This window comes from Mercenaria mercenaria, chromosome 11 (genome assembly GCF_021730395.1).
Source record: "Mercenaria mercenaria strain notata chromosome 11, MADL_Memer_1, whole genome shotgun sequence".
Lineage (NCBI taxonomy): Eukaryota > Metazoa > Mollusca > Bivalvia > Venerida > Veneridae > Mercenaria > Mercenaria mercenaria.
Genome location: NC_069371.1, coordinates 10,398,556 through 10,975,271, shown reverse-complemented (window position 1 = coordinate 10,975,271; position 576,716 = coordinate 10,398,556). Strand labels below are relative to the sequence as shown.

At 35.0% G+C, this 576,716-nt stretch overlaps 7 protein-coding genes and 1 long non-coding RNA gene across 36 annotated transcripts; 5 read left to right on the top strand and 3 right to left on the bottom strand.

Annotated features, from left to right (window-relative positions):
* Window positions 1-48,527: 48,527 nt before the first annotated feature.
* Window positions 48,528-56,378, top strand: LOC128546851 (uncharacterized). Its single transcript, XR_008366179.1, has 5 exons — window positions 48,528-48,748; window positions 49,133-49,898; window positions 54,094-54,270; window positions 54,439-54,552; window positions 56,268-56,378. It is a non-coding gene; the product is annotated as an uncharacterized LOC128546851 (long non-coding RNA).
* A 6,090-nt stretch (window positions 56,379-62,468) lies between these two features.
* On the top strand, window positions 62,469-79,999 carry LOC123530741 (uncharacterized). The gene is made up of 13 exons (XM_045311514.2): window positions 62,469-62,649; window positions 63,093-63,189; window positions 63,625-63,736; window positions 64,507-64,634; window positions 66,394-66,563; window positions 68,591-68,728; window positions 69,940-70,056; window positions 71,093-71,605; window positions 72,881-73,928; window positions 74,323-74,852; window positions 76,394-76,521; window positions 79,337-79,385; window positions 79,752-79,999. Exons 1-13 carry the CDS (start codon window positions 62,586-62,588, stop codon window positions 79,997-79,999), a joined length of 3,342 nt encoding a protein of 1,113 aa, XP_045167449.2. The 5' UTR covers window positions 62,469-62,585.
* A 16,690-nt stretch (window positions 80,000-96,689) lies between these two features.
* On the top strand, window positions 96,690-115,210 carry LOC123532052 (ceramide synthase 2-like). Its single transcript, XM_053517938.1, has 10 exons — window positions 96,690-96,898; window positions 99,219-99,436; window positions 107,592-107,718; window positions 109,045-109,151; window positions 109,525-109,582; window positions 110,983-111,075; window positions 112,648-112,776; window positions 113,177-113,283; window positions 114,408-114,570; window positions 114,911-115,210. Exons 2-10 carry the CDS (start codon window positions 99,255-99,257, stop codon window positions 115,061-115,063), a joined length of 1,119 nt encoding a protein of 372 aa, XP_053373913.1. The 5' UTR covers window positions 96,690-96,898; window positions 99,219-99,254; the 3' UTR covers window positions 115,064-115,210.
* A 42,872-nt stretch (window positions 115,211-158,082) lies between these two features.
* LOC128546689 (myb-like protein X) lies at window positions 158,083-158,610 on the bottom strand. Its single transcript, XM_053517937.1, has one exon. The coding sequence runs from the start codon at window positions 158,608-158,610 to the stop codon at window positions 158,083-158,085; it is 528 nt and encodes a 175-aa protein (XP_053373912.1).
* A 49,253-nt stretch (window positions 158,611-207,863) lies between these two features.
* On the top strand, window positions 207,864-420,767 carry LOC123531196 (uncharacterized). Of its 17 annotated transcripts, XM_053518559.1 has the most exons (72): window positions 207,864-207,998; window positions 214,833-214,964; window positions 217,162-217,215; window positions 224,936-225,103; window positions 230,771-230,977; window positions 236,991-239,009; window positions 239,184-243,863; window positions 253,341-258,626; window positions 293,720-293,866; window positions 296,150-296,269; window positions 299,350-299,599; window positions 306,780-306,812; window positions 310,712-310,785; window positions 310,941-311,097; window positions 311,747-311,959; window positions 319,166-321,439; window positions 322,027-322,148; window positions 322,523-322,999; window positions 323,349-323,555; window positions 324,662-324,842; window positions 325,961-326,118; window positions 326,742-326,837; window positions 331,042-331,170; window positions 334,014-334,239; window positions 335,083-335,249; window positions 338,591-338,742; window positions 339,098-339,333; window positions 339,798-339,929; window positions 348,701-348,931; window positions 349,151-349,363; window positions 353,941-353,979; window positions 356,137-356,184; window positions 359,129-359,361; window positions 359,839-359,958; window positions 361,392-361,577; window positions 362,044-362,241; window positions 362,895-363,071; window positions 363,411-363,608; window positions 365,532-365,696; window positions 367,040-367,192; window positions 368,545-368,751; window positions 369,383-369,517; window positions 370,258-370,383; window positions 370,652-370,771; window positions 371,396-371,431; window positions 373,525-375,999; window positions 378,364-378,616; window positions 379,135-379,265; window positions 379,681-381,336; window positions 381,651-381,936; window positions 384,834-384,943; window positions 385,420-385,635; window positions 386,424-386,447; window positions 388,939-389,103; window positions 390,554-390,749; window positions 391,325-391,354; window positions 392,250-392,294; window positions 397,910-398,132; window positions 400,129-400,149; window positions 403,614-403,755; window positions 404,155-404,366; window positions 404,868-405,150; window positions 405,917-406,126; window positions 406,795-406,947; window positions 408,123-408,295; window positions 411,096-411,363; window positions 412,339-412,775; window positions 412,991-413,073; window positions 413,342-413,645; window positions 416,505-416,656; window positions 418,754-418,811; window positions 419,615-420,767. In XM_053518559.1, the coding sequence occupies exons 1-71, from the start codon at window positions 207,951-207,953 to the stop codon at window positions 418,807-418,809; spliced, it is 29,034 nt and encodes a 9,677-aa protein (XP_053374534.1). In that variant the 5' UTR covers window positions 207,864-207,950; the 3' UTR covers window positions 418,810-418,811; window positions 419,615-420,767. The 17 variants fall into 17 exon arrangements, with proteins under 17 accessions (XP_053374534.1, XP_053374519.1, XP_053374518.1 ...); XM_053518544.1 differs by lacking the exon at window positions 418,754-418,811 and adding an exon at window positions 419,064-419,106 and having other exon boundaries at window positions 236,991-243,863; XM_053518543.1 differs by having other exon boundaries at window positions 236,991-243,863.
* A 4,491-nt stretch (window positions 420,768-425,258) lies between these two features.
* Window positions 425,259-501,445, bottom strand: LOC123531494 (putative sodium-coupled neutral amino acid transporter 11). 11 transcript variants are annotated; one of them, XM_053518541.1, is made up of 16 exons: window positions 501,271-501,445; window positions 496,900-497,016; window positions 494,272-494,440; window positions 488,779-488,869; window positions 454,624-454,768; window positions 451,390-451,464; window positions 448,639-448,697; window positions 447,338-447,413; window positions 446,100-446,168; window positions 441,097-441,203; window positions 440,314-440,393; window positions 436,630-436,700; window positions 433,070-433,231; window positions 431,107-431,219; window positions 427,963-428,100; window positions 425,259-427,185 (listed from the first exon to the last, which is right to left on the bottom strand). In XM_053518541.1, exons 4-16 carry the CDS (start codon window positions 488,833-488,835, stop codon window positions 426,907-426,909), a joined length of 1,431 nt encoding a protein of 476 aa, XP_053374516.1. In that variant the 5' UTR covers window positions 488,836-488,869; window positions 494,272-494,440; window positions 496,900-497,016; window positions 501,271-501,445; the 3' UTR covers window positions 425,259-426,906. The 11 variants fall into 11 exon arrangements, with proteins under 11 accessions (XP_053374516.1, XP_053374517.1, XP_053374514.1 ...); XM_053518542.1 differs by having other exon boundaries at window positions 496,900-497,008; XM_053518539.1 differs by having other exon boundaries at window positions 496,900-497,005.
* A 5,809-nt stretch (window positions 501,446-507,254) lies between these two features.
* On the bottom strand, window positions 507,255-532,866 carry LOC123532941 (cytoplasmic 60S subunit biogenesis factor ZNF622-like). Of its 3 annotated transcripts, none has more exons than XM_053518534.1 (9): window positions 532,709-532,866; window positions 521,839-522,012; window positions 520,643-520,852; window positions 519,331-519,466; window positions 518,138-518,434; window positions 516,351-516,513; window positions 515,940-516,058; window positions 512,166-512,300; window positions 507,255-508,893 (listed from the first exon to the last, which is right to left on the bottom strand). In XM_053518534.1, the coding sequence occupies exons 2-9, from the start codon at window positions 522,010-522,012 to the stop codon at window positions 508,766-508,768; spliced, it is 1,362 nt and encodes a 453-aa protein (XP_053374509.1). In that variant the 5' UTR covers window positions 532,709-532,866; the 3' UTR covers window positions 507,255-508,765. The 3 variants fall into 3 exon arrangements, with proteins under 3 accessions (XP_053374509.1, XP_053374511.1, XP_053374510.1); XM_053518536.1 differs by having other exon boundaries at window positions 518,138-518,329; window positions 532,709-532,865; XM_053518535.1 differs by having other exon boundaries at window positions 520,643-520,825; window positions 532,709-532,865.
* Window positions 532,867-532,875: 9 nt separating this feature from the next.
* On the top strand, window positions 532,876-553,963 carry LOC123532943 (60S ribosomal protein L37a). The gene is made up of 4 exons (XM_045314565.2): window positions 532,876-532,980; window positions 538,798-538,926; window positions 546,025-546,107; window positions 553,849-553,963. The coding sequence occupies exons 1-4, from the start codon at window positions 532,978-532,980 to the stop codon at window positions 553,910-553,912; spliced, it is 279 nt and encodes a 92-aa protein (XP_045170500.1). The 5' UTR covers window positions 532,876-532,977; the 3' UTR covers window positions 553,913-553,963.
* The last annotated feature ends 22,753 nt before the right edge of the window (window positions 553,964-576,716 follow it).

Sequence of the window (576,716 nt, the reverse complement as noted above, 5' to 3'; positions counted from 1 at the left end):
AATAGTCCACATTAAAGGTAGGCAATGGAACTTACAATGCAAATTTCAAGTAGACACTATTTATTTTATATATATTTGTAGTTACACCAAAGTTCACAATGAGAAGAAAGAGTGGAAGTGTATTACTTTTTGAAAAAACAAACCCAGTTGTTTTGAGCTGAAAAAGGTTTTTGTGACATTTTCTGCAGTTAAATTTGTGAACAAACTGACGATTTTTTTTTAAAGTTTAAACCACAAAATTTCACATGGTGCAATATATTCATAAACTTACTGCTGGGAAGAGAAAAGTATATATAAGCATCAAAGTAATGGAATATGTTTTGAACTACGAACACATCAAAGGAAAGGATGTGATGACGTCCAGTACATAGATTTGTTATCCTGAATTGCAGATAACATGGAAAAAGTTTCTATTTGAAATACCTTGGATAGGAATAAAATTGTAAAAACGAGTTCACTCAACACTTTACGTTCTATAGACAGGTTGTTTCCCTTGTGTAAAATGTATATGGGAAGCCCCTGTAACGTTAAAAGAAACGAAACTTTAATTGCAAATAAATTTTATCAGAAGTTTACCGCCGCGGGGATAACTTTTATTTACACTGTCCTTTGACTTTGGAACATGGTGGGGATAGGAGTGATGTTAGGTGCACCTTAAACCGGTTTAAGCTCCCCAGTGGTGGTTTTGCCACTGACCGTTTCAATGCGGTGCTCCACTGTGTTCCTTTATTTGTTTGTTTTGTCCTTGTGTGTTTGCTTTGTGTGTGTGTGTGTGTGTGTGTGTGTGTGTGTGTGTTGGTCGTGTGCGCGTCCGCGTGCTGGGTTTACGTTTGGGGTGAATGCGTTTTTAGAACGTGGCTTTCCCTGTTAGATATTCATCATTGTTTTTACCATACTGATAGACACTTTAAAATTAGATCAATTTTCAAATATTTATCAGAGTTTTAAGTGTCAGAGTGTCACTGAACAGAACATTGGAGAGCCATTTTGTTTCAATATTAGTGTTTTTTTCAGTAGGTGGCGTGATCAGCTTTGTGCAGGACGACAAGTTTGAATTCGTCAAGTGCATCTTGGACGGATCTGAATGTAGATGGTTTGAACATGTATCGAAAAATCCAGGTATGTTTATGTTTTCTTTTAACTCCAATATACAAAGTTAATATGGCTATGTTTGGTGTCAAGCGAATCCGTTGTTGTACTTCGTTCGTTTTATCTGTCAATTCATTATATCTTTCCGAAGTCGTATTTTCAAATCACTAAATGTGAATCTGTAATGTGTTTAGATGAGATTCACTCAAAACCCTCACTAGGTCCAAGATGAAGGTCACACGTGGAAGTCAATGGATAAAATAGTTAACTTCCTTATTGATCTGTATCTTCCAAAGCTCTAGAAGGCTTTTCATAAAACTAGTACCACTTGTTGAAAGTAAGTTAAACACTTCTATTTACGTTGATAATAATAAACATAAAAGTAGGAAAACCACAGGTCGCCAAAACACGACATAAATAAAAATGTTGTAGGCTCGGTTTGATTGAGCCTCTCCTTGGAAGGCACTGGAAATACAAGCTACCGTCCACGTCCTGTAGCAGAACGCAACATTTACACATGCAACAAGTTAGAGACAGCCGCACGGGTATTCATGCGGCGGTGTATGTGATACAAAGAGTGCAATTTCATGAAATGCGGGCCCCAGTTGAAATAATGGGTTTGTCCTTAACGAGAAAACAATGGGTAGAACTTAACATATTGGAATTTAGAGACTAAGGTGATCTTAGGTTATGAAGCCTGCATATCAGCCTGAAAACTAAACAGTGCACTTACACAACATAAATGTCATGGTGAAAAGATTGAAATTGACAGCTCTGATTGAAGTACGGGGAGACATTTTACTGCCGTCACAAAGTACAGACAACGCTGCTATATAATTAAACAGAAAAAGTTGAAAGCAACAGGTCACCCAACAAAACATAAATGAAAATGTTGCAGGCTCGGTTTGTTTTAGATGAAGTAAGACTTGTTAATTTATAGCATGGGATTTGTTGATATTTCCAGTGAAGTAATATTTAATGTGGAGTGCTGTATAACCAGCTGCTTGCTCTTCCTGTCTAGACATTTTTGCCATAAAATATTTTATTTATATAAAGACATAAAATGTTACTAGTCGTTTCTAACACAAGTCCTTTATAAAATCCATATGTTAGCGTAGACTTAAAACAGCTGGACTTTAATTAGCTAATGCGTCCCTAAACAAAACGAGCAAGATATATTCCAACAAAAGCATCTTTTTAACATTTTTCAGTTAATGTAGCAAGAAAGAAATATTGCGATATTGCTGTGATTTTAATATATTCAACATTATGTTTGGAACTAATTCTTCTTGCTTGTTTGCTCTCGCCAATGGAAAGTAAACAATCACTAACTATAAAACCCCAGATACAAACAAACAAAACCATATTAGTATCCGGAGATAAATATCTTCCATTGTGTTCAAACAATACTTTGTTTATGCAGTAAAATCAGATAACAAAGAAGAATTTATGGTATCCATTAAAGGGCATCATTTCTATTATTCTGTTATTTTTCAGAAAGAAGAAGTATTGAAGTGTATCACAAATAGTTAGTATCTTGTATGAACCCTTTTGATAACATGTTGCAGCAATATTCAAATGAGTACCGTTCAAGTGCTTATATTAGAGAGTTTGAGATTTCAACCTTCGCCTTCCCCTTCAACGTCTCTTGCGAAGTTAACGTATGAAGTTGAAGTTCGATTAAAATTCCTTAAAATTTCAAACATTAGAATGAACCTTACTTCTTTTAATCCGCCCATTCAATTTATCCGTAATTATGGTCGTGTTTTTCGTGCATTTTGATACCAGTTGTCCGAAAGGGCAGGAATTTTACAAGAGGTTTTAAAAATGAAAAAAATGAAAATTGAATAAAAAAAAACATTTCAATTAATATAATCACAGCATGGATTTTAGAGCGATTACCAAATAAAAAAAAAAATAAAACGATAAAACAATGTGAACAATGTAAAAACTCGTTAGTCTTGCAGCTGAGCTCCAAACATTTAGATTTTATATAAAATTATGTCAGTATAGTCAGTATACAATGCACGATTGTAAATCATATATGAGAGGAAATAAAAATGATTATTACATATTACCTAAAATCATTTTCCATCGGGTTTCAATGGACCGCGATCGTGCAATATTTTTCCATATCATGACGTTGAACGCTTTCATATCGGACTAGTCCCAATCCGTGACTCTAGTTACCTCCCCTGACGGTCCGTCCATTGCGGATCTCGTTTCTGTAGATTTTTGTTGCTATTGTGTGTTTGTTTAATTTGTAATTTATGCAACATTTTGTTTACTTTTACAGTTTGATTAATCTGACCTATTAGATACTGGCACGTAGTAATTTATCAGACTGAAATGAAATGAAAGTTATAATTACGTCATGAGTTGGACTTATATAGGATGTGGAATGTTTTCTTTACGTTGTGATGGAAAGAATCGCGTGAAGTCAATGGCGTCCCGCGCACGTTGCGACAACAAGTTGACGTCATTTTCGCGGAAAATATTAATGCGCATCAATTTGATTTGTTTATTGCGTTTTCGGAGAATTTTTTTTCCGTATTTTTTCCTGTCTTTCGTGACAGAACTATAATTTAGATATAAATTAATCATTTGATAGGGGATATGTAATAAAAAGGTTATCAACTTTGTATGTGGATATGTCCACATACAAAGTTAATAACCTATAATGATCATATCAACGTGATAATGACACTCTGTATGACTCTGTATAATGCCAAACTCTCAGACAGCACAATATGATTTTAATATACTATTTTATAAGTAAAGCATCTGCGGATCCAGGAATTTTGGTTAGAGGGACACCAACATTAAAGAGGGGGTCACCCATTTCATGGTGGGGAGGGGGCAGGAGTAGGGTAGGGTCACACCGTGTTTCAAGACCGACTTTCTTTGTAAAATGTAAGAATCAAAGGGGGAATTAACCCATAATGTCCCTCTGCCAGGTTCTGGTTCCGTGCATTTAAAGAATGGAGTTATCCCATACGGCTAACAGGAAACGTCTCTTATCATGATATCATAGATCTGAAATTGTCTGATACTTCAGAAGAATTTTCCGTCTTCCTAGTACCATTTTATGTTTATAATTAAAACGCAATTGTCGTATTAAGTGTTCGACTGAAACAGATTGATTTTATTTGGATGTGAAAATAAAATGTTCCACCAAATGATAATTGCGCGTAATTATTTATTTTTTCAAGTAAAATGACTGTCATGCCATGTGCCTCCATCCAGATTTCAGTCCTTGATGCCGAGTATGTGGACAGAGTAGATGTAAAAAGAATGAAGTTTCGACTTTCGTGATATCACATCTTCGGACGTTCAAAACTTCACTTCATACGACAAAAAGGCCCATCTGGTAAAATCGATACCGCCTGGAGACACAAATATGCCGTAGAAGTTAAAGTTTGAACAAAATCTCAAAGTTTCTCAAAATCAGTTGATAACTTCATACTTCCAGGTTCAATCCAATGTATTTAGTTAAAATCATTAGCCATACAAAACTTCATTATTTTTATACCTATTGATAGTGTTTCGCATCAAATTTAGTCTAATTATATATATGGATAATCAAATAACTTAATAAGTAGAATTCTGAAACTAAGCTTTTTATTTCGCATAGTAATAAAGAGAAGTCTTAGGCTTACGTGATATTACATGGAAAACTTTAGTAGCAACGTGTGATATAAATAAAATACACGCATATCGGTGACATTTTACCCAAAATGTATATGAGAGACGTTGAAGGGGAAGGCGAAGTTTGAAATCTCAAACTCTCTAATTACATAAACCGTACGTGATAATAACTTTAAACAATCTTTTGTAGGCATTCGGCATTTACTGGAATCTTTCATTATTGAATGTTTCAATTCCATTAATATTGTTTTTGATGTAGTATTAGCTCTTTCATCTTCTATCTATATGCATATGTTCCCGATGCAATAAATAATAATTTGCATAATTGTTACTTTGTTCGACTGCTGATTTTAAAAGTTTAGAGTCTGGCTCAGTTATATTTGATTATATTTCCTTTGTTATAAATTATTGCGCTGGTTTGCTTTATAGATAAACAAGGCAGGCTGAAAGACAGCTAAATCCCCCGCCACTGCTATGGATAGTGAAATGGTAACCCTTTGATTTTAGCTGTGACCTTGGCCTTGAACTGACATGGCTTACTCATGAATTCTGCACAACGTCTTGATGAGCTGATCATTTGACCAAAGTTTCATGAAAATCCTTCAAGGGGTTTAGGAGATAAAGAGCTGAAACATTAGACCTTCAGTTGTGACCTTGACCTTGAGTTGACATGGCTGACTCATGAGTTCTTGATGAGGTGATCATTTGACCCAAGTTTGATGAAAATCCTTCAAGGGGTTAAGGAGATACAGAGTGGACACAAAATGGAAGGCTCAAACCTTCGACCCTTAGTTGTGACCTTGACCTTGAGCCGGCATGGTTGACTCATAATTTCTGCACATCGTTCTGATGAGGTAATCATTTGACCCAAGTTTTATAAAATTCCTTCAAGGGGTTTAGAAGATATAGAGCGGACATGAAATGGAAGGCTCAAACCTTTGACCTTCAGTTGTGACCTTGACCTTGAGCCGACATGGCTGACTTATAAGTTCTGCACATCGCCTTGATAAGGTGATCGTTTGACCCAAGTTTGATGAAAATCCTTCAAGGGGTTTAGGAGATATAGAGCGGACACAAAATGTAAGGCTCAAACCTTTGACCCTGAGTTGTGACCTTGACCTTGAGCCGGCATGACTGACTCATATGTATGCACATCGTCTTGATGAGGTGATCATTTGACCCAAGTTTTTAAAATTCCTTCAAGAGGTTTAAGAGATATAGAGCGGACACAAAATGGAAGGCTCAAACCTTTGACCTTGTGTTGTGACCTTGACCTTGAGCCGGAATGGCTGACTCATGGGTTCTGCACATTGCCTTGATGAGGTGATCATTTGACCCAAGTTTTATAAAATTCCTTCAAGGGGTTTAGGAGATATAGAGCGGACACAAAATGGCAGGCTCAAACCTTTGACCTTGAGTTGTGACCTTGACCTTGAACCGACAAGGCTGACTTATGGGTTCTGCACATTGTCTTGATGAGGTGATCATTTGACCCAAGTTTCATGAAAATCCTACAAGGGGTTTAGGAGATATGGACCGGACACGATTTTGTTACGGACGGAAGGACGGACGGAAGGAAGGACGGACGGACGGAAGGACGGACGCAGACCATTCCTATAATCCCTCCGTCACGGCGGGGGATTAAAAACAAGAGAAATAAGTTAAGTATCCTTTCATCAGTTTCGTAGATATGATTCATAAAGCGTAGATTTTACTGTAGCTGTTTTCGGATATCTTTTGTAACTTTATTTTAAAAAAGTTGATTGAATTGCTTGTTTTGTGGCTTTTATATCTAATGCCTAATTACTTTGCAGAAAGCCGGTGCTCGTCCTTGTCTGAAATATTGTTCGTAGGGCAATCTTGGTTCTTCCTGCACGATAGACAATCAATGACCTTATTTTCGTAGCTGTAACTTAAATCCCATGAAACTGGATACCACTTTGAGTATAAACAATAACGATATTTCGAGCGAGAATGATGATGGTATTTCAAGTAAGAGCAAAACTGATATTTCGAGTAAGAACAATTACGATATTTCGAGTCAGAATACAAACGTTATTTCGAGTGAGAGCAAAAACGATATTTGGACTTAAAACAATAACGATATTAAGAGTAACAGCAATAACGATATTTCTAATATGAGCTATAACAATATTTCTAGTAAGAACAATAACGATATTTCGAGTAAGAGCAATAACGATATTTCGAGTAAAAGCACTAACTATATTTCGAGTAAGAACAATAACGAAATTTCGAGTAGGAACAAAAAATATTTCAAGTAAGAACAAAAACGATGTTTAGCTGTGACACTTGAATATGGGGTTTCATTGATTTCTCATTTGGTGAAATATTGCTATGGATAGTGCTTTAATTGGCTGAAAAAGTGTAGGGAAACCCGTAATAGTCAATGAGATACTGGCTAATTGGTTAAGAAAAGTATTGCCTTGCAAGATAAAAACAAAAAATAAATCAAACCGTTTGGATTTCGTATAAGATCTTCTATGAATGAAACTGAATTTGAATTTGATGATTTCGATCATATAAAAGAAAATTCAATTTCAGATACATCATCATGGACCCTTACTTCCCGTACAGTTCTTTTATATTCAAAACCAACTATAATGAAATCAAGTCAACTTTCAAAGTTTATTCCCAATTTACACAGACGGTTCGAAAGATTATGTAAAGGCTGGCAGCGCTGCTGTCAGCCACCTTCATCGATCAAAATTACAAATAACGAAACAATATTTTTAGCCGAGGCAAAATCTACTGATTTTGTATCAAAGTACAGTGAAGAACAGTTTATTATCTTTTCCAACTCATTTTCTGCTTTACAGTCAATTCATAACCGAAATATAGAAAATCCTTTCATTCAAAGTATTCCCCTCAATGTTTATGCACTATCTTCCAAAAATTCTATCATATTTTATTAGATTCCAAGTCATTTTGGTATTAATGGGAACGAGGATGCTGATACTGTAGCAAAGAAATCTCTTTCGTTGCCAAAGTCTAAATTGATATTACTATACACTGACTTTAAACAAGAAATAAATACAAATGTAAGTACATTTTATCTAAATGGCAATCGTCAGGGAACAATGGTCATACCCGTTTGACTCATTCTTATCTTCTGAACAAAGATTAGCCTGAATGTGTTCTTACAGACATTTGTCCGCAACGGAGTGCAGTTTTGTTTCATTTTCTTCCGTTATTAGCAACAGACGACCGCCAAACAGAAGATATTTGCAACTTTGTTCTAAATAATCCTTTAAAGGGAGGCAATTCATCTTAAGTACAGAAGACGGTCGTTACGCACCCCCACTTGGAGGAAGCCATCATATACTGTTTGATGAATTAAAGTTCATGCTGAACTGATAATTTCCACATTCATATGTGGAACTTCAAATCCCACACTCGTTTGTGGTACAATCCCGCACGAGCCCTCATCTCACCGTAACAGTGTACCATGTCAAACATAGCATACTATTAAATATGTTTCATCAACTGACTTAAACGTGCAAACGTTTAACCATTGTCTGAAAAAAATGGCAAAATTTGATCCCTTTTCAAGCAGATAGACATTTATCACAAAATCTGTACATCATATATTCTATTCACATAGTTTGCAATATCATGCTTTGCCACTGATATTTTAACCCTTTATATGTATATACATTTTAACATATTAAATGCTTTTAGAGATGCTTTACAGTTCACGTTTTCAATACAACATCCTTTCGGCGATATATGACATTTTTGTGTCGATTAGCCGTAATATCCAACCTACTCACCGTTCATTAAATGTAATGGAAAGTGCACAATCCTAACTCCCATCAGCACTGGACTAGGCGGAGTTCTATTGCTCAGGTACGATCCCAAAGGATCAAGCAGATTGGTTTACTAGCTATATGTGTAATAGCCCTTATCCGTAACATAAAATCTGATACTGTTCATTCTTTAGTTAAAGCCGCAAATCTTTCTATTTTGAACAAGTTGGAAAGTACTAGGATAATAGAAGCCAATGGACTAGCTTTTACATGAAGCTAACCTTGTTTTAGTTACATTGTACTTTGCTTTTATCTTTAATGGTTTACACCGTACTGTCCATACATCAATATTATTATATTTTCAGCCTTCATTGATTGTTATGTCATACTTTAATTCTTTTGTATTGTATTAATCCTCTCTGTATACAGTGCCTTTTAGGCAAGAATAGTAGTTTAAAGTTTTAATCAGTATTAATGCGACTTAAGTAATCCCGTGTGAAAATTGACCAGACGATCAATCAAATCGGTCTGACAAAAATCACTCACACGACCAAATTTTAACTGGTTGAATTGCTCAAAATGTGCTTTAAGGCAATTCTACATACAATGATTTCTATGTCAAGCATGCATATCTACCTTGAAAATACGGATATTTTGAATTAGCTAAATTGATACAGATCGCGTTTGATTCCTTTAAATTTTCGAGCGTTTGTAAGTTATAATTGTTTCTCTTCTAGGTATAGAAGAAATGGTCAGTAACTGGCCTCCTGGTCCTTACGCCTTGCCGAAGTCCGTAGACGGCTGTCCAGAGTCTAAACTAAAAGGATGGGAAGAGGGATATATTGACATAACCTGGCACTATCCTCATGCAGTTTTCTCAAAATCGGAACCTACTACAGATTCGGAATACAACGTCGATAACTCTACACAATTAATAGACGTAACACGTATTAAACTACCAAATATCCAGAGTCGTCTTATAGGACCATTCAGCAATTACCGAATCAAATTGAATTTCTGTTTCAAAATAAGAAGAAATGAAACAGGAGACATTGGTACCTGGCCGCAAGGAAACTACAGCATATACGGTGATCACAGCGGGTGCCCAAAAGGTAAAATGCCATATGTTCCTTTTTTATATGGTACCTTGTTTGGTGATATGTTTCCTTTTTATATGTTTAAGCTGTAATTTCTAATTCGTAATATTAATGTCGTTCCAAAGAAACTTTCATCAACAGTTAAGTATGTATCAATAACACGAACCATAACGTAATTGAAAGTTAACTTTTAGCCTAGGTACCAGTCATGTCAAGCTCTTCACGTCTTGCTTTTTTACTGTAAAATTCTGAAATAATTTAATACCTCTGAAAATTTGTTATTGTTAATATGTAATGTATTCACATAAACGGCAAACGCTGAAAGTTATTGCATTCCATCTCATATATAGGGTTTTCAAGTGAAATGAAAAGCATTGAGGTCGGAGAAGTATCGTTTGTCATGCATGATGGGTACCTTCCACAGTTTAGATTAATTAAAAGTGATCCAAGTGCAGGTAATTATAATCAATTTTCAGCAGTAAGTGTATAACTTTTCAATATACTGCAAACTAACTTTACAGATTGTTGAAAGCAGCACTAAATGTTAAAAGCATTGTATGAAATGAACGTTTAGTTGAATTTAGCAATCCTAGATTTTTTATATATTTTTCCCTATTGTGCATTTTCTTGTAAAACAACCAACTGTTATTTGCTTTTCGTTTGGTTTACATTACACTATGTTTAATTAAAACACACATTGGTAAAATTTACCTTGTATAATTTAATAAACGAGCATTAAGACTAGATGATGCTGAGCTTGATACTTGTCTAAGTGTGTTTAATAAGTATGGGTTAATAACCAATAATAACCAATATTAAGCAATATCATTATCTGTGATAGGAAAATTTATCAGATGTTAGACAATAATTTCTCTTTCTGAAAGAAAAGTACAACTTTATATATTGTTTTATAGACTGCCTAGAAATACGTATATGTTCACATACCTCGGATGATGGTCAAGACGATGTGTATAATGGGATAGAGTATGATGATCCCTTTATACTTTTGAATTTTAAGAGTTTACAAGTAAGAATTTCGTTTCTTTTTTTCAACGTATAATATATATCCGTATTTTTGTACTTGAAATGATGTATTAAAACAGATAAAAGAACAGTGATGCTTATTACTTTTATGCCCCACTAACTTACTTAATTGTAAATTTTGATATAGGATCAGGTATCAAGTGTATAGCTTTCTTGTTTTACTTGATACTTAAGCTTTTTCCTACTTGCGTGGGTTTGTTTATATGCTTGTGAGTCTTTAACGGTGCCCTACTGTTTTCTTATGTGTTGTTTGTTCGTTTTTCTATGCTATTCAGTTGATCGTAATTGTGTGTTTATCTTTGGTACATGAGTGTCTGCGCTGTTGTGGTTTACGTTGTAGTGCGACTGTTTTTAAAGAACATGGCATTCCCTTGTATATTTGTCCTTGTTCAACTTTTCACTTCGGGTTATTTCCCCCACCCGCCCCCGACCCCATTTCGCCCCTTACCATTTTCTTCCCCTCCATCAATATTTAGCATAAATTAATATGTACTTGCTGGATATTTGAAGCAACCCGTCTGAAATATTTTCCCATTACAGCTTCGTTTTGTTGTGGGCCTACTATGCAAATGCATGGCTCTGGTGTTGTGTTTTTGGTGCTCTGTACTTCCGAGAAAACTACCCTTACCTATTATCTTTGATAATTCATTTGTTTTTTGATATGATTATTTTTTTCAAAACAGGACTTGAAAGACAAAAAGTAAGGGTAGATTTACCGGAAGCATAGGGCACCCCAAAACAGCCACAGAGCCATGCATTGCAAAGTAGGCCCACAGCAAAAAGAAGCTGTTACAGCAAATTAAAAATAGACGTGTTGCTTCAAAAATCCATCAACAAGTACATTTTAATTATATGCAAAATACAGGACAAAATAGAGGGGATGTAAAGGGAATTGAAAAGGTGGCAGGAGGGGAGGGGACAGTGAAGCAAGGATAAATATTTAACTTGGAAAGCCACGTTCCTAAAACGCAGTCTCCCTACTCCGTAAACCACAGCAGCGCAGACACACACATTCACAGATAAATAAACTGACAAGTAAGAAAAAACAAAACAGTGGGGAATCACTGAAGTCACGCACGCACGCACGCACGCACGCACATAAGCATTTCAAATACAGTCGAGCACCACACAAGGACGGCTCGCGGCCAAAATTATACACGATAACTCACTCATAGTAAAAACAGAGGGGATGCAAATTCAAGGAGGGCTAGTTAGGAGGAGGCGATGGGTTAGCGAGGAAAACATGTCTGAAGTCATCATACAGAACCAGCAATCACCATTTGATAACCTCTGCATAAATGAAAATATCTTTGGGTTCTTACAGAATAATGGCTGCTATATTTCTTGAATAGTTTCGACAGGATCTACAACTTGATCAGAATAAATACATTATCTAATATAGCAAAGATATGGCGTTATGAACAAATAAATAATAAACATCACGTTATATGTTTCTAATGTTATTCTAAGCTGGGAAAAGAGCACCTTGACATTTTAGTACAAAATTAATTGTGCTGGATAAACATCAATAACATTACAGCTCGGTGGTGCCAGAGTAAACAATCGGACATCGCCATGCCTAGTCATCCCATCCTGTCATAAATAGACGTATATTATCAAACACAGTCAAACGATACCTACATTCAAATATATTTGACACAAAATTCAGAACGAATTGCCACATAAATAGTTTATACAGTTTCTCATAAAAGTGCTCCCCCTATCATATGCAGGTTCATAACAAATGTTGAAAGCATGTGTAAAATTCTCAAAATGTTTTGCTATCCTCTATGTCGCCGCCAACAGAATGTTCATGAAAAGTATAGGTGGAAGAAATATTTATTTTCTACAAAGACTCCTTCAGGTGACGACGACAAATTTAATAAAAGGGGCGCTCAGGGTATTTACAAATACTTACAAACTGACGAACAGAAAGTTGCTTCTTGTCATTGCTTTGCAAAGGTGTATAAGAATTAGTGTGCACAAACAATCTCAATGAAATGTCTGCGTTGTCATAAATATTAGAATGTTGAGTCATATTTATTTGGGAGTTTTTCTAGTTCTGAGAAGCAATTCTTCTATACTGAAATGACAGCTATATTTTGTGTTAAAACACAAAACGAAGTACGTTTAAAGGAAACATTTTCAATACATATTTTGTCAAAATCAAGAAGCAAGTACGTTTGGAGCAGTATGACAGTATGCAAAACATAATTGTCAGAGACATGATTTCAATTTAACAGAGTCGTTATAAATTATTTAAATGATATAACGAGAGATACGTGATTTTCCTCACTTACACTATTCATGTAAAGTGACATGGCTCATGACTATGAAAAGATTCTATTGAAACTGAGGACACAATCAAGCAAACTGCTTGATTTGATTAAGTATCTTCATGACAGGTAATAAAAAGTGCAATGCTTGTTCTGGGTGGTGACTTTGCAACATGATTTACAATTGTATTAACTTTACAGACAGACCTGGTTCTATGCAAATTCTACCCTAAATGTTTAACTCCTAGCATCCTTATCTGTTATTAACATAAATCCTGAAATGGGCGATTTGAAAGTCCGTGTGTTTTGGGATAAGTCTGTGTCTAAAGTTTCTTGACTTTGATTTGCATACCATTCCATCAAGTACTTTTAGCATGCCGATTGTTATTTACACTAATGTCAAAGTAATTAGCTTTATAATTGCAATTTATTTCTTTGTATACGAACTTTAATATTGTAGGAAGTATCTTTGATATAAAAAGAACAACAAAAAAGCAATTTTTGTAATTGTAGCAAGAAGACCAAAATGCATATTGTCCTAGTTTGGCAGGCATGCACGTTGCCATGGAAACAATCTATTTGCAACAGAATGAGGGGTCGTCGAATTTAATGCAATTATTCCGATTCTGCTATTTCCAACCGGAAACTTGGAATCACGGTAACTGATCATTCTGTCAGTATATTGATTTGTTCAATATTTTTACTTGTTCGTGTTATAATTATTCATTTTAAGCACTGCATCGTAGTGGTTTGAAAATTCCCAGTTTCAAATCGCAATGCTACATATGCTACTGTTTAAATTACCATAGTCTACGGGCTGCAATCTTACCAACTCTCGTATTAATGTTTGCTTTGTAATCCGGTTGCATGTTAATCTATTAAGCCTTGTAAACAGATTTATAGTTGAGATATATGATTAGAGCACCACAAACGAACAATATTTTAACTGCATACACTTTATAACTGTGCAGTCATAAGTTACTCATTCTGATTTTTTTTCAGATCATATTGCAACGAAATTAACTGATACAACAATACCAGATGGTAAGACCTAACCACAATCCACTTATAAAAAACTGTCTAGAATAACACTTCCAGTAGACATAGTTTTATTATTTGTTTGTACAGAGACACGCGTAACCAAATACAAGTGTTTACATAGGTTAATGCCTCATAATTATTCGTGTTCCCCTATATTGCCTCAATTATGAAAACATTCAATGGTATTGATATTCTAGCGAACATATATAGGATTTTGCTTTCGAGATTTCAGTAGATGAGTTAAAATTGGTGCAACAGTTTGAAATAGCGGAGATTTAAAATGATTTTTGAACCCTTAGTTCTTACATCAGAAACATGAAATATAGGGCTCTTTTGCAAAAAGACATAAGGCCTTGAATGTAATCATACTCTAGGAGACATAGGCGTATGCTAATAATGGAGACATTTATCTATAAAGTTAACATTTGCAACAGGCCTGCAGATACAAATTCAGTTTCTATTACAACAACATTTGCTCTTGAAAATGAATTTTAATTCTGGCACGAGTAAAACATATTCAAAACAACAAAATAATGTTTAATGATAACAGACTGTGTGAAAGGCATGGACATTGACCAATTAAAGTTAAGGAACTGTTTTGTATGACTTTTTCAGGAACGTTTATAGTTCGAACAGCTGCTACTACAGGACAGGTCTCTTTGAAGTTTTCGGGAGTTTCCGACCAAAATACAGGTTAAAATTACAATACAATAATGCTTTTTTAGAAATGTTTTCGATAAAATTTCTATTATATAAAGTAAAAAAAGAAACACAGCAGTGGGCATAGTAAAGGCAACCAGAACGAAACACCGCAAAACATCCCTACGCAAACTTAATTGAGACGATAATCGCAGAAAGAATGTTTAATATATATATCAATAAGATCGCTTGACATTAGGTTACACTGTTAACAAATGCATCAGAGGCTCGTCAAAATCCCGAAACGAGTTCGGCAAGGGAACCGCTGTAGACATCTATTATGCGAGAATGAAACAAGAAAGAAATATGTAATAAATAAAAATGAGAAATAGCTTGTTCAAAAGTATATATTATCAAAATACTATGTAGGTGTACAGTTTGTTTGTTTGGTTGTTTTGATTTAACGCAACGATATTTCAGTTATGTTACGGCGGGCAATTGACCTAAACACTGCTCCTGGATTCTGGACTGGTACAAACCTGTTCTCCGCGATTGTTTTGAGACAAACTGTCAAGCAAGTTTTCCCCTTTACCTTGAGGTCGTATGAACAACCCTCAATGTCTGCGTTGAAGAATAACCATTCCAATTTGTATAATACAAGTGCCTCCCATTTAAATCAAATTTCTATAAATTGGTTTACATTTACAATTAACAAATTGTGTAAAACTGATTAAGGTTTGTTCTTTTTAAATCTAAGTTATTGCAGTTCTAGCAATATAACATTTGAAGAATACAATATTCTAAACAACACAGAATTGATAGCGTAAACCATTTATCCGTAAAACATAGAATACAACCAGAAACTGGCAAACGGACAAATGACCATTATGTAAACTGACAATGCAATTTCTTTCTAAAAAGGAATGGCTTGGATAGATAAGAAAATATACATAGTAGTAGATATATACATATGTAGTAGAAGGTAATTGATTTAGGCTAGTCAGTATTTGATGTTGAAAATGTAGTGTATCACATGTGCACGATATCCAAACAATATTTCTTTTACCTATTTAGTAAAGCCATATTTAGGTCATTTTTTCGCTGTTAAACGGCATTAACCCTTTTACATTATTGGGATCAGCCACAGCATAAGCACATAACTTTTAAAATTTTCGCGACAATAATTCTTTGGCACATTTCATACCTTCAAGGGTGTGTTTAGTAAAAGCAGATCAAATTTTCATTAATTCTTTTAATATTGACACAAATGATTAATGTATGTATAAAAGTATCGTTACTGTCAATAAAGTTTTTGTACATGTAAATTACTTACCTACTCTTGCAATATTTTTGTTCATAAATAAAAACACCATTGAACTAATTATAGGCTCTCATAAAGTTTTATTTACGAGTTATTGTGTAACGGTCCACACAGTAGACTGGGATTGATATATAACTAAATTATATCAAAGTAATAACTCATCACCGTGAAAAGAAACCACGAACATGTACCATTAAAGACAAGCGAAATTTATTTAAGAGAAACATAAATACAATTTTTTCATTCAATCCCTTTGGATACAAAAATAATAAATAAGCCTAAACATATTTAGTATTGTTGTTTATTAAAATTTCATCTCTATACATCACATAATATGAATTATTACATACGCATATAACCATATAACAGAATTCTAATGGACAAGTATCAACACTGTATATATCAAAACAACATTATATCACAGGATAAGTTGCCAATCGTTACACATAACGCGAGGGTGGAATTCCAATTTTGTAGACATGCAAAATAGAGTTATCAATCTATTATTATAAGCGAGTATTGAGATAACAGTCTACACACACAAATTTAACCAAAAAATGCTAAGTCGGAAAACGGGCATAACTATAAAAATATGCAAAATAGAGTTATGGAACCTACACCATCAAAGTTTCAATTTATTCCCTTCATTGTTAGCAACCAGCCAATGAAGTGGCAACTACAGCTAGTTAAGGTAGGTTGCTGCTTAGGACAAGGATATCAGTAGAAAAAAGTCAATTTAGAAATTAGTTGACTGACTTCTTAAAGCAATTAGCTGCTTAATAAAAGTGGCCGCTAAGATATGTTGCAATATAATTTCTAATGAATCGTGCAACACGATACATGCAGTTTAAAAATTGACTACAATTTATTGAAAGTAAAACACAAGAAAAGCATTGGTACAAACCGAAGTAAATAGAAATGAGAAAGATACCTGTTTATAAATGGTATTGATTCAGAAAAGAAAATATACCGTTTCAATTAAAGTATTCTGCAAGTTAGAATCTAATGGTGTTACATATTGTGGAATTTAACACCAACCAAGGCTTATAATAATTTATTAACAATTTGCAGCTCAGTTCCTATGGATATTAAAACTCAGTTGTCTCTTTTTGACTCTCTTGTTACACCTATATTGCTTTACGGATCAGAAGTTTTGGGAGTGTATAATCTAAAAGAAATTGATAAATTACATTTTCGATTTTGTAAACGTATTCTTGGGGTGCTGTCCCAGACCTCAAATGCTGCTATATTAGGAGAACTTGGTCGTTTCCCATTGTATATGATCTGCAAGGAACGTGCATTGAAACAATGGCTGAAAATAATGAAAAATCCTGATTCTATTATTCACGATGTATTTATTGATGCCTTGAATACTACTGGTAACAATACAAACATAAAAAAACTCTTGGGCTCTGTCGGTGAAAGATCTACTTAATAACCTTGGGTATAGTTATTTGTAGTATACAACTAATTGTGCTGTTAACTACGAACCTTTGCTTAAGCAAAGGCTGCGCGACCAGTATGTCCAAGAATGGAACGATACAATATCAAATCAGCCTAAACTAAATTATTATAGAAAATTCAAGACTGAGTTTAGTTATGAAAAATATCTAGATGTTATTGATTGTGTTTCTCTAAGAATTGAATTATCTAGGTTTAGACTGTCTGCGCATTGCTTAGAAATTGAGAGTGGTCGATTTATAAATGTAGATAGAAATAATCGTACTTGTAAGATCTGTATGAAAAATGTCGAATCGGAGTATCATTTTAAGTTATGTTGTCCTTTTTATCGTGATATACGCCAAAAGTATTGTATTGATTCTTCGTTTCCTTCAGTTAATAAGTTTGTGAAACTATTATCATCAAGAAATGTTAGAACTATTAGAAATGTAGCGAAGTATGTATTTAATGCTATGAAAATACGTAAAGAAAAACTTGATACTGCTGCTTCTTAATTCAATTTAATGTGAACTACTTTAGTTTTGTATGCGCATTTATGTGACGTAATCACTCAGTATATTATACAATATACTGTATTTGCATTATATATAGTTAACATCATGCATGAATTTGTATTTTATGTATGCTTGTATTTTATGTTATGTCCTGGCCATCTGGGATATTGTTTTGTAAATGGCCAAAGGCATGTTTATGCCGATATGCCAAATAAAACTCGATAAATACAGACTTGACTTATTCCACTTCGTTTTTGATATCCACAATGATTACACTTGTAAAGAATCAATCTGATGATTCGTCCGAGTGTATGTACCTTCTGGGGAGTGTTTAATGGATATATCAAACTAAGCATATGTTTCCATTGACTATATTCAATAAAATCAGTTACATATTCTATAACAACATTTTGGAAAGAAAAACAGTCCGTTTACACAAACTTCTATTCCAAATTAGACGTGTTAACTAGTTGTATTGTGTGATTAGTTTTAACAGCTTATCTTTAACATTTCAGATATAGCCAATATATTGTCAAACGATTTCACTCCTTCAACACAAATACATTGGAAGCTTTTGGATATGGGTAGAACATTGTCTGTTTTTGGCATATTTCTTCCAAGTAAATATCTTTTAAATTCTTTTTTAGCTCATCTGATTTTTTGAAAAAAAATGATGAGTTATTGTCATCACTTGAGCGGTTGTCGGCGTCGGCGTCGGCGTCGGCGTCTGCGTCGGCGTTGCCTGGTTAAGTTTTATGTTTAGGTCAGCTTTTCTCCTAAACTATCAAAGCTATTGCTTTGAAACTTGGAATACTTGTTCACCATCATAAGCTGACCCTGTATAGCAAGAAACATAACTCCATCTTGCTTTTTGCAAGATTTATGGCCCCTTTTGTACTTAGAAAATATCAGATTTCTTGGTTAAGTTTTATGTTTAGGTCAACTTTTCTCCTAAACTATCAAAGCTATTGCTTTGAAACTTGGAATACTTGTTCACCATCATAAGCAGACCCTGTACATCAAGAAACATAACTCCATCTTGCTTTTTGCAAGATTTATGGCCCCTTTTGGACTTAGAAAATCAGTTTTCTTGGTTAAGTTTTATGTTTAGGTCAGCTTTTATCCTAAACTATCAAAGCTATTGCTTTAAAACTTGCAACACTTGTTCACCATCATAAGTTGACCCTGTATAGCAAGAAACATAACTCCGTCCTGCTTTTTGCAAGATTTATGGCCCCTTTTTGACTTAGAAAATATCAGATTTCTTGGTTAAGTTTTATGTTTAGGTCAACTTTTTCTCTTAAACTATCAAAGCTATTGCTTTGAAACTTGCAACACTTGTTCACCATCATAAGCTGACCCTGTACAGCAAGCAAAATAACTCCATCCTGCTTTTTGCAATAATTATTGCCCCTTTTGGACTTAGAAAATCATTTTCTTGGTTGAGTATTATGTTTAAGTCAACTTTTCTCATAAACTATCAAAGCTATTGCTTTAAAACTTGCAACAGTTTTTCACCATCATAAGTGGACACTGTACATCAAGAAACATAACTCTATCCTGCTTTTTGCAAGAATGATGGCCCTTTTTAGACTTAGAAAATCATGGGTAGGACAATATTTCTATTACACAAAAAAAATCAGATGAGCGTCAGCACCCGCAAGGCGGTGCTCTTGTTTAAACATTCGCGAGATATTACGGTTGGAGTTAATTACTTCGTACTTATGTCCAAGGGAAAGTATGAAAGTATGATCTATAAAGTTAACCTAAAGTAAACAACATGTAAAGAAAGTATTTGATATTTACCTGGATGTACAAACTACAAAGAGACTCATTTGAACCTAATTTATAATCTTTTTATTTTGATACACTCAACTCAATAAATGTTCGGGATTTTTCTATATTGCATGTTTATGTGTAATTCTGAAATATAACAAGTGAATGTAAAAACATCTTGGAATCAGTAATGTTTTTATTCACGTATCAATTTTGAAGTTAATCACATATTGTTTTATATTTTAAAGAAATAAATACCAATATGTTAATTTCCCCTTAATTTATGAATGTGCAGTGTACTTCGAATTTAAATGTATCAATGTTCTATTATCACGATATGAATATCAACTTTGTTGATGACTATAAATAAAACAAACATTTACGATATTCCAAAATGACTGTGTTTATTTGAATATTATTCGGATTATGTTCTTTGGTTATAACCAACACGAATCAGACATAAAAATTTGAACGTTTGAATATTTTATAAACTGTCATTCGAATAAAAACGCGTGTTTTTATAACTACATTGCAATTAAATTCAAGATACTTACAGTTTCAAACAAGTACACATTTTCAGTTACAGTATGGCCACTGACAGAAGAAAAGACAGATGAATATCTCAGATGTTACTACAGTGAAAGACAATGGGACTTTCTACACTTTGCCGCTCATACCTGTTCTTTTAGCGTATCATATATAACGTCATTTGACTCTTTAAACGAAATTGGTCATTTGTTAGTGATGGAAAGGTAATAACAGCCGATAGTGCGAAATGATAATGCGCATTCAGCATGTTCAGATGATTAAACAGAACACATGCATTGATTAATGCAATACATTTCTCTGTAAAGTTCACATGGCTGTCCAATTTCTTATCATTGTTTTTATTTTTTATACGCCCGTTTGAAAAAAAATCGGACGTATTATGTTATGGCGCGTACGTCTGTCCGTCTTTAAATTTGACATCAAAGGTAAATGGCGATAAGACGATGTGCGGAACAGTTGAACCAGCTCTGTAGGTGAAAGGTCAAGGTCACAAATTGAGATAAAAGGTCAAAATTGCTCATTATATCTTTACTAAATAACCTTGCAAGGTATTGACTTCAAACTTAGCATGTAGGTAGGTTGCGATGAGACGATGTGCAGAGCACATAAAGCTGATCTGTCGGTCAAATGTCAAGGTCAGAAATTGAGCTCAAAGCTCAAATCTGTCTGTTATATTTCGTGTCTGGAGCATAACTTATTAACCATTGAAGGTATAACCTTCAAATTTAAGATGTAGGTAGTGGTGATAAGATGATATGCAGAGTGCATAAACCAGGGTAGTAGGTCAAAGGTCAAGGTCAAATCAAGGTTAAATCAGCTCAATATATTTCATACCCAGAGCATAACTTGAAATATATTTTTTATTTGGCAGATTCTCTTTGTGGACGTAACTTTTTATACGCCCGTTTGAAAAAACGGGACGTATTATGGGAACGCCCCTGGCGGTCGGGCGGGCGGACGGCGTCCACAGACTTTGTCCGGAGCATATCTTCTTCATGCATAGAGGGATTTTGATGAAACTTGGCACAGTTGTTCACCATCATGAAACGGAGTGTCATGCGCAAGAACCAGGTCCCTAGGTCTAAGGTCAAGGTCACACTTAGAGATCAAAGGTCAAATTCAAGAATGACTTTGTCCGGAGCATATCTTCTTCATTCATGGAGGGATTTTGATGTAACTTGGTACAATTGTTCACCATCATGAGACGGAGTGGCGTTCGCAAGAACCAGGTCCCTAGGTCTAAGGTCAAGGTCACACTTAGAGGTCAATGGATACAAGAATAATAACTTTGTCCGGAGCATTTCTTCTTCATGCATGGAGGGATTTTGATATAACTTGGCACAAATGTTCACCACCACGAGATGGTGTGTCATGCGCAAAAACCAGGTCCCTAGAACTAAGGTCAAAGTCACACTTAGAGGCCAAAGGTCAGATACAAGAATGACTTTGTCCGAAGCATTTCTTCTTCATGCATGGAGGGATTTTGATGTAACTTGGTACAATTGTACACCATCATGAGACGAATTGTCATGCGCAGGTCCCTTCTTTAGAATTACTTCCCTTTGTTGTTACTATAAATAGCTTATATTGTAACTTTTTCATTACTAGTCATAGGGAAAAATCGATACCACTTTTCTGTAGTACAACATGCATGTTACATCCAATTTTGAAGTGTATTTTGACCTATCTCTACCTGGTAAGGATTTTTGTGTGGACTTACAATTTTTCCTTTGGATTTTTTTTTAAAGATTAACTTCGCTTAGTTGTTACTATAAATAACTTATATTGTAACGTTTTTATAATTGACCGTACGGAAAAACCAAGACCACTTTTCTGTGGTACAACATTGATGTTACTTTCAAATTTTAGGTGTATTTTAAGGTATCTCTACCTGGTAAAGGAGTTTTTATGTGGATTTAGAAAAAGAAAAGAATTACAATAATTAATAAACAACCACAAAATTAAAATTCCATTTGCAAATACAGGTGCTAGTGTAAAGAAATTCGCTGTGACGGGCGTATATTGTGACATTCTGGCACTCTTGTTAGAGAATCATTGGTAGTTGGAGCTACTTCTCTGAGATTTGTAACGGTTTAACAATTGAAACAAAAAGTTGAAAGATAAATCTCCGGATAAATATTTTAAGAATTTAATATCTGTTGAGTCATATTCTCGATACATAATACACCATTATTTACTGGGATAGCATCAGTTACGGTAATGGACCCGTAAGACAGCCAGCATTTAAAACTGATTTATAGCAAAAGAGTGTTTTAACACTTATATATGCACGATGGGCAGTTATACGTCGGGCGTAATAATTTCACGAGGGCGCAACCCGAGTGAAATTATTTGTACGGAGTATTACCGCCCGAGTGTATAAATAGTGTTAAAATACGGTTTTGGTATAAATTATTTCAATTCTAATATGCCCTTAATCTAAAACAGTAGATAAAATATAGTAGCGCTCTTTCTTGGTCGCAACAAAATTATTGACGTCATCGCACGTTAACGTGACGTCATTCTAGCCTAAGAGTGTTTTAACAGAGAAAAGCGTATGAATTTCTGTTTGAACACATAATCTCTGTATGAAATTTCTGCATTCTGTGGCTGTTAAATAATAATTTAAAATAATTTTCTCCTATGGCCGAAGGATTCCGAAATCCCATAGGGAGAGTGGGTAATCGCACGGAAATTGCTGTTTGTCATTTCGGGTCCACTACCTTAACCGCCACATGGTGTTTATGTCAACTACTATTTTGGCCATTTTAGTTCTCAGGTACAAGATTTAAAACTGATGACGATAGGTTTCTACTTCGGAGTATCACTTTAAAAATTCATGCCGTATAGATATGTGATGATTCCTCTTCATCTATATCTACAACCTTAACATTTTAAGCTAACTTTCTTTCAGGATAATTGAGGGCAGATACTTGATTTTCATGAGCGGTTCTGAAGATATGGTCAATATTGTTCTAAATAAAGATACTGAAATGATAGTGCTGACCACATATCATTCACATCGTAAGTATATAAAGGATATTTAAGTTTTTTTTAATGAACATGATTTTTCTTTTCATCAAATGGTTTGAAAATATATATTGCACGAGTTGCGGAGCGATGAATGAAATGTATTTTTTTTTCATGCCATGAGATGAAAATATAAACACTATTCAGTAATATAACTTGAATGTTCTGTTTATGATATATACTGAGGATTAAAAACGTAATTTGTTTACATTTAACACTAGCGACAGCAAACAACAGTACACTTCCCTACAACTGAAATGTAGTCTTATTTTCCAAAAAAAAAAAAGAAGGAAAAACGTTATTTTCACAACACCAGTGAAGATAGTAAACGTAAAATTCAGCTGTATATAGCGTGTATCTAAGTCGCAAATCCCGAAATTTTGACATATTGACTGATGTCTCAGATCGAACGGTGTCCAGAATAATGTCCCTTTTACGGAAGGTTAAATGCCTTGACCTAGTTTAGAAGTTTATGAAATGTCATGATAGTTTAGATACGTACACTAACTATGTAAGCAAACACTTTTATGTCACCTTTAAATGTATATTTTAAAATTAGTAAAATTAATATTGTATATCACACAAATGGAACTTCCACTAAAGTCAAATCCGGACAGCAAATTTTCCATTTTGGCTCCTAGTAGTGTCGGTTTCGGTAACAGTGCTATGTGAATTTGGACGATAAGATGTTGAAGGGTCACACGATAGGTTGCCGGAAATGTGTAGATCCCGACTCACTTCCCTGATAATGTCTTTGGCCAAAATATTACATCCTCGTAGGTATATGACTTCTAGAGGTAAAAGTAGATTCTTTTCAGGCATATGACTTTTTGTTGAAAGGTACATTGCTACAAGTGATATGACTTCTTGGATAAACGAAAATTCTTGCCCATTATAGGACTTCATGATAGAGAAACACAGAGTAAATACCATGGCACATAAAAAGTAGGATATACTAGATACAACGAACCAAAGCCTGGTTATGGTAGTTGTAAAGTTTATATTTTGGTTTGAAAAAGTTAAATTCACTGTCCGTTTTCTCCTCAAATAATACCGAAAGCATTCGCCAAGAGTAATAAAAAAGTTCCAGAAGACCAATGAAAATATGCTTCACAGCAGTGAACATATCATTTAAATACGTCTCATTGCTGTGAAAAAAATACAGTAAGATGTGCGTTATACATCAACAATATTTCTCAATATTTCGTTAGAAAGTATATAAAAAGTAAAAGGTTAGGGTAGATATCCCTGAAACATAGATCACCCTTAAACAGGACTCTTTGCTAAAAATAATTATTTCTTCTAAGTGCATTATTACGTGTCCCTAACTTTATATTATCACAGTATATCAAATTGTGTGTAGGCAAAGATAATTTGTTTATTGTGTGGGTGAAGTGCAGTACAATTTGTGACCGATTCGGTATTGAGTTCCTGAATAAGTAATCAAACCCTAATTTCCCCTTTAATGAAGGCAAATGGCTTGAGAACTGATCTACTACGAACTCTGCATGGAGGACATTCTCCTTGCCAGGAATAGAGATGTAAACTTTGCTCTATACTCCGCATATTCTGTAACAAGCCAATCAATACTTGAATTAATAGAAAATGAAATTTAAACTGTTTAAGCAATATGTTCCTCTAAGGGTTTTCTATGTCTTTTGAAAGTGACGATTGAGAACGCACGTTGTAACATCGACATGGGAATGACAGACTATGGAATTGACGACTTCCAGATATCTGCATCAAGTTCAATTCCAGAATTTCCAGCAGTAAACGCTAGACCTTTTCTCTCGAGTTGGTGTGCTGACAAGGACGACCCTATTCCTTTCATATTGGTAATATCTTGTTTTTATATCCCTAATAAAAGCGATAGACAGTGCATCATTGAAAGCAGCAATTATAGCGTTTCTTAAGATATGGAATAAAAATAATGTCAAGAAAATGCAGGCAAGTGTGATATACAGCTGAATACTTTCATTTCACATAAATTTTACACTTAAACTTTGCAGCATGTCCAACTTTTGTTTTGCTACAATTAACAAAAATATCAGAATGATTTATTGTTTGTTTGCTTCTTGTTGATTTATTTTAACATTTGACATAAACAACACTGTTTGTGAATAGTAATTCACACGTTTTTTTAGGTTGACCTTTATCGTATAATGAAAATCGAAGGCATTACAATATGGAACTGGGAACACATCTTTGAAACAATCAAGAACGGCAGTTTGTTCAGAAACATCCTTCCGATTGGCACCAGGTCTTTTACCATATACTATGGTGAAACGGCGGACAATATAACATCTTACATCATACAAGTATGTTTTTTTATAGAAACAGTATATTTATTATATAAAGTGAAAAAAAGTATGGCTTTTGCCGACCGCATACATTCCTGCCCTTAAAAGCAAGGGATATATGGGCAAACCTAGATAAGAATGATACCTTATGTATTATCTATTTAAGTATTTAAGAAACTAACAATATGTTTTTGAAATGCTGTTTATATATAACATTTAGTCCCTTAAACGAACAACTACAATAATTAAGTAGAGAAAATCTTCATGCACTACAATAACATTCTTCCTTTGTTAATCGTTATTTTTCTCGAAAAAGACTTTCGCAAGCTTCATTGTATTCACAAACAAACGTATGTTGCGATTTTAAGAAACAAAGTGTTGAAGATTATCAGCATAACCTTTATTGCAGAACTACCTGTAAAATATAATGTAAAGCTGCGTTAACTATGCAATGGCCCTCTAATATTTCAAAATAGATTACACACCACTGCTATGTTCTATAAGCAAAAACTTCACTACAAAAAAGTTAATATTAAAATTACAATTTTCAACAAAACTGATTAAATATTTATCACATTTTTTGTAATAATATACTGACTTTTCATGTGGCTATTTTCTAAGAGCTCAGGTGTTTGATTGTATGCAAGAATGGTAGATTTTACAATCTCTTTATCTTCATGATTTTATTAGAAATTTTAATGTTTCATACATTTAGAGCTTTGTGGATAAAAGTGATACTAAAAAGTATCACCGTATTTTCAACCAGAGCTATAATATTTCGATCTATTCAGATCATTCAGCACGACATTTATGTTGTATTAATATTCTGTTTAAAATTTCAGCTTGGGTGGTTCCAAAACTCCCGCTTTAATAGCATTAGGTATTGTTTAATCATCCCTTAGATATGGTGCCTGCTTTGTAATTTTGCCTTTTGACAGATTCTATGATATGCAGGCTCAAAAAAGCATGAAATGGTAAAATCTTCATGAATAGTCACATATTTTCCAACTTGGAAGAATCGGCTAAAGTATTTATATAATGAATAATCAGTAGTCATTAAGTTATCAAATTTGAATAATTTGTGCAAAATCTTCCTAAAGTTCAAGGTAAATCTATTCCAACTTTTTACAAAGAAACCCTGGAATTGGTGATTAAATTTATTGCATATAGTGACAAATTTCCGCTTAGACCACATGTGCGTCAGCAGAGGAACTGAAGAAATGTTATTTTACGTGTTAGTTTTCGAGTTGATAGACATGTGGCGTATTTGCGCCGTTAAGAATTAATGCTTCAAAACTATTAATACATTGTATTTATCTACTTTTTTAAATTACGTTGCTTTTACTTACTGACAGCTTTGTATCCGCTTGTTTCCAAGAATGCAAATATATGAAAATTCGAATTATTCGCCATCCAGTTTGCAGTATACGCGAGAATGCTATTCTTTGTACTATCCTCTTATAATGATGATAACAGCATCTTGTGGTGTAGAACACTAACATGTATATTCTCTTCTAATTTAAATATTTCTGGGCATTCTGGACCAAACTTGGTACTGGCCATTTAACTGCGAAGATGAATCGGCCTATTTATTAAATCTTACCATGAAACTTTTAAGTAGGAGTCATATCGAGCGATTGTTGTATTTTATTTCAATTCAATATTGGTCTTTTGTCTTCCAGGTGTTTAAAATAGATTCTTTGTATCCTATAGACGAGGCACAAAGTTTTACGTTTGGTTTCCCGTTTAAAGCTCGTTTTGTAAAGATTCACGTGTTAGAACCTCTGGCTTATAATCTTTCCTGTCTGAGGTTCGAATTACATGGATGCCGAAAAATTGGTAAGGAATAAGTTAATATCAGAAACTATCGATTTTTGCACGTTTTTAGACTCTATGTACATTTAATAAAGTACATACAACTGAACAAATAAAACTTCATTAAGGTTGATGATAAATATTTTGAAAACCTTATAATTGTTTTTTAACCGTTCAGATCTTGATTTATATTTTCGATTAATATACATGATATTGTTTCTATCGTTAGGTACCAAGCCATTAGAGTGTACATCATCTAGGACTATGAAACGTGTACCAGCTCTTGTTAATCTTTCGAAACAACCTGAACGCGTGTTTAAAAACACGGCGTTGGGCGACTGCAATAATTTATGTATCCACAATACGAAGTGCAGTATAGTGAAAAGCTTATCTAATGGAGACTGTTTACAATTTAAATCCAATCATGACAAAAGCTGGAAACTTAAATCAACGGAAGCAAGCAATGCAGTTTGGACAGCAAAGCTCTGCATTTCAGGTATAAAATATACATTTAATTACTCATCAAGTCAGACAGATTATACTAAGCAAAATACACCTAATATTTAATAGTTTGCATGATCGCGAAGGAAGATCATTGCACTTTGTAATATACTTATGAAGTGATAACACTTACTAGCTGCATTGTACGTGATATTTACATAACAATAGGCTCAGGATGCGGAACAATCCAAACAACAAAACAGCAACAGCCAAAGGCACAACGCAAAAAAAAAAAAAAAAAAAAAAAACGCAACATATTTTTATAGTTTTTTATAATGGGGGAATTTGAGCCTATTTTTTTTTTGGTATTCAAATACAAGATGTGAAAGTAAGGGTATCCCAGCAAAGTGAATGAAAGCAGACATTCCAGTATCGAACTGTTTTACTTTGTTGATGTACGAGGGGTGTACGTAGATTGGCTCTACAGTTTTGTTCCCGTTATATGCCATTTAGGGTAACTAGTACCGTTATAACTTATAAGAATAGTATGATGTAACACGGTACAAAATCACAGATTATTTAATAACTATAGTAACGCAATAGCGGTCCCGTCAACGTGTTGACCTCTTAATTGCAATATCGTCAATAACTGGAAATAAAAACATTTCTGCAGTAGAAAATCACCTCAACTCCGTAAATATATTTAATAAAATTTCTGTGACGTCTTCTTAAAATTTTAGGTCAATCAGTCATTCAGGTCTGAAATAAACAACATTAAGTCAAACATGGTCTGACATAAAATGATATCCCAAGAACATGTAGAACATTAAACATTAAAGATTTCCAGATCTCTGGAAAACACCGACAGCAACTTCTGAAATACTGTGCAAAACAAGAGTTTTGGTGATCTATCCTAAAAGATAGTTCAATAATCAATTACCTGTAATTTCAATAACTTGATATAGCGTTATTCAAATTATACATATAAATAGAATGTTTTATGATTTAGTCTACTTTTATACATATAAAAAGCATAAAATTGATCACAAAATATATCGTGAATAAAATTGGTGTTATGGAGGGGCGGGAACCGTCTGGTCTAGTCTCGTAATTGTAGCAGGTTATTGAACATTAATTTGGTGACTACAGAAATCAGAATTAAAACTAGTGTTTGTTTAAGTTTCATGGTAAATGTAGTTTTTTTGTATAGAGAAAATCGGAGAAAAGTTTGATTTCGTGAAGTGAAACACAGTTTTAGTACAAGTAGTAATACCAGTTCACAGTAGCGTGATTTAATGTGGTATTGCAGTAAGAAAATGTAACAGGAAAAATTCTCTCTTAAGTTAGAAAAGACATGATGTTTGCTTTTCTCTTCATTTTGTTTCCAGTTTAAGAAAAAAAATCAGGACCGTAAACAAATGACCACAAAACAAATAAACATTAAACAAATGGCCAGAAAACAAATATAATGCGAGGGAACAACTTTCGATTTGGCCAATTTGTAGAAAAAAACATTATTTTAAATGTTAGTTTAAAGTTACGACATTAGTCTACGTATTTTGTGAATTGCCCTATTTGCTCATCATGTTCATATCCTTACATACACTGCTATAGGGAGCGCCGTACTACTGGATAGTTATCATACTTATTTGCATGTTTCATTACCTCTCAAGAACAGTTTCTATATAACAGAGTCTGATATTACTTTTTTCCTAGTTGCATTGCGGTCTATGATTCCAAAGGATATCCTTATAGATAATACTTTTTTTAGATAAACCATATGAAACATTTGTTATTTTACTGGTGATAACTGTACCAATATTTGACAACTATACAAATATTGAATCGTTCTGTGCAGAGTAAAACACGTTTGATTTGGATGAATCGATGAGTATCACTGTTTTTCAGATTACATAGAGTTCCAATATATCGCTTACAAAATTGTATATCGAGGAACTGGCAGGAATGTATCTATCCTTACATACTTGTCTGTAATCACAAAGACAACCATTCTATCCAGTATTGGCTTTCCTTTGAGATATGGAGCAGCAGAAAGTTACAAGTGGGCTATACGTTTAGATGAAACAAACTTCATAAAACTAATATTCACGGACCTAAATCTTAACGTGTATACGGTGAGTATAGACATATCTACATGTGCTATTTTAATTTATAAGTACACACAGGTAGGGGCATAATTTTAATTTTCTTTGATGATTACAAATACATGTATTTGAAAACAAGGCTAGTATCTATTATACTAACATGCATTATATTAAATATGTAAAATTTGAGACGGTAAACATTTCCACAGAAGTCTGATCATATCTGTTTGATTTTGCTCTATCTATATCCAAAAAAATGTTGCTCATCAGTTTTTATCCAAATATTTGTAGCGGCGAGCAAAACATGCATTTAAACATTTGCTTTTGTTTGGGAGAAAACGAGGAGAGAGCGAAGAGCAAAGAAATATTGTTTTCTTGTTTAATATGTGTAACTAAAGAAAACTTTAAAATAGAAAGTACTCTTGCAGTAATAATGATAATTCACCATGGATACAAATTGCATGAAAATGACAATAGAATGAGAAAAGATGTAATCAGACAGAACATATATAATCAAATAATATCTGTGATTGAAAATGTCTATTGTGAAACATATAATTACATAAGCTTAAATCATAATACTGGCACATATATTATGTTACTTGAACAGTTTATGTAAAACATGAAATGAAACATTAAATCGTTAAGAAAATCTTTTCAAATATTGCACTTTCAATGATTAAATTTTATGAAACAAAGTCCCAGTTAAAGTCCGAAATATAGATTAACGTGTATAAATATTTTATCCAGGAATTGTGAAAATTGAAAATCCCAACTGGTCAGTAAACAATTTGCACATTATAAATTCCGTAATCTATCCGCCTCCCCGCCCCTATCCTTTTATCCTTTTCGGTATAGTAAACGCGAGTGATTTGAACAGGAAAAAATCCTAAAAGAAAAGTGAAAACGTATTTCTCCTGATAAATGTAGTGTGGATTTACATTCTCAAATCAATTTGTAAGACTAATCATCAATATTTCAATATCAAACTGACTTTAGCAATGATTCATTTGGCAAAAGAGTTTTGTAAAATGATGCAAGGGGAAGTAAATATATGCAGCCTACAAAAACGTATCATGACGAGTGACAATGGAAAAAGAAATCATGTCTTTATTGAGTAACGAATGTCTTTCAAAAGGATTGTGCTAAAATGGTACTTTCTTCAAAGAAAAAGTTGTCTGGGTTGACCTGTTGGACAGTTTAATAATTCCGTCTAACCTCATGTGTCGTACTTACTGAACATCCCTTTTAGTCGGGTGCTATTTATCACGGTGTGAAGATTGTATGGAACCGCTGCGTGATCAGTGCATAGAAATTGTTGATCGATGCTCGACAAAGAAATGGGAGTAGTTGTGACATGTTGTACAGTTGTAAAGAAGAAATTGAATTTCCTTTAGTATTGATAGATAATTTTACACGGAAAACTCCGTCTACAACAACATCTTAGTCAAGAGAAACCGATGGCAGCTGTCGGCTGTTTTCATATTGAAAGCGGTGCCGTTATTTTTCTATGATTTCAGCACGACAGGAAAGCGAACAACTGCCAAGATCGATTGATTCTAAATGAAGAGGACAATCGGTTTTTAAACAAAGATGTACTTGTTGATGGATACGCAATAGATGGAATCACATTTTTAAATAAAAAGGAATCATTTATAATTGAAAACACATTCAATGGAAAGACTTTTGCAATTGAAACAAATTTGTCACATTTGAGTTTAACATTTGTGAGTTGTCAGCACACTGATAAAGTTATCTATAGAGGCAACGGATTCAGGGCAATCGTTGACAAACAAGGTAAGTTAGCTGAATTACAAGTTTTACATTAAAGCTTTAATAACTTGCGATGGCATTCATTTATGTTATAACTATTTTACCTAGAGAAATCGTCCTTTTTAAGTAAAGAATTCTATATATTCTTTATCAAATTATAACTTATATTATGTCTTAATAATGTCCATAAATACAAAGAAAACAAAACAAAAATCAACCGCTGTTAGGAGTCTGCCTGTAAAAGTACCCAGTCGGTCAGCAAATTAAACAAATATCCTGTAAGCCGTTAGTATTATTTTCAAGTTAATTCTGGACACATTTTGATGATAATCATCAAGACAGTACAAATATGTAAACATACTCAAAGTGATGAAATGATTGTTGTAAGTACTAAATGTACATTTGTTCGTTAGAGTCCGTATAGGGAAATAAGAAAATTGCCAAAAGTTACGTTCCCAGGTACATATACATAGGTTTGATGCATTGACAAAATTATCATTTTCCTATCAATTATGAGTGTATATGAAAAAAATATACGTCTTTAAAACTGTACGTGTGTTTTTAATTGGTCCACGCTTCACTGTGTAGCCATTGCATATGAATTGAATGTCCTGCAAAATGTTAAAAGTCAATATCTGGTTGTTTGTTTCGGAACATTTATTGGTTCTGGTAGAGGTATGTTGTTGTTTTATGCCTTTTTATATTAACAAAGATGTTATGTTGGATATAATTTGGGTATTTTTTTTATTCAAGTATGCCAAGTTCATGCACGAGGTAAAAGCGTTCTCCCGTCTTTTACACACAAATTTGACGATTCTTTTTTACTTGCAATTGCTTATTAAGATCTCAACAATTAAAAGTAGCTTACAATTAGTTTAAAAGGAAACGTTATGTTACTTTTAGAGGCTAATACACGACAAAGCCGGGCCGGAAGGTGATCATCGGTCCGAAAAATGAATAATGGCCCGAGGGCTTTTATGAATTTCAGGCCGATTATCAACTCCCGGCCCGGCTCTGGCGTGTATTAATGTTTTAATTAACAACAATCTATTAGAGAACAAACTGCTATAACCTGTGTAAATAACAGCATATATCAATTATGTTTTTTTCCAGTGATACAGAAAATAATGCCTAAGTAATGCTAAGCATTAGCATTAGCATTACTAAATTTGGCATTAAATTAGCATTATTTTCAATGCTAAAACTGTGGCATTAATCATTACTTGGCATTATTTGAAAAAACTAATGCATTAATAATGCATTAGCATTAGCATTTCTACAACACTGACGGTGGGAACAGACTATACAGTCCGGGAGTCCCCATTTCACCTGCGATTAATTTACACCTGTGGAATGCTAAAATTGGTTATGTCATATGTACGTATTTAAGGAAACACATCTGTAAATATCAAGAATATGGGTGTTATCAAACATATGTTATCGAATAGCGCCGACTGTGGTTTTTAAAGTAATTTTTGTTGCAGATGTTCCAGCGTGTTCTTCGATTGATAACTTAGCACGTCCATATGACGATCACTTTGAATACTGCACCAAGCCGTCTATGTATTTGTCGTCAATGTCATATAATAATATTCCATTCTATGGGAAAACTGAAAAATGGACTATATTTCGGAATAGAGGCTTCTTACGCATCAGTATAATCCATTTTGATATAAAATGCAATCCAGGTATGTGCGATATTATTCTTGCTTACTTTTTAATCTGAAAATATTGCTACCTTCGTTAGCCTTAGGTTTATATGGAGTTTTGTAACTCAGATTTGCACACACGTCTGCATTTCGTAATTTAACTTCTGATCGGGAGGATAGCCTAAATGCTAGAATTAAAAGGTTAAAAGCAAAGAAAATCTCCTATATAAGTGACCCCCCCCCCCAAATACCAGACTTTTTAATCCCCAATATACAAGATCCTGTCTGGTCCAGTCTGATAAGGGTCCATAAAACCCCTGTAGACTTGACATGTAGCGTAATTATTGTCAGAGAATCATAAATTTTATTGCCTACAGGTAAATTGGTTATTTCCTGCGTTTTGCATTTTATTAATTGAAATGCTGTTGTTTTTTAGTCTTTTTTCAGCATGTACACAAAATTATTTTAATTGATAAGATACTAATTTTGACTGCTCAGTCATGTTAAGTAATGTCCTGGCCAATTAAATTATAACTCTTATAGCAAAGCATTTCTCACTATAAAATATTATTCAAAACTTAATAAGAGAAATTACAAGTTTGTTTATTCAGTGATTATGATCTTTTTATCAAAAGTAACAAAATAAAAACGAAATAACAGAAGATAATTGCTGGATTTTATTAGAAATTAAAGAAGCGTTCAGTTGCATTTTTAATAGATAAAGAAGGTATATAGACAGAAGGATGTTATATATTAAAAATGCTTAATTCCTCTTGTGTTGTCTAAATAATGTTAACTTTCTTTTATGTATAATAAAATCCAGCAATAAAGATATATCATTGTTCAAAATACACAATAATTTATTACTTCTAAAAGCTATGTGCCTGAATGCATTTTTTATATTTTTGATAATAAAAACAGCAATAATGAGATGTAATTGTTAAAAAACTGACTTTATTAAAAATATGATAAAACACTGTTGTATCTTATCACTTTGTTTATTTAGCCCTAATTCAATCAAGCTTTCTAAACTCGTTATAAAGGTGAGAACTGATTTGCTATAAAGGTGAGAAATATCACCTGCAATTTATTTACTGCACAGTAGCTATACAGTAGCTTATTATGATAAACAGAAGCAAGTCTACCAATGGTCCTGACTTGTGTATTGGCCCTTATCGCCAATACGCAGACCTTATCATCTCCATAGGTCACATACCAGGCATACCAGAATCAGTGTCTTTAAAAAGAAATGCAACTTTGATTCGATGTTGAATCCATCCGAAAGATCTTAAAAGTCATTTAAGGCAGTGAATTAACAAAATCGGTTCCGAAGTAAAGAACGTATGAACATTTCAATATTTGATCAAATGGCTGGCCTTTCGTTCCAATTGTAACGTAAAAATGCTGGACTCGTGTTAGATATTTGTTTGAACTGTGTTTACTTATTTTTTATAAGTTAAGTTTTCTAGTGTTTCAAGACGAAAAAATTATCAAGAAATTATACAAATTAAAGCAAATAGTTCGGCACTGTGTTAGTGACGCCATAAACACACTAGAATGCCTGTCTCCCCAGTTAGCAGTTTTCAAAATGTCTCATTTTTGCAGAAGCGGTCCTACTTAGATAAATTCCTACAATGTTTTGAATGGCTGGACCGTGACTTTCATATAAAATCAACTTACCGTTAGGCATTCCTGTCCCATATAAGGAAAGGCATTGAAATTATTCGACATCGACCATCAAAGAGATTATTAGTTTCATATAATTTATTAAAGTAATCTTTCTTACAATTGCGATTTCATTTGTTTTTTAATCAGTGTAACTGTTTTGTTCTAATTTCAGACACAGAATTTGCTATAAGCGAAAACAAGTACTGTAACCTAAATAGGCCTCCCAGCAGTTTTTCTACAGCTGCAAGTTCTATCACTGTGCGTTTTAAAAGCGGAAGTTTCAACAATTCCTTCCGAATTTTATACAGAAATATATATGAAGTAATGCCAGATTCACTTACAGCTAAGGCAGCAGATATTCCAGGTACATTTTCATCAGTATAATAATGGTAATGTATGGAAGTTTAAAGATACAATGTAGTGCCTGAACTGCAAGTTCAAGCTTTTTGTTTAGTATATATGATTATGTATTTTCAACAGTATTTCTGTTATGAAACATGTTCCAGAGTTTCTAGATCTATTTACAGTATTAATTTGCAACTAGCAACTTTCTCACATGAACGATGTATAGAATCTATCTATATATTGATCGATCGACCCATCCATCCAACCACCCCCTTTTAACAAGTGTTAAAATATCTTTAAAAAGATCATTTTAAAGAAAAGAATGCAACCAAGAAAAATAATAGCGGGCTCGGTTTGATTGAGTCTGTTCATTAGATGTAATGAAATGTGCAACATTAAAGGCATACTCTACAGTATTATCATTGTGTTGTTTCTACCTGACCGCTCAGGTGACCTGGATCAAATGTAGTGGGTTCATTAAGATAAAATTCAGTTGATAGAAAGTTCTTTCCTCAAGTGATACTTCTTAAATTAATTAATTTATTTAGTGTTATGAAAGTATATATAGTTAGTATAAATAATTAAACATTTTTACAAAACCTAACAAAGATACATGATAAGAGGTGTGCGTGATAATGGTTCGTTATTGCTAAAGCATTAAAGGTTACTTTGTAGTTTTGATGATTTGTTAATTCATTTCTTTTTCTACCGCAGCTTTATACCAGAGCATTTACTATGAAGCACACAAGACTGGTGATGTGGAACTCAGTAAGACATATGTTTTTGCCTTATCAATATTATGATAAAACTTTTAAAAAATCAAATTTTGATAGCTTCGGCAGGCATAACATACTTGAGATAAAATTAAGCTATGGTAGACAAAAGAAGCTTATAGAAATGATAAAAATGTATAATATGTGTAAAACTAATTTTTTGGCACCGTAGGTAGAAGTTAATAACACAGTTGATCGAGATTACAAAAAAATGTCTGAAGAGTTTTTCAAACATTTTCAAAATATGAGTAAAATGAATGATCGCCTGTCACTCCTTAGCACTCCTTTGAGTGACCTCCAGGCAAACTTTATATAAAATGACATTTAGTTTAAACGATGTAGTTTACTGTGTTGGTCGTTCAGATCATACTGATCATACTCAGACGATCAATACCAGTCTCAGAACAGTCAAACTTCCTAGAATGATTGCCTGTGGTCAGTAGATGATCCATAATGTTTTAAAGACTAGTAAGTCAAAAGTCAAGGTCACAATTACCTTGAGATTGAAAACGTATTCTACTTAATAAATGATGACCGCTTTAGTCTACAGTCGTTACACTTGACACGATGATTGCCTGATGGTCAGGTGGACTTGATGTCTGAAAAAGGTGTAAGTCCATGTGACCTAGGTCTTCACTACAAACAAATGATGTTTGACACATGTAGGCCTTAATGTTCATTATTTAATGCCGAACACGGCACAAGAAACAGTTCTATCATATTTGATCAAACTTTTACAATATAAGACATACTACAATCGAAATAGCTTATAGCAAAGCCGTGTTTGAAGATTATTTATACACTCATGCTGTTATACGTCGTACGAAATAATTGCACGCGGACTGCACCCTCTTGAAATTATCCCGCCTGACGTATAACCGCCCATCGTGTTTAAATAGTTTTAAAACACGATATAACCGCCAATCGGGTATAAATAGTGTTGAAACATGTTTTTTTTTCTATAAACTATTTCTTAAATATTAATCTTTTCTTCACAGAAAGTATGTTTTTGGAAAATAATTTCAAAGGTAAGTATAAATTTGTTCAAACACGCACGTACATAAATAAAAAATGGTTAAAATATGAATTTCAGCATGACTTTAAATGAAAAACAAAATTGGTCTCCGAAATGGCCGAATTGAAATTACACCTACGTTTTGTAATAATAAGTTCAAAATTGAAGAGAAATCAAATAAAGCCCTCGATACAGAAATGGTTGACCATTCAGTATTTCACAATTATTTAACTTTAGTTACTGAATCTAGTCACACAGATTGAATGGCTATAAGTAAAACTGTCCTTTGGCTTCATTGTTTTTTATTTACTCTCTTCCTTTAAAATCGGCCATGCCATTTATAAACTTTTCCAACGAGTAATATAGGGCATTGGAGCTTGTCACACTTGTTGGACGGCAGTTAGTGAAGCTGTTTGTGCTGTAGAAAGGCAGTAAATGAAGCTGTTTATGCTGATTTAACGGTAGTTAGTAAAATTGGTCACACTGATCGAACGGTTGTGAGTGAAGCTGGTCTTGCCGATTGAACGGTAGTAAGTGAAACTAGTCACACTGATTGAACGGTAGTAAGTGACACTGGTCTCGCTGATTGAACGGTAGTATGTGAAACTAGTCACACTGATTAAACAGTAGTAAGTGAAGCTGGTCTCGCTGATTGAACGGTAGTAAGTGAAACTAGTCACACTGATTGAACGGTATAAAGTGAAGCTGGTCTCGCTGATTGAACAGTAGCAAGTGAAGCTGCTCTAGCTGATTAAACGGTAGTAAGTGAAACTGGTCAAACTAATTGAACGGTAGTAAGTGAAGCTGGTCTCGATGATTGAAGGTAGTAAGGGAGGGTGGTCAAGTGAATTGAACGGTAGTACGTGAAGCTGTCTTCGTCGATTTGTCAGTAAAGCTGGTAACGCTGACAGAACGGTAGTAAGTGAGGTTGGTCACACTGATTGAACGGTAGTAAGTGTAGCTGGTCGCGGTGATTGAAGGGTATTAAGTGAAGCTGGTCACACTGGTTGTATTGTAGTAAGTGGAGCTGGTCACACTGTTACAATGTTTGAATGCAAGTAAGTGAAGGTTTCCTACTGAGAAGTAAGAATCGTATTGTTGTTGAACGTCCATACCCCCGTTCCAAATTTTTTCAAATCTGCAAGAAGAGTAACATACAAATTAGTAATTTCGCTTTTGTCTTCATTCTATTGAAAGCATACTTGATATTCAAACATTAAATTTTCGAAAGTAGTATTTCGTCTACGCAGCTATTTTTTAACATTGTATTGTTTATTACGCAGAAAAAATGTTGGTGGGGAATTCTATAGGAGGTAAGTATTTATTATAGTATGAATGTTTAAAACGTAAATGTAACAGAGAACTTTTTACACAGAGGCAACTTTCATTTAGAATTTTCTGTTGAAAATATCTATAAAAACAAATTTACAACTTTGTGTCTCTAGTATGATTAAGCTAATAATAAGAGTCAAGTCAGCGGTCAGGGAAGCCATGCCGTCACATGCTTTCGTCTATGACTGTCATGCTTTATATCATGCTTGCCTATGATCTGTGGATTGCCTTATTGTTTTAGAGGCTATTATGCAGGGGTATTTTGGACAGAAAACTTAAGTGGTGTAGAATATATAGAACTTAGATATATGACCAGTAAACTTTATACCGTTGTTATCTATGGTCAATAGACGAAACCTATATGGGTCATTAGGGCAAAGATCAAGATAACAGCCTATTTGAGACTGGAAATTATAAACCGCTCTTGTTAACATGTTACATACCCCACTTCAAGGATAAAACCTAACTCGTACATGGTTTTACGAAAAAAATCGAGGTAGTTTCTATTGAATTAAGATCCTGTTTGAAATCAACTAAACAGTTTTGGCCTTGTGATCTTATTCAAATATTTAAAGACCAATAAGATTCGATTATAATTGCCATTTGGTGTGTCTATTAAATTCAGGGATGATTTTCAAGGTAAAAGCAAAATGAGGACTGTATTTGACCGTAGGATTTAAACCTAAAACACCTTCAATATAAAATTCTTTATCATTTCGCCTCTACAAGCCATTATAGTGTTGTTAATAAAAGATATATAGACATATCAATATATGCCTTCATCAATGAGTTTCACTTCCTCCAAATATTCGGTCATCAAATTTTGAAGTATACGCTATTCACGGGAATGTGTTTTTGGGGAAGAAGCAAGCTCTAGTTAGATTGTATGTTATGTTCGCATAAATATTTCTGAGAAAATCGTGAAGTAGAAACAAACACAAAAATATGCATTGCAGTTTTCATACGGATACATTTCCACACAACAGAAGACATACGTACTCCGTTAATAATGCAATTATTATCTTTTTCTTTTCCAGAAGTACCAGTCAACATACCACGGTTATTGTACAAAGGTATATTTATTATTTATTAAAATTACGTGTTTATAACAGGAAAATATAGTATGGAAACACAAATGCATGTTACATTTAAAACATGATCAATTAATTGTACAATAGTGCATTTGACAATCATCTGTTAAATACAAGTTAAGACATATGAAATAAGAAATATTCTAAAGAAGTCAAAGATAAATGATGGGAACGAAAATATATCAGGCAGGTTTGTAAATAGTATTTAGAAAGCCATAGTTTGTGTAAAGTTTAAACAAAATATATCTATTTACAAAGGGTGTTTGAAGTGAAATACATACTTTCGATCCTGAATTGAACTGAAATAGATATAATACTACCATTTTTCTAATAATGGAAATTTCGCTTTTATGAAGATAATTATGAGCAACTGAATTAAATGAGTCACATTATAATTGAATTGTGAAGAATATTTTAATTGGTATTCCTGTGGAAACTTATTGCCTTGTTTATCTTCTTATTAATGCTATTGTTTCGTAAGCTTATTTCCAGATACACTGACAAATGTTCTCACGTATGTAACAGCACTTTTCTCTCTGGATATATATCAAACGTGTAAAATCCGTTTTCTCCTCCAATGGTTGCTAATAAGTATCATAAACGGCTTCAGTTAAATAAAATCACCCCATTGATAATGGAACTACTCGTATAAAATATATGACAAGAGGGTTGATTTTAGTTTTTGTGTTTTGGGCTCCATTTCCAGTACCCAGTTCGTCGTCCTTTTGGAAATGTGTATTTTGCTTTAATAAGTTTACGGTTTCATTGTTTTGATTGATCTATCTTATTTGTTTTAGATTATTTTCCCCCGACGAAAGTCGGAGGGATATAGTTTTAGCGTTGTCCGTCCGTCCTTTCGTCCGTCTTTCCGTCCGTCCGTCCGTCTGGAGCCATATTTAGGAAGTTGTTAGGAATATTTATATAAAACTTCATATACATGTTCACCACAATGAGTTTTTGCGGCCCGTCAAGTTTCAGTCAGATTGCCCTAGTAACACCAGAGTTATGGCCCTTAGAAGTTTCTAATGTTGACTATATATGGTACTATAAACAGGCAATTTCTGCATTATAACTTTTGATATATTTGACCTAGAACTATGAAACTTATATAGAATTTAGATCACCATAATGTGGTTGTGTAGACACAATTTCGTTTGGATTTATTATGTTACTTCAGAGTGATTGCCCTTTAATTGTATAAAAATCCACATATTTGTACATAACAAACTAACCATTTGGTAGAATTTCATTAAATTTCTTTCATTCTTTTCCATGACCATTTATTGTAAACATGTGAAGTTGTGTACTCAGACCTGGTCAACCCCTTACCTTGGTCACACCCCTCCCGTCCCCCCCCACCACCACCCGCAAAAATATTCATTCCTTATTTTAGTTTTTTTTTTCAAACAAACTTCATATACATGTCCATATACATGTCCACCACTATGAGGTTATGGGGGCCCTCAAGTTTCAGTCAGATTGCCCAAGTAACACCAGAGTTATGGCCTTAAAAAGTTTTTAGTGTAACTATATAGGGTATTTTAAATATGGCAATTTCTGCATCATAACTTTTGATATATTTGACCTTGAACTATGAAACTTACACAGAATTTAGAGCACCATGATGTGATTATGCACACACAATTTCGTTTGGATTTCTTTTATAACTTCAGAGTTATTGCCCTTTAATTGTATAAAAATCCACATATTTGTACATAACAAACTTACCATCTGGTAGAATTTCATTAAATTTCTTTCATTCTTTTCCATGAACATTTATTATGAACATGTGAGGTTTTGCATCCACACCTGGTCACCCACTTGCCATGGTCATACCCCCTCCCCCTCCCAACCCCTCCCCCTATCATTTTTTTTCATTCCTTATTTTAGTTTTTTTTTCAAACATTCCATGAATATTTATCAACGTGCAAGTTGTACCATTCTCCCACCTCGCTCCTCCACCCAGTCATGCCCACCACCGATCATGCATCCTCTGCCCCTCCCCCCTCCCCACCCCCAAATTCCATTCACACAATTTTTTTTTCATTGATAATTTTCCATCAATATTTGTAATCAACATGTGAATTTTTGTTTCCTCATCCGTTCAAACCCCTACCCCCACCCCCGCAAAAAAGAATATTAACATATATTTATATATATTTCCATTCTTCTTTTTTTCAAATGTTCAAACCTTCAACATGTTAAGTTGTAATTGCACCAACCTTACCCCCAGCCATGTTCAAGATATCTTACTTGATTGTGTTCTCTTAAGAACATCTGTTCTTTTAAGTTCAAAAGTACATGTTAAACAGCAACACTTAGTGCCAAACCACTCAAAGACAATATTTCGTTCTACCTAAACTTCAAGCTCACATTTTAATTAACTGCATTTAATTTTAAAAGCTAAGCTTATTACAGTAAACATATACCATTCAAAATAAATTCTTTAGTCAGGATCAAAGTATCATACATTTATTATGTACTCTTTAATTAAACATTTGTTTTCTGTTAAATTGATTTTGACTAATGAAATTATTTGCTTCTTAGTTCCATCTTTAACTTTTTGCTGGATATATTGTTTTGCAATTTCTCACCACAAACCCTTTCGGCGGGGGATACCAATTCATCAAATTTGCTTGTTTTTACCAATTTTGTTGACCTTTGGATTGTTTACAAAACAAATTGTTGAAATTATAAAAAAGAACATTAGTTATAGTGACAAAAAACGCCATAAATATTGCATATGTTTAATAGTTGTATAATTGCTTTGATATGCAAGAAAACACCCGAAAAGCTGCGTGCCTTTTACTAGAATTTCGCCTAAAAGCTGTGACTGTGCCAGTATATAATAATTTGATGCACAATATTGTCATTTGAATTGCAATTTTCTTGATGACGATCTTAATAGGCTTGCAGATAAGATAAACAGTTTGTTTTTTAAAAGCTGTGAGTAATAACTCGGTGTTATATTTTATTAACTATCACAACAGCAATATTTAGGTGCCGTTTGGCGTACTTACTTACTTACTTGCATACTTACTTATATTCTGTTAAGCGTTCTTCTTAAATAGTCACGTACTTATTTTGACTTTATGTTATTGTATTTTCTATTCCTTTGGTATCATTAAGTTCATACAATATCTGTGTGCTAGAGTTCCGCTTAAGTCAGTGCTAGATGAGGTGTCGGGAGAAGTGTTGCACTTTTTAATATTTCTGACGAACAGACTAATCAAACCGAGTCTGATATTGTTTTGCTTGGTGCATTTTATGGTTCCAAACATAATCTACTTATAGATTTTATTACCTACGAAGTAAATGTTATTTGTCTCTGAATTGTACATTCACTGGTTGCGAAACTGAGAGGAGACATTATGGGTAACAATGTCAAAAGTGTTGGTAATGTTTACAACTTGTTACAAAAAGTTCATTATTTGAAATAATTATTTTAAATTTCAGCTTGTTCTAAGAAGTTCGGAAAATGTTACAGCATATTTTCATATATTGGAACATGGGATTTTGCTGGTGGCGAATGTTGGATAAGACGACAGAGACTTGTCTCGGTATTAGATAAGGAGGAACTGAAATTTATCAAGTACCTTATCAGAAATTTTAAACTTTTGCCCAATATTGACTCTAAAATTTTCGCATCAGCGTTCCGAGACAATAAGACGGACTTCGTTTACACATATATAGGTAAAACGCCTTCGTTTAAAAAGTTTAATTGAACATATTTATCAATCTAAGGTATAAAGTTTATATTATATCTTCGTCGGTAAATAAAGCAAAGTGGTTATATGCCATTGATATTTCTAGTCATAACTAGCCAGACTGAATAGGTTGACTAGATGCGAATAATGACATATTTCACAGAATTTATATCAACGAACTTAAATCAAATCCGCTGTAGAGAGAAAACCAGTTTATCTCCTCTTTACTTGTGATTAGAAGATTGAGATTAAAGACCAAAATCCATAATCTCTGCAATTGTTTGTATCAATACTTGCTGCTTACAAATCGTATGTTCGTCCCGTAGAAAGAAGATGAAAATTAATTAAATTTGATATAACTGGAAATAATTTTAATGTTTTTAATCTAAAAAGGAAGTCTTGGTAATCCATAAGGAAAGAAGAATTTTGTTTCTCGACCACTTTAAGGAATTGGATAAGAAATCCTCCATTTTACGAGCGAACTTATACATATCAGAGTAAAACATGCTAATATTAAGACAATTCTAAAATTTGTAATTAAAATGTGGCGCCTACTTATATAACAGATTTGTTCTAATTTTTAAGTACCAAATAACAGGTTTTGGCGGTAATAATTATAATTTCTTATTGCAAAGGCAAAACTTTAATTTATTGTCATCTGATAAATTACTAAATGAGTTTTCAATGGTCAATGTCTTAGACTCTAATGCATCCCCGATACTATGAAATGAAAACAGTATAACAATACATGCATTTCATCTTCAACTGAATTATGACATCAGGAATATTTCCATATAATTTCCTGTTTCTAATCAAATTGGGGCTACATCACATCTTAGCTTAGACAATGCTGCTCTAAGTTTTATTGGTAAAAAGACATTGACATACATTTCAGTCTTTTTAAACAATTTGTAAGTTCTCAATTTATTCCTGCCTCTTCCACTTGAGCCATCATCACTATGAATGACTGTATTCCATTTAGCTACAAACTTATTAATTGAATTCGTAACAACCGTTTCACAATATTACTAAGACGTTATACTAGGACTTATATCACTTGTGAAAGATCATCTCTGATATATACCTGTTATATTGAAATTGTCAATTTTTACAATTATTATTACTTTTATGCAAACAGAAATTGAAAACTCTAAAGTTAATTCTAGTATTAGCCATTGACATGAAACTATACTATTGTTGTAAACAGATCTTCATTGTTTAACATGTGGTGGTTGTCAGGCAAAAATTCATCATACAACTCTTTATTGAGAGTGTATTTACCAGTACCTAAACGGAGTATTCTTAATCCTGTAAATATTTTATTTATAACAGGACTACGTAGAGGGCCAAGACGAAATGACAGAAATGCATTCTTCTGGGAAAATAAAACTCCTGCAACTTTCTTTTCATGGTAAACTACATTTGATACAAACATGTTGTTCGACACTTTATTTATTTTATATTGTTATACAATGTAGATGGTGTTATGTCGGTTAAACCTTTACCTGCTAAATTTCTAAAATGGACTGGTCAATCATTCAATTTTTGCAGTACCACGTATTATTCAAAGGGGTTTTTACTGAACATGCACTGATTGAATAGCGGACAGTGCAGACCATGGTCAGCCTGAAGCAGGCGAAAGGTTAACGTATGTTATTTTTACGAATAGAGCTTTTTACTCTTCATTTTTAAAGGGTTGTGTACATTTAAAACATATTTCCTCGTAAATATGTAGAGAGAGTAAATAATTATTGCACTGTTATTCATAGTTTTTTAATTGTGTCTTCATATATCCGGCAATATTTATTGTTTAATTACCTGATATTCAGCTTAACATCAGTTCCTTTTTTATTATAATCTTGCTGAAGGAGAAAAGGAGAACCCTCAAGTGGCGATTGCGTGCGGATGGGATTCTATGAGGCAAATGAAGATAACACCTGGGAATCACACAGCTGTTCAACAGAATCTGCTTTTTATTTTGTTTGCGAAAATACCATGGCTAATACAACGGAAGGTACATCTTTCATTTTCCTTTAATAAAAATACTAAAGCATAGGACTCTCTTTTAAAGAGAATTATCTTAAGCCATCTTAGTAGATGGGATTTTGGGAATATGTTAAGGTCTGTTTATTTCATATATATCTAACAGTCAGATACATTACAGGTAAATTCACATACAGTCAGAATGACTGGATTATTTATTTGACGAATAAGGTGCATTGATGATGCGTCAGTCGGCCGCAGTCACACAACATGAATGGTTAATAAAATAGAACACAATAGTGTACAGTAATCTCGAACAATTACATGAAAATGTGTATATAAAAAATACACAACCTTTTTATAGCATATTCATGTACGCTGTCGTAAAGACAAGCAAAAGTGTTTAAAATCTATAAAATTAAACCGATTAAAGAGAACTAAATATTTCCTTGACTTAAGAATATGTAAACAAAAATATCAATATATAGTGTAGTTCCATAAAACTTCCAATTGTTCTGTTTTGTGTACAAAATATGTTATTAATTGATACTCAACATTTTTGTCTAAACATAAAACAATATTATGCATAATACTTGCAAGATAAGCGTTGTGATATTTTCTGGTCTTTTTGGATCATTGAGTCAATTCAATATCTGTGTAATAGAGTTCCGATTAAGCTGGTGCTAGGGGGCGTGAGAGGTGTTTTACATTTCATTACCTGTCATGAACAGACTCAATCAAACAGAGTCAGCTGTTATTCTTCTTGGTTGCATGCTTTACTTCTAAAGGACTTTTTACAGATTTTATCTACTCTAACGATTCATCCTAGGATTAACAAAATATGATTATTGATTTGAAAATGATAAAACGTAAAATTGAACCTGGCTCTTTTAATGTCATTTCAGCTTCTAGCGAATTATTATTATTACATGGCACGGGTCCATTGTTTGTGCTATAGGACTTGTCTATATTCATCATGTGATGACTTGGGATAATATGTCAAAGGAAATGAAAAAGACTGAAAATTAATTTCTGAGGTCATGTTATTAAACATTTATGGATTGAGTTGCCAAAACTATTGGCAGTTTGTCCTTCGGACCTCCGGCAATAGCTTTGACTATTGGCGAGCCATTTAGAAAGTGAATAGTGTATAGAGAAATACAACCGATCATCAAAGTCCTTTTAATTAAAAAAACATTTGCACTCAACAGGTCTAGATTTTACTATTGCTTTAATAAAATAAAAAGAGGAACAGTGATATGTATAACAAAATTTGCGTAAAAAAAAACTGTTCTATTTTCTTTTCTTCCTTTATTTTGAGATTTACATATAATAAGAAGCGATAATGTCTAGTGTAGAAGTGGGAAGCATTACCCTATCACAAGACGAATATCCATTTTTTAGTCCTAGTTGTTTTATTTAATGAACGTCGCCCATATCTACGAAAATCTGAAACGTGTAATGTTTATACCAGTCATTTTTCTTTTATGTAACAAGCCCTGACACCTCTGTAAAGGAAACTACGGAACTGTTAAATTTTATATTTTATATCTAATTTTTTACTTGTTTAATATACCTTGGGTATTAACTCTATTGTTTTGTGAAAGGTAAACTATGGTATTTTTTGCACATTTTAAAACATCTTATTTTAGTTATGGAAGATCGGCAATTCTCTTTTCATTACTTGGGAAATGTCAGTACAACTGCAAGAGGATATACGTGCCAAAGATGGGACAGTCAGAACCCCCACAAACATTATCATAATAAAGACTTCATGTTTCTTGATAAATCCGTTGATGCTGCTGCAAACTTTTGTAGAGACCCTAAATGGCTTCGTAACGTATGGTGTTATACGACAGACCCTTCAGTGCGATACGATTACTGTTACTTAAACGGTGAGTAAATTATCAATATGCATTCTTAATATCAAAGTCAGTAAAACGTACGAAGCAGTCATGAGTTGGCACCGTTCAGACTACTAAAATATAGTTTTTTAGTTTTGTTTAAGTTTAATTCGTATTACTACCGATCCGGGTACAGCTATTTAGATATAAGAATACATCATATTCTGATGTAGGAAAACACCACATTCAAAATAAGGACGTGTTTTCATAACGAAATACGATAGAAGATTCAGATGTATCAAGTTCATCGTTTAAACATGTTTAACAATAACAATATCGGTGGAAACATTGTCACTTTTATGCCGTGATGTATTTAAAATGCTAAAATCTAGAAGCCAGTACTATAGTTTTTCAGTTTATTTTCGATACGTTATCTTATTTTACAATTTTGAATAATCAATGGGAGTATGCCAAAGTCCTATAAAAACTCCAGAAGATCCCGAATTCCAGACTAGCATCACTATACAATATATATGAAGCAAATCATGTGACCTAAAAGTTGATGCTTATGTTTATATAAATTTTGTTAACAGCTGAGGAAGTTGCGACGATTCCTAAATATAAGAATTGGCTACATTTTAATTAATACGGAACATGCACAAAGAAGATAGTCCCGGATATATCTGCGAACATAATATGTTCTACTCTTCTAAAGTTAAAAGTCATTACCTGTTGATTAGATAATCAGCCGAAACATGACGCACACAAAATTAAGATTGGTGCATTTCAGTGTAACAAACATTATACATCAAAAGAAACTGAGGTCACTCTCAGTCCCCTTAGTACGGGCCAGGGTCATTATAGTACTACATTTAAGATGGATGTAGGTACATGATGAAATAGAATGACTGCGTTATTCTTTAATCAAAAGTATGCTTCCTGTTTTTCTTGGTAACAACTATATGTCTTTCTTGGTAACAACTATATGTCTTAACGATAACGGAAATATCAATCATTTTAACTATGTTGTCTTAATGGTAGCTCAAGTACCATTAGTAATAGCTATGTTGTCTTAAAATTAACTTAAAAATTATTGGTAGTAACTACATTGGCTTTATGATAACTCAAATATCATTTGTAGTAACTATATTGTCTTTATGATAACTCAAATATCATTGGTAGTAACTATATTGTCTTAACCATAAATCACAAATCATTGGTAGTTACAACATATTGTTTGATGGTAACTCAGATATCTTTGGTAGTTACTTACTTGTTTAATGGTAATTCAATTAACATGTTATCCCCATTACTGTAGGTAAATGAAACCATCGGCTTTCTTGTCCTTTTGGTTTTGAAAACTGGCACAAGTTTAAATTTAACAATTTAATCGATCATTGACTAATATGATTTCATTTAAAACTTTATTTATATATCTGCTATTTAGAATTGAAGGAAGAAGTTACACCTACAAGATACAGGGGATATTTGGACAAAACAAATGGCGGAACCAAATGTTTAAAATGGCCCAACAATGACTCCTCTAATTATTGCCGGCACGATTATAGCATAAATAGCTATCAAGAACGCATGTACCGCTCTATATGGTGCTATGTAGACGGCAAATATTCGCGTAACGAGGACACAATAGTTCCTTCTGCGTGTAGTTTCAAAGGTAATATGTAAATAATGCGATGAGTTCATTACCGGTACAGCTTCACATTTTACGTGTCATTATGCATCTGTACAAAGATTTCATTAGCTGCATGCCATTCATCAAAAGTTCTGGTTCTGTTCACTCTTATGATATTTGGCTAAACGTTTAATACACCTTTACAATGTTGCAAGAAGTAAACATTGTGAAAGAATTGTCTTATTCTCTAGCATACATAATTAATTTGAGTAGTTTTGCTGCAGAAAAAAAAGTGTTTTCATTCCCGTGTCGTCTATAAATAACTAGGAAAATAGTGTTCATAGTAACTCTATTTCATGTGCTATTTAATATAAAGTAACTTTATAGATCTAAAATCGTTTCTTTAATATCTTACATCATACCTAGATACTGCAAGCGATAGATGTAGACATGTACGTCACACATACAGTGGAACATGGAATTTAACAGTAACCGGTAAAAGCTGTCAGAGATGGGATATGTTCTTTTCACAAGAACAGTTCCATCACTACTTGTTTCCTGATGCTGACATCAAAGAAGCTCTTAATTACTGCCGCGATCCAACATCTCGGGGTTTTCTGTGGTGTTACACATCATACCAAGGCAGTGTATGGGAACTTTGCATAACTGGACGTAAGAAACTTTCATAATTCACACAGCATGAAATTAATGCCAGTCAAACCCAGTATCATGACTGATGCAGAAAAGCTGCAATACTTTTTGCATTACATTTCTCTTATCCCTTTAAAAGGCTACGTAAATCCTTGGGGGTTGTATAAAGATACGTTACACCTGTACAAATAATAAATATTAATATCAGTTTTAATTATCCTTTGAAGAAAAATAATGTTGATATTGATTTATGAGGTTGGGTGTGAGTGTCATTAAACGATTTATTAACACCTTATATTTGTACAAAGTATGTTTGCTATCAGTATGTATTAAATAATCTTGACTTTTCGTTATAGTGTTGATATATTAGTTGTTACAGTTATAGCTACGAATGATTCATATAGAAACATAGAACATGATATTCTCCCAATCGAGGAATACTTTGAATGTAATGATGGTCAACGTGTATATGCTTACAAACGTTGTAATGGAAAGATCGACTGTGAAAATGTATCCGACGAAATTGACTGTGTCTCTGAAGGTATCTCTAAATTCATTTTTTTTTCTGCAAAAATCTGGAGAATTCTCTCTCATATTCGTTCAATTTGCTTTATCTTCTTATTGTTCTTTAATTCTGTTTCATATGTAATATTTATGGTGATATTCATGGTGACTTATGGTGACTTGTTCAATAAACATTGGAGATATATGACCATTTTGTGTCGATTCGCCGTAAAACCCAACTCACTCACTGTTCAGTTAACAACGTTACTGCATCCTTATCCTAGCAATGTTTTCAAAAATTAATATATATGATTATATACCATAATAGGTCAATGTTGCACTGCGTCATTTAGTCTTGTGTGTTATGTTAAAGCAATGTTTTTGTAATCCCGTACTTAAAGTTCTCTACATTACTGGGTATAGCGGAGAACGGTTGTCCTAACGTAACGGTTTAGCAAAACAAATTTGACGTCTTTATATTTGGTATAAATTGGTGAAGGGTTGTCTGTAATCAGTTCTAACGAGTACTTCGTACGGATTCATTAGAAGCGGAATTCAAGTTCAAGCGTTTATATCATAAAAATACTAAAGTACTTCTGATAAGATTTTTGTATTATTCTGTAAATAACAGCTTATACGTCGGTAAAAATAATTAAGTATCATTTGCACAAGTTTTACATGAATGTGGTGTGTGGAGTGATGAGATAACCCTGAGAGATAGCTTAGTGCAAGTTTATAAGTCCATAATTATACCCCCACCAAAGATGTTTGGTGGGGGCTATATAGGAGTCAGTTTTGTCCCGTCGCGTCCCGTCGCGTCGCGTCCCGAAATCTATTATGTCAGTTACTACTAAATGGATTTGATTCAAACTTAAAATAGATGTATCACCTGATAACCCACATCATGTGACACAAGGTGCATAACTCTGACACCAACTTTTCATGAATTATGCCCCCTTTTACTTAGAATTTCAGGTTAATTTTGATGTATTTTCACTATATCTCAGTTATTACTAAATGGATTTGATTCAAACTTACAATAGATGTTCCACTTTATCCCTCACATCATGTGACACAAGGTGCATAACTCTGACACCAATTTTTTATGAATTATGCCGCCTTTTATTTAGAATTTAAGGTAAATTTTGATGCATTTTCACTCTATTGCAGTTATTTTTAATGCCTTTGATTCAAACTTACAATAGATGTTCCACCTAATCACCCCCCATCTTGTGACACAAGGGCCATAACTCTGACACCAACTTCATGAATTATGCCCCCTTTTACTTACAATTTTAGGTAAATTTTGATGCATTTCCACTATATCTCAGTTATTACTAAATGGAATTGATTCAAACTTAAAATAGATGTTCCACCTCATCACCCACATCATGTGACACAAGATGCATAACTCTGATGCTGATTTTTTTTAATGAATTATACCCCCTTTTACTTAAAATTTAAGGTTAATTTTTGATGCATTTTCACTATATATCATTCTGATTGGCTTAGAACCAAAGGTTTTTTTAACTTTTGTACTGAGTTTCTTCCACTTAAATTCTAAGACTTACTCTATTTTTAGAAATTCTATTTTTAGATTTTCAATATTTCAGGTATTTTTCTAACTTTTTTATTAATAGTCCTATGTAAAAAGTAAAGACATTTTTCTGTGGTTACCTGTGTCGGTAAGACATTTTTTTATATTCATTTTTAGTGTATCTCTTATATTAGAAATTTCTATATTTACCTCATCCCTCATACTGGGCACATACTCTTGTATTACATATATGTGCCGAGGAAACCCAGGATGAAGTACTCCAAAGAAGAGTAAATTATTTTTTAAGTATTAAGGTTTTTTTATTATTTTTTATTATTCTTAGTCTTTTTAAAATTTCTTATGATTGATGGTTGCCATTCTTCTGTGACAAGACGGTATGGTGGGGGTATAAGTCACTCCTGTGACAGCTCTAGTTATGACATGATTTGTTTTCCTGTGTGGTTCTGGTATTTTAGTGATGGATATATTTGGCACTCGGCATACAACATACACATAATGAGTAGTTCTTTTCCAGTGTTTATGGTTCTTGGTCACAATGTTTATGGGCATGATATCTCGAAAAAGTTTAACGACTAGTTGGATACTCCCGGTCACTTGAGTTTTGGCCTTTGAATTACTAAAAATTGCGAAAATTGACAGTGTACAATCAATTAATAAAAAGTTTTAATCAAATGTTCACCAAACTTAAGCAGAAAGTTGAAGGACATTTTATCTTTGTCTACATCTTTAACCAAGTGAATATGCTTCGTTGCTTTAAAGTTATGGTCTTTGAACCAGTAAAATTGATCAAAAAATGCAAATCGCCTGCTCAGTAATCTATTTAAATGTCAAAAAAAAATATCGTGACGGGCGTTTAGTGTGACGGATTGCTCCTCTTGATTTTGTTTTGCATGTTCTTCTTTTAACTTGTATGCATTTTCCGGGGGACATTTGTCATATAATTTAGACATCGCTCTTGTTTCGTAATCAAAACATTGCTCTCATACCATAATTCTTGGTTGAAGATACCCACGCAAATTGCAAAATAGTTTGACAACATATGTTTCACTTAAGTATTTGGTCGTGTGAGGACAAGTAAACAAATGCTGTAATCTGGGACGAAGGGTCCCAAAATAACGAGTCTGGAAACAAAACAGATAGAATGTATGTTTTCTCGCTCGATGTTTTTAAGTCCATAACGGGTGGACGGATAGCTTAGTGGTTTGCACACTGGCCTTCCAATCCTGAGGTCGGGGTTCGATCCCCGGCAGCTACTCGGGAATTTTCAGAAACGCTTTTCAGTGTTTCCCACCCAACTAGAGGTGTACTGGTCAGGAACCCAGGCAATCCTTGCGTGTATCAGTGCTATACACTAGGCACGTTAAAGAACCAGGCTGTCTATTCGAAACGAGCTAGGCTAAGTTAACCGGATAAGCCTGTATCTGATTTCTGATCTCTCTGTCGTGGGGGCTTTGTCTCACTCTGTCCCTCTGGTCAGATCGCTCTGTGTCTGTGCTAGTAGAGGATGAATAGGCTGCATTTGAACTATGTAAATCTGGTATAATTTAATGTACAACGCCGGTGAATATACTATGTGTAAAATTAGGCGTTTAATCAAATAAAAAAGCAGCAGTTTCAGCAGTTTCAGATAACTCATTTTTGTGAGATTTAAATGTAAAATGTATACTTTTAATTAAACCGATTATATATATATAAAATATTCTTTTTCCTGCCATTATAAGCGAAAATTTGAAACATTTGCGATATTTATCGTTGTTCATAAAGTAATAAAAACATAAAATGTAAGGTTAGATTTAAAACATATATAACATACATCATAAATATTTAAATGATTGTATTCTAGACCTTAATTTCATATTTGAAAATATGAACAATTACTACATAAACTTTAAGTAAACATTAGTTTAGCAGGTTTATATGTACTAACAGTACTAAGCATTAGGTTTAAAATAGTATACACTTGAAACCCTTTTAGCTAAACAAAGTATTTGTACAACCGCTGATATCTTTAACTTCGTGTAATTTGTAAAGTCTATTTCATGACACAATATCAAAGGAAACACAATATAAAACGGGTTAATTTAATACCACCCAAAACAAAAATTGTAAATGTTTCGCAAACTAGTCGAATTTACTTTTACCAAACATATTGTCCACTGTGATAAAAAACTAACTTTTGAACGAAACCTATGAAATATATGACTTCTTTATCGAATTAATTTTCCCGGGTAACTAAGGCACAATACCACAGTTTAATATTTCCTTTTTCCCGAGTAACTAAGGCACCATAACAAAGCTTAATATTTCCATTTTCCCGAGTAACTAAGGCACCATAACACAGTTTAATATTTCCATTTTCCCGAGTAACTAAGGCACCATAACACAGCTTAATATTTCCTTTTTCCCGAGTAACTAAGGCACCATAACACAGCTTAATATTTCCTTTTTTCCCGAGTAACTACGGCACATAGCTTCCTTTTTCTATTGAAATATTTGTGTTACAATTGAAATTTCAGTAACTCCATGTTTTCGAAGAAAACAGTATTGTTGCCACGACGCTTTTATTCTGAAAAACAAAAAAAAAGAAAAAAAAAAGAAAAGAAAAACACGATAGATCGCGATGCAAGATCCACGATCGATTTTAAATAAATACAGGATTGTTTATACATTTCAGTACACCCGCTCCTGCAAGACATCCAACCGAACAAAATAGATTACAACAAAGAAGTTGATTCAGCAGCATATTTTCGTTGTGACAGTCAAGAATCTATCTCATTTCTGGCAGTTTGTGACGGTATTTTGGATTGCCTAGACGCCTCTGATGAAACAAATTGTACACACAATCCACATGGTTAGCATTTTCATTAGTTACATATAGCAATTCTAAATTTATTTTACTGTATATTATGTGGTATCTAAATAAACGATATGACATTGATAATAATATTGATATAATAGATCCTTAAACAGCCATTGATTCTGTAATAATTAATATTTCTTTATTTTCTATAAACGATAGGCACCAGTATCTGCGCTGTAGACCAGTTTATGTGTGATGACGGCAGCTGTATCCATGTCAGTCTCGTCTGCAACTTCATCAACGATTGTATCGACGAAACAGATGAACTCTGTGGTAGTATTTTCGCTTATACAATATACGGCATCTTTAAACAAAGATAAAGACCTACCTACTAGGTAACAATAATCCTAGTCCGCCTTCTATGGCCGAAAGATGCCGTATATTGTATAAGCACCGCCACTCATCAAGCGTCCGCCGTCCCCTCGGTATCCGATTGATAACTGAAGAACGCTGTAGCACAGGAACAGACAGATTGATCGTGACCGGCTAATGACTCGTATTGAGTTTGATGTCGGCTGCATAAAGGTCTAGGGCGCGGTGACCTTAATACTGAAATCATTTTCCGATTTTGATAACCGGAAAACATTTTGGCCTACAGTCGTCAAATTTGATAAAACGATTTCCTGCGGTTAGAAAATACTCCGCTTGAAACGTTTAAATCACGGTGACCTCTAATTGAAAATAGGTTTCTAATTATAATTGTGGAATGATTTGGTCTACAGAGGTCAACCTTCATAGGATGATTGCCTAATGTAAGTAGACGAACCTAAGGTTTTGGGTAAGTAAGTCACAAAGGTCAAGGTCACCATGACTATTCAAATTTCAAGTTTTCAGGATATTCTAAGAAAATTCAGCCACTAGAAGATACGGGCGTGTGCAAAATTAATTTTTACTAGACTGATTAAAAATGAACCCCAAGAAAGTTTTTATTATTGAGATTTTGAAGGTAAAGTTTCAGTTTTTGGTGATTTCTCTAATAACATGAAAATTGTAACTGAAAATTACATATTATGACTTAATGTTACTTGCATTAACATATTTTATTTATTTAAATTATTTTATCTCAAATAATGCAAATAGCTATTGTTATATTTCATATTCCATTTTGTTACTTTTTCATGGAAAACGGAAACCTATTTTAGAACGTGAAATTGAAAGTATAGGATTTCCTTACGTCAAAAAATCCCCGGATATAAACAGTCAACAGTGACGACCGCAATCAGTAGTTCCGAGATTTCTGTAAAATAATTTTACCGTAACTTGTATGTTTTGGTTAACGATGTAGTATTTACTTTTCCACAGAATCGTTAGTTTTTCCTTTCTCAGTTACTTAGGACTTATATGTTTGTGCATGCGCCGAGGTTAATTGGGCTATTTTTATAACTGCTAAGTGTCATGGACGACAAATAGTGGTCCGTGGTATTTTCCATCGACATTTATGGAAGGGCGCCGGTTTTTACAATTTTCACTATGATAAAACTATTTGACCATATACAAATATAATTTTATTCTGTTAACGAAATTTAACTGTTCGATACACAGTAGGTTTATTATATTTTCTTTCATATAATCAAATATAATTTATAGATCCGTGTTCATCTTAAGAAAATACTATTTGTCACATGGATCAATTTACACACATGGGTTGTAATTTTTTCGGGGCGTGATAATCGTGTCCGTATGCCGGATCCAGGTTTTATCCTACGAGGAAGAAAAAAGGACAAACATGATTTGCGTTTCAAAAATTTCCATGTGGTTCAAAGATTTCTATTTATCAAAGCTATCACGTGTTGTAAAATTGTGAATCCTCTTATACGCCAATATGTCGTATTTTTCCATAAAGAGCTAATGATAGTACTTTGCAAATCAGACGACTCAATCTAATGGGCAACAGTGTATACATCTCGAAGTTCATTTCAATCAATTTAATTAGTAACTGTTAAAGGAACATGGAACCATTGCGGATATTTGCTGCGTTTCTTTTCCAGATTACCCCGTTTGTTCCTCGTATGAATACACGTGTGCAAGTGGACAGTGCATACCATTTATTAAACGATGCAATGCATATCTTGATTGTTATGATGGAACAGACGAGGAAAACTGTGGTACCATTTTAACGTTATAAAAGATTAAGATTGAAGCAATTGCTTATTAATATCATATATATTTAAATCAGGTTTTCTAATATTCTGAAATAGTTCAGACTAAATCTTTGCAACTTAAATAACGCACTCTTCAAATTTGAAATGATTCGTTTGACGGCAAAGGCTGGTCACATGAGTGGCAAGAAAAATGTTCAAGTCCGAATTGGAAAAAACGAACGCTCCGGCGTACGCCGGTCATATGGGAGACAAGAAAAAACACCAACGTTCTATTTTGTTATGATTTCCTGTGACTTGCTCGGATTAACATAGTGAACACATTGTTATGGTGTATGCCTATCTTTATTGATTATTACCCAAACATTTCAAAAATTTATTTGATGTCAAATCACGAAATTATCTGTTTTGCCGCGTTACTTATCTAGCGAGACCGGCGTTTACTCGGCGTAGTTCCGAAAATTCCCGGTCAATTGTCGGCGACCAAATGGTGTATACCGCAGGGCTGAAACAAACCGGTCATTATAGATTTTTTCTGCACTATTTTTGTTAAATTGACACTATTGTAAAATGAATATTGTGTAAATAAGGTAATTTTGAACTGTTAGTTGTAATTCATGAGTTCCTCATACTTAGACTCAGTGTTGTAACTTTTCTCGTCTTTCGGAATCATGGAGTGCATTCAATTTTTATGTAATAGAATTTAGCTTAAGGTACTCTTGACGTGCGGGATGTTAGCCGCTTTATTACCTACTTTAAACAGACTGAATCAAACCGAATCTCTATTAGTTTGCTTGGTTGCGTTCAATGCTTCTAAAGGATTTTTTTCAATTATAGTCTAAAGCATTTCCCCAAAAATGCCGTTTTCAAGGGCAGATAACTCTTTTTTAATACTGGTGACCTATGACTTTTATTGCATATATTTGATTTTTAGATGATTGTCCTTCAATATCCAAAGTTTGAAGAAATTCTGTCATTCGGAAAAATTTCGTCTATCTCATATACAGAAACTCTAGCGAACGCCTTTAAGACTATATGCAGCAATGACCGAGTGAATTCTAAGCCTGAAACTGAAGCATTTAACCATTAATGACTTTGTATCTGTAACACCGTGCATGACTGAACTTCTTTTATAACACATCTAACTTGCTTTAAATGTATAAAGATCCAGGGGGCTGTTTCACTTAAGTTTTATACTAATTTCACTCCTAAGTATGGACTTTTAAAGCACATTTATTTCAAAAGATAAAACTTTTGTAATTCTAAAAAGGTTTTATTAGTCAATTTAAATGACAAAGCTATTTGATTTGTGTTTGACTCAGATTCTAAAACAGCCGAATAATTAAAATGAATCTACTTGATACGATGTTCATGAAACACCTTACTCCTAATTTCTAACTTTGTCCTCAGTCATCTTCGTGAAACGGGCCACAGAGCAAAATATTAAAGGCCAGTGTGCGGTAGCTCCTACCGACATAAAATGGGCAGGCTTATCAGCTGAATCAATAATGTTTACATCGCTTCCACTAAAGGCTAACAAATATATAACCCTCTGTAAATGCAATACAACTCACCAGCATAGAGAATCAAAATTCTGTCAGTTGTGAAACCTCATACTTTTGATAGTTTCTTTTGTAATGCAAACTTTCGGAAAAAGAATTTCATGTTTTAATATTATGCACCTGCAAGTATTCAATTTCAATTTCACTACCTATGTGGTACTACATACATACTGTCATTTTATGGAAGTGAACACACATGATTAATTTGTAACTTTACTATTGCGGTCAAAAAATTATTTTTGATAACAAATCAAAGAAAAAAAGTAAATATATTAAAATTTTCCATAACTCTTTTTTTTTAATATTATCATATAGTGAAACGATTCCATTTAAAATCAAAAGTTTGAAATTTCTGCATTAAAAATATAGATCTACTGAAAATATTGTCACTTTCTACACATCCATTATGCGACTCCACAAAACTAGTTTAAATTCACAAGTTTTGGGCTTCAGATTATTTGTTCTTGTTTGTCTGCTTGGGTTTCTCACATCTTCCCACATAGATAATGATGTAAAATCTCTGTCCACATTTTCATTCCAGTCGAGAATAGCCATAGCACTGCGTCGCTCATACTCCTTGTTGCCAAATGGTATCCTTTTATCATGGAATATAAGGCAGGCATTGTTGAATGACTCAACGTAATGAGTATCAATACAATGTACACAATCTCATGGTGTTTTGTAGATTTGTAGACTTCGAATTGCATTGGTCAGTATGGTTGCAGCAACAGTGTCCTTTATTGTCAATTTTGCTGGCTGATAATTTGTGTCAGTTTTACACCTACCACTTGCTGAACAATTTTGGTGATCCTATTGATAATGGGACACAATTTTGTCCAGCATTTTTCTAAGATTCTGTTCGGAGCCCTTACAGTTTTTCATGGCATAATAGACATGGGTCTTCACAGAAGCTGCTTTATCTCTCAATTCACTGTGGCATGTTTTTCCATGCATTTTCTTTGGACATTTCCCAATCGGTTTTATCAGTTTAGAAACACCCTTTGCTGCATGCCAAGTGTCATTTGCATTGTCAACAGTTCTTCTTTCTTGCTGTAGAAACTTATTTACAGAGGCATTTCGGTCATGTCCATGGACATGAACGGTTAGGCCACAAGTGTCGAATTCACCGTAGAGCTTTCTTACACCCACTAACTCATGTCTTTGACTGATAGGATCATCCTGTTTGGTAATGTAACTGCTCCAACAACTTTGTGTGTACTAGCACCTATGGCTATGACGTCTGATTGTCTGGCGTTTTTTCTAGTAGAATAATGTGCATCAGTCAAATGCTTATGCCTTTATATTCTTCTCCATTGTCTTCTGCTGCAAATATTGCAGAGATCTCTTCCTCATGTCTCGCGTCGTCCATTGATTTAGCTGCCTATGTTTTCGTCACATCACAGTACATGGTATGAACGTTTTTAAATGATGATTCAGCACAACATCCAAACATGTTACCCTCACAGAATCGTTCATACTGACTGTACCTCAGTCCTTAAGTGTAAAATTCATGAGTAACCTGCATGATAGCTAAGTACCGTCCACTCTCAATGTGAGGCGAAGTGTCCATTTTCAGGATGTGCTTTTCTGACAGAGAAATTCAACTTTTCCAACATGGCCAAATCTGGTTATTTTTTCGACATCTAACAAACATTTGCAGTCAGCATGATGCTTGAGTATTCCTGCACACATGTTCCTTAATGCTGATTTGCTGAGAAGGAAGTGTTCTTCATCAAGTGCATCAGGTTCTACCTTGAGGTAAGAAAAATGTTCTATCTCTTCAACATTACAACTTGTATTTTTTCATTAACTTGGACACCATGTGATTCAAGATAAAAATCCAAGACAGTGGTTAGCAGCTGTGTATTTTTCACTTCACAGATATTGTCACCCATCAACGACTTGCACTTGTCAATTTTATTGAATAAGGCAAGCTTTTCCTGTTCAGATGGTACATATGATTTTACAGATCCACTTATGTCAGGGTTTTCTTTCAGCTTATGCTTAGCATTACGTTTCTTCATTGGAGATCAAGAATCAGACTTCCTTTCCTTCGTTTTAGATCCATGCTTTACAGCCTTCTTAAACTTAACCTCATTTTCAGCTTCCATTTCCATAATATTTATAATAAGCACAGTATTCAAGACGACCACAGAAATATAAAGATATCAAGTTAGTAGACACTCTGTACTTATGTACTATAATGTATAGTTTTACCACAAGTAATGACACTAGTCTTTGATCTTTCATGTATAACCCAGACTGTTGGATTTCACTAACTGATTATATAAGCCTGACCTGATAAAGGATTACTAATTTGTCAATAATTATGTACCATTCAGCTTTATGGACCTTGATTCTTTTATTTCAGTACAAGATAATGCAACTACTGATTACAAACGAATTCTGACCCATCTGGTTACTGATACATTTCAGAAGAACTACCAACAACCATGTAAACAGTGCCCCATGTTTCAGACAGCACATGATATATGATATTTATACCAGAATAGATATGGTCACTAAAATACCATACTTTAAATGAAATTATATTTGAAAGTCGTTTGGAAGTTATGTTTCTTATCTTCATCATATTTAGAAGAGAATATAAATTGGAGTTTAATTTTTAAAACTACATGTACTTATGAAGTTGAACAAATGTTTCTGGTATTTAATATGTTTTTTTAGAAATACTGGCTGTAACTGTTATTAAAATAATTTCCTCTCAAATTCTAGGTATGCTTTGATAAGAATAGTTATGTTAAGGTTAATCAAAAACTTCCATATACTAAGATCTAAGATCCCACACATAATTCTACAGTTATTTACTTATAGAATCAGATTGTGTGTAGCTGACAATAGATAAGGCCAAGTATGTTTTAATTGGCTTATATCTAGATTGCTTGTTTTTTCCCCTTTTTTTAAACAAAATTTATGTTTATTAATTAACTTAATAACAACAGACACTTGATAATCTTGCAATGAATTTTTATCTTACTGGTTATAAAATTTCATGCAAAAATTATAAAATTAGGGACGTTTTATGTTAAAGAAACATAATTAAATATTTAGATTGGGAAGGAAAAAAGAACAACTGTGATGAACATACTGTTAAAACATTTATAATAGTGGAGAAAGGTATCTTTCAATTTTCTACAAAACACTAAAGTAATCCCGTGTAGATCGGTAATTACATTTACTATGGTAGTGACCTGCTACACATAAGTTCCCGCCAAATATATAGACCTGTTGATATTGCCAAGTCCCGAAGTGACATTATATTACAGAAGTGTTTAATTTTTCAATCACTGTGTTTGGGATTATAATGATTGTATTTTTTTCATCTGGATGGTCATATTATTAGAAAATATTCAAACACTTTTAAAACAGGATTACCAATATAATATCAAGATAAAAGACAGAGTTTTAGGTTTGGATGAAGACGAAACTATTGTTTGGGCACTACCTGAGATTCTGCCATACTGTGTTCTTAATTTAATGAGAAATCTGTATCCAAACACACCAGATCAATCTTATATGGGACAAAATTCGTGGTAGTCTTCATAAAAGACTTTAGAAAAGTACATTCAGTTATATGTTTTATATGTATATGACACTGTCATTGCTATAACTGATAAATAATATTATTTATGCTCAAAGGAATTATTACTCAGGTGGAATATAATCATGTCATGCTGAGAAATTCATCATAAACAGATAAGATAAATCGGATTTATAGCAGACATCAGTCAAGGTCAGTGGTCATTACTCATTAGATTTCATTGATAGTAACCACAGGCTGCTAACATCTTACACTCAAGTGGATATATACATTTCTTGGCACATGGGTCTTGTTTACATCATATGACTAGGGTCAAAGTTTACATCAAATTCAAATTTTATCACTTTTTACTGTAAAATTTCTTATTTCAAAGACCTGTAGTTATCAATTCAGATATCAAAAAAAAAGAAATTAAAGTCATATTTGTATAGTCTAGGTAATTATCTACAACTGAGATTTTTTCAGGGAGAAAATAATTTTTGTAACCATTGTAATTTACAAGAAATTTGTCTTAAAAAAACAGATTGTTGCAAAAAAAAAACAGCCATTATATGAGGCTCCTCCCACTTCCTTTTATACAAAATCCTGGGGTTTAAGAAGTAATTAAATATGCAACACGCCTGACGGTCCTCTAACATCGCTTAAGCGTAATTATTCTATTTAACAGATGAATGTACCCCGTGATCCGAAAAGACTAGACAATATAGCGACAACGAACCCTTGTTCATGGAAACATTTCCGGCCACCACAAGATACTTAAATGCTGTTATGATACTTGATTGAACTGCTGACAATATGTATATGGTAATTTTAGATACTATATAGGTGCAAAAATATACAGTTAACTTTCGGCATATATAATAAAGTTTAAGTGTATTTTTCATACTCAAAATAACTAGTATTCGCCATGCACACTCAAATGAAAATTTCTTTTTTTTTCTAAACAAACACGCCCAAACAGACACCTGCAGTTCTGGTGCATTTCACTGTGACTATGTTAGATGTCTACCTGATAAAATAAGATGCGATGAATACCCAGACTGCAAGGACGGATCAGATGAAAGGCCATGTGACATAAAAGATATGGCTTCATGTAAGGAATGGTGGGAGGAAGGATTTAGGGAATCGAGAATGTACAATCTCACAGGTAGTATTGTCCATATCGGTAACCAGGTCAATACGTTTTAGAGATCGATTACTTTAAATATGTTCTTAATAATTTCGATTGTGAAGTATGAGTTTAAAGAAATGAATTATTTCTAAGTACATAGTTACATCCAGTTTTTTGGAATGAGAAATGGTAATGAAAAATATTCAGTAATGGTATGCATATCACCTTGCCCAAATAATTGAGAGCATTTTATAAACCGTCAGCATGTTTACCTATTTTGTCATCCTTCTCGTTTTACGCATCCAATACAATTCAGCTACATATCTATGGATGTTTGAAACTTAAACGGAATGAAACGCTGCTTTAAATGTATCAATTAGATTTGACTGACACATATAAGTGTTAGACAGTTTTTGAAGCCGAGTATACAATCAAATTAATTATAAATATTTGAAGTATGAACAACTGTTTACTTGCAGTTATTGAAACAACAATCAATGTATACTGCGAGTTTGGCTCCGTTCGGCAAGACAATGAACTGATTACAGTATTTCCCAATGTTGACATTGTGGAGTGGTTAGTATTAGCTTCACTTTTCTGTACTTCCGTGTTTTGAAATTTCGAGTAGTGTAGTCAGTTTGTAGACTTAAGCGCTCTTTGTAACATCATACAACATGTATTGATAAAACCTATTATGCCTTTCTTCCACTTATATTCTTAGCTGGTGAATGTGTATAATGAAAAGAAAATAAAGGATTATGCTGTTCTGGTGGGTTAAATAGCTCCATTTGATTGTGTAAAAATTGTAACTCGTATTCCCACGAACTCCATACAGCGACAGCAATACAATAATTAAGAACAGCTAACACATTTAACATACCTCTGCATCATATACAGGCCAATAGTTTATTTTCTTTTCCAGCATAATCTTTAAGCTACTGAAGTATGATATCAGGGAAAAAGATGCTTAGATAAATATAATAACTACAGCGCTAATAAATTATATTTCAGGGAGAGTGAATTCATCTTTATTACATCAGACACAGGCGAAGAAATACAACAAGCAGATCACGCAATTGACTTTTATGCCAGTACAGATTACAATGCAAACTGCACACAAGAGGTAACTTGCTACTTAACATGAGTTTGATTCTGTTGGCCTTAGTTAACACTACTGTTAAACATTAATTTAAACACGTTTACTTTACTTAACATTGCTATTTGACATAAGTTTAAACATGTTGACTTTACTTAACATTGCTATTTGACAAAAGTTTAAACATGTTTTTTTACTTAACATTACTATTAAACATAAGTGTAAACATGTTTACCTTACTTTACTCTGCTATTTGACATAAGTTGAAACATGTTTACTTTACTTAACTCTGCTATTTGACATGAATTTAAACATGTTTACTTTACTTAACACTGCTATTTGACATAAGTTTAAGTATGTATTACTTTATTGCACGCTGATTGCAGTAGACTGATCGGAATTACTGCAAGGTACGTTCACTAAACCTTAGGGAGACCAGTTTCAATGCTCAAATATCAAAATATCCAAATTTACGAAAATTGGGCTTCACCGTTTTACGTTTTACTCTACATATCCAAGTATATCTTAGGCAGGACTGATAAGGATGTCATTTCAACTTGAATTGTTAAATTGCTAATCAAGCCACTGTTGTGAAAAGACACTTTTTGTGGCAAACTCATATGACTGGACATTCCAACACACGAAAACTATTAAACTTCTGAAGGGTGAAAACAATATTGACGACTCTAACGACGGCTATCCAAGAAGAATGTATTTATTTTATTCCGCTGCAATAATGTTTTAAAAGTTATACATATGAAGTCATACAAACTTACCTAAGCTGTTTACCACGATAGATAGTTCAGATGTGCAAGCCACACATTGAAGCTGCAGCTAGCACTGACGATCCAGACCACATGCACATATATTCATACTGCGTTTGTCTCAATGTGACACTGGTTATAGGCCTGCAACCAGAATTATCGTGAGTAATTATCATAAATGTTTCGCTTGCTATTACATTTTATTTAAATTAGAATAGAGTGTTAACCAAACAGTGCCATAAATCTTCTGTTTCCGCGATTACATTTTCAGCCCACTTTAGTACGAAGTGCTCAATGTGACCTATTTTTGTGTACCGTCGTCGGTCCCAACGTCAATAAATTTACTTCTGAAAAAATTTTACTTTGTATTAATGAAATTTATCAGAATGTTTACCTCAATAAAATTTCAAATAAATTTGATACCGAGTCATCTGGGTTCACGAATTAGGTCAATATGTTAAATAATAGAAAATCCTTCTTAACGGGTGCCACAGTCTTTAACTTATCTTCATGAATCTATGTGTCTGTATGTGTCAGAATGATTATCTTTGTTAAATCTGTATCAAGTTTGAAACTGGATTGTCAGGGTTTTAAAACTCGGCTACTAGGACAAATCTTAAGGAAACCTTGTTATCTTTCTAGACACCCTACTTCCCAGTTCTCGTTTATTTATCATGCATCCAGTAAGAATCTGGATTATCTTTCTAACTGGATTATCTAAGGTCGAAAACTCGGCTTCTAAGTCAAATGTTACAAAAACAGTTGTTAACTCTCTAGAGGATACAATTTCTACCTGCTTTATATCGAATCATAAATCATGGAAATACATTAATAACACTATAAAGATTATATACAGATTTAATTTAAACCTGGTGAGAATATAAGGTCACTAGATCAAACTCGTGTAAACCCTGAAGAGGTCTTTCTGTTATGAGTAAAAACCTGACCTGCTTTTCATAAAATCTAGGCCAAGTTTGAAATTGAGGCATCTGTGGTGAAAACAAAGGTACTACGCTAATTCTTAGAAATTCATTTTCACACTCTGCTGGTCATAATCTATTGATCAGTATGAAACCTATTCTGAGTGTGGGTCTTCATTAGATAAATCAAGTCTGAAAATGGTTATCTCAGGTTCAAAACAGGTCATTAAATGAAATTGTATAAAAACATTTTAACACCCTAGTGGTAATATTTTCAACCTGGTCTATAGGAAATCTCCTCAGTATTTGTATCTTTTAAAATACTCAGTTATATTCAGGATTAGATCTTTTTGGGGTCAAAAACTAAGTATCTAGGTAAATCAAACAAAAGCCTTGTTGACGGTCTAGATGACATTCACGAAACTATTTCAATTACATTTGTCTTATGGAATCTTGTTCAAGTTTAAAACTGTGTATACCACGGTAAAATTCATGGTCAAATAAACAATGCTTGCACTCCAAGTCTACATTTTCCATCAGATCTTTATTAAAATTTGTCAAAACGAATGTCTTTCTTAGAGCTAGGTCATGTTTGAGAGAATAAGGAAAAAGTTATTTTGAAGAGATACATGTTATTAATGGCTCTCTTTATTTGTAAAAGATATCGATACGTGTGCAAGCTAGATTTCATTTCAGTCGATATTCTGCCTTGTGCTTCTGAAAATTTAAGTGACATGTGAAGTTGTTTCTCAGTAAAATTATTGTAATGTCATTATGAAACTATTGAATAAAAGAACTAGAATGTCAAGAATAATGCGGAATTCAATAGCAAAGTGGATGATAGTATTTATTATGTATATATATAAAACATGAGAAAAGTGTTTAAGAAGATAATGGCTACAATTGATAAATGTTTTGAGTTTATGCATAGAAACTTTTTGACTTCATATAAAATGCTCGAAATTATCGTTTACTTCTAAGTTTGTATAATCTGTTACAGCTCTGTTAGATATTGCAATACGTCTCAATCACTAGACCAAGATGATATTAACGATAAGTTATTGTTCACCTACAACTACTCGACGCATCACAGAGTCATACGATGGAAAAATAGACATATAGACCTTGATAACATAGTTCTAAAGATAGGCAATGTCATTTGCAAAGAAGGTAAGCTACCTGTTTCACATGATTTTATTTGTTGTCGTCATTATAAGTTGTGTGATATTTAGTGAGCTTTTTTCTCCTACTAACCTTTTGTAACGACCCAAATACAAATATATTTAAAACTTGTTTTGTCAACATTCCAACATATTGAATATCAAGCAACAAGTTTTAGGTCCAGGCCTAGTTTGATGTTCATGGTTAAGCTAATTTCATTTAACTTCAAGAGATACAAAAACCTATGTACTGCAGCAGGAAGATTATATTTTTAAACATGCTTTTGACACTGCGGCCTGAAGATCATACATTTTATTCCTGCTATTGACACTGCGGCCAGAAGACCATACATCTCATACCTTCTATTGACAATGTGTTATGAAGATCATACATCTAATACTTGCTATTGACATTTACGCATGAAATTCATGCATTTCATAACTGCTATTGACACTTAGGCATGATGATCATGCATCTCATACCTGCTATTGACACTTAGACATAAAGATCATGCATTTCATACCTGCCGTTGACACTTAGACATGAAGATAATACACCTCATACTTGCTGTTGATACTGCTGTTGATACTGCGGCATGAAAAATGAGTATTAACATCAATATAAAATTATGTAATATTTGAAATATAACACTTGTATAAGTAAACACATTAGGGGTTTCTAATACCACTATAAAAGCTTTCTTTGAAGAAATTGCTGTTAACACATAAAATTTAACATTGCAACCCTACAGATACAGTAAGTTTATATATTTGGCAAAAAATAAATAAATCTGATGAGGAAATCAATAATTTATGAGGAAATATTTAATGAAAAATACGCATAGAACATCTTTATTATATTTTCGCCATTCGTTTATACTTTAGGATACAAACTTAAAGCTTACATTTAGATCTCCAGAAATGGTTAAACGTCTACCAGTAAAATAACCTTAACCTAGCTCTATTGAATGTTGAAACTAAAAGGAGACATTATAACTTATGAAATATTTGTTGTAATATAGAATTTCATTAAACTTAAAATAATCATGAACAAGCACACCACGATGATGCCCGTCAATTTTTTTTTTTTTTTTTGAGTCAGTTTCCCTTAGAGTTATTGCTCTTTAATTGCTAAAAAATCCACAGATTTATACATAAGAAACCAACTAATTGGTAGAATTTCATTAAACGTCTTTCATTCTTTTCCATGAACATTTATCATAAACATGTCAACTTTTTGCCTTGGTCACACACCCTCCCACCCCCACCCCCACCCCCCACAAACAAAAATCATTCCTTTCGATTTTTTTTCCAAATCTTCCATGAATATCTTATCAACATGCAAAGTTATACCGTTCCCTCACCTCACTCTCCACTTAGTCATGCCCACCACCCTGATCATGCATGCGCCCCGCACCAACCCACCCCCAATTCCATTTTTTTTTTCATTTTTAATTTTCCATCAATATTATTAATCAACATGTGAAGTTTTGTACCCCCCCCCGGTCCCCCCTAATGGCCCCCCCCCCCCCCCCCCCCCCCCCGAAAAAAGCAATTCATTTTCTGTTTAAATGATTTTGATTAATGAAATTATTTACTTCTAAGTAACAACCTTAACTTTTTGCCAGGCATATTTTTTTGCCATTCCTCACCGCAGACCCTTTCGTCGGGGGATACCAATTCATTGAATTTGCTTGTTATATTTGGGATCTCAACTGTACATTGAATCTATAAATACCAAACCTAATTTTTATGTTTTGTTGAATCAAAGACAATAATACTGTCTCGAGTATACTATATACCAAGAACATTTCTCAATAACGTTTGGCGTTTTCACCTGTTACAGCATCCACCTTCATATAAATCCAGACTTTGAGGCGATATCATTTGTCTGAAAACGTGAAAGTACACGGCAAGGATTATTATGTGCTTACTGGGTAAGTTTCATGAAAGTATATTTTAGGAAAATTATATGAAAATAAAGGGAAATAATTAAGAAATTTAACGATACCATGTTTTATATATTATCTGTTGCAGAGTACAGCAGTGACACTGACACAGTTACTTGTGAAGAAGGAAGATATATTGAAGATGCATCATTAAGATGTCTATATGATACTGACAGTTCTGGATTAATTAATGGGTGCAGGTCGGGCTCGCACCTTCATGATTGTGGTATGTAGGAAATGCTTCAGTAGGTTGTCTCTAGATTTTATAGTATTACACATAAGTACTCATATACTGTTGTAGAGGGTGAAGTAGAAATAACTCGACGACCGTTCTGACTTTTTTTTTACTTAAACTAAATTGTCTAAACATTAAAAATAAATACTTGATATTCATCAGAAATGCATTCCCGATGTTTATTTCTCACTTTAATGCACGTAAGCATTATGATGCTATTTGCTTAATGTCTAAAAGCCATCACTCCTTATCTCCTCCAAGGTGGACCATCTTCTCCTAATATCATATTGTATTAAATCGTCGTGAGAAATCTTCAGTTATGTTCATTTATAGAAGAGCGCAACGTCCTAAAAACAATCAGTATATACCATTCGCTTCCGCTTACAAGAAATGCTTATCTGTTCGGTAAAACTCTACTGCGCTTATTACTCAGATTTGCATACAGTTTGTATCTTGTCTTCGCGTTCGCGTAGATATACCTTAAACAGTTGCAAAACTACAAAAACAAGTAACTGTCACTATGCCAACAAGAACGACATGGATAACTATCCTTACGTAGTTTAGTATTCTATTTCTAATAATACTTGACTAGATAGAATAATTTAAACTATAATATATAATATTAAACCAGCTGATGTAAAAATTAAAGATAATAACAAAAGTATCTGATTTCAAGAATTTTACTAGTATGATATTATGCTTTATTATTACAAACAGAATGTGTCAATTATGATATTACATAACATGGTCCCATGCGTACAAATCAAATCGCAGAAATGCATTTTTTCTGTATATCTTTCCGGATAATCATAGATATTTCAGATTATGCGATTTGGTAAAGCTGCACATGGTATCGCCTGCCAAATTTGCAAGGACTCCGGATCAAATATAAATATATAACCTTTAGAAATACATTATCTTCCTTAAATAGTTCAAAAAGACAAAAATGTCGTACGCTAAACAGAGTGGCTTAACATTTAATATCTAAACTTTATATAACAAAACAATATGTTTAAGAGTTATTATACACCATTATGTCATATTTGAAAAACCAAAACACAGGAGAAAAATGTATGTCAATTACATAAAATTTACTGTCGTGATGTCAGTGATCACAAGAGAAACGTAATATCTGAAAGTCTGTATTTTTTGGCATTTAAACAAATCTGTTCTTACAGTTGATGTATATTTCTATGCCTTAGATTCTTTTGTGTGTCCAAAGGGAACTGTTAAATGTCCGGAGAGTTATTGTATACCTTTGAGATTTGTGTGCGATGGCGAAGAGCAATGTCCAAATGCTGAGGATGAGCATGGATGTGGTAGGTGAAGATTTTTTATCCTTGTCTTCTAACATGAAATGACAACTCTTTGTGTAATAAACGATAATTTTATTTTACAATATCTAAATATATTTTTACAACTGTCAATATAAATAAATGACGGCATGCGTTTATCTTTGTAGCTAAAATCACGTACTTATTACTGATATACTTTGGAAACAAAATATCTGCATAATAAATACAATCGCCAGTTTCTAAAATTTCAGTTGATATATCAAATAAAAAGGATTGGCAATAAGTGATTTTCCATGCTTTATGAAAGTCGCTGTTGAAATGTAGGAGCTATGAAATCCCGCAGGAGATGAAATTTCTTCCCCGTAAAATCCATCCAGCTGATATACTAGTACGTTAGGTCTGTGGTTCTAATTTAGCTCTCGCCCGCGCCTGACATAAAGTTCCGAGTACTCTGGGCTTTCCTCTCCCGTGCCTGACGTAAAGCCCCAAGTACTCTGGGTTTTACTCTCCCGTGCCTACGTAAAGCCCCGAGTACTCTGGACTTTTCTCTCCTGTACTTGACATAAAGCCCCGGGTACTCTGTTCTTTCCTCTCTCGTGCCTGACATAAAGCTCAGAGTACACTGGGCTTTCCTCTCCCGCGTCTGACGTAAAGCCCCGAGTACATTGGGCTTTCCTCTCCCGTGCCTGACATAAAACCCCGAGTACTCAGGGCTTTCCTCTCCCGTGCCTGACATAAAGCCCTGTGTACTCTGGGCTTTCCTCTCCCGTGCCTGAAATAAAGCTCAGAGTACACTGGGCTTTCCTCTCCAGCGCCTGACATAAAGCTCAGAGTATTCTGGGCTTACCTCAGACATTAAAGCGTGAACGTCGCCATAATACCTAAATTATATCGGTGTCATTTAAAGCCCGTTACACATGAATACAGTGCTATTACAGAAAAAGAATTGCAGTTGGATACATAGAAATGCTGTGGTTTCTATTATTCAAGCAATGTTTTTGTATTTTGATAAAATTCTGGCCTTTCACTGAATGTAAAGTACGATAGTGCATCTATGTAGGTTGTGAAGATACTGAAACGGAAGTGCTGATTCTGCATGAGGAACATGCCATCAGAGGTCCGGATATTACTAAATTGTCAAAACAGCTGTATACACCTAACAGTATAATACGAATGTTGTCAATCAAATCAGCGCGACTTCCTGAGGAAATTCCACAAATATATAGACTTCTCCAAATAAAGGACAAAGAATTCAAATCACGAGAGCTTATAGACAGAAATTATGAATGTGAGTACCAAATACTAGCAAATGAGTTCCTAAAGTCGATAAAATTTACACACCGGGAAAAGAAAGCCATATTATTTATACAAAGCAGTCCAGAATCAGAAAAGATAGCAACATTAATGTTTGGCAACATAACCAAGATGCCAGAAGTTACTATATATCGTGCACTAGAATCCCCTTCTTCTACTTTCAAACGACAAGCATTACCTTCCGTCATTGATGTAGTGGTAAAGAACTGGAATACATTGTCTTCGTCAGCAGTACGATATTTGCCACAAATATGTCGAGGTAAGATAATACATACTAGAGATGTTGGTCTAAAACAGTTATGTTAAAACGATCTCTTTATGATATTAGATATGTTGGTGATATTTGAAGAAACTAATATTTCCCAGATGTATTTACAAACACGAACAAAGTAAATTATGAACGCTTTAATCACGCATTGCATAAGAATAAGCATATGGAATAAAGAGTTATGATCTTTCGAAAGTTTAGATACATCTGTTTATGTAGATTTATTTTGGTTGAAGTTGTTATATTTTGTTTGACTGATTAAAAGTTAAACTGACTTAATATCAAATGGCGAATTTCTACGTTTCTGGTAGAGGAAGAGCCCAGGTGTCTATTTGGGCATTATTTCAGCCAATAGCGAACACATAAATAGAACCACCGACCGTCCATAAGCCAACTGCACATTTAATAACCGAGCCATAAGTTTGCTTGGGAGCGTTTAAAGCTTCCAAACTAACTTCCTTTAGACGATACTCTTTCCAAGAACGAACTTTTTTTTCCGTAAGTGAGAGTAAGTGATCTTTACTTCCCGGCAATGTAGGTTCCTTTAAGTAGATTAAATGCTCTCTTTGTATCATGTGTAATTATAAAACATTATCATGTGGAGTCCACTTAGAACGTTTTGTTTGTTTCAAAATTTTCATATATAGGTAATTTTCAGTTACTCTCTATTATTATTAAATGGAATGGTATACATGTTTTCGCAAATAAACAAGGGTTTGCCCTTTTTAATATTTAAAACGACTTTAAGTGATAAATATTTTTGAAAATTACCATTATTTGATTTGACCTATGGATAATTGATTTCTTAGAAATGTAATAATTTTAAATGGCACGAAGCCTAATATAACTAGTTTTGTTTGTAAATACAATCCAGATCCAGGCCAAGTGTACTGGTCAATGAATAAGCTCAATAATCAATAATTTGTTTAATCATTGAGAATACGTTACCTCTGTTTTCCATCAATACAAATTGCTTTTAAATGTTTATCTAAAACATAATGATATGTATGCCATTTAATGTGATCATTATATAGCCGAGGTAAGAGTATGTTAAAATTATGAAACCTTTGCTCATTACATGAGGTAAAATTTTGATACACACATGTACGTCATTAGAAATAAAACATAAAAAGTCCAAAGATGCATGTTGATATAATGTCGTAATCAGATTCTTACAGAGATTTACCGTTTTGCACTTTTCATATATATTATACACAGAAAAGAAAATGTTTGTATCCTGATAATCATTTTAATTTTTAATTTTAGAGGCATTTTCAACGTCATGCCCCGGATCTTTCAAATGTTCATCTAGCAAAATGTGTATCACTCTGGATCAGGTATGCGATGGCACGGCAGACTGTATCTACGGCGATGATGAATTACTTTGTAATTTTGTGTGTCCTGAACGATGCATTTGCAAAGGGTTTGCAATGACGTGTAATATTTCTAACTTTAATAAAAGTGAATTTAGTTTGTTTCCGAATCAATCACGCTCGTTAGAAATCAGTATGGATATCAAAAATGAGGTTACGTTGGCAAATGACCTATTTAATTTTCCTTTCATGTACCTTCTAAATTTAAGTAGCTGTAAAATAAAAGAAATTTACCCAGATGCGTTCACAATGCTGTCAAATTTGAAAATTTTAGACCTCAGTAACAATTTGTTAACGAAACTGTCAAAATTTGTGTTTGATGGACTACAACGTTTACAGACCTTAAATATTGACGGCAACGTTAAACTAGCAACGCTTGAACAATACACCTTCCAGTTCTTGCAATCAGTAAAAGTTTTACGAATTATGGGCACCAAAATAAGAAACATTGTATCAAATACTTTTGCTGGGCTAAATCTTACACGTCTGGATTTGCAAAACAACAAATTTCAAAGCATTGAAGACGTTGGGTTTGGTAATCTTGCGGTAGAACATTTATCATTTCAATCAAATTTGATTTCAACTTTCAACAAAGGAATGTTTACAGGAGTATCTTCGTTGAAATCTCTTCGGACACCAGCTTTCAAGTTTTGCTGTGTCAGACCAAATTACTTATCAGAGGAAAGTTGTTTCCCCCATAAAGATGAGTTTTCGTCATGTGAGGACCTGATGCGAATATCCGTTCTACAGACAATGCTCTGGCTAATTGGATTATGTGCTCTCCTAGGCAACATATTATCAGTAATCTATCGTTTAAAATATGACCGGAAACGACTGAAACTTGGATATGGTATATTCGTCACTAACTTGGCTGTAGCTGATTTCTTGATGGGAATCTATATGATTATCATTGCAGTTGCAGACGCTGTTTTCCGAAAGCGGTAACTGTATTATAGTCCGTACTTATTTTTAATCGGCGTGAGAAAGTATATCAAATTCTCTCTGTACAAATCGAGTCTATTTCTATTTTTTTGTAAGGATTACCAGTAAGAGTAAATTAATTCATTTGTTATTATAATGACGTTGATAGTCATGATAATATTTAAACACATTGTTAAATAAATTGTATTTTCTTTATTGATGTTTCTCTGACACGTTTACTGTGTTGATATGTAGTCATTGATTTTAAATTGAAAAGTAGTATTCTGACCATAAATGATATCTTTATTTAATTCAACAAGTTCAATGTGTAAATTTTAAGACCTTTGAAATATTTACTGATACTTGCTTCGTGTACCTGTGTTGCAAATAAAAAAAAATTGTTAATGATTACAGGTATATTTTCGAGGATGATTACTGGAGGAACAGCTACTGGTGTACCTTTGCTGGTATTCTGTCAACATTGTCATCAGAAGCAAGTGTAATGTTTCTTTGCCTGATCACGTTGGACAGAATACTTGTCATTAAATACCCATTCGGGCAAGTAAGATTCGATACCAAGAAAGCTGTGGTATGTTCATTGATTGCCTGGATTTTATGTTTAATGATATCCTTGTTTCCTCTGATGTATACTGCTTATTTCATGGATTCGTTTTACAATAAGTCAGGTGTTTGCATTGCCTTGCCTTTGACCAGGGATCGACCACCAGGCTGGTTGTATTCTGTGTTGGTTTTTGTGGTGTTCAATTTCATAACATTTCTCCTTATTGCTGTTGGTCAGTGGTCTATCTTCATGAATATTCGAAAAAGTGGAAAAGGTTTTGGGAAGGGACAGACAGCAAGGAAAAGGGATTTGACTGTAGCAAGAAATTTACTTCTTGTTGTGGCCACCGACTTCCTTTGTTGGTTCCCTATAGGATGTACTGGTAAGTACTTCTCCCATTTCCAATCAAGATATAATCATAAGGCATTAAAATAACTTTCATGTTTGCCTTCGAACGCTAGTTCTACAATAAAACAAACTATTCTGAAGTAATTCGAAATCACATGGTCAGTGTTTTGTCAAAGCATTAGCCTTAAAAAGTTAAATATTTTACATCACTAAGAATAAGGAATTTGTAAAAATAAAAGCATCGAAAGAAAGAGTACAATAAATAATTTGAAGGGCTTCCCGGTGGATATCTTAATAAAATCTGTAAAAAGATCCTTTAGAAGCAAAGAATGCAACCAAGAAGAATTATAGCAGACTCGGTTTGATTGAGTCTGTTCTTGAGAGGTAATGAAATGTGCTACACCTCTCACGCCCCCTAACACCGGCTTAAGGTATAAGATCACTAATAGAGAACCTCCTTTTGGAAGAGTATTCAATTCCTACCATCAGCCTACTTTTACTGCACTTCTTAGGGGGCGTAGGTTCAAGCCCTACTGGGACCAAATTTTTTCCCCTTATTTTCCTTTTTTTCTAGTAAGTTTTTACTTCTTTCAAGACTTATTATTGATTTATTGTACAAAAATGGAAAAAGATGAATCTTATAAGTAATTTCTTGGTGTTCAAAGTGAATTTACTACTTAAACAGAAGGGGTAGAGTTACACATCTTTAAAAATATTGAGTTACACGCGGTGAAAGTTCTCTATTTTGCTTCCACCTCTAGATTATATATTGTGGAAGAAATTTAGGTAGGTTTTACATCTGCCCTAAAGTTATTTTTAAATGGAGTAAGCAAAATTCAAAACAGAAACACAGCATTCGACCTTATTTTTTCAATGTTGAAGTATGAATTCTGTCTCATTAAATCTGTTTACTTGAGGCACCATAGAAAAAATGATATTGACATTTTTATTTTGTGTTTTATAATTGTTTACCAATAGTTTGATGTTTCTTTTATTAAAATTAATGGTAAAATGAATTCTCTGCAGACGTTTTGGATAGTGGCTATCACTTTGAAATTTTTCTCTACTTGAACTTGTGGACATACCATAAGTTATACAACATAAATAAAAAAGGCACGGTAAAAGTTGTTTAAAAATTGCAAAATAGTGCAAACCATGATTACCTTTCAGAATATACCAAGCAAAGATTACTATTAGTGATCTAATACCTTAAGCGGAACTCTATTACACATATGTTGAATGGACTCCATGATCCCAAAGAACCGGAAAATATAGTCGTGCGTTTTAATGTAGTTTAATGAAAACTTTTTATGAAAAAGTATCCGAAATCGTTTCCAGTTTTGTTGAATAATGATGAAACAACTATATCTTTAAATATCTAGATGGTATACGTTGGATTGAAAATAGACAAAAACATTTCTTTATATTGCCCATTTGTTCTTCAAAAGTGTATCACTACTGTCTGTTCTCATTTGACTACCTTCATTCGAACGTGCTTTTCACAGTTTTACACATGTACATTAAATATATGTGTTATTGCCTGCCTTTTCGCTGGATTTGACTGAACAATTTCAGGATTAATGGCTATGTCTGGACGCGTTATATCTGGTGATGTCTACGCATGGACAGCTGTATTTGTTCTACCCGTCAACTCGGCTTTGAACCCTGTTCTCTATACATTGACGGCTATCCTTGGAAAAAAGGTAACATTTCCCTTTAATGGGCGTATTTTTTATATATATACGATATGAAACAATCTAAAAGCATGGATCGCTTTCTCGTAAAGGCCATTTAAATAAAGAAGTGTGATCCAGTAGCTGTCTGGCACCAAAGTAAGCAAAATGTACATAGCTTGTGTTCATTCTTGCAGACTAGAAGTCTATCATGATTCCCATAAACTCGTTGGTGCATTTTGCCGCTATTGTTAGTTTTGATACATCAGCGACGTTTCGTGATAAATCTTCGCGAACAAACCAAATTCGACCATAAAAGGCGTGACCGTGTCCTTTTCTAGAGTCACGCGGGAAACCAAAATATATTTATTGAGGTAATTTCTAAATATCTGATTAGAGGAACAAATCTTTATTAATAAGAGTCACGCAATACCGTCTTTATTCATTGTAAGCTAGTACTTTGCTTGGATGCTGTTTGATGTTTAAATTCGACATAGATTGACTGAAACCACTAATTACGAGTGTGCATGCTTACCAAATAAACGAAGGATGGATGAAAATATCTTGTCATGGAGTCAAATCAGTCAATTATCGGTTTGAAAGACTTTCATTTAGGTTGATGTTATCGTCGTCTGGGTTGTTGACACTTCGTTGCCTCAGACTCGAGTATCCCATCTGTCAGGATATGAGTTATATGACTCAGTGAAGTGCCTATACCTTCATTATCTTGAGCAATGAAATGGGTCCAGTCGCTATGATGACTCTGTCTCAGACTAGTTGACAAACTATGTAGACTGTCCTTTGTAATAACGTAGAACTGGTGAGACCAGATATCTAATATGAAATGTTTCTCTGGCTGCCTCGCCTAAAAGATTGTGTTCCAATGATTCGTAAATGATTTAAATTATGAGCTAGATAATTTAAGGGATGAGGCAATTTATTCCATTTTTCAAACTAACACCCTTCAACTAATGATAATCAGCTCAAACTCCTATAGACTTTTAGATGCTATACTTAACTGGTCCTTTTGCTGAAGTTCCCATCAGACTGTGTCTTTGAATCGATATTATACGAGTCATATTGCATTGATGTTCAGCCTATGTCCTCTTAATTCAAGCTGCAACTCAGTATGATTGCCCTGACCCCTGGATACCCGGCGCCTTTATGCTATAACATATAGCGTTAAACTACCATATAGGCATGACCCCAATGCCTTGCTGTACTTCGCTAATAACGTTGGATCATTTGTCTCTGTCTTAGCTTTTCGGTGCTCAGCCAGTATTTGCTATCATCTATCCAGAAAACTCGAAACGAAGTTCAATATTGCAACACTTCTCTAGTCTACGAACATCAAACGTCAGTTTTCTCATCGAGATACTGGGAAATTGTTTAGTTGAATTCTTAACATGTCTACATTTAATCCCTGGATACAGAATGACTTCAGTGGCAACCGTCTACCTATCTATGCCCTAGAGAACTGTCCTTTGATTGGTGCTATTTTAGAACTTGTTTCTGACTGGTAAAAATTCGAACATTGTATTTTACAACGAGTACCTGTTCTGAGAAATAGTTGGTTCCCTTTAACTATTGTATAATACATGTGTGATGCTGAGATCATGTCATCTCTAAATATATTACCCCAATTTTATTATTTACAGCCATTGAACTATAATTGTACTAGTGATAGAACGTAAATGCGTCAAGCACTATCTGTGCTTATTTGTTAGGTTAGCAATATCAAACATCCGTCTTATTAAAATCTGTAAAAGAGATCCTTTCGAAGCAAAGAATGCAATAAAGAAGAATAAAAGCAGACTCGGTTTGATTGTGTCTGTTCATGAGAGGTAATGAAATGTGCAACACCTCTCACGCCCCTAGCACCTGCTTAAGCGGAACTCTGTTACACATATGTTCAATGGACTCCATGATCCCAGAAGACAAGAAAATATAACAACACTGAATCTAAGTCCGGGAATACCTTTTACAGCTGCCACAGAGCACTTTAAGATTGATGTTGTGATAGTTTATAAAATCTGTAAAAAGATCCTTTGGAACCAAAGAATGCAACCAAGAAGAATAATAGCAGACTCGGTTTGATTGTGTCTGTTCATGAGAGGTAATGAAATGTACAACACATCTCGCGCCCCCTAGCACTGGCTTAAGCGGAACTCTATTACACATGTTAAGTCGTGTCTGAATAATAAATCCCCTGCTAGATGAATGCTAAGTTTTACTTGTTTGCTCCTTATGCTTTAAAGGCATCGCTTTATAGATTTTAGTGTTCATTCGCAGACTAAACCTGCAACAGATAACTCTGCATGAAATATCTCGGAGGATTGTACAAAGTGTAAGGTAGAGTGATACGCAAGAATCTTGTTTAAATATTTTTAGTTGGGGTTTTTTACTGCATACCCTAACCGTCATACTCGTGTATCTAATAAAATGTCTAGGGGCATTTCAGCCCTTTCAAAAATTGTCCCTAGAAGAGAGGTAATCAATTCTGATTTGTGCTGTAATAAATTTTTAACGAAAAAGTAAAATTGCTAATATATTTTTCTAACTTTTTACCAATGAAACTATGTAGGAATAAGTATCTCAGAATATTGCATGCTAGAAAATAATAGAACTGCATTCATTATTTTCATATGTACCTAAAATATCTAAAGATAGTAAAATGTTAACAATTCAATGTGTTGAATTTCCCGACAACAAATGTATACATGTAAACTGATTTGAAAACTTGTCGGACAAATCTGAAAAACAAATTATACTAGCATAGGTTCTATATCTCTGTATTAAGAACTCAATTTCGGATATTTCAACATAGAATATTTCTGCATTTTAGAGCTTTGCACCAAGAACTAGCGAGCAATCACGAATAACAGTTCGCACGGGTATGTTTGACTCGTTTGATCCATTGTAATATTTACATATAGATGAATAACAAACTACTTGCAAAAATCACAGCAGCTTGCATAAAGAAATTTGGTAGAATAATTCACACATTTATATAATGCCTACTAGGTACTAGGGTTGTAGTGGTGTTTTTGGCACTAGCTGTTCAAAGGCCATGTCCCGTTTTGTTCTTTGTCCTCGTGTGTTTGCTTTGTATACGCGCGCGTATGGATGAGTGCGTGCGTTCGTGCGTGCGTGCATGTGTGTGTGTGTGTGTGTGGAAAATACAAATATTCAGAACAATTTGTAATATGATTTTTCAAAAGGATGTGTAAATATATTGTACATTACTAACAATATTTTAGCACTTGGGAAGCGATTTCTGATCAACAAATATATTATTATGCGACGGTTTTATGTAAATGACGCCTCTTCTGAGACTGAGAGTGTGTACAAATGCCTGGAAGATACTCTACAAGAGCTAGGAGGTATCCAACCCGTCATTGTCTTGAAAATATCTCACCAACTAGCACAAACGCTACTCATATTACACAAGAGCTCTCTGATCATGGGACAACTTGATGAACTTTTATGTCAAGGTTGCCGAACATGAGGTATGTTAGTATGTTATGATATGCATTAAATAGAAGTGGAGAAAAGTTAAACGCTATAAACAACAAATTAACTTCATTTGTTTGTTCTTAAAGTTCACCAATTAACAATTATTTTACAGAGATCCTTATAGTACACTAATCGTTCCAAATTGCCATTAAAATAATATAAGATATATTAATTCTAAACAATGAACTTATATGTATAAAATATAATAATAGCATATACATAAACCATACGATTTACGATGAAAAGTAATGCGATTTTGTCTTAGGCAAAATGTCATTCATTAACAAAGCAATTCTAGTGGCGAAGCATAATTTAAGTGGAACGAATTTAAAATGTATGTGTCTTAAACAACTTGACATATGTTAGCTGTGAAACATAAGTCAGCGAGAAGAAAGAAAAGTACATCGCGCGCTATAAACAACAATAAAAAACTAATATTGTCCGTAAGTATGGACCTGGCACTCATGAATATTCCGTCTATTTCCGTTAATTAATTCTCGGTGTCCGAACATGAATAGCGATATAACTATAGCATAACATATAATTTCTTGATAAGGTAATGTCACATGCGCAGGTAGCTATGCGGACAAAGCGTTTCGCTGCCAACCACATGGTTATGGGTTCAAGTCCTACGTCTGACCGGATCCCTTTTTTATAAGTTTTATATGCAAACTTATCACTTATCGGATCAAACGTATCGTGATGTTTATGGTCCATTGACTAAATGTTATCGTATTCAACCGTTGTAGAAAAAGTGGAATAAAAATGGTTTTAGAAGGATCTTGTACAAAAATACAAAGTACTTGTCCCCAGCGTTTCCAGAAAATAAATACTACAATAGAAACAATTAAAATTCATAAAATTATGATGCTTAAAAAAATGTAACAATAAAACAGGCATCGATAACATTATATTACATAAAAAAATGTTTTAATGTGATTTCGAACCCGTGGTAACATGCTTGGAAGTCAGACACCTTACCACTGCGCCACCGTGGCATCGTTTAACTGTATCTATTACTTTAGTGATGTAGATATTTTCAGAATACAAATATTGCGTAAATTAACGAAAACGTCCGAAAATATTGGCGAAGATTAATGAGTGCCAGGTCAATACTTACGGACAATAATAAGCTAAACAGCAAAACAAACTACGTGCACTATAAACAAGACCAGATTAGTTAACAAGCTACTTTGACCTATGGAGCCTAAGTGGAGAAAAAGTAAAAAACAATCCCGATATTTGTGAACAAAGTTATTCTATCTATGGGCATATTAAAGTGCAATAAAAGCAAAAGTTATGCCTCTTTTACCACACAGTAAAATATACGTTTAAGTGGGAGTGTTTACTATTAAAAATGGTAATCATTTAGTTAATTTGTTGTCGTTCTTTAATTTGTCTTCATTTTTGTACCTTTCGAAATGGCCCCGAGTTTGCACGGTATTAAGTCATTAAACAACTATATTACGTAATCAACTATATTACGTAATCAGGGGGAATAATTGTTTCGACAATCTTGATGTCATTTTTAAATATTGCATGGTACCTTTTAATTATTTTTTCAGTTGCTAGGGGACTTACAGATACGCCAAGAACCAACTCTTTGCCAGCAAGCAACGGATACTTGTAATGACATGTACAAATTTGGATTGCTACTACGTAAATTAATTCGCAAAAATAAAAATAAAAAACTAGAAGAATAATTAAGATATGATATCAGTAATTGGCTACAGTTTGATGGTCATGATTGTTCAACACAGTTTTGCATTACGGTGTCCAAATGAAAATCTAGAATACTGCTTTATGTCTGTTGTGGGAATAGCAGGATGTTTAATTTTCAGACCAGTACTTCTGTTTGTTGAGTTGTCCGATACAGAAAATCATACGAAGTAAATACGCAAGTCATGTACTTGAATACTTTATAAGTTCTTATTATTGATGTTTTCCTGATTTATTACTGATTTATTACTGATGGTGTTGTACTTGAATATTTAAATGTATTAATATTTTTTATTGTTCTTAGATAAAAGAATATTTTCCCAACACGTCGAGTCTAATAATATTTACATATTATTTATAGATGAATATGTATTGTTGCTTTTTTTAACCGCTTAGGTTGCTTAGATACCGTTGATGTTTGTGTTTTAAGCTTGCGCGTGGAGAAATGGCTTCGTAAGAAAAAAACATTAAATCGCGTTTTTAGGTGTAAACTGTAAACATGTAAACTGAAACCAAAACCTTGTTTGAACAGCTAGCTTATAGCATACGAAGCATTTCAGGAAATTTTCTATGTAAGAAATACAACCGTCATATAACAAGAGGATATATATGTAAAACGTATGATGGCGCAGAACAGTTTAGGTTTTATTGGAATATTTATTAACTGTATAATACAATCTTACATCATCTGCATCTGATAATAGCAAATTACAATATTGTTTCCGTTAGATATTTATAGATGCAGTATTCAATCTATGGATATGTTAATTTTCTATATATACGGCTGATTCTGTGATCACTCGCTGCTTTAAAAATCATAAAGATTGTTTGGATTGTTGGTAGCAGCAAAGGTAGAGTGAATATTTCAGTCCTCTAAAAGAACCATCAATCTTATACCAGTCATTTACTTGTATAAGTGCGATGTATATTATGACTTTTAAGTAAGTGTATGTACCGTGTTTTTTTCAAGAGATTTATTGTCTTTATGTTAGTTTTATTTTTTTTATTTTTTAGTTTATAATTCGACATTGTGAACAATTTTCCCAGTGATACCAGATTCGTCTGTTTAAATAAATTCACTTGTCCTGTATCACTTTTCTGGGTGGATTTATTCCATGTGTATGTATTTGACTTATATGAATTAATTTTCAACGTTCATTTAATCTTTGTGATATTTCAATGTTCGCCTATTGACTTATAAAAATCTAAAGAAACTGATTTGATCAATTAAAACCTGATATGATATAACAACTCACTTCATTACGTTCAGCTCTTCATCATAAGTGAACCGTTTTAACCCGTTATGATTTTCTGAAAAGGTGATCTGAACTTTTAATTGAATTTATTTGCGGCGATGTATTATTCAATAGAAATGAAATCAATATGTTATGAATTAATTTGGTGGATGATGATTACTTATCAAATATGATGATGAATTGAATTTAAAATGCTCTGTGCTGTATAAATGAGATATGTTACTGCTAATAATCAGATGGTCTCCAATCCTTTCTTTTAAGCTTCAAATTTGATGATCGTACGGGCAATTACACAGTTTAATTAAATTCGGCACCCCATTTTTATCTTCCTAAAGTTTGCTGGTCATTTTTAAGCTGTAAACTTTTAAGGAAACTCATTTACCATGTAACTTCAGATGAATTCTATCAGTAAACTGAAGTGATTCGATCAAATTTAGTCTTTTCATGCCTTGCTATAAATCCGCTGTCTTGAAATTGGTATACGTACGTTATGGACATTTCGTATCTAGACATATGTTGGTGTTATTGATGGTCACCTATTTTAAAATCGAAATATATCTCAATTGAAAGAATGATATTATACTGTGGAACTACATCTGCATATAAATACATTTAGATGGAAAATGCAGTAATACTATAAAGATTAATCTTTCCAACACCAAACACGGATGATAATTCAAACTCGTTGACTGTCACAAATCCTATTCAACAAATTTAATAGTTCGTGATAGCAATACACTTTAATTTATTTAAGTTTAAATATCAGTCAGGAAAGCATTTGCAATTTAGATACAATTTTAAACGTCTTTGACAAAATAAATTGTAGTTTTGCTAAATTTAAAACATTGTACTTCTGTTTTCTGCTCATAAAATGTAAGCACAGAGAAACCGTCACAAATACAATATAAAATTCTGTTGTACTTTATTCATCAATGCCATGTTTTTTAAATACATACAAGCGCAGTCATTGTTGTTATTTTTCCGCTCAAATCCGTATCCGGAAGCGTAGGCGACAATATGACGTGAAAAGATAGTGGTGCCCCTTCCTTTTCTGTGACCATTTTATGGCAACATCCTTCAATTTCAGTTTGGACATCGGAAATTATTTTCAGGTATCATGTACCTTCACGTTAAGTGCACGTACGTAGAACTGGGGATATTCACAACAGTTTGTGTGTTTAAGTTTATTTAATTTTTTCCTTCGTTTATCAACGGCCACTCCCATTTAAATTGAAGAATACTGCAAAATAGCAAAAAAACGTTAAATCCAGGATCTTACTTATTATTGATATACAAAATGCAAAGCAACCCAATGCGCTGGACTAAAAAAAGAAGTAATTTTGATAGGCCGAGCAGACGATTGAACTTTTCTTTTTGACATTTTCTCCATGTTCTGGTATCTTTCAACTAGATACTTGCATCTGCACAATACTTGGTAAAGTGGTATAAGCTTTCTTAGAAAGATCAACTTTAAGTATCTTAAAATGATAGACCGGACACAATTATCTAGTGGAAAGATACCATAGTCTATCTAAAAAAGATACTTATGCACCTAAACGTTTTATGCCTAAAATATTGAATTTAAAATGCAAATTTTCTTCTTTGCACTGTCATTGTTAAATTAGCAGATTGTGTTGAAAGTTTACGTGAAAGTGTGTATTCTACAGCATCAAATAGTTCAGTTAAATTTCTGTCGTGTAAATTTGTTATTAAGGTAGAACGCGACACTTTACGAACTTTCGAGTAGCGTCTTGAAATTTTGCATGTGTAAAGTTGACCATATTTCAAACAAGACGCAGTTTATTTTATACCAATAGAGCCAACCAGTTTTTGTACACGAGACGTCAAAGTTGACCACCAAACCCCGTTTTTGAAACTGACGTTGCCACGTATCCTTGGCAACTGTTACGGGTACTGCAACGGCACCAGCCAACAAATTTTCTTAAATTATACATTATTCGATGAGAATTAATTTTTCCTTTATGGTGATGTAAAAATCATTGTTTTACACCGACAAATATTTGAGAAATGGAAAGAAAATCGCCATTTTTGACTAAAAATTGACGTTCAGTTTCGTAGCATTTTTCGGCTTTAAATCAGCATATTACAAAATCCCTGAATTAAATTTTTGATTTTTTTCAATAAACGATGTTTAAAATGTATACCGAGTCCAACAGACAAATAAAACTGGGGGGTCACCGACTTAGTTTTTTTGGTACATGTAATTTTATTTCCCCCACCCCCATGCGTAAAATGACGTCGCCGCGTATCCTTGTCACCACTGTTACGGGTACTGTGACGACACCAGCAAACAAAGTTTCTTAAACTATACATTATTCGACGAGAATTAGTATTTCCTTTATGGTGATGTAAAAATCATTGTTTTACACCGACAAATATTTGAAAAATGGAAAGAAAATCGCCGTTTTTGACTAACTGTTGACGTTCAGTTTCGCAGCATTATTCGGCTTTAAATCACCATATTACAAAATCCCTGAATTAAATTTTTGAATTTTTTCAATAAACGGTGTTTAAAATGTATACCGAATCCAAATGACAAATAAAACCGGGGGGTCACCGACTTAGTTTTTTCGGTGCATGTGATTTTATTTCCCCCACCCCCATGCGTAAATTTTGTACCATAATTCGACATCTGCAGATACGTTTGAGACATCATGATCTGGCCATTGTGTTTAGCTTATCAGCTGCACCATTTAGTGTTTAACTTAAAGAACTTTATACAAAACAAAAACAATCATTTTGTTCCATGGCAAGACGTTTATATATAAACAGTGATGAAAACGTATTTAAAAGTGAAATCTTAGTACATTTCAATATATTATATAACGTGTCACTGGTGCAAAAAAAAAATTCCGAAGCGTTTGGTATCTTTGAATGCGTCAAGTGGACACAATTTGCTATAAGTAAGGAGGAATGCGTCTAAATTCAGAAGTTATTGGGTTCCGTTTCGACATTTTGTTTAATTTAAAATCCAGCATATTCCTCATACAATGCGTATTTTACATGTTTTGATATTTCTGTAACTTTTTTCTCCGCAAACCTTAGACGTCCATTTTTGATGAACCGTGATTTCTCGTCCGTCGGACTGTTTTCGTTCTGTTCAGTCAACAAATATTTGCATTTAAAATGGTATATAATTTGTGGTGATCACTTAGCCTTAGACCCGATATTTACGTTAAAGTTACGTCAGAGCGACAAATATGACGTTGAGTTTTGAATAAAAAATATGCTTTAATCTTGTCTAATGTAAAACCCAAACAATATAATTTGACTAAAAAGTAATATGATGATGAAAACTTTATTTAATTACAATGAGTATTTGTTTCTGTAAATCTTCATTTTAAGATAAACTCTACTTTTAGATCAAAATAGCCTTTAAAAACTGCGTACCGTGGCGAAATTATTACGCTGATTTTATTATCATTACCCTACCCGATACAAATACGTTAATTAAACGGTTCTCGTATAGTCTTGAAAACATTTCTATTGTTTTAAGTAGTTTAGACACCCCGATTTCAAATAAAGTGCAGCCACGGAACAAATTTATTTCATTGTACGGAGCTGTTGCTCTGAAAGGTTAATTTATTAACACGCTAGATAGAAACACCATCCTTTACATGAGTTTAGTTCTCCAGAGGATTGTGTTAAAGAAAGGTTATCCTTGTATTCATGACAAAATAGAAACTTCCATTATAATATTTTTCCTAATATTAAGACCTATCAGAATAACAAGTACGAGTACATTACTCTGCTATAAATGTATAATATTCATCAAAATAAATAAGAATGAAAACTGTTTTTTTAGTTTACGCTGTTTTCGTTACGATAGGCGTTTAAAACCTAAACAGTGTTCCTCAACAAGTAACTTTCTTCACCACCATAAATCGGAGGTGGAGGACGAATGATTTCGGACAAATACCTTCTACCAAATTGTCGGCGCCCCCCAGGGATCGGAAAAAGCGATTCATAGAAACTGAGCTAAGCGGATGGGTAAAAGAAAGAAAACACAGAAACATGGTTTTGTGGAAACTCGCTGTAACTCATCAGCGATTAAACATGTATAATTAATCTAAGTTGTAATTATCTGTATGAGCGAACTCAAGAATCGTAACATTGACATAGGACCGACGGCTCAAACTGCTGGTCTTGGTTTCGTATTACGAGATACTACGGATTTGTACAGTATATGATATATGTTAAGATTTTTATTTTATATTATTGTTTTTTAATAGCGTCGAGATTTCAACATTCAGAATGAAAATTTCAACATTTAGCAGTTCACTCATCAGAATTTTATAAAGCTACGCATCTGCGTTAATGTAACTTTAGATAGTATTCAAAGCAATACCTCTTATTGAGCCGTGCCATGGGAAACCAACATAGTGCATTTACGACCAGCATTATGACATTGGGATGTGCGGCGGGCGTGCGTGTATGCTTATGGAGAAAAGGGATAATATCAAGAAAACTTTACTCTCGTGGAGAAACAAAGTTAAAACTATATGAAATGCTGTATAATACTTATCTATGATATTTACATAATTATGCTTTAATCTTTGGTTTCAAATGTGAATCTCCGAATATCTACACAATTGCATATGTATGAATTCTTCATTTAGCAGTGTATACAACAAAAACTTGTTAAATGGTTTCATTGAATAAGAAAAATATTTTAAAAGAATCATTATCATATAGAAAATATATTAAAAGCGGTTTTCAAATGACTGAATTTGTGTCTCGAAAGTATCTGCAGACGTCGAATTATGTACAAAATTTACGCATGGGTGGGGGAAATAAAATCACATGCACCGAAAAATCTAAGTTGGTGACCCCCAATTTATTTGTCATTTGATTGGTATACTTTTTAAACAGTTTATTGAAAAATTCAAAAATTAATTCGGATTTCGTAATATGGTGATTAAAGCGAATTATGCATCGAAACTGAAGTCAAATGTTAGTCAAAAACGAGCGATTTTCTTTCATTTTTCAAATATTTGTCGGTGTAAACAATGATTTTTCATCACCATAAGGAAATACTAATTCTCGTCGAATATTGTATAGTTTTAAGAAACTTTGTTTGTCTGGTGTCGTCACAGTACCTTAACAGTGGTGACAAGGATACGCGGCGACGTCATTTTACGCATGGGGTGGGGGAAATAAATTACATGTACCAAAAAAAACTAAGTCGGTGACCCCCCAGTTTTATTTGTCTGTTGGACTCGGTATACATTTTAAACATCGTTTATGAAAAAAATCAAAAATTTAATTCAGGGATTTTGTAATATGCTGATTTAAAGCCGAAAAATGCTACGAAACTGAACGTCAATTTTTAGTCAAAAATGGCGATTTTCTTTCCATTTCTCAAATATTTGTCGGTGTAAAACAATGATTTTTACATCACCATAAAGGAAAAATTAATTCTCGTCGAATAATGTATAATTTAAGAAAATTTGTTGGCTGGTGCCGTTGCAGTACCCGTAACAGTTGCCAAGGATACGCGGCAACGTCAGTTTCAAAAACGGGGTTTGGTGGTCAACTTTGACGTCTCGTGTACAAAAACTGGTTGGCTCTATTGGTATAAAATAAACTGCGTCTTGTTTGAAATATGGTCAACTTTACACATGCAAAATTTCAAGACGCTACTCGAAAGTTCGTAAAGTGTCGCGTTCTACCTTAACAAAGTTGAAAGTCTATTTTTGTCTTTCTTAAGTCTACGCTTTAGATTTTTCATATGATGAATAGAGAGGTTTATTGAATATGCGCCTAGAGTGGTTTATTGTATATGTGCCTAGAGATGCTTATTGAATAGGAATATTTTCTGTATCTTGGACTGTACTAAAAGAGTAAAAGTCTGCTTGGAGGCCCGTATAGCGACTGTAATCCACGCATGCAAGAGCGCGCACACACATGAAGGTGTATAATTCTTAAATTTAATGCTTAAAACAATATTACGATTCATCACTACGCGCATTACTGCTATGGTCACGGACAACTGGTAACACAGAATTTATAGAATTATAGAGATATCGTGTTTAGATATCGAGCAAAGCAAATATTTGCCAGTGTTTCGATAAAACTGAAACTTAATGTAATGACCGTGTAATGTCAAAAGAAAAACTTTTATCATATATTAAGTAGCCCACTTTTAACATTCACCCACGCTTTGTTAATGGAGTACTCGACGGTCCGAAGTTTAGCTTTAGCTATGGCGTTTAAGGGGGCACATCAATATTTCAGATGTTTAGAAAATACATTTCATTATGATAATAAAAAAAAATATTACTATCATTATTATTATTATTGTATTAATAAAATATTTATTTCATGATTAATATTGGACGTTAGATACAATATGGTTTTCGAAAATGATTGCAAATATAAACTAAATAAATTGTTTACATACATTCTGACAGAGCCGTGAAACAGTTTTAAAGGTGTTATATCAGATTTTCATGAAGTGTTCAAGATTTCATATCCACTGAGTACTTAATTTAGGTGAGATTTTCATTGGGGGTAGTTTTAAAATTTGGTTATCCAGGTAGAATGAATTGGGGGGAATGAATTGCATTTCGTCAAATTTCATTAGAAATACAAGTTTGTAAAATTATTATTAGCTACTACTACTAATCTTATTTAAAGATCATAATCTTTTAACAACAGCCAGTCTAAAATATGGTCTTGTAACTAACTCACGAACTCTAACAAATAAAATTCTATGCTTAGAATGTAACAAGGACCATTAATTATTAAGATAACTTATTTTGAGCAAACCGATCCTTAGTTACATAAACACTATGAACAAAAATGAAAGGAGTTTCAATTTTCAGGCAACATCAGACGCATGTACAAGTGTTGATCACTTTTAAAATGTAAATCCAATAACAAAATACATGACGAATTGATATAAAATCCAAAGAGTTTAATACGGAGTATATAAATATAGTTTTTATCTAAGAATTGTATGTACTATGTCGTTTTAGAAGATGAGCTGAACATTTCATTACTATTGTCAGGAGTATAATATTATGTTGTATCTTTTAATGAATGTTGTCTTTGTATTTTTGACTTTTGTCAATATTGTCAATAAAGATATTTAATCCTTACACTGCATAATTTCTATAATGAACTGGTCCATTTTTCAATATGGACAGTACCAATTACTGTATGACCCATCACATCCTCTGTATGTATTCCTTTCTTTGTTCGTTTTGTCCTAGTGTGTTAGCTTTTTATGTGTGTGTGTGTGTGTGTGTGTGTGTGTGTGTGTGTGTGTGTTGGTCGTACGCGCGTCCGTGTGTTGGGTTGGTGTTTGGAGAAGCTGCGTCCTTCAAACGTGGCTCTTCCTGTTGGATACTTATTCTTGTTTTTCCATAGCAAACAGTAACCAGGATATATACCTACACCTACAGCATGTTTTAGTGGTAGAGATTCGATCTAGGTCGAACACTTTCCAGATATCGCCAAACAAGTGAAATATTCGACATCACTCGGTCAACCTCTTTGACCTCTCTTTAGAGTTTAGAGCAAGCCAAATGTGCACGTTAAAATATCTTTGCCATGTGGATTCAAACTGCCTCGAAAACCTTCAAGCATTATACATAGATGATATACACAAGTAGTGATTTTTATGAGAAAACGCTGCTGGAGGGCTACCAAGGTACCTTATGATACACATACTACCAGTTAGACATAAACACCAAATAAATCGTATTATCATTCAGTACAGGATGAGAAAACTTCAGGGGTTTGCACTTTACTCTACATTTCGTTTTAGGAACCGTGAAAATAAACAAAAGTTAAGAACAATATTTTCAGTGAAAGAAAGACATTGTAAACCGGAAATGTAATTCAACAGTATTACCATATACAAAAGAAAAGGACTTACTAAATAAATGTATCTTTCGGCTTTTGTACGATTTTGCTGTAACTAGCATAACTTACACGAGGTATAACAGAAAAAATAATTAGATGAAGATATAGACTTTGCAACATTATATATATCTCGTCAAATCGCAAAACTGCGTGTAGGAGAGCCATTCTAAAAATAATGATATTTGCGCCTTTCCGTCGCATTTCAACACGCACATACTCGTTTTAAATGGAAGATACATGAATAACTCCTTTATAGTCATGCAAGTCTTCTTAGAAACTATCGCATCGTTTCGGAGATACTTAGTTTTGCATCAAGTGTAGATATACACTAAGCAAAAAACACTGTAGGTATGAACAGCAAAAATCTGAAAAAAAGAGCGTAAATTAAAGTACGTTGATTTTAGAATTTGCTTATATGTAATCTGCAGTATAGAGAGAAAAATTGTTACAGCTGTCCAAAAAATTAAAAAATGGCCAGGCAGATCCATTTAAAAGGACTGTCCCTGGCAAGCCGAAACATCAGTGACTGAAAGATTATATTGCTTCTTTAAGAATTCGATTAATGAAGATGCTAGGTACACGATTTCCGACGTCTTTTCTGGCATGTAAACGGAATGAACACATGAGATTTTTATCGAGTACTTGAGTTTGAGAAAGGTTTGCACCCAATGGGTGCCTCTCATATTAACCGAGGAGCAAAAGGTCCACCATAATGTCACAACTCCTAACAGAAGATGAGTCCTAAATATATATTTTGAGCCACAGTGTCAACAGACAGTGGCTACGAAAAGATGACCGTAGACATGTTATTGCATGAAGAACTAAAAGTGTCAAAAATGATTTGTATTCCATCTTCTTTAATTCAGTAGGTAATGTTGTACAAATTCCTATACCGTCTAGTCAGGAAAGTCAGTCAAAAGAAAGTTTTTTATAGGGAAAAAGTACTAAAATCCTATAAACGAAAATCCCCCCAAAAAACTATTTCTACTCTGTTGGAACATGTGCAACTTTAAAAAAAAAACATCAAATCATTCTAGCTTTTGATGTAGATATATAGTAAAAAGATGGTCTGGTCTAATACATGTATTTTAGACTCTTCATGATTTTTACAGATTTCATTAACTATCAAAACAGCAATCTTTAAAGGCCGTGTGGCGGCCCGTACTTGGATTCGGTGTTGTTATATTTTCTGGTTCTTTTGGATAATGGAGTCCACTCAATGTTCATAGGTTATAGAGTTCAGTTTAAGCCGGTGCTGGGGGCGTGGGGTTGTTGCAATTTCCACTACCTCTCATGAACATACTGCATCAAACCGAGTCTGCTGTTGTTTTGCTTCGTTGCATTCTATGCTTCCAAAGGATCTTTCTACAGATTTTATTAACTATCACAACAGCAATCTTTAATTGCCGTGTGGTGGCCGTAAAAAGTCTCCCCGTACTTGAATTCAGTGTTGTTATATTTTCTGGTCCTTTGTGATCATGAACTCAATGTTCATGGGTAGTAGAGTTCCGCTTAAGCCGCTGCTAGTGGACGTAGGGGTGTTGCACTTTTCACTACCTCTCATGAAGAGACTCGATCAAACCGAGTCTGCTTTTGTCTTTCTTGGTTGCATTCTATGCTTCCAAAGGATCTTCTGACAGATTTTCTTGACGACATTTTGGGACTAATAAAAACGCGCCTTTGAATACATCTGTATGTCCCTTCTTTTCACATAATACGCATAAATACACAAATTGTCGTGAATTAAACGGTAACTCTGCCCTGCTTGGACGTGTTCAGTGTTTTACATATATAATAAATGAAGTGGTAGTATTTAATTTTAGAGCGGAACCATATCTCGGTTGGACATCAAAATAAGTTATGGGTACATTCCTCAGAAGCACAGAGCAAACAAATACTGATTTGTTCGCAGGGTCATTTACAACTGAAGTGTGTACTGTACTGTGTACTAGGTACACTCCCATAATAACGGTTTCAGTAATGCTGGTTGTTGGTCGATCACATCTATTTTGTAAAAGGCAAAAGCTAGTCATTGACGGACGAAGTGAATCGTAAGTAGTCAATGATGATTTATAGTACTCCAATGTTCACTTCCAGTTTCAGCTGGGTTTTAGATTGAAATTTTGATAGAAAATTTTACTAAAACTTCAAGATTAAATTGCAACTGAATAATTACTTGAAAGACTAGTAATCTTTACCTTAGCATTTTATTTTAAAGATGCAATTTAGATATAAATAAAGTTTAACTCATTTGAGACCGAACATGGTTAGAGCAATACAGCATATAGTGTTAAAAGCTGATTATAGAGCGTGTCTCAAAATACATTCGTCTGACTGGTTGATACCAGACATTGACCAATGGCAAAGAAATATTCTGAAGCTGGTCCGAAAAAGTGAGACAGATACAAATGTTGAGGTGAGATGATGATCTGACAGGAATAGTGCCATCAGTGTCGTATGTTTTGTTATATTTGAAGCAGGCATAGGAAGCAGAGATCAAAATAATTGCACCTTTACTAATCCTACCTGTTCTGTATTACAAAAGTGCTTCTGTTGAGACAGTTTGATACAAACAAAACTGTATTATCTGAACCATAAAATACTTTATTTATTTATATTATTTATTATATATCTATCTGAGGTGTTCAAAAATAAGTATCTTTGTTTCTGGTCTAAATTTGCTAAATTTTGAAAATATGCTGGATAAGAACATATCATTTATTTATCATCTTTAAGACAACGTCACTACCTCTAACGTAGCCTAATGTCATTACGACGCTGTCATATCACATATAGTTTATCAATACCACTCGTGATTACCAGTAGTTCGATATTTCTCCCGGTTAAATGCATTTTCTACACTTTTCTGCGAACAAATGAATAGTGTTCATATATTATTCCTGTCGTATATTGGTGAAATGGGACACTGAACTGTAAATCAACGTATCTATGACATCACGTGACTTAATGTTATTGCCTTCTGACGTCTGAACCGCGGGTCGTCAGCAATATTTGTCGTTACTTTGAAACTTCTGTTACACTTATAAACTATTATGTGTTGTTTTTTTTTCAGGGCATTGTCCCTACCTTATGCAACATAGCATTTGTCTCTTGCCTTGATTTTTAATTCAAAACACTAAATGGTATCGCATGTCTCCGTTCAATACTGATTTCAAGCGATGATCTATATAATATGGCTTCCAAACATTTTAGTCAAATTCATAACTTTATGTAATTGGCGTAACGCTTACATATCACGTTAATATTCTGCCGATTTAAGAAAATGTAGCTTGAAAAATAGTTAAATGGCAAGGAATGTTTTAGCGAATGCAAAGTAGATAAAGAGACTAATTTGGACCGGTTGTCTGCAAATCACGTTGCCATGGGGATTAGCATCTTTTAAGGGTCGTTGTCTGTATTAAGATGAACTGTTATCACCAGATAGGTGTTTCATTGTTTGTACTTTCTATACACGGAGAAACTAAACGTCCCACAACATGGCACCAACCTTAAAGAAAGACACTTTCTATACACGGAGAAACGAAACGTCCCACCACATGGCACCGACATTAAAGAAAAACACTTTCTATACACGGAGAAACTAAACGTCCCACCAAATGGCAACCAACATTAAAGAAAGACACTTTCTATACACGGAGAAACGAAACGTCCCACCATATGGCACCAACATTAAAGAAAGACACTTTCTATACACGGAGAACTAAACGTCCCACCACATGGCGCCAACATTAAAGAAAGACACTTTCTATACACGGAGAAACTAAACGTCCCACCACATGGCACCCACATTAAAGAAAGACACTTTCTATACACGGAGAAACTAAACGTCCCACCACATGGCACCAACATTAAAGAAAGACACTTTCTATACACGGAGAAACTAAACGTCCCACCACATGGCACCGACATTAAAGAAAGACACTTTCTATACACGGAGAAACTAAACGTCCGACCACATGACAACCAACATTAAAGAAAGACACTTTCTATACACGGAGAAACGAAACGTCCCACCACATGGCAACCAACATTAAAGAAAGACACTTTCTATACACGAAGTAACTAAATGGTACTCGTAAATGGAGGAGAAAAAAAGGTAAAATGTTCAACGCTTTTTATGTTTCTGTTTATGAATACATGTTTTGCATTTGATATTACAAGGTCAATATAGTCCCTCAGGTTAAAACGTCCAGTCAATTATAATTGAATTATGAACGATGTCTTATATGTAGTTAATACACAACTGTCCTTAGGATTGTGTTATAGCTTACTCGCACAGAGTTGTATATTTCACGTACGATGTATATGCGATTTTAAATGTTCAACATGTAAGATAGAATTTATCTAATACATTTCGTTGCTTTCTGGCGCAATTTTAGGTTTTTACGAACCTCTGATGGATGAGAATGAAAGACAAAAGATTAAGACTTCTCGTTTAACATAAGATTTGCAGTTATATGACAGCTTGAAATACTTAGCAAGAGATGCTAGTTAACTCATACATTGTATATTTAAACTACATAAATCACTGAAATCATTTTACAAACGTCATATTGCTTGGGTCATTATCATTCAACAATGAAATATTGGAAACGATATAAGGTGAATTATTTAAGTCATAATACACAGAGTGAGCATTTACAAAACTCAGCTGAGCCAGTATGAAAAAATCAGGGTCAATACGAATAACAGAGCCAGTACAGGATTCAAGCATTTTGACTGGTTCTAGCGAGAGGGCCAATACGGAGAGATTACTTCCGTAAGATTTTTAAATGACGCCATTTTGTTTTACATAAAATATACATTTGCAACAGTTCAGTCCAAAAAATATCTATAATTACCGGCTGTGACAGCGGACGTACGATTTTAATTTAATTCTTTTTAGATGATGGCGATACTTTAGGCTGCTCCGGTAGTGCAGTTTGTAAAGCAAGTGTCAGCTGTATCTGCAAATAATTTTGGGTAAGAATAAAACGTGGCATGAAAATGTATATTATATGCTTGATCGTTTGTATTATCTTGATCAAAGATAAAAGGGTAAGGGTAGATTTCCCGGAAGCACAGAACACCCCAAACACACAACGATAGAGCAATGCATCGCAAAGTAGGCACACAACAAAAAGAAACTGTAACGAAAAAAATACTGTAGACGGGCTGCTTCAAGATATATGAGCACAATTTTTTCCGATGTCATGTTAACTTATTTGTAGAACTGGTTTGATTTTATTCACAGTTTTGTTTTAAAGTTTGTACGGTTTATTTTATATTTTCTTTATTTTTGTTGTTGTTGTTTTTGCTGGGTGTAACGTCACTACAACACAAATACAGGCCAAATGGCGACTTTCCAGGGTCTCTTCTTGAAGACCCCAGGTTGCCCCGTCGAGTATTGTTTCAGACACTGGCGAGCACTTTTGAAGAACCAGCAACCTGCCACAAACCAGCTAGATAGCTGTCTCTTTTGAAAGAATGTTTTTTATCCCGAAGCAAGGTTTCAAACCCGCAGTGGTGAGAGGCAAGTGATTTGAAGTAAGCGATCTTAACCACTCGGCGAAAGAGCTTTAATCAACTAGTATATAGCTCAGCACAGGTTTACCGGGCGTATGTAAGAACTTGAGAATTGTTATTGATATCAGCTAATAAAACACTTATTGAATGGATCACCAGTATTGCACTTGCTATTTGGAACGATTGGCTAGTATACACATTAAAAAGAAATTAGGACTTACTGTACGCCGTCGTCTTATATAACTCAATGAAAGGCACTAATTTGCCACCATACTTAATATTCACATTACCGAATCATCTATGGATATCGGGTGAATCTCCATCAATGTGACATGAAATGGTATATATACATCATTTATATTTGATAGGTAAAGTTGTGAACATATGAAAATACATGGGATAAATTCGTTTAACTTACCGTGTACAGTGTAACTTAAGTACCGCGTATTTCAAAGGAGATACCTGAAACGTGGGTATTCGGCTGCATATGAAATCAGGTAAATCAATTTTTCACATATATATATTTTTTCTTAATTTTCGCTTGATCATAGGTATATATGCATTAAATTTTATTCTCACTGCTATTTAAAAGTAGTTCAATATTTTCTATATATTATGATACCAGACACAGACTGGTTGCATCACTTTGTTTAGTTTGTTCAACGTATATTAAAAGGAAATCCACGGGTGAAATATATTATGATTACCTGAGGAATGGCTGAACTGATATATTGATCACACCAAAGAACTAATAAACAAGCTCTTCTCACGATTTAACAAGTGACAACACCTGATCGCTTATTAAACCAAGAAAGAAAATGGCGATCGAAAGAGGGTAGGGACATATTTGGAACTAACTTTAATAATAATAATATTAAAACTATCTTCAGTGCACACTTAAAATTCTAAAATTTTATGTTAAAACACATAAAGCAGGTATCTTTTAAGAAGTTAATCATCATAGCCTGGTTAGAAAAGAACTGCTTTCAATATTGTGCATGTACTTATACTGTTAGAGTGATAGGGGTAATCATAAACAATGAATTCAATAATATTTTCACTGTGATAATTTATATTCAGACCTTCGGTAAATATTTGAAAAACAGTCATCAAAAAAGAGATTTGACAAGAAATGGATACATTTTATATCAATAACAATACATTGGAAGGAACATTGTAAAGAAAGGCATTTTGAGCTTTAGATCATTTTTATAATAATAACACTATTTTGTCTATAAAATTTGCAGAAAAATATTGTGTCAAGTTTTTTTGGGAATCGATTTTCCTATACAACTATTTCACTATGTAAAAAATGAAAACACGGTATGATATACTATGAAGAATGTTTTTGAATTTTAATCCGATAGTATCTAGTTTCAACGGCCCAATGTCACGTGAACAAATGACATTTGACTCTATGTTATGTTTCAGACTCTTTTTGTGTATTTATTAGTGGTTTAATTATCAGTTCTTTGATGAAACTGATCGATGTATTGTCGAAACTCAGGTATCGATAAAACTGACATATTGATGAATCTGAGACATTGATGAAACTGACATACTGACTGAGGTAATGATGAAACTAACATATTGATGAATCTGAGACATTGATGAAACTGACATACTGATTGAGGTAATGATGAAACTGACATATTGATGAATCTGAGACATTGATGAAACTGACATGCTGACTGAGGTAATGATGAAACTGACATATTGATTAATCTGACACATTGATGAAACTGACATACTGATAAACATGAGGTAATGATGAAACTGACATATTGATGAATCTGAGACATTGATGAAACTGACATACTGATAAACCTGAGGTAATTATGAAACTGACATATTGATGAATCTGAGACATTGCTGAAACTGACATACTGACTGAGGTAATGATGAAACTGACATATTGATGAATCTGAGACATTGATGAAACTGACATACTGACTGAGGTAATGATGAAACTGACATATTGATGAATCTAAGACATTGATGAAACTGACATACTGATAAACCTGAGGTTATTATGAAACTGACATATTGATGAATCTGAGACATTGCTGAAACTGACATACTGACTGAGGTAATGATGAAACTAACATATTGATGAATCTGAGACATTGATGAAACTGACATACTGATAAACCTGAGGTAATTATGAAACTGACATATTGACGAATCTGAGACATTGCTGAAACTGACATACTGATAAAACTGGGGTAATGATGAAACTGACATATTGAGCAATCTGAGGTTATGATGAAACTGACATATTGGTGAAACTGTGGAAATGATGAAACTGATAGTGATTATTTGTTAATATTGTAAAGCAACTCCTACATGTCTTATAGAAAAAGAAATACAAAGTGTTCATGAAAGTTGTATGAATTTGAAAATATTATTTGTAAATGTAAATTGTAAACTAAGCACTCTGCAGTTTTCTTTGTCGTTATACATGAGAACTGCTTCAAGTTCATTAAAAACAGTGTATATCAGGCAGCACCATATAATCGATAATTATTACAATTCAGTATTTGAGGTCAAATCTTGTTTGTCTACTGTGATAAGTCAGCAAATAAAAGTTAATTATTATGTTACTCCTAGTATAAATCATTGTGATATATAATTAGCATGGTGTGGTATGTTTTATCATATTTCAAAAAAGTTTAATATGGTATTACGCCTACATACAAACATCTCAAATATTGAATTTTTAACATTTTTGAAGCATCATCATTTTGTTTCCAGAGTTGAAGAATTATTAGTTTTTGATTGAATTACATGTATTATGTATGATTTTTATTTTCGAAGCTCGCATACTGAAGACAATAAACTAAGAAAATCGTGATGCTTGAATGGATTTGGGACGAAGATCTTTGGTTCCCCGAAAATTCGACTGGACCAAGGTATGGCTGGAAGGACCTAGAGAACAAACCAGGCTCCGACATTTATCATCCACAGGTTCACGATTTGCACTGGTCGTTCATCCTAGGTGTTGCTCTTGTTGGTATACGATTTCTAATTAAAAAGTAAGTGAATTAGTAAGTTTACATGTATTCGCTGTTTTGTGTTGAAGCTTCTTTTGATTTATCTAAGTGTACATTTTTAATAGATAAAATCCATACTGCACAATGCGGTAGCGCTTTCTAAATTGACATGCTGTAGTAATGAAAATAAGTAGTGATGTGACGCTCTTTGTATGTAATGATTGAAGTCAATTTTTCACTAATATTTACAACTGCCATTGACGAAAGTAGTGACGTCACATTCAATTTATATATAACGGTTAAACTTGTTTTACATAAGTATTACAGCTAAAGTCAGCTGCCATAAACGAACGTAGTGACGTCACGCTGTATGTATATAAGGGTTAAACCCGGGGTTAGAGGGCGTGGACGGTAGCATGCATTTCCACTACCGTCCATGAACAGGCTCAATCAAACCGAGCCTGCAACATTTTCGTTTTTGTTGTATTGAGCGACCTGTGGAGTTTCCACTTTTTCTATTTTGAAACATTTCAGCAAGATTATCGAAGTATTGACGTCACAATGTATATATAAAGTTGTTAAAATTACTTTTAACAAATATTTCAGCTAGGCACAGCTACCATGGACGAAAGTATTGACGTCAGTTTCTTTGTATAGAATGAGTAAAATTGTTTTCCTAAAATATTTCAGCTTGACACAGCTGTCATTGACGAAAGTAGTGACGTAACGCTCTGTATAAAATCTTAATACCTTCTCCAGTATACCAGTCTTAATTGTCTACACAGCAGACCACCTCTTTACTGCCTACCCTGTAGACATTCGCAAATGGAACAATCTAACTATCAACACAGAACACATGTCTCAGCATGACAAACTTTCTTGTCTATACATCGTCCCTGGTCTAAGTTCATGTTGATCTCTATTCGACTTATCACAGCATGTGAAAATCGACTTTGTTAAAGCCCTGTTCGAAAAGCATATGATACGTAAAGAAAGATGTTAAATGAAGCGCTGTGATAACGGATTGAGTTAAATCAATTCATACCCGCTTTATATTTTGAATAATGTTAGCAGGGAGTCTTTTCATCATCGATAATCATGACTTAATAGCATGAAATCAACTAAAAACTTTCTAAACTACTTTTTTGAGTGAGTTTAACGTCGCACCGACACAATTATTGGTCATATGGTGAGTTTCAAGCTTTGATGGTAGAGAATGACCATATGGTGCCCCTCCGTGCATTATTTCAGGCGCGGGGAACTGGGTAGAACCACCGACTTTCTGTAAGCCAGCTGGATGGCTTCCTCACATGAAGAATTCAACGCCCCGAGTGAGGCTCGAAACCCAATTGTTGAGCAGCAAGTAATTTGAAGGCAGTAACCTTAAACACTCGGTCCTGGGACTATTTTTTTAAAAATGGGTTACTTGAGAAGTAGGCAATGCATTTCATTTTATTATATTATACTAAACCCTAGTGGTAATTACTAAAATAATGGCATGTTAATCCGTCTGGAAATAATACTACATTTTCTGAAATAAAAACGCTTACAGGATATTTTCTTAGACCCGGTTTTGCCTATTCTTCTAGTAGGGCTACTTTGGGACCACAGTGACCATTAAATAATTTATTTATCATGTGACTGGAGGTTTTAAGGATGTTGCAGATTTCATTACCCCACGAACACTGAGAAAACTTATCAATTTATCAATATAGCTGTAGTGTAAGCTTACAGAGGCAGACGATTTTTTTTGCTTAACACCTGTTATTTTTTTAACTTTCCCCGAACTACATCATCTGTGTGTCTTGGGTTTTATGTAATGATCTGTAATGATAAACTGAAGGCAATTCGTTCTAGATAAATCTTCTTCCATCGCTGTTATGTTTAGAAGTGGTATTTTATCTAGGAAAACAAGTCATTAATCTGCTGAACTAACAGCTGTGTCTAGAACTGTTCTATATTGTCCGTTATGTGGACTGACATTCAGACAAGTTATTAGAATAACAAGGTTAGCTTTTTTGTGAAAGCTAGACAGCGGCCCGTTTGTGATGCTCAACATAACTGAGACTGAAAGATCTGCGGAGTGCATAATACTGGCATACCATCGAGCAGTTACATAAAGGGAAATTAATTTCATTTACAAAGTCTATTTGTGTTGCAATGTAGGGATAATACACGTTTTTTTGTGTATTAACGTCTGCAGAAGCCCGCGGGATTGTTTGTGACCGAGACCGAAGGTCGAGGTCACAAACATATCCCAAGGGCTTCTGCAGACGTTAATACACAAAGAAACGTGTATTATCGCTATTCTTGCATAAAAAAATATTTCACGACGATTTATGTATTGTTTTCATATGTGATGACTTGACGATTCCGGTACATGTTTTATTTACCATTCCTGTTGTTCTTGGAAACGGTAAACATGTTTTAAATATCCGTATCCAGGGCCCGGAAATAAACAACGCTATCAAAAGCACATCCTGAAGGTTTTTAAGCGATTTTTATCTCTCATTATTACAAACATAAAATTACCAATAATTGTTCATATCATTTCACAATTTGGTGGACTCGATCACACTTTCAAGAATAATAACTTTACATTCGAGTTATATTGAGTACGGACACGCAGTTGGAGTACGGATGAGTACGAACGTAGTGTCAAGCTTCCAAGCTGTTTATATAAATTCTTCGAGAAATTAGATAAAAACATACCGACTGATACTTAACAAAATCATAAATATGATTCCTAAAAACAAAGAATCGCACAGGTAAACACGCGATTCTTTAACATTCACGGTTGTTTACAAAATCTGAATTGACGCAGAGTTCTAAAAGGGGAGTAAACAAGGGAAGAAACGAGTACGAACAATGTTGGGGGCAGCGCATTTGGCGTTAGTTACTGATACAGTAAAACATTCTATGGTTTAGATTGCATTTTTAAGAAGAGGTTTGTATGAAAAAAACAAGACGCAGATACCAGATGTCAATCTGCGCAGAATTACATATACGTCCCTGGGAAAGCATTTCAAAAATAAAACTCGGGTATTAACAGCACGTGAATTGCCTTATGCAAGAATACCTGCTTTCAGTTTGCCAATGCAGTTGCAATTTAGGCGATTTCGTTGTTTTATTAATAGCGGCTCAACTTTTTCTGTCTTAAAAATCAAGTAGATTTCGTTTGTTTCGCCCTCTTTTCTATTTAGTTTAAATGTATTGGTCATAATGTATTGAATTTTGATAGCTTTATTTCTTTAATTCCAGTTTTATTCTAGACAGATTTGTTCACTCTTTATTTTCTTTGGTTAGATCACGTCAAAAAAGTAAGTCTTCTAAAAGACTGTTTCTCCGAAAAGAAAGTGACTTCTCAGTGTTACATGCGAAGTAGTCCGAAACGTTGTTCAATGTTGTTAATGAAATATGGTGCTGTGAGGAATATAAGGCTGTGTCAATTTTATTATTGGCTTAGTTGTATTTTTAAAGGCGTATGCTAGAATTCCCTGTATATGAGATGGGCGAAAATTTTCCCAATAACAGAATTTCTTTAAACTTTGGATATTGAAGGACAATCATCTAAGAAACAAAAAAATGCAATAAAAATCATAGGTCACCGATATCGAAAAAAAGTTATCTGCCCTTGAAAACGTCATTTTTGTGGGAAATGCCGTTTTCAAGGGCAGATAACTCTTTTTCGATACCGGTGACCTATGATTTTTATTGCATTTTTTTGTTTCTTAGATGATTGTCCTTCAGTATCCAAAGTTTGAAGAAATTCTGTTATTGGGAAAATTTTCGCACCAAATTCTAGCATACGTCCTTAATTGTATTGAGAAAAGGTTTAGACCACTTTCATTGTGAATTTGCAGGTTTTCGTTTTATTCATTGAGAAAATATCTATATACGTTGTTTTTCGGAACAGATTATGCACTTTTGTCAAACATCTTTAGTTTAAAATGCGATTCTGTCACTGCCTCGTCCACGTTAGCTGCCAAGTTGGTTCAGTTTGTCGCCAATGGTTCCTGGTACCATGATCCTATGTACCAATGTTTGTTGTTCCTACCGTAGCCTGGTGCTTGAGAATACTTTCAGCCTGTTTTATATCATACTAGATTTATATAGCGAGCTTTTCATGACGCTTTAGGTACAAAGAAAACCACTCTGGGCGCCAAATTCATCCTCTACCACTACAGACACAGAGCGATCTGACGAGATGGACAGAGCGATAAAATCCCTCAGAGTGAGAAAAACCCTATAGATACAGACACGTCCGGTTACCTTAGCCTAGCTCTTTTCAAATAAACGTTTTTGTTCTTTAATGTGCCCGATGTATGGCATTGATTCACGCAAAGTCGTCTTTCCTGAAATAATACTCTAAAATTCTGAGTGCAGGGACCTGTTCCACTGCTTAGCTCGCAGATCATTTCCATCGACTTCTAAATCCTATACCTACAGCACTGAGCTTCGCATAAGCTGGGTCCATGAGTGTCAGCGCGCCTTAGCAACTCTGTACTCATCAACCAGGAAGTTAAATGGCAATTACAGTTTTGCCAACCGGTCGGATAAACATGTTCTTGTGTAGGGATAATACACGTTTTTTTGTGTATTAACGTCTGCAGAAGCCCACGGGATTGTTTGTGACCGAGACCGAAGGTCGATGTCACAAACATATCCCAAGGGCTTCTGCAAACGTTAATACACAAAACAAACGTGTATTGTCGCTATTCGTGCAAAAAAAACATTACACGACGACTTTATGTGTTTTCATATGTGATGACTTGACGATTCCGGTACATTTTTTATTTACCATTCCTGTTGTTCTTGGAAACGGTAAACATGTTTTAAATATCCGTATCAAGGGCCCAGAAATAAACAACACTATCAAAAGCACATCCTGAAGGTTTTTAAGCGGTCTTTTTATCTCTCGTTATTACAAACATAAAATTACCAATAATTGTTCATATCATTTCACAATTTGGTGGACTCGATCACAATTTCAAGAATAATAACTTTACATTCGAGTTTTATTGAGTACGGACACGCAGTTGGAGTACGGATGAGTACGAACGTAGTGTCAAGCTTCCAAGCTGTTTATACACATTCTTCGAGAAATTAGATAAAAACATACCGACTGATACTTACCAAAATTATAAATATGATTCCTAAAAACAAAGAATCGCACAGGTAAACACGCGATTCTTTAACATTCCTGGTTGTCTACAAAATCTGAATTGACGCAGTAATATTAAAATCCCTTTAAGGATTGTTGAGTTACAGACTGGACAGGAAAAAGGCCCTTTTGGGAAGAAACGAGTACGAACATTGTTGTGGGCAGCACATTTGGCGTTAGTTACTGATACAGTCAGACATTCTATGGTTTAGATTGCATCTTTAATGCTTCAAGAAGAGGTTTTTATGAAAGAAACAAGACGCAGATACCAGATGTCAATCTGCGCAGATATACATATACGTCCCTGGGAAAGCATTTCAAAAATAAAAATCGGGTATTAACTGCACGTGAATTGCCTTGTTTGCTCACGACTTTTCTCCCGTTAATACATGGCCGGATCCAGTGAAAAAAGTAGTTTTTATGCAAGAATAAATGATTGCGCCAGGCCTAGCCATTCCTCATACGCTTGTTAACCGACACTTCTTGAACCTGTCATCTGTGTTGATGGGTGTTTCGCTGAACATTTAAGGCCAGGTGAGTCTAGCCAGGTGAAAATGCTGAAAGATCCATGCTTTGAACATCCTTGGGAAAACCAACTTGCCTATTTTCTCAGCTCTCCGTCAGCTTGCTGCTGATTAAGCTTGTCTCGGATGCACAGCTGAAATCACTTTCCTAAACACTTGAAAGAGTTGCGAGGGAATCTCTTCACTTACTATTTACGTAGACATATCAATCAATACTTAAAGGTACGAAAGTATTCAGGAAAACCATATAGTCCATAGAAATGTGTTTCATCGCAGTGTAAACTAAATGAAATTATGTTTAATTAAAAGGTCACCTTACGTTTGTATTTTGTTTAAAACGTGCACAGCGATATTGCTTCATGGCATTATTTGATATACCGCAAAACAGATAATTCTACATATAGAACGAAGTTTGTTTCCTTTGGTTAGGTACTTCTTCTATGGAATATTCAACTACAAAAGGGTATTTTTGCTTTTTTAGGTACTACTTCCGTCAAACACTTCACTTTAGAACAAAGTCTTTTTGCTTTGTTAGGCACCTGTTCTATCGAATATACGACTACAGAACAAAGTTTATTTGTTTTGGTTTTGTTTATTTTGTTTATTTTTTTGGGAGGGGGGGAGGGGGGGGGGGGGGGGGTTCTGTCGAATATTTGACTAGAGAACAAAGTATTTTTGCTTTGGTAAGGTACTACTTTCATCGAATAATTAAGTAAAGAACAAGGTAGTTTTGATTTGTTAAGATACTAGTACTTGAACAATCGATTATATGAACATAGAACAAACTAGTTTTGCTTCTTCTAATTACCTATATCGAATATTCGACCAGGTAATTAAGCATAAGTATTTTGCTTATTTTTGCTTTAGTTTAGTTACTTCTTTTCATCAAATAAACATTAGAACTGAGTATTTTTACTTTAGTATTTATTTCATCTGAAAATAAAACTATAGAAACAAATATTCTTGCCTTTGTAAAGAATATTTTCATCCAATCATGTATAAATAAGCATGACGTAACGGTGATATCATACACATTTCCATATAAGTCCTCTTGATCTTTAATAAGTTTTAAATAGGGACAAATCCACATGCTGTGATGCATACCTTAACATGAATATTAACCATGGAAGCTTTGAAATATAACGATACATGATAGAGGATTATACGGCTTTATATTCATTTGATTTAACGGAAACTTCAGGCCGATATTAAAAAGTAATATTCATACAGCAGTTTATTGTTAACTAGGCCTTAATTTCAATAGAGACGTCAATGAAGTAAATTAAAAGAATTCTATATTATATCAAACAGATTATTTATTGATATTTTCTCTAAATAGCTCCTACACGCAAGTCATGTAAATGTATTCTTGTATTCTTCATTATCTTTAACTAAGGAAAAAATGAAATCTGTATTACTATCAAACGGTCTGCAAAATAATTCTCAAATCTCTTATATTTCTAGATATTTGTAGCATACTCGAAGCAATAGTTACCTAGGGTTTTTGCTATGTTTGGTCAAACGCCATAATTCAAATGACGTCTGTTTTTCAAGTCCTTCATGGTGAAGGTAGACCCCAGGTGCCCCCCCGAGGGTTATTTCAGGCAGCTTTGATTCCTCACTTGAAGGAATTCTATACTCCATGCGAGGTCTCAAACAACAGCGGTGGTGAGGGACAAGAGATTCGAAATTTGCGGCCTGAACCACTCGGCCAATTAGCTCCCCCCCCCCCCCCCCCCCCCCCCCTCACCCCGCTCCGCAGAGACAGATTTATTTTGAAGTCTATAATATTTTCATCATATTTTCTAACTTGTGCACTGCTATAGGCTTTAAAAGCTTTATATGAAAATTAATCTTTTTATTGACAAATTTCAATACATAGAAATGTCACAATTTTGATAATAATTATCTTACTGGCAATACTTATTACTACCTGTATCCTTAACAAACATTATTTGTACAAAAACACGAGTTCAATTATTGCATGAAATTCTCAAAGCCGGGAGCAGGACTCGGGTAAGTTTTTTTACATAAATGACCAGTTACAATTTGCCATAGCTTGTGAAATTTGATTAACTCAGCTGCACACATATCTAAAGGAAGTGGTGGTTAATTAACTTTTTTCTCTTTTTTATCAGAGCGCCTACCGCATGTAAAATACAATTTATATAAGCATGAATTATAAATGTATTGTACATAAATCTGGTCACTGAGTTGTAACTTTCCCTCAAATGCCGCGTGTAAGGTATAACTGTCATGCGAGGAACCTAACCAATTAATATGCGAACTGACTTTCAATATGTAAAAGAAAACAACATTTACAACAATTTACTTTCTGTTATTGGAAAATTAGTACATTGTAACTCCAAATATGTTAAATAGCGAACTGCATTCATCCCTCCTCTCATTTTCATTCTGTTTCAGGCATATCATTCCAAATTTCATTTGACTTTGGACTTTAAGAGATTCATGAACTATTTGAATATGGGATATTTGAATGTTTTTTCAGGGTTTTGGTTGAACCTATAGGTTATAATCTTGGTGTACCAAGACGAAACCCATCTCTGCTTGTAAATAATACCGTGTTAGAAAATGCTTTCAACTTCAATAAAGAAATTGGACCAGATCTGATAAAGGCAAGTCTAGATTAATTATGTTCTTTTAAACTTTCGAAAGTTAGTTGTAAATGAAAAGGTAAAGATAATTAAAAATGACACGAAAGAATTCTAGACTGCAGTGTAGAGCACTTTTGTTATCTGCAAAAATAAATGTTGCTCACGCTGTATATATTTGATGTAAAAAAAGTAGGATATGTAAAAGTAGTAATATGCTATTAATTAAGATAATTAAAACACCTGAAAATTTCGCTATCCGCATAACTCGTGTACGTTTTTCAAGGGACCTGGCCTCCACTAACCAAAATGCATTGAAAAATAGTACATTGGCTCATATTATCAAAGTATACATTTGTTATGCCAAGTTCATGAGATGTTTTTTCGTGTGTTATCATTTCAAATATAGCGCTCTTTGTTCAGGAAATTCAAAGGATATAGCCATTACTTATTTTTGCGCATCTTAGGATATTTATATTCTAAGCCACCAAGAACCTGACTGTCTTTTCATAATAACTAAATGATTATCTCCACTTTTATACTTGCGTTTAAATTTGTCTCAAAAGATGCAACTGCTGAATGTATTTTTGAGGAAATTGAATTACTGATAGTAGGCAGGTCTTGAAAAATAACGCATGCTTAGATAACTATTACTTAATCTTGCCTTTTGTATTTTGTTTTACATTTTTGGTACTTTTGCCTTGTTTTTATATTGAATAGAACTTAACATATTGATTACTTTTTAAGTACTTCATTTAAATCTTTTCCACAATAATAATTGAATTACATTCCTTTGTTAATTCGTTCAAATCTTATATACCAATATCGTCACATTTCCCAGGATATTATCGAGGATCATACTTAGCGCGCTTGTTTATTTTTTGTAGACATTTCTAGCTTTAAGACAAAATGATATTTGGATTCATACCCATTTAACAGAATGAAACAACTTGTCTAGTTTCAAACTTTTGTTTGAACCATGATGCTATGCAAAAACGTTGATTTTTAATGAAGTTGTAGGAAAAGTTAAATTCGAAATTTCTGATATATAGACAGCCGTCTTACAAATAACAACCATTTTTGTAATTGTCAATTTTTGCTTGAAAGAGAGTGTACATGAAACAAAAGTTATTTAGTGTTTCATTGCATCAAATGTTGCCACCCCATCTTTACGATTTTTTTCTGGAATCTATTTTGACAATTTAAATTCTTACAAAGAAACAGTTTTGATGATTTATTAATATCTTGTATCCTTGGAACATCTTAGCATTGAAAAAAGACACATTTTTGTAAAACCTACTAAATCAAAGGTATGATTAAGGCTGTTATAATATATTTTTGAATTTTTAGAAGCTCTCTAAGCAAACAGACATGACAATACGCAGGGTAGAAATATGGTTTCGTATGAGACGTAAGATGGAACTGCCATCACCAATGAAAAAGTTCGAGGACTGCAGGTAATAAATTGTCGGACAGAGCATTTCATTTAGTGAGTTTTCTTGGGCTTAAATCAGTTTTTCGACAGTATATCAGTAAGAGAATTTTACGATAAGTATATTGTATATACAGTTCAGATGAAAAGAATTTGAATTGGCGTTGACTTTGATTGCATTATTAAAATCAATAGCTTAAAAAAACATTTTCCCAAAAGGCATCATAACTGATTGCCACTTCCCCCAAAATCCTCAATCTTCAGGTCTGTGTATTGGCGATATTTTTATGTCACCGTTCCTGTCGAAAATATAACCAGAAGTAAGTTTTCTGATGATGTTAAGTACTTAGACCAATTGCTACACCTGAAAAACTTTAGCTATCTTTCTTTTTTTTCAGCTGGCATTTTATATTTTACAGCACAGCTTTCATTTATGGACTTTGTGTATTATGGGATGTAAGTTGAAAAAATAATACAAACCATATTTATGGTTGAAATATAGGCTTTTTCTAAAACATTTTCTACTTGCTTGGTCATTTTGACGGTCTTGATGATAACTTATGAATTATTGGAATAGACGGAAAATAGCAGGTGTTAGAATCTGGGGTTAAACCAGATGGAAAAGAGCACGTATAAAATTTTAGAGTTAAAATAACCGAGTTGAAATAGATGGGAAATAGCAAGTGTTAGATTCCCCGAGATAAAATAGATGGATTGTAGCAGGTGTTGGGTTCCCGAATAGAAATAGATGACAGTAACGTGTCAGATGTTAGATTCTCAAGTTTTCTGTTTAATGTATTAATGATAATCAAAGTCTTGATTTAATCTGGGTCATGTTTCTAATTTATCCTAGTTTATAATTGATGGTCAACGTGGCCTCATTCGGTAAGTGGTATTATTATACCTCACATAAACGCTTAATGAAAATATCACATACATGTAAAAGAATGGTATGGGCGAAAAGAAAGTTAGACACGTGTTGAACGATGTAATTAATATCAAAGAAAATAAACGTCTCTAGGTAAACTTTTTTATAATGGTTTCTCAGGATTCAGAAGTAATCTTTTTTGTATATCTCTGAGCAGCTGAGTTTTCTTAGAATGATCATTGGGTTAATTTGTGTTTAGAATAGTGGCATTACACGTTACTTGTTTCTTCCATAAATTGCTTTTATCTTATAGTTCTGACCCTTTGAATGATCAGTGGCAAGTTCTGTAATGTCTAAAACAGTGACATAAAAATTATAATGCCTCACTTGTTTGTTCAACAGATTTGTTTTATTTCATATAGCATTTTTATTGTCGAGCCCGCTTGCGGTGAGCTCGATATAGTCGCCACTTTTGGCGGTTCGGTGTATGTGCGTCCGTCCGTCCGCCTGATATTGTCCTGACCATAACTTTGACATGCATAGACTAATCTTGTTTATATTTGGCATGAATGCTTACCTAAACAAGAAGACGTGTCATGCGCAAACCCAATGTTCCTATCTCAAAGGTCAGGGTCACAGTTGAAGGTCCAAGGTCAAGTTGCAGTTTGACCGGAGCATTTCTTCTTCATGCACGGTTGGATTTTGATGTAACTTGGCATGAATGTTCACCATGTTGAGACGGAGTGTCGTGCGCAAAAACCAAGTCCCTTGTCGTGCGCAAGAACCAAGTCCCTAGGTCCATTGTCAAGGTCACACTTGACAGCTGGCGGGCTCGACATTCTGTCCGTGGGCATACTTGTTTAGGTACTTAACACGTGAGAAGTATTTACTAATGCCTCCTCCTCGGTATATTTATAAAATATATTACAATTTAAAACATGTTACTTTGTATATTAGAAAGAAATATGTTCGAGTGTTCTTTTTACAGCATGTTTCTACTGATATCTTCTGGTATTATATCATTGAGATGGCATTTTACTGGTGTCTTATACTTTCACTTGTGAAAGATCACAGAAGAAAGGTAAATCTGCTATTACTTTATCTTCTTCTAAAAGTACGTTATTCTTCAGTAGCATTCATGATTACATAGATTACATATGAAAACTGATTAACCTGAATTTATTCCATAATTTTCAGTATACATGTATTTTACTGAAAAAGAAGGTCGATCATTAGGATCCCGCCTTTTGGCGGAAGCTTTTAGTAACCGTTATGCCCATCAATCTATTGGTGTTTCAGGGTACCTTCTTATACGGGTATAACTTTGAAACATTTCAAGGGCGTAATAATAACAGAAGATACTGAGAGGAAGTGCAGTAAACAAAATCCATAACTCTACATTGCTTATTTTTTCATCATCTTCCTTATTGAGTATTAAGTTTTAGGCAGTGCTGAAGGGAACATATTCAAACTGCATACAAAAACTTAGAACATAAATGGAAAGTGCAGTGTGCAGGAACCATAACTCTGTCGCACTTATATTTCGAATGGCCATCCTTTATAACATTTAATCATGTCAACAACTCCAAAACTATCTGAGGGATTTTGTTGAACTATTACACAATAACAGAAAACATTAAAAGAAAGTGTTATACACATTTTTAATTCTGTCTAAATTGTAAATTACAGTAAGTTGTCTTGGTCATTACGCAAATGGGCTAAAGGAAATTTATGGAAACTACGTACAAAGATAAAGAATATTAAGGAAAAGTACTTAGCAAGAACAATAACTCTTCATTGAATAATATTTGAATAAAACAGCTAGAAATTTCAATAAAACAGCTACCATTGAGAGGGAGTGCAATGCACAAAAAAATCATAGTTCTGATTGGATACTTTTAAAATCATCTACTATTATGCATTTATCGCTTCTTTCGCCGGAGAAAAAGTCCCAAATCATCGAAAAAACGTCAATTAAACTTGAATTATTGACAGATATCAATGATGGAAAGTGCACAGGTACGAAAATCTATGTTGAATAATTGTTAAATTTTCTCTCTTTTAGCATTAGTTTTTCCTTGTCCGATCAAAATTCTAAAAGTACTAATTCTAAAAGATATTTTAGTGGAACTTCCTTGAATTACAGATTTAGATACCAAGTAAGATGGAAAGCAGTGCACATGAACCATAACTCTTTTTGATATTTTTAAATTATCTCCCTTTCTGAACTTACTTTTACCTTGTCCAGAACATAACATAAGTAGTGAAGAAAATTGAGTAGAATTTGAAGTGTAAATAGGCATTTATTAACTAATACGACTGCAACTACAGAAGGGAATTTAAAGATTTTTTTCGTAATGAAAGGTGGTAGCGTTATGAAGTGCATACTGCAAGAATTTACTCTCGAATCTGGAAGAAGCGAACTATTAAAAATAGGAAATACTTATATGTAATGTTTTTCCTAAAATGCATGAGACATATCTTTTTGTAAAAAAAGACAAAGATTTCTTATAATGTTATTAGTTCAAATTAATTTGTCTCACAAAAAATATGTCTTTATACACAACCAGTTTCATTTAAACTGCTGTTAGAAGTTCTATGAAAGATCTTGATAAAGAAATTAATCAAATGAAAAGGTGCTATTTTATTTCAGGATTTTACCGAACTGGTTATACATCACGTTGCAACGATAATATTGCTTTATTTTTCTTGGTTTATGAACTTTGTGAGAATTGGAACATTGGTATTAATCGCCCACGATGCGGCTGATCCATGGTTAGCTGTAAGTATATATTTGTTTACACTTCTGCAGCGTGTTAACCTGCAATTTAGGTACTAAAGATCGGCCCACTGCCCTGTCATATAATCTATGAGCGCAAAAGAACCACAACCTTGCGACAGTAGACTAAATATTTTGCAATATGTATAAATTATTTATAATATGGCTGCCATTAAAAATTTCATCTGAGATTTCTAGATAAGATTCGTGAGGGTGGGGAGGGGGGTGGGGGGGGGGGTTGTTGGCAAATGTTTGTGTAAAGTTCTTTCGGTATTTTACAATGGGGCAATTATCAATTATACGTAAATCGTGTCACGTCAGTGAGTTTTTAGATAAGAATAATGTGATACATTCCTCAAACACGATATAATTTATCAAAATTTCAAGTTATATTTCGTTTCAGTTGGCTAAGATGAACAAATACACGAAACACAAACAGATAACCGAAGTTTGTTTCATCGTCTTCATTTTGGTTTGGATTATCTCCCGTCTTATGTATTATCCTTTTGTGTAAGAAAGTTTCAGTATCTATATATCCTGTGCAATTGAGTGTGTGTTAGTTTACCCTTACGGACGTCTCTTCCATATGGGAGGTAGTAAGTTTAGCTTTTGAGGAAATGCAAAATACGGAAGATGCTCCAGTTTCAGCAGTTTCAGAAACTTCATATTGTATGGTAAACGTTTTTTTTTCAACAATATTCATTAAGAAACGGCACGCAGTTAACCAAAGCATTTTTCCTGGATTCTGTACCAGTACAAACCTGTTCTCCGCAAACTTCCCTAGATGAATCAGGGGTGGAGGATGAATAATATCATACACAATGTCTTATATCAAGTCGACACGGAGAACATAATCGAACTCAAGACCTCGCGATCTATATAATATCTGCGCGCTCTCCCTGTTGAGCTAAGCGGGTGGGCGGTATAGTAAGTGTAATGTGTATTTGCTCGCTACGTGAGGTTTCAATTCTAAGTATCATCTGAAACAACATAGGCTCTTAAAAATGGAGAAGCATAGGATCGAACCTAGAAAGCCTGATTTCGAGCTCTGGACAGCAAGCTGAGCCACTGCCTCTGTATATATATATATATATATATATATATATATATATATATATATGACATTTGTTTTTAATACACTAGCTTCTAAATGATCAACTGGTGAAAAGCAGCCAGAGATTGAACCCACAACCATGCGCACTCGAATCGGACGCTCTACTACTGAGCTATCGAAGCGGAACTATAAGCGTTCCTCCCCCTTTTCAATGGCTAATTAATTTTAGCTCCATCCCTGGCCTCTCATAACAAGAGAGCCACTTTTAAGCTTCATAAAAAGCTATCTTGTGAAATTATCACAGTATAAAACCTTTTTATGAAATGTCATTTCAAGAAGTTTTTTCACTTTCTTTAGACACAACAGCTGTCTTCTTACGTTGAAATATCACTGTAACATCTTATTGTATTTCAATTTTTAATTAGTAATAAATGTTATAAAACTATTTGTAATTTAAAAGTTATCTACATATTAGTAATACTTTACACCTTTCAGCATTAAGAATAATCAGCGTAAATAAAATATGTTGATTCGAAATATAACAACTGCCTGATATAAGGAAATATTCTCTGTTTAATAGCGTCTTATATAGCAGTACAGTAGAACCATATAACCGCTTGCTGGAGAAGACTTTCTTTGCTCACTGGTTTTTCAACTTCTTCCTGTATCTGTTAATGGTGTTACATCTAATGTGGTCATACAGTATAGCAAGAATTGTGGTGAGGAAGCTTAGACAGGGACAGGTATACAAGATATATACAGATAGTCAAGATATTAAGCAAACGAAATTTTTATATAGATTCTATGAAAAAAGAAGCTAGCACACTTGACTAAGATCCATTTTAAATATAGTCAGTCTGATTATTTGATTCCTGTATAAAACAAACTTTGAAAACTCTTGTACGAAATTCATACATATTCGTACATCCCACGTTATTGTGTTATGTACAATGTCACATACGTATAAGCGCTTATAATTAACATTCCGATAAATTTTGAATTTATTTTATTTGTTTCGATTTGCTATTGCTGTTGAGTTAAAGGTGAACTGTTCTTAATAAGTTGACTTTGCATTATCTTCAGTTGGAAGATGTACGAAGTGATTCTGATTCCGATGAAGATGCAGAGTCGGACAATGACTGTGATGTCAATGGTAATGGTGTTAATGGATCTACCGTTCAAAGAAGAAACAATGGTCTTTTGAAACTAAAGAATTCATCCATTCAGAGTCAATAAACCATCGAAGTGATATTATCCGTTGGTTTATGCATATAGATGTTGACATTTTAAATACATTTAATGTATATAACTTTAGAGACTCGTGTCATATGTGTCCTACAATAGTTTTGCTATATTTCCGAAATAAAGCAGCATTTGATGAAATCTGTTTGGTTAAGCACGATCTTAGTATTTTTCCGAAATGGTGTAAATATTAAGAGTAAAAAATGCCAAGTCAGGTATTATTTACCTTAAAGTAGCTGAATGTGTGTGCGTAAGTGCGTGCATGCGTGGACGCGTGTGTGACATCGGAACCGTCTGAAACCGGACACTAGGCCATTCCAAATTAGATCTATGTTTAGTGTTCCCGTTATTTTTAGATACACACCTTCCAGAGACAAAAACAAACGCTTTGTGTTGATTAGACCAAATACATTGTTCAACCACCTTCATGCTCTATGCTCATGAGAACTTTGCCTGAGATAAAAGAGTTTATAGATTTTCAGCAATTGTAACAATTAAAATTGACTTCAATGTTAAAGTATAACGAGATGTGAGATTTTATTCGCCAAATTCTTCAGAAGTGTTTATCTATCCTAAAGTAACTAAATCTATAATATTTATAAGGTGTTTAAAATCTCTAAACAGATTAAACAAAACTGCTTTTAACTACAATAATGCATTGGTCACTAATGGATATGAAATGTTTTACACGTCAAGGCTTACAAACCAGTGGTAACCTCCTATATCCATTATTACTGCATTTAATGCACTCATTGTTTTAGTGAAACGTATCGTAGACGTTTGAAAAACACGCATCATTAAAGGTTATATGTGCACCGTCGTATGGATACATTTGCGGGTGTTTCTAAATTATATTCTTTTACTTATAACTCGACCAGAGGGCGAGGACGGTAGTTTGTATTCTCACTACCGTCAATGAACAGACTCTATCAAACAGAGCCCGCAACATTTTTGTTTATCGTGATGGTCGACATGTGGTTTTTTCTTTTTTTTCTATTTTATGAGGTTATCTAACAAAAAAAAAATATTTCCACCGCAACACTGAAAACAGGGAAGTAATAAAATGAAAAGAGATTGACGGAACTCTATTCGGACGTAAAGTGAAATATAACAATGGGAATCCACACAAAGGACTTCGTTTGTTGTTTTTTCGGGACGGTTAAACGGGCAACAACAAAAATTGATTGTTTATCCAATCACCGACAGCCAAAAAGAAACACTTGTCCAATTAATACAGACACGTTGCGCCAGACAGTCGAATATTAAAATGCCTACTGTCAGTTGGATGATTTTGGCTACGAGCACTCCACCGTACTCCACAACTACGTTTTTCAAAAAAGTGTACAAAAATGTTGCAACAGGTGAAGCTATGAATGTACTAACAAACCAAATAGAGGTTGGTGGAAACACGCAAAATACCAATTCAGTAAAATGGCAGGTATATTAGTTGGAGGGCAACATGGCTGAAGTCATGTGGTGTTCAGAAGTAATTGGAATGTGTACAGTGCCTTTTGTGATTTAGTAGGAACTGTGAAAACGCTAAAGGAACCACTCATGTACATGTACACAGCCCCACTATTTGATTCATAGGTTGGTGTAAACGACAGATCGTTCACTCCGTTCGAAGACAAATATGCCGTCGACAGAGCAAAACGTTATATTGAATGCTAGCCCACGTGGGGTGAGTCAAACACCAAAACAAATAATTTACTTAAAAACTGTTTGAAATGATTCTAATGATCCCATACAATCACATAATCGAGTCCCTCTTGACTTGATGACGACGATCCGCCGTTGTTGCCATCTGTTTATTAAACGATAAATCAAAAATAAGACTTCATCTTGCAACAGGTAACCTTTCTTCACTTGGTTTGACAATTAGTCAGCCGAACATTTTCTTGATTTTGAATGGACAGTACTAGATGAGTTGCATGGCAGTGACTATTTTCAAACGATCATTTCAAATACCACTCATCTGTCTTCAGACCACCCTCATATTTTGAATTTAATAAAGCTGATTTGGTGATTTGGAGCAATTTCAAGCGTTATGTAAAACGATTTGACTTTGGAAAATTCACAGCTTTAATGATCCTGTAGATCTTTGTCTGAAGAAACAATACATACCTGTCATAATAAAACAAGTGCAAACAGCTATTTCCTTAAAAATTCTTTCCGATGTTACTGTTTTTGCATCACAATTAATAAAATCACAATAACTACTAGTATGCATAAAATGTCAACATATAGATATTTTAACACAGAAAAAATACTCTTCAGAGATGTCGAAAGTATCTGAAACTAAGAAAAACACAAAGTATTTCCTAAAGATATGAAAAATCTAGCGGACAGAATTTTGCTTTTTGCCAAATTTTCATTATGTAAGCTAGAACAAGGACAAAAATTACTAAACCAAAACAATAACATCGTCCCGTGCTTGTTTTCAAGAAAAATTAAAAAAAATTCACCCACCAACAAAAGTATTTTTTCATTACCCCACCCGCCTAAAAATTATGAACATTTTTTTGTCTTACACAGCAGATTACACAAACAGTTTCATAATTAATATTCTTACTCACATGCTAAATAATACTCCTTTAAGGTTTCATGCCTCTAGGTCAAATATTTTTGAGATACGTGCTACACATGCTTCCATGCCATTTATGTATATATTTGACTAAGTCAAGGGATATAAATCTGGTTTCACTGAGTGAAACCTCAATTAAAACCACTGGTGCACAATCTCGCGTGCTAAATTGAATAATTGTATGGTTTCATGGCCATGAACTTTTTGAGGTACATAAGACACAAATTCATTAGGCCCTTTATGTACATTTTGACTTTCAAGGGCCATAACTCTGGTGTAGCCACGTGAAATCCAGGATGGGGCACGAAAAGTATAACGACACTTTTAGTAAGTCACATTTGAACTTGAAGGAGATAGATCTACGTTAAGATGGGTTTTTTTAGGAATTTTATGTGACTGCGAGTCGGCTGAATCATTACTCGACGAAATAGTTTTAACGTGGCTGTCCACAATGTTTTCAATTCGAGCATGATGATTTCTTGGACACGTACTTCCTACGACTAGGTCTATCCTTCTCATAAAACACCATAACTTTTAAAAGTAAAATATGCACGACCTATATTATCTGTATATACGGTACTTTTTGCGCTGGTCGAGTGGCCGTTGTAGAGAGGGTTGTCCCCCACCAGGCACGGGTGGCCGCCATTCCAGGAAAACTCTTGTTTCGGAGGAACCTGGGTCGAGGTGTGAGGCGGGGGTCGGTCTGGGGTGGCCAAAAATCGTTCCTGCAGTTAATAGGAGGTTCCTATGGGACCTTTATCTAGGGTTGAGACCGGGTGGCCATTGTAGAGGGTGGCGGTCTATGGGGGGCCAGCATAGTGGCTATTCCGGGAAAACTCTTGTTTACTCGTGAGCGGGTCTCAAAGTTCGTTTCGGGCCATTTTCGGAATTTTTCATTTTTTCCAGTTTGGGCGCCCCAGCTCCGCCCCAGACCTTTAATAGTGGATCGGACCGGATGGCCGTTGTAGAGAGGGTTGTCCCCCACCAGGCACGGGTGGTCGCCATTCCGGGAAAATTCTTGTTTGGGAGGAACCCGGGTCGAGGTGTGAGGCGGGGGTGGATCGGGGGCGGCCTAAAATCGTTCCAGCAGTTAATAGGAGGTTCCTATGGGACCTTTATCTAGGATTGAGACCGGGTGGCCGTTGTAGAGGGTGCGGTCTATGGGGGGCAAGCATGTGGCTATTCCGGGAAAACTCTGTTACTCGTGAGCGGTCTCAAGTTCGTTTCGGGCCATTTTCGGAATTTTTCATTTTTTCAGTTTGGGCGCCCAGCTCCGCCAGACCTTAATAGTGGAAGAGAGGGTGTCCCCCACAGGCACGGTGGTCGCCATTCGGAAATTCTGTTTGGAGGAACCGGGTCGAGGTGTGAGGCGGGGTGGATCGGGGGCGGCCTAAATCGTTCCAGCAGTTAATAGGAGGTCCCTATGGGACCTTTATCTAGGATTGAGACCGGGTGGCCGTTGTAGAGGGTGGCGGTCTATGGGGGTGGGGGTGGGGGTTGGGGGCAGCATAGTGGCTATTCCGGGAAAACTTTTGTTTACTCGTGATTTTCGGAATTTTTCATTTTTTCCAGTTTGTGCGCCCCCAGCTCCGACCCAGACCTTTATTAGTGAATCGGACCGGATGGCCGTTGTAGAGAGGGTTATCCCCCACCAGGCACGGGTGGCCGCCATTCCGGGAAAACTCTTGTTTGGGAGGAACCCGGGTTGAGGTGGGGCGGTGTTTGCCAGGAGAACTCTTGTTTTTAGGAACTCGGGACTGAATGCGGCTTTTAATTAGTGGCTCTTTCAGCAGTAAATACATCAGAAATATATACGAAACTGGTAAATTGCTCTCGGTAAATTGATCCTGAATTATTTGCCCTTGAAAGTCGGTTTCAAGGACAGATAATTCGTGAGCAAGCCTGGGTACCTATGATTTTTAATACATATTTTCGTTCTAAACTTGCTTTTCAGTCAGTATACAAGGTTTAAAGAAACTTAAAACTTAAAAGTAAGGCTCTTGTTGCTCTGACTTCAGACAAGTTGTTGAGTACATTGTACCATAATTTTATGTTTTGCTTTATTTATCTGTTACTTTTGCACTAATGTAAGAGCCTTTCTCAGCGGGGATTTTATTTACATTGTGTTGTTTAACTTGTTGAAAATAGGGTAAGTGCGAGGTTGGCATGCCCTAAACGCGTTTAAACCCCCAGTTTCCTTTATGTAGGTTACTGACCGTTCCAAGGCGGTGCCCCTATTTTCAACAGGTTGTTTCGTCTGTCTTGTATTGTGTGTTGCGTATGTTTCTTGATTGTTGTAAGCGTTTTTCCTCCGCCCCACCCCCCCTTTTGCCCTCTCCTTTCCCTTGCATTTACGCTACTTTTTGCATCCCCTCCCCCTTTACTTTTAATAAGTTTTCGTGGCTTCTCTTTGTTTTGGAAACCGAATCCCAAGACGGTATTTGATTGGTTTTTTCCTACTTGTGTGGGAGCGTTTGTACGCTTGTGAGCCTATAACGGTGCCCTACTGTTTTCTTATGTGTTGCTTGTTCGTTTTTCTATGTTATTCAGTTGATCGTCGTTGTGTGTTTATCTTTGGTACATGATTGTCTGCGCTATTGTGGTTTACGTTGTAGTGCGACTGTTTTTAAAGAACATGGCATTCCCTTGCATATTCGTCCTTGTCGATTCGCCGTAAAACCAAACTCACTCACTCACTTGTTCAAAGTTCCCCTTCGGATTTCTCCCCCACCCCCGACCCCATTTCGCCCCTTACCATTTCCTTCCCCTTTATCAATATTTAGCTTATATTGATATGTACTTGTTGGATGTTTGAAGCAACCCGTCTGAAATATTTTTCCATTACAGCTTCTTTTTGTTGTGGGCCTACTATGTAAATGCGTGGCTCTGGGGCTGTGTTTTTGGTGCTCTGTGCTTCCGAGAAATCTACCCTTACCTATTATCTTTTGGTTTACAAGTTCGAATATTGAAATAGATTAAGAACGCTTCAATGATCTATAAACGATACGGACAAATGTATATGCGAGAAAGGTAGGCTTGACGGCATATTACACATCTGAAGGAAACTGGTAAAACTGATTTTAGTAACACAATTTAACTACTTTATGTCATTCTCGTCATTTATCTGGTAATACAGCTTTATTAACTGTTGTAACTGCTGGCAGTAGTAGCAGTTAACTGGTGTTAGTACATCCGATCAATTGCTGTGACTGCTGGTAGTTATTTGCGACACGCAATAAACTGATGTAACTGCTGGCAGTAGCAGCAGTTAATTGCTGTAACTGGTGGCAGTAGGAGCGGTTAACTGCTGTAACTGCTGGCAGTAGCAGCAGTTAACTGCTCCTACTGCTGCTACTGTTGTACTGCCAACTTCACGCCGATTAAGAGGATGAATTTCGCGCTCTGTGCGGCTGCGTTTGCTATATGCGAAGCGCCTTTGAACATGTTATCATGAAAAGGGCGCTATATAGCTCATGTTTAATAATGATAATAATACTAATAATAATGATAAACAAGAGGGCCATGATGGCCCTATATCGCTCACCTGTTATCATTGCACTTGAGGACAAGAAGGTCCTCAGAAAAAATATCTAAGTCCAAAGGACAGGAACAACAAAGGGTAGAAATTTAACCAAAAAGAAAAAAAATTCTTAAAAGGTACAGATATGTCAAAATACACCTAAAAATTGGAGGTACCATCCATGTTGTACCACAGAAAAGTGGTCTCGGTTTTTCCCTACGGCCAATAATAAAAAAGTTACTAAAAATAAGCTATTTATAGTAACGTAAAAGGGAAGTAATTAGAAAAAAATATTGTAAGTGAACAAAAGAAGGATCTGCCAAATAAATCTGTTGACATAAATGAAATTTCAGATCAGTATCTTCATTAGTTACGGAGATATACCCATTTCAATTTGAAATAAAGGGAGGTAAATTGACATAAAATCAGTCCATAGTTATCTACCCTGATTGGCTCAGTCCAACTAATGACAATAATGAAATTTCAAATAAGTCCTTTAAGTACTTACTGATATAAATCCATTTTGATTAAAATCAGGGGAGGTAATCAGATATAAAATAATTCTGGAACCTACGATTGGATCTGATTTGTCATGGAATCCAAGATTTATTGTTGTTGAAGATATTTTGTAAGTTTGTATCGAATAAAACCATAAATGAAGTATCTATATGGCTGCAAAAGCCAAAATAGCCAATTTTGGACCTTTAAGGGGCCATAACTCTGGAACCCATGATGGAATCTGACCAGGTCAAGAAAGGAACCAAGATCCTGTGGTAATACAAGTTGTGTGCCAGTTTGGTAAAAATCAAGTTATAAATAAAGCTGCTATTGTGCAGATAAGGTCAAAACAACTAATTTTGGCCCTTTCAGGGGCCATAACTCTGGAACCCATTAAGGGATCTGGCCGATTTAAAAAAGGAACCGAGATCTTATGGTGACACAAGTTTTTTGCAAGTTTGATTAAATTCAAATCATAAATGAAGCTGCTATTGTGCAGACAAGGTCAAAATAGCTAATTCTGGCCCTTTCAGGGGCCATAACTCTGGAACCCATAACGGAATTTCGCCAGTTGAAGAAAGGAACCAAGATCTTATGGTGATACAAATTGTGTGCAAGTTTGGTGAAAATAAAGTCATAAATGAAGCTGCTATTGTGCAGACAAGGTCAAAATAGCTAATTCTGGCAATAACTCTGGAACCCATACAGGAATCTGGCCAGTTCAAAAAGAAACCAAGATCTTATGGTGATACAAGTTGTGTGCCAGTTTGGTAAAAATCAAGTTATAAATAAAGCTGCTATTGTGCAGACAAGGTCAAAATAGCTAATTTTGGCCCTTTCAGGGGCCATAACTCTGGAACCCATGATGGGATCTGGCTAGTTTAAGAAAGGAACCGAGATCTTATGGTGATACAAGTTGTGTGCAAGTTTGGTTAAAATAAAATCATAAATGAAACCACTATCGTGCAGACAAGAAATTGTTGACGCACGGACGGACGGACGCACGCACGGACGGACGGACTGACGATGGACGGCGGACAAAGGGTGATCACAAAAGCTCACCTTGTCACTATGTGACAGGTGAGCTAAAAATAATAATAATTACAAAATCTGAACATTAATTATTTGAAACACATATTTTGCAATATTATTGTTTACCGCCGATATTTAAACCTTCATATATATGCATGTATATACGTTTTATATATATATGCAAGTATTTTAGACAGGCTTTACAATTTACGATTTTACTTATAATTTCTTTTCGCCTGACACCAACAAAACCATATTTACTTTGTATATTGGTGTAATAAATTACGTAAACATACCTGTAAACTACTGTCATTCATCTCCATCCAAAATAAAAATGTGCAAAATCAAAGGTCGCCCAACACGACATAATGGACGCACTTGACGAATTCAGGTAGACACCTACATGACTGAAAAATTGTTGAAAAAGACGTTAAACACGAACACACACAAAAAAAAAAACTAATTGAACCGCCCACTGAAAAAAAAGATAGCTATAAAGGATAAATTGCCTATATTTATTAACATATGGCTGATCCCAAGTTCTTTGACTTCTGAAAGTTAAAACTGATATTAACTACAGAAAATGTCACAATGCCAAGGACATTTATTGATTTGAGTTTACATTTATTTCCAAGGTACTCATCATTGCCAAACATTTCTATTTGCAATAATTAAACATGTTTTGTTATGCACAGAGGTTAATAAAATCATTGTTTGAAAGAGATGACAAGTACCAGGTCCCCCACACTTACAATAAAGTTTTATTAGTGTTGTCTCAATTTGCGTTTTTAGTTCCTAGCCCTTTTATGTTATATTGTTGTATAAGTCAAATTATGACACAATTATTTGTGCTAACGTGTCTCAATTTTGATACGCATATATAATTATGTGTGCCTTATGCTTAATAGTCTCCTTGATAGTTATCCCCCCACCACCTCCTCCAACATTCGAAGAAAGAGGGTTATATTGTTTTGAGGACGTCTGTCGGTCTGCCGGTTGGTCTGTCTGTAGGTCTATCTATCTATAAATACTGCATGACACCCTTGTGAGTATTTTATGCAGGTGCGCGTCAGTGCAGAAGAGTTTAAAAGCAGGAATGTACAGGAGAAATAAAGTAATACATAATGTATTTGTGAGAATTTGAGACAAAGCTGATAGTGTTAGTAAAAAGGCGAAATATACAGTAAAAGGATTAAAAACAGCCTGGTCATTCGGAAGTCCTGGCCCAGCTTAGTTACCCCTTGCCTAAACTGGTCCAGGGTAGGTGCCTGAGCAATGTCAGCCGGCAAAGAATTCCAGAGTATGATGGTAGCCGGATAGAAGGAGAACTTGCAATAATTACAGGGTGTTTGAATTTGCCGAAATGATAGGAAATGCATATGTCTAGTGAGCCGGGTAGGAGGTAAAATATAAGATGGCACTGGCACTGCAACCAGTCCATGGACAGTCTTGTAAAACATCAGTAGCCTAGCATCATTCCTTCTGTTTGCAAGAGAACGCCACCCCAATTGTTCTAACATGTGTGTGACACTGCTGTAATTTGAGTAGTCACTGGTGACCCATCGAAGGGGCCTGCGTTGGACCATCTCGATTTTATGTATGTTGTGCTGTGTATGTGGACTCCACACTGAGCTGCAGTACTCTAGTTGTGGTCTAACAAGGGTTTTGTAGGCAAATTCCCTAATATTTTGCTGTTTGGAGGGAATATTGCGCTTAATGAAGTTAAGTGTTTGACTTCCTGTTGAAGTGACCTGGTTTATGTGTTTGTTCCAGTTTAGATCTGAAGTGATGCTAATACCAAGGTATTTTGCATCACTTACGGTTGCTAGTGTCTGCCCGTGTAGTGTGTAAGTGGATTTGTAAGGGTGTTTAGACTTGGAAATATTAATCACTGTGCATTTGGATGGGTTGAATTCCATGTCCCATGTGTGTTCCCATTGTTGTAACCTGATGAAGTCCTCTTGCAGAGTATGTTGTTGTGTAACATTGTTGACTGTGATATAAACAGCAGTATCATCAGCAAATAACCGGACCTGTAAAACTATATTTTCAGGCAGTCGTTTATGTGTAGCAGAAAGAGAAGACGGCCGAGGACAGAGTCCTGTGGGACACCAGATGTGACCGGGACCTCATCCGACTTATCACCATTGACTAAGACGGACTCACGGCGACCAATGAGAAATGATTTTACCCACTGTAGTGTGCAGTCCTGGATGCCATGTTGGTGCAGCTAATATAGTAACTTTAGGTGATTAACCTTATCAAACGCCTTTGAGAAGTCGAGGAGTATTAAGTCTGTTTGGTGAACTTGAATTAAATTCCTGGATATGTCCTCGACAAGTCCTAATAGTTGAGTTTCGCATGACCGTTTTGACCTGAAGCCATGTTGAAGGTGATAAAGTATGTTGTTGACCTGGAAATGTTTAGTGATGTTTGATGCGACAATGTGCTCCATAACTTTGCAAAGAACACATGTCAGAGAAATGGGTCTATAGTTAGCATGGTTGCTTTTATCACCTTTCTTAAAGAGAGGAGTGACATTCGCCTTGGACCAGTCGGAAGAGATAGTGCCTGTTTCTAGAGATTTTCGGTTTTAAGTTATCGGGACCGCAAGCTTTGTCACTCTGTAATGTAGACAAAAGCTTTTGGACACCATTTACACTGATGGGAATTTCAGGCATTTTGGGGTATTGAGGCTGCAGGGCGTTGCTAAACAGGTATTTGGTTTTCATTAAGCATAGCTGACTTAGTTTTAAGGGATTCAATGGAGTGAAGACCGACTGGAATTGGCGGTTGAGAACATTTGCCTGGCCCCTGCTATCTGTGAGAAGGTTATCATTTTCCGATAGTGGGGCAATGCCTCGGGTGTCCTGTTTAGCATTTTTGATGGTTGAGAAGAGCTTTTTACGGGAGAAGTTTTGACCTGATTTGGGGGTTTTTGGATCACCTGACATACTCTAGGTAGTTTGTGTGGGCCTGCTTTATCTCCATTTTGACCTGGTTTCTGAAATTTTTGTACTGTTGTTTGACCTTGGGATTGGAGCTGTTTTTTCTGGGGTTTTTTTGTATAATTTACTTCGTTTTCTGATTTGTCTCTTGATGCCTTGGGTGATCCAGGGAAGAGGTTGTTTAGAACCCAGTCTCTTGGAGGGAATGAAAAGATTTATTCCTTCATGGATAAGATCTTTAAATTCTGTCCACAGCTCTTCAATGGATTTGGAATGTTAGTCACTAAACATAGAAGGTGACTTAGATTTTACAAACTGTTGGAAATTGACCCAGTTGGCTTTTCGAAATAAGTGTACAATGCGAGGCTTTTGTTTATTAAGACGGGGTTTGACCTCTGAAGTAATTTGGACAATATCATGATCCGAAATACCAGCTACTGACTTTAAAGATTTAATAAGGGTAGGGTTGGATGTGAAGAATAAATCTAGAGTGTTATTTAACCTTGTGGGGAAATTTACCATTTGTTGTATTGAGAAATCGTTTACTAAAGATATGAAGTCTTCATAAAGTTTGGGGATGGAGCAACCAGGCTTGACTGTAGGGATGCTCTCGCCCCATGCTAATTTTGGGAGATTAAAGTCACCGATAAGCCAAACTTTACCTTTAAGTTTGCTTACCATTTGTAGTGACTTGTGCAATTCTAAAATGCTATTGGGCTTGGGATCATGAAAGTTTACAGGATGTTGGTCATGACCAGCAAACGACCCAAATTTATATTGAGATAAGTAGGTCAAAGGTCAAGGTCACAATGATCCAGAATAGTTAAACCGATTCCGGACGATAACTTATGAACGCTTAGGCCTAGGATCACAAAACTACAAAATTTTATAGGGAGGTTGATCATGACCAGTAAATGATCCCTATTGAGTTTGAAATCAGAAGGTCGAAGGTCAAGGTCAAATTGACCCGGAACAGTTTAACCGTTTCCGGACGATAACTTTTAAAATAAAATAGATTCCAGATAATTACACAAGAATGCGTAGATCCAGGATCTTCAAACTTGGCATGGAGTTTGGGCATGACAAGTATATGACCTCTATTGGTTTAGTCAGTAGGTCAAATATCAAGGTAAAATTGACCAGAACAATAGAACGTGCTTGCAAAATAACTAGAGAATGCTTTGACCTAAGATCATCTTTGATACGGAGGGCACTTAGGACTGGTAAATGGCCTATAACTATTGATTCGAGGTGAATTACTGAATGCACCGAAGAGGTCATTTCGTGTTCTACGAGCTCTTAAAGGTGATGTTTTTATTGGTTTCTTGCTGTTTAAGTGCATTAATGTAAGTCACTGATAATGACACTTACCAGTTTTTTTTCACATTTGGTGTAAACAGGTTTTATCAAATTAACTGTAACATTTTTTCGCGATTTATGAAATAGAAAAAGTGGAAACTCCACAGGTCGCTCCTATAAACCTTCCTTTCTTGTACTTTGAATCTAGAATACACTGTACTCTGACTGAATGGCGGGTTCATCAAAAGTCAAAACTATTGCGTAAAATCCGACCGAAAACAATACTTTGACTACAGACCGGCAACTCATTCATCATTAAATGTTCATGTCTTTTTTATGTTTTGATTTTAGTATAGCATAATTAAGGGTTGACCTATAGATCAGTCAATTGCACAAATCATGGGCCATTGGTTCATATAATAAGTCTTGTAATAGAATATAACAGTCTTCTGTTTTATCTACGCTGTTTTTATTTTATTTTATTTTTTTCTGTAAGCTCTTCTTGTTATTAAGTTGAAAATATATTCCAAATTGTTTTATAGTTTTCCTTTTCGTAAATTTTACAGTGATGTGACATACAAATCATATTTTTGTGTTTGCTTTATCTAGTCATCGCTTCTGTTCCGTCTAAACACCAGATCGCATGTATTGCTGTGCTGCTGTTTGACTGAAGCCAGAGAGGGGCCATCAGATTCGAAGCTTTATGTCTTTGACTGAAATACCTGGTTCTTTAACTTGCTTTGTGTATAGCACCGATACACGCGAAGTTGTCTTTTTCTGGGAAGAACCAGTACAGGTCTCTAGTTAGGTGGGAGACACTCAAGAGGATCTTAGAAATTTCCAGTGCCTGGACCGGGATTCGAACCCCGGACCTCTGGATTGACAGTCAAGCGTGTTACCACTAAACCATCGGCCCACCTTAGAAGTAGCTGCTGTAAAAAGGACCTAAGCAACGTTATGCAAATCGAAAATGGCACCCAATGATTCTGCAGAAAGTTTAGACTTACGCTTAAGCAGTTCCAGCTTTATTTGTAACGTAAAACTGGAAGAAGTCATGTGAACGAGTTTGTACTTCGAATGACGCCTTGGCTGATGGGCACTGAAGATAAAGAATCTATCTTTCCTGTTCAAAAGCCTAGTGGTAGAGCGTTCGCTTCGAGTGCGGGAGGCCGTGGGTTCGATCCCCGGCCGCGTCATACTAAAGACGTGAAAATGGTACCAGTAGCTCCCTTGCTTGGCGCTCAGCATTAAAAAGGAAACTGGCCTCTTCTCTCATACCCTCGTGGCGATGGATTCCATCAGGAATGAGGTGTCGGGAGTGATTAATATAAGTTGTAGAAGACCTAAAATAAATCATTTATAAACTATAAACTAAAAGCGGGTACATTTGAAACAATTGACATAATACAAAACGGTCAAAGAAAAACTAACGACGTGAGTTTTATTGAACAGATAGCAAACGGCAATTACTTCCCTGCTTATTTACAAAACAAATATTCGTGTGACCACTCATTTTCTCAGGCTAGGTTTTTCCTACATTTTGGCGGTAGTCGAAATTCGAAACTCTTGGTGCCGGGAGCTTTACAGATCAGTTGTATATGGTACAGATGTCCATCAGAATTAAAAACATAAATGACTATGATTAAAGTTCATATACATGTAAATTATCCGGAGATCAAATGAAAAAACAACCATCTTAACAAGTTTACATTTAATAGTACAATCTATATATTATTATAGTAAAGAGATGGCATTGCTTTGGCCATGACTGACTGACACGAAAACCAAGACACCGTGCACCTGCGTAGATCTATTTCACGGAAATGTAAGATTTGAGAAAAAGTTAAATTATGCAAGCAGACGTCCTAAGTATATACAAGGTCCAAATTGCCATTTTGATTGAAATGTTGTAATATTTTGGGCCCAATAACAACCAGCTGGTCCCCCCGTTAAATTTGGAATAGAAACAAAAGAGAGATAATTCTTTCTCCGGAATGTCGGAGGTGGCTCTAAGATTCCGGAAATCGGAAATCTTTTACTCGTGCTCCGGACTGTCGGAGTGACTCCGGAATTCGGACTCCAAATTGCTTTAAAATGTTTTAAGCATTTACTAATCTATCACTGTTATGTGTGGTTTGTAATTTTGGAGAGGATTCCGGAGATCGGGCATCTTCCTTTATAGTTCAAGTCGGAAAATGAAGTAAATTGTAAAAGGATACCTAAAGTATTCTCTCTGATCTAGAAATATGGAACGCTGTCAATTTGGATAGGTATTTCATGTACCAACTTAGTAGTATGGATAGTGATCTACACCATTATTGACGATGGCAATTAACTCTTCTTTGATGTTGTTTGTGAAAATTTCGTAACCGAAATCGGACAAATGCACAAAATCTCTAAACAAAGGCTGGATCTCCGAAATACTGGGGTGTCGTATGTATGCATCGCCGTTTTGCCGGAAATGTCATTGAATGGTTGAATTGAAGCGCCGTTGGCTTTATTAAGTTTTACCTGGTTAATTTGTTTGTTTCTATAATGGAGCCATGGCAAATTTTGGGACCAGACGATCATTGTTGTGGGTAGCAGCATTTAAACATTTTCAAGTGAACTTATAGCTAAGAGTTCTGTATCACTGAGCGGGGACTGACCAATATCGTTTCCGCCGCAGTGAATGACTAATACATTGGGAGGCGTTTGCAGAGTAGAGAATAAAAGCTGAATATTTTTCAACAAATTGTGAAACCTCATACCGGGCTTGAGGTCCCATAGTATTATTTTAAATCCATTCAGTCCTAGGTTATTTCCATATTTTTCACGAGCATAGTGAAAAGCGTCCCGCATGATGGAGGAGCCAACTATCCAAACTTGAATGATTCCTAAATTAATAATAAATGTATTGCAATATTTTTAATCTAATATACATTTTGAAAGCGTCTGATCTCCAGCGTCCTAAACATTTTATGACTTGCTCAGACACACCTTTTGCGTATAAGTGTGTGGCCCCGCCTATTCGGAACGAGTGGCTTTGAAAGTTATGGGCGGAGTGTCCTAACTGGGCAAAACAAGTACGCAACACCTGCTTAAACTGATACTGTGTTAAAGGTATTCCATTTTCGTGGCATAGATATTGCCTTAATGGTCGGCCTACATCGCGTGTATTACTGTAAACTCATTTTGAGCAGTGCAACATCTTGTCCATTGAAATAGATTCTCACTGAGCTTCCTTTGTCTAACTGGTTAGTTTTTGATGTTTTGAAATGCAATTGCACGGAATCATCAAATAACATGATTTCAGGATTATTAAATGATATTTCACTAACCCGTAGCAGGCCATAGAAGGACAATAAATATGCCGTTTTGAAAGGTGCACTTTCGTATTGGGACACGCATAACGTTTTTAAACTGTCAATTATCTGTAGTAATAAATCCAGCGCTATTGGCTTTCGACCATCGAATATTTTATGCACTCGATTCATACCATCTAAGATTTTTTTTACAATAAATGTTTGTGTGTTGTCCGCCAGGTTATTTAGTTTGTTGATGAAACTGATTGCAGAAATGTGGCAATTGACAGTACGGTATGCGTATCCCTGTTGCGACATATAAGCTATATATTCGACAATGTAATCTACACCAGGTGGCCAGTGTTCTACATATTTCATAAAATCACGAAACTTTTCGAATGAGACAATTCCATTACTGTAATTCCTACGTGTATTCTCAGCAAGTGATGCCTTTACCAGTTTGTTTATTTCGTGTTGATAAATTGCTGAAATTCAGATGGAACTGGAACTGCAACCTATGGAGCTGCAATCGACTGATTGTATCACAAATATCGTTTCGTTTAGAACTTATGTGTAATGCTTTAATTTGAATGTTTTCTATAAGAAAGATAAACACCAACTGCCTTAATACCAATACTTTCTTGTTTCTTGACGTTTTCGTATTTAAAATATGAACTAGACTTATATTAAAATCACAGTGAATAACAATCTTTTTCCCTTTTAGTTTTGTAACCCAGGTGTAGAATGCCAAAAGTTTTGGTACAAGTTCTAGAGTTGTGATATCCTTAAACATTTCATTACTCCAATGTTCCGGCCACCTAAAAACAGTCCACTCGCCGTCCAAATACGTGTAGTGTAATGGCAAGATTCTTTGTATTCTGTATTTTAATTTGGATATTTCTTTCAGAGATTTAAGAAGACAAAATTTACATTTCATAAATTGACAAGTCAGACAAGATTTGACAATCTTCAGTAGCTTAAGGCTTGTTGAACTTGTACACATCAGTGAATTCTTTTCTGCGTATCCTTAAGTGATCAGGAAATTAGATAATGTGTCTGCTGTGCTTTCCTGTATAATCCTATATAAAAGCTAGGCTGAAGTACATTTATAATTAAGAACTTGTGTTTATAGAATTGTTAACAGAACTGGCTTAAAAGGCTTATTGAACATTGATTATATCATTGAAATTCGACTGAACATTTATAAGTAACTGTGCATTGCTCTTCGTATGAAATAAAAATGTTAGAACTGTCATAATCGTGTTGTGTTTCAAGAAACCTTCAGGTACACAAGTGTTACATTACATACGCACCGCAACCAAGTGAACGATTTCTAGCCGCGTCCGAATACAGGTCAATTTCATTATCAATGATCCAGTTTTTTCTCCCAAAATAGTAACCCTATTGAAATTCTCGAGAAATTCTTACCATGTATGTATATCCTCTTAAAGTTCATTGTTCAAACGGATAAAATGATATGGCAGTCTTGCTTGTGACTGCACTAGATATAACCGACAGTTAAAAGTTCTTCCAGTTCGTATGGTTCGTAAAAAATAAATTCCAAAAATTGATTGAAGGTGTCTTAGTTTTATTTTCTTTTTTTTTTCCCATGGCTTCTTTTAATAACGTTTTGGCCTTGTCTGTCTTATCTTTTGGTATTTAATTTCCATTTTCAGACAATCAATCTCCAACCCTAAAGAAACTAAAGTAGCGGTGGGTCCTACAGACTTCTCGTGACTTATAGGTGGGTCCTACAGACTTCTTGTGATTTATAAGAATATTCATATCGGAACAGACAAATTTTGCCATCAAATCCGAACAACCATTCGTGTTTGCCTTTCCGGTCAAGGTAATGGTCCATATCTGTAGAATTAGTATATTATGAGACAGCCTAGTGAAGGAAAGTAAAAACTTTTCAAATATAGCCGGGCTTACTGAGCAACCTTGTGGGAGCATCTTTTGTTTTAATATTGTTCCAAACTTTATACCAAGCAAATCAAAATCACCTGGTTGTACCGGTCAAAGGTTAAAAGCGGATTTAACATCTCTTTTGCCCATAAGTGCTCCGGGACTAGACGTTGAATGATACTGATATCGTTATCGAAACTGGAATAATGATCAGATGAAAAACTGTCTTCAAGTTCAATGAAATCGTTTATAATGTTACCATAGGGGTATGATAAATGAAAAATTAAACGCATCCCGTCGGAGCTTTTGGGAACCAATCGAACAGGATATGTTCGTAAATTTGGAAAAGGCGCGTATTTGAACGGACCTAGGATTCGGCCTAATTCGACTTCTTTGTTTAGCTTTTCTTGCAATAATTCTGAATAAACAATAGCGGACTGTAAGTTCTTGGAATAAAATGCATAAAGTGGCCCATCCTAATGCAGTTTAACCCCCTCTCTTAATCCCTCTAACAAATATTGCGCACCAGTGCTTTTGTAATCTTTGAGCCACATTTTTAATCGGTAATGGTCTACTGGTGTGTGGCCCAGATCCCAGAGGTGTTCGAGAAGTTTCAAATCTGAGTTGGCGCTCGGGTCTTGTGAGTCTATATCTGAAAGTATGTGGCACACTAGTTACATTCCCTTGCCAATGTGACACTGTTTTGCAAACATTTGCCGAATGCGGACCAGAACATTTTTTACATTTATGCACGTATTGACAATTAAACTTTGAACAAAAAACTTTCCCATTGAAATCAAAACAATGAGACTGTCTGCTTTGGTTTGAACTGGTACCATAATTCGGCACCAACGTTTGACCATTTTGTACCCGGAATCTTGGCCACTTTATGCCTGAAGTATTTGTCATATTTTAACCAACCAACTGGATTTTACTTATGAGTCGAGCGTATTGTGTTCATATAATGTAGCAAATCTTTAACTAACATATGTTGTTTGGTTATCAAAATATTCATGACAATAATAAAACGTCTATAAGAATGTTTTCATAATTGAATAGTACCTGAAATATCTGGCAGCAAACATACTTTACAATATACGTACACATTCTGGAATGAAATACCTTTTTTCACTTAAAAACATGGCATAAATTTTGAGATGTGTTTTCTTAATTTTAATGCCGGAATAGATTTTCTTTAAATTATCCATCCTGTCAACATTGTATGTACCTTAACATCACACTAATTGGATAAAACTCTTTCAGAGAAATCCTTAAATGAATAAGTGCGTACATAATTATACTAATTTCATTTGTTATCATTTTAAATGTTTCTACATTTATGGAAAAAATATCTTTTTCATGTCTCATAAAAATTACAAAGCCGTCAATTATTTTAAATTTATCGCACAAAACTGATAACTGAAGAAGCTTTCCGGTAATTTACCCAATATACAAGACTATCTAAAAATACAGTACGGCAATAAATTGAGGTTTTAAATGAGGTCTAAGAAATTTAGCGGTGTGCCGTAACCATGGGAACGGCTACTGAATCTGGTCGTCGCGGAAACTCAAAAACTTTCCTTTATCATATTTCAAAAAGTAGGCCTAGTAGTATTAGGAACTTGGATTTTTCCGATTTTCATGAAGTTATGACTACCTTTTGTTTGCAATGATTATATTCTAAATAGTTTTCTAAATTTCTTAAAGGTCCATTACTAAGGGAAAGTGAGTTGGCAATTTTTTTCATAGCCAGTGCATAGACTTCTGCAAGACACTAAATAATGAAGATTGGCAGGTCAAAATTTACAGAAGGTCTTTGGAACTCAAAAATGTATGGTATTAGGTTTGAAAAGTTCAATGAATCGGACAGAAGACCCCAGGTCCTTTCTAACTTTCTTATACTTCAAAAAAATAATTGTACATATACTGCGATTTATTTCGAAATTTCTATATACAACTTTCATTTTCCAATAAATTAAATTGTTCTGTGCTTTTTAAAAAATTTAAAATGTTCACTTCTAATATTGGACCTTAAATGTTGTCAGCAAGTGCATTTTAGTAATTAGCATGTCCTTTCAGTTGTGAACCAGAAATATGCCTCTTTTCAATCACAAAATATTTTTTAAAGACTTTATTACAATTTTGGTTGATTTTTGGCCGGAAACTGTTTTATAATTTGCATGCAATTAAAATTCTAAAATTTTGGATACATCAGTTAATCTTCGTTTGATACATTCATGCAACGCATTATATGCCATACAGGTTCTTTTTTCAATACATTATGGACAATAAAGTTAAAGAATAACTCGTTAACTCTCGCCTAACGTATATTACATGAAAAAAAAAGCAATGTTCATTAGATAAATTATTTAAAAAATGTGGATAGATTATCAGTATTGTATAGATAAGCTCTACATATAACGTATGCATTAGATGAGCCGTGCCATGGGAAAACCAACATAGTGGCTTTGCGACCAGCATGGGTCCAGACCAGCCTGCGCCTCCGCGCAGTCTGGTCAGGATCCATGCTGTTTGCTAACAGTTTCTCCAATTCCAATAGGCTTTAAAAGCGAACAGCATGGAGCCTGACCAGACTGCGCGGATGCGCAGGCTGGTCTGGATCCATGCTGGTCGCAAAGCCACTATGTTGGTTTTCCCATGGCACGGCTCAGATGTTTTTCTCTCTCTTAGACTTTTCTAAGACTTCCAGTGTGTCCAGGATGGTTCTAGCAAAGTGGTACATATGTTCGTGTACATGTATCTATGGAAGCCCGGTGCGCCATGCTTATTGCCAAATGTTAAGAACCAAACGTTAATGTCAAATGTCAAACACCTTATGCAAAATGTTTTGAAAACGAAATGAAATATATTATTATGAAAAACCGGTGAGCCATGCTAATTGTCAAATGATACATGATAATTCAGTCTAGTTAATGCAAAATGCTTTTGCCAAATACTCAATATCAAATATTAACTGTCAAAGGATACAAAGGATAGAAACTATTTGTTTACTGAGAAACGCGAAACAAAAGATGCCAATTGCTTATTGCTAAGTGCTTATATTAAAACGAGCTGAATATATCAGTGTATGAATGCATCCTTTAAATAGCAATTGGTCTTTGTTACATAACTTTGTCTCTATTAAAAACGTTTTTTTTTTCTAAACATTTTAAGAATAAACTGTTCCAGTCAAATGTTCTTATGGCCGGTAGAACATGTTATTGTTTCAAGTCAGTCAGACTGGTAGAATATTATGTCTTCAAATAATTAAAAGTTACAATCATTAGTTTAAGAAATAGAAATCATTAATTCATAAATTTAAAGAAGTTGACGATTGGCATTTATCATTTAGCAATAAGCATAAACGATTTGACATTTAGCATTTAGCATTCAGCATTAAGTATATGTCACAGAGAATTTAGTTGGTATGTAGCATTTAGCATTAAGTAATTGGCAAATTAGCAATAAATATTTAGCATTTGGCATTTGGCATTAAGCATGGCGCACCGGCCTTCCATACATACCAAATGCTATATGCATATGGAAGGCCTATTGCAAAATTGCCAAAAGATAAATGCCAAATCGTTAATGCAAAATGCTATTTATCTAATTCTAAATGTCAGATATTGACTGTCAAATTGTAATTGTCAATGATAAATGCTAATTGTTAAACCAGTAAATGCTAAATGCTTATTGCAGAGTATTTATTGAAAATAAGCTGAATATATCAGTGGACGAATGCATCTTTAATATAATCATCGGCATTTGCTCTGTTAGATATTTTAGTAAACATTTTAAAGCAAAAAGAAGTATCGGTTTCATGTCTCCATAAGAGTTGCAACATGTTACTGCTGGTAGATCTTTTTTAAATGAGTAAAAGTTACATTCATTTGTTGAAGAGATAAAGATCATTAATCAATAAAGTATTAACGTTCATCATTTCGTAATAAGAATTAGTTTTTAAGACACTTAGCATTTGACATTTTCCATTTAGTATATAGATATCGTATTTGGTAAGTAGCATTTAGCATTAAGTATATGACGTTTAGCATTAAACTACCAGCATTTAGCATTAAATATTTGTTATTAAGCATTTGGCAATTCGCATGGCACATCCGCTAACTGCACAAGAACAATGCCTTGATTGCCTTAAGCTACCGTGACATGAAACAGAAGTTGTCAATCATTTAAGATGATGTTAGATGACCGACATTTTGGCCGACATAAGTGTGTGTTAGAAGTGTGCACATCTGCGTGCTGTGAGTTTCATTTTTGGGGAGGCTGCGCTTTTGGAACGTGGCATTCCCTGCTTGATATTTATTTTTTTATTGTTTTTTATTGAAATATTTTTTTTAAATCATACCAGACTTTATTTATCTATGAAGTAATTGAACCGCACGTCATACGGCAATTTGATGTCATAATTGGCGTCATAATACTGTCTTACCGGTCCGCGAGTCGACCCCTGTTTATCGTAGAAAATGCATAGCTTGACATTCTTCTTTGTTTGACTGGCAGTCAAATCGAGCCATGTAAGAACAGTTCATTACAAGAAAACTGCTTTTGCCTGCAAAAATTATTTTATACCTTTTCTTTTGCCTTATCTTGATGGTTCCCTATACATCTCTTACGACTGGAGATAGAGAATTCTTTAAAAATGACAGATTTACATGCATAGGACGATGCTGAGCATAATCATAATCACGGACAATGTGATTGGTTATGTTTTAGCAACAGCTGGTAATTTCTAATTTCAAAGATATTTTCCTGTTGAAAATCACCAAAAAGTAAGCAAACGAATTGTAAAAACAGCATTTACAATTTTTTTTCAATATGAATGACGAATGTCACGTGACTGTTATCATAATCAATAGTGGGTTACACCACCGTGAAATGGATATTGATATGTGATGGTAGTCATATGATATTTTGTGACGAATATTTTATGAAATGAAAATCATAGGCCCCGTTTATTAGGTTTCGTTATGTACATACATTGGAATTGTCATTGTGTAACCACAGTTTTTTATGAAGCATAATAATACCTGTGAATTAGCGAAATAAAATTCAACTCAGGTTCTTGTTATGCATGAAACAATAAGAAAATCACAAATAAGAATATATCAAAAACCTTTCTGGTTTAACAGACAACAGAAAAATTAAACAAGACTTACCTGATTAAGTAGATGTTTGATTGAGATTCTATGAGTTTTCATAGAATAACGGATGGAAAAAATGAGATGTGAACTGCGCATGCGCGGACCAGTGAGCTTTCGTTTCAAAATTAAAATATAAAGTTACTTTTTGTGATGGTATTATATCCGATTTTTCATCATTCATCAAAAACAAACTCAAGTTGTTCAACAAATTATGATGTACAAAAACTGTATTTGAGCGTTCATCATAGGTTCTACCGCCCAAAAGACTATCATCAATGAAAGCTGTACAAATACATGTATGACCATCAGCTCTTAGCTTTGCAAACACTGGCTTCGGAAGTTTTGTAAATAATCGGGGGTCATCACGATATCCATTTGGAATGTTGTATATTCCAGTATTGTGCCTCTCCATGTGAAACGAAAATATTTCCTGTGTTCTTTTGCAACAGTAACAGAATAGTAAGCATGTCCGATGCCAGATGTACACAAAACATACATTTTCTAATCAATGTAAGAGCAGTCTCAAAAATATCCATTTCAAAATGAAGATACTGTATATTTATTTATTTTTTCAAATTTAGAATCATTTGATACTCATTATTTGTCTTTGGACGTAAGAAAATTGTTGAAAGAAACTGCTGGTCATCTTAAACTGCTGGGGTCAGAAATTTTAGTCTCAATAGGAGAGATCGTGTTTGTATACAAATCCGTTGTATTTTCTATTTTTAGAACTGATAAGACAAAGAACGGGTGGGCAGACGCCAACCGTCCATGCTTTTTTTTGTAAACAGTGATGTTTTTCTAACAGCTTAAACTTTCCTAAAACACAAAGATATCAATAATTGTTTGATCAATGGAGAGGATATAAAACAAAAAATTTATTGATTACTTTTAATTATTATTTCGAAATAAAATGGATTAATTATGAACGCTTAACTTACAGTGTTTTTTCTAAAACTCTGGAGCATCGTTACGCCGCTATTAAAATCATATATCATTTAAAATGGTTTTTCCTTTTAAAAAGATATTTAAACAAGAAAATATAAAAATTGTAAGCATTTCAAAACTTTTTGAATTTTTAAAATCTATAAATTAGCGAAAAAGTTATTCAAAATTAAAAATTTCGATCCCATACACAAACGATGTAAAAACATTTGTTTAGCCCACCACCAGATAAACAGGTGTTAATGCGTGACGTCACGGCGATCTCTCTTATACACCGCCTCGATCCCTGGTCGCGTCATACCAAAGACGTTAAAAATGGTACTATAGTCTGTCCCACCTAATTTTGGACCTCCAATAATTTATTTATACTGTATATAAAATTGTCAAAAATGACATCGTTAATATCAGACGGTTAATATCTCTAGGCACCTTTTTCATTTCTTTGAAAAAATGTAAAATGAAGTTAAAAATCAAGATTTTATGTTTTTCCCCATAGACTTGCATTGTAAAATGACGCGACGTCCATTTCAAGATGGCGGCGTCCATACAAACGTCATTTTGGGGTTTGCTCACAGTTAGCGACGTCAGATAGTTTTATTGTTGAATAACAGACATGGAATATTAAAACAAACTTTGTCCAAAACTTGTAGTATTTTCTTATACGGAAGACCCTGAATTTTACTTCAAATTAAACAGTTTATTCCCGTTTCAGGTTTTCAGCTTTTTTTCTGAAAATGTGTTTGTAAATAAATACATGTCTCAAGTCAAGTGCGTATCATTGTTTCAGCCGTAGATATCATACTAGAGGTGGGGACAGCGGAGATGCGCGCAACCCATTTAACTCATATTCATTATGGTTACTGTTGTTTATAATCGTATCAAAGGTCTGGATGATAACCGTCTGTTAAAAGGTTGTTTTTAAATAGCATGAATACATGTTTGTGTACTGACTGGTGCTCACTATTTTTTGTGACCGTTCGATCAAGGTAAAACATTATTCCTCAATGCAATTAATGATTTAAAATATACATATTTCAATTTGAGACAACCGCCTATATAAGGGACTACGTTAAACAAATTAATAATTGCCTTTATTCTTTATAATAACATAATACCAGTTTTTCAATTCCATCCTCGCGTCTTTATTTCTCATGCTCGGTCGTTCAGTGAAATCCAAAGTGGCATTAAAACATTTTTGTGCTATTGATAGGCATGGTAGACCTATAGACAAAATAAAAATATGAGCCGCGCCATGATAAATCCAACTTAGTGCATTTGTGACCAGCATTCGCGCAATCTGGTCAACTGCCTACTGCAATAAAAGAAACCGTTAGCGAACAGCATGGATCCTGACACGATTGCGCGGATGCTGGTCGCAAATGCACCATGTTGGTTTTCTCATGGCGTGGCCTTTTGCAGGGGTATTTTGTTCTTCAGCTAGATAAAAGAAGCATGTTCAAGCGCGTCAATTACTTTCATTTTCGATGATATAAAACACGTGTTTTTGTGTGGTTTTTTTTCACCAAGAAGTACGTATACGAAACATTTACGTCTGTTACAAACGGGGCAGTACATAGCTATATTGAAAATTCAACCAAAAACACGTTGAACGCAAAACAACAACAACAAAAAAATAACACAAAAAAAGAACAGTTATTCCTTAAAAAATGATATGTAGCAATTCAAACTTTATATAGATATTCAGTCCAAAAAAATCGTACTTGCATGAACTTTACCGTACTGTGTATAACTAACTTATTAAATACATCTACCCGTCAAGTTCATTTAAAAAATATACAATGACAAAAATGACGGTATCAATTGCCACAACTTGTAACTAATACAACATAGTCTACACGGAATATTACTGCGGTCATGTATAAACCGTGATATAGGCACATGCCAAATGAATTTTATTTTAGTTAAGTTGTTATCAATATATAAATTTGTGAAGTTGTGTACTATACCATTATTCGACAATTTACATGCTAATAATTCTCTGTTACAATTACTAATAAGCCTATCCAGTAATTCAATGGCCAGATTCATTTTGTTGAATTTTTCATAGGAATCTACATTATCTAGGATGTTTTTTAATTTGAATACATTATGAGCCTGTTCGCACACATACCCCCTTAACATATTTATTTCTGTTTTCTTTTGGGGGTATGAAATGGTGTCCTCTGGTGCATTTATTAGTGGGTGTACTCCCCTCATTTTAGTTTGATATACAGGTATGAAATGGTGACCTCTGATACGTCTCTGGGTCTAAATTTTGAGAAATAATTATTCCTTTGCCAAAATAATAGTAGTTTTGTCGGTGATAGAAAAATCCCTTTTTACACGTTTTCTTTTAAAGTAGCTGTATCGAAACAAATTATATCTAACTATTTTTCTAAGATTTAGGTCTGGGCTCAAACTTAAAGCAAACTGAACCATTCCCACCTTTGATTTAAATTTTACCCACGTAGTCAGACTGGCACAGGCTACAGCTAATTTGCTTTATCCTCTTTAAATTCTGGACTCAGTTAGCTTTAATATTTACTTTATTAATTATTGTTGGGGTAGCTATGCGTAAGAGAGCCGACATGTGCCGCCTATGCACTTGATCGCTCGAGATATTTAGTGACGTCATATATTGTATGACATAATTGGAATTTAGCGTTTGAAAAGTTATTGTGTCATGGCGAGCTTGTTAAATGCACAGGCAATCGGGTTAGGTCACATCGTGTACGAGATGATTTTGTCAAAGAATAGCGTCTCGCTGCATCAACATGATGCAGCCTTGAGACCAAAGTGCATGTTTACCGTTAAGATTTATGCTTTATGCGTTGATTAAGACCAGATTTTCAAAAATCAACCAAAAATTGTGTACGCAGTGAGATCGTTAATACTGAGGCCATTCCATTTTTTCCTTAATGTTTGGCCGTAAAGTACCATACCTTTATTTTTTTTATATATAGCATTTTTTTTTTTTTTTTTTTTTTTTTTGGAAATGTGTTTTTCTGTTATTATGTTGGGGATCTGGGTTGTAGAGAACAGGGTGGGGGGTCCATCATTCATAAGGGGTCAAAGTCACACGCCGATTGCCTGTGGTTAAATGTGTAGAAGGTTATATTCTAAGGAGGCTGAAGCAGTTGACTTCTTTGTATCGTACAGGTTCTTCCTGGATTATGCATTTGGAAAATACTGTGATTAAAGATATTGTTTCAAATGCATAGTTCAGTTATTTGCCTGAAATTCTTCGAAAGACTGCCGCAGATTGACTGGATCAATTTTCGGATGATGGATTTTCAGTGTAAAACTTCTGACTGAAAATTGTGCATTGGACTGGACATCGTTTGGAAGGATTTAAAGATAAATGGAATAATGATTAAAGGAATTTATAACTGAATACATTACTTAATGGCCTGATTCTTCCGTGCAAAGTAAGTTCTTTTTCTATTTTTCATTTTTACATTTTTCAAAATTTCGTTTGTATACTAGATCTAAAACTAAATTGTAAATTCTATGTCAAACCCAATCTGTTTCTTACGGGAGGAAAAATAGCTAAGTGTAAAAAAATAAGTGTGAAACGTCCCCACGGAATAACACGTGAAATTTCCCGAAAATCTCCAAAATAGAGAATATTTGGCAATGGCGACCAGAAATAAACAACAGCGAATTCCCATAGAGAAACTGAAATTTAGTCGCACGGGAAAACCAGACGATTGTTTCAAAAATCCTTGAAATTCTCGAGGGTGACTTTTTTTTTATTCGCAAAAACATGTTTTATGTTCTTTGATCCCGTTTCATTTCTTCATATCAGCCCAAAGTTGAGGTCCAAAATTAGGTGGGACAGACTATAGTAGCTTCATCGCTTGGCGCTCAGCATTATAATATGAACTAAGGCAAAGCCTCTAAGCGAGCTCAAAGAAATCGGATTTATCTAAAAATATTATGCATCATTTATTTGTCACAAAGAAACTATTCACTAGTCACAAGAATTCAGGAGAACCTATTCACTTGAAAAAGTCTACATTTAGTGTCACAATGCCTATAACAGTGAATATCATACGTTGCAAAATTTATGGGAAGCCGGTGTCACGGTGACGTCATTACCGCGTCCCCGTTTCTTTCTGCTTATTAATGACATTTTTTCCGTTTTCTGGCCGATGCTTGATCTTTTAAATGCAAATAATATTTTTTTCAAACAACTGGAAATCATTATTTCATTATTGTTGAGTGATGAATAATTTTTAGCAATTGAATGAAGTTCTGTATTCACTCCGGAAAGAAGTACTTCCTGTGAGCACCAGTCCGCTAGGGTGCGCTTTTTTAAAACTTCCGACGAAACTTTTCAAATCCATCACTAAGTGTGAAAGTATACTTGCGTTATCGTAAAGCTCGATTCTCGAGCAGGCCCTTCGGGCCTGCTCTTCGAGCTCGCTATTAAGAGGATAGTGCTACGACTGATCAGTCAGTATAATGTGACTGGGTGGGGTATACGGCGTGATATTCCAGTTAGGCAGCACTATAAAGTTGGCCATTGTGCTCACTGCTACAAGCAGACACCGTCGTTTATATGACTGAAAAAAATGTTGAAAAAGACGTTTAACCCGTACACACACACACACACACACACACAGAGCGAATAGCACAAATCTGGCATGTTTCGATTTGTTCGGAATAGCTATAATATATAGCGAAATAGGCTTCCATCATTTATATAGCAATATTGATAATTGAAAATGTTATCAAATCAATGCCACATTGATACATACTTGCGGAATAGCAATGAAATGAAAAAAAGAGAAAAGGACAAACTAAGATAAATTTTCATTAATTCATGGGTAAAATAACACCTTAAAAGTCATTACTTCATAATACTGTGTTTGTCCTTGGTAAAAAAAAAAAAAAAAAAAAAAAAAAAAACTTATTGCATTTTATAGCAAAATACGTGTCATCATACCTTGATATTTAATTTGAATGAACCTGTTTGTATTTGCCTCAATGAGAAGAAAGACAATTGATGGTAAGATAATTTCAAATCTAATGTATATAAAATCATACATGAAATCTGTATACATGTCGGTAATAGAGATAATGTAAATGCTGCACTACCGTTAGATTTAATTTATTTTTGTTTTTCGGCTAAAGGCAGTTTTTCAGCAGTAACGGCAGACAATTAACCTAACCAGTCTTTAGATTCTGTATAAGTACTGACCTGTTGTCCGCAAGTAGCTGCCACCTTCTCCACATGAATCAAAAGCGGAGCATGAATGAATTCAGAAACGATGTCTGTTATCAAATCGTCCCTCGGCCGCTGATCGAACTCATGACCTAGCGATTTGTAGTTCTGTGTTCTTTCTAATGAGTGAAGCAGGCGGGAATTTGATTTAAACGTTGAGATAAAATTCACAAAGTCTCGTGTTTTTCCCGGATTTGACAATAAAATTAAATTGTTCATTTTACATGAACTCAGGAAAAAGCATATCTTAAAGGAACAATATATCCAAATTTCATGTTTAAAAATGTAAACAATTACTTCATACAGTTTATGTTAATTCATATATTTAGTAAAGTTAAATACATTCGATGAGGATTTTCTACATTTGAAGTAAATATCTAAAGATAAAATATTTTAGTAAAAGATGACCATTGGATATCGAGCAAAACGCTTTTACCAAAGAAATACACGTTTTACAACTTTAATTAAACTGTCAGAACGTAATATGTTTCCATGTAGGGATAACGTATGTTGTCTTTTTTTTTTTTTTTTTTTTTTTTTTTTTTTTTTTTTGTCGTGTTATAACATCTTCAGAATCCCAAGGGATTGGTTCTTGCCTAAACCCGGTTAGGCGATCGTACCAACATATCCCGAAGGGTTAAACAGAGGTTATGGGCATGATTTATTGCTATTCTTGCATAAAACGAATAAAAAAACCTAACAATAAATATATTGTTCGTAAACGTTATGAGACAATAATACGTTCACGCTGTTCCACAGAACATGCGTGTAAACACATATTACGGCAATTACTTTCAGTGTCCGAATGAAATACTACTTGTAAAATCTCCCATAAACGATTCATTGCCATGCTCTCTGATCAAACGAATTTGCTGGGTACGTAGGCCGGTTATATTACTAGACAAAATGTCCGAACCTCAAACTAATTCCAAAATGAAGTTTTATTGCTGACTTATAATCTTCAGTTAAGTATACAATACAGGGAAAAATGCTCAAAAAAATCCAATCCAAACTCTGAAAATTAGGTGATATTTACGGGCAGCTTCCTTTAGATTTTAATTTCATTAAGTATTGCAAATTTATCTACCTTATTAGTATTATTTCTTTATTCACATGCATTCATTGCATAAGAAAGTAGTTCAAGAAGCATAAATATTTGTCATAACTGTTTATGAATTTCGGCAAAGTTCATATTATCAAGTACCCCTCCCGTCTGCAGTAACATGGTGAATACATTTTTGTTTCATGAATCCCCTATAAATGTTTTTTTTCTGACTTTGAGATACACATGTTTGGTCCTTAAACGTTTTAATTCTCAGGTACCCCTCCCATCTGCAGTAACATGGTGAATACATTTTTGTTTCATGAAACCCCTATAAATGTTTTTTTTTTCTTCTGACTTTGAGATACACATGTTTGGTCTTTAAACGTTTTAATTCTCAAGTACCCCTCCCATCTGCAGTAACATGGTGAATACATTTTTGTTTCATGAATCCCATATAAATGTTGTTTTTTTTCTGACTTTGAGAGACACATGTTTGGTCTTTAAACGTTTTGATTCCAATGCTGACGAGTCTGTTTTAGAAATATGTATGTATAAAATTGGTTAGAAATTCTCTTCTGAATTTTGACACCTATGTTTTGAATTTTGATACCCCAGCGCTTTATGACAAAGATGGTAAAATACTAGAGGTAGGCTACCAGTAAGTGCTAGAAATCTAAAAATATTTTTTTTACTGATATTCAAAGAACAAATTTATGCTGTAGTTTACCAGTAGAAGAACAATACAGCATATGCTCCACAGTAACGGCCACAATAAGTAGTAGATGTAGACGTTACTTCAGAATTCCAGATGCAATATATCAAAAATGTGCTTTGATATTTTTGAGGACTTTTCTTCTGTGTTTCATTTCCTTACATACTACATATTCCACACCAAAATGTTTGTGTTGGAATTAGTTTAACCCTAAAAGTTAAAATGGCCAGTCTAACGTCAGACTGACTGAACTATTGATAATAAGTAGCACTTCTGCATTTTACTGATTTATCCCTTTTTTTTCGATGAATTGCACTCTGTATATTAAAGCAGCCCAGGTCTTTCACAAAAAAAAACAAGGATAAATATCCAAACGGAAATGCCACTTCCTAAAAAACGCAGCCTTCCCCAATCCGCAACTCACAACACGCAGACGTGCACACGACCAACACACACTCGCAAATACAAAGCAGACACAACAGGATAAAACAAAAAAAATAAAGGAACCCAGCGGGGTACCGCCTTGGAACGGTAAGTAGCCAAACCACCACTTGGGAGCTTAAACCGGTTAATGGTGCGTACCTAACCTCACTCTTACCCCCACCAAGTTCCAAAGTCACAGGACATTGTAAAAAAGTAATTCCTGTCAGGTGAATTCCTAACTCACGAAGATGTGTTGAGATCGAATACTTGGGAAAAGACATAGTATTCCTTTTTTCGAATAAGAATTCAAATACAATTTTGCTTCTGTTTCGTTATTTTTAAATACCGTTTACATTTGCTTCAATTACATACACAAAAAGAAAATACGTCCTGACGATAAGAGCTTAAGCTGCATTACAGTGGTTGGTATGTTATTGTTTTCAACAATTATTTTTGAAGATAAATTCTTACACCCTTGTCAGTTTCTAAAAGCGAGTATCTAATAGATGATGATAAGAGCTCTTTAAAAGTGTTGTGTGGCTGCCCGTCTTCGCACTGTGTACACGTGTATACAGTAAAGTAGGCATTGTTTTAAGAGACCGCGCAAGGGATCGCCAAAAATTAGTCTCTTAAAAATAGTCTTTTAACAGAATTAGTAAATTAATTTTGAAAGACAAGACAGACGTTGATATACCACGCGCATCAAGTTTGAAACTGTGATAAATATTGTTAATTATTGTTTTTTAAGATACCAAACACTTCTAACAGTTCATTAACTTTGTTTTATTGTCTGAGTTGGTTGCGAGAAGTTCCGTACCCGTTCGTTTAATAAATACTTGTGCAGGCAATTCTACGTAATGAAAATTCATTTAATGGGATGTATCAATGTAGTAATAACTTTTGAGTGTGATTTCAAGCAGTCCCTTAATATAAAAAAATAGCCACTTTATACAGCTGGTTGTATGTACAATGTCGACATTCATCTTGTGGCTTGTGTACGTACATGATTGCTCCGATGTGATTTGCGTATAAGGCGGCTGCGCTTTTGGAGCTTGGCTTTCCCTGTTATATATTCATCCTTGTTGTTTTTTTTTACTTTCCCTAACACTCCAACCCTTAATTGAATTTAGTTAATTTTTTAACACTTCTAATACAATCGCTAAAGCAAAACCATATTTCATTTTCAAAAGTAATACATGCGTTTCAGCGTGATCTTGATTTACGCGACCTAGAGGGCGTGGACTGTAGCATGCATTTCCACTACCGTCCATGAACAGGCTCAATCAAACCGAGCCTGCAACATTTTTTCGTTTCTGTCGTGTTGAGCGACCTGTGAAGTTTCCACTTTTCTCTATTTTAGGATTATTCGAAAAAAATATGAGACAAACTTCTCATATTTTGAGATCGACCTGTATACATACCAAAATTTATTAGAAGGATGATTGTAATTTCAGTATTGCAAGTTTCAACTTTCATGGGAAAGTACCCAATGCAAGTCTTATTAAGTAAAGCCGTAAAAAGTCTCCCCGTACATTCAATCAGGGTTGTTATATTTCGATCTTCTCAGATCGTTCAGCACGACTTCTATGTTGTGTTATTGGTACTGTTTAGTTTCTCAGCATGACCATTTCGGCCTGGGTGGTTCTAATACTCCCGCTTTCATAGCTTTGGGTATTGTATAATCACCCCTTGGATATATTTTGTCTTTGGGCAGTTCCTGTGATATGCAGGCTCCATAACCTCAGTTCCCCTTTCTAAATTCCAGTTTGTTTAGTTCTGCCCATTGTTTTCTCGCAAACCCATTATTTTGTCTGGGGATGATACGCCGCTTTTCATGGAATTACACGCTATGTAGTATTGAAGGTTCCATGTGCACCGCCGTATGAACACATCTGCGGATGTCTCGAAATTGTTTTTGTACTTTTAATATGTGTAAATGTTGAGTTCTGCTCAACCCGGAGCTAGAGGGCGTGGACGGTAGCATGCATTTCCACTACCGTTTTTGTTGTGTTGAGCGACCTGTGGAGTTTCCACTTTTTCTATTTTATAGGTCATATAATTCTCAATCAATTCGGTTTACTAGGGCGTGTAAGCATGTTGAGGACTTCAATGAACGTAATCATGTAGAGTTTACTCAAACCTCAGAAGACGAAGTGAAATCAATTATCAAAAAGTCAGCGAACAAATCATGTGAACTAGATCCTATCCCAACACGGTTATTAAAAGAATGTCTTGACGAACTAACACCAGTGATAACAAAAATTATGAATGCATCTCTAGATGCTGCGTATGTGCCCAAAGCGTTCAAACATTCACGAATAAGACCTCTTCTAAAAAAGCCAAGCCTAGATTCTAATGTCCTAAAAAACTATAGACCTGTGTCAAACTTGCCGTTTCTGTCTAAAATCTTAGAAAAAGTGGTAGATGTTCGAATTGAAAATCATCTGAGGAACAACGAACTCCATGAAGTTAATCAATCTGCCTTTAAAAAATTCCACTCAACCGAAACCGCCCTAATAAAAGTCCAAAATGACATTCTTCAGTCGTTGGATAAGAACAATGTGACTATTCTTGTGATGCTTGATCTCTCTGCAGCATTTGACACTATTGACCACGGGACGTTGATTCATCGCCTTGGACGTCACTTTGGTGTTACAGTCAAGCCACTCGCATGGATGATGTCATACCTTAGTGACCGCTACCAGACCGTATGCATAGATGGCGAGCTATCACAACCAGTGCTAATGAAGTACAGTGTACCCCAAGGGTCTGTCCTGGGACCAAAGAACTACACAATGTACACAAAACCAGTCGGAGCTATCTGCAGAAAGCACGGACTGAACAATCTCAATTTCTATGCGGACGATTCGCAGTTATATCAATCCTTCAAACCAATAAACAAAATGTCTATTGAAGAGACCATTCATCGCGTTGAAAGTTGTTTAAAGGATATAGTAAGTTGGATGAATACTAACATGTTAAAACTCAATGCTGAAAAAACAGAATTAATCATATTTTCATCTGAACACAAGACACAATCTGTTTCAAACATATCTGTGAAAGTGGACGGCTCTGAAATCAAACAATCAGGCAGTGTCAGGAACCTCTGTGCTTTCCTGGATTCGAACATGAGGATGGAGCAACATGTGAATAGTATGTGTAGGAATTCCTATGCACAGTTGCGGCAAATTAGTCACATCAGACAATATATAAACGCAAACGCAACCAAATCTCTAATCAACTCTCTTGTTACATCACGTTTGGATTATTGCAACTCTCTTCTATATGGAATTCCAAAGCATTCAATGAACAAATTGCAATATGTCCAAAACACGGCAGCTAGAATCGTAACCAGAACATCCAGATACGACCATATAACGCCTGTTCTGCGTGAACTCCATTGGCTTCCTGTGCAATGTAGGGTAGAGTACAAAATTATAACACATACATATAAGGCACTCAAAGATCAATCACTAGCTTATGTAGCGAACATGCTAGAAATATATACACCATCCAGAAATCTGAGATCGCAGAATAATGCATTAAAACTAGTGGTGCCCAAATGTCGAACAATGCGATTTGGTGACAGGAGCTTTCAGACAGCTGCTGCGAGGTTATGGAATGCCCTCCCATCTGGCATAAGAGAGTGCAAGGCCGTGCAAAGTTTCAAAAAAGCGCTAAAGACGCATTATTTCATACAATTCTTTGGGAACTAACATCTCACTGATTACCTGATTTATAATGTACGTACTTTGCCGGTGTAATGAAGTATTTCGACCCCCATAGAATAATGACCCCCCGGTCATTATTCTATAGAAAAAGTGACCCCCCGGTCATAGTATTATGACCTCTAGATCATAGTACTATGACTCTCCCACGTGAAGTAAACTGAACCTCATGAAGAATATTGACTCCCATAAAAAAACGACCCCCGGTCATTTGGTCAAATTTAGTGATAAGTTATTACTGATAACTCATGTATCTAAGGCCTAATTGCTGCATTTATGCCCCAACTCGGGGGAGGGGGCATATAGATTTGCCCTTGTCCGCCCGTCCGTCCTTCCGTTTGACCATTAGCCCCAGATACTATGACTTGACACAGAAATCAGAGCACTCCGCAACGGGAAAAGGGATTCTATTTCTAGACGCTGTATCTTGGTGTATACATTTTTTTTCAAGAAAATAACAATTCACAATACGTTAACAGAACACACCAGTGTCAATAATCCCTGCAAACTTCGGTATGAAGAAATGCTTCAGAAGAAAACTGCACACGAAACTGCTAGCATAGAACTTAGTATTAATAGAAGTTGCAATACTTAGCAGTGGCAGTAAAGTACGGTAGCGGCAACAATAGAAAGTAGCAGTAGTAGTAGTATTAGTGGCAGTGGTAGTGGCAGTTGCACATGCCATGAATATACTACCACTTTAGATTTCATACAGTTTGCCGGGTTGTAGTGATGAATATAGCCAGTCTATCCATCTGATCCGTGACATTCCGTGCAAAGCATGGTTGCAAATTATCTAGATACATGTACACTGCTGACTAGTGTACAAAATAAACACACTACAGCTAATGCGTCTCAATCAAATCGAGTCTGCAATATTCACTATTAGCCTTGTCATCAGTGCTTCCATCTTTTAACTATGTTTCAGCAAATAACTTCTTATTTACACTATAGTATGTTCTTTGATTTTTATGCCTCGAAGGTGGGCATATTAAAATCGCCTTGTCCCTCCGTCCGTCCGACCGTAATTTTGTAAATTCTTGTCCGGGCTGTAACTCTGCCATCCATGAAGGTATTTTGAAATAGTTTGGCATAAACATTAACCTTAATGAGACGACGTTTCGTATGTAATACTCAGACCCCTAGCTACAAGGTCAATTTCACACTTAGAAGTCAAACGTTAATAGGGTCTGTTTCGTGTCAGGTTCGTAACTTGGCAATTCATCAAGAGGTTTTGAAATTACTTAGCATAAATGTTTAACTTAATGAGACGACGTCTCATGGGCAAGACCCAGTCCCCCTAGATCCAAGGACTTAGAGTTCAAATGTTAACAGGATCTGTTTTTGTGTCTGGTCCATATTTCTGCCATCGATGAAGGGATTTTGGAATACCTTAGCATAAATGGTAACCATAATCAGACAATATGTCATGCGCAAGACCCAGATCCCTTGCTCCAAGGTCAAGGTCATTCTTAGAAGTCATAGGTTAATAGAACATTTTTCGTGTCCGGTATATAACTCTGTTATCCATGAAGGGATTTTGGAATACCTTAGCATAAATGGTAACCATAATCAGACAATATGTCATGCGCAAGACTCAGATCCCTTGCTCAAAGGTCAAGATCATACTTAGAAGTCATAGGTTAAAAGAACATTTTTCGTGTCCGGTATATAACTCTGTTATCCATGACAGATTTTGAAACAACTTGGCATAAACGTTTACCATAATGAGGCAATGTGTTACGCTCAAGACCCAGACCACTAGCTCCAAGATCAAGTTTACACTTAGAAGTCAAGTCAATGTTTAATAGGGTTTGTTTCATGTCCGGTTCGTAACTCTGTCACTCATCAAGGAATTTCGAAATTACTTGGCATAAATATTCCCCGTAACGAAGAAACGTGTCATGCATAACAAAAAGACCACTAGCTCTAAGGTCAAGATCACATTTGGAGGTTGACAGTTGATATGGTGTGTTTCTTGTCCGTTCCATAACTCTTCCATCGATTAAGAGGTTTTAAAATTACATGGCATAAACGTTCCCTATATTGAAATGACGTGTCTTTTTTTTATTATTTTACGTCGCACCGACACATGAAAGGTCATATGGCGACTTTCCAGCTTTAATGGTGGAGGATGACCCCAGTTGCCCCTCCGTGCATTATTTCATCACGAGCGGGCACCTGGGTAAAACCACCGACCTTCCGTAAGCCAGCTGGATGGCTTCCTCACATGAAGAATTCAACGCCTCGAGTGAGGCTCGAACCCACATCGATGAGGGGCAAGTGATCTGAAGTCAGCGGTTTTAACCACTCGGCAATGACGTGTCAGACACAAGCCCAAGACCCCTAGCTTCAAGGTAAAAGTCACACTTAGACTTAACATTGTATCTTTCTTGTGCAGTCAATAACTCTGCCATTCATCAGAAATTACTTGTCACAATTCTTCCCTATGATGAGCTGGTGTGTCATGCTCAAAACCCGACCCTAGCTTCAAGGTCAAGGTTACCTTCGGAGAACTTGTTTAATCTGGCCGCAAAATGATTCATACCTAAACTATTCTGGCATATTTTGCGCAGACAACTGTAGCATTTTTGGGCACATTTCGGGGGCGTTTGTCACTAATAGTGCCAGTTCATATTTTGAGCTTCAATTCTAAATGCTTAGTATATATTGAGAGTCATATATACTTGTATTTTTTCCTATAAAATGTCAAGGTCAGTAGTGGCTATTGTTAAGTCACCTTAAAGACACACCACAAAATAACTGTAATCTTTTGTATTTCCATGATTGTAATTATATATTTTTTATATGAAGAAATGAGAAATAACAAGTACCTATTTACAATTTGACAGTAACAGATATAGGGCTAAGACAATGTATTTAATGTCTAAATATATTATTCAATTAATGTAGTAGTATGCACGATTATCTGCACCAAGTTCATGTGAGAGGAAAAAGTAGACCACTAGGTATTGGTGGGTCTTTAACACTTCTAATGTTTTGAATACCGATGGATAAAAATAAATGCTTTAGCCTATAATTAACGGTTAATGCGAACACGATAATGTTACACACCGATAGCCACACGAGAACTACATGCAGATATAGACATGCCACAGTCCGCTACTGCGAAAATATAAAGTGGTAATATTGGACTGGGAATTCATGGCATGAGTTGCAGTTGCAGTTGCAATAGCAACAGCAGCAGCAGCAGAGGAATAAGTGACAGCAACAACAGCAGCAGGAGAAGAAGAGGTAGATGTACAAGACGTATGAGTGGAAGCAGGTATAGTAGTATCAGTAGTAGCAGTAGTAGTAGTAGTAGAAGTAGTAGTAGAAGAAGAAGAAGTACATGTAGTAATAGTAATAGAAGTAGCGGCACCAGTAGTAGTAGTACAATCAAAATGTTAACTATTGGCAATGAAGGGTATTAGAGTTGTAGATCTAGTAAAAGGTTTGGTGGGGACCACTTTTTAATAGATATTATAGTCGAAAGTCTTTTTAGGAGCCGGTGTTTTACACGGAAAGAGTAACTTTTTTAAATAGAATAATGTCCGGGAATCGATATTGTATGAGAGTTCGAATGTAGTAATTTCGGCAGTGGGTATTTTACATGGAAGGAGTCACTTTTTCTATAGAATAATAACCGGGGTCGTTATTCTATGAGATCCGAAGGGAGACATCTTTAGGGAGTCAGTATTTTACTTGGAGGGGTCAGTTTTTCTATAGAATAATGACCGGGGGTCGTTATTCTATAGAGTTTTCAAAGGGAGTCAGTTTTTTATAAGGGGAGTCAATATTTTACAGGAAAGGAGTCACATTTTCTATAGAATAATGACCGGGGGGTCGTTATTCTATGGGGGTCGAAATACTTCATTACACCTGCCAATTAATTACTTTAATTAAGAATTCCAGTGTGACAGAATAATGTTGGCGGTTTTTTTCTGTGGGATGTATCATGGATGTTCTCCGGACCGTTTAGGTGGGGATTGACCCAATCATCCGGGACGGTTTGCATGCTGTGATGCATTTCGCAGACATCATACCGTTTAATTCTGTCTGTTAAAAATGTAAGAAATCTTCTGTTCTATTTTGCTGTGACCTGAGTCTTTGATAGGTCAGTTAATGTTTTATGATATTATATTTTTGTTTCATGTTTTGATCTGCCTACCTTCCAATTTAAAATGCTTTGTATCTTATTACCGTAATGTAATTTTAAGTTCTTCTATAATAGTTCAATTGCCATTTTTTATTGAACATTATATAAATGTTTTTATGTAAAGCACTTTTGAACATATTTTTATATGAAAAGAGTGCTATATAAATGTGGTATATAATAATAATAATAATAATCAAAATATTACAAATCAGCTTCTTCAGTAAGGTTACCCTCGTAATTTAGATTACTAGTAATTTAAAACTTCTTCTGCGAAAACCAGAATTTTATGGGGATGTGATTTACAAACGTCGTAAGATTTTGTTTATAGCAATTTCCCAGTTGTATTTAGTAAAGTCATAAAACGTTTTACTAGTTTTATTATATTTTATTGCAATTAGCACATAAGACAAGATGGTAAATATTCATCAAGACAATAATATACAGATACATATGTATATATATACAACAGCAAACCAACATTACATCAAGACATATAATAGTACAGTACATTACGATACATTCGGTAACTTTGCAAAGGTGTGATAATACGGTCCATCCCTGGGTGTCAAATTAATGTTAGATTAAACTAAATGGCGGATTTTTGTTTGGACTAGAATAGAAAAAAATGCTGAACAAAATATATTTTTACTGAAAGAGGTTATGACCCAACACACTGTTTAGAGGGATACCGCATGTAAAGTGTTCAACCATTCTACCGTTGGACGCTACGCTGTCCTCTTTGATTGTGTCTGACTGAACAGGCGGAGGGCTCTGTGATAGGTAGTTCTTAAATCCCATCGAGACTGAGCTGTTTTGATTTCCGTCTTCTGGCCTCAGTCGTCGGGACCTTTAGGGTGTTTCCCTTATTGCACTGTCTTCTGCAACGGCATTGAGTACATGCGTTTTTGGTTCTTAAAGAATTTTTTATACAATTATAAGAGCACATTTGTTTTACATAACGTGTCTTCTATAACCATTGCGTGTACAAGGGATTCACCTTGCGGAAATAAATTTTATTTACATTGTCCTGTGTATTTGGTACATGATGGGGGTAAGACAGACAGCGGACGGTTCAGAAAAGTACGACCAAAATCCTAATCCCTACGGATAGATTATGAAAATAGAGGTAGCAACTATCAGGTTATGGTTAAAGTATAATTGTGGCATTTTTTTATAACTTTTACTTTACTTATATACCATTTCGAGTATTTGCCTCATGCAACAATAATCAGAAATCGAAATACGCATTATTGTATGTTAGTTTTACTTCGCGAGTTATATTAAGTTAAATTAATGCAGGTGGTATGGCAATTGTTTTCTATATTCCTACTCACTAGCCACAAAATAACACCATTCCATAACACTATGTTTGACCATCTAAAACAATTGCTGAGGTTTCATAATAACACAAACATTATGAATGGTATTTACAAATAATTAAAAGACAGCGTAACGTTATATTGTAAGCTATACATAGGCGTATATTTTACGGTATAAGGTACGGGATGACTTGGACTTAAATCAGGTATTAAATACCGAAATGGCCGAAACGATAAAATACCACAAGTAGAAAATAGCAGTGAAAGCTGTTAACGTTATATAAACTTTTAATTAATACCAAACTGATAGATTTAAGCTTCATGTATGATGATAACACAACTAACTAGATTCTATGATAATTTGTACATGTGTTGCTGTTTAATAGTTTCTTTGGAGGGGTGAAGGTTGATAACGTTCATTGGTGGTACGCTGCTCCAGTGCCGGTTAATAATTACGATTATTAATTATATGAAAAGCTAAAATCTTTTCATCTCTTTTTACAGTTACTTGTATTTAAAAAGAACGTAAAGTATTATGTACTAGTATATATATATGTATTGTTCTTTGTTTACCAAAATAAACGTAAGCTAATGACTGACGGATTTTATTCACTTACGGATTCCATGACTTACGTAAAATGTTAATATTCTATACTATAGTATAATAGTACTGTTATTTGTATATATTTATAAATACTGTCATTGACTGACGGATTTTATTCACTTACGGATTCCATGACTTACGGAAAATGTTAATATTCTATACTAGTATAATAGCACTGTTATTTGTATGCATTTATAAATACTGTCATTGACTGACGGATTTTATCCACTTACGGATTCTACGACTTACGGAAAACGTAAGTATTTATAACTGTTACTTGTATAGAATACTATAATTATACTGTTGTTGACTGACGGATTTTGTCCACTTACGGATTTCGTAACTTACGGAAAATAACTTTGCGGATCAAACATGCGATTAACCCAGTGTCCGTTCTTACGGATGGAAAGCCGCCATCTGAAGGGGAACGCTGTATTTATAACCTTTACAGCATTAATTTCCGTAAATTGTAAACAGTCTAATCGAGTCCGACCAATGAACGCGACTTACGGATTTTCTCGACCAATGAAAATGTTCCGCAAGTCTCAGGACGCTGATATTCCAGTTCCGTACAAAACTTAGATCCGTAAGCCGATTTAACTAGGAAACTGTTGTAATTGTGTGTCCTGTACCATTAGAAAAGATACATTTTGGTATTAAGCATGGATAATGGTATTGCAAAATACTTATGTCAGTTCAGAATGACTTTGGGTAAATCAGTTGTTTGTTGTGACTCACGGAAACAAGGTCTGCATTTCGGCTGCACTTCAAGTTAAATTAAAGCTTCTCAGGTAACTCGAAGACAGTTTTACATAAAGTTTAATAGAAAATCCATTAGTTTGTTCTTAGATTTATGTGTAGTTGGCATGAGAACAGCTCATATGATTTAAGTGAGACAGTACAATCGTTTGTCACCGGTTTCCACGATGGGGTAAACACTTCCCCATAGAATGTAAATATCTTCTCAAGCTTTTTATACAAGTACTTGTAATAGTTTTCAGAGAAATGAATGAAATTGAAATCAGTTTTGGTTTGGTTTTCATTACTGTAAACAGAAATAGTTCATTGATATCACTGAATTTGTGACAGGCTGGTCTCTGTCAGTGTACATTTGATAACACTTCCCCCTCCTTTGCCTCAAATAATCCTCCTGGATTATAGTTCAATATCTTATTAATATATATTTATGAATAAGTTAAAACACTTAATTTAACAACTTTTTTTTGATAATAGCAACAAGAACTTAATCACTAAACTCACATGTAAAACGTTTAAACAATTCAACAAGCAAATTTTAAAATGAATAACACTGGCAGTGTTAAAACTGTCACGTCCATCGTTAAAATTTCTTACAGAGTAACTGACACTGTTTTCTCCGATAACATCACTTCAAAGGTTAATATTTATATTTGAAATATACCCATACGGGAACGTTATTACAATAACACAAACATGCAACAATAATCGGTTTAAATGAAACACCATCTCAGAATAAGTCTTACAAATGTTTGCAATTTCAACTTCTCGAAATATTATAATAACGACCTTAATCACTGTATTTTAAAGGAATATCCAACATATTCCATGGTTTCTAGAAATAATGAGCAACTATTGACGAATATTTACCACTTGCGAACTTCAACTTACTCGCGATATGTATAAGTACATTGCATATTATATTCAACACATGACACATATTCACTGACTTGACTGAATACAGGTTAAATTATGATAGAACATCCTTTCTCATGCTTTGGTTAACTATAACCTTCTGTGTTTTGTCCACCCTAGCTTTTGTTCACTTCAAAAAAAAAACTGCACTGTATGACCTTACTTTGTTCACAGTCAATCATAATGGCTCTATGTAAGAGATAATCGAAGCGGAGTTTGTATGTCACGCAAATTAATTTTTCCTGGTCGGGTTGTTTTCCTAATGTTTTCTAAGCTTTGCACTTGTAACTGCTCTGCTATCGATGGTTCACGTCCACTAGCTATTTCCCGTAACATTTGATACATGTAAAATCTGGATCTTGATGCTGCTAATTCATTCTCTTCCTTTTTACATTTAGCTGAGCCTGGTAGTGCTAGGAGATTGTACTTGTCCAAAAGGTAAATTCTGGACATAATACAATCAATTTCACCCTCTAAATAAGCTTCTAAGCGCATTGAAGCATACTCAAGCTCCAGAAGTTTTCTGTCAGCTGACATTTCTGTCCACTTGTTAGGAGGCCATGTAAAGTTCACCTCTGATATCTTAAAGATACCCGCCTCACTCCAATCTCGTCGTCCGGGTGGACACAAGGGAAGTACACCCGTTATTAACAAGTCTTTGGCTTTTTCTGACCAAGAACTCAATTCAACCACATTATTGTTTGTATCTGTTATGTCATTGTTTGTATTTACTGTTCTTCCATTGTCTTGTTCTGTTTCATTTCCTGGTTCATTGTTGATTTTAGAGTCCATTTTGTTTGCATCTTTATGTACTTTTCGTTTTGGAATAATTATCCTTCTTACGTTTCCTTCAGTTGTTTTTACTACTTTGATTTCTCGATCTTTTTCAGTAGCTGTACCTTCATCTTCATCTTCCCTCTTTCTCTTACTATCAGACCCTAATAGTTAACTTACTATGTCTAATTCTCCCAACATAGTCATTTCACTGGTTCTTTCATCTAGAAGTGGTGTCGCAGTACCACTGTCCTGTGTATTTGTAACATTATTTACTTCTAATACTTCTTCGTTCTTTTTGTTTCTGTTTATGTCATTGTCACATTCATCTTTGTCACTTTCTTTTTCACCTTGATCTAAAACATCTCCTTCTTTGTGACCTTTAACCGATAAATTCAAAGGTTCCTCTTGAATTACCTGACTTCTCTGTTGTTCAAGATCTGACACATTGTCCTGATTATGATCGTTTTGTTTCTCACTTTGTTCTGCATTTTCATTTTTATGTTCTTCTTTGCTGTTAGACTTGTTTGCGTTATCATTTGAGTCATTATCTTTCATTTTATTTTTGACTTGTGAGGTTTTCTCTGATAATCTGTATGTTAGACCATCAGACAATGTGTTTAGGTATTTTAAGCTTACTGTGCAATTCTTACCTACGTCCGTTGTATTTATTACATTTTTCTCTTTGTCCTTATCCATTTTTATTAATTTTGTGGCAGTGTATTCGTCGCTAGTGTTTTGTTCATTTTCTTTATTTTCTTTCTTTTGTTTAGCTAACCTAACGGCCGATCTCCAACCTGCTCTCCAGTTATCCCTCTTTACCTGACCATCTTCCTGCCTTTCCGTCCACCTTATTACCAGACGCCTGGCCTCAATTGCTTCTTGTGCAGACCATTCTTCCGCATGTGATATTTTGACATAGTCTTGTGGATAAATTGACAAATAAAAGCAATTTCCCGTTGAAAAGAAATTCTTCGGCAGGCTATTGGTGGTTGCAAAATGCTTTTGCTTACAGTGTGTCAATAGATCCCCTGGCCTGGTAAAAGTTCTTTCGTGGTCACACCACGGGCAAAGAACAGACAATCTCCTATGAACTTTGGATGTTAAATGTGCATTTAACTCCGTCTTGCTAGGGTAGGTTTTCGGACAAAGCCAACACTTGAACATAGTCTGCAAATAGAATAAAGTAGATTTACTTAAAGCGAGAGAACGAATTATGTTATGAATCAGCACTTAGGATAAGCGTACATGATGCTGGACATCGGGACTGGACTTTGTTGTTGTTATTGTTGTTGTTGTTATATTTTAAAACATGTATGTATACATTCGTATATTTTTATATATTTACTTATTTATTTGTTCCAATATACTTTTGTATTTTTCTAGACTGTGATAAAGTTTTATTTTCAATATTGTGATAATTGTTGTTGTTAATTGTATTTTAAATACTGCCTACATGGACATGTTATTTATTCGGTAGTCGAAACGCGTTTTTAAATATGCCAATTCACGCATTCCGGTAAGTCATTTGAAATTACATTTAGACTTGTGATCTCTCTCTTTTAATCCAAGTAGGTATATTTGTACCCGAGTATGGCCACAGCCTGTCGACATGAAAAGCCTTAGGTCTCTGAGATTTTGAACGCTTCACTAAACAAATTAAATCTTCCATGACCCTAGTAATAAGATATGGACTTTTCCATTTATTAACTAGTTTTGAACAAATGCCCTTGTGCCTAGTTGGGTCATGTAACCAAACACACTGCCCTTCCTTAAAAGTTCTCTGTTTTGCATTTGTATCATAATGCTTTTTCTGATAGTTGACAACTTTGCCTATGTTGTCCCGGGCAAAGTCATGGATATCTTCTATCCTTTCTTGTAAATCATACACATAAGAATCTGTGTCGATAATTGGGTTTTCTTGTACTGGTCTGCCCACCACAGCACTCATTGGAAGAATAATTTCCCGTCCAAAAACCATTTTGTTCGGAGATACTTTTGTGCTTGACTGATTTGAACTACGATAGGCCATCATGACCAAAGGAAGATACACATCCCATTTATTTTGGTGAATCTGACAATATTTGGAAAGCATGGATAACAAACTTCTATTGAACCTTTCTATATTTCCGTTGACTTGTGGCCTCATACCTGAAGAATGAACCTTTTCAATATCAAGATAATTACATAATTCAGCAATCAGCCTGGACTCGAAATTACTACCCTGGTCCGTATATAATTGCAAGGGAACACCAAAGCGACAGATAAAATTGTCAACCAAGGTTTTTGCTACAGTTTTCGCCTCCTGGTCTGGTAATGGAAAGCTCTCAGTCCATTTGGTGAACCAATCGGCAATAACAAGAACATATTTATTTCCAGAACTAGTAGTTGGAAGAGGACCCAAAATGTCCATCATTATTCGTTCCATTGGTTCGCCTACCACATATTTACCTAGAGGTGCTTTGTTCTGTGTTTTAGAGAGATTGCGGGCAGTGCATACATCACACTTTTTGCAGTAGGCTTTTACACTGTCTGTTATGCCAGGCCAATAGAAGGTTTGCCTTACTTTATCAAGAGTCTTATCAAAACCGAGATGACTTGCCGTTGGTACATCATGATAATATCGCATCACTTGATTTTGCTTATTGCTTGGCACTACTAATTGCCATACAACAGTTTTAGACACTGATTGGAATTTCCTGTACAACATGCCACCCTTAACTTGCAGTCTGTCCCACTGCCTCCAAAGAGTCTTAAGAGCTGCTTTACCATGACTAACTTGGGACCAGGTCGGTCTCCCCGAGCCAGCATTGATTGCAGTGAATAGAGGTCCTATATTTGGATCTTTTAATTGCTCATTTGCAATTGTTGTAGGGTCCCATCCATCTAGAAGATACTGATTATCTGTAAGTTCTTCATTAGCCGCTTTCGCCGTTTCGCTCCTGGTCGTTGCTCTCGTCTGTTGCCCTGGTTCACTAATATTACTGTCCTCCTGTGCTTCTTCACACTCGACAGTCTCATTTAACTCTTGTTGCCTAGCACACGCTTTACAAGGCATCCGGGAGAGAGCATCTGCATTACCATGACTCTTCCCAGCCCTGTGAACAACAACAAGGTTGTACGTACCAAGTTCCTGCAACCATCTAGCAACCTGACCAGTAGGCGCTTTAAGGCTCCGCATCCAACTTACAGCAGAATTGTCAGTTCTTAACAATACTTCCTGTCCGTACAAATAATGGTGAAAGTTTTTCAAAGCTACAACAACTGCCAACAATTCTTTACGGGTAATACAGTATGCTTGCTCGTGTTTGTTCATTGTTTTGCTCATATAGGCAATAACGTGTTCTTTGCCATCTTGCTCTTGTGATAAGATTGCCCCAACTGATTTGTCGCTAGCGTCAGTGTCCAAAATGAATTTACAGTCCATACGTGGATATGCAAGAATTGGAGAAGTTGTAAGAGCTCGCTTCAGTGCATCAAAAGCTTCTTTACATTCGCTTGACCAGCAAAACTTTGAGTTCTTTTCGCACAGCTTATGCAAAGGCCTTGCCAGTTCAGCAAATCCCATTACAAATCGTCTGTAATATGACGCCAATCCTAAAAAGCTTCTAATTTGCTTTGCATTGGTAGGGACAGGCCAGTCTTGAACTGCCTTTACTTTACTTTTGTCGGTTTGTATGCCATCTTCAGATACAGTATGACCTAAAAATGAGGCGGACTTCTGGAAAAACTGACATTTGGATGTTTTAAGCTTAAGATTTGCTGACTGGAGTCTCTTAAAAACATTTTTAAGCCTCGTTAAACATTCATCAACTGTCTTGCCAGGTGTAATGATATCGTCCATGTACAAAAGAGATTCTACCCATTGAAGACCCCTGAGAACATTTTCCATCAGTCGTTGGAACGTGGATGGGGCATTAACAAGACCAAAAGGCATTACTTTGAAGTGATAAAGACCACCAGTTGCTGTTGAGAAAGCTGTTTTAAATTTATCATCCTGGTCCATCTCAATTTGCCAGAAACCTGAGCACAAGTCCATAGAGTTGAACCATTTGGCTCCAGAAAGGGAATCCAAACACTCGTCTACCCTAGGAATGGGATAAGCATCTTTCACCGTGGCCTCATTTAATTTTCTATAGTCCACACAAAATCTTGTTGACCCATCTTTCTTTGTAACCAATACTACGGGAGAGGACCAAGCGCTATTCGAGGACTCAATTATGCCTTTTGACAACATCCTGTCAATCTCCTCCTTCTCACTTTGGCGGTTTCCAAAGGGTTGTCGTCTGGGTGCTTGTCGTATAGGATGTGCATCACTGGTGTTTATTTTATGCTTTACAAGATTTGTACACCCTAACTCGTCTGATGACGTGACAAAGATATCTTTATACTTGTAGAGGAGATCACCCAATCTTTGCTTGTCATCATCATCTAGATATGTAGCACTTCTTTCTAAGAGCTCTCTTACATGGTCAGGGAGTACTCCTGCTTGGCCTTCATTTTCATGGACATTCACATTTGCACAATGGTATTGATCAGTTTCAACCTCTTCATATGATGCTTTGCATTTTGCTAAGTCTATCCCTGGACATAGTAGAACTGACTCCTCACTTCTATTGACAATACCTATACCGACGTCGGAACTGTGAGGATTGACAATTCCCTCGATCACGTTAATTGACTTTTCAGAATTCATGTCCCTTGAGCCCTCTATAAAGGCATTTTTTGTCATCTCTTCACCACCAGGAATACTGACTTTTACATATGCATAAGACTGAGGGGGTACTTCTACCATTTCTTTAACTGTAACTCTACATATCCTATCGGGTTCATGACATGCATAACATTGTACGCTATCCCCTGACAAAAATTTCAGTTGCAACTTTCCCATGTCCCAGATACTGACGTATTTTGAAATGAAATCTTGACCGATTATGCCATCTACAGTTATATCACACACGAAAATAGGATGCTCAATGGCTTTGACCTAATCTTAGATTGAAATTATCACGACAATAGATTTTAATATTGGAACCGTTCACACCTTGCATAAATAGATTTCTTTCAGTTATTGAGTCTTGTCCTACCCTATCAAACATTTATTTTGACAGCAAAGTAGCGGTGCTGCCACTGTCTAGCAGAAAGTTTATTTGCTTTCCGTTAATTTCTCCTTTCACATAATGACCATTATCGAAGTTTGCTCCATTACTAGCAACCTGTCCAACCCTGTTATTGCTATCCTTTATCTCATTACTTTCAGCTTTAACATCTTCTCTTGTTTTAGTTTCTTTTATGTCATTTGACTTTTGGTCTTGAAGTTCATTTGATTTTAAACCACCCTGATTGTCAGGTCTTTCATCATGTGACCTAGCCAACTCTCGACCTACAGAGAAGGCATCATCTCGTTTCCCGAAGCGTGATTGACTCCTTCTGATTCTCGTCGGCCATGACTGACAGCATCTGCTGTCTTCTCGGGACAATTTCTGAAGAGGTGTTCTGTAGATTGGCATATGTAGCATCTTCTCTGTGTATCTTTTGGCTTCTGATATCTTCTGTTTTCGATCTTGTCAAGCCTATACTGTATGGACCTTAGGGTTTTCTGTATTTGGTCATTGTTACTATCCGTATAATCCATTCTTGTTCTTTGATAGCCTTCGTTCTGGACATACCTTACGGTACCTCTGTGCCTAGAACTTCCGGGTGTGTCTCCAAGTAATTCCTCATACCTTTCAACAACTTCAACAGCCTCTGAAACAGTTTTACAATCACGATCCATTACTCTGCACTTCATTTCAATAGACAGTGCTTTGTAGAACTGCTGAAGTGCAAGCATTTCTTGGGCATCAGGCTCCAAATTACCATAGGCCTTCCTGGCTAAAAGGCGGAGGTCATCTCCAAAGGCGGCAATAGACTCCCCATACAATTTTACTCGACCTTGAAATTTAGATAACCATCTTGCCTGTTGTCGCGCACTACCGAATCTTTGCTCTAATGAAAGTGCAAGGCGCTCGTAATTACCTTTTGCAGATGCAGGGAGACTTGTACAAAATACTCGTGCTTGACCCTTCAGGCTTGCAGCCAAGGTGAGAAACATTTCTTTTTCAGTCCATTGGCCAAGTTCTGCACAATCCTCAAAGTGGGAAATATATTGTTCCCAGTCCTCATCTCCAGTATATTGATCCGGTTTAATAACTATTGAAGGTCTTGTTGGTCTATAGCAGTAACGAATTTGTCTGTCATCAAAAGAATGTCCGTCATCGTGTCCGTCCTCTGAGACTCTTCTGCGACGTCTTGGAGATCCTTCCTCATCTCCATGGTCACCTTGACCCATGTTAAATTCGATCTCAGGATCCGAATTATCCATGTTTATTTATCTATTTTATAAATGTGTAAAAATACACAAGATGCAAAATCAATAATTTGGCCTGACTATACCTGCCTCGCAGGGGGCTTTCCTTGGCCTTAACCTATTACCGTTTATGGTAGAGAGAGATAACTTAAGTCTTTATAAAACGTCAATTTTTTTTTTTCGCAAGATCCGATTCTTATAGCTTTTTCTGTCCGAAATCGTCAATGTCCTTATCTGCCTGTCGCCAAATCCGTATTCACACAAGTTTCCGAAATTGTAGACAAAGTACAACCAAGTATTACTAAATTAGAATTTCTTTGAAAGATATTAAGGATTCAGTTATTGTTTACACGAGTAATTTAATTAGAAATACTGTCCGGCTGCGTATTCGCGGTTCTAGATATTAGATAGAACTAATATCCCCACTTCTGACACCATTTGTAAGCTATACATAGGCGTATATTTTACGGTATAAGGTACGGGATGACTTGGACTTAAATCAGGTATTAAATACCGAAATGGCCGAAACGATAAAATACCACAAGTAGAAAATAGCAGTGAAAGCTGTTAACGTTATATAAACTTTTAATTAATACCAAACTGATAGATTTAAGCTTCGTGTATGATGATAACACAACCAACTAGATTCTATGATAATTTGTACATGTGTTGCTGTTTAATAGTTTCTTTGGAGGGGTGAAGGTTGATAACGTTCATTGGTGGTACGCTGCTCCAGTGCCGATTAATAATTACGATTATTAATTATATGAAAAGCTAAAAACTTTTCATCTCTTTTTACAGTTACTTGTATTTAAAAAGAACGTAAAGTATTATGTACTAGTATATATATGTACTGTTCTTTGTTTACCAAAATAAACGTAAGCTAATGACTGACGGATTTTATTCACTTACGGATTCCATGACTTACGTAAAATGTTAATATTCTATACTATAGTATAATAGTACTGTTATTTGTATATATTTATAAATACTGTCATTGACTGACGGATTTTATTCACTTACGGATTCCATGACTTACGGAAAATGTTAATATTCTATACTAGTATAATAGCACTGTTATTTGTATGCATTTATAAATACTGTCATTGACTGACGGATTTTATCCACTTACGGATTCTACGACTTACGGAAAACATAAGTATTTATAACTGTTACTTGTATAGAATACTATAATTATACTGTTGTTGACTGACGGATTTTGTCCACTTACGGATTTCGTAACTTACGGAAAATAACTTTGCGGATCAAACATGCGATTAACCCAGTGTCCGTTCTTACGGATGGAAAGCCGCCATCTGAAGGGGAACGCTGTATTTATAACCTTTGCAGCATTAATTTCCGTAAATTGTAAACAGTCTAATCGAGTCCGACCAATGAACGCGACTTACGGATTTTCTCGACCAATGAAAATGTTCCGCAAGTCTCAGGACGCTGATATTCCAGTTCCGTACAAAACTTAGATCCGTAAGCCGATTTAACTAGGAAACTGTTGTAATTGTGTGTCCTGTACCATTAGAAAAGATACATTTTGGTATTAAGCATGGATAATGGTATTGCAAAATACTTATGTTAGTTCAGAATGACTTTGGGTAAATCGGTTGTTTGTTGTGACTCACGGAAACAAGGTCTGCATTTCGGCTGCACTTCAAGTTAAATTAAAGCTTCTCAGGTAACTCGAAGACAGTTTTACATAAAGTTTAATAGAAAATCCATTAGTTTGTTCTTAGATTTATGTGTAGTTGACATGAGAACAGCTCATATGATTTAAGTGAGACAGTAAAATCGTTTGTCACCGGTTTCCACGATGGGGTAAACACTTCCCCATAGAATGTAAATATCTTCTCAAGCTTTTTATACAAGTACTTGTAATAGTTTTCAGAGAAATGAATGAAATTGAAATCATTTTTGGTTTGGTTTTCATTACTGTAAACAGAAATAGCCCGCCCGCTTAGCTCAGTAGGTAGAGCGTCGGTCTACGGATCGCGGGGTCGTGAGTTCGATCCTCGGGCGGGGCGTATGTTCTCCGTGACTATTTGATAAACGACATTGTGTCTGAAATCATTAGTCCTCCACCTCTGATTCATGTGGGGAAGTTGGCAGTTACTTGCGGAGAACAGGTTTGTACTGGTACAGAATCCAGGAACACTGGTTAGGTTAACTGCCCGCCGTTACATAACTGAAATACTGTTGAAAAACGGCGTTAAACCCAAAACAAACAAACAAAAACAGAAATAGTTCATTGATATCACTGAATTTGTGACAGGCTGGTCTCTGTCAGTGTACATTTGATAACAATATTTGATACCTTAGATTCAAAACTCTACTAACTGCTCAAAAAGAGAACATTGAATACTTACATTACTTAGAAAAGTAACTGTAATAAAATTATTCGCATTACCAAAATTAATTTACCCTCTTACAGTTTTACCAAACCTATTAAATAAAGTAATGAAAGAGATTAAAACACAAATATTTAAATTCCTGTGAGATAATAAACAAGACAAAATTAAAGGAATAAATGATAAACTTAGATTACTTCATAGATGCTTTAAAGGCACTGGCCTCCGGATCGTTCGACAACAAAATAAGAAAAGAAATAGGTATCTATATTTTTAGGAAAGTTTTGAAATTTAGTTACTAACAGACTTTATAAGGAAATACTTTAGAACTGAAAATCTAAAAAGTACTCTAGGTAGACTGCCTTAATTATAAATATTTATATTTAACGCGCTAAAAAACACATAGTCCTCCGTGGCGATTTTGGTACAGACAGCGGAATTTTTATTGCCGCGGCAGCCCAATTTCGATTCCCGACGCAGGTATCTTTTTCTCCTTGATTTGGTATTCTGTAGATAGATCATATTCAAATGTTCATAAAACAACCAAACTTCAATTTTAAATACAGATCATTTTTAGCCATAATCTGGAGGTCTTTTAAAGCTTGTCGGATGATAAAAGTAACCAAGGACAATGGAAGATTTTTTATAGTCTGTTATCATCTAAAGCTGGAGGAGAACTAATTTTTGAATGCGATTATTTGCAGAGAGAAATTGATATTATATGTAATTCCAACACATATTTTTTAGAGATTTATTAGTGGTTTGTGTAAATATAATACTCAAGAAAATAACAAGAGTGTAAATAAACAGATAATATGGAATAATACTATGCCCCAACGATAACTTGATATTTACAAACATGACTATAAATAGATTAAAATGGAACATAGGGAATTCAATATTTTCCTAACATGTTACAATCTAAATACTTGCAGGTTTTGTAGCAGTTACGAATTAGCTCAGTGGTAAAGCATAGAGTCCATGTTCAACATATCTTTTCCCGTGTGGGTTCGAAACTCAGCACCGACATTTATTTTTTTTTAAATTTTTATTTCACTTTTGCATAAAAATTAAGATTCCTTCATGAGCTCTGTGACAATACCACAGAGAGGTATCTAAAGGCAGATCAGAATAGTTTATTACATAACAAAGATGATATTGTATAAATGCATGCACTTAGCCATGCAAATAATGAACATACTAGTGTCTTATATAAAGACATATAAATTATACAAATACAAGTATGCCTACGGGCAGAATGTCGAGCCCACCAGCACCTTTGACCTCTAAGTGCGACCTTGACCTTGGACCAAGGGACCTGCTTCTTACGCATGACACTCCGTCTTATAATGATGAACATTTATGCCAAGTTACATCAAAATCCTACCATGCATGAAGGAGAAATGCTCCGGACAAACTTCAATTTGACCTTTGAGACAGAAAAATGGGGTTTGCGCATGACATACCTTCTCATTGTGTTAAACATTAATGCGAAATATAAACAAGATTGGTCCATGCATGTCAAAGTTATGGTCCGGACAAAATTGGACGGACGCACGCACACACATACACTGAAAGTGGCGACTATATCGAGCTCACCGCAAGCGTGCTCGACAACAAACCATCAAAGAAAGAAACAAAAATACGGAAGAAAACGAATAGGAAAAAAAATCTGAAAATAAACAACCCTCGTGAGGATTCGAACCCACAAAACGATCTGCTTACACCCAGTTATTGTCTGCATTTTACCCAACTGAGCTATGTTGCCATATACTTAGTGGATATTTGAAATGAAAGAAATACTAATAATTGCGTGTCAAGTAATGTGCAAGCATTATGAATGGTTATTTCATCAGTTATCATGAATTAGACTCGTCCTCGCGTTTCGGCGGGAATCACGTTATCATTGGGGATAAGTACATACATTAAACTTGAAAACAAAACGTTTTTCCTATAGACTGGTATGAAAGGGGAATAAAGCATTAAGAACACTTATTTGGTAACAGAACAAGAACATTTCATCAGTTTGTCTCATTTTAATATGATATAGCAAACAGAATATGTTTGAAGTTTTGCAACCTTATATCAAGCATTCCAAATGCTATAAACGTATTTTGTTGCCCTGATTTTTTGCCGGATGTTTTTGATTTAATGCGCATGCGCTTTTTACGTGTAGCAAAAAGACCGCTCAACAATAAACAAACCTACATAAAATCATCATTAAATTACGAATTGTTTTGCCACAGTAAAGAAAATTTGATCACACAATTTAGTGTGTAGAATGCCTTGGTTAAGATAGGTATGTTATTAATCATATCTCACCTGAGAAGCCCGCTTTATTCTTATTTTCGTCAGAAAAGAACAAGTATTCCGAAGTCGAGATCCACTTACAAAACAAATATAGAACCTGTTTCTTACATTTGAAAATGTCATATTTTCTTTCATTTTATCTGCCTTCAAATATCTGTTATTTATATTTTCCTCCGACTTGGGTGACATCTATTATAGATTCTTAGGGGATGCAGCTCTTTGTCAAGTAATATACGCGAAATTATTACGTAACTAGTATGCAACTGACATGATAAAACATAGGTCGTCTTGGTGATCAAGACCGTAACTTTGACTTGTATGTAATTTCGAGGATGTCACCTAATTAGACCGGATCATAAAGTTACTAAAGCATTAAAGATGTCTTTGATGTGGCTTACACGCCACAACCCGTGTATCATTGAAGGTTCATGGTCTCTAAATTGCTTTTTGTACTTTTAGCATGTGTAAATTGTGAGTTCTGCTCAACCCGGGGCTAAAGGGCGTGGACGGTAGCAAACGTTTCCACTACCGTCCATGAACAGGCTCAATCAAACCGAGCCTGCAACATTTTCGTTTTTGTCGTGTTGAGCGACCTGTGAAGTTTCTACTTTTTCTATTTTACTGACTAATGCCCTTCGGTCAGCAATGCCATAATAAGTACGCATTCGGATTTATATATCACGTGGCGGATCTGTTTTGTAAATAAAAATATTTAAAATTTTAAATAAAATCTATAAGAATATCCTGTGGACATTTTCTTCTGAAACGAAGTTCATATAGAAATAAAAGTCTAAAATCTGGATCAAATCAAGGACTTAATTACAGTTGGAATTTATTCACTTAAGGAAAATAGGTAATATATTTCTAATGTTTATTTTCTGGATCATTTTCATATTCTTAATATAGCTGAAATGTACCGTGCGCAGAAATCATTTCACCTTCAAATAACAGAAAAATTATATTAAATTTATATTCCGGAAAAACAAACAAAAAATAGATTATGGTCCAAAAACAGATAAAGAATGTAAGTGTATAACACCTCTCCCACAACCCACAACCTACCACTGCAGTAACCACCCCTAACACTACGATTGTTTTTAATAAAAACTTTAAAATTTAAAGAATCTAATAAAATTTAATAGAAATAAAATAACAATTTTAAGGTGATAATTACTATTTGAATACGGAATAAATTTATCCCCATTTATGATTTTGGTATAATTAGATACAAAATTAAATGAGGGATTGGGTCCGTCTTTGTTAAATTTAACATAGGGGACTGTAGGGTACTTTATATGACTGGTGTGCGTGTCGGGGTGGTAGGTTGAGGGGTACATCAGTTGGAATAAATCTGTAACTCCGCCAAAAATATTTAGTTTTATTTTTAAAATTCATACTTCAATTATTCTTAATAAAACTTTTACTTTTTAAGTTCGACTTTTAATGATATTATGATGTAAGCTAATTGCTACAGGTTCTGTCAGATCATGTTTAATAATATCGGAAAATATCGGAAAATATCAATTTTTCATTTTTATTTAACCTAAATTTGGCGAGATGAAATATCAATATTGTTGAAAAATATTTAAATGCCTGTCCATTATGAATTTTGAATTATCAGTTAGAATGCACATTAGTCAAAGTATCTCATTACGAGCAAGGCAGTTGTAGATGTGCAAAGATTTACATAATTATATTTCCTTTGTCCTGCATTGGTGATTTATTATAATACTGACTCATATTGATCGAATAGATTGAAATGTGATATAACTTAATGTAGTTTATATTGTGCGGTCATGTCTTTTTGCCCTACGTAGAGTGCGTATGCGCTAAATTTTACTTTCGTTGCTAAGGATCGCGCCAAGTGTAAATCCATCTGTTAAACATGCGCTAGAACAAGAGGGTATTTCTTATACATTTATAAGAAATGAATTACTTGAGGACAAATTAATAGACTCAACAGAACCAAATTAATTACTTTATGACACGTAAATGAGCAACAAACCAAAATCAATTTTTAAGTCAGAAATGAAGTGGTCATCGATTATATCGAACATCCCCTCCAACTGGTCAAACAAATACGCATAACCACATAAAGTAATAACCGATACAAAAATAAGAAGTTTTCAATGCAACCATCTGATGATAATTCTCCCAACAAACAAATCTATAATCAGATATGAACTATCAGAATCAAATCTATGTTATTTTTGCAATATATATGTTGAAACACAAGAACACATGTTTTAGGAATGTAACTGCGTACAATAATTATGGAATAAGATTCACATTTATCTTGATAAGAACATGCCTGAAATTCAATTGAATTTCGAGATGGTCAATTTTTGTATCGCTGAAATAAACGTAAAACGAAAAAAGTGATTAATTGGTTTATATTCCTAATGATGGCTTTATGTCATATCTTAAAATTGAAACGAAATTTCACTACTAAATGAAAAATTGAGCCAACATTATGTGAAACAAATGGTCTGGTTTTGAGGCGCCTGTTTGCTGTTGCGTTACAGTTGTTTTTTACTATGTATAATGTCTTTTATAAAAGTGTGAATACACATGTCAAAATGTTATTTAATTACATTTTGCAGTAGCAATAATCGTTATAAATGCGGATAATTATATATACTTTGAAATTATCTGAACATTCCATGCATTTAGCTTTCCTTTTCTTTAGTCATTTCTTTGCTTTCTCACATTTTCCAATAAATTTACATAAATAAATTTTTCGTTGACATCTAGGTAATATAATGATTGCTTGATCTGATGACTATTAAATATATGTTTATTTCTAATGTTAAAAAAATGTTTCCCTATGTCATAATGTTTGTAAATGTACAAAGATTGAAAAATATATTATAAAAATGAAAAAATACCATCCAATACTTTACATAAAGAACCATATCCTTTTAAGGACACTAGCAGGGGTAGAGGAGTGACTTGCTTTAATATGATTTTCTCCACATTTCTAAAGAATAAACATGATGTGTAGTACTAGTATACTAAAATGAATATGAAAGATTGAACTATAACATGGTACTATTCTAATAACATTTTATTCATCATTATTCTTTTAAGAGAACAAAATATGTAAAAGTCAATTGTTATCTTCAAACAGATTCAAATCTCTTATCAGTATTTTAAATGAGCCAACATTTTGTGTACTGTATGGGAGGCCCATAAACAAACAAAATGTATCACAATATTTTCCTAATTGCCAGAAAAAGTTCCTGACAGATCTAATTATGTTTGTGTTATCTGTTTTCTTCCCCATTGACAAAAAATAGTATAATTCAAGAATGGGTTCATTAAAAAAAACTGTGATATACTTTTATAGAGCACCCTTAAAGAGAACAGACTGCTAATTTTTATGCAATTTCCTTCATAACTAAAGGAGTTGAATCACATTAAACACTTCACCAAATTGTGAATTTCTGGTCTGAATAAAAAAGAAAATGTATTATATGAACTAAATCTTTAGGCCCACCTTCATCAAAGCATGGACCCTTCTTATTTTCTGCCAGCAAACCAGACTACTTCATAGTACAAATTCATGTATTAATTGGTCGACATTTCTTTCATTATTTACATTTATTAACAAATATTTACGCCTCTAGACCAAGACAACCAGTCGGAATCCGTTATATTTACATGTTGAAAATCTGAAAATCAACCATTTAATTCGGGGTTACATTAAATGCTTACAGGCAAGAAGTCAGAGTTTCATTTTCAACAGTTTATCTAATACTTGTATGTCTGGAATTTAGTTTTACTACTTTTATGTAGACTGTGTGTAATAAAATAGTACAAATATGCCTCAGAGAAGGAAACGAACACATCTTATGTCGGGATACTAAAAACAAAACATTTAAAGATTCCTTGTTTGGTCAATACAGTAAAATATATAGAAATGTTCATAGATAATTTACATCATGTTTAATGGATAACTCGAGTACAAACAACTACCAATAAATTTATCAAACTCTTTATCAGACCACCTCACAGAAGACTATTTACATCTAAGCATAACATTTTTATAGACCTAACTAGAGATACTCGCATACATCAGCTAGTGAAATAGTGTTTAACAAAAAATATAACCAGCATTTATTTTGATATCTTCATTGAAATGTGTATTTGTCCACGTGTAACACTGTGCCAGTCCCTTTTAAAAAAGGACAACTGTAAACTTTATTCAAAGTTCATTATTCTATTGCAGGATGCACATGTAATCACTTTGGCACAGTTCTGTGAGGTGGTCTGAGAAAGAGTTTGATAAATTCATTGGTAATTGTTTTATCAGTATTTCAAATGAGCCAACATTTTGTGTACAGTATGGGAGGCCCATAAATTTATCACAGTTTTTTTCCTAATTGCCAGAAAAAGTTCCTGAAAAATCTAATTATTTTTGGGTATCTGTTTCCTTCCCCAAGGAAAAAAGTGATATAACTCAAGAATGAATTCATAATAAGACTGTGATATACTTTTATAGAACACCCATCAAGAGAACAGACTGCCAATTTTTATGCAATTTCCTTCATAAATAAAGGAGTTGAATAAAATCAAATACTTCACCAAGTTGTGAATTTCTGGTCTGAATGAAAAAAGAAAATGTATTATATGAACTAAATCTTTAGGCCCACCTTCATCAAAGCATGAACTTATCTTATTTTCTGCCAGCAAACCAGACTACTTCATAGTACAAATTCATGTATTAATTGGTCGACAGTTCATTCATTATTTACATTTATTAACAAATATATTTACGCCTCTAGACCAAGACAACCAGTCGGAATCCGTTATATTTACCTGTTGAAAATCTGAAAATCAACCATTTAATTCGGGGTCACATCAAGGCAAAAACAAACTCCTATTAACGCTCCCTACAGAGCCTTGGATGACTCCAGTATCATTATCACATACTGATAATGATGAATGTTGAACAGCAGCTGTTTAACAAGAAATATAACCAGCATTTATTTTGATATCTTCATTGAAATGTGTTTTTGTCCACGTGTAACATTGTGCCAGTCTCTTTTAAAAAAGGACAACTGTAAACTTTATGCAAAGTTCATTATTCTATTACAGGATGCACATGTAATCACGTTGGCACAGTTCTGTGAGGTGGTCTGAGAAAGAGTTTGATAAATTCATTGGTAATTGTTTGTACTCGAGTTATCCGTTAAACATGATGTAAATAATCTATGAACATTTCTATATATTTTACTATATTGACCAAACCAGGAATCTTTAAATGTTTTGTTTTTAGTATCCCGACATAAGATGTTTTCGTTTCCTTCTCTGAGGCATATTTGAACTATTTTATTACACACAGTCTACATAAAAGTAGTAAAACTAAATTTCAGACATACAAGTATTAGATAAACTGTTGAAAATGAAACTCTGACTTCTTGCCTGTAAGCATTTGTTTTACTAAACGATGGAAATGGCCATATATCTGAGCACTAAAGCCACGCATTACAGGTTTCTCCTTTAAAATTCTTTTGATGTTTACACAATCATCTGTCAAATTTCCCGTCACCAATAACTGAATGATAGTATCTTTGCAAAATTGGATCATCTGGAAACCCCTACTGATGACCTGATGGTGTGGATAATTTACTCAGAATAGTTTTTTTTAAAGATTCGCTGACAAATGCTGTTATGTACTATTTCACGTTTCAATAATGTGATACAAACTTTGACTGTGTCACAAATTGACATACGGGCCTTATTTTATCTGTATTGTAAATGCAGGTATTGCATCATCTTTTTGTAAATTTTTGAGTTATTGAGGTAAATGTCAGATTTCACGCATAAAATACCTCTCATATTTTTCTGTATTTCATAACTTAAATTTCCATGTAAATTTCATTAAATTCGGTTCAGTAATAAGAAAGTTGATATTTTATAAACTTCAGTAATTCGTGTTTTTATCCCCAAAACCACTATAATGGGCCTCAAATTGTCAATTTCAATCCGCGCCAAAGTAGTCAGATTTCCCGGCTATATCGTGAATCCCGTGAAAATGACAATAGTCATAGCATACGCATAGACCGTGAATCCCATGAAATTTAGTATTTGGCGGGACATTACCCTTTAAATAGACTGGACTAGATATGCCTTGCGCACACCACCTTCCGACATTGTAGACGAATCTATGTCTGATTAATTTTTCTTGCTAGAAATTTATGCTCGATCGAGGTAAGAAATTTATTTGTTAGATTTTTGTATAATTTTTGCATTACGATTTTTATTTGGTAAATTTTTGTGCATTCTACAGAATTCTGTAACATTTACTTTTCGGCATATGATTTTAGCTAGTTTCGGTATGTCAGGATAATTTATTAAATTTTTTAGACTTTTGTAAATTATTTAGAACGAGGAATCTAAAATGTTTCGTTTATATAAGATGTTAGATTTATACTGAAATTTGAATCATGATAATTATAAAGCACTGTTTCAAAACCTTATGTCAAACATTTTTGTTAATTATGGAACGCCATTACTGCATTGTATTGTTATGTATAAATTTATATGGCAAGTCTAGTACCATGTATGTAATATATTATTGTAATTTGTAATTGTGTGCCGTCTATAGCACATCTAATTAATATCCGTTTTAGTGTATGGCATTAGATATTATATGGATGCCAACTATCATATAACGTTTTATTTATATTGAATTTTGTTAATTTGTAGTTGTAAATAATAGCTGCAGTTTATCATTTCCATTACTATAATGTTTCATCATATACTTTTCATATCATTTCATACTTTAACTTTAGTCTTTTAAGTAAGTAATTTTTGTAATAATGAAAGTAATTAGTGACGTATTTGAATCACGTGACGTATGAACTTAGTAGCACATATGTTTTGTATAAGAAGCACGTATTATTTATGGGAGCCGAAGGAGGTATGGTGTACCCAAAGGAGCAGTTTTATGCCCTTGTTTTTCTTGTTTCGTTATGGTGCTTACCATATGTTATATATTTTAGCTTCTTCCGCCAGACGATTTTCCTGATGATGTCATAACCCGGAAGTACAATGCCCGAGGTTCACTTGTCTTCACTCGCCTGGATGTGATATTCCCAGCGCAGAGCTTACGTCCCATGGTTGTGCCGTAAACCGCAAAGACGATGATTTTTGTTATCCTCTGAAGTCAGCTCAGGGATGCAATCACCTACCACCATAGGGAGCCAATACGGAATCAACGTATTCACGGTTTAAAGGGACTCTTTTTCAAGATACGTTTTGATATTGTTTGTGCTACTTAAAGTTCGCAATTAAATTAAAGAACTGTACCACGTCACATTAGAATGGAACTATACGAACTTTGTATCTGGTGATACTGAACTTTTTTTTTCTTATAATCAGTTTTTTTTTCTTCATATCATCTATTCATTGTAAATAATCATCTTATGTAAATAAATTTGTAAATATTGTAAAGGGTGTTGATTTGTTCTGATGGTAACTGTCGCCGGTACGGTCTTTCCTGTCACAGACTGTAATATATTTGATTTCAAATGCATTCCTGAATTATGTATATCTGTGCAATTCTCATACGGAATATTTAATTATAATATGACTTTCTGTGTCATACCTCCAATATTAGGGACCACAATGGAAATAAGGGGAAACCTTTCCTCCTTTTTGTGTTGTCCCTGGTATTGGTGAACATTACATGGCATTAATTTCATATAATTCATCTATTTCATGCCATATGTCTAAGTCTGATTAATTTCACCATTGTAATATGTATCATTATGCATCAATTTGTCATTTGTTTTAAATTGCCATGTTATGTACACTTGTGCCATATAAAACTTTTACTTACCAGGATAGATTTGTTGCCGTGAATAATGTTTTAGCTCATCTGTTTCTATTAAGAAGGGGCTATTGTAAACACAATCAATGAATTAACGTTTATTCTAAAAAGTCCTCAAATAAAGGTCTTATATTTGAACTTCTAAATCCATTTTTTGCCATATGATAGAATAAGATGAATTCAACTAAAAACAAAAAATTGCAAAAAAAGTCATTATACACCTGCCAGTGTCCTTAAAACAATACTGTTATTGAATTATGTCGTAGTTAAAATCCTTGTTATTTCCATTTAAAGTGTTACATAGCTAGCATGTGGTTTAATGCCTGTAAACATGTCGCTCTAGGAGTATTTTAAAACCAAGAACGCAATTGTTGGAAAGTATGTGATACCTGCATTAGCGGAGACCATGTTTCCTACTGTTTCCACCCTAGCCTGGACGAAACCTGAATCCTCTATGCAGACTTGAGCGACTGTTTGTCCTTCAAGATCAAGCAAAACGAATTCGTTGTTCAGTAAGTAACGTGTTGATATGTTGTTGTATAATGCCGTGTCGTGCGGCATCAGAGACATAAATTCCGATGAAAACAAGCGAACTTGTTTACAGAGGTACAACTTTGTGATGTGTAAGTCTTTGTGACGTCCATAAGATCTTTTTGCTTTATTTGAATAAAGTTTAAGAAAACATTGTGGAGTCATATTTTCTAACTTTGTATACCGTTGATAAGACGGAACCCAGTACGGTTGAAGATTACGTTGAAGTAAAGTTGAAAAGAAAAAATCAGAGTTAAATGCATACGTTTTGTTGTTCAAACTGAGTATCCACTGCCTTCTCATTGAGTTTTTAACAGTCCGTAGTAAATTGTATGGATTTCGCTGCGGTTGAAAATTAGCAATGGTGACTACTATTACCTTGCTTTGTTGGACATCACCTGTTGTCTCAGTGAAGACGGCTTCAATAAACCATTGCTTTGGCCAAGGTGACAGCAGTTGCGATAGAGCACCGCGTATTTGTTCAATAGCAAACGGTTGTTCAGATGTCAGCTTAAGGCTCACTGTGACTTCCGGAATGATCCATTCTTCCATAGGGAATTTGCATTTCCCGGTAGCATCATGAAGTTGACCAGAAGGACAATGGACAGCTCTGCAGCTACCGTATCCCTTCTAAAATAACAATTATAGAAATCAAAATACTATCACATAACAACAATTTTATCACTGATTATTTGAAGCGTTCTTTATATATTTCTTTCATCTTTCAAATAATGAATTTATGCCTCATGCAAAACGACCCAAGGTGTAGTTAGGTTATCTGAAGATATTTTGAAGAACATTTATTTGTGTTGTTTAGTATTCAGGCCATGTATTATTTGAAGTTTAAAGTTGGCAATCACATGATATTCTAGCAGTACATTTAGTAAATATTTCGCACAATAAGAAAAATAAAGTGTAAAGAAATTATTTTATTGTAACGACAGTAATTCATTCATTTAACAACCTCTTCCTTTTAAAAAGTTGATAAATTTATATAGATAAGTTTTGTTTTTATGCAAGAATCTATACTGTTTTCAAAGATACAGAGGTTTAGATAATGAATTTTAATGTCGGTTAAGCTGTATGAACCGTTATCAAAGAATGCGTCCTTCCAGTTCCTACCTTTGTTATAACGTAATTGCACGTTAACATCATTTATTGCTAATGTTGTACCAACAATAAGTCATTGTATTTTTTTTAATCTAAGCCTACAAGATATAATTTATTTTTATCTAAGGCAAGTTGACGGGCAAGATAATGGGTAAGGGTAGACATTAGCACAGATTCAACAGTAAATTCACTTCTTGTATTGTTCTTTTCTTTTCTTTTGGCTATTTGAGTTAATAGAATTATTTTTTGTTCCGTCTATATTATTATCTAAAATAACAATTGTAAATATTTTCAACATTTTCAAGTGTAAGTATATTTTCCCTTAGAGATTATCAATAAAAATAAGACCTTGAGTTTTTAGTTCTTCATTGTTATTACCAGATTTAGCTGCACATAATTTTAGAAATCGTCTACAAATTCGCCATTGCAGTTACAGTAAATGCAGACCTACAAGTTTCATTTAGATTGAGGAAGACAAGATTTATGTCCCTTTGCAATTATATATAAAGTACATACATAGTTTTATTGTTTCATTATATCTATAGTTACTTAGTTTGTAATGTAAAGCATGATGTGTTTTTATAATTTAGTTGCGAAATGTAGAAATATATTAATTGTAATCGGCCGAGGTGAATATCACCTTGGTTAAGTCCATTGACCATTTTAAGTCCATATCGGATGTTCACCAATATTTTCATACAGTAAGTGTTTTACAATACTTTATCACTAAACTTAAAAAGAGCAGTGTTGTTAATATCTCTGTCACATTCATGCGGGAAAAAAATGTTTGCAGACAGTCAATACACAATTTTATCGAAATATAACGAGTCTTCTTATTGGATTACACTTTCATAGAAACCATATGTGACTGGCTGGTATTTGACATGTTTGTATTATGGATAGTGGAAGAATATTTGCTATTTCAAGTTTGTTTACATGAAAAACACTTTTTACGATGAATATCACTTCCTATGCACCTCCATGTGACATGTTATCGGTTTATGATACAAGCATAATTTACAAGTCATAAAATAATATTTTATATTCTAAAGGAAATACAGTTCAAATAAATATTTACTAAATAAATTCGCCATTTTGTTTTATGTTACCGTTGAAACAAAATGGCTGCCACTATTTTCTCATTTTAAGCATATTTTGAAAATTATTTTGCTACCGTTAATGAAACTAAAACAAACAAGCGGACAAAATTAACATTATAAAAACTTTTTGCCATTTTTTTTTTGTGTAAGACAAGATGAAAATATTTTATTTGTTTTATTTTTTATTTATTTGAACGAACTGTAGGGAATTTTCCATGATTAAAATTTATCAAAACAATTTATTTTATTACTTCACCGCGTTTTATTGTAGCTATCATACAAGAATGAATGGCTTTATTCAGAGATATATTGTTGTATATTTGAGGATATGTCAGAAAAAGTAAAATATCAAATACTAACTTTCTTTTGTTCTGTGTTTAAACATACAGTTTCTGAATTCTGCACCTCTGGCATGCGGTCTTCCATTGCATTTTGCAGAAAATTGCCGTCAAGTAGACCAATGTAACCAACAGTTTCAAAGCTTGACCGTTCCCTAAACTGCGATAGTGTCTCACAGATGTCATAGATACCAAATGGGCGACCATTGCATATATAACAGAAAACATTTGCATACATTGCAGACTTCCTATACGGCGACAGTAAACCACTATGACACGCTGCAATTATTTCTTGGTGTGTTTCAGTCATACGATCTGGGATATTGAATGTTATATTTGGACATGTCTTAATTATGTCTCTGTAACAAATGTTAGATTGAGGGACTGAATCGTTTCTTGGGGGAACAAAGCGAACTTTACAATCTCTGTCGAGAGATCCGTTTCCTAGTCCAAGCATGTAACGGGTGACATCTTTTTGGTTGCATATTAAAAAGCCTCGCCATAGTTCAAATGATTCACCATCAGTTACATTGCTATGTTCACTGTTTTCTGCACATTTAATGTTTTTGTAAATTCGTCCTGATGTTTTAGAGGAGACTGGATATAGACTCCCCCATGGAGCAACCTTCCTCTCCCCGCACGTTTTGTCCTTGGAGGTTTTAGTGATCATCTTGTAGGTTTGGAGACGAAGTTTCTCCACAGGAGATGGTTCTTGTACAAGGGGAAACAAACACTCGGACGATAATTCATCCTGATTTCCTCGTACATCAATACTTTCATCCATTTCGTTGAATGTATCTTTATAACAGCAATTAAATTCCAGTGAACATGTAGGTTCACATGAACAATCTGCAAAAAATTGAGTTTATTCATCCAGTAGGCTAAAAATCCATGAGGACATAAACATGTAATCATTGAATATAGAGTGTGATTATGTAAAAAGCCAAATTAGTGTTTATCTCATTTGGAACGAGGAAAATAAAGGACAATGTTCAGTTAAGTCTTAAAAGCCTACAAAAGTTTGATTTTTTTTTCAAATTGATGATCGGAGTGTTTATCATTTATACTGCCTGTTCAAATCATGTCAATAAATATTGCTGAAATCACAGCAAACAGTTTAGTCATAGAAAAGCTTTACAGAATGAGTACATTTGGGGACCGCTAAAAAATTCAGTCATAGCACCAATGTCTTTTATCAATATCGGTTTTAAGATGAATGTTTCCCATAACTGTAATCACGGTTATGTTACGGTTATGTTGAAAACGTTTATATTTACTTCAGATCATTTATTCAATACGATATGAATTGCAAAGTAGGCAATTTAATAAAAATTAATTTAGTGATATAGCGTTTTGGCTGATAGAGCAAAAGGAAACCCCCTTCTTAATTCCTTCTCCGTTATAAAACAGCTGTTTGTAAAGCACGTATTCCCCCATGATTGGTTGTCCCATTTTCAGCGACCTCTGACTTACTAATAAAAAATGGGTCAATAAATTTATAAGCCTAATCATACTATAACTTTTGGAGATACTGGGTCAAGTGGTTATCAAGTTATTAAATGGAAACTGAAAATTGTCAGACATCTGTGACCTTGAGCTTTGACTACTTTCCCCAAACCAATAGGGGTCTTATCTTCGTTAAGCCTAGTCAAGCTTTCAAGTTTGAAGGTTTTTGGTGAAGTGATTTTCAAGTTACCGTGCATAAAATGTTTCCAATATTCCAGTCTCTTTGACCTTGACCTTTGATTTATTGGCTTAAAAAAAAACAATAAAGGTCTTTTGCTTTATAAGCCCAATAAAGGTATCAAGTTAAAAGTTTCTGGGCCTAATGGCTCTAAAGTTACTGATGGGAAACTGTTTTCAATGTTCACGTCTCTTTGACCTTTACCTTAAATTTACTGACCACCCAAAAAATAGAAGCCATTTACTTTATAAGCCCAATTTTTCCTTCAAGTTTGAAGGTCCTGGATCAAGTAGTTCTAAAGTGATCCAGCAGAAACTGTTTTGAAAGTTTAGGCGTCTCTGACCTTGACCTTTGATTTACTGACCCCCAAAAGACAGGGGTCATTTTCTTTATAAGCCCATTCATACCATTAAATTGAAGTTTCTGGGTCTAAAGGTTCTCAAGTAACTGGGTGTTAGTTGTTTTCAGGGTTCCGACACTTGTGATCTTGACCTATGCGTACTGATCCCAGACATAACATTGTTCATTTTCTTTAAAAATCCAATCATGCTACCAGGTTTGAAGGTTCTGTGTCTAGTTGTTCTTAAGTTATTTTTGGCAAAAACCGTTTCAAAATCTCAGATCCCTGTGACCTTTTTCTTTGACCTACTGACCTCCAAAAAGCATAAGAAATCATCTACTTTATAAGCCCAGAAAATGCTATTAAATCTGAGGGTTCTAAATCAAGTCGTTCTCAAGATATTGGGCGGAAACCTTTTCGAAGGTTCCGGCCCCTGTGACCTTGACCTTTGACCTATTGACCCCAAAGACTATAAGGATCATTCTATTTATAAGCCCAAATATGCTTTCAAGTTTGAAGGTTCTGAGTCGATTGGTTCTCAAGTTATTAAGCGGAAACCATTTTCAAGTTCAGTCGATCCCCTGTTACCTTAACCATTAACCTATAGATTCAAAAGAACTATGCAGGTCATCTACTTTACAAGGCCTATCATGGTACTAGGTTTGAAAGTTTTGGGTGAAGTGGTTCTCAAGTTATTGCGTGGAAACCGTTCGCTCTACCTACAGACGGACGATAGGTGCAAAGCAATATACCCTCGCTTCTTTGAAGCTGGGCATATTAATTTTGTATCGGGATATATGCGCCAGTTCTGCAACGGAAATATTGCGCGACTCTAGGCTCGCATATTATTCCGCTAAAGAACGAGGGTATATTTCCCGATGCAAAGATGGTAACCTTGCAACCGGTGTCGCATTTTCCATTACTGCTCATGAACAGACTCAATAAAACCAAATCTGCAATTTTCACTGTTTGCTTTCGAATGATCTATGTTCCAGATTTTTTTAACATACGTTCCTAAATGCAATGTAAATATTATGAATTTGTTTAATTGACAATGCTGAACTAAATAAAAGAAATAATGCATCAACACACATCAAATTACTTCACGCACATGATATGAAATTCAGGCGTCAGTGTTTGGAAGGATTACCATTGTTACTTAACTGGGAATAGAAACGAGTATGTAATAAGCCTATTTATGCTAAAACTTTCCGGTAATCTACACCTAACCTCGTATTGGCTCCTGCAGCATACAGACAAAACAGATTTATAAGATTTACGATATTTAAAAAGTTATTTCCTAGTATTTGGATGAAAGTTACTTACTATAATAGCATGAGAAAAAGTCTGTTATATGTGGAATTGAGATACTCCACTTTAGAATAAGAGAAGTAAATGCACGTGACATTATGTACTTAGTTGAACAGTTACCTGTACAACACACGTTTTCTGTAGATTGGCCATTTTGTGCAGGGGTCCTGCTACTGCAAACATTTCTACCCGGGCAGTAGATTTTCACCAGATCTGGAATCCGGTCCCTGATTGCGGTCGTGTCAATATTCATCTGGACCAGGGACATGATGAGCGCAAATAATAATTTACGAGCTACCATTTTCCGAATATTTGAATGCTCTGTATACATAGAAAAAATAATATAAATTATCAAAGGTAATGTCTTAAACTGTAATCGATAATCAGAACATTTTTCTGATCCGTCAAAAGAAATAATTATGCGTTGCCGCGTCCCTGTGTTACGCATTTATGGCTTGTAAATACTTTATTTCCATTTAAATAAATGAATAGTTGCCAGGATAGTGGGAAAAGGGACACTATATTTATAAATTGCGTAAGTCCGTTTCTAATTGTAAAAATATTCTTTCATTTTTTATTTCAAAAAAGTAATTTAGTTTAACTCAAAAAGACGTCTCTTTCTAACGGATAGTTACTTGTATAAATCATAAATACCTTGAAATTCGAAATATAATAAGCATAATACCAGACCTACCTTAGTGCATATGTATATTCTACGTAAAGGAGAATTTATCCTATGAATATCAAACCAATATCTATTTAATTGGAGGAACATCTGTTTTATACCACCTCTGGGAATAATGATGTATTCTTGTTATTTCTGTAACATTTTTACTGTCTATACATAAATCCTTTTACATCACGAATTGACAATGGGAACGTTCCTTGTAGACGCCGTCAGGTGGCGTCTAGTTGGATTATTGTTAAGATTATTATTTATTTTTGGTGTAACCTTTTTAATATAGTAGAAATTTGTTCCTACAAAAATATCAGAAAGATTTTAAATCTAAGGCTGTTACGTCATAATAATTGCTAGATACTTAATGCACTGTACTTAATGTTAAAATTCCAAATATCTCATGCTAAATATAATTTGCTAAATAATAGTTATTTCATTTATGTCAATTTCCAAATGTTTGTAGCCAAATGCTGATTATTTCCTTCCTTAATTCTTTGGGATAAAAGTTAAAATGAATCATGTCTAACAAGTCTGAAATAATGCAATAGCATATTCTATGTGTCATCTGTACACAGGAAAGAAACTGCTTGCTCAAATTGTTAAGAAAAATATTTTGAACAGGTGCAAGAGGCAATTAAAAGGACGCGTTCTCCTTTTACGTAACTACTATAGCTCTTTAAATAAATAAGAATCAAAGAATCACTGTTCTGTTTTTGCATTAAATTATTATTAGCATTTATAGTGTGGCATTTGAAATTTGGCATTAAGGTGGTCAATCACATTTAAGCAACATTTTATTATTCTTTTTTCAGGCATAGTGTATTCTGTCAGAAAGTTTTTAAGAAACAAAAATAGCCAATACATACAGTTAGATCCCTTTTAGAATATATTGTTTGTGTTTTATGAAATTTTGTTACCAACCACCTTTTATATGAGTGTTTAAAAAGCAGGCCTTTTCTTTTTATTCCAGTACAATTTCTAGTGTCAATTTTGCAATTGATGAATACTGGGATATATTTCAGTAATTTGAACGAAAAACCAAGTAAAGCTTCAGAATTCATCACGCTAAAATATATGTATCAAGGTTGACGATCTGAATCTAGGATCTGAAACACTTTCAGTGGCAATCTAACTTATATTTAGCACTCAGTGAAGACATCTAAATGTATCAGTGATCAGTTCTTAAGGTTTCGAACAAATCCATTACTTGGCCATAATCTGACCTTACTACCTTAAAGCATTTGGCATTATGGCATTTGACATGGCGCATAGCCTTCTATACCAGCCTATTATAAATAGACACTTGTTTACTTTTAATTCCTTATGTAACATATGTTATCAATCAAATGTCTTCATTTGTTTGTTTGTTCATTTTTTTTGTCTGTGATGTTGTTTGAACAGTATTTCAGTTATGTAAAGGCGGGCAGTTAACCCTACAGTATTCCTGGATTCTGTACCAGTACAAACCTGTTCTCCTCAAGCAACTAAATAATTTCGTATTAGCCTGGGTCGAAGGCCAATGCGACTGCCAGAGACAACTATAAGTTGAATATGAAATTATCCATTATTTGTAATTTCACTAGTCAAATCCGCATAGGCCTACTCAGTTCAACCAATCAAAATTTTTAACCACACATCCTGTTTTCATACACTGGCACTGATTTTATCACATTGATACTGCTGCGTCTGGTATTGACTCAATCTGTTTCATGTGATATGGCACAGTTTATCAAATATTTTCTCCGATATTGCTTACTTCAGTTGTGTAATAATAAAAAAGTAAAAGCAAATCATAAAATATGTGAAAAGATCCTTTGGAAGTATAGAACACATACAAGAAACATGATAGCAGACTCGACTGGAGTGTTCGTTTGAACCTCTATACGCAGCCCGTCTGGGCGTACCATGTAAGTTTTTTAAGCAGTATGGGTAAGATATTCTCATGGAGGGAAGGTGCTGTTAGGGCTGTTCTGACCAATAGCATCCACATAATTATTCATCGGTGTATACTAATCCATACATTCTTCCTAGACATTGTAAGTTTAATGTTTCTTATTTATCACTTTTTTTCTTTTTTCTTTCTTATTTATGTTTTTTCTCTGTATATAGTATCACAAATTATAACAGTCTAGAAGTGTTAACATTTTTATTATGTGTTTTTTATGTTTTATTTAGTCTATTATTACATGAGTTTAATTTCATGCATACATAATAACACTTATTGTAAAGTTGGATTTTTACAATATAAAGTTACATCAAGTACAGTTTTAGTATTGTATAATATAATCTAACAGTGTAATATGGTTATTATAATAGTAGCTCAATCTTGGATGCTGTATTCTGCACAAGTGGATTTTGCTAGATCGGATCTCACAAGGCCACGAAGCGCCGAGTGTGATCCGTCCTTGTTAAATCCACGAGAGCCGAATACAAAATCCCAGGTCGAGCTACTGTTGTAATGAGCCTTCTATTACATACATCCGGCTTTTTGTTTGTTGTTTTGTTACCGAACAAAGTTTTTATTGTTTGTCGATTAGCGAAGTTTTGAAGTTTTTGTGTGCACTATTTATAAAACTGTGTCAGGTCATGAATAGTCCGGGAACATACAATACAAAAGGTACAATACGGATTTTTTTCTGCCTGTTCATATTTACTTGTGAAATACAAGCAGTATTTTCGACAGAATTTATATAGGTATATAATAAAATATTTTCTCATTAATGTTTGTATTTTCAAATAGGATGGTATTTAAGTTTAGACAGCATAGACATTTAGCTAGCCAATTTAGGGCATTCAGCTAGTCTTATTAAAGACTGATGATTATCTATGTAGATCATTCTTCACATTAACACAGTTCATTATATTCATTCAGTCATCAGTACCTGCATTTTTCTGTTGTTTTATATTGTTGCATATTTTCCTTTTATTTTCATCAGTTATTCTCATTATGACCTATTGTTAAACTTGAGCTATTTTAGATTAATGAGAAAATATATATAAACTTTGGCAAGGTCAAAGTTGATTTGTAAGATAAATATTGGATGGCTTTTCAAAAAGGGGCTGGCCAATCAGAATGTACTTTACGTCCTATATGGAAGAAACGCATTCTTGAGCTATTTCTTTGCTCTGTAAGGCATTTTTGGACTGACAACATCTAAAAAGCTCTCTTAGGGATTAGTAATTAATAATAATTTTGTATTTAATTTTGGCTATATATACAGGCACATACTCATACAAACACAGAGTCACAAACATACACTAAAATACATTCTTATCATTTTCTTTCTGGTAGAACTTAAAACTTCAATCTTTTTATTCATTAAGCTGATTTGTCATCTTTAACAGTATTTTTGGCATTTTCTAACTTGTATATCTAGATAATTTTGTAAAATATTAAAGAAAAGTAAAAATGTGGTTGGTTTTCAAAATTATTCATTGTTTGAGTTATTATTTTCCCTTTCAAAGTAAAGGGTGGTGTCATCCTGACGTGTCAGTCATTCTGACGTAATAATTTTCTAGTAGTAAACTGCTAGATCTCTGTTTCCAAGTAAATTATTAAACGAATATATATTTGAGAATCAGTATCTCGTTTTTGACGAATCATAACTCCAGCAAACAGTTTCTGGTTCAGAGGCTGTATCTCCATCAGTTTTCAAAATGTCGGCTGCGAACAATATGTTGATCCGAGTGAGCTGGCTCTCTGATTCCATCATTATAACACATTTAATGAAAATTGAATCCAAGTTGGAAAGTATTCAAAGTGTATTAACAGGGAGATTGTCACACTTACGTATTGTTAAAAGATAAATGTATTATGAACGAATATGTCAAAAGGGAGCGTGAAACAAGCTTGCCATTTCCGCACTGACTTTAATTGACAATATATTTATTTTTACACGTTTCAGGCTAGAATAGCGTTAGCATACGTTTGTTTCATTTTAAAACATCAGCAGATTCTATCGTGATACACTACACTGAAACGTTCGCTCTACCGGGTTCTGTCACCAACCGATCCCTCGGGATTCTAAAGATGTTATAACAAGAAGACAAACGTGCGCTATCCCTACATTCAGTCATGAATATAATGCTAATGAAATTCGATATACATATACTATAAAATTCACAGCTATTAAGCATTCATCCATAGAACCAGCATAAGCAATTAATTACACAATCGCAGATGTCAAAACACTTGAAGAGTGGTTCCCATTTCTTATAAAAGCCTAATGTAAATGTGCAAAGAAATAATTTTAGCTGACTCAAAGATATGAAGAGCATCAAGGCTTGCAAAAATTACAACATTTGCAGTTAACTTATATCCATTTTCAAACTTTGATATCGCTCGATTTTTTTTAACATAGACAGTATTTCTTAAGGGCCACATAATCCTGACATTACTTCAGCACATGCGTAAACTACTGGAATAAAAGGAATAGAGTTTTCATTGATAGCATAGGCAGATAACGCATGAGAGGATTTGAACATTTCACACTATCTCACGAACAAACTTAATCAAACCGTGTTTGCTTTTTTACACCATTGCGTTCTATACTTCCGAAGGAAATATCTTTATATCTATCAACAGTTAGAACTAGTTTTGATGAAATACACTAAGTAGATTTCTCCACCCTGTAATGTTCATACAGACGACAAATCAGCATTTAAAAAATTGTTAGCTTAAAAACGGAAGTTTTAGAAGAATAGCCTTTGTATATTAACAAAATGTCAGAGCGTACGAAATGTTTACTCATTCTTTAGAAGTAACTTAAGTCTTTTTGAATTGTGCCTGTCTCATATTTAATAAATCTACAAGACATAATTTATTCTACTTCTCAAATTCATAATATCACCAAAAAATTGCAAACTTATATCAAAAAAGTAGCGAAAATCGCGAAGATCTGACGTTTATTACAAAAATGCACGTATTTGACCTTTGACCTTGTGCTGTGACCTTATTATGACCTCAAGAAGGTGACAGCCCCGCTGAAAGTTTTCCGATTTCGATCAAGTTAACATTGGACATGGTTGTCGGGCATTAACGAAAATGTCATCAAAGGCAACTTCTATGTCACTTTTTCTGATATATCGGCACACTATATTGATTTTAAGGATTATATATTCATTTAACCTCTCTGACATCAATAAATGTACATTAAAACAATGAGAAGGAGTTCAGCCAGTGCATCAAAATTTTGCGTGGTCGGAGAAATAGAGGGTGAGAGGTGGCTGGGAACAGAAGGCGAGTTTTAACCCTTTACTCCATATACATTTAGCCTAATTAGGCTTATCATATCCATACAGCTTTACTGATAATCAGTACACTATCTCCATACAGGATATTGGGGAAAAAATGCAGAATTTATACCTGTGTTATTCAATTCAATATTACTATATTTAATTTTGTTTTAAACACTTAGTAACCAACATAATTTTTTTTCACAATTAAATTTTCTTTCTAATGGTACATTTTACATAAAAGTGTGATAAATATTTCTTGACATACAAAGCTTTAAACCCATTAGTTTACTTTTCTATAATAATTTTAGCTATTTTTCTGTTGATGGTACTTATTTATTTCTGCATTTTTCACCTGGTATATTAGTTACATAATGATTTTATAAGAATAATTGATCAAAAGCAATTTTATCAGCTTATAAAAACACTTATCAGTAAAATTTCTTAATTGGATTAACATCAAAGTTGCCTACAATTATCCATAGCACACGCCAATTATCCAAAGATCAACCCAATCAACCATACCCAACACTGATAGGTAATATACAGACATATGTCATAAAATTCCTTAGTGCAGCAGGTAATTAGCTGTTAATTTGTCTTCAGGGTAAATCAGACCAATATGTATTTGGAACAGTTACTTTTTTAATCCATCATAAAGTGTATATTTTTTATATAAATCCATTGAAAAAAAAAAGTTCCGCTTTCTAAATCACCTGGGAAATGCAGAAACCTAAAAAAAATTACCTAAAACCTAAATGCAATTTTCAGCTTGCACAAATTCACAATTTGTACAAATAAGTACCACACAAATTCATAATTTGTAAAGATAAACTTGGGGGTATAATTAGCCTTGATCAGGCTAATTTTAGCTCAAGATGAAACTTTCCTCACAGTAATTTTCCATAAATACACTACCTCATTTCAGGTTTAAATTACCATTAAAAATCAAATATAAACCATATATTTTTTTGACAGATATCATTTGTACATGGTTTAAACTTTACAAAAATGCTTTTGTGGGATTCCTTGATGTTGTACTTTATTCATAATTTGCTTTTAAACTTGAAGGCGTCAAAAAGAGTATCTATCAGGGAATGGATAGAGGTGGTAAAAAGGGTATCTATCAGGGAATGGATAGAGGTGGTAAAAAGCGTATCTATGGAGTAAAAGGTTAAATTGCTCTATTCGATATATCAAGTCACACACTAATTTAATATATACATAAAAACAAGATATACTGCCAAGCGATTATTTACGCTATTTCTTTATAGTCTACAAAATTGAGGAAAAACAACTCATTATTTGCGACAAAACATTCTCTGCTTTAATAATTTACATAAATTTTGATTTATTTCCATCGTTAAAGAAGAAATGATGTCGTTTTCTTGAAAATTATCTTACTTTCAACATAATTATATTTTAAACGACTACGCAATTGTCGAAAATGTTCAAACATCACGTTAAAACGCTAAAAATTCCAAGGAGAAGTTTGAGATGACTTTCAGTAATATGGCAAAATGTACATAAATTTAATAATCAAAGCTCTTTTCTATTATAGTGTAAACACGTTATTCATGGAAATGATACTAGGTGTTTGTTTCTTTTCAATGTTTTAGATAATTGCGTTTTCTAAAGAGCTACATAATTATCATAAAAATTGTAATAGAATGCTTTAGAAGTATAACCTGTTGATGCAGGTTAATGAACTCGCTTTGACTACAATTGCCTGTAAAAGAGCTTTAGCAACCGGCTTTTTTGAAACTCTATTATGCAGAAACAATGAATGGATTCCGTAATCAAAAAATGGAAAAGAAAAGAAAGCAGCCATATCCACAAACAGTTATTTTCTTTTGTTTATATATCTTGCGCATTGGTCTTTTAACAGACTACATTATTTTCTATTTTCTAATTTGAAACTAGCAATTTTATACAAGAAATATTAGTGTCCCCTAATATCACACTGGCCATAGCTTTCGCAGAAGCGGTGGTTCCAACGCCGCGGCGGTGGAGGATTCGTCGCAGAAGCGGTGGAGAAATATGGCTGACTGGCTACATTTATGCTGTCATCGGTACGTTTTCTAATGACCTTTTCACGTTTGACTGAAAACAACCAGTGAAACAGGAGCCCGCATGTGTATTCTTCCAGCCACAAACACTTGTTCAGTGCAATTCTTTGTCATTAATGTAAACACTTTTGTACAGTTTGACGAGGGACTGCCGTTTTTGTAGAATTCCCATTAAAAATGGTAAAATCTTGCACAAAATGACCCCTGAGCACATTTGCAGCAAATCGTAAGTACGGCCCTGTCAAGCAAAAACTATTTCTTCATAATAGGTGAATTTTCATTACAGGCATATGAAAAAATCGACCAAAAATGATTCCAACGCAGTGTGCGGTGGGTACAATTGCAACGCATTACGGTGGATCTTGTTTTTTTAATGTTTGTTATGGGGGATTTTGATTGGGGTGGGTCCATAAAATCACTTTGGCATCAGGCAGCAACAGAAACTTAATGTTTAGTAATAATATACTATTGATTTGCATTTCCGTTCTGTTGAATGCACACACGAAAAGCTTTATAATTATTTTACGAAATCAACTGCCAAATAATAACGCCATGTTCTCTCGTACTAAACACACCTCAGTTATCATTATTGATATTAAAGCATGAAGGTTTTCTTTTTCCCTTATTATATATAAAATATCAACTGACAATATCGATTGTTTGATTAAATGCTTATCACATGCGACTTTTACATCATAGAACAGACCAACTTATCTAATATACAAACTGATAGGGTTTCTGCTGTCCCTTATTTTTGTTTTGGCTACATAATATCGAAGTCGGGTTCGCATTGGGGTGGGGCCCGGAGTATTCTTCAACACACTGCACATGCTGCAACCATTTGTCATTTTTGTATGTTCCCAGCTGTAATTTCTCTTCAGTTGTTATAATAAGAATAACTGAAATGAGTTGATTCCATATCGTCCTCTTGGCACTAGAACAAGGAGTGAAAGGTCTCTTATGTTTGATTGGCCCTGTGACAGTTTTCAGAGGAGAATGAAGTTTTTGTCTTTCATTTATTGTGACATTTCTTTCTGCTTGTCTGTTGATAGTTGTTTGTACTCTGTTTCTCCGTTTATCTTTCAATGTTAAACTTAGCCTTAGAGTCATCAAGATAAACATTACTGACGATTAGGCCATGAATGTGGCGTATGGCGTTAACAGGCTTTTCCTTTGATTTGACCTGGTGACCTAGTTTTTGACCCCACATGACAAAGTTTCGAACTTGACCTAGAGATTATAAAGATAAAAATTCCATGCACAGTGTGCCTAATCACGTGATCGCGCTACGTCATTTTGAGTTCGAAAGTGAAAGTAGAAAGGTAAACAAAAATTGAAAATCAGAGCGTAAGTTTTTTAATCTAATTGTGTTTATATCATGCATATGATTCGAAACCTATTTGAAAGTGCTATCCCCGGTACTATGATTTCCTCACCAAACGCTTTTCGTTTTAATGCTATTCCTGTTCAATTGCCTTGCACACTGAGCGCATACTGTCGAAAGTGGTTGAACAGGAATAGCGTTAAAACGAAAAGGTTTTGGCGGGACAATTGTAGTACCGGGGGTAGCACTTTCAAATAGGTTTCGAATGATGTACATGATATTAACACACTATGTTGAAAAATAAAATTACGCCCTGATTTATAATTTTTGTTTACGTTTCCACTTTCACTTTCGAGCTCAAAATGACGTAGCACGATCATGTGATTGGGCACACATATGCAAGTTTGTATCAAATCCAAGCATAAACTAGAACTGTCACAGGAGTGACTCATACCCCCACCATAATGGTCTTGTCACAGAAGAATGGCAACCATAACAAATCTTAAAAATACTTAGAATAAATAAATAATGTCAAAAAATCTTAATACTTAAAAAAACTTTTTCTTGTCTTTGGAGTACTTCATCCTGGGCTTCCACATATAAGTGATACTAGTATAATTATTTGTCCTGGATGAGGGATGAGGTAACTATAAAAAAATCTCTAATATTAGAGATACACTAAAAGTGAATACAAAAAAAATGTTACCACAGAAAAATGTATTTACTTTTTATATAGGACTAATAATAAAAGAGTTAGAAAAATACCTAAAATATTGAAAATCTAAAAATAGAATTTCTAAAAATAGACTAATTCCTGGAATTTAATGGGAAGAAACTCAGAACAAATGTTAAAAATGGTTACATCCCTTTGGCTCTAAGCCAGTCAGAATGATATATAGTGAAAATGCATCAAAAAAAACCTTAAATTCTAAGTAAAAGGGGCATAATACATGAAAAATTGGTGTCAGAGTTATGCCCCTTGTGTCACATGATGTGGGTGATGAAGTGAAACATCAATTTTATGTTTGAATCAAATCCATTTAGAAGTAACTGAGATACAGTGAAAATACATCAAAATTAACCATAAATTCTAAGTAAAAGGGGGCATAATTCATGAAAAATTGGTGTCAGAGTTATGCACCTTGTGTCACATGATGTGGGTGATGAGGTGGAACATCTATTTTAAGTTTGAATCAAATCCATTTTGTAATAACTGAGATATAGTGAAAATACATCAAAATCAACATTAAATTTAAAGTAAAAGGGGGACATAATTCATAAAAATTGATGTCAGAGTTAAGCACCTTATGTCACATGATGTGGGTGATGAGGTGGAACATCTATTTTAAGTTTGAATCAAATCCATTTAGTAATAACTGAGATATAGTGAAAATACAACAAAATTAACCTTAAATTCTAAGTAAAAGGGGACATAATTCATGAAAACTTGGTGTCAGAGTTATGCATCTTGTGTCACATGATGTGGGTGATGAGGTGGAACATCTATTTTAAGTTTGAATCAAATCCATTTAGTAATAACTGAGATAATAGATTTCGGGACGCGACGGGACACGACGCGACGGACGGGATGCGACAAAACTGACTCCTATATATACCCCCCCCCCCCCCCCCCCGCAACATGTTTGGTGGGGGTATAATGAAACCTTATATAGCTGAGAGGGCCAGAATAGAAAATTTGCCCATTTCAGGAGTAGTATCTTTTGACATATGTTAGAATCTAACTGATTTTCAATAGGAACCGAGATCTTATTGTGTAAGTGTGGTTAAAATCGAAAGTAAAATGTCACTGCTATCATGTTCATAAGGTGAACATTTTGGCTCCTTCAAAGATTAAAACCTGTTGAAAAATGAGGTCTCTATCGTGTTCAGAAGAAATTGTGGACGGACGACGGACGGACAGACGACTGACGGACGACGGACGAAGGGCAACCAAATAATCTCATCTTGTCACTAAGAAAATAATCTAAACTTGTTCCTTGACACTTTGAGATTCTGTTGTAAACGTCTAAAAATAAAAGGATATTGTTGAAGAAGAGGTAAATTAGCCTACTTGTGAAAAGTAACTCCAGTAACACAGCTGCTCAATGGCATTTTGTTAAGGTATGCTACGTATTAGTAACTGTATTGTACTTTAGTCAAGTTGGTTTATCATACGATGCAGAAGTCGCATGTGGTAAAATCAGAAAATTAATATTGTCACTTGATATTATGTATTTACGGATGTGCAAATCAATGTCATATTTATTCTAAACTTTCGGTTTCTGTTGCTATCTAATGTCAAAGTGATTTCATGGCCCTACCCAATCAAAATTCTGGGAAAATGCTGTTTACTCCAATTTAAAGTCAATAGCGAACATTAAAGAAACAAGCTCCACCGTAATGCGTTGCAACTGTACCCACCGCACACTGCGTTGGAATGGTTTTTGGTCGATCATTTTGTATGCTTGCAATGAAGAATCACCGACTACGGAGAAAAAGTTTTTGCTTGACATTGTCAGACTTACATTTTGATGCAAACGTGCTCAGGGGTCGTTTTGTACAAGATTTTACCGTTTCTGATAGAAATTCTACAAAAACGGCAGTCCCTCATCAAACTGTACAGAAGTGTTTACATTATTGACAAAGAATTGCACTGAATAAGTGTTTGTGGCTGGAAGAATACACCTGCAGGCTCCTGTCTCACTGGTTGTTTTCAGTCAAACGTGAAACACTCGTTAGAAAAAGTACCTATGACAGCGTAAATATAGTCAGTCGGCCATATTTCTTCATCGCTTCTGCGACGAATCCTCCACCGCCGCGGCGTTGGAACCACCGCTTCTGCGAAAGCTATGGCCAGTGTGAATATGTCACAACCGCGAAAATATTCCCGTCACTCAATTAAAGATTAAAATGTTCAAAGATTTATTATATTGATATATTAACTTATAGATCAATTAATACATCTGTACTAGATACGTGAAAACAGTTACCATATTAAATGCACAAGAAATGAAAATTTAATAGAGTACACGTGCACAAAATAAAAATATATAAATACTATTTTAATTTAATGCAACATTGCGACAGTTACCAATATGTTCAAGTTACCTGCATGTTCAAGATACATGTATTATCAAGTTACCTGTATGCTCAAGTTATCTGTAAGTTCAAGTTACCAAAGTTACCTGTTCCTTTAAATTACCTGTACGTTCCAGTTACTTGTTTGTCCAAGTTATCTATATGTTCTTTTCAGTTACCTTTATGTTGAAGTTATCTGTATATTCAAGTTATCTAGCTATACGTTTAAGTTACTTGTATGTTCACGTTAACAGTATATGTGTTCGGGTTTAACGTCTTTTTTCGATATTTTTTCTGTCATGTAAACGATGGCGTCTACTTGTAGCAGTGAGCACAATGCCCAACTTCATAGTACTGCCTCAGTGGAATATCACGCCTTAGTCACGTGACATGATATTCTGACACCAGGCTCTGACCAGTCTTAGCACTATCCTCTTAATGCTAGGCTGAGCGAGGAAGCCACTAGTACCATTTTTTCGTCTTCGGTTTGACGAGGCCAGGCATAAGATCATTTAAGTCTGCCTTACTTGAAACTTTTCAAAATAACGGCAGTAATGCAAAAGCGCGACACGTGTTTGTCGCAGTTGAAATGTTACCAAAAGCAGTTTTGCATGGAAAATCATTTTAAAAAGTCAACGATCTTTAGTTTAGAAAATGCCATTATAAAGAAAAATACATAGAAAACATACAAAGGAAATTGGCTTGTTTTGACGACGTATGGTTATTTTAAAGACCTACAACAGAATAACTGTTTTCGTTATTTTAAAGAGCTACAACAGAATAACTGTTTTCGTTTGTGTTTCCATAATCGTATGATACATAATCTACATAAAAAAGAGAAATAAAAGTGTCAAGTTACAGACCGCTGCATGTATTAGGTAGAGACAATAAGTCTAACGTTTAAACATTTTATTAAATTGGTGTGACAGTATGTACAATACCCGACGTTTTAACATGTAGTAAAATGTGTACTAAACTTTGTGTCTACAGTTTAAAATCGGTTAGTTTTTATCTAGGTTTTGAAAATTGAATGGCAGTATAAATTAGCAGATGAAGTTCTGTTAACAAATTAATTCAGGAAGGGCCTTTATTATCTACATTTTATCTTGTAGTATAGCTGTATTAAACTAGTATTATCAGTATGATTTCTTGAAGCTTATGTGTGTGTCTGGAGGGAGCGGGGAGAAAGTCACTAGGTTATGGTGGGTCTTTAACATTATAGGTGAATATTTACAGTAAGTGTTCATATTGGTATTTATTTAATGAGAAACAGTGCCTTTTTGGGGGGAGTGTGTTGGGGGGGGGGGGGGGGGAGGGGGCGGGGGGCGGTCGAATATTTGCTGATATATTGCTCGTTATTGTCGGAGCTGTCTGCATACGATTTATTAATAAACTTATGTTATCTTAACAGACATTAATATGAAAAATGATGAATAATGTGCTTATTTAATACGAATATAAATTTTCTAAATTGACAATTCATTTGGTTGATCATTTGATTCTGTAATTACTTTGGTTTTAACAATATATTCACTTTAAAATATCTTCACATGCCTATAATAATGATATTTATTTACCTGGGTAATTCATAAAAAGGCTAGGAATACCTCAACTCAACTCGCTCAACTTTATTTGGCAATCTGAATCTACACATGTGTTTTAATTAAAGCTGTAAAAGCTATAGCCACTGCTTTGACTGTGATTCAATTGTTGGATACCGAATGACATCTCTGTTTTGTTGTATCCGCTTTAGGATGCTCCATGTAGCCATAGATGTCTTAAGCAATTGCTTCAGCAAAAATATTTGATTTTGAGGCCTGTTTAAATGTAATACAATCCAATATTGGATACAATCCAATTGCAAATGCTACGTATTCTTTACTTCAATGTCCGGATGTTACATGCGGAATATGTCTACGTACTGTTTTTATGTTTGATAACATTAATTAGAAATTAAGATGTTACGTTGGGTGTAATATTTGGTACAATTTTGAAAGATGTTTTTCTTAAGATATGCCAAAAATTGTCCATTAGGTAAACCTTTTAGAGGACAAAAGCAACCACAATGAACTCTTTGCTATACACTTCTTTTCATAAATTATTCTTGATATAAAGCCACATCCGGTATTTCATATGAGTGACTCCTCAAGAAGATTAATAGTAAATTAAGATAGAATTTAGCCTGTCAGATGTAAAGCACCTACCACTGGACAACTGGGCTTCTTTGTCACTTTACACCAAATAATAACATATGTAAGAAGATCCCCGGAAAGCAAAGAACGCAACTATAATAATTAAAAATAATTAATATGAAATGAGCAACACTCATCACATCTTGCTAGCACATGCTTAAGCGGAACTCTATTATCCGTAATGGAATGGACTCACTGATCCAGGAGGACCAGAAAATGTAACAACACTAACTCCAACTACAGGGATACATTTTTACAGCCGCCAAAGAGCTCTTTAAGATTGTTGTGATTCTTAATAATATCTACAAGACGAGGCTTTGGAAGCATAAAACGCCACTAAGCAATACAATTAGTAGACTAGTTTTCATTGGGTCTATTCATGACAGATAATGGTATGTGCAACACCCATCAATCCCGCCAGCACCGGCTTAAGCGTAACTCTATCATCAGTAAACAAGGAATGGACTCCATGATCGTAAAGACTAGAAAATATAACAACACTGAGTACAAATACGGGAATGCTTTTTACAGACCCCACACAGCACTTAAAGACTGCCATCAAGCCATCTGTAATTTATTTAACCCTTAGCCTGCAGTAGGCGAATTTAACAGCCTTTACAAACAGCTTGGAACCAGATCAGATGCCGATTAAATCGGCGTCTGATCAGGTTCCAAGCTGTTTGCTACTCTGACAATATTTCTTCCAATTTTGGAGCAAACTGAATGAACTTTACAATTTTAGCAGACGACATTTCCAGCAGACGACAATTTATCTAGCATGCTAAAGGTTAAAATGCTTTCTTGGTAGCTGAAATTGTCAAAAGGTATCAAAAGGTATTCTACAACAATCGCCTGCTCATGTTTGTATGTTTGTTGCAGCGTCACTCGTTTCAAATATTCACATTTGTTCTGACATTATACTCGTAGTTATCTATAATTCATAACCCTCTAATTCGGATAATGATTTAAAATAATAACTTAAACTAGAATAATACCACGCAGATCTTTATCTATAATTCGATTTAATAGAACAATATCAATTTAACTAATGGTTTAGCCTGGGGCAAGCTTTAGTAACTGAATGAATAAGGTATTATATAGTGTCTGCTCTTGCTTTGGTATCTAATCATATTCAGATAAAAATAATGTTATTATTTCTGATTTTTATGTAGTAACTAAGGTAACTTTTGAGAAGAATAATTCCATGAAATTTGAAAAGTGTGGGCTGAATTGGTAATTGCCTCAGATTAGTTTTCCAACAGAGACCACGGTATACATGGTTATTTATACAGACGCTAATTAGATTATATGTTTGCTCTACTAAATTATATCAAATCCGTTGTGTCAAGAAATATCATAATATTGCAAAATATGGCAAATGTATTGAAAAACTATATAGTATAGTTCGAGTAGCGTGCTAATTTCAACGTTTCTATCTGGAATTTAAGTCATTTGGGAATATATTGAAAATGACGTCCGTCCGTTGCTATTACCGACTGAAAAATCACGACTAATTTCAATAACTGTCAAGAGCAACAATCAGTAAATTGAATGAGATTCTGTTGACCAGGAGATTCATGGTGAAAAAGGCACATACGCTTAGTTTGAGCTTACAGTCTACACGTATTTATAAATGACTTTAAAATAATTCAGACAGAACGGTGTCACAAAAGAGCCATTGTCAAAATGCAAAAACAGATAATTGGTGTAATGATATGGATAATATTATCGGTAAAGTATTCGTATACAGTGGGGAATTCGGCATGGACACTTTCAACAGAACAATCACCGTCTCATGGCAATCGTCGATTAATAACTTCCGGAAGTACCACAATGTTGTCGGATTTCAAGTACAACAATGAATCAGAAACCAAAGAAGTAACTTTGGAAAATTCCAACATATACGATGCGGTCGGATATTATGACTACAGTTACTATAATGAAGGACTTTATGGAGACAACATGACCTTCGATAAGATAGACAAATATCTAAACAAGACAGTGACAATGACTTTTCTTTCGAGCTTTCCAAATGATCTACAGCGAGAAACTATACGGCAGCAACTAAGATACTGTCCACACATACGTTTATGCAACTTTTATCTGGGCCTTGAAAAAATAGAGGCCAACTATTCTTGCTGCGCTGCTTGTAGCTGTGACTATCCAAGTTGTTTGAGATATCAGTCATGTTGTCCGGATATATTACACTTTTCAATGTTCCATTTGGCTACCGAGGGTGCTGAAAGTAATGATAAACAAAACATTAATAGCGGTGAAAACGATGATATACCGCTTACATGTACATTGTTACATGCAAAAGTGTTGTCTTCGCATGTTCAGTTAAGCGCATACATACATGCCACATGCCCTTCTGAAACTGATAAAACCCTGGCCAATTTGTGTACTCGACAATATACAAAAAATATATCATCGATTCAAGATATGGTACCAGTCACGACTTCCGACGGTATGGTTACCTACCGTAATAAGTATTGTGCTTTATGCAATGGCATTTCAGAAAATAAGATAGACTTTTGGAATGTAAGTCTTTCATGCGACAAGAACAGTGATAAAAATAACACTTTTTCAACGTTTATGCAATCAGAGAAACGGATGATAGATTTTATTTTCTGTAACGATATTTGTGACCTTGCTTTTAGCGGAAAATATTCTAAAAGGGTCCGAAAATGTAAAACTGCCATAAGCAGATGCAATGAAACAGGTCTTTGGAAGAAATATGACCCTAAGCTTGAAGTTAGTTGCTCACTTTATACATCAATTATTCACGCTTATTCAATGATGTTTCAGAACGTATTCTGCCTACAGTGTAATGGTTATGAACCAAAGTTGCCATTAAAAGTTTGTGATGAAAACGAAGGATTAGGTGCAAGCTTTTCGTTTTCTGGTCTTATTAAAATGAAGTCATTTACCGGAGTTGGAGATAAAAAGCAACCGATCTCTACATGTAACGAGTCGGGTATTTATGACAAAACAACAGTAAGTGTCATTTACATAAAATGTATTCAAGTATAGTAAAATTGTCATAAAATATAACTATGAAGTTGAAGGCTGTTATTATGGTTATGGGGCCTATTAGGAAATAAGTAGTTCGGACACATAATGCATTACATGAAGTTGTATCATATTTTGTGATGGTATGTTTGATGCCCACTCCTGTTTGCATCGGAGAGTACGACCTATTGTGAAATATTGAAAAGCATTTAAGACAAACATCTCATTAAGCATAATTGTATTTTGTTTTTTGTGTTTTATGTTAGAAGTCCATTCTCGTTTTGGACTAGAACGTACAAAAAAGGGATATGGAGCCAGCGCCCTATACTTTATCAAATTTTGAAATTACAAATAATTAAATGCTCAGATTTGTTGACGCTATACATGTACAAACATAGATATATATATATATATATATATATATATATATATATATATATATATATATATATATATATATTGTGATATCTCTTTACAGAACTTGTTTTATTCTTGTTTCAGGGTAAATGCCTGCCAATTTTCTGCAATGAATTTTACACACTACAAAACCAGCAATGTGTGAAGATATTTGAGTCTGTCAGAAACGTCATTTATGTACTGTATTTCCGCTTTATACCCGTCCAGAATACAACCATTTTTGAAACGCATTTATTGACAGAAGACATTCTCGACTATATACAGATGCATATATTTGAAAATCCGAAATATTTTTCTGCTGCTAAGTTTCACATATGTGGTGCGCAGTTTATCTATAAGGCAAATTTAACTTTCCTAAGCAACAATTCCAATAACGAAGTCAGCGGAAGCAACTTGCTAAATATAGATGCCCGTTTTGAGTTATTTTTCGGAGATCACGATCCGTACGAAGTTACCCAGACATTAAATAATCTTGACACCCTTGAAATTGTCATCAGTTCACAGACAGGCCAAAGAGAGATGAAGTTCAGAATTATAATAAGAGACGATAGTTTAAACTTTGCTTACGATGTTGTTAATATACTTTCAAATATGGAAAGTGACGATCATTCTGTGGAATTCAGGAGTAGGGACATTACTCTTCTGTCGGAACTCATTCGATACGCCGCAGCTGATGAGAACAATTTTACTGTGATCCCTTATATAAACAGAAATAACAACTTCATGTATTGCAGTGGGGATATTAGAAAAGTTAAAGCATTGGCAATTCGTGAGTGCACTGTGCTTAAATTGTCAATCACTGATTCGCAATTGAAAGAAGTAGATGGTGAAAGCATGTTAGTCTACAAAGACGTTTCTTTCTCCTCGTCGGAATTTGCCTTTGAAAATAAAAGTACCATATTAGTTTGTGTGAAAACTTTTCGCCGCTACCTCAATCAAACACAAACCAAACTCAGCGTCATTTCTAACGTCAACGATATTGAAAAACCTCTATCAATAGTATGTGTTTCTTTGTCAATAGTCGGTCTCTTCATAACACTCACTTCATTTGCTTTGTTTCCATGCCTACGAACATTTCCGGGCATGAATACTGTCTGTCTTTGTTTGTTTTTATTAGTAGCCCAGTCTCTCTATTTGATTGCAAGTTTTGCTAAAATAAAAGAGCAGACAATCTGCTGTCAAGCGGTTGGTATAGCGCTTCATTTCTCGTGGTTAGCAACAATATTTTGGATGAATATTTGCACTTTCCATATGTTTCGTGTACTAACTCATACAAGCGCTAGATTTTCTACAAAATGGAGTCTATTTGCCATCTACCATATCTATACTTTTGTTTTATCCTGTACCTGTATTATTTTAAATATTGGGCTTTCTTTGTATTTTTCCGACAACATTGGCTATGGGCAAGGACTTTGTTACATATCATCAGAAGTAATGCAAATGTATACATTTGGACTCCCTGTCCTGTTAGTAGTTTTAGCAAACATTGCCATGTTTTCTGCTGTTGTCATATCAGTCAAACGCAAGTCCTCAATACATAGAACTTCTTCGGATGAGCGCAATAATTTTTTGATATTAACGAAACTTTCGTCACTTACTGGGTCTACTTGGTTATTTGGATTCATCTATTACTGGACAGATGTATCTGCATTTTCCTTTATTTTTACTATTCTTAACAGTTCTCAAGGAATATTTCTAATGTTATCATTTGTTATCAATAAAAGAATACTCGATTTATACAGAGCCAGCATTCAAAACTGGAGAGAACATCATTGGACTGGAACCGGAACCGGAACGTATAATGTAAAGTCACATGGAACAGATTGCAAAACTACAACAGAGAGCGGCAAGTTAAAAATGAAATATAAACATACCGAAAACAAAACTTTTGTACAAACTACTTCTCTCTAATACACAATTTTAATGACAAGTTGAATCTAGCGGCAAATATTCATAGCAATGTTAGTAACTGTCTAAAAGGAAACACAAAGCAAAACTCATTTCATACTAGCTGGTAATGTCATTCGCACAAAATACAACATGAGAATTGTAGACGAAAGCGTACAATGATATATTCGTTTGTTCATAGTATCGAAAGGAAGTGATTTTCGAAACTATTTGTAGTAGAAAATGTCTGTTGTGATTCCGCTTAATGTATTCTAAAAACTGGTATGCAGCAGTTTTAGTACACATCTGTTTTTCGTGAGATAGAACTTGATGACAGTCATAGAAACACAGTCGTCACATTATGTAACAAACCTTCCCATGCCATTGTGTTCTAACATGAGTTGCCTGTAAAATAATCTTCCGTTGCTTGAGTTCTACGTGAATAGGGGTTGCAAATAGTGTATGAATCTGACAGCTAAATAAAGAAATAATTACATGTATTTACAACATACCTTAATCGTCTGGAAATCTGTCATTGTGTACATATATACACATACAGTCATGTTAGAAGTGTTTTGTGTCACTGTAGCGTCTGAATTTGTGTTAGTTTGATTAGCAACACACACCATTTGTTTCTATTTTCATCTGGGTGCTTAAGTACACAAGTAACTCTCTAGTAACCTCATGTTTTTATATAATTGTTATTTAATTGTTCTTGTTGTCTGATTTTTGTAGAAATAAAAAGTTTCGTTGTTTCATTCCTTCTATTATGATTAAGTTAAGAAATAATTTATAGCAAAACCGTGGTGTTTTAACATTATTTATACACGATGGCCGGTTATACGTCGGGTTTAATAATTTCACGACGCCGAAGCTATATATTGTTTAAAAATGATTTCATATTATGTGTTTAAAAAATAATAAAGCACAAACCAAAGCATTGAGTTTAGTCACTCATTTGACTATTGAAAATTATCTAAATAGGATGTCTCACTCAACCACCACTAAATAATAATCATCCCCTTAATATAAGCCAATCTCATTTCCATACTAGAATTAGTACCGCCTTTAATAAAAACATCACTTCGTCAATCCTGTTTTAATAAACATGCTAAATGTTTTTAGTAAAATCCATTATTAAATAAAGTAGGTCTATAAAAAGAAAATGTGATGTCTAAATCCTGGTTAATAATGTTCTTTTCCCAGTAAGACGGTACCATATTCCGGTCTCAAAAAAAGAAAGAGTGCAAAACAGGACCTTTAATTTAGGAATGTGGTTAATGCCTAATTCAATTTTATCAATAGCCGCCTTCACTTCGAAGACTGAAATGTGACTAACAAATTCGGGGTCTGATATATATGAGTATATTTTTGTCACGGTATTATATAGAACTTGAATATTAAAACGGGGAGAAAGTGTGTAGGCGGTCGGTACGTAGCTCAGTCGATAAGCATCGGAACGGTATTCCGAGGCCCTTTGTTCGAGTCCCCATTTGGCGCCCAACATGGAACCGTGACGGCATTCTCCGACTTGCTTATCTATATAAAGTACCCGCTGAAATTCGAGGACGAATTTCAAAATGGTGGGGAAATATAAAAAAGGTATGGAACCTGTGTAGTGCATGTCATATCATCACAGTGGAAGTGTGTGAAGATTCGATCCATTCCCGTAAGTGCACCATCGGTACTGAGATGCCAGCTTAGGCCTACGTACAAAAAAAAACAACTAAAAATTGCTAGGTCGAAAAAGAGGCATAATTTTGTAAAAAAAAAAAGAGTTATGGAACATACTCTATATGCCGATATTGGTATCACAACGTATCTATCACATCGGGTAAATGACATGTCCGAATCGCAGAAGTGACACTTATCCACCACTGGCACCAGACCAGAAAGAAAATGTCACCGTACATGTTATACCCTACCCTTGGGTATACTATAAGAGCCATGCATGGTGATGAACGGGAAAATATACTTACCCATCTCACCTAAAAAGCGCAGTTCGGCAAATTGAACAAGTGGTAATTTTCCAAAACTTGGGAAATGTACAGGCAATGGAGAAACCTTGTAAACAAGTTAAAGAAAAAATCTATTAACAATTATTTTCAGGATCGCTGTACTGGCGGCTGCAAATCCACTGATTTTTGGAATACAATAAAACCTTTTATGTCCAAAAAATGTGCTACTTTTCACAGCAAGATAATTCTAAAAGAAAACGAAACCATGATATCTGAAAATACTCAGACATCAAATATTTTTAATGACTTTTTTGTAAATGTTGCCAATGAAATCGGCCAGGACTATCATTTTGATAAGGATGAACAGCCTAGTATTAGAAAAAATTTGGGTAAAAATTTTGATAGTAATTCTTTTAACTTCTGTTCGGTTGAACAGAACAAAGTATCAAAAAATCATCGATTCATTTAATAAAAAAAGGCAACTGGCGTCGACAAGGTTTCTGTTAAACTACTCAAACTTGGCAAACAGTCTCTGGTCCCTTTTATAACTGACCTGATAGATTCCACTATCTCTACTGGCATCTTCCCCAATAGGCTTAAAGAAGCACAAGTAACACCAATATACAAAAAAAAAAAAGATCTCTTGTGTAAATCGAATTATAGGCCTGTCAGTATTTTGCCTGTGCCCTCAAAAATATTTGAAAAAGTACTATCTGAACAGATGACTTTATATTTTGACAATATATTTAACAACTTCTTGTGTGCTTTTAGAAAGGGGCAAGGGTGCCAGACTACAATCATCAGACTTTTGGAGGATTGGAAGGAGGTTTTGGACAGCAACCAGTATGTAGCTGCTGTCCTCATGGACATGTCCAAGGCCTTCGACTGTCTCCCACATGATATTCTGCTGTTTAAGCTGGAATCCTATGGCCTCTCAGAACATTCGGTTAACCTTTAGTCTTCATTCTTGACTAACAGGAAGCAACAGGTCAAGGTTGGTGGGGCCGTCAGCACTTAGGCTCAGATAAAAAAGGGTGTGCCCCAGGGCTCTATATTAGGTCCCCTACTATTTAATGTCTTCATCAACGACATTTTTTACTTTATTGATAAATGTACATTGTACAATTATGCTGACGACAACACACTTTCTTTTAGTACCCCAACTTTGAGCAGTTGATTCAGGTCCTGCAAAATGAAAGCAGAATACTTATAAACTGGTTCTCGTCTAACTGTATGAAGGCTAACCCTGACAAGTTTCAGGCTCTGGCTGTTGGTAAAAAGACACACAGTAAAAATCCAGTTTTTTTGTATTGATAATTCACAGATTAGCTGTGATGACGTGGTTAAGCTATTAGGGGTCGATATTGATTTTAACCTGAGTTTTAATACCCATGCATATACAAAATATATACAAAAAGGCAGGCCAGCAACTTAACATTCTGAAAAGAATAGGTAGAAATTTATGTAGACTCGCTCACCATTTTTCATTCTTTTATTTTGTCTAATTTTATTGCCTGCCCGTTAGCATGGCATTTTTGCACCAAAAGAAACTCTACTAAGATAGAAAAGATTCAAGAAAGGGCCTTACGCTTTGTATATGAGGATTACACAAGCACATATCAAGATCTGCTCGATAAAGCCAAGTTACCATCTTTGTACATCCGAAGAATCAAAATCATGGCCACTGAAACCTTCAAAATCTTAAACCAGTTGGCCCCTTCAGTTTTGGATGATCTTTTATGTAAGAGGAATGATTCTTATAATTTTAGATAGACAAATATTTTACAGGTACCACATGTTAAAACAACTAGATTTGGTAAGAACAGTTTTAGATATGCTGCTCCAGTTCTGTGGAACTCACTACCAGAGGAGTTCAGACTAACTAACAATTTTAATCAGTTTAAAAATATGATTTCTTTCTGGAATAGTAAAACTGCAAATGTGTTGCATACAACTCAGGATAGTTAGCTCTGCAGATCTGGAAAGGCATGAATCTTCTTTTTAGCCAATCTTATGCCTAGTTTTTCCGATTATATGCTTTAATTAATTTGCTTCGTGCACATGTTTTTCCTTAGTTTTTTTTTATCCTTATGTGCTGCTTTTATTTGCTTATATACCATGCTTGTGTCTTTAGTTCTTGTCTGTTTGTTTTGCTTTGTGAATGTGCTTTCCTTAGTTTTATCATTATGTGTGCTTTTAATTTTGTTTGTTTACTATGCTTTCATCTTAGTTCTTGTGCTTTAATTCGTTGGTTTTTTAGTTCATGTATTCTTAACAATGCATTTATGCCTTGATTATATGTCTTGCTGTGTAGCTGTTTGTATTCTGATGCTTGTATACAGTGTATTATATGTAGTCGGTTAAAAAGCTCTTATGAGCTAAGATAAGATAAGATAAGATAAGTTTTATTTAAAGTCGGCAAGAAAAGCAACATTTTAACATAAGCTCTGAAGAGCTTTTGAACCGACTATTGTAGCTTATGTTGTATTGTTGTATCCTCTAACCGACTTTGAATAAAGCTTACTTACTTACTTACTATCTTCCATTGTGTAGGGAAAATACGGACATACTGTAGGTATAAATACGGAGACCAACAGGGGAAACTGATACCGGTCGCATTCCTTTAAATTCAAAATTATGTCTAAGGTGTTCATTCATCATTTCGAGTTTTATTGTATATCTGTGATTACTTTGCATTTTGTCTACAACCTTTACATGTTCACACGATTTTTTTCAGCACATGTGCATAATTATATAATGCGTTAAATCTGTAATCGGTTGTGTGAGACCTCCTATTTTACAATTATTAGCTCCCTTAGAAGATCTTCAGAATGAATGCGCCACCTTGCGGAAACGTCATCGTCAATGAAATGAATTCCAAAACAGAAAGTTGACAAAACTTGAAATAAATCAATATGGAAGGTGAAAAGAGAGACCAAAAACTTAAAGCAGGGAAAGAAAAAGTATGCTCAGATATAAATATTTTAGATTTTTTTCAAAGTACTTTCCTGTACGTGAACAGAGCTGGTCCAACTGTCAGTGTCTGTAACTTGTAAACTGTCGTGATTTCAGAGGTGCATGCATGAGAGGTATCTTCCAACTAAGATGTATGGGTAGAGGGATAGGGAGAAAGCAGTCCTGTAGGGACAGGTTGAGGGCATTGTCTGTTTCGTTCTGTAGAACTTCTGATCTGATCAATATGTTCTAGAGAGAGGAATCTATAAAGGAAGTGTCAAGGGGTACGGATCCGTACCTGTAGAATCTGATTCTAGAGGTACGGATCCGTGCCTCTAGACAAGCCTGTTAGGATTTTCTAGGGGTACGGACCTCCTTTTTCTGGAGAATTAGAGTTATTTATATCTTAAATTTTGTTGAAAATGAAATAAAGAATATGATTAAGGACTATGCTATTTCGACAATGCAAACTTTCTATGTAAAACTGAGATTGTTGTAACAACGCGAGAAATGCACGGGGATCGAAAAGAAACTAATAATTATAAGAAAATGTATCTCCGAATAAATTATAAAGTATCAATGACACCCAAAAACATGTCCCAACAGTGCACTAGAAGAAAATGCATAGAAATTTTCGGGGTAATTATTTGGTACCGTAAGTCTCTCATATATATACAATATATATATTCTTCAATCAAGGATATGTCAGTGTAAATGAGCTGAGCGTTAGTTTTCTAAGAAAACGCCGTTAAACTATGTTACACGAATCACACGTGCACCGCTCTTTTACAAAACTATGTCCGCCATGTTTTCTTCAGTGAACGAAATAAAAGGAGTATTTTACCTTAGAGTTCCTTATTGTAGAGTACGATTGACTTTCTAATCTAAATAAAACATCACTTTTTTTATAACATCCCACTGTCCGATCTTTCTGATCACTTAACGATCACTCACAATTACAAAATAAAACCAACGTGACATCAAAATTATCACTTTACACGGCTTCATGGACATCACGGCCTACTAACATTAAATTTGTAATCATGCGCCAACCAAACAAATGATGAAAGATCGGTACTTTTTCAAAGACATGTTTTATTTCCTGTAATTTTCTGATATTCTAACCTTCAAACAACCGAATTGTATGCACAGAAATAACGAAACATTTATGCAATATAGTTTTTAGTTTAAATTTTGGATCTATCTTTTTCCAGCCCAACAACAGACATGTATATGTCACAAACCCGGTCTGTCCTCGAAATCAGTGTCAAAGGTTACTAGAACATAAATACAATAAATAAACAACCGCTTACTATGTTCTTGTAAGTCCTGTAAGATGAAACGGCTCGTGATTATACATTCATATATTTTCCGTATCGGGAACATTGACAATCACAAGTCGATCCTTACCACGAACATGAAAACAGTTACTTTTATGCCTTTGTTTACATTTCGAAGGTAACTATTCACATATACGTTCAAGAACGTAAATTTCGTGCTTTCCGACCCACATTGTGTGTAAACTTTTGTATTTAAAAGTATGGTGTATTCGGCAAACCATTTGTAACTTCCGACGTGGTAAATGTCATTGAGAGTATCAGTTATGTTTACGAAATTTAATTGAATATTTATGTTTTATACTTGCAAAAGAAAAACTTGATGGTCATGGTCGCTCGCCCATCACCGATGTGGGAACAAAAACCCACTTGAGGTGTGAAACTTTTCACGTAAGGAAGCCATCCAATTGAGGTTAGTGTCTCGATCTAGGTACTAGTCTGAGCCTCAAAAATGTCTGGAGGGACCCCTGTAGCCTTTCCCCACCAACAGAACCTGGGGAAAGTTCATTGTGTCGTTTCGGTGTTACTCTCAATCAAGCAAAATAAACATTGTTCCCATTTTTGTTTGTTTGTTTTATATAAATGAATATGCAAAAAGGGTTTGTTTGTTTCAGTGTAACGTCAAAATATAATATTACAATTATAAATCAACAGTGAACGCCACATTCATTATTTTTTCACGAGGGGTTAATGCTTTAATCTTACAGGTAAAACAAACATATTCCTATTGTATAAAGGGTAAAGGTAAATATATATGTATATGTGTGTGTACTCGTGGAATTAAATGTTAAGTGTAAAAAGTATATATTCACAGTTCAAATCATCCATGCTAAATAATACGTCGAAAGATACCTTAACAAATTTATATTTTCACGTATCTGGGCGAAACATACCGTCCTTAACAAATAGATATGTTCTCATATCTGAATGGAATTACAATCCAATACCATAACAAATATATATATTCACATATTAGGGCGGATATAACCACCGAAAGCATATCAAGAAATGTAAATGAATTTGCATATTAAGAGAAATCTTTCAAAATCAGAAAATTGTCACTTGAAAGAGGAGGCGGATTGGGATGTGGTGGTAAGATAAAACAAGAAAATAGCCAAAATAAAATTAAAGAAAGAAGCGTGCTATTCACTCTTGAATGCTGACGAAGAAGGAAGATGCCGTTTCACGATTGGTTCAACAGTATAAAAGGAATTCATTGATTGGCTTTTACCGTAGTATATAAATTAACATATTTCAGAATAGGACCGATTTGCTCCAAATATAAAACAATGACATAAATAATTTTATCTACCTATAAAATTCATATATATATGAGCAGTACAATTCCTGTAAATGAGCACTACGTAAGCGCTCAGGCCCCTCTCGCACACCATACCTATAGTTCGGACTTCTTTTATGTGTAAAGGCATGTGCACAAAAATGACAAATTTTGCCAACACCTGGTAAATTGTAATGTGTTTTTTAGAAAAGTAATAAACGGAAATAGAAAAATAGCTCTCAGCTCATTTACACGGATAGTTTAGCTTTATTATGTATGTTATTTCGCAGTTATGCACGATGACATAGAATACTTACCCCGAAAATTGTAACACGAACATACTGATAACTTTTCCCACTTTACTTTTTAAATTAAAGTAAGAGTTCAGCACTTCATGGTTTTGATGTATTGTCACAGTGGAATAACGTTTGTTTTACAGTTACTTCGAAATTCATCAGAAATAATATCATGTACCCCACCCACCTAATTCATAATTTCAAAATAGCATAGGCCTTAAACCAGTGTTCACTTAAAACTTGGATCTAAATGGTTTACAGATACCAGCGTTCACCCTATTGTTAAACTTCTCTTTCAAAACCTAAATAACCAAGGAACTCTAAATGATTGCACTGTTTCGTGCCGATTACTTTATTGTAAAATAAACTGTTGATAACACTTAATAACAGATAAATGAGTGCATCTTACCCTTAAATGAATTCTATTTGAAATTCAGCTGGAAAAACAATTTAGGCATATTGATATTCACCTATTTATTTCATTATTTAACAAGATATAATGACAGATTGTTTAATAATCAACTAACCGGCATTAAGTAAAAGAGACTGTTTGTGAAAACGTCCCTTGTATAAAACTCCTTGTATCTTGTAACGGCTAACAAATGTGTGGAAAACATAAACACCCTTAGGTTTAATTATCATTAAAATAGTTCTTCCCCTAACATATTTAACATTACTTTGTTTAATCTTTAAATCTTTTTTCTACCAGTTCGAATCCTCGTGATTTATTTGGTGTTCCTCGGTTATTTACGTTTCGAAAGAAAATGTAACAGATCGGGTGAACTTTGTTAAATCTGTTCATTTAGATCCAAGTTTTAGGTGAATTCTGATGAAGACTTACTTGTTATTTCATTTTCAACAAAATTTGAAATGTAAATGACCCTTTATCTCTAGAAAAACGGAGGTCCGTACCCCTAGAAAACCCCTAACAGGCTTGTCTAGAGGTACGGATCCATACCCCTAGACACTTCCATCTATAAATGGGGTAGGACTAGGAGGGTTTGGCTAAAGGAAGTTCTGTATTCCTAGACAACCCTATGAGGATAGGCTAGGATTATGGAAGTTTTTAAGAGGCATGATTTGCATAAATGATGTAAACTTACTTATTTAACTTTAAATAGCAATTTTTCATGCCTGTCATATTATTTCATCTTATAATATCAATCTGCCATTTGGGTAAGTATAAAACGATCTTAAACGATATATTTAAGGCGGCGCGGGGATATATCGTTGTCAATGTACTTGGTATTGTACGTGAGCGTTTAGTTATATAGGTGGATGCATTTTGATGACTTAATATGAAAGAAAAAAGTAAGGATGAAAATGAGAATTATTTTGTTTGCATACCTACGTGTGGTATGTTGGTAGTAAATTTGCCCCCAAACACAGATATAATTTATACTAACCCAAAATGGCAAATCAGTATCATGAAATAATACGACAGGCATGAAAAATCACTATTTTAAGTGAATTTGCAATATGTATGTTTACAACATCATTAATTATGCATGTCCTAACATATATTTGATGCCTCTTAAATATACTTCCGTAATCCTGGCCTATCCTCATAGGGTTGTCTAGAAATACGGAACTTTCATAATCCCAGGGCTCCAGATAAGATGCGTATTAGCATAAGTTACGCTTTGAAATAATGCATATACGCATGTCTGCTAATTTTTTAGTGTATAAAAACGTACATGAAATGCAATGACTTTTTACAAGCATAAACAAAATCTGAATCGTCTGGATGCTTTACATAACAGAGCACGATCGGCATTCATTCTGCCACATTGAACGTACACAGGCATTGAATGGTACTCTATAAACCTAGGTTAAACTATATTATACACTCAGTGTGTGTGTAAATCAAATTGTTGGGAATTAATATTGATGGTAAGGTAGTGTATTTTAAAGCGGTGTCGATTTAAAATATCAACTTCCAGTGTGGAGTAAACAACAACATGTCTCTTTCTAGGAAAGTATGAAGTGAACAAACGTGCTACGCATTCTTTAAACCAACAAAAAAATGATTCCCAAAACATCGTTAAAGGTATATTGAATAATCTGTTGGATTTGGCAGTGAGTGTGAAGCCAAAGCAAGCCAATGGAGAAAAAGAAGCAAAAACTTGAATGCTGAATAGAAACTGAACTGCAAACAAATTCATGGGTGTTACACCCAATAAATATGTTATAAAACTGATTTCTGTTTTTTTCTCATTTACAAATATTCAGGAGTAAAATTACTCCTAGTCAATTTCAGATTTTACCATTTTACTCATTCGCAAGAATTATGATGAGTAAATACTCATAGGCCAAAAAAATTATCTGAAGCCCTGTAATCCTAGAATTGGAGGCTAGGATTACGGTTACGGGTACCGTAATCCTAGCCACTGCTTTGGCTAAAACTGTCAGCTGTCAAAATACAACCCTCCAGTGGTTCCATTGCACTAATGTTTCCACAAAAATATTTCTTCTTTGTTACGATTTGTGTGAGCAGTTGATGGGAGTTATTTGATACATTTTTATCTAAAAAATATGAAAAATTTGACATTGAGGCATTGGTCAAGAGGGCTAAGATGCTTTCCTACGGAGATGAAGGCCCCGGGTTTGATTCCCTGGCTACTCCCTTTGTGGTGTGTCCAAAGGAAAAGCACTTTATCATGATTGCCTCAATCGACCCAGCTGTAAATGGGTACCAGGATATTGTTGGGGTAAGGTATAATTGGTTTTAACTGTTTAACAGAGGAGCTTATGTTCATTGTTTCACAAATAGACAGTAAAAATAATTTACCTTTACCTCTGCATTGAAAAGACTATTATTTCACTTATATAGGTCTACCTTTATATTTGATTGTCATGTAACTGTTATGGTCCACTGCCAGTACCATACCCCAAACTATCTTGTTGAGCATCACCAAATGGTTGTAGGCGCAACTGTCTTTAAAAGTGTTGAGTTTCATGATCGGGTATTTATGTATAACAGCTTGGCACCAAGTCCTTCATTTTGTTCCACTTTATTAAGATCTTTATTAAGCATGTGTCCATATCCAAATCCTATACTCTGTCAGACTCGTACACTCTTTGCTATATGAAATTCGTCCTCAAATTTCTGATGAGACGGGGAACATAGGTAAACATGATCTCGGAGGGTGAATGCTCTACTAACTGAGCTAGCCTTACACATATTCTCCCGTAACGTGACCAAGTCTGTACAGTGACATTATAGACAATGTTTTATATTTGTCACAGGAAACCAAGCATCAAGTTGGCATTTTTGGATGCTTGTTATGTGGTTTGATTTCATTTGAAATATGGGTTAAGATTCAACATGTTTTAAATAGTGTTGTCTGGTTGATAGAAGGAAGTAGATTTGCTTTCATACTTTCAATGTAACCTTTTTTCGCAATAAATTTCATACATTGTAGCCCAGTGAAAGCGACTAAATCTTGTTGGAGTTTAATTTGGTCTGAGATGTTTTGTATCTATATAACAATCATCCACAAAAAGTTTAACCTGTGACTACATTTGTGACATAGAAACATTACAGGACCCGTAATTTGTTACTTCAGAGTCAATATAACAGGGTTGGCCAGTATTGCCTAGAGGTAGGATGAGTTAACATCATCAAATGTCTTCACTTGTGTATGTTAGCTAGTAGTGTGATGGTAATTTGAAATAGTTTAGCATGCTGTAACAGTGTTAGAAATAAAAATTCTTAGACAGTAACCAGATGTGTTTCACATATTTATGAACCACCAAGTTCCTTGTAAGTCAGAGTCTATAAGTATATTTAAATTTGTGAGAATTTCTATTTTCCCAGATGTATGTTAACAAGCTTTTTACCTTCAGGCTAGTACTACTGTCGATCCTTCTGTCAATAATCTGTGACTGTACACTGGTAATTGTATATATACTTGTTTTGTTTTACAGTTGGCACAGTTTCAGCGGAAGAAAAGAAAGAAAAAACCACGTATAGACGAGACAGGAAGTTCCCCACCTATAGCTGAAGCGACAATATCCCCATCTGCTAATGCTGAATCAGATCCAGCATTCTTGCTTGATGTAAGTATTAAAGGACACTGCTTACCTTATATGGGTGTATTTCTTTTAGAAATGAACAGCTTAAAGGCTGTGACCTCCAGATTTTGGCTAAAATTGATCTTTCTTTTAGGTTGAAGTTTGGTCATATTATGAAGATTAGAACATGAATTTTTGTTCCTAAATTATCTTAGAAATGCCAAATCAAGGAGAGAAAAAAACATGCTTGAGTTGGGTATGAAACCCGGGACGAAGTTGCAATAAAATGTCTTGACCAATACACCACGGAAGAAAACATACTTAACAGATAGTAAATTTAAAGCCTTATTATTAACGCAGTTTACCTCTGTTAGCCCGTTACAAACACTTTTCAGTTTTGAATTGAAAAACTAGTAAAAACAACTAATTATCATGTATTCCCATATAACAGATAATTTTTAAGTTTCTAAGTTTCTAAACCTTCTTAAGAAATATAGCAATAATTTTCAGATATGAAAAAAAATCTTTATTTTTGCTTTACAAACTTGAGGTCAGTGCCTTTAATGAAGCCAACTTTTTCTGAAAGTAGCCATTTATTGCACCATTGGATTGACTATATTATTCTCCAAAGTTGACTTTCCCCCCTATTAGAATATTTTTGAAGTAATTAGTAATGACTGAATTATAAATATACAGTACAACCTCTCTAGAATGAACACCTATGGGAAGATTGAACTGTGTTTGTTGTAGAGAGCTTGTTGCTGTGTAGAGGTTTATTTACTAGGAATTCTGTCTAGAAGAAAGGCAAATATCAGTCTTTGTAGAGAGGTGTTTGTACATTGGAGGTGTCATTAAGAGAGGTTATACTGCAATAAACCTTCGAAGATTTTTTTTTGAACAAAAAGTTTTATAAATGAACATGGTTGTGCAGTATTTCTTGCATCTCATTAATTATCATTGTCAGTAATATTTAACTTGTTATGATAGGCAATTCTACTCACTGTAAAATCATTTACCGGTAATTTTGTGAGTATGAATTTCAATCATTTGTTTCCTGCAGACATAAATTCCTGGATTTCAAATTTTTATGATAGAATTAATGGAAACCATGCTTATTCATTGGGGTTTGATTTTGGATTGATGCAACCGTGCAATGCAAGACAATAGTCAACAATGAATACTTATAATTAAATTGTAATTTGAATTGAATTGCTTGATTCTAACATTTGTATATATAACTTTGCCCAAGGATAATTCACATTTAGCAAGAAAATATACATTGCTGACCTTGAACTTTATACTGAAAATTTGTGAAATATTTACGAACGATTAACTTCACACAGTATGATTTTATTTCCATATAAAAACAGATTATCACTTTATGAAAATTGAATGAAGTGAAGGATGGAAAACTTTGGATGACTGCAATTTACATTTGAATAGCTGCACGCCTTGCCTCTGCTAAAATAACTTGGATTTTGATTGATAAATTGAATGAAAATAATTTTCCTCCACAAATAATAAATACATGTAATATTGTTAAAGCTGTTTTAAAAGGCTATCAGTATTGTGAAAAAGCAATGCTCAGTCTATCTTTATATGCCTTGTGATGATTTATTTAATTTTGCAGACTTTTAGAGGGCTGCATTAACCCTAACCTTGCTAAATTTCTGTAATGAACTTATCCATCTTCCTATTTGAACAGCACCATAAACAGTTAAAGCGGGTGCTTACCAAAAAAGATACTGACTGAATGGCAAACAGTGCAGATCATGATCAGACTGCACAGATGTGCAGGCTGATCATGTTCTACACTGGTCATAAAGGCAGAATCAATCATGTCGAGCATTGTAAGAGTTAAAGCTTGTAGTAATCTTTTTTTCACAATTTCTGAGTTTCAGTTGTTTTTACCAAAATTTCTTCAGAATGCGTGTAACTGTATACCTAAAGAATTTTGAAATTATTGGAGAATGATGTCCCTTCACATTAACTGACTGAGAAGAACACTACACAAGGAAGAAAGAAAATAGATGTAAATGTACATAGTACACTTACATTTACATGCAAATGGTCAAATTACCATATAAAAATATAGTACTGAATATCTTAGGACTTCCTTTCACATGGACATAGCTACACAGCATAAACTTGATGTAAATGATTAATTTTAATTGGCTTTAAGCTGAAATATAGTGAATTCTCTTCATACATTTTATAACATTTGTGTTTGATTTTTATACAGAGTGATACATTGACCATCAGTAGCTGCAGTGAGGATGATACAGACTCTGCTCAGGTATGTTAGTGTAATAATTAGGTTAATAAAGACACCATATACATAGTGGAAGACGAGGATGATACAGACTGCTCATGTATGTAAGTGTAGTAGTTAAATAAAAGACAGACACTAGACACATAGTTAAACAGTATTGCTGCAGTGAAGGTTGATACAAGGTCTGCTCAGGTATGTTAGTGAACTGGTTACGCAAGAGACAGACACCATACACATAGTCAAACAGTATAGCTGCAGTGAGGGTTGATACAAGCTCTGCTCAGGTATGTTAGTGAAGTAGTTACGTTGGAGACAGACACCATACACATCGTGAAACTGTATAGCTGCAGTGAGGGTTGATACAAGCTCTGCTCAGGTATGTTAGTGAAGTAGTTACATTGGAGACAGACACCATACACATCGTGAAACTGTATAGCTGCAGTGAGGGTTGATACAAGCTCTGCTCAGGTATGTTAGTGAAGTAGTTACATTGGAGACAGACACCATACACATCGTGAAACTGTATAGCTGCAGTGAGGGTTGATACAAGCTCTGCTCAGGTATGTTAGTGAAGTAGTTACGTAAGAGACAAACATCATAAACATAGTGGAAGACAGTATAGCTGCAGTGAGGGTTGATACAAGCTCTGCTCAGGTATGTTAGTGAACTGGTTACGCAAGAGACAGACACTATACACATATCGAAACAGTATAGCTGCAGTGAGGGTTGATACAAGCTCTGCTCAGGTATGTTAGTGAACTGGTTACGCAAGAGACAGACACTATACACATATCGAAACAGTATAGCTGCAGTGAGGGTTGATACAAACTCTGCTCAGGTATGTTAGTGAAGTAGTTACATTGGAGACAGACACCATACACATCGTGAAACTGTATAGCTGCATTGAGGGTTGATACAAGCTCTGCTCAGGTATGTTAGTGAAGTAGTTACGTTGGAGACAGACACCATACACATAGTGAAACATTATAGCTGCATTGAGGGTTGATACAAGCTCTGCTCAGGTATGTTAGTGAAGTAGTTATTTTAGAGACAGACACCATACACATAGTGAAACTGTATAGCTGCATTGAGGGTTGATACAAGCTCTGCTCAGGTATGTTAGTGAAGTAGTTACGTTGGAGATAGACACCATACACATAGTGAAACAGTATAGCTGCATTGAAGGTTGATACAAGGTCTGCTCAGGTATGTTAGTGAAGTAGTTACGTTGGAGACAAACATCATAAACATAGTGAAACAGTATAGCTGCAGTGAGGGTTGATACAAGCTCTGCTCAGGTATGTTAGTGAAGTAGTTACGTTGGAGACAGACACCATACACATAGTGAAACTGTATAGCTGCATTGAAGGTTGATACAAGCTCTGCTAAGGTATGTTAGTGAAGTAGTTACGTTGGAGATAGACACCATACACATAGTGAAACAGTATAGCTGCATTGAAGGTTGATACAAGGTCTGCTCAGGTATGTTAGTGAAGTAGTTACGTTGGAGATAGACACCATACACATAGTGAAACAGTATAGCTGCATTGAGGGTTGATACAAGCTCTGCTCAGGTATGTTAGTGAAGTAGTATCATTGGAGACAGACGACATACACATAGTGAAACTGTATAGCTGCATTGAGGGTTGATACAAGGTCTGCTCAGGTATGTTAGTGAAGTAGTATCGTTGGAGACAGACAACATACACATAGTGAAACTGTATAGCTGCATTGAGGGTTGATACAAGCTCTGCTAATTTATGTTAGTGAAGTAGTTACGTTGGAGACAGACACCATACACATAGTGAAACAGTATAGCTGCATTGAAGGTTGATACAAGGTCTGCTCAGGTATCAGGGGTCACGCTGTCGATCGCCACTTGAGCCATTTGCGACAAAAAATTAAATGTGGCTCCGAAATTTTCTAAGTGGCGAAAATGGCCCGAAGCTACGTCTGTCTACAAAACTACGATTATTGCCAGTTTTAGGAACCAAAAGGTGTGAAAAATCGATAATCTGTGTAGACAAACAACATCTGTTATTGAAAGGGAGGAAGCCAATTTGCAAAACTTTTATTTGACCAGGCAGTTAATTGGCGATAATTAGATTATTGAATAACAAACTGGATAATTATAATCATCATTTTGTGCACTTGATACCTTTTTATGAGCAATCGGCCGTTAGACAATCTGTAGTAAATTTTCTTTTATCATGTTAGTTGCCGAGGGTTAGTTTGGGCAAAAACAAATAAAAATGCTTTGGATAAGCAGAAATTGTAAGTTTTGAATAGATATGATGATAGAAAGGCAATAAAACATAGGTATTTTATCAAAAATTTAATTCTAATTTACGTTTTCCGTATTTGTCACCTATTTTCGCGACCTTAATTTTCGGAATTTTCTGTCATTTCTGACGAGATTTTTTAGTGCAGTCTTAAATAAAAAGCCAATAAAGAGTCTACATTTAAAAAAAATATAAAAACTGTTGCAAAAGGAGCTCATATTTTAAAGTATTTTTCGAGAATAAAACATGCAAAGGCATCGAACCCCACCCACTTATAGGCAATATGCAAAATAAGACACTGCTTAAACAAAATTTCTTCTTTTTTGACATCTTTATTTTAAATATCATGTTCAGCATTTTTTTTATTAAATGGCAGATATTTATAATAATGATAATTTTAGATGTTAACAAAAATTGATTTCTAAATAGCTTTTTAAAGGGTTACTAAGAAATATGTTATATCTACATTAATTTCTTGAGTGGTATGAGTACTTTGGTACATAAAATGTAGTCCTACAAGAACGTCAATGCTATGCGCTTCGCCGTTGTTGGCCTCATAATTTCATCTTTGGAAAAAGCAGGGGCTCAGAGAAAAAAATTCCCAGTGTGACCCCTGGGTATGTTAGTGAACTGGTTACGCAAGAGACAGACACTATACACATATCGAAACAGTATAGCTGCATTGAGGATTGATACAAGCTCTGTTCAGGTATGTTAGTGAAGTAGTTACGTTGGAGACAGACACCATACACATAGTGAAACAGTATAGCTGCATTGAGGGTTGATACAAGCTCTGCTCAGGTATATGTTAGTGAAGTAGTTACGTTGGAGATAGACACCATACACATAGTGAAACTGTATAGCTGCATTGAGGGTTGATACAAGCTCTGCTCAGGTATGTTAGTGAAGTAGTTACGTTTGAGACAGACACCATACACATAGGGGAACAGTATAGCTGCATTGAGGTTAGTGAAGTAGTTACTTTGGAGACAGACACCATACACATAGTGAAACAGTATAGCTGCAGTGAGGGTTGATACAAGCTCTGTTCAGGTATGTTAGTGAAGTAGTTACTTTGGAGACAGACACCATACACATAGTGAAACTGTATAGCTGCATTGAGGGTTGATACAAGCTCTGTTCAGGTATGTTAGTGAAGTAGTTACGTTGGAGACAGACACTATACACATAGTGAAACAGTATAGCTGCATTGAGGGTTGATACAAGCTCTACTCAGGTATGTTAGTGAAGTAGTTACGTTGGAGACAGACACCATACACATAGGGAAACAGTATAGCTGCATTGAGGGTTGATACAAGCTCTGCTCAGGTATGTTAGTGAAGTAGTTACGTTGGAGACAGACACCATACACATAGTGAAACTGTATAGCTGCATTGAGGTTAGTGAAGTAGTTACTTTGGAGACAGACACCATACACATAGGGAAACAGTATAGCTGCATTGAGGGTTGATACAAGCTCTGCTCAGGTATGTTAGTGAAGTAGTTACGTTTGAGACAGACACCATACACATAGGGAAACAGTATAGCGTCATTGAGGTTAGTGAAGTAGTTACTTTGGAGACAGACACCATACACATAGGGAAACAGTATAGCTGCATTGAGGGTTGATACAAGCTCTGCTCAGGTATGTTAGTGAAGTAGTTACTTTGGAGACAAACACCATACACATAGTGAAACTGTATAGCTGCATTGAGGATGATAGTGAACCTGCTCAGTTATGTAAATGTAGTAGTTACATTACATGAAACAGAGAGTTGCATACATGGCTGATTGGTTAAGATCCCTGACTTTGAATCACTTGCCCCTTACAGATGTTGGTTGGAGACACGCTAAGGGCATTGAATTCTTCAGTTGAGGAAGCCATCTAGCTGCTTAAGGAAGGTCAGTGGTTTTACCCAGGTGCTGGTCTCTGATGAAATAACATGCATGGGGGCATCTGGAGTCTTCCTCTACCATCAAAGCATGAAAGTCACAATAAGACCTATTATTTTGTTGATGCGACTTCAACAAAAGCAAAACAAAAATACATGAGGCAGGCACTATATACATAGTCCCAGACAGTATAACTGCAGTAAGGATGATATTGTATCATAGCTCGGTGTTTTTTCTTAACAAATTTGGTGCAGGTAAATCGTATACACTGAGTGCAGGGTGCGGTAACTAAGTGTGCAGGTATTAAATACCCGCACGCTAGTTACCGCACTGTTGGATAGGAAAGTATGCCAGCGTGTATGGGCGTGTCTCTAACAGCAGAAAGCGAAGTGCATTTTATTGATTTTCTGTGCTCGCATTGGTTTATTTTACCTGAGCTTTACACATTTGTAAAGCAAGGATTTTAAGTACTCACTGAACTGCTGTATATGGCAATGTGGAACGCCTTCTGTACTACCATATATGGATGGCTATGATACAAAACAGAAAGAACATTAGAACTCTCTGGTAAATGATTTATACTTGGGGGCGTAGCCCCCTCGTACAAATCGTTTACCCTTGAGTTTCAATGCTCTTTCTATTACTTGACTCTGCTAAGGTATATCAGTGTAATTATTGTGATCATTTAGGATGTACCACCAGTACAAGGTGCTTAAGTATTGGAACTGGTGTTGTATTTGCTTTACTGTTTTTTGTTTTAGAAAACACAGTTCCTAGTTGGACATGCTTTATGAGTTTTACATATGAAGTTTCTTTGGCACAGTTATACTCTTTTGAAATAACAATTAGCTAATCATGTCCTGATTGCAGCAAACATTCTTACAATTAGGGCACAAAAGCTTTTGCTCTCTGGCCAAAGTTGCAATTTTAACCTTACTAGCTTACCAGTCCTGTCTTTTAATATATGGTAGTTAGAACTTTAAAGTGCTTTATTAGTCCCCTACTGGTTGAAAACCAGTTTTGGGGACTATAGGAATGCACTTTTCCGTCATTCCGTCCGTCCGCAATTTCGTGTCCGGTCCATAACTCTGTCATCCATGAAGGGATTTTAATATTACTTGGCACAAATGTTCCCCATGATGAGACGACGTGTCATGCGCAAAACCCGGACCCCTAGCTCAAAGGTCAAGGTCACAATTGGAGGTCAAAGGTCAACAGGGCTTTTTTCCTGTCCGGTCCACAACTCTCCCATCCTTGAAGGGATTTTAGTATTACTTGGCACAAATGTTCCCCATGATGAGATGATGTGTCATGCGCAAATCCCGGACCCCTAGCTCAAAGGTCAAGGTCACAATTGGAGGTCAAAGGTCAACAGGGCTTTTTTCCTGTCCGGTCCATAGCTCTCCCATCCATGAAGAGATTTTAATATTACTTGGCACAAATGTTCCCATGAGGAGACGACGTGTCATGCGCAAAACCTGGACCCCTAGCTTAAAGGTCAAGGTCACAATTGGAGGTCAAAGGTCAACAAGGCTTTTTTCCTGTCCGGTCCATAACTCTCCCATCTATGAAGGGATTTTAATATTACTTGGCACAAATGTACCTCATAATAAGACGATGTGTCATGCACAACTTTCAGTCCCCTAGCTCAAAGGTCAAGGTCACACTTAGCAGTCAAATGTTAACATAGCATGAACAGGGTCTGTTTCGTGTCCGGTCCATAACTCTGACATTCATTAAGGGATTTTAATATCACTTAGCACAAGTGTTCCCCATGATGAGACGACGTGTCATGCGCAAATCCCGGACCCCTAGCTCAAAGGTCAAGGTCACAATTAGGGGTCAAAGGTCAACAGAGTTTTTTTCCTGTCCTGTCCATAACTCTGCCATCCATGAGGGGATTTTAATATTACTTGGCACAAATGTTTCCCATGATGAGACGACACCCAGTACCCTAGCTTAAAGGTCAAGGTCACACTTTGAGATCAAAGGTCAAGAGGATTTTTTTCCTGTCCGGTCTATAACTTTGTCATGCAAAGCAGGATTTAGATATCAGTTAGCACAAATATTCCCCTGGATGAGACATGTCATGCGCAAGAACCAGGTCCCTAGGTCTAAGGTCAAGGTCATATTTAGAGGTCAAAGGTCAAATTCAAGAATGACTTTGTATGGAACATTTCTTCTTCATGCATGGAGGGATTTTGATGTAACTTGGACCAAATGTTCACCACCATGAGGCACCCTTGTTTTTAGAATTACGTCCCTTTGTTGTTACTATAAATAGATTTTTATGTAACTTTTTTATTACTGGCGGTAGAGAAAAATCGAGACCACTTTTCTGTGGTACAGCATGCATGTTACATCCAAATTTTAGGTGTATTTTGACCTATCTCTACCTGGTAAAGAGTTTCTTGTGGACTTATATTTTTTTTTTTTTTTTTTTTTTTTTTTTTTTTTTAAAGATTAATTTCCCTTTGTTGTTACTATAAATAACTTACATGATAACATTTTTATAATCAGCCAAAAAAATTCAATATGAAAACAACTGTGGGTTTTTATATATGCACATTTTAATCCAAGTGTGTTGTTATAACATATTTTATATGTAGTACAATATTGTTTATACATCATTGACAGATATCAGTTCATTATGTTATACTGCAGTAGAGAAAATTAGGTGCCTTCCAGTAGGGGACTTTGTATTGCATGGCAATACTTCATTCACTTGTTTTTTTATGCCCCTGGAGGGAGGCATATAGTTTTTGAACCTTCGGTCTGTCAGTCTGTCCGCAATTTTCGTGTCCGGTCCATATCTTTGTCATCCATGGATGGATTTTCAAATAACTTGGCATGAATGTGTACCACAGTAAGACGACGTGTCTCGCGCAAAACCCAGGTCCGTAGCTCAAAGGTCATGGTCACACTTAGACGTTAAAGGATAGTGCATTGATGTGCCTGTCCGGTCCATATCTTTGTCATCCATGGATGGATTTTCAAATAACTTGGCTTGAATGTGTACCACAGTAAGACGACGTGTCGCGCGCAGGACCTAGGTCCGTAGCTCAAAGTTCAAGGTCACACTTACGTTAAAGGATAGTGCATTGATGGGCGTGTCCGGTCCATATCTTTGTCATCCATGGATGGATTTTCAAGTAACTACGCATAAATGTGTGGCACAGTAAGACGACGTGTCGTGCGCAAGACCCAGCTCCGTAGGTCAAAGGTCAAGGTCACACTTAGACGTTAAAGGTCATATTTCATGATAGTGCATTGATGGGCGTGTCCGGTCCATATCTTTGTCATTCATGCATGGATTTTAAAATAACTACGCATGAATGTGTGGCACAGTAAGACGACGTGTGGCACAGTAAGACGATGTGTCGCACGCAAGACCCAGCTCCGTAGGTCAAAGGTTCTAAACTCTAACATCGGCCATAACTATTCATTCAAAGTGCCATCGGGGACATGTGTCATCCTATGGAGACAGCTCTTGTTATGAAATTCTTTTTGCTCCTCTCTTCATTTTTTAGAAAAACTGCTTTAAATACTGTTAATCCTTTCAATAACAGGAGTGGTCCAGCAGAGCACAGCTACAGTTGAAATCCAAGTTACAGGCGAAATCTCAGAGAGTGGAAGAGCTAGAAGAATCTCTTGTTGGCAAGCAGCTGGCACTGGATAAAGTCATACAGGAAAATGAGAAACTGAAAACCTTGATGAAACATGTAGACCATACTGACGTAGGTTCATATTGTGCATAAGTTTTAAACAAAATAAGTTGGATTGTGGTCAGAATATGAGCAGTTGCTTCATGTTACTGATCTTTAATTTGATGTCCAGAACATGGTAAAGTGAAATGTATTGCTGATTTTTTAGCTCATCTGATTTTTGAAAAAAGTTCAAGAGGTATTGTCATCAATTCATCGTCTTAGTATTGTTTAAAATTTTTGTTTAGGTCCACCTTTTCTGAAAAACTATAAGAGTTACAGCTTTGAAACTTTGCACGTTTGTTTATCATCATTAGTTGACCATGTAGTAGGTCAAGAACCATAACTCTGATACGCATTTTGTTAGAATTATGGCCCTTTTTATGCCCCCGAAGGGAGGCATATAGTTTTTGAACAGTCTGTCGGTCTGTCGCAATTTTCGTGTCCGGTCCATATCTTTGTCATCGATGGATGGATTTTCAAATAACTTGGCATGAATGTGTACCACAGTAAGACAACCTGTTGCGTGCAAGACCCAGGTCCGTAGCTCAAAGGTCAAGGTCACAGACGTTAAAGGTCATTTTTCATGATGTGCATTCGTGTCCGGTCCATATCTTTGTCATCCATGGATGGATTTTCAAAATAACTTGGCATGAATGTGTACCACAGTAAGACGATGTGTCATGCGCCAGACCCAGGTCCGTAGCTCAAAGGTCAAGGTCACAGTTAGACGTTAAAGGTCATTTTTCATGATAGTGCATTCGTGTCCGGTCCATATCTTTGTCATCCATGGATGGATTTTTAAATAACTTGGCTTGAATGTGTACCACAGTAAGACGATGTGTCGCACGCAAGACCCAGGTCCGTAGCTCAAAGGTCAAGGTCATACTTAGACGTTAAAGGACATATTTCATGATAGTGCATTGATGGGCGTGTCCGGTCCATATCTTTGTCATTCATGCATGGATTTTAAAATTATTGGGCATGAATGTGTATCACAGTAAGACGACGTGTCGCGCGCAAGACCCAGGTCCGTAGGTAAAAAATCCTAAACTCTAACATCGGCCATAACTATTCATTCAAAGTGCCATCGGGGGCATGTGTCATCCTATGGAGACAGCTCTTGTTGTTCTTAGAAAATTGAGTTTCTTGGTTAAAATTTTTGTTTAGGTCCACTTTTTCCCAATAACTCAACTGTAAGAGCTACAGCTTTGAAACTTTGCACATTTGTTTATCATCTTTAAAGGGGTAATTAGACCAAGAACCATTACTCTAGCCTGCATTTTGTCAGAATTCTGGCCCTTTGTGCACTTAGAAAATCTTAACTATAACTATTTTCTTACATACTGTCCAGCACTTGTAGACGAGTGATGGCACCCATAGGCGGTGCTCTTGTTTTAAACTTGTTATAGTTCAGTTCTTATTAGGTTGGAATTCTTTCATTTAAGGAAACCATCCAACAGACATACGATGGTCAATGGTTCTACTTGGATCAGTGGCACTGCTGTGATACTGAAATAAAATACGAAGGAATCTTTTTTTCACTACCAAAGATTATAAAGCAACAGAATCTATAATTGTCTCTTTAAATTTTCAGTTCTCTGTCCTAATTGATTTTGGTTACCTGAACCAGCTGTTGTGAATGAAGTAAATTTATCTAAAATTTTAGAGAGATGATAATAATAGCGTAATCAATGAAAATTGATATACCATTTCAACAGAACACATGTGCCAGTTTTTAGCTCACCTGTCACATAGTGACAAGGTGAGCTTTTGTGATCACCCTTCGTCCGTCATGCGTCCGTCCGTGCGTCCGTCCGTCAACAATTTCTTGTCTGCAAAATAGTTGTTTCATTTATGATTTTATATTAACCAAACTTGCACACAACTTGTATCACCATAAGATCACGGTTCCTTTCTTGAACTGGCCAGATCCCATTATGGGTTCCAGAGTTATTTAGCTATTTTGACCTTGTCTGCACAATAGCAGCTTTATTTATGATTTGAATTTTACCAAACTGGCACACAATTTGTATCACCATAAGATCTTGGTTCCTTTCTTGAACTGGCCAGATTCCATTATGGGTTCCAGAGTTATGGCCCCTGAAAGGGCCAAAATTAGCTATTTTGACCTTTTCTGCACAATAGCAGCTTCGTTTATGATATGATTTTAACCAGACTTGCACACAACTTGTATCACCACAAGATCTTGCTTCCTTTCTTCAACTTTGCCAGATTCCATCTTGGGTTCCAGAGTTATGGCCCCTTAAAGGTCCAAAATTGGCTATTTTGGCTTTTGCAGCCATATAGAGACTTCATTTATGGTTTTATTTGATACAAACTTCCAAAATATCTTCAGCAACAATAAATCTTGGATTCCATTACAAATCAGATCCAATCGTATGTTCCAGAGTTATTAGCTCGACTAATCGAAGAATAAGTAGAGCTATCCTACTCACCACGGCGTCGGTGTCGGCATCGGCGTCACACCTTGGTTAAGTTTCTCGTACCAGTTCATATTTTGACAAAGTCTTTTAAGATAAAGCTTTGAAACTTTCAACACTTGTTTACCATCACCATGGCCAGTTATAGGCAAGAGAATATAAATCCATCAGGGATTTTGGCTGAACTATGGCCCCTTTCGACTTAGAAATCTTGGTTAAGTTTTTCGTACCAGTTCATATTTAGACAAAGTCTTTTAAGATAAAGCTTTGAAACTTTCAACACTTGTTTACCATCACCATGGCCAGTAATAGACAAGAGTACGTAACTCCATCAAGGATTTTGGCTGAATTATGGCCCCTTTTGACTTAGAAATCATAGTTAAGTTTTTCGTACCAGTTCATATTTAGACAAAGTCTTTTGAGATAAAGCTTTGAAACTTTCAATACTTGTTTACTATCACCATATCCAGTTATAGGCAAGAGCACATAACTCCATCAAGGATTTTGGCTGAATTATGGCCCTTTTTGACTTAGAAATCTGGGTTAATATTTCATACCAGTTCATATTTTGACAAAGTCTTTTGAGAAAGCTTTGAAACTTTCAGCACCTTTTTACCATCACCATGTCCAGTTATAGGTAAGAGTACATAACTCCATCAAAGATTTTGGCTGAATTATGGCCCCTTTTGACTTAGAAATGTTGGTTAAGTTTTTCGTACCAGTTCATATTTTTTGTAAAGTGTTTGACATATGTCTTTTAAACTTTTATCACTTGTTTAGTATAATAGTCTCTATCTGTAGGAAAGAGAACAGAACTCTGTCGTCTATTTTGGCTGAATTATGGCCCTTTTTGGACTTTGAAATTGGTTCTGTTTTCATACAAGTCCATGTTTTGTCAAAACTGTTTGACATATGGCTTTTAAACTTTGAACACTTGTTTATCATTATGATTTCCTTCTGTAGGCAAGAGTACATAACTATTTTGGCTGAATTATGGCCCTTTTTGGACTTTGAAATTGGCTCATATATTGCCATTTAGTGCAAGACTTATCGAAATCAAAGTAATACAGGAACATTGTTTGTCTAATCTATTTATTTCTTTTGTCTGAATATCCGTGGAAATATTTTGACCCCATTCTTCAATCAGTTCTTCGAATAGTCGAGCGCGCTGTCATCAGACAGCTCTTGTTTTATATCTGATTACCTCCCCTGATTGTAATCAAAATGGATTTATATCAGTAAGTACTTACAGGACTTATTTGAAATTTCATTATTGTTATTAGTTGGACTGAGACAATCAGGGTAGATAACTATGGACTGATTTTATGTCAAATTACCTCCCTTTATTTCAAATTTAAATTGTTATATCTCCATAACTTATGAAGATACTGATCTGAAATTTCATTTATGTCAACAGATTTCTTTGGCAGATCCTTCTTTTGTCCACTTACAATTTTTTTTTTAATTACTTCCCTTTTATGTTATTATAAATAGCTTATTTTAGTAACTTTTTTATTATTGGCCGTAGGGAAAATACGAGACCAGTTTTCTGTGGTACAACATGGATGGTACCTCCAATTTTTAGGTGTATTTTAACATATCTATACCTTGTAAGATTTTTTTTCTTTTTGGTTTAATTTCTTCCCTTTGTTGTTCCTGTCCTTTGGACTTAGATATTTTTTCTGAGGACCTTCTTGTCCTCAAGTGCAATGATAACAGGTGAGCAATATAGGGCCATCATGGCCCTCTTGTATAGAATATACATATGGCCACCATTTATTATCTCATATGAGTACTGCCTGGTCAGTGTGAGCTGTTCTGACCACTCACCGTACATCCAACTTCCACACTGCTTTAAACAACATGCGCTCTAAATAGTTCCAAATTTAAATGTTCATTAGATGACCTTTTATTAAGATTGTTGAAACCATCATGATTGTCAAAATACATGTCTGCTGAAGCGGGGCCAGTTTTGACTGTATGGCTCTATGGAAATCTTTGAAAATTCTCTCCTCTACACAGTTTTAAAAGTAATTTGGTAGAAATGTTTCATGTATAAGTTTCTACCAGAATTGTTTCTTGTTGTAGCTGTGAAGTTCAGGTGAGCTAACTGAAGCCATCATAATCCTCTTGTTTCTTGGACTTTTTAGCTTACCTGAGCACAAAGTGCTCATTGTGAGCTATTGTGATCATGCTGTGTCCGTCAAGATTTTTCAAATTATTCCGTGTATGTTAATCATGGAAAATTTTCTTGTATGAAACTGCTAGCCGGATTTTAGAATATGTTCACACAAATGGTCCTTGTGTGACCTTCTACCAAGATTGTTATTTTGATTTGTCATAAAATATGGCTGCCAGGAGGAGATATCACTTTTTCCCAGTATGTATATAGTGGAAACTTAAAAAAAAATCTTGTCAGAAACAGCAGGCCCAATTTTAAAACAATTTTTCACAATTTTTTTGGGTAACCTTTTGCAAGGATTATAGAAATTATTCTATTTTGTCAAAAAAACAGCCACTGGGTGTGTGGTCACTTTTCCATATATTAAATCTCCTTGTTTTATATGAAGTGTAAAAATCGTCCTGTGTCCTTGTGTGACCTTCTACAAAGATTGATCAAATTATTCTGATTCATCTAAAAACATGGCCGCCAGAGGGCGTGGTCAGTTTCCCTGTATGTGTATAGCCGAAGACTCTTCTGTGAAATCGCTTGCTCAATTTTTAACTCAGAAGTACTCATGCAGAGCTATTGTGACGTTGTGCCTGTAGTCAAAAATTTCTTTAAACAATATCTCATCCAAAACCACTGAATGGATTTTGATTAAACTTTACACAAATGATCTCTGGTTGGCCCTCTTTCAAATTTTTTCATATGGATCCGGTTCATTGAACATGTTGGGTCACTATGATTAAAAATAGGTTTTCAGCTATCAAACTTATAAAATCTGTCTACCGTAATTCTTAAAATTATTGTCCTGTGTTCAAAAATAGCCACCCCCATTTGTGTGACATGTATGATATAGTATAAAAGGAACTTTGAATGTCTTTTTCTCTGAATTCATTATAGCTAGAGCCTTAATATTTATAAAAACCTAACTCTATACTAGTACCATTATGTTACACAAACACACTTGAAGGCTTTTACATAGGTGAGCGACCCTCTTGTTTTACTTTATGTATTTATGACAAACTCTGAAATTGTATGCTCATTTTCAGTCAGATGCAATATTGCTATGTTCACTTTGTATTTGCCCAGGTGTCAGATGCAAACCACAATCCTGTTGAAAATATGGCTGAAAGTCAAAACCAGTCCTGCTATGCAAATGGTACAGTTGAGAACCAGCAAGTTGAAGATGGTTCCCACACAGGTACAGAAAATGGAACTGGTTCCCAGGAATTCAGTATTTCAGATGTTCAAGAACTCCTACACCATGTACAGTGGCTTCAGTTACAGCTGAAACAGGTGAGAGTCTTATGGTGTTCAGATTGTATTCTTGAAAGGTGTAACTATTTGAGTAATGACATAGATAAAATTGTCAGCTTGCTACTTTTGGTTGTGAATTTCATGCTGTGAAATCATTATTATTATTGGGGGATTAATTTTCGTGGATTTCACAGTTTTTGCAAGAATTATGGCCCCCTTTGGACTTACAAAATATCAGACTTCTTGGTTAAGTTTCGCGTTTAGGTCAACTTTTCTCCTTAACAGTCAGAGCTATTGCTTTAAAACTTGGAGCAGTTATTTGCCATTTAAAGCTGACTCTGCACAGCAAGTACTGTAACTCTACATTACTTTTTGCAAGAATTATGGCCTCTTTTGGACTTTCAAAATATCAGACTTCTTGGTTAAGTTTTGTGTTTAGGTCAGCTTTTCTCCTAAACTATCAAAGCTGTTGCTTTAAAACTTGCAACACTTGTTCACCATCAAAAGTTGACTCTGTACAGCAAGAAACATAACTCCATCATGCTTTTTGCAAGAAATATGGCCTCTTTTGGACTTGGAAAATATTGTACAAAGACAAAAAAATCAGGTGAGCATCGATGGTGCTCTTGTGACATTTACCTGTGATTTGTTTATGACATGTTCATCAAAGTAAAAGTAAATACTAAAAATAGTAGTATGGCATTGCATCAAGTAACAGACTGCACTATGCTGAGGCTGTTATTTGCATTTATTCAGCCCAGCACTGAAATGTTTATACTGACACGTAGTACTTTTGGTTATCAAATGTTATAAATTAATTGCTAGATTTGCATCCGATGCATTATTATCCAATTCACATTACAAGTTTCTCGGCAGTGGTGTGGGAGACTGTATGTGTGTGTGTCTATCTGTGTGTCTGTCTGTCACAAATCTTGTCTGCGCTCTAAGTCGAACATTTCTCATCCGGTTTTCACCAAACTTGAACAAAATATGTGGCCAAGTTCGATGCCTACCCAAAGTGGCCCAGGCACTTCGGAAGTATGGCCATTGCATTACTGAAAATCAGCCTTTTTAGCTCACCTGAGCCAAAGGCTCATGGTGAGCTTTTGTGACCACTCAGTGTCCGTCGTGCGTCATGAGACGTGCGTCGTGTGTCCGTTAACATTTTCTAAAAAAATCTTCTTCTTGAAAACCACTTTGCAGAATTACACCAAACTTCACAGGAATGATCCTTATGTGGTACCCTTTCAAAATTGTTCAAAGATTTGAATTCCATGCAGAACTCTGGTTGCCATGGCAACCAAAAGGAAAAACTTCTAAAATCTTCTTGTCCAAAACCGCAAGGCTTAGAGCCTTGACATTTGGCTTGTGATATTATCTAATGGTCCTCTATGAAAATTATTCAAATTGTGCCCCTGGGGTGAATAGAGGCCCCGCCCCAGGGAGACCCAAGTTTTACATAGACTTGTATAGGAAAAAAGTTTGAAAATCTTCTTGTCTGAAAGTTCAAGGCCTAGGCCTTTGATATTTGGTATGAAGCATTGCCTTGTGGTCCTCTACCAAGATTGTTAAAATAATGCCCCTGGGTTGAAAAGAGGCCCACCCCGGGGGGGTCCCAAGTTTTACATAGACATATAGGAACATTTTTTTAAAATCTTCTTGTCTGAAAGTTCAAGGCCTAGGCCTTTGATATTTGGTATGTAGCATTGCCTAATGGATCTCTAACAAGATTGTTCAAATTATGACCCTGGGGTGAAAAGAGGCCCTGCCCTTGGGTTCATTTGTTATATGAGTTATATAGGAATAAATACTTAAAAATTATCAGCTAATATTTCCTAGACTGTTTAATTATAATTACCTGATGACCCTAAGCAGTTAGGAGTCACTTGGCTGTGTCCTTGACCTACTTTCTTGTTTTTAGCTCACCTGAGCACAAAGTGCTCAGGGTGAGGTATTGTGATCACTCACCGTCCGGCGTCCGTCCGTCCGTTGTACGTCCGTCCACACTTTCCTTTAAACAACATCTCCTCCTAAACCAACAGGCCAATTTTGATGAAACTTCACAGGGATGTTCCTTGGATGGCCCCCTTTCAAAATTGTTCAAAGAATTGAATTCCATGCAGAACACTGGTTGCCATGGCAACCGAAAGGAAAAACTTTAAAAATCTTCTTCTCAAAAACCAGAAGCCCTAGAGCTTAGATATTTGGTGTGAAGCATTGCCTAGTGGACCTCTACCAAGTTTGTTCAAATCATGACCCCGGGGTCAAAATTGACCCCCGCCCCAGGGGTCACTTGATTTTACATAAGAAAATCTTAAAAAATCTTCTTCTCAAAAACCAGAAGCCTTAGAGCTTAGATATTTGACATGTAGCATTGCCTAGTGGACCTCTACTAAAATTGTTCAAATTATGACCGGGGGGTCAAAATTGACCCCGCCCCAGGGGTCACTTGATTTTACATATGAAAATCTTCAAAAAATTTCTAAAAATAAACCAGAAGGCCTAGAGCTTAGATATTTCACGTGTAGCATTGCCTAATGGACCTCTACAAAATTTGTTCAAATCATGGCCCCCGGGGTCAAAATTGACCCTGCCCCAGGGGTCACTTGATTTTACATAGGAAAATATTTAAAAAAATCTTCTTCTCAAAAACCAGAAGCCCTAGAGCTTAGATATTTGACATGTAGCATTGCCTAGTGGACCTCTACTAAAGTTGTTCAAATTATGACCGGGGGGTCAAAATTGACCCCGCCCTAGGGGTCACTTGACTTTACATAGGAAAATCTTCAAAAGTTTTCTAAAAATAAACCGGAAGGCCTAGAGCTTAGATATTTCACATGTAGCATTACCTAGTGGACCTCTACAAAATTTGTTCATATCATGACCCCCTGGGTCAAAATTGACCCCGCCCCAGGGGTCACTTGATTTTACATAGGAAAATCTTCAAAAATTTTCTAAAAATAAACTAGAAGGCCTAGAGACTAGATATTTGACATGTGGCATTGCCTAGTGGACCTCTACAAAATTTGTTCAAACCTTGTCCCCCGGAGTCAAAATTGACTCCGCCGTAGGGGTCACTTGATTTTACATAGGAAAATCTTAGAAAAAAATTCTAAAAATAAACCAGAAGGCCTAGATCTTAGATATTTGACATGTAGCATTGCCTATTAGACTTTTACAAAATTTATTCAAATCATGACCCCTGGGGTCAAATTGACCCTGCCCCATGGGGTTACTTGATTGTACATAGAAAAATCTTCAAAATTTTCTAAAAATAAACCAAAAGAGCTTAGATATTTGACATGTAGCATTGCCTAGTGGACCTCTACAAAAAGTTTTCAAATCTTGTTTTTAAAGTTACTTAAAGAAAATTTCAACTATATTTTCTCATAATTCTTTTGATTGATTTCTATTATGATCTTTTGACCTTGAAGACTTGTCCTTAAGTGCAATGATAACAGGTGAGCGATATAGGGCCATCATGGCCCTCTTGTTTTAAGATACAGCCATGAAATTTGGATGACATTGACAGTTTTGCACACCAGTCTTAAAACTGACTTTCAGTGACCATGAATGTGACCTACTGACCTACTTTATAATATTTTAGTGTCAGCATGTTGCTCATATTACTCAGGTCAGCGATTCAGGGTTATCATGACCCTCTTGTTACTCCTGTCTGTGCTCTAAGTCGAACAGTTCTCATCCAATCTTCACCAAACTTGAACAAAATGTGTTTGACCATAAGTCCTTGGCCAAGTTCATTAACTAGCCAAATAGGCTCTTCAGAATTATGGCCATTGAATTACCGAAAATCGGCCTTTTTACTCTTGTCCCCGCTCTAAATCGAACATTTTTCATCTGATCTTCACCAAGCTTGAACAAAATGTGTTTGACCTTAATTCTTCGGCCAAGTGTAATAACTAGTCAACTCAGCCCAGGCACTCCAGAATTATGGCCCTTGAATTACCGAAAATCAGCCTTTTTACTCATCTGTACTCCAAGTCGAACAGTTCTCATCCGATCTTCACCAAATTTGAACAAAATGTGTTTGACCATAAGTCCTCAGCCAAGTTTGATAGCTAGCCAAATGGGCCCAGGCACTTCGGATTATGGCCCTTGAATTATCGAAAATCAGCCTTTTTACTCTTGTCCGCGCTCTTAGTCGAACAGTTCTCATCCGATCTTCATCAAACTTTCAAGAACCAAATGTTTTTGACAATAACTCCTCGGCCAAATTCATTGACTAGCCACATCGCCTGAGGCACTTCAGAATTACGGTCCTTGAATTACCCAAAATGAGCCCTTTTACTCTTCAAAGGAATATTTGTAGCGAGTAAACAGTATAATAATGATAATTATTTAGATGATTAGGCAGTTGTGGCAGACATGCGCTTTTCTCAAAAGCAGCTCTAGTTTAATATAATTAGATCTGTGAAGACATTAATTGGTGAAATTGATATTTTGTAAGAATTTTAAAAGAAAAACAGCTTGAGAATGGCTAATTAAAACATTTTCATATATAATTTAATTTGATAAAAAAGAAACAAACAGGCAATGGATGATAACAACTCAACACATTGAAGATGACACACGCACATTGATATTAACAACTTTATCGAAAACACAATTATAAATGCTAATTGCAGGCCCAGATCCAGAAATTTTTGACTTGGGTGGGGGGCACCAGTCTAGAATGAAGAAGTCACTGCCGAGGCGCATAGCGAAGTATTTTAGGGGTGCCTTTTCCCATATTAGTGGGAGTCAGGGGGGGGTCACCCCCTGGAATTTTGTTGGAATTCAGGTATAATATAGTGGCCTCTTGTGTTATTTGTGGCTGTACTCCCCTTATTTTGTTGAAATAGAGGCATGAAATGGTGACCTCTAGTGCATTTTTAGGTCTGAAGTTTGAGGTAATGGAGGGTTTACTCCCCTCTTGGTGGGGGGTGGGGCAGGGGGCTCTCACCCTGGAAAATTTTGAAATACAAGTATGAAATGGTGGCCTCTGGTGTGTTTCTGGGTCTAAATTTTGAGAAAAAATTTATTCCTTTGCCAAAATAGTATGTTGCATCATTGATGAGTATAGGTCACTTCTCAGCCAAATGGGGGGCACAGGCCCCACGGCTCGGCCCTGGATTCGGGCCTGAATTGTGCAAGACTGTATCCAACGTGTTACTGTTTTGACACTTTTTAATTGGTGCCGACTTTTCTTATTGAACATCTCACAGTTTCACTAAGTTTTGCAAATTAGGGGTCTTTTAAGATAACGCGGTCAATAATTGGAACATGATCACTCGCTAAGCTCCCGCTGCATACATGTAAATTGTAAATTCGGTAACCATGGTAGTGCTGTTTGACACGTGTAGGTTTCACATGTAAGAACAAAATGATATACTAGATCTATTCCTGTGGAAGTTATAAAAAAACTTGATATCCACGACGAATTTACGTCCCCACGAAACAGCTGTTTTGGCCAAAACCACAAAATTTCTTGCCGACCAAATAAAATTATTTCACAGTATTTGTTCTTTACAATAGCTTAACATCTGCAAGTGTATAGATGATTGTTCTCTTTCAAACTTTGTTTTCATGTTTGTTTTTTAAAAAAATTTGTCAAGATATTCTAAATAACAGAAAAAGTGATAGTTTTGTTGACAGTTTGCATTTTTAAGTTAGTGAAACAAGCACATTGTAAATATTTTATTTCCAGTGGAAAACATGACATGTAGAAGCATATGCCTTTACTATCATTTAAAGTGGTTCGTAAAGTTAAAATAATTGGAAGTAAATTAAGCTAAGCATATACATGTAAATATGTAAAAAAAATCTTATAATTTTTGAATTTACTGTGCATAATTATGTTCAGAATTCCAAATACTTTGTTATAGGTGCTAAAGAATTTTTCCTGTTTTCTTTCTGAAAATGACTAAAACTTTATAGTCAGTGTTTGATAGGTTAAATGTTCAATTTGTTCCTTTTTTATTGTTTCTAAAGATATTACTAATAAACATGATTTTTATTATATATCCTGACAAGTCTTTTACCTTTTTTGCAGGCAAACAATACCTTACAGACTCAAAATAGGAAACAAAAAGAAACTGCCGATGCTCTGCTTCATGCCAAAGAGGAGATTGTTTTACTCCAAGACAGTATTACACACAAAGATAAACTGCTGAATGAACTAGTAGAGAAAATGACCATTATCTCTAAAGAGTATGGATCATTGAAGCAAAACTATGCTCAGTTATCTGATAGCAGGAAGGAAAGCTTGAATGAAGAAATTGAAAAAGAAAGAAACCTTAGGTGTGAAGTTGAAACTGCATTGAAAAATGAGGTTCAGATGACTAAGTCAGAGAATGAGCATAAAATCCAAGAATTATTAGAAAGAGAGGAAGAAAGATTAGGTAAGGTCACTGAAGAGTATGACATAAAAATCAAGGATCTGGAATCCCAACTAGAAGAGTTTCAGACTAGAAATGAAGAAAACAAGTTGAATTCAGAGAAAATTATGAATGAAAATGCTGGTTTGCAGTCTTATTGTGATACATTGACAAAAGGTTTAGAATTTATGAAGGAAGAGCATGAAAAAGCTATGACTGAATTGAATGAATTGTCAGTTGGATTTAAGGTTTTGAAATCTGAGTACGACATTCTTGTTGAAGAAAAAGGACAGTGTGAACTACAAGCTGAATCGTTGAAAGCTGAACTTGACACTATCAAAGCAGAAAGAGAACAAGTGCTTGACCAGATTAGTTGCTTAAAAAATGTGAATGAAAGTCTTGAAAAAGATATAAAAGATACATGTGAAAAATTTGAAAGAATTAAGCATGAGCATCACAAATTATTGACAGATAATACTGTCTTGGCAGATGAAATAGTAAAACTAAAAGAAGACAATGCAATGTACCAAAGTCAGATTGCTGAGTATGAAGGTAAATTAAGTGAAAGTGAAGAAATATTTGATGAAAACCACTCACTTCATGGGCAGAATGATGAACTAAATAACAAAATAAACAACCAGAAGGATGTGATAGCCTCGATAAAAAATGAACTTGAAGTACTGACCATGGAAAATTCACAGTATGTTAGTCAAATGAAAGATTTGTCAACTGGCTTGCAGCAGACGAAGAAGGAAAATGGTGATTTAAAAGCAGAAAATGAACAATTACAAAGTGAGGTTACAAACTTGAAGGATATGTTATCATTATTAGAGGAGGAAAGTTTGCAATATAAGGACAATCAGTTAGTATTGAATGAGGAAATCCAAAATTTAAAGCAGTGCCTAGCAAAGTCTAGCACTGAGTCTTCAGCTAAAGTGCCTTTATTACTTGCTAGTAAACAGAACAAGATACAGTCCTTTGAAACTGACAAAAGTGAGATAAAGTCAGATTATGAAGAACATATTATGGTAAATGAAGAACTGATAGTAGCTCAGGAAGTCTTATCTCAAAGTGAGGCAATACCACAGGTGTTCATTAGACATAGAGTAGATGAAGGCGATAAAACCTTCAAACATGATGATGCTGATGAAAATTCAGACTCTAACAGAAAATTAGTCTCGGAAGAGAGTTCAGTATCAGATTTTGCTAAAATTTCCGAAAGTGATAACAAGGTCACAGAACTTGAAGAAGAGATAAAACGACTGAACACTGTGATAATTGAAATCCAGGCTTCGACAGTTTCAAAAGAAGATGTAACTAGTTCTAAGAAACTACTGCAAAATGATCTTTCAAATGAGACTGGAAATAAGTTAGATACAATGTCTGCTGTTAGTAATAGTAATGATACCGCATATGAATCCTTGCATTATGAACACACACATTTAAACCAAGTAGAAACAGAATATGCAGATTCTGAAGTGGATGTTTTAGCAGAAAGACTACTAAATATGCAACAGGAATTTAAATTGGTGACTCAGGCATTACATCATAAAACCAAAGAATGTGAAGACCTTCATCATGAATTACAAAGAGTGACACAAAAGCAATTGCCAGCTATACCAACACCAACTGATGTTTGTGGAGACATTTTAATTGATAATGGTGAAAAACAGAAAGTCAGTGAACTGCCCAAGGTAAGTGAGACAAGTTCAGTTACCAGTTTGGAAAAGGAGGTTAACATGCATGCTTCTTCCTCTTTATGTTCTGTTCAGAATGATGGTGTCGTTACTTTGGGTACCCTAGATAGTTTACCTGGGATTATGTGTAAAGGTGATAGTGATATCTATGTTGATCAAGATACATTTCAGAATGTGACTGAAGATGCAGTTGATGAAACAAGACATTTGGATGTTCCACAGAAAGAGCTAAATAAAATGGACAGTAAAGAATATGAACCTGAATATGGTGTTCCTGAAAGTTTGTCAAAAGAATTGACTGAAATTAAAGAACAAATACAAATTCAAGAAATGGAGACCATTAAATGGAAGGATGCATATGACCAGATGCTTAACAAAAGTACAGATTTGATTAAGTCTGTTGAATTAGTCAAAAGTAGAGAAGAGTCGTTAAAACATGAAATTGAATCAAAGGAAGAAATTGTGGCAAAGTTGAGAAAAGATCAAGAAAATTCAGAAACTGTAGTTGCAGAATGTCAAGTGAAAATGAAAAAGCTAGATGATATAGCCATTGAAAGGGAAGAGAGGATGAAGGAGTTAACTTATGAAAATGAAAAATTAACATGGGAAAGGGATGAAATGAATGAGTCAGTTTCAGATCTTGAAAAACAGTTGCTAGAAATGAAAACAATGAAATGTGATATTGAATTTCAGAAAGTGCAGTATGAGGAAGAACTGAGCAGAGTGAAAGAACGTCTTGAGTATCTTGAATCTTCTGATAATGACATTATTGAAATTAAAGACATGCTTGAAAAATTACAGGAAGAAAGAGAAAATATTATTAGAGAAAATGAGAAATTGCAATGCTCTTTGTCTGCTCAAATTGAAGAAAATGAAAAATTGCTGGAAACTATGGAATGTTTGCATAAAGAAAATGCTACCTTTCTTGAAAAAATTGAAGTTTCAAGTGTTGAAATTAGAGATCTTAGCAAAGAACTGGCAGAAAGCAAATTAGTGATTGGAAATTATGAAGATACATTAAAAGAAGTAACTAGTGAAAAAGAATCACAGGAATCAAGGTTTGAAAGTGAAATTGAAGGATTACTTGAAGAAAACTCAACTTTGAAAACCAATGTCCAGATGAAAAATGTTGAATGCGAGACGTTGAAAGCTGACAATGAACGATTACAAAGTTTCTTTCCAAATATTGATCAAGAAAGTGAAAACAATAGTTTGTTGAAAATGAAAAATCTTGAATTGGAGGAAAGAGAGAAAGAATTGGGGAAGGAAAATGAACATCTGATAGCTGAATTAATGGAAACTCAAAGTAAAGTGGCAGAAATTGCTGAAGAAAATGAATTATTACTTGATAAATGTGAAGAATTCCAAAGAATAATTGGTGAACTTGATGATGAAAAAACTTCATTATTAGAATCAGTGGAAAGGACAAGACTGGATATTAATGATAAATTGAAAGAAAATGATTCCGTAATAGAAAAATATGAAAATCAGCTTGAATGTTTAGACCAAGAAAATTCAACATTAAAAACACAAATTTTAAGCTTACATCAAGAAATAGAAGACAACCTTCAAATAGAAAATGAAAATGCAATATCAGAGGCAAAAAGTTTAAAAAGAGAAAAAGAAATTTTACAACAAGAAAATCAAGAATATAAAGAAAAGATGAATGGTTTAGAGCAAGATTTGTTGGGTTTAGTAGAACAAGTAAAATTGTATGAAGGAACAGTGACAGAAAAAGAAGATGTTTCATTAAGATTAGAAGGGCATATTCAAGAACTTCTTCAAGAAAATGCTCAACTGAAAGAAAAGTATGTTAGTATTGAAACTGATTTCCATGACCTTAAAAACACTGAAATATACTTAAAAGAACAAATGAAAGTTTACGAAAGTGCCCTGAATTCAGAAGGAGGAAGCAGTGGACAAGAAGTTGACAGATTGAATGCTCAGCTAGAGTTAGAAAGGAAGTACAAAGCAAAATTTGAAAAAGATTTAAAACATGCACAAAACAGAATGAACTACTTAGAAAATGAATATAAAGATATGAAAGATAAGAATGATTTGTTAGAAAAAGAATTAAAGCTTGCAGTCGACAAGAATAATGAAGCAGAGAAGATTGCATGTAAAATGAATGGCAAGCTCAATAATGCACTTCTTGACAAGCAAGACTTAATGAATGAAAAATGTGAACTTCAGAAATCTTTTAATGAAGTTTCTAAGAGAAATGAAGTGTTAAAGGTTGAAGTCTGTACATTACAAAATCATTTGCAAGCTGTATCCGATAATAGAAATCATGTTAGAAACCAGATTGAAATACTTGCGGCTGAAGTTGAACATTTACGTGATACAAATGCTTTGATGCAAGCTCATGATAGGGAAATTAGTACTAGGTATACTGTGATGATCTCTGAGTGTAACACACTTTCAGAGAAAATGTCATTGATTGCTGAAGAAAATGAAAAGCTGCAAAGCACAGTTCAGAAATTAGAGGTGGAGATTGAAGACAATAAATGTGCAGACAGGTCAGTTGAAGACAGTATACGTGAAAATCTTAGTGGCATTACAGAAGAGGTGAATGAATTACGCAATGAAAATGAAAGTTTAACACTTGAAATTAAAAAACTGAAAGTAGAATTAACTGAAAAAGAAGAAATGTGTGAAGCCACAAATGAACTTTTAATTGAAAATGAGACTCTTACATCTGAAAATGAAGACTTAAAGCAACAAAATGATGAATTGAAAAGCAATTTCCAGTGTTTACGGGAGAAGTTAGTGAAGTTGGATGAATTAATTGAAAGAAACAAAGCTGCAGAACTTGATAATGATGCTCTGGTTGAAAGGCTTGATGTGCTACATAAAAAAATAAGTGAAATCCAGAAAGAGAAACAATCACTTCAGGTCATGACTGATGACCTAACAACCATGTTACACGATATGCAGACAAAATATGAAGAAGTTAAGTCTGAAATGGAGAGTACAAAGAAGAAATGTGACAAAGAAATTAATCACTTACAAAATCAGCTTCATGAAATGAATGAGGATGTTAGCGAATTGAGAAAAATGTTAGATTATATGGAGAATGAGATGTATAATAACGCTGAGGAGAAAAATATTTTAAAAGAGAATTTGGAACAGCAACAGAGTCAGTTTGCTGAAGTTTGTGAACAAAAACAAAAACTTGAAGAAATTCTTAGTGATAAGCAACAAAAAGATTTGAAAAATATGCAGATGGCTTCACAGAGACATAAGAATAATGAATTGAATACATCAAGAAATGAACAAGACCTTCCATGCAGTGAACAAAGCACATTGCAAGATGATGGGAATCAGCCTGGAGCAAGAGAAATAAGTGACCATCCTTTGACAGAAGTACTAAGAGATAGCATGGACAGTGACCTCTCTGATATACTTCCTTCGTTTGAAAGTGCATTGCATTTATTTGGTTTAGCTTCATCTGGTGAAACTGTTCATTCAAGTAGAATGGTTCAGACTAACATATCAGTTAGAGAAGGTGAAAATATTGGCTTTCTTTTAAATGATACTGAAAATGACAAAGAATTTGTAAAAAAAGACATTGAAACACAAACGGAAACTCCAGCAAATAAAACTGTGAAACAGCTTTCTTTAGAAGTCTTTCCAAATATTGATATTGATGGAATTGATTTAGAATTGCCATTAAACCAAAGTCCTGAAAATGAAATTTCACATGCGAATATGTGTACATCTGATCTTACTGTTGGTGATAATGTACATCTTGTCAGTTACAATTGCAGTGACAGAAATGAAAATATCCCAGTCCTACTTCTTACTCCAGAAGCACACAGGGCTGAGATGGTGACTTACACAGAGGAAACTGTAGATATGTATAAAGGTGATGAAATGGATGTTAGTCCAAAGGAAATGTGCCATTCTTCAAATCAGACAGAAAGTCAGTTAAGTAAGAAATGTGACATTGCTAGTCAGGTAGAATTTCAAAGGAAGTCAGTGTCTTGCCAGATTGACATACCATTTAAACAAAGTTCTGAAAACACAAGGTTGTTAAGTTTTGTAATAGACAATGATGAAAATACGCTGGACACATTTCCTGCAGATATTTCTGTTTTATCAGCAGATAGTGGAATACTTTCAGCTTGTGCTGGGGCTGATGGGAAAAATCAACCATTTCAATATCCAGGGAATAATTTTATGAAAAATTCTGCTGATGTGACTGTTCAGAATCTTGATCAGAATAAAACTAATGACTTTGGACAAATAGACAAGGTAGATGGTAATGATCATGATCATATTGCAAAGGAAATTCAATTTTCAGAAATTTGTATTCAGACTGACATTAGTTTTGAAGGTGAAGTTGAAATTGCACTTGCTAATTTGAAAGAAAATGTAGAGGCTGAATTCAAAGAAAAATCAAAAGAATTGGAGACAGATATTGAGACTAGAGTACTGAAAAATATGGAGTTTAGAGAAAAGAAGATCCAGTTGCTTGAAGAAAGTTATGACAAAAAAGTAAAGCAGATGGAATATGACATTGAAGAGAAATATGAACATAAGTTTCGAATGAGGGAAGTTGAAATTGTCATGGAAGCTGACAGAGACAAAAAAGCACAGGCAGCAGAAGTTAAAAATGCTGCAGAAATAGAGATTGAAAAGATCAAAAGAGAAAAAGACCAACAGTTTGTTGAAACACTCCAGAAAGTGAAAGCGGATCTTGCCAAACAGCAGGGTAGAGAAGCTGGTGTCATAAGGGCAGTTTCCCATGACAGTCCTCGCAGAAAAAGTGATCTAGAGATGGGACCAAGTGGAGATGTTAAAAAACAGCATGAAGGAACTTTCCATAAACTGGCTCAAGAACATGAGGTTAGCTTAATTTTGATTCTCTGAAGCGGGAAAAACTTAGTAGCCCTGAAGCAAGCTTAACTTTGATATCCTAAAGAAAGCTTAACTTTGGCACAATAATGCAAGCTTAATTTTGATACCCTGAAGCAAGCTTAACTTTGATACCAAGAGCAAGCTTAACATTGATACACAGAAGCAAGCTTAACTTTGCTACTCTGAAGCAAGCTTATCTTTGAAACTCTAAAGCAAACTTACCGGGTAACTTTGATATGCTGCTCAAAGCAAACTTAACTTTGATATGCTGCTCAAAGCAATGTGAACCTTAATACTCTGAAGCAAGCATATCTTTGATACTCTAAAGCAAACTTGACTTTGATATGCTGCTCAAAGCAAACTGAACTTTAATATTCTGAAGCAAGCTTAACTCTGAAGCATTCTCCTAAGCCCTGTGAAAACTTGTACCATAGATACCCATTATAATACCATTTTTAGCTCACCTGTCACATAGTGACAAGTGCTTTTTGATACCTCGTCAGTCCATCCGTCTGTCTGTGCGTCCGTCGCAACAATTTCTTGTCTGCACGATAGTGGTTTATTATGAATTTTATTTTAACCAACTTGCACACAACTTGTATCACAATAAGATCTCGATTCCTTTCTTGAACTGGCCAGATCCATTACAGGTTCCAGAGTTATGGCCCCTGAAAGGGCCAAATTAGCTATTTTGACCTTGTCTGCACAATAGCAGCTTTATTTATAATTTTATTTTTAACCAAACTGGCACACAACTTGTATCACATAAGATCTCGATTCCTTTCTGAACTGGCAGATCCTTAGGTTCCAGAGTTATGGCCCCTGAAAGGGCCAAATTAGCTATTTTGACCTTGTCTGCACAATAGCAGCTTATTTATATTTATTTTAACAAACTGCACACAACTTGTATCACCATAGATCTGGTTCCTTTCTAGAACTGGTCAGATTCCTTTATGGGTTCCAGAGTTATGGCCCCTGAAAGGGCCAGAATTAGCTATTTTGACCTTGTCTGCACAATAGCAGCTTCATTTATAACCTGTTATTCAACAAACTGACAGTTTTATGATTGGGTATTTGGTTCCTTCTGACTGGCGAGTCCTTTGGGTGCCGAGTTTGGCCGCGGGTCCAGAATGTGTTTTTCCAGTCAATAACTTTTTATTCGGTAAAGATTTTAAAAAACTGGTAGTTATGTAGCTTATTCAAGCGAATGGCTGGGATTGGTTGGGGGGTTACTGGGTTCAGGTCAACGTTGGTCATCTGTAACTTATAATAGCATAAAAGGGTTTGTTTCCGGTCAATAACTTATTGTTCCGGTAAAGTTCTGTTTGAATAAAACTTGGTATGTATGTAGCTTATATCAAGACAAAGGCTTGGATTGATTTTGGGGTTTCTGGGGTCAAGGTCAAGGTCACTGTTACTTAAAATAGAAAAAGGGTTTCCGGTCAATAACTTAACTTAGGAATGAGCTATCATGATGAAACTTGGTGTATAGAAAACTTATATAAAGTTGTAGCTTGGGATTGATTTTGGGGTTTCTGGGATCAAGGTCAAGGTCATTGTTACTAAAAATAGGGTTAGGGTTAGGTTAGGGTTAGGGTTAGCATATCTTCTACATACATGGAGGGATTTTGATGAAAGTTGGCACAATTATACACCATCATGAGACGAAGTGTCTTGCGCAGTTCCCTTCTTTAGAATTACTTCCCTTTGTTGTTACTATAAATAGCTTATATTGTAACTTTTTCATTACTAGACGTAGGGAAAAATCGAGACCACTTTTCTGTAGTACAACATGCATGTTACATCCAATTTTTAGGTGTATTTTGACCAATCTCTACCTGGTAAGGATTTCTGTGTGGACTTAAAAATTTTTTTTTTTTTTTCTTTTTTTTTTTTTTTTTTTTTTTTTAAGATTAACTTCCCTTAGTTGTTACTATAAATAACTTATATTGTAACTTTTTTATAATTGACCATAGGGAAAAACCAAGACCACTTTTCTGTGGTACAACATAGTTGTTACTTTCTAATTTTAGGTGTATTTTAAGGTATCTCTACCTGGTAAGGAGTTTTTTTGTGGACTTAGAAAAACAAAAGAATTACAATGGTTACTAAACAACCACAAAATTAAAATTACATCTGCAAATACAGGTGCTAGAGTCAAGAAATTTGCTGTGACAGGCGTATTATGTGACATTCTGGCACTCTTGTTTATTCTTATGAAAAGTGTTGAAAACCTGGTTTCGTGGCATTGCCGCGTTTCTTGTGATTTGAATTTAATCAAACTTGCACAAAACTTGTGTCACCATAAGAGCTCGGTTTCTTTCTTGAACCGGCCAGATCCCATAATGGATTCCAGAGTTATGGCCACTGAACGGGCCAAAATTAGCTATTTTGACCTTGTCTGCACCATAGCAGCTTCTTTTATGATTTGATTTTAACCAAACTTGCACAAATCTTGTATCACCACAAGATCTTCGTTCCTTTCTTGAACTGGCCAGATTCCTTCATGGGTTCCAGAGTTATGGCCCCTTAAAGGTCCGATATTGGCTATTGGCTTTGCAGCCATATAGAGACTTCATTTATGGTTTTATTTGATACAAACTTCCAAAATATCTTCAACAACAATAAATCTTGGATTCCATGACAAATCAGATCCGTTCGTAGGTTCCAGAGTTATTTTATATCTGATTACCTCCCCTGATTGTAATCAAAATGGATTTATATCAGTAAGTCCTTATTATAGGACTTATTTGAAATTTCATTATTGTCATTAGTTGGACTGAGCCAATGAGGGTAGATAACTATGGACTGATTTTATGTCAAATTACCTCCCTTTATTTCAAATTAAAATGGGTATATCTCCGTAACTAATGAAGATACTGATTTGAAATTTCATTTATGTCAACAGATTTATTTGGCAGATCTTTCTTTTGTTAACTTACAATCATTTTTTTTTTAATTACTTCCCTTTTACTTTACTATTGATAGCTTGTTTTTAGTAACTTTTTTATTATTGGCCGTAGGGAAAAACCGAGACCACTTTTCTGTGGTACAACATGGATGGTACCTCCAATTCTTAGGTGTATTTTGACATATCTGTACCTTGTGAGAATTTTTTTTTCTTTTTGGTTTAATTTCTTCCCTTTGTTGTTCCTGTCCTTTGGACTTAGATATTTTTTCTGAGGATCTTCTTGTCCTCAAGTGCAATGATAACAGGTGAGCGATATAGGGCCATCATGGCTCTGTTGTTTGTTACAGTGATCAATCTATGAACAAAATTGACACAAGGTGACATATTGGGCCTTCCTGTTAATAGCCATTTGATCTTTAACATATCAGAACAGAAGACAGTCACACCTTTCGTTATCAGTTTGAATTGAGAAAATATTTTGGTCATGTATCCTAAATCTGATTTGCATTTGACCAAACACTGATATTGGATTATTCCAAAGGGGTTGAGCTTAAAGAATGGAAGCCAACTTCATGTGTAAATGTCAAGTGTTAAATAGGCAAATTTAGGTTTGCACTACATCTTATAAATCGTTAAACTGCTTTTTTCATACCTCCTTCGAAGAAGGAGGGGTATATTGTTTTGCAGATGTCAGTCTGTCTGTAGACCAATCTGTTTCCGAATGATAACTTAAGAAGGCTTGTGCCTAAGATCATGAAAGTTGATAGGGAGGTTGATCATGACCAGCAGATGACCCTGTTGAGTTTGAGATCAAAAGGTTAAAGGTCAGTGCCAGAGTGACCCAGAACAGTTAAACGGTTGGGCCTAGGATCATGAAACTTAATAGGGAGGTTGATCATGACCAGCAGATGACCCCTATTGATTTTGAGGTCAGTAGGTCAAAGATCAAGGTCACAATGACCCGGAACAGTTTTAGTGGTTTCCGGATAATAACTTGAGAACGCTTTGGCCTAGGATCACGAAACTTAAAAGGGAGGTTGATCATAACCAGCAGATGACCCTATTGATTTTGAGGTCAGTAGGTCAAAGGTCAAGGTCACAGTGACCCACAACAGTTAAACCGTTTCCGGACGATAACTCAAGAACACTTGGGCCTAGGATCTCGAAACATAATAGGGAGGTTGATCATGACCAGCAGATGACCCCTATGATTTTGAGGTCAGTAGGTCAAAGGTCAAGGTCACACTGACCCAGAAATTAAACGTTGACATAATTGGAACGCTTGAACCCAGGACAAACTTGATTTGATGGTTGATCATACCTAGAATACCTACTGTTTTGAGCATAGTCAAGTCAAGGTCACATTCCAGAACAATAAATGTTATGCCATATAATCTAGAAAATTTATGGCCTAAGATCACATTATACGAAGTCACTATGACTGTAAAAGATCCATAATTATGATTTGAGTCATTACATCAACTCCATGCACTGTTACAAATAATTCTAGTCCTTATGCTTACTGAAAGCATCAAGGTGGGCATTTTGTGTTCTACCAGCTCTTGTTTCACCGACACCATTCTTTACATAAAGAAATACAATAAAACTGCAATAGTTTATAGTGATAAAAGATATTGCCGAGTAATTCCGAGAAGGGCCCAATGTCTTCTAAAAAGTAACCTAGCCGACTCGACAGTTTACATGCGATCACTCGACAGACAAGTTAACTCGAAATAATTAGGTAGTCCCTTGAGTGAAGGCAATTTGACAGTACAGATTTTTGCTCCTTGTTTACATTTTAACCTTGAGTTGAATGTTTGACTGTGGTGTCCAGTCAGTATGACTGTGGTGTCCAGTCAGTAACTGAAGAAAACTTTGGCACAGGAACCTCAATCTTTGTAGGCAGGAAGGTTGTGACTGGCAGATGGTCCCTTTTGATTTTGAGTTTGGAAGGTTAGACACCAAAGTTGTGGTGACTTTGAATTGAAAATCCGTTTCTGATTAATAACTGAAGAATACTTTGACTTAAAGTTGTCAGACTTAATAGGAAGATTGCCTGTGTTCGGAAGTTGACCCCTATTGTTTTGGAGGTCAGTAGGTCAAAAGTCTAGGTTGTAGTGAACTTGAGGGACTAACCCACACATTTTAGTAGAAAAATAATTTCTCTCAAAAATCTATAAAAAGTGAGTGCATTAAAAGTGACTACTGGTACAAAGTTATTGGAAAATATACCCCCTTTTATTTTGAATTTCTGGTTAAATTTTTAGTGCCCCTTCACGCTATCCAACATCATCATCTGCATTAGGGGTATTAAAGTGGTAGCTTCAGTTTCTACAGCTTTTCCCTATTTTCACTACCGAAGATTTGAAATAGTCTAAAGTTGTCTCCTGTGACCATAATGAAATGATGTGTCATGTGCAAGACCCAGTCCCTAGCTCCAAGGTCAAGGTCACACTTAGAGGTAAAAGGGTAACAGGATCTGTTTTATGTCCGGTTCATAACTCTGCCATCCATGAAGTGATTTTCAGATAACTTGGAATAAATGTTTACCTTAATGAGACGATTTGTCATGCCAAGACCCAGACCCCTAGCTCCAAGGTCACACTTAGAAGTCAAAGGTTAACAGGGTCTGTTTTGTGTCTGGTTCATAACTCTGCCATTCATAAAGGGATTTTGAATTACTTGGCATAAATGTTCCTCATAATGAGACGACAAGTCAAATGCAAGACCCAGACCCCTAGCTCCAAGGGCACACTTACAAGTCAAAGGTTAACAGGGTCTGTTTTGTGTCTGGTTCATAACTCTGCCATTCATCAAGGGTTTTTGAATTACTTTGCATAAATGTTTCCCATAATGAGATGAGATGATACAGACCCCTAGCTCTTAAGGTCAAGGTTACACGTAGAGGTTAAAGGTTAACATGGTCTGTTTCTTTTCACGACTGTCATGTCTGATTTTGATTTTAGAAAGAATAGTAGAGCTATTAGACTCAACCGTGCGTCCACGTCCGTGTCGGCGTCGGCATCCCAATTTGGTTAAGTTTTTGTAGTAGTAATTAGTATTCATAATTTGGATGATGTTATATATCTTGTGTGCCTTGTGTATTTTGTGAAATTAATATCAAAAGAATGGATTTTCTCATAAAATGTCTGTAAAACTGATACCTCTTATATTGTCCAGAAGGGGGAAGTTACAAAACTTGTCATAATTATGTAGAATATATTGTTCAGAAAAAGTGGTTATGTTAACAAAGAAACTAGCGGTAATACAAATGTAACTTTCCTACTGGAAGCTTTATGTGCATAGTTTAACTGTTAGTTGTGTTCATTCTTAGTTACCATCTCTGGAACAAGTCTATTAATTATTCATGAAACAATTTCTGTAGACATATTAATTAACAAGATTAACCTTTTTCTTGTGGTTGTGTACCAGCTCTAATAATGCATATGAAAAGAATCATGTACTTTGCAAGACATTATTTAATATCACCATGTGAACACCATACTATGACTTGGTTGATACTGCATTAAGGGTAGTTTATATTTTAATTTTATGATTTGGGATACAATTGGATAATGAAATTTGGAATCAAAGGTTTGTTGTTGATAGATTTTTATAAACACCTTTTACATAAATTTCCGCAGAGATAACATTGTTTAATTGCATAATTTGTTGTTGTTTTGGGTTTAACGCCATTTTACGACAGTATTTTAGTTATGTAAAGGCGGGCAGTTAACCTAACCAGTGTTCCTGGATTCTGTACCAGTACAAACCTGTTCTCTGCAAGTAACTGCCAACTTATCTACATGGATCAGAGAATGAGATTCAGAAACAATGTCTTTTATCAAATAGTCACGGAGACCATAGCCTCGCCAAGGGCTCAAAGACACGACCCCGCGATCCATAGATCTGCGCTCTCCCTATTGAGCTAAGTGGGTGGGCTAAAGAGCATAATGTAGAATTGAAGTTTAAGTCTGAATCAAGGACAGCTATAAGTGTATATGCAAAAAATATTGTTATCCGCTAAATATTTCACTTCATTTTAGTTGTTCACTGTAGGTAAATCTGCTGATTTTAAACTTGACAGTTTTTATTCAAGGAAAGATGCTACTTTTTTTTAGATTCTGCATCTTTCTGTGACATATTCACGTTAGGTCACCCATTCATATACTTAAACTTACACAGCCGAAACAGCAAATTCTTTGTTTGTTAACGAAAATGCCTCCCTTTGGTCACATGATAACATAATGTGTTAACTGTTCTACTTGATGAATCCATGTTATCCAGTTTACATTTGAAGTAGCAGGAGAGTTTCAATCCTAAAAAATCATCAATTAACTTCAGTGATTAGTGATCTTTTCATTAAAAAAATATTGCATAATCAAAGATAATTACTTTTTATTACTGGGGAAGGTATAACAATTTTTTAGCACCTTTTTATACGCCCGTTTGGAAAACGGGACGTATTATGGGAACGCCCCTGGCGGTTGGGTGGATGGTCGGGCGGGCCTGCGGGCGGCGTCCACAGACTTTGTCCGGAGCATATCTTCTTCATGCATGGAGGGATTTTGATGAAACTTGGCACAGTTGTTCACCATCATGAGACGGAGTGTCCTGCGCAAGAACCGGGTCCTTAGGTCTAAGGTCAAGGTCACACTATGAGGTCAAAGGTCAAATTCAAGAATGACTTTGTCCAGAGCATATCTTCTTCATGTATGGAGGGATTTTGATGAAACTTAGCACAATTGTTCATCATCATGAGACGGAGTGTCATGCGCAAGAACCTAGGTCTAAGGTCAAGGTCACACTTAGAGATCAAAGGTCAAATTCAGGAATGATTGTCCGGAGCATTTCTTCTTCACGCATAGAGGGATTTTGATGAAACTTGGCACAATTGTTCATCATCATGAGACGGAGTGTCTTGCGCAAGAACCAGGTCCTTAGGTCTAAGGTCAAGGTCACACTTTGAGATCAAAGGTCAAATTCAAGAATGACTTTGTCCGGAGCATATCTTCTTCATGCATGGAGGGATTTTGATTTAACTTGGCACAATTGTTCACCATCATGAGACGGAGTGTCATGCGCAAGAACCAGGTCCCTAGGTCTAAGGTCAAGGTCACACTTAGAGGTCAAAGGATACAAGAATGAAAACTTTGTCAGGAGCATTTCTTCTTCATGCATGGAGGGATTTTGATATAACTTGGCACAAATGTTCACCACCACGAGATGGAGTGTCTTGCGCAAGAACTAGGTCTAAGGTCAAGGTCACACTTAGAGGCCAAAGGTCAGATACATGAATGGCTTTGTCCGAAGCATTTCTTCTTCATGCATGGAGGGATTTTGATGTAACTTGGCACAATTATACACCATTATGAGACGAAGTGTCATGCGCAGGTCCCTTCTTTTGAATTACTTCCCTTTGTTGTTACTATAAATAGCTTGTATTATAACTTTTTCATTACTAGTCATAGCGAAAAATCGAGACCACTTTTCTGTAGTACAACATGCATGTTACATCCAATTCTGAGGTGTATTTTGACCTATCTCTACCTGGTAAGGATTTTTGTGTGGACTTACAATTTTTTTTGGGGGGGGGGATTTTTTTATATTTTATTTGATTTTTTTTTAAAGATTAACTTCCCTTAGTTGTTACTATAAATAACTTATATTGTAACTTTTTTTTAAAATTGACCGTAGGGAAAAACCAAGACTACTTTTCTGTGGTACAACATACATGTTACTTTCAAATTTTAGGTGTATTTTAAGGTATCTCTACCTGGTAAGGAGTTTTTATGTGGATTTAGTAAAACAAAAGAATTACAATAACTGCTACCACAAAATTAAAAATCCATTTGCAAATACAGGTGCTAGTGTAAAGAAATTTTCTGTGACAGGCGTATATTGTGACATTCTGGCACTCTTGTTACCAGACATGTTGCGTATTGACAGTTTTCACCTACACTGCCGGCAGCTAAATAAACAAAACTCTTACGCAATTAATCAGAACGTTGGAAAGAAAGAGAATCTCTGATTTTTCCAAGCTTCCCAGTCAAAGCTGTCAGAATCTTCAATTAGCAAAGAAGAATTTTTCTCTAAAATAACATACATGTATTGGTAAAAATGTAACCTGTAGTAAAACATCTTAGAATAAATAATTGCTTGTTATGCTTGTGTAGGTGACACACCACGAGGTCAAGAGAGCATTCCCGTGTTTTTGAAAAAGCTCCTTTTTTCAGACAAATGCGAAGGGAGTTGTTGCGTTCCGCCATTTTTCAGTTTTCTTGAATAAACAATGCTTCAGATTGAGGATTTACTCTTTAATTGAAGATCTTTAAGTTAATGAAATCCTTTGCACACCAGTGTCAGTTAAAGTATGAAATCTCTATCAGTCATAGCAAAATGCTTGCAATAGATTATCCAGTAATGTAAAGAACAGCAGATGTCTTCTTTTACTTCTGCATTAGTGCAACTTTCAAAAATACATTAGAAATGAGATGTTTTCATTTTACATATAGCACTCAAAAGTCAAGAACAGAATGTGTTTTCTATTTCAGGAACTTGCTTTAGAGAGGGATGCTTTGCTGGAGAAGATAAAAGTAACTCAATCTGAACAGGAGATACTCTGTCAGCAACTGGTAGGCATTATGGGAGAGCATAGCACTATGGGTAATGACAAGCAACAAAAATACCAACAGACTCCATCTTGGTTAGACTGGGATCTACATCCTGATTTTTCTTTTGGCAGCATGAGGTCCAGTCTAGATACCAAAAGTTTGAGTGGCAGTTTAGATACCTCTTCCTTTTGCTCAAACTCAGACTGCTTAAATGTGAGAATGAAGTATGAACATTTAATTGATAAAATTCAACAGTTCTTGAAAGTAAGGTCATCACACGTGCAAATAGATGGAACAGAACCAGTAAAAACAAGAGCTGTTGATGATGGAGATGTTGAAGACAGTGATACTCAAGCTGAAGGTGGTGATAGATTTGAAGAAAATGATGAACCTGAAAGTCAAATGCTTCATAGAATTACTTCAATAGATCTTGAAACTTTTGTAAGGATTCCAAAAACTGCTGAGAAAAAGTCTGTTGACCAGTTTGTATATGAAGCTGATGACCCAAGTAGTACAGTAGAATTGAATAGAGATATAATAGACAGACTAGTTAAAGACTCCAATGATTCTAAAATGGAACAATTTAATATCGAAGGGCGTTTTTCAGAAAATGAAGAATCTGATGATGAGAATGAAGGTGACATGTTGGATAATACAGAAATATTGCACAAGGTTAACCAGGGTAGAAGTAGTGTTTCTTTTGTTGAAGATGATGGGCACTTCTATCAAGAAGACTCTTTTCAGTTAATGAGAAAAAAGAGACACTTTTCAGATTCTGATATCAAAGGGGATGAAAATAATAGTAAAATTCAAACATCTCAGAGTGAAAATAATGAAGGACATTTTGTTTTTGAAAGACTTGACTCCCAGGTAGAAAAGCATAAAACAGGAAAGGATGATGTATATGCTGCTGAATCAGTTGATGATGATGATGATGATGATGTTGATGATGATGGAGTATTCAAAGAACTAGAAGAAAATAATATTACTAAACTGATATCAGCTCCTGTTGTAAGTACAGGAATTCAGTCTGCTAAGGAACTTAAAATGAAAGTTGATCAATTCATAAATGAAAATAATGATGACAAGCCACCAGGTTCACAGGAAGTTGTAATAAGTGCAAGAAGTGAACCACGAACAGGAGAAGAAACTGGTGACTTTTTTGAGGAAAAAATAGTGAAGTCAGTGGTGCTAAGTCAGAGTGCAGTGAGAAATAAAGACGCAACAGCAAAATCTGAAACTTCTAGACAAGATTTGAAAAATATTGAACAAAACCTTGAAAATGACTTATCTTCTGTAAAACAAGAGTACAGACATGGCCAGCAGAGTTATGAAAATACTGTGTTTGACATATTGAATTCAATTTGTCCCGGTACAGATCCTGGAAGAAGGCCTGGTACTAGTGCTGTTACTGAAGATACATTTCATCCCGTGAAGAGAGAACAAGAAAATACTGTAGATGAATTTAGTGAATCTTCAAGCAGTGTGGAAACAGATATGCAAAGTTTAAAGGCAGAATTAAGCAATATGAAGCTAGAGTTGATATCATTAACAAAGGAGAACAGTCAGCTAAAAGATGCCATAAAGGTGAAAGAGTTGGGTAACAAAAAAGATGTTGAGGTTTTGGTAGAACAAATATCAGAATTAGAAGAGATAAATAGGCAACAAGTTTCAGATATGTTACAGGCTGGTAGAGAATTTGAAAGTCAAAAACTTGATGCAGAACAGTTCAAAAATTTAGAACAGGCTAATAAGGATTTATCTGTTGAATTGGATAAATGCAGAGAACTAGTAACATGCCTCGAGTTGGATTTAAAGCAAAACTCTAATGATAGTCAGGAACTGGAGACACTGAAAAATGAATTAGGAGAAGAAAGAAGTGAAAAAATGATTTTGAAAACACAGTACATTCAAATGGAGAAGATGAAGAATGAATCTGAACAGAAATATTTTGAAGTTTCATCCCATAATGACAAACTTATATCAGACTTTCGGATGCTTGATAGCTCAGTAAAAACACTTGAAACAGACATGTTACTTTTAGAAGAAGAAAAATCAAAACTTGTAAATGAAAATGATTCTCTGAAATTCATGAATGAAAATAATTCGAAATTACTTCAAAAACATGAAGAGCTAAAGATGAATGTTACTCAGCTACAGAATGAAAAAGAATATTTGGATGCAGAACTGAAAAAGAAAACTACCGTGTTTCAAGTGGAAAAAGATGAACTTGAAAAGACCTTGATAGCTCAATCTGACATGAATGATAGATTGGAGAAGAGTGTGAAGGTGATGGACATAGATAATAAGAAGTTGAAGGAACATCTTGAGACAGTAATAAAAGAAAATGAAACACTTAAAGAAAAGATGGAAATAGAAGTAAATGAAAACATGAGCTTAAAGAAAGAACTTGAAAAAGAAATATCTATGAAAATGGAGATAAAAGTAAAAGAAGAGGAATTGAATTCAGAATTGTTTGCTTTAAAACATGAGTTAGATATTAAGTATACAGGTTTGATCTCTGAAAATGAAAAGCTGAAAGTAACTGCAGATGAAGCTTCTGCAAATATTAATGTTTTGAAGGAGGAGAAAGAGGAATTGAACAATACCATTCAAAACATAAAGATTAAGGAAAACGAAAAGGAAATGCTACTACAAGATAAAGACATAATTATTGCAGAATTAAATCAGTCAAAACAAAGTCTCATTGAACAAGTTGAGAAGTTAAAAGTAAATACAGAGGCTTTACAGGCAAATTGTAATGAAATGACAGAAAAAGTAATTGAGCTAGAAAAAGAAAATGATGTTCTGCATAGTTGCGAGGTGGAGTCAAGTGCTCTGAAGAAAATAAATGAAGATTTGAGAAATGAATTGATTAAAATAACTGAAAGAAGTGAAGAAAATGAATGGGCTATTCGTGAATTGACTGAACAGGTTGAGAATCAGAAGAAGCCTGAAATGACTGAAAGGTCAACAGAAGTGGATAATATGGAAGAAATTGCCGAAAACAAAAGCAAAACATTGTCAACAGAGAAAGGTGCCTTCTCATTTTCACAACAGAATGGTAGCAATATTTGTCTTGTTGAAAGTTTTACAAACACAGATTCATGTTCAGGTAATGAAATAGAAGAAGTAACTGCATTGAAAGAAGAAGTAGGAGCTCTTACAAGTGAAAACAGTACATTAAAACAAAAAATGAAAGAAATGTCCATTAGTGATAACTTTAAAGAGGAATTAGAGTCTTTGAAGTTAGAAAATGAAACACTAAAGCGTAGTCTTGAATTTGCTATGGTCAAAGATGATAGTGATACTGACTTACAAATATTTGAGGATATGAAGGATGCTATAAAAACAATGCAGGCTGAAAAGTCTTCAGTTGAGCAACATGAAAAAGAGATGTCAGATAACATGGAACAAGAAAATAAAAGATTAAGAGATGAAGTTGAGGAATTGTATGTAGAAAATGATGAGTTGAAGAAAAAACTAAAAAGTCAGGAAGAGTCTGCAAGAAAAGAGAATGGAGAGATTTTGAAAATGTACAGTGATTTGAGGAATGAAGTGGAAATTTTGGTTATATCAAAGCATGATTTAGAAATAGAATTGCATGCACTTAAAGATTTACTAGAGCATGATTCTTATTCAACTCGTGAAAAAACAGAACATGATACTAGTAGGGAGCTCACTCTTGAAGATCTGGAAGAAATGGAAGAACTTAAAACTAGTATAGAAAAGTTGAAGTCTGATTTGAAAGAAAAGGACATATATGTGAAGAAATTGGAGGAACATTTCCTGAATTTGGATGGTAATATGCCAGATTTAACTTCAACCCCAAAGCCATCATCGAGTAGAGGAATGCCTTTAATTTCAAAGTCTTTCATGAAAAGGGGACATTATTGGTCATCTGGCTCAAGTAGACGAGCTTACAGTCATGATATTCCTACTGTTAATGTTGAAAAGGAATTTAATGAAAACAGTATCAAACCTGATCTCGAAAGATCTCAAACTTTAGACACATCCTTACATGTTGGTGATCTTGATAGAAGTAAAAATTCAGAAAGGAATTTTAATGAGGGACTTAGAACTAAGGAGAAATTAACAAGCTCTACGCTTACAGATTCACTAGACAGGTCATCGTACTTAGGAAGTGTTGGTGGGTCAGAAAGAATCAGATCTGGATTGAAAGCTGAAGAAGATGGGCATTTAGCTTTAGAACTGAAGCAGTTTGAACTCGTGGCTGAAATAACTAAACTGAGGAGGGACTTTCGAGAAACGAAATCATTGTATTCTAAAGAAACAGCATTACTGACTGAAGCCTTAGAAAAGGAAAAACTGGCAAATGAGCTCAGGGGCATGTCAGAATTAACTTTAGAACACAGTGTTGGATCAAATTTGTCACATGATGTTTTAAAATTGAGGAAAGAAGTAGCAAGATTAAGGGAACAAAATAAACTGTTACATTTGGACTGTGATAGGTGGATAGAAAGGTTGAAAGAACAGGAGCAAATTGTTGCAGACTTGAAAGAAAGGATTAATCAGAACACCAGTGGTTATGGTGAAATTGAAGAAGTATTTGGTAGGCAGTTGGCTTTGTTACAAAAACAAAGAGAAGAACTAATTGACAAATTAAAGGACAGGGAAAAAGAGAATATTTCACTTTCTGAAACTTTAGGTGAAAAAGGTATACTGGAAGAGACTCTGAGGAAAGAGAAAGATGTTCTTGTAGCAAAGCTTAAAGAAAAAGAAAAAATTGAGGAAGAGTTGTGTGAAAAGAAAATGTTACTAGAGAAACAAACAGCAAAACAAAAAGAATTGGAGGATGTTGTTTACCAAAAAGATTTAAATGAAATAGAACTAATGAAACAGAAGAGGATTCTTGAGGAAGATTTAAGAGAAATCGAGTCCAGATTCAGAGACAAGGAAGAAAATTTAGATTTTGAGAAGAATAAACTTCTTAATGAATTGAGAGAGAAAAGAACTAAATCGATTAGGTCAAGATTTTCAGAGAGTGATGATGAAGTGTCATCTGTTTGTTCAGAAAGTGCAGCATTCTCAGATAGAAATATAGGACGTCTTGAAGTTATGTTAGAGGAGGTGGAAAAACAACATTCAGTTGCGGTAAATGTGTTACGGGACCAGCTACGTGTGAAATATAACAGAAGAGAGAAGGAACTGAGGAAAGAACATTTAGTTGGTTTAGAACGTCTGAAACAAGACTCCCGAAAACAGGTGAAATAATGCAAAATATGTAAACCAGTACAGCTCTCACACAGTATTATGCTATGGCAGAAGGACATAATCACACTTAATATATAATAAACAGAGCATACACATAAACCACTCACTTATGAAATGGAGGAGGCCTTGTTTCTTACTCTCCATAACACCATTCTTAAATTAAATATGCATATTATAGCTATGCTGTGTACTCTGCAAATGTCACTAACATTTAAGTTGCCAAAATCTTTATGCAGTATAGACATTGGGTGTTTGAAGTTTAGAATTGAATCAGTTATCTGATTTTGATGTACATCAGTTTTGCAAAAATTAAACAGTTTTTACTTTTAAAAAAATGGTGTCAAAAAGCTTCAAATACCCATACATTATAAAACAGTATACAGTTATTGCCTTATAGTGAGGCTGATATGAGGATTTGTCAACCTGAGGGAAGGGACGCAGCCAAGTGTTGATACCACTTTTCCCAGGTCTACAGATCCCCATAAAGACAACCTAAGAGACATAAAATGTTTTATTATTAAATCTTACTACTCAAAGGATATTTGCAAATCATTTTCAAATCCAGTATTTTCCACAGTAGTTATTGCCATCTCTGCTGAGTTATACCCTAGCAGATTTGCGTTAGAATTTTTGCAGTCATTCATGTTTTCGGCTCTGCCTACGGGTCAGGACATTGTTTGATTGCTAATCTTGTGTCTGCATTTGGACTAAATTGAATTGAAATGAGTACAAATAAAGATTTAATAATAATCGTACATTTTATTGCCTTAGGCTTAGTGCTGTAGCAGAATTGTTACTGGTACAAAGTTACACCTTGATGGTATTGTAGGAAATAAAAGCTAAAAAATGGGCTGTTTAATTTATTGATGATGTTTTTATTGCTATATATCAAAATTTAGTTTTCTTTATACTGATATCAGACATACGAACACATAATACACAAGTGCATGAGGAAAATTTAATTATTTTACAATTTTCGTTGTTGTTTTTGAACATTTCCCAATAAAGTGATCTAGTATTTTAATTCTGTAGCTAGATATAATAAGAACAGCCCATTTTTAGCTCATCTGATTTTTTGAAAAAAAATGATGAGTTATTGTCATCACTTGAGCGGTTGTCGGCGTCGGCGTCGGTGTCGGCGTCGGCGTCTGCGTCGGCGTTGCCTGGTTAAGTTGTATGTTTAGGTCACCTTTTCTCCTAAACTATCAAAGCTATTGCTTTGAAACTTGGAATACTTGTTCACCATCATAAGCTGACCCTGTATAGCAAGAAACATAACTCCATCTTGCTTTTTGCAAGATTTATGGCCCCTTTTGTACTTAGAAAATATCAGATTTCTTGGTTAAGTTTTATGTTTAGGTCAACTTTTCTCCTAAACTATCAAAGCTATTGCTTTGAAACTTGGAATACTTGTTCACCATCATAAGCAGACCCTGTACATCAAGAAACATAACTCCATCTTGCTTTTTGCAAGATTTATTGCCCCTTTTGGACTTAGAAAATCAGTATTCTTGGTTAAGTTTTATGTTTAGGTCAGCTTTTATCCTAAACTATCAAAGCTATTGCTTTAAAACTTGCAACACTTGTTCACCATCATAAGTTGACCCTGTACAGCAAGAAACATAACTCCATCCTGCTTTTTGCAAGATTTATGGCCCCTTTTGGACTTAGAAAATATCAGATTTCTTGGTTAAGTTTTATGTTTAGGTCAACTTTTTCTCTTAAACTATAAAAGCTATTGCTTTGAAACTTGCAACACTTGTTGACCATCATAAGTTGACCCTGTACAGCAAGCAACATAACTACATCCTGCTTTTTGCAATAATTATTGCCCTTTTTGGACTTAGAAAATAATTTTCTTGGTTGAGTATTATGTTTAAGTCAACTTTTCTCATAAACTATCAAAGCTATTGCTTTAAAACTTGCAACAGTTTTTCACCATCATAAGTGGACACTGAACATCAAGAAACATAACTCTAACCTGCTTTTTGCAAGAATGATGGCCCTTTTTAGACTTAGAAAATCATGGGTAGGACAATATTTCTATTACACAAAAAAAATCAGATGAGCGTCAGCACCCGCAAGGCGGTGCTCTTGTTCTCATTATAATATTTGTATTAATTATGGATAGTGATAAGTGTTTCTGTAACAGCAAATTGCAATACACTTACTATAATTGACAAACATGTTGCTATATACTGTGAAATCTTTAAATTTCATTGCTGTCAAATTTTATGTTTTTGACCAAAACTGCTATTTCATAGGAACAAAATTTCATGTATATCAAAACAAAGAAAACAATATACATTTAAGTACATTGTATTTCTTTTGTGCGGATTGACATAAACCAGAAATCCTCGAAAAGTAGTCCCCTTTGAATGTTAATGATTTCACAGTAAATTTTGAATGTAGAGTTTGCAGAATGACCTATCATGTTGGACTTAATGCGTGTTTTCCTTGAAAAATGTCTCACACAAAGCAGTTTTGATAAAGCACAGATCTCAAACACTGGAACAATCAAGTCAGTCTGCACAACATGTTCTGTGATTTTTAGCGCGACTATTCAACGAATAGTCTGAGCTGTTCTACTCACCCTGGCATCAGCGTCAGCATCACACCTTGGTTAAAGTTTTGCATGTTAGATTGTATAGCTATCATTTAAAAGAATATATCTTTGAAACTTATTTTTCCTTTTTTCTAGGTCAGTTACCAACCTCAGTGGGTCAAGTCCAATAGCTCTGACATGTATTTTAGCCAAATTATCTCCAAAACTGATGCAGATATTTATTTGAAACTTCACACGACTTGTGTCTTCGGGGTTATAAATATAGGCGATAGCGTCCAGTCCCATTACTCTGACATGTATTTTGGCCAAATTATGCCCCCTTTTGGACTTAAAATATCCTGGTTAAAGTTTCTGTGCAAGCTACTATCTCCAGAACTAATGCAAACAATGAACTGAAGCTTCGCACGTTTTTTCAGGTTTATAAAACTAGGTCATAGCATCAAGTCCCATAACTCTGACATGTATTTTGCAGAATTATGTCCACTTTTGAACTTAAAAACGTCGGGTTAAAGTTTTTCATTTAAGACTAATGCTGATACTGGATTGAAACTCTATACATATTTTATCATTTACGGTAATACTCTTTGCTTCTGGGACAACAATTCAAATAGTCGAGCATTGGCTGTCTTACGGACAGCTCTTGTTTGAAAAAAAATTAAGGTTTCATATTTTCAGAATCTTTACTTTCAAATTATGACTTAATATACCATAGAAACAACAAAAAAACAGCTAAATTTTAAATCTGTCGTCAGACTTTATCTGCAAAACAATATTTCCAGATTTCCAAATATTTCTTGGTATAATTATGATTTAAAAGTTTGATGATATAATAAATATAATAATTTATATAATTTATAAGATTTGCCAAAATCTTCATCTATTCCTGTTCAAAAAATTTCTACTGAAAAGAATTTGGTACTTGGCATTTTTTGTCAGCTTCTATATGACTGCTTACAATGTATATTTCACCATACTGGTTAACAGATTGAAAATCTTGAATTTTACTATGTACTTCAGTTACTATTCATACAGGAAATTACTGGAATAATGCATATTATTATAAATCTTACTATGACTAGTGAAAAATTTGCAACAGTACCCTGTAACCGAGGTCAATAAACCAAAGCAAGCACAATAACCGGTGACTGGATTACATCATTTTTGATGTGTCATGTTGATATTTCATATAACTAAATGATTAAGATTCAGTTTATGGCTTGTTATTGTGTTTAGTTTATAATAAGTCATTAACTTACAGTGACGTGCTTTACGTTGATACTATCACAGGCACTCCGGCAAATATAGATTTACTTGTGCTAATAACCACTTCAGGCTCGCCATTGCCAATTTTTACTAAGTGTATATTAATATACCAGCTATTAATTGGAATAAGTAAAATTACATTTCATTCAGCTCAGTAACATAACCGATAATGATAAGGTTGTACATTTTCATCAGATTTATTCAGATCAAAATTAAATGAACTAGCTCAGGGGTAATATGGACCAAAAGATCAAAATCATGATAGTCTTTCTTGAAGTTGTCCTTTCATTTATATGTTGCTATAGTGTTTTTAGCAGAGTTCTTAAGTTTTCTTTTGTGATTCTTTTTCATTTTAGCTGTACAATTTGAAGAATTTATTAGTGAGTGTTGTTCTACTTGCATAATTATGCACTTCAGTGATTGTCACAGCCTGTTTAAAGTTTTGTATGCAGTTATGAACTATCAAGTTGCATCTCAGTAACAGTAATACATATTGGATTGAAGTTCACAAAATGCTTTACAGTCGTCAAACCTTCTGAAATAACCAAGTTGGATAAATAGTGGTTGAATTTAAATTCTGTCCCTCTTGGTTAAAGGCAACTAACTAAATTTTTCAAATCAGTCTAGCAAAAAATCAAGTACACAACCCTATCTTTTCTATTTGCTGAATTTTCTAGGTATATTCTAAAGTTTTGAAAAATCAGAGTTTAATCAAATTCCTCATTGTAGCAAAAATTTCTATCCAAACATGCAGAACTACTGAAACCTTAATTTGCTAACCAGTAAACAAACTTATTTTAAATCTATAAAGCTAAAATCACACTGCCCTGGATGGACTTGCAGATGAGTTCCAGATTCCCATCCCCGGATTGCTCCGGATGTGTAAGAAGAAAAAAAAGGGTTTTGCGAATTTGTTACGTTATTAATCTCTAATGCAATTGTAACAGAACCTTAATTAACCTTATTAGAACCGGAATAAAACTGTGATAGCTTGTATTTTTTTTACCATAGTGATTGTCTTCCGGACTGTTACAATCTTTTAAGATCTGTTAGATTCTTTTTAGAACTGTTACGGATTTCTTACGGATGTATTATCAGTTGCAAAATTTTGAGCATGTTCAAAACTTTCAACCCTTGCCCCCGGATGCTGCCAATTTCTGAACAGCGAATGACTTATGAACGAGTGAGGAATTCTACGGATGGTATCTGGAACTCATCCGCAAGCCCATCCGGGGCAGTATAATTCTAGCTTAAGAAAAAAGAATCTTATTCTCTTTACAGGGTGATACTCAAAGTTTATTTTTGCCGCTTAACTTCTGTGATTGAAACCTTTATAGTTTACCCTGTGAATCAAATTTTACATTGTGTTTAAAGAATGTATATTTTTATCCAAATGTAGGTTAAGAAAAAAAATGCAATATTTTTTCTTTCTAAAGTGTAGCAAAATGTATAGATTTGATATAAAGACTGCATAAAAATTGTATAATTGTGAGCTTGCTGTTATATATAGCAGGTATGCTTAAATATGTGCTTCTTAGATGATCTTGTGCTTTCTACATGTTATTTGTGATAACTCTTGTGTGATTAGTTTTAATTTAAGTTTAGTCACTACAGAATTACTTCCCTTCTTAGTGTTGCCATGAAATGGGATCACAACGTTTTTCAGTTACTGAAACAGGAACTGTTTCTTTTTTGTTACAGTTTATTTTAATTTAGTCATTTTTACTGTCTCATATATACAGAGATCTAACAAAATGTATGAAAGTTACTTAAAACTCATACATTTTGTATGTCTGATTGTTGATTTATACCATACATAAATGTGTTTTTCATTTTAGTTTCTAAGAATGATCTTGAATTATATTTTACTACTGCAAAATTGTAGTTTTACAATAAAATTTCAAAAACTAATTTGTTATTATTTGTATATCAAGGTTTATGTTTTACTCTTACACACCATTTTCATTAGTACTCGACCCTCTTTAATCTAGAAGGTATCATTAGGTAGGCTGTTCTTGTGTTATAAATAAATATAAATCCACCATAGTGTTTAAATACAAAAGAAAAAATGCAGTATTAACAGGGGATATCATATTTTAGTTCACCAATGGTATAGGTGGATGTTCAAGCAACCATTGTTGTGTTCACATTTTCAGTTCATCTGAATCACAGATTCAGGGTGATCTGTTGCTTTGTAACTTAAATCAAAGAGCTATAAAAATAAATAGATCGGCAACTTGAAAGGCATATAGAGCAAATCTTGCCAAAAAAACGTGACAACTGAATGAGATCTCGTTTACAGGAAGTGACGCTCTCCATGCGCCATTTTGTATGCGAAAGCAATTATTCATCGGTACATTAATTATCACCGTACAACCGCGCTACTTTTGATGGTAAGAAACGTGTACTTTGTGTCTTAAGACTATTTTACATTAAACTAATGTTGTTTTAGAAGCTAACATGTATTTTAAATGTAGTTTTAAAAGTACAAATTGTAACTCCATGCTCGCCGATGTTTGTTTTTACTAAGATAACGCCGATTCATGAGATCACGCAAGATTACAGCCAGTTGCCATTCTGTGTATTTTATACTTCTTTGCTTAAATTTACTTCTCTGCTACCGCTCTTGATTGCACCATTTGTCTGTATCATAACATGAACATCTCAAGCTTGTTCAAATGATTACTTTTGAATGCATTTAGGAGTAGCATAGTTAAGAACAGAAAAAAAAAAAATTTAAGAACCCTGTTTCTCATGAACTGCTTCATACATGTTAACGAAACTTAATCAGAAGCAAGTTCAGAAATCATTTTCTGATACTGTGAAATCATTTAATTTCATGGGCATGAAATTTCGTGGTTTTGGTCAAAACGGCAATTTCGTGGGGATATGAATTCGTGGATTACAACTTTTGAACATAAAGTGAATGGGAATTTTACTTGTTCGTTGGGATTAAATTTCGAGGATTGACTCAACCATGAAATCCATGAAAATTAGTCCCCCACGAATATTAATGATTTAACAGTATGATATGGACCTCTTGTTTTAACAAACTGGATATTTGATATCAACATTGAATTTCAAAGCTGAGTTGCTTTAAATCACCAGAAACACAAATATATTTGTAATTTTACATCTCTGTTCTGATTTACTTCTAAACTTTTATAAATAAAACAGTTATTACCGAATGAAATGACACATCAAATATAATATCACTTAATTAATATCACTTAATAATAGGGGTTTTTTTTACCAATTCAGATAGGTAGAATCATTGTTGACTAATGAAAAACTTGATGTTTTAAAATGTAACACGGCTTTTTAAAAGTGGTTCATGTTTAAGTTGTCTGAAGTGTTACTTTATCATGGTATTTTGTAAGAGGTATGTTAAATCTGCACTACTGTATATCAGTTTTGAAGAGGCACTATTTTTGTTCAAGGACTTGAGTATGTTTTTAATCCTGGAGATATTTACTTATTGAATAGATAAGACATGCAAGGTTACTTAGCTTACAGGTATATTTTCTGAAAATACAATATAAGGTTGATGCTACTGTGACAAGGGTGCGACTGTCATAATATGGCTGTAGTGCAGATTTACATTGGTCATCAATTGATTTATGAACCTTTAAGAACGCCTGAACACTATATACCATTGACTGTCCTTTGTTCTTCCATCCACACTTTTCTTCAAACAACTTCTTCTCTGAAATTGTTTGGTAGAACATGATGAAACATGGGGCAGATGTTTCTTGTATGGTCCTGTTCTACAGTTGATACAGTTCTGCTTTGCTGCCTATAGGAGCCGCCAGGGCTAAACATAGAAATATATTCAGACAACATCTCCACTGCTTGATCAGTTTTAAAAAAATCAGTTCTTGAGTAATTCTACCAAGATTGTTCAAATATTCCAATTCTCATGGTCACGATTAGTCTGTGTTCACACTAGGTCACTTTCCCCTTTATTAGCCCACCATCATCAGATGGTGGGCTATTCAAATCACTCTGCGTCCGTGGTTCGTCCGTCCGTCAGTCCGTCCGTCCTTCCGTCCGTTAACAATTTCTTGTTATCGCATCTCCTCAGAAACTACCGGGTGGATTTTGACCAAACTTTGTCAGAATGATGTATTGATACCCTAGTTGTGTCCCCCTGAAAATCAGACTGGTTCAACAATTTTTAGTGAGTAATGGCCCTTTGTTTATTTCTATAATTTACATAGATTTATATAGGGAAAAAATTTGAAAATCTTCTTGTCCAAAACCACAGAGCCTAGGGCTTTGATATTATGTATGAAGCATCATCTAGTGGTCCTCTACCAAGATTATTCAAATTATTTCCTTGGGGTCTAATATGGCCCCGCCCAGGGGTCACATGGTTTATATAGACTTATATAGGGAAAAACTTTGAAAAACCTCTTGTTCAAAACCACAGGGCCAAGGGCTTTGATATTTTGTATATGACATCATCTAGTGGTCTTCTACTAAGATTGTTCAAATTATCCCCCTAGGGTCAAATATAGCCCCGCCCCAGGGGTCACAGGGTTTACATAGACTTATATAGGGAAAATCTTTGAAAATCTTCTTGTCCAAAGCCTAGGGCTTTGGCGTTTGTAATGTAGCATCATCAAGTGGTTCTCTACCAAGTTTGTTCAAATTATCCCCCCAGGGTCAAATATGGCCCCGTCCTGGGGGACACATGGTGCATATAGACTTATATAGGGAAAATATTTTAAAATCTTCTTGTCAATAACCTACAACATTCAAATTTGGACCACATGTATGGTTTTGAGTGGCAAGATGAACCTTGACATGAGTTGACCTTGATTTTGACCTAGTGACCTACTTTCACATTTCTGTAGCTACAGCCTTCAAATTTGGACCACATGCATAGTTTTGTGCACTGAAAAGAACTTTGACCTTGACATTGACTTAGTGACCTACTTTCACATTTTTGAAGGTACAGGCTTCAAATTTGGACCACATGCATAGTTTCATGTTCCGAAATGGAATTTGACCTTGATTTTGACCTACTGACCTACTTTCACATTTCTCAAGCTACAGCCTTCAAATTTGGACCACATGCATAGTTTTGTGTACCGAAACAAACTTTGACCTTTACATTGACCTAGTGCCCTACTTTCACATTTTTGAAGGTACAGGCTTCAAATTTGGAACACATGCATAGTTCTGTGTTCCGAAATAAAATTTGGCCTTGATTTTGACCTAGTGACCTACTTTCACATTTCTCGAGCTACAGCCTTCAGATTTGGACCACTTGCATAGTTTTGTGTACCGAAATGAACTTTGACCTTAAGATTGACCTAGTGACCTACTTTCACATTTCTGTAGCTACAGGCTTCAAATTTAGACCACATGCATAGGATTGTGTACCGAAACAAACTTTGACCTTGACATTGACCTAGTGACCTACTTTCACATTTTTGAAAGTACAGGCTTTAAATTTGGACCACATGCATAAATTTGTGTTCTGAAGTGTAATTTGACCTTGATTTTGACCTAGTGACCTACTTTCACATTTCGTCCTTGAAATTGATCTAGTGACCTACTTTCACATTTCTCAAGCTACAGCTTTCGAATTTGGACCACATGCACAGTGTTGTGTACGGAAATGAAATTTGTCCTTGAGCTAGTCAGTAAGTCTTGAAATTTGGAACACTCAAAAATGGCACATTGGTGGGAGCCAAGAACACTCTGTGATCTCTTGTAATGGTAATAGGAACATTAATAATCTACTTGGAATACACATAGAATTCTGAATCATTTAAAAGTTTGATGGCCAGAGGATATGTTCACTTTTCCCAAACCACTTGTCCAGTTATTGAAGGGGTTCTTTGGTTTACATATCAAGTTGGGTAGACAAACTGTAGAAACCACCAGATATAATACAATTTATAGGATGCTTTCCTGTTGTTAATAGAAAATCTCTATTGTTTTTGCCAGTAGGTCAAAGTCATGGTGATCTTGAGAATTAAAATGCCTTCCAATCAGTCGTTAGAGATTGCCTTCAGCCTTCCAGTTTTATAGGATAATTAACTTTGTAAAAGTTCCATACTATTTTTAGGGTCATAAGGTCAAGGTCACTATAACCTTTAGGCTAAAACAGTATTCTTAATGCTTAGACCAACAGCAAAGAAACTTCCTAAATTAATATTCAGATATTCTACAATTTTGAAGTGCCAGATCAAAGGCCAAAGTCACATTACTACCTATTTGCCTCATACAGGCCATTCCTACCCTAAGTGTCCCATATGTTTACTTAAAAGAAATGTTGTATAATGAAATTGCAAATGTACAAGAACTGCATGCAGAAATAATAAATCTCTTGGTGTAAAGATAGGTGTCATTCTTAAAACTAATAAGGTGTATGATTATGCCATTAAAGACCATATTACATATTCATGAATTACTTCTTTTACCAGGCTGGTAACATTCCCGATCGGGCTTAAGACATAAAAAGTGATATTTCTTGAAAAATAATAATGATATTTCTTTCAAACTTGGTCCATTTATTAAGCATAACATATGATGCTTATCAAGATAGAAGTAACTTTGTTGCCTTCAGTTTTGTTAAAATTACTTCCCTTTTTCAGATTTTTATGATGCATAATTTTTTAAGTCCAAAATAGTTATGTTTTAATGCAATGTTTAAAACAGAAAAGGTTCAATGGCTTTCTATTGCTCAAAACTTGTGCGCCAATACCTTTATTCTATATATTTAGGGTTAATACTTCGTTTCTAGTGCAGATGTATGAGCATTTTTTTTTAAAACTAACATTTCCCTATGATGTTGTAAGTGAAAGCAGAGTAAAATTTAAACATTCATGTACTAGCGCAATAATTTAGAGCATTAGAAAGCCATTGAGCCCTTTTTTTGTTTTAAACTTAGCATTAGAACATATTTTTTTGGACTTCAAAGATCATGCGTCATAAAAATCTGAAAAGGGGAAATAATTCTACCAAAACTGAAGGCAACCAAGTTATTTTTATTCTAATTTGTATAATTTGTTATGCTTAATAAATGGAACAAGTTTGAAAAAAATAACTTCATTAGATTTCAAGAAATATTACTTTTTATGTCGTAAGCCCGATCGAGCAATGTTACCAGCCTGTTTACCTTGAAAAAAAAAGTTTAAATTGTAACAAAATGGGAATTTTGCCAAATGCACCACTTGTCAAATTGGATTAAATAGATTTTCTTTCTGCTGTTTTTTTGTGGAAGATCCAAACAAAGTTGAAATTGTACTGTGTAACTTCAAAAAGGTTTGATCAAAATAGTCCTAAAAATAGCTGTTAGGTGTTACATGCATATGTGCTTGAGTCTGAACAATTACTTTGATCAGCACTGACTTGGGGTCTAGTAGTTCACAATAGACTTTGTAAACCAACCGAGTATTCTGCAGCATATCGCCACAATGTTTGCAGTAGTACAAGTCATGATACTTGGAAATAACATATTTAGAGACCATTTCAACACAAGAAAACTAACAGTAACTTGTAAATAAGAGTCATTTTAAGGGAAAGAGAGCATGGAAATAGATAATGCTTCAAAATAGGTAATTAAAATGCTTTTGATCTTAATTAACCTTTTCATAAATATTAATGACTTTAAAATATTTGTGAAAAGAAAATTGGGACAACTAAAGTATTAATAGGTCTTGATATATAAAAAAATTGACAAGGCTTTGAAAAAAAATTGTTTATCAATAAATCAATGGTTCATGTATAAATGTTTATTCAAACTAATCACTAAACGTTCATACCTATAGGTTGAATGATTTTCTTTCACATGAATTGTAATCTGCAATGGTAAGAAGATATCTATGTTTGGTACTATGGTATATAAGTACTACTGGTTAAAGCTTGACTGGGTTTCCTGTTATACTGTACAGCGGATTAAGTTTGCGTGCAATAAATTTCCAGTCCTAAACTGCTCAGTCCTTTTATTTTTTGATACCTAAATATTTTTTTCTTAATGTGTTTTGTGACATTAAAATCAAATAGGACGTAATATATGCAGTTATCATGGTCATATATTTTTCATACAAACAAGACGGTTATACAACAATGCCCCCCTCTCTGTCAAAAACAACAAACAAAAAATTATAAATACACATTTTAAAGATAATTTTTTTTTAACAAAAAATTTTAATTCATTTTCCATTTCTAGATTTACAAATAATTAAAAATCACTAGTTTCAAGTCATTTTGATTTGTAGGTAATTTCTGTATTGGAGATATATAGTACTGACACAACCATTTATTTCAAATGGAACTAACCAAGATTTATACCTTTTTTTAGCTCACCTGTCACATAGTGACAAGGTGAGCTTTTATGATCACCCTTCGTCCGTCGTCAGGCCGTCCGTGCGTCAACAATTTCTTGTCTGCACGATAGTGGTTTCATTTATCATTTTATTTTAACCAAACTGGCACACAATTTGGATCACCATAAGATCTTGGTTGCTTTCTTGAACTGGCCAGATTCCATTATTGGTTCCAGAGTTATGGCCCCTGAAAGGGCCAGAATTAGCTATTTTGACCTTGTCTGCACAATAGCAGCTTCATTTATGATTTGATTTTAACCAAACTTGCACACAACTTGTATCACAATAAGATCTTGGTTCTTTTCTTGAACTGGCGAGATTCCTTTATGGGTTCCAGAGTTATGGCCCCTGAAAGGGCCTGAATTAGCTATTTTGACCTTGTCTGCACAATAGCAGCTTCATTTATGATTTTATTTAACCAAACTTGCACACAACTTGTATCACAATAAGATCTTGGTTCCTTTCTTGAGCTGGCGAGATTCCATTTTGGGTTCCAGAGTTATGGCCCCTGAAAGGGCCAGAATTAGCTATTTTGACCTTGTCTGCACAATAGCAGCTTCATTTATGATTTGAATTTAATCAAACTTCCACAAAACTTGTATCACCATAAGATCTTGATTCCTTAGTTGAACCGGCCAGATCCCTTAATGGGTTCCAGAGTTATGGCCCCTGAAAGGGCCAAAATTAGCCATTTTGACCTTGTCTGCACAATAGCAGCTTCGTTTATGATTTGATTTTAACCAAACTTGCACACAACTTGTATCACCATAAGAGCTTGGTTCCTTTCTTCAGCTGGCTAGATTTCATCATGGGTTCCAGAGTTATGGTCCCTTAAAGGTCCAAAATTGGCTATTTTGGCTTTTGCTGCCTTATAGAGACTTCATACATTGTTTTATTTGATACAAACTTCCAAAATAACTTCAACAACAATAATTCTTGGATTCCATGACAAATCAGATCCAAGCGTAGGTTCAGAGTTATTTTATATCTGATTACCTCCCCTGATTGTAAACAAGATGGATTTATATCAGTAAGTACTTATAGGACTTATTTAAAATTTCATTACTGTCATTAGTTGGACTGAGCCAATCAGGGTAGATAACTCTGGACATATTTTATGTCAAATTACCTCCCTTTATTTCAAATTAAAATGGGTATATCTCCGTAACTAATGAAGATACTGATCTGAAATTTCATTTATGTCAACAGATTTATTTGGCAGATCCTTCTTTTGTTCACTTACAATAATTTTTTTTTTTTAATTACTTTCCTCTTACGTTACTATAAATAGCTTATATTTAGTAACTTTTTTATTATTGGTCGTAGGGAAAAACCGAGACCACTTTTCTGTGGTACAACATGGATGGTACCTCCAATTTTTAGGTGTATTTTGACATATCTGTACCTTGTAAGAATTTTTTTTTCTTTTTGGTTAAATTTCTTCCCATTGTTGTTACTGTCCTTTGGACTTTGATATTTTTTCTGAGGACCTTCTTGTCCTCAAGTGCAATGATAACAGGTGAGCAATATAGGGCCATCATGGCCCTCTTGTTTACAGTCTTGCTTTCTCCTTTTATGTTGTTTTTTAATGTTGCATATTCTTGAAGTTAGCATATCACTAAACAACAATATCATCAATGATGGCTTTTAAAATAGCAAACGTTCCAACAGAATATTACAATGCACGTCTGCTATAATAACATTCAGTAGAATGCATGTATACCATCACAGCTAATCAAAACTCTGGAATGGTCTGCATGCTTTTTTATGACATCATCATAACTTTGTGAATTCATTAGAAATTATAAACACACAGTTTATATAGTTATGTTTCTTGTTGCAGATGCAAACTGAATGTTATTTGCCTGCATTAGATGTAAATTTTCATATGAAATAATTGATTTACCCATGTATGTATATGAATTCTGCATAATGTTCTAAAAAAATGCCAGTGTGCAAAGTAAACTACATTTTATAAGATGACTAAAAAAAACATTATTTCAAAAAATATCTACTTTATGGTACAAGGTAGAAAAATGGAGGGCTCCTGGCATCATGTTCGGACATGCAGGTCAAATGCATTAAATTTTAAGTACTGACATGGATATCAGTTTAAAGTTATACATGATTTTAATTTTAAAATTTGGTCATTTTTTTATGCAAGCTTATCAGTTGAAGTATGGGTGTACAAAGCTGTATATAAAAGTACACAAGTTAAGATACACTTTGAAAATGTTGTTTTGTAAGTGATGAGAAAAAATGTTATTATTAGATTTCTTTACTAAGAATATTAAGTTTAACACATATTAAAAGATCTATAAAGTAATACAAAGCATACCTATTATTAGAGATTTATTACCTATTGATTTTTAAATATCTATAGTGTAGAAATATTTTATAACTTTACAAGTCTTGATTTGTTTGTATACTATAATCCTGCCTTATGTGTATTGAGCCGATTGTCTATCAATACATACTGTAACGGTCTTTGGTCTTTTGATTTCTTCCTTTAGTATTTTTTCGTTGTTAAAGACCACCCCTTTTATTTTCGGATTTAACCTGGTGTCTATCTCTGAGATCCTGGTGCAAATTTTATTAATTACAAAGTCAAATATTTTTGATGGAATTTGAATGCAATGATTTATAATTTGTATAGTGATGAGTAAATGTTTGTGAACCGGTAAATAAATTCTTCAAATAGGGGATATAGACAGTCTAAGAGTTCGCAAGGTATTGATTCGCTGATTTAGATTTAAAAGTTTGTTTGGGAGACATGAAATCGAGAGTGAAATAGGATTAGAATATTGTATTTACAATACATTGAGTAAGTTTAGCGGAACATTACCTACTGTTATGTGTGGAAAATGAACTATGAATACTATCTGAAGAAAAAATTGTAACATATAGAATTGATTTGAAACAAATGCACGTGCCATTTGCTCCATTTGTTATTAGATAAAATATGACACCTTTGGCGCTAGAATAAATCATTCCCTGACACTTCCTTTTTAATAATTAAGAGTCAACCAATCTCCATTATCAAGTAACACTTTTCACCATTGTCGTTCAACATAACAGAATAATTATTGAACGGTAAAGTTTGATTCCTGCGGAAATGGAATAAGGAGATGACACTGAGGATAAAATGGATTTAGAATCAAAAGGGGATACTGGTACCCCTCCACAAGTAAATAAGGAGGGGCTACTTGAAATAGCAAAACAAATAGAAGAGAAGGTAAGTTGAGAATATTCACAAAATAGATGTGCTGTTGTCACTAACACTGATCTTATACAAGTTTCCTTCCACCTCTCTTAGAGTAGTTCTTCTTTGGAGGGTATCTGTACCAGATGTATTGGTTTTCTTGATTTATGTTATTATTATACTATTGATATATAATATTTATTATTAGAGGTATTATATAAATTCTGACCATGTCAAATGCATGGTGTCTCATGCTGTGGACATGATTGTTGCATGAACTCTAAACAAAAGTTTTGGAACAATAATATATACAGTTGGCAACAAATTTGTATGTTTAAAGTAACTTTACTTTCTATCTTCAAAAATTTGGTTTTATTTTACCAGTAAAGTTTCACCATTTTTCTAGTGTTGAAGAGGCTGGGACAATCAATACCCACAAGTTTAATGTTTGTCTGTGATAAAAGTATTGATTATGTCATACAGCTTGTCCATTGTGATTGCTGCAGAAATTGTTTAAGAAAATTTTGGGCAGAAATGAAGTTTTTTGCAGTTTTATTGTTGAGCCCGCTTGCAGTGAGCACGACTTAGTCGTCACTCTTGTCGGGTCGGTGTATATGTGCGGGCGTGTATGCGTATGTCCGATTTTGTCTGGACCACAACTTTGACATGCATGGACCAATCTTGTTTATATTTGGCATGAATGCTTACCTCAGTGAGAAGGAGTGTCATGTTCCTATCTCAAAGGTCAAGGTCACAGTTGGAGGTCAAAGGTCAAATTGAAGTTTGTCCGGAGCATTTCTTCTTCATGCATGGTGGGATTTTGATGTAACTTGGCATGAATGTTCACCATTATGAGACAGAGTGTCATGCGCAAGAACCAGGTCCTTAGGTCTCAGGTCAAGGTCACACTTGACAACTGGTGGGCTCGACATTCTGCCAGTGGGCATACTTGTTACAAATGATATAGCCATCTGCATGACTAAATGAGTTTTTTCAACAATAAAACCACTGTTGCAGATGTATATTTTCGAATATAATATGACATTCACAAAAATTATGGCTGTTTTGCGGTATTTTTTCAAATAGTCGAACTATTATACTCACCCTGGTGTCGCCGTGGGTGTCACACCTTGGTTAAAGTTTTGCATGCAAGTACATATGGCTTATACCTTTAAAACTTATTATGCCCCCCAAAGGGAGGCATATAGTTTTTGAACCGTCTGTCAGTCTGTCGGTCTGTCAGTCTGTCCGCAGTTTTCGTGTCCGGTCCATATCTTTGTCATCAATGGATGGATTTTCAAATAACTTGGCATGAATGTGTACCACAGTAAGACGACGTGTTGCGCGCAAGACCCAGGTCCGTAGCTCAAAGGTCAATGTCACACTTAGACATTAAAGGATAGTGCATTGATGGGCGTGTCCGGTCCATATCTTTGTCATCAATGGATAGATTTTCAAATAACTTGGCGCGAATGTGTACCACAGTAAGACGACGTGTCGCGCGCAAGACCCAGGTCCGTAGCTCAAAGGTCAAGGTCACACTTAGACTTTAAAGGATAGTGCATTGATGGGCGTGTCCGGTCCATATCTTTGTCAACCATGGATGGATTTTCAAATGACTTGGCATGAATGTGTACCACAGTAAGACTACGTGTCGCGCGCAAGACCCAGGTCCGTAGCTCAAAGGTCAAGGTCACACTTAGACGTTAAAGGTCATACTTCATGATAGTGCATTGATGGGCATGTCCGGTCCATATCTTTGTCATTCATGCATGGATTTTAAAATAACTACGCATGAATGTGTGACACAGTAAGACAACGTGTCGCGCGCAAGACTGAATTGAAACTTCAAATGTGCCTTCAGGGTTATAAAACTAGGTGATAGCATGAAGTCCCATAACTCTGACTTGCATTTTGGCCAAATTATGTCTGCTTTTGAACTTAAAGCTTCTGGATTAAGTTTTGCATGCAAGTTACTATCTCCAAAACTAATGCAGATACTGGATTGAAAGTCTGTAGATATTTAACATTTAGGGAAATATTCCTGCTTCTGCGACAACAATTTGAATAGTCGAACATTGGCTGGTTTACGGACAGCTCTTGTTATTTTCAGTATGACAAATATTTGACACTATCACATACAAACAGTGATTATATAGCTGAATAATGTCATACTTCCAGTCTTCTTAGTTGTGTTCGAATGTAAGGTAGGTTCTAACTTGATTAGAGAATGTAAAACACACAAATAAAGTCAATTAAAGGGATTTGACAAATCGTCACCTCAACGCAACAAAGTCGCATCTTACTATAAATTTATATAGAGATATGACTTTTTTGAGTTGAGGTGACGAAATATTTGTACATGGTGCCAGTGCTTACTATCCCACCAATCATACTGAAAGAAATTCTTACTATCACCAGTCATTCTTAATATCTAGCAAATGTCACCATTCACTTTACCTTGCATGATGTTGCAAATTGATGTGTCTTCAGATGTACGTAAGTGTTTAAAACATGCAGCCTTGAAAGGCATACAATTAAATTACCCCAGAGATTGATACCCACTTAATTAATTGCAGAATTTAGAGCCTTTACAATATATAAAAGGATAATAAAGAAAAAAGCCATTACCATTTTATTTTTTGTCTAAAAATCATATTTGTGTAGCTATAAATATATAATTAATATCAATGCTTACAGAAACCTGCCATCAAATAAATTGAAAATTGATTATTGAGACAGTAAAATAGAGATAAAGATTTATTGTTAATTGATTAGTTTCTGCAGCAGTTCTAATAATCACCAATAAGATAATTGACTGAAAATTGATATAAATGACATCATATTGGAGACAGTAGTTTTAGCTATATATCAGCCCTATGGAAGCAAACTGAGGCCTGCAGCTGTCTTTGAGGACAAGATATTCTACTTTAAACTATTGAATATTCTTATAATGTAACCTGAGATTTTATCAGATTTCACCAGGACAATTCTTCGTCTCTTTTTACCTTCAAACAGTCGCCTCCGATTAGTAAAGTTAAATACCTTTGATTAGGATTTTTTATATTTGAAGTAATTAAGTGCCTGCATAAAATATCATTGTTAAAGACTGACACTGGATGTCTTTAATTATAAGGCCCCTCCTTTTTCATTGAACCCTATACAAAATTTAAGGTGTATTTCTTAACCATTAATCTATTACAATATTTGTTGACATTACAAAGCAAAGGTTTTATACAATGGTCAGTCAACATTAAACATTGTGTTAAAATGTGTACAAAAAAACTTTAAACAATACAGATCAGAACTATCAAATTTCTTTGGCATATTATGAAGACATTATTGTTTTCTTATATAAAAGCCACTGTATTTTAACAATTGATGAAGTGTGCTTAAGTTATAAATAAAGAATGTAAGGTTCTAATCTGAAATTTGACACATTTAGAAATTATTTTCATTATAAATAGTATTTTTATTTAATAATTAGTTTTTGCAATTGAAATGATGTTGCTTTTTGAATTAAATTTGACTGAATGAAATACAGCTCTCCTCTTAATTTTTAAGGATAACATGGTGTAATAGGCCTAAATTTCAACAAAAGCGTACATACAACTTGTGGTAGAAGCTTTAAAAATGTCAAACGATAGAAATAAGGTGCATATTGACAATTTATATAGTGACAGAAGTTCTCAAAAATTTCCTTTAGATTACCTCCCTTGATAATTTTGGTTTTTCATGAGTTATATCCCCTGAAAACTAGAAAAAAAAAGATTTTCTCCTTTTCCATACGGGGAATTTTAGATTTCTTTTTGATATTTGTATCAGAATCATATAATGCAGCTTTCTACCGCAAAATTTTCTTGAAACTCAAGTTCAGATTCTCATAATCAAAGAAATTATATATTTCCCATAGGCATCAATGTTAACTTCAATACCGATTATCTCCCCAAAAAATGATAAAATTTGAAATATCTCTCGGTGAAAACTTTTTAATTTTGAATGTCTTTAAAGTGACCAAACTTCATTTAAATACTACCATCCAGTTGCAAGATATGAAATATGGCTATTACACCATGTTATCCTTAAATGGTGATCAATCTGATTTGGTCAAGTAATGGATTTGTTCAAAACTTTGACATCTGTTCGTTATACTTCTATTTTCATGTTCACTGGGCATTGAATGGATGCAATTTAGAATTTGATTTTTCAGGAAAGATTTTTAGCAGTATTAATAAGAAACATAGTATTACTATATACTTAAAGAATGTTATGAATATAAGAACAATTGTATAATATTTGTCAATGGTTGGCATTGACAGTAATAATGTTTAGTCGAAATTCATTAGAAATGCAAGTATCTTGTTGAACAAATGAATTTCACAGCTACAGTTAAATTTAAAACTTGCCATTTCATTCAGGTTAATCATTACCAAAATTTAATGGTAATGTAAAAATACTAAGTCTTGGCATTTTAAGGATATATGTGTATGTTTTTGGGTTGAGCGGGGTTGGGGGTCAATAACGCATTTATCATAAGGGATTAACTCTATGTGATGGGCATTTTTATTCCTTAACCTTTACCCTGCTATTTCTAAAGTGGACTGGTCCATCATTCAATTTGAGCAGTACCATTTGTTATTCGAAGAGGTGGCCACTGAAAATTTACTGCCTGAATTGTGAACAGTGTAGACCCATGCAGGCTGATCTTGGTCTGCACTGGTCACAAAGGCAGGATCAGTTGCTGCCAGCAGGCTAAAGGTTAAAGGAAAAGGCAATGCTGTCTTTATGTTAATTCTGTCTCCTGGTTTTCCTAAATCATTTAAGAAGGTGAAAGAATTTTCAAGATTAGCTTAAGAATAAGGAAGTTATGAACATGTTATATTTGATCAAAATGGCAGTCATTTTGTTTCCATCTTACATCTTACTATAATAGTAAGATGTAAGATGGAAACAAAATGACTGCCATTTGAGTAATTGAGAAACGTTAGAAATTTATCTATTTAAAAGGTATAGTGTAAATGACATTAAAATGGATGCATTCGTGATCAGCCATTTTCTCAAATATGAAACTGAAATATCTTTTTCAATAGTGGTCTGATTTTTAAAAATTCTTTCAGCACTATGAACAGCTTGAGGGTGGCTTTCAATCAAGTTATCATCAGGCATTCTTTGCCCTGTAAATAAATCTCTAAAGTGAAAAATTGTCATCAAATGTTGCTTATTTTAAGGTATTACTGAGACCAGACAATCATTAAGAGGAAAAAAATTGTATATTAATCAAAGCTGATTTTTTGCTAAAATTAAATCATACCGACACGATGTTGCAAATTTACATCAAACCAACTTGAATCTTATTTTGTTCAAATATGTAAACAAAAAGGTATGAAAAAGCATTAATACTTTCACAGTAAGTTGTCACCTCTGGATTTATGGCCACTTGTTTGAACATGCAAATAACAGTTGAAACAGTTTCAGATAATACGGAAATTTAATCATGGACCAACAATTTGAATGATTTCATAGTTAAAGACAAACAGCAATTGAATTCTCTTGATTAGTGTTGTCCAAATATGAGATTTATTTAAGGATGGAAAAACTTGAATAGATCATATGAAGATTTGAAGTACTGGGCTTAATCTTTTTGTTAAGTGTTGTCAAATCTAAAAAGTCGCTAGTGGTTTAATGTCTGGCCATTGTGATGAATAATATAGTTGTACATACCAATTTTTATAATTTAATATGGAAGTCTTCCTGAGATAGGCTATGGAGAAATCTATCAGTTAGATAGTAGGAAGACATAGCAATAAATGTTCTTTCACTTCATCTAAGCCTTGTCCATTAATGTTACTCTTTAGCTGAATATGATGTAGAGTATGGACTGCATGGTGGTCGGTCGGGTTGTCCTGTCCGATTTGGGTGTATAATGCTAGCAAATGGGATGTGACTTCAACATTTTCTGTGTAAACTGACTACTGCAATAACTCTCTTACAAATATGCCTTTTGACTGGTGGAGGATGTGCTATTTTTGTTGGTGTTTAATGGCTGCATGGTTGCAAAAATTGTGATGAGATAACTGCTCATATATAATTGTAACATTGACTGTCTATTACATCTATTATAATTATTTATTTACTGTTCATAGAATGTTCCGTAGGTTTAGAAGTACTAATGAAGATGAAATCTTCATACAGTTAAAACCAAAGGAAGGATAACCATAAGAAACTACTAACCTATGGTTTCTTTCCACTTCCATTCTAAGCCTTTGTCCAGTTTAATGTTTTTACTGCTTTTTCTATGTAGCTATGAAAAGATCCACAAATGCTTTACTAGTCTGTGTTCAGAACCTGTGTTTCATTCAAAGGAGATAACTTCTGAGGCTATTAAAATTTTGTATAATTATGTCCCTTTTCTTCTCATAACACTAGATAATCAGAGCCAAGAAAGTTTGGTCATAATACATAAGAGAAATGATAATAAAAAATTTTAAGATTATCTAGTCAGTAGCCAGACGTATGACGTCTGTTTTACAATTTGTAGAAATTTGAAATTTAAAGATGTCTTAAAAATGTGTGGTAAACACTAAATCTAGGTTTCAAACAAAAACCAATAGAATTTAGGACACTTTTTGTTTGTCTAATGTTCTGGTATTTCAAAAATCAATCTTATAAATATTAATGAAACTGCCCCATGCAGACTAAAATGCAGATGTAAGAAACAATAACAATTTATTCAGCATTAGAACTCAGCACAAAATTGAAGTTCATATATAATTCTATAGTCTTAATATTCCAATATTTTTGTTCACATAAATGAATGATGTTTATTTCAAACAATAATACTATAGACATGTAAATTATCAGTAGCAATAAATACCAGATAAAAAATAGATAAATAAAGGTGATGACTGTGCATTTTGTTTGTATAAATCAACTGTATATTTTGAAAAAGGCTATAGTAACTAAATTCCAGCAAGAGTTATCTTTCATGGGACTCACTTTACTAAATCTTATAAAATTTAGGTTCTCAGCTATAAAGTTCTCAGCAGAAGACAATATCAAAATATTTTTGCTGTTCAAATTTTTAGGTTCCATCTCTAATCAGTGCTCTTACTTGCACTTAAGGGCAGATACAGTAGCTATATGGAAGCACCAAAAACTTTGACCGAAGTCTTTCAGAATTTGTCTTGTCAGCAAATTTCTTTTATGAAAATATATTTCTTTTGTACATTAACATGACATATTACCCGTGATGTTTGCTGTATCTTTAGATAAATATTGATACAAAGTCTATTATATACTAAATCGTATTTTTGTATTGAAGGATAAGTATCTGTCCTGCTATTTTCATTTAGGTTTTGTGGATTTTATATTTTGACATGTTAAAAGAGTATTTTAACCCAAAGATATAATTCAGATGTACTTTGTTACACAATATAATACATTAAAACATTTCAATTGTTTGCTTTTCATTTTGTCAAAATATATCATTATGTGAACAAAAATATTGGAATATAAAGGCCTTAAATCTGTATACCACATGAACACCCCAAAGTAAAACCCCTTCTCCTTGATCAATACCCTTGCTACAATAGCTATGCTCCCACAAAAAGTAGTGTCAGATTGGACAGTTCTAACACTTTAACTTCCATTTAAGCAAATGTTTTTGTTACTGGACCCAAGAAAAGTTGATCATTGCTGTCTCTGATAGCTCTTGTTATATCCCCAGGGGACATTCATCATGGAGTATACGGTAGTATGTTCAGTGCAGAGCACACACTGAGGACCAGTGGTAACAATATCCGACTGCAATCAGGGGTCTTGTGTTCAAGCTCCCACTCATCCCACTAAAAATAACTACTATTTGTCCTTAGCTATACTAAAGGGGCTGCATTGGTCTACAGATAACGGGATCATGAGATTGATCCTCAAGCAGGGCATATTCTCCGTGACAATTTGATAAAAGACATTGTGTCTGAAATCATTCACCCTCCACCTCCTATTCATGTGGGGAAGTTGGCAGTTACTTGCAGAAAAGAGGTTTGTACTGGTACAGAATCCAGGAACACTGGTTAAGTTAACTGCCCGCTGTTACATAACTGAAATACTGTTGAAAAACGGTGTTAAACCTAAAACAAACAAACAAACTAAAGGGGAAGCATGAGGGGAGCTTCTGGAGTTGGAGAGATTTCTTTATCATGCACTATTACCCACAACCAAACAAAATAACCAACAGTTTTCTTGAGGAGTCACCTTTAGTAATTACCAGCGTGACCATAAATATATGTTTCAAGAAACAAACACAAACATGTTCAGTGTCACAGTGGAAGAGGCTAATATATCAAAATGCAGGGATAAGAGTTTTGGGGAACTGTAAATTATCTTTTCAAGCTGCATGCAATTTATTTTATTCTTTTGATTTAGTTATGTTCTATAAAAACAGGAAACATACAGCAAAAAAGTACAGGCTAAATATTTGGACCATAAATATCCAATAGAAACTATGTAACTTTTCTCAGTTAAGTTGGGGGAGATGACATTTAGTTTAATTTTCCAAATCTTAATGTTTGCATGCATGTGTGTGCCACCATAGTATTATTCATGCTTCCAGTGTCTCCAAAAATGAAAAATCATAGCTGCTTACAGTGTTATAGAAATAACATGTTCGACAATGATACAAAAAGGGGAAATCATGGAAAAGATAAGGTTAAAAGTTTTAAAATATGTAAAAGAAATGTAATTGAATATTTAAGTCCTGTAATATTAACCTTTTAAACCTTGCTCAATATATAGATACTACTATCGACCACAAATATTTCTGTATTAGCTAAAAGTCAATTTAAGGTTTCAGATTTCATTGTCTATAATGCAAGTTGAAATTGAAAACTTAAAATGGTGTTTATTTGTTTGTTTTAATAAGCAGTTTTTCTCAAGCAATCAGATTGAATATTATAAGCCTTGAAATTTAAGCAATTCAATTGTTTTAGCCAAAATTGCAATGTGTTTCTTTAATTGATTTTTTTTTTTTAAGTACATGAAATATTGTTTTATTGTAATTTTGTTATTTATTAAAATTTCCTTACACCAAACTTATAAAATTTTGTTTCATATAAAACTATGGTAAAACACTGATTACTTGATGAACAATTAGTGCTTGGGTTGTCTCATGTTTTGAGCAGTCCAAAGAGAAAATACAAGCAAAACTGCCTGGTCCAACGTGACTGGCTCAAGTAAATAAATGCTCAAGGGAGTCATGTTACACTGCAGACATCTAGGCATTTTTAGCTGAAAAGTTAAAATTAAATATAAATGTGAAAACAAACATCTGAACTGCTCATAGAATTGTTGGTTTTCAGGGAGTTTCCAACTTTATACAAATTTACATGACATTGTGGAGCATCCGTGTTGCAGATCTACATATTTGGGCATTTTCAAATTTTTTATTGCTTTTAAATATACTTGGAAATTTGTCTGTTTTGAACTTCAGTATGTTCAATAATCTGTCTAATTGTGTTAATTACTTTTATAAATAAATCAGAAATAATGATGCCCTTTATGTGATATCACATTAAATATTTATGATTCAATATCCCCAAATGTATTGTAGAGATAAAAATGTGTGACTAAACCTGTCATTCAAAACTGAAGAAAATACCCTTGGTATCTATCAATATCATAAGAGCTTTCAGACTTTCAGTCTTCATGCCAAATTTCAAAATATGTTTTTAAATATCCGAGCAGTAAATATGCAATATTTGACACAATATTACCGGTACTTGTACATATCTTATAAAACGGATTAAGCAAGTACCATACTCAACTGGGTCAATAAAAAATATGAGATCAGGCCCCGTGTTCACAAAACATTTTAAGTCTTAGCTGAGTTTGATTATGTAACTTAATATGTCATTTCTATCTAAATATAGCATGTTTAAAACTGAATTTCAGGTTAATAACTATTTTCAAGTGGCTATTTAGTATTTATGGTCAGTTTCAGTTGGAATTTAACCTTGAAGATTTCCTAAAATTAATATTAAAATTTCAAACTCAAACTCAGCTGAGATCGAAAAATGTTTTGTGAACATGGGATCAGAGCAAATATGAAAAAATCAGGGTCAATACAAGAAAAGAGGGCTAGTTGACGGGCATGCCATTCGGTAAGTGTATACCAGGTTTAGAATGTATCGGCTTTATACAAATGCAGAAACAAAGCAACTGTGAATTTGCAACAAGGTCATTCCTACAGAATATTGCTGTCCTGGTACTGATCCCCACAATTTAACCAGTCAAAATGCTTGAATTGTCCAAGGCATTCAAGAAGTGTTTTATTACAACATTAAAACTGATTTTTTTTTTTCAAAATGTTTTACTTTAGCCCAGTACTACAGACAAGTCAAAAGCACTAAGTATGGACCAGACCAGCTATTTATACAAGGAGTCATGTAATAATCAGGCCTGCGGTTTTTTCATGACTGGTCTTGTCACTGCCAGAACTCTATTGAAAATGGAGATTTCAAGCTCGAGATTTACAGGCTTTTGAGTTTTTACAGAACCCCAGGGCTGGGACATGTAGACTTGATCCTTATATAAATTGACAGTTCATATGTTATTACATGTCTTTAATTCAACATTAAATTTTATTGGGCTTTAGTCAAAATTGAAGAAAATCAATTTTCTTATGTTGTATAACAATGCACATAGTGAATGTCTTCACAGTTAATAGTCAGAACTATTGACCCACAGTCCTATGGACTTGCAAACCAATAACAAGTGTATAATAGTACATTGTATTGTACTGTTTTGTGTTATTTGTATTAGAAAATATTCATGCATACTAAAGTTCATCAGTCTGGATCATTCTCTAAGACATTAATTCCGGGATGTCTGGTCTTCAAAATATAGATCCAGTATTATTTTCTTGCTGACAATATTATCACTGCATCCAAAAAATGAAAAACTGGACATATGTTTCTTAGTTAATTAATTATTTTGTCTCATTTATTATTCATTTAGTGACTTAAAGACAAAACCATGGAACATATGGACAGGTAGATGATTTCCAATAATTTAGTGGCGGGGTATTGGGCTGGAAGCTGTATTTACATAGAGTACAGTTACTTGTGGGTGCAAAGGCTTTAATTAATGGAGAAATATTATGCAATTAAAGGGATTAATTATTAATTTGACTTCTGTTACAGGTACTAGGGGCATGGGGGGTATCGTGTATCACTGGATAACGCGGTCATTTGAAATGGGGTAGGGGTCGGAGAAAGAACTGAGAAAGGGGATTGTGCACATTCAAGGATTTTAATAAGATGAACTTTTTAAAATGGACTTTTAGACAGATGAAAAGGAAATTGAAACAAAAGGATATTTTGAGACACTGACAGGAACATTCTAAATTGGAATTTATAACAAGGAATGAAGCAGTGAAGTTTACACAAATTTGAAGTTTAAAAAGGAAAAGAAGTTTTGCAGACGCTACGATAACATTGCACACTTTTATACAAGATTTTAAAACTGAATAAATATTGTAGTGGTAACTTAACAGAATAATATATAGTTAACATAACATGCAGTAATGAAAGATTACTGTAAGCTTACTTTGGTTTTGATTGCGATTTAAGTCGAGTTTCAATGTAAAGAGTGACTTACAGTGTTTAAATGATATTAAAAGAAACTTTGACGTAACACCTATTCCCATTATAAAGTAGATTGTCATCATGACCGCTGGTATGACTTTATACTCTCCAGATTTTATAAGTTTATCATAGGATTAGCTTTTATATGTTAGAATACCTCTTGTTGGCATGAGGACAGGAAAATGTTAGTCAGAGGACAGTTTTATGATTAAAAAATTAAACTTTTTTTTTGGTTGAAAATTTTCATCTTTTTGGTTATTACACATTGTTATTAAGCTCCTTCCTGACATTAAACACACCCCAGAAGTCGTTATAGATCTGTGTTTTTATACAAATTTCTAAAAAAAAATTTAGGTTCTAAGTCAGTTTTAAAAAATGAAATGTTTTGGAAAGATCTTTGACAGGAGCAGGAAAATCTAAGGAAAGGAAAGAAACAGCAGTGTAATTATACTCGGTCAAAGTTATAACCAGCCTAAGTTTGATACATCTATCCTGAATTATACATAAACTGTTGAACATGTTCCGAATCAATCGTATGAGCCTCCATGGGCTCGAGAAAGATAGGGATGAAGGGCTGGTGCTGAGATGGCAACCCGAAGGTTTTCTTATTGAAATGGCCAAACAAAAGGTATATACGTAAATGTTATCAGTATAGCATTCACTTAAAATGCAATGTATATTTTACACTTAAAATATGTTACTCATAAGAATTATGTAAAAGTCTTTCTGTGACATTAATGTATCCTTTGGGCATTTCCCTGACCCTCTCCTGTTCGCAACAGGTTGTTACATCCAGTAATAATTAGCTTCTTTCATTAATTAAAGGTATATGGCCATGATAGTTGACATCACATTTTTAGCTCCACTATTCGGAGAATAGGGGGCTATACTACTCGCCCTGGCGTCGGCGTGACCCTTTTTGGTTAAAGTTTTTCGGCAACCTTTGTTTTTCTGTCATATCTTTGTTACTATTGCTTATATCTTACTGTAACTTCACATAAACATTGTCCAGTATACAAACAATGTATGTGTTGGGACTGGGCCCATTATATCCAAGGTCAAGGTCACCAAGGTCTTATACTTAGGTTATTTTTAAGGTTAAAGTTTTTCGGCAACCTTTGTTTTTCTGTCATATCTTTGTTACTTTTGTAACTTTACATAAACATCGTCCAGCATACAAACAAAGTATGTATAGGGACTGGGCCCATTATACCCAAGGTCAAGGTCACCAAGGTCTTATACTTAGGTTATTTTTAAGGTTAAAGTTTTTCGGCAACCTTTGTTTTTTTGTTATATCTTTGTTACTTTTGCTTATATCTTACTGTAACTTTACATAAACATTGTCCAGCATACAAACAAAGTATGTGCAGGGGCTGGGCCCATTATACCCAGGGTCAAGGTCACCAAGAAGTTATACTTTGAATTATTTTCATGTTAAATATTTTTGAGAGCTTCGTTTATAGACATATCTTTGGTACTTTAAAAGATAATGACTTGAAATTAAAAGTATTTGTTTATAAACATCTGCATGTGTGGCTACATACCCCATGACTCTAATTGTGTTTTTGACAGAATTATGACCCTTTTGTACTAAACTTTTTTGCAATCTTTGCTTTCTGGATACTACTTTAATGCAATATAAGATAAAGACTTGAAACTTAAAATTATCTTTATCATCATCATCTGCATGTGTGGTAACAATCCCCATAACTCTGATTTGTATTTTTGACCGAATTATGCCCCTTTTATACTTAAATCTTTTACAACCTTCATTTTCTGGACATAACTTTGGTACTATATAAGATAATGACTTGAAACTCAAAATATGTCTTCATCATCATCATCTGCATGTGTTATAACAATCCTAATAAATCAAATTTGTGTATTTGATGGAATTATGCCCCTTGGTGTATCTTCCTTTTAAAGTAGAGGTCTCTTATTCAGACATATATTCATTTTACTGTCAAATGCCCGAATAGTGGAGCGCGCTGTCTTACGGACAGCTCTTGTTAGCTAGGCTGTTGAAAGAATAAGAGCTGTCCTACTCACCATGCCATCACACATTGGTTAAGTTCTTCATACCGGTCCACATTTTGACAAAACCTTTAGATATAAAAGCTTTGAAACTTTCAACACTTGTATACTATCACCATGTCCAGTTTATTAAAGCAAGAGTACATAACCCCATCAATGATTTGTCTGGAGTATGGCCCCCTACTTACAGATCTTTGTTACGTTTTTCTTTCCTGTTAACATTTTGTGTACACTGTTTGACATATTGCTTTGAAACTTTTATCGCTTGTTTTTTTTTATAATAGTCTCTATCTGTAGACAAGAGTACGTAACCCTGTCAATTATTTTGGCTGTATTATGGCCCTTATTAGACTTGGAAATTGGTTCAGTTTTCGTACAAGACCACGTTTTGTCATAACAGTTTGACACTTTGAACACTTATTTAATCTCCATCAGATTCTGTTGTCAAGGGTATGTAACTACATGTGTGTACGTCAAAGATATTTGGCTGAATTTTGGCCCTTTTTAGACTTGGAAATCAGTGAAGTTTTTCATACCAGTCCATATTTTGTCTAATCTATTTGACATATGGCTTTGAAACTTTCACCACTTGTTTACCATCATAGTCTCCATATGTAGGCAAGATTACATAACTAGGACAAGGAATTTGGCTCAGTTATGACCCTTTTTTGTCACAGAAATTAGTTAATTTTTACCTACCATTCCATTCCATATTTTGTATATATATACTGGCTTTACATTTACATAATATCATTATACATTGTCATATAGTGCATCCACAAATACAGAACTGGTGCACTGTTTGTCTTACCTATTTTCCTTCTTTTGTCTGAAAATCTCTGGTAATATTTTGACCACATCAGTTCTTCGTATAGTCGAGCACAACACTATGAAAGATTCTACACATTGGTAAAGACTATAATTATGTATATATACCATACTACTAAAGACAAAACATTATCTCCGAAAAAGGACCATTTTGGCCAAAACCACAAAAGTTAATGCCCACAAAGTTTAAAAAAAATGATTCAAATAGTTACAGGTGTTAGAAAACTAAGTTTTACATACTTAGATTGATCTCTCACTGTAATTTCTTTGTAACCTGTAAAAATACCAACAGTTCTGGGAAAGATTCCCCTCCTCCCTTTCAGAAAATTCAGACCTACCAGTACTTAGAATTAAATAAAAAAAGTTAAGAGAAGACTATTATTGTTAATTCTAAAAGACCAGTTCAGTCACATTTTTCACTGTGAACATGTTATTTTAATGCTCTGTTGATATTTATTTTAAATGTAATTTTTAAATTAAACTATGTATCAGTAATCTATATATATATTTTGATGGTAAAATAGATGTACATTGGATCTCCTTTCCTTTAACAGGTTTTCAAGGCTTTGGAAGATAAGTTAAACAATGTATTTTATAGGTAAATATTTACAACAGGATTGAAGATAATTTCATACTTATGTCTTTAAGCGCTCTAGGGAACTGCCACAATTTTTGAAGATTTTGAGTTTTACTGATAAAGTCTTTAAAAAGATCATTTGTTTATAGAAATTGTTGAAATAGAAAATATTGTTTTAAACCCTTCAAAAGCTGATGGAAAGGTTGTTTTTCCCCAGGTACATGAAATGCATGCAGCAGTATATGATGGGCTAACAGCAGATGTTTGAATAATTTATAGCAAAGGGTTAAAAAATACCTGTACATGTCCAGAGCAGGAACAGTATCACAGAAAACAAGGAAATAATAAACAACAGAATTTCTTGTGTTAGCACGTTTCAGTAAAAAACAAAAATATTATTAAGCAAAGTGCAAAGAAGATCTATCGATAAAAATGGCTCTCATATTCCGCCAGATTTTGCGCAAATTGTCATGTTTGTTTTATTTTATAGATCTTTGCCATATTATTTGTATCTCTGCACATTTTATGAACTTGAAGAGAGGGCATTTTGTCATTTATCCAGAAACCTAGACTAATGTCTCAGACCGTAGTTAAATGTTGTGCGGGTGGGGTATCCTGTGTATTAATGTTAATCAATGTTACTGTCTTCCTTGATGTGTTTTCGAAGTAGATAGGTTTTGGTGTAAAATAGTTCAAAATGTGTCAGCATTCAATGATTTCAGTTGACATTAAGCATACCTTGAAAAATTAGGCATGTAGACCTATACATTTAATTTTGGCCTTGTGATTGAAAATAGGTAAATCTACAGTGAAAAAAATGCACACTTTTTCTACGAAAGTGTGAAGCACACGACTCTATCTTTTTTATTGGCTGAATATCCTTTTAATACGGTGGTGCTTTGAAAAAAATGGGATTTAATATAATTGTATGTTGTGGAACAATATTTGTTTCAAATGTGCAGAATTATTTAAAATGCCATCAAGTACTAAAATGTATTATATTAACAGATTGAGAAAAACAATTATATTCAAAAACCTAAATTAAAACTAGTCTTAAATTTCTTTGGATGAAAAAGAACAAGGGGCATTTAATCGAAGAAATATGGCTGTTTCAACAACTTGAAAAGAAGGAATTTTATCTATCATGCCTTCAAAGATCAATCCAACCTAATTATTCATAATCTTAAATATCCACACATCATGTACCTGCCAAAATTATACACTTTAATGGCACCCCTATCAGTATGTTCTTATTCCATATTATTTCTATTTCTGAAGAGTTTGCTTAAAGGCTTGGTCAGATTGTGAAAAGTCAAATTTTATGATGTGACATTAAAACAGGAAAATGCTAACTTTTGCATTATGGCCAATTAAATTGAATATGCCTTTTCATACATTGTTCATTAATTTTGTACCCTTTGATCATAAATGCAAAGAACCTGTAACATTCTAATACATTAAAGCAATGCTAAGCTGTGAAATGTTTTTTAGTGGAAAAGGTCTGTGTGGTGTAAAATGAACATTATAGACCTTTTTAAGAGCAGATGTTTGCCTGAACTAGCCAGGGTTTTGAGCAATCCAAACATGGCAATATGAATAAAACAGCTGTCTGCAGTGAACCTCATGAAATGCTCAAGTGAGCGTTGGTGCCTCAGTCATTGATGTTGGTGGGGATGTGTTTTTAGCTCGACTATTCGAAGAATAGTCTAGCTATTCTACTCACCCTGGCGTCGGCGTCGGCGTCGGCGTCACACCTTGGTTAAGTTTTTGCATGCAAGTACATACAGCCATCATTTAAAGGCATATAGCTTTGAAACTTATTTATTCTTTTTCTAGGTCAATTACCAACCTCACTGGGTCAAGTTCCATAACTCTAACATGTATTTTGAGCAAATTATGCCCCCTTTTGGACTTAGAAAATTCTGGTTAAAGTTTTACATGCAAGTTACTATCTCCAAAACTAATGCAGATATTGAATTGAAACTTCACATGTGTCTTCGGGGTTATAAAACTAGTTGATAGCACCAAGTCCCATAACTCTGACCTTCATTTTGGCCAAATTATGCCCCCTTTTGTACTTAGAAAATTTTGGTTAAAGTTTTGCGTGCAAGTACATACAGCTATTACTAAAAGGCATATAGATTTGAAACTTATTTTTTCTTTTTCTAGATCAATTACCTACCTCACTGGGTCAAGTCCCATAACTCTGACATGTATTTTGGCCAAATTATGCCCCCTTTTGGACTTAGAAAATTCTGGTTAAAGTTTTGCGTGCAAGTACATACAGCTATTACTAAAAGGCATATTGATTTGAAACTTATTTTTTCTTTTTCTAGATCAATTACCTACCTCACTGGGCCAAGTCCCATAACTCTGACATGTATTTTGAGCAAATTATGCCCCCTTTTGGACTTAGAAAATCCTGGTTAAAGTTTTACATGCAAGTTACTATCTCCAAAACTAATGCAGATATTAAATTGAAACTTCACATGTGTCTTCGGGGTTATAAAACTAGTTGATAGAATCAAGTCCCATAACTCTGACTTGTATTTTGGGCAAATTATGCCCCCTTTTGGACTTAGAAAATCCTGGTTAAAGTTTTGCGTGCAAGTACATACAGCTATTACCAAAAGGCATATAGCTTTGAAACTTATTTATTCTTTTTCTAGGTCAGTTACCAACCTCACTGGGTCAAGTTCCATAACTCTTAACATGTATTTTGAGCAAATTATGCCCCCTTTTGGACTTAGAAAATTCTGGTTAAAGTTTTACATGCAAGTTACTATCTCCAAAACTAATGCAGATATGGAATTGAAACTTAACATGTTTCTTCGGGGTTATTAAACTAGTTGATAGCATCAAGTCCCATAACTCTGATATGCATTTTAGTCAAATTATGTCCCGTTTCGAACTTAAAACTCTTTTGATATTTAACATTTTGGGTAATAATTTCCTGCTTCTGTGACAATATTTCGAATAGTCGAGCTTGGCTGTCTTACGGACAGCTCTTGTTCAATGTATTTTTATAAAATTCTACATATTTTCTTCCTTCACTAGTTTCAGCACTCTGTAGTAATTAATGTTTTAAGTCCTGCAATATGCTTTCAACTTGTATCATCTTTATTTCTTCATCCTTATTTGATTTGTACTTATTACAGTTTCAGAAACCATCGTGTACAGTCACCTTGTAGTTACTTACATTAATTGTTATATAGTTACTATTGTTCTGGTTTATTACTGTTCTTGTATAAAACTCTTTGTCAGTGTTCTTAAGCTAGAATTCATACTAAAATATACATTCTTTTAGTGACTTGTATTCATTCTTGGGTGTATCACAAGTAGTTAGAGTTATATATATTAATATCCCACATAGTATACACTCACTCTATATATGAACATATCTGAACATATATGGCTAGTTCATTATGTAAATTAGTTTAGAATGTATTTGTTGATCATGCTTGATAACGGACATGAAGAAGAGAGAAAAAGCATATAAACCTAAATGGAAAATATAAACCTCTGACACTGGTAGTTCATAAGAAACTATTTTGTATGTTTACCTCTCAATTCTGGGTGTTTCCATTATTGCTTTGGACTTGGTAAAAATAGTGCAGCAATCCCAGTTTCAGTCAAAATTTACAGCTTTAAAAAAAAATGAAAATGCATCAACATATTTCCAGAAAGTGCTTGTCTCAGTTAAGATAGATTGCTACTTTATGATAATTTAATAATGTGTAAAATATGTAGTGTTACTTGTAACAATAACAACAAAGTACTGGAAGCAGGAAATGTTCCTTTCTGTAGACACAATGCTTGCAATAATGTGATCATATTTTAGTAGTGGCAAGCAATTTGTTCCAACAGGGGTTATGTTTCTGTATGATGGTGTCATTTAAATGAATAAAAACAAAAAATAAACAGTCTTATTTTTGAGTTTATTAAATATTTTAATGTACTATGTTATTTTTCATTATCCTATTAACTATAATTATTCTATTTATTTGTATAAAGTAAAATTTGTTCAGTAAAATTTAATAGTTTCATTAATTTATTTTATGTTTTTCGGTGGTTTATCGAAATATATCGGTGAATTATATCCTGATAAACTCACTGGCCACTCAGTGTAAATTATCAAATCTGATACCCGGATTAACGTCAAAAAGTTTACCGAGCGTACTGAAAGCCGGAAACAATATGACGATGACGTCGTTAAAATGACGTCATCTTTGCGATGCTTCCTGATAAAATTTCCCGCAAATTTCGACATTTTATTGAAATAAACACAACAAAAGTAGAGTTTTAGACATAAAATAAACAGAAAAATTGTTGGTATCGATGTAATATCACGGTAATTTCACTCGTGAACACCAAAAGTTGTTATTTTCACTCGTGGCTGCGCCACTCGTGAAAATATCACTTTTGGTGTCCACTCTGTGAAATTATAACGTGATATTACACCGAAACCAACAATTATCCTCTATTTCTTGTTATTAATTGATACAGTTTATACAATATACCGGTTTAATGCAAGAATCTTATTGTATCATTATAACTATTAAATTGAACAGTTACATGTCAAGCATCTGTTGTTCTCGTTTACTGAAGGTTACCTACATGTATATTTCAGCTTGAAAGTCTACGTGGTCAGTATGAGAACCAGCTGGACTGTCTGCGTACAGAGATCGACAGGTCACGAGAACGCCGTAACAGTAAGGAAGATGACGGTTCCAGTGGAGCGGGACAGGCTAGGGATCTCAGGCAGGAGTACCAACAGGTATATACAAGTGTTTTCTAAATGGCTTTGACCATTTCACATGCTGTACAGGCAAGTAACTGAATAATACCATAAATCTACTGACTCGAAAGCAGTGACTTTAAATTGCTACATGACATTTTGTCTGAAGATACACAAAGCAGATTATTTTCCAGTCAGTACTGAAGGTCTAACACCAAAAGAGTGTCAGTACTGAAGGTCTAACATCAAAAGTGTGTAAGTACTGAAGGTCTAACACCAAAAGTGTGTATTTAAGGTACTTAGTTGGATATAGCAGCAGTAACTGTGTCAGAGGGCAGGGGGATCCTGTAGTGATGACTGTTCATTGTGTGACCTCCTGCCAAGATTGTTCAATTCTTAACACAGCTGTTTAAGGTAGCTGGTTGCTTCTCCTTAGATGTTTGTAGTGGAAACTTGTTTAAAGAAACTACTACTACTAGTCTGAATTAACAAATGTTTTTTGGGTAACTTACAACCAAGATTGTTCAAAATGGTTTGATTCTTCATAAAACATGGCTGCCAGAGTGAGAGGTCACTTTTCCCCATATGAAAATTTGCCTAAAAAAATATGTCTCTTGCTCCTCAGAAACTAGTGGCCAACTATACAGTAATAAAAGGCCTAGGTCACTCTCAGAGGTCAATGATTATATGTCATTTTTCGTACCTAATTCTTCTTACATTGAAATTTTGTTGTATATTTGCTTATTAGCAAAAGGATAAGAAATTGAATACCCCCTTAACTATATTGCACATCAAATACCAATGTATACTGTATGTAACTGAGATAGTAGAGGTATTCATTAAAATTTAACAGACTTTGTACAGGTGGATAAGTCTCAAATCTGACCATGATAAGACCTTTCTCAGTTTGTTTGAAATATTTAAGTTAAGTGCACAGCATGACTATGGTTATGCTAAAAAGATTAAATGATTTTGATGGTGATTGCCAATATTGTTGTTGTTGATGATGATGATGATGACTTTCATTTTTATGATGATGCTTTTGAACATAATTATGATGATGATGATAAATTGTTGACGGCAAATGTTGTTGTTAATGATGATGGTGATGATGTTGATTTTAAATATGATGTTAATAATGATTTTGATTTTTATGAAGATGCTTTAAGATGCTGTTGATGCTACATATAATGATGAAAATGAAATGAGATCTGGGTTTCGTTAATAATATTAAAATACTTCCTGCTTTCATATTGAACTGAAAGAAGTTCAGGAAAAATTATTTCCCTGCTAGAATTGTCTTCTCCTATAGTATATGGCTTCTTGTGTGTGAAGAATTATTCCAAAAGAGTAATTGACTGTTTCAAAGAGCATAGCAACAATGCCAGACTGTATCAACAAAGGATCATGGAATGTTTTATGTTAACAACATGTTTCTTCAGAAATCAGAGACTAGAAAGCAGAAATTGCTCTATGGCTTTCCTTTTGTAAATAGTCCACAGAGAAATGCATAAAGTTACTTTATGTGAGAATTGATGACTAGCTAAATGTTATGTCTTTTCTATTATTGTGTCACAGATGCTACACTTATTGAACGGTACAATTTCTGATATTGTAAGGAATTCCATGATACTAAGCTGTTTAGAAGCCAAGGAATAGGAAAAGCAATCTGGCACTTTTTGAAAAAAAAAATTATAGTCTAGGTTATTTCCTTATCATATTCTGCTTTTGTTTTTGCTTTTCAGAAGTATCTATCACAAGATATTCTGTCTTCACGGTCAAAGTCAGCCATATTCCAATTCAGTTTTAACTTGATAGAAATATGTAATAATATTAGTCTTAGCCATTAGGTTGTCATCCATATTAGGATTTTATTTAAATTTTACGAAAGTATTTATTACAACATTGCAGTATGTAAAATCTTGGCCAGGCTTGAATACTGAACTTGCTTGTCCAGGCTGTAACTTCCAGGCTCTAACTTTCAGGCCCTAACTTTGTTACCATTTTTCTGTTTTTCAAAAGATCAAATTAGCCCTCAAATAACAAAGAAATCAATTCAGACAAAAAATTGCATGGATGCTACTAGAGCCAAAAGTGAAGTATTTAATGGCTGTCAAATCTGTTACCAGCTGATCGTCAGCTTCTGTTTTAACCATTTTCTCCTTCTTTCCTAGAACTATGTTAATGGGTTGAATATGCTGTGTTAATCATGTCAATACAGCAGTGCTTATAAGTTATTCAACATATCTCATGTATCTCTCCCATTGTGTGTATGGTCCTGTAACCCATTTCATCAGATTCATTATCTGTTGTTTACCTTAGGTGAAGGAGGAGCTAGGTCAGAGTCTGCCAGGTGAGCAGAAGGATAAGCTAGACTCACTTGTATCTGGTATGGATGAACAGTACCAGGCACAACTGGAAGACATGCATAGACAACATGTGGTAAGTATTGTGTGTCACAGTCTCACATAGTATTCCAATCGGAGAACCCAAGAAATGGGTGCTAGACCAATGTTATTATTACCCAATCATCTCTAAAAACTTTATAGTGATATATTATAGGGCAAAATGCTTTTTATGTCCCCACACATTTATGTTGGGGGCATATAGCACTGCTGCTGTCCATACGTCCATCCGTCTGTCTGTACATCCGTACATCCTGAAATCTTGTGTGTCCGACTCCTCCCACACTATTAGCCCGATTTGCTTCAAACTTCCACAGATGAACAAGCTAGATGTGCAGATGACTATAAAGGAAGGATTTTTTTCTGCGACTATTTTTACTGCAGGTAAGGCCCTTTGATAGTTTTGCTATATATAATATAGAGAAAATCTTGTGTGTCCAACTCCCCTCACACTAATAGCCTGATTTGCTTCAAACTTTCACAGATGAACAAGCTAGATGTGCAGATGACTATAAAGGAAGGATTTTTTCTGTGACTATTTTTAGCTCACCTGTCACGAAGTGACAAGGTGAGCTATTGTGACCGCTTGATGTCCGTCATCCGTCGTGCGTAGTCCGTCGTCCGTCAACAATTTCTAAAAAAATCTTCTTCTTGAAAACCACTGGGCAGAATTACACCAAACTTCACAGGAATGATCCTTGGGTGGCCCCCTTTCAAAATTGTTCAAAGAATTGAATTCCATGCAGAACTCTGGTTGCCATGGCAACCGAAAGGAAGCATTGCCTAGTGGACCTCTACCAAGTTTGTTCAAATCATGACCCTGGGGTCAAAATTGACCCCGCCCCAGGGGTCACTTGATTTTACATAGGAAAATCTTAAAAAATCTTCTTCTCAAAAACCAGAAGACCTAGGGCTTAGATATTTGACCTGTAGCATTGCCTAGTGGACCTCTACTAAAGTTGTTCAAATCATGACCCCGGGGTCAAAATTGACCCTGCCCCAGGGGTCACTTGATTTTACATAGGAAAATCTTCAAAAAATTTCTAAAAATAAACCAGAAGGCCTAGAGCTTAGATATTTCACATGTAGCATTGCCTAGTGGACCTCTACAAAATTTGTTCAAATCATGACCCTCGGGGTCAAAATTGACCTCGCCCCATGGGTCACTTGATTTTACATAGGAAAATCTTCAAAAAATTTCTAAAAATAAACCAGAAGGCCTAGAGCTTAGATATTTCACATGTAGCATTGCCTAGTGGACCTCTACAAAATTTGTTCAAATCTTGATCCCTGGGATCAAAATGACCCCGCCCCAGGGTTCACTTGATTTTACATAGGAAAATCTTCAAAAATTTTCCAAAAATAAACCAGAAGGCCTAGATCTTAGATATTTGACGTGTAGCATTGCCTAGTAGACTTCTACAAAATTTGTTCAAATCATGACCTCAGGGCTCAAATTGACCCCGCCCCATGGGGTTACTTGATTGTATATAGAAAAATCTTCAAAATTTTCTAAAAATAAACCAGAAGGCCTAGAGCTTAGATATTTCACATGTAGCATTGCCTAGTGGACCTCTACAAAATTTGTTCAAATCATGACCCTCGGGGTCAAAATTGACCTCGCCCCATGGGTCACTTTATTTTACATAGGAAAATCTTCAAAAAATTTCTAAAAATAAACCAGAAGGCCTAGAGCTTAGAGGTTTCACATGTAGCATTGCCTAGTGGACCTCTACAAAATTTGTTCAAATCATGATCCCTGGGATCAAAATGACCCCGCCCCAGGGTTCACTTGATTTTACATAGGAAAATCTTCAAAAATTTTCTAAAAATAAACCAGAAGGCCTAGATCTTAGATATTTGACATGTAGCATTGCCTAGTAGACTTCTACAAAATTTGTTCAAATCATGACCTCCCATGGGGTTACTTGATTGTACATAGAAAAATCTTCAAAATTTTCTAAAAATAAACCAGAAGGCCTAGAGCTTAGATATTTCACATGTAGCATTGCCTAGTTGACCTCTACAAAATTTGTTCAAATCATGACCCCTGGGGTCAAAATTGACCCTGCCCCAGGGTTCACTTGATTTTACATAGGAAAATCTTCAAAAATTTTCTAAAAATAAACCAGAAGGCCTAGATCTTAGATATTTCACATGTAGCATTGCCTAGTGGACCTCTACAAAATTTGTTCAAATCATGATCCCTGGGGTCAAAATGACCCTGCCCCAGGGTTCACTTGATTTTACATAGGAAAATCTTCAAAAATTTTCTAAAAATAAACCAGAAGACCTAGATCTTAGATATTTGACGTGTAGCATTGCCTAGTAGACTTCTACAAAGTTTGTTAAAATCATGAACTCCGGGGTCAAATTGACCCCGCCCCATGGGGTTACTTGATTGTACATAGAAAAATCTTCAAAATTTTCTAAAAATAAACCAGAAGGCCTAGAGCTTAGATATTTCACAAGTAGCATTGCCTAGTTGACCTCTACAATTTTTTTCAAATTATGACCCCTTGGGTCAAAATTGACCCTGTCCCAGGGGTCACATGATTTTACATAGGAAAATCTTCAAAAAATTTCTAAAAATAAACCAGAAGACCTAGAGCTTAGATATTTCACATGTAGCATTGCCTAGTGGACCTCTACAAATTTGTTTAAATCATGACACCTGGGGTCAAAATTGACCCCGCCCCAGGGGTCACTTGATTTTATTTTTCTTTTTGGTTAAATTTCTTCAACTTCTTGTCCTTAAGTGCAATGATAATAGGTGAGCAATATAGGGCCATCATGGCCCTCTTGTTACTGCAGTTATGGCCCTTTGATAGTTTTTGCTATATAGAGAATGGCACAGTATATGAGGGCATCTGTGTCCTATAGACACAATTCTAGTTAACTGATCACATATTTTTTTTATAGAATAAAGATTTATGGTCACTTTATCACATGGTTTTCACTTCTTTTTAACAGTACTGCACAATGATATACCAGTTTTAAAAACAACAGAATGTAAATCTTGAGCATGTTCATTGATCATTAATTCAGGGTTAATCGTTGTTATGTTTAATCAGGGTTGAAAATTTTCTTGTTAAAATCAGGGTTAAATATTTTCAGGATGATGTTGATGAACAAGTGAAGTCAATGCGCTCCACTCTAGAGGAGATTTACAGCAGTCAATTGGAGATTGTACGATCAGAGATGGAACAATCTCATCAAACAGCCATTCTGGATCTCCGTGAAACACTTGACAAAGATCACAAAGAAGAATTGAACAGACTTGAACAGGAGTGGAACGATAAACTTGAGCAGCTTAAATTAGATTACGAAACAGACCTGAAGGAGTCAAAAGTTGGTGATGCAATAAGTAAGTACTCAGACTTCTTAGTCCATTAAATTTTGCACTTTCAACAAATGATCAAAAAGTTTATATTAAACATCATTCTGAATAAATCAGTTCCCATACAAGAAAAATTGTAATTAGCATTTGATTGCATTTCTGTTTAAATCTTGTTACATACTGATAGAAAAGTTATCAGTTTACAGTATTTTAGGATCCTGGTATGTTGTAGGTTATAATTTCTTAAATTTGAGAATGAAATGATTTTGAATTTTTATCTATATAATTATTATATATTTCTGTTGTAATTTGTATTGATATTTAGTTTGCTCATGTATTTTGAAGTGTTCACAAACTATTTTATTGCTTTTTACCAAATGATACAACCTGTTTGATGCTATTTTCATGGTAATCGGGAAATACATAATTACAGGACAGAAAAAATAAGACAACTTTGCTGTTATTTCCTGCTTTCTACTTTGCAGCTGAACATTTTATCTCTGTTTCTTGTTTACTTTTAAATCTATCATGTTACTTCGCAGCTGAATATTTTATCTCTGTTCCTTGTTTACTTTTAAATCTATCATGTTTCCAGTACGATCTAATATAATTGTGGTGTGGCATCCTACATGATACAACTCTTGTTGAGAAAGTTTGAAATTTATGAGACCATCATAGATCTTTAAATAACTTCATGAGAAAGACATAGTGGCTGGCTTTTTTTCATCTTTTAGGCAACTCAACAATTACCAGTTTTACCAGTGAGGGCATATAAACATTATTATGACATCCTTCTATTTTTCTGAATGAATTAGAAAAGTAATTTAGCAGTTTTCTTCTGTGAGTAGCACTGCATGTTAATCTCACAAAAATTAAATACTGTGAGACCAAAATTAATGTTCCATGAAAATAGCTGCAAATGGTATAACAGTCATATCAGCTCAGCTTACAATTGAATAAGCTGTTCATATTGCTTGCTTTTCTGATATCTATTTTCATCTTCAAGGCCCATTTTTGTACAAAAAATTGTCAAGTGTTATGATTGCAGAGTATATAAGCTTTCACAGATTTTTTTTAAACTCTGTTACATGAGCCAGATCTTAAAATGTCCAAAATTTTGAGCATTTTCTCTCTATTCTAATTTTTTCTTGAAATTTGAAAATATGATGGTGTTCAATGTAGCGAGGTATATGACATAATTTATCACAATACCTTTATACCCCTGAATAAATGCTGGAGGGACTTGCATGCACCTTGCAAAAGGGTGAGTTTATTAAGTGGCCGAGTTTATAAAAAATGAAACTGAAGATAAATCAAACTTCATAGGAATAAACTTTTATTGCATCCAATAAGATGGGGGTTATAATTATGGGGAATATGGTAATCAAGTCAGATTTGGTCCCCTAAATTGCAAAACACTCACAGTGCCTTCAGACTGTTTAGGCCTAGCAAAAAAATGTTTGTTTCTGGTTTACATGCTAAAGAGATTGTAGAGTAGGTAGGTTGTTAATTTTTAGCTCATCAGATTTTTGGGGAAAAAAAGATGAGTTATTGTCATCACTTGATCGGCGTCAGCGTTGGCATTGGCGTTGCCTGGTTAAGTTTTATGTTTAAGTCGATCAGCTTTTCTCCTAAACTATCAAAGGTATTGCTTTGAAACTTGCAACACTTGTTCACCATCAACAGCTCACCAGCTGACCCTGTACAGCAAGAAACATAACTCCATCCTGCTTTTTGCAAGAATTATGGCCCCTTTTGGACTTAGAAAATATCAGATTTCATGGTTAAGTTTTATGTTTAGGTAAACATTTCTCCTAAACTATCAAAGCTATTGCTTTGAAACTTGCAGCACTTGTTCACCATCATAAGCTGACCCTGTACAGCAAGAATGAGATGTTGCTTTCTTGCCGACTTTAAATAAAACTTATCTTATCTTCTCTTATCTTATCTTAAGAAACATAACTCCATCCTGCTTTTTGCAAGAATTATGGCCCCTTTTGGACTTGGAAAATCAGATTTCTTGATTAAGTTTTGTGTTTAGGTCAGCTTTTCTCCTAAACTATCAAAGCTATTGCTTTAAAACTTGCAACAATTGTTCACCATCATAAGCTGACCAGCTGACCCTGTACAGCAAGAAACATAACTCTGTCCTGCTTTTTGCAAGAATTTTGGCCCATTTTGGACTTAGAAAATATCAGATTTATTGGTTAAGTTTTATGTTTAGGTAAAATTTTCTCCTAAACTATCAAAGCTATTGCCTTGAAACTTGCAACAGTTGTTTACCATCATAAGCTGACTCTGCACAGCAAGAAACATAACTCCATCCTGCTTTATGCAAGAATTATGGCCCTTTTTGGACTTAGAAAATCATGGGTAGGACAATATTTCTATTATACAGAGACAAAAAAATCAGATAAGCGTCTGCACCAGCAAGGCGGTGTTCTTGTTTTTAATGTTTTTTGGTTTTGTTTTATTTAGTGGGACTTTTAAGAAATTATTTTTAGCTTGACTATTCAAAGAAAAGGGGAGCTATCCTACTTGCCCCGGCGTCGGCATTATTATGAGCGTCACACAAATGTTAAAGTTTGCGTATCACCCCAAATATTTTCAAAGTCCATTGAGATATTGCTTTGATATTTTGCATACTTGTTAACCATCATGACCCAAGTCTGTAAAAAGGAGGAGGCAACTCTGTCAAGCATTTTGACTGAATTATGGCCCCTTTTCGACTTAGAATAAATGTTAAAGTTTGAGTACCACCCCAAATATTTTCAAAGTCCATTGAGATCAGGGCTCTTGTTTGGCAAAATTTTGGGCTGAATAACGCCCCATTCCCCCCTCAAAATGGTATGTTTGTTCCCCCTATTTCAAAAAAATTCCCCCCTCAAGTCCAAGAACATCAGTGCTAAGCGATTTGCAGTTGATTTGTTGGCCTTAAAATTTTATTGTTTCCGAAAATTCAGTGGCTCAGAGAAAAAATACAAAGTGTGGTGTCTGAATAAGGTTGTTTATATTTGGCAGAATTCATACAGCAGAGTTTATAATTAACAGAATTCAGGTTTGGGTCAGTAAAGTTAAAAAGAATGTTTATATTTGTTTGCATTTCTTTTCACGTTTGAAATTCCCCCTAAAAAGAATTGTTTTGAAAAATCATGCGAAATTCCCCCCTTGAATGGACCCTGGCCCCAGTCCCAAAAAGCGAATGAGAGCCCTGGAGATATTGCTTTGATATTTTGCATACTTGTTAACCATCATGACCCGAGTCTGTAAAAAGGAGGAGGCAACTCTGTCAAGCATTTTGACTGAATTATGGCCCCTTTTTGACTTAGGATAAATGTTAAAGTTTGCATACCACTCCTAATATTTTCAAAGTCCATTGAGATATTGCTTTGATATTTTGCATACTTGTTTACCATCATGACCCCAGTCTGTAAAAAGGAGGAGGCAACTCTATCAAGCATTTTGACTGAATTATGGTCCCTTTTTGACTTAAAATAAATGTTAAAGTTTGCATACCACCCCAAATATTTTCAAAGTCTATTGAGATATTGCTTTCATATTTTGCATACTTCTTTACCATCATGACCCCAGTCTGTAAAAAGGAGGAGGCAACTCTGTCAAGCATTTTGACTGAATTATGGCCCCTTTTCGACTTAGAATATGCTTATTGTAATGTTAACGTTTTACTCATAGCTTATGTTATACTATCAGGCACTGAGAATAGTCCAGCACGCTGTCCACTGACAGCTCTTGTTATGTCAAAAAATGAATAGAAATAAGGCAGTTATGCCTTTAGAAGTTGATTTCTAACATCACTTCTTGTTAAGAAGTTAAAGAAAAAATTCTTCAAGGCCATAAAAACATTTAGGCTCTGGCCAAAAAATTAGGGTAGGTTGGGATACCAGAAACAAACAATTATTAAATCTTTAGGTCTTGTCTGATATTTAAGAGATAAATGAATAAAGGCCATATGAACTGTTTCTTTTTCTATAGGTTTGGTGTCAGACTCATGTAACTTCATATAATCAGACTGGGAAAGGTGTGTTTATGTAGTATTGCTTTAAATAATCTTCTTACTATGTCTAAATTTGTTTATTTAAATGTAAAACATTATCCAGAAAAAATGCTTGTGTGAGACCTCCTGGGTCCATGCTGAAGCTCTTCAAAAAGGAGAATGAAAACAAAAACAAATTGGAGCGTAAAGTAATTCTTAGTTGGTAGATAATTTATAATTTAGAAAGTACATGGATAGTCACCTGCTGGTAAGGCATGGATACATTTTATGTTTAAGAAATGACGATTATTGTAAAAAATGCACCGATACATATAATTTAGGAGAAAATGTGTGTATTAAAATTAGTGGGTGGGGTAAAATCAGTTCAAAAAGTTTTTATGATTTCTCTGCCGTTCTTTAGCATTAGCTTACATTTATATTGTTCGGGCATTGAGATGGTCTGAATATTATGTGCAAGTCGGTTTTTCACCTTATCATGTAAAATGAAAACTTGTTTTAAATTCAGCTGTTGAGAATGCACTGGATGTCACATTGTGTGTTCTGAAAGTCAGAATTGACTCAACATCCAGATGTTCCGTGATAAATTAAAATTGATTAATATGAGTTTGGATGTGGGTGAACAAGTTTTGGTGGCAATTTTCTGCTTTAGCACCCCTGGGAATCAGGCAGAATGAATTACGTGGTCGCCTTAACAAATTGACCTTATTCATTCCATAAAGTTGTTAACATGACGCCTAAATTATCTTAAAATTTTATATTTAGGGGTGTAACGATACATCGAACTATCGATGCATTGCGATACTAAGTGTCCCGATAGCATGCATCGATAGAAAAGTCACGATCCAATAACAATCGCCGATAGTTCCTTCAACAATCGATAGTTTCGATAGTTTTGAAATTTTAGTAAATACAGAAATAATTTATAATTTATAAACCAAGAAACAGAGCCAGCTTTCATTTGCGCCTCGGAAAATGTTTACGTCTCCATTACAATAATTACCCTCACGGAATTTAACTACCATAAAGGACTGAGAAGTCTGGAGATAATTAATAAATTTAGTTTCTTAGAAACTTTGATTAAATATATTTAAATAACCTGTTAATCTTAGATGAGAAAATGTACTATGAACATGGAGAAAGAAGGATACTTGTATTATACAGCAAACTGTTCGGTAGGGCCCTTCATTTAGTGCTGGTACACCTTAAACCGATCCGTTAATTTTCGTCTTTTTCGATGCTTTGGGTTATTAAACATGTTGACACTCGCAACAAAATGGCCGATTCGTTTGAGTATACCTTGCATAGGTTTATTGTTTTACTTATTGTTCCAAAGCTAAGGAAGTCAAGAAATATTTAATGTTAGAATTATTTCTGTCCATTTCATTTATACAAACATCTCAATGTGTGTTAACAGCAATTATAAACAGTGCCGTCTCTTACACTGTGTAACAATGCCAGTTGGTAGCTTTACTGTATAAAATAGGATGGCCGATAACTATTGCAATAGTATCGCAATAGTAACCTGCAATAGAATAGTATCGCAATAGTTTTTAAGCAATATCAATAGTATTGCAATAGTCAAAATTGGCCTCAATAGTCACCCCTATTTATATTCTTAGTCATGTTTATATACTCCTGGTTTAGCCCTGGGGTGTAAACCAGGAGTATATATAAGGCAATGATGATGGGCTTTGCAAGATTCTTTAGGTCCATTCTTATAGACGAGTAGTCACGGTATCAACTCTATGGAGCGAATTACATTAATTGAACTTATACTTACACACTCACATTTATCCCATAGAAACAATACTGTGAAGCCTAAATCAATTCAAATTCTTTTTCCTGAATTTCCCATTGTCTTATATAGACTCCTTGTTAAAAGTTGTTTAGCTCCAGGGGCTGAACCAGGAGTATATAGAAGTGACTAAAATATTAAGTTAACATTTCGAGGTAATTGACTAAAATATTAAGTTAACATTTTGAGATAATTTATAGGCGTCCCTTTATCAATTTACTTCATAATTTACAGTGTGTCTACAATTTTCCATTTGTATCCACAAGGGCTGTGTATCGGCTGGAATGATCGATACGATATTCGTAACTTGCGGGTAAATTCCCATGAGTGTGTGAATAAAAATAAATAACCAAAGAAATAAAGGTTTCCTTACATTGCGTGCTTAATTTACATATGACATCATTGACATGTCATGCTTTTTGGTGGGCGCCTTTGAAATTAGCAATCAGAACATGAATAATCCTGTGCATAGAAAAAGAGGTAAAAACGCAATTACCTTGTAGGCATACCAACAATTGATTCAAGCTTGCAAAAAATAAAATGATAGCCGGAGTAGGTAACAGGAACATACTTTTATACATGTTCTTTTTAATTATTTAATATTTTGACCGATACAACAACCTCCGATACAATATATCAATCAAACCTATAATACAGGTATTCGAAAACCTAGTATCCACTGATTTTCTGTAATTTTATAATAGTGAGTACCGTGTAGGGGTCCTGGCATCTCTTGTGCCCTTCAGATATATTATGTCATTGAATATTTGTTTAAAATAGTTTTATTGTCTATATTATACTTGATATTTTTTACCATCAGACTACATCCAATTACCACCCAGTGTTACCCAGGTTTTCACAATATTACTTGCCAAACAGCATTTCATGAGTGTTGCCTGAGTTTGCTACCTCCGTCTGTATCAACATTAAAACAGAATTGTACTAAAGTTTTAAAAAAAAAATTGAAAGGAGTATCTTCAAATCCCATACCTCCATTATCCAAGCAACATACATTAGTAAGATCGTGACAGAATTTTGATTACTGTCAAACTTTTTTTATCTGTTCTGGGGGCTTTATCTCACTCAGTCCCTCTGGTCAGATCACTCTGTGTCTGTTCTAGTAGAGGATGAATTTCGCGCCCTGTGTGGTTGCGTTTGCTATATGTAAAGCACCTTTGAACATGTTTGTCATAAAAAGGGTGCTATATAAATCTGATATAATACATGTAATAATAATAATAATTAGTATTAGGAGACCATTTGTGTTAAGAGACCACTTTTCGCCCTTCCCCTAGGTAGTCTCATAACACAAGTTGGACTGTAGTTCAGGGTAGGCAGCTGTATTTAAATTTACAAGATCATCTGATGTATCTAACCTGCTGTGCATTTGCTATCAGTAATTCAGACAATTGAGGCTGTTCTACCAGCAGGTAAGTAAAATGAAAACCATGTATATGACTAACAGGAGAAGCTTCTGCAGATAGGCTGATACAAGTTCAGTACTTAAACGTTTGACTGAGAAGCCAATACCTTAATCACTAGTATGATTCTGTATTTATATAGGAGTATACACACTAGTTTGGAATATATTTGAAAAGAACTTGGCCAAAAAAGTTCTTTTTTAGTAACACACATGCCTTCAGAGCCTTCCCTTAATTTTGGGGTAATGGGGTTGGGGCCCTCTTATTCATTCTTATTAATCAGTCATACCGTGGGGAGTAATCATGTGCTCCCATTCGAAGAGGAATGGGGGGTTCATTTAGCTCATTATCAGTCAGTCTGTCGGTCAGTAGACCATTTGGTTTCTGTTCAGTAACTACAGTTACCTCGAGACTGAAAATGGTCTCCACTCAGCAACTAAAGAACACTTTGACGTACAGTCGTTAAACTTCATAGGATGATTACCTGTGGTCAGTAGATGACCCCTAGTGCGTTGGGGGTCAGTAGGTCAAAGATCAAGGTCACAGTGACCTTGAGACTCAAATAATTCCCATTCTTAAGTTTGAAACTCAAGAATATATGTTATGAAATAGCTGCTAGGGTTGAAGGCACAAGATTTTATATGAACTGAATTTAAAGATTACAGAGATTCCTAATAGGGGAAATTTGACAAAAATTGGCCTCCAAAGAACATGTAAGAGGGCTCTTTTCACATTAATAAGAAAGATTTTTCTGCTTCTTGCCCTGCCTGTATATGTATTCAAACTCTTCAACACTGACATATATAGTTGGATTGAACTTGTATCTTCATTAATAAATGCCTGCTGAAGAGCAGTTCCAAAAGAGTAATGCTTGAGGTACATTAAAGGTGCTTTTGATATTTGGAATTCATAATTATCCAGATATTGGTATTGGTAATTATTGCTTTTTTAGCAGTATTCAGATTTCTAATTTTTTTAATTGATAAAGATGTTGACACAGCTTCTTTTGCATATATTTGGAAAGGGGAAAATGCATGGTAGTGTAAGGCACAATAGTGATATTAATTAACCCTTAGCCTGCTAAATTTCTAAAATGGACTGTTTCGTCATTCAGTTTGGGCAATACCATTTATTATTCGAAGAGGTGTTCACTGAAAATTTACTAACTGAATAGCGAACAGTGCAGACCATGATCAGCCTGCACGGATGTGCAGGCTGATCTTGGTCTGCACTGGTCGCAAAGGCAAAACCAATCGCCGCCAGCAGGCTAAGGATTAAGGTAATACAAAGTGAATGCAATAGTGTTGTATATATTAAATCAACATTACAGGTACATGTTTTTATATTGCTCAGAGCAGATAATCCCCAGTATGCAGGAATTGTGCCAAAACATTTTTAAAAGATTAATTTTCTGTATGAAAATGTCTTAGAAAAATAATTTTGTCAAAGTAAAAATAATATTTAGATACCATTAATTTTCTTCTCACATAACGTATAGAAAGTTTAAGAAATATGCTGAATGGATAGTAAATGAGGCTTTACATAGAAAAGTTGATGTTTTGATAAATGTTGCATGTTCAATATATTCAATATAGTATATACGATTGTTTTGAACTCAGGCTAAGTTACAGTTTGTAAAGTTTAAAATTTTAAAGATTTAACTTTGGAGTAAACAGATACATATTTCATTCAACATTGGGCTTGATAGGATGTTAAAACTGTTTCTTTGCCAGAAGCTATTTTACATACAGGAAATTTTTTTTAAATGCGCAGTTTGAAATGGACATGAAATGGACAGTGTTTCTAAGAAATGTTTCTTCCTATACTGAATACGGACTAAGAAATTTTAATTAATTTTAGTGTGCATATGTATAAAATAAACAGTATCTGTAAAATATAGCATGGAATATAAAAGAACTAATTATTTTAAAATTGAGAGGCATGAAAACAAGGAAAATAAATAAATTTTAAATGGGTTGTTAAATATATGACTATGGGTAATGCACCAGTAAGAAGAAATTCAGCTTTCATTGAAAGTTCTGTGCCACCAACAGAAAATGTGACAGCAGTCGGTGACGTACCTGTTGAAATTTTCTCTGATACAGGCTCGTCAGGAACCACAACTCCGCCTGTTGTCATTGAAATGATAGCTTCTGGTAAGACATTGAGAAGTAAAACTGAAATTTGTAGGATATATTTTAAAAAATTTCTTTTGAATTTTCATTTATACATAATGTTAAAGCTGACAATGGTTTACTTGCTTCATAAAAAACTTTTCCATTAAGGCATGGTAATGTTTTGTGACCTACAATGTTAAGTAACTATGTTATTCATTAGAGATATTTAACTTTTTACTGTTTGGGAAAAGTTGAAAGTGGCATGTTTAGGTAAATTGGAGGAATGTGAGTTATTCTCAGTAGAAACAAAAATGAAGTTGTTTATTATTGAATGGCTTAGATAAGCACCTTTAATGCATCTTGGTCTCCGTGTAAATATAAAAAAAATAAACTATATACAAGTAACTTCCTCAGGTATAGATATACCAGCAAAAGTTAAAAATTAATCATGAATTTACAGAATATGAATACATGTACATACATTCAATGTATAATTATATGTAACCAAACATAATATGTTAATTTTATATGTAATAGTGTTAATATCCAGTTATAGTACATAAAAGTGTAGTAAAAAGTAGAGTATATAGTATATAAGATAGATGTATTACACGTAATATATCTTTGCACTTTGGTAGCATTTTGCACAATTCAACTACATTTGTTTATGGATGTTATGTTAGGTGATATTTTGTTGGTAGGTAAATGCACTTTTTGTTTTGAGCAATGAACATTAGAGCATAAAAGAGTCTGTATAAAAGCTTTGGTGAGTCAGAACTATGCTTTTCTTATTAAATTTTAAGAAAATATTCTTGAAAATTTCATTTTCACATCAATTCATTTGTAACTGCTCTTTTCGTACGAAAATTTCAAGAAAAAAAAGAACATGCATTATTTTTTTTTATTATTTTTTTTAATTCATTGGAAAATAGTGTTTCATCGAAAATATTGTGGTTTTTTTTTACAAAAAAAGTAAAAATTTAGTACATGTAATATTGCGAATAAGTCAGATGTAATATGAAGGATGTGGATGTTTTCTTGCAGAAACATCAAATAATACAGGATTGTATTGCATGTCATATGATTTATGAACACTGAAATTTCTTGTAGATCCGGTAATGTGATATTTTTCATTATCTTGTATGATGTAGCAGAAATTGTCATGACTTGTGAGCAGTTATTTGGTGAATATGAAAGCTCTAATATTCTCATTTCCTATTAGTATGCAACTCCTTCACATGTTTGTATGACCAAAATGAAGACTATATTAACATAATTCAGTATACATTAATTTAGCCAATTCAAGGCTTACAGAAAATTTCAACGACTTTATTATACTGCATTGATACTTTTTATATCATTGATATTAAAATCCTTGACATAGCTCAGAATGTCTTGTATACAGTTATACATTTAAGACTTATTTAACATAGACATAGTAATTTTATTTTTATTTTTATCGTTGATGCCATGTGTACAATTTAATGGTTTTTGCAGATGTAACATCTGTTCCATTCTGTAGTTTAGAATCTCAGTTTGTTTCACATGCATGCAAACTATACGGCCTGGTCTTTTCTCTTTCTCCTTCTTTCATATTCATAGAAAAGAACAGACTGCATTTTAGAAATGTGCGTATAACTTAATCTTTTGATTTCTGTTTCTCTGTTGTGCCTGTAGTTCTCATATTCTCTGGTATTCTTCATATGCATGCCATCTGATTAATTCTAGGCTTATATTTCAATGGAAATGTCTGTGATTTAATGTCATTAGTAAATTGATCTGTTGTTGCAGGCAAAGAAGACAGTGCTGCCTTCATTTCAAAATTAAACAAGAAATTAACGGAAGAGCATCGTCAGATAATACAGGTATGTCAAAGTACTTTTCTTATTCCACTTCCTTTGTGTCAGAGATTTATAGATTTTTTTAAAACAAAATTTGAAATTTAAAATTATTATAAAATGCAAACTAAAGGAGTTTATTGCATATAAAACGAACTGATTGATATATATTTCATTTGTAGAAAATAGAAGCTGATCTGGATAACCCCATCTCTCAGCGCCATTCTCAGGATTCCCAGACGGAAAGTGAGGAAAACATCAGCGTGGCCTCTGTTCCTGTAACCAAAGCTGAATATAAACATGTAGAAGAGAAGCAAGGTGTTCTTGTGAAGGCTGACGGTAAGTCTACATACATACATTTAGGCTTGATAAAGCCGGGAAAAAAAAAAATCTAATATATTATTAGAATTGTGATGTTAAAACTTTACATAAGTTGTCCAACCCTATGCTATTTTGCAAGGATTTACTCCCCCTATTTATTTTTAATTCAGCCTTAGTAAGTAGGCAAATGTACATAAAAAATATTTCTAGATTTGTTTAGAATTGAATTCACACCAAACACACATAATTGTGGAATATGTGTTACTCCTGAGCAGGAAACTATTCTGAGTATGGATATAACCACTAGCACTCTGCATTGATAGAGCTTTCTTGCTTGAAAGTACCTCAGAACTGTCTGAACCTCTTCAAGACATTCTAGTAACTACCATTTAAACTTAGCTAGCAAATCGAAGCAAAATGCCTATATTCATTAATAATTTGAAAATGTGAATTGTTTTGATTTGGCATGGAATTTCATGGTTTTTGACCAATACAGCATATTTGCGAGGATATATATTCACTGATTGTGACCTTTGAACATAAAGGAATGAGCATTATACACTTTGTTAGGATATTATAGGGTGGATGAATTCAACCAAAAAATCCATGGAAGTTAGTCCCCCAAGAATATAAATGATTTCACAGTTGTGGATTGTTTGTGTTACAGATGTACAGAAATCTCTGGACCGACAGGTTGAAGAAATATCCGCTCTTCGAGCACAGATGCTGGGAGAGTATGAACAAATGCTGTCTGTACGAGCTGAGGTGATGGCCTCGCAGTCCGAGGAGGTGGGCAAACTTCAGCAGGAAATGGCACAGATACAGAGCAAGTATGAGGAGCAGATGGCCGAGTTCCAGGCTAAAGTTCAGTCTCAAACAGGTAGGTTGTTATGTATTGTGCCAGTATGAGGAGCAGATGGCCGAGTTTCTATTGGTAGACTGATTGGATGATTGGAGTGGACCAGTGATTGATTTGAGTGGAACAGTGATTGATTGATAAAGTGGTTGATTGTCAATGAGTAAAATGATGTTTTATTTGCATTTTATTGGTTTCAATAGAGTATAATTGGGTGTGTTGCAAAGAGTATGATTAGGTTTGTGGCATAGAGTAGGATTTATTGAGATACAAGTAACTTCCAACTCTATATAGAGTACTGTTATGGATTAAATAACCTGAAACAGTTTCATAAGTTCATCATCCATCATCATCATCATCATCACCATTGTTCTCATCATCATCTAAAAAGGAGAATAATCTAGCTGCAGTCACATTAATTTACTAACGCGTCATGATTTAGATAAAATGTCTATGTAAAGCTGAAGGTTTAATTTCAAAAAGATTTATTTACTTTTCATCTTTAATTTATGTGGGATGATTTAACATGTCATTTTTTGTTGATATAAGAGTTAATATAACATGCAAAATAAAGTTTTAGTTTGATCAGTCATGCATGGATTTAATGGTTTTTAATTAGGATTTCATTGCATGCACATCTGGAGCACACATGACTGTTAGAAAGCATAATTAGGGCATTACCTGTCTCCCTAGCATAGATAAAGACCCCAAGGGTATCCAGCGGTGATGCAACTTACTTATCTCTCCTATTTTATCTAGTGAAACTCTTTTTCTGATTTTATCAAAACTTTTTTAGATAGACTAGCTTCAGGTATCATATATCATGAATGAGACTGTAGTTTTATAAACAACCTTGTTGGTGTTTTATAGAATTCTGGATTTTGTTGTGGATTGTTGGAAGAAGAGTTGCACTGTTGTTTTTCAGATAAAGCACTGTTGTTTGTTAAAAGAGTGTTATTTTTGTCTGTAAAGTATCCTTATTTCATCCACTAGTTAAAAGTGCATGTGGAATCATAGAAGTCCTGCCCTCTGCCATTGTTCATACTGTTTGTGTTCAGTGATATAAAGTGGCATTATCCTCCACATCTTACCACTCTGAATATTTTTCTGTTAACATGAAGCACAAGCATTCAAGTACCGATATTCTAGACCATGCATTATTTACTATTACAAAACATTTTCAATAATTTATCATATAGTATCAGAATTAGTGAGAAATCATATAATTGATGTGCATTTTTTGTTTGTTTTTATGAATTATCAATTTGTTTACAAGCTATTCAGTGCTAATTTAGAGCAAAGTAGACTACATGCTGATAAGCTTGTATGGCTGTGTAAGTATATGCAGCAAGTCTATGATCCCCCATGTGTTTTCTACAGGTAAAGTACACAGACATGCTATATCTGCCTGATACATTGTATAGACAGTTAGTCAATGTTTCAAAACATGCCTGGCAGAAAATAACAAAACATTCTTAATTACTTGAGAATGATATAAAATTTTGAAGACTAGTAACAAAAATAATCTGGATCTTTGTGATACACTAAAATCATATTGTGTTAGTGTAGTGATTTATACTGAGAAATACAACGAAATATGGAATATTACACAAAGAAAAAAAAAACAACATCAACAATAACAACAAGAAGAAGATAGATCTATGATTCATACCAAAATTGTAATGGATTTGATATAGATATCATTATTAGAATGGACTACAGATCAGATATTTGGCAGTATTTCTAATTAATTGTTTGTTTTTAATAGTGGTTTAAAAGATGTATATTTTGAGTAAAGGCCACATACTAAAACTTAGTGACTGAACTATATTTCTGGCAGTAAAATAAGCTAAATGTGTTTACAGAATAATTGGCCTGTAATTTCTATGAGAGTCAAATTTTAGAATTCTTTTACTTTAATGAAACATTTTGGAAAATGATTGTTGAGTGATTCGAAAAATTTATTCAAATAATACTAGTGCTTATCACAAGCAGTGAAAGCAACAGTAAGGATACTTGTTGCACAAGCTTTAAAATATGTCTGCAGAAAAACAATGTATAAAGTAAAATTTGTGGTGGATAGATTCCTGGAGGAACATAGCAGTATAAGCAGACCTAAACAGTCTAATGGTAGGTTAAAATCAAAATATGTTATTTACCATTACCACACTAAATTTCTAGAATGGACTTGTCCATCATTTAGTTCAGGCAGTAGCACTTATTTACTGACTGATTATAGCGAACAGTGCAAACCATGACCATGGATGTGCAGGCTGATCTTTGTCTGCACTGGTTGCAAAGGCTGAATCAGATGCTGCCAGCAGGCTAAAGGTTAAAGTTTATAGTCATTTAGAAATGCTGTTATTTACCATATAATTGTATACATAGCCTGATATCTGTCAAGCTTCTCTGCAATCACTTGAACTGTTTAAAATTTCATCATCATCATTATTGTAAGCAGCAGTAGCAGTATGGATGATAAAATAAATCAATGATTCTTTTGTCAGTTTTATCACATTGTCTGATATGCTCCTGCTGTTACTACTCCTGAAGTTGTTAATACAAATGGTTACATCATCATCATCATCAATATCATTATGCCCCACTTTGAAGAAGGAGGGGTATATTGTTTTGCAGATGTTGTCGGTATGTCGACCAATTGGTTTCTGGATGATAACTCAAGAACGCTTGAGCCTAGGATCATGAATTTTGATAGGGAGGTTGATCATGACCAGCAGATGACCCCTATTGATTTCGAGGTCAGTCCGTCAAAGGTCAAGGTCACAGTGACCTGGAACAGTTAAACGGTTTCCGGATGATAACTCAAGAACGCTTGGGCCTAGGATCATGAAAGTTGATAGAGAGGTTGATCATGACCGGCAGATGACCTCTATTGATTTTGAGGCCATTAGGTCAAAGGTCAAGGTCACAGTGACCCAGAACAAGTAAACGGTTTCTGGATGATAACTCAAGAATGCTTTACCTAGGATCATGAAACTTGATAGGGAGGTTGATCATGACCAGCAGATGACCCCTATTGATTTTGAGGTCAAAGGTGAAGGTCACAGTGACCAGGAACAGTTAAACGATTTCCGGATGAAAACTTAAGAACGCTTGGGTCTAGGATCATGAAAGTTGATAGAGAGGTTGGTCATACTAGCAGATGACCCCTATTGATTTTGAGGTCAGAGGTCAAGGACACAGTAACCCGGAACAGTTGAACCGTTTCCGGACAGTAACTTGAGAATGCTTTGGCCTAGGATCACGAAACTTGATAGGGAGGACCAGCAGATGACCCCTATTGATTTTGAGGTCAGTAGGTCAAAGGTCAAGGTCACATTGACCCAGAATAGTAGAACTTTTGTGTACAATGACCAAAAAGTTTCTGTTCCTTGTGCAATTACTGAATGCATCAAGGGGGGCATTTCATGTTCTACAAGCTCTTGTTATAATGAATATAGAAAGTTGTTTAATGCATGTTGTACAGTTTTGATTCATAGTAATTATTCATTTGACATCTGTCTTTAGAATGAAATGATCATAAATTCAAGGACCATGTGCAGTAAATGTGGAGTCTGTCATGCGATTCTAGTTGTCAGATACAGAATGTAGCAGAAAATCTGTATTGACCAGCGACAATAACAATATAACATTCAATATTGGTTTGTTTGAAATATTTCACGTTAGATAGTACCTTCAAGGCTATTTAGTTCAGTTCAAATATTGTTTGTCTTGGTTGTCTGAAACGTGTAGTAAATTGGAAATAGAATTAAGTTTAAGAAAAATCCATTAAGTGTTATAGAAGAGTGGATTATTTTGCTGGTTTAAATTGTACCCGAGTGTTTAAAATGTATAAAGGAATACTAGTTAATGTGTGGAGAAATTATCAAATTAAATTTCCAATTTTTCTGATTTTGGAGATAACAGTTCAATCATTTTCTGAGGTCAGTTCGATCAAATATAAGTTTAGTTTGTGTTATCATGTGCAGAGGCAATATTTTCACCATCAGTTTCAAATTAATCAGAGGATTACCACAGCTTAATGGAATAAAATCAATCACTAACTGTATTTATATTAAACAAACTTGATATTGTTAAAGTATACATGGTGGAATTGGTGATTTTTCTCTTAATTTGATTGGATTTTTTGTCTTTTGTGATTCACTGTTCATTTCAGTGTCTGGTAAAATCATGAATTCAGAATCTAGAATTGATAGCACAAGTTTTACTCAGTATTATAGTTCATTGTGGCTTTAGTTTGGAACCAAAAATGAAATTAAAAGTTAAACTATAGTGAAATTGTTACCAAACTGTGTATATCTACTGAAGATGGTTGATTTGAATGGCCTTCATTTACCTGATTGTTTTATGTCTTTTATTGATAAATTGTACTATCTTACTGAAAAAATTAAGGAACACATTTTTACATTATGACAATTTATAATAAATCGCCTTTTCATAGTTTATGCTGTTGATTGGTTTATAGTTCAACACTAAAGGTCTAGTATGTTACAGAGCTAACCTGTGGTGAGAAGTTTAGTATAACTGTGACACATGCTACAGTTACTGGAGGGAAATAGAAATTGATTATAGATAATTAGTTCTATATTAGTACTTATTCTTACTTAATGTTAAATCAATATCAGAGCATAGAAACATGTCAGCACAACACTTTCTACTCCTCATGTAACTATAATATTGTAAGGAGTGATTCGAACTATGGATTTTCAAGTTTCACAGCCTTGGGTCTTTTCATTCAATATTGATAAATTTGGTCAATAATTGAATACAGAACTTATATATTGCTGCTGGTGCAATAGGGCATGAATGTAGTGCAGTTCTGTATCAATAATTTGCAAAGTCTTTGAAGAATCTGGTGGTTGTCATTATATATCCTTATATATAAGGTGCTAATTTTAGGGTTGTTTTCTATGAGTCCACGCTACCTTAAACAGGAACTGTACATTGACTTAATACTGTTATACTATATATATATTGATTAAATTTCTGAAGTACTTGTGATCACAAGTTGAAGGCTGGAGAGTACAAGGACAGTGATTCAATGGGGGTCTCCTTTCATCCAATTTTAGATCAATATCATGAAATGATTAGAAAATGATAGACATATTCCCCAACAAAACATGTTTCAATACTTCCTTATAAAGTTTGTAAGCCTGATATGGCTAAACTTCTATCAATTTAATTGGAAACTTATAGCTCAGTAAGGGTCTTGTTGGAAGGAATTTATCTACTTCTCAAATAACTTATTCTGCTGTTTGATCCACCTTCTCTGTAACAAGCATTTTCTGCTGGATAGTGATAGTATTAAAGAAACCAGGAAGAATTGTTTCATGTTAAGCTGAAAATTTGAAAACTGTTGGAAAATGGTCTGTGATAAGAGTTTCTTTGTATTTTAAAGTTGTCAGCAAAATTAAGAATTTAAATCAATATTGTCATGAAGTTATATTGGGAAATGTCTGCCTGTATTTATAGGAATTAGTTGGATTTGAAGTGCTTTTGTTTAACTAATGAATCATTCATTTCTTAAAGCAGTTTGACACAGGAATGGCAATAATTATTGCAATCTTGTGACAATACATGCTGTAGCCCTCGTCTGGAATCTGATACTTAAAAACTCAACTAAAGTTGTGTTTTAAATTAGGTTACGTTGTTACAGAAAAAAAGTGAATTTAGAAACATTTTGAACATTGAAGGGACAGATTAAGGTAGACATGATATACTTACTGTATTTACCTATATAAATACCCCTTTTGCAAAAGGGGTATTATTGTTTAGGCCATTTTTCTTTAGGTTTATTAAATATGTCCAGCGCTACCCTGGTGTTTAGAAGTTGGATATTATGAAATGTTACTGTTATACTTTTGAGAGGAAAAAAGCTTACCTAAATTGTGTGAACCAGTCATTTTAAAATTAGGACAATGCTTTTTCTCATTACAGCAATTTGTTTCTTAGAAACCATGTTATTGTCTAAGACAGTTTCTTAGTGACTGGTATTTAAGCAAATGATTCCTGTAGGATTTAATGATTTCGGCTGTTTGGGATCATTGATTGGTTTGGACTGTCCCGGGGAACTAGTTTTTAAGAGAAAACTTTATTTGGAGCATTTGCTAATCCATCAATTGTTCTTTTTCTCGGTTTTTATAAGGTTTCAAAATTTTTAACACAATGGTTGATGACTGCAGTTGTTCCAGATATGGTTGTAAATTTGCATAACAGATTTGTGTTCTATTTTATATATCATACAGGATTTATTTACTCTAGAAAAATGCTGTAGAAATTGTCTCTGAGTTTTGAAAATGAAGTTGTAAAAAATGAGACTGAACATGCTGGTTTCCATGAATATGGAATGTGTAAGTTTGGTACCCAGAAAGACAACTGATACTAATGAAGTATTGGTATTGACAGACTTTGACAATGGGTGTGTGTTGATTAGTTGATGTATCAGTTGTATGTAACTGTTCCATATTGTGTGAAGTGATTGCAATCATGGATTATCTAATGAAAGAATTCCATGAGTTCCAGAACAGGAGCAGAGTAAGAAATGAAGCAGGTATTTTGTTAGCTAATTGTTTTCATTGTTTGTAATAAAATTTGGTTAACAGCATTTAAATTTTATCCCTGTATTAATCCAGAAATAAACCAGATTATTTTTCTGGCCGATTCTCGCAGATACTAATCTGTTTAAATGAAAACGTGGAAAATTTTCACTCTAGCAAATAATTTAGAAATCTACGTATGCATTAATGAAAATTATTTATGTCATCAAATGTTAATTTTTCCCATACATCTGCTTGAGGTCCAACTAGCAAAAAGTCATGCAATTATTTTATTGGCTGAATTTTTTTAGTATTTATTTCTGAATAAATTGAAATCATGTAAAGGCATCATGAACTGCTATAGTGAAAGTTGAGTGAGCAACTCCAGCTGGTCATTTTCTCTATATTGACTATATTTTGGGAATTATTCCGGCGAAGGCTTAAATTTCATTCAAGAGAAAATGAAATGAAACACAAAAGCCAGCTACAGTTAAAAGGATTAGATTTAGATACTTCTGTTCTAACAATTAGAACAATAAACTATTAAATTATACAAATACAACAATAACTTAAGAGTTATTATGTATTATAGCACCTGAGTGTAATCATAAATGTTTTGTTGATTAATACTGTTTAACGAAAAAGATATAAAGTGCTGTTGTATGTATTTCAGAAACTGCCCTGAAGTCTGCCCATGAGAAAGAGCTTGAAGAAATGAAACAGTATTATGAGGCCAAGGTTAATGATATGGAACAGTCATACACTACAGACATAGCTCAGCTCAAACAAGAACATGCTGAACTTCTTGCAAGACTACAGCAGGAATCTGGAACTGGGTCTGATATTCCTTCACCACAACAGTTGAGTGCCGGACAACATCGTGAGTATGTCAGACGTACAACAATGTTAACAGCAATCTCTGATGAAGATGAGACACCAGAATCAACACCACCAGGAGGGAATCAGATGCTTGAAGGAAGGATTAAAAGCCTTGAAGAGAAATTAAAAGATAAAGAAAAACTTGTAAATGAGTTGAAGAAGAGACTTGAAGCTGAAGCGACTAGTGCTGAAGATCTACATGGTAAATTATTGGACAGTAATAAAACATTAGATGATTTTGAAGAAAGCTTGAAATCAAAATCAGATGAAATTGAAGAATTAAAGAAATTATTGACAAATAAAGATGAGCAAATAAGTGAATTGGAAAATGAAAAGGCAGCATTGGAAGAAAAGGGTGAAAAAGATAAGAGTGCACATGATGTTGATGATAGTAAGATAATTAATGAATTAAGAGAAAGGATAAAGAAACTAGAAGAAGATCTTAGTGCTAGTAAAGATGCAAATGTAAGAATTCAGCAAGAGTTGAATGAACTTGATGCACAACATGGTGAAGCTATTATGAGATTAAAAGAGCAAATGGAAATCTTGAATAAAACAAAAATAGCAGAGCTTGAAGCTGGTTTTCAGATACAATTGGAGGAAGAGTTAAGTCAACAGGCTGATGAATTAGATAACAAATATAGAGAGGAACTCAGCAGACAGACAACAGAAGAACTTGAAATATATAAGAAAACAGAACTTGATCTTAAACAAAAATTACAAAGCACTCAGAAAGAACATGAAAACCAAATTAAAGAACTTAAAGAGAAATATGAAACTCAGTTGCATAATAAAGAAATACATGAACAGAAGATTGAAGTTACCGAAGTTTCTGAGACTCAAGTTGCCTCACCCACAGAGACTGTAGAAAGGGATGTGCTAGAAGCTGCAGTAAGAAAAGATATTGAGTCTAAAATATTGCAAGAATATGAACAATCAATAGATACATTGAAACATGAATATGAAGAAAGAATCAGTGAATTGAATGCAAGACTTCAGTCTTTTGAGTCCCAAGATGTGGAAAAAGCGGAAGTTTCAGATAAAGAAAAGGATGTTAGTGATTCTGAGGAATCTGAAATGAGAGAAAAGTTGAGAGCAGAATTAGCTTTTGAGTTCAAAGATAAGTTACAGACTGTAACAGATGAGTATGAATCAAAATTGAAAGAGTTACAAGACATTGTTGACAGTAAGAAAGAAATGAAATCCCCCGGTGCTCCTTATGCCTTATCTCGTTCAAGGTCATTAGATTTGATGCCACAGAAAGAGAAAGAAAAGCCAAAAATGCCAAATGAGTATGAAGGATATGTTAGTACAATCAGACGTGAATATGAGGATAAAATAAATTCATTACAAATGCAAATTGCTCAATATAGGTCAACAGTTGGATCAGTGCCTTCTTCGCCTTTATCTACTTTACAAAAATCTCAGGCAGAATTAGCAGCTGGTGACAGTGTAGATAAAACTGAAATACAAACTGAGCATGATTCTGGTCCTAAAATTCTGATAAAATCAGAACTTGGAACTCCAGAATTAAGACAGGAAATTTATGATGAAATATCTACAGAGTTTGAAGCTTCTTTCAAAGGGTTAAGAGCAGATTATGAAAAACGACTTGAAGAATTAACTGCGAAATTGGAATTATTGCAATCTGATAGTGCTACTCAGGGCAGTTATGAAAACAGAATCATGGAAGAAGTTGTGCAAGAATATGAAGCTAAGATAGAAAAACTGAAACAAGAATATGGAAGTCAAATAGCTGAACTTAAAATAGGGCATGAAACTGAAATTAAAAAGTTAACTGATGATCTCGAAAAGGCAAAATCTGACAAGCAGGCTGCAGAAAAGAAAGTGAAAGCAGACATGTTTGTATGGCATGAGGAAATTGTAACTCAGTTGAAACGAAAACATGAAGAATATGAATCACAGCTACGCAAGGAATATGAAGAAAAAATGGACCTTTACAGAGAAGAACTTCAAGAGGGGTTTGATGCAGAAAAAGATAACATCATACGGGATCATAAACAAGAACTGATTGATTTGGAAGATCGATATGATAATCTTGTTGAAGGTAAGTGAATAACTGAATTCAATGGTAAATGCCATAAAATGATTATGGTTTTTCTTACGGTTTTAGTGACCACCCTGGAAGTGATCTTTTAAGAAAATTTTGGTATATAGGCTATTGTTTTTTCAGGAAATACATACCAAATTGTCCAGATCAAGTATGAAATGGTTTCAAAAAAGGTTGCTATGTTTTGAAAAAGAAATGTCGAAACCGCATGCTTTATAGTTATACAACTTAAATGAATACACAATGTATTGCATCATGAAAATTTAGATAAATGTACCTAAATGCCGAATATCATAATGGTTTTCTGTAGTTGTATGAAAAAAACAAACTATTTCATGTCATGATAAGTGATGAAAGGCTGTTTTAATCTAATTTTCATGGAGTCATGTGTGTCAGAATTAATCCTCAAAATTCAATCCCAACTAACAGTATAGTTCCCATTCATTTGTGTTAATGGCTGAAATCCACAAATTTATTGTCAGCAGATTCTTCTGCTGAATACACTTAGCATGACTCAAATTGAATAAACAATTACTTTGATATAGTTCAATGTTAACCATGATGTTATTTTAACTTGAATGCAGGTCTCCGAACAGGAGAGGTTCCAGAGGTAGCTGAGATAGTTCAACAGAAGTTTGATATGGAACTAGAAATGGCGAAAACTTTGATACAGCAGGAGTGTGATGAAACAATTGAAGCTGAACAGGTAAAGATAAATAAATCACCAAGTATTTGTTGGTACAGAGTCACACAAAGTATTTATAGTTTTGTAAATGCTAGACTTTTTCTCTGGTTACTGTATTTGTCATGTTAAAAAAAATGAAAAAAGTCCAGTTAGAAAAGCCACATTCAAAGAATGCAGCCAACAAAATTTTGGTTAAAAAAATTCATCTTAAATCATGGAATGTTGCATTAGTGTGAACTGCTATACAGCTTTTGTGTTTAGCATAATTAGTTTACATAAACCAGTAGACTCCTTAACCATCCAGTGCTTCTTAGTCTGACACCAGCTGTACGTACCGTTTTGGTAATAGCTTTTTTTCCAACGTTTATACGAAATAATTCCATAACTCATTACAGACGAGATTAAATGAACAGTTTGATACTCAGCTGAAGGATGTGATCATTGAGAGAGATCGGGAACTCGAAAACCAACGTGTACATTACGAGAAAGAATTGACTGATCTTCGTAACACATTATTACAACAGTACGAGTCACAGGTTGTTGAACTAGAAAGTCAACACAAGGCAGAGATTATGAAAATGAAGGCAGAATATAAAACACTTTTTGAAGAAACTGAAATTGAAGAAAAGTTTGAAAAGGAAACAGTTAAAAGACAAAAATCTGCAGTACTTTTACCACAAGCTTCTTTTGAATCAACAAAGACAGAGGAAGGTGAAAAAGAAGAAGAATCTGAAAAGGTGACGTCACCAGATTCTACAAGTGATAAGTCTGATAAAGATGATGATGATGATGATAAGGGTGATGGAAAGGGTGGGGCTAAAACAGAACCAAAACCCAGTCAGTCAGAGGATACTAGTGACAAACACGAACAGGTTAGAGCAGTTTAATGTAGTAATAGTTATGGTTATAAAAACTGTTAGCCATAGAAGGTAGCAGGTTAAGTGAAATTCTTTCATGTGTGTTTCTATGAATGATGCTTTAATATTATCATTAGTTTGTTGGAAAGAACTATAAAATTGACCTGTTTAATAACAGAGCACATTGTAGAGGCAGGGATTCAAACATTTATGACAGAAAGTGACGTTCTGCTTCAGGTGTTTATAAGAAAAGTTGTACATAATGTGTAAAAATATATTTATGTGATCAGATTAAATTAATAGTAACAAGGTTATCATGTGGTTATATGGATTCCCCTATAAATATAGTGATGTATATCTTCAGGAGAGACAGCCTGATGAAGACCATACTGAACCAAGAGATGACATTAATGATACACAGGATGAAGTCAGTGAAACGATGGTTAAAGAGGTAAAGGTTGCGAGACAAGCAGTACAACATTTACTGGCAGCTAAACCAGGAACATCTGATGGCCAGCCTGCTGATCATAGTACCATAGTGAATGAGCTTAGAGAAGAACTTGCAGCAAAGGTATAATTAAAGGTTTTGTGTGCTTGTTCTGTGGTTAAAATTTTAACTCGCCTGAGCACGGAGTGCTGAATGTGAGCTATAGTGATCATCTTTTCCCCAGTAGCAGCCAGTGTCATGAACAGTTTGACTTGTTAACAGTCTAGAGGTCACGATTTCTTGTCCAATTTTAATGTAAGGAGAACGCATGTTTTTTCGTGTTAAAACATCAACAAACAAGTTGTTACTTCAAGAAATGAATATGTGCTAATACTGTTCTAGCATAAAACATGTAAAAACTAAAAAATGAATATATTGTTCCTCAACATCATTAAATATCCATGAAATGCACAGGAATTATGTTGTTTTATGATGCTGATGTCAGTTCCTTTTGAATTATCCATTTTTACACCGTAATACGTATACGCTTTGCCACAGAATGCGCATATAGTAAAAGGTGTTTTAACAGCACGTGAGTGTGAGAATCTCTCTGTTAACACACGTTTACTCTCCTGTTTAAAACACATTCAAACAGTGACAAGGACAGCATTTTTATGCTAGAATAAAACTTGGTCAGAATGGTTCCTTCAATATAATCTCTAGAAGTCTGTTACTGGGTCATCAAAGGTTAAAAACTAGTACACATGGTCAGATCTTAGAAAAAAGTTTTTAACTCTACATGTAGAGACCACATTTTCTACCTGAATGTTATGAAATTTAGTCATAGAGTTTGTTTCTATGTGGTCTAGGTCATGCTTGAAACTGGGTCTGGGTAGGTCAAAAACTAGGTCAAATATAGATAAACACTGTTAATAGAGGTCATATTTTTCACCCAGTTGATACTTGTATTCATAGACTTTCACATTATAATACAAAGAGGCTAATATGAAAAATGATCACCTTGAGAAGTAAAAATACAGAATTATCATATGCACAGAAAACTAAAAACATTGCTTTTTCACATGAGGTTATACTTTTGGGAATGTCGTAAAATATTCAAGTCAAACCTGTTGAGAATTTACATTGAGCATTTATATGAGGTATAATTACATATGATGTTGCCCTGTCTCCCAAATCTCAGTGACTTGCAAGAGTAATATTTCATACTTACTTTTTGTTTCACTATTCAGATTGTCCAGTATGAGTCAGTCATTGCTCAGATGAAGCTGTCTCATGAAGAAGAAGTCCGACAGTTGACCGAGGAGTTAACAGAGGCTGAGGCTAACTATCAACAGAAGGTCTCTGAACTGGAGGAAAGTCATGAACAAGAGGTTAAACAATACCAGGAGAGCATACAGAAACTACGAGAAGGTAGGTGTATTTATAAATACAGAACTAGAACTACAGGCTGAGGTAGCTTCATACATACAGACAGCAGAGAAGTTTGAGTAGGGATACTTTCTTTCTAATGTCTCTGTCTGTTTCTCTGTAATGATTTGACATGAGTCATTGAAGAAGTTTCCAGTTTCTGGATTACTGCTTTAAAATCATATGTGGACTGTAGAGGTTTATTACTTCAGCACAAAAAATGTGATTTTATTACACTGCCCCAAAAGGAGTTTTCAAGAGTTACTGTGAAATCTTTTGAATTTGGTTAGCACAACATTTTGAAACTATTTCTTGGGGATATGAATATATGTATTTTAAATTTTTACCATAAATTTAGAGGTGATTGTTCATTTGGATTATATTGTGTGGATTGACACAAAAAAATAGTCCCTTATGAATATAAATTAGGGATGGGAAGGAATAATGAAATCAGTTTTCGAATATTCGGTTTGCCATATTCGAATATATATTCGAATATTCGGCTTGTTTTGATGGAAGCTTTAAATTCTTATTAAGTGATTGGCATATACACAATATATGCCGTTGTTTGAATTATGAGTCATCGTACGTAATAAGGCCTAAAAAATGTTTGGTCCCATCCCTAATATAAATAAATTCACAGTATATAAGAATTAACATTTTTTCTTTCCTTTGTTGGTAACTTGAAATGCTCAGTAATTTCCTTGAAGAGCACAGTCATGATTTGAGACTCTGGTAATTGCCTTAAAAAGGAAAGAATCTGATTAATGAATGGTATCTCACTAAATTTTTATTAATAACAATAAATTATGTATGGAATAAGACCAATATCTGTGATGTTGTTCCATTGTTAGAGTACTATTCAGGGGCGGCAAAGTCAGTTGTCCGTGTTGCCCAGGTTGTCCCAAAGCTTGTACGGACAAGTGAAACTTGACCAGAATTTACTATATAATATCATACGGACAAGTACAAAATAGTAATTGACAAATACGGACAAGCAAGTCAAAATCAGATTTCACCGCCCCTGCTGTTGAAAATGGTGCTAAACCCAAAACAAACAATGATGTTGTTTTAGTTGTTTGTATGGCAGTGACTTTAAACAGATTTATGGTGTTCTACAGGTATGGCTGATGAGGATGATTCAGAAGCTTTGGAGTTGGCTCACCAACAAGAGTTACAGGACTTGGAAGAGAGACTGCTTCAGAAACACATGAACGAGCTGAATAACCTGGAAACACAACACCAGTCTAGGCTTTACGACATGGCTGAAAAATACCGGGTTAGTAGGCTAATTGACATTTACAATTTAGAAGAGAAGAAATGTAGCAGTTTGCTGTAATAGTAACTTCCTGGGTTAAATGCAGTTAGAAAACTTTTCTTTGATTCTGAATTAATGGTTTGTCTGTTAATGGCTGAAAAATGCCGGGTTAGTAGGCTAATTGACATTTACTTGCATTGTGTTCAATTCAGGTCTGTTAATGAAGAAATGCAGCAGTTTGCTTAGTTTGTATAGTAACTTCCTGGGTTAAATACAGTTAGAAAACTTTTCTTTGATTTTGAATTCATGGTTTGTCTGTAAACGATTATTTTACAGTTTACAGTACTTTTGGTGCTGTCATTTTGGACACTCGCTCACTCATTTTTCGTTGAGAAGAAATGTTGTTTTTTCCAAGATATTATTTAAGATTTCTAAATAATTTGAGGTTTTCCTCAAAAGTTAACCAGAAAGGTCCATTTTGATGTTAGTGACTATAAAATGTAATAACGAAAATGTAAATAAATCAGAATGCTTTTAATTAGAATAAGGCCTGCAGGAATGAAATTTACCAAAGCAAAACTTAATTATACTTTAGTTATGTTGACTATAAACCTTGTACAGAGCCAAATTTCCTGTATTTTTAGGTTCAGGTAGAAGAACTACAGAAGGATCTAACAGAAGCACGGAGAGCCATGGAACAGTATCCAGATTCTGTATCTCCAGTACAGGCAGTGCCTGTGGTAAGTTTGAGTTTTCTTTTTAAAGTGTTTCTGTTAATATAGCTGTACAGTATATGTCCACTTGGAGTGACAGCAAAAAGACACGTATTGTCTGTTAATGTAGTTCTGTACTTTCAAATCATCTGAAGTAATGGCTTAATGTTGTTTATCCATCAAACACAGAACAAATAGTTTTGACATATGTAAAATCCAAATTAGGTAATAAATCAGTTTGAAATTAGCAGGTTTTCTAATTATGGGCAGATATCTCAAAAATAAGCGCACAGACCCATATATTTTATTTCAAGAGAAGAAAGACAAAATGTCTAAATCCACATATTAGACATTTTTCTGTATGCAAAAATGTTGCCAAAATTGTGATTTCGCTTTGAAATATTTTTTTAGATACATATTTTTCAAAATGTGAAGCAAGAGGTTAACACAGCCAAGTATTCTTAGTATATCTTCATGCTTTGGAAAAAAAAAAACATGATGTAATCGATTTCAGCTTTGATCTGAACAAAACTAGTTCCAAGAATATTAACCATTTTACTAGCAAGATTCTCAGATGAGCGATACAGGGCCTTCATGGCCCTCTTGTAGAAAGTATCATGCAAATTCTGATGGCTGGTACTTTTTGTGTGTCAGTAACTGCAGATTGTCTAAAAGGTTAGGAAGAACATAGTTGTTTCCCTTTTAATTTTTGAAAGTTTACTTGCCTTGTAGTATCTATTAATATTAGATGAATGTATTGATTGGTTGTGATAATGGCCAATCAATATCTGACATTTGCTCTAAATTGTACTCTAGTTTACAAGAGTCATTCCTGCTCCTTGTTATTGGTGTCGACTACATTGATTGGATACTTGACTATGAAATTTGTTTCACTATAGTTCTAATGGCTTCATTATACCCACAGATACTAAGTATATGGGTGATACGTTGGAGTCACATAAAGACATTTGGTCAGTCATTTGGTCTGTCCGTAGTTCCTGTCCACTCCATATTTTCTAAACTGCTGGGAAGATTCTCATAAAATTAGCATCAAATATTAACCTCGTAAGACGAAATGCATAGCACACAATCCAGGTCACTAGGCCCAAGGTCAAACTCATTCATGGAGGTCAGAAGTCAGCTAGCTTACCTTTGTGTCCTGTTGCAGTGCACACATTGCATAACTCTGTATTCAAGTTTTATGAAGTCGTGCCCGTTTTTCAACTAAGCAATTTTTGGTTAAGTTTGTTTATGTAATTTTGTAACTCAGTAACCATGTGATCTGGCCTTCTGTACACAGGTTCTATAACACTGTTTTGCATTTTAACAAAATAATAAACTTCTTTGTCTGTGCAACTTCTGCAGAGCAGCATGCCCACTCATTTTTAAAGTTAAGGGTACATGTACCCCCTGCTTTAGCAAAATAGGGGTACACTTCAAAATTTGAGGGTACACTACATGGCAGATCTGAAATTTTTCAATTTAACTACTGAAATTTGTAGATACATGTTTGTTTTTTTCATACAGAACTCTCGTGGGTGGGGTATAACAGATGAGATAATTTTAGAAAATTTAAAATGTTTTTCCAATGTTAAGATAGGAAATTCTGAATCAAAGGACCCGTCCCTATATTATACTAAATATAAATAAGTATTCAGCAAGGTTCATGTGTTCCTGATTTCGTGAACGGAATATGATTCGTCCGAAATAACATCTGTCAGGTGATAACAGGTAAAAATCGCCGATCAGTAATAAATGCCCAAACTATTACAGATATGCAATGTGTATCAAAATTGCAGCTAAATATCAAAAAAAAAATACTGTTAATTAACCTTTTGCAGAGTTCATAAAAGCTAAAATGCTTTTTTGCATTTCGTATTCATACTTTTTTTGCACACGACCCGTGTGACGTCTGACTAAAACACTTACCAAACCCCTCTATGCGGCTGACAATTACACCTAGAATTTGGTGATGGGAACAATATCATGTCCCAGGACTGGATCTGTGTTTTAAACAGTACCAAACAATTGGCAAGTGCGCAAAGAAATAAACAGCAATTTGGCAGCTGAACATAGCAGTTCCCAATTTCTGCGTGCATGTACCCCCAGAAAGTGATTTTTATGCGTGCATTTGATATTTTGTGCGTGATTCACGTTCTGCAGTGCGTGAATGGGCATGCTGCAGAGCACATGACCTTGGCCACTAAGTCCCAGGGTCAAAGTCACACTTAGAGGTCAAAGATCAAATAGCTTTAATTTTGTATCCTCTAAACCACTGGAGTCCGCCCGCTTAACTCAGTAGGGAGAGCGTTGGTCTACGGATCGCGGGGTCGCGAGATCAATCCCCGGGCAGGGCGTATGTTCTCCGTGACGATTTGATAAAAGACACTGTGTCTGAAATCATTCGTCCTCCACCTCTGATAATTCATGTGGGGAAGTTGGCAGTTACTTGTGGAGAACAGGTTTGTACTGGTACAGAATCCAGGAACATTGGTTAGGTTAACTGCCCGCCGTTACATAACTGAAATACTGTTGAAAACGGCGTAAAACCCAAAACAAACAAACAAATCTAAACCACTGGAATGAATTTAAAATAAATATCAGTTGTTAACCTCGACCAGACAAAAAAGCAAGCTGTTTGCCTCATGAAAATATCTTAATTTTAGATGAGTTTTTTTTTTTCAACATTTACTGATATGTTTGCTTTTGAATCTAGATACCTACTAAATATCTTGTTCAGTTTTCATTTTAAAAGAACTTGCATAGAATTATGGAAAAGTAATAAGTAAAGAGATAAATATCAGTATTAATATATTATTCATGTGAGTAAACATGCAGTTTTTTCAGTGTGTTAAAATGAATATTCCAATAATTTCTTTTAAAATCCATGCAATTTCATTTCTAAATATGTTTTCAGGAAGAAAAGCATCTTATATGAAACTAATTTAAGCTTGTAATAGTAGGAGATCTTATTCTATTCAAAGCATAGTTTGCTATAAACAGCCCTTAAAGAAGTGCTAAATTTGTCCTTTAATTACTATGAAAAAAATAAAAGTTGTATATATGTATTCAAAATATATACTTGCACAAAAATACCTATTCAGTAAAAGTAATTGCAGTTTTGAAAGAGTGTCTGGGAAAGTCTGAATGGTTGTAATTAGTGTTTAACTGTCAAAATTGGAAGTATATTGAAATATTTGACAATGAATTTAAAAGCAAAAGAAGTAAATTTGGATTTAAGACATTTGTTATGAGGAGTTATGTGAGGCAGTTACGCTTGAACATTTTATGAAATAAAAAATGTTAATTTTTGCATTGATGTTCTACTCAGAAAAAAGAAAAACACTGAATTTAAGTGATAATGTTACTAGATTATAAAAAGCATTTCAGCAAACTGTATAAACAGAACTGCTGATTGGATAGGTTTTGCGTTGTTCTTATTTCACAAGCTGATAGTGATTTTAATTATTTGAGTTGTTGAGAATTTGCTCTTATAGCTGGTAATATTTTGTAAGTTAAAATTGTTAAACAGTGATTACTGTTACTTGTAATTTATGTGTCCAATTATTTACAATTATTTAATAATGAAAGTTTCACAAATAATATACAAAGTAATTCACTGTTTGTTGCATTAAATGATGTGGAGTTTCCAGAAAATGGTAATAATGGATGGTTCTGCAATTGGTAAGGTTGTTGTTTTCATTTCAGTCTTTTTTATTTATTCTTGAGTTACAGACATATTCTTAGTGTTACCTGGATATTTGTGAGACTGTGAGAGTTGATATATATGAAGCAGCTTGTAGGGACAAGTTAAATATGAAGTGAAGTGATCAGTCTTTCATCTTTCATAAGAAATAAATGTTTAACTACAAGAAGAAATCAAAACAGGTGGAATGAAACCAATATTTAAGGTTTGCCAGTAGAACTGTCTGCCAGTCCATTTGCTGGAAAATTTCACACTGTCTCATGATACAGACTTAGAATAAGAGATTTATTATTCATGTTACAAAGGTCAGATTTAATTATAAATACATACATAATATTACATGATAAAGGTCAGTGCAGATTGAAACAGACAAGCAGGTAAATAGTAGACAGGTTAACATTTCATACTTATATATGTAGGTCTGTATATAGAATTTCAGTACAATATGATACAGATTATCATATCTTATTAAAGATCTTTTGTTTCCTATTGTTGAGCTATCAGTTGTAAACTGTTTTATTCCAGTTCCATGGTGGAAGTACTATGGGATCAACCAGGGAATCCACTGAAGACTTCATGGTCCCAACTGGTCACAGCCAAACAGAATCTGAGAGGTCTGAGTCTCAAGGTGGGGTAGGAACCATGGAAACACAGGTAAAAAGAAAATTGACTGAAATAGCTAAAGTCTACTTGTTTCTTCTTTTTGCATAAAAACAGTTGCTTGGAGAGTACAATATTTTATAACTAAAGACAATACATCTAAAATAGTACCTACCTCTACCTCTGACTGATGTAGGGAAGTTTTTTATCACTCTTATGGAGCACAGGTTAACGCTTGTATGATAGAGTGAACCTATGGCTAGATTAACAATATATACATGAATAGGAATATCATCAAACCCTACAAAGGAGTTATATTTTTCTGAAACAAGGTATAGGAAGAAAGTACTTGAAATATAAACAAAAATGGGCTTAAAGATTGATAGGTATATTTATTAAAAGATCAATGCCTTTGTATTTTTAGCTCACCTGAGCATTGCTCAGGTGAGTTTTTCTGATCGCTCGATGTCCGGCGTCCGTCGTCTGTCGTCTGGCGTCTGTCGTCCGTCGTCTGTCAACATTTAGCTTGTGTATGCGATAGAGGCTGTATTTTTCAATTAATCTTCATGAATATTGGTCAGAATGATAACCTTGATGAAATCTAGGCCGAGTTCGAAAATGGGTCATCTCTGGTCAAAAACTAGGTCACTAGGTCAAATCAAAGAAAAACCTTGTGTATGCGATAGAGACTGTATTTTTCATTTAATCTTCATGAATATTGGTCAGAATGATAACTTTGATGAAATCTAGGCCGATTTTGAAAATGGGTCATCTCGGGTCAAAAACTAGGTCACTAGGTCAAATCAAAGAAAAACCTTGTGTATGCGATAGAGGTGGTATTTTTCGATTAATCTTCATGAATATTGGTCAGAATGATAACCTTGATAAAATCTAAGCCGAGTTCGAAAATGGGTCATCTCGAGTCAAAAACTAGGTCACTAGGTCAAATCAAAGAAAAACCTTGTGTATGCGATAGAGGCTGTATTTTTCAATTCTTCTTCATGAATATTGGTCAGAATGATAACCTTGATGAATTCTAGGCCGAGTTCGAAAATGGGTCATCTCAGGTCAAAAACTAGGTCACTAGGTCAAATCAAAGAAAAACCTTGTGTATGCGATAGAGGCTGTATTTTTCAATTGATCTTCATGAATTTTGGTCAGAATGATTGCCTTGATAAAATCTAGGCCGAGTTCGAAAATGGGTCATCTCGGGTCAAAAACTAGGTCACTAGGTCAAATCAAAGAAAAACCTTGTGTATGCGATAGAGCGAGTATTTTTCAATTGATCTTCATGAATTTTGGTCAGAATGATTACCTTGATGAAATCTAGGCCGAGTTCGAAAATGGGTCATCTGGGGTCAAAAACTAGGTCACTAGGTCATATCACGTAAAAACCTTGTGTATGGGATAGAGGCTGTATTTTTCAATTGATCTTCATGAATTTTGGTCAGAATGATTGCCTTGATGAAATTTAGACCAAGTTCGAAAATGGGTCATCTGGGGTCAAAAACTAGGTCACTAGGTCAAATCAAAGAAAAACCTTGTGTATGCAATAGAGGCTGTATTTTTCAACTGATCTTCATGAAATTTAGCCAGAATGATTACCTTGATAAAATCTAGGCTGATTTCGAAAATGGGTCATCTGGGGTCAAAAACTAGGTCACTAGGTCAAATCGAAGAAAAACATTGTGTATGCAATAGAGGATGTATTTTTCAATTGATCTTCATGAAATTTGGTCAGAGTGATTGCCTTGATGAAAACTAGGTCGGTTTTGAATATGGGTTATCTGAGGTCAAAAACTAGGTCACTAGGTCAAATTAAAGAAAAATCTTGTGTATGCAATAGAGACTGTTTTTTTCAGTTGATATTTATGAAATTTGGTCAGGTTGATTGCCTTAATGAAATCTAGGTCGAATTTGAATATGGGTCATCTGAGGTCAAAAACTAGGTCACTTGGTCAAATCAAAGAAAAAACTTCTGTATGTGATAGAGGCTGTATTTTTCAGTTGATCTTCATGAATTTTGGTCAGAATGATTGCCTTGATAAAATCTAGGTCGAGTTTGAACATGGGTCATCTAGGGTCAAAAACTAGGTCATATCTAAGAAAATGCTTGTTTTATCGCAAGAGACCAATTTTTTGGTCCAATCTTAATGAAAATTGGTCAGAATATTTGTTTCCATGAAATCACTAGGTCACACTGTTATGGAGTGTTTCTTAGGTGGGCGACCTAGGGCCATCTTGGCCCTCTTGTTTATCGTCTGCTTTACAACAGTTAAGAGTTCAGATGTGCAGGAATTGAATCATAAGGGGGTTTGCCAAAGTGGTTAATTATCCAACCATCTGAATGATGAAGAGAGCTAAATCAGATGATAAACTTCAGGAAGGCAGTGTTAATTTTTATTGTTGAACTTCATCAATCCCAGTAGTAAAGAAGCCTGCGTCTTGAGGCTATTTTACATCATAATTGACATTGTAATGTTCTCTCACCAGTCTAGGTGTCGTCCGTTGTTTATCACAGAATATAAAGTGCTTGGCTTGTTTCTTTTTTCAACGACAAGAATTTCAAGCCATGTTAGAATTTAAGATGTATTTGTCAGTAATGATGCTGTTTTAGCATTTTAACATTCAAGTATTAAGTGAGAGATTGTATTAAACTTTGGCGTATTGAGAGACAAATAAATGTTTCATTAAAAAAGAATTCAAATTATGTAATGTTAGAACTTTATTGTGGATTTTCTGTATACTATCAGCCAGTGTAAGCATTGCATTTTCCTAGTTTAAGTCTTTGAAAAGAGCTATAAATAATTAGTGGAGATTTTCTAGATATATTATTGCATTCAACATGTTAGGGCATTGTTTTGAGCAAAATTTTAACATGATCTGATATTTCCTAGGTGTTTGAGGCGAGGAACGGGGAAGATCGATCAGAGGAAGATGTTTCACAAGGAGGCTCCTTACAGGGAACTCTAGAGGAAGTTGGGGTCCAGTCTCTAGATACCTCCATGGTGGATACATCAATGGACCAGTCTAGGGGCACCTTGCGGGGGGTAGACACCACCCAGGATACTGAGCTTATACAGTTTTCTGAGGAAGACGAATCTGATAAATCTATGGAAGAAGGTAAGAACCAGTCTTTAACCTTTAGCCTGCTGGCAGCAAGTGATTCTGCCTTTACGACCAGTGCAGACCAAGATCAGCCTGCACATCCACGCTGGCTGATCATGGTCTGCACTGGTTGCTATTCAGTCAGTAAATTTTCAGTGAACACCCCTTTAAATAATAAGTGTTACTGTCTAAATTAAATGATGGACTAGTCAATTTTAGGAATTAGCGGCTACTTGTATTAAACAACCACTTGTCTGAAGCAGTCAATCAGCTTACTTCCCAAATTGACTTTGTTTTAATTTTAATTTGTCATAAGTAGCAACATGTCTTGAGCAGCGAGATTGTTTTCCTCCCTTAACAGGCTGCATAATACAGGTTTGTCTATACATCAAAAGACCAATCATGTAACTTAGTTTTGTATGCAGAAAATGAATCATTTTTCTGTAACCAGTCTGGAGAACAGATAGAATAGAAGTTACAAACTTTTTACTCAGCTATTTGATAAAATAAACAAGACTTAGTGCAGACCAACCTTGCACTCAGTTTACTATCTTTACTGGAACAAAATGTTGATATACTACATCTTGTTCTGCCATGAATTGCTTATACACTTTTCACTGGGTCTCTCAAACCCTTCCCCATCCCAAACAGTGAGAAATTTGGCAGTCCAATGTCTGTTACTGCACCTTTTTAAGACCTCATGAGATTTTTATTTAGGTGAAGTTGGTGATGTCTGTTCACTACATTTTTGCTAAGTCTCAGTATGCTATCTCCAGGAAATGAAAATTGATGCTTTGTCCATTTAAGTTTTCTTCTAAAATAGTTCCTGAAGTAATAGAATATGTTATACCTTTGCAGGTACAGAGACCCAGAAGAGTGATAGAAGTACACCAGTAGCTCTGATGCAGACACTAGGGTACGGAGCAGAAATTCCTGGCGGTCCAACAGTGAAATCTCTGGATGATACTACAGACTCCTCTATCAGGGCCTCCGACAGGGAGGAGACGGCAGCTAGAGTTAAAGAGGTTTGTTTCTTACATTTTAGTAGCAAATTTCCCCGAAGAGAGGCCCTCAGATGTTGTGCATAGTAAATAAAGATATGGTGATTATGAAGTTTAACTGTCTCCACAACTTGGATGTTCTCGGTTTCAGTACCTGTCACATGCTGTACTGTCATCCATTTGTCTGTTCATCCAAGAAAGCAAAATTGATTAATACATAATCAGCTAGGCTCATAATCTTCCTGTTTGATTTGTTGGGAAAAAAACATTAGAACTAAAATGCAGCCTTACAACAAACCACTTAAACTTAAAAAAATTATCTGCTTTTTGGAAACTATTATAGAAAATCTGTGTAATTGCTGCTATTGAGGTTAACATACTATTTGGGAGAATATACTCCCCTCACATACCTTTTATTACACTACAGAAAACCAGTGTTTGATGAGCATAGCTTTATACATATTTAATAGTAATTCATTGTGGCTGGGTAATTGAGTATTGAAATCACAGCATGGTGTATTCCCCTAGGACTGCAGTTGTACTATGGGTTAGGGAAAAGTATTTCATTTATATGTGCTACTCGTGTGTTGAGAGAAATATATATCACTGATTTTAATATTGTTGATAATTCTAGGTGATGATAAATGAAGTTAATTCAGGATTTATACTTTGTTTGAGATGGGGAAATTTTCGTAATATAATATAGTTAATTAGCTTAGTAGGTAAATACTTGCCAGTCAGCTATACGGTCTTGTCTTAAAGACACCATATTCCATTTCTGTTGTCTTCTAACTTTGCCCCAGATCGTAGTCAGCGGACTTGAGACGACCAGGCCAAGATGCTTCAGACCAAGTTTGAAGTTATTCTGACCAGAAATTTCTGTTTTCCATGCCAATAGTCAAGCTTCAAAGCAGTCATAATTTTGGAAGTGCTTGATTGCTGTGAGAAAGTTGTTGGTCTCTCATGAGGAAGGCATTAAGCATTAAAACTCATTACACGATAGTGTTTAAAATTGAATAATGCTGAGAAAAGCAGCTGCAATAGCAAAAACATTTACAAAATATTTAACATGAATGATAACAAGTCATTGAGTCTTGATGAGGGGACATACTGTCAATAGAAATTTCAGATCACAAGCTTTTCAGGACGTAGGAAATACGACAGAGAGTTTGACCTTATTTTATTGTAAACGAAATAAAAATAATCCATTTAGGCTACAAAAAGTCATATTACCTTTATACAGGGAATTGCCTAGAAATTTATCACAAGGAAGTCAAAAGATTTATGATAGGGAGTCTGCTATGCTATTTATTATTTACAAGAAAATCAATTCCAGAACAGAATGTGGAAAGAAGTAGGGCTTGATTTCTTCTTCCTTAGTAATTTTGGAATGATCCAAGCGGGATGGTAGTAAGTTGGTGTGGTGCAAGAGGTTTCAGATTTCAATGGATTTAAGATTCATTTTATGAAAGTGAAACATGAATGGGATGCATATGAGTGTGAGGAACAGGGTTGTGAAAATCAATGGCAAGATACACAAGGTAATGATGAACAGGGAGGGATCAAATGTTTGGAGGCATGGTGGTGCAGGTGTGGAGATTCAAACTTTTGATCTTGATGTCCCTGGTTTGAATTCTGCTGAGTGTGGTGAAAATACTGGTCAGAAATTCAGGGCAATCATTGAGCACATTGAGTTAACACAAGTTATGTATAAGTTGTAAGAACTTTCTCTGCAACTGATGTAAAATAAATAGGTTTAAATTTAACAGAATATTTGTAGGAAATATTGCAGAAAATTAAGATTTTGTCCCTTTTAAGGTAGTTTTGCACGTTTGAAAAACCGAAAGTGATAGCGTAACGTCATTTATCCGGAAAACGTAGAATAAAGCCTGGATTCGGCGTACGGAAATGAAAATCAGTTTATGAATTAATCGAAACCTGTGAGTAAATTTATTACAGTGGCACTGTTGCTATATTTCTAAAGTCAAAATATGATATTAAAACATATGGCACGTTAAAAAATCAAAATAATGTCTTAAAATTAGGGTGAAATGTCCGGTTCACTTTAATCATGATCACATATCTCAAAAATAAGCACATGGACCTATATATTTTATTTCACCAAATTAAAGGCCATATGTTTATTATCAACCGTGTGAAGTTTCATCAAAATCTACATTGTAGAAAAAATTCTATTTTTGAAAATGTTATGAAAGTTATAATTTTCCCTTAGACTCCCATTATGAAATATTGCATGAGGTCCAAATTTTTCAAATCAGTCTAGCAAAAAATCAAGCACACGACCCTATCTTTTTTATTTGCTTAATTTTCTAGGTATATTATGAAGTTTTGAAAAATCAGAGTTTAATCAAATTCTACATTGTAGAAAAAATTTCGTTCCAAACGTGCAGAACTATCTTAAAAATCAAAATTAAAACCATCACCCGGCTGTTGCTGCTTAAATGAAGTCTACTTGAAAAACTAAGAATCTAATTTATATAGTGAATTTTAAGAAAACAGTCCCAGTTAGCATACATGTGAACTCTCCTGATTTTTGCGCGAGTCTCCCGATTTGGACTGTAAAACCCAACTCTCACGATCGGGAAATACAATATCCCGATTTTTAACATTTGCGTCTATAGGATTTTGTAACGTGAAATACTCAACTGTAACTTCGGTTCAAATCACGCGTGACTGACTGGTTTACATAATTGTCAGATTGCTGCAGAATTGAAATAGGGATATCAAGAAAAAATGAAACAGTCTGTGTTCAATCCATCATGTCAAAACATAAACTGTGACATACTGTGTGTTGTAACTTGTGTTTTTAACACATATTAAACTGGTCATTAGCAATTATTGGGAATGACATGGATGCCCTTGAACATAAAAGGAATGACTGATTTGAAAAGACGCCGAAATGGTAAAGCAGTTAGGAGATTTGTCAAAATAAGATTACTCAATTTGAAAATTTACATAACTCTTTTGCTTAGTCTAGGAAATCACAACTTTTAAAAACAAAATCAAGATGAGGCAAACAAACCATATCATTAATTTTTTAATATGGTACTTCAGCAATATTTCCATTTCTTTAAAAGTCTTCTATCTGTTAACATAAGATTTACACAATGCCAAAACGTCCTGCACCTGCATACCAGGAAGAGTAAAGTGATAGATACTAACTGCTACATGATGATTGATTCTACACCAGAACTATGTCATACTCCTAGAAGTAAGCTACAGTTAGTGTTCACTGTTGTAACAAGAATGTTGTTCATTAAAGAATGTTGTTCATTAAAGACCATTTCAATTTTCTTTTAATTACAATTTAGAAACAGTGAAAATAATGAATCCCTATACTTCAGTTGGAGGGAGAAGTTGAGGAACTCCGTCGCCGACTTCAGGTCGAGTTGAGTAAACAAGATGATCAGATGGAACGTATGGACAGAGAGAAACAGGAAGAGAGTAACCTGGCGGCTATGTTACGTGGAGATATTGAACGACTCAACTCAGACAGGTATATTATGAGGAAATATTGAGCTACTGAAGTTAGACAAACTATGTTATGACAAACTATGTTATGGGGACATATTGAATGACTTAACTCAGACAGGTTTGTTATAGGAAGATGTGGAACGACTTAACTCAGACAGGTTTTTTTATAGGAAGATGTGGAACGATTTAAGTCAGACAAGTATGTTGATGAATAATTGAATGACTTATATCAGACTGTATGTTATTGGAAGACATTGAAATTCTTAAGCATTTTCTTAATATACAGCTCTAAGTGTTGAAGTTACGTTTGAAAATATGCACACTAATGGGTGGGTTAAAGGAACATTAATTGAAGATGTTTTCACTGGCATTTACAGAGAGGCTCTACAGAACACAAATGAGCAGCTGCTAGGCCTGTTGTCAGATGCTGTGAAAACCTACATGGGCGTGGAGGAATCAATTACCAAAAAGATGAAGGTTATGATGGACAAGTCTGGTGATAAGTCGGTAGAAAAAGGTCGTCCAGGGTCAGCTGAGAGAAAAAAGACTCCTCCGCCTGGCCGACGATCACCTGCCACATCTCCTGGGAGAGTCAGTCCTGCTCGAGCAGAAGGTGGGTTTCACAAAATGACCTGATCTACTGTTTAATGTTTGATTTTCAAAGACTTTTATTATGTGTGAAAGTAATTGATATGTAACTTTCAGATACATACTGGAAGCTGTGGAACAGGATCTTGTTACCTTTCGTTTCTGTACTGAAAAACAAAAGTATCTTACAGAAGGCTTAATCATGTGTAAAGATCTGTTCTTTCCTTCTTTTTCACTGAAAAGGATCTTTTGCTGTGTTATTTTCTGTTCTAAAAAGTTTATTCTTCATATTTAGTGGGTTCTTTCCAGTACTTATTGCATGATGAAAGAATAAATTCTCTTTAGAGTTTTCATCAACTAGAAATTTAAAAGTTTGAAGATGAACAGTTGTAGCAGGTTTTCCTTTGAGCTACATACATACATTACCAGTAATTGTAAATACATTTTTGATGGACAGGAAAGTATATTATATAGAACTTACTGTTACAGATGGTGACAACGCACAGGACACTAGTATAGTGTCAAATGTGACAGATGAAGGACTAGATCTCTCACAACATATCTCAGACAGTATATTCCAAGGTCCAGAACTCAAGTCTGAGGAGGAAGAACTTCTTGCAGGTTAGTTATACTTGACTTATTGACTTCTGTAGAGCCCACTTAGATATAGTCATCCAAATGGCCATTCAGTGTTTGTGCATGCGTCCGGATTTGTTTGTCCGGATCGTAACTTTTACATGCATGAAGCAATCTTGTTTATATTTGACATGAATGTTAACCTCAGTGAGATGGAGTGTCATGCACAAACCCCAGGTTCCTATCGCAAATATCAAGGTCACAGTTGGAGGTCAAAGATCATGTTAGATCTTAACAGGCCCGTAACTTCGACATGCATTGAGGAATCTTGTTTATATTTGGCATGAATGTTTAACTCAATGAGAGGGAGTGTCATGTGCAAACCCCAGGTTCCTAAATCAAAGGTCAAGGTCACAGGGTCAAAGGGCGGGCTCGACATGTTGCCCATGGGCATCTAGTTGTAAGCCAGTGGTGGTATACAGAGATGTAAGTTCTGGCATACTATCCATTCTATAATGGGTTGACATACCAGCTATTCTGTTACAGTCTGGCATGCCGTCAGTTTTGTTTGACCTTGCATGCTATCCATTCTGTATTGGTCTGGTGTGCTATGTATTGTATAGTGGTTTGCTATCAGTTTTATTTCATCTGACATGTTATCTGTTCTATTCTGTTCTGACATGCTGTACAGTCTGCAGTGGTATGGCGTACTGTTCATTCTGTTATGCTCTGACATGCTATCCAACCTCTACTTGTCCTGCATGATATAGAGCTTGTAACGACCTGGCTTACTGTACATTTAGTTACGTTCTCAGAGAAAGAGTTTGTTCAACGAAAAACAATGATCCTGGGTAAGATGTATGGAATAAATGGAGACAACTCTGATTTAAACTTTATTGTAGGCTTAGGTGATTAGGTACTTTCTGTATCTTGCAAACTGTGCACTATTTTACCTCTAGCAATGAAAAAAAAGCATGCTACTGCAGTCAGATTTGAATGTTGTTAAGTCTGTGATCAGTGATTTGGAAAAAAAACAAACATGTAGAGATCAGTCAAATCAGTGAATGCCTTTGGGAAATATTGTGACATTTTGGGAAATATTGTGACATTTTCTGAAGTGAAATTTGTCAGACTATTTTTGAGAAAAGTTAAAACCCACAGACTAAAAGAAATAGGCATGTAGAGCTTCTGATGGGAAGAGAAAAGTCTCTGCGACCTATATATATTTTTAAATGTATGAAACAATTTAACTAAATCTGTACCTTGTGCACTCCTCTCTTTCTTCAGTTCCTCTCCAATTCTGTGGAACTTTGTATCGATCAACAACATGAAGCAGACATGAACATATTGTTGGAAATTTCATGTCACATTTTTTGTGTTCTTCCTTTTTTAGCTCACCTGAGCACAAAGTGCTCAAAGGTGAGCTTTTGTGATAGCCCTGTGTTTGTCGTCTGTCAGTCATCCGTCGTCAACAATTAACACTCTAGAGGTCACAATTTTAGCCCAATCTTAATGAAACTTGGTCAGAGTGTTACCCTCAATATAATCTTGGAGGAGTTCGATATTGGGTCATCTGGGGTCAAAAACTAGGTTACCAGGTCAAATCAAAGGAAAAGCTTGTTAACACTCTAGAGGTCACAATTTTGGCTCAATCTTAATGATACTTGGTCAGAATGTTACCCTCAATAAAATCTTGGACGAGATCGATATCGGGTCATCTGGGGTCAGAAACTAGGTCACCAGGTCAAATCAAAGGAAAAGCTTGTTAACACTGTAGAAGCCACATTTATGACTGTATCTTCATGAAATTTGGTCAGAATGTTAATCTTGATGATCTCAAGATCCAGTTTGAATCTGGGTCATGAAGGGGCAAAAACTAGGTCACCAGGGCAAATCAAAGGAAAAGCTAGTTAATACTTCAGAGGCCACATTTATAATCATATCTTAATGAAACTTGGTCAGAATGTTAATCTTGATGATCTATAGGTCAAGTTCAGATCTGGATCAGAAGGGGTAAAAAAGTAGGTCACTAGGTCAAATCTAAGGAAAAGCTTGCGAACTCTAGGTCACCAGGTCAAATCAAAGGAAGAGCTAGTTAACACTGTAGAGGTCACAGTTTTGGCCCATTCTTAATGATACTTGGTCAGAATGTTGCCCTCAGTAAAATCTTGGATGAGTTTGATATTGGGTCATCTGGGGTCAGAAACTAGGTCACCAGGTCAGATCAAAGGAAAAGCTTGTTAACACTGTAGAAGCCACATTTGTAACTGTATCTTCATGAAACTTGGTCAGAACGTTCATCTTGAGATCTGAAGGTCCAGTGTGAATCTGGGTCATGCAGGGTCAAAAACTAGGTCACCAGGTCAAATCAAAGGAAAAGCTAGTTAACACTCTAGAGGCCACATTTATGACCATATCTTAATGAAATTTGGTCAGAATGTTAATCTTGATGATTCCTAGGTCAAGTGAGCGATACAGGGCCTTCATGGCCCTCTTGTTATATATATTTTATTCTGTGAAACATTTTCAGGGGACATGTGTCATACTGTGTTGACATCCTTATTGTAGTAATCTGTTTCTGATTTTTTTTATGCCCCCCAAAGGGAGGCATAGTTTTTGAACCGTCTGTCAGTCTGTCCGCAATTTTCGTGTCCGGTCCATATCTTTGTCATCGATGGATGGATTTTCAAATAACTTGGCATGAATGTGTACCACAGTAAGACGATGTGTCGCGCGCAAGACCAAGGTCCGTAGCTCAAAGGTCAAGGTCACACTTAGACGTTAAAGGTCATTTTTCATGATAGTGCATTCGTGTCCGGTCCATATCTTTGTCATCCATGGATGGATTTTCAAATAACTTGGCATGAATGTGTACCACAGTAAGAGACGACGTGTCGCGCGCAAGACCCAGGTCCGTAGCTCAAAGGTCAAGGTCACACTTAGACGTTAAAGGTCATTTTTCATGATAGTGCATTCGTGTCCGGTCCATATCTTTGTCATCCATGGATGGATTTTCAAATAACTTGGCATGAATGTGTACCACAATAAGACGACATGTCGCGCGCAAGACCCAGGTCCGTAGCTAAAAGGTCAAGGTCACACTTGGACGTTAAAGGTCATATTTCATGATAGTGCATTGATGGGCGTGTCCGGTCCATATCTTTGTCATTCATGCATGGATTTTAAAATTATTGGGCATGAATGTGTACCACAGTAAGACGACATGTCGCGCGCAAGACCCAGGTCCTAAACTCTAACAACGGCCATAACTATTCATTCAAAGTGCCATCGGGGGCATGTGTCATCCTATGGAGACAGCTCTTGTTTTTTTTGTTTTTTTTTGGAAACTACTTACTTTATTTTCTTAAATAGCTTAGTGTTAAAATTCAATGCAGGCTTTGAAGATAATATGCCCAGTTAAAGATTCTATTGATGTTTTTGGAGGATCAGCTGCTTTATGTCAGAAGCCAAAAAAAAGCAACACTTTAAATTCAGAACATTACGAGTTGTTTTGTAAGACAATTAGTCCACTACCAAAATTTCATTTGCATATTATTGGAATTTGCTAGCTTATTTTGGAAACTTTCAGATTTGGTTATTTCTCTTCTTAACTTAATTGTTTCAATAACAAGTTAAATTATTTTTATTTACAGTAAAATTCCATGATTATCAAAGCAGATTCAAATATTGTAAAATTTTGAAAACATTGTTTTGTATTCCTGATTTTTGTCTTGCTGCAGTCAGATATAGACGACGCAATTTTGGCTCAATCTTAATGATACTTGGTCAGAATGTTACCCTCAATAAAATCTTGGACGAGATCGATATCGGGTCATCTGGGGTCAGAAACTAGGTCACCAGGTCAAATCAAAGGAAAAGCTTGTTAACACTGTAGAAGCCACATCTATGACTGTATCTTCATGAAATTTGGTCAGAATGTTAATCTTGATGATCTCAAGATCCAGTTTGAATCTGGGTCATGAAGGGGCAAAAACTAGGTCACCAGGGCAAATCAAAGGAAAAGCTAGTTAATACTTCAGAGGCCACATTTATAATCATATCTTAATGAAACTTGGTCAAAATGTTAATCTTGATGATCTATAGGTCAAGTTCAGATCTGGATCAGAAGGGGTAAAAAAGTAGGTCACTAGGTCAAATCTAAGGAAAAGCTTGTGAACTCTAGGTCACCAGGTCAAATCAAAGGAAGAGCTAGTTAACACTGTAGAGGTCACAGTTTTGGCCCATTCTTAATGATACTTGGTCAGAATGTTGCCCTCAGTAAAATCTTGGATGAGTTTGATATTGGGTCATCTGGGGTCAGAAACTAGGTCACCAGGTCAGATCAAAGGAAAAGCTTGTTAACACTGTAGAAGCCACATTTGTAACTGTATCTTCATGAAACTTGGTCAGAACGTTCATCTTGAGATCTGAAGGTCCAGTGTGAATCTGGGTCATGTAGGGTCAAAAACTAGGTCACCAGGTCAAATCAAAGGAAAAGCTAGTTAACACTCTAGAGGCCACATTTATGACCATATCTTAATGAAATTTGGTCAGAATGTTAATCTTGATGATTCCTAGGTCAAGTGAGCGATACAGGGCCTTCATGGCCCTCTTGTTATATATATTTTATTCTGTGAAACATTTTCAGGGGACATGTGTCATACTGTGTTGACATCCTTATTGTAGTAATCTGTTTCTGATTTTTTTTTATGCCCCCCAAAGGAAGGCATATAGTTTTTGAACCGTCTGTCAGTCTGTCCGCAACTTTCGTGTCCGGTCCATATCTTTGTCATCGATGGATGGATTTTCAAATAACTTGGCATGAATGTGTACCACAGTAAGACGACGTGTCGCGCGCAAGACCAAGGTCCGTAGCTCAAAGGTCAAGGTCACACTTAGACGTTAAAGGTCATTTTTCATGATAGTGCATTCGTGTCCGGTCCATATCTTTGTCATCCATGGATGGATTTTCAAATAACTTGGCATGAATGTGTACCACAGTAAGAGACGACGTGTCGCGCGCAAGACCCAGGTCCGTAGCTCAAAGGTCAAGGTCACACTTAGACGTTAAAGGTCATTTTTCATGATAGTGCATTCGTGTCCGGTCCATATCTTTGTCATCCATGGATGGATTTTCAAATAACTTGGCATGAATGTGTACCACAATAAGACGACATGTCGCGCGCAAGACCCAGGTCCGTAGCTAAAAGGTCAAGGTCACACTTGGACGTTAAAGGTCATATTTCATGATAGTGCATTGATGGGCGTGTCCGGTCCATATCTTTGTCATTCATGCATGGATTTTAAAATTATTGGGCATGAATGTGTACCACAGTAAGACGACGTGTCGCGCGCAAGACCCAGGTCCTAAACTCTAACAACGGCCATAACTATTCATTCAAAGTGCCATCGGGGGCATGTGTCATCCTATGGAGACAGCTCTTGTTTTTTTTGGTTTTTTTTGGAAACTACTTACTTTATTTTCTTAAATAGCTTAGTGTTAAAATTCAATGCAGGCTTTGAAGATAATATGCCCAGTTAAAGATTCTATTGATGTTTTTGGAGGATCAGCTGCTTTATGTCAGAAGCCAAAAAAAAGCAACACTTTAAATTCAGAACATTACGAGTTGTTTTGTAAGACAATTAGTCCACTACTAAAATTTCATTTGCATATTATTGGAATTTGCTAGCTTCTTTTGGAAACTTTCAGATTTGGTTATTTCTCTTCTTAACTTAATTGTTTCAATAACAAGTTAAATTATTTTTATTTACAGTAAAATTCCATGATTATCAAAGCAGATTCAAATATTGTAAAATTTTGAAAACATTGTTTTGTATTCCTGATTTTTGTCTTGCTGCAGTCAGATATAGTGAAAAGTCAGCCACAGAATTCTGGATTCTTGCATGCCAGACAGGATTTTCCCATGCTTTTCCGGTGTTAGAAAAACTCTTTACACCCCTGGTATAATTTATGAATGAATGTGTAAATTCATACGCTACTATAACAAAATAGTGCCTTTAAGAAAAACCTTCGTTTTTTTTTTTTTATATCTTCTACAAATTGAAGAATAAGACATGCAAGAAAAAAGAATCAATCACTGGCTGAGGGTAAAGATGGGAATATCCGACACTCGGGTAGCTTTAGGCGGTAACTCAGCAGGAGCCTCGTTACTGCCTAAACGGTTACCCTCGTGCCAGATATTCCCATCTTTATCCGCAACCAGTGAAAGACTCTTATAATATTAGGACATTACTGATTAGACCATTTAGAAAATTACATAATTTTGTAAAATTCAAAACTTTATTATCATGAGTTAACAAAAGTGACTCTGTTATTACATGTACCATACTCTTTTACTGAATTTTTGTACTCAGTCATTTTTTAACAAGCAAAAAAAAAAAACAGTTGAGTATTTTACACCATGCTAACTGGTTGAAGGCAGCTGCTGTTTTAACAATAACATAATACAAAAAGACAATTCTTCATCACAGGTTCAAGTTAGAATGTATGACCACTTTTAATATCCATGTTATGCATGTTCGTGTAAGAAAAAATAGATAGGAAGAATTATGATTATATGCATGAAATTTTCAGAGAAGACAATTACACAAGACATTATATGGAAACATATGCTTTATTCTTTGAATGGTATGATTTAAAAAATTGAAGTCTACATGTTTTAATATTCCAGTATGTACTCCTCTTTCCTTTCCTTAATGGTGTCATAAAATTCTTTACTTTTGTATCATATATCTAGAGATTGTAGAACAAAGCTGCTCTGATGAAACAACTGTTCTTTCTTTGTATGCCAAATGTAAGGTAGATTTAATTATCTCCCTTTGAAGAGAATCCCAGAAAAAAACCAACATATTTTGTGGCTTGTAAAATGTTACATTTGAGAGACAAATGAATGTTATTTTAAAATCGGTAAAAAATTAACAATGTCTGGAAAAACTGCATTTCATTTTTATTAAATCTTATATATTAAGATTACTAATACATGTGTATTATATAATTATTTTTTATAGAATTAATAGAAAAACAGCTGACAATCACTGAGATGCTATTTCATAATAATCATTTTATTATAATAAAAAAAATATTTCAGAATTCATGAGAAGTACTGCATGTAAATATCTTGCACAGCAGTTTTTCTTGTGTTTAAAGTTTTTATAAAATTCCTACTTTATTGGAATAAAAATGATTAAATAAACCGTCTCATCTGTAACATTTTCCAAATATAAATAATAACTGTCACTATGTGACTTGCACACTTCAATAGAAAAGTGTATGAGCAATTTCCTGTTAATATGTGAAGTGTTTATAACCTAAGTGTTTGATTCACTGTGTGTGTGTCTCCCTACAACACATGTTCCATGTATTTGTTGAATGGTTGAGTTCATACTATATGTTTATATGTCACAGATGTCTTAAAACATGGCTGACTTTTTTTTTCAAAAGAAAGTGAAGTTTGATGTGTTACATTAGTGGTGTGATTTTTTTTGTCTGCTGAATAAATGTGTTACATGGATTTGATTTAAATTCCAGACAGAATTTTAACAACACAGATGTTGTAAGGAGTTTATAGAAAATAGATTTGTTAATTGAGTTTCGATACCGTATTGTATTAAAGAGATAGTGTAAATGTAACATACAGAGTAAGAAAGGAGGATCATAATAGTTTTGAATACTGGAGTTGTTCAAGATGAATATGGTATAAAATGTTTAGAATGGGAGAGACATAATTCTCTCAGAACAGGTTTCAAATTATAGCATTCATTTATTTTGTGGTTAGTTATAAGAAAGGAATATTTTGCATGAAAACTTTTCGATAATGTTCTAAACAGTAATTGTACCCCCCGAAAACAAAGTTGTAAGGGGGGGTATACTGGTTTCAGGTTGTCTGTCCGTCCGTCTGTCTGTCTGTCTGTCTGTCCGTAGACACAATCTTGTGCACACTATCTGACAAAATTTAATGAAACTTCACACAAGTGATCAGTAACAACAGTAGTTGTGCATGGGACATGTTAAGTTCTTTCAGAAAAAAAATTTGCAGAGTTACGGGACTTTGTTTTTTGTTACTATACTTTACATAGACACAATCTTGTGCGCACCATCTCTCCTCATCCCCTTGACACAATTTAATGAAACTTCACACAAGTGATCAGTAACAACAGTAGTTGTGCATGGGGCATGTTAGGTTCTTTCAGAAAAAAAAATTGCAGAGTTACAGGACTTTGTTTTTTGTTACTATACTATATACATAGACATAATCTTGTGCACACCATCTCTCCTCATTCCGTAGACACAATTTAATGAAACTTCACACAAGTGATCAGTAACAACGGTAGTTGTGCATGGGGCATGTTAGGTTCTTTCAACCACAAAAATTGCAGAGTTATGGGACTTTGTTTCTTGTTAACATACTATGTACATACAGTCTGCATATGCAATCTTGTGCGCGCCTAATCTTTCGAGCCTTTGCAAACAATTTAATGAAACTTCACACAAGTGATCAGTACCAACCCTAGTTGTGCATGGTGCATGTTACGTTTTTAGATTAAAATATTCTGCATAGTTATGGGACTTTGTTTTTTTGTTACTATACTGTATACATACAGTCTATATACATACAGTCCACATAATTATGCAATATTATGTGCGTCAAATTGCAATGTACTGTGTCAGTGCATGCGGGGGGTACATTCATCACCTTTAGTGATAGCTCTAGTTTTTTTATAGAAAACAAAAAACATATGCAAATTAAAAATGTTTGTTTATAATTCTTAAAATTGCCATTTATAAATATTTTTAGATTCTGGGAGTCGTCTACGTTCCTCTGTGACCCACTTGCTAGATGTGATGGAAGAAACTACGAACCAGCTCCTTGAAACACGACAGTCTCAGGCAGAAATAATGGAGACATTAGAGGGCAAAGGTCATGACCTTGAACAGTTAAACTCAAGATGTGATGACCTTGCAGAACGTCTCAAGGAAGAAGTGGAGCGCAAAGACTTCCTTGCTCTGGAATTGCACAAGGCAGAAGGTAGGGTCCTAATATGGAAAGATTTAGAAAGTATAGAATCAGATGCTTGAAGAACAAAACATTTATGTAGAATGTGTTAGAAAATTTGCATAATTTTGGTATTCATAAATGCCGCATATTTATCAGATTTTAATGATTGAATAGCACAGAATAGCAACTGCTTGGAGATACTGTAGAATTATAGGCTGGTAAACATCATAACTGAACCAACATTTTCAGGTCTAATTGAGGGCTACAGTTCTGAGCGCGAGTCCCAGGATGAGCGGATCCATGAATTGGAAGAGGACAAGGAGACTTTGGTGCTTGAACTCGAGACCACAAAGAACAAGCTGTTAGACCTTGAGTCGATGCAGACAGAAAATACGCAGCTAAAGAAGGAAATGGATGAACAGCGAGAATTAATGACGCATAACGTTGGAGAGGAAGCTCAAGGTTTTAATCGTTACCAATATGTAATCATACCGATTGGTGTAGCGATCGGCTGTCTCTTTCTGCACGATTTGTTTTCTAGATAGTATTTGTTTCTAGAGCACATGTAGACTGTGATTTCTCTGTTCTTGTTTTATGATTTTATTCGTTAATCACAAGGTCAAAAAAAGAAGAATGTTTGTTTTTTTTAGTCAAAATGCATGAAATTTAAGATATTATGCTTCAGCAATATATTTGCAGTTTGTATTCAGAGAAAAAAAAATCATAAGTCCTGATTGTGCAGATGTTATTTTGTTTGAATTAAACAGTATTGGACTTTTTTCTTCCTGTATTTCTGTCAGAAGTTTTAGTTTTCGACGAAATGTATGCTGTAAATTTGAAAATATTTAGTATTTAAATGAATCAGACTTTGGCAATTTAGGAGTTAAGAGTAAATGCTTAGAATTAAGCTGTTTTCGCGTTTTAAAATCATATCAAAATTTACATTCTGTATAGTTATAAGTATATATATTACTGCATATATTCAGATACACATATTTCACATATCATAGTTTGTCTATTTTATTTATTGTATGTTTGCACATTTCCTTTTATTGTGATTTAATTATGAAGGTCACCTCTGAATCTACTCTATCCTTTCCTTTATTTCTAACAAAAGTAGAAGTCAAGGTAGTGGTCCTATGATAACAGATGGCACATTCCATTTCAGTTATGTATTCTCTTAATGTGAATTTGGCATTCTCCTGTTGTTATGAAAAAGCCAATTTTGTTACAGCGGAAGGATGCCGATACAGCATTCAAGAATATGTAACTGCACAGAAATCGGTTTACTAACTGAAGACTGTTGGAACAAACTAGATCTAGCAGTTCACTTTATTTTGTCAAATTGTTAAGAATGTATGAAATAGTCTGCCTAGGGAGTGACATAATCTGGCTGCTTATGGCAAGTTGAAATTAGAACAGAAATTAAAGTAAACAGGTGTCTGTTTTGGAAGATAGCTAGCTGGCAGCTTGAATCAATTGGCTGGGTAATGCTAAAGGCCACTAAGACAAGTTTTACTTACATGCAATATGAGGCTAAAATTAATAAAGTTTGGATTATCTCAGTGTGACATAGTTCTAGTAGTGGAGCTTCGGTATTAAGGGGGTTGTGATTTCATTTGTGTTCATGTATTAGGGAATTGATTCAACCAGTTTTCGTCGCATAGCAACGAAAATCTGGATGGATCCCTCTACGGTAACATACGATATACCGAATGAGAAATATACTATCGAATTAAAAAATGTGTACTTCCGGCACATGCACAGAGTGTCTGACTTGGGAATTTTTGGAAGAATACGCTTTTTCCTTGTGCCTAATGAGCGTCCACATAACTTGTCCAAACCATCAATACAAATGTGGGCAGTGTTGTTTTTATTCCAAAATCTACCTTTAAATTGATAGGGAATAGATGCTGCTTGGATTGATCCCTCTACAGTATAATGCAATATATCGAATGAGATATTTACTATCAACTTGAAAAATGTGTCCTGCCATCATTAGACAGTTCTTTTCAAATGTTATGGGATGGGTTGAAGTCGGATCGATTCCCAACTGAGGCAGTGCCTTATTTCATATTAGGTTTTAATACATTACTATATGCATCTGCTGAAATAGTCTGATAACTGTATGCATCTGCTGAAATAGTCTGATAACTTTTTGTCACGGAAATTTACATGTTAACTACAGTATAGTGCGTGTAAGGCATTTTTGATAGCTTTCAGTCTTTTCGATCACAGACTTACTGAAATAAAGGTATCCTAACATAGCCATGAAGTTGAATCCCTGCCGTTAAATGGTAGGTTCAGGAGTGACTTTGTATTATTAATACTGTCTGATGTTGTGATATGGTTAAGGCATGGTGTGCATTTGTCTCTTTAGATGTATTGAATCTCTATATGTAAGGTTTTGTAGACATCTAGATTATTGGCATTTAGTAAAATGTATTAATGTGTGAGACATTTCTTGTCCAGCTGCTCTTGGTTGTGTCACTATGATTTTAAATTACAAACATGTGTCGGTGTGGTTCTACACCCAGCGAAGAAGATAAGTTTTGAAGTGAGAGGAAGAAAAGAAGTTAATCACAATTCTAAGAAGTGTTGAACCCATTCACTGGATGTCATGTAGAAATATGAACATGGACTGCATATTAAAGCATAAATATATTGTGTGTTGCACAGTTCACACGGAAAAACAAATATCTTAGTTTAATTTTGAGTTTTGCCAATATTTTATACATCAGAAATGAACAGAAAAAAGTATTATATAGAAATATACAGTTGGAGGATTTACCATATATTAATATTTGTCCTTTTGTTTGTTTTCGTGACTTTGGAAATGGATATTTTGAATAGTTTCCAGTAAGTAATGGATCAGAGATCTTGTAACTGAATGTGACATAGTAACAAGAGAGAAACTCTTGTGTGCCATACGTTAGAATGTCATTTTATTGTTATATATGAATGGGATTTGTTAATAAAAGGTATGACAGTTAAAACATGTTTTATAGTTTATTAGATATTCTTTTTCATAATGACTTAATCTTCTGATAAAATCGTACTTTCACTTGTAATTTTCATTTCGTCTTCAAAAAATCTCCAATGTTCAGCTTTCCAAGATCGAATTTAGCATTCTTTGCAAACCTTGAACCACACGATAAACAAGGAAATCTTTGTTTAGGTAGGGATAACACATGCTTTTTCATGTTGTGTGCTAGAGGCCAAGGGAACCAGCGTAACCTGAGGGATCCTTAAGAGGCTTTAATAGGAAACTAACCTGTGTTAATGGTATTCTAGCATAAAACTTAAAAAGTTGAATTAAATGAATATGATGTTGAAAGGTGTTCATTTCCTTAAAGACTTGCGCTTTACAGGACCAAAATACAATAGAACAGTTTACTGGCTCAGAATCCGGGAAAACTGGTTAGTTTTACTGTCCACTGTAACCGAATTGAAATACTGTTAAAAACATAGCTATACCCAATGACAGTAAAAGCATGTTTCATGCAAGAATATGATTTACAAGCTCAGTTCAAGAATCACAGGCTACTTTTCATGCATTTTTCTCATTTGAAAATGTTGATTTTTGAGCTAGTGATCCATAGGACATATGAATGTCAAAGCAATGATTTGAAAGACAAATATTTCGAGGAAAGTAATTTTTTAATCTGGTATCTGGTTAATAAAAAGGTGACACAAACATCACATATTATGGAAGAGTTATATTCCTGAAGAGGATATGAAATGTACACACACAAAAACCAGGAGGATGTTAAAAAGTCATTTAGAACACTATTTGTTTTCTATATTTTCATTGTTTGCAAGAATTTTTCAGCTTTTCATATGTTGGATTTTATTGGATGAAATGTGTTATGTGAACCAATCAAAAGTGACTTGGCCGGGAGCATTTGGACAAGAAAAGGTTAAGTTCATTTGAAATCACCCATATATAATATATGGTAGCTGGGCGCTTAATTATTCAAGAACTTGCATTTAATGCTTATTGGGGGAAACAAATTTGTTGGTGTTATTTTATTATACAGGTATATATGCATGCTTGGGATGCCTAACTTTGTGCACGTCTAATATGTTTTATGTTGCTGCATGTCTGTTGTATTTTATGTTTTTAATGGTTCTTTTATTTTATAATGCATAAAACTTGCAATTTCAGCAAAACATGTCTTTCAAAATAATAACTTCTATGATAGAAATAAGTCATTTGTATTTTATTTTTCATACATTTTTGTACTTTTCATTTAGTAAGTGTTACTTTTCATTTTTTGTACTCAATCAAAGTAATTACCCTATGTATAATAGAAAATTTCTGAGAGAATAAGTTGGATAAATGTATATTCATAGAATAAATAAGTAAAATGCAATACAAAATAAAAAAGAATTGACAAAAGACTGCTGAAATTGTTGTTTAGCGAGGGCTTTAAATTAACATAAGAATCAGACCCGTTCAGCTTGCTTAAAAATACTGTATATCAATGAAAAATTTTGAACATTAGTTATACAACTTAATGTTTTACTCAAATACTTTCTCAGAAAGTTTTAATTTTACTGTATCTGTGCTGTTTAATTCTGTAATTCTTACTTTCTGCAATTCATATTTCTTCCCTAAACTGTTATTTTTGCAGTATAATGGAAGTTCAAAAGCAAACTTGACTTGAAAGTTATTTCCATTGTAAACTTTATGACATTAAACAACAGAGACTGCTTAAATAGAATTGTCTGATATGTCTTTTTGTATTTTCTTGTATTATTGCTATCTTTACTTCACTATGTGAACAGTTACTGGGTAAAGCTAACCGATTGCTTGTCTTTGATAGACACTTGCCTCGGAAACAAAAATCAGTAGATTGTTCTGAGAAAAAAACAACAGTTATTTGTTTTAAAATGAAAATTGTATACTCCTGAATAAATGCCTCTGGGGCATTGTATTATTTTAAAAATAGGGGGGTGTTTATTAGGGGGCAAATTAAAAAAAAAGAAAAAATAACACTAAAATTCTTACAAAGATATTTAATATTTTTGTAAAGGTGTAGGTTTGAATGGTGGCATTTACACAGGGGAATACGGTATATTATATACAGTGTTACTGTTTCTTCCAGTGCTTTTACAATATATTTTGATGTTATTCAGTTTGTATACTGTACCAGTTCTATCATGTTACTTTCTTTACAGCAGTTTACTTTATATATATGTTGTATTTACAACTCTTATGTAATTCTTTTCTGTTATTTCTTGAATGGAAAAAAAGGATTTTTTTTTTTTTTAGAAAAAGTAATGTTTACATTGTATGTTCGATTCAAAAATTGGTAAACTGGTAAGATATTTCCATTCAAAAATACAGAGAATTTGAAATTACTCACAAAGCAATGTATGAGAAAGCTGCAAAAATTTAATGGCGAAAGTATTAATGTTACTACTCTAGACTTTTCCAGCTATATAAATAATATGATTTTGTTGACATACAATTTTGTGGTTTTGGTGGATTTCAGATTTGAAGGATAGAATAGAAAATTTATATGCGAAGATTTTAATTTTGTGGATTAACACAATTAGTCCTCCACAGATATTAATAATTCAACAAATATTGTTATGTCTTACTCCAAACTGATACCTGGTCTTCACAGATAGTTTAGTACCACATTTCAGTATGTGCTGGTAGACTGGCCAGGATTCAGCAAAACCTTACATACATTGCTCTGTCCTGTTTGATAAACTTTATATTATATTTCTGTTTGAAGTTCAAACATGTAAAGCATTTACAGTTTTTATATTTGAAAAAAAATGCAATGTAACCAGATATGTGTCATTTTAATGCATATAAATAATGCTTTACAAAGTTTTTGGACTTCACAAGCCACATTAGATCACTCCTGCTGTCATACAAGTCGGGCGAAGGTGGGGAGAGGAGTGGGGGTATTCTCACAGACAAAATCAATATTTAAAAGAATGGGTGTGCTCACATTGTCATCTTATAGTAAACACAAGTATTCTGAAAGTTCTTTCAGGAGTGATTTATAAGTGGTTCATTTACACTTTTATACTGAATGTTAGTATTCATATATAATTATCTTTCTCTTGTTTTAACAGTTCATATTGAGGCCATTATAAAGCATTTGCAGCTGAATTACATCCTTGTCTATCTTTTTACAAAGATAAATCATGATGTATATGTATAATTTATTATAAAACAATTTGAGTGAAGGATGCAAAACTGCTACCAGTACTTGTGAATGTCAAAGGAAGTTGTTACAAGCTGGGTTTAAAATAAATTATCATATCTTTGGGGGGGGGGGGGGAATTGCAATAAAGTGTGAGGAAATTGTAAAGATGCTGAAAGCTAGGCAGTAACTTTGTGATGGCCTCTGTCATTGTGGTATTTAGGGATATATTAACTAGAGTATACTAGACACTGTTCTCTGTGATAAAATATTTAACTGCAGGATATTGGGTGACATATATCAAACTTACAAACTAATAATTGGCACTTTTCATAAAGTTAGAGCATCAAATATATTTACACAGCTGTCTAGAACCGGCATGTAAATCAGAGCTGACGTTAAAGTTCTTCTACATTAACGTTGTGTAATAGCAGAAGACTGTATGCCATATGAAAATTAGTGCTTTCCATTGCTCCTGAAACTTTTCAACCTTGTTATGGTTCAAAATGATAATAGATTTTTGAAAAGACTTGAAGATTGTTCAGTTTAACCCTTGTCATGCTGGACACAACTGATTCTGCCTTTGCGAACAGTGTAGATCATGATCTGAGGCTGCACATCCATGCAGTCTGATCAAGATCTGCACTATTCATCATTTAGTCAGTATCTTTTTGGTAAGCACCCCCTTTTGACAGTTAATGATACTGTCCAAATAAAAAGATGGACTAGTTCATTATAGAAATTTAGCAGGGTAAGGGTTAAAAAGTGTACAGAGCTGTTGTATCTTAGGTTGCATAACAAATAAATTCTAAAATTCTGGAATGCATGAGGGGTATGGGCAAATGTAACTTACTGACTGTCTCAGTTCTACTAAGCATTTAACCCCTTGTTCTTTCTAACAAATATTACTCAGACATGCATAATTGTAACCAAATTACCTCTTCAAAAATTGTGATTTGCTTGCTTAAATAATGGCTGTTTCAAATTCAGTTAAAGTAAAGTAATTAAGAGATAGCATTTGTAAAGTTTGAACAGAAATTGTAATGCATGATTCTTGTTATGCAGCTACCAGGGCCGGAGAACCAGTGAGAATGCCACCTAGTGGCAGCAAAGGTTGGTCTATAAATAGAATATGTAAAAATATAGACGTGAATAAGTTATGCATATATTTTGCATTTTTGAAAAGCATTTAGCCAGTGCATCAGAGAATGATTATGAAATATTAGAAGAAAGAATGCCAGGCGTGTAATCTCGTAGCATGACATATTGAACGTATAATTCAGAAATGTCTTAGAAACACCAAGAAAAAGCGATAGCTAGTTGTGAAGCATGTGTCCAAGCTACAGTCTGTAAAATAGCATGAATCTGTTAGAAAGCTGTATTCAGGAGACACAGTTATTTTTTTGTGCCGACAGGAAAATATATAATGTACTTGCATGTAGCCCATGTATTGACCAGCTATAATGTCATGCAACCTTGTACGGTCCCTGTTCCATGCTTTATGTATTACGGCTTTCGTTGTGCGCTAGACTGGCTAGTATTTGTGATGTCAATTTATGAAAATATGAAATTATTTTAAAAAACTTTGCTAGCTTTTTTTAGAGTAGATGTTAAAATGTTGGTGAGTTTAGATGTGTGCTATGACTCAATATGTCACATTTAAAGCAGCTGTTTCAATCTTGTCTGCTTCTTTTAATCACTTAAAATCTAAACACTTTGTTTAAACTGAGCTTTTTGATAAATTGCATTATACATTTTATCTTTTACAAATTATAAATTGGAATAGTCTGTGAAGAAAAGAAAATATGCTTGAGACAGCTGCTTTATATTGATTAAGGAGTGCTTTTTTGCAAAGAAAAAAACAACAGCAGTGTTACAGTTTGTGCAGAAAATGGTGATTTTATTTCATGTTTTTCTGTGGATTATATTTTGTAAATTTCACAGTGAAGTTACCAAATATAATTTCGCTGATAGAGATAGAAGAAGATGAATTATTCATACTCAAAAATTCTTGTAAAAAGATAGATATGTAGACATATAATGTACTGACAAGAAGAATATGCCCTTTCATTTTTAAATGTAGTTGATAAGTGTATATTTCATTCCTTTACTTTACTATTATGACATCAAATGTTCCCAAAGGAATTATTGGTAAAATGAGGTTAAATCCATTGAAAAACATGAAATAAAAAAGAAAAATTGTTTGTTTTACCTTTAAGATTGACATCTTTCACAAGTGAACCTGGTATTGTACAATTTTTCAGCATTGCTGTGCCAAAACTGAAAATATTTCATCTGGTGTTCACTCAGTGAAAGATATTTTAATTACATTAAAACAGAAAAATATCCTATATCTATTTAGGGTATCTGTTTTTGCATAAATTCTGTAAATAAGAAAAGCGTTTCACCTATATGGGATGAGTAAATATACTTCACATATTTCTGCAAATACTCATTTTTTTTTTGCAAATGTAGCATTTTCACCATTCTTGGATGCCTAATGTTAAAATGTCTCTGTTATTGATATGACCTGTTTACCTATACCTTTACCTGTATTGCCACATTTTGCACCCTCAATATTTTTTAAGAATACAAAAAAACATGAAACTGTTGTAATAAGCACTGAAACATCTATTGCTCTATATACAAGTTGTCCAGTTAATACCTTAGAGCACTTTGCTTCTTTATTGAGATGAATGTCAGCCACTCATTATGTTTTATACTTTATACAAAGTTACTGTGATACATTGCCAACATCTGTGTAGAAAATGTGATTACACCATATAAACAAAAAAACACAAAAATAACAATGTCAGAAATACAAAAAATTTCATAAGAATCAGCCAAATTCGGTTTTGGGAAGAAAAGTTAGTTATTTGGGAGATCCATTAATTTCAATGCCTTGTTATAAAAACTTCTTACCCTGAAAAAAAAAATTGAAACTTACTCTTAAAATAATAAACAAAGATTTTGAGAAAAGATTACACAAAATAGCTCATAAACTATCTTTTAACCTAATTTAGTATGCCTGCTTTTGTTTGTTTGGTCGTTCTGTATAGATAAAGTCAAGTTTATTGACAAATAATCCATTGTTTTATGAACGGAATGTACACAAAAATTTGGGCGTTAATACTGACAGTAAAAGTACTCTCATTGCAGGTTTTCACTTGCAGTAAGGAAAGTATTGGGTTACAGTGTATTGAACACTCAATGCTCCATTGGATTTTTAATTAACAGACAAAAAGGAAGTTAACATTTTGTTCCAGTTTTAAATTAAAGAAGTGTCATTTAGTTAAAATAATTTTAAATGAGGTGATATTGACAAAAATTATCAACTATATGGTGGGATTGCTGAAATTTGATAATTACAAATTTGGAATTTCTTTAATTCTTCTTTTGGGCTTTGATTCTCCTGTACAAAATCTGGATTACCATAATTAGGAAATGGGTCTTCTTGCAAGGTATTTTATTCACTATATTTTACAAATTGACTTATATGTTGTATTTATTATCATCCCTGAAAAAGGTTTTGTATTTGGAAGCATCTGAATAGCAAATGGGTATCTGTGGATTTGAAAAAAAAATGTCACTTTTGCTTGTCAGTAGAAGTAACTTTAGCTTTTTTTTTTTTTTTGATTGAAGTGGTTTGAACTTAGAAAGGTACATTTACCATAGAGTTAGAAAATGTATAGAAGCTTGTGATCAGTGTAGAGAGGGAGATTAATACAGCTTTGGAATAGCGAATATAATGTACTTTCCTTAAACTTGGCAAAAAAGTAGTTTTATTTATAATTTATAAAAAAGTAGTTTTGATATATAAATATGTAGTACTATATATATATATTTAAAAATATTTTCTATCATTTCAGTACTTACGAATGATTCTTCTAGGTATTCTGGCTGAAGAGGAAGTTATTGTTTTAAACACTTCTGTATTTTTTACAGATGTTGATCATGAAGCAGAAATTTGATTCATTTTCCAAATTATTTCATAAAGATTTGTGTTTAATATTTTGTCCAAATCAGAACATGTTCTTTGTTATTTCCCCAATTATAGCCCTCATGCTAGAGGTTACTCGATTGAACTCTGAGAACCGTGAGAAAGAAGAACAAATCAAGCAGGTCCATGAACGTTACGAGTCACGGGTGCGGGAGCTGGAGACGAGCGGTGAGGACATGGAAACACACTTTGGAAAGATTGTAGACGAGAAGAAACAGGAAGTTGCTGATCTCAAACTTCATGTCGAGGCTCTCGAGAAACAGCTGAAAGCAAAGAAGCAGTTCCTAGAGGTTTGTTTCTACATTTTGTCTGATAAAACAAGGCATCCAATCATGCAGCGGGTAGCAACCATATTGGCCATGCTCTCTGTTTGTCATGAATTAGAATCCAATATGGACTTAACCTCTTTCTGTACATTCCAAGAATACTTTAAGCTTGCTTTAATATGAAGTAAAATTAATTAATGCATCAATATATTTTACTTCATAGTAAAGCAAGCTTGAATATTCAATTTGTCACAACTTTGTTTAAATTAATGTATACTGATGAAATTTCAGTGAGCTGTTTGAACATGCAGATTTACACTTGTGCGAAGTTTCATTACAATCGGTGCTAATCTAACAGTGGAAAGGGCAAAAAGAAAATGAAGCATTTTGCATTCTTAAGTTCTTGTAAAATTGAAACTTAAAACATAAAGTATGGGTCCAGTACTACAAAGTTCTGATGTAAAGATAAGATAGTGTTAATAAATGGTGTGAACATTACAGGAGCAAGCAGCAGAGAGAGAACAAGAGCATGAAGAGTACCAGAAAGAATTGGAGAACTGGAAGAAGATTGTACAGGACTTGGAGAAACAGAACGGAGCTGGGTCTAGGCTTCAAAGAGAGGTAATACATGTATTCAAGAAGGTTGATATACTATCCTGTTCTAATATGAATACAAAGTGTAGAAACTGTTTTAAGATTCTTTTTCAAGTTTGTTCAAAGTTAACAACGAAATAGGAGTGACAAGTCCATGAATTGTGCAAGCGATTGTGGTTAATATACCGATCATATTCTGTCGTTCATTTCACACAAACTCTAAAAAAAAAAAATCATTTCATATATTTACACTATATTTTCTTTCCATTATGTAACAAGTTCTTTTATAAACTGCACATACTTGTAGTGTTAAACATCAGATTCAGCCTTTCCTTTGCTGTTCATACAAAGTTTGAACAGTAAGGGAGAATGCAAAAACTGAAAAAAACGGCAGTTTTCAGATTCCTGCCGAAGCCATTCTGTATTAATTGGTTACATATTGGTTTGGTTTTAGTCTGTTTAATATAGAGAATAACCTTTTACTTTATAAGTGTTTAGATGTCGGCAATATCTTGAATGGCTCTGAAAGGTTGAGTTTTGAAATTACAGTATACTTCCATCTGTCCATAACTCTTGCCATTCAAGGAATTTTGAAATACCTGGCATAAATGGTCCACATAGGTGGCATCTTAGGCTGTGTGGTTAAGGTTGCTGACTTCTAATGACTTGCCCTTCATTGCTCAGTGTTTGAACTTTTGCTTAGGTGTAGATTTAGAAGTGATCAGACTGGCTTGGAGGCCTGTAGTTCTACCCAGATGCATGTCAGTGCCTGAAAATAATGCCTAGATGGGAAGCTCTTGTCTCCCTCTATCATTAAAAGCTAAAAATTTCCACCAATAACCTGAAATTTTGTTTGTTACTTTAAACCGAACAAAGCAAAACATATAAAATTTTCACCTTAACATGTCAGTGTGCACAAAACCCAGATCTCTAGCTTCAAGTTCAAAGGTACAACCTGTATTGAATGTTTGTTAAGTCTGTTTAATATCCTGTTTGTTACTCTGACATCTGATCGTGAGATTTTAAATGATTTGGCATAAATGTTCATTGTTAGACTTGGTTCTTAGCTCCAAGGTTAGGTAATTTTACAGGCCTAAATATTTATGAACAAGAATGTACACATTGAACTTGGTTAAATTTTTAAGTCAGTGACTTTAAAATGACTAGTATATATTCTGTCAGAACCCAGTTACAGATACTACTTGTGATAGACATGCCATTTTTCGGAGGTATTGGAGTGTGTTATTATGTTACATTAAAACCTGTTTTATGCTGACAGCCTAGGGAGTGATACAGTGTGGCTGTTTAAGGCTCGTTAAAATTAGAACAAAAAATCAGTTTGGAAGAATAGTTGATTGGCTGCTTAATACAAGTGGCTGCTAAGACAGGTTCAACTGTAGTATATTTTAGAAAGCCTGATTGTTGGGAATGTTAACCATGATTTTATTTCCTAAATATAGATTGATGACTTGACAGAGCAGCTACAGACTCGTATAGACCTAAACAATCAGGCATTACTGGAGTCAGAGAAATACCAACGTGAGGTTCGGGACAAGGATCTCAGTCTGACGGAGTTGAAGACAATCATACAGCAACTTGAGCAAGAACTTCAGGATAAAACTCAGGAACTAGAACTGAATAAACAGGTGGGTAAACAAATAGTTTAAATACAATATTACGCTTAGTTTATGTTAATAAGCACAGCAGAATAGGCTCATTTTGACACGTCTGAAGTCCGATGGAAAATAAACTGAAACTGTTTCAAATACTTTGAATTTATCTGGTCCCAAACAATGAGGATACAATATTGTTTTCTCAGTAGAAAGAAAATTCTAGTTTTAATTATTCAGATTTTAAAAAAAGTAATCACCAACTAATAAAATGATGATTTTACAATTAATCAACCCATGAAATCGGATCCTGATGAAAGAATAATCTCTTCTTAATACTTAAAAGCTAATTTTACCTTGTATAATATTAAATTATAATTTTACCTTGTATAATATTAAATTATTGTTACATATGAATTGGGTTCTACCCGCTGTTAAATGCAGTCTGTTCAATTTTGTTTTGGCAATATATGTACTGATTTCTGAAATGTTACATGTTCAGAAATTAAAGAAGCTGGAAGATGAGCTGGCAAGACGGTCTTACGATGATGATCTCTCTGACAGTAAGTCAGATATTCAGTCCCCAAAACCTGGCAGCTCCATTGAGTTTGAGGGTACAGATGATCAGAAGAGGGAGAGGCCTGAGCCTCAGATGACAGTAGAAGAGGAAATGAGACAAGCTGCTAACAAGACTAAAGAGGTGAAATATCCCAGATTTTAGAAAACTGCATGTATATTGCTGGAAAATATGTTGCTGGTTAAAGTGTAAGGGTGCACTTACACTATCTTATTATATAAGCTAGCTGTTATAGTGACATTGTTGAGTGTCTACCTTAAATGTTAAGAGGTCCCAGGTTTCTTTCCCAGTCAGGGTCCCACATTGGGCATCAGTTTGACAGACAGAACATATTTCAGTTGTGACTGAAACTCAAAGCTAGACCTTTCACACCTCATTAGGACACTGCTATGTCACTGCAAAAGCTGTAATATAGCCAGTCACTAAATGTGGACACTTACACTCTCCCCTACTACTTTTATTCCTTAATTTTTAATAAAAAAAATCTTTTTAACATACATATAAGAAGTGACCTCAAGTAATCACATTTGACATATGTAGTGCTTGAGACAAGTATTCGCTATGACAACTGTATTTTAATGATTACATTTTTACTCGGATGTCTTTTCTTCCATCTTTATACTAGAAGGCTGTGATTTAATTTTCTAAGAACTCGTTGGCTGAATTCAGAAAGAAAGAAGAAACTTAAGTTAGCATTCACTAGCTTAAATACTATGAATGTGTGTAAAAACATGATCCATGTGTCATTTATCAATCTGTTAATATATGTGTTGCAGGAGCTTGTTAGAGAGAAGTTCACCTTACAGTCACAAGTGAACGATAACCTTGTTCAGATTTCAAGTCTACGTAACCAGCTTGATGATATGCGTCTGCAGAGGGGTATCGGTGACATTCCAGACGTTACCAGGAGGCTTGAAGTGGAGAGGGAGAAGTCGGAAGAAAAAGACAAGGAGGTAGTTTTATTTGAAGTACTGCACACTCAAGAAATTTATATGATTCCTGGCTGTTTTCTGTATATATATTGTGTGTGAATTGCTGGAAACGCTAGATATTTCATGCATTTTGCTCATCCCCTTGCAACTGCAAGTGATCAGAGATTTTATTGGAGTATTCAGCATACACAACGAGAATATTTATTTATAGTTCATCAGTTCTGATAATAACCTATGTCTGAAGAAGTTGCAGGTGGAAAAATACATTTCAAAAAACTCATTTCCATACCTAGTTTGGAAGTATTTTGATTAAACAACTCCATATGTAAAACTTTTCTAAAGCTATGCAACTATTTTCAGATTTCAGATTTAAAACTGCAAGTCGAGGAACTGGATGAGAGGGTTGAAAACCGAGATCAGCAGATCGAGCAGTTAAGAGAACAACGAGACCGAGGGAAAGCCTCGAGGGGCTCTCCTGTAGAGGGCATTGAGTTTGAGAGTGATAGAGAAATGGAGAAACAGATTGAAGCTTTGAAGAGGGAGAACAAACAACTCAGGGTAATATAGTTATCTCCCCTGTAATTGAAGTATTTTCGTGGAAATGAGTATGAAATCAGGGGTGTAAAATTCTTTTTCACACCACTCGCCCTGCAGGACTAGTAGCTAGTAAAATCTACTCGCCCTTAGTGGACAGTCACTCGCCCTAACAATTGACATTTTTAATACTGTCACGTTTTATGGAAGGAGTATTATGTACAAGCAAATTTCAAACAAACACATAGCTCGTACACTATGTTTTCTTTTTGATTATTCATTTTTGTTACTCTTAAATTTCCTTTTCACACCAGACATTTTTCTTTCACTAATTTTGTCATCTCCACCATCAAAGTTGCTCTCCATAAAACATCAGTTATTTTCATTTTCTCAAGACTTATTTCCCGAAAAATAATTATTTTGAAAAGTGTCTTAAAAATATGGACACAATAATCATCATCCACCTACCCGTCCTGAAAGCGAAAAAAAAAGTTGAAGATCATCGGTAATTATTCTGTTGATAAACTAAGTAATTGGCCTGTTTTCACCATCAATTAACATAACATCCTCTCGAAAGAGCTAAAAGAAGTGTGTCGGTATCATGACATCTGAAGTTGAGATCAAAGCGGTATTGTTGCACGAGATTGTCATGGCATTACGTCATATTACAGTTTTCGCGCCATGTGACCTATTTGCCCTCAAGGAATTTACATTATCATTTGAGAAGAATATTTTATATAAAAAAATACATGTACAAAGATTCATTTAAAACTTACTAAAAACCGCAACAACATCATTTTGTTTTAATTTTAAACCACATTTCTATGTACGTCCACGATGTCACGTACCCTATTCCGCCGCACTAACAGAAACCTTTTTACCAAAAAAATCGTTTTACTCAATGTATTTAAATTACTGCCGCTTTTTCATTATTTAAGATTTTTTAATTCTGTTTTTTGTTCTTTCTGGTCAAAAGTCTGAATTTTATACCCATTGTATGTATCACTTATTTTCTCTTAGAAAGAAATCAGTAATTAAGATCGCGCTGTTTGAAATTTAACAAATGATTATATGAAAATTCGACAGTTTTCATACAAATTTGCTTACATTTCCATTGATATGTTATTGAAATCTTAATAGAATTCAAATTGTATTACTTCTCAAGCGGTGTTGAAAAACTGAAGCGATAATGTTAAAAAATGAATGCACTACGCGCGTTTTTTGTGTACTTGTCGATAAACAAAAGGAACGGAAATGTAAATTTGATATTACGATAGGTCGCACGTGCACTCGGAATGGAAAATTACCGGCATGACGTTTTGATATCTTTACGATTCGCGGGTAAATTCCAGTCAAAGTAGCAACTGAACTTTCTCAAAGTTTGTTGACGTTTTTCAAGATGTAATTTCTGAAGTTCATTAAAGCTACGACGTAAAAACCACTCGCCCGACCGGTCGAGTATACAGCGAGATCCACTCGTCCTATCCAGACTTTAACTCGCCAATGCGAGCGGGCGAGTGGAATTTTACACCCCTGTGAAATCTAACCTGCAAGACTTTAAAGAAATATCTCGTTTTAGGTTAAGACAGTATTTTCAGTTAATGTCTCAGATGTTCTGAAATTAAAAATTATAAATTAAAAGTGTAAGGAAAAAAGAGTTCACTAGATACGGCTAGATTGGACAGTTATTACATATTTCGCATTACTTTGACCAGTATTCATATAAATTTTGAGTCTGGAAATTAAATATGCAGAACTCTTTCTTGGCTGTACTATTCTAAGGCTCCTTTACTATTGAAATTTTGTTACAACGATTATATTCACTTATAAGTTTCATTTAGATTTATAGTAACAAGCAAAACCTGTGCAAAAAAGTTTTTATATATCTCCGTATATTATTCACAAACCTCAAGGTTAAACTTTATAATAATCTAAAATGTTCTGCAGGAGCGTGTTAAGTTGTCCGAGGCATCAAGTGTTACTGACATGTCAGGACTGTCACAGAACTTGCTGGAAGAGAAAAACCAGGAGATAGATCATCTCTCAGAGCAAATTCTACGCCTCCAGTCAGACTATAATGATCTCAAGGCTGAGAGAGGTGTACAGAACCTGGTATGTAAACATAATCATAACCACTTACAGGTAGATTTATACTTTTAAAAAATCATAGAAAGTAGATGTCAGAGCTTTGAATGATGTATAGAACAAATGATTTTATGTAAGATTACAGCAGGATGCCAGCAACATTTTGAACATTAGTATTAATACTTTTTAATTCTGTTTTAACTGTAATGGTGAATAGCATGTTTTTTAGAAATAGATCTAACCTTAGATGCTAGTACTTTTAATATAGTGCATAAGAAACATGTAATAAAAGTAGAATATATGTGATTGTGTATGATAACATATTTATGTAGTATAGCATGGTTTAACCATCATCCAGTTGTTTTTTTTAAATGAGCCGTGCCATGAGAAAACCAACATAGTGGGTTTGCGACCAGCATGGATCCAGACCAGCCTGCGCATCCGCGCAGTCTGGTCAGGATCCATGCTGTTCGCTTTTAAAGCCTTTTGGAATTGGAGAAACTGTTAGCGAACAGCATGGATCCTGACCAGACTGCGCGGATGCGCAGGCAGGTCTGGATCCATGCTGGTCGCATACTCACTATGTTGGTTTTCTTATGGCACGGCTCATATATTATTCACATTACATGTTTTTAGATTTTCATCATAACTTTGGCATTCATGTAAGAATATGAAATGAACTATTTTTTTATGGGTATTTATTATTTAGTAGGGTTATCCGTTGTGTGCTAATACTTGTGTTACATTATCACACTATTGTGGTTCTCTAAAAAGCTAAGTATTGGTCCAACATCTAAAGAAGCATCAAATAAGATCAGCTGAGGTAGTTAATGCTTGCTTTTGTTGTAAAAAATATTTGTTAAGTGGACCAAAGTTTTTATTTTCCTCCTTCCCCCTGTACACCTAATGAAAATCATGAAGTCCTTAAGATGTAAGACTTACAAGTCAAGATGGGTTGGTTTAAAGGGGCATGCCTGCAGATTGCCTTAAATTTTAAAAAAGTTCAGAACAGAGAGCGATCAATAATAAACATCAAAAAGAGAAACCAGTATCATTTGGGTATATTTTAGTGTGCATGAAACAAAATGCAGCTGAATTCCCTCTATTTTATATCACATTTCAATAGTTTGACCAAAACTTTTGAGAATTTTCTACATAATGCATTTTTTAGAAAAAAGTTCTAAAATGTATGGAATCACCTGAAACATTCTTTTTTATTGCATTAACTAACAAAAGAGCTTTTTTTTAAATTTTGAAATATTTGACATGAATCTGGAGGCATGCAGCTTTAATAGAATGGTAAACTTGGATAATTATAAAGGTTCACTAACATTTATAACCTGTGTATAACCGTTCACAATTACTAACAGTGTGAGGAAGTAGAAGATCTACGTGAAGAACTGAAACAGAAAGAGAGGGAAATCTCTGATCTTCAGTCCGTCCGTGTGTCTGCAGCATTTACTGACCATTCACTAACACCAGATTCTAGCCTCATGAATGTCGGAGCTTCATTCTCGGAAAAGGTAGATTGTTGTGGGTCTGAATAGCCCATTGGTACAGGGATAAAGGTGTACTGAGTAATGTGAAATTTTCATGGCAGACTAATTTTCACGGTCAAGTCAACGAGGGAGCAAAATTCCAATTCATAATTTGTTTAAAGGTCAAAACCTGGAAATTTCATGCTCACAAAATTAATGCATCAACAGTATAGTTACTATTATTTACTTATTGGTATAAAACTTGAGGTTTGAAATTAAAAGATGTTTTACCAGAGAAATAAGGACATGGGCACCACAGCGCTTATAGATAATAATGTATTTTAAATGGTTTAAAGGCTAGAATACTAGACCATTTCATTAATATGAAGACATTTAATTTCTTTGGATTGCAATTTTATGCATTGGCCAGAGCATCTATTTCATGGGGATTGAAATTTATGGGATTTTGAATGGAAATTTTACATGTTTGTTTGGATTCTCTCCTCCAAGACATCCATGAAAATAAGTATCCACAGAATATTAATGATAACACAGTATTTTACAATGATACAAAATGTTACTAAATAATCAGTTTGTTCAGTGAAGTTCATTGTAGTTTTAGCTTTCAGCAGAATTCGTTATTGCTGCATGAAGGTAGATTAATATACTATGGAATATTTATACATTGTAGAAATCTTGCGCAGTAATATATAGCATGTTATCTACCATTACTCTACAACTGACCTGTTCGTTTTGTCACTGAATTTCTCCGTATAATTTAGGGCTAGATATACTGTTTTTGGTCTGATCATCTGTCTGTCTGTCTGTCACAAAATGGCATCCTCACCATGTCCTTTTACCGTTGGAAACAGTTTAGCACAATGTTTGCCATGATCAGATAATGTGCATCAAGGTCAGATCAAAGATCAAATTGGTAGTATTTTGTGTTGGCTTTGTATCTTTTTACCCTGTTGAAGGATTTTCAAATAACTTGACATAAATGGCCACTATGAGATGACATGTAGAATTTAACTTTCATATTTAATAGTTCAAGGTCAAGATGATTTCACTGTAATGGTATGATGTGCAAAACACAGTTTTCAGTTAGGTATTTTCAGGTACATCTTGTTGTACAAGATATTACACATGAATTCAACCATTCCTATAAGCGAAGCAGAGATATGCACTTTTTTTTATCAATAACCTATTGTATCTGTTTTTCAGTTATAGAGCATGAATGCATGTTTACTTTTATAGAATAAATCAATGTATTTAATCAAACTTCTCTAGTTGCATGTTTTTAAACGTGACTGCTATTATTTTTACTGTTACACACCTTCATTTTATGGAGGTTTAAACACATGTTATTTTATGTAAATTTGTTAATCACTTGACAGGCCAGTATCCAACAAGAAATGGAAGAATCTGAAGCTACCAGGCTTGAAAAAATGGCCAGTCTTGAGTCTGAGTTAGTTGCCCTTAAAGCAGCTCTTCACAACAAGGAGGAGCATTTAGCTACCCTTCAGACAGAGTTGTCTACCTTACGGGAAGATGTCCAGGGGAAGGATGAAATGATCCTTGCTCTTCAGACTAAACCAGAACAGGTGAGTGGATAGAATAGTGTTTGTTTTCTCCCATGAACAGACTTAAACGTCTTACCTGTTGCTAAGGAGAGCTTCTTACAGTCTGTTATTTACCGCAATTCTGAGTTGATATACATAGATGATGAAGCTTGAAACTTGGGAGAAGTAGGCAGCAGTTATGAGATTACCAGGCTTGCTGTTTTCTTTTGGGAATGGTGTCGATTTTCTGTTTTTCTCATGGAAGTTACTTGTCATTGTCATTGAAATATATAAAATTCAAAATTTTAGAGAAATAAAAAGACTTGCAAATTAACTCCTTGAAAACATTGATATACAATAGGTACATTTACATAAGCAGGATGATCATTTTTCTAGACTTCATGTTTGTTTTATTTGTAGGGTTTCAAATTACATGGTGACTGGTCTGATCATATTTTGTCTTTAATGATGGAAGAGCAGTTGATAAAAATACAGTTTTTAACAAAGATGGTAATTGAATGTCTTAATCACAGTCATCAGTTCTTTATCACAACCGTCAACAAGCAAGATCAATGGCTTTCTCACATGACAAACTGAGATTAAGAATTTATGAAATTTTGAATGAACCTACTATATTCTAAATGTTTTAAATACAATTGAATCGTTGTTCTAGGATTTGATACCAGGTATGCCGGAGGATGTGGGTCTGTTACAGTCTATGATACAGGAGAAAGAAGAGCTGGTAACACAACTTACAGTCCAGGTAGACTCACTGCAGGCAGAGGTAGATAACCTCTCTGACTTCCAGGTATATATAAACATACATACTAAATGTACCATATAGTATCTCCAGTTGAAGAAGTTGGACCAGTAATAAATATTTGCATGTAAATGAGTACGAGTATCCATGATATATTTGATACATTCAGCAGTGTGTTAAAGTGACCATTTCAAGATTGGATTTTAGGGTTCAGTGAATATAAGTTTGGTCTATAAACAGCTACACTCAGAAATTTGAATTGATAGCAATCGATTTGAAATGGATTAGAGATAATCCGTATATCCCTTATGTCATAGACATAGTACAGCATTATTTTGGAAAAAATTTATTCACTAGAAATTTGATTCCCAGCTATCTTAATTCTATTTTTTAAGCGGAACCCTTAAGTGAATTACCTTATCATACAAAATCTTTTTATTCAGGGGTATTGGGTGGGTAAGTGTAATAAAAAGTTAAAAACTACCATAATTTGTCTCGAGGGCAAAATATTTACATCGAGAAGTGTTTATCACAAGGGTTTTAACCATTTGTCTTTCCCAACTTTAGGAAGAAAATATTTCCATGAATGCTTTCAAAAATGGGGAGAAATTAGTTTTATTGTGAAGAGTGTTTAGTGTTTTATGCTGTGAGAGTTTTATATCTGTACCTTTTAAAATTGATGAGGCGCAGTAACTCTGCAGTGTTTAACATTTCAGAAGTTATGCACATTGGTTAAATGTTTTTTAGATTATTCTCCAAGTTAATAGCAAATGTAAATGATATTTCAGAACAAGCTGCAGGAAGATTTTGATACTGTTCAGACAATGTTAGAGGAGAAAGATAGAGAGATAGAATCATTGACGAAAGAACTTACTGATAGATCACCCACACAGACTGATGATCACACCCTTGTGGTATGGTTTTTTTTACGCACATACAAACTCATGTTTAATACAGACCTCCTGGTTTTAAATGGCCCATGAGTATTGAAAACTGTAGGATAAAAAGTAGATTCAAATAGATACTGTTTAATTTTCGGGAACGCTTCTACTAGACTTTTTACTTACATTTGATTGTTTCAGGCAGAATGGGTTTGGGGGTGGGATGGGTTAGCCGTCATTTTGTAAAGAAGTTTGTTCACAGATGTCTTTAGTACTAATGCTGTTTATTTGTGTTCTATAGATAAAACATGAGGTAGAGATAGCCAGACTGAAGAAAGATTTGAGAGAGAAAGACAATGTTGTTGAAGAGAAGTTAGAAGAACTGGCGGAAATGACAGATAAAGTAGAACTACTTGAAACAGTAAGTTTTCAGTTTGCTGAAAATTCTAGTACATATTATGGATGTAGATTTCTGCAATGGACTTTTTTTCTGGAACTTTTTATCTTTATTCAGTTGCTCTCAGTTCATCTTACTTTACCTTAGAATAGATATTTGGAGATGCACTGATTACATAATAGTATTTCACTGTTCTTGTTTTCAACATCTAACCTTGGAAATACATGTTAAAAGTTTTCATCTGTAGAAAAATATGTCTTTTCTCCACTTACATTTATTCCATAAAAGAAGACTTTAGATGAACATACAAATGGTCTTAAGATTTTGATTAAGCCAATTTTAGAATTTTTAGCAGATCTATCGTGTTGAGGAATCAGAGTGATAGTGTTCAGAGTACCTGAGATAAAGAAGCATTTAGAACAGTTTTTATCTAACTTCTCAATGTGAGCATCTGTTAAGGAACTCTATCATTTGATGTGCATTGACAAAATGTTTACACTTCCTCTACTGTAAATTATGAAAGCATTTTATAACTCAAAAATGAAGATTTGTCAAAATCTGTGTGTAGATGTTACAGCAAATTTAGATAAGGATTGCTTAGTCTTCAAAATCCAGTGAGAAGATATTTTGTATTTTATTACCTTCTAGGAAGAGACTCCACAATCCAGTGGCTTAGAACTTTCGGTTGGTAGCCCAGTGATCCAAAGTTTAATTCCTTTTGTGGTTATGTTTTGTTTTGGGGCAGATTTATAAACCCTGTATATTTATATAATAATCATGTAAATTGTTCATAAATGTTGAAAATCCCATATAATACAAAAATTAACATTCTTTGTTCTTTTCAAGGTTTTCAGATAATTTACATGTGTAAATGTAATTTGTAAAATTTATAGACTAACACATCAAGAACCTGCCCGAAACAGCTTAACTGATTGATACTGACAGAAAAGTTGCAAAATGAAATTGCTTTTAACAGTTAGGGAAAGCAAAAATCAATTTGTCTTAATTTGTAAAATGGAATTATGATTATTTTGTTTATCAAAGTAAGAAAAGCAATTGGCATATTGCAACTTGAAAATATCAGTCAGTCCATGAAAACCACTTCTACATTGTACTAACATTATATATATTTGTTAAAGCTAACATCACAAGCTTAAATGCGCTAAATTTTACAGAGCCAAGATAATAGTTTAGGCCATTTTCAAACAAATAGCTTAAACAAGTAGACAGGATAAGGAATTTTGAATTCCAGAGTCACATTTTTTCTCGTTTGCTTTTCATTTTTACAACTATTAGCCTATAACAGCATCTGTCTGCTAGCTTAGTAAAGGCAAGTAGAATCACGTTGTATTATTTTATCTTCTTAAAGTAAAATGGCATAAAAATTAAATACCTTTATAGCTACATCAATTTAAAAAAAAAAAAAAAAAAAAAAAAAAGAAAAAAAAAAAATTGTTGTGGTACAGAAAAATAACTTAGTATCACGTACAGTTGCTGGCAGTATTATGTAAGTAGGCTTGTGACAAACTAGAATGTTCACTAAGGCTTACCTTTCAATTTTTTCCCAACACTTGCCTACAAACCTTATATAGCCAGCTTTGTACATGCACGTCTTACTTCACAGTGCTTCTTTTTTAGTGGATGCTAATTTTGTACTTGGCTTCTTTATATTGAGGTAATTATTCCATGTCAAAGATAAAGGGATATAAAACTCCCGCTGTCTGTCTGAACTTTGTTTCCTTGGTCTGTGATAGAATATCCATTTGCTTAGATAAAAAATTTACCATGTCAGGATGACATGCAGAAATACTTTAGTATGATCATTTTTGTCCAAGGTCACATCTCAGTCAATAAATGAGTCTTTGATTTCATGTCTGATCTGTAACTCAACCCTGTGCAGGATTTTCATGGAATACTTGTCAAAAGTTCATTTCGTCTCACAAAGTTTAGAACCTATTTACCAGTCACTTCAGCTCGAGGTCATAATCACAAAACAAGTTTGAATGTTTGGACCTTAGGTCTAGTGTCAATACCCTTCCTTCAGGATTTACATGAAACTTGGAGCAAATGTTCAAGTTAAAGTAGAAGTGTACAGAATTATGATATCCGTAGTTCAAGGTCATAAATTTACTCCAAAAGGACAGACCTTGAATTTTATGTCCTTTTCATATCTTCTTAACCTTTCAAAGGAATTTTAATGAAATATACTTCAGTCCTTTATCACATTAAAACAAGGATGAAGGATTTTACCTTACCAAGAGGATCATGTAAACCAATGCTGTAATTTTTTTGACCCAAGATCAGTGCCACAAGTTAAGGAAAAATGCTTGAGGCTTTCATGTCAGTGTAACATCTCCTTGAAAGCTTTGAAACGGAGTCAATGTGAACAGTCACAACGTTAATGGTACCTCTGTACTTAGAAACATATATGGCATATATCTTCTTCATAAGCACGCAAGGCTGCGCTATTAAACAAAAAATATTAGAGGAAGGATATCAATTCATCCAATTTACTTGCTATTTTATAATATGGCTGTACAGAACAGGCCAGATAGGAGAGCACTGCATTGATTTTGAAAGGATCTTGGTTTATTTGGTTTAATTGTGATTTTGCCTTCTAAGAAAATATTTGGTCTTGTTAAGTCTTTAAAATGATCTTATACTGTGCATGATTTCAATTTTCTTATTACATGTACATTTTCACTTCATGAAATAATTTCAGAGTTACTAGTAGTTTTAAATGACTTTGACTGATGTTTACTTTGTGTGTTTTTCAGCATATTTCCAAATACAAGGTACAGATCAAGGATTATGATGAACAAATTCTTGCCAAGGAACGAGAACTGAAGAATGTCAAGAAACAACTTGATGTTGCCATCAAGGATTCCACAGCAGCTTTAACAGCTGATGAGAAAGATAAAATGATTACAGAAAAAACTATTGAAATTGAACGATTGAATAAAGAGTTGGAAACTGCAGCTCTTGGTAGACCTCCTTCACCTCCCCTTTCACAGGATGAGAAATCTTTATTGATCAAGGAACAGAAAGAAGAAATAGAATCTTTGAAAGAACACATAAAGAAATTACTGGGAAGACCACCATCACCACCATTATCTGAAGACGAAAAGTCTGAAAAAATTGCAGAACTGAAGAAAGAGACTTTAAGACTGTCGACTCAGCTTGAAGCAGCTTCACTGGGGCGCCCACCAAGTCCTCCAGGTGAAGAAAGTAGTAAAGCTGATGTTATTTCAAGACTACGCACTGAGATAGAAAACTTAAAGCAACAGATTATGGACGCTAATCTTCCAGAAGATGAGAAGTTTTTGCTTATTCGAGATCTCCGACTAGAAAATGAGACATTGAAGAAGCAGATTGATGCTGCTTTAAAAATAAGACCGCCATCACCTCCTATGGATGATGATGAGAAGAGTGAGTGTATTTATGAGCAGAAGAAAGAAATTAAAAATCTTAAAAGTCAATTAGAGTCTGCTTTGAAAATCAGACCTCCATCACCTCCAAAATCTGAAGATGAAAAATCTCAGGTGATCCTAGAACAGGAAAAAGAAATTGCTAAGCTTCAAAAACAGATTAATACAGCACTATCTCCACCAGTGCTTAGTGAGGATGAGAAAGATAGAGTGATTAAATTGAAAGATACTGAAGTGGTTAGACTGAAAGCTGAACTTACTAAAGTCACTGAATTTATTGAAAATGGTGAAGAAAAACAGCTTGTCAAAGAAAAAATGCAGGAAGCTGAGCAGTTAAAGACAGAACTTGAAAAAGTAAAGCAAAAACTTGAAAGTGGAAGTTTAAGCTCTGTTGAATCAGTAATTATTGAAAAAGACAAAGAGATTAAGAAAAAGTCAGGAGAATTGGAAAGAGCTGAGGAAACCGTTAAGAAACTGGAAGAAGAGTTGGAATCAGCTAAAGAAGTAAGGGCTTATGAAGATGAGATTCAGCTTAAAGAAAAGGAAGATGAAATAGAAGAACTGCAGGCAGAATTAGAAACTTATAGAAGCAGAACTCAAAGTACTTTAGTTCAAAGTATTGATTTAGAAATGTCCCTGAATGGAGATGGTGAGTCAGTTGATTCTAAACATCTTGTCAAAAGTTTATCCTTCTATAAGGAACAGTATGAGGAGAAATGTTCTGAAACCAGGCAAATACAAGTCCAGCTAGACCTGGTAAAAGAACAGCTTGAAAAAGCAAGGAGTGATAAACTAGAAGATGCTCAAGAGGAAATAGAACTTTTCAAGGCTGAATTGGAAAAGAAAAATCAGAATGAGGTTAAGGCTCTCAAAATTGAAAAAGAAAATGTCACAAAGGAGAAAGAAGAGCTGAAAAAAGAATTATCTGTAGTGAAAGAAAGGCTTAGTCAGAATGCAGATGAAAGGTTGAAATCAGTTGAAACTGAACTTCAGTTGACAAAAGATGAGCTTGCCAGAGAAAGATTGGATAGTGTTCAGGCAATAAACGATCTTGAGAAATTGAGAGAAAGGAAGGAAAAAGAAAGGCGTGGTAGCTTGAAAACAATACAGGAACTTGAGCAGGATTTAGAGGAAAAAATAAGTAAAGAGAAAGAACTGAATACTCAAATAAGACAGTTGAATGAAGAATTGACTATCATTAAGAAACAATATGGAATTGAAGATAAGGGTTTTGCTGGTGAATCAAATAGAACCAGTCCAAAGTCAGGAGAATTGAAATCTCAGGGATCATTTGAGCTTGGTACTGATGTTGAGACACTGCAGCAACAAGTTCTGCAATATAAACAACAAGCAGATAAAGCTAGAGACATTTTAGCAGAAAAACAAAAATACCAATCTCAGGTTGTGAAGTTAGAAATTCAACAGGAACAGTTACAGAAGAAAATGAAGAAAGAAGTGGGCGAGTTGGAAGAACAGGTAAAGTCTTATGCCAAGCAGCCTGATTATGATGTCTGGGCGCAACTTCATGCCACACAGGAGAAATTGGAGAAAACAACAGAACAGTTAACAAATACAAGTCAGCGTTTAAATGAAACTGATTCCAATCTTCACCGTGTGAGTACTGAACTGGCTTCAAGAGAAGCAGACTTGCGGGATTTACAACAGGAACTGTGGAAGACATCTGGTCAGTTGTCAGTAACGAGTGGGAAGCTACAGGAAACTGAGGAGAAACTGAGACAGATTATGGGTCAAGTGACAGAACGAGAAGAACAGATACACCAGCTGCAGGGTGAACTTCAATATACACAACATGAAGTAGAAAAGGTGAGAACATTTATTGCATACATAAATCAGGCATATATATGGCAGTACTTCATGATAGTAGTCAAATAATAATAAGCATAAACTCAGTTATATGTCAATTTCTGTCTGTTTATGAAATATTTTTATAGATATTTTGCAGAACACACCAAGAAAAATAGATACTTGAAATGAAATCTGAACATTTGAATTTAAAACCAAAAAAAATCAACAAGAAATTGCGCCATTTATCTTTTGTCAGCTGAGCATAAAAATTGGTTTCATCCTTGTATAGCATGTATAGTTTTTTGCGCCCACCTGAGCGAGGCTTCGGAAATTTGTCGGTTTGTCTGTTTTAAACCAATTCATGAAATAAAAAAAATAAAAAAATTGGTCCGATAAAAATGGGGCAAAAGTATAAAAGTCGGTCTGAAGTCTCAATAACGACCACCTGCCCAACAGGAAATTGTTGATAGCACCCTCAGATAATCAATCAACGTGTCAAACATTCCGATTGATACCTCAGTAATCTGTCTGTAGTTCTCACGTGTTGCTACAGTGCTCCCGTGGCACATCCTTTAATGTTTGCAGCCAGGCGACTACAATGTCTTAAACAATTTTGACTGGACCCTAATGCATTTGACTGGTTTTTATTAGACTATTACCCGACTTTAAGATAAAATGTTTTAATAACTTCGACCTATCGAAAATAGCCTCATTGTAGGAATTGAATACTCTTCAAAAGGAGGTAAATTTTTATATGGGTCATACCTTAAGAGAGAAAATAACCAGTCTGGTGACAGCAGGTATAATATACATTACCTTGAGCGTCTATAGAACTAGCAAAAGTACATAGAAAAAATCAGTTTATATAGCAAGATGTTCCCACCAAAAACAGAAAAATTATACTTTGCATGAAATACAATATACTGATAAAATTATCTGTGAAAGGGATAATACAAAAATATCTCTATACTGTATAAAATGACATATGTTTCAAAAGTGCCAAACAATAAAATAACTGTATGAGAGCTAATTGAACTGCCCTTCTTTTATCTGCTAATTCATACAAGATGATAAAAAGGATAAAAGCAAGAAATGCATGCTCTTTTCACTATAAAGATTCTAATATAGGTAGAAAAGTGCCAGGTGATTGAACATGAATTTAAACTGTTTTGATAAACTCAAAGTAACCTAATGATTATTTAAGAAATGGTATCAGGTATAGACTAGTTAGTAACGGTTTCTGAAAATAAGGATATCTTTTACATGGGGCCTCCGTGGCCGAGTGGTTAAGGTCACTGACTTCAAATGACTTGTCCCTCATCAATGTGGGTTCGAGCCTCACTCTGGGCATTGAATTCTTCATGTGAGGAAGCCATCCAGCTGGCTTACGGAAGATCGGTGGTTCTACCCAGGTGCCCGCTTGTGATGAAATAATGCCACCTGGGGTCTTCCTCCACCTTTAAAGCTGGAAAGTCACCATATGACCTATCATGTGTCGGTGCAACATTAAATGAAAAAAATAAATAAATAAAAAAAAAAACTTTTACATATGTATAATATGGTGGGTGGGGTAGCGCAGATGTGACGTGTAGTAGCACGTGATTTCCTTTGGAACCGATCAAGTTTTCAACATTTCCGAAGCCCTGTATCCTAGTACTTTGTACTCGAGGTGAGCTGTTGTGATCGCTCACCGTCCGGCATCAGTCTGTCCACACATTCCTTTAAACAACATCTCTTCTGAAACCATTTGGTGGAAGTTGATGAAACTTGACCCAGATGTTCCTTGGGTGGTCCTCTTCCATAGTTGTTCAAATGGTTCTGCCTAGTTGCACATGGGGACTGCCAGGGATAAAAATAGAAAAATCTTTAAATGACATCTCCTCTTAAACCGCTGTTCTGATTTTGAAATAATGTCACACAAATGGCTCTTGTGTAATCCTCTACCAAGTTTGTTCAAATTATTCCAATTCGTCATAAAATATGGCCGCCAGGAGAGTGGTCACTTTTCCTAGTATATAAAAAAGGTCTTGTATGAAACTGCTAGTCCAATTTTGATATATATTCACATTAATGATACTTGTGTGATCACCGTTGCTTGGCAGTTATTTCTGTTGACTACTTTCCAAGAATCTCTATATAATTATATGTCTGACATCCTTTTGAATGGAAGAATGTAACAGTTTACTTTCTTGTGTACCCATTATCTGCAAGGATTGTCAGCTTAGTACAGCAGAAGTTAGTATAAAATAGAAAAAGTGGAAACTCCACAGGTCGCTCAACATGACAAAAATGAAAATGTTGCAGGCTCGGTTTGATTGTAAGACAGACATATACATTTGACAGTTTTACCCTTCATTAAGTCTCTGTTACCTATATAATTAGGCTGCTGTGAAGTCCAAGGAAGTGCCAGACATCAAACCAGGGGAAGTTGAAAAACTCCGTAAACAACTGAAGGCTTCACAAACAGAACTTGAAGCTGTAAAGAAGAGCCTTAATGAAGCTGTAGAGATGAGTGAACAGCAGCTACAGATGGTGGAAAACAAGGACCAGGAATACATGAAACTCAAACTAGATATACAACAAACACTAGCAGACAAGGAGAAAACTATCCGAGAACAGAGAAATAAACTTAAAGGTATGTGCCACATTTGAGTATTTGGTTATTACATGTTTGTTCTGCGTTTATACTTTCCAGTTTGCTTAAAGTTTCTGCTACATTTGTAAAATTTGGTTTATTTCAGACTTGTGTTCTTTGTGTGATTAAGATTCCTTTTCCTTAGGCTTTGTGAATATTGCATTGTATCTTGTTAAACTGTTGATGAAATGTAAAAGCGTGTTCCAAGTTAAAATCCATTGTTGAAATCCGTAAGGTTTGATGATGTGTGTAAATTGCAGATTTGAGATTGAGTTGTGTTTGTCCATTTAAGTTTCATATGCATTTAATCAAGCTTCAAGACATGTAAGCTCAAACTAAACTCATGAAAGTGAGAGGTAAGAAATTTTCGTTTTTAAGGTGATAGTTTTGACACAACTTTGACTTTGTACTTAACATACAAAAGTTAACATAAGGGCAAGTGAAGAGAATTTGTAATATTTTCTTGGATACAGTTAAGAGAATTTGTTAGATACATGTACTGTTATATTTTGTTACAGAAAAGGAACAAGAAGTGAGCAAGGTGAAGCAGGAGGTGAAAGAGAAGGAGAAAGAGATAGCTAAAGTGAGACAGGACGTTCCTGATGACAGTGCTCTGTCCACTATAGCGAGTCTGAGGTCACAGATACAGGTATGTTGTACAAGTGTGTATTATAGACTTGCGGTTGGTTGATTTTAATTGGTAACTATGGTAACACAGTTTGTCATTTTAGATTTTCTTTTGCTTTAGGTGTTTGTAAGTAGGATATTAATATAACAGCTTTCCTGAATTTCTTCAACATATTTTCTTAACTGTAGAGGTTTTGCTTTTTAATATCAATTTTTGGTGAAAGGCTTAATTAGTATGTGGAGTGTTTGTGTGAAACTTGGCAGAAGGGTTTTGAAAGTTTTGATTAAAATATGAAAAGGAAAAAGATCTTGTTGAAAGTTTCAAAACCTTTCTTCCATAAGTATGCTTCTCTAATACATGTACCAGTATTCAGTGAGTGTTAATACACATAAGGCTTTAAAAACATAACACTTAAAAATTTCATCCGCATTCACAGAGTCAGGAAGAGGTGATATTGAACCTAGAGTCTGACCTTAGGGAATCTCAGACTGCAGTTGAAGAACGTGAGAAGGATATTGATAATATACATAAGACACACAAAGAGTCAAAGGATAATGAGGCAGATACTATCCAGGCCATGCATAATCAGATTGCTGATCTACAAAGAGAACTGGAAGAGCTTAGGTCAGCAACCAAGTCCCAGGGTCAAATGTCGAGGTCACTAGATGACATGGACAGGGAGCAAAGTCCATATGATCAAAATGGGCATCCAGTTTCTGGGGCTGATGGTAGTTCCAGAGATCGTCAAGCAAATGAGACTGTCAGAGGGCAGGGTAGGGGGAGGTCACCAGACCAGTCTTTGACCCAAGGTGGACAAACATTTGCAGTAGATGACCAAGAGGACTCTGGTCACCAGTCTTTTGACCAACAGAGCAGAGGTCCACAATTCAGTCCAGAAGGCCAGAGTTTGTCACCAAGGCAACTTCGACCTTACGCTGTGCAAGAGATAGCTGAAGAAATGCAGAGAAACGAAGCTAGTCAGGTGCACAGCACTTTAACTGGTAGTTCCAGAGGAAGTTCAAGACATACGAGCCCACATACTGTAGGTACTCAAGATGCTGTTATGAAAGCTTACAGCCCACCAACTAGAGATAGTCCTCAAACACAGTCCAGCATTAAAAGTGATCACATCCAGGGTCAAAGTTCATCGGTTAGAAGTTCACCAGTTGAAGCACAGTATGAGCAGAGAGTAGAAGGACAGAGATCCCCTGGTAGAAAATCTTCAGAACAGCTTGATCAGAGAGGTGAAGGTTCAAGGTCATCACTTATAAGGTCACCAACAGAAAGTAAAAGGTCATCCAGTAGTAGTTCGCCAAGGTCAGGCCTTGTTGACCAGAGAAGTGAGGACCGGGGTTCAAAAGCATCTAAGAGAAGTCCAACCTTTTATGGGGATGGGGAAGGGTCTGACAGAAGAGACAAACAAGGAGTTCCTGCTGAGAGGCAAGCAGTGGGAGCTTCTTTTACAATTGATGAAAAAAGACAGGTGTATCAAACTGGACCACAGTCTGGTTTTAGTGAGAATGAACGCTATGTTGGTGAAGATGGTCAGTTGTATGACAGAGATGGAAATATTAGACCTCGGTATAGTCAAGGCACAGAAGGTCGAGCAGGTCAAGGCCATAGCAGGAGAGTTCAAACTGCCCAGTCAGAAGGTGAAAGAGCCCAATATCAAAGACAACAGCCTAGTGAAGGTCAGGAGTCACCTTATGTGAGGTCACAGAGTGGCCAAGATGTAAGTGCAGATCAAGGTGAGGGTGTATCCACAGAGGCTGACAGGTATATTCAACAGTTAAGGAGAGAACTTCTGATTACTAAAACAGCATTGATGCAGATCCAGAGAGGTGAGAGACTTGATGAAGATGAAGTAACATCTGCTGACCTTGCAGCCATAGAAATAGAAGCAAGGTCAGATAGAGGTCAAGGTGACACAGGATTTTCTGCACAACTTGATAGCCTTAGAGGAGGTGAGAGATATGGTACAATACCAAGTGAAGAAAGCTTGAATAGATTGAAAAGAAAATTAGAAAGGGCAGAGGAAGAAATTGAGCTATTTAGGTCCTCATCAGATCTCTCAGCACGAGATTTTGTGCAGGCAAGTTTGATTTGACTTTGAAGTCCTAATAGATAGGGTTGTTTAACTGGTTTTCTGGTCAGTGGTTGCACTAAAGGTGTGAATTTAACTATAATTGCTCTAATTGAAGATATTGTTTTAACTGATTAGCTTTAAATTAGCAAATATTGGTGAATTGCTTTAGTCAAAAATTAAAATGTAAATTCATTGAGAACAAAATCATCAAATACATAATTACTGTCACAAACAGTTTTGCTGTTATTTGTTAAATGATTTCATATTACTGCTTCATTTTTTAGTTTCAAGATTAATTTGTTCAAATATTTCGTAAACAGAAGGTGATGAACCTTAAGGATGAATTATCCAGTGAACATCAGAGACATATAGAGGAGATGACTAAACGTGCACACCAGGACACAGAGACACAGCTTGCCACGATGCGTATTAAGTACACTGATGAGATCGAGCATATGAAACAGAGACACGGTAGAGAACTAGAGGAGAAGTTGCGGGACCAGAAGCACAAAATGGAACGTAAACATAAGAGTGAGACTAACAAACTTATCCTTAAACACCAAGAGGAGGTTGGAGCACTCAAGTTGCATGCTGGAGTAGACCTCGGTAAGTATCATTGTAAGGGCTTTCATTAAAGTAAAAGGATTGTTAAAATTTAGAGTTTATTGGAACAACTTTTAACTCATCTGAACCGAAGATTCAGGATGAACTAGTGTGATGGTGATGTTTCCAGGGTGTCTGTTGTCCATTGTCCTGTGCTAGCTTTTTAGTTTAAATATTTTTTTATCGCGAATCACATGATGAGTCTTCACCAGATGTAGTCAGATGCACACATGCATGGTCCTCAGCCTCTCGGTTTTGTTACAATGGTTCCTCTTCACACCTTAAAGGGCCTTCAGAGCTGAAAATAGATAAACTTTGGAACAACTTCTCATGAACTAGTTTATGGATTTTTATCAAACTTGGCCTGTAGCATCATTGTATAGTCCTCTATCAAGTTTGTCCAGAGGTTCTGCTTGGCTCCTTCTTAAGGGTCAACAGGGCTTACCGTATTTACCCTAAGTCTTGGGACAGCATAAAATAATTATTTTTTTCACTGTCCCAAGACTTATTTCCCGAAAAATAATTATTTTGAAAAGTGTCCCAAAAATATAGACACAATTGTCGGTCATCGGGTAACATCCCCCACCCACCCGTGTTGAAAGCGAAAAAATAAACGTTTAACGATTATCGGTAATTATTCTGTTGATAAACAAAGTAATTGGCCTTGTTTTCATCATCAATTAACACCCCCTCAAAGAGCTAAAAGTGTGTCGGTATCATGACATTAGAAGTGGAGATCAAAGCGGTATAGTTTCCCCGAGATTTTCATGGCATTACGTCGTGTTTTCGCGCCAAGTTGTACATCACTGTTTGATCGTACCGCCTCGGTTCTTTAAAGAGCTGAGAAGTAGATCTAGTGTTGTGAAAATCAATGAAAAAAGCTTCTTTTTAATTTGTGAAAGTGAATGTGCAATATCCCGTATAAACTGACAGGTTTATAGCGGATATCTATAATAATAAACTATAATAGCGGATATCTTACCTCTGTGACCTATTTGCCCTCAAGGAAATTTCAAAACGGTTTGAGAAGAATATCTTATTATAAAGTGTCATGTCAAAAATACATGTACATGCACAAAGATTCATTCAAAACTTATTAAAAAAACGCAACAACATCATTGTTTTTTTTGTTGTTTTTTTAAACCGCGTCCCGATTCTCTATTTACGTTCACGAGGTCACGTAACAGAAATCTGTTTGCCAAAATCGTTTTACTTCATATTTTTAAATTGCTGCCGCTTTTTCAATATTTAAGATTTTTCTATTCTGTTTTTTTGCACTTTCTGGTCAAAAGTCTGAATTTTATGCCTATAGTTTGCATCATTTATTTACTTTTAGAAAGAAATAAGTATTTAGGATCGCGCTGTTTGAAATTTTGCAAGTAATTTTATGAAAATTCGACCGTTTTTATAAAATTTTGCCTACATTTCTGTCGATACCTTTTTAAAATCGTTATAGAATTCAAATTATATTACTTCTCAATCTATGTTGAAAATCTGAAGCGATAAAATCAAAAAATGAATGTGTGACGCGCGTTTTTTGTATACGTGTCAATAAACAGAAGTAACGGCGTTGTAAGTTAGACATTACGATAGGTCGCACGTGCTCGTGGAATGGAAAATTACCGGCATGGCGTTTTGATAGCTGTACGATTCGCGGGTAAATTCCAGTCAGCGGTAAATAAAAATAACTAACTAACGGAAAACGGACTTCCTGGCTGCAGTAAAAAAAGATACAACACTTAACTGGTATGGTAAAAAAACACTTTACTGTCAAAAGAATATCAAGTAAAAACATGACACGAAAATGTTAAAAAAATAGTATTTGGTTCTTATAATTATTTGACATTTTGATCGATACAACACCATACAATGTATAATAACGGTATTTGACTTACATCTTGAATCAGTAACAACCATAGTCCCAACACTTAGGGACGAAAAATATGCTGAGAAAATACATGTCCGAAAAATTAGGGACAAGAAAAATAATTATTTTTCCAGATTTTAAGGGTGTCCCAAGATTTAGGGTGTCCCAAGACTTAGGTAAAATACGGTAATACAAAAAAAGACTTTAAGCAACTTCATGTTATGAACCACTTGATGTATCTTCTCCACATTTGTAGTATCCTTGCATAGTCTTCTCTAAATTTTGTTCAAATTGTTCTACTTGGCCCCTTTTAGGGTTAAAAATCTAAATGCCTATAAACTACCTACAGATGAACTGTTTGTTGGATCAAGAGAAAACTTGACATGTTGCAGTTGTGTATGGTTTTCTTTCAAGTTTGCTTAAATGGTTCTGCTTGGCCCCTTTATGTGCCTTCAGATCTCAAACAGAAAAAAAAGACTTTAAATGTTTTATCTCGTACACATCTTGATAGATCTTCACCAAACTTGGTCTGTAGCATACTTGTATAGACCTTTCTCACAATTGTTCAGGTGGTTCTGCCTGGCTGCTTTTAGCGGAAGTAAAGTATATAGAAAAAGCTTTAAGTAACAAACTGCTTAATAAACGTTCACCGAACTTGATCCAGAGCAAAGTTCATGGTGGTCATCAGAAGAGTGACTTAGGCCCATTTGGGCCTCTTGTTTGACATAGTTGTGAATGTATATAGTTAATGAAATTACTCTTTTTTTAAAAAAAACAACAACATTTTAATCTGTTTTTGTCACATATTTCCTGTAGCCTTAAAACCTGATTTACAGACTGTTCTATTTTATTGACAAGCTTTATACATCTTGCCTTTCAAAGGAATATTAATAATATAAAAAAAGTCAGGGGATATTTAAGTTATGATTTATATTTAACATTAATTAAAGAAATTGTTTTTGTAGATATTTATATATTAGGGTAGTTTAAACTTTTGAGACCTTATGCTTTACTGTTTTATATGATTGTATAGATGATACATCAGTGTATGATCGTCAGCAGAGACAGAGACAAGAAGGGGTAGGAGCAGATCAGGGCATGATGAACGGTCACGGTGCAGAGCCTATGTCAGGGAAACTTCAGGTAATACAGTGGAATACATACATTCAAGAATACAACTGTTATATAGAGGATATTTGTTTGTTTCAGTGTAAGATTGAAATATCTTTCACTCATGAACACCAGATGCAAATATTTTCACAAGTGGTATAGCCAGAAGTTAAAATGTAAGATTTAGTGTTGTGAAAGATATGTTAATCTTACATGTAAAACAAACAAATTTTCTTTTTAGTTAATGTTTTGACCCATTTTATAGTTTCAGTAAAAAATATATTTATGTTTTTCATTTTGAAAATACTGGATATATTTCACTCTAATATTTCAATAATTCCCTGAAAAGCATGTAATACACTTTTATTCCAAAAGAGAACAGCATTTAGTTACACGTGACCTAGACAGCATTCTGAAAATTGTTTCTCATATCTTTTAAATGATTATTTGTGCATGCACAGACATAGAAATTAGAATGAGATTTATTTTCTGAGTATTTTTATATTCAGGGTATTCTGCAAAGGTTACACAGTGAAGGGGTTCAGGTGCTCACCATCTCCGAACTGGAGCTCCTGAATCGTAGCCAGTCCCAGTCTGTCCCTCGTGATGCGGACGTCGAGTCAATGAAAGCGGGTTGGGAGAATGAACGTCAGACCATGCTGTCCACCATACAGTCACTGAAAGATCTCCTTTCTCAGACACATAAACTTAGGGGCCTTGATAAGGTGAGATATTGTTTCTGCTGTTTTACATTTCTGTAGGCAAAATAGCATTGCTTACCTGACAGAAAGTGGATGGAAGATGAAAAGAGGCTATTACAGTGTATATTTTTACCGTGCTGACATATAATCACAATATAATTGATATAACACTTCACATATATAATAAATAAACAGAAACAGTGAACTGTCAGATATATAAACATTGCATGCTAGGAACTTCTCTTGATATGTCCAGCTTGTGAGCATGATACTTTTCTAGTCATTGTGAAATATGTAGGACTGAATTTCAGAGATATTCAGTAGAAAATTAAATCATATATTAAGTTTTTGACCACTTGGATTCAGTCAGTCTTGAACTGTTCATGTATCACTACTTTCCTGAATTAAGATGACAAAAAATTAAAACTGTACAGGAACTGTTTTTTTCTCTGGAGACTTGTGATTTATAGACAAAAAAAGCACATGATTTTTGTTGAGAAGGAAGACAGATCACAACAAAATATGAAATACTTTCACTTACATCTATGCACTGTAGCAACATAATTGTTATATTAAACTATAACGTTACGCGAATGAGATTGCATACAGAAATTGCTTGTAATGCTTGTGTTGTTTTTAAGTCTTTGTAACATCCAATAGTAATTCGTTTATCAAGAAATAACAAAGTAACTTGACTTGACTTACAGGCATGTAAATAATTTCAGTCTAAATACACCAAGTCGGCATTATTTTTTGCATGAAAATATGTAGCAACATTTATATATTTCACTGTGTATTATTCACTGACACAGGATGATGATGACGATGATGATATGGTATGTATATTATACATGACCTGGTGGTTTTTTTGTAACACTGTTGTATTCTGTCTTATGTCAGTAATTAAACAAAGTGACTTTGCAGTGGACTGAAATTGTTGTTTTTGATTTGTGCTAATTAATAAGTCATGTCTGAAATGTTTGTTGTTATTGTTGTTGATGTGGGAAAAAAATATAAAATTTTAGATAACTAGAATGCATTTTAATAATTTTGAAGTTATATGCTTGATGTAGTTTGCTTGTTATGGTGTCAAGTGTTGTTTATATTTTTATGGCTTAGAGGTTTTATTGAATGCTTGTTTTTTACAATTTTCTTTTAACTTATCTTAATTAAGAGATTAGAGTGAGTTGGTAGTATAGGTGGATAGTCTATCATCCATCACCCACAGTTTTACTTAAACATTTCTCAAACAGTTGTTCAGAAAATCTGTACTATCCTGGCATAGATCTGACTCAAGTCTGTTTTACTGCATTGATGAGCCATAAGAGTTTATGGCAGAAAATTCTTCAGACAACTTCACCAAACCTGGTCTGTAGATGAACTTTTCTCAAGTTTTGTAAAATGATTCCATTTGACCAATTAGGGTTAGCTAAGGCTAAAAACAGAAAACTCTTTGACATGCTTTCATCAACAGCTTGATTGTTGTTCATCAAACTTTATAGGATGCATTCTTTCATTAAACTTTCTCAAATTGTTAAAATGGTTTTGCTTGACTGTCACTAGAATGTTAAAAAAAAGCCTTTAAATGACTTTTTTTATTATGAACTGCAATAGATTTTCATCAGACTTAGTCCATAGCATTGCAGAATTTTGGTTTAATGTGTATGCTTGACTGCCTTTAGTGGTTACCATAGCTTAAAGGACTGCTTAAATAGATGTTCACAAGTTTGTTTAAAGGTAAAAAGGTCAAGTCCTGACTTGGTGAGTGACTTAGGCCCATTAGTGGCCTCATGTTTACATAGTTCTTCAAAATCCTTTGCTATTTTTTTGTATAAAAGCATTATCATTTAGTATTTTTGTCTGTAGCTTTCCAGGTTTCATTATGCATGATTGGAGACTTTTATAGTGTATCCAGCATGTCTGTTTTGAATTTTTTTTTGAAAACATGTATTACTATATGTATCTTTTAAAGCAGTTTAATATAACTAAAAACCTAAGGATTGACATAGATGAAATAACTCTTTTAATTGTGAGATATGGATAGCCCAGTTTCAATGTTTTTTTGTAGGGTTATAATAAAGTATACTGTTGCATGTTGACCCTACAGTCATATATTCCTTTGCTATGCATTCTATGTATGTACAAAAAATAGTCACTTGAGGGTGACTGTTTATTCTGAAATCTCTGATTTTACTTCATTTGTAAGGACAGTTCACCCACTTGCCCTGGTATCTTCATCTACAGCCAAACTTGTTGTTCTTTCTACTTCGTTCTCTCTCTCTTTGTACTCGAAGGACTGCCTTCAAGCCCAAAACAGTCATTGCTAATCTCCATCCACATCATAATGCAAAGTCAATAACTCTGCCACCAATATTTCATGAAATATCCCCCTTTTATACATACAATTTCATGTTAAAATTTTTAGGCTCTTTCCTTTACATCGTAATACTTGGTGCATTTGCTTCAGACTTAAAATTGTTGTACTACAATGTCATGGTCATTCTCAGCATATGTAACAGAGCCTGGAACTTGGGACACCAACGCTACATAATTATGCCACATTTGACTCAGAATTTTAAGTAAAATTTGTGTCTGCCTTCATTTTTACTCTGAATTACATTGTGGGCAAGATCCATAACTTCTGCAGTGTAAATACTGAATTTGAATTACCAGTTACATATTGCAGAAAACCATGAATAATTTTGATACAATGTCTTTATATATATACATACTCTTTGTGATGCATATGTTTATAGATGCAAAATCATTTACATAAAAACTGTTGAAAAAATATCTTTTTAATCTTTTCCCTAGTTAAGCCCCTTCACACTATCCAGCATGAAAATAGTTAAGCATGTGTATCCTCTGGTAACTTCTGTTTGTCAAGCTTTAACCAAGCTGGATTTATATGTTGGCAATATATACTTGGATCCATTCAATATTCCCTGAAACTCATTCATGCATGCTGTATACAATACAACAGACACCAATAACGTATTAATAGTAAGTTTACTTAAACAATGTGAAATTTGAATGATTTTGATCCAGTAAAAATTGTATACATGTATTTAATGATTTTAAGAAGTATAGTTATTGATAGACAGAAAGTTATGTTTTAATCTATGGTAACCAGCAGGAAAGATAAAATTGCCAACATGAACCAAAATGATTTATTTGTCCGAAAAAATCCTAAAATAGTTATGAAAATAACTGCATGATTTTGATGTGTTCCTCTGCATACTTCTTGTACCCTCAGTTCTAACTGGTGAAAATTTTCCTTTTATATTGATGAAATAATTTTTCATCCAATGAAATTATCTGTTACAGAACTTGGAAGGCTCTGATTGGAGGGCTGAGTTGCTGCGTGCTATTGGTTACGTATTCACCAAGGAACGAGAAACACTATTGGCTGAACTGAGGTCTCATGTCCTGTCTCATCCATCTACCAATATGGATGAAACCCAGAGACTGGAACAGAAGATCAGGACAATGGTAAGTTCTTTTGTCAATCTTTTACGAGAAAGGCTGGATTGTTGGGCATCAGTATGACCATAACCGGTGAAATAGAGATAAGCAGTGTGGTTGTAAGCCAGCAGTTGTTTTCTCATTGACCTTCAATATAACATTATGTCATATGCAGCCATCTATGAATTGGAACATTTATATTTAAACTTATTTTTTCAAGAACTTCGGATTCAGTAGTTCCATCAAAACATATGAATGTGGTACTTTAAAGTATTTTTTTAAGATTTTTGGATTTGTTTACATTACTGTGCAGAATGGACTAATCCTTACCTTATTTCCAAAATGTACATTTATCTTACTCCCAGTATGTTCTGTGTACTTTCTTGAGCTTGTGGTTTTTAGCTCGACTATTCATAGAATAGTGAGCTATTGCACTCGCCCATGCGTCGGCGTCCGCGTCCGCGTCCCGATTTTGGTTAAGGTTTTGTATGTAAGCTGGTATCTCAGTAACCACTTGTGGGAATGGATTGAAACTTCACACACTTATTCACTGTGACAAACTGACTTACATTGCACAGGTTCCATAACTCTATTTTGCTTTTTTACAAAATTATGCCCCTTTTTCGACTTAGAAATTTTTGGTTAAGGTTTTGTATGTAAGCTGGTAACTCAGTAACCACTTGTGGGAATGGATTGAAACTTCACACACTTATTCACTGTGATGAACTGATCTACATTGCACAGGTTCCATAACTCTATTTTGCTTTTTTACAAAATTATGCCCCTTTTTCGACTTAGAAATTTTTGGTTAAGGTTTTGTATGTAAGCTGGTATCTCAGTACTTACTAATGGGAATGGATTGAAACTTCACATACTTGTTCACTATCATGATCTGACATGCACTAAGCAAGTCCCATAACTCTACTCTCTTTTTTTCAAAATTATGCCCCTTTTTCGACTTAGCAGTTTTTGGTTAAATTTTTGTATGTAATCTGATATCTCAGTATCCACTAATTAGAATGGATTGAAACTTCACACACTTGTTCACTGTCATGATCTAACATGCACTGTGAAGGTCCCATAACTCTACTTGGCATTTTTACAAAATTATGCCCCTTTGACTTAGCAGTTTTTTGTGAAGTTTTTGTATGTAAGCTGGTATCTCAGTATCCACAAATTGGAAAGGATTGAAACTTCACACACTTGTTCACTGTCATGATATGACATGCAGTACAGAGGTTCAATACCTCTACTTTGCATTTTACAAAATTATGCCCCTTTTTCAACTTTTGTATTCATTCAATTGACAAGGCTGTTGAATAGTCGAGCGTTGCTGTCCTCCGACAGCTCTTGTTTGTCTAGAGGTACATAATTATCTTTATTTAGATAAAACATAGAAAAAAACCTTTAACACTATGGTCCATTAAAAGGTAATTAAAACCCTAATATTTGAGGAACTATTTGGTTCTCTTTATAGGAGTCTCACCACCATGCTGCCCTTGACCAGATTTTCAGTGCTGACAGACAGTCCATGTTGGCAGAGCTTCGAGATTTACGTGCACATGCTACAATATCTCGCATGCATCACCAGGAAGAGAGAGACCGTCTGGCCGACAAAGTCACCAACACAGAAGATGTAGCCCTGAAGAAAGAAAGACAGTTAAAACGTGAAGGTAAATATTTAAGTTGTATGGTTTTATTGCTTGAAAGACTGATTTGTATGAAGTATGCTTATAATAGGTAAGATAAGATTCAGCATGGTTGTTACATAACTGCTTGGCTTTAGTCAAATTGAAAAAGGTTTTAAGGAAGTTGTGATAGGGATTTTTCAGTTTTAAGGGAACAAATCTGATCTTTGAAAAACTGGATGTTTCTTGTACAGCCCATACTTTTTTTTCTTCGCACAATTTGCGGTTTTATTTCAATTATGTAGAAATACATATCATAATAGTGTGCTCCTGAAGTCCATAAGGTCAAGGGGATTATATCTTAGATATGCTAAAGACACCTGTAGCATATATAAGTGTAAAAATGATTTTGGCATTTCCATGCTTTGACAGAAACATGTATTGCCCATTCATCATTTGCCGCTATCATGTGAACAGGGCCTGATCCTTTGCCATCATCGTGTGAACAGAGCCTGATAAAAACTTTGTAAGCTGACTATTATTGCCATGAATATATATCTGAAAGTTCTCCAGAATTATAGATTAAAAATGTTGTACTAAGCATGATAATTTGTTTTAAGACTCGGATGAAACTGACTCGGAATATGCAGGTAAGACGATGCAGCGTGGTTCTTTCCCTCTCAAATATCTTCATATTCTGTGTTCATGTCTTAACATTTACCTACAATTACAATGTAAAATAGAGTTTCATATAATACAAAATTGTATACTTGTTCTGTATAACATATTGAGACATATAAAAACATATTTTCAGTGTTTTTTACACTGATTCGGGAATGGGGCTGGGGCCTTTGCATTTGGGAAAAACGCATCATAAAAACATATAAACTGAGAATTGTTGAAGAAAATGGTATTTTTATATGCAAAGATACTTTAGGAAGAAATTAGTTGAGTTGTGGCTTAAGTTAACATATATAACCATGTTTTTTTCAAATGTCAAATGTTCAGGTTTCATAGCCGCAGTCATGGCTGAAATATTTTTAAAGAAAAGTATGAAATCAAGTTTTTGTGGGATTTTTTTTCTAATATTGGAAATATAAGCTGTAAAATTGTGATAATTACACTTTTTGTTCATTTGGACTGGAGACAATGCACCCGAATCGGCCCAGAAAAAACACTGATTTTAAGACAGTTAATTGTTGTTATTTACATGTTAACATTTAGATTGATATATATTCTGTGAATTTTTGTACTTTTTGTCATCAACTTTGTTTCTTAACTTCATGTTTCTTACTTTTTCATACCTTCATTGATTGTGTGTCAGAAAACATTGCTTTACATACACTTTGCATAAGAACTACACTAAATTTTGAAAGCTTTTAAAAGAAAATACATGAAAAATGTTGAGAAAAATTTATAGAGACAGTTGTTCAGAAAGCTAGAAGAAATAAGAATAGCTGAATTTTAGTTATAAAAGTCATGATGTTAGTATGTTAAAAAAAGTTTTAGAATGTTGTAAAATAAAAGATCGTCTTAAACTTCTAGATTTGCCTCAAGAGCCAGAACCTGTTGATTTTATATCAGCCGGAGGTAAGCCGAGTGCACAAATTGAAATTCCATAAGGGGTGTTAACTCTTCCCATAGTATAGTGATGTGTTAAAAGGGAGTTACCCTTGCATTAAGGAAAAATGGTAGTGTGATGTGTTATATATTGCACACTCTAGTTCACATAACATCTAGGACAGCAAAAATATACTAGAAACACTTTGGTAAGAGAATGGTGTGAACTCATCCAGTAAGGAAATTATTTTGAGTAATTTGGTAAGGAAATTGTATGAAGTAATCCAGCAGGAATGTGATTCTTCCTCTCTTCAACTGATTTCTTCTTTTTGGGGAAAAAATGAAATTAAAATTGTCAGATTCAATGAGATACATGTAAAAATAGTAATTTTGTTGAAAGATGAAGGGGGTATCCTCTGTTTAATTTTTTGGGGGGCATTGAACAGTCACAACACTGTCAAGTGAGGAAGTTAAGTCATACAGTTATGAAATCATGTTGAGTAATCCAGTAGTGTAATCTGGTAAGGAAATTACACTGACAAGATATGAAAAAGCAACAAACTTATGCCTGAATATATTTTTTACTATAAAAAGTATCACCTTGAAATGTTCAACACATACACATCTCAGTACTCTGTACCCATTGTGTTCAAATTTAATCAGCAAAACAGACTGTAAAATTAACACAATGTGTATAGGGTATTGAGATGTGTATGTGTTGAACATTTCAAGATGATGCTTTTTCTAGTAAAAAATATATTCAGGCATATGTTTGTTGCATTTTCCTATCTCGTCAGTGTATGTGGAGAAATCCAGTGGTGTAATCTGGTAAGGAAATTATATGGAGTAATTCAGAATGAAACTTTTTAATGCAGGTTTAGATGATCCATTGTCAGTATTAAGAAAGGGTATGATATACTTATTTTCATGATAAAAATCATAGAAATTGTAGATTTTTTTATACAATAACAAGTGTCTAGAGTTTAGAATATTGTTTGTGAAATCAGTGGTGAGTTAATGCTTGTTGGTATTGTCAGTTATAGATTTTAGTAGCCAGTATTTGAAATATTATGAGCCCTCTGTAAATTTGTCATGTGACCTTTTTCTAGGAAGGAAAAAATTGTCATATGACCTTTCCCTTGATAGGACATACTGATTTCTGCGTAACATTTTTTTTTTATCTCAACATAGGATCTTGATCTACAAAATTAAAATTCTTTAAAAGTTAAGAGGGATAAAAATTTAGTAGCAGATGTTATGAAATCCCACATGCCATGCATTCAAGTGTCTGAACTGTCTAATGAAATTTCTTGTGAACCCAGGAGTGACCTAACAAGCTTAAATTGAACCAACATTGTCAGCTTTTTAGAGAAAGCACAGAACTAACCTAGAGAGTGCGCGTACAGTCGATTTGAGAAGTGAATGTAACAGTTGAACATTTGAGACCATATGTCTGAAGTTATTTCTCCTCCATCTCAGACTCATGTTGGTCACTTAGCAACCAGAGTGGACATTAGAAACAGCATTGATGATTTGACTGATTCTATTTCTGTTGCCGGACTGTAAGAACAATGGCCTTGGCTTCACTGACTGCTGTTGCTTTACTAAAATTAAAACAAAAAAAATATAATTGAGTGATGATAATTTTAGTATAAACTAATTGGTATGAAATGGCATAGATAGACTTGCACAGTGGAAGGCTTAGTTTTATGTATTATAATGGTAAATAGTGCTATTTATTGAGGTAAATAGAGGTATTATGTTTGTGTGTGGTTCAGGGCATATATGTTTTTTATCATGATTCTATTTTGCGTTATATGAATTAGGAGGCCTGGCTTGTCCATTTCAAACCTAACTGTTTCTCTCACAGATTTTGATGATTTTTAAGTTGTCACAGATAATACCCATACAGATCACATTGATGTGCTGGAACTCACTCCCTCTTGTGATTAACATATTGATACATTTAAACTATAAAACCTTTGTGAAGCAGCCAGTTGTGGGAAACAGTTAAAATGGCTGCTTAAGAAAGGTAACCACTTAACACAGGTATTGTTTCCTTCCATCCTCCTTTTATTTTATTGTTATATATGTATTCTTTTGTATAAACTTTATGAATTTCAAAGAAGAGGATCTGACATGACATTGTGTGGATTGTGTTAAAATGACTTATTTTAGTGTTGAGGAACTTTAACAATCCAGTCCCCATATTTCTGTGTCTGTTTGCTTGACAAGCATTTCTGTTTCACATTGACCAGGAAAAGACAGCCATTAAAACTTTCCTCATTCGGATATGGTATTTACTTAGCATAATCCACCAACTTAATATTTTATATTTATATTTTAATATTTTTATACATTTATAATATACACTTTTCTCCTTTTTTACATGTATATGTCATTTTATTCATTTATTAAACTTATTTATTATGCTTTTGGATAGTCAAGTGATGTATTTCTCCAAAAGCTCTTGCTTTAAAAAAAAGAATGGTTTATGAGGGGATGGGGAACTCACATTTACCAGAAAGTTTACCTCTTATTAAAGGTGACTGTTTTCAAAGTTTTCATAAGAAATACAATAGTTCCTAAATTTTTCTATCATCAAAATTTCTTGCAGCTCACAATTTAAAGTGATTTATCTCCTTTTTAACACGTCATATTTGCACAAAATACACATCAACAATGATTTAATTTACTTTTAACAGAAATTTGAAATTGAAAAAAAAGTTTTTACTTAGTTAATTTCCCTTTTGTGAGGAATTGTTATTTTGTTTACTGTCACACACAGATTATTGTCTGATAAAATAAAGTTTTGAAAATAACAGAATGACTTTATTTACATATTTAAGGTAAGAATACACGCTGCTTAGGTGATTGTTTGTAAGTAGCTTTTAGAGATTTGATAATATGTTTATAAATACTATTGATGTACATATATCAATCATCGGTCAGTCAAACAATGTTTGTTTAGATTATTGACAGTTTATGGCATTAATGTTTGATGATTATCGCAGACCTTTTTCATGCTTACTGGACTTAATAAACAATTTTCCAACCGTTGCGCGGCTTTGATATATAATCATCAGACCATTTGATGCAAAATCTTGGGATTGATAGTTTTGATTATTTTGTAATTTTAAGGTTGGCTGTACTATTTCTTGAAGAAAATTGCAAAAAGGCGATCTGTATCTATGTTGAATTTTCAAAAAGATGTGTATATGATAATCATGCAGTATTACTGTTTTAAAGATATTTGACATAAATTCAGAAGGGGAGTAGCTTAGTTGATATATAACTTCTATAATAATTCTGAAACACACTAAGAAACTTTCAGTGAAGAAATGAAAAATGGAAATACCTTAGCACTATATTTGAAAAGGTTCTCATGGAATTTTACCTAAAAAGAGAAGGATTATAGAGGAAGTTAAAAATAGACAAAAGTTTGAAGTAGGAATAAAGAGTTAATGAAGAACCAAAATGAAAGGACTGGAGATGGATGCATTTACTCAAGTTGTTCGAGATTTGACAGGTGGACATTTAATACTTGAAGATGATCTTCAACATCTTGTCTTTCAATATTACAGTAAAATCCGTTCTTTGTTTTTATGACTTTTATAAGTGTTGTGTGTTATAATTAAACATGTCAATCAGATCTTTTCATTTAAAACTGTGTATTACTTTTCATCTCACTATAGAGTTGTTATGACCTGAAAGATGTCTGTCTTTAAACTTTGTGTTCACATTGCTTTTACTCAGAAACTGCTACATCAGTTTTTAACAAATTTCAAGCATTCTTGTTAAAAGCTGTCCGTTTTGTTTGATTACGACACTGAAATTATTTTTGCACTGTCCAAAGAGCCTTTTTTGTCTACAAAAGATTAAGGTCTAAATGTTAGATATTTTACATATTGCAGTTGCCTGTTTCTGACATTTCAGACAGATTTAGTCACAGAGGCCAGTACAGATTTGGCCTTATGGATCTAGTAACTCTAAGGATCTGCTTCTCCAAAATGTTGGAGACCTTGAGACAAGACAGTAGAATTAAAAGTCATTTCAACAAGATATTTTACATGTAACAGTAACTGGTGCTGTTTAGTTCGGGTGCCTGCTGCCGCAGGTGTTGGCGTTTTTATGCCCCCCTTCGAAGAAGGAGGGGTATATTGTTTTGCAGATGTTGGTCGGTCAGTGGGTATGTAGACCAATTGGATTCCGGATGATAACTAAAGAATGCTTGAGCCTAGGATCATGAAAGTTCATACGGAAGTTGGTCATGACCAGTAGATGACCCCTATTGATTTTGAGGTCAGTTGGTCAAAGGTCAAGGTCACAGTGACCTGGAACAATTGAACTGTTTCTGGATGATATCTGAAGAACGCTTGGGCCTAGGATCATGAAAGTTGATAGGGAGTTTGATCATGACCAGCAGATGACCCCTGTTGATTTTGAGGCCAGTAGGTCAAAGGTCAAGGTCACAGTGACCCGGAACAGTTAAATGGTTTCCGGATGATAACTGAAGAACGCTTGGGTCTAGGATCATGAAAGTTGATACGGAGGTCGACCATGACCAGTAGATGACCCCTAGTGATTTTGAGGTCAGTATGTCAAAGGTCAAGGTCACAACGACCCTGAACAGTTAAACGATTTTCGGACAGCTACTCAAGAATGCTTGGGTCTAGGATCATGAAATTTGATAGGGAGGTTGGTCATGACCAGCAGATGACGCCTTAAGATTTTAATGTCAGTAGGTCAAAGGTCAAGGTCACTGGAACAGTTAAACATTTTCAAGATGATAACTCAAGAACACTTGGGCCTGGAATCATAAAACTTGATAGGGAGGACCAGCAGATGACCCCTATTGATTTTGAGGTCAGTAAGTTAAAGGTCAATGTCAAAGTGAGCCAAAACAGTTAAACCTTTTCAGGATGATAACTTGAGAATGCTTGGACTTAGGATCAGGAAACTTAATAGGGAGGTTGATCATGACCAGCAGATGACCCCTATTCATTTTGAGGTCAGTAGGTCAAAGGTCAAGGTCACAGCGACCCAGAATAGTAGAACTTTTGTGTACAGTGAACAAATAATTTCTGTTCCTTTTGAAATTACTGAATACATCAAGGGGGGCATTTCGTGTTCTACAAGCTCTTGTTCATACAAAGTCGATGATTTCCTGCTGTGACGGTAGATGTGTCCAGTTGTGTCTCAGCATATATTAGAATGAATCCTTGAACAGGTCATCAATGTTGGGAGTGGGGTTGTATTTTACTATATAACAGTTCTTGATTATGTATGTTTACATTCCTTTTTACTTGTTCTGGGTGTCTCTTAATAGAATAATATATTGTGTTGATGTCTTTGTAGTGTTATACTGTTTATATACTTTCTGTAGATATGTTTTACTTTGTTAGATATTATGTTAATATCAAAATATGTGATTGTAGCCTTACGGCATTTGGCAGTTAATTTTACAGTTTTTGCCAAACCTATTGTACATGACCCAAATGAGGTATCCAGCTGTTTTTAGGTTCAGTAAATCGTTATAAGTTGTAAATTTGTTCAGACAAAAAAAATATTAAAAATTCTAAATAGGGTAATGTAATGATTAAGATAATTATGTAATATTTGGAATTTTCTTTGTTATTTTTCAGTTCAACTTCTGGAGTTTAAAATCCAGCAAGAAAAGGTTTTACAAGAGGATCTGCGCACAAGTCTTGATACCGAGCGTAACAGGAGTGGCGAACTCTCTGGCTTACTGAACCAAGAGAAAACTAGTAACCTTGACCTACAGACATCAGTCTCGGCCCTACAGACGCAGGTTTCCAGGCTGCGGGAGAATTTAGAGAGAGAACAGAGCAGATATGTCTCTGTCACGTAAGTTACCTAACTTTATTTGTTTTGTATTTAAGAGTGGTGCCCATTAGTTACTTTTTATGCCCCCGAAGGGAGGCATATAGTTTTTGAACCGTCTGTCGGTCTGTCAGTCTGTCAGTCTGTCCGCATTTTTCGTGTCCGGTCCATATCTTTGTCATCGATGGATGGATTTTCAAATAACTTGGCATGAATGTGTACCACAGTAAGACGACGTGTCGCGCGCAAGACCCAGGTCCGTAGCTCAAAGGTCAAGGTCACACTTAGACATTAAAGGAGTGTGCATTGATGGGCGTGTCCGGTCCATATCTTTGTCATCGATGGATGGATTTTCAAATAACTTGGCATGAATGTGTACCACAGTAAGACGACATGTCGCGCGCAAGACCCAGGTCCGTAGCTCAAAGGTCAAGGTCACACTTAGACATTAAAGGATAGTGCATTGATGGGCGTGTCCGGTCCATATCTTTGTCATCGATGGATGGATTTTCAAATAACTTGGCATGAATGTGTACCACAGTAAGACGACGTGTCGCGCGCAAGACCCAGGTCCGTAGCTCAAAGGTCAAGGTCACACTTAGACATTAAAGGATAGTGCATTGATGGGTGTGTCCGGTCCATATCTTTGTCAACCATGGATGGATTTTCAAATAACTTGGCATGAATGTGTACCACAGTAAGACGACGTGTCGCGCGCAAGACCCAGGTCCGTAGCTCAAAGGTCAAGGTCACACTTAGACGTTAAAGGTCATTTTTCATGATAGTGCATTGATGGGCGTGTCCGGTCCATATCTTTGTCATTCATGCATGGATTTTAAAATAACTGCGCATGAATGTGTGGCACAGTAAGACGACGTGTCGCGCGCAAGACCCAGCTCCGTAGGTCAAAGGTCCTAAACTCTAACATCGGCCATAACTACTCATTCAAAGTGCCATCGGGGGCATATGTCATCCTATGGAGACAGCTCTTGTTTGTTATAGAAAGGTATAGTTTTTAGGAGCGTTAAAACATATAGATAAAAAGTTAGAGTATAAAGGTGCTTATTAATTGATTTTAATGTAACAATTTTGTTCTTGTTTTCCCCTGTTTTTCAAGCACTGGTTCATTAAGAAGAAAGAGAGTTCATAAAAAAATCACTTATAATTTGTTTATTTTAGTTTTACTAGGAAGGAAAACTTTCTTTATACCACATGTGTCTGTGCTGAAAATCCACAAAATATATTTTTGTCTTGCAGTCCTAGAATTTACTTTATAAAAACAAAATGTCAACAAAAAAGATGTGTTTTCTTTCTTGCACAGCCAATTTTGCAATCTATTTAATTACTCTAAATTATAAAATAGTACTTTCTTTTCTTTTCTTTATTTTATGTGTTTCCCAATACTGACATTGAAACATTTACACTAAAGTAATAACAGAGGCAAGCAGTCATGAATTAATAATGTAATACTGTAATAAAAGTACTCCTCAAAGTTATCACTGGACATCTGGAAAGGAAATAAAATTCATTGGTACCATAATCATTCAAATTACATTGATCTTGTATCAACTGTAGATACCCAATTATTTTATTTCAGAGAAACTTTAAATGTAACTTTTGAAAAGTCAGTGTTAATTTTGAGGCAAATTAATGTCTGGGTACATTTTTGTAGAGAAAGTGAATATCTGTGTAATTTTAGATAGAGTGTTAACAGCTATATTGTTTAGAGAAAGCAATGTCATTCTTCAAGGATTTAAGGAAAGTTAAAAGGCTTTTCAGGTTATTCTATTTTCTAGATAAGGCACATTAGAAAGTAATTTTATACATCTTGATGACATCATTATAAACATAGAATAAAGAATGAAAATTAGGTTTGGGGAAGAAATTCAAATAGTGTTTAATTTAGCAGCAGTGCTGATAAGTAAGATGATGGTTTTTGGGACTATTTTTCACCTAGTGTAATAATATAGTCAATGGTATTGATGGTGTTTCTGTTTGTTTGCTTATTTCACAAAAATAGATTGATGTGGAACTCTCTAGTGTAAGTGATTGATTGATGAGTGATTGATGAACGATGAATATTGTGTTTTCGCACATCTACATGCAGCTTGTTATGTTATATGTTGTACATTTTATATGTGTAGAAGTTGCTGTACATGTACACTGCTTGGTTTGGTTGGTGAAGGGATACATATTTTCTATGACATGATTCATATATGACTGTTGATTTTCATTCTGGTAACTGGGCTTTACATAAAGTACATTGTTTACCAGTAATTGGAGAAAACTGCCTGTACAGTGAGATACTGATTACTCAGGTTTATGTGAAAATGAGCAAAATGCTTGTATTAGCAAGGGTTTGAATTGATCTAAATATAGAAAAAGGTCTGGGATGAATTGCTCAAGAGAGACCTGATGCAGCAGCCACCGATGCTTGAGTCAGTCAGTGATGTTTCACTGTATAACAGTTATATCAAATATCTATACCATATTTTATGAGCTGTCCCTAAATGCTGCTAGAGCCATCTAGTGTGGCACTTGAATGCTAGATCAGTTATCTGTTAATTAAATGGAAGCAGTTCAGTAGTTCAGTAAAATCTCTTATCAGTCCAGCAAAGTGTATGTGAGGAGTTTTTGCCCAATTATGGTATAATGTCTTCAGTTACATTTATCATTCAGTTCATTATATCATCACACTTTTTTCACATTATCTCTTAAGCAGAATTTGTTGACACATATCACAAAGTGCATATCATCAGAATATGATCTGTTATGTATTGAAAGCTTTTTAGAAGTTCATTATTTGAGGGTATTGATATATCAACAACTACTGGTAATTTGGGCAATGGGTCAAAAACAATTATTTAAACTATACGTAATTTAAACGTGAGCAAAATGTTGTGATTTACAAGATTTTTTATTAATATATAATTAATAAACAAGTTGTAGATAAATCTGCCGTTATGACAAATAAAAACTAGCTTAACCTTTAGCATGCTAGATAAATTGTCGTCTGCTGGAAATGTCGTCTGCTAAAATTGTAAAGTTCATTCAATTTGCTCCAAAAATGGAATAAATATTGTCAGAGTAGCAAACAGCTTGGAACCTGATCAGACGCCGATTTAATCGGCGTCTGATCTGGTTCCAAGCTGTTTGCAAAGGCTGTCAAATTCGCCTGCAGCAGGCTAAGGGTTAAACAGTTTTAGATGTGATCGCCTTGATTCTTGCTCATCATGGTATGAGTGTGTGTTTTCAAGCCATTTTCAGCAGCACCAGTATTTTGTAAAACATAGTCATTGAATAAATGCAGTCATTCCAAGGCAGTTGACAATTATTTTATTTGTGAAGCTTTCATACCGTAGGTATTATATTCCTGGCCATTAAGGCTTAATTCCATTATAAATTTGCAAGGTGTTTGACATACGTTGAAGATTAAGATTATTGTGGATTTGAGATTAGCATTATCAGCTCAACATCTATACATACTGATTTTGTGCATGCTATATTCAGTCTATATGCATTGTAAGGAAAACTCTGAAATAAATCAAGAGGTCTTCAATTAGTTACGGGTGTTTAGTTGGATCACTAGTCGCTCACTGCTGTGTGTAATTTTTTCCAACCGACTTGCAGAAGGCTGATGGCTCTATGCAGGTGCTCATCAGAGCCCGAGATGCACCTAGGGGCACTTTGTCCTTTCCACCAGCTGGAGAGCTGCCATACGACCTTAAATTTTGTGAATAGAAAATAAATTTTTAAAAATTGCCGAATTATACAGCATGTTTCATATATGGTAGCAAACATTTTGAAATGGTTTAGATTATTAGGTTACTGTATAGAATGTTGATAAAGAGCAAGAATTCCTATTTTATCAAAAGTAATCATTTTGAAGATTGTCACATCTATTTAAGGTATGTGAGGGTATTGTTGAATTAAAACAATGCAATAATTCCACATACTGACAAGCCTTATACAATTGGATTAGATACTGAAATATTGACTTGTCTTACACTTTGACCGTTTTTAACAACTTAATTCCAATGGTATTTTGGCAAGCTGACATGGCTAAGGTTAAATTATAATATCCCTGTTGAAAAGATTATAATAACTTGTTAACAATAACTAAGTACTTTGAGATTTTGTTGTAATTGGCAACTGGGATTTGGCACAGATTTTCAGTTCTCACACTTTTTGTTTTAGAGTATTTTATATTGAATAAATGATTAATAAACAGTATTTTTAAGTCTTTTGTGAAAATTTGAAGTTACTATAATGAAACCAGGAACTACATAATATATTTCCTGCTTTAGATGACATAATTTTGAAACAAAAGACAAATATTTTAAATAAAAATTAAATAGAATAGAGCTCTAGTAAAAAAGGAAATGAAGTAATTCTTCTCTGGATGAAACATAATAGGACTGGTAACTTCGGAACAGTGAAGTGTTTTATACCAGTTGTTGTTGGAACAGGAAAGTACAAAAGAAACAGTTCTTGTTTAGAGATCTTTTAATCACCTTCAGTATAAATTATTCATAAAAATAGTTAAATGAAAGCAGCAACTGATTAAAGGAATGGATGTTTTACACTACATGTTAAGATGCCTTGAACTGGAGTTTGTGAGGAACAGGCAAATTGATGCCTAAGGAAAATTATGCCATATTTAGAGACAGTTGGGTTTCATCAACATCTTAGTGACAGTGTTGATTTAGTTTATGAAAATTATGGCAGTACTGACAATGCAGTTGAAATGAGTTGAAACAAATTTGATTTTAATGAAAATGGAACTTGCCAAGTTGTTTTGTGATGACATTTAAGAAATATCAGAGTTAAGAACAATTAATTTAAAAGAAAACAGTAACTTTCTATAAGAAAAAAGATAATACTTTGTTCTGCTTAAAGTATGTTAGAAAATTATTGCCATGGAGGTTTCTATGCTTGGAAAATGTGAAAAGTGTGACTATATTAATTGTATATGTAAAGATGGGGAAAATGAAAAAGAAGTTGAAAATGGACACATAAATGGGGAGATTAATGGGGAAAACTCATCTGAGGGTGAACCCCAGGATGCGTCTGAAATATATTTCTCATGTACGGCAAATATATATGAGGGAAAGTGTAGGCTGCTACAGTTTCAGAATGCAGTGGAAAGGTATAGGGCATGCAAAAGTGTTGAAGTTTTGTTTGTAAAATGTTTATGCTTTACTTGAAAATACCATTCCTTTTGGTTTTTAGACTCATCTTTTATTCTGAATAGATAATTTGTTATAATGAATCCTATAGAAATACAAGCTGTTTAACAAAAACCTGCAAAGACTTCTGTTGATGTTTATTAAGAAGCACATTTTGGGAACAGTTTTCTGCTTCCTGACTAAGTCAGTGAATTGCAGCAGACTTTAAAAGAAAGGAAGTCACAGAAATGTACTTATGTACTAGTAGTCTAACTTTCTTTGATTTTGTAGCATTTTGTTTAGTATTTAAATATGAATATTTTTTTTACAATTACAGGAATGCATTGGAAGAAGAAAAGTCAAAATCACTCAACCTGTCGGACTTACTGGAATCTGAAAGGGAAACATTATGGCGCGTGCAGGCCGAGTTGGAGACGCTTAAACAGCAGCAGGCATACACAGATCCTAGAGCCGTCGAGGTATTACTCTCTGTTTTATAAGGCATCTTTTAACATCAAAAACTTCTGCAATTGGAAAAATATAATGAATCCCCTTGAAATAACAAAATTCTGAGCATGAATCAAAATTAATGTTTTCAAAATTGCTTTGATATCTACAGATACATGTTAATATAATGTAAAATTTAGTATTTTGAATGCATTAGGAATGAGAATTGGAATTCATTAGAAAGTAAAACTCATGTACTATTATGGGAAATCTCTGGAATATCCTCACCTCTCTGTGTTGCAAAAAAAGAAGGTTAATTAGAAAAAAATGTTATATGATAATCATCCAATTAGTGTGTTCCTTGGGTGTATTGTAATTATATACATTAATATTATTAACTTTTATGATATTGATTTTTATCCCTGTTGCAGCAAATACAGACTGAGCTTAACATGGAAAGAGATCGTCGTTGTCAGGCAGACAGTCAGCATGGAATTGACATGGTTACTATGGAAAATCTGCGACAGGAAGTAGAGATGGGCAAACGTCATCAACATGCAGTGGAGACAGAACTTGGAGCTAAAGTCTCACAACTGCAGAGGACCATAGATATGGAGAGGCAGAAACATACAGAGATAAACAGGTTTGTTAGACAGAATCTTAGTACTAATGAATCTACTTACTGTAAAGTTAGAAATGTTGGTGAAGGCAATATTTTACTTTCTTCCAAATATTGACTTCTTCACTACTATTATTGTTGGAGTCTCAGCAGTATGATTAATTAATGATATTGCAACTGAGTAATTGTCGAAAAATGTCCTCATTCGCTGCCTTGCAAAGCACGAAATTATTTCTAGGTTTACAGTGCTTGTTTATAATCAATAGTTTCGCACAAATGAGAATACAGGTTGTGGTAATCAAATTCATTCAAAGAATCCTGGTGGTCCATCAGGCTTTTCTTACTTAATGAATTGAAAAGGGAGAGAATAAAACAGCTCCATCAGCTGACAGATTTATAAAAGAAAAATTGTAGCATGTTAACCTCGCATAGAAGTTACTTGCACTTGTTTGAATGGCTTAGAATTTTGCACAAAAGAGGGAGTAAATGTGAGAGTACAAGTCCTGTATTTATCTTTTCGTATAGAGCTTTAGAAAGAGAACGATCACTGTCTGCTCATCTGCAACAAAGTTTGGAAGCTGAGAAATCCAACTCTGAGAGGAGTACTAATCAAGATCAGACCATGTTAGAAGATCTTCACATGCAACTGGAAACTGAGAGAGCCAATCTTGATGACTTGAATCGTGCTCTTCAACGAGAACAGAAGGCAAGAGAAGAAGCAGAGTCAGAGAAAAACTTGGTGAAAGATCATCTGAATCAGGAAAGAGCTTTGAATGAAGAATTTAAACATGATGTAGATAAACTACAGGTAAGGAATTGTCTGCAGCAATTAAATAAATGAATGAAGAACTTTAAAATATTTGTTTTGGATGCAGACAAAGTCCTGGTAAGAAATGACAACTATGATAAGTTGTAAGAATTGTATTGAGAAATATGCATGAGTTCTACTGTGGAGATATTATTTGACTTTGGGTGCCCATAAAAATTCTGAATATTTTTGATGCAAAGCACATAATCATTTTATTACATGCACATCTACACTTACAAATGAATTTGTTCATAAACAAAAATAATATTGAAAGTAGTTCTTTTATTTTTGTGCACATAAATACATTTTCAAATAACAGATAAAACCTACACCATAATAATACAATAAGTCAATACTTTGATCCCTAAATCCAAGGCTAAGATCATAATTCCAGATCAATGATTTTTTCTTTCATTTTTGTTGTCTGGTCTATAACTTTTATATGCATAGAAGAATATTCAAATCGCTTAGTACAAACTTTCACTACAACAAAACTTAGTAATATTTAGTCATTTAAAAGTGAAATAAACATGGACTGTAATTTCTTTTCAAGTCTATCACCCAGTATACATGTTTTGTTGTCAGATAAGTGTTACAAGACTCACTTCTGTGTTCTAACATCACATAGCCGGGACATCCTTGTCCTATGGACACATTCTTAGTCTGTGTTTCTGAACCGTAGATAATTTTAGTATTTTGCAATTTGAGCAATCACTGTTTATACAGTATTTAAAGTACATTTGTATAAAAATACTTTCTGTTCCAGTTTGAACGTCTTGAAGCTGTGAACAAGCTGCAGAAGGAACGAGAACTGGTGTCTCGTCTCAAAGCGGAACGCGATCAGGTGAATGAAGATCTACGTAAGGTGAAATCTCTCGAGATTCAGCGAGATCATGATCGTGAAGCAGAGAGGCTGGCCAGCAAGAAGTCAGTGAGAGAGGCAGATAGAGAGAAGGAAGAATACAGAATGAAACTGGTTAGTTTATGAGTGTATTTCTTTCCACCTTTTAAGAAATTTTTAGTTCTTCTATCTCCCCAAAATTTATGAGAGACATACTGATTTTGGTCTTGGTGTTTGTATAATAGAAGTTATTTCTGTTCATAACTCCTGGAAAGGCCACAATGAGAAAATATTTAAAAGAAGTAGGATAGGGAGACATGTGCTTGTTTTAAAAGCAGTCAGTAGTTGCCCTTTCTTTGTCCTTCACTTTGATATATTTAACCTACTTTTCATGCATGTATAAATTAAAATTATTTGTACCACTCTGAAAGAAAGCATGACATTAATGAGCATGTTTGTTGAGGAGGAAAAACTTTGTGCAGTTTTTGATCAGTTAGAATGTTAACAAAATTAGACTGTGCTATGGCTATAATAAAAGTGATGTTACTCTGTGAACAACATCAAAAGGTAAGTTGCCAACATCAGAATATAATGCCAGCATTCTTCTGTCATTTTCTGTGAAGATCCTTTCAACATAATGTAGAATATACTTTGCATGATCTATGCGTAGTAACAGAAACCTACTTCAGTATGTATGTGATAGATCAGAAATTGTCTTGTCTTGAACCCAGTAATTGTGTCAGTTTTATCCTTATACTTGCCTATATACTTGTACTAACATGTCTGTATAACTAATTCCTTAGCATGAACAGGAGTTAGAGACCCAACGTCTCACCCAGAAAGTCTGTGGCCTTGAAGACCAGTTGGCAGAGAGCCAAGAAAATGAGTTAAAGGCAATTAGAGAATTGGAACAATTGAGAATAGAAACAACACATGCTGTGGCAGATGAGAAGATGGTATATTCAAATAAATGTTATAAATCTCAATTTTAAGGTAGTTCTGCACGTTTGGAAAACTGGAAGCTGTGGGATTATGTCATTCTATATGCCTGTCTGAAAGACAGGACAATTATGGAAACGCCCTTGGCGGGTGGGCGGCATTTACAAACTTTGTCTGGAGCATTTCTTCTTCATGCATAGAGAGATTTTGATGTCACTTGGCACAAATGTTTATCATCAGGAGACAGTGTCATGCATAAGAACAGGTCTCTAGGACTAAGGTCAAGGTCACACTTACAGGTCAAAGGTCAGATTCAAGAATGATGGCACAAATCTTCACTACCATGAGATTGAGTGTCATGCGCAAGAACCAGGTCCCTAGATCTAACGTCAAGTTCACACTTAGAGGTCAAAGGTCAGATACAAGAATGACAACAAGCTCTCGATGGGCGTATTTTGTGACTATGGCACCCTTGTTCCAGATAATTGAGAACAAAGCTTGGATCTGGCGTATGGAAACGCTTTTCATTCCATAAACATATGGTAACCCTTGAGTTGATTGATAAAACAAATGGTGTAACTATTTTTCTGAACATTAAATATAGTTATAAAAATGTCAACACTTACAATAGATATAAAATAATTCCTAACTTGTCATAAAATTCAGCTTGAAGCTTCCGCAGATCTAATTAATCATGGGCAGTTACCTTAAAAATAAGCAGGCAGATCATTTTATTTTATTTGACTATAATTATGATAGAAAATTGGTCAATTTGCATGTGTGAGAAGCTTTTTAATAACATTAGTGAAAATGTTATTAAAATTGTGATACTCTCTAGATTCACATTGTGAAAACTTGATTGAGGTCCATATTTTTTAAGCAGGTCTGGCAAAAAACTTCAGGCACATGATCTTTTTTTACTAAGTATATCCTGAGGTTTAAATAAAAAAAAGATAACCGTATTAAAAAAACATTGATCTAAACATGTTGAACTACCTTAATTAAGTCATAAGAGAGTTCTTCTCTAAGATTTCAGAAGATTTCTGGAAACAGTGTTTATAACACATAAACATATTAAGTTCTTTCTCATTTCTGTTTTATATATCTCGTAACAAAAATAGATTTCATAACACAAACATGCTTTATATAGTTTTATTCTTTTAATTCATCATGTAATTACCTCCCTTTATAGGCATCAGCACAGACTTCTCCAAGACCCGACTTTAGTGATGGTATGTCACAAGATTATGAGAATGGTGGGCGTGAGAGTTGGCATGTATACAGGTCACAGCTAGAGAGTATGTGTCAGAGTCTACATTATCTCGTCCTGAGATGTAGAGAACAGCTTAACAAGGCTTCTCATAGGTATGTCTTGTGTCTGTAAATATCATCTTTGTTTCTCAGATTTGCTTAAAAAAAACAACAGGTGGAGGAAAAAAGATACATAAAAATATATAACTCTCACAATGTTTCATTAACAAAAATTGAAAAGTTTTATGTAGAAATTGTGGATAAAATATGTGAAGCAAACATGATATAAAATTTCTGTATAATCACAATAGTCAGAACTTGTGAAAATTCTGTTAAATACATTTATTCTTTGAAATATGTTGTCAGTCTGTTTGAAAATTTCTGCAGATTTATTTTTTAAGAAAATTTAGTTGGAGGAATCTCAAGGAACTTTGGCCAAATAATGTTACTCAAATGTCAAGAAACGTATTGCATATTTATTTACGTACATTCCCTGTTTGTGACTGGAAATACATAAAATCTTGAAACATGTTTTTTTAGCTCACCTGTCACATAGTGACAAGGTGAGCTTTTGTGATCACGCAGCGTCCGTCGTCCGTAAACTTTTGCTTGTGACCACTCTAGAGGTCAAATTTTTCGTGGGATCTTTATGAAAGTTGGTAAGAATGTTCATCTTGATGGTATCTAGGTCAAGTTCGAAACTGGGTCACGTGCCATCAAAAACTAGGTCAGTAGGTCAAGTAATAGAAAATCCTTGTGACCTCTCTAGAGGCCATATTTTTCAATGGATCTTCATGAAAATTGGTGAGAATGTTCATCTTGATGAAATCTAGGTCAGGTTTGAAATGGGTCAACTGCCATCAAAAACTAGGTCAGTAGGTCTAAAAATAGAAAAACCTTGTGACCTCTCTAGAGGCCATATATTTCACAAGATCTTCATGAAAATTGGTCAGAACATTTACCTTGATGATATCTAGGTCAAGTTCGAAACTGGGTCACGTGCCTTCAAACACTAGGTCAGTAGGTCAAATAATAGAAAAACCTTGTGACCTCTCTAAAGGCCATATTTTTCATTGGATCTGTATGAAAATTGGTCTGAATGTTCATCTTGATGATATCTAGATCGATTTGGAAACTGGGTCACGTGCAGTCAAAAACTAGGTCAGTAGGTCTAAAATTAGAAAAATCTTGTGACCTCTCTAGAGGCCATATATTTCATGAGATCTTCATGAAAATTGGTCAGAATGTTCATCTTGATGATATCTAGGTCAAGTTCGAAAGTGGGTCACGTGCGGTCAAAAACTAGGTCAGTAGATAAAATAATAGAAAAACCTTGTGACCTCTCTAGAGGCCATATTTTTCATGGGATCTGTATGAAAGTTGGTCTGAATGTTCATCTTGATGATATCTAGGTCAATTTCGAAAGTGGGTCACGTGCCATCAAAAACTAGGTCAGTAGGTCAGATAATAGAATAACCTTGTGACCTCTCTAAAGGCCATATTTTTCAAGGGATCTGTATGAAAGTTGGTCGGAATGTTCATCTTGATGATATCTAGGTCAAGTTCGAAAGTGGGTCAGGTGCCATCAAAAACTAGGTCAGTAGGTCAGATAATAGAAAAACCTTGTGACCTCTCTAAAGGCCATATTTTTCAAGGGATCTGTATGAAAGTTGGTCTGAATGTTCATTTTGATGATAATCTAGGTCAAGTTCGAAACAGGGTCATTTTCGGTCAAAAACTAGGTCAGTAGGTCAAAAAATAGAAAAACCTTGTGACCTCTCTAGAGGCCATACTTGTGAATTGATCTCCATAGAAATTAGTCAGAATGTTCATCTTGATGATATCTAGGTCAAGTTCGAAAGTGGGTCACGTGCCTTCAAAAAGTAGGTCAGTAGGTCAAATAATAAAGAAACGTTGTGACCTCTCTAGAGGCCATATTTTTCATGGGATCTGTATGAAAGTTGGTCTGAATGTTTATCCTGATGATATATAGGTCAAGTTTGAAACTGGTTCAACTGTGATCAAAAACTAGGTCAGTAGGTCTTGAAATAGAAAAACCTTGTGACCTCTCTAGAGGCCATACCCTTGAATGATTCTTCATGAAAATTGGTCAGAATGTTCACCTTGATGATATCTAGGTCAAATTTGAAACTGGGTCACGTGCCTGAAAAAACTAGGTCAGTAGGTCAAATAATGAAAAAAACCTTGTGACCTCTCTAGAGACCATACTTTTCATGGGATCTGTATGAAAGTTGGTCTGAATGTTAATCTTGATGATATCTAGGTCAAGTTTGAAACTGGGTCAACTGTGGTCAAAAACTAGGTCAGTAGGTCTAAAATTAGAAAAATCTTTTGACCTCTCTAGAGGCCATATTTTTCAATGAGTCTTCATGAAAATTGATCTGAATGTTCACCTTAATGATATCTAGGTCATTTTGAAACTGGTTCACGTGCGGTAAAAAACTAGGCCAGTAGGTATAAAAATAGAAAAACCTTGTGACCTCTCTACAGGCCATATTTTTCATGAGATCTTCATGAAAATTAGTGAGAATGTTCACCTTGATGATATCTAGATAAAATTCAAAACAGGGTCACGTATCTTCGAAAACTAGGTCAGTAGGTCAAATAATAGAAAAACCTTGTGACCTCTCTAGAGACCATATTTTTCAATTGATCTTCATGAAAATTAGTTAGAATTTTTATCTTGATAATATCTAGGTCAAATTCAAAACTGGGTCACATGAGCTCAAAAACTAGGTCACTATGTCAAATAATAGAAAAAAACGAGGTCATACTCAAAACTGGGTCATGTGGGAAGAGGTGAGCGATTCAGGACCATCATAGTCCTCTTGTAAAATCTGATGGAAAAATCTGTGATACTATAGTTCGAAAAATTGTATGTGCCTATATGTAGTGGCGGAAGACAAGCAGAATTGGCAGATTTCGATGCTCTCCAGAAATCATTACGTGACCTTCTATCTGAGGTTAAACAGCTACAGGAAATGGAGGGAGAATACATGTCACATCCATCTGGTAGTGTCAATGAGAGGATCCTCCGGCAGAACGAGGAACTCACCAACTTTGTGGCAAGGATCAGTGAGGAAAAGACAGAGTTGCGTAACACATTGGCAAGACTGGAGGAGGAAATTTGGCGATACAGACAGATGGATTCCAAATATCAGGTAGGAACTTTGTATTTGGAAAAATAATCTTTTTACTTAATTTTAACAAAAGTATGTTTATCATCTGTCCAAAGTTTCACTTTTCACACTCTGGAGACTTCATTTCCTTAGCCATGTTCATGAAACTTACGTAGAATATACATGACCACACAATAACATGGGGTGCAGTAATTGGCCAGATTGCTCTTGTAACAAAAGAGTAATGGCCCTAACACAACATTGACCAAAACTTGCCTGTTGTGTAATATTAGAATTGAGTGTTTAAATATGATGTTGTTGCTATGATGTTTTTCAAGCACAACATGCAAGTAATGATTTTATCACATAATAAAGTCACACTTTCAGGCTTCTGTAAAAAGAAAAAACAAGTATTTCTTGGAAGCAAAAAAAAAAAAAAAAAAAAAAAAAGAAAAAAATGTTGAATTGCTCTTGTGTTATAAGACTGCTAATGACAAGATGTTTGAACAGTGATCAGTGTTACAACACATATAACAAGAGCTGTCTGTAAGACAGCACGCTCGACTTTAACCAAAACATTCCGAGTTAAAAAGGGGCATAACTCCTTCAAAATTCAATCAGAGTTATTGGGATTGTTTCTAACTAAATAACTATCTTAAGTTTCAAGTCAGTAGCTTTGATAGTTAACAGAGATATTTGACTTTAGCAAAAAACTTAACCAGCGGCGAAGTCGGCACCAACACCGACGCTGGAGCGAGTGCAATAGCTCTACTTTTTCTTCAAAAAATTGAGCTAATGATGTAACAACTTGTAACTACAGTGAATCACTAAATGCTAGAGGTCACAAGGGGATTAGCAAAATGCTGTAGTTATCCAGGGTTCCATGACATAATCACATAGAAAATAGAAGGAAATAGAATAGTTCAAATGTGCCAATGTGCTTAAGCCACAATGCTCGAGTGAGGGATTTTTTATTTTTAAAAACTGAGATCTATAGAGATATTTTGATATTTGCAGGAGATGCAGAGAATGTCGAGTGGTACAGATCATCAATTGATTGCTGAGAGATCAGAGTGGGCCAAGGAAAAACTCTCTCTACAGATGGCGCTCAATACTGCTGAAAGGGAAATTGATCTTTTACAAACAGATTTACGTGTTGAGCGAGAGCGGCGAGTAGCAGCTGGAATCACAGAGACCAAGGACAATGACAAAATCAAAATTCAAAGACTTTATGGAAAATATTTACGAGCAGAAAGCTTCAGAAAAGCTTTGATATATCAAAAGAAGTACTTGTTACTGTTGCTGGGAGGTTTCCAGGATACAGAGGAAACTACCCTGGCACTTTTATCACGCATGGGGGCTGTAGACTCTCATAGACATAGCAGTTACAGACGACAGACTAAACCGTTGACAACCTTTAGAGGGGCTGTCCGGGTGGTGATTGCAATACAAAGGTGAGTCTGGATATTAAATGTCCAATTATTGCATCACTCATTTATTAAGCTAATGTTTCATCACTGTTTAAGGATGTAAATATTTATCTGCTGAATATCCATAGGATGAAACATTTCTCAGCTGAAAGCTTGACCCAGTTGATTTAATAAAACAGTCATTTTCTACAGATAAAAGTTGCTTTTGTAATAAATTTGTTTACAATTGTGTTTGTTAGGATGAAGTTTTTAGTGAAGAAATGGAGGAGAGCAACGAGAGTTGGTTCAGAAGTTGTAGGTGGTGCAGTGGATCAGACCAATGGTATGTTAGAGTACTTTACTGTACACTATCATTTCAGTTATAATTATATCGGTAGGAAGTGCATAACAGTGTTTGGTAACTTACCAATACAAACTGTGGTACTACCAATTTTCCTTATGAAACAGAGTCCGTATTGATCTAATCTAACTGCCTTTGAAACTCTCTTTTGTTTACCATATTAACATTATCTTTTTGTTTACCATATTAACATTATCTTTTTGTTTACCATATTTTCTAATTAGAACTAATACCTGTTATATATTTATAGGGTATGTACCACATTCCAATGGCTATTCACCGCCACGTCCTCATACGTCTCCAAGGGTCTCGGCGATACCAGTGAGATCCGCTTCATCCTCCCCAGCACGTTCCATGTCATACCGCCAACCATCACCAACACGTGCCACAGATCATGCCATGTATCTGAGTCCAAGATTTGATGTGGACTCCTACTCTTCATCATCATACACGTCTCCTAGAGTTACGACGACAAGTCACGTTCCGTCTACCCCACCCACCAAAGACTACAGTAGTACAACAAAATATACCTCTCCTTCATCTGGTGCTAGAAGGTAAATACTTATTATGTACACCCTTTTGTTTTGCACAATAATTGATAATACAGTAAAACAATGCTTATTTGAACATCGACTGGCTTACAGAAGGTTGATGGTTCAACCCAGGTCCCCACATGTGATGAAATCATGCACGAAGGGGCACCTGGGGTCTTCCTCCACCAGCAAAAGCTCGAAAGTCAATGTATGGCTATGATTGTGTTGGTGTGACTTTAAAGGTGGTCAATCACATTTAAACAACATTTAATGACATTTTTTACTTTTTGTATCACGTGGTTACAAAAGTACAAGGTAGCTTTTGTAAGATCAGCACGTCGTCGATCCGTCGTGCGTCCGTAAACATTTTGCTTGGACCACCTAGAGGTCACATTTTTCATGGATCTTATGAAAGTTTGGTCAGATTGTTTCAACCTGATGATATCTAGTCAAGTTTCAAACTGGTCACGTGCCATCATATAGTTCAGAGACTATACATAGAAAAAACTTACCGGTGACCCACCGAGGGCCGAGTATATATCACATTTCTTCAAAAAATTGGCAAATGTTAACAACTGAATACAGTGAAGTCAAATCTGAGGTCACAGGGGTTCAAAAACTAGTCCAGGTTATGTTCTAAAAATAGAAAAATGTGTTTACCTCTCTAAGCCAATGTCATGAGATTTTCTTATTTTTAAATGGTTCACCTGAGATGATATGCAGAGTGCAAGATTCGAACTGGTCAGATGTCAAGATGACGAGAGTCATTAGGGCAAAAAGAGAAAAACTTCTCTCGATAGGCCTATTTAATATGCTTAAAGAAAATCGGTCAAATGTTACCTGTGAGGATATCGGTCAGTTCGAAACTGGATCACGGGGGACAAAACTAGTCAAAATCAAAAGATAGGAAAACATTTGACCTAAAGCTCAGAGCCTTTATTATATCAAAGATTTCATGATGTTGCTGGGATTTTCCACGTTAAGAGATACTAGGCATTTTATCACTGGGGCTGTGATCTAAAAACTAGGTTCAGTAGGTCTAAAAAAGGAAACCTTTGAGGCCTGCTCTGAGGTGCGATATTCTCAAGGGGAGTCTGCATATTAAATGTCCAATTATTGAATGTTTATCTAGCAAGTTCGATCACTGGTTACAGGGTAAAATCTTATGCTAATAAATATAGAAAATCCATGCTGAAGTTTCTGAGCCATTATTTTCAATCGATCTACAGAAAGTTGTTGTCAAATTTTTACCATTGTGATTGTTAGATGAAGTTCGAAATAGGGGAACACGGGTTGTACAAAGTGAGGTCAGTGGATCTAAAATGGTAAAAACCTTACTGACCTTCATTCGGGTATATTTATATGAGAAGTCTTCATGTTGAATATTGTCATAATGTGTCACCTTTGTATGAACAGGTCAGTTTTGAACTGGTCAATGTTTGAAAACTATCATTTGTTACCATATTAAAAACCTTTTGTACCTATCTATCTGTACCATATTTTCTCAATGGACTACACTGAAAACTGGTAGAACATTCCTTGGATATCTAGTCAGTTCGTACTGGTCCATGGTTGCGTCATAACTAGGATCCGTTATAGGTCCGAAAAAGCATACAACCTTGAGATAGCCTCTCTAGAGTCCATATTATGTAGGAATCTTCATGATATAATTGGTGAGAATCAGTTCTCACCCATAGATACAGTATACAACAAAATTACCTAGTGTCACGTCCCTATCAAAACTATTGTACATTAGTTCAAATAATTGAATACAGTTAATCTAGGGCCCTTATTTGTCACATGGACTCTTACATGAAAGGTTGTGGTCACCGAATTGTTTATCATGACGAAGACTGGGTCATTCTCCACAAAAAGTCACAGTCAATATAGGTAGAATGTAGAGTCATTAAAGTTCAACACGTCATTTGGGATACGACGATTCAAGACCATCATTCTCTTGTTGTATATTCTGGTAGAGAATTATTTAAGGAACAAAAAGACCAATTACATAGAGTTAGATTCCTATTTGAAATGTATATTTTATTATTTTTATAAAATTTTGTAATTACTCCCCTTTAATATGAAAGTATATAAAAAGCTGGGTATTTCTTTTCATTTCGATACAATGTCTAGTTTTACATTTGCATTTGATAGACATATCAACTATTGAACAATCTGAACCAAAATGCAAGTTTAAAAGCTGTGTGTAGCTTCTGCATTTATTTATTTCCAATCTATCTTGGTTGCGCAACCAAGATAGGCAAAGGGAGGTAATAATAATTTTTCAAACTTGCGTTTCTAATGAATTCCATCTAAATACATAATTTTTAATGCAAATATGTTACAAATATATTACAATATGTCTAATATTTATACATTCCCTTAGGCAAAGTATGTTTATCAAATTTATACTTATGATAAAATAACTCTATCTTGGTTGGGCAACCAGGATAGGAAAATGAAATTTTAAAAATACCTCCAGTGAAAATCTAATTTGTATTAAGTGTTAAGTGAACATAAATGAGTGTAAATGATCAGATGCTAAAGTCTCGAGCAAATCCGTTACATGGCCAAAATCTGATTATCCACCTTTAAACCCAACAAAAAAATGAAATTGAGCCTCGGCTTTAGCACCGTCTGACTGAGTTTGTGTGGCTGCTGCCATTTTTCTTATGTTTTCTTTGTTTGAGTCACTGGAAACCATGGCAAACTTGTGTTCATTTGATAGAACTAATCTTCACACTTATATGCATTCTGTAGCTAATGCTATTTGTTACTTTTCAGTATAGGAATTACAAATATATTTTACTGTAATATTTCAATAAATCACTGTAGAACATGTAACAAAGAAATATATCACCATTTGAATTTCCTTTTCAGAAAAATTTTGACATCAACCAGTATTCCTGCACCAAGGTCCGGTCGTGTGAGATTCACGTCGGATGACAATAAAAATGGTGATCTAGGGGATAGTGATGATTATATACATAGATTAGAAAGTTTGCAGTCTAGGCTAGGAACATTGCAAAATGGTAGGTTACTGCCTACAGAGCGTGCTTATATTTATTTTAAATCTAAAAAGAATATCAAGTTTTATGTGTTGAAAAAATGTAAGTCTCAGAACATTTGGCAATATTGAAATAATGTTTAGTTTTACCACTGTGTGTTTGGAGGAAAACTTATTAATCCCCTACCAGCAGAACACCAGAGGGGACTATAGGAATGCCCTCTCTCTGTCCATCTGTCGGTCTGCAAATCTGAATCCTGCGACAACTCAAAAAGTATTCAAGCCAGGTTCATAAAACTTGGAATGTGAATAGAGGGCAATATGAAGAAATTATGCATGTATATGACTTATGCTTGTAGGTCAAAGGTCAAGGTCACTATTGAAAGTCAAGAAAAAATTGTTTCTGTTCCATAACATTTATATGCATTGATGGATTATCCTAGTGTGACACACAAACATTCCCCATGATGAGACAATGTGTCAATGCATGACCCATGGTTGTTGGTCAAAGGTCAAGGTCACTATTTAAGGTCAAGTAAAATTGTTTTTTTCACTGGGGTGGGACTTCTGTATTGCCATTGCCATACTGGGTCACTTGTTGATTTAAGGTTTTTCCAAACAAACAGATGAATTGTGGTCATTAAAATCTACATTGTAGTAAAAATGTAATCAAACTTGTGATTTTACCATACATTTACCTGGTGAAAACAAACTTTTTAAGTACTTTTTTAATGAGTGTAACAAAATATTAAGGACACTTTTTTAATGAGTGTAACAAAATATTAAGGACACAATGCTTTCTTTTTTATTTTCTAAATGTTTTTAGAACATCAAGATGCTTCAAATCATGGAAAATGTTTGTTCCAAATGGCTAAAACTGCTTGAAGAATTTTAAGTTTTTGCAGGTCAATATAAGGAAAAAATTGAAGTCAAGTTTAATAGAGAATAAGGAATGAGTTTTAAAAATAAAATTAAATTTAGGTATTACTCATATTTTTCCAGGATAGCAAAATTGAAATCAGTGTATGTTTAAATGAAGCCTTGTTTAGCTTTACTTAGTATTGTTTGTTGTTATACATGAGTAAGTATTGAAATTTCAGGTAGAAAACTGCTAAATGTTTCATTTTGAGTAAGATGCTAGTCTATTTTTTCATGTGGTCGTAGATTGATATAGACATTAACATAATTTTTGAAATTAATTCCATTGGTAAGGTACATGTATGAAAGGGCAGTTTGAAGCTTTATATAGATACTGTAGAGTTTAGAGAAAGATTTAATTCAGAAATAATTTTGCTTAATATAGAAAATTACAAATATTCCCAATTTATATGCCTATGTAAGTTTATATAATTAACTAATTATTTGCAATGTATTCACTAATATTTGAAATTACAGACTCCCTGATGCTCAAAATAATTTTAGTTTTTTATTGCATCATTTGAAGCCGTTTGGCTTCTACTGCTTACATCATGTTGTATCGTCTGTGATGTTGGGCCTCTGTGGCAGCATAAAACAAAATGGAAGAATTAATTTATACGTTTATTTAAACTTTTATTTTCTTAATTCCGAAAAGATGATTCTTATTTAAAAAAATATTGAACAAAATATGTTTTTTTACATCTAAAACTCGAGACACTAGAAATGGGTTAATCCAGCAGTGTATAAATGATGTCCAAAATGCTAAAATGGCTGCCTCCCTTGTCAGCAATTTTCTTATATTTCAAATTGCAATATCATTTTTAAAGTTGATCCATTTTTAAGAATTCTTTCAGTGGTTTGAATGTCTTGTTAATGACCTTTATGAAATCAACTTCTTGTCTGGTATTTCTTTCCCTTTAATGCCAAAGAAAACTGAATACCAGTTTGTATCTGTGCTAAATATGCTGAGAGTACCAGTCTGTATCTGTGCTAAATGCACTATGAACTGCTGTCTGGAATTTCAGGGTATTATTTTGAAAGTAGAGTAGTGTATAACAGCTCTTGTTGTGGATCTTTAAACTTACAGTAATAATTAGTGGGATATTTGTTCCAATATATTTGGCTGATGGTTAGTATTTTTATAACGGTTCCTATAAACAATAAATCATACAAGGTTAAAGTAAATTATTTTGGGAAATTTCAGCTGTAAAATGGCTTGGGGGAGAGAGAACATTTTATGTGAGAGAACTTTGTATTTAAGGGTAAATAATGTCACACATGTCTGTTTGCATCTCAAACAATCTTTTGCAAAGACTATGGTATACTTTTGTACTGCTATGTTCTGGATACTATTATAGTATAACTTTACAATCTGTTTAAGCTTATTGTTGGAAATCTTGAGTTATTATAATCAGCTCTTTTGAAAATAAATTCTCCGGAAAAATTAAGGGGATGCAGAAAACACTAAGGTTTAACTTACAATTTTACTGTAAAATTATTTTGGTCAATTTCAGCTACTATTGTCTGGCGCAACTTATTTATGTCACAGTTCTATAGGTATTGGGTGTTACCAAGTAATAATCTACTAACTTCAAAATTTGCATTCATGCACCTTATTCTTTCTTCAACACGACATAGATTGTATCTCTCAGTTATTAACTATCCCATCATTCATCGGTAGATTGTGTCCATGATTTGTCTATTATTTGTCAAGACAACATGTTACATGACATTACTTCTGGTTTTGTTGACTGACTTCTATCTATGAAGGCACAATTTATCTGTCTAATTCACATATTCTTGCTACATTTCTAGATAGCAGATACTAGTTTCTTTATTGAATGTTTGATGAAGTCGAGTAATTCTGTGTGTAACATTATTAAGTTTTATATAAACAATTTATACTGGAAGGCAGTATATTTATCTCTTGAATATTGTTTTTTTGAAAAGGAAATATATTCAAAATTAGAAATATTAAAACATGTAGAATTCAATTCCAAAAGATTTTGATAAACCTGTTTTTCCTTATGTCTTCTTGTTCACATGTTTTATTTATGTATTCCAGGTAGAAAATGCAGTTACAGACAAGCATGGAGATAGAGCAATGCGCATGTGTTCAGAAAACCAATTCTGTGCCATCCTGTCACATGACTTGGTCATGTGACCAGTGTGCAAGTCAGGGCGACCAATAAGCATGATCATGTGACTTGTATGTGATCATGTGACCAATGAAATATAGACTGTGATATTAATAGATTAGGACAAAACTTACTGTTGTGGTGACATTAAAGTGCACGAAGTGTTGATGTGGAATTGAAGACAAGAGATGGTGAAGGTTGCATATATAAACTGTATTGTTACTATATATAGAAATAGTTGCTTAGTTGTGTGCTATTTTATAGTTAATGCAATTTTACCAGTATTGTCGATATATTGGGACCATTTAAATGTTATTATGAAAAAGGAATAATTACCACTGCCAATTTCTGCGAGTGCAAGAAAACCCTACAAACGTTTGAAAGTGTGTTTGTGGGCTTTTGCACTCAGTTTTAAAGTTTGCCATGATTGATTTTTAAATCTCATAGATAATAATCTCAATGTAGGTTGTGTAATATACATGTCTTTTTGTCTCAGAATTCCGTCCAAATGTTTCTACATATGCAGCTATGTATTTTATACGTTGATCTATCTATGTGAAATATAACTTGATTTGTACAGAATACATCAAGGCCTATATATCCATTGTAGAAGGCCTATAGATAGGTATTTTCTGTTGAAAAAAAGGCCTAGGGCATGTATTTTAGATATTAATGAAATTTGTATGATATGATTATTTAGATTCAAGGATTTTATATGGTAAATGTTTGGCTGTTATATATGCTTTTTTTATGGATTCTGATGGCCTAACTCTGTTTCCATACAGAAAACAGTGTAACAAAATAAGTAAAGAATATTCTCTAGTCACACAAACTGTGATTTGGGGAAAAATCTTGCAATAGATTAAAGTTCTTACTGTATCATTAATCGTTCGAAACAATATTTTTTCAAAACTGTAAATTCATGTTACAATGCTTTATTTGACAATATTTGGGGTTTTTATTTTAGTATATATATCTGTGTATATAGATTTTATACAAAAAGAACTAATTTATTCATGTATATAGATTGCACACATGTATGTGAAATCATAGTGACTCAATGAATCTGATCATAAAACATTTGTAGTTTATTATTATTTCTCATCCATGAATCTCCCACCTTTTGTTGGAGACATATTGTTTTTGCCTTTGCTGTCTGTCCCGTCAGTCCACATTTTCTTTGTCTGCACTTAAAAAAGCCTTACCCAGCCTTGTACATACAATACAATGGAATGATTTTCAAATGAGTTATAACCCTTGGACTGTTACGGTATACTTAGTCTATGTAAAGGTTCTTGCCTGTGCTTCACAAAAACTTTTGGCCAGATTTCAATGAAACCTTGCATGAGTAATTGGTATGAAGCCTAGTTGTGCATATGGCCAGCAGATTGTGTTTTGGTTAATTTTGGTCAAGAAATAATCATTACCTAGATATTTTGAGTATGGATTATGGGTTTTACGGCTGAATGATTTTTAGCTCATCTGATTTTTTGGAAAAAAAATGATGAGTTATTGTCATCACTTGAGCGGTTGTCGGCGTCGGCATCGGCGTTGCCTGGTTAAGTTTTATGTTTAGGTCAGCTTTTCTCCTAAACTATCAAAGCTATTGCTTTGAAACTTGGAACACTTGTTCACCATCATAAGCTGACCCTGTATAGCAAGAAACATAACTCCATCTTGCTTTTTGCAAGATTTATGGCCCCTTTTGTACTTAGAAAATATCAGATTTCTTGGTTAAGTTTTATGTTTAGGTCAACTTTTCTCCTAAACTATCAAAGCTTTTGCTTTGAAACTTGGAATACTTGTTCACCATCATAAGCAGACCCTGTACATCAAGAAACATAACTCCATCTTGCTTTTTGCAAGAATTATTACCCCTTTTGGACTTAGAAAATCAGTTTTCTTGATTAAGTTTTATGTTTAGGTCAGCTTTTATCCTAAACTATCAAAGCTATTCCTTTAAAACTTGCAACACTTGTTCACCATCATAAGCTGACCCTGTACAGCAAGAAACATAACTCCATCCTGCTTTTTGCAAGATTTATGGCCCCTTTTGGACTTAGAAAATATCAGATTTCTTGGTTAAGTTTTATGTTTAGGTCAACTTTTTCTCTTAAACTATCAAAGCTATTGCTTTAAAACTTGCAACTCTTGTTCACCATCATAAGCTGACCCTGTACAGCAACCAACATAACTCCATCCTGCTTTTTGCAATAATTATTGCCCCTTTTGGACTTAGAAAAATCATTGTCTTGGTTGAATATTATGTTTAAGTCAACTTTTCTCATAAACTATCAAAGCTATTGCTTTAAAACTTGCAACAGTTTTTCACCATCATAAGTGGACACTGTACATGAAGAAACATAACTCTATCCTGCTTTTTGCAAGAGTGATGGCCCTTTTTAGACTTAGAAAATCATGGGTAGGACAATATTTCTATTATACAAAAAAAATCAGATGAGCGTCAGCACCCGCAAGGCGGTGCTCTTGTTTAACTGAGTTGTAGCCCTTTGATTACTAGATATTGTCATGTCCGCATTTATATCCAGATTTCCAGGAAACTCCACAAGAGTGATTGGTATAAGGCATAGTTGTGTATATCTTTTGACACATCTTTCTTGAACTTTGCACTTGGGCCCCTTTAAATGCCAGATTTTGACTACTGCAGCAATACACCTTTTGAGTTGTAAATACAAATGGCCTTTTTGGTTGATTGGTTCAAGTTGCTGGCTCCATTCACTTGCATTTGCACACTTGGCTGAAATGTTACTTGAGGTATAGAATTCCTTCATGTTAGGAAGCCACTTTTAAGATAGGTCTGTGGCACGAGTGGGCACCTAGGATCTTCCTCAACTAGTCTTGGGTCATGAGTCTAATGTAACATTCCTGATGCTTCATGTATCTAAAGTATTTTTGAAAAGTTATTAATGAATAGCCCATCATCGTTGATAAGTAATTAATGAATAGCCCATCATCGTTGATAAGTAATTAGTGAATAGCCCATCATCATTGATAAGTAATTAATGAATAGCCCATCATCATTGATAAGTTATTTAAGAAATAATAAGTTCCCAAACGTGGTTTATTGTAGCATAACCTGAGTTTTGAGTTCTTATGCATAAGAATATATCACGAAGGCCGTAGGCCTGAGTGAAATATTGTTTTGCATAATAACGAAAAACTCTGGTTATTCTACGATAAATCACACTTGGGAACTTATTATTTCGATTCTAACACGACACCTTAGTATCAACAATGTTAGAAAAAAATGGTAATTACTTTTTATGACTGTGCTACGCACCTGCATCAGATGACATCATTGCATGCGAGTGGTTTATTGCAGAATAACCAAAGATAGATTTTGCTCTACATGCATGTAGATTATTTGCTGGTCGTGTTAGAATAATGAATAGCCCATCATCTTTGATAAGTAATGAATAGCCCATCATCATTGATAAGTTAATGAATAGCCCATCATCGTTGATAAGTTATTAATGAATAGCCCATCATCGTTGATAAGTTATTAATGAATAGTCCATCATCGTTGACAAGTTATTAATGAATAGCCCATCATCATTGATAATTATGGGTCTGTAGCATTCTTTGATCTATTTTCAATTAGGGCCATCTTACCACAAACAACCATCCTGTGATGTTTGACCGCTAGGCCCAAATGTTCCAAGTTACTGAAAGATTACCGTTTTGAAGTCTGTGTTTGACCTACTGACGCTTGAAACAACAGTGGCTGTAGGCCCATGTATTCTCCAGCTACAGGTCAAGGATCTCTTCATCCCTGTGACCTCAGCCTTTGACTTACTAAACCTTAAACTTTGTTGTTTGGGTTTAACGCCGTTTTTCAATAATGTAACAGTGGGCAGTTGACATAACCGGTGTTCCTGGATTTTGTACCAGTAAAAGCCTGTTCTCCACAAGTAACTGCCAAACTCTCCACATTAATCAGAGGTGGAGGATATATGATATCAGTCACAATGTCCTACCAAATGTCAACGAGTACATACATACCACCCGGTGATCAAATCTGCAATCCGTAGATCTGGGCTCTATTGAGCTAAGAGGGTAGGCTTAAACCCAAAATATATCTTTATATTTATTCCCAGGCAATCATCCTGTGAGGTTTTAGCCACTAGACTTAAAGGACAATTCTAATATGCTTGTCTCTGTTCAAACACTTGCGCTAGAATGACGTCACGTTAACGTGCGGTGACGTCAAAAGTTTTTGTTGCAACCAAGAAAGAGCGCTTCTGTGTTTTATGTACTGTTTTAGATTAAGGGCATATTAGAATCGAAATAATTTATAGCAAAAGAGTGTTTTAACACTATTTATACACTCGGGCGGTAAAACGTCGTACAAATTTCACTCGGGCTGCGGCCTTGTGCAATTTTTACGCCCAATGTATAACCGCCCGTCGTGTATAAATAGTGTTAAAGCACTCTTTTGCTATAAATTATTTCTTAATTCATGCCAGATATTTTCATAAAATGAATTCACAACTTATTTATGCTTTGTTGTTATATATTTTTGTGTCAGAAGGTCACTGAAGGATACAGAAAGATGTTGTTTTATCAAATTCTATCTTGGTATGGTTATTGCTATAGGACTATAAATTATGTGGTTGCACAAAAAAAAAAAAAAGAGAGAAAAATTGTCTTATCAAGAATCTGACCATTAAAACTGTAAATAAAAACAAAAGTTAAAAAAGGGAAGTGGAATATGGCATTACACAACAATTTTCTGTTATTAATCCGGCATACATAGGGAAAGTTAGCAAATTCAATGAACAATCTACATATTGATGACACACATAGGCAAAACATAAGTGGGTCTGATTATCATACTGGTATTCATTTTATCTGTCCCATAGTTGAACTTCACAACTCTCCAATGACAAAAAAGTACAATGTAAAACAGCAAATATTGTTGACAACCTTTGAATTTATAAGAATTATACTCTGATTTGGTGGTTTACACCAATGTCACTTTCCTTATCAGTACCAGTATCTAGAACCAGTAAGCAGACAAAATTCAGAGTTTTACCTTCATTTCCTCATAAATTGTACCGCATGAACTTCAGCTTTTACCGTGTCGGAAAAGGTTACCAGCATCACTTAGTGATGTGAAATATGGGTTTCCTCAGACTCAGTTGTGGTCAAAAATATAATAACAGTCTCTGTATGGTAAATCAGCTGACGGACAGATGTTATGATGATGAGCTGCTGAACATTAGATCTATATTGAGATCAAAATAAGTAACTAAAATGTATACTAAAAACAGCCTGACCGTCGAATAGCAACAGGAGCCAACTCGCTGAAAAGAATTTTGTCTTGTACTTGATACTGATAATTCAAATAGATACAGCCTGTATTTAATGTAATTATACTGTGAAAGTTAAATTAACATATGCTATCACTGCTACTTGAGTGTTTTTCCCCTCTTCGGGTACCTCAACAAGTTGAGATATTGCACATGCACAATCTGCATGACCAAATGAGAGAGAAAGTGTTTCTGTAAATGCAGGCAAAATTTCATCATAAAACATACCATAAACGCATTCTTGTGACACAGTGTTTATTTGCAGAAAAACAAACATCGAAATGATTGAACTGCATGAAAATATGATGATTTTTCACCTTTGATGCAGGTGCCTCTGTGCATTATTTCATCATGGGCAGGCACCTGGGTAGAACCACCAATTTAACCTTCAATAACCTAGCTGGATGGCTTGCTGACATGAAGATTTCAACGCCCCGAGTGGAACTTGAACCAACATCTGTGACGTGCAAGTGATTTGAAGTTAGCGACATTAGCCACTTGGCCACAGGGTCCCCGTTGTACTGTATGTGGCGGTTTATAAAGATTACTAATATCCTTGTTTCTATTAAAACACTCTTATGCCAGAATGACGTCATGTTAATGTGCGATGACGTCAACGTTTTTGTTACAACCAAGAAAGAGCACTTCTATATTTTATCTACTGTTTTATATTTAAGCGCATATTAGAAACGAAATAATGTATACAGCAAAATTGTGTTCTACCTAAATTAATACATTCAAAATCGGTTGTACGTCACCAGAATAATTCATCCAGGCTATGCCCTCATGAAATTATTCTGCGGATGTATAACCTCCTTCCGTGTATTAAACACGTTAAAACACAGTTTTCTATACATTATTTCTTAAGTATATGCAGGTATTTTTACTATATTTTACACCGGACATGCAACCAATGTCTCTACAAGTACCGCTATGTTTTGAGGATTGTCAGATGCATGAGAGAGCTACCCTGTATTGCAGGTAACAGACATACTGATTATAAAATAGCAAGGACAGGATTAAGAATAACAGTATGCAAGTGAAAACAGGTTGTCCCCAATGTGTAAACGAGGTTTAGGTTAATACCTACTGTAAAGAGACATTACAAGGACTTCATTTTTATTTCAAGAAATAATCATTTATTTTTGAGTTTTCACATGAACATGTAATGACTTGATTTTCAAACAAAAACAACACCATCAATGATCATCACTTAACATTAAAGTAAGCTGTGTGATCAGTTATAATCAGAATTGATTGTTGGACAGTACACAGTAGATGTAGATGAAAGTGTATGTTTCAAGATAAATAATATCATACCATTTATTATTTATGTCATGATAAACATGTTCAAAGGCGCTTTACATAGCGCAAATGCAGCCACTTGGGATGCAAAATTAATCCTCTACTAGTACAGACACAGAGTGATCTGACCAGAGGTACTGAGTGAGACAAGGGCATCGCAATGTGGAGCAATATCGCAATGCGGAGCAATATACACCCAAAGGTATGACCTTTGACCCCCAAGTGCGACCAAAAGGGTAGGATGGGAGCAAAGTTTAAAAATATCTAAGTCCACAAAAAAATCCTTACCAGGTACAGATATGTCAAAATACACATAAAAATTGGAAGTATCATCCACGTTGTACCACAGAAAAGTGGTCTCTGTTACAAAAAGGATTGTTCAAATATTTAGAGTTTAGGATCAAGATAACACTTTCATTTTTAAATACAAACATTTTTATCCTGTCAAGAATACAATGTCTTAAGAAAAACACACTGGCAATCCAAAATGACCACAACATACATTTATAAAATCTTCAACAGACAGAAAAAGAATTCTTTGGAATTATACAGATATTCAATATTTATATAAAATCTCCTCTTTATAAAGGAGCTGCTGCTAGGGTACTGGCTCTATCTGAGGCATTTGTCAATAAAATATCCTTATTTATACAATATTCTATGTCCTTCCCGTGACTACATTGCTTCCCTTCAGAAAAGTTTAAAACTGCCATTATAAATCCAATAACTGCGACCAAAATACCAAATGTTGTAATAAATATAGGAATGATATTGTCTTTGGAGCAGATTGGTTCTTGGCGTAGCTTCATCACACATAACGGTGGAATAATAAATGCAAGCGGTGCTGCAGCCATAACTCCCTGAAAATAAATAACATGTTTGAATGGCCACATGACTTCAGTTATTTTCATCATAATAAAAGACGTTTTATGTAGGCTAAAAGTTTGCTAGTTAGTTGCCAAGAGTAAGAATGATCATGATCCATGAGCTGGTTGTGAAATATGTAAGATTATTATTATATGACACCTTATATCAGTTGCTGATCCATAGTGCTATATGACTGTTTTTATTCCTTTACTAGTTCTAAAATCTATAACTTTTCTAAAATTTCCTTTACATGGCTTAAGATAATAGTTGTTGGATTAAGAATCAAACCAACACAATAATAAAGCATATGGCAACTTTTTAGGCTTTTGATAGCAGAGAAGAACCTCTAAGTGCCCCTCTGTACATTGTTTCAGGCATCTGGGTAGAACCACTGACCTTCCTTAAACCAGCTGGATAGCTTCCAAACATGAAGAATTCTACACACCAGGTGAGGTTGGTTAGAGAAAGTGATTCAAAGACAGTGACCTTAACCACTCTGCCACAGAAGTCCCTTGCTAAAGATAAAGCTTACTGCAAAACAACTTCCTAAACTGCATATCAGCTATACAGAACTTGTGCCTAGTTGCTGTAAAATGAGAACTATAAAGTATGATATAACTATCATTTCAAATTAAAAGCACACCCTTTGGTTATGATAGGAAATATTTACTTCTTTCAGAAGTTTTAACATTTTTAATGACACAAGCTACAGAATTCAAACTTAAATAAAATCTTCCCTTAATCACATAAACATCATAAGCAGAACTTACATTTAACTCGAGCACAATACCTAGACAGTCTGTAGACATAGACAGAGCACACACAAGTCCATTTATAACCACTGTTACAACTATATGTCTCCACAATGGAGACTGCTCACTGGTAGGGAATAAAGCATTCTCCACAACCTGCAAGAATGTAATCAATTTACAAATACTTGTCTCCAAAATGGAGGCTGCTCACCAGTAAGGAATAAAACGTTCTCCATAACCTGCAAGAATATAATCGCATTAATTTTACAAATACTTGTCTCCATAATGGAGGCTGCTCACTAAGAGGGAATAAAGCGTTCTCCTTAACCTTCAAGCATGTAATCACATTTACAAATACTTGTCTTCAAAATGGAGGCTGCAAACTAGTAGTGAATAAAACATTCTCCACAACCTGCAAGAATATAATCACATTTACAAATACTTGTCTCCACAATTGAAGCTGCTCACTGATAACAAATACATCATTCTCCACAGCCTTCAAATATGTAACTATATAAAAAAATCTGTCTCCTTAAAAGAAGATGCTCACTGGTACAGAATATTGCTTTCTTCACAACTTGCAAAAATGCTATCAAATTAACAAAATACTTTTCTCCACAATGGAGACTGCTCACTGGTAGAAAATACAGTAAATAGTTTTGTAGCTATTTTAAGAACTCAATGTCTCCAGAAAATAGCTGGTTTGAAAAACTGCATTCTAAACAACCTGCAACCACATTTAACTCTAAATGAGCATGTTCACTGCTGGGAAATATTGCATTTTAAACAACCTGCAAATAAACAACCACAACTTGAATATGTTAGCATGAGTTACTGACCATGAAATTTGTAAGGATATTTTAAAGACAAATGATGGTAAGTAAGTCAGGAAGTTCAAGTAAGAAGTAAAAATGCAAACTAAGCTTGTAACTACTAAATCCTTGAGTATCATTCAAATCCCACTGGTAGCTTAGAAGTACACCAAACAAACTGTATAAAAAGAGGAATTTACAGGGCAATAAAATCAACAAGAGGGCCAAGATGGCCTTAGAGTCGTTCACCTGAGAAATATACCATAACAGTGTAAACATGTTTGACCTTGCGATTTCATGGAAACAAATATTCTGACCAATTTTCATTAAAATTGGAGCAAAAATCTTGAGTGTAATTGAGTATTTTCTTTGATTTGACCTAGTGACTAGTTTTTGATCCCAGATGACCCATATTCAAACTTGACCTAGATTTCATCAAGGCAATCATTCTGGCCAAATTTCATGAAGATCAATTGAAAAATGCAGCCCCTATTGCATACATCAGGTTTTTCCTGATTTGACCTTGTGACCTACTTTTTGACCCCAGATGACCCATTTTCAATACTGACCTAGATTTCATCAAAGCTATCATTCTGACCATTTCATGAAGATCAGATGAAAAATACAGCCTCTATTGTACACGCAAGGTTTTATTTTGATTTAAACTAGTGACCTAAATTTTGACGCCAAATGACCGGTATTCAAACTTCACCTAGATTTCATCAAGGCTATCATTCTGACCAATTTCTATGAATATCTAGTGTAAAATGCAGTCCCTTTTGCATACACAAGGTTTTTCTTTGATTTGACCAGGTGAACTAGTTTTTGACCCCGGATGACCCATTTTCAAAATTGGCCTAGATTTCATCAAGGCTATCATTCTGACCAAATTTCATGAAGATCAGTTGATAAATACAGCCTCTATCACACACACAAGATTTTATTTTGATTCAAACTAGTGACCTAAATTTTGACGCCAGATGACCAGTATCCAAACTTGACCTAGATTTCATCCAGACAAACATTCTGATCAAATTTCAGGAAGAATCAGTGTAAAATACAGCTCTACTGCATACACAAGCTTTTTCTTTGATTTGACATAGTGACCTAGTTTTTGACTCCAGATAACCCATTTTCGAACTTGGCCTAGATTTCATCAAGACAATCATGCTGACAAATTTTCATGAAGATCAGTTGAAAAATACAGCCTCTATCCCATATACAGGTTTCTTCTTTGATTTGACCTAGTGACCTACTTTTTGATCCCAGATCACCCATTTTCAATTTCCACCTAGATTTCATCAAGGTAATCATTCTGACAAAATTTCATTAAGATCAGTTGAAAAAATACAACCTCTATCTCATACACAATGTTTATCTTTGGTTTGACCTAGTGACCTAGTTTTTGACCAAAGATGTCCCATATTTTACCTTGACCTAGATTTCATCCAGACAATCATTCTGACTAAAATTCATGAAGATCAATTGAAAAATACAGCCTCTATCGCATACACAAGGTTTTCCTTTGATTTGACCTAGTGACTTAGTTTGTGATCCCAGATAACCCATTTTCAAACTTGGCCTAGATTTCATCAAGGCAATCATTCTGACTAAAATTCATGATGATCAATAAAAAAAATACAGCCTCTATAGCATACACAAGGTTTTTCTTTGATTTAACCTAGTGACCTAGTTTTTGATCCTAGATGATCCATTTTCCAAGCTGGCCTAGATTTCATCAAGGTAATCATTCTGACCATAATTCATGAAGATCAATTGAAAGATACAGCCTCTATCGCATACACAAGGTTTTTCTTTGATTTGACTTAGTGACCTAGTTTTTTAACCCAGATGACCCATTTTCGACTCTGGCCTAGATTTCATCAAGGTTATCATTCTAACCAAAATTCATAAAGATCAATTGAAAAATACAGCCTCTTTCAAAATGGGCCTAGATTTCATCAAGGTAATCATTCTGACAAAATTTCATTAAGATCAGTTGAAAAATACAGCCTCTATGGCATACACAAGCTAAATGTTGGCGGACGACAGACGACGGATGCCGGACATCGAGCGATCACAAAAGCTCACCTGAGTATTGCTCAGGTGAGCTAACAAAACATTAAGTCCTGATATTATGCAAATGTAGCATTTAGTACTGAACAGTTCTACAAAGATTGTTTAAAAACTACTGGTAATTTCAGGGAAGTCGTCTGTATATATCGTTTTTATGAAAGATGGACAGACACAGAGACAGACTGACTAACAGGCAGCACACAATCAATATCTCTTCACATAAAAGAATAAATACTAAACATAATTAGATTTTACAGTGAAGTATCATACACACCTCTCTGGTGACAAAACATTCTATAGGGTATGTTAACATGATGGTGAACGCAAACCCAAACCTTGCTGCATTCATTAAGTCATCACTCTGACAATAATTCTCCAATAAATCTCCTGAAAACATACAAGCTAATGAATTATTCATACCAATATACATAGGATATGTAAGATCACCAAGTGAAAACTGGATACAATATTAACGTAAGATATGGTGTTCACAAGTAAAAGATATTTTGATCTTGCATGTAAACTTGAACTAAATTTCTCTCATTTGATAATTTCTTAACCTTTAAAACTATAGCTGAGAAAGTATCAGATATGTTTTAATAGTTTGCTGAAAAATGTGCTATAAAATAATTAACTTCTACAAGAAATTTGTAAGCATGCAAATATATTTTGTCATATTCAATGTTGAAAACTTTCTATATTATGTGCAAATAATGACTGAACTTAAACTAACCTTGAGCCATTTTCTGCATACTTATAGAGTTCAAACAACTCTAATTTTGTGTTCATTTAATGAAATTTACCTTGAATCCAGCCTGTGAAGGAAGCACAAAATACATGTATACACATCTTGAATCCAGCTAGTGAATTAAGCATAAAATGACTTTCACTGAAGCCAGCTATTAAATTAAGCACAAACTATGCCTTGAATCCAGCCAGTGAAGGAAGTATAAAATGCAACTTGAATTCTGCTACTGAAGGAAGCTTAAAACACACCCTGAATCCAGCCAGTGAAGGAAGTATAAAATGCAACTTGAATCCTGCTACTGAAGGAAGCTTAAAACACACATTGAATCTAGCTAGTGAGTGAAGAAAGCATAAAACACACACTGAATCCAGCCACTGAAGGAAGCACATTCAGTGAAGGAAGCATAAACACACCTTGAGTCAAGACAGTGAAGGAAGCATAAAACACACCTTGAATCCAGACAGTGAGGGGAATCATAAAAACACCTTGAGTCCAGACAGTGAAGGAAGCATAAAACACACCTTCAGTCCAGTCAGTGAAGGAAGCATAAAACACACCTTGAATCCAGCCACTGAAGGAAGCACATCCAGTGAAGGAAGCATAAACACACCTTGAGTCCAGTCAGTGAACAAAGCATGGAACACACATTGAGTCTAGTCTGTGAAGGAAGCATAAACACACCTTGAATCCAGACAGTGAAGGAAGCACTTTCAGTGAAGGAAGCATAAACACACCTTGAGTCCAGACAGTGAAGGAAGCATAAAACACACACTGAGTCCAGTCAGTAAAGGAAGCATAAAACACACATTGAGTCCAGTCAGTGAAGGAAGCATAAAACACATCTTGAATCCAGCCATTGACGGAAGCACATCCAGTGAAGGAAGCATAAACACACCTCGAGTCCAGTCAGTGAAGGAAGCATAAAACACACCTTGAATCCAACCAGTGAAGGAAGCATAAAACACACCTTGAGTCCAGTCAGTGAAGAAAACATAAAACACACACTGAGTCCAGTCAGTGAAAAAGATAAAACCAACATTTAGTCCAGTCAGTAAGAAGATACAAACATTTTACCTTGAGTCCATACCCGTGAAGGAAGCATAAACACACTCGAGTCCAGCAGTGAAGGAAGCATAAAATACACATTGAGTCCAGCCTGTGAAGGAAGCATAAAACACACCTTGAGTCCAGCCAGTGAAGAAGCTATCATAACACACACTGCATCCATCAGTGAAGAACATGCACTAAAACAACTTAAATCGAACCAGTGAGAGGGAAGATTATATACACACTTGAGTCCAGTCAGTGAAGAAAACATAAAACAACTTATCTTGAGTCAGCCAGTGAATGAATTATACAACACATTTACCTTGAGTCCAGCCAGTGAATGAAGTATAAAACACACTTACCTGGAGTCCAGCCAGTGAAGGAAGCATAAAACACACTTACCTTGAGTCCAGCCAGTGAAGGAAGCATAAAACACACTTACCTTGAGTCCAGCCAGTGAAAGAAGCATATCCTATAAGTCCAAACACTAGCATAAACATCATACAGAACATGACACTGACATGTGTGACAAAGTTAAACCGTTCTTTGGTGGGATTCTCCAGTGAGGCATGAATTAGGAACGTATTATGATGACACATGTAGGCTGAAACAATACAACAGTGTAACAATGTAAGATATTTTCAATATGACAAGTGGAACAGACTTAATTATCAAGGACAAACTGAGGTATTTGTTTCCATTAATCTAAGCAAGAAACCCTTCTTAACTGGAACCCTGAATCCTGGAAACTCCTCCAAACTGAACAAATTCTGCTACCCTGGAACTTGGCCTTCTCCTATCATTTGATAAATATCCCTGTAAATTAGAAACCTCTATTACAGAAACCAAACAACTTTTCCAGACTGAAGCTCTATTTATCAACAGAAAACCGTCAATTTTAAAGGCAATTAGAATTCTGGCACTTGCCTTTTATCAAGATTATCAGAAGATACTCTATCTGGTAGTATATGTCCATTAGTGTATGCCCATAAAAGCGTTGATGGTTTTGTTTCATACAGTAACTGAACAAGATCACATATAAAATGAATCCGGTTGCTTGGTAAGTTTATAATTTCTTATTTTATGCTCTTCAGTGAAACTTTGAAACTATATACTTGCAGAAATGTCCACTTTTCCTCCTTTATGCTTACTATAATGCATACAAGAAGGGATTTTTTCTGTCCTCCTTGACTTCTGGTAAGATTTTAATGAGAATGTATGGAAGTGAAATGCTCTGAAAACTTTTACATGCCGGAGTCTATCCTCACTAGTCAAAGTATAATCTACATAATGGTCTCATAATGTGGTTCTGGATTGTTTCAGGGCCTGTCATTCAAAGACTAATCCATATTGAGTTTGGCAATTATAGGAGAAACTGGTAAACCCTTGGGTGCTCCTTTGTTGTTGTTTTTTCTTTTAGCAGTAGTTCTCTTGGTATATCAAACAGCTTAGCTGTGACTGTATCTTGAACACCAAATATCCCACTGTCTCTTGTAAGCTGTGGCTGTATCTTGAACACCAAATATCCCACTGTCTCTTGTAAGCTGTGGCTGTATCTTGAACACCAAATATCCCACTGTCTCTTGTAAGCTGTGACTGTATCTTGTACACCAAATATCCCACTGTCTCTTGTAAGCTTTGACTGTATTTTGTACACCAAATATCCCACTGTCTCTTGTAAGCTGTGACTGTATCTTGTACACCAAATATCCCACTGTCTCTTGTAAGCTGTGACTGTATCTTGTACACCAAATATCCCACTGTCTCTTGTAAGCTGTGACTGTATATTCAACACCAAATACCCCACTGTCTCTTGTAAGCTGTGGCTGTATCTCGTACACCAAATATCCCACTGTCTCTTGTAAGCTGTGACTGTATCTTGTACACCAAATATCCCACTGTCTCTTGTAAGCTGTGACTGTATCTTCAACACCGAATATCCCACTGTCTCTTATAAGCTGTGACTGTATCTTGTATACCATATATCCCACTGTCTCTTGTAAGCTGTGACTGTATCTTCAACACCAAATATCCCACTGTCTCTTGTAAGCTGTGACTGTATCTTGTACACCAAATATCCCACTGTCTCTTGTAAGCTGTGACTGTATCTTGTACACCAAATATCCCACTGTCTCTTGTAAGCTGTGACTGTATATTCAACACCAAATATCCCACTGTTCTTTCTTAGCTGTGACTGTATCTTGAACACCAAATATCCCACTGTCTCTTTTAAGCTGTATCTGTATCTTGTACACCAAATATCCCACTGTCTCTTGGTAGCTGTGACTGTATCTTCAACATTAAATATCTCACTGTCTCTCGCAAGCCAGGACTGTATCTTCAACATCAAATATCCCACTGTCTTTTGTAAGCTGTGATTGTATCTTCAACACCAAATATCCCACTGTCTCTTGTTAGCTGTGACTGTACCTTGAACATCAAATATTCCATTGTCTTTTGTTAGCTGTGACTGTATCTTGAATTTAAAATATCCAACTGTCCATTGTAAGCTGTGACTGAATCTTGAATTAAAAATATTGAACTGTTTATCATAAGCTGTGACTGTATCTTGAATCCAAAATATCCAACTGTTCATCTTAAGCTGTGGCTGTATCTTGAATCCAAAATATCCAACTGTTCATCGTAAGCTGTGACTGTATCTTAAATTCAAAATATCCAACTGTTTATCGTAAGCTGTGACTGTATCTTGAATTCAAAATATCCAACTGTTCATCGTAAGCTGTGACTGTATCTTGAATTCAAAATATCCAACTGTTCATCGTAAGCTGTGACTGTATCTTGAATTCAAAATATCCAACTGTTCATCGTAATCTGTGACTGTATCTTGAATTCAAAATATCCAACTGTTCATCGTAAGCTGTGACTGTACCTTGAACATCAAATATCCCACTGTCTCTTGTAAGCCGGGACTGTATCTTGAACACCAAATATCCCATTGTCTTTTGTAAGCTGTGACTGTATCTTGAATTTAAAATATCCAACTGTCCATTGTAAGCTGTGACTGAATCTTGAATTAAAAATATCGAACTGTTTATCATAAGCTATGACTGTATCTTGAATCCAAAATATCCAACTGTTCATCGTAAGCTGTGACTGTATCTTGAATCCAAAATATCCAACTGTTCATCGTAAGCTGTGACTGTATCTTGAATTCAAAATATCCAACTGTTCATCGTAAGCTGTGACTGTATCTTGAATTCAAAATATCCAACTGTTCATCGTAAGCTGTGACTGTATCTTGAATTCAAAATATCCAACTGTTCATCGTAAGCTGTGACTGTATCTTGAATTCAAAATATCCAACTGTTCATCGTAAGCTGTGACTGTACCTTGAACATCAAATATCCACTGTCTCTTGTAAGCCGGGACTGTATCTTGAACACCAAATATCCATTGTCTTTTGTAAGCTGTGACTGTATCTTGAATTTAAAATATCCAACTGTCCATTGTAAGCTGTGACTGAATCTTGAATTAAAAATATCGAACTGTTTATCGTAAGCTGTGACTGCATCTTGAATCCAAAATATCCAACTGTTCATCGTAAGCTGTGACTGTATCTTGAATCCAAAATATCCAACTGTTCATCGTAAGCTGTGACTGTATCTTAAATCCAAAATATCCAACTGTTCATCGTAAGCTGTGACTGTATCTTGAATTCAAAATATCCAACTGTTCATCGTAAGCTGTGACTGTATCTTGAATCCAAAATATCCAACTGTTCATCGTAAGCTGTGACTGTATCTTGAATTCAAAATATCCAACTGTTCATCGTAAGCTGTGACTGTATCTTGAATTCAAAATATCCAACTGTTTATCATAAGCTGTGACTGTATCTTGAATTCAAAATATCCAACTGTTCACTGAAAGCTTTGACTGAATCCTGAACAATAATTAGCTCACAGTTCAATGTAAGCTGTAAATATGAAAACAAATAATAAGAATCTCTTTGGAAAGTGTCTCTAAATTGATGACACAACTTACCAAAAGCCATTATTCCTATGGCCTGTGTTATATTCACATTTGCAAAGGTCCAGGCATCCTCTGTTGCTGGGCTGGAGAAGAAAACAAAAAAACATATAAAAGCTGATACCCTAGTAACTTATGATTCTGTGTACTTCTAGGAGCATATACATTTGGTGTTATAAATGATCTGAGCTTTAAGTTTTCTAAATCTTTTCATACTTCCCTGCAATTTCTACTTTTAACATATCCTAAATCATAACAAGAGCCGTCACTCAATTATTTTGATGCTGGATAGTGAAACTGGGTACATGTGAGGAAGCTGGAGCTGTTACTGAAGTGTTTAACTACTCCATTGTGGATGAAGATATTGAACAAAAGCTTAAGTCTGTGTCAAATGTAACAGTCTGTGTCTAACAGGGATAGAGAAGTGTATCAGAACATTAAATAAGTATAAAAGGGACATAATTCATGGAAATTTCTGCTAAAGTAATGTGCTAGGACACTGTGTAATATCATGTGGCTAATAATGTGGAGTAACAATATGTATTTGAAGTTTTAATCAAGTAAGTGAGATAGAACAGAAGTGCATCACAACCTGAACCTGAAATTTTAGTAAAAAGGGGGTATAACTCATAGCATTTTTGTACCAGCATCATGAACATTGTGTCATATGATATTGGTTGCCATGTGGAACCACTGTTTTAAATCTGAATAAATTCCATTTAGTACCAACAGAAATATAGTGAAAAAGAACCAACATTAACCTGAAATTTTAAGTAAAAAGGGGGCATAACTCATGAAATATTGGTTCCAGATCTATGGTCCTTGTGTCATATGATGTGGATGATGATGTGCTACAATTATTTCAAGTTTGAATCAAATCCGTTTGGTAATAACAGATAAAGAGTGAAAGTGCACCAAAACTTTAACCTGAATTTGTATGTAAAAAGGGGGCATAACTCATAAAACATTGGTGCCAAAGTTATGACTCTTGTGTCATATGATGTCATATGATGTGAGTGATAATGTTAAACAATTGTTTTAAGTTTAAATCAAATCCATTTAGTAATAACAGAGATAGAGTGAAAGTGCACCAAAACTTTAACCAGAAATTCTAAGTAAAAAGGGGGGCATAATTCATGAAAAATTTGTGACAGAGTTATGAACATTGTGTCATATGATGTGGGTGAAGATGTGGAACAATTATTTTAAGTTTGAATCAAATCCATTTAGTTATAATTGAGATAAAGTGAAAGTGCACCAAAACTTTAACCTGAAATTTCAAATAAAAAGGGGGCATAATTCATGAAAAACTGGTGCCAGAGTTATGCACCTTGTGTCATATGATGTGGGCGATGATGTGGAACAACTGTAGCAGTTGTAAATTTGAATCAAAACCATATAGTAACTAGAAAATGCTTTTGTAAAAAAGCGCATGTCTCCCCCAATGCAAAGTCCTATAGGCAAGAAGTCAATAGGGGTCAGGAGCAGAAGTCAAAGAGACACTGATGGTTGGCTGCAATAGGGATTATCTACTTGGCATGTCCAGTCATCCCGCTAAATTTCAACACTCTTGGCCTAGTGGTTCTCAAGTCACTGTTCAGGCTCCTGTAACCTTGACCTTTGATCAAGTGACCTCAAAATAAATAGGGGTCATCTACTCTGCATGTCCAATCATCCTATTAAGTTTCAACATTGTAGGTCAAGTGGTTCTCAAGTTATTTCCAAAAAATGATTTTACATGAACAGGCCCCTGTGACCTTGACCTTTAATAGACTGACCCCAAAATCAATAGGGGTCATCTACTCTGCATGTTCAATCATCCTATGAAGTTTCAACATCCTGGGTCAAGTGGTTCTCAAGTTATTGATCGGAACTGGTTATCAATGTTCAGGCCTCTGTGACCTTGACCTTTAACGGAGTGACCCCAAAAACAATAGGGGTCATTTACTCTGCATGAACAATCATCCTATGAAGTTTCAACATTCTGGGTCAAGAGGTTCTCAAGTTATTGACTGGAAATGTTTTTCAATGTTCAGGCCCCTGTAACCTTGACCTTTGACAGAGTGACCCCAAAATCGTTAGGCGTCATCTACTCTGCATGACCAATCATCCTATTAAGTTTCAACATTCTGGGTCAAGTGGTTCTCAAGTTACTGACCGGAAATGGTTTTCAATGTTCAGGCCCCTGTGATCTTGACCTTTGACAGAGTGACCCCAAAATCGATAGGGGTCATCTACTCTGCATGCACAATCATCCTATTAAGTTTCAACATTGTAGGTCAAGTGGTTCTCAAGTTACTGACCGGAAATGGTTTTCAATGTTCAGGCCCCTGTGACCTTGACCTTTGACGGAGTGACCCCAAAATCGATAGGGGTCATCTACTCTTCATGGCCAATCATCCTATGAAGTTTCAACATTCTTGGTCAAGTGGTTCTCTAGATATTGATCGGAAATGGTTTTCAATGTTCAGGCCCCTGTGACCTTGACCTTTGACGGAGTGACCCCAAAATCGATAGGGGTCATCTACTCTTCATGGCCAATCATCCTATGAAGTTTCAACATTCTGGGTCAAGTGGTTCTCTAGTTATTGATCAGAAATGGTTTTCAATGTTCAGGCCCCTGTGACCTTGACCTTTGACGGAGTGACCCCAAAATCGATAGGGGTCATCTACTCTTCATGGCCAATCATCCTATGAAGTTTCAATATTCTGGGTCAAGTGGTTCTCTAGTTATTGATCAGAAATGGTTTTCAATGTTCAGGCCCCTGTGACCTTGACCTTCAACGGAGTGACCCCAAAATCAATAGGGGTCATCTACTCTTCATGGCTAATCATCCTATGAAGCTTCAATATTCTGGGTCAAGTTGTTCTCTAGTTATTGATCGGAAATGGTTTTCAATGTTCAGGCCCCTGTGACCTTGACCTTTGACAGAGTGACCCCAAAAACAATAGGGGTCGTCTACTCCAGCAGCCCTACAACCCTATGAAGTTTGAAGGTTCTAGGTCAAATGGTTCTCCAGTTATTGCTCGGAAATGAAGTGTGACGTACGGACGGACGGACGGACGGACGGACGGACAGGGCAAAAACAATATGTTTTCTGGGGGAGACATAATAACTGAGATAGAGTGAAAGTGCACCAAAACATTAACCTGAATTTCTAAGCAAAAAAGGGGGGATAATTCATGAAATATTGGAGTGAGAGTTATGGCCCTTATGTCAGATGATGTGGGTGATGATGAGGAATAACTATTTTAAGTTTAAAGCAAATAGAAAGTAGGAAAGACGCCAATGCTGATAGCGGGGTGAGTAGGATAGCTCTCCATATATTTCGTGTAGTTGAGCTAAAAATAGCGACCACCTAAACAATGAGATCTTGATGCACAAAAAATGAAATAAGAAATTGATTTTGTATTAAACAATAAATATTTTTAAATTATTTCATAAAAACACGCAACCACATAAACCATGGAGCTCTAGTCTGTTAAATATATATGATTTCACCATTACAGTCTTCAGAAAAATATGTGTTACCAGTATTTTACTAGAATACAAATTGTTTCATAAGCCCTTATTACATACATTACTATAAATAGTTACAAAACTGCACAGGACAAAATCTTGTGTAAGATGACATCAAACTGAATAGAACAAAGAAATATATAAATGAGGTAGAATTAGTTCTACACAGTTTTACTCACATTTTAATTGCAAATGTTCCAAGACGTACACAAATAAACAACAGCATGACACCAACCAGGATCAGAGATACAAATGCCCACTGAAATAAATAAATGCTTTCGGATAAGAAAAGTTTGCATAGTGGCACAAAATATAGGAGAAAATAATAAGCATTTTTAGCAACTTCGATGGCAGAAATAAAGCCATTTTTAAGTAAGTATATGAAAATAAATAAATTGTGTTCACTGAATTTTATTTACAAAATGCATTTTATGTTGCGTTCAAATAATGGCTTTATTGTCCTGTCACTTAGGTAAAAGCGTTAGATGTTTGTTAACAAGTCTTTATTTGCCACTTTCTCTCGTCAACCTTAACGTGCACCAAGCATAATGTATGGAAACAAATATTTATAAAAAATATATCTATAATATATTTGTTTGTTTCTGTATAGGACCAAAATATTAATTAATAAAACATAATCCTGGTAGAAGGTCACTCAAGGAACATTTTTGTGAAATGATTTAGATTCTATGTTATATCTATTACTTGCTATGATAAAACAAAATAAGGACAAAGTTGACCCTTCAAAAGACTTTGAATGTATGGACATCATAAATTACCTAGAATTATAACAGGACACTTAACTTCTATTTTCCAGTACTGTCACACTGTTGAGAACAGAAATATGACCTTCAAGTTGTATATAGACTACAGATCTGTTAACCTATTCATAAATGTTGCTGCTTTAAAAATAAATTCTAGATCTAAAAGGAAGTGTTACATTTTCTACATAATGGTTTTACCTTGCTAAGTTTGGTTATGTTTCTGTACAGTGATAGTGGTAGTGTCACCAGTAACGTCACTAAAAATATGATAAATTCTCGACTGCCCAGGACAGTGTTAGCTATATCTGAAACAACAATAAAATACAACTGATAAGTCAACAAAATTACCTATGTATTTCAAATTAAATATTCACCTGTAAGAAGCAGTTTGAAAATCTTAATTACAATTCTTTGCACTTATGAAACTCGTATTGTCTATCTGAGTATTACCAGGCTCAAATCATTAACTTATTGTTTCAAAAGACTAAATCAAGAACACACCTGTCTGAAGATTGTCCATTAATCTGGACTATGATTATCACTATAATATTATACAATGTTACACATACTTACATTCCCCATCTATATAATGTTACACATACTTACATTCCCTATCTATATAATGTTACTCATACTTACATTCCCCATCTATGTAATGTTACACATACTTATATTCCCTATCTATATAATGTTACACATACTTACATTCATATAATGTTACACATACTTACATTCCCCATCTATATAATGTTACACATACTTACATTCCCCATCTATATAATGTTACACATACTTACATTCCCCATCTATATAATGTTATAAATACTTACATTCCCCATCTATATAATGTTACACATACTTATATTCCCTATCTATATAATGTTACACATACTTACATTCATATAATGTTACACATACTTACATTCCCCATCTATATAATGTTACACATACTTACATTCCCCATCTATATAATGTTACACATACTTATATTCCCTATCTATATAATGTTACACATACTTACATTCATATAATGTTACACATACTTACATTCCCTATCTATATAATGTTACACATGCTTACATTCCCTATCTATATAATGTTACACATACTTACATTCATATAATGTTACACATACTTACATTCATATAATGTTACACATACTTACATTCATATAATTTGACACATACTTACATTCCCCATCTATATAATGTTATAAATACTTACATTCCCCATCTATATAATATTACACATACTTACATTTCCCATCTATATAATGTTACACATACTTACATTCCCCATCTATATAATGTTACACATACTTATATTCCCTATCTATATAATGTTACACATACTTACATTCATATAATGTTACACATACTTACATTCATATAATGTTACACATACTTACATTCATATTATGTTACACATACTTACATTCCCCATCTATATAATGTTATAAATACTTACATTCCCCATCTATATAATGTTACACATACTTATATTCCCTATCTATATAATGTTACACATACTTACATTCATATAATGTTACACATACTTACATTCCCCATCTATAAAATGTTATAAATACTTACATTCCCCATCTATATAATGTTATAAATACTTACATTCCCTATCTATATAATGTTACACATACTTACATTCCCCATCTATATAATGTTACACATACTTACATTCCCCATCTATATAATGTTATAAATACTTACATTCCCCATCTATAAAATGTTATAAATACTTACATTCCCCATCTATATAATGTTACACATACTTACATTCCCCATCTATATAATGTTACACATACTTACATTCCCCATCTATATAATGTTACACATACTTACATTCCCCATCTATATAATGTTACACATACTTACATTCCCCATCTATATAATGTTACACATACTTACATTCCCCATCTATATAATGTTACACATACTTTCATTCCCCATCTATATAATGTTATAAATACTTACATTCCCCATCTATATAATGTTACACATACTTACATTCCCCATTTATATAATGTTACACATACTTACATTCCCCATCTATATAATGTTACACATACTTACATTCCCCATCTATATAATGTTACACATACTTACATTCCCTATCTATATAATGTTACACATACTTACATTCATATAATGTTACACATACTTACATTCCCCATCTATAGAATGTTATAAATACTTACATTTCCCATCTATATAATGTTACACATACTTACATTCCCCATCTATATAATGTTACACATACTTACATTCCCTATCTATATAATGTTACACATACTTACATTCCCTATCTATATAATGTTACACATACTTACATTCCCCATCTATACCAGCTATGGTTATCACTATATAATGTAACACATACATTCTGTATCTATATAATGTTACACATACTTACATTCCCCATCTGTATCAGGTGCATACCTAGGTACATGCCTATACACCTGTGTGTTCAATTCAAATTTGGCACCGTGAAAATGAAAAGGCTTAAAATACTAAGAATGCAATCAAATGTAAAGCCTAAGGAGGTTAGGAGGCTATTTGAAGTTTTTCATTTGAACAATATCATCGTAATGAGATTATCAAATTTGTTTTTAAAAATCAGACTGATTTGTGTGTTTTCACAGCAAACACAGCCAGGGATACAGATCGCCAAATAGGCCTGCCAAAAATTGAAATACGCAAGTACACAAACTGACAGCAGGGACAAAAGGAAAAGATAAGGAAAACATGGGGCACTGCCCAGGAAGGGCCATTGGCAACACATTCGAACGATGCATCTATTTATATCTTACTTCTTTTGAAATCATATACTGCTTACAAACAAGCAATTTTACAGATGAAAGCTGGTCTTACTGACAGTGTTTTTCTGTATATCATATTTGCAGTTTGCAGTTCTCACGATCTCCAATTTTCATCAATGGAATTAATATTACTGTAACCAATAGCACAAAAGTGAACAAAGCTCAAATAGTGAATACGGACATAACAACTGGTGGTGATAATATCATATCAGTTATATTTTTAATTGAACTTGTCAAGGTTTTCACAACCAAGTCATATGACCTTTATTACAAGTGTATACTCGGCATTCCTTAGTTGAAGTTTTCTACAGAAGAAATTTCACACAGATATGGCTCACAAAAGTGGCAAACTTAAGTAGAAACATTCGAACACTGAAAGTAAAGCAAGTGTTTGAGTGTCATGAAAAATATGCAGGTAAACCCTGAAATGTTTAGAAAGTTTAGTATAAGATGATCAATTAAAGTAAACTTGCAATATTTTACAAGTCAAAAGAACTACCTAGCTTTTAAGAGTGTTTAATGTTGGGAGGAAGACCCCGGGTGCCTCCTTCGGACATAACTTTAGCCATGAATTGGTACCTGGATAAAGCCATAAATTGTTCACAAAGCCAGCATGATGGGTTATTCTTATTAAAAAATAGACACCCCATGCAGGGTTTCGAACATACAAAGATATGAGCGGTTTCAAGCTATACACCATATCTGAAAGGTATGCTATTGAATTTTACATTTGAAAATATGAACATGTGTATGTAAACATACAATTGACAGTACTATGCAATAGGTTTAAAATTAGACAATATTGCTGAAAAATTGTTTATTGCTTGTTCATTATGAATCCCTAATTATCAGTTATAATGCGCATCTAAGTTAAAGTATCTCATTTTGAGCATAAGCAAAGATTTACATATATTTTCCTTTTTCCTGCAGTTGTAATTTATTATAATACAAACTCATGTTGATCAGATAGATTGAAATCTGATATACCAGGAACTTTAAAGTACTTTATATTGTGCAGTCATGCAGTTTGAATTTGCGTTAGCCAATATTAGATGTTGTTCACGTTTACTAGAAAAAAGTAATGTTTTATTCTGCATAAGAAAACTTGAAATATTTGCAATGTGTGGGTAGATACATTTATCAAAAAACCTGTTAAAATGCCGATGCAGAAGTCATGTGTTAAATTAAACACATTGATGGAGATTTCAAAAATGATAACAACAAAAATCTAGTATATCTTTAATGTGAGAGTGTTGCCTATGCAATCTTCACATTATAAAGGATATTAAATAATAAACAAATAAATAAATAAATGATGATTATAACAGCTTTGCACACGGTTCGAATATGTGTAGCAGTTGGGATTTGGTAAGAGTTTATATGCAGTTACCCTAACAGACACATTGTTAGGTCCCTTTGGCGATTGATACATAATATGCCTGCGTGGGTCTTGGCAGTCACACAATAAAATATATCATAGAATGATGCATTGTTTCAGTGGCGCAAATATTTTGAAACATGACTATATATCTTCTGTGACTGTTGATTTAAAGTTATCTTAGACATTAGAGTGTATTATATAGAGCAATTCACAAAACACTGTTTTTCTGGCATATTTATCATTGTATCGAAGTAATTCAAGGAAAAATCTGCGAAACAGATATTAAACATTTTAAATTCTTAGATAAATAATTAATGAATACTAATATACGGGCCAAGTATCGTGCCAGAGTGAACGGGTTACTGAAACACCAGAATAAAGTTACATAGGGCGCTCTATACGAAAAATGGTTATATTCCTCAAAATATCCGGGGCTGCTCCAATTGCAATTTTAGACACTGTCACGATCCCTGCCAGTACGAATGAGCAGTGTGAAAACTAAGAATTTATATCATTATCTTTTCCATTTTGTAGTAAAAATCTGACTAACAAAACATATTACACTGGAATACAGATCTAGCAAGAGAATGCATCTCTTGCCAATTTTTTTTTAACATTTTCAAAGGGAGGCCCCAAAAAAAACCTATCCGCCGGGAGATAGAGACCCCCTCCCTCACCTACTACCCACACTCACAGCATCTCTGCTTGGTTTGTAGCTATGCTGCTCATATCTGGCGTACAGTTCAAAATCATCCAGGTACACCCCTGTATATAATGTTACACATACTTACATTCCCCATCTATATGGACTATAGTTATTATTAAATGATGTTCCTCACCTATCCAGACTTTATTACTATACAATCTTAAATGCATACTGATTTTCCTCATTTATCTGAACTATTATTATTACTGTACAATGTTACACGTACTTATATTTCCCCTCATCTGGACTATGATTTTTTAAACAATGTTATGCATACTTACGTTCCCCACCTATCCGAACTATGATCTTTGTTATGGTGTCACCAATTATCACATTGTAACTCACCATTGCTGTAATCAAATATAAAGTAAGAGATGACCAGAGGTACCACTGCAATTCATGAACACGTGCAAACAGAGTTTTATGAATCACTTGCAATGTGTGCCACACTTTTGAAAATTCATTAAATGATTAATTAATATTGTTCTTTGGATATGCACTTCCTCAAGTTTGGGTTTTTTATATTCCACAAAATCCATGTTACAGCCTTAACCTTAAGCCTGCTGCCTTTGCAACCAGTGCAGACCAAGATCAGCCTGCACATCTGTGCAGTCTGATCATGGTCTGCACTGTTTGCTATTCAGTCACTAAATTTTCAGTGAACATCTCTTTGAATAATAAATGGTACTGCCAAAATCGAATGATTGACCAGTCCATTTTAGAAATTTAGCAGGGTAATGGTTAATGTTGTGTGTGTTCAGTTATAGCACCTTTTTCAACAAGTTGTCATTTATATAAATGATTCTTTTAGCAATGAGCACCATGCCAAGCTTTATAGTGCTGCCACACAGATATATCACGCCTTAAACACATGACATGATACCCCATCCACTCACATTATACTGACACCAAGCTGACCTGTCCCAGAACTATCCTCATAGTGCTGAGCACAAAGCAAGGAAGCTACTAGCACCATTTTCAATGTCTTTGGGTTGATGCAGTCTGGGAGCGAACCCATGACCTCCCACATTCAAAGCATTAGGATACAGAGGCAGTTGAATAGTTTCAAATAACTGAAACAGACATACCATTAAATATTGTTTTTAAAACTTGCAAAGACTTGGTCATTCCTTTATAATGTGATGAACTGTTAAGCTGGTTAACAGTTGCAGCTATTGAATGACTTTTGTCAGCCAAGTTGTTACAGACATTCTGACACTGTTCCAATGTGTGGTTACAGCAGAGTTTGCTTCTACCCAACCTTAAGGCATGCAAACAGCAACAAAAGAACCAGTCATTTGTATCAATGGATTTCATTGGCTGACTGTTATGTCTGTAAAGACTGTCAACACCTCACGAGTAGTGATATTTAGACAATCAATGTGATCAAAAGCTTACTCATTTGCACTTCAGTGCCATTCACTTTTACATATAAATGCCTTATAAATATATGATAGAACAAATGATTTGTGTGTTTTTGAGGTAAATATATGTAAGAAGAAAGAAACAATATCCATACCAATGAACGGGTAAATGAACTGTAGAAAGGTGAGAAGATAAAACCCTGGTCTCCCACATGCCACCAGCATCATGTCCTGTAACAACAATAATATAAATAAGATAGGTTTGTTTCTTAGTTAAGATTATAATACGTGTTTATATTATTCATTGATACTAAAGAGCCTTGCATAATATATGGAGTAGAGGGTGTTGGACACTACTGATAGGTCAAGCTTTCAAGATTTGTTTGTTCAAGTATACCAACATGTATAATATAACAAGAGCTGTCAGCTGACATCATGTTCGACTATTCTCAGTGCTTGATAGTATAATATAAGCACTGAGTAAAACTTTAACATTACAATCAGCATATTCTAAGTCGAAAAGGGGCCATAATTCAGTCAAAATGCTTGATAGAGTTGCCTCCTTCTTTTTACAGACTCGGGTCATGATGGTAAACAAGTATGCAAAATATGAAAGCAATATCTCAATTGACTTTGAAAATATTTGGGATGGTACGCAAACTTCAACATTTAACAAGAGCTGTCAGCTGACAGCATGTTCGACTATTCTCAGTGCTTGATAGTATAATATAAGCACTGAGTAAAACTTTAACATTACAATAAGCATATTCTAAGTCGAAAAGGGGCCATAATTCAGTCAAAAGGCTTGACAGACTTGCCTCCTCCTTTTTACAGACTGGGGTCATGATGGTAAACAAGCATGCAAAATATGAAAGCAATGTCTCAATGGACTTTGAAAATATTTGGGATGGTACGCAAACTTTAACACTTGTGTGACGCTAACGCTCATGCTGAGGCTAACGCCCATGCCGACGCCGGGGTGAGTAGGATAGCTCCCCTATTCTTTGAATAGTCCAGCTAAAAAGAAAAGGTTGAAAATTGTCAAAAAATGTCATCGAGTTGCTCACTTCACATACATCTATATGTTTACAATTTGAGATAACTGTTTTCCATTTTGAAAGTGACAGCAAGGCCAAGTTGTGAGAACATTGCAACTCAGGTGCTTTTTGAAATCTAAAATGAAATTCTAAATATACCCATACCTGTACACTTACAAAATTTCAACATCTCCATATTTAACATATCTCATGAAAGGATTTTTTTCAACAAAATTGTCAGTTTTTATTTTACAACCAGTCAAGTCACTAACTGCTATTAAAGTGTTTACATAAATATGCAATGATTCTTTGAGCATATGACAATAGCTGCTTATAATGTTGTCAAATGCATTTTGCACTACCTGCTAAACTTGGGTTTGGTATATTCAATAAGCAATGAACATAGTTAATTTGTTTACCTGGTATGTATTTGTGTTTGACAGTTTTCCAGCTTCTATCAGTAAAATTATTGAATAATCTGAAATGAAAGAAACACTGTATAAACATTACACTGAATCCTATGAAAAAAAATATTCTAAATCCAGAAGTGCTCTAAGTCGAGGCCAAAATGGACCAGTCACTCAGATGAATAGAGAACCACACGAAGTGTGCCTAAACATAACATTTCCATAATAAACATACATAAAGAGGGCAATGATAGCCCTATACCACTCACCAGAGTTTCACACTTCTAACCAGTTTACAAGAAATATTTCTGCTAAATCATTTTAAAACTGGGCTGCAGATTCAGAGAAGATTTCCAAAGTGTTTCATAGAGCCATTACACAGAAAATTAGACCCACTTCTGGCAGTCATTTTTCTATAACAAATTAATATTGCTTTTAATAATTTTAGTATATGGAACGAAAAGAATTTACCAAATGCCCTTCTGTTTGCTTGGACCGAGGGCTGGGTGACAGACAGATGCTGAGTGATTACAAAAGCTCACCCGTAGCAATTCCTGTACAGGTGAGCTAAAAACAACATCTTTAAAGGACTTTACATAAGTTTATACTAATTTACTTTAGTCCTTTTATGATTAGCTAATTTAAACCATGAGCCTTTGGTTAAGGTAGGTGCAGAGTTTTTTTTCTAAAGAGCTAACTTGAATCATTCTCATGTCTATTTCCTAAAAAAGTAGTACTGGTGTCATATGACAAAGTATGGTCATGCCCCAGCGAGGCTTGTATGCTTGACCTCTGGGTTAATATAAATGACAGACACCTTAGCTACAAGACTAAGATTTCTCTTATGCCAACTAACCCTGTGGTTGTCCAAGATTTTGTTATAAACCAAGCCCACTTGTAAAATATCTCATGTCTATATATGCCTAGCAACCTTTGCAAAAGACTTTTTAATTTCAATATGTAACTCTGTCTAAAACTCTTGACCCCTCTAACAACTGCAGATCCACCTAATATAACATGGTAGGGAGCCACTAGTCAATGTTACATGTAATTTATCATGTCACTCTGGTACCTCTGAGGAAGACATTTTTCAAAGTATTCTTAATACATGTATAATGCCTATTAGACCCTTTGAGGGCCCAAATTTTCCCCAGGGTCCTGTCTTAAACAAACAAGTTATTATAAATTGACTGTATTAGATTTGCCAACAAGTACAACAGCAACTGTTAATAAAAGCCATATTTAGAAAAAGCAAATCAAGAGACACACTCAACGCCAATATTCCTTTTGCTTTCAGAATCAATACAAATTGTCTAGGGGTTTGCAATCTTTCATCAAACAAATTCTTTTGCCATAAATAAACTCAAAACTGCTAACAAAATTATTCACAATTCTCCAGGCTGTTAAACAGTGAAACACTTAACACATCACAAGGACTGTCGGACCAGTGACCTTATCAGGCATTTTGTTTTGCCAATATTGCCATCAGAACTTAAGATTTTTTTTTAATCAGGCAAAGAAATTGGATTAGATGGAGGCATTGACAAAAGTGCATGGTTTGTTTTCTGCTAAGTCCTTTCATTTTTCGGGCATAAAGTCTCATTGTTATAGTCAAAATGGCTATAAAATCGGGACAGGAATCAGTGCATATGAAATTCTATCAATTGGGAGTTTTGCTTTGTCGAAACTGCTGGAACCAAGAAATTATGAAAATTAGTCTGATATAAATGATTAAAACAATAGGGCCATGATGGCTGTAGATATTTCATACATTAACCACAGCCATGTCTTAATAAATCAACATGGTTTTAACATAATTGGTCGGGGAGTGTTGGAAGGGGAGGGGGAGGAGGAGGGTGGTTGAGGGATGGAAGAGTTTGGCACAGGTCAAGGCTCATAGTGCTGAGCAAGGATTGGTGCTGGAAGATGGTACTCCTTTTGTAAGGGGCTATCTGGGAAATTTTTTAGAAAATAAGGTATGAGACGGTGGCCTCTAGTGCATTTTTGGGTCTAAATTCTGAGCACCCAAATATCCTTAATCTGAATGCAGGAAGAGATTGAGGCATAAAAAACCCACTGGAGATGTTTTTTTGACAGAACCCCCAATGGTGTTCAGCCCCTAGGTACAGAAAGGGCAGGTCAGGAAAGCTTTGAAATACCGAACGGTATAAAAAGGTGGCCTCTGGTGCATTTTTGTGTTAAAGTAAGTATAAGTCATTTCACAGCAACTTTGGGAGGTGGGTGGGGGGGGCATAGACTTCAAAAGCCTCACCCTTGGATCTAGGCCTGTTATTCCAAAATCATACTTGTTATTTCAGACTAAATGAAGTATTCTTCAATACACATACAGAAGAAGGCCTACACATAATGGCCATGTTTTTAGGAATCACAAAAACTTCATCATCCTCGATAGAGGTTCACCCAAAGAAAATTCCAACAAAATCATTCTGCAATCAGGCTATCAATTTCAAATTTGAAGATTTAGTTTATATCAATACATAAAGAAAGACCTCTGAAGAACAGTCAAGCAAACAAGCAAAAATTTATTAAAGAAGATTTATCATTGAATGGTTCTGTTCAAAGTCATTTCAAGTTTTCTTTTTAATTTGAAGCTCAAATGGTCCCTAAATGCTGTCAAATTGAACAACTGTAACAACCTGGAGTAAAGTCCATGGCAGGATGTTCCAGGAAAAAGTATGGTGTAATTCTGAGGTGTTTTAGCTATAATATTGACAGCATGACAATGGACAAGCTGCTGCTTACCTGTTATCATGGCAACCAAAATTAGTAATATAATGCCAAGTCCAAAGCCAGCCTGCTTCAATGCAAAGGGAATACCTGAAAATTGTAAAACAGAACATATATATATATATACATCCTAAACATTACAGTGTGGTTGACATTATATTCCCTACTCTTCTATAAATTCACAGCTTTCACAGAATGTAAAACTATTATCTTTTTCATGCCACATGCAATTTCTAAAGAATACAATTTTGCATCTTCTGGCTAGGTAATAATATAATTTAATAGCATAAAATAAACGAATAGTGTTTGTAAAACACATATGCCCCCTATGCCAGTCTACCGGAGGTAACTGGATGTGATATTTTCAGTATTAAATATGTTGCGACTTTTACCTTTGATTTAATGACCCAATAAATTGTAGGGGTCATCCACTGACTTAGAAGTTTGATGCCAATATGCTCAAGCTATCCCCAGCTGTTAATAAGATATCACTTTCAATTTCAAGATCACTGTGGCAAGGGGATGAACCAAGAAGTATTTTTGCCGCGTTAGCCAATGCAGATATATTAATACTGGAGAAGCAGAGATGATCGTAGAGTAATTTAGATCATTTTAATGTACTTTCAGAAGTGATCTGTCAGAGTAGTGGCTATATACCAATAAAAGAAATTGTTCTTTGGTTCATATTTATAAAACTTACCTACTTCAGATCAATTATAACACACTTCGTACAACATTAGGTTCAGTTCTGAGAGAAAGTATCCTAGTTACTGAGCTGACGATGATAATTTTCGTAATTTTAACTTGAATTCAAGGACTTATAATGATTCTGGAGGTACTCGTCGGAACCAAATAGTCTGAACTGGCTGGTTATAGACTATGATAGGACTTGGCCTAGATTCATAACAAATAGGCCTAGATTTATAGAGATAAGCCTAAATTTATAGACATGAACATTTGTACAAGTGTGGTTCAGCTCTGAAAAAAAAAGCATTCTAGTCACTGAGCTGACAATGACATTTTTGTAATTTTTGTGACTAATTAAAGGGCAATAACTCTGGAGGTATTTGTCTGAACTGGCTGGTTATCAAGCTGGATGTAGACTTTGAAGTACAACATTATTTCCTGTATGAGTAATGTTGAGATGGACAAAACTATACCCCAGTTATGAGCGGACACTGTCAATTTTGACAATCTTGACTGATTCTAAGAGGTATTGGTCTGAACTAGCTAGGCTGGTTAGAAAATTTGACCTAGATTTTATAAATTCATCTTTTGTGTAGGTATGGCTGACATGAAAGAGAAAAATTGGTCTAATTGTCACTGTCATTTTAGACTGTTCCAAGGGCCATAACTAGAGATACTGGTTAAAATTTATGGAGATATACACATTGTACAGTTTAATTTATTTCTAAGATAAAATACTCTATTTTTCATCTGCCCACTTGTACAGAAACCTTCACAAACAGTCATATGATAAATCAGGTTTTAAATTCTGAAAAAAAACATGTTCAAAATACATAAATATTGGCAGGAATATTCCTGAATTTAGCATAGCCTTACTTTGTCAGATTTTATGAAACATTTAAGTTGTGATAGAGACAGTTTCTCAAAGAATTTCCCTCAAGAGATTTCCCTTCAGAAGGCCAGCTGCTCTGTTTGATAAATTACCAGTTGGAAGATCTATTCTTTATAATACACTAGAGAATTAAATGAAACAAACTTCCCTAAGCATGTGACAGAGAGTGCTCATTTATTGAAGTTCTGTAGTTTCAGCATGTTTTCTGCAGGGTAAGCTCAATAAATCATGCCCTGACAATCTGTTCTTCCAAATGACTTCAGTCTGCACAGATAAGCAAACAATGGCAGCTTCTTGTCTCTTATCAGGTTGGAGACACATTAAATCTTGACAGTTAAAAGCAAAGCAATCAATTTTCCAACCAAGTAAGGAAGCATCTGCTGTTAAATAAGAGCATTCCAAGCTCACCTGATAAGGGCCAAACATGAGGCCATATGCTAAAAAGACTTGCGGTTCTTGGCCTACTAAATCCACTACCAATGATTAAGAAATGAGCTAACTCAACTGCTGGTGACAAATTTTAAGAAATGAGCTAATTACACTATCCATGATAAAAAAAGAGCTATTCCCACTACTGATGATAAAAAAAGAGCTATTCCCACTACTGATGATAAAGAAATGAGCTAACTCCACTACCCATGACAAAGAAGTGACCTAGCTCCACTATGGATGACAAAGAAATATGAGCTAACTCCACTACAGATGATAAAGAAATGGGCTAATTCAACTACTGATGAAAAAAAAATAGCTAACTCCATTGACGATGACCTTAGTTTTTATGCCCCCGAAGGGAGGCATATAGTTTTTGAACCGTCTGTCTGTCTGTCGGTCTGTCAGTCTGTCGGTCTGTCAGTCTGTCGGTCTGTCAGTCTGTCCGCAATTTTCGTGTCCAGTCCATATCTCTGTCATCGATGGATGGATTTTCAAATAACTTGGCATGAATGTGTACCACAGTAAGACGACGTGCAGTGTGCAAGACCCAGGTCCGTAGCTCAAAGGTCAAGGTCACACTTAGACGTTAAAGGATAGTGCATTGATGGGCGTGTCCGGTCCATATCTTTGTCATCGATGGATGGATTTTCAAATAACTTGGCATGAATGTGTACCACAGTAAGATGACGTGCAGTGCGCAAGACCCAGGTCCGTAGCTCAAAGGTCAAGGTCACACTTAGACATTAAAGGATAGTGCATTGATGGGCGTGTCCGGTCCATATCTTTGTCATCGATGGATGGATTTTCAAATAACTTGGCATGAATGTGTACCACAGTAAGACGACGTGTCACACGCAAGACCCAGGTCCATAGCTCAAAGGTCAAGGTCACACTTAGACGTTAAAGATCATTTTTCACGATAGTGCATTGATGGGCATGTCCGGTCCATATCTTTGTCATTCATGCATGGATCTTAAAATAATTATGCATGAATGTGTGACACAGTAAGACGATGTGTCGCGCGCAAGACCCAGCTCCGTAGGTCAAAGGTCCTAAACTCTAACATCGGCCATAACTATTCATTCAAAGTGCCATCGGGGGGCATGTGTCATCCTACGGAGACAGCTCTTGTTCTGCCTGATTTTCTTTGTTGCCACTGGTATTATCTTAACTTATATGGGCTTTTGGCTATAACTGTGTTGACAGTTTCACTTTATAAGAAATTCTTATTTTCTTACCAATAATACCAGATCCTATTATTGAGTTGATGAAGTTGAAACTTGTCATAGGTACATTGGTCTGCTCCTTGTCTGTTTTTCCATCATCTTCAAACAAGTGCTTTGACTCGCTCATACTGGATGTGTCCGAAAAATCTGACCCAGTCTGAAATTAAGTAAAAAAATAATTCATTCAGTGATTTCTTAGAACAACTAGAATAAACACAATGTTTAAGGAGACGTCACGACTGAGATAGTTTAGCATTATTACAATACACAGTCGGTATTGAAATTGTGTTTCCAATACATGCGCTCATTAGATAAATCCTCAATATCTATGTGAAAACAAGGGATGTGTTTTGTATGACTGCAACACTGTGAGTTGCTCTAATTACTGACAAATGACTGAAACAATAGGAATTCGTACGAGAGATGGATAGACAAAACATCAGTGAGGTAACAATATATTCTTTTATTGTTTAAATGTATGAGTTGTAAGCTACAATAAAGAATACCTATTTTATGAAAATCAATCTGGAAGTTAGAAATAACAGAAAAAAATTAATTAGGTCATGAGTCATCATATACCTGTCAAAATTTGTCATTAGTTTTCGTGAGCTGTCAAACTTATTTTTATCTCTCTATTCTGCAAATGCATTGTTTTTGAAAGTATCTTGGACGGATATTGTAATGTGCAACTTACTTTATATTCCACATTAATATTTGTGCTTGAAATTGCTTTGTTGAGCTCACCGACGTCACATATGAATGTCTATTGTTTTAGTTTATTGTCTGTTATAAAGGTATCAAATCTCAATATTAAGATATAAGAATTGTTCCTTTCTGGTAGACAAAAGAAACTATTTGGTTGAATCATGATATAACGGTTTTTGGAAAGAACTTAATATTCTTTGGTTTTTTGTTATTCACCGAAAATTCAAAAAGTGACATCACCTTAAGTCAATAAGTGCAGTCAAAACTATCTGAGGGAAAGGGGAAAACACCAAAGATTAATATGTCTCCCCATACAGCTTTATTTATATGGAAGGATAAAGGATGAAGAATGAATGTACAATCATAGAGAGTGGGAAGTAGGAAGAAGACTGTTTCAAGATTTTAAAATTTTAACAATACAATATCTGCAGGAAATAAATTGTTTTTAGTAGTGCAACCATTCTATCTGTGCAAGCTTTGTAATCTCTAGATTGAGATTTAGTACGGAACCTCCTCTCAACCTCCATGCAGGCTGTGATGGAAGAAGTCCCCAGTAACCAAATTTGTTTGAGGTCTTACTTTCAATTAAAGACAGAATGTAGCTGCCTGCATCCGTCAAGTGATGGCAGAGATCCACTCAGGAACCTCCCTGAAAAACCTAGGGATAGAATTGATGCCCCAGACTAATCAATTTCTCAAGTACTGTTAAAGATGATCAGACTGGTTCTAAAATACCATATCTTTTGTTACTGTTTGTGAACTCTCTCTTAAATAATCATACAGGGGCTATCTTCATAACATAAAAGATATAATATAACGATATACTTTTAATAGGAGAGAAGATGGTCCTACACCAGTAGGTTTGTGTGAAAACCTTTATACAGTATGATACTTGTTGCATTTTATATATGATATGGTGGTCATGTTATAAGTGTACATGTGTGTTCGGGTTTAACGTTTTTTCAACAATTTTTCAGTCATACGACATTTTCTACTTGCAGCTGTGAGCACAATGCCCAACTATATAGCGCTGCCTCAATGGAATATCACGCCGTAGACACGTGACATGACGCCAAACCCAGTCACATTATACAGAGACCAGGCTGACCAGTCTTAGCACTATATATATCCTCAAGGCTTTAATTTTTTTAACAGCTGTCCAAATAGATGTTATGCATAATTCTAACAGGACCAGCTAATAACCAACATTGTTGTACAACAAAATCTATCTTGGGTTATTCTGCAATAAATCAACTTTGAACTATGCTGTGCATGCACCATATTTTGACTATGCTGCAGCATAGCATACAGTTGTTATTTACGTCTGTCCCTTTTAACTGGCTGCTAAATAATACAGGTTTGAGTTTACTGAGATTGTTATACATTACAACAAGCCTGCTAACATTTCATGTTTCACATCAGGTCTTAAATTATACTCTCTGGGAGATGATGTAAATGCAGTTGTCTAGCATAGAAAAATGTAGATACTGTGCCATGAATATGTTTCAGTGACCTTTTATTATGGCCTAGTAAGTTTACTCACCAAAATAATGGAGTGCAGTTACATACATGATAATATAAACAAGGCAGTCTTGAAAGACAGCTAAATCCCCTGCCACTGTTATGAATAGTGCCAGGGTAAACCTTTGACCTTGAGTTGTGACCTTGACCTTGAACTGACATGGCTGACTCATAAATTCTGCACAACGTCTTGATGAGGTAATCATTTGACCCAAGTTTCATGAAAATCCTTCAAGGGGTTTAGGAGATACAAAGCTCAAACCTTTGACCTTGAGTTGTGACCTTGACCTTGAGCTGACATGGCTGACTCAAGTGTTCTTGATGAGGTGATCATTTGACCCGAGTTTGATGAAAACCCTTCAAGGGGTTTAGGAGATACAGAGTGGACACAAAATGGAAGGCTCAAACCTTTGACCCTAAGTTGTGACCTTGACCTTGAGCCGGCATGACTGACTTATAAGTTCTGCACATCGTTTTGATGAGGTGATCATTTGACACAAGTTTTATAAATTTCCTTCAAGGGGTTTAGGAGATATAGAGTGGACAAGAAATAGAAGGCTCAAACCTTTGACCCTAAGTTGTGACCTTGACCTTGAGCCGGCATGGCTGACTTATAAGTTCTGCACATCGTTTTGATGAGGTGATCATTTGACACAAGTTTTATAAATTTCCTTCAACGGGTTTAGGAGATATAGAGTGGACAAGAAATGGAAGGCTAAAACCTTTGACCTTGAGTTGTGACCTTGACCTAGAGCTGGCATGGCTGACTCATGAGTTCTGCATATCACCTTGATGAGGTGACCATTTGACCCAAGTCTCACATGAATCCTTCAAGGGGATTAGGAGAAACAGAGCAGACACAAAATGGAAGGTTCAAACCTTTGACCCTCAGTTGTGACCTTGACCTTGAGCTGGCATGGCTGACTCATAAGTTCTGCAAATTGCCTTGATGAGGTGATCATTTGACCCAAGTTTGATGAAAATCCTTCAAGGGATTTAGGAGATATAGAGCGGACACAAAATGGAAGGCTCAAACCTTAGACCCCAAGTTGTGACCTTGACCTTGAGCCGGCATGGCTGACTCATGGCTTCTGCACATCGTCTTGATGAGGTGATCATTTGACCCAAGTTTTATAAAATTCCTTCGAGGGGTTTAGGACATATATAGAGCAGACACAAAATGGAAGGCTCAAACCTTTGACCTTGAGTTGTGACCTTGACCTTGAGCCGACAAGGCTGACTCATGAGTTTTGCACATTGTCTTGATGAGGTGATCATTTGACCCAAGTTTTAAGAAAATCCTTCAAGGGATTTAGGAGATATGGAGCGGACACGAAAGTGTTACGGACAGACGGACAGACAGACGTAGACCATTCCTATAACCCTCCACCACTTGTGGTGGGGGATTAAAAAGAAATTATTCTTTAAGAAGCGTAAACAAGCAAATATATCAAAATCATTAACTATTTATGCTATATAACAAACAATAATCCTTGACATCTAAAAATAACTGAATGTCTGCAGTATAATAGTATCTCAACAAAATGTCCTATTCAAAGGCTTCTAGGCATGAAACTTTAATTTACTGATTTAACTAGAGCTATCACTAAAGGTGATGAATGTACCCCCCCCCCCGCATGCACTGACACAGTACATTGCAATCTGACACACACAAGACTGCATAATTATGTGGACTGTATGTACATAGACTGTATGTATACAGTATAGTAACAAAAAACAAAGTCCCATAACTATGCAGAATATTTATCTAAAAGAATGTAACATGCCCCATGCACAACTAGGGTTGGTACTGATCACTTGTGTGAAGTTTCATTAAATTGTGTGCAAGGGTTTGGTAGATTAGGCACGCACAAGATTGCATATGAAGACTGTATGTACATAGTATGTTAACAAGAAACAAAGTCCCATAACTCTGCAATTTTTGTCGCTGAAAGAACCTAACATGCCCCATGCACAACTACTGTTGTTACTGATCAGTTGTGTGAAGTTTCATTAAATTGTGTCAAGGGGATGAGGAGAGATGGTGCGCACAAGATTGTGTCTATGTATATATTATAGTAAAAAAAAAACAAAGTCCCATAACTCTGCAAATTTTTTTTCTAAAAGAACCTAACATGCCCCATGCACAACTACTGTTGGTACTGATCACTTGTGTGAAGTTTCATTAAATTGTGTCCAGGGAATGAGGAGAGATGGTGCGCACAAGATTGTGTCTATGTATATAGTATAGTAACAAAAAAACAAAGTCCCATAACTCTGCAAATTCTTTTTCTAAAAGAACCTAACATGCCCCATGCACAACTACTGTTGGTACTGATCACTTGTGTGAAGTTTCATTAAATTCTGTCAAGGGGATAAGGAGAGATGGTGTGCACAAGATTGTGTCTACGGACAGACGACCAGACGGACAGACAGACAGACAGACAACCTGAAACCAGTATACCCCCCCTTACAACTTTGTTGTCGGGGGGGGGGGGGGGGGGGGGGGGTACAATAATTTCTCAACCAAATTATCAATTATGACTGCTCAAATATACAGCTACTATGTTTAAATACAGCAAATAATATCCAATGCCAACTTGAAACCCTGTTTCATCACATTTTTAGCGTTTGCTAGAATTGCTGCTTAACTACAACATAGTTTTTTACATCAGTGTATAATATGTCTTCCTTTAGACTGCTAAATTGAGGATTTGCTGAATTTCTTTCCCACACATTCTGAAGCAGAATCATTTTAAGCCTTTGAAGATATGGTAATCAAAACCATATCAAGTCTTCTCTAGTCTTGTCGGGTCTGGTTGGATGGGGTCTGGTCAGGTTGGGTCTGGTCTGGTCTGTCTATCCATGTCTGGTCTGGTCTGGTCTGGTCTGGTCTGGTCTGGTCGGGTCGGGTCGGGTCTGGTCAGGTCTGGTTGAGTTGGGTCTGGTCTGGTCTGGTCTGGTCTGGTCTGTCTGCCCATTCCCACTTTTCTTGTTCAAAGCATAATCATAAAACTATGAAAGGGCCTGACTTCAAACTTTGAATATAGATAGAAGGTAATCAGGAGGAGTTGTTCCCCTTTCTTGTCTTTTCTTACAGATATTGTAAAAGACAATCAAACAATAATTACATTACATTATAGAATGATAAGAAAAAGTATACTAAACAAGAACCATAACTTAAACACAAACATATTTCTAATTATTTTACTAAAATTAAATTTTGAGCCTTAACACATAATATAAAAAATAGTCCAATGTGGCTCAGAAGGCTAAGGCAATCGTCTTAAGTAATTTTTTTTTGAAATAAGGAAATAAGAATGGTAGCGGATGAATAGCTGTACAAGTGCTGCTTGGGAACTTTTTTCTTCTTGGTTCTTTTTCTTTTTTAGTAAGACTTTAGCTTTTAGATGTCATCTGTATCAGTGGAGGTCAAGGTCACATTTACTAAAAGAAATGCAATTTCTGGCAAATTACTTCTGTTTGGGTTGATATAATATTACTGATCTTTGTATATAGCAGATAAAAACCTAACTTGGGATAACATTTGAGCCACTGGGATCAAGGTCACTATTATTAACAAAAGCTGTCACACTGAAGGACAAGAAGGTCAAAAAATCATAATCAAGATCAATCAAAAGAAGCAAGAGAAAATATAGTTGAAATTTTCTTAAAGGTACAGATATGTCAAAATACACCTATAAATTGGAGGTACCATCCATGTTGTACCACAGAAAAGTGGTTTCAGTTTTTCCCTACGGCCAATAATAAAAAAAGTTACTAAATAAGCTATTTATAGTAACATAAAAGGGAAGTAATTAAAAAAATTATTGTAAGTGAACAAAAGAAGGATCTGCGAATTAAAAAAGAGCACTGCAATGCAATGCAAATGCAGAGCAATATACACACAAAACAAAGTCATATGACCTTTGACCCCTAAGTGTGACCTTGACCTTGAAGATCCAAAACATGCACTCTGCACATCGTTTCGATGAGTTGAACATTTGTGTCAGGTTTCTTTGAAATCCTTAAAGGGGTTCAAGAGTTACAGAGCGAAAGGGAAACTGCTAACCAACAGACAGACTGACAGACGGACACCGAGGCGATAACATAATACGTCCCTTAGGGCATATAAAAAGGAATCGAGATCTTATGGTGATACAAGTTGTGTGCAAGTCTGGTTAAAATAAAATCATAAATGAAACCACTGTTGTGCAGACAAGAAATTGTGGACGGACGACAGACGAAGGGCGATCACAAAAGCTCACTACGTGACAGGTGAACTAAAAACAAAATGGCATGGCTGGATATAGGACTCAAACCTAAAACTCCAAGACTGGCAGCTGAAAATTTTGTCCACACAGCTACATGATGCATATCTTGTATTGATTCTTTGATAGTTATATTGCTATTTAGGGTTGAGAGCCAAAAATTAATTTAGTTATATTGCTATTTAGGGTTGAGAGCCAAAAATTAATTTACTGAAACGTACAGAATATTCATGAGTGCCAGGCCAATAAAATATGACAATAGCAAGAGACATTATTCAGTTTAGCGAAAACTCAATAAATTCAGTTTAGCGAAAACTCAATAATTTGGTAATATTGACAATCAATATCCAGTAATGTAAAAGGCTACACTGTAACTTTCTTTTAAAAATATTTGGTAAAATGATTTTATCATAATATACATGCTGTCTATAACAGAATGGAGTAAACCAAAAATTGTATTTCATCTATATCAAGAGCGGGGTGGGAAGCATTATGTCTATTATAACGTTATTCCAGCCCTGCCAAGATAAACAAGAGGGTAATGATGACCCTGGATCGCTCACCTGAGTAATATGAGCTACAGGTTTCAAATGTCAAACTGATGATAAAATATTAAGAAAGTCAGTAGGTCACATTCATGGTCAATGAAATTCAGTTTTACGCTTGGTGTGCAAAACTGTTTATGTCATCAAAATTTCAAGGCTGTATCTTAAAAAACAAGAAAGTAGGTCAGTAGGTCAAGGTCACAGTCAAGTGACAACATATTACTTGGGGTTACCAGGTAGTTATAATTAAACAGTCTTGGAAATAGGATCAGATGATTTTTAGTATTTTTTCCTATATAACTCACATAATAACTAAGTGACCCCAGGGCAGGACCTCTTTTAACCCCGGGAGCATAATTTGAATAATTTTGGTAGAGGACTACTAGACAATGCATCATACCAAATATCAAAAGCCTAGGTCGTATGGTTTCAGACAAGAAGATTTTTAAAGTTTTTTCCTATATAAGTCTATATAAAACTTGGGACCCCCAGGGCAGTGCCTCTTTCCACCCCTGGGGTACAATTTGAACAATTTTGGCTGAGGACCATCAGACAATGCTACAAACCAAATATCAAAGGTCTAAGTGTTGTGGTTTCAGACAAGAAGATTTTTAAACTTTTTTTCCTATATGAGTCTATGTTAAACTTGGGACCCCCAGGGCGGGGCCATATTCGACCCTAGGGGGATAATTTGAACGATCTTGGTAGAGGACCACTAGATGATGCTACATACCAAATATCAAAGCCCTAGGCTGTGTGGTTTTGTACAAGAAGATTTTCAAAGTTTTCCCTATATAAGTTCATATAAACCATGTGACCCCCGGGGCGAGGCCATATTTGACCCTAGGGGGATAATTTAAACAACTTGGTAGAGGACCACTAGATGACGCTACACACCAGATATCAAAGCCCTAGGCCCTGTGGTTTTGGACAAGAAGATATTTAAAGTTTTTCCTTTTGGTTGCCCTGCATCGAATTCAATTCTTTGAACAATTTTGAAAGGGGGCCATCCAAGGATCATTCCTGTGAAGTTTGGTGTAATTCTGCCCAGTGGTTTTCAAGAAAAAGATCTTTTTCGAAATTGTTGACGGACGACGGACATCAAGCGGTCACAATAGCTCGTCTGTCATGACAGGTGAGCTAAAAATGTCTGCATTGTGCTAAATATATCATCTACAAACAAGACGGCCATGATGGCCCTATATCGCTCGCCTGAGTACCATTGCTCTTAATGATAAGATCAAGTTTTGGCATAGATCACACAGGCATACACTTTAAATATAATCAGGATAAATATTTTTTTGTAAAAGTCCCTTTTGACCTATGGGTCACATAACAGTCATAGCCATTTGTCATACCAAGTTTGAGGGTCCTAGGCTCAAATGCTGCATTTTTGTACTAGCATGACTATTCCTTACCCTGGAAGACTTAAATAAAATTTAAAACCAATCTCATTAGATGCCGCTGAGGTATATTTATTTACATAAAATAAAGGGAGGTAATTTGTCATAAATTCAGTCAAAAGTTATCTACCCTGATTGTCCGAGTCCATCTGATGGCACAAATGACATTTCAAATCAGTATCTTCATTGGTTACTGAGATACACCCATTTTAGTTTGAAACAAAGGGAGGTAATTTGACATAAAATCAGTCCATAGTTGTCTACCCTGATACTCTCAGTCTAACTAATGACAATAATGAAATTTCAAACAAGTTCTATAAATACTTACTGAGATAAATCCATTTTTAATAAAATCAAGGGAGGTAATAATGCATCAGTATATGCATACAGAAGATACAGAGTACAAGCCTTTACAACAATATACTAGAAAACTAAGTAAAAGTTGAAATTTCTTACCATGGAAGACATAAATAATGTTTCAAACCAATCTCATTAGAAGCTGCTAGGTATATTCATTTACATAAAAAAATAAAGGGAGGTAATTTGTCATAAATTCAGTCAATATGTATCTTCACTAATTGTCCAAGTCCATCTGATGACATAAAAGAAATATACCTATTTTAATTTGAAATAAAGGGAGGTAATTTGATATAAAATTAGTCCAGAGTTATCTACCCTGATAGTCCAAGTCCAACTAATGACAATAATGAAATTTCAAATGAGTCCTATAAGTACTTACTGATATAAATCCATTTTTATTCAAATCAGGGGAGGTAATCAGATATAAAATAACCCCAGAACCTATGACTGGATCTAAAAGATTCGTCATTGAATCCAAGATTTATTGTTGTTGAAGATATTTTGCACGTCTGCATCAAATCAAACCATAAATGAAGTCTCTATATGGCTGCAAAAGCCGAAATAGCGAATTTTGGACCTTTAAGGGGCCTTAACTCAGGAACCCACAATGGGATCTGGCCAGTTTTCGAAAGGAACCGAGATATTATGCCAATACAAGTTGTGTGCAAGTTTGATCAAAGTTGATTGCAAAATGTGGTGTCTATTGTGTTCACAAGCCAAAAATAGCAAATTTTGGCCCTTTAAGGAGCCATAACTCTAGAACCTATGATGGGAACTGGCAAGTTTTCAAAAGGAATCGAGATATTATGCCAATACAAGTTGTGTGCAAGTTTTATTTAAATTGATTGCAAAATGTGGTCTCTATCATGTTCACAAGCCAAAAATGGCAAATTTTGACCCTTTAAGGGGCCATAACTCTGGAACTCATTAAGGGATTAGGCTAGTTTTCGAAAGGAACCTAGATATAATGCCAATACAAGTTGTGTGCGAGTTTCATTAATGTTGATCGCAAAATGCTGTCTCTATCGTCTTCACAGGCCAAAAATAGCGAATTTTGGCCCTTTAAGGGGCCATAACTCCAGAGCCCTTGAAGGGATCTGGCCAGTTTTTGAAAGGGATTGAGATATTATGCCCATGCAAGTTGAGTGCAACTTTGATTAAAATCAAATACAAAATGTGGTCTCTATCGTGTTCACAAGGAAATTGTGGACAGGCGGACGGATGAACGATGGACGGACAGACAAAGGGTGATCACAAAAGCTCACCATGTCAGCTAAAAAAGTAGTAAAATAAAATCCAAACTCATAATATAGAGGTAAAACTAAAATCTAAGACGTTACCTTATTTGTGGAATTTACTGTGGACCTAGGTTTCAACTCATTTGCAGTCCCTGGCACGTTTTCGGCTGCAGTTTCCATGGTTACAAGTTAATGTCACTCTTTCCACAAATAATTGAATATTTATAATTCCAGTCCAGTAATTCCAAACAGTTCCAAAGTATGGAAGTTTACCATATTATTTATACTGTAACATTTTAGTTAATAGGGTTATTATTCATACTCTCACACTGCTGTACAATATATAGCCTGTAAATTGTTATACAACTAATACTTATTCAGGAATCTTTCTAATTTGTACCTTTCTTAAATCCCTACTGTAAATAAACAGTGTCAGTCTTTTTATTATTATTTTCTTTTATTGTGACAATACCTTTAATGTCAGTACATGTTGTAAAGCTTTACATCACAACATGTTTTTACTCTGGTAAAACATGCATATTTCAGATCTATTCTACCGCTTAAGTATAGGCTATAACCATTTAAAATCTTCTGACTTTTTATTTCAGTGTTTTGTGTATATTTAATCTCAAAATCACAAAATAAGTAGTACAAAAAATGCATTCTGTTGAAAGATTACCATACAATTTTAGTATCATAGATACGAAGCCCCATCATTACACATTATGCAAAGCTGATGCAGGCCACCAAATTTCCATTTCATGTAAATCAATGGTCACTGATGAAGGTTATTCCTTTATTTTTTGACAACTAAAAAAAACCCTCATTCAAAACAGACTTAACAGGCCACCTACCAAAAGGAAAACAAAACTCTGTTCCTTTTGCACACCAGGATGGTCAAACAGTCAGATTTTCTTTCTGAATGATAAATGACTTACAAGCAGTAATTCAGTGCATACACATATACGTATAGGATAGACAATGAGTGACCGTGTCTATTCGATATATACCCGAGCACAGCGAGGGTATATATCAAATAGACACGGTCACGAGTTTGTCTATCCGACTTACACCACGTGATATAAAATACAGTAATCACTCAAACTGTCCTGTGCAATATCCACAATTATAACTTTAGACCTATTGTGATGCTATCAAGTAAATGCTATAATTTGAATGACCATTGAACACTGATCACTCAAGATAATCCCATGCTTTATATTAGTCCCTAGTTCATATAAGACATTAAATGTTGCAAATTTAGGTTAGGTTCACAATTCGTACAAAATGGAAAAAATAGATTTGAATGAACTTTGTGATTCGGAAAATATTTCTGTTACTCAACTTGATTTCTTGCCAACTCAGGATTTATTTAAGTTTGACATCCCAGAAAATAAAAGTTTTGAGTCAGTTTCTGTGGTCAGTGATGAACAATTAAAAAAAAGAAAGGAAGATAGAATTCCTAGAAATACTAGAAAGCAAAATTGCTGGGCGATGACCTGCTATGAAGACTGGGCAAAGTGGAGAAACACGAGGGCAGAAACTTTGGTTGGAGACAATGGTTTAGTTCCAGTTGAACTTTCCACACAATCTCTCATGGCAATGGATTATTGGCTGTCCAGATTCATTATTGAATGCAGGAGAAAAGATGGAAAACCATATCCTCCAAGTACTTTGTATAACATATCAGCATCCATTCAAAGAGAGTTACGGGAAGTTTACGGAAGAACGGACGTAAACATTTTGGACAAAAAAGATGCACATTTCTCAGAATTCAGGAAGCAGCTGGACAGTAGGATAAAAGAACTCACAAATGAAGGTATTTGAAATAGATTTTGTCTATTTTAATATAAAAAGCAATAAATCTCTTCTCAAACATTCTTTTTTTTCAAGCTTGGCACATCTTTATGTTAAGTTAAAACTCTTATCCTATCCCGAATAAGAAGGAGATGAATCTGCAGGTCATTTGGACACATTCAACAATATCCGGAGTTGTCTTTTATTGTTTGTATATACAGAATTGTAGAAAAAAATATTTGTATTTTTTTTCCTCTCTCCACTATTTTTGCTCGAACTATACCCGATCGGGAGACATGCTATTAACAAAACCCCCATAATTAATCGAAATCATATAATTTTAAGCTATGATGCACATAAGATGAACATTTGAGCTGCACCATGAGAAAACCAACATAGTGCGTTTGCGACCAGCATGGATCAAGACCAGCCTGCGTATCCGTGCAGTCTGGTCAGGACCCATGCTGTTCACAAACGGTTTCTCTAATTGCAATAGGCTTTGAAAGCGAACATCATGGATCCTGACCAGACTCGGCCTGGATCCATGCTGGTCGCAAATGCACTATGTTGGTTTTCTCATGGTGCGGCTCATTTAATCTACAATGTAATTATTTCTTAAAATTTTTCTCTTCAATAATTTTGTGAGACAGAAATGCATTTTTGGGGACTGAAACACCGGGTTTGCTCCACAAATGCACCGCCCTTGTAAGTACGCTGAAATAACTACGTTTACAAAGTTATAAGTATTTACTTAAACATTGTCACAAATACAAAACAAGAGGACAATGATGGTCCTGAATCGCTCACCTCTTCCCACATGACCCAGTTTTGAGTATGACGTTGTTTTTTTCTATTATTTGACATAGTGACCTAGTTTTTGAGCTCATGTGACCCAGTTTTGAACTTGACCTAGACATTATCAAGATAAAAATTCTGACCAATTTTCATGAAGATCCATTGAAAAATATGGTCTCTAGAGAGGTCACAAGGTTTTTCTATTATTTGACCTATTGACCTAGTTTTCCAAGGTACGTGACCCAGGTTCAAACTTGACCTAGATATCATCAAGATGAACATTCTGACCAATTTTCATGAAGATCCATTCTAGGGTATGGCCTCTAGAGAGGTCACAAGGTTTTTCTATTTCAAGAGCTACTGACCTAGTTTTTAATCGCAGTTGACCCAGTTTCAAACTTAACCTATATATCATCAAGATAAACATTCAGACCAACTTTCATACAGATCCCATGAAAAATATGGCCTTTAGAGAGGTCACAAGGTTTTTTATTATTTGACCTACTGACCTAGTTTTTGATGGCATGTGACCCACTTTAAAACTTGACCTAGATATCATCAAGATGAACATTCTGACCAATTTTTATGGAGATCCATTCACAAGTATGGCCTCTAGAGAGGTCACAAGGTTTTTCTATTTTTAGACCTACTGACCTCGTTTTTGATCGCACATGACCCACTTTCGAACTTGACCTAGATATCATCAAGGTGAACATTCTGACCAATTTTCATGAAGATCTCATGAAATATATGGCCTCTAGAGAGGTCACAAGGTTTTTCTATTTTTAGACCTACTGACCTAGTTTTTGACCGCACGTAACCCAGTTTCGAACTTGACCTAGATATCATCAAGATAAACATTCAGACCAACTTTCATACAGATTCCATGAAAAATATGGCCTTTAGAGAGGTCACAAGGTTTTTCTATTATTTGACCTACTGACCTAGTTTTTGATGGCACCTGACCCAGTTTCAAACTTGACCTAGATATCATCAAGGTGAACGTTCTGACCAATTTTCATGAAGATCTTGTGAAATATATGGCCTCTAGAGAGGTCACAAGGTTTTTCTATTTTTAGACCTACTGACCTAGTTTTTGACCGCACGTAACCCAGTTTCGAACTTGACCTAGATATCATCAAGATAAACATTCAGACCAACTTTCATACAGATCCCATGAAAAATATGGCCTTTAGAGAGGTCACAAGGTTTTTCTATTTTTAGACCTACTGACATAGTTTTTGAGGGCAAGTGACCCAGTTTCGAACTTGACCTAGATATCATCAAGATGAACATTCTGACCAACTTTCATAAAGATCCCATGAAAAATGTGACCTCTAGAGTGGTCACAAGCAAAAGTTTACGGACTGACGCACGGACGCACTGACGCATGGACAACGGACACCGCGCGATCACAAAAGCTCACCTTGTCACTTTGTGACAGGTGAGCTAAAAAGTGAAGATTCGAGTTTTTGTTACAGGTGTTGGCATTCACAAGGACCGTGCCAACCCTGTGTCGGAGGATGATGAGATACATCTTTGGGAGAAGGGAGTCATCGGTCACAGCAATACACAGGCTTTAAGTGATGGTGTTTTCTTTTACAACAGTAAAGTTTTTGGTTTTCGTGGTGGCGATGAACACAGGAATCTTGATGTTAACCAGTATAGTATTACTATGGAGTCTGGACGCAAGGTTCTCACTTTCATGGGTAGGAATTCAAACAAGAGGGCCATGATGGCCCTATATCGCTCACCTGTTATCATTGCACTTGAGGACAAGAAGGTCCTCAGAAAAAATATCTAAGTCCAAAGGACAGGAACAACAAAGGGAAGAAATTTAACCAAAAAGAAAACAAAATTCTTACAAGGTACAGATATGTCAAAATACACCTAAAAATTGGAGGTACCATCCATGTTGTACCACAGAAAAGTGGTCTCGGTTTTCCCTACAGCCAATAATAAAAAAGTTACTAAAAATAAGTATTTATAGTAACGTAAAAGGAAGTAATTAAAAAAAACAATATTGTAAGTGAACAAAAGAGGATCTGCCAAACAAATCTGTTGACATAAATGAAATTTCAGATCAGTATTTCATTAGTTACGAGATATACCATTTAATTTGAAATAAAGGGAGGTAATTTGAAATAAAATCAGTCCATAGTTATCTACCCTGATTGGCTCAGTTTCAGCTAATGACAATAATGAAATTTCAAATAAGTCCTATAAGTACTTACTGATATAAATCCATTTTGATTACTATCAGGGGAGGTAATCAGATATAAAATAAATCTGGAACCTACGATTGGATCTGATTTGTCATGGAATCCAAGATTTATTGTTGTTGAAGATATATTGGAAGTTGGTATCAAATAAAACCATAAATGAAGTATCTATATGGCTGCAAAAGCCGAAATAGCCGATTCTGGACCTTTAAGGGGCCATAACTTTGGAACCCATGACGGAATCTGGCCAGTTCAAGAAAGGAACCAAGATCTTGTGGTAATACAAGTTGTGTGCAAGTTTGGTTAAAATCAAATCATAAACGAAGCTGCTATTGTGCAGACAAGGTCAAAATAGCTAATTTTGGCCCTTTCAGGGGCCATAACTCTGGAACCCATTAAGGGATCTGGCCGGTTTAAAAAAGGAATCGAGATCTTATGGTGACACAAGTTTTGTGCAAGTTTGATTAAATTCAAATCATAAATGAAGCTGCTATTGTGCAGACAAGGTCAAAATAGCTAATTCTGGCCCTTTCAGGGGCCATAACTCTGGAACCCATAAAGGAATTTCGCCAGTTGAAGAAAGGATCCAGATCTTATGGTGACACAAGTTGTGTGCAAGTTTGGTTAAAATAAAATCATAAATGAAGCTGCTATTGTGCAGACAAGGTCCAAATAGCTAATTCTGGCCCTTTCAGGGGCAATAACTCTGGAACCCATATTGGAATCTGGCCAGTTCAAAAAAGGAACCAAGATCTTATGGTGATACAAGTTGTGTGCCAGTTTGGTAAAAATCAAATTATAAATAAAGCTGCTATTGTGCAGACAAGGTCAAAATAGCTAATTTTGGTCCTTTCAGGGGCCATAACTCTGGAACCCATAATGGGATCTGGCCAGTTCAAGAAAGGAATCGAGATCTTATGGTGATACAAGTTGTGTGCAAGTTTGGTTAAAATAAAATCATAAATGAAACCACTATTGTGCAGACAAGAAATTGTTGACGGACGCACGCACGGACGCACGCACGGACTGATGACAGACGGCGGACAAAGGGTGATCACAAAAGCTCACCTTGTCACTATGTGACAGGTGAGCTAAAAATGTGCAAGGCAGCTTAAATCAAAGAAAAGTTGAATCTAAAAAGATCAAGCAATTTGAAAGTCCTGAAAATCCCAGATGTGTGGTAAAATTATTTGAAAAGTACCTTCAGAGTATCCCACCAACAGGCCCATTCTACAGAAAACCGTTGCCAAATAATGTTGGCGGGGCCTTAAATTTTTCTAAACAAAACATTGGAATAAATACACTTGGAAAATATATGAAATCCATGTTTTCTGATGCACTGATTGACTGTTCAGGCAGAAACATAAGAAATTACTCCGGAAAAGTAACCCTTTGCACGCGTATGTACGAACAAACTATGACAAACAAGCTATCATGGACAGAAACGGGCATCGTAGTACAGCTGTGAGAAGTTACAAACATCCATCTGAAACCATGCTGCAACATGTCAGGGATTCTCTTCAACCGCCAACTGTACATCCTCAGTCCCACAAGAACTTAAAGACGGAGACGGTTTTACCTTCAAATGAGGAATTTTTTCCACAAAGTTCTATTGAAATATCAGTGCCAGAAACAATCACAACAGTTGTAATAAATAAATGTGGCAGAAAAATTTCCATTAATTTGTAACTTCAATGAAATAAACATGTTCCTTAAGTGAAATATTTTTTGCAGGGACATAAGTCATCGGTTCGAAGGATTTTGTATTACAATAGAATATAAAGACATGATGCTTTCTTCTCATGAAAGTGGTATATTTATATGTAATAGATTACTAGCATTTGTTTTCTGTTGTTTAATTTTAATTTTATTTCTTTCTTTGTAAATTACCTTGAGGCGTTTATGCAATACGTTTTTACACTGGGTCACATTAAGCTATTTATTTTCTGGCCTCAAGATTAATTATATCATGATATTTTCTCACTCAGCTTGATAAATTTATACCCATTTAAAGGATTATTAGACAATGATATACTGTGTCTATACGATTTATACAATCAAAATACCGGCCAGCGATTGGTGGAAAACGGTAGTGCGTGGTCTAAAGGTATGTCTTTGTCCCAATACTTTTGGCACAAGAGCTGTTTTAACAGTGCCGAGTTGTGATAGCTGATGACTCTTCCGATTTGGCAGTATGTATATATTATTTAAAATGAGAGGCCTACATGGTCCTAGGTCACTCAACTGAAGAAGACCTTGACCTCCAGATCTTGCTTCTGACAAAACTTGGAGAACTGACCTTTCAAGCATAAAAGTTATTCCGAGATTTTTCTCTTTACCTGACTGTTGCAGCCGCTAAAAGTTGCCAAATGAAACCATATTTTTATAAATGTGAGAGAGGTTCATATAAGAATGCTAAACACCATACAAAGATGCTATAGGTCCACTTTTGTAATGATCATAAGAAGTTAAGTCAATTATTGATGATCCTTTTACTGATTTTTTTCTTGGATTTTGGCAATTTAACACCACAAACTAGAACCTTGGTGCTAAAAGGGCAACAACATTAATTTGCTGACATACCACCTCAATAACTCAAACATTTCAGCCACTTAAAAGCTCCTTAAAACTCAAAGTTACAGCACTAACTTGACCTTTGACCCCCTAGTGTGACCCTAATCCTTGAGAAAAGGAAAATACCCTGCTTCACTGAGGCTTGCTCAATGCCCATCAAAATTACAAGCTAGACAAGATCATACAACATCATATTTGATCTTAACTACCCTGTGTGACTATGACCTTTTAGAAAAAGCCTTGTGGTTTGTGTGCAAGCATATGGACAACTGTGATTCGAACCCAAGACCTCTTGATTGACAGTAAAGAATGTTATAACTTTTCACTGATAAATTCAACTACAGACCATAAAATAAACAAACGTGTTCGTAAACATGGATGGATCCAAACAGAAGGGGAAAAGCATTTTGTAGAAATATTTCGATAGCAAAATGCTATACATATCCGTAGCCATGACCAACCAATAAACCGGGCCAGTCTATGTTATAAGTGCAACAACACAGTTGACCCATTTAAACAAGCTGTATGTATGATATGATAAATATACACAAAAAAATTATTCCCTTATTTTATTTTTTCTTTAGTATATAATCATCTTTGTTCAAGTGACAGAGGAAAATAAAAAAAATCACGAGTTATCACAGTAGATATGTATAATCCCCTTCGAAGGCATTATATATATCATTATTCCAACTATGTGTCAGTTTAACCACTGTACTTTCATTATCACTTACAGTATTCCTTCATTTAAGTCCTACTTCCTAACAAAATTAAGACACAAATTGAGGTCTGCAAAAACTTTATACTATCTAGTTCACACCCTATAACGTGATAGCGCGACACCACCAGATAACATGACACCAGATCGGATAACGCGACACTCTGCGGAGTTTGTTGTCGATTAGAAGTAAATATTTTCAATTTTTTCTTTACACAATGTGAATCAATGAAAAGCAGACTCTTACCAGATTTCGAGGATAGAAAGAGGCATCTAAAGGAATGTTTTCTGAATTGAAAAGACCACCAAATAATCATACAGATGGCTAATCCACGGCCAGATTTTCATTGTTTTGGATATTGAACCGAGGATTTTTTCTCATTTCTGAAGCAACAAGCTTGGCATTACCTTCAATAGAAAGCCAAACATTCTCTCTCTTTGTCTGCCAAATATCCCGGCGAAATCTCCATTACTTTCGAAAATACGAGGTGTTAAAGTCGGATGGGTAGACCAAAAATGTTCTGTCTGACACCACATAATTCCCAGGGAAGGTTCTTACTGACACCAACTTTTGAAGATTAGATGTTCTGTCTGACACCAGCATTTGATCATACTTTTTTTTGCCTTTATTTCGCTCGGTTTGCAGTATTTTATCGAATTTACGCATGTTTTCGGGTATAACGGGTCGTTAAATTCATTTTTCTAATAAGGGTTTAGGTTATAGTGTAGAAATTCACCGTAATTCGGTCGAAAATGTGCCTTCGTGGTGTTGTTGAAAGTAGTATACATAAAAAATACTTACTTTTTTATTTTTGGCACTTTTGCGTGTAAAATGGGGGCTTATTTCATTCGCAGAATGTATTTTCAGTAAAATAAGACGCGTTTCAGGTTAAATATCGCGTGTATATGGCATTTAATGAGAGAAAACGAAAGATGGGTCGTTTACTGCGCGACGCCGTCAACAACGCGATTCGAGAAATTGTCAGTGGTTTCAATTTATACTGGTATAAAACCTTTTAATTTCAACCATTTTCAGGATTCAGTTCAATTTCTTGATATCAGATACAGTATGAAGGGTGATTTTGCACTAAATGATCTATTTTAAGTTTGAATACATCAAAGCTTTCATCACAGTAATAACACATACAGGTACTTCCGTCTGTTGTCCATTATTCTTCCATTAACCTGAAATATTAATTGCTATTAATGTGTGGAATATATAGATATATACAGAAATTATACGAAAACGGTTGAATTAGCCGCTATAACTATCGACCGCTATATAATTAGCACCCGCAACTTTACAATACTTCCGACAGGCCTGCAGATGATTTGTAATATTGAAAATTGGCAATAACTTAACATTTTAACTAAGGTGTCTATATGAATATTGCCAGCTTCAATTCAATAAGTTGTTTTAATGTATCAAGGGCATGTATGCAATACGATAGTACATTCATTTTCGATTTTTTGAAAGCGTACCAAAGAGTAAGTTCTGGAGGACAGAATGTCTTTAAATTTTCTGTACACGACCTTTGGACTATAAGATTTTTTTAATAATGGGTCTCCTTTACTGTAAATAGCAACCTATCTGCCAGCCGTCTTTTCAATTCAAATGTCTGGATTCCACCTACAGCACAATGAATCAAAAGGACGCCTGAGACCCCCTCAAAATATATGTTCTACTTCTATATGAGCCGCGCCATGACAAAACAAACAATATAAGTGGCGCTGCGAACAGCATGGATCCAGACCAGCATGCGCATCCGCGCAGTCTTGTCAGGGTCCATGTTGTTCGCTTTCAAAGCCTATTGCAATTAGAGAAACTGTTAGCGAACAGCATGGATCCTGACAAGACTGTGCGGATGCGCAGGCTGGTCTGGATCCATGCTGGTCGCAAAGCCACTATGTTGGTTTTCTCATAGTGCTCATATATCATATATATCTAGATACTAAAACATTGACAGAATATGAATAGGTCAACAATATATGAATAGGTCTTTCAGAGCTTGTTGAATATTGACTCTGACAATCCTATCAAAATATGACTCCTCCTACCCCACTCCGAGGTGCACAACCGTTAAATCATTCGGGATTTTACTGTCTCTACACGTTTATTGTCATGACACCTAAAATCGTGCTGAATGTCGTCTTGAACTGTAAAGGTTTTATACTAGGGTTCTAGTGTAAATTAGCCATAGTTTAGATCCATGTACTATACTTTCTAGAACTTCAACCCATAGAAACCCATATATATATAGTAAACTACAAATAATCAGCCGTCAAACTATGAAAAGAAAAGGTGGTGTAGACAGATTTGTGGTGGAACGCCGCCAGATTGAAGCCACTGACCCTTTCTCGAATCGCGTTGTTGACGGCGTCGCGGAGTAAACGACCCATCTTTCGTTTTCTCTCATCATTTGCCATATACACGCGATATTTAACCTGAAACGCGTCTTATTTCACTGAAAATACATTCTGCGAATGAAATAAGCCCCCATTTTACACGCAAAGTGCCAAAAAATAAAAAGTAAGTATTTTTTTATGTATACTACTTTCAACAACACCACGAAGGCACATTTTCGACCGAATTACGGTGAATTTCTACACTATAACCTAAACCCTTATTAGAAAATGATTTAACGACCCGTTATACCCGAAAACATGCGTAAATTCGATAAAATACTGCAAACCGAGCGAAATAAAGGCAGAAAAAAGTATGATCAAATGCTGGTGTCAGACAGAACATCTAATCTTCAAAAGTTGGTGTCAGTAAGAACCTTCCCTGGGAATTATGTGGTGTCAGACAGAACATTTTTGGTCTACCCATCCGACTTTAACACCTCGTATTTTCGAAAGTAATGGAGATTTCGCCGGGATATTTGGCAGACAAAGAGAGAGAATGTTTGGCTTTCTATTGAGGGTAATGCCAAGCTTGTTGCTTCAGAAATGAGAAAAAATCCTCGGTTCAATATCCAAAACAATGAAAATCTGGCCGTGGATTAGCCATCTGTATGATTATTTGGTGGTCTTTTCAATTCAGAAAACATTCCTTTAGATGCCTCTTTCTATCCTCGAAATCTGGTAAGAGTCTGCTTTTCATTGATTCACATTGTGTAAAGAAAAAATTGAAAATACTTACTTCTAATCGACAACAAACTCCGCAGAGTGTCGCGTTATCCGATCTGGTGTCATGTTATCTGGTGGTGTCGCGCTATCACGTTATAGGGTGTGTAGTTGAGAACTCTAATTATAGTGGTTATTTCATGCTACTGTTGTCTCACAGTTTAATTTTGTAATTTAATCAAAACAATTAATCCTTCATTCTAGGAATTGCCAGTAACATCCAGTTGCTAGTAAATTGTTCAAAAGGACAAAATCAATAAAATAATAGCCTGAGTCATTATTCATCCTACATACTGCCATTAATGGCGACATATGCCATCGGCTTCATCAACTCAATAACTACTCCAATAAATCATGCAAGCGAATAATCTTAATTCTGTTTTACAATATAACATTTAATACGCCAGTGACAATTATGTGACCTGTAAGAATTGAATGATGTATCGAAAACATTCTTGGACCTTCACCTCTGTGCTGGTGGGTATGTAACTGTAAATGCACATTTTGTGTGTAAAATCATTTCGATATCCATCCAAGCATTAAAGATACATAAAGACTGCACTGTTCACTTGACCTACTTTTTTTTAAACAATATGATTGAGATTCAAACTTTATATATATTATACATTAAGAAAAACAGCCTGACAAAGTTCCATGCAAATCAGAAAGAAAATGTGTTCTTTGGAGAGTTGGTGACCAACTGTTTGACCCAAGATGATGTACTGTTTTTTGAAAAAATTGTTCACCTCTATGACAGTTTATGTAATCTTGACCTAGGAGCTCTGCATGTAGCACATGGTCTTGTTGCCGTGTATGTTCAACTTTACTGCATAAATAGAGGTAAAAGACAAGACAAAAACAAGAGCTGTTTGTAAAATACATATGCCCCCTATGATGGCCAGTCGGAGGTAAGGCGATATTATTTCAGTCTTCACTGCGACCTTGACATTTGACTTACCATCTCGTAAAACAGTAGAAGTCATCTATTGACCAAAGACAGTCATCATTCTAAGTTTGATGACTGAAGGCTATGTGTTCTTCACTTAACAATTGGAATCATTTCCGTCTCAAGGTCACTATGACCTTGACCTTTCACGTTTTGATCACTTAAAATCTAAATGGTAAGGGATATTTAAAGTAAAATAAAGTAAAGTAAAGCTTCTTATTTAGCGTGGGTAGTCGACACCTGGAATGGATGGAACAACTTATTTCCAGGGCAAGCGTCATATTTACCTAGCTAGCATTCAGTTTTAAGTGAATCACCCAGCACTAAATACTAGTTGGGATATCAGCAGTGACCGGGAATCGAACCCAGACCACTAGCGTTGTAGTCCAACCTGATAACCACTGTGCAACTGACTCCCTACTGATAATATGAAATAATCTTATAAAGTTTGCCAGTCCTATACCAAAGCTTTCTTCACATACTGATTTGAACAAGTATTGATTTGAAAAAAGTTTTCAAACAGAAGATATTAACTTGACCTTTGACCTACTGACCCAAAACAGCTAGATAAGATTTATCAGCCATAGGCCAAAAATTATAGGGTCATAAACTGACCACAGACAATCCTTAGCTATTTTGTAAAAGCACTCTCCATTTATTGATTGGAATCCAAATGGTCTACTGACTGAAGGACAGACTGACCAACATGAGAAAATCAATACACACCCAAGGGCAGCATGAAAATCTGTTGAAACCTTGACCCATCCTGCATTGCCCTCACATAGTCACCATAATTTCACTTCTCAATTTAACGCCCCCACCCCTTTAATCAAATCCTAGCTATGCCTGTGCTTAAGAGATAAAAAGCAAAGTAGTAATTCCAATTTTCCATCTCTGTATCATTATATTAAATTCACAACATTTCAAACTATAATTGATATCATGAAATTCAAGCATTATAACATTATGTAAAAATTCTTCAAAAATTAAGCATTACTATAATTCACAAAGTAATTCCATCACAGTAATTTGAACCACACATTTCCAACAATTGTTAGGAAAATAATCGTCAATTCGCCTAGACAAAATCATTTCTGTCTCCCTTTTGTATTTTCCATGTTACTGTCACCAATAGCATTAATGCAACAGCTGTACGAATATAATCCGCTTTATGGTGATCTGCATTTTGGTAATATGAACTGACAAAACAGATATTGACGGATTAAAGGTATACAGTATAACAATGCAAGAGATGCATAAAATGCTGGTTTCAGGTTATCTTAAAACATGCAAAAAAAGATTTTGCTGCTTGTAAAAAACTAGAGCTATCACTAAAGGTGATGAATGTACCCCCCCACCCCCCGCATGCACTGACATAGTACACTGCAATTTGACACACACAAGATTGCATAATTATGTGGACTGTATGTATATTGACTGTATGTATACAGTATAGTAGCAAAAAACAAAGTCCCATAACTATGCAGAATATTTATCTAAAAGAACGTAACATGCACCATGCACAACTAGGGTTGGTACTGATCACTTGTGTGAAGTTTCATTAAATTGTGTGCAAGGAGATTAGGCTCACACAAGACTGCATATGCAGACTGTATGTACATAGTATGTTAACAAGAAACAAAGTCCCATTACTCAGCAATTTCTGTCGTTGAAAGAACCTAACATGCCCCATGCACAACTACTGTTGTTACTGATCACTTGTGTGAAGTTTCATTAAACTGTGTCAAGGGGATGAGGAGAGATGGTGCGCAAAAGATTGTGTCTATGTATATAGTTAAGTAACAAAAAACAAAGTCCCGTAACTCTGCAAAAAAAATTTCTGGAAGAACCTAACATGCCCCATGCACAACTACTGTTGTTACTGATCACTTGTGTGAAGTTTCATTAAATTGTGTCAAGTGGATGAGGAGAGATGGTGCGCACAAGATTGTGTCTATGTATATAGTATAGTAACAAAAAACAAAGTCCCATAACTCTAAAATTTTTGTTTCTGAAAGAACCTAACATGGCCCATGCACAACTACTGTTGTTACTGATCACTTGTGTGAAGTTTCATTAAATTGTGTCAAGTGGATGAGGAGAGATGGTGCGCACAAGATTGTGTCTATGTATATAGTATAGTAACAAAAAACAAAGTCCCATAACTCTGCTATTTTTGTTTCTGAAAGAACCTAACATGCCCCATGCACAACTACTGTTGTTACTGACCACTTGTGTGAAGTTTCATTAAATTACGTCAAGGGGATGAGGAGAGATGGTGCGCACAAGATTGTGTCTAAAGACAGACAGATGGACGGATAGACAGACGGACGGACAGATAGACAGACAACCTGAAACCAGTATACCCCCCCTTACAACTTTGTTGTCGGGGGGTACAAATAGTCAAACTTTGTTCACTCGACTCAGGTAATTTGTACACCACACTCTCTCCATCACTGCAAAATCACTGTAGTATATATTTTGTCTGAAGGCTCGAACTACCGATACCTTGAACCAATTTTGCTAGTCCAGACAAGTTTAAGTGAACATAGTTGGACTGTATGCCTTCCATATTGGCCTATTGGCGGCATGTGAGTATATATTAATGTATGCTACAGGCTTGAACTTTGACCCAGTCAGGTGTCATCTACCGACTACATACATTCATCCAATGAAAACTGACAGTGAAATTGTTTTTCATTATGAGCTGTATAACTTTTTAAGTCTTAAGATCACTGTGTCTTTGGGATATTTGCCGGATATTTTTTCTAAGGTCTTACACTTATCTATTTTTTTAAACAGTTTGCTGGAAGCAGTGGTTAGAAATTTATTAGAAATTGACTGTTACCTCAGTATTACTGACAAATTGTGACTTTTTGGGGAGGGCTGTCGCTAATGTTGTTAAAACTTGTAGCCCGACCCATTTGCACTATATATATGTATACATATGTATTGTTACCATTCATGTTATTGTAACAGTTGCAATAAAATATTATTAAACTAAACTAGAGATGCTCTTGAGAAAAGCGCATGTCTCCCACAACTGCCCCTATGAAAAATGTTAGTTTCTCTAGATGTTTTAGACAAGTGGATCCAATTAGATGGTCTGGACGAGTGGATCCAATCAGTAATTCAAGGGCCATAAATCAAAAGTTCCTGGGCGGATTCGGCTAGTTATCGAACTTGGGTAAGGTCTTATGGCCAAACACATTTTGTTCAAGTTTGGTGAAGATCGGATGAGAAATGTTCAACTTAGAGTGCGGACAAGAGTAAACAGACAGATTTTTTCCGGTAATTCAAGGGCCGTAACTCTAAAATGCCTGGACCGATTTGGCCAGTTATCGATCTTGGCCGAGGTCTCATGGTCAAACACATTTTGTTCAAGTTTGGTGAAGATCGGATGAGAAATGTTCGACTTAGAGTGCGGACAAGAGTAAAAAGGCCGATTTTTCGATAATTCAAGGGCCGTAACTCCAAAATGCCTGGACCGATTTGGCTAGTTATCACAACTTGGCTGAGGTCTCATGGTCAAACACATTTTGTTCAAGTTTGGTGAAGATCGGATGAGAAATGTTTGATTAAGAGTGCGGACATGAGTAAAAAGGCCAAGTTTTCGATAATTCAAGGGCCGTAACTCCAAAATGCCTGGACAGATTTGGCTAGTTATCGAACTTGGCCGAGGTCTCATGGTCAAGCAGATTTTGTTTAAGTTTGGTGAAGATTGGATGAGAAATATTCGAATTAGAGTGCGGACAAGAGCAAAAAGACCGATTTTTGGTAATTCAAGGGCCATAACTCCAAGACGCCTGGACCGATTTGGCTAGTTATCGAACATGGCCGAGGTCTTATGGTCAAACACATTTTGTTTAAGTTTGGTGAAAATCGAATGAGAAATGTTCGACTTAGAGTGCGGCCAAGCTTTGTGACAGACACACACACACACACACACACACACACACACACACACACCCCCAGACACGTGGACTGGAGTAAATCAATATGTCTCCCACACCACTGTGTACTGATATGTCACCCTTTTCTTAGAAAAGGAACAAAAAAAAAAAAATACTGACTAAGTTAAAAATCAACCAAATTTTTATTTAACTGTCAACAAAATCTGTAAAAAGATTCTTTGGAAACATAGGATGCAACCAAACAGAACAGAATAATAGCAGACTCGGTTTTAAGTCTGTTCATAAGAGGTAATGAAATGTGCAACATCTCATGCCCCCTTAGCACTGGCTTAAGGGGAACTCTATTACACATCCACTGACTCCAAAGTCACTGTGGTGAAAGTGCAGAAGGGAGAGGAAGTGTAATTCAATAGCTTGAACATGTAGAAATCAGCAGAAATATGGTTCGAGGATATTGGAAACTTTTAGGTGAAATGTAGTAATTTTACACAGTAAATCACTGATCATTCCATTCATCAGTAATCTAGCTAATGTTTCAAAGTTTGCTTTGTTCCTCTTTTGTAAATCGAGATGTGAATATTCCATGAAAATCAGGTTTTTCAAACTGCAGAAACTGACAGCAATAAAACTGAATCTAAATGGCTCTTTTTTATAATTCATGAGCATACAGTTATTTGTCTTGTTTAGAAACAGTGATCATTTCGGTATATCAATCCTAACTAATGTAATAAACCGGACTTTTTCTGTTTCTAGTATCAGTGACCTTGACCTCACTTACTCCATAACTTTGGTATTAATATAATGCATGCAATATGCAAGGTCTCATTATATTGTCTTCACTATTGCTGGGAGAACAGTGTTCTTTCAATATTTAATAACAGTGACCTTAACCCTCTGATCAATATGCTTGACATTGGCAAAGTTTCCTTGACATAGGCAAAGTTTCCTTGACATAGGCAAAGATTCATTTGACTGACTTAATCATAACTTGTATTAAGGCGTAAAAGAAAAAACTGTTTGTTTCCGGTATCCCGCCCTACCCAAAATTTTTGGCCCGACCCTTAATGTTTTTAAGGCCTTAGAGAATATTTTTTACAAAAAGTTGCAAAACTGCATTTTTTATGCTTAAAACATGGCCAGTGATGTTAGAAAACAACTTACTGATGCTCTAAAGGCATAACCCCTTTATCTGTATTGATTTTTTGACACAAAAATAATTTCCAAAAAGTCTCCCTTAATAAAAAAAAGTCCAAAAAAAAAAAAATTTCCGACCTACCTACCCTAATTTTTTTGAGCATGTTACCGGAAACAAAGAATTTTTTTTTAAGGCCTAATTATTTGACAATGTTTTTCTTTTTTAAGTAACAGTAACCTTCACCCCACTGACCCCATTTGACCTTACTTTTACCTTCCTACAGGCAAAAGTTCATTTAAACCAGAACTGCAGTTAGTGAGTACACAGTATGAGGCTGACACCTCCAACCTGCCCACCCATCAACCTGCCCAACGACATACTGCAATCTACTGAGTAAAATATGTTTTCAGTTGTGTAATGGTATGCATGTGCGACAAATACAGCTGGTATCTGTATTGCAGTGAAAGGATTGATTAGATAATTCTCTGGAGAATAGTTTGTGACATTGATTGCAACAAAAGAGGAAATGCGTACCAATCTAACGCCTTTGGCTGTTGCACTTCAGCAGAACTAGACAGCTTGAAAAAAGACTGTAAAATTGGGAAGACATCTACACTACCCTATCTCATTAGTACTAATCAACACTAATCACACTGATGCAATTTCTCTGTCAAGTTGTCAAATATCTCAAAGCTTACTATGTCTACAGCCATATAGTCAGCTTCGTCTATCTCATTACTATCAACTCAACGGACCACCGTACTACTGTAAGCTTACTATAGCCAAGGTTAAACAGAACACACAAGAATTCTTATATCATTTTTGTCATCAATACTGTCAGTTTAACTAAATAGAAAACTAAATTTAGGTACAAAATGACTTTTGTCTGTTTAGCTAAATGAAGACAAGAATATGTCAATTTTTGTCAGTTTTTAGCCAATTAGGAGACACAGGTATATATCAATGCTGTCATTTTACTATTGTAAGCTTTGTTAAATAGAAGACACAAGAATATGTCACTACTGTAATCACTATTGTCAGCTCAGTTAAAGAGCAGAAGAGAATACATTTGTCATCATTATTGTTGGCTTAGCTAAATAGGAGACAGAAAACTGTCTGCAGATTATAATGTTTCTCAATTTTAACCCTGACCATGTTGTTTCAATGTAATGGAAAAGTAATCTATCTAAATTACATGCAATACTGGACAAAACAATCATCCATCTAATGTTCTTGCATTTTCTTATATTTCTGAATATTTCATTCTTTTATACTTTGATAGATATTTCTTTTATACTTTGATGCATATATATATATATATATATATATATATATATATATATATATATATATATATATATATATATATATATATACTATACAGGCATTAGAGATTGCTCTCTTTCCATCCGCAGGTTTATTTACATATTTCACATACTATGGGTTTTGATTGTTTTTTTTAATAAGAGACCCAAACTGACCCAAGTAGCTCATCTAGACCATTTGACTTGTTTCTGACCAAGTTTTGTGATCATCAAATCATTACAACATTATGTAAAATATTTTTCTGTTTTCACTGTGGTGGCCCTAATTTAAACTTGTAACCATATACGCATCTCCTCTGGATAGTAAAGCTTCCTAATGAAGTATCAGTGGTTGCTGAGAAATATGTACTATATTATTCTACTGTTGAATAATCAAAGGGCAATAATTCAGTATAAAATCATTTGACCGGAACAAGAAGATATGTCCTCTTGATGATGAACCTTCCTATGAGGCATGGCTAAATTCCAACCGGTGGTTGCTGAGAAATACTCTGGACAAGAATTATATAGTTTACTACTGTTGAATAATCAAAAGGCAATAACTGGGTGAAAAATCATCTAGCTACAACATGAAAATAAGATGTACATGCATCTATTCTCGATAGCGAAGCTTCCTATGAAGTTTCACTAAATTCCAACCGGTGGTTGCTGACAAGAATTATACTATAGTATACTACTGTTGAATAATCAAAGGGCCATAACTCAGAAAAGAAGAACTGTCACAGGACACAGTGTGCTTGACTATAACCCATACACATTTAACCTTTAAATATTCGTTTTCTCAGAAACTATATTCCAGGTGATTGCAAAGTATTTGCATAAGACTTTTGCATACAGTCTGCAAAATGTACCACAGTGAAGCAAAGCGTTTGCAAATAAAGACTTAGATAAATTACAGACTGCAAAGGTTTTGCAAACAAATACTTTATTAACTTAGCAGACAGCAAAGCATCTGCAAATAAACACTTAGCTCATTTTGTTAGCAAAGGTATTGCAAATAAACACTTTGTACACAAATGAAAGAGCAAAGCATTTGCAAATAGTTAACATAGATGAATTTGCTTTCCTGGTAGACTCTAGGTACAGGAAGTAATTAACCATTCTGTTTTCTGATTGGTCTATATTCAAATGGCAAATTTTTTGAAAATATTGTGAGGAAATGTTTAAACACCATGCAGTAGAAGTATTTTGGTGATGCAAACTTTTGTGTTAAACAGATCATCATATTCTGATTATATTTTCTGGATATAAACTTTGTTGATTAAAATGAAGTACAAAGTTTTAAGCAATAATTATAATACTTCCAAAAACCCGAGAATTGCAGCATGTGGAAAGGTAATGTTAAACAGTTATAGTTACATAAAACACCCTTTACAGTTCTATGCAATTGTTAAAACTTAAATACATGATTTTAGTTATTATTACTGAATGATCACTGGAATACCTTATTTTTGATAGTTATTTAAACTGCAAATGGTTTTGTGACTGTCACATCTGTTTTTCAGATGAACAAAGTTCTTTTCTTTGAACATGTTGAAACCTCAGAAATTCATTTCTTGCTATTTGTTACTTATTTGCAAATACTTTGCATATTATTTGTTGGACTTAGAGTGCAGACATGCTATGGATGCCGCCCAAACGGATGTTTACATAATACGCCCCGCTCTTTCAGAGATGGGCATATAAAAATAGCAAAATTATTGTAAAACAGCAGAAACCATAACAAGAACAGTCATTTAGGAATTTTAAGTTCTGAATTTGGAATTTATTTTATGTATTTTATGTATTTTCAAATTAGTTTTTTTTCTAAATTATATCCAGTTTACCTGCACAATGTCACATATATACATTGCATCACATCATGACAACAAAGATATCTATGTAGAAAAAATTGTCAAATGGTTCTATGATTTTTCTTGATTTCTTTTATATTTTATTACCATGGAATGTATATCTTTATGATCCTGTAAATATTACATACATCTATACCTTTACTGAAGTATATTTTGCAAAGTATTTTTGATTATTTATAATTCATATTTCTTCACATTTAAAGGCACTCGCTACAGTTTTTCCGGACGGGTCGATATTTACCCCAACACCGTGCCAATTTGGTTTCGATGTAGCTCACTGCAGACTTGGTGCGGTCTTCTGCGTATGCCCGGAAGTGATTATCTGAAGTCGCGTACGGCAAATTATTGTATGTTCCCATGCATTTAATGTACAAAATGTATAATATACTGACTAAAGTTTAGGGTAAGTATCACCATGGTTACAAAATATATACATTTAAAGTACTTTTAGTTCAGACTGCTTCAATCCGACACATACTGGAGCCTGTTATTTATACCAGCGCTCAAACTCTGCACTGAGTCACAGCTCTTTCTAATACCGTACCGTACCCGTACCGTACATTCGTAAACTACAGGTTTTGTTAAAAAATTCTATTATGTGAAACTCGATAAAATAGCAGAAGTACCAACTTAAAATTGACAAAAATATGCAAAAATAGCCCTTGGGTCTGCTGAACAAGTATTCCTTTCTTTACGAAATCATGTTCTTTTGATTTCTCTGAGCATGTTTCAAATAGATATATTGTTTTCCGTTATAAAAATGCTTAGATAATCAAATTTATGCTGATTATTGTACTTTACTGAAAGATATTTTAGGATTACAGAAATTTTGAAAAATGTTTAAAATAGCACCATATCTAGGGGCAAATTAAATTGAAACAAAGCTGGTGACCTAGTATTTTTATTTCATGTTTCAATACATCTTAACATGATCTTTTAATACAAAACATTTCATCAAAATCTATTACTGAGAAAAAAAATACGAAACTGTAGCGAGCGTCCTTAAGTGTAGTTTCATACCAGTGAAAATCAAAAATGATATTTTCACTGTTTGAACAGTGAAACTATCAATTATATTTCACTGATAAATTTCAGTATTTCACTGAAGAGCATAAAATAGAAAAGGGATATAATCACTCCAAATACTTGTCACAGCTGTTGTTGAAATTAACTCTCTTTATGTCTTTCTCAAATATACACCTTGTATAGGAATCATGTTGCTTATCAGTGATGAGGTATATAGGTCACAATAGCCTAAATAGTTTCCCCTATATATTCTATATAAAACTGACCTGTTTCAAAGAGCTACCAAACATAGCTAGACCCATTTCAGAGAACAAATCCTTACCTCATTTTAAAGAGTTATGATAAAACTGATATAAAATGAAGAGAATAGTAGGGGTCATGTATCTTCTAAGAAAGATTTCTCTGGTCACATTTACTTACTGTAAACTGACATCAAAATCACACTGCTGTGACCTGCAAGTACTACTCATACTAAAATGGAGCTTGACTTCACCAAATACAACCTGCTCTCCCATTTTTCCTACCAAAATGTCAACAATACATCCACAGTGAAATTTAAACAAAAACTAGCCTCAATTTAGATCTCTGTTGCCATGCCAAGTGAAAAATTAGTGTTCAAATACCTGGCAGCCATTACGCGACTAGACCAGATGGCTCCCACGCTGGTTCCTTTAGTTTAGTTAGGCCTATAGAAGTTATGTTCAGGTTTAATTTATCATCTTTTTTGTCATTATGACTTATTATTTATGATAGCCCAGTTTAGATTAGACATTAACAAAACTTTCTAGCAATACTTTTGAAACTACAGTTAAAACTTGTATAGTAATTCTCAAGTTATGTAACATGCCCTGTAAGGTCATCACATGATGCCAAAAACCTATTTGAAGTTAGAAAGTATTTGGCCTGGTAGTTTCTGAGAAACTTGCTTACATGCAAAACTTGAACCTGAAATTCTAAGTTAAATAGGGGCATAATTTTGACAAAATAAAAGCTAAATTTATGTTACTTGTACTGGGAGTTCCCCTTATGATGCGAAAGACATGTGTGAAGTTTAAAAGCATCTGACTTTGTAGTTTCTGAGAAACCTGCTTACATGCAAAACTTTAACCTGAACCTTTGTGACGTGGATGCTAAGCTGACAAAAGGGTGGTTACACAATGATAATCATTAATCTATGATATACTTGATAGTTAGCTTTTTCAAATTTTGATATTTTACCATAAAATACAGGTCAAGTCAGATTTACCATTGGTATTTCTACATAATCACGAAGAACTACAGTGCTCATATATAGTTCAATTTGGTTTTAAGAATGCCCACTGGCACCAGACCAGAAAGAAAATATGCTAGTATGAAATTATTTGTATGTTATACTCTACCCCTATATATAATATAGACATTATCATAAATGAGGAACTGCCCAGTTCCAACCTAAACACAGTTTCACAATTTGTACTACTGCCCATTTATCAACTAAATGCAGTTAGACAATAAGTTCTAAGTGTGTTGAAAAAATTGATATTTTATCATGAACATGCACCTGTCACTTTTCACTTGCTATAACAGTTGAGAAATTCTGTATCTGTTATGTTTTCTTTCCTGTTACATTTTTTCCTTACACATTCAACCACTATATATTTTCGTATGTGTGATCATTTTCAGACTTCATAAAAATTCTAACAAGATGGCCATGATGGCCCTAGATTGCTCACCCGAGTTATGCTTTTTGCTTGAACTACTTAGTATTACAAAAAGAGAAAGTGACCATAGCCCCTGGCGGCCATGTTTTTAACGAAACAGAATAATCTGTATAATCTTTGTATAGGGTCACCCATGAAACAGTTCTGTATAATTATTTTAAAAATGGGCCTCCTGTTTCTGGCAAAAAGACTTTTAAAGGTTTCAATACATATACATAGGGGGAAATGACCATGCCCCACGTTGGTCAATTTAACAAATTGAAATAATTTGAATAATATTGGTAGAGGGTCACGAAAGGACCATTTGCGTGAAATTACTTTAAAATTGGGCCAGCAATTATATACAGTTTTCACTGTATACATAAAGGGAAAGTTTTCACTGTATACGTATAGAGAAAGTTTTCACTGTATACATATAGGGAAAGTTTTCACTGTATACATATAGGGAAAAGTGACCACGCCCTCTGCTGGCTATATTTTTTTGATGAATCTGAATAGTTTAAACAATCTTGTTAAAGGCTAACAAAAGGAACATTTGTCTGAAATTATTTTTAAATTGGGCCATAGAAAATTTATACATATAGGGAAAAGTAACCACACCTCCTGGTGTGCATTTTTTTTTATGAATCAAAATAATTTGAACAACCTTGGTAGAGGGTTACATAAAGACCATTTGTGTGAAATTACTTTTATTAATAGAACCAGTGGTTTAGGAGATGTTGTTTGAAGAATTTTCATGTGCAACCAATTAAAATATTTTGAAAGAAGACTACCCAGCGAACATCTAGTCCAAATTTCATCAACTTCCAACAAACAGTTTCAGGGGAAATGTTGTTTGAAGGAAAGAGTGGATAGATGGATGGATAACAGAGAGACAGACAGGCGCCGGCAGGATGCCGAACAGAGAGTGATCACAATAGCTGACCCCGAGCACTTTGTGCTCAGGTGAGCTAATAATCAAAATGAAACAATTAGTTACATAACAATTCCTACCTGACTTCTGAACAAAGTGTATTTGCCTGTAGGAGGTGGATCACTTCTTGCTGCCATGGTTACACAATTCTTCCACAACTTGTCACATTAACTAAAAATATAAACATATAAATCAAAAGAGATGAGGCCCAAGGTGCTCACCAGCCCTGTACCTTTTGACCTTGATTCTGACCCAGTTTGGTGACCAAATCTATATATAAACGTTACAAACCAAAATTCATGGAAATCAACAAAGTGTTTCATAACTAAGTTGTTTAAAGGCTTCTGTACTGTTAGTTCTCTAGCTGCCCCTTAAAGCAGTGAAGCAGAACCATTTTAAATTTGAGAACTCTTAAACCATAAGAAGGAAAAGTTGAACACACAACCAAACATGGAATGTAAATAATTGTAGTTTTATCTAATAAGACTAGTTTCAGGCTATCCATTAAAGATAAATATAAATTTCAGAACAGTCTATCTAAAGATGCTACAGACAAAGTTTCATGAAAACCCACTATGTGATTCGTGCTTAGAAGTTGTTTAAAGACCTGCTTCAGTCCTACCTTTTAACCTTAAATTGTCACTGAAAAAGCATGAAAATCCTGACTATGAACAGTGACGCCTGTTAAAATAGAGTCTATTCTATATAAAATTCTATATAAAATACCTGTGGTTTTGCTACTAAAGTGTGGCGCGTGGCCATTAACTGTTACCTACTGTAACAAGAGCTCGTCAAACATGAAATGCCCCCCTTGGTGCATGCAGTACTTGCACAAGGAACAGAAATTATTTGGTCACTGTGTAAAAAAGTTCTACTGTTCTTGGTCAAAGTGACTTTGACCTTTGACCTATTGAACTCAAAATCAAAAGGGGTCTCCTGCAGGTCACCATAAACCTCCCTAGTAAGTTTCGTGATCCTAGGCCCAAGAAATCTCAAGTTATCATCCGGACACATTTTAACTGTTTCAGGTCACTGTGACCTTGTCCTTTCACCTACCAACCTCAAAATCAGTAGGGGTCATCTGTTGGTCATGATCAACCTCCCTATTAAGTTTTGTTATCCTTAGCCCGATATCTCAAGTTATCATCCAAAAATGGCTTTACTGTTCTGGGTCACTGTGTCCTTGACCTTTGACCTACTGATCTCAAATTCAATAGGGGTCATCTGCTGGTCATGACCAACATCCCTATCAACTTTCATGACCCTAGGCCCAAGCATTCTTGAGTAATCATCCGGAAACTGTTAAATTGTACCTGGTCACTGTGACCTTGACCTTTGACCTACTGAACTCAAAATCATTAGAGGTCATCTGCTGGTCATGACCAACCTCCCTTTCAACTTTTATGATCCTAGGTCCAAGCATTTTTGAGTTATCATCCGGAAACTGTTTAACTGTTCTGGGTCACTGTGACCTTGACCTTTCACCTACTAACCTCAAAATCCATAGGGGACATCTGCTGGTCATGACCAACCATCCAAACAACTTTCATGATCCTAGGCCCAAGCGTTCTTGAGTTATCATCCAGAAACCGCTTCACTGTTCTGGGTCAATGTGACCTTGACCTTTGACCTACTGATCTCAAAATCAAATCTGCTGGTTACAACCATCCATCCTATCAACTTTCATGATCCTAGGCCTAAGCGTTCTTGAGTTACCATCTGGAAACGGATTGGTCTACATACCGACCAACCGACTGACAGACTGACGACCAACAGACATCTGCAAACAATATACCCCATTTCTTTGAAGAGGGGCATAATCATGGGTTGCATACACACAGTAGAATTTGAAAATGTGGAGCAGGACTTTAAGGTGGAATATAATACTTACTGAAATTTGATTTGAGGTTTTAACTTTTTTATTTATATCTATGTTGTATATACATCTATATATTCGGAAAGGTCATCAAAATCTTTATAAATTAAAATAAACATATAGGCCACAAAGGAAGTAAAAATGGTTACAGCTATGAGTTTCCTCCTGTAAGGATGGCGGACAACCAACAATCCTTGAAGTTTAATATTAGCTCATAAAAATTAAGTTCATAAACCTAAAATTACACTGACTGTATGCAGTACACTTACAAAACGAAAATCCAAAACACAGTTAAAATGTTTCTTCTTTTCTAAGAAATACCAACAACTATATGAAAATTAAGCAAATTTCCTAATATTCCATATTGATTTTCCTCCAGATTAAAAGATATCTTTCGTTTTGCTACTGTTAAGAATAACAAATGAGAGTTTTATACACTTCTCAGCTTCTTAGTTCACTTTCTTTAATCTTGCCCTTTTTCGCTACATTTACTTGGCATAAGATTTTGTTCTATAGAGCAGAATCAATGATGTCAATTCCTTTTAAAGTTCACAAGAAGCTTTCTCACTTAATATGAAAATTATCTAAGAAAACATCCCATCAATCTAAATTTGTGTGAGAAGGAGTTCTGGTAATGGAGTTGTTCCCATGCTGATCATGAGACACAGTCAAGCCTCATTAATCAAGCAGTTAATACTGCAGCACTGCTTGAGAAGTGAAATCTCCAGCATTAAAGGAACTGAAAAGGCGGGAGTGAAGCAGCTACCTCTGTGGACACTCTAAAATTTTTTTGGCAATTTTGAATCATTCAAGGGCCAATAACTCTGCAGCCTTTAAGACAATCTGGCTGGTTATCTAACTTGGCTGAAATACTATGCCAAATATATTGTGACCCAGCTTGGTGAACACTAGATAAAAGCTGCTGAAGTTAGAGGGAGAACACCGTTTAATTTACAATTTGGAGTAATTCAAGGGCCATAACTCCAGAGAGACTTAGAGGATCCAGCTGGTTGTCAAACTTGGCTGAGGTATTACTTCCATAAACATGGAGACTTAGGGCTATATTCATAGTCGTAACTCAAACTCACACTTGACTCAAACTTGGGTAAGTATCACTCAAGTGGACCTCGAGTAGACCTTGCGGGATTGTGAGTGGAGCTCGAAAGTCATATTCATAAATTCCACTCAATCTTGACTTTCGGAAGGACAGCTCGAGTAATGGTTTCATTGTACACAATGGATTTAGAGGATTATAACGGTTTATATGACAATAACATCAAAGATATTCAAAAGTGCTAATCATTATTTTTGTTGTTGGAAGTTGTCATCTTAATGCCCGTCTTTATGTTTATCAGTCCGTCCATCCGTCTATTTGTTTTATAATACGTCCTTCCGTCCGCTCCTCCGTCAATCAGCCAGTCTACTCATCTGCATTAATTAGTAGAATTTAATTTATACTTAGAAATATAGAGTTTATTTTTCGTTGAAACTGAAATTTATTTAAACAACTGAATTTTTAAATCTGCCATTAATTGTTGGTGTTTCCCGACTGCCAGCCCGCGTTTTTTTTTAAATTTCAATTCCTTAAAACAAAATTGAGCCACACCATGAGAAAATCAACATAGTGCGTTTGCGACCAGCATGGATCCAGACCAACCTGCGTATCGACGCAGTCTGGTCATGATCCACGCTGTTCGCTAATAGTTTCTCTAATTGCAATAGGCTTTGAAAGCGAACAGCATGGATCTTGACCAGACTGCAAACGCACTATGTTGGTTTTCTCATGGCGCAGCTCATATCTTTTTATAAAATAAATGTTTCCGTTGTCATTTAAACAATGAGATTTAATGAGAAAGGTTCTTCACGACATTTAATTTGACGGATTGATTACATTTTTCAGTATGAATTAACCGATATCTAGGCTTGTGAAATGTAAATATTTGTTACTACGACGTGTGTTTCTGGGAGTGACTGATCAGCCCCGTTAGGCTAGGTTTCGAAGATGTATATTTGTTTTCCTATATCTATTTTAACCGTTTTTTAATTAAACAGTCTTTTAATTTGTGGGGTCTTTTTGCGTTTTCGTCGTCCTCAGCAACATGTATTAAGAGAACATAATATATTTTTCCAAAATACCTTGTACAAATATGAACTTCCGCTTTAAAATGACACTGTTATCTTACCTTCAAATCAATTAAATATTGTAAATTTATCATCTAAACTTTCATTATTAGACCTTGAGAAACACTCAAGGGTCCCCAGGACCTCCCTCAACAGTCACTCACTCTTGGGAGTTGACTCGACTGTCACTCACCTTTATGAATACAAATGGAATCTTTCCTGAGTAAAGACGTGACCGTTAGGCAATTTATTCGAGTGTACTCAATGAGTGGTGTTGGAGTATTGTCTATGAATATAGCCCTTAGTTTGATGAACAATGGATAAGAATTATCTAAGGTAGAGAGGCAACGCTGTAAATTTTAGCAATTTTGAGCAAATCAAGAGAAATAACTCCAGAGTCACTGAGACAATCAAGCAGGTGATCATACTTAGCTTCGACATTATACCCATAAACAAGTGACCAAATGTAACGAACACTGAACAAGACCTGCTCAAGTTAGAGAGCTGATATATCTAATGGATGCTATCTGCCCTCCCAACTGAACATCACGGATGATCAGGTAATACATCCTGTTTCACTGGGCATTTGATAAATCCATGCATTTCAGTAAGTTATTGATCATACAAGAAATATTATCTAAACTCTTTGACCATAAGGCGAAAGTCACTAAAACCAAACTTAAGTACACTGCCTTCAAATGAAAGTTAAAAAAATCTTCAAGAGGATGTCAATCAAAAGTCATCCACTGTTTTTTAATTATGTATCATAGTTTGTTTCCAAAACATTCTATAACTGATCTGAAAACTAAAAATGATGTTATACTTGACCATTACAGTGGTGTCGGATGCAACATGGCATTGTTATCTCAAATGATAAAGCTTTGTGCCAAAGTTTTTCAATAATCAGCCATGCATGACATTAGTTCTAGATGGACATGAGAGTTTCATGAAGATCAAGTCAAAATACGATTTCTAAAGAGTTAATAATCTTTTACTATAACTACAACTAGTGACCTAGTTTCAATACCCATGTGACCCAGTTTTGAAATTGTAATAGATTTCAAGAAGACAAATATTCTGACTTAAGTAAGAAAATAAGGCAAAGATATTTTTTTCTATAACCTTACCAACAGATCAAGTTTGTTTGATCCCAAATAACTCAGTTTCAAACTTGACCTAGATACTGTAGACATTCTGACCAAATTTCAAATAAATCAGGTAAAAAAATCTAGCCCCTAGTTCATTTTTTCTGTAATTTCATCTAGTTACCCAAACTTGTTTTTGATCCCAGATGACCAAGTTCTGTACCCGAGAGGACAAATAATTCTCACCAGGTTTCATGTAGATCAGGCAAAAATGTGATTCACAATGTTTTTCTATGATTCAAAGACCCACTTTTGACCCTATCGTTTCAAATTCAGTCTTTTGACACATTTTCTCTAGCGTAGTAGAAAATGATTTCCAATAGATTTGAATGCCTGATAATTTTGTAATACAAAAATGCATATTACGTAACTACCAAAAGAATATTTGTGTAACACTTGAATTATTCAAAAATTAGAAATATGACAGTTACCTTTTCTATCAGCATCAGTAACTCCAAACACTCAATCACCTCTAATTATTTTGATAGTGTTTGTCTAACTGGGCAATCCCAATATTCTTAATCCATTATAATGGAGCTCGTAGTTTCCACCAACCAATCAATACTGAATGTCTCTCACCGAGGACAGAATGTCATCTATCTACAATTGATATCAATTGTTAATATTCTATCAAAGCTTCCATGATTTCCCATTTTTACCCAATATTTATTCTAGTTGTAGTTTTTGTTTTCAGACTTCAGTTGAAACTAAAGCAATGGTAAAAAATCTATTTCTTTTGATAAAAGCACATGTCTACCCACACATGCAGTTTCATGAATATGTATAGTCACTTATTATTTCTTTTGATAAAAGCACATGTCTACCCTTACCTGCAGTTTCATGAATATGTATCATCACTTCTTACCCACAGTCTAATTACATAAAGTAGAACATCCTTCATTGAAAACCTTCAAGATTGCTCTAATAATTTATGAAATTAAATACACTAAAATCTTCAAAGTTTTTGTCTTTTTTTTATTATATTCAGACAGTATATAAACCTATGTATTTCTGGATTTCTAAACTTATAATATGCATTTCTGGAAACATCTTTTGAATTTCTAAATTTATAATATTATTTATTATGTTATTTCTGACGAAGACATAAAGGTCGAAACTAGTCAAGAATGTGTTGTCTTGGTCATTTTAAATCTTTTTGATAAATTTATAATACACATTTCTGGAAACCTCTTTTGAATTTCTAAACTTATAATATGCATTTCTGGATTTTTTAACTTATAATACAGAACTAATCAAACAAGTGAATGAAGTATTGCCATGCAATACAAAGTCCCCTACTGGAAGGCACCTAATTTTCTCTACTGCAGTATAACATAATGAACTGATATCTGTCAATGATGTATAAACAATATTGTACTACATATACAATATGTTATAACAACACACTTGGATTAAAATGTGCATAAATAAAAACCCACAGTTGTTTTCATATTGAATTTTTTTGGCTGATTATAAAAATGTTATCATGTAAGTTATTTATAGTAACAACAAAGGGAAATTAATCTTTAAAAAAAAAAAAAAAAAAAAAAAAATTATATAATATAAGTCCACAAAAAACTCTTTACCAGGTAGAGATAGGTCAAAATACACCTAAAAATTGGATGTAACATGCATGCTGTACCACAGAAAAGTGGTCTCGATTTTTCTCTACCGCCAGTAATAAAAAAGTTACAATAAAATCTATTTATAGTAAAACAAAGGGACGTAATTCTAAAAACAAGGGTGCCTCATGGTGGTGAACATTTGGTCCAAGTTACATCAAAATCCCTCCATGCATGAAGAAGAAATGTTCCGTACAAAGTCATTCTTGAATTTGACCTTTGACCTCTAAATATGACCTTGACCTTAGACCTAGGGACCTGGTTCTTGCGTATGACATGTTGTCTCATCCAGGGGAATATTTGTGCCAGCTGATATCTAAATCCTGCTTTGCATGACAAAGTTATAGACCGGACAGGAAAAAAATCCTCTTGACCTTTGATCTCAAAGTGTGACCTTGACCTTTAAGCTAGGGTACTGGGTGTTGCGCATGACACGTCATCTCATCATGGAGAACATTTATGCCCAAGTAATATTGTAATCCCTTGATGGATGACAGAGTTCTGGATCGGACAGGGAAAAAACCTTATTGACCTTTGACCTCCAATTGTGACCTTGACCTTTGAGCTAAGGGTCTGGACTTTGCGCATGACATGTTGTCTCATCATGGGGAACATTTGTGCCAAGTAATATTAAAATCCCTTCATGGATGGCAGAGTTATGGACAGGACAAGAAAAAAACTCTGTTGACCTTTGACCCCCAATTGTGACCTTGACCTTTGAGCTAGGGGTCCGGGATTTGCGCATGACACGTCGTCTCATCATGGGGAGCACTTGTGCTAAGTGATATTAAAATCCCTTAATGAGTGTCAGAGTTATGGACCGGACACGAAACAGACCCTGTTCATGCTATGTTAACATTTGACTGCTAAGTGTGACCTTGACCTTTGAGCTAGGGGTCTGAAAGTTGTGCATGACACATCGTCTTATTATGAGGTACATTTGTGCCAAGTAATATTAAAATCCCTTCATGGATGGGAGAGTTATGGACCGGACAGGAAAAAAGCCTTGTTGACCTTTGACCTCCAATTGTGACCTTGACCTTTGAGCTAAGGGTCTGAAAGTTGTGCATGACACATCATCTCATCATGGGGAACATCTGTGCCAAGTAATACTAAAATCCCTTCAAGGATGAGAGAGTTGTGGACCGGACAGGAAAAAAGCCCTGTTGACCTTTGACCTCAAATTGTGACCTTGACCTTTGAGCTAGGGGTCCGGGTTTTGCGCATGACACGTCGTCTCATCATGGGGAACATTTGTGCCATTTGTGCCTTCATGGATGACAGAGTTATGGACCGGACACGAAATTGCGGACGGACGGACAGACAGACGGAATGACGGAAAAGTGCATTCCTATAGTCCCCGAAACTGGTTTTCAACCAGTAGGGGACTAATAAATTAGGACAATGTCAATGAGATATAGAAAACTGAATACTAACCATGTTCTTCAAACAGCTAGGGATAACCCCATAACCACTCAAGCAGGAAACAGTTTTGACTTTTATGACAGAGATTCAGCCTGGTATCTTACATCTTGTACTGAAACTACTGAAAAACTACATTTTGGTACCTGTCAGTTATGTATATACATTATTATGTTAGATATACAACTATGCTGAAAAGCAAAATTTTGAGGTTTGAATATTTGCATGTGTAAAAATCAACAACAGTTACTGTTAGATTTTATAAAAATCTATTAATATAACAAAAAATCTTTTTAACAACATTTCAGTTATTAGATATTGGTAAGAAAATAGAGACAAATGCAAAGAAATTCTTACTGAAGAGAAGTAATTCTGAAAGAAATACACAAACATTTTTTTACTGGGTCCATTTGATGCATTAACTTATTTGAAAATTCATGCATACAGAATTGAGAGAAATCACTTATAGATGTGACTTTGACTTAAGAGCTACAAGTCTGCATGAGTCTTGAACACAGTACCTTACCTTGTTATTGGAAGCATTTGTGCCAGTAATGTTGAAATTGCTGGAAGGATGGATGGAGGAGTTAGACAGTGGACACATAACAGACCATGTTCAACTTCAACCACCAGGTGCGACCTTGACCTTGTGATCTTGACCTTTAAACTAGGGGTCTGGTGTTGTCCATGACAAATTGTCTCATCATGGGGGAGATTTGTAAAAATTCATATTAAAATCCCTTGATGGATGGCAGAGTAAATGAGCAAACACAAAAACAGGCCAATTAACCCTTGGCCTCAGTGTGACCTTGACCTGACCAATTGGGACTAGGTGTTGCACATGACACATTTAATCTGTCATGCTAGATTTTGTGCAAAGTAACTTTACATTCTTTCTGTGCATTGCAAAGTTACTGACTACATTAAACAGTTGACCTCCAAGAGTATGTAACCTTGACCATCGAGTACGGGTCTATAGGTCTTGTGCTAGACACACTGTCTTGTTATGGGGAGCATTTTTGCCTGATAATATCAAAATCTATTTATAAATGAAAGACCTGTGGAGATAAGGAGAAAAAAAAACAGGTCCTGTAAACCTTTGACCTCTAAGTGTGACTTTGACCTTTGACCTAAGAATTGGAGATTTCATACAACACATCATCTTATTCTACAGAACACATGTGCTGTGTCAATAAAATCATGTAATGGATGGTCAAGTTATGGTACAGACTTCTGAGCTAGTGATCTGAGAGCTGCACATGCCATGTTGTCTTGTTCCGGGGTCAACACTTATTTTGTGGCAAGTAATATTAAAATCCTTGGCTGAATGGCAGAGGTATGAACCAAACATGAAAATGTGGTCTGGCTGATTTTAATACTGGTGGACAGAAAGAAAAACACAACAAGAGGGCCAAGATGGCCCTAGGTCGCTCACCTGAGAAACACATCATAACAGTGTAAACATGTTTCCCAGATGACCCATATTTGAACTTGGCCTAGATTTCATCAAGGCAATCATTCTGACTAAATTTTATAAATATCCAGTGTAAACTGCAGCCCCTATTGCATAAACAAGGTTTTTCTTTAATTGACCAGGTGACCTAGTTTTTGACCTGAGATGACCCATATTCAAACTCAACCTTGATTTCATCCAAACAAATACTCTGATCATATGTCATGAAGATCCAGTGTAAAATGCAGCCCCTACTGCACACACAAGGTTTTTTTTTTATTTGACCTAGTGACCTAGTTTTTTAACCAAGATGACCCACATTCAAACTTGACCTAGATTTCATCAAGGTAATCACTCTGACCAAAATTCATGGGGATCAATTGAAAAATACAGCCTCTATGGCATACACAAGGTTTTTCTTTGATTTGACCTAGTGACCTAATTTCTGACCCCTGATGACCCATTTTCGAACTCGGCCTAGATTTTATCAAGGTAATCATTCTGACCAAAATTCATGAAGATCAATTGAAAAATAAAGCCTCTATCGCATACACAAGATTTTTCTTTGATTTGACCTAGTGACCTAGTTTTTGATCCCAGATGACCCATTTTCAAACTTGGCCTAGATTTCATGAAGGTTTTCATTCTGACCAAAATTCATGAAGATCAGTTGAAAAATACAGCCTCTATCGCATACACAAGGCTTTTTCTTTGATTTGACCTAGTGATCTAGTTTCTGACCCCAGATGACCCATTTTCAAACTTGGCCTAGACTTTATCAAGGTTATCATTCTGACAAAATTTCATAAGATCAGTCGAAAAATACAGCCTCTATCGCATACACAAGCTAAATGTTGACAGACGACAGACAGACGCCGGACATTGAGCGATCACAAAAACTCACCGAAGCATTGCTCAGGTGAGCTAAAAATACAGCCTCTATCGCATATACAAGCTTTTCCTTTGATTTGACCTAGTGACCTACTTTTTCACCCCAGATGACCCATATTCGAACTTGACCTAGATTTCATCAAGGCAATCATTCTGACCAAAAGTCATGAAGATTAATTGAAAAATACAGCCTCTATCGCATACACAAGGTTTTTCTTTGATTTGACCTAGTGACCTAGTTTTTGACCCCAGATGACCTGTTTTCCAACTCGGCCTAGATTTCATCAAGGTTATCATTCTGACATAATTTCATGAATATCGATTGAAAAATTACGCCTCTATCGCATACACAAGATTTTTCTTTGATTTGACCTAGTGACCTGGTTTTTGACCCCAGACGACCCATTTTCGAACTCGGCCTAGATTTCATCAAGGTTATCACTCTGACCAAAATTCATGAACCTCAATTGAAAAAAAACAGCCTCCATCGCATACACAAGGTTTTTCTTTGATTTGACCTAGTGACCTACTTTCTGACCCCTGATGACCCATTTTCGAACTCAGCCTAGATTTTATCAAGGTAATCATTCTGACCAAAATTCATGAAGATCAATTGAAAAATACAGCCTCTTTCGCATACACAAGATTTTTCTTTGATTTGACCTAGTGACCTACTTTTTGACCCCAATGACCCATTTTTGAACTCAGCCTAGATTTCATCAAGGTTATCATTCTGACCAAATTTCATGAAGATCAGTTGAAAAATACAGCCTCTATCGCATACACAAGGTTTTTCTTTGATTTGACCTAGTGACCTAGTTTTTGACCCCAGATGACCCGTTTTCCAACTCGGCCTAGATTTTATCAAGGTTATCATTCTGACAAAATTTCATGAATATCAATTGAAAAATAACGCCTCTATCGCATACACAAGATTTTTCTTTGATTTGACCTAGTGACCTAGTTTTTGACCCCAGACGACCCATTTTCGAACTCGGCCTAGATTTCATCAAGGTAATCACTCTGACCAAAATTCATGAACCTCAATTGAAAAAAAACAGCCTCTATTGCATGCACAAGGTTTTTCTTTGATTTGACCTAGTGACCTAATTTCTGACCCCTGATGACCCATTTTCGAACTCGGCCTAGATTTTATCAAAGTAATCATTCTGACCAAAATTCATGAAGATCAATTGAAAAATAAAGCCTCTATCGCATACACAAGATTTTTCTTTGATTTGACCTAGTGACCTAGTTTTTGATCCCAGATGACCCATTTTCGAACTCAGCCTAGATTTTATCAAGGTTATCATTCTGACCAAATTTCATGAAGATCAGTTGAAAAATACAGCCTCTATCGCATACACAAGCTAAAGGTTGACAGACGACATACAGACAGACGGCAAACAGACGACGGATGCCGGACATCGAGTGATCAGAAAAACTCACCTGAGCATTGCTAATGAAGCCAGCCTTAAGACCAGTAGAGGACTAAAAGAAATCTGAACTAGTCAAGCAAGATCTGTGAAATCAGGTTGATAAGAAGAATACTCTCTGTTGCTGCAGACATGTCAAATAATGTGCACACTGGTATAAAAATGCATGAGCTGGAATCAACATTTTTTTTTAATGTAACCATGTAACAATACTACAGAAATAGCATGTATGCTGATGTGAAGTATTATCTGTATTGAGTTCCAGTATGTTGCCAGGCATCCAAGACAATATTGGTAATGCAAGTCTCCATGTGTTGCAACCTGTAACTCCTCATTACTGATTCTACTGGCTTAAAGGACAGGTAAATTATTATCATTGGTGTATAAATCACAGACACTTGGGGTCTGGAACCCGCAACCCTTCCAGCCCAAACTACTACGCACCTGTGTATATTTTTATCATCATCATCGTATATCTAGACCCAAACTATAATCACACAAGCAATGTTAAACTTATTTGAACTAATTTGAAAATATATATAATCTCTCACTAGCTTAAAAATACACAAAATATAAATGTTTGCCAGAAATATCTCGCACACTCACCTTGAAAAATCATCTCATGTTTACTATTTTAACAACTTTCCCCAAGAATTTTGGTGTTCTTTCATACAATACATATTTTTCTTCAAGATGATGTTCATGATAATACTTCATCTTCACTGCTGTCAACAAAATACACAGAAATATTACAACTGTGAAAAAATTTGCTCCATTTACAAAAACTTTCAACTGCGTAAGCTGTGACTTCCGGCTTAGTACTATAAATAAACATCGCGTAATGAATATGGGAACCAGCTGGTTCCAATATTCACTGTGTGAAAAATATTTACAATACGAAGCCGGCAGCCATAGCTGACGTAGTCGAAAGATTTTGTAAATGGAGCAATTTTCTGACAAGTGAAGAATTCTTCGCGTATTCTGTTGACAACACTGAAAATTCAGTACTATCGTGAATATCATCTTGCAGAAAAATATGTATTGTATTTCATTTATACTGGTGTTGTTAACTCACTTAGATAATTATGATGATATCCGAAAGTCTGCTTTGACCCCGATTCCAATATGGTATTCAAGGCAGTGTTACCATTTTTGCTGGTTAATAGTGTAGAAAACTGCAAGAGGAATGTAACACAGTACTGTGAAATCACTAACATTTATGGGGGACTAAATTTTGCAGATTTCACTGTAACATCAATCCAAAACAATGTAATCGTAAGGAACTAGTGAAACTCCCACTCATTCATGTTCAAATCTTGGCATCCGCCAATTCATATAACTAGGAAATATCTGTTGCAAACAAAACAACAAAATTCCATGCCCATGAAATTTCATGATTTCACAGTATTCGTCAAAAAAAAGGACTCAATATAGGACATCATTCTGCTGATTCAGTTAAACTTTGTATGAGCAGACTGTAGCCCCTTATGATGTTTTTATTCAGATGCTATTCAAGATATGTATCAACTACCTTCTCCATAGGTCAATGACTTTTAAAATGGCCATATCCCTATACCGTAGATACCCATGTATAATGCACACCCGCGTATAATGCGCACCCCCGATTTTGGCCCAAAATCCTGGGAAAAAAAACATTTTTGGTCAATTTTGAGGTGGATGAAAAACGAAAGTAGAGTTTACATCGACACAGGTAATAAATTTTATTTCCGCGGCGGAGTGCAGCATGGGTCTCGCGGTACTATCGATTTTTGTTTTCTCGAAAATAAAACCAGTAAAATATTGTTTTATTTGTTGTTTTACCTTTTCAGTTAACTATTTTGAATAAATATTTTAACAGCAGCTGATTCAATATTTCAGAATGGTATCTTTCAAAATGACATGAGCTTCTCAATTCAAACCAATAACAAAAGGTGTGATAATCTTTTTGTCACAATTAAATAGCCAGTGATTACCGGCAATTAACATGTCACCTCGTGTCAATTATGTTGTTCACAGTGATCTCGGTTAAAGATAATTCTCGATCTTTAATATTATCATAATTTTTGTGATTTATTAACATTTCTTTCATCAAAATACTTTTAAATTTATATGAAATTAATTTTGTTTGAAAGAAAAATAAACCATTCGATCTTTTACGGAACGTAACAGCAATCTTAGATTTTAGCGGTGACAGTAAGCGCGGGGAGTAGTTTCCCTTTACCAAAATGGCGAACATCGGTAACAAACTTGTTTTGAAGTTGGAAAATTGTCTATATCTGTGTATTATGCGCACCCACGATTCAGGGGTGGTCCCGGGGCTCAAAAAAACTGCGCATTATACATGGGTATCTACGGTAGTTTTTGCAAGTATTGACTTCTCTAGAAGTTTTCCTTACAAAGTTGTGCATTTTAAAACTCCTGTGGTAAAAACCTTTTTTTCAACAAGAGCTTGTAGAACACGAAATGCCCTCCTTGATGCATTCAGTAAATGTACAAGGAACAGAAACTATTTGGTCATTGTGCACTGGGCATTTGAAACACTGACCTCAAATCAATAATTATGGGTCATTTACCTGTCATAAGTGACCTTCGTATCAAATGTGATATCAGACCAAAGCATTCTCTAGTTATTTGGCAAAAAAAGCTCTACTGTTCTGGGTCACTGTGACCTTGACCTTTGACCCACTGATCTCAAAATCAATAGGGGTCATCTGCTGGTCATGATCAACCTCAATCTCCCTATTGAGCTTAGTGATCCTAGGCCCAAGCATTCTTAAGTTACTGTCCAGAAAACAGTTTAACTGTTCCGGGTCACTGTGACCTTGACCTTTGATCTACTGATCTCAAAATCAATAGGGGTCATCTGCTGCTCATGACCAACCTCCCTATCAACTTTCATGATCAACTTTCATGATCCTAAGCCCAAGTGTTCTTGAGATCATTCGGAAACCGACTGGTCTATGGACTGACTGACCAACAGACAGACCAACCAACCGACATCAGAAAAACAATATACCTCTCCTTATTTGAAGGGAGGCATAATAAATAGCCATGGTGTATCCACAGTTTTAGTGATCAATAGCCAGCATTAATTTAGACATTTCTTTATAAACCAGGTCAGTATCGGATCAAGTTCACAAGATTTGTTTGGAGGTTTTGTCCGATTAGTTTCATCACTTCCTTTGTAGCAGTAACAAAATCCACTTTAATGATATTCTATAGAAAATCCCACGCCTCATATTATCTTATTAAGTGCTTTACAGGGAATTTCTCTTGATTTTACAGAAAATGAATTACCATATGGTTCAAAATAGTTCATATGTTTTCTTCATTTGTTTTGTTTTGGATCACCTGACTTATTTATCAATAGCCTACTTTAAAAATTAACAAATCTGTCTTATGCTTACCCTTCTTAACCTTTAACCTGCTGGCGGCAAATGATTCTGCCTTTGCAACCAGTGTAGACCAAGATGAGCCTGCATATCCATCTTGATCTGCACTGTTCGCTATTTAGTCAGTAAATTTCCAGTGAACACCCCTTCAAACAATAAAAGGTACTGCCCAAATTGAATGACAGACCAGTCCATTTTAGAAATTTTGCAGGGTAAAGGTTAAACATTGATTAGCTAAAGAGTGTAACTCCAAGCCTATATTCATCAATGTTATAAAGAAACAACACAAGGATGCAGCTTCTACAAACTATAACACTAATACAAGTATGCATAAAAAGTCTTATTAAGATTATTTTCACTTTTTATGTAAAAAAAAAAAACAATATTATAAATCTATCTAAAACAGGTGAACTCCAGAGCACGGTCCATTTTGTTCCCAGGAGCAAGATTTTAACAAACTTGGTAGAAGACGACTACACAATACCACATGCCAAATATCTAAGCTCCAAGTCTTACAGTTTTATAGAAATACTTTATAAATTTGTTCTTACATAATACTATGTTAAACAAGTGAACCCCAGAGCAGGGCCAAATTTGATCCAAGGGGCCTGATTCTGAATTAGATGCGTGTCCATAGCCGGGCAAAGGCCACAGGTGCCCACACTTTTTGTCACTTCACATGGTTTCATGACACCAGGTGAAATATTTTTAAGATATAAGCAACAAAATTTTTAAGCATGCTATGTGTATTTTTTTCACTTAGTCAAGGACCATAACTCAGGTCTGGCTGAGTGAAATCCTAAACAGAACACCAGGTTCACAACTTCATATGCTATAGAATTTAAGACTCTGGGTCAAATACATCTTAAGATAAATGGGAAACAATTTTTTATCCCCTTGTTACCTACATGTTTTTTTTTATCTGTTAATGACTGTAACTCTGGTCTTGTCGAGTGAAATCAAAAAAAAAAAAAACAAAACACCTCAGGTGCACAAATTTACTTGCTGAATAACATTCCTACTTTGATTTCATGACTCTAGATGAAGCACTTTTAAGATATATGCAACACAAACTTAAGCACTTCATGTATATTATTCACTATGTCAAGGATCACTAACAGAACACCAGGTGCACAACACGTGTTTATGTGCATTCAGGTTTAACGTCTTTTTCAGTCATATACACGACGTTGTCTACTTGTAGCAGTGAGCACAATGCCCAACTTTATAGTGCTGCCTCACTGGAATATCACACCATAGACATGTGGGATGATACCCCACCCAGTCACATTATAATGACACTAGACAGACCAGTTTTAGCACTATCCTTTTAATACCGAGCACCAAGTGAGGAAGCTACTAGTATCATTTTTTTACGTCTTTGGTACGATGCACCAAGGGATCAAACCCATAACCTCCTGCTCTCAAAGTGGGAGCACGAGTGACCTTGACCTTGGAGCTAGGGGTCTGGGCCTTGCACATGACACATCACCTCATTATGGGGAATATTTGTGCCAAGTAATTTTAAAATCCCCTGATGAAAGGCAGTTAATAAACAATGTTAACCTTTAACCTCTAAGTGTGACCTTAACCTTAAAGCTAGGGGTCTGGGTCTTGCGTAAGACACATCCTCTCATTATGGAGAACATTTCTTCCAAGTAATTTCAAAATTCCTTGATGAATGGCAGAGTTATGAACCGGATGTTAACCTTTGACCTCTAAATATGACCTTGACCTTGGAGCAAGGGGACTTGGTCTTGTGCATAACACGTCTCATTATGGGGAACATTTATGCCAAGTTATTTCAAAGTCCCTTCACGGTTGGCAGAGTTATGGACCAGACACAAAGAGTGACAGACGGACAGCCTTTTTTTCTTCAAGAAAAAGGCGGGGGACAAAATTCATGTTATAAAGTTTAATGGCTGTATGCTCACATTTTCTAGAAGAAACTAGTTTATGTCTCAATGTCATTTAACATTTGACCTACTGTCCTCTTAACCTTTAGCCTGCTGGTGGCAAGTGATTCTGCCTTTGCGACCAGTGCAGACCAAGATCAGCCTGCACATCTGTGCAGTCTGATCATGGTCTGCACTATTCAGTCAGTAAATTTTCAGTGAATACCCCTTGAATAATAAATAATACTGTCAAAATTGAATGATGGGCCAGTCCATTTGAGAAATTTGGCAGGGTAAAGGTTAAAGAATTGGGGTCATTTACTGATCACAGACAGTCTCACTCTATAAAACTGTAGAATCTTAAACCATAGCATTCTCAAGTTATTAATCTTTTTCAGCTAAGAAGTCACAGTAACATTGACCTTATTATGACATATTAACCTCCAAAATAATATGTGTCATCTAGAGACCCAGGCAATCATCTCATGAAGTTTTAACACTGTCAGCCCAATTCATCAGAAACTGTTTCTAGGCTATAGGCCACTATGAAGTTTGAACACCATAGAGGCAATGCATTATCTAGTTATTAATCGAAAACCATGTTGTTTACCCGAGGACAGACATGCTCAAATCAACAGTATCTCCTTTTCTTCCACTGAGAACATTAATGTACATAAATACATGCTGACAGATTCATCACACAATATGCCTGACTTTTTGATGAAAACTCAGTAATATACATTGTAATGAAAAAGAATGTGACAAAAAACAAATTTCATTTTTGTTTAATGTACTTTTTCAAAATATATACATTGCAATTATTATATATAACATATTCTTGAAATAAATTTTAACACTTTTTTTCTTCAAAACAGAAATGTACGGTTTTAATACATATTTGTAAATTTATAACACACACTATCACTGTCTTTCTTTCAGTTGAAAAATAACTTCCCCTGTAGATCATACGATTCTGTTTGAATAAAGTCTCCATTAGCTCCACAAGTTATATTTCCCAATCTGGTTTTCATTCTCCAAAGAGCATCACAGTTATGAACAACAATATTAAATCACATTCTGTGCTCTATTTCTATGTTTATTCACTTCACAAATCTTTTACAAGAAGGGACAGGAGTGGTGTCAATCTATAGAACTCATGCCCCATGAAAATAGTTGGTAGAATAATATTTTAAAGTCCAAAAGAGCCATAACTTCAAGAAACATCAGACAAGTAACTGCTAACAATGTCCACTTCATGAGCTTTAAACCAGATGTCAAGTTCATCGTTCTTCATTTTTCCCCCCCAAGTTTCAAAATTTTATCTTAAATGCATTTTACCTTTGCCTCACGTAAATAACATTAGTACTGTTGTGTACTTGTTCAACAGAATTCAGTATTTCATACAACACTTGTAACCCAGCATTGAAAGTTCGCAACCTGAAGGGGTATTTTGCATGTCTGTTGCCATAGAAACCACATTTTTAATAGTAAGTCTTAACTGATGGACTTTAATACTGTGAAATCATTTAAATTCGCTGGCATGAAATTTCGCGCAAACGTGAGGAAGGACTGTTTCCCGCAGGCTTTATTCGCGCATTTTCAATTATAGCAATGATAAATATAATAAAAAATAATAATAGCGCGGTCTTAAATTCGCGCATCGGTCCTGGCGCGAAATACGCGAAAATTCGCCCTATGCGAATAAAAATGATTTCACAGTATTCTTCAAACAGCCGGGTATCTATAAACCAGGTCCCATCAAAAATCGTTAACATTTAAAGTTAACACAGGAAGGTCTAAGTTAACACAGGAAGGTCTATGTTATTTTATTTTTTCCCTTTGTCCATCCATTCAACAGTCTGTAATGCTTTTTGAGTTATCACAGAATACGCTTTTTTGTCATATTTCTTAAACATTTGTTGCAAGAGCAAACACATCTTTTGCCATAGCAACAAAATTTAAGGATGTGCATATACTCTGTGTTGTCATCTATCTTGTATTAAATTTCATGAAAAATATCTTGTACTTTTAGTTACTTTTAAATATATTGCAGGATCCCACATTGTGTTATGGATGGGCAGTAGTGGACTAATTACCTCATTTTCTAGTTAATCGTGTCAGTCTATAGTGACATATACTAACTTTTCTGCATTTGAGCAGCTCAGGGTTTTTTCTTGCTGTTTTGGGAACATAGCCTAAAACCCCAAAATTGGGAATTTTGGTGAGCAAATGTTCCAAATTGGTAAATATTCATAGTTCCATAGGATATAGTAAGGATGTATTTAAGCACCTTCTCATACACTTGTTTCACATTGTACAACCTGTTTAACATACTGCCATTACAAAATAGACCATATTTTGGTCAATGTTTGTGCAATTTTGATGGAACTTTTTTCAGAATGTAGATTGGGAATTTTTGTACTCATTTTGGGAAAATACATACTTTTTGGCATTGGGAACAGATGTATAGCTGATAACAATAAAAACAGCCAAAAAAAACAATTGAGCTGAAGACACAAAGGGTTAGTTCAAACACTACATGCACCAGAGTTTTCAATACCAGTGAGCATGAAAATCACTTTGAAACAAATGAGGTCTATGGTGAGGCTGACAGCAGTTTAATGGTTAATGAGGGGAACTTGAGGCCTGTGGTGAGGCTGACAGCAGTTTAAGCGACTAGAAGTTTGTGGTGAGGCTAAGAATGTTTAACTTGTTTAAAAGACAACTTGAAATTTGTAGTGAGGCTGAAAGCAGTTTTAACAGTTTAAAGGACAATTTGATGTCTGTAGTGAAGCTAAAAAAGGTTTAACTTGTTTAGAAGATAACTTGAGGTCTGTAGTGAGGCTGGAACTTGTTTGCCTTCGTTCCTAACTGCATACGGACTCGGTTCTTCATTCTCTGTACAGCTGCCAAATCCTTACATCTCTGTTTGGCCACTACACCTGCAATGTGTTACACAAGAAATCTTTAAAATTAATCTTTTACAAACTTAGTTTTTTTTAGTTCATACACAAGAGCTGTTTGTGAAACATATAAGCCCCCTCCCATACACTCCCACATATACTTCCATTTCTGTATGTCATTTAAAGTGTCAAGTATACTACCACCTTGACCTTTGACCTATTTCAAGATAGGGTCATCAACTGACTGTAAGTATTCATCCCAAAATTTAAATGGCTAAAGCACTCTAACACCATTTTCAGTCTATAGATCACTGCCGTTCCCCAGCACCAAGTTTGATAAAAACAAAACTTAACTAGAAAATGCTTTTGTAAAAAAGCGCATGTCTCCCTCAATGCAAAGTCCTATAGGCAAGAAGTCAATAGGGGTCAGGAGCAAAAGTCAAAGAGACACTGATGGTTGGCTGCAATAGGGATCATCTACTTGGCATGTCCAATAATCCCGCTAAATTTCAACACTCTTGGCCTAGTGGTTCTCAAGTCACTGTTCAGGCTTCTGTGACCTTGACCTTTGATCAAGTGACCTCAAAATAAATAGGGGTCATCTACTCTGCAAGTCCAATCATCCTTTAATTTCAACATTGGGTCAAGTGGTTCTCAAGTTATCCAAAAAATGATTTACATGAACAGGCCACTGTGGCCTTGACCTTTAATAAGCTGACCCAAAATCAATAGGGGTCATCTACTCTGCATGTCAACATCCTATGAAGTTTCAACATTTGGGTCAAGTGGTTCTCAAGTTATTGATCGGAACTGGTTTATCAATGTCAGGCCCCTGTGACCTTGACCTTTAACGGAGTAACCCCAAAAACAATAGGGGTCATTTACTCTGCATGAACAATCATCATATGAAGTTTCAACATTCTGGGTCAGTGGTTCTCAAGTTATTGATTGGAAATGGTTTTCCATGTTCAGGCCCTGTGCCTTGACCTTTAACAGAGTGACCCCAAAATCATTAGGGGTCATCTACTCTGTATGACAATCACCCTATGAATTTCATCATTCTGGGTCAAGTGGTTCTCAAGTTACTGACCGGAAATGGTTTTCAATGTTCAGGCCCCTGTGACCTTGACCTTTCACAGAGTGACCCCAAAATCGTTAGGGATCATCTACTCTGCATGACCAATCATCCTATTAATTTCACATTCTGGGTCAAGTGGTTCTCAAGTTACTGACCGGAAATGGTTTTCAATGTTCAGGCCCCTGTGACCTTGACCTTTAATGAAGTGACCCCAAAATCGATAGGGTCATCTACTCTGCATGTACAATCATCCTATGAAGTTTCAACATTCTGGGTCAAGTGGTTCTCTAGTATGACGGAAATGGTTTTCCATGTTCAGGCCCCTGTGACCTTGACCTTTGACAGATGACCCCAAAATCAATAGGGGTCATCTACTTCATGTCCAATCATCCTATGAAGTTTCAACATTCTGGGTCAAGTGGTTCTCAATTTAACTGACCGGACATGGTTTTCCAATGTTCAGGCCCCTGTGACCTTGACCTTTAAGGGAAGTGACCCCAAAATCGATAGGGGTCAATCTACATCTGCACGTAGTTCAATCATCCTATGAAGTTTCTCACATATCTGTGGTACACATGTGGTTCTCGTAGTTATATTGATCGGAAATGGTTTTCCATGTTCAGGCCCCTGTGACCTTGACCTTTGACAGAGTGACCCCCAAAATCAATAGGGGTCATCTACTCTTCATGATCAATCATCCTATGAAGTTTCAACATTCTGGGTCAAGTGGTTCTCAAGTTACTGACCGGAAATGGTTTTCAATGCTCGGAAATGAAGTGTGACATACGGACGGACAGACGGACGGACAGACAGACCGGGCAAAAACAATATGTCTCCTGGGGGAGACATAACTAGAGTTGTCACAGGAGTGACAAATTATACCCCCACAATATAGCCATGTCACAGAACTAAGCCAATGTTAAAGCCGAACTTGCTTGATCTTTGACCTACTGACCTCAAAATCAATACAGTTCATCTGCTGGTCATGATCAACCTCCCTATTAAGTTTCATGATCGGCGGCCCAAGCGTTCTCAAGTTACTTTCCGGAAAAGGTTTAAATGTTCTGGGTCACTCTGACCTTTGACCTTTGGAACTCATAGGGGTCATCTGCTGGTCATAACCAATCTCACTATGAAGTTTCGTGATCCTAGTCCAAAGTATTCTGAAGTTATTGTCCAAAAAAACATTTTAAATGTTCCAGGTCACTGTGACCTTGACCTGTGACCTACTGACCTCAAAATCCTAAGGGGTTATCTGCTGGTCATAACCAAACTCCCTATCAATTTTCATGATCCTAGGCCCAAGCGTTCTCAAGTTATCATCTGGAAACTGTATAACTGTTCCGAGTCACTGTGACCTTGACCTTTGACCTACTGACCTCAAAGTCGAACTTGACCTGTATTTTATCAAGTTAAACCTGTGTACAAAAATTTATGATCCTAGGTCCAAGCGTTCTCAAGTTATCATCCGGAAACCGTTTTACTGTTCAGGGTCACTGTGACCTTGACCTTTGACCTACTGACCCCAAAGTCGAACTTGACCTGTATTTTATCATGTTACAACCTTTGTACAAAAAATTATGATCCTAGACCCAAGCGTTCTCAAGTTATCATCCGGAAACTGTTTAACTGTTCCGAGTCACTGTGACCTTGACCTTTGACCTACTGACCCCAAAGTCAAATTTGACCTGTATTTTCTGATGTTACACCTGTGTACCAAAAATTATTTAAATTGGTCAAGCCTTTCATGAGTTATCCTCCGGAAATCATGAAAACCAACGGACCGACAGACAAGCTCACTCCTATATACCACCCCAAACTTCGTTTTGTGGGGGTATAATTAAAAGTTTATCGTCAAAAACAAGATATAGATGTATTTAGATAATTTGTAATAAATGTAAAATCTGAAATTCTCACAGTTTCGCATTTTCTGCTGCTATCTTTTTTTTTAAATTGTCTCAGAAAAATAAAAGGTAACGGTAAATTTCCTGGAAGCACAGAGCACCCAAAACATAGAGAGCCATGCATCAGAAGTCAGATTTCACAGACTCTTTGACTGCCTATCAAGCCAGAACATCGCAAGGGAGGAGGGTATGGCAGGGGAATCAGTGACCCAAAACAAAAGGGGTCTTCTGCTGACAGTGCTATGTATAGTCGAACTTGTCTATAACAACCAGAACTTGGACAGCTAAAATGTTTTTTTCTGCAAGCAAGTCAAACATACATGACTTACCTGTGGCTCCAGTCCATCCAAGGGCTTTGTACTGTGCCAACATCTTTGGTAATACTGACTTGGTTCTCTCCCCTGATCTAGGATTTATATTCTGTTTGTAATATTTATGTAATGACCTGTGACCAATTGTTGCTCCTGAAAAGAGATACCCTGACATTGTAAACTGAGTAATTATTGTCTGTGCTGGTACTGCAACAATGTTTGTTTGTTTGTCCTATTGGGTTTTGAGTTACATTGACATAATTTTAGGTCATATGGTGACTTTTCCATTTTTGCTGGATTCTGAAGACACCAGACCCCGTGTTCACAAAGCTACCTGACATTGATTTTCAGTCTCAATCTGAGTTTGATCATGAAATTTTGAGAATGATTTTAAGCTGGTGTTCATGAAAGAAAATCAATCGCAAAAATTGATTTTCATCTGAGTTGAGTTTGATTTTTCGAGACAACATATTATATCAGAAATGATGACCATTCTCAGTTTCCATGTCGACAAAAGGAACATGTATAAAGATGGTGGACATTGAAAGAAGGGTGAGAAGAATCCGGAATTTGAACAGATTTATAAGAGTTGACAGACGAGTTTTTAAAGATAGAATCAATCCGTTAGAGGTCGTAAGCAGAGATGAGGTTCGTGAGCGGTATAGATTCTTTCCCAAGACAAATGTGTATATCATTGGACTCTTGGATCTGGCAAGACCAATGCAAAGGTCACAGCCTTTGCCCACACTCTTAACAACTTTGGTTTCCTTGCACTACTTCGCCACCAACTAGCACCATATAGTGACAGCAGATCTACATGGAGTTTCTAGATCCAGTGTCAGCAGAGCAATGTTGCAGTTTACAGATCAGTTATGTGGAAGAATGCAAGAAGATACTTTTTTAATATTGCCGGCAAGTCACAATGTCAATTTATCGAACGGTCCTTTTCATTGGTTACTGATGTAAACAAGCACATAGTTTCAGACAAGGGACATCACTGTGACTCTTGATTAAAGCAGCTTCAGAGTAGTTGTTACCAATAAGTGTTATATTATGGTCTTTGTAAATGGCACATATTCACTATTGCAATTTGGCAGTTTAATCGAGACTGTCACATCAAACGTTTTCCCCATCGTAAGAATCACCTGATATATTCTCCAATTATACAAAAATGCTTAAAGATTGTTAATTGATGAAATATTAGATCAATAATTGTTTTTATTTTGACTCCTACAAGATTCTTGCATTTCTATTTGTCAACAGATGTCACATGGAGACAGGATATATTCCATATCCTGCTAGTACATTTCAGATATGAATTTTGATTAAAAACAAAATGGCTGCCGCATTGCCAGCGTAATTAAATCAAGGCAGATTATAAGCTCCAGCTATAGCGTTTCCAAGATAAAAAAAATTAGTGTTTTCTTGCCCTTCTCCTTCTTCCTGTCTAATTTAGGTTTGTAGAGTTAGTGGAAATAGAAGAACAGTAACTCTGTATGACACGGCCGCAATTAACAGGTTGAAATGTTGTTTTAGTTAAATCATCGTAAAGCAAAAGAATTAACACATTTGCAAGACAGCAGTTTGTTGTAGGATCATTTAATCTACCAGCAAGATAAAGGAACTATCTGGAAATGGGACGGAAGCCGAAGTTTTAAGACATTTCTAACATCATGTAATCTGATGATTTTTCGGAAGGATGGAACAATAAAGTTTTTCAAAACCAGTTCATAACCTGTACAAATGAGCTTCTGTGTTTTGTGATTCAGTCAAAATACAGTTTATTTTGTATTTTATAGCTGGTGTTAATCAACTATAATCAAAGCATGATAACCAGAGAAGATTGCAGGATTCCAGTCTGCACTGTAACTGTAAGTAGCTTATTAATATAAAAATTGTGTCAATTACAGCAAGGATGTAGGCCTAAAAGGTAGTCGGCTTCGCTCTCGCCTGATATGGATTTCCTCGACAGCGTATATCCTGTATCCTGTCACCAACAAGCAGTGTAACTAATAGTATCAGATCAAAGCATCTATGCAATTACAAACAGTATGTTGTTGAACAGAAAATTGTTGTAAGTTGTACTTTAAATTCAGTTAGTAAAACAGTTTTCTGTTCAGCACTCGAAATGCACTTACTACATCCTATCAGTAGGATAGTAAAATGAATTTAATATGAGATGAAAATTGCGTGTTTGAGTATATGTTGAAATTTAAACAAATCTTTTTAAACAAAATGGGAAGAAAATATTACAAAATTGGATCTGATAACTAAAAAAACTACCCATAGTTTAATAAGTATTGCTTGTTTCCAAACATTTTCAATAAAGAAATAGTTTACTGAAACATCTATCATAGGTAATATTTCTAATATGCTTTCTTGAAAATTTCATTACACATTACCATTTCTGCCTAATGAGAACTGGTAAACAAACTTGAATTTCCTGTGAAAGTTGGTCAATGTTTTTTTTAGTTGCCTGAAACCATAGAAAACTTAAGCACTTTGCGCATCCCCTCAGAACTAATGTTTACTGAAGTTAAATTTGAACTAAAGCATATCTATAAAAAGGACTGAGGTACTTCATTTGAAAACATTTGAATGAGTTTCAAAACCGACCCAATTAATATAGGCTTCTCTGTCTTACATGAAAAAAGCAAGGTCCAGGTCACAACTGAGCCTTACAACCATACAACATGGTTGCTCACTTGAATTTCACAGCTTGAGCTAGTATAACAAATGCTGTCACAGGAGACAGCTCACTCAACAATTTCATTTCTGGATAGTAAAATAGAGCATATCTGAGGAAACAAGAGCTATCAGTGGAGTGATTGCTTTGTTAAAGGTAAAAAAGCAACATTTCATGTCTTAAGTTTCTGAGTGGACAAGATAAATTCAAATATGTGAAGAAATCTGTTGAGTACATGTGTACCTCAATCACACCCTTCCCTCATCATTTCAAGAATTAAATCACCAATTATTAATTCATGGACGTTGTTGTATATGATGGAGGTGATGATGTAAAACAACTATTTTAAGTTGGAATAAAATACATTCAGTAATGGCAGAGATACAGACTTAAAATCTTAAAAGGAGTATTCTTCATGGAATATTTATGCCACAGTAATGCACCTTCTTTTGTATGTGGGGGATGAAGAGGAACAACTACTTCAAGTCTGACCCAAATACGTTCAGAAGTAACAGAGATAGAAAGTGCAATAAGACTTTAACCTGAAATTCTAAGTGAAAAGGTGCAATTCACAACATATTGCGAAGTTATGAACCTTGTGTCCTATGATGTGGGTGATGATGTGGAACAATGATTCTAAGTTTGAACCTGATGACCTAGCTCTTGGTCCTGAGATAGCCAAAATTCCAAATCATTTAAGATCAGTCAAAACAATTATTCTGAACAGATTTTATGCAGAATGGATGAAAATATTTGTGTGAAGTAATTTGAATATATGTACACTCATATATGCATAAAAAGTCATATCTTGGGCAAGAAAAATAACCTTTAGGTGTGACCTTAAGCAAAGATAGGCCTTTTTGTCTTGCTGAATAGAATATTTGAGAAGTCATCCATTTCAAGCAGTTTTTGATCCAACAGAAATGGGACAGACTGACATATGAAGTGCAAAACCTAAGTTTTTAGCAAGTGAGCACTAATAAAATCTAATAAGCGGTTTCCAAGATATTGCCTCAGCAAGTGGACATCTAGACACAGATGGCTTGACAGCTGGATGGACAGTGTGATTACAAGTTAGTGTTTTATAAACTAAGAGTTATGTTTACCTGACGGTAGTACAAGTTCATAACCCTCGGCTGCAAGAACGTCTGGCGATACATCTACCTCCATCTCTTCTTCAGTTTCCCTGTCCTCTTCCTCAGGATTGTGGTCCGGATAACTGCTCCTGAAAGTACAGTTATGGGAAATCATAAGCTGTCAGACAGCTCGGATACTTAAGTGGCAGCCATAAAATGCCACTCTGTATTTGGTCACAAACTAGTTATAAGAGTTTCAGAAAATGTATCAGCAGCTGATGAAGTCAACTAGTGGTCAAGGTTTTATCACATTCTTTCTTTTTCTGTCAAATGGCATGAAAAGTCAGTATACTCAATACAAGAAGGCCTTAATGATCTTCAAGGGAATCAATCTTTTTCTTTTCTTTCTCCAAACCAGAAATAATTCAAAAAGATTCTAACCTGTAATCATAGAAGTCAGCATATTCTAATATCACATCTCCTTCATGCAGAATCTTACAATGACCTTTATCAATCATGTGCTTCTGAACCGCCTCTGTCGTGTAAAATCGTTTCCCTTTTTCATTACACCACAGACAAACGTTACCCAATCCAACCTTCTGACCTGAAAAGCATATGGGACATGTTTAACATACAGTCCAACTTATACTAGATCTTCAAAAATTTCTTTTGTTTTGATTTGCTGTAAAATTTATTCCCATATTTCATTCCTGAAAATATGCAAATACAATGGTCACCTACTGTCTGCAACAAGTTGATTACATAACCATTGTTTAGCCTGAAACATCAATCAATCAGTTCATATCTTTAACCCTTACCGTACCTGTCTGCCTTTGCAACCAGTGTAGATCATGATCAGCCTGCACATCCATGCAGTCTGATCATGATCTGCACTGTTCGCCATTCAGTCAGTATCTTTTTTGTAACACCCCCTTCAACAGTTCATGCCTTAATGGTACTGTCCAAACTGTAAGATGGATAAGTTTATCATAGAAATTTAGCAGAGTAAGGGTTAACCTCTAAGCTGCTGCCATAATCCTTGATTTGTGTATCTAACTTTATTTATAGTTGTCACTGGTTGCCCATATTTACAGCTCCAGAAGAATATTAGAGATTTAGCTAAAGGATAGTGCAAGATACATGTAGTCATTTCTGAGAAGCATCCTTGATGTCGTTAAAGAACAAGGGTTTAAACTCTGGTTTCATAGTGCAGCATCTTACCACTAGGCAAGTGTGTCTGTTTTAACTATAATGTACCATCAGCAGAAAAAACTTTGATCTGAACAGGCAGAACTACCTTAAATAAAACGTGGAAAACAACTGTTGTTTGTAGCTGACCTACCAAGCTGATACAGACTACATAGACTGAGTTGAGTTTTAAACAAGTCAAACAACAGCACTGCAATGTGGAGCAATATACGCCCAAAGGTATGACCTTTGACCCCTAAGTGTGACCTTGACCTTGAAGCAAGCCATGATGTCGTCTTGGTGTGGTGAACATTTGTGCCAACTTAAAGCAGTTCTATAGTTAGGGAGCAGACACAAAACAAAGTCATATGACCATTGACCCCTAAGTGTGACCTTGACCTTGAAGCGAGACATCCAAAACATGGCAAACATTTATGTCAAGTTTCTTCGAAATCCTTCAAGGGGTTCAAGAGTTACAGAGCAGACAAAAAATTGTTAGAGGACAGACAGACATAAACCAGCATCATAACATAATACGCCCCCTTCAGGCATAGGGTGACCTTGAAGCGAGCCATCTGAAACATGTACTCTGCATGTCTTCTCGATGTGGTGAACATCTGTGCAAAGTTTCTTTAAAATCCTTTATGCAGTTCAAGAGTTACAGAGTGGACATGAAACAAAGTCATATGACCCTTGGCCCCTAAGTGTGACCTTGATCTTGAAGCAAGCCATCCAAAACATGCGCTCTGCATATCATCTCAATGTGGTGAACATTTGTGTCAAGTTTTTTTGAAATCTTTCAAGGGGTTCAAGATTTACAGAGCGGACATGAAATTGTTAGCGGACAGACAGACAGATGGATGGACGGACAGATGGGCATCGGTTTCATAACATAATACGCCCGCTTTGGGCATATAAAAATCACATCATTCTTCTAGAAAAAAAATGTTGTTTGCTGGTAAAAGTTGTGTCTACATGCGGGAAAATTTCCTTGTATGTCACTATGTAGTATTATTAACATCTTTTACTTGTATATTTACCAAGGTATGTAACAAGTCCCTCTAGGTCGGAGATATAGTCAGCATCTGGTAGGAAAAAACTGTGCTTTACTGTCATATGTTTCATATTTTCCTCCAGAGATGGACTGATGTGTGAGCAAAACAGACATTCCTCAATACCTAGCCCATCTTCATCACCAAAACTGTCCACTGACTCCACCTCACTGTCTGTATCTACAAATAGAGATTGACTGATGTGTGAGCAAAACAGACATTCCTCAATACCTAGTCCATCTTCATCACCAAAACTGTCCACTGACTCCACCTCACTGTCTGTATCTGTAAATAGAGATTGACTGATGAGTGAGCAAAACAGACATTCCTAAATACCAAGACCATCTTCAACACCAAAACTGTCCACCGAATCCACCTCACTGTCTGTATCTGTAAAAGAAAGTCACAAACAAACATCAGACTTACTGTAACTACAGACTGAGTCACTCATGAGTTGCTTCTAAGATGTAAGTCAGGGTATTAGCTCTATCACGGAGGACATTTCATTTTAACATAAACTTAATACTATAATAGGATGGTGGAACCAACAATCAACTAAAGACTCTCAGCAATCTTCTTCACGTATGTAACATAAACTTGTTGGTTAAAACTAGATGCCCATGGGCAACATGTCGAGCCTGCCTTTACTGTGACCTTGACCTTTGAGTATAAATCTGTCTCATTGAGTTAAAGATTCATGCCAAATATAAACAAGAATCCTCAATGCATGTCAAAGTTTTGGGCCAAACAAGATCTGACATGACCTTTGACCTCCAATTGTGACCTAGACCTTTGAGAAAGGAACATGGGGTTTGTGTATGACACTCCACCTCACTGAGCTTAACATTCATGCCAAATATAAACCAGATTCCTCACAATGCATGTCAAAGTTATAGGCCGGACAAGATCTGACATGACCTTGGACCTCTAAATATGACCTTGACCTCTGAGATAGGACCCTGGGATTTGCACATGACACTGCTTCTCACCGAGGTTAACATTCATGCCAAATATAAACAAGATTGCTCCATGTATGTCAAAGTTATGGTCCGGACAAACAAATCTGGACAGATGCCCCCATGCACGCATGGACATACACCGAACCGCCATTTGGACAACTATATCTTTGCTTCCCCTAGCCGGCTCGACAAAAATGAATTAATTGGAGGTGTACTGTTTACCTGCATCTTCCATTTCTTCATCATCTGCCCCACCAGTGGCCCCTAATTCATTCCCTGAAGCTGCGTTTCCAAGCTTTTCCTTCATCTCCCTATTAGCAACATCTTTCTCCAACTTTTCGTTATTTTCTGGCTGCACCTGCAAATATTTAACTTCCCTGCTACAAACATAACAGTAACCTTAACAACAAAACCAGTCATGCTGAACATGGCCATCCCTTGGCCAAATGCAAATATTTTGAGTAAACTGTGGCCAAAAGGAGGCAATGCCTTCAATATATTTCAATTAGTCAGAGGAGCTACTTAAACAAAGGTGCCAGTGTAATATTTAAAATCAGCCATCTTAGCTACTTAAACAGCCCTGGGTGTTTACCTAAACAGTTCTGGGTGTTTGTGCATTATTTGGATGTCACCTTAACTACTTAAACATGGGTACCAATGTAATATTCTGAAGCAGAGGTCACTCTGCCACTATTAATCACTGAACAATTTACTATAGTTTCATGAAAATGGCTCTAACTTTTTAACATGCGCTATATGAGTAAGGCTATTCCCTTATGTAAAAATCTATTTCTGCATCTTTGCACTGGATTTGTTTAATGTGGCTCTAAAATATTTTGAGTCAGTGAGTCACCCGTTTGAAGACAGCCATCTTAACTAATAATAAATGGGTGTCTATGTTATATCTGAAGAGTCAAATTAACTGCATAACAAGAGTGCCAGACTGTCACAAAATGCGCCATTGAACTTGGCCTAATTCAAGGGCCATAATCCAAGACTGCCTGGGGTGATTTGGGCGGTTATCGAACATGGCTGAGATATTATGACCACAAACATTGTCAGCAAGTTTGGTGAAGATCGAATGAAAACTATTTGACTTAGAGAGCGAACATGCTTTGGACAGCGACTGCCCGCCACGGGTGTTCACATAATACACCCGCTCTTTCAGAGATAAGCGTATAATCAGCTATCTTAACTTATTAGTCTATACAAATTCATTTTTAATACATGTAGCTTGATTGTGATGAAAGCTTTAAGCTTATTTGAACCACTCTCAACTGAAGTGAATCTGACAGTTAATTATCTATTTTTTGTTTCTGCTCATATGCAATATTTAGTTTTCTACAATGAATGCTGACAAAGACTTGAACTTCATAAACATGGGTGCTTATTAAATATTAAATATCAGGGTTATTTAACTACTTAAACATGCTTGCCTGTCAAACATTTTGAGATCAGCCAAATTTAGGATGCTATAAAATTCATTTTTAGTTGTTCTGTACATCTGATATCAAATCAGCTAATCACCAATTACCTCTATTCCTTTTTCTTTATTTTTTTCGTTTATTTTCTCAACCTCCTTCTGTCTTCTCTGTGCTTCCTTAACTTCTGCTTCCTTGTGTTTCTTCGACTGTAGATGGTTCTGAAGTGCATTCTGGGAGTTAAAGTTTTTCCCACACACACCACATTTCAATGCCTGTTTGTCTTCTGCCACAACCTGAGGATAAATATGCTTTGAAAAACCCTGAAAGGCCAATTTACACATGCATTAAATATTTACATATCAAACTACTATTGTAGTGAGCTTGATAGTTATTATTAACTTTTTGTCTTTGCTCATACGCGATGTTAGTTTTAAACGTCAGGTCTAGGATTCTGTTTTAAAAGATAAGCCTGAAAACCTACTTCCTGTTAACCTCTTTCAAAACAGTTAAACAGGGAAAAGCCTTAAATCAAAAACAATCCTAAACAAATAGGCCCACGGGCAGAATGTCGAGCCCGCCAGCTGTCAAGTGTGACCTTGACCTTGGATCTTGGGACCTGGTTCTTGCGCATGACACTTCGTCTTGTAATGGTGAACATTCATGCCAAGTAACATCAAATCCCACCACGCATGAAGAAGAAATGTTCCGGACAAACTTCAATTTGACATTTGACCTCCAACTGTGACCTTGACCTTTGAGATAGGAACATGGGGTTTACGCACGACAAGCCTTCTCACTGAGGCAAACTTTCATGCCAAATATAAACAAGATTGGTCCATGCATGTCAAAGTTATGGTCCGGACAAAATCGGACGGAGGGACACATGCATGCACATATACACCGAATCGCCAAAAGTGGCGACTATATCGAGCTCACCGCAAGCGGGCTGGACTAAAATCCGACGCCTGCAACACTGATGAAGACTTTACACAAATATTTGGTAAGATGGACCAAATGTTTAAATCAACTCTCATAACAGCAAATACTGACCTAAATTTGAACTTTACCAAGATATTACCGTGATCTACAACCTTTCATTTGCAGTTTTATCATTCAAGTTAGTAAGACAACACTGTTGATATTTTAAATTGAACAATATCAAGGACCTTAAATCCTGTGATATTAGTTTAACTTTAACACAGATCTTTACAGGTAAAAAAAATCTGTGTTAGTAGTAAAAGTTTTGAGTAAAGAAAAAGTACTCATATCTTGAGATAAAGTCCGTTAAAATAATATAATAACTCACAGGTGTTTGCTGGGCACCAAGGACCCTCTGACGGAAGTTGTCAGCACTAACAGGGGGTAACTCTGCAACCTTTCTCTTCAGATTGTATCTGTGCCAGTCTGTTTTATAGTGAGATCTCTGTGTCTCCCCGTCAGCAAACACAACCCGACATGCGATACACGTATATACAGACATCTGAAAGAAAACATAAAAAAAATTAATTTAACAGAAACTAAAACAAAACGAAAATGCTTAACTAACTAAACTTCATCCCTTCTAGTTTAGATACAGAATGATCTGACCAGTGGAATAAAGCAATAGAAATCCCTAAGAACAAATCTAGAGAAAATTTTAGATACAGGCATGTGTGGCTAAGTTTAGCTTAGCTCGTTGTGAATAGACAGCCTGGATCTTTAACATCCTCAGTGTAATGCGCTGATACATTTGGAATCCTGTTTCTTGGGAAGAACCAGTACTGGCCTCTCAGTCAGGTGGGAGACACTCCAACAGACTGATTATAATTATTTATATGAAGAATGTATAAAAAAAAAAAAAACAATACATTTTTATGAAAATCTTTCAAATTTTTTAACAGATAAAACTAAACATAATTCTAATGGTTACAGGAAGATAATAGGTCACTAAATGTCTGACCAGTCTTAAACTTTTAACAAGGTTTACAGCAAGGTACATTTTTCTGCAATTTACAGTATACAGTATTTCCTGTGTCACAAAATCTTCAAATTCATTTTAACATTGATTTTTCAGTACCAGGAGGCTTTCAACTGATCTTTGATGAAAAAGGAGAAAAGTAGGAATCTGATGATAAATAGTAGGAACTTATGTGAACAAACTTACCCCAAAATTTACTCACAGTTACACAGCAAGACACTACAAATGAACTTCAATCACAATATATAACTTTAAGGTCTGTCTATTTAATGATGCTCTGAGGTTCAATTATATAAAGCAGAGCCTCACCAGTATACCATCAATCCTTATATTATGTAACAAAATTCAGTCTACAAATAGACTAACAACATTTGTTAACATATTTCTTCTTCTTTAAATAAAAAGGTAGGAATAATAGGAACTTTTTTTTAAAAAATGTAGGAAAAATGTAGGCACAGACCTAAAAAGTAGGAAAAGTAGGACTACTTGAAAGTCTGTACCAGTGCAATAGTGGCAGTAATACCCTGAATAAAAAGTCAATGAAGGGAGATAATTGAAAAAATAAGTAGGGTAGATTTATATTTTGAATCCTAGTCCAGGCACTGGAAACTTCTTGGGATACTCCTATTAAGTGTCTCCCATCTTACCAGAGGCAAGAACTGGTTCTTTTCCATGAAAAATTGCTTTGCATGTGTCAGTCCTACACACTGGGCCTGTTAAAGAACCATACAGTCTATTCTAAATAAGCTATGCTAAGTTAGCTAGACATGTCTGTATCAAAAGATCTCTCTCTCTCTCTCTGTTCTTGGGGCTTCCTCTCACTTTGTCCCTCTTTACCTCTCCTTTCTTCATATCCCGTTTTTTTAAGTATCTTGGCAGGATGTTGTTGTGTATAACATTTTCATTAATTTCATATAAATAGTTGTGTTTGAGATTATTGTGTTGACCCAGCTGAAGTTGCATTTGAATTTCTATTGTTTTAGTTTAATGTTGGGGTACCAAAACTCCATCTTAAGGCACAGAAATAGTTCTTTTCCGAAGACTGAAAGAAACAACATAAGGTTGAATCACTGTACATTTAGGAAACAAGAAAATACTTTTTTGACTGAATGGTGCTTTTTTTTCCATTCATGAGAATATAGATTATATACGACGATACATACAATCATTACCAGTACAAACTGTCACACATTCTAGGACGAAGCATTTCATACCTTATGTAAAATATAGTGAAAAAGAAATATTTGAACTATCGTTTTTACAGAAAATGCATATATTAATTTATGAAAGACAACCAAATATATATGACTATCATACTCATTTGCTGAATAACTTATATTACAAACACATTTTCTTTGTATTTTTATTTCTTTATTTGTATACAAATGTACTCTTGTATACTACATCTTTTATATAGTGCAGTATATACTGAACAAACACCTAATCAGCCATTTGCTATATAGTATATACTGAACAAACACCTAATCAGCCATTTGCTATATATTTACCCATATGGAATTATGCAAATACAAAATTTTATTTGTTTTGCTACTACAACCCAATTTTAAGTCACAAAAAATACGTGATTACACTTTATCAGAATAAAGAGGTGTTGGTTCATATTATTTTACTAGAAAAATGCTTAACCATCATACAAATATCAAATGCTCTTTTCAGAAAGAGCACAACAACAACATAACTCTGATTTTGTTGTTACTTTCTTTCCTGATAAAAGTATTTCACTAGTTTGTAAATTATACAAGTTTTAGCTCATTTTTGTTTAATAAAACACGTTGTCCTGAAATGGTATGCTTATACACTAGTACGCTTATGTAATGGTGTTATGGTATGCTTTTAGTGTTATTTCTATAGAAACGCAGAGGGGTGCCCCGCCCTGCCCTTTTAAACTGCTACCACCAAGCCCTTAAAGTGTGTTCTCCTGTCTTTGATCTTCTGCTAAATCCAACCTTTTATCCTGTAGACAAGCCTCGCCGATTTTTTGATCAACAAATTACGTCACAGCGAGTGCACACAGGTAATGAGAATCAATGAAGTGTTAAAAGTAATTGAGTACTGATCCTGTGTACTGTCAAAAAGGTGCCAATTAATAAATTGTTCCATATGCAGCCAGCCGATTAACGAGCATGTGAAAAGTGCCTTGCAAGATTTCTTCATGCAAGCTTTAAATTTGACCATTGTTTAGTATAATGAGCTCTAGAAATAACACTAGCTTAATCTGGCATCGTTTCATTAGAAATTCCAATTGTTGCACCATCTTTACATAGAAAAATCAAGGCTTAGTTGCTTACTACAAGTTTTACAAGAGGACTGAACTTCACTTAAGACAGTTGTTATTATTATTATTTAAACTGTTGTCTGCATATTGTGGTGTGGTGTCTAGGCATGTGGTGTCTAGGCAACTTGTAAACAGTCCTCTCTGTTGAATTATCTCAAATGTAAACTGGATGGCAATGAGGGGCAGTCTTAATTTTAGATGTGTTTATTACATAATTGTATGATACTGTAAACCTAAAAATGGTTTCAAGCTATTTGATGTTGCGACTTACGCTGTGTGTTTTTGTGAAATTTAATAGTCATGAAACAACCAGCTACTGTGAAAACGCGAAAGTGATAAGTATTTGTTGGTAGTAGGCTGCAAAGCTTCTCCCCTATATATGCATATATGTGTACATTTATTATTATTAGCAACAACCACCACTTTTTGTTAGTTTTGATTACAAGATTGAAATGATGTTTTTGTTGGATTCTAATATGTGTATGAATGACAAATCAATTGTGTTTTTGAACATAAATATTACTAATAAAGTTTTATGGAGTCCCGGTCGTTAAAAGTCATGTCCTAGATTTAACAAATTTTTCTGTTGTTTTTTTTTGTGCCAAAGAGACCGCAGCTAGTTGCATTTTTTCTGCTACATCTATTTGATTTATTTCAATATTACTTATTCATCTATTACAAAGGAAGATTTCCCTAGTTTATTTAGAGAGATTATGAAGCCATTCAAGAAAAAAACAAGAGCTGTCACTAATGGTGACAAATGCCCCCGCAGCACCTTGACCTTTGACCTGGTGACCCCAAAGTCAGTAGGGTGGTGTACTCATAAAGTACTATCAGCATGTAAAGTTTGAAGGTCCTTGGTGAAGTGGTTCGCGAGTAAATGTTGGCCCCTGTGACCTTTGACCTGGTGACCCCAGTCAGTAGGGGTGGTGTACTCATAAAGTACTATCAGCATGTGAAGTTTGAAGGTCCTGGGTGAAGTGGTTCGCATGTAAAGTGCCTTCATGCAAAAAGTTAACGTTGGCCCCTGTGACCTTGACCTTTGACCTGGTGACCCCAAAGTCAGTAGGGTTGGTGTACTCCTAAAGAACTATCAGCATGTAAAGTTTGAAGGTCCTGGGTGAAGTGGATCGCGAGTAAAGTGCCTTCATGCAAAAAGTTAATGTTGGCCCCTGTGACCTTGACCTTTGACCTGGTGACCCCAAAGTCAGTAAGAGTGGTGTACTCAATAAGTACTATCAGCATGTGAAGTTTGAAGGTCCTGAGTGCAGTGGTTTGAGTGTAAAGTGCCTTCATGCAAAAAGCTAATGTTGGCCCCTGTGACCTTGACCTTTGACCTGGTGACCCCAAAGTCAGTAGGGGTGGTGTACTCAATAAGCACTATCATCACGTGAAGTTTGAAGGTCCTGGGTGCAGTGGTTCGCGAGTAAAGTGCCTTCATGCAAAAAGTTAATGTTGTGACTGACTAACGAACGAACGAACTAACAGACGGACAGTTGAAAACTAATATGCCTCCCTTTGGGGGCATAAAAATACTGTGAAATCACTAATATTCGTGGGAGACCAATTTTCATGGATCAGTCAATGCATGAAATTTAATCCCAACGAACAAGTAAAAATCCCATTCATTTAATGTTCAAAAGTTGAAATCCACGAATTCATATCCCCACGAAATTGCCGTTTTGACCAAAACCAAGAAATTTCATGCCCACGAAATTTAATGATTTTACAATAAGTGAAATCTTAGCCCCATTTAATTACATGATACTTTCACTTTGGGAAACAAAGATACAAATTTTTATTTATAGGCGGGTGTCAACATTATAACATTTATAGCTATGAATAGCTATTGGTCGACTTAACAGTGTGTAATTTCCAATCTGCACATTTTTAAGTCTTAAAAGGTTTTGCAAGAGTTGTCTTTCCTATGGTTATTGCTAGATTTATTTAAAAAAGGAGTTTTTATCATATATAGTAATTCATTTCAATCATATATAATAATTCATTTTTTTAGATATATCAGCCCATTACCAAACAGGTTTTTTCTTCCTTCACAATAGGGACCGTTTATAGGCCCCTTCCCCTCAGAAAATTTCTTTAAACAGCCAAAACCAGTTAAGTTGTACAATTACTGAAAATGCCTGTCCGAAGGCCTTGTAGCTTTAGCAACTTCAAATATAACATTGATTTTTACTTATTTTGATTGAGTGATATGATATCTAGCTAAAAAGTATAACTTCTATAGTGGTATTATCAATGAAACACTCATGATATGCTTTTCAATGCTCGAAAATGGTCAAAAAAAGCTGTCCAAACCTAGGGGTAGTGTAGTTTTAGACCCTATTGTGAGAAAACGAAGCAACATTTCACTCGATTATGACTTGATTAGTAATGCCAATGAATATATTCAGAGTTGAGTATAAATTTACCGGCATAATTTTGATTATAAAAATTATTTTTTGGAGAAATATGCGTGTCCAATCTATGTGAATTACGTTACCATTTTATACACAATCAAAAGGGCAGAAAACATAACTTTACAAACTATTGCTATGGTGTTTTAGACACCCATATGTATGCCGTATAAAACTTATGACTTCCTACTTCAGCATCTATTCTCTTAAATTATTCCCAATCTTGAAAAGAAAAGATATATAAAAATAGCACCAAATGTGAATTACGTTACCACTATTTCTTAACCAGCAATAAAAGGAACAGACATGTTATATTGCTACTGATTAAAGCTTGATGATGGATCACAAATATGCACACATATATTTAAAATTACATTCAAAACCGAAAGTTATATTTCAATTTTAGTGAAAAATGTGAATTACGTTATCGTGAATTACGTTACCGTGATTTTGTGTTTAAAGGCGATAAATCATCCTAGGGTAAATAGCAAGGAGTTATATATATACTTACACCGATAGCACTTCACGGTGCATACCTCCGAAGTTTACAAGGTGGGAAATATTTGTTTTGGTTCAAGTTTCGGCGTATTGAGCAACAAATCAAGGTATGTAATCTACTAATAGTAATTATGCGGTATTAATTATAGTGTTGAGCCATTGTATAACGAATTATTTTAGTATTTGGACACTCAAAGCAAACCATGTTATTTATTTTATTATGTCTATATGTTTACACAGGTACGCACATGGTTCAAACAGTAACGTAATTCACTGTACGGTAACGTAATTCACATATGCTATTTTTTCTTTCAGGGCGATGAGAAAGTCACGAGCAAAAATTCAAAAAGCCTATAGAGAAAGGAAAAAGGCCCGTGAAGGATCTGAATACCTCAGAAAAGAGACAGCCCGCGTGAAAACGTACTACAAGGCTACCACAGAGCTACGGCCCCACAAACTCGCTATTCGTCGAGAACAGGTCCGTATATGTATGCAAAAACATCGACAAATGCTAAAACAGGCTGAACAACAATTAGCTGAGGAGGAGAATCCTAACAACATGATGGTTGAGCAAGATGACCAATCAGATGGACCGTGCGACTCAACTAGTTTAATCCCGTGCGACTCAACTAGTTCGATCCCGTGTGACTCAACTAGCCCGAGTACACCTAGACCAAGTACGAGTTCGTTAGTAGTCGATATGAAATTTAAGTCAAGAAGGGGCCATTGGAAAAAAAGCCTTACCTTAAAGAAAGCTGAAAGTCAGGTGAAAAAGCTTGAATTGAAAGTCCCTGACTTGAGAAAGAAAAATGATTCTTTACGAAAGAAGCTGGAGAGAAGCAATCCAAATACCGCCAATTATACCGATTCAGGCAAGAAAAAATGCAACTCTAGCCACACTGGTGAAAAGGGAAGTACCATAAATAGTAAACATACAGCACAATTAACGCCTAGGAGCAAATCATTTCATGAGCTACGTAATATGGGCGTTTCGCCAACAAATAATAAAACACTAGTAAAAAAATTAATTTTTCATAATAGTCGTGTAAGCGAAATTGAAATGAAAGTTCGGTCAAACCGTGGCAGGGCGAGTCAGAGGTCAGCGTTAGAAATAGTTTCTGGTAAACTGATGAAGAAATATCGGCTTAGGTCAAGGTCAAGTCGGGAACTAGCTGTCCACCGGGGTCAGCTTATAAAAGCTTACAAAAACAAGAGTATTAAGAAAAGGAGACAATGTCTTGAAAGAACGCAAATGGCCGCGCGTGTATGTCAATTTCTCGAACGTGATGACAATAGTCCATGCTTACCAGGTAAGCGGGATGGTACGAAAGTGAAATCAGAAATAAAACAAACTCGAATACTGAATGACTACCTATACAATCTGCATCTTAAATTTAACGCTGAAAATCCAGATGTTAAAACCAGCTTAACAACATTTTCAAGTTATAGACAACACCACATCAAACTTGTCCAGTACAGCGCAAGGAAAGCGTGCCTTTGCCACAGACATCAGAATATAGCTTTGAAAGCCAAAGGTCTTAAATCTGTTGGCGCCATGTCTACAGATAACCCTGATCACATGATACGCCAATATTCCGACGAAGAAATAATTGACAAAATCCGCCAATCAAATACGGATGTTTTTAGGTTTTCTAATTGGAAAAGAAAAGAGGTCGAACATAAAGGTAGGCTGACGAAACGTATGCTGGTAATTCAAGAAGAAGTTGCCAAAGATGAATTCATTGAACAATTTAAACGCGACCTGATTGACTTTAGAAGTCATACAAGTAGAGTAAGATGCCAATTTGAACAAATGCAGATCCTTAAAGAAAGGTTACCGAAAACTCACACAATCTGCCAAATGGACTTTGCTGAGAATTATTCATGCAGCCACGCGGATGAAATTCAAACTGCTTATTTTGACAAAATTTAATGCTCAGTCACACTACACCCTGTGGTAATATACACAAGAGATGGAGATAACAAGTTAACCCATGAATCGTTCATATATGTATCCGATACTCAATCCCATACTACCGGCACAGTGTACGCATTTATTAAGAACATTACCTCGCAGTTATTGAGAGACAAACCTAATATTGACTGTGTTCATTATGTTACGGACTCGCCTACTTCTCAATACCGGAACAAGAGTACTTTATACCTCTTTGCTCATCACCTAGAGCTATTTGGTTTGTCAGCTTCATGGCAATTTTGGGAGGCGGGCCATGGTAAGGGCCCCTGTGACGGGGTCGCGGGCTCTTCTAAGCGGCTAGCTGATTTAGCCGTTAAACGTCAAACTGCCATCATACAATCAGCGGAAGACTACTACAATTGGGGTAAATCACTTACTAACAGTCAAACGAAGTATATATTTGTACCCAAAGAATACTGCGAAAAATCACAGGAAGAATTATCTGCTTTGAATATCAAACCTATTAAGGGCACACTTGAAGTACACAGCATAGTCCCTATGGGAAATGGTGAAGTGTGTAAGAGAAAAGTATCCTGCTTCTGTCAACAATGTTTTTCCGGTGGATGTTTTCATGCTAGTTGCGACGGATGGATTAAACATACTATTACGTACAAACCAGTCAATAACAACGACAATGCGATGCAGATACAGATTCTTGATGAAACGCCTGTTATTGAAAATTCGCCATTAGATGAAAAGTCTTCGCTAATCTTAAATGAAAATGCGTATGTTGCAGCTGTGTACAACAATGAATGGTATGTCAGCAAAATTATAGCATATGACCAGACTGACGATGAGTTACCTGTGAACGTTTCCTTTATGGAAACACGTGGTAAAGGGAAGGTTTGTTCAATGTTCAAATGGCCTAACAAAGAGAATTCCATTTGGATTGCAAAAGATGATATCCTTTGTACTATTGACGAACCGATAACACATGGTTCTAGAAAAATGTATAAACTTAATGAGTCTGACCTGAAAACTATTACTAGGGCTTTTGAAACATTTAGGAAAGCCTAGTTAATGTGTCTGGAAGGAACAGTATATTATAGACCTGTTTACAGAATGTTGCTAACTAAGCACACATATGACATAATGTTTGTGAATTACGTTACTTCGCAGTATTGGTTGTTTTTGACTTCGTTCCAAGTTATGATTTGAATTGTTTGTTGTAGGTATATTATGTCTGTTCTGGAAAGGTATTCCTCCTTTGAATAATACATTTAAACATATTTTCCCGCTTTTTTCACTTTGTGTGTACAGTTATTTCTTCGTGTGACTGATTTTCCCGCGATTTCGGTTTGTATGCGTGTATCATACATGCATTTTAATGATTATACGCCATGTATCTGTTATCATGTATCATGTAAATTAATGGACTCGGATGCCTTTCAGTATGATTTGTCGTGACTTATATAACTTGAATTAATTACAAACAAGCATGAAGCTGCTTTAATCATAAGGTGTATGTTATTGTGAATTACGTTGCGGTTTTCGAATATTTTATTCCAACTTCAGATTAACAAGTTTTCACCCAACATAAAACTGATACAAACGTGGCGTCATTATCATGTTAATAGCCATCAAAAACAACATAAAATAAATATATTGAAGGAGATGTTACTTTACAATTAGCGTGTTTTACTAATATGTCTATTATTTTGCTTAAATATTACCTATCAGTTAGTCATAATAATACAAAATAGTACATTTTTTTTATTCTTTTAAATGTACATGCATGCCTATATTCAAAACATTTTTATCTATGCATCTGGAATATCATAATATTTCATTTTTTGTACAAAATGTATATTCATGCAGACTCAGGATATATGTGAATTACGTTACATTCTACTCACTATGTACATTCTATCACTAAAACAGTAATTTTACGTATATCGCTTTATAGGTGGCATAATAAAGAAGGTAATGGTACCATTTTTCAAATATAAACTGTGTTAAAGATGTAATCACACTGATGATTTCATAATAGAATTTGACAAATAACGACAATGAATTGTTTAAAATTGGTAAACTTTTTTAATATGTGCTATTTTCTGATAAGATGTCAGCTGTTACTTTGTTTCAGTTTTGGTATATGTTTATACTTTGCTTAAAGTTTATTGTTTAATAAATTGATTTTATTGGATGCATTTGTCTTGTTCATATTGCTTTGTCCGACATGATAAAGTGAATTTCAATACCCTCAGTAGTAACGTAATTCACTAGACAATCTAGTGGCTACTTTCAATCAAAAATAATTACATAAAACTGAAAATTTGTTTTGATGAAAATACTATTTCAAGGTCCTAAGATGGTTCATCAATACGAAAAACCCGTTCACACAGCCAATCTAGACAACAAATACCCTCGAACAAAAAAATCCAAAAATTGTACAACTTAACTCGTTTTGGCTGTAAAATCATGCAGTTTTCCCCAAAAAATTGACTTTACATCTGGTTTTTTATTCCCCTTTGCCCATTATAATATCAAGATATTTTTCCCAAGTCACAGGCCTGGGCACCTTCACCTCCTTGTAAAAAAAAAAAACCCTGCCAAATAAATATCTCAGATTTTTTATATAATTTAACATGCATGTTATATAAAACCGTATTTATCTCGTGAAAGACTTTTCTCTTTAGTGGGCCCCTCTACAGATACTTTGTCTTAAACCGGTTAAAGCTCGCCAGTGGTGGATTTGCCACCGACTGTTCCAAGGCAGTGCCCCTCTGTTTTCCTTTACTTGTTTGTTTTGTCCTTGTATGTGTGTGGTGTGTGCTGATCGTGTGCGCATTTGGGGAGGCTGGGTTTTTAGAATGTGGTTTTCCCTGTTGGATATTCTTCCTCGTTTTTAGTTAGTGGGGTGGCCAAATGAAAGATAAAATTTTGATGTGCTGAGCACTCCTCTATTAATGCCTAGCTGTAGCACTGATATGCCTTGTGAAGGCAAAAAAGTTGTTCAAAAGTTGTGAAATTTATATCCAAATTATGAATATATCCGAATACTCTACTCTAAAGCACGTTTTCCATATTTCTTACATTTAGTTTTTACTGTAAATGTCAGCTTTTGTTCCGGTAGTTATATAGGATGTTTAACAGTGTTATTAAGCATCTAATGACTATTTTACTCCAAGGAACCGTAATAAACTGATAAATACACAATTGTTGTTTTCAATATTTCAGTCCGTGTTTCACCGACGCTCATGAATTTGGTAAAACTTGCGCAATATACAAGCACCTTGCAACACCAGATTTGTCCCACAATTCCGTAGACATAAACTTCCTTTCAGCAAATAAGTTCGAGCAAAATGGTAGTGTCATTTTCCTTCCAACTTGTATCTTCTTACATCTGTTTAGATAATCGTAAAATAGATAGCACACTTTTAAATTCCCTTTAAAGAGGTTACACTAAATTAATAAAACCAAGTTTCGGCTTGCTAACTTTGATGAAATGGCAGGAACCGTGTTTATTTACTGGAGCAAAGTTCAGAGATAGATTTATTCGTGTAAATGTGTACGTCATATGGACACAACAAATATCACACTATTCAATAGCACATATTATAACACAGTTTAGGTATCACAGACATACTGACCCTGTGAACTGCCTTAATACACAGAATTTTTTCTGATAATCCCCCAATATATATTGAATGATGTAGACAAATGCCCCAGTCAGGGTGCATAAACGGGTCTAAGATTTCAATGTTTTCACAGATATTCTGCAAATGTATGGTCAGTCCATAAATCAAAAGATTTTTCAGTCTGAATTTACAGACTGGGTATCCCGGCACAACCAGTTTCAAACTGGTCAAGGGCTGTGGATCCTCAGACAAGTGGCGATCCGATCCGCAAGTCGGAGCTGACGATTCACAGATTGAACCACGGATCAAAAGCAAAAATGCAAGACTGTTATATAAGTACCATTTTCTGTATGGAATCTATAGTTTGCAGTTCTAATGGTGCTCAATTTAACACTTTTGACTTATGTTTAATGTTTTGCTCATTAAGTCAAGCATAGCAATAGGATTGTAACTAATTAACTTCAGTAATGTTCGGTCATACTTGCAGACGAACGATACATGATGTCGGTCATTGATATCACAATATTACAATATTGCAGTTTCACATTTTTTGATAATAAAACTTTATTTATTTGAAAGAAATTGCATTTCAAACTTTTCATTGAATTTAATTTCTTAAATGATAAATGTTTATTCACTGTTTTGACAGATTTCACATTGATTTAAGTTCGAATATAAGACCGATGCTAAATGTACCTAAGACATTTGTTTACATCCAGTTTAGAAACTGACAACCCGTAATCGACTTAGTTGTGTAAGAAAAATCATTGGAGACGTTTCATGAGGCTTTAATTTAGTTTTATTGATAGACTTTTACATATTGCATGCATTTATGAAAAAGATCACAATCAAACAATCTCGACAATGACAAATATCCGTACTCGAACATTTGGTTTAATTCGTGGATATCCGAGTCCAAATAATAGGACATTTCTAGACAGCGGGATAACTTTTGACGGTCTCTGTCATGTTGAAACTTATTCTGCATACTTATGTTAGGAAATCCCCAATGAAAATTTGTTTGGAACGTATCTGGTACATGTAAAGTATTTGTAATGATTACATCTCTGATAATTCATGTTGACATTAAAGCATAAACTTGCCTCGCTGACATTTTATGAATGTATATTTTGTGTTTTGTTTCTGCAATTGAGTGTTATTGGCAGTTTGTTGTTTATTGAAATTGGTGTCAGGTTAAATATCTCCTCGCACCTGTCACATCATATTTTTGAAGATTTAATGTCCTATTTAATATTATGGATTAAATTCAACCCACTTTTAGTTTCAACACGAGTATTAATGTTTAATTTATTAAAGCAAGTAAGTCTGACCAGTATATTATGACTTTTTTAGTTTTCTTAATCTCTTTGTTTTCCTAACAGTAAAATGCAGATACAGGTAAGGCTTAGAGGGATGACAGGGTACCGCCTTGAAAAAAATACCGTGGTATACCACGCTTTTTTCCTAATTACCGCGGTATATACCATGGTATACCATCATATTTATCATAAGACTTACAGCAATGGTAGTGGTCATAAAAATATTGAAAAACTCTCAGAAATACTTAATTTATTATGAGCAACAACGAAGACTAGTTACTTGACTAGAATTAAAGAAAAAAAGTACACTGGAATATTAACTTGACCAATGACTAGTTAGATTAATGACCCTTAGTATTTTTTACCAGCGTGTATTCGTTGGAAGACGCCATATTGTCTCTAGGGAAGCACTGGATCACATGTATATAGGTCGCGCTTGTTTGAAGTTCAATTCGTGCACCCGTTTGATAAACCAGTAACGTTTATGAAGGCTTCATCAGATTGTTTTCAAACAAAAAAAAAATAAATTTTGACTGAACATTTTCCATACTATTTATTTCTTTTTTTAATACGTGCAAATACATACTGGGATATTTTAAACTATCATTTAAACAAGAAGTCGGGACTCGCCGAATTTACCAGACTCAAAGTAAAAAGAAGTGCGCCCATGACGTCATCCATCTATACGGAATAATCTGGAGGTTTTCGAAGTTTTGATTGGGGATCACGTGGTCGATCATACATGTTCAATTGCACCATTGGGTGGTTATTTTTGGAAACTAATAATAGTAGCATGGGAATTCCAGAGATATAAATCGGAAAATCATGCATGGTGTCAATTGCTGTTACGGAAGGCTACATAGACTATATTGAAAATAAACAGAGGTAGGGATAATGTTGATAAAATACCGGTATTCCCTGATGGTACCGCGGTATCATACCACGGGAAGATGGTACCACGGTTACCGGTATACCGGTAATACCGCGCACCTCTAACAACTATATAAAATATCAGATCATAAAATTTATATAAGTCATCCCGATAAGCCAAATGAGTAAGGCTAGTTTCCGACCGCTTAACAAGGTTTCTGTCCAGTTTTGCCAAAATGCAAGTTCAACTCTTTGGTTTATTGCCCAACACTTTCTATCAACATAAATGCTTTAAAAGCATACCATTTAAGTTTCAAGTTTCTTACTGAATCCCTGGCATGATCTGTAATCTTGAAAGTCACCAGTAGGAAGTCGGGCTGAAAATTTACAACCTAAATCCGACCATGTGTTACGTATTTTCGCTCCACAAAAAGGAACAGCACTAAATTTTCACGGTAGTTTCTTTACATAGAACACTCATAAATCAAGTCTGGTAACAAACATCATAACCAACATGGCAGATCAATATACTGTAGGCACACTTGCCTGAATTGGCAGCTAGATTACAGGGGATAGGGTAAAGTAAATGGTAGGCAATAGTTAGTGCATTATCTAAGGAACTATATTATGTGCATAATAGGTCGTGAGAACCTAGGTGTCACATCTGCTACATTGATCGCTGTCGCGAATGACAATGTATCACATTATTGCAAAGCTTTTGACACGCCAAACATTTCAAGATACTTAGAAAATTAAGAAAACTGTTGCAAGGACAGGTATCAGGATTGCAAATTGTCAAAATAATTTAAAAATAGTATGCTTCACAGTTTTGGGAGGAAACAAATGTTAAGGAATATACATTTCGTGCAAAAGATACATATGCAACTAATAAATTTGGCTTGTAAAGATTTTTATCATACAAATTCATTCCTCAATATTGACAGAAAACTACGTATAACCTTCATTTATGCATGCAGTCGTCCTCAAATCTTTTAAGTTAAAAACTGCAGTTTTGATTTAAAATTACTTCATGATTTATCCAGTCTATAGATCTATAGACTGAAAAGTCTTCAAATTTACAAATTGTCTGTATATTTACAGAATATCTGTAAAAATGACGAAAATCCTAGACCTGATAAGACCTGACAACGTCTATTTACATTTTAACATCTGTTTGTTATGTCAGTAAGTCTGTGTTAGGTGACAACGCAAATTAAAAATAAATAAGATGTAAATTAACAAAGTGTTGAAGGTTAAATGAGGATGTACACTAATACAATGTACTTTGGACACATGATTTCTTTGTTCAAACAAGCATCTGTAGTTGAACAACAGTCGAGAAATGTAAATCATTTTTACTATTAAAACATGGTCGTTTTTTAGCTCACCTGTCACAAAGTGACAAGGTGAGCTTTTGTGATCGCGCGGCGTCCGTCCGTCCGTAAACTTTTGCTTGTGACCACTCTAGAGGTCACATTTTTCATGGGATCTTTATGAAAGTTGGTCAGAATGTTCACCTTGATAATATCTAGGTCAAGTTCGAAACTGGGTCACGTGCCGTCAAAAACTAGGTCAGTAGGTCTAAAAATAGAAAAACCTTGTGACCTCTCTAGAGGCCATATATATTTCACAAGATCTTCATGAAAATTAATCAGAATGTTCACCTTGATGATATCTAGGTCAAGTTCGAAACTGGGTCACGTGGGGTCAAAAACTAGGTCAGTAGGTCTAAAAATAGAAAAACCTTGTGACCTCTCTAGAGGCCATATTTTTCATGAGATCTTCATGAATATTGGTCAGAATGTTCACCTTGATGATATCTAGGTCAAGTTCGAAACTGGGTCACGTGGGGTCAAAAACTAGGTCATTAGGTCTAAAAATAGAAAAACCTTTTGACCTCTCTAGAGGCCATATTTCTCAATGGATCTACATGAAAATTGGTCAGAATGTTCAGCTTAATGATATCTAGGTCAGGTTCGAAACTGGGTCACGTTGGGATAAAAACTAGGTCAGTAGATCTAAAAATAGAAAAACCTTGTGACCTCTCTAGAGGCCATATTTTTCATGAAATCTTCATGAATATTGGTCAGAATGTTCACCTTGATGATATCTAGGTCAGGTTCGATACTGGGTCATGTTGGATCAAAAACTAGGTCAGTAGGTCTAAAAATAGAAAAACCTTGTGACCTCTCTAGAGGCCATATTTCTCAATGGATCTTCATGAAAATTGGTCAGAATGTTCACCTTGATGATATCTAGGTCAAGTTCGAAACTGGGTCACGTGCGGTCAAAAACTAGGTCAATAGGTCTAAAAATAGAAAAAGCTTGTGACCTCTCTAGAGGCCATATTTTTCAATGGATCTTCAGGAAAATTGGTCAGAATGTTTACCTTGATGATATCTAGATCAAGTTCGAAACTGGGTCACATGGGGTTAAAAACTAGGTCAGTAGATCTAAAAATAGAAAAACCTTGTGACCTCTAGAGGCCATATTTTTCATGAGATCTTCATGAATATTGGTCAGAATGTTCACCTTGATGATATCTAGGTCAGGTTTGAAACTGGGTCATGTGGGGTCAAAAACTAGGTCAGTAGGTCTGAAAATAGAAAAACCTTGTGACCTCTCAAGAGGCCATATTTCTCAATGGATCTTCATGAAAACTGGTGAAAATGTTCAGCTTGATGATATCTAGGTCAGGTTCGTAACTGGGTCATGTGCGGTCAAAAACTAGGTCAGTAGGTCGAAAAATAGAAAAACCTTGTGACCTCTCTAGAGGCCATATTTTTCACGAGATCTTCATGAAAATTGGTGAGAATGTTCACCTTGATGATATCTAGGTCAAGTTTAAAAGTGGGTCACATGCCTTCAAAAACTATGTCATTAGGTCAAATAATAGAAAAAGCTTGTGACCTCTCTGGAGGCCATATTTTTCAATGGATCTTCATGAAAATTGGTCAGAATTTTTTATCTTGATGATATCTAGGTCACATGTGCTCAAAAACTAGGTCACTATGTCAAATAATAGAAATAACGACGTCATACTCAGTTCAACACTGGGTTATGTGGGGATAGGTGAGCGATTCAGGACCATCATGGTCCTCTTGTTTCTTTTACCTGTAGGCTAAATTAGCCCCATTGGAAGATATGCCCAAGTATTGCAAAGCTAATTGGAACAGGCTGGTCACATTTTGCTGGCTGATCAGCCCAGGCTGATTGAGCTTACATTTATGAAGTCTTCAAGAAGTTTGAAATTATGGCCATATCACATACAATGACTTGATGGCGATTCAAACTATGCGCTAACATTGCCCCCGCTTTGCAGAACCTGTTATAAATTTTTTTCCATTGCTTTCAGGCCAAGCGCACAAAGAAGGTTGGGATCACTGGGAAGTATGGAACCAGATATGGTGCCTCCCTCAGAAAAACTGTAAAGAAAATGGAAATTTCTCAGCACTCCAAATACACATGTCCTTTTTGTGGCAAGGTTTGTCATCAATATTATTTTTTGCAGGTGTTCTGAAATGATTAAGTTAACTTGTACTTTATGTTGAAGCACATAAAAGTCCAATTAACTCATTTATTTAACTTTTGAAATTTTGCAAGTAACATTTTACTATGGAATGCTATACATTTAAATAGTCTCACAGATGTATTATTGTACCCCCCGACAACAAATTTGTAAGGGGGGTAATACTGGTTTCAGGTTGTCTGTCTGTCTGTCCGTCCGTCTGTCTGGCCGTCTGTCCGTAGACGCAATCTTGTGCGCACCATCTCTCCTTATCCCCATGACAGAATTTAATGAAACTTCACACAAGTGATCAGTACCAACAGTAGTTGTGCATGGGGCATGTTAGGTTCTTTTAGAAAAAAAATTTGCAGAGTTATGGGACTTTGTTTTTTTGTTACAATACTATATACATAGACACAATCTTGTGCGCACCATCTCTCCTCATCCCCTTGACACAATTTAATGAAACTTCACACAAGTGATCAGTACCAACAGAAGTTGTGCATGGGGTATGTTAGGTTCTTTTAGAAAAACAATTTGCAGAGTTATGGGACTTTGTTTTTTTGTTACTATACTATAATTATACATAGACACAATCTTGTGCGCACCATCTCTCCTCATCCCCTTTACACAATTTAATGAAACTTCACACAAGTGATCAGTAACAACAGTAGTTGTGCATGGGGCATGTTAGGTTCTTTCAGAAAAAAAATTTGCAGAGTTATGGGACTTTGTTTTTAGCTCGACTATTCGAAGAATAGTCTAGCTATTCTACTCGCCCTGGCGTCGGCGTCGGCATCAGCGTCACACCTTGGTTAAGTTTTTGCATGCAAGTACATACAGCTGTCATTTAAAGGCATATAGCTTTGAAACTTATTTATTCTTTTTCTAGGTCAATTATCAACCTCACTGGGTCAAGTTCCATAACTCTAACATGTATTTTGAGCAAATTATGCCCCCTTTTGGACTTAGAAAATTCTGGTTAAAGTTTTACATGCAAGTTACTATCTCCAAAACTAATGTAGATCAGGGTTCTCCCCAGGCCAATTAAGCATAGCGCATCCGCTATCCTTTAATGACAGAACCATACAAACCGCTACTCTTTGATCTCCCCGCTACTCCTTTAACACAGACCGCTACCCTTAAAAGTTTATCAATAATGTAATACACACAACTGATAAAGCGTATCTAAAATTAGCCTGAAGCTACAGCTGACAGGTGGTTTTCGGGAAAAATCAATACTGTGTCACTCAGCACCCACAGAAGTGAGAAAATGACGTAATAATTGTACATTGATTGGATTATGGACACAACTGTCGGCGTCTTGTTTGAAACTTCTTTGAACAATTTCTTGTGAATTGATTAAGGAGTTTTAGTGAATATATGATGAAAACAATTGGGAATGTCGGTGTTTAACTTTGTCATTTCAAAATGTCAATCTCAGGAAAGGATTATTAAAGATGTCCTTGAACTTGCAGCAAATTCAGGTGAGTAAATGATTAAAGTAATTAAATAGTACAGATCTAATCAAAGCAGCAATTTTGTTTTTGAGTAAATAATTAAGTAATCAAGATTTAAAATGAAGCAGATAATAAGATTAGCAGTCATTAATATTTGGAATTTACACATATATAATGGACTTACTGTTAAATTTTACCTGATCGGTAATTAATTTCTAAGTAACAAAATTCTTGGAATATGTTTGTGATAGCCAACTGTGAGTCCCTGCAGCAGAAGGAAGCCCATGAAATCATAGTCTGAGTTCATATGTAAAGATTTGGTAGAGTCATATCCACAGCTTGTAACCATTGCTACAGTTAGGCTTCTGGTTCCTGCATCCACTGCAAGTACTACACAACACTTTAATTTTTAAAAAAAATACAGTATCAAAAAAAAAATAAAAAATGAACGGTATAATTCAGTCGGAGATAAGATTAATTCTTGTGTTAGCTCTACAACAAAATGTTTCTTGTTTTGCTGTTGATGTTTAATTCATTCGATTACTAGTAATGCCACTGTCCTTTTCTACTTTCAGACTGTGAAAGAGGGTTTTCTTCACTGAAGAGAATAAAAACAACACATTCAGGGCCCTCTCTACATTTTGGGGGATTGGGGCCGGGGCCCTTGGAGGGGGGAATTTCGCGTCGTTTTCAAGGGAGGGGGGAATTCATTCTGGAGATATGACATCTGAACATAACCCCTTAAATTAAGGTCAATTGAGTATTACAGATATCAAACTAATGTGAATATATCTGAAGTATTGTACAGAACATAATCTACTGAAAACAGGCAACTTTTATTTTCTTTTATTAAATCAATTAGGTGACATCCAATCGAGGTTCACATGTCGTCATTAACGGAAGCACTAGCAGTATCCACGGACATTGTCTCAGCAGCAGCCGGAGCAGTGCTTCCCTTCATCATATCTACCTGACTGTGCATGTCTGGCCCTGATGAAACAGCGGTGTCCGTGACAGTAGTTTGTTTTTTGAGAGCATGCTGCTTAAAAAGCAAATCTATTTTTGCGCATTTCGCCCCAGTTGCATCTGTGATCTTTTTACTGTATGATGTACATTATGCAACATTTTTTTTCAAAGGGAAGTAACTTTGCATACATGCATCCGGGGAACTGAAAAACGAGCGTATTATACGGATCAGTAAAACCAGGGGTTCCACTAGACCTGAAAACCAAAGAGTCCCGGGACCCTTGGGTCCAAATTTTGAAGGGTCCCTTTTCAAAATACAAGAGTCCTGCCCCAACACATCGATACAATTGACTATATTTTCTTATAAAGTAATACTACGTAATTAATAGCTACTACAACCAAGAACATCTTACAGCATAATAACAATTTCTGTTTCAGGTCATATAATCTCATATTGTAAATAAATTTTTATCAAAATTCATTTTAATTTGATGAGGTTTTTCTTCAATATTTTTGTTTGTTAGCAGAAAAGTGCTAAAACACTCTGTAAAAATGTATCCAAAAACGTACTATCCGGATACTGGTACACTTCTGGAATGTCGTCTGAAATGTTGTTTTTTGCCAGTTACTTGGTCCACTAAGGTAAACCAGAGATAGTTCCTCAAATAATGATGCTACTTTTCATTAAAAATTGCATTGAAAGTCAAGTTTTTAAGTGAATTTTGGAAAAATTGCATATGTCATCGGGTGTAATTAGAATCGTGAATGGACATTCTATACTTATTTTTACTTTCCAAATTCATTTAAATTTGTGGATTTTCTCGTTGAAGTTAAGGTACAATCATTAAACAATGATCTAATTTAAAGTTTGCATGAAGAAATCTTGCAGGACACTTTTCACATGCTCGGTAATCAGCTGGTCGCTTAATTACGATAATTTAATAATTGGCGCCTTTTTTGACAGTATGCAGGCTCAATACGGGTAACGCTTTATCAATGAATTAATGTTAACACTTCATTGATTCTCATTACCTATGTGCACTCGCCGTGACGTAACTTGCTGATAAAGAAAAATCAGCGTGGCATGTCCACAGGATAAAGGGCGGGAATTTAGCAGAAGATCAAAGGCAGGAAGGAGGGCATGACCGCGAGTGTTTACTTTGAATACGTGTTTATCGTGGACATGGTTTTACTTTGGGAAATGACTGATAAGAGGAAGGATTATCAAAGGAAAATGTCTCCGGGTCCCGAGTGACGCACAGGCAATTATCATGGTCCTTTGAGCGTCTTTTGAAAATCTCCCGGACCCGGGCTCCTGAGACTATCGGGTATCGATTTTTTTCTTGATTTTTTTTTCTTTCGAGGGGGAATTTTTCTATACTTGGGGGGAAAGAAACATACTATTTCGAGGGGGGAATGGGGCCGAATTTCGGCCCCAAAAATCGGCAAACGAGGGCCCTGACATTGGTCAAGACTCACAGATCAACACAACACTGAACTGTCTCTTAATAATTGCCATTCAAGGACCTAAGTTGGAAGACTTTCAATTTGAACATTCAGTAGAGTTGTGGCATAAGGAGAAGCCAAGAAGATGTTTGATATTAACTTTAGTGCTTTACAAATAACTGTGAACTGTGACAGTGAGATGAAAGTGATGTGATGAAAGTTATTTATTATATAATGTATGTGATTACTATACACAGTAGTAATCTGATCAGCATAAGGACAAATTTGTGTGTAATAAAAAATTATATGAACTGCAGAAGTACATGTATAAGTTAACAAAAACAAAGTTTGATTATAACAAATTTGTAGATAGTATAACTGCTTATAATTAAAAGTGATAAAGATACAAATGTTTCACTTAAAAGTATATGTGGTTGAACTTGCTAAAAAGACAACCCTCTTAAGCCCCTCACAAACACACCAGTTTGGCTACCGCGTGCTTCCAGCTATCCCTTAATTTTTTTCTGGGGAGAACCCTGTAGATATTGAATTGAAACTTCACATCGGTCTTCGGGGTTATAAAACTAGTTGATAGCAGCAAGTCCCATAACTCTGACCTTCATTTTGGCCAAATTATGCCCCCTTTTGGACTTAGAAAATTCTGGTTAAAGTTTTGCGTGCAAGTACATACAGCTATTACCAAAAGGCATATAGATTTGAAACTTATTTTTTCTTTTTCTAGATCAATTACCTACATCACTAGGTCAAGTCCAATAACTCTGACATGTATTTTGGGCAAATTATGCCCCCTTTTGGACTTAGAAAATTCTGGTTAAAGTTTTGCATGCAAGTACATACAGCTATTACTAAAAGGCATATGGATTTAAAACTTATTTTTTCTTTTTCTAGATCAATTACCTACCTCACTGGGTCAAGTCACATAACTCTGACATGTATTTTGGGCAAATTATGCCCCCTTTTGGACTTAGAAAATTCTGGTTAAAGTTTTACATGCAAGTTACTATCTCCAAAACTAATGCAGATATTGAATTGAAACTTCACATGTGTCTTCGGGGTTATAAAACTAGTTGACAGAATCAAGTCCTATAACTCTGACATGTATTTTGGGCAAATTATGCCCCCTTTTGGACTTAGAAAATTCTGGTTAAAGTTTTACATGCAAGTTACTATCTCCAAAACTAATGCAGATATTGAATTGAAACTTCACATGGGTCTTCGGGGTTATAAAACTAGTTGACAGAATCAAGTCCCATAACTCTGGCATGTATTTTGGGCAAATTATGCCCCCTTTTGGACTTAGAAAATTCTGGTTAAAGTTTTACATGTAAGTTATTATCTCCAAAACTAATGCAGATATGGAATTGAAACTTAACATGTTTCTTCGGGGTTATAAAACTAGTTGATAGCATCAAGTCCCATAACTCTTGATATGCATTTTGGTCAAATTATGTCCCCTTTCGAACTTAAAACTCTTTTGATATTTAACATTTTGGGTAATAATTTCCTGCTTCTGTGACAATATTTCGAATAGTCGAGCTTGGCTGCTTACGGACAGCTCTTGTTTTGTTACTATACTATATACATAGACACAATCTTGTGCGCACCATCTCTCCTCATCCCCTTGACACAATTTAATGAAACTTCACACAAGTGATCAGTAACAACAGTAGTTGTGCATGGGGCATGTTAAGTTCTTTCAGTGACAAAAATTCCAGAGTTATGGGACTTTGTTTCTTGTTAACATACTATGTACATACAGTCTGCATATGCAATCTTGTGCGTGCCTAATCTACCAAACCCTTACACACAATTTAATGAAACTTCACACAAGTGATTAGTACCAACCCCAGTTGTGCAAGGTGCATGTTACATTCTTTTAGATAAATATTCTGCATAGTTATGGGACTTTGTTTTTTGTTACTATACTGTATACATACAGTCTATATACATACAGTCCACATAATTATGCAATCTTGTGTGCGTCAGATTGCAATGTACTGTGTCAGTGCATGCGGGGGGGGTACATTCATCACCTTTAGTGATAGCTCTAGTTAAATTCAGGTGACTATTTAATCTCATTTCAATATGGATTTCAGTTTTGTATTTTATTATGAGTTTATTAGATACCAGAACTTTGCAACAATCCTTTTAAAGGTGGTAATTACAAAAAAAAATGAAAGGCAATATATTTCAGTAATATAATACCAAGTGAAAAATAAATGTCATGTGTAACTAACTTGAATGAGATTAACGACCATCCAGCTTTTCTTGGCTCATACTGCTTTTCGTGAACTTTTAGGGTCATTGGACGTCTGTCATTACTCTGTCAGTCATCTACAATTGACGGTTTAGTTTCATAATAGCCTAGCAGTCAAATTGGCCAAGTCGACAATAGTGGTTCTTGAATTTTATTCTTAGCACTTCAGAGCACAATGTAAACAAGACAAGTAATTGCGATACGTCTTTGTTTTTCATCTTTCGTCAACACATTTTCTGTTATACGCTGTATAGAGGTCGCATTTTATGCCCAGTCTTCAAGAAAATATTGGACAATTTCAAAAAAAGATCATATTTGGTTAAAAACTACAAAAAAGCAGAATGCAGATGTATGAAACTGGGGTTGAATAACAGGCAAAAGTGAAAGGCATGTAAGAAATGTATCATCATATATTATGAAATTAATCCTCAAAAGTAAGTAGAACGTCTAAAAAAGCCCTCAATCCCTGAATTTTTTTGTGAGATGAGTGTAGGAACACTGCATTTTATAGTAAGAACTAGGTCACCGTCTGGCAAGCGATAAGGGCCATCTTGACCCTCTTTTTACACAGTTTCTTTCGCCAGAGACGTAAAAAATGGTACTAGTAGCATCCTCACTTTGCACTCAGCATTAAGTGGATATTGCTAAGACTGGTCAGCCTGTTATCAATTTAATGTGACTGGATGGGGTATCATGTTGCTTGTCTATTGTGTGATATTCCAATGAGGCAGCACTGTAAAGTTGGGCCTTGTGCTCACTGCTACAAGTAGACACCAAAAAAAAAATTTGTTGAAAAAGACGTTTAACTGGAACACAAACACACAGTTTCTTCAAAAGTCCTGTAGTTAGATAGAATGCGTATGCTTTCAGATATTGATCATGTAAAGTTAAACTTATCAACTCACTGTTACCAAACTGTTTCAGGATGCTATGAAAAGACGAGCTGTTGGTATCTGGTCATGCAGTAGATGTAGAAAAGTTGTAGCTGGTGGCGCTTGGGTATACAGGTGAGTAGACAGTCGTACATCAAACAGATTTAGCTGCTTTCCTGATATAATGTAAACCTTAATAACCATGGTTTCAAAAATACCTGGTAATTATGTCTTCCACCACACAGTGGTGTGGGAGACATACTGATTTACTCCAGTCTGTGTGTGTGTGTGTCTGTGTGTCTGTCACAAAGCTTGTCCGCACTCTAAGTCGAACATTTCTCATCCGATTTTCACCAAACTTGAACAAAATGTGTAAAACCATGAGACCTCGGCCAAGTTCGATAACTAGCCAAATCGGTCCAGGCGTCTTGGAGTTATGGCCCTTTAATTACCAAAAATCGGCCTTTTTACTCTTGTCCGCACTCTAATTCAAACATTTATCATCCAATCCTCACCAAACTTGAACAAAATGTGTTTGACCATGAGACCTCAGCTAAGTTTGATAACTAGCTAAATCGGTCCAGGCATTTTGGAGTTACAGCCCTTGAATTATTGAAAAATCTGCCTTTTTACTCTTGTCCGCACTCTAAGTCGAACATTTCTCATCCGATCTTCACCAGACTTGAACAAAATGTGTTTTGACCATGAGACCTCAGCCAAGTTCGATAACTAGCCAAATCGGTCCAGGCATTTTGGAGTTACGGCCCTTGAATTTCTGAAAAATCTGCATTTTTAGCTCACCTGTCACATAGTGACAAGGTGAGCTTTTGTGATCACCCTTCGTCCGTGCATCTGTCAACAATTTCTTGTCTGCACGATAGTGGTTTCATTTATGATTTTATTTTAACCAAACTTATACACAACTTGTATCACCATTAAGATCTCGGTTCCTTTCTTGAACTGGCCAGATCCCATTATAGGTTTCAGAGTTATGGCCCCTGAAAGGGCCAAAAATAGCAGCTTTATTTATGATTTGATTTTTACCAAACTGGCACACAACTTGTATCACCATAAGATCTTGGTTCCTTTCTTGAACTGGCCAGATCTCATTATGGGTTCCAGAGTTATGGCCCCTGAAAGGGTCAGAATTAGCTATTTTGACCTTGTCTGCACAATAGCAGCTTCATTTATGATTTTATTTTAACCAAACTTGCACACAGCTAGTATCACCATAAGATCTTGGTTCCTTTCTTGAACTGGTGAGATTCCTTTATGGGTTCTAGAGTTATGGCCCTTGAAAGGGCCGAAATTAGCTATTTTGACCTTGTCTGCACAATAGCAGCTTCATTTATGATTTGAAAATAACCAAACTTGCACAAAACTTGTGTCACCATAAGATTTTAACCAAACTTGCACACAACTTGTATCACCACAAAGTCTTGGTTCCTTTCTTGAACTGGCCAAATTCCATCATGGGTTCCAGAGTTATGGCCCCTTTAAGGTCCAAAATTGGCTATTTTGGCTTTTGCAGCCAAATAGAGACTTCATTTATGGTTTTGTTTGATACAAACTTCCAAAATATCTTCAACAACAATAAATCTTAGATTCCATGACAAATCAGATCCAATTGTAGGTTCCAGAGTTATTTTATATCTGATTACTTCCCCTGATTGTAATCAAAATGGCATTATATCAGTAAGTACTTATAGGACTTATTTGAAATTTCATAATTGTCATTAGTTGGACTAAGACAATCAGCGTAGAGAACTATGGACTGATTTTATGTCAAATTACCTCCCTTTATTTCAAATTAAAATGGGTATATCTCCGTTACTAATGAAGATACTGATCTGAAATTTCATTTATGTCAACAGATTTATTTGGCAGAGCCTTCTTTTGTTCACTTACAATATTTTTTTTTTTTTAATTACTTCCCTTTTATGTTACTATAAATAGCTTATTTTTAGGAACTTTTTAATTATTGGGCGTAGGGAAAAACCAAGACCACTTTTCTGTGGTACAACATGGATGGTACCTCCAATTTTTAGGTGCATTTTGACATATCTGTACCTTGTAAGAATTGTTTTTTCTTTTTGGTTAAATTTCTTCCCATTGTTGTTCCTGTCCTTTGAACTTAAATATTTTTACTGAGGACCTTCTTGTCCTCAAGTGCAATGATAACAGGTGAGCGATATAGGGCTATCATGGGCGTCTTGTCCGCTCTCTTAAGTCGGAACATATCTCATCCGAACTTCACCAAACTTGAACAAAATGTGTTTGGCCTTAAGACCTTAGCCAAGTTCGATAACTAGCCAAATCCGCCCAGGCTTTTTTTGATTTATGGCCCTTGAATTACTGATTGGATCCATTTATCTAAGCCATCTAGAGACACTAGATATTTTTCATAGGGGCAGTTGTGGGAGACATGCGCTTTTCTCAAAAGCATCTCTAGTAGAGTTTAGTAGGTTATCTCTTCACTTGCGGGGGGTGGGGGTTGAATGGCATCAGATTGAATGTGAAACTTGGTAAAGCATATAATAAGACCTAAGTTGTGATTGCATTTGGGTTCAGAGGAGTCAGAGTCAAATAATAAAAAAAAATACAGCTGAAGCCGAATTGCTAGGGATCGATTTATTATGTCTCCCCCAGGAGACATATGTTTTTGCCCTGTCCCTCCGTCCGTCACCATTTCCGAGCAATAACTGGAGAACCATTTGACCTAGAACCTTCAAACTTCATAGGGTTATAGGGCTGCTGGAGTAGACGACCCCTATTGATTTTGGGATCTCTCCGTCAAAGGTCAAGGTCACAGGGGCCTGAACATTGAAAACCATTTCCGATCAATAACTAGAGAACCACTTGACCCAGAATGTTGAAACTTCATAGGATGATTGGTCATAAAGAGTAGATGACCCCTTTTGATTTTGGGGTCACTCCATCAAAGGTCAAGGTCACAGGGGCCTGAACATGGAAAACCATTTCTGATCAATAACTAGAGAACCACTTGACCCAGAATGTTGAAACATCATAGGATGATTGTACATGCAAAGTAGATGACCCCTATCGACTTTGGGGTCACTCCATTAAAGGTCAAGGTCACAGGGGCCTGAACATTGAAAACCATTTCCAGTCAGTAACTTGAGAACCACTTGACCCAGAATGTTGAAACTTAAAAGGATGATTGGTCATGCAGAGTAGATGACCCCTAACGATTTTGGGGTCACTCTTTGAAAGGTCAAGGTCACAGGGGCCCGAACATTGAAAACCATTTCCGGTCAGTAACTTGAGAACCACTTGACCCAGAACGATGAAACTTCTTAGGATGATTGGTCATGCAGAGTAGATGACCCCTAACGATTTTAGGGTCACTCTGTTAAAGGTCAAGGCCACAGGGGCCTGAACATGGAAAACCATTTCCAATCAATAATTTGAGAACCTCTCGACCCAGAATGTTGAAACTTCATAGGATGATTGTTCATGCAGAGTAAATGACCCCTATTGTTTTTGGGGTCACTCCGTTAAAGGTCAAGGTCACAGGGGCCTGAACATTGATAACCAGTTCCGATCAATAACTTGAGAACCACTTGACCCAGAATGTTGAAACTTCATAGGATGATTGAACATGCAGAGTAGATGAACCCTATTGATTTTGGGGTCAGTTTATTAAAGGTCAAGGTCACAGTGGCCTGTTCATGTAAAATCATTTTTATACGCCCGTTTGAAAAACGGGACGTATTATGGGAACGCCCCTGGCGGGCGGGCGGCGTCCACAGACTTTGTCCGGAGCATATCTTCTACATGCATGAAGGGATTTTGATGAAACTTGGCACAGTTGTTCACCATCATGAGGCGGAGTGTCATACGCAAAAACCAGGTCTAAGGTCAAGGTCACACTTAGAGGTCAAAGGTCAAATTCAAGAATGACTTTGTCCGGAGCATATCTTCTTCATGCATAGAGGGATTTTGTTGAAAGTTGGCACAATTGTTCATCATCATTAGACGGAGTGTCATGCGCAAGAACCAGGTCCCTAGGTCTAAGGTCAAGGTCACACTTAGAGGTCAAAGGATACAAGAATGAAAACTTTGTCCGGAGCATATCTTCTTCATGCATAGAGGGATTTTGATATAACTTGACACAAATGTTCACCACCATGAGGCGGAGTGTCATGCGCAAGAACCAGGTCCCTAGGTCTAAGGTCAAGGTCACACTTAGAGGTCAAAGGATACAAGAATGAAAACCTTGTCCGGAGCATTTCTTCTTCATGCATAGAGGGATTTTGATAAAACTTTGCACAAATGTTCACCACCACGAGGCGGAGTGTCATGCGCAAGAACCAGGTCCCTAGGTCAAAGGTCAAGGTCACACTTAGAGGCCAAAGGTCAGATACAAGAATGACTTTGTCCGAAGCATTTCTTCTTCATGCATGGAGGGATTTTGATGTAACTTGGCACAATTATACACCATCATGAGACGAAGTGTCATGCGCTGTTCCCTTCTTTAGAATTACTTCCCCTTGTTGCTACTATAAATAGCTTATATTGTAACTTTTTCATTACTAGTCGTAGAGAAAAATTGAGACCACTTTTCTGTAGTACAACATGCATGCTACATCCAATTATGAGGTTTATTTTGACCAATCTCTACCTGGTAAAGATTTTTGTGTGGACTTACAATTTTTGTTTGGATTTTTTTTTTTTTTTTTTGGATTTTTTTTTTTTTTTTTTTTTTAAGATTATCTTCCCTTAGTTGTTACTATAAATAACTTATATTGTAACTTTTTTATAATTGACCGTAGGGAAAAAACAAGACCACTTTCCTGTGGTACAACATAGATGTTACTTTCAAATTTTAGATGTATTTTAAGGTATCTCTACCTGGTAAGGAGTTTTTTTTGTGGACTTAGAAAAACAAATGACTTACAATGATTACTAAACAACCACAAAATTAGAATTCCATTTGCAAATACAGGTGCTAGAGTAAAGAAATTTGCTGTGACGGGCGTATATTGTGACATTCTGGCACTCTTGTTTGGAAATAACTTGAGAACCACTTGACCTACAATGTTGAAACTTAATAGGATGATTGGACATGCAGAGTAGATGACCCCTATTTATTTTGAGGTCACTTGATCAAAGGTCAAGGTCACAGGAGCCTGAACAGTGACTTGAGAACCACTAGGCCAAGAGTGTTGAAATTTAGCGGGATGACTGGACATGCCAAGTAGATGATCCCTATTGCAGCCAACCATCAGTGTCTCTTTGACTTTCGCTCCTGACCCCTATTGACTTCTTGCCTATAGGACTTTGCATTGGGGGAGACATGCGCTTTTTATGCCCCCGAAGGGAGGCATATAGTTTTTGAACCGTCTTGTCTGTCGGTCTGTCCGCATTTTTCGTGTCCGGTCCATATCTTTGTCATCGATGGATGGATTTTCAAATAACTTGGCATGAATGTGTACCACAGTAAGACGACGTGTTGCGCGCAAGACCCAGGTCCGTAGCTCAAAGGTCAAGGTCACACTTAGACATTAAAGGTTATTGCATTGATGGGCGTGTCCGGTCCATATCTTTGTCATCGATGGATGGATTTTCAAATAACTTGGCATGAATGTGTACCACAGTAAGACGATGTGTTGCGCGCAAGACCCAGGTCCGTATCTCAATGGTCAAGGTCACACTTAGACATTAAGGGATAGTGCATTGATGGGCGTGTCCGGTCCATATCTTTGTCATCGATGGATGGATTTTCAAATAACTTGGCATGAATGTGTACCACAGTAAGACGATGTGTCGCGCGCAAGACCCAGGTCCGTATCTCAAAGGTCAAGGTCACACTTAGACATTAAGGGATAGTGCATTGATGGGCGTGTTCGGTCCATATCTTTGTCATCGATGGATGGATTTTCAAATAACTTGGCATGAATGTTTACCACAGTAAGACGACGTGTCATGTGCAAGACCCAGGTCCGTAGCTGAAAGGTCAAGGTCACACTTAGATGTTAAAAGTCTTTTTTCATGGTAGTGCATTGATGGGCTTGTGCGATCCATATCTTTGTCATTCATGCATGGATTTTAAAATAACTACGCATAAATGTGAGACACAGTAAGACGACGTGTCGCGCGCAAGACCCAGCTCCGTAGGTCAAAGGTCCTGAACTCGAACATCGGCCATAACTATTCATTTAAAGTGCCATCGGGGGCATGTGTCATCCTATGGAGACAGCTCTTGTTTACAAAAGCATTTTCTAGTTTACATTAAATTTGGCCTAATAGGTAGCTTGTAAAAAAAATAAGGTTAGGGTTGTATGTGGGGTCAAGATTTGTATCATATAGTGAAAACACTAATTTGAAAACCTTATATGAAACTACTGGCCTGTTATTAAAATAATATTCCACACAAATGGCCTTCGTGACCTTCCATAAAGATTTTTGAAATTACTATTGAAATTCAGTAACTTGCTTCTCTCAAAATACCAGCTAGCCCGCCCACTTAGCTCAGTAGGTAGAGCATTGGTCTACAGATCACGGGGTAGCGAGTTCGATCCTTGGGCAGGGTGTATGTTGTCCGTGACTATGTGATAAACAACATTTGTCTAAAACCATTAGTCCTCCACCTCTTATTCATGAGGGGCTCTTATTCATGAGGGGAAGTTGGCAGTTACTTGCAGGGAACAGGTTTGTCCTGGTACAGAATCCAGGAACACTGGTTAGGTTAACTGCTCACTGTTACATGACTGAAAAACTGTTGAAAAACGGAGTTAAACCCAAAACAGACAAAATCAAAATACCAGCTATCATGAAGATATTTTCAGATCTCATCCCGAAAACAGGTGCACAAAATATTATTGTAAATCAAGTTTCCGTTATCTCAGTAAACTCTCATTCCCTTAGAATTTGAGATACTGAGTTTCAACTGTATTTTGAATTTCAAAGAACATGGCCTCCAGAGGGTCTGGTCACTTTTCCCTTTATTTCGGTAGTGAAAACTTTTAAAATCTCATTGTCAGAAACTGCTGGTCTGATCTTAAAATATTTCTTATGTGGCCCTTTACGATGATTATAGACATTATTCTGTTTTGGCAAAAACATGGCACCAGAGGGGGTTTGGTCACTTTTCCCTGTACTTTTAAAAATCTTCTGGTTTGATATTCTCTTTAAATATCCTGTCATCATTGTTCATTGTAACTCTGGTGAGTTACTAGAGCCATCATGGCCCTCTTGTTCAAGAGACAAAGGTTAGAATTGTAAATTGGTTGGCAAGGCTAAGGACACTAAAAAAACGTTTGCCATAAACATTGAAAAGCTGGTTTCATGGCATTGCCATTGGACTGGATTAGCTGTTGTTTTGTCCTGTCATTTAAATGTATTAGACAGTTATTCAACATAGGTGATGTGTATTCAGTGTTCCTGGAAAAAACTCAAAGAGCTAACATCAACAAAGTCACATAGCAAAACTACTGAGTCAAGTATTTGATGGAAATAATGTCATAATATATGTATAACAAGATTGAGTTCAATAGATACTTAGTGTACATATAAGATTCAAAGCATTTACTTGATAATACCTGTTTGCCTATTTAGCATTTATATGTAATATAAATTATGAGGAACTTCACATATGCATTAATGACTTCAAGTAGCAGTTAAAAGGTAGTCTTAATGTGTTCCAGGATTGTTCTTTGTCAACAATCCTAGAGGTGACACGTTTTGTTTAATCTTCATTAATAGATAATCTCGTAAGATGTAAAAAAAAAAAAAAAACTTGGTCACCAGGTAAAGTTACAGAACATTTGTCTAGGTTAAGATTCATGTGATTCCATATAATGTTATTATGTTTTTTTACATGTGAAATATTCAATATTTCCCTTTATTTCAGTACAACAGCTGCAGCCACAGTGAGAAGTCAAGTGCGCAGATTGAGAGAAATGAAGGAGTCGTAAATCCACTCATTTTTCCTTGTAGTATATGTGCATTAAAACTTCTCAAAAACACTTGTGTCTTATTATATATGAGCAGAACCCAATTCAAAATAACTTCCTTAAGATCCTACAAGGTATAAGGTTAAATGATGGATATATTTGTAGCTTGTTCTAAAGGTAATCAGGTTATGAAAAGGATAAATTTAGATCTACTAATCAGGCAATTCTTAGTTTACTTTTAACGCTAAAACAAAGAAAACATGATGGGGTGGGAGGGAGGGGGCGGGGAATTAAAACTGCTTGAGCGGAGAAACCAAGGGCAGCATTGCTCTCGTTCTCATCATATGAAACTGGAGAAATTAAGGGTGATGCGAAAAGCAGCCATTTAAAGTTTAGTTGGAACTGCAGCATGTTGAGCTTTTGAGAACTAAGAGACTATAAACGTCTACATCAATATATGTTTTTCAAGATAGAACATTGGCAGCAATTACTTTTAGTTGATTGGAGTGCAAGGCAAACTGTTGTGGTCCGTGGTCCGTTATCAGCAATTTTACTGTTTGCACCAGTGACCATTCTGAGCTCACGATAGCTGCTAGATTTCGCTCCAGTTTGATGATGAGAAATATTGTTTCTGTTACCCCTTGGTCAAAGTTCATATTTCTCATTTCAATAAAACATTTTAGGCTACATTTCTTGTGGAATAAGCGGAAATCACGCCAGAGTTGGAAGTAGAAATTGGGCTGCCGCGCCAGTAATTTTCCAGCCATCTTGACCAATACACCACAGAGGAACACTTACTTAATCTATGGTTAAATATAAGGCACTATAATCTGACTGAAGTACTTTATCTTCTAAACAATATCTGAGAATGACCCATTCACATTCGTCTTCTGTATATTTTTGATTGCCAATACTGCTATTTTCATTTTCGCAAATCTATTTTTAGCTGGACTATTCATTGAATAGCAGAACTATTGGACTAGCCCGTGCGTCTGCATTTGGTTAATTTTTTGTATGTAAGCTGGTATCTCAAAAACCACTTGTGGGAATAGAATGAAACTTTGCACACTTATTTACTGTGATGAACTGACTTACAATGTACAGGTTCCATAACTCTGTTTTGCTTTTTAGCTCAACTGTCGCATAGTGACAAGGTGAGCTTTTATGATCACCCGTCAGTGTGTCAAAAATTTCTTGTCTGCACGAAAGTGGTTTCATTTATGATTTTATTTTAACCAAACTTGTTGTATCACCATAAGATCTTGGTTCCTTTCTTGAACTGGCCAGATCCCAAGATGGGTTCCAGAGTTATGGCCCTTGAAAGGGCCAAAATTAGCTATTTTGACCATGTCTGCACAATAGCAGCTTCATTTATGATTTCATTTTAAACAACTTGCACACAACTTGTATCACCACAAGATCATGGTTCCGTTCCTGAACTGGCCGGATTCCATCATGGGTTCCAGAGTTATGGCCCCTTAAAGGTCCAAAATTTGCTATTTTGGCTTTTGCAGCCATATAGAGACTTCATTTATGGTTCGTTTTGATACAAACCTCGAAATATCTTCAACAACAATAAATCTTGGATTCCATGACGAATCTGTCCGATCCTGTCATAGGTTCCAGAGGTATTTTTATATCTGATTGTAATCAAAATGGAATTATATCAGTAAGTACTTATAAGACTTATTTGAAATTTCATTATTTACCTCCCTTTATTTTTATGCCCCCCACCCAAAGGGAGGCATATTAGTTTTCAACTGTCTGTTCATCATAACGGTAACTTTTTGCATAAAAGCACTTTACTCGCGAACCACTGTACCCAGGACCTTCAAACTTCACATGCTGATAGTACTTATTGAGTACACGACTCCTACTGACTTTGGGGTCACCAGGTCAAAGGTCAAGGTCACAGGGGCCAATGTTAACTTTTTGCATGTCCGTTCGTCACAATGTTAACTTTTTAGCCCACCATCATCAGATGGTGGGCTATTCAAATCACTCTGCGTCCGTGGTCCGACATCTGTCCTTCCATTAACAATTTCTCGTTATCACATCTCAGAAACTACCAGGGGGATTTTGACCAAACTTTGTCAGAATGATGTATTGGTACCCTCGTTGTGTCCCCCTGAAAATCAGACTGGTTCAACAATTCTTTAGTGAGTTATGGCCCTTTGTTTATTTCTATAATTTACATAGATTTATATAGGGAAAAACTTGAAAATCTTCTTGTCCAAAACCACAGAGCCTAGAGCTTTGATATTTGGTATGAAGCATCATCTAGTGGTCCTCTACCAAAACGATTCAAATTATTTCCCTGGGGTCTAATATGGCCCCGCTCGGGGGTCACATGGTTTATATAGACATATTATATATAGGGAAAAACTTTGAAAAACCTCTTGTTCGAAAACACGGGGCCTAGGGCTTTGATATTTTGTATGCGACATTATCTAGTGGTCTTCTACTAAGATTGTTCAAATTATTTCCCTAGGGTCAAATATGGCCCGCCCCGGGGGTCACATTGTTTACATAGACATATAGGGAAAAACTTGAAAATCTTCTTGTCCAAACCACAAAGCCTAGGGCTTTGGCATTTGTAATGTAGCATCATCTAGTGGTTCTCTACCAAGTTTGTTCAAATCATCCCCTCGGGTCAATTATGGCCCCGCCCTGGGGGTCACATGGTTCATATAGACTTTTATAGGGAAAAGCTTTTAAAATCTTCTTGTCAATAACCTACAACATTGAAGTTTGGACCACCTGTATGGTTTTGAGTGGCAAGATAAACCTTGACATCAGTTGACCTTGATTTTGACCTAGTGACCTACTTTCTAATTTCTGTAGCTACAGCCTTCAAATTTGGACCACATGCATAGTTTTGTGCACTGAAAAAAACTGACCTTGATATTGACCTAGTGACCTACTTTCACATTTTTGAAGGTACAGGCTTCAAATTTGGACCACATGCATAGTTCTGTGTTCCGAAATAAAATTTGACCTAGTGACCTACTTTCAAATTTATCAAATTACCACTACTTTTACATTTCTCGAGCTACAGCCTTCAAATCTGGACCACATGCATAGTTTTGTGTTCCGAAATGAAATTTGACCTTCATTTTGACCTAGTGACGTACTTTCACATTTCTCAAGCTACAGCTTTCAAATTTGGACCACATGCATAATTTTGTGTACCGAAACAAACTGACCTTTACATTGACCTAGTGACCTACTTTCACATTATTGAAGGTACAGGCCTCAAATTTGGACCACATGCATAGTTCTGTGTTCCTAACTAAAATTTGACCTTGATTTTGACCTAGTTACCTACTTTCACATTTCTCGAGCTACAGCCATCAAATTTGGACCTCTTGCATAGTTTTGTGTACCGAAATGAATTTTGACCTTAAGATTGACCTAGTGACCTACTTTCACATTTCTGTAGGTACAGGCTTCAAATTTAGATGTACATGCATAGGATTGTGTACCGAAGCAAACTTTGACCTTGATTTTGACCTAGTGACCTACTTTCACATTTCTAAAGCTACAGCCTTCAAATTTGGACCACTTGCATAGTTTTGTGTACCAAAATAAAGTTTGACCTAGTGACCTACTTCAAATTTATCAAATTACAGCCTTCAAACTTGATGCACATGCATAGTTTTGTGTACAAAGAACTTTGTCCTTGAAATTGATACAGTGACCTACTTTCACATTTCTCAAGCTACATGTTTCGAATTTTGACCACATGCACAGTGTTTTGTACGGAAATGAAATTTGACCTTGAGCTAGTCAATGTCTTAAAATTTTGGAATTCTCAAAAATGGCGCATTGGTGGGCGCCAAGATCACACTGTGATCTCTTGTTGCATGAAGGCACTTTACTCGTGAACCACTGCACCCAGGACCTTCAAACCACATGCTGAAAGTACTGAGTACACAACCCCTACTGACGTTGGGGTCACCACATCAAAGGTCAAGGTCACAGGGGCCAATGTTAACATTTTGCATGAAGGCACTTTACTCGCAAACCACTGCACCCAGGACCTTCAAACTTCACATGCTGATAGTACTTATTGAGTACACGACCCCTACTGACTTTTGGGTCACCAGGTCAAAGATCAAGGCGCTTTGGGGGCATTTGTCACCATTAGTGACAGCTCTTGTTTCAAATTAAAATGGGTATATCTCCGTAACTAATGAAGATACTGATCTGAAATTTCATTTAATGTCAACTGATGGACTTGACAATCAGTGAGGATACATATTGACTGAATTTATGACAAATTACCTCCCTTTAATTTTTATCTAAATGAATGCAGCTTCTAATGAGATTGGTTTGAAACGTTATTTATGTCTTCCATAGTAAGAAATAGTCATATTAGCTAGCTCTTTATTGAACATTTATTGAGGTAAATACTTTACTGATATAATGTTGTATAGGCTTGTACTCTGTATCTTCTACATGCATATACCAATGCATGCTTGATTAACTCCCCGGATTTTAATAAAAATGGATTTATCCACTGGCACCAGATCAGAAAGAAAATGCCTCCGTATGTGTTATACCCTACCCTAGGTATTCTATAAGAACATGGTCATGAACGGGAAGTGCACTAACCCGTTCCAATCGTACATTTCTCAACTTAAACGCGCAGTTCGGTGAATGTGTACCTAGTATATTGAACAAGCGATTAATTATCTTCCATCGTGCACCAGTCACATTGTCTCAATATTCCATATTGCTGATTATCAACATATTTATGCTTTCGTCAACGTTACAGAAAAACTTGCTTGAATTCCCTAATGAACATCCGGTCTAGAGGTCACGGCAGTGCGCACATGTTTGGCGAAACGTAAACAAACAAAAACAGATTTTAAAAAAATCACAGTTTTACACTAAAACTCGAAATGATGAATGAAATTCATCTTGTATATGATCTTTAATTTGAAATCGTACATTGGTCTGCATCTGTTCTGTATATTTATTCATTTTGCACATTTTGCTGCATTTTCACATTTTAGCGGACACGTGTAGTAAAATGACGATTGACATACATTTTTACACAACAGCCAATCAGAATGGTTTGTAATCTAGAACGGAACTTCACCAGGAAGTTCAAGCAAGTTTTTTGTGTAATGTTGAAATTACTATAAAACTACGCGTTGTTTTTTTAAGATAAGATGTATTGAAAAATGTGACTGGTACACAATGGAAGATAAATTACCACTTGTTTGATATCCATAGTACACATTTACCCAACTGCGTGTTTTAGATATGAAATGCGCGATTGAAACGGGTTAGTATATTTTCCCGTTCACGACCATGGTTCTTATAGAATACCTAGGGGTAGGGTATAACACGTACGGAGGCATTTTCTTTCTGATCTGGTGCCAGTGGATTTATCTTGGTAAATATTTATAGAACACATTTGAAATTTCAATGATGCAATCAGGGTAGATAGCTATGGACTGATTTATGTCAAATTATCTCCCGTTGTTTCAAATTAAAATAGGTGTATCTTGGTAACCAATGAAGATAATGATTTGAAATCGCACTTGGGTGGCAGGGGAGTGCAGATTTGCGAATTCCACATTGACGTGTGGGTACCAGTGTTGAAATATCCATAGAAATCTCGTTTTTGCTTAATTTTTCTTTGAAACTACTATGATTATTGCAGATACTATAGTACATAAAGACGACTCTCGGGTCCTATGCACCTTCGCTTTCCATGCCAGATGTAGTGAAAATTGCCAAATCACCCAAATTTTATGGGCCCAAAATTAGCCTAACCGGCCTCCTTTGAAACTCTGCCATTCATCCATTTTGTATTTTTAAATCAAATTTCGTAGCATATATGTATAGTGCGAACATAGATGCATACCCGGTGGTGTGGAATGTGTCTCCCAACCACCATTTTTATTTCCCTAATTTTCACTTGAAAAAAGTGGATGGATGACAGCCGAGCGTCTGGCCGACTTTTTGTTCTGATGTTAATGTTTTAGCCTCAACCGGAAGTACGGAGCTAGGAATTTTAAAACACCCGCCATGTAGAATCATTAACCGTTCCTCATTCCCCAGATATATTAAAGAATTAATAATGATAAATAACCAATAAGATAGATATGCCTTTATATCTACCCTGTCCTGTTTATTCAGAAAATCGACCGGGGCCAAACTACGAAACCGCTCCCCTGCCACCTTAATGCCATCAGATTGACGCGGACAATCAGGGTAGATAACATTTGACTGAATTTATGACAAATTACCTCCCTTTATGTAAACGAATATATCTCAGCAGCATCTAATGAGATTGGTTTTAAATGTTTTTTAGTCTTCAATGGTGAGGAATAGTCATGTTAGTACAAAAATGCAGCATTTGAGCCTAGGACCCTCAAACTTGGTATGGAAATTGGTCCTGACTAGGCCAAAAGGGACTGTTACAAGAAAATGTTTATCCTGATGATATTTAATGTGTACGCCTATGTGCTCTATGTCAAAACTTGATCATATCATTTTGAGCAATGGTACTCGGGTGAGCAATATAGGGCCATTTTGGCCCTCTTCTCTACAAACTTATACCCATTTTTCAACTTAGAACTTTTTGGTTAAGGTTTTGTTTGTAAGCTGGTATCTCTGTAGACACTTACTGAAATGGATTGAAACTCCACACACTTGTTCGCTGTCATGATCTGACATGTACTAAGCAGATCCCATAACTCTTCTTTTTTCAAAATTATGCCCGTTTTTCAACTTAGCAGTTTTTGGTTGTTTTTTGTATGAATGCTGGTATCTCAGTATCCACTAATGGGAAACGTCCGTATCTAAAATATTCTCTCTGTCTGTTCTGGGGGCTTTGTCTCACTCTGTCCCTCTGGTCAGATCGCTCTGTGTCTGTGCTGGAAGAGGATAAATTTCGCGCCCTTTGTGACTGCGTTTGCTGTACGTAAAGCGCCTTTGAACATGTTTATCATGAATAGGGAGCTATATAAATCTGATATAATAATAATAATAATTGTCTCACTAACAAGTATTGAGACAAGAGTCCTATGAATGACCGATTTACACCTGTCACGATTAAGAACCAAGGACTCTTTGGCATTTGAGCATCTTCTATATCTTACACTATCCTCCCATCATACTTTACTTCCGACAAAAAGATAACGGTTTTCTCCGGAAACAGACGTACCAGTGTCAAGCCCGGTACCACACGTGACACCTTGGTAGACCAGCTGATGCCTGTTTACACTTGGGGAAAGAAATTTGCCATAGTTCCGACGCCTCAACGAACCACGGGTGATAACATCAGGTTTATTGCTTCCGAGGACAATACCAGAGTGACCATCGAATGTAGCGGGGGATTTAAGTAAATCTAAAATGAACGACAAAATATTCTTCCCCCAGACAATACCCTGATCAAAGCAGAAAAATCCCCACTTAGACTGATTTCTTAAATAAAAAAACAAAATTATTACTGAAATTAATAAGATGTCCAAAGTAAGCAAATGGACTGTCTGGAGATGGAGGTGTTCGGAATTTATAACTAAAATTTACTTTTATCATTGTCCCATGACTTCTGAAAATCAAATTTGTTCTAGAAAATGGCCAAATCAACTTGCAGTTTATTATGCTTTTGGTTCTGTTTTTATAAAATAATTAAATTGTTTTGTACATCTGTATATGAAAAGATAAGCTGTTTATGAACTTGGTTTTCAAAGATTAATATGATAATTATGTTGAATCCATTTGCACGGCTGAGTTGTGGCTCTTTTAAACTAAAACGTCAAGTGTCTCACAAAATCTGAATATTCATATTAAAACAAAATGTAAATATTTTATACTGTAAGTAATTCAAAAAATCATTTTGTTCCATGTTGTTTACCATGTCTTACAAACAAAATTTCTTTCACAGTCATGCTTCCCTTTTACATGTTTCCTTCATATCATTAGATTCTATTCTTGCTTTTATTTCTAGCAATATAGTACAGATTTCACTATACATCAGCGTGGGTTCAGACAGGATGTGACTCCTAGCGACGAAGTGTGTTATGTTGAATCCTCGAAGGCTGCCATGGTTATCTTAATTGTGATCAGTCAAGTCTATTCCAAGCAAATATCTTGTTAGGATATTGAAATTGTGTTTAAGCCGTACGAATCTAAATATTTCTTTATAAGAAAATGTATACCCTCCAAGAATCGTTTGACTGGTGAGTTGTCATTTATGTGGAAACGTCATTATATATTTAAAAGCTGCCTTTTGACTTGTCATGGTCCGTTCATCAATGTTAAGACAATGAAATTCTGAATGCTTTGGACGAAAAGTTTTTGAGTTCAGTATATAGTGCTATTTAATTCATAATTTAGTTTACAAAACTAAAATGCTTTAAGGTTCTTCCGCAAATTGAAATTAGAAATTCATGTGAAAAATCAGAATCCTCGAAACAGCTTTCGAAATGCAATAACACAAAAAATATATGATAAAAGTTGAAAAGATATATCTGTAGGTAAACTTGCGAGCATGAAAGTACGTTGACCCTATCTCCACAGTGCTTTGGAAGAAAATGAGTGAACATTTTGTGGTGCAAAAATTTCGGTATCGTATGCAACCTAATTGCTATAAAATATTTACTTTCAAATCAAAGAAATGCCAAAATAGTGCACACGAGCGTTACTTTTTCAAGAAAATGTCGTTAAACATTCTAATGCGCAAAACACGTGCACAGTTTTCTAAAATATTTCGCCGCCATGTTTATTTCAAGGAAATTAATATATGATTGTTTTTTACTCAGATTTCCTTATGAAATATATATGCCTCCTTATTCATTGTTAAGAGATATCCAGTTAGTATAGTTTAGCACTGCCCGAATCTCCTTGATCTGTTACGATCCTTTACATTTAAAGAATAAACGCAATGTGTAATGATGTATTTTCGCTTTACACACACCTTTGGCAAGAAAGGCGTTTCACTTAAAATGTGTAAGCATCCGCTGGCAAAATATTATGAAAGATCGGACTTTTTCTAAAATTAAGTTCAATTTCAATCATTTTCAAAACTGGAAATATTGCACATTGTGTTGAATACATAAATAAAACAAAAATCCCCAAAATAAACCATTTCAGAACTTTTCGGGAACTATAAGTTTCAGCCGAACAACGCATTCAGATGACACAAAACTGGTTTCTCTTTTAAAGTTTGTAAACAGTGTCAAAGTTCACCTAGGAACATTGCTGAAAAAGTAAAAGGTGCTTACTTGTTTCAGTTTTACATCTGTAGAAACGAATCAACGTTCAACTTTAATGCATAGATGTTCTAAAATTATTCAATATCAAAAACCGTCCGATCTTTTCCGGATAATAAACGAAGCAAATTTAACTATTTGTTTACACTTTTTAACCATGTGAAATTAAAGGCATGACTATCACGAGACTCCCGTGCTTTTTGAACCTCGTGGTGAATAAATTGAATTTACTTTAAAGTATGGTGTCTCAGTTGAGCCAGTTATTTGTTAATTTCAGAGAACATACATTAAAGAAGTGTTTATGAGATTATGCATTTGTATGGATATTTTATAGTCTGCTTTATATTAACGACGATAGAAAACAAGTTGCACTCGGCAAATAGCAAGTATAATATAGTATACTGAAACTGATCCCAATGTTGTAATTTCAGAATGATAAAGAGCTCGTTATCCTTGTTTCGTAACAGTGTTAGTACTGGACCGCTGCTTCCGCTGTCAACACCGCAGTAATCACTAATGTAAAGTCAGTGTCCATTTCTATGCCTGAATTCAATACCATTATTATCAGTTTAAATCTATGAAAGTGTGAAAAAATATCGTTGTTTAACGAAGAACCAAGAAACAGAAAGGTACTTTTTTAGATACTGCTGATTTTAATCATCAGGTTTTTGCGTGAGAAGTTCAACTGATTGCATTTTGTAAAATGTTCGTAGTTATCTACAATTGTATACAAATTGTATTACCTCCTAACATATTTGGCTGTACATTTTTTTCTGCGATTTATTCTCACTGTGTTTTTAAAAACATGCTGCATAATTCTCTATTTTATAAAAAGCCGATAGATCCCAAATTGGTTAGTTTACGACGCATGAAACATCTAATAAGGAATCAATATACACATCGAACTTGTCCGGACCAGTATGCGGAAATACTGTGGCCAAATGTTTCAAGATTGTCTAAAATATTTGCATATATCATGATAAAGCAAATATTTTGATTGTTTTTTATAATTTATAGATATACAAACAGGTATGTTGAGAAAGTTACGTTAAGTAATTTCGGTAGTTACAGAGGGGGTGCCAAAAATTTTATTTCCACCACATTTTCCGTGAGATAAGCAGCGCGTAAGTACATAAATTCCGCTATAATAAATTAACCTTTATGATACTTGCACAATCCTTGAAAAGAATTTTGGATCGTTGCTAAATCTTGTTAACCCTTAAGTCTGAGACTTGTCTTACAATTTTAGGCAGTCTGGTACACCATACGTAAAAAAATCATTGCACGCACATTGCACTACTTTTATGTATGCTGAAAATAGCAATATGTACAGATTTATTTTCGTTTTAATACATGAGGTGGTCAGATTGAAAACAGATTTTGTACTAAGTTTAGTTCTATTCAGTAAGACAATTCCTATGCACTAATTGAAACTTTGAACTAACTTTTGCCATTCATGAATTTTTTAAAAAAGTATTTTGAAAGGATTTATAAAGCTAACCAAAAATTTGGAAAAATGCAGGTAAAATATCTTCTTTGTTTATTTCCAAATTTTAGTTTTACTTTTTATACACCTTCTTTTAGTTCAAGTCTTGCAAACTGAGCTGTTTTTATACTCTGGAACAGCTGCATTTGAAAGCTTTTGTTCACTATATTTTCACACCTCAAATGAAGGTCACTCTAAATTCAAGATGGCGGAAGTACCTTAAAGCAATCAAAATAATGAAATTTAATCTATATCTACTATAAAGATGTAGACAGTTAAGATGTAAAATGTGATACACATTGTTTTAAATTGTAGTGGACTGCATTATTTTATTCATGCCAATGTAAAACATATTTGTGTATTTTCCGCCAGCGAGCCAGTGGATCCGGTCCTGATAACAATTCCACCAATAGAACGTACAATACGCTGCTGCTTTCTCCACACCTAAATACTCACACGGGGAATACAATAACTATGTAATGTTCATTGTGAATAATGCAGAGAAAGATGGTCTTAAGTTAGACGGAAATGGTTTACCACTTTGGAACTGCATACACTGATATTCCTCACACAGAATATTCTGGTATGTCGAAGCGTGAGTCAATACCTTCTTAGAGACAGATCTCCACAAATAAGACACATTTGTTTGAAAACGCTCATGCAGATGTTCAGAAATTTTGTTTCAGTGTATTTGAATTATGGAACTTTATTTCTCTATCATCATCTTAACATTTTTGCAATATACGTGTAGGTCGCCAAGAAAAGTTTCATTTTGTAAAGTGTGTTTAAGGGAGTGAATCTGAATGTCAGTCTACGAATGACGTAATCTCCGCGTGCGAGTTCCACAAGACCCGACTTTTAAGGAATGTCAGATTAGCAATCTGTTAACAGTTATGCCCAATGGATTTGTAACAGCATACTGATAATATAAACAGAACAGAACACAACAGAACATTTTATTTAGGATTTAAAATTTACAGTTTCTCATCCATAAACATAATCAACAAACTGCAATTATGTAAATACGTACAGTGGCACAGAGGTGACATGCACTACTCTTTTTATTAATTGTATTAACTGAAAACGGGATACACTACTTTAAGAAAGGACATACCAGTAGCCGGAATTTCTTTCACATCTGACAGATACGTATGTATTCGTTTGTTTATTTTTCTGGTAAAGTTGTTTTGTACATGTACATAATCTTCATATTTCTGTATAAAAGCGGAAGGATGATGATGATAATAATAATAATAATAATAATTATTATTATTATTATTATTATTATTATTATTATTGTTGTTGTTTCATTTTTTTTAAATTTAGAAATAGACATGGATAGATGCTTTGCATAATTGTACTGTTATAATAAAAAAAACTTCATGAAATATTTCATTTCTTTCGCATAAGTGCTTCCGCAATTAATTAATAGCCATACGTTTGTATGTAACTATGCTTTAGGCAAACTAAAATGATATTTTTTGACACATTTGTCAATCTAAACAACGCTCGCATTTCCTCAGGTCTATAGCTGTCGTTAATAGACTAAATCTTTTTTTTTTTTTTTTTTTTTTTGATACTGATAATGAGAAATCGACCTCGAATTTTTCCACTAAATATAGTTTGTAGCTTCGTGAGTTCAGCCACATTTCTTCCTCATATTTACCTGGTGGTGAAATAAAGTAAATAACTGTAATTTATTGTGGATTAGAGCTATTATTTCCAGGTAGGGAGTTTTTTTTGTCAAATAATTTGTTCTTCTTTTTATTAAAATTCGATCATAAAGATAACGTTCATAACAAAATAGTATTAGATGTTTTGTCTAGTAAATTTTTCGTTGATAAATATTCCGTTTTGTACATGAAACTTATTTGTTACAATGTTTTTGAACCTGTGCATAATATGCATATTTCTATAAAAAAAATCACAACAAGCATTGTACTACAGCTTACCTTTTACTTTTGACAACGGAATTAAGTATACATTAAAATATTCGAATGTTTAATGGACCTATTTCCCATTATCCCTTTATCTATTTTACTGCCTACTTCCAGCCAATGTTATTGTTGTGTATTGCTACTTGATGTATGAACTTCCCCGTCTTTTCCATGTATGTACTAAAGTCTTGTAAAATATGTTGCATACTTTTCTGAAACTTACATAATGTTTGTTTCATATACATAATTGTGAAATATATTGAGTTTTTTTTATGCCCCCGAAGGGAGGCATATAGTTTTTGAACCGTCTGTCGGTCTGTCAGTCTGTCAGTCTGTCCGCAATTTTCGTGTCCGTCCATATCTTTGTCATCGATGGATGGATTTTCAAATAACTTGGCATGAATGTGTACCACAGTAAGACGACGTGTCGCGCGCATGACCCAGGTCCGTAGCTCAAAGGTCAAGGTCACACTTAGACGTTAAAGGTCATTTTTCATGATAGTGCATTCGTGTCCGGTCCATATCTTTGTCATCGATGGATGGATTTTCAAATAACTTGGCATGAATGTGTACCACAGTAAGACGACGTGTCGCGCGCAAGACCCAGGTCCGTAGCTCAAAGGTCAAGGTCACACTTAGACGTTAAAGGTCATTTTTCATGATAGTGCATTCGTGTCCGGTCCATATCTTTGTCATCCATGGATGGATTTTCAAATAACTTGGCATGAATGTGTACCACAGTAAGACGACATGTCGCGCGCAAGACCAAGGTCCGTAGCTCAAAGGTCAAGGTCACACTTAGACGTTAAAGGTCATATTTCATGATAGTGCATTGATGGGCGTGTCCGGTCCATATCTTTGTCATTCATGCATGGATTTTAAAATTATTTGGCATGAATGTGTACCACAGTAAGACGACGTGTCGCGCGCAAGACCCAGGTCCGTAGGTTAAAGGTCCTAAACTCTAACATCGGCCATAACTATTCATTCAAAGTGCCATCGGGGGCATGTGTCATCCTACGGAGACAGCTCTTGTTTTTTTGTTGTTGTTTTTTTTCAATTTTGAATGCTACGGATTGTTACATTGTTACACTTTACTTTGTTTGTTAAAAATCTCAGTAAATGGGGAAATAAAGAGTATACATGTACATTATGCGTCGTCAATCGTTTTATTTTCCGCTACAGTTACTTCCCTTACATAAAAGACGCCATATGCTTTTACACGGCTTTTAGCTGATTTTTTGAATAAACTAATCGCGATGTTTTGTCATGTAACTTGTACATTTATGTATTGTAATTTTCTATTCCGTATTCAGAATCAGAGAAAGATGCCACATTGAAATCACGGTTTTAGATTTTCTAGCTTTAAAGACAACACCGGAAAAAACAACAAAAATTAAAAAAAAATCAATTAAATTTAAAGCCAAGGTTATTTTTAGGTGTTGTCTTCATGTCGGCTGAACGCCGAACAACATTCAATATTTTCATTTTTGTGTGAAATCTAGCAACAAGTTGGATCTCACCTTTTTTTGCTGTTAATTGTTTGTTTTTAAAGATAGGCCTAATCATTGGCGCAGATTAGTAATTAGATTTAATAACACAGATTAGTGATAAGATTTTGGGTGTAGAATAATGAAATATTAGAAATTCTGAATTTTCCTAATGTTTCAGACCTTGTACAGTAACGTAGTTGAATTTAAATGAAAAGTTACTTGTTATTGTCACATTGAAGACCAATTTACCACTGGATGAAACAATGCACGGAGTGGCTCCTGCGGTCTTCCTGTACAGTGGAACCCCCCTAATCCGGACCCTTCTTATCCGAAAACCTCTCTAAACTGAACAAATTATTTAGTCCCATTTTTTTCTTATTCATTCTCTGTTGTAAAAAAACCCTTGTAATCCGAAACCTCCCTACTCCGAAAACCGAACAAACTTTTGTAATTTTTATATCTAAATACATCAAAATGTACCCTTCTAATCCGAACCTTAGTCAATGTATCTGACGTAAATCTTGCTCATTTTTTGACATTTTTCAGTCTGTTTACAATTTTAACTATTACTCTTTATAAAGGTGTCAACAGCAATAGGCCCCAAAACTGGTAATCAGAAGTCATGTCAGAAGTTTGCTTTGTAGATCCATGCAATAAGCCGCCCGGGTGTGAAAGAAGCACGTTTGAGTAGTTTGTTTGAACAGAAATTTGTAAGAATAGACATACGTGCAATAAGTACTACCAATGTAATAGATCCTTATTAATCTGTACGTTCCTCAGAATTTTTTGTGCAATACGTTCATTTAAAGCAGCAAATTTATTCGCTGAATGTGGTACTAAATCGGACCATTACAATAACCGGACAAGTACAATATTCTCCTTTTAGCTACTTTCTGTAGGAGTGGTGAAAAAAGTGTTTACAAGTGATATTGAGAAGTTAATTTAACATGAAATCTACATTACACTAAAGCCATCTACATGCTGCTAATAATTTGATTATTTTTATTAGTCTGTACACAAAAAAGATACATTTACACATCATGTATAACAAATAACTGAATCTGAACTTTTTTCTGGTACGAGCATTTTCGTATCCTGACCTACCTTCTTTTTTTTGCCCGACCCGACCCTAAATACTTTTATTGCCTTACAGATTTTTTTTCATCTTTCACACAAAAAGTTGCCAAATTGCACTATTGTATGCTTTAAACATGATCAGTGATTTTAGAAATCAACCTACTGATGTTCTTAAGGCATATCTCCCTTATCTGTATTCATTTTTTACATAAAAATAGTTTCTGAAAAGTCTGATTTTTTTCTCTAAAAATCCTACCTACCTACCCATTTTTTAGCATGTTACCGGAAACAATTTTCTTAGACCCTATCATTCTAATAGCTAATAAGCCTGGTTTAATGTTGGATTTCCTAGACGAAACACGTTCTGTCTTGAGCTTACCAGCAAAGCATACCAGAAATCTTTGCGAGTGTTACGCTATAACTTCATCTGGTCAAATGCTACAGAAAATAGATACATGTTTATATTCACAAAGTGCTTCTTGATTTGTTTGACCTGAAAAAGACATTCTAAAATCTGGTAAAAATATTTGTAAAGTTCTGTAACTTTTCATCTTTTGCAGATCTATGCAGACGTTTTGTGTATACCGACTTTTGTATGAAATCAACATTAGCGGAGTGAAGGGAATCGTTTAGCAATACGTGCTGACAGAAACTCGAGTTTTTCCAGACGAGTAAAGTTCATTATAGTATTTTAATTAACAGTTTTGATATGAATCACTGAACAGAGGAAGAGAACTACTTTAAAAGTATAGAATGAAGGAACATGAGTAGCATGCATCTTCATAAAGAAAACATTTGACTATACATATAGGAGAAAGAAACATTTGACTACACATATAGGAGAAGGAAACATTTGACTACACATATAGGAGAAGGAAACATTTGACTACACATACAGGAGAAAGGAAACAGTTTACTACACATACTGGAGAAGGAAACATTTGACTATACATACAGGAGAAAGGAAACATTTGACTATACATATAGGAGAAAGGAAACATTATAATTTGACTATACGTTCAGGAGTAAAAAAACATTTGACTACACATACAGGAGAAAAATATTGTAATATGGATGATATGCAAGTAGAAATCAATGAAAATATGAAAATGTATGAAGTTGAGAAAAGTTTTAATTGCGGTACTTGTGAGTTTGTAACTGATACCATAAATGGTCTAAAGGTTCACACGAGAGTACATAAAGTGGAAGAAAGCTTTACATGTAACCTTTGTGATTATGTGTGTAATCAAAGCGCCAGTCTGATAAGACATATGGCAATACATACAGGGGGGAAATGCTTTGAATGTAGTGTTTGTAATTATACATGTAACTTCAAAAGTATTTGAAGAAACATATGAGAAAACATACAGGAGAGAAAAAATTTAAATGTGACATTTGTGATTTTGCATGTAATAAAACGTGTAAGCTGAAGATACACATGAGAACACATACTGGAGTGAAACCCTTCAAGTGCAAGATATGTGATTATGCATGCATTCAAAGCTTTGGTCTGAAGTACCACATGAGAATACATACAGGAGACTATTGCTATAAATGTAAAATATGTGATTATGCAAGCAACAAACGGGCCCATATGACGAGGCATATGCTGAAACACACAGGTGTGAGAAGCTTAAAATGCGATGATTGTGAACATATATTTTATACAAGTTATGAGCTCAAAAGTCATAAAGCTGTACATTTAAGAGAAAAAACTTTTAAATGTGATATTTGCGGTATGGCCTTTAAGTCGAAAGTTATTCTGACGTCACACATCGGAACACACGTTGCACAGAGACGTTTCAGCTGTGACTTTTGTGATTATGTAGGTTACAGGAGAGATTATCTGAAGAATCACATGACAATACATACTGGAGAGAAACGCTATCAATGTAGTATTTGTGATTATTCCAGTTCTTCAGCCACTGATCTTAAGACACATCTTAAAAAACATACAGGAGAGAAAAAATGCTTTAAATGTTATGTTTGTGATTATGCATGTCACAATCGCAAACGTCTGAACATGCATATGGTAATACATGCAGTAGAGAAACGCTTTAAATGTGACGTTTGTGATTATGCAAGCCACCGTCGCAGTAATCTAGAGAGTCATATGGCAATACATACAGGAGAGAAAGGCTTTAAATGTAAGTTTGTGATTATGCAAGTCACCGTCGCGGTAATCTGAAGAGGCATATGGCAATACATACAGGAGAGAAACGTTTTAAATGTAATGTTTGTGATTATATGTGTTACCAGCGCACTCATCTGAACAATCATATGGCAAAGCATATAGGAGAAAAACAGTTTAAATGTGGTGTTTGTGAATATGAGTGTCGCCTTGGCATTGATCTGAACAGGCATATGGCAATACATACAGGAGAAAAAACACTTTAAATGTGATTTTTGTGATTATGCATGTCACGATAGCTGTAATCTGAAGAGGCATATGACAATACATACAGGAGAGAAACGCTTTAAATGTAATGTTTGTGATTATGCATGTCACGATAGCAGTAATCTGAAGAGGCATATGACAATACATACAGGAGAGAAACGTTTTAAATGTAATGTTTGTGATTATGCATGTCACGATAGCAGTAATCTGAAGAGGCATATGACAATACATGACAATACATACGGGAGAGAAACGCTTTAAATGCAATGTTCGTGGTTATGTGTGTAATGTAAGACATTCTCTGAAGAGGTATATGGCAACGCTTACAGGAGAAAAAAACGCTTTAAATGTGAGTTATACGTATCGCTGTGATGGTGACATGGACAAGCATATGGCAATACACGCTTTAAGGTAGTTCTGCACGTTTGGATCGAAATTTTTTCTACAATGTAGAATTTGATTAAACTCCTATTTTCTAAAACTTCAGAATCTACCAATAATTTTCAGCAAATAAAAAGGATAGGATAGGGTTGTGTGCTTGATTTTTTTGTTAGACTGATTTAAAAAAATTTAGACCTCGCGTAATTTTTCATAATGGGAGTCTATGAGAAAATCATAACTTTCATAATATTTTCGTGAGTAGAAATGTTTGTACAATGTAGAATTTGATGAAACGTCTCACAGTTATAAATAAATATAAGGCCTATGATGTGGTAAAATAAAATGTATAGGTCCGTGTGCTTATTTTTGAGATACTTGACCATGACTGAATTGAACTAAAGATTTCACGCTAATTTTGAGACATTATTTTGAATTATTTAAAATGTCATATGTTTTAATTTCATATTTCGACTTTAGAAATATAGTAACAGTGCCATTTTAATAAATTTACTCACTGCTTTTCATTTATTCATAAATGTAAATCATTTCCGTACGCCGAATCCAGGCTTTATTCTACGTTTTTCGGATAAATGACGTTACGTCATCACTTCCGGTTTATCAAACGTGCAGAACTACCTTAGGAGAAAAATGCTTTAAAGGTAATATGTGTGATTATGCATGTCGCCATTGCAGTAATCTGAAGAGGTATATTAAGGCTACATTTGAAAGACCGTATAGGACGAGAAATGATAAAAATGTGATATTCAATACCCTGTTTAGCTCAGTGGGAGAGCGTTGGTCTACGGATTGCGTGGTTGCGAGTTTGATTCCCGGGCGGACATATGTTAGGAGCTACTTGCGGAGAACAGGCTTGCACTGGTATAGAATCCAGGAACACTGGCTAGGTTAACTGCCCGCCGTTACATGACTGAAATACAGTTTAAAAATGGCGTTATACCCAAAACAAATGTTCAAACAAATTCAATAAACCTGTCTGCGGATGCGCACGCTGGTATGGATCCATGCTGGTCGCAAAGCCACTATATTGGTTTTCTGACTTGGCGTGGCTCATTTGTTTAGGTATTGAATGCTATTTGGAATGATTAGGTTGATATTTTCACTCTTTTACCTTTTTAAAAATGAAAATGTACATCATGACGGAATATAGTTTCTACATTTATCTTTATCGTATTGTTTTTGAAGTACAAACAAATAACGTTTACATTTTCAGACAATGATTATTCACATTTGCACACGAGAGGAAAATTGTATTCACTTTGCCGAGTTAAGAGTAAGGAAGTTGTTCTTTAGACTCGCAGTAAAGGGTTTATTTCTAAAAGTAGAGAAGTTTAACATGTTGTACGCAACGTAATTCCTTTTCTTGCCCGCTGGACAGGATTTTCCTGTGTTTTGTCGGTGCTGGAAAACCCTATTTGCATACCAGACAGGAGTGTCGGTGCTAGAAAAACACAACTTACTCCTCGAGGTTTAAGATGACTCACGTGCTGCAATTTGTAAATGGACGCTACTGTGATGAAATAGTGCTTAAAAGAGAAGCATTCGTTTTATTTCTGCTACTAAGTAAAGAATACATTATGCAGGAAGAAGAATATCTCCGACTAGTTGAAGGTGTGGAATTGAATATATGGCTCTCAGAGCCTCGTTACTGCCTAAACTGTCACCCAATAGCCAGATATTTCCATTTGGATCTTCAACCGGGCCTCATTACCACAAAACAGTTTCCCGAGAACCAGATACCTCCATTCGCATCTTCAACCGGGCGTCATCATATTACCACAAAACAGTTTCCGAGAGCCATGTACGGCCAAATATACACACTGTAATAAATAAATATATTAAATAAATATACAGTATGTAGTCATGTGACTTTTTCTTTCTGCGTGCAGAGGGTGTTTTGTTTCTTTTTTTCCGTTATAGTGAACTTGGAAAGAGAGAAGAAAACAAAACAAACAAAAAAAACGTTAGATTTTTGTCATTCCTTTCTTTTACAAAGAAGATATTGTTTGATTAAAATAGAGATATAGCTGCACTTACCCATTTTGCAGAAAACCCTATATGCATCTTAGTTTCTATGTATTTTGTGAATTGGTTTTCTTTGTTGAGGAGGAGAGGAAAAAATCAAAAATGATTATAATTATGTCTAAACTAGAAAGTAACATCAGAAACCTACAGGTATCTTAGTTTCAGGATATTTCGTGTTTTTTGTTTCCTTTGTTGAGGCAAAGAAAAAAATCCAAAATTGACTACCAATAATTGTTTTTATATACAACTTTATGAAAGGCTGTTCCTTTTCTTGTTCAAAAAATTATGTCTAAACATTGGCGCATAAATTCTAGAAAATATCATCAGACACCTACATGTATCTTAGTTTTTTAGGTATTTTGTGAACTTTTTTGCTTTTATTGGTTAAGGTAAAAAGTCAAAATAAATTATTACTAGCCGTCTTTATATATACTATTATGATAGACTGTCTTTTTAAGGCTTATGTCTAAATATTGCGTACAAAAATAAAAATTTATGTTCTTTCCCTCAGTTTTTCACTTCAAAAACAGAACTACATTTTCGTATGTTCCTTAATAAACTGGATTTATTTTTTTACTATTATTCAGATGCAGCACTGTTTTTTCTTTTTTTTTTTTCTTTTTTTTTTGCTGTTACATAAGAAGCAGAGTATTTTTATTATTCTTTCTTTTCATCCATGATTTGTTTAGTTTTTTTCCATGGTTGAGAATATAACTTTCGTCTCAATGAATGTACAAGGACTAGGTGACAGGGGAAAACGGAAAGATGTTATAAATTACCTGAAAGAGAAAAAATATAATATTTATTTTCTCTAAGATACACATTTTACAGATAGAGAAATTAAGTACATTCAAGCACAATGGGGCTATGAATGTTATTTTAGTAACTTTAATAGTCAGTCTAGGGGGGTAGCAATATTTATAAATAGCAACTTTAGCTATAGATTCTCTAGTATGGAAACTGACTAGAATGGCAACCTTCTTATTCTTCATGCTTGTATTGCATATGTTAATCTTTCGATCATGTTTTGTATATATGGCCCAAATAAAGATGACCCTGATTTTTATAAAAATATTGAAAGAAAAGTGGTAGAAACTGAAAATCATTGTTTAATTGTTGGAGATTATAATATAGTGTTAAACCCAGACATTGATTGTTTTAATTATATAAATGTAAATAATCCTAAAGCAAGAGAAACAGTGCTTCAAATGATGATCGAATGTAACTTAATTGATGCATGGAGAGAACAAAACATTGAAGAAAAATAGTATACATGGTTTAAGAGAAATCCTGTTAAAAAAGCAAGATTAGATTTTTTCCTAATTTCCAGTAATTTATACACAGACTTGAGTAATGCGTCAATTTTACCAGGCTATAGAACAGACCATTCAATGATTTTATTAAGTTTTGAATTCGGAAAGTTTAAGAAAGGTACCTCATACTGGAAATTCAACAACTCTTTGTTAAGGGATATTCAATTTGTTGAACAAACTAAGCAACTTATAATACAGATTAAAAGACAATACGCTTCAGAAGAACAATCTTCACAAGAGCCAGTAGAAAATATAAGTAATGAAGAAGTAATATTGACCATAAATGATAAACTTTTTTTGAGGTCCTTTTAATGGAAATTAAGGGGAAAAGTATAGCTTTCTCCTCCTTTAAGGATACTTATAATTGAGATTATTACCCTTGAAAAACAAAATAATATTGACTTTGATTCATTACAGAGTAAAAAAAACAGAATTGGTAGATCTGAGATAAAAAAATGCAGGGTGCCTATATAAGGTCTAGAGCTAAGTGGTTCGCTGAGTACTTTTGCGGTCTAGAAAAAAGGAATTTTGTTTCTAAGTTAATGAACTCTTTGTACTCGACATCAGGAGCCCTCCTGCAAAAGCAAGAGGTTGTTAACCATTATAAAAACTTATATTCAGTAAGACAGACTGAAACAGTAGAATTAGACCATATATTACAAAATGGTAGTATCCCAAAATTAAGTGAAAATGAGAAACAAGGTTTAGAAGGACATCTTAAATACAGTGAGATGCTGAACAGTCTAAAAAATGTCAAATGGCATAGCGCCCGGCAGTAGTGGGTTAACCACTGCCTTTTTTAAATTTTTCTGGTCGGATATTGGCCATTTCTTAGTAAGATCAATTAACTATGCCTTTGTTCCGGGAAATCTGTCGGTTTCTCTTAAACAAGGGGTTATAACCTGTATCGTATAAAATCGCTTCTGCTAGCATTGCTCAAAGATTAAAAATGTCTTACCAAATCTGATTAGTCCAGACCAAACTGGTTTTCTTCCTGGAAGATTTATTGCAGATAATATAAGACTAGTGTATGATGTAATGTTCCACACAGAAGAACAACAAATACCAGGAATGTTATTGTTAGTGGATTTTGCAACAGCTTTTGATTCCCTTTCATGGTCCTTTATGTACAAGGTGTTACAGTATTGTAATTTTGGTGAAAACTTTATAAACTGTGTTAAATTATTTTATAATGATATACAATCTTGTGTCAATATAAATGGTCACCTGTCAAACTGGTTTAGGGTCCAGCGAGGTTGCCGTCAGGGGGACCCCCTGTCCCATTATATCTTTATTCTGTGTGCGGAAGTATTAGCGGCAATATTGAAAGAAAACAAAAATATTAAAGGGATAAGTATAAATAATATAGAATTTCTCCTGTCACAGTATGCGGATGACACAACTGTATTATTATACGGAACTGAAAGGTCCTTAAAACACGATACAGAAATTAGACTTCTT

What these genes read in the sequence shown, in the direction of transcription:
- LOC123531196 (XM_053518543.1), top strand. Translation starts at nt 207,951, where the DNA reads ATGGAAGGTGAAAAGAGAGACCAAAAACTTAAAGCAGGGAAAGAAAAA. An exon ending in CATACAGAAACTACGAGAAG is followed by an intron (nt 324,843 to 325,960) that starts GTAGGTGTATTT and finishes GGTGTTCTACAG; the next exon opens with GTATGGCTGATGAGGATGAT. An exon ending in GCATGCTGGAGTAGACCTCG is followed by an intron (nt 381,937 to 384,833) that starts GTAAGTATCATT and finishes ATGATTGTATAG; the next exon opens with ATGATACATCAGTGTATGAT.
- LOC128546689 (XM_053517937.1), bottom strand. Translation starts at nt 158,610, where the DNA reads ATGGATAAGGACAAAGAGAAAAATGTAATAAATACAACGGACGTAGGT.
- LOC123531494 (XM_045312513.2), bottom strand. Translation starts at nt 464,834, where the DNA reads ATGGAAACTGCAGCCGAAAACGTGCCAGGGACTGCAAATGAGTTGAAA. An exon ending in GGAACATTTGCAATTAAAAT is followed by an intron (nt 436,701 to 440,313) that starts GTGAGTAAAACT and finishes TTTCTTCTCCAG; the next exon opens with CCCAGCAACAGAGGATGCCT. An exon ending in TTTCACTGGCTGGACTCAAG is followed by an intron (nt 431,220 to 433,069) that starts GTAAGTGTGTTT and finishes GTATGTTTTCAG; the next exon opens with GAGATTTATTGGAGAATTAT.
- LOC123530741 (XM_045311514.2), top strand. Translation starts at nt 62,586, where the DNA reads ATGGCTTCATGTAAGGAATGGTGGGAGGAAGGATTTAGGGAATCGAGA. An exon ending in GGCCTGCAACCAGAATTATC is followed by an intron (nt 64,635 to 66,393) that starts GTGAGTAATTAT and finishes AATCTGTTACAG; the next exon opens with CTCTGTTAGATATTGCAATA. An exon ending in ACGAATAACAGTTCGCACGG is followed by an intron (nt 79,386 to 79,751) that starts GTATGTTTGACT and finishes ACAATATTTTAG; the next exon opens with CACTTGGGAAGCGATTTCTG.
- LOC123532052 (XM_053517938.1), top strand. Translation starts at nt 99,255, where the DNA reads ATGCTTGAATGGATTTGGGACGAAGATCTTTGGTTCCCCGAAAATTCG. An exon ending in TGAAAGATCACAGAAGAAAG is followed by an intron (nt 111,076 to 112,647) that starts GTAAATCTGCTA and finishes ATTTTATTTCAG; the next exon opens with GATTTTACCGAACTGGTTAT. An exon ending in CTTATGTATTATCCTTTTGT is followed by an intron (nt 113,284 to 114,407) that starts GTAAGAAAGTTT and finishes TCTGTTTAATAG; the next exon opens with CGTCTTATATAGCAGTACAG.
- LOC123532941 (XM_053518534.1), bottom strand. Translation starts at nt 522,012, where the DNA reads ATGTCTGTATATACGTGTATCGCATGTCGGGTTGTGTTTGCTGACGGG. An exon ending in TTGGTGCCCAGCAAACACCT is followed by an intron (nt 520,853 to 521,838) that starts GTGAGTTATTAT and finishes TTGGCCTTTCAG; the next exon opens with GGTTTTTCAAAGCATATTTA. An exon ending in TGGATGGACTGGAGCCACAG is followed by an intron (nt 508,894 to 512,165) that starts GTAAGTCATGTA and finishes AACACATTGCAG; the next exon opens with GTGTAGTGGCCAAACAGAGA.
- LOC123532943 (XM_045314565.2), top strand. An exon ending in CATGTCCTTTTTGTGGCAAG is followed by an intron (nt 538,927 to 546,024) that starts GTTTGTCATCAA and finishes AAACTGTTTCAG; the next exon opens with GATGCTATGAAAAGACGAGC. An exon ending in GGTGGCGCTTGGGTATACAG is followed by an intron (nt 546,108 to 553,848) that starts GTGAGTAGACAG and finishes CCTTTATTTCAG; the next exon opens with TACAACAGCTGCAGCCACAG.